At 36.7% G+C, this 576,716-nt stretch overlaps 3 long non-coding RNA genes and 3 pseudogenes across 7 annotated transcripts, besides 4 other annotated features; 4 read left to right on the forward strand and 2 right to left on the reverse strand.

The window, feature by feature from the left end:
• Nucleotides 1-483: 483 nt before the first annotated feature.
• LOC107984362 (uncharacterized) lies at nucleotides 484-11,134 on the reverse strand. Of its 4 annotated transcripts, XR_001748064.1 has the most exons (5): nucleotides 10,749-11,134; nucleotides 10,509-10,616; nucleotides 2,953-3,047; nucleotides 1,885-1,926; nucleotides 484-817 (listed from the first exon to the last, which is right to left on the reverse strand). It is a non-coding gene; the product is annotated as an uncharacterized LOC107984362 (long non-coding RNA). The 4 variants fall into 4 exon arrangements; XR_001748063.2 differs by lacking the exon at nucleotides 484-817 and having other exon boundaries at nucleotides 1,057-1,926; XR_001748062.2 differs by lacking the exons at nucleotides 484-817; nucleotides 2,953-3,047 and having other exon boundaries at nucleotides 1,057-1,926.
• A 52,332-nt stretch (nucleotides 11,135-63,466) lies between these two features.
• On the forward strand, nucleotides 63,467-71,124 carry LOC105376636 (uncharacterized). The gene is made up of 3 exons (XR_931210.3): nucleotides 63,467-64,093; nucleotides 65,122-65,153; nucleotides 70,447-71,124. It is a non-coding gene; the product is annotated as an uncharacterized LOC105376636 (long non-coding RNA).
• Nucleotides 71,125-191,611: 120,487 nt separating this feature from the next.
• On the reverse strand, nucleotides 191,612-484,420 carry LOC105376637 (uncharacterized). 2 transcript variants are annotated; one of them, XR_001748194.1, is made up of 4 exons: nucleotides 484,363-484,420; nucleotides 328,117-328,177; nucleotides 300,696-300,747; nucleotides 191,612-192,013 (listed from the first exon to the last, which is right to left on the reverse strand). It is a non-coding gene; the product is annotated as an uncharacterized LOC105376637 (long non-coding RNA). The 2 variants fall into 2 exon arrangements; XR_001748195.2 differs by lacking the exon at nucleotides 191,612-192,013 and having other exon boundaries at nucleotides 300,444-300,747.
• On the forward strand, nucleotides 287,434-288,076 carry MTCO1P26 (MT-CO1 pseudogene 26; annotated as a pseudogene).
• On the forward strand, nucleotides 288,222-288,451 carry MTCO2P26 (MT-CO2 pseudogene 26; annotated as a pseudogene).
• Nucleotides 368,153-368,752: an enhancer, noted in NCBI's record as "NANOG-H3K4me1 hESC enhancer chr11:39868501-39869100 (GRCh37/hg19 assembly coordinates)". NCBI's record gives its function as "activates a minimal SCP1, AML or CMV promoter by ChIP-STARR-seq in naive H9 embryonic stem cells {active_cell/tissue: H9 hESC(naive)}" and the evidence as "EXISTENCE:reporter gene assay evidence [ECO:0000049][PMID:30033119]".
• LOC100421559 (adaptor related protein complex 5 subunit mu 1 pseudogene) lies at nucleotides 395,178-395,629 on the forward strand (annotated as a pseudogene).
• Nucleotides 402,251-402,752: an enhancer, noted in NCBI's record as "H3K4me1 hESC enhancer chr11:39902599-39903100 (GRCh37/hg19 assembly coordinates)". NCBI's record gives its function as "activates a minimal SCP1, AML or CMV promoter by ChIP-STARR-seq in naive H9 embryonic stem cells {active_cell/tissue: H9 hESC(naive)}" and the evidence as "EXISTENCE:reporter gene assay evidence [ECO:0000049][PMID:30033119]".
• Nucleotides 505,439-505,653: a silencer, noted in NCBI's record as "fragment chr11:40005787-40006001 (GRCh37/hg19 assembly coordinates)". NCBI's record gives its function as "represses an EF-1alpha promoter that drives an FKBP-Casp9 reporter gene in an ReSE screen in phorbol 12-myristate 13-acetate-treated (for megakaryocytic differentiation) K562 erythroleukemia cells {active_cell/tissue: K562(+PMA)}" and the evidence as "EXISTENCE:reporter gene assay evidence [ECO:0000049][PMID:32094911]".
• Nucleotides 551,975-552,525: an enhancer, noted in NCBI's record as "OCT4-NANOG hESC enhancer chr11:40052323-40052873 (GRCh37/hg19 assembly coordinates)". NCBI's record gives its function as "activates a minimal SCP1, AML or CMV promoter by ChIP-STARR-seq in primed H9 embryonic stem cells {active_cell/tissue: H9 hESC(primed)}" and the evidence as "EXISTENCE:reporter gene assay evidence [ECO:0000049][PMID:30033119]".

A 576,716-nucleotide genomic window follows, 5' to 3' on the forward strand; every position in this document is an offset into this window, starting at 1 on the left:
ATATTTTTTTAAAATTCAGCCCTTCAAGGTTTTGTAGTGCTTTTTTTGCTCTATGCATGCACATATACCCACACACACATACAAAACCTATGATCATTTCTAGTGAGATAAAATAACTACACTTGAAATTAGTAATCGTTTCATAATGAAAGACAGGAAATCAAACCAACAGACAAAATACCCTGTATATGATGAGAGTTGATCAGGCTCAAAAATGAAATGTCATATATTAGTACCAGGCAATTCCCTGATACCAACCACAATGATAAAAGTCAATGAAATAAAAAAAAGTGTTAACTCATATGTAGATCACTTGAAATTGAGAATGTGACACAACTTATTTTTACCAGGTTGTACTTTTTATGAAGATAAAAATTACTCAGATATTTAATGTGTTCTATTAAAATAAAATTTTAATGAAGTATTCAAAAATTTCACATATTTGAAACATAACTACATGCGATTTGAAAGAAGACTCTGCTTTGTTCACCATAAATTCAATGTTCATAAATATTTTAGATAAACACAATTTAAATCTGATTATAAAAACTTACAATATTGTTAAAAGCAAGCTGCCACCTGACACATTCAGAAAAGCACATGTTCTCAGAGACTATTTTATTAAGCCACATATATTGATATTGTAACCAATATGTTAGAAAAACAACAATTTTTGAAAATGTAATTAGCACAATTTTTTAAGAAGATAGGAAAGAACACAAAGATACAAATCCAATGTACTTGACACATTAATTTGAGGCTGAGAATATTTGACATCTTCATCATTCAGGTGGAAGAGGCTTCAGATGTTACTGTTCTCATTATTTTCCAGGTAATCATAAAAATTAAGAAAAAATATTTACAGTGTTTAAGCATTTGCGTTTAAAAATATTTTATCAAGTAAGGTATCAAAAGTGTAATGAAAGCTGTATTAAAAATTTGAAAACTATCTAAGCAAAAAAGCACGTATGAGACTTTTATTATGTATGAACCATCATTGTGTTTCATTAAAAAGATCCCTGATTAAGGAAATTTGCTAGGCAAATACTGTCAGCAAACACTACACTAGTTATATTTTTATTATGTTTTATGTTTTAACTGCATTTCATTCAGAGTTACATGTAATCCTACTTGAAGTGATTTAAAAATTATTTTTATAGTGGAATCTGTTCTATTGTCCATATGATAGTTTAAAATATGAGAAATTCAGATAATATTTTACAGTGTTAATACTTAAACTCCAGATGTTGTGGAAACAGGTTATATATTTTGCTGCTAATTTTAGTAATCTAAGTAAGTCCAATTCACACTCACAAAATTACCTACTTTTAAATGTATATAGAATGCCCGCCTTAAAATTGAAGCTAAAGTTTGATTTTAACAGCAAGGAAAAATAAATATGACTGTTTTGAAATATTAAATTGTTACTTCATAGTTGAAACTGAGGTGGTATTTTTTTGACATTTTTGAAAAATTCTTAATGAACATTTATGTTGGCAAAGGAACGTTTTCAGAGCCAATATTAACCAATCATTGAAAGCAAGCACTAGTTGAATATTGGTAAGTTAGTGATATAATTTTGAAAAATAGAAATCAGTTCTTGTCGAACTATCAGAATTTAATTGGAAAATGTAGGAAGATAGCACGCAGAAATAGTTAAAAATCAGTTGCAATTTTTTGTCTGTGTAAATGATTTCTCAACACTGTGCCCTGAAAGACAAAATTAAGAAATAAATTAACAACTAAAACTATTAAACTTGAAATAACTTATACTAACTTTTCTTCTAATTCAACGGATTGGAGTTCCATGTAAGAATTTATTTGACAAAATTGGATCTGTTGTTAAATATGAAAACCACTCAATAGGAATTCTGTCAAGGATACAGTACAGATGAAGAGGCATTCCAGAAGTTTTGTTTTGTTTTCCTGTAAAAGAAGGTAGAGAAGGTGATTTCAAGATTGATTTTATTTCTAAAACAAACCTGATGCTGCATGTATCTAGCAGTTTACCTAAATGAACAAGTAGATTAATAGAATAATAGTGACTAGCTAAATATCTGTTCCCATTAATATCTGGCACTAGAGGCTTTATGTAATCTATTTTATTTAATTTGATGTGTGATTGCACATTTCTCTGTCTATCCAGTATCTTGGGGTGTAATAGTTCTAAACTACTGTTACAAAAAGTGCTTTGATTAAAAATTTAGGAAATTTTCTTCTAGTTATAAGCTTTTTAAAAAAATAATAAAAGCCCGAAAGACTCAATAAACTTTTATTTTCCAAAATAAACTCTATGGTCATGTGAAAGTCTGCAAAAAGCATTTTCTTCTATATGTACACATACTTGCATAAAAAAGTCTTTAATCTTGTGTTTTTAGAAGTTTTAGATTTATGGGAAAAATCTTATTTCATTATTTCCCTTCCCAAGTATTGACAATAATTTCCATTCTCAGATTTTCTTTATGTTGATATGGAAAGGCATATTGTCATAATCTGTTAAAACTGCTATAACAAAAATTATCATACACTGGGTGGCTTCTAAACAATAGGAATTTTTTCTCACAGTTCTGGAGGCTGGAAAGTTAAAGATCAAAAGATGCCCTCAGATTCAGTGTCGGATGAGGGTCATTTTCTGGTTCATAGAACTCATCTTCTCATTGAGTCCTCATATAATAGAAGGAGCTCATTAGCTCTCTAGGGTCTCTCTTACACGGGGACTGATATAGCTTGGACGTTTGGTCCCTACAAATCTTACGTTGAAATGTGATCCCCAGTATTGGAGGTGGGACCTGGTGGGAAGTGTTTGGGTCATGGGGGCAGATCCCTCATGAATGGCTTAGTGCCTCTTCATGGTAATGAAATAGCAAGAGATCTCATTATTAAAAAAGAGTCTGGTATCTCTCGTCTCTCCTGCTCCTTTTCTCTTGCTCCCTCTCTCACTATGTGACACACCTGCCTCCCCTTCACCTTCCTCCATGAGTGGAAGATTCCTAAGGCCTTCATCAGATAGAGATGCTGATTCCATGTTTCTTGTACAGTCTGTAGACCTATGAGAGAAAATAAACCTCTTTTCTTTATAAATTACCCAGTCTCAGGTATTCCTTCATAGCAATGCAAAACATACTACACAGACACTAATCCCATTCACAAGGTCACAGCTCTCATTACCTAATCACCCCCACCAAAAGCCCCACCTAATACATTGGAATTAGGTTTCAGCATATGAATTTGGGGAAAACAGACATTCAACACATTTTCAGAGATCTGATATTTCTCTATAATTTATGGCTTGTTGGCTTTGTAAAAATAGGGGATAATTTTTACTACTGGCAGGTAGAATTGGCAGAAAAGCAATTTTTGTTGAGGATTTCCAAAGAAACCAAAATTGGATATATGTTCTGCAATGTAAGAAAATTGGATAAATGCCAGTGTAGTTAAATAATTGACCAGACAATTGGAAATTTTCAGGAAAGAAAAAATAATCGTTTGAATAAAGGCAACCTCTAAGTCAACAGTATGTATTAAAAGCACATCTCAATGGCTTTTATGAGCATATTTAAAATAATTCAACTGTTAAAATGCTGTGGAATAATTTTAAATTCCTACATATGCATATTTGAAATATTGAGTGTAGGCAGGAAAATTGCCAGGATGTTTATCAAACATAAATAAAAGTTGTTTTAGATTAATTTTCTTGTTAACAACAAAATCAGAGTGGTGAAAATTATTTTCATTATTTATTTATCATGAGCTGACTAATGTTATTTAACACTTCGTTTAGGGATTGATTACAATGATACTTTGTGGAAAAAAAAGAGTTCATATGTGACTGGAGCCCAGATGAACTTTTATAACATCGTGTAATGTATTTGGTGGTGATCCTCCGACTGCTGCCAAACAGCCTGGTTGTATTGTTATCAGTTGAGGAGCTAATTAAAAATACAGAGTATTGGCATGTCAAGATGATTTTTAGATTCAGTGGGTCTAAGATGAAGCTTATGAATATGTGTTATTTTACAAATTTTCCAGGAAATTCTAATTCACCTTCATAATTCAAAGCAATCAAATGATTTCCCTAGCCACCCCACCAAACCTAGAAAATTTGTACCATCCCCCCATTGAAAGGTATTATCTTCTCTTATTGCTAAGCCTATGTTCATTTTGTCAACTGACACAATCAAGACAAATCCGGATATATATATTCCATGAGGGAATTCTTCTGTTTTTGGTGTATTATGCATCCAGCACAGTGCTCAGTCTTACATAAAGATGTTATTTTAAATTTACAGCAACACTTTCAGGGAGATTTCCTCATGCCCTTTTAAAAGATGAGGAAATAACATCTCAGAAAGGTTAAATATCTTGCCCAAGGCCAAGATTAAAACCTTTGTTCTCCAAAACCTTTCCAAAGGATATCACCAATGTCACCACTATATAAAAAGGAGAGCTCCAAACACCTAAGAGATCAAGGTTTAAGACCTCCGAAGGTATTTGCTACAGCAAAGAAACAAAGAAACACTAGTGGTGTTCATGGTTTCTTATCCCATTCTTAAGCCTTTTAGACTCTACTTTGTGACATAATTCACATCAAAACTTTCGATGAAGTCTCTCCTGCTCTTCAATTTTAGAGTTTCTCCAGTTTAAAAATTGCCTCAGTTTTACTTCTTTAAGAATTGGGATAGCTTTAAACACAACTGCAGATTCTTGCACACTCTTTCCTTGAGGGGAAGGATCTGTGTCTCCACCCCTTGATTCTGGTTGAGGCTCTCACTGAGTGAGCCAGTAAAGAATATTGGAAATGTCACTATGTGGGACTGCAAATGCTAGATCATAAAAGAGTATACTACTTCCCATGAGTAAGCTCATAGGAGCACTTAGCTGTCACATAAAAGGGTTCAACTACCCTGAAGCTGCTACAGTGGAGAGGCCACATAGAGGTATTCTTACTGACAATTTTGGCTGAGACCAGCCTTCTAGCTTTCCCATCAGGGTACAGACATGTAAGTAAAGAAGCCATTTTGGAAATGGGTTCTTGAGTCCAATTCACTGTCTTCCCAGTTCAGACCCTAGTCTCATGGGGTAGAAGTAAGCCATTCCTGCTCTGTCCTGTCTGAATTTCTAACCCATGAGGAAAATAGAACAGATGTTGCTTGATGTCACAAAGTTTGTGGTGGTTGCAAAATTGCTAGAGAAAGGAACAAGAATGGCTATCAGCTTGATTTGACTTTAGATTTTGAGTCCATTATTTCCTCTTTGTAGTCCAATAAGCCCCTGCTCCACACAAACTGGCATCCCAGATTTTTAACTGGTGCTTTATTCACTAAGATTTCCCAGGGAAAAGCCTTCCCTAAACAGTTTGTTCCTACTCCGTTATTCTCTGCTGCTCGTTTATAGCCCAAATGGTCACTGCTGCTAAACCCAGGAATTTAGGTGTTAGCTACTACACACAAATGGAGAAAGATTTCTTTGGAACAATAGGGCTTGTTTTGGGGCTATTGTTCGCTATCTTTTCCACTTCTAATTAAGAGCTGTATTAAAATTCTTAACATCGTGTTGACCAAGAAGGCCTTCACATTTCCTTCACTTCACTAAACTTTAGAGGGGTTTCTTTCTGTCTCCATTCCGCAGATTTTCCTCTTACCCTGACTCTTACAGAATACAGATGACCTAGCTAACAAGGTCCCTCTTCTCCCTTTTCTTAGACCATTTACTTTAGGAAACTTGTAAATTCTTTGCCCCTTGAGGTGTGAATCTTTTTTTTGTTTGTTTGTTTTTTTTTAATTATTATTATACTTTAAGTTTTAGGGTACATGTGCACATCGTGCAGGTTAGTTACATATGTATACATGTGACATGCTGGTGCACTGCACCCACTAACTCGTCATCTAGCATTAGGTATATCTCCCAATGCTATCCCTCCCCCCTCCCCCCACCCCACAACAGTCCCCAGAGTGTGATGTTCCCCTTCCTGTGTCCATGTGTTCTCATTGTTCAATTCCCACCTATGAGTGAGAATATGCGGTGTTTGGTTTTTTGTTTTTGCAATAGTTTACTGAGAATGATGATTTCCAATTTCATCCATGTCCCTACAAAGGACATGAACTCATCATTTTTTATGGCTGCATAGTATTCCATGGTGTATATGTGCCACATTTGCTTAATCCAGTCTATCATTGTTGGACATTTGGCTTAGTTCCAAGTCTTTGCTATTGTGAATAGTGCCGCAATAAACATACGTGTGCATGTGTCTTTATAGCAGCATGATTTATAGTCCTTTGGGTATATACCCAGTAATGGGATGGCTGGGTCAAATGGTATTTCTAGTTCTAGATCCCTGAGGAATCGCCACACTGACTTCCACAATGGTTGAACTAGTTTACAGTCCCACCAACAGTGTAAAAGTGTTCCTATTTCTCCCTATCCTCTCCAGCACCTGTTGTTTCCTGACTTTTTAATGATTGCCATTCTAACTGGTGTGAGATGATATCTCATTGTGGTTTTGATTTGCATTTCTCTGATGGCCAGTGATGATGAGCATTTTTTCATGTGTTTTTTGGCTGCATAAATGTCTTCTTTTGAGAAGTGTCTGTTCATGTCCTTCGCTCACTTTTTGATGGGGTTGTTTGTTTTTTTCTTGTAAATTTGTTTGAGTTCATTGTAGATTCTGGATATTAGCCCTTTGTCAGATGAGTAGGTTGCGAAAATTTTCTCCCATTTTGTAGGTTGCCTGTTCACTCTGATGGTAGTTTCTTTTGCTGTGCAGAAGCTCTTTAGTTTAATTAGATCCCATTTGTCAACTTTGGCTTTTGTTGCCATTGCTTTTGGTGTTTTAGACATGAAGTCCTTGCCCATGCCTATGTCCTGAATGGTAATGCCTAGGTTTTCTTCTAGGGTTTTTATGGTTTTAGGTCTAACGTTTAAGTCTTTAATCCATCTTGAATTGATTTTTTTGTAAGGTGTAAGGAAGGGATCCAGTTTCAGCTTTCTACATATGGCTAGCCAGTTTTCCCAGCACCATTTATGCAATAGGGAATCCTTTCCCCATTGCTTGTTTTTCTCAGGTTTGTCAAAGATCAGACAGCTGTAGATATGCGGCATTATTTCTGAGGGCTCTGTTCTGTGCCATTGATCTATATCTCTGTTTTGGTACCAGTACCATGCTGTTTTGGTTACTGTAGCCTTGTAGTATAGTTTGAAGTCAGGGAGTGTGATGCCTCCAGCTTTGTTCTTTTGGCTTAGGATTGATGGGCAATGCGGGCTCTTTTATAAAAACCTCTTGCTAATTTTACAGCCCAGTAATGTCTTTTGCAAGGACATAAAAGCAATCCCTTTGAAAAGTAATTATCAAGGCAGATAGCGGCCCTATCTCCCAGTCTCTGTGGGAAGGTAAGAACATAATTTGGGTGAAAGTCTCTCTCCCAGTTGTAAAAGTACCTCCTGCCATGAAGATGGAAGAAAGTTCATTTTTCCTTTGGGCAAGGCCAATTAGCAAACACAAACTGTGATATGGTATACACAGCATAGAATTTATCCTGAAATCAAATCTTCTATCTGCATTCATGGGCCATATAATACAACCATGTTATTTAAACTTCCTTTTATGTCCATATTTCATTTTTAAAATGACACTAATACCCTACTTATATGATGGCTAATAACTTAGCTTATGTAAAATTATAAGCATAATTTGGCATGTGATAAGGGCTTAACAGATGTTATAACACTTCCTCTTTAGTTCTTGTTAAATTCATGAGCAGTTTAGAGAATCCTTGAGAAGGGCCTTCTACCACCACAGAGAATGCGATATACCAAGTATTAGAAAAAAAAAAAGCTCTTTATTAAGGGGGAAATAGGAAATACAAGAAAATAAACTCTACTGGTAGTGATTTATCAGTATTTAGGAAGATAGAATAATCACAAAGTAAATGCCACATGCTTAAATATTTTACCCAAGAACTCAGCTAGACCAAAGAAGAATAACCAGAGTCTCCAGCTGAATCTACAGTTTTATGAAAATACAATATTTATATTTATAATCCAAAAATAAAATATATGACTCACTGAAACAATAGTTTAAAATGTCTTATTAAATTATTTAGTAATATTTATTTGTGTTTTCCTTGGAAAAATATAGGTTAAGTTGAAAGCACTTTTCAAAATGCTTAAAAAATTTAAAAATACAAATGAGGAAAAATGAGATAAAATAATAGGAACAGCACAGTGGAAACATCATTTGGAAATATATAAATTAATAAATTGTTACAGAATTGTTGAGGGGAAGAAAAACAGGAAGAAGAGAATCATTTTTTTAAATTTTTGCTGTGTGCTAGACCACAGGCTAGATATTTGCATGTATTCATTTAATTCAAACTCACAACAAACTTATGGAGTAATTTCTAAAATTCCCATTTTATAGATGAGTAAACAGAGGCTCTTAGAGGTTATGTAAGTGTTCCTTGGCCATAAAACTGGTGCTGGAGAGACCCTACTGGCTTCTCTGTCTTCAGGTACATGGGGGATTATCATTCTCCACGTCTTTTGCAGTTAGGTAGGGTCATGTTATTATTTCCTTGTTGTGAACAGAAGTGACTGATGTGGGTCACTTTTTGATTTAAATGTATACGTGAAAAATTTCAATGTTCTCTTTCCTTGCTAAATTGGACAGAGGAGCCACCACATCGCAAAGAGCACAGCTATAAAACTAGAGCATGTGAACCTAGAGCAATGAGTTTCTGCATAGAGGGTAATTGCTCCAGGAAGTTACTCCATCTCATAGTGGACTTTGTGTGAACAGGCAATACACTTTTGAGGCATTCAGTGTGATCGAAGGCCAGGCCATTCTGATGGCAAACTTTTAATTCTTTTTCTATCTTTTTTTTCCTTCAAAAGCCACAGCCCCAGTCCTTAATTTATACGGAGATTGTGCACCTGAATCCCATGAATTCTATTCTTGGGGGTGTTTCGGCAAAATCATCCAGATTTTGTTTGGTCTCTTAGGATTTTTACCATAATTTAATTCAGAGAGAAAAATAATATTATGTTCCTACAGGTGAGGGACTTGGCACGTACCTGATTTATTTTGTAAAAATCTATTCAAGGAACACATATGCATTTTCAAACCATTTGGACTCTTGATGTTTGCCTAAGTAAAATTATTGTTAGTTCAAGAGCATCTAAATCCTTTGATCTGTCAATCAGGGTGGTTAATAGTGAAAGGTATGTTGTAGCCCTGAGTATTTCCACATCTAACTAAGAACAGCTTATAAGAGTGATTTTGAAAAAAAAAACTGATTCTAAACAGCAAAGCTATAATAAATAATTCAGTCTTTAAATACAGACCAGATCCCTTAAAGGCAAAGAATGAATATACTCAGCATATTAATGATTTTCAGGTTTTATGAGATGCTTAGCAATTTCAGATGAAATTGTAAATGCTTTTATTTGAGAACTTTGAACATTACATCTTTAAGTATATTAAATGAAAGACAAGGCATGAATACGGATGTTGATCTTTGAGCCCAAATATTTCCATATTTTAATAATGCCTCCAGGGCTCTAGAAATACCCAGGGCTTTAAAAACTTGAATCAAATTTTTTTTTTTTTTTTTGTGAGATGGGAGTCTCCCAGGCTGGAGTGTAGTGGCTCAATCTTGGCTCACTGCAAGCTCTGCCTCCTGGGTTCACGCCATTCTCCTGCCTCAGCCTCCCGAGTACCTGAGACTATAGGCGCCCGCCACCAAGCCCGGCTAATTTTTTGTATTTTTTTAGTACAGACAGGGTTTCACTGTGTTAGCCAGGATGGTCTCGATCTCCTGACCTCGTGATCTGCCCGCGTCGGCCTCCCAAAGTGCTAGGATTACAGGCGTGAGCCACCGCACCCAGCCAAAAACCTGAATCAAATTTCTGTTATGGTTTTCTGTTTGAACTTGTAAAAGTCACATATTATCTTAGAATTTAAATCCCTGATTTATTAAATGTGACTGCTGTGCAACAAAATATAGTAATTTTGGAAAATAATACAGGATAAAAACCATACTGAATGCTTTATATGCACTACTATGGATAAGTAAATTAAAAATTATTTTTATTTTTATTTTTGGAGATGGAATCTTGCTCTGTAGCCCAGGCTGGAGTGCCGTGGCCACAGTCTCGGCTCACTGCAACCTCCACCTCCTGGGTTCAAGTGATTCTCCTGTCTCAGCCTCCCAAGTAGCTGGGACTACAGGTGCACGCCACCATACCCGGCTAATGTTTTTGTATTTTTAGTAAAGACAGGGTTTCACCATGTTGTCCAGGCTGGTTTTGATCCCTGAGCTCAGGCAATCCACCCACACTGGCCTCCCAAAGTGCTAGGATTACAGGCGTGAGCCACCTCACCTGACCTAAAAATTATTTCACATTGCTGTTTATAATATGGCTGACACTTGACTAATATTTATTCTTATTATATTTGCACTTCTTCAGCAAGGTAAAACATTTGAACTTATAACAATTAGGAATAGACCCACCTTCTCTGATTTTTGTCATTGAATTGTGTCCGTGTAGTGTTAGGAGATGCTCCTAGTACAACAACCTTAGGAAGAGGAGTCAGTGAGGATCAGCCACTGCGTTTGAGCCTGAATAATAGAATGAAAAGCGCTTTAAGAGAGTTAAGGCCTCATTAAGCCATGAGGCTACCTTGTTGGCTTAATATATCTTATGTGGATGGTGCCCTAAAACCCAATCCTCTTCGAGACCTTTGGCAGTACCTGGCCAATAGTCTTGCCACAGGGACAGTGTCGCTGAATCATGGTCCAGGCAAAGTCATTTCCAGTCTTTCATCAATCTTGTCTATCTTAAGGAGTAGAAGACCTGTATGATGAGATCATCTGTTGTGGGGTCTAGGAACAGAAAATGAGGAGAAAAAGCCACTGTCCTCCCTCTCCTCACTCTATAGCATTGCATGTGCTCAATTACATAGTTTACATGAGTATGTGATTTCCTGTTTCTTTTTCTAACTAAAAGATAATCCAACATGTGCAGGTAGGCAAGAGCTAAGAATTAAATCAGCAGGTTTAGGTCAAAGTGGCTAACATTCTGTATAGAGGAAGCTGACAGGTCAAATTCAAGCTTGAACTGATACGTACAAAGCCAGAAGTGGAGAGACAAGATACAACCAAAGGTACATAAAGGTAGAAATTAGAGAATTTCATATTCATGGGTCAGTTCAAACTCCACCTCTTCCATGAATTTTCTGCAATAGCTCTTTCAGGAGAAACTGCTTTTTACATAATCCTTTTTTATCTTGTTTGCTGATCATAAGTGAAAGATACATGCAGACTTGGACAAATAGAGATAAAAAGAGGGTGTGTCAGAGTGTTCATAGGACAAATAATGGTGTGTTTTGATGGCTCATTTCTAATATCAGGTGCTTGATAAGTGGATGAATCATCCTGGCTTAAAGATATAAGTCTGATGTGGGCATTACCTTTGTATGGTAGTTTGCTCCTGATGACAAATGCAGGCTGGTCTGTGATAATGCTTTTGGCTGTATGGTGAGTGAGTGAACCAATGAACCATTGAGCCAGATAATGAATCAGTGTTGGGCCTGATTACATTTTAAATGCATGTTAACCATTTAGCGCAAATTGGAAATACTATAAAGAGTCTAAAATGATTTACAAGTTTGATTTAAATAAACTGAAATCTTTAAAATCTAAGCAAAAGGAGATAGCTTGTAGAAAGCACAGGCCAACTGACACTGAGTTGGTATCTAATAAATGTTTTCCTACTATTACTTTGTGGCTATATCTGAGCTTCTGCCAACTAATAATAGTTATGTATAAAATGTCATTGACTAGATTTTGTTTACAAATGATCTAAATCTATGGGCCTGAAACATCATAAAATTTTATCTACCTAAATTTTAATACACTATATTATAAAGAATCTGGAGTTTTACTTAACCCACATTTTTAAGCAACAAATGTGATATTCAGTTTACTCTAATTCAACTAATTAATCTGTTGATAAGACAAATCTGAGTCTTTTATCACTAGAGAAAGAGATCATCACCTCTGCATAACTTTGACAATTTCCTCAAGGTTGGATGGAAAGGTAGAAATTTATTGAGAATTGGAAGTTTGGTTTAAGGCAAGTCTTTCAATATAAACACTTGATTGGGATTGGAAAGGACCATAATAGCTTCCCTTGGTGGAAACAAGAGCAAGATTTCAAGGCAGAAGATTTTTGCCTCAAAAACAATTTTAGGGCACAAACTGTTAATGTTTTCTATTGAAGAATTTATACAGTTTTCAGCATGTTCCTATAATGAAGAATCAAGCCATTTGCCTGGGCACGAGGCTTTCAGGAAAATAAAGTCATGTTAATAATGACAGTGTAATAGCAAAGTCAGGTTGATTTAGGCAGTAACGTTTTAATTATTGGTGTCCAGGCTGAGTATAGACTAATGGTTTCATTTCCCAGTATGGTTCCTATTTGTGTGGCCCTATGCAAGAAATACAACTGTGAATAGAATAACATATATCCTTCAGGATCTCAAAGATTCATGATGACTCAAAAATAAAACACTAATTTACTAATACTTATACCACGATGATATTGTAAATGTGGAACAAAATGTCAATTAAGTTCAGAGGAAAAAAACTAAAATCTGTTAGGCGAAGTAGCAGTAAAAGTTGCTCTGAAGAGCTAATATCTCAGTTGAACTTCGAAGGACAGGTGGAAGTAACTGAGTAAGTGCAGGGGAACTCCGTGGTAATATTTCAAGGAGGAACAATAGCAAGTGTAAACATAACTAGGTGTGAAAGAGCACAGGTTGCTCAGAGCAGTTTGGCTTGGCTGAAAGTGCATTAGTGAATTACCATTTTATTTTTGAGTCTTCATGAATCTGTGAGATCCTGAAGGATATATGTTATTCTATTCACAGGGGTATTTCTCACATAGGGCCATAGAAATAGAGGAGAGGGTGGACCATTGAAATTCTATGAACATTATAATCGTATTTTGGCTTTATGTGTAGGTAAAGGGGAATAATTTTAAGGGAAAATGATTAATACTAGTAACTGTTGAAAATAATAACTGGTTTCTACTTTTTAGTCCTAGAAGCAGAACATTTGGAATTAAAAAGACTTGGTTTCCCTCTAGGATATGTGAACCCTAATTGGACTTTTCTTATGCTTTTCATAGTTCTGTTATAGTGCTGAGTGAGAAAGTAAAGCCAGTGATACCACAATTACACTTGAACAAGATGGATTTGTCAAGTCTCTAGAGTCCATTAAGAAAAAAAGAGAACAACAGACGATCACCCAAACTATGTCAAATTAATAAAGTCCTTAAGAGATATTTTACTTATCTCAGAGTACTTCAAGATTAAGCTCAAAGAAAGATAAGTAATAATAGACAGAAAAAAATATTAAAAATATAATTCTACATATAAAATGATGAAAAACTATAGCCACAAGCTGATTGGATTGCCTCAACACATATTTATTAAATCAAGTATTAACTCATGCAACAATGTTTATTAGGTACTTTCTATGTTTCAAGCATTATTTTAGATGTTGAAGAAGCAAATCTAAATAAGTCCTAGTTGTTGCCTTGGAAGAATAAATAGCTAATTATAAAATGTCTTCAAGCATACATAGACACACACACACACACACACATATAAATATATACACATATACACACACAAACATATATAGACACAAGTGTATAGATATCTATTATCTATCTTCTATGTTTTGCAATGTGTATTATACCTAATAAACATGTAGAGATAGAAAGTGTGGCTATTAAAGGAAGGAAGAAAGTTAATGCAGTCACTAGATATATGAGGAGGTTCTGAACATAAGACTTTTTCTTTTAAAGATGTAAGAATCTGAGTATGCTTAAATCTGATAGTTTTGGAGAATAATTGGATCTAGAAAAGATGAAAGTGAGAGTAGATAATGGATTGAAATTTTGTGAGCTGGTTGTGTCAGAAAACAATAAAAGAAAGTAAAGATATTGACAAGAAATTAGTTGAAGTGCAGAGTGAATTCTCAAGTGGAAAAAATGAAGTAAAAATTAAATAGGCTTGCCATAGAAAAATAGGGTAATAAAGAAATTTCAAGTTATGATAATAATGGAATATCTGGCCAGGTGCAGTGGCTCATGCTTGTAATCCCAGCACTTTGGGATGCTGAGGTGGGTGGATCACCTGAGATCAGGAGTTCAAGACAAGCCTGGCCAACATGGCAAAACCCCATCTCTACTAAAAATACCAAAAAAAAAAAAAAAAAATTAGCCAGGCATGGTGGCAGGCACCTGTAATCCCAGCTACTCAGGAGGCTGAGGCAGGAGAATTGCTTGAACCTGGGAGGCAGAGGTTGCAGTGAGCTGAGATCATGCCACTGCACTCCAGCCTGGGTGACAAGAGTGAAACTTCATCTCAATAATAATTCTAATAGAATACCAAGTGAAAGATGTTCAGTTTTTGACATCTTAACCTGGCTATATGTGTTGCAGGAAGTCAGGGACCCCGAACGGAGGGACTGGCTGGAGCCATGGCAGAGGAACATAAATTGTGAAGATTTCATGGACATTTATTACTTCCCTAATAATACTCTTATAATTTCTTATGCCTGTCTTTACTTCAATCTCTGAACATAAATTGTGAAGATTTCATGGACATTTATCAGTTTCCAAATAACACTGTTATAATTTCTTACGCCTGTCTTACTTTAATCTCTTAATCCTATTATCTTCGTAAGCTGAGGATGTACGTCACCTCAGGACCACTATTGTACAAATTGATTGTAAAACGTGTGTTTGAACAATATGAACTCAGTGCACCTTGAAAAAGAACAGAATAACAGCAATTTTAGGGAACAAGGGGAGACAATCTTAAGGTCTGACTGACTGCCTGTGGGGTCAGGCAGAATAGAGCCATATTTTTCTTCTTGCAGAGAGCCTATAAATGGACGTGCAAGTAGGAGAGATATCGCTAAATTCTTCTCCTAGCAAGGAATATTAAATATTAAGACCCTAGGAGAAGAATTGCATTCCTTGGGGGAGGTCTATAAATGGCCGCTCTGGGAGTGTCTGTCTTATGAGGTTGAGATAAGGACTGAAATATGCCCTGGTCTCCTGCAGTACCCTCAGGCTTATTAGGGTGGGGAAAAAATCCCGCCCTGGTGAATTTGAGGTCAGACCGGCTCTCTGCTCTCGAACACTGTTTTCTGTTGTTTAAGATGTTTATCAAGACAACATGTGCACAGCCAAACATAGACTCTCATCAATAATTCTAATTTTGCCCTTTGCCTTGTGATCTGTGCTTTGCCCTTTGCCTTGTGATGTTTATTGGCCTCAGAAGCATGTGATCTTTGTGACCTACTCCCTGTTCATACACCCCCTCTCCTTTTGAAATCCCTAATAAAAACTTGCTGGTTTTGCGGCTCAGGGGGCATCACGGACCTACCAATATGTGATGTCACCCCCAGCGGCCCAGCTGTAAAATTCCTCTCTTTGTACTCTTTTTCTTTATTTCTCAGACTGGCCAACACTTAGGGAAAATAGAAAGAACCTATGTTGAAATATTGGGGGTGGGTTTCCCCGATAAACATGCTACCAAGTTGGCTTCAAGTAGGTCTAAGTTTCAATGTCTGGGAAGATATGATGGTAGGACTTGCAATAGGAAGAGAATTGTGAGACAGGTCACAAAGTTTTCCAAATGTAAGAAATGGTGTTCAAGTTAACAGTCGATGACACAAATGAGAACCACAAAGATTGTCTATATATATAGAAAGGTACTCATATATATGAATTTTTCTTTTCTTTCTCTAGTTTTTCACATATAGAAGTAGCAACAGACCCTTAAGTATATCTGGGTACTTGCCGATACTCCTTCAAGCCCATGAGTTGTAGGAGAATGAACAGCATATACTCAAGAGAAATGTAGTGGAAGTATTATCCTTTAGGGGACCTTGTGTTTTAAGGAGTCCAGGAGGTGTGAAAGTACACGAAGACTCCAGAAATTCTGGAAGTCAGAGATGGAAGAGCAATAATCAAGAGGTTAGGTTAAGTAAAAGGAAGTGCAATTTAGGTCTTTGAAAATATCATTGTCTAGAGTTACTAATATGTTAAGCAGAAGCATAAAAGGGCTGCAAGGCATCTCTTGTTGGAACACAGATTTTTCCAAACAATTAATCCCACTAGTTGCCTGCAGAAGGAAAGTAGGTAAGTGTTAGTGCTTAGCTCTCTCAAAATGGGTCAGCTAGAGATTATATTGACTCTGCTTCTGTAGATGACTAGTTCAGGTGAGCAAATTGAGAATGGGACAATTCAATTCCTAGAACTGTGACTTGTAATTGAAAATAACACCAGGTTCTAGAATATAAGAAGATAGCACTTCTTTGGAAAGAGCCAACAGGGCTCCAGAGAGAGGGTGGAAGTGGAACTGGCTTTAGAATGGACTATAATTTTTTTTGGATTTTTTTTCAATTGTCAGTGGAATATTTAAATAGAAAAAAGCTCTGCAGAAGTTAAAAATGTCAGATGCAACATTTTGTTAAAGTCATGTCTAACTTAAGAGAAACATTTGCAAACCACTTTCTTTTGTAAATAATTGGGATTATGACATTGAAAAGGAACAGATTATGACATTGAAAAGAGAGTGAAAGGAAGAGTATAAGAAAATGAAGAGAGGAAAAGGGATGTGATTCCCTGTAGTGAAGTGTCTGAAGAAAACAGAGTAAAAGTTTACAAAGTAGAAAAAATTGTAGAGATAATTCAAAAGTAGAGATAATTTCAAAAAGCAGATTATCAGCACTGAGAAATATAAGGGCAGTCATATGCTATGAAAAAAAATACCTTGACAGGTATGATATTTTATAAAATATTTTTTATAAAACAAGAGCAAGTATAAGTTTTCCTTCAGGCTTTATATACCCATGGGCTTCCTGTGATGAGATGATGTTACCAATAACGATTAAAACTCCACAGGTAGGTAACAATGAAGAGATTAGTAGGCTTTTCCGTACTGGGTGAATATAAAAACAGTCCTGTTGTTTGTGGACTTTGTAGCTGCTCAAGCAGTATCTTGTATTAGAGCTTCACAGCCTGTTTCATTCTTCCTTTCATTCACTCAGCAAATATTTATTGAACTGCTTGTGTGCACAAGCTATAGACTGATCACCATTCTTTAGAAAATACTATCACATGTTTTTGGAGGGCTGTGGAGGTGGGTTTTTTTTTTTTTAATTTTGCTTACGACTATGTACAGGATTGGGAAATGTTGTGTATCCAAGGTGTATTATATATTTTTCAAATTTCAGTATTCTTATTTTATAAACCTTCCTTTATCTGTTTGCCAGTGTGCATCATGACACCATAAGACTATCTTCATGTTGCTTGCATTGGGCCATGTGGGTTTGCATATCTGATGGGGCACAATCATCAGCAAATAATAGCTTATGTGTGATTATCTCAAGGACTCATGATTATTAGCAGAACTGTTGATTTAAAATATGGGCTGGAAAGTGGAAACAGAAAATGCTTCTGAGTTTTTGGGTCTTTAAAACATTGAAATAGAATGCAAAGCATGTGTCAAAGAATTCAAATCCCCCTGTCATGATGGGTTGCATAAATTAGCATTTCCCAGAATATATTCTACAGAATGCTTAGAAGCTGGATACTCATTTATTAAAGGTTTTCTGGTCAACCAAGTTTAGAAAATGTTGGATTAAACTTCTCTGCTTCAAGACTTTCAATATCTTTAATTTGACAGTTTAAAAATTTGCATTATGATCTTCAGTCAAAGGGCAGAAATAGCCAAAGTTATCCGACCTGGAAATCCCAAACAGATACTTAAGTGGTATTAGTGTTTCATGGAATACATTGTGTGAAACATTGCTTTTGTCAAAATTGATGCATTTTAAAGTTCTTCCTGTAGGCTTTTAAAGGAATTGTTTACCCAGTTAAAAAATTTATGATAATGTAACTCAATTGGGAATGTTTAATTTGTGTCTCAGTTTGAGTAAATAGCACACATAAGTAGACATTTCTAACAAAAATAGACAGGTAAAAGTCAGTGGAAAATATGATTCCAATAGTAAATGATATACATTTAAACTTGCTAAAAATACAACTCCTTTCGACTCAGTAAAAGAGAGTGAGCAAAGAAGCCTAATGGCTAAGGCATATGCTAAGGAGACAATACACCTGAGAGTGCATCATTACTTTGACATGCACTAACTGTAAACTTGGGTAAGTTTCAAAATATTTCTGTTTCTCAGTTTTCTCATCTGGAAACCAGGAATTATGATGATAGCCAACCTCACAAGGTGAGTTAGTAAAATATGAAACTCATAGAATGTCTGGTAATAAAATTGCATAATAAATGTTGAGGATTTTATTACATGTAAAAGCATTATATTTAGCTCTATAAATACGGAACCCTGGCAATACAAATTCAACAGTTGAATTCAGAAAGGCTGTATGTTAAATAAACTAGTTTTTACAATTGGATATTTCTTCTAATATACCAAAACTGAAGATTTTGATGTATTGTGTCATCAAAATCATTTATCTAGAGATGTATTATGTATGCTGCAAATAAATTAGAACCCAGATGAATCTTATTTCTTAATAGAAATGGATAAATTACTTTAGGCAAATTTGTTAGTTGTTTGAGCTCAATTTCCAAACTAAGAATATTATTTTCATGTTAAATTGAAAAAAAGTGATTTTTTTCTACAACTTACTTCACAGGCCCAAACATAAGAAGAAAACTGAGGTACAAAGAGGTTATGATAACTTGCCCAAAGTCATATAACTAATAATTCACAGGACTGAAATTTGAACCTGGCTTTGTATGATTTCAGAGCTAAATTACAGTACTTCCTATGATACCAAGAGATTTTTAAGCATGCAATTCAAGAGACATGTTAGGTAAATAAAACTTTTAGTTGTATAAGCAGAGTCACTAGGAAAAGAATATCTTTTTCTGGGGACCATATAGTGGAATTTCAGTAACTTGATCTTTGGACAACTTTTTTTTTTTTTGGATATTCTTGCACATTTATCAACTTGCAACACAAGAGCATAAAGTTTTAGATCATTTAAATAACAGATGAGATCAAAAAAATACAGTGGTTGAAAAATATAGAGGCTAATTTAAGTCTCCAGGTGCTACTTTGGAAAATTTAGGAGTTAATATCCCCCGGGAAAATTTCATCCAGCTGCTTTTGATTAGGGAATACAGCTGTAATCTTGAAAATCTTCTAAAAAGCATTCATGCCTCCTGAGTTGTGAATAATTAGTCAATTGGTTTTTTTATGACTAGTGTCCAGTAACTAGCTATGGAGAACAAAACAAGGACAAAGAACATAGATGTACTAGACAGAAAGATGTCCTTTTCCTCTGTCAAATACATGTCCTTAAATACGTGTCTGGTTGTACCGATCTTACACATAATTACAAAACATTTCAATAAGCTACATTTTATTGATATGACTTCTGAACACTTTAAATATTTTATGCAAAGTTCAGAACAGCCAGAAAGGTATATTTCCATGCACATATAAGAGAGTGATGGACCGACTACTCAGGTTAAGAAATAAAGCAGAAATACTTTTGTTTCTATCCATTTCTTCCAGAACAATTGTTAGTTCTCCTGCAAGGTGAACCTTATTTCAGTACTAATTATTTGCCAGTGTAGCCTTTTTTTAGTTTTTTTTTTTGTTGTTGTTGTTGTTTTTTTTTTTTTTTTTGAGATGAGTTTAGCTAGATTTACTTTTTGTTTAAAATAACTTATTTCGACCAGGCATGGTGATTCACACCTATAATCCCAGCACTTGGGAGGTCGAGGCTGGCAGATCACTTGAGGTCAATAGTTCGAGACCAGCCTGGCCAACATAGCCAAACCTGTAATCCCAGATACTCAAGAGGCTGAGGCAGGGGAATCGCTTGAACCTGGGAGACGGAGGTTGCAGCGAACTGAGACCACTCCATTGCACTCCAGCCTGGGCGACAAGAACAAAACTCCGTCTCAAAAAAGAAAAAACAAACAAAAAAAACCCAATTATTTCTTGTTAGCTAAAATCCAATGCAAATATGGTCAATAATTTAGGTGTTGGAAAGATATCTTAATTTTCCCAATCTTCGCATTTATGTGCCTAATAACTATTCAAAACTTTTACATTGAGCTCACCCTTTTGATCCTCTATGGCACGTACCACACATCCACCTTCAAATGATGATTCCTATTCAATAGGTAATAATTAACATACACTTTAAAGGGAAGTCAGTATTCAGAGAAAGTTAATCATAATTAAGAGTATTAAAAAGGGATGGCAAGCATATTTTGTTACAAAATATCATTACTTCCTATTTTAACTGCTTTCACTTTATCACTTCTGTCACCTTTTTGTTTTAACTCGTTAAAACAATATCAGTTGGTGACAGAATATTAAAATTAACTATGTGCATGTATGTTTGCAGAACATTCTACTTTTAGCAATTTATTTAAAAGAAATAGCACACACATATATAAGATGTTACGTATTAAGATTATCAACAAAGAATTGTTTTTTGTTTTGTTTTGTTTTGAGACAGTGTCTGGCTCTGTTGCCCAAGCTAGAGTGCAGTGGCATGATCTCTGCTTATCGCAACCACAACATTTGCCTCCTGGGCTCAAGCAATCCTCCCACCTCAGCCTCCCAAGTAACTGGGACTACGGGTGTCCACCACTGTGTTCGGCTAATTTTTATACTTTTTGAAGAGACAAGGTTTGCTTAGTCTGGTCTTGAACTCCTGAGTTCAAGCAATCTGCCCACTTCGGCCTCCCAAAGTGGTGGGATTACAGGTGTGGACCACCACTCCAAGCTGAAAAATAGTTTGTGACAATAAAAAGTTGAAAATTATCTGAATGTCCATTTATGGGTTTTAATTTAAAATATTATGGTCATCTATAAAAAAAGTATTTTAAAGCCATTAAAAAGGTAACTAAATCAATGGACATGGGAAGATGATTAAAAATACTATTAAGTGAGCACAAGGAAAAGCATAGCATGTAACACATATAAATATATGTGTGCTGTATACATATACATAATATACTCGTATTCCAAAACTATATAAATTTTAATTCCACGTATGTTTAATAAAGCATAATAATTTATGGCTATCTCTATGAAAGCATAATTTATGGTTATCTCTATAATTTACGGTTATCTCTATGCTTATCTCTATGAAAAGGTGAGGGTTCAGGGATTCTCAATTTTGAATCTATTTCTGCACTCGATTTTTAAAGAAAAAACTGAGTTATATTGCTTCACTGCACTACAGTCTGGTGACAGAGTGAGACCTGTCACAAAAATGTACATATATTATTTGTGTAATCAAATTAAAAAGAAAAATATGTAGACAATATATTTTAAATTAAATTATTAAAATTTAAATTAATGTAGCAAATACATTTTAAAATTGAAGTATATTTCAAAGGATATATTTAAAATATATGCTTTTAGTTATAGTTATTTTTAAACAAGTATATTTAGGGATTTCTGATTATGTGTATAAAATATACAGTTTAAATTTCCTTTATATAATACCAATCCATTGAGATATATTGACACATATTGGACAAAAATATTTTTTCCTCTTAAGAAAGAATTCTCATTTAAAACAAGAAAAAAAGTTATGTGTATGTACGTATGTATATATACACACATATATTCAAATCCATAATGCATATATATATATATACACATATCTGTGTGTGCATATATATACGAAAACCTCAGAATTTATTTCTGAATTACATGGGCACATATGTCTACTTTCTCCTAATCTTGCCATTTAGATGGCTCAGCTTCCCTTTTAGGGCAGAAGTATATACTTAGCCAATTAAAACAATGATAATTCTGTGTAGGCCTGTTGCTTGCATTCGGTACATTCCACAGGCCATCCAATAGCAATTTATGAGAATGTGTACTCTGATTACTCTTCTGATTCCAAAAATCACTACTCAAATATTTCTAGGCATTAAAAGTATTTTTGAATTATTTAATATTTTTATTGTTGATATGTTTTGGAAAGCTGCATCAACAACTAAGCCCAAATCCAAATTCTTTATTTGAGGGAAAAATAAATACTCTCCGTGTTGAAGTATCGCTCTGCTCTGCTAACAACCACAGCCAGGCCTGAGGATTTCAGCAACTCAAATAAATTAATTAGTAGAACCAGCAATTAATTTGCAGCCCATTTATCAGAAATGCTTAATGACTCTGACATAAGCCCATATATCATTTCACAACCTGCTGTATCACCTCTGCTCCTTGCAGCTGTTCCTTGTTCTGCAGAACACCAGCATGACCCCAAAATACTTGCCAGAATTGGTGTCCCTGGGTCTTCCACACCTCTGGGGCAGGAGCCCGGCTGAGATCTGGGCCAGCAGATGTGGCTGTAATACCAGACTTGTTCTCCTCTACCCAGTCATTTTGGCCTGTTTACATGACAGTAGCAGATGGCTCCCTATTCTCAGATGTTTTGCAAATCACAAAAAAAGAAAGAAAAAGTTTTATTGCTGTCATTCCATTTTTCATGTTGAAGGAATGTGATATTTAGAATGAGAGAGAGGTTCAGGGAAAGCCAAGTGTACTTCAGTGAAAAGTTGTAAAACATTAATCCTTACGTTTATTAAGTGAAAAGAGAGTGGGTACTAGGTATTCTTCACATGTCCTTCATTTGATCTGTATTTATAACTTATTGAATCCTGGTTATCTTTACATACAGACAGTTGAAAGAACATGAAAGCATTCTGTCTCCTTTGTAAATGTTGCTTCATATTTAAATCATTCATTTCCTTTGAAAAAAATTGGAAAAGGAAAAACTAAGAAGCAGACCCAAACTAAAGCTCTTTTACTAATGAGTAAAAATATCACCCTTCTTTACTTTTTCATTTTTACTACAACAATTTCCCTTCTTCACTTCCACTGGCTTCAGCACAAACGTGGATTTCAGCTGTAAATTCCCAATTTGTAATTTCCATATTTAAAATCAGCACTTGCTTTCATTTTATGTTACCACCTTAAGGTTTTTGAGCAGCTATAAATTTCAGGTCAAAAGAATAACACAGTTGATAGTAGCTGATGATAATTAAAGTGATCTTTAACATAGTTGCTTGGAAGTAAAAGTTATGTGTTGTGGGTCAAGAAGTTGTTTTTGTTTTTGGCTTTAACAGGTTTACCTGACCCGAGAAAAATAGGCCAAATTTATCTATTATATTTGCAAAAAACAAGACCACGAAGGCAACATATAAACAAAGACTAAGAATCCAGATAATCTAGAAGGAATGATTCTGTGTGTGTGTGTGTGTATGTGTGTGTGTGTGTGTGTGTATGTGTATGTGTGTGTGTGTGTGTGTGTGTGTGTCTGTGAGAGAGAGAGAGAGAGACAGATTTATTCTTACTGGTAGGCTTCCAGGCAACTAATAGGTCAAATAGGGGAAAGCGTCCACGTGTTTTGGCAATGGTAATCGAAAAATGAGATGACAGTGTCATGGAAATTAATAAAATAATTTGGGAAAAACCTGGATTGAGGTTTATAGAGGATGGTATAAATGAATCACATGTGAGTCTATACCAACCAACCAAACCAAAAAAAAATTAATAGTCAGATCATCATTTCTTCCAGAGACTGCATTTTGGGTGGGAACCCTTACTACTGGATTCCCAATAGCCATCACAGTCTGATAATATTGTCCTTGAAATAAATTTACGTTGTTTTCCATATAGGTCAAATGCCCATGTGTTACCTGTTATAAATGGAGAGCAGAAATGAAAACTAGAGGATACTCACAAACTTCCTTAAGTTTCAGAAGAACATTATAAACTTTATGCTCAGGATTAGATATTGGATAATTTAATATTGTATTATGCACAATAATTCACATCCATTTGTATATAAGCACTGCCAAATTAAAAGAAAATCCAGAGTGACGGTAGGAGAGACTCAAACATATATTTGCAATAGGAGAGAAGAAGACTACTGCAATAGATTGGGGGAATGACTTCATTAAATGGAATACTCTGACCATGAGAACTGGAAGGATCTGAAAGGTTTGTCAGAAAGGGGCTTTCCATTTACAGGGAATAGTAAACAAGGCTCAGTGGATGCCAGAGGGTGGGATGAAAGAGTTGTTTGATAGGATAGTAGATGACAGACTCTTTTATGCTAAGATCAGCTATTCTCAAAAAGGTCCTAAAGGATGGGTTGTAGGCTGCCTCTGGCTGAAGGTGGATTCAAGTTCAGGGTCTTGCAGAAGGAGAGAAGCCTAGCTAAAATTTGATCAAGCCAAAATAGCAGGTATTTTGTCCAGATTGGTCCATGGATGCAAGCAGTTCAGCTAATATTTATGAATGAAAGGAAATTTGGAGGGCCTGCGTCTGGCCTTGTCATAGGTAAACAATGGGGCATCCATGAATCTTATATATATAGTTCATACGGGGAATGATAGTGCCTTGCAGTAGTAGGCCTATCTGAAAACACAAAATGATGAGAGGGTTTCTTAATTTTTATTGTTTTCCAGGAGCACCTAACTAATGTAAAATTTACCATTGTTAGCATCATATGGCTAGGAATATTGTCTATTCTAGTCACTATTGTAGATCCAGTGCCCAGGACAGAGTCCAAATAATAGTTGGTCTTCAATACTTTTTTTTGAGCGGAGAATAAATAAACTAGATTAAAGTAAACATAATACTGAAATAGAGAAAAATTATCCATGTGATCAAGCAATTTTAGACAACATTAGACATTCAAGGATAATATGTGTGATTTGAGGAGTGTAGGTTGGGACACAGGACCTGAAAAGTAAAAACTGATGTACTTGAAGGAAAAGAGAATTGCTTCCTACACTATTTTCCTAAGTTGAGAAACAGGCAACCTTCTTTTAAAGTGTATTTAGTAATATAACTAAATCTGTCAAGTAGAAGAACCACATTTCAAAATGGTCACCAGCATCACCTCCAATTGTAAAGGAGCTGGGAATGTGAGTTGTCTCAAATCATGAGATATTATATTTTCTGTTTAAGAACTGTATTTTATTTTTGCCCATCATGGGAGAAAATCAATAATGATGTTTGATAACATGTAGGACTTTTTACACTTCAAAATATTTGCATACACATTATCGTTTGATCTTCACCACAACCATATAAGGTAGAAAAGGAAAGGTTGCTAATAAATGCCCTCACAAATTTTAGAAATGGAACATAGAAGAAGTAATGTTCACATGGTCTTGTAAGTATGTTAGGAAGAAACTAGATTATTCCCTAGGTCAGTTTTTCAACATTTTAAACTCAACCCAGTTAAACAAACAGTCTTTTTAAATATTTTCTCAATCACCTCCCCTATGAAATTTGAGTACTACAGATAAAGTGTGTATCTTTTTATATACTGTATGTGTATTTGTGCTTTACCCATCAAAATAGTAAGATGCTTTTACTCTTAATAACCATTTTTTACTCACTTGAGGATCCTATTACTGTATAGAATGCATGGCCTAAGTGGAAAATCACCAGCATTCCATCTGATCTCACTTAGCATAAGTGTCTGCATTGACATTTACAGGACATATGCTTGTCTATTTAATCTGTACAACAAAATCTACTCCCATTTTATAGATGAGAAGATCAAAGCCTTCAAAGATTAAATAACTCATGAAATGACACTTATCTAGTTTATTCTAGAGAAAAGGTGTAAGCCAAATGCCCAGCCTGTGTTCTTTCATGTTTTATAATATCAACATATTATAAAAGACATTTCAGTGTTTTATACCCTATTATAAGTAGACATTTTTATAGCAAGTGAGTATAATACACTTTCCCTGTATCCTAAGGGAAATCTCTGATAAAAGAGAAAAATCTCTGAACAAAGTTAATAAGCTTATGTCCTAAACACACTGAGGGCAGGCATATATGTTTTATCTGTTTCCTAGCACTGCACACAGAACCTGACATTACAGTTGCTGATCAGAAAACATTTGTTGACTCTGTGATGAGTGATAGAAAATAGATGATGTTTGCTTCTTCCACATAAAACATGGAAAAAAGATAGTGTTTTTCTTTTCTCATTAATTAAAAAATATTGGATTCCTATTGAAGGAGAATAAAGTATCAAAACATGGACAAAATCCTGAATATCTGTGAGTGTATATTAAACTGATAATACAGATAACTCTCTCAATATTGTTGTGTTGCCAGAAATGCCAATTACTCCTCTCTCCACCTGGTCTTAAAGGTTATCCTTTACAGATAAAATTCAGGGAACTTAATGAGGATCATGGTGTAAACTTTGTCACTGAGGGTTTAATGTCCTCATACACGTAAAGACTTCCTTTTAAATCTGAATTAGAGAATACAGCTGCGATCAGATGCAACTGGAGACGTTCTCTTTAACCATACCATTTTTTTTTCTTTTTGACCCACCTGTTAGAAGAGAGAATTCCACAAAACCAATTCCACGAGCCATAAGTCAGCCAACCTCACAAATTTCATTACTGGAAAACAATAGAAAAATAGGCCTTAAATCTGCTGTGCAACTACCAATATGGGAAGAGGAGAGTGAGCCTTTTGTTCTTCTGTATAATCAAGATACTGGTCCCAAGAGAAAGAGAAAGATATTTTTTATGCTTCTAGGAACAGTAGACATAACCATAGTTACATTGTTTGTTCAAGTTGTCATGTTCCTACCAGATTACTTTTCTTTTCCTTGAAAAGCTCGAATAGAGGAGGAGAAAGAATTTTCTCAACACTACCCCCACTTGGGGAGTGGAACAGAAGGTTTGCACCAAACAGAAAAAGGAAGATGGGGAAGTAAGATTTTTCCACCTCAAATCCTTCAGTGAATCAGGTACTTTGAGGTGTTATTCAATGTAAGTTAGTCATAGCAATTTGAATTGCAAAGGACAGAAAAAATTGATAGAACTTATTTTGGCAAGAAGGATAATTCATTGAAAGAATATTAAAGTATCACACGCAATTGAAGAAATGATTGAAAACTAAATAGTAAGAAGAGGAGGAACAAATTGATTAGGATGCCCTCAGAACTTTTCTATTTCTCTGGAGGGCACACCTCATGCATGCATGCTTCTGTCTCACTGCAGACTACTTGGCAGAATCCACAGTCATCATTGATGGAGCCTGAGTCTCAGATTTAAATGAAATACTTTTTCTCCTGCAATGCTATTAGAAAACAAATCTTGTGGAATAATTCTCCTTGGCCCAGCTTTGCTCAACTGTTCAGAGCAATTCATTGGGTAAGGAGAGAAGATCATGTAAACTAACTAGACTGAAGCTATCTGTATTAGTCCATTTTCACATTGCTGTAAAGAACTACCTGAGACTCGGTAGCTTACAAAGAAAAGAGGTTTAATTGACTCACAGTTCCACTGGCTGTGCAGAAAGCATGGCTGGGGAGGCCTCAGGAAATTTACAATCATGGCAGAAAGTGAAGAGGAAGAAAGGCACATTTCACATGGCAGCAGGAGACAGAGAGCAAGGAGCAAGTGGCACATTTTTAGATGATCAGATCTCATGAGAACTCACTCACTGTCATGAGAACAGCATGGGGGGAACCACTCCCATAATCCAATCACCTCCCACTAGGTCCCTCCCTCGACATGTGGAGATGACAATTCGAGATGAAATTTTGGTGGGGACACAGAGCGAAACCATATCACTATCACTGAAACCACATGGTTGAGTAGAGGCAGAAATTGTAGGGCAGTCAATATCGTGTGTTTTAGTTACATGGTGATATACGTGTGTAAGTGGTCAGCTTGAAAGATCAACAAAGGGTAGAAACAAAACTCCCTTTCTTGTAGCATTGATGTTAGTGTATAGGTATATCTATCATTAAACAAATAAAAATTTGGAGAAATCAAGGCAATAAACAAAAATGAGGCTATACACGTGACAATAAGTTTGTGATGGATAGCAATGGAAGGTTCTCTTATGCTCCTTTGGGTATGTGCTAATTTGTAAATCATTCTTTACTGATCTCAGGTGCTAGAAACAAGATGGCATAAACAGTTGTCATCCTTTGTTTGCTAGTACCTGAACTCCCTTAGTACATTTGGGATTATCCCATTGTAAGTATCTTGAGGGGATGCAGAGCAGTCTTCTACTACAGAAGCCCTAAATGCTAGATGTTCTTTTTCCCAGCTTTTTTTTTTGTCCCTATGAATGTACATTTACCTAATTATTGAAATACCCTCGATTGAATCATAAGCTATTGAACCAAGGAAGTAGCGGCAGCTTGCAATAGAAACAGAAACAACCAGTTTGTAGGTCATCAGGGGAAGCTGTGACATTGTCGCCCTTGATGAAACAGTTTTGAGCTCTGCTAGTAGTTTAGAGCCTTGCTGCTTAATTTCTTTACTCTTGCTCATATTCTGTTTTGTTTTGTTTTTGAGACGGAGTTTTGCTTTTGTTGCACAGGCTGGAGTGCAATGGCGTGATCTTGACTCACTGCAACCGCTGCCTCCTGGGTTCAAGTGATTCTCCTACCTCACCCTCCTGAGTAGCTAGGATAACAGGCACCAGCCACCACGCCCAGCTAATTTTTGTATTTCTAGCAGAGATGGGGTTTTACCATGTTGGCCAGGCTGGTCTCGAACACTTGACCTCAGGTGATCCACCCACCTCAGCCTCCCAAAATACTGGAATTACAGGGGTGAACCACCGTGTCTGGTCATTCTTGCTCATATTCTGAGCTTGGTTTTTCAGCCCTCCACATTTCTGGGCACTAACCAATTTCATTTTAATAAGCTTTTTCCTGCTCAGATAAGTTAGAATTTTTTTTTTTTTAATGTTTGTGGCCTTGACCTCTGCCTGGTACTTAAGAAGAACTCAAAAATGAGTCTTAAGAACAACAGCCTTCTAAGAATAAATTGCATGTGATGATAAAGCCTCATGGAATTCATTTTGTAGTCAATGAGAAAATAGAGAATGACTTATATGTGGCTTGTTGGAAATACAGTTTTGCATAAAGTGTGCCTGCAGTTAGCTTTCAGGAATGCTGTTAATGTCATCAAAGGATCTAAGGAGGTACTTATTGGTCAAGATTTCTAGTCTTTAAACATTTTATTTAAGATTATTTTTAGATGTAATTGACAAATTGATGATTGTCCCAGGAACTAAGTTAAATTATATAAATATTTTTCTTTTTCTTTCATTGTTATTATGTAACACAACTTTTATTTACAAGTTTAACCGAGTAGAAGCATCAAACAAATGCAACAAAAATCATGATATCTTGAGCAATGAAGAGCTGGAACTCTAATGATTGCAAAATCAAGTAGGTCACATTTATTATATGGTCTGGTGTCTACTCAGATTAACAGAGATCAAAACCCACATTTGACCCCAAGCCTTCCAGGAATTGTTTAATTAATACAAGTGCTTTTAACCTTGATTTTAATCTCATCTCAATTGTTGTTCAGTACCATATTGTTGAATATAAGATTGTATTTTTTTTAACATTTGTGAAGCACTAATGACTACTTCTTCTCAATAGAAATTTCATACATTTTATTTAATTTACAGATATGATAAATTTATAAGCAATTCAAATTTCTAATTAAGTTCTAAACTTGTATGAAGATATGCTTTACTTAAAATGTGGGTAGCAAAAAGTTTGCATAAAAATTTGCCTAAAATATAATTACATTTAAAATGCCTAAAAAAGCTTTATTATGTCTCAAATTCAATAATATTGTAGTTTTCAGTAATGCTAGCAATTTTAATGTTTTCACATATGGTCCCCAACTTCAGATGGTGCAACTTAGTGATTTTTTGACTTTATGATAGTACAAAAGCAAAATGTGTTCAATAGAAACCATACTTCAGGTACCCTCATGACCATTTTTTTTTCACTTTCAGCACAGTATTCCATAAAAGTACATGAGGGCTGGGCGCGGTGGCTCATGTCTGTAATCCCAGCACTTTGGGAGGCCAAGGAGGGTGGATCACGGGCGAGGTCAGGAGTTTGAGACCAGGCTGGCTAACATGGTGAAACCCCGTCTCTACCAAAAATACAAAAAAAAATTAGCCAGATGTAGTGGTGGGTGCCTGTAATCCCAGCTACTCAGGAGACTGAGGCAGGAGAATCTCTTGAAACTGGAAGGCAGAGGTTGCAGTGAGCTGGGATCGCACCACTGAAGTCCAGCCTGGGCAACAAGAGTGAGACTCCGTCTCAAAAAAAAAAACAAAACAAAACAAAACAAAACTTACATGAGATATTCAGCACCTTATTATGAAATAAACTTTGTGTTAGATTATTTTGCACAACTGTAGGCTAATGTAAGTATTCTGAGCACATTTAAGGAATACAAGACTAAGCTATGATGCTCGGTTGCTTAGGTATATTAAAGGCATTTTTGACTTATGATATTTTCAAAATATGTTGGGTTTATGGAAATGGAACCCCATTAAAAGTCAAGGAGCATCCGTACCTACAACCAGTTAAAATACACTAAATTCACTTTAAATAGCATGTCTGGGTGTATGACTAATAGGAATATCAAAGTAATAGGAAACAAATGATCTACTTTAATTTTCACAATAGTCTGAGAAAAGAAATTATCCTCATTTCATAATTTTGTTTTAAAGGTGCTTAGAATTTAAGTAACTGGCCCGTCTTATATAGCTAGTAATTAGAAGTATTTTGATTCTGACAATAATTTTTAATGAGAATCGATTATAACTTAACTCCTCTAAAAATGATTTTCCTTATAGTGTGCTATACTCTAATGAGCATTCAGTATACTTATTGAATAAATATATAAATGATTAAAACAATTTTTAAAATTAATGATTTTGTTTGATATATATTTGCTTTATGTATGTATATATATATCAAGCAAAATCATTACTGATATATATCAATAATTTATTTCTAAATATTTTTAAAGTTTTAAAGTCTTTTCCATATATTCAAATATTTTGTAGAGTTTTCTGACTTCCTTCAACTGGATTTATTGCTCTCTAGGGATTCTATGCAGTCATGTGGGATCTTAATCCACATAATCTTAGGCATTGTCTTAGACTCTCTCTTATGTAGTAGTCCTATGCTTAGATCTTCTATCTTTTGTTTGTTTGTCTTCTCTTTCATAGGGTAGGGGTGGAGCAGGGGAAAAAGCCATGGGAACACTTATTTCATTAGCTCCTGGGAAAGGTGAAGTCAATTTCTTATTGCCTGCATGACTGAAACTATCAATTCTAGCTATAAAGTTTATTGCTAATGTGACAGGGAATAGAATTCTAGATTTAAAAAAAAGTCTGACTTTTATGGTTTTACTCCATTGACTTCTAGCTTCAAGTATTGCTTTTGAAAAATATGGCAACATTAGGAATATTGTCTGAGAGGAGACAGATTTCCTCATCAGAAAGTTTTACATTCACCTTTTTGCCCCCGGCATTCTAAAATTTATAATGATGTGCCTCCATGAATGTCTATATTCATACATTAGGCAGTTCTTTCAATCTGGATACTTTGTTCTGGAATATTTTCCTAATTTATTTATTTGATAATTTATTTACATTATCTCTGTTCACTTTTGAACTACTTTTATTTGGTTTATTTTATTTTATTTTATTTTTATTTTATTTTTTTGAGATGGAGGCTTGCTCTGTCACCCAGGCTGGAGTGCAGTGGCGCGATCTCAGCTCACTGCTAGCTCTGCCTCCTGGGTTCACGCCATTCTTCTGCCTCACCATCCTGAGTAGCTGGGACTACAGGCACCCGCCACCACACCCCGCTAATTTTTTGTATTTTTAGTAGAGACAGGGTTTCACCATGTTAGCCAGGATGGTCTTGATCTCCTGATCTCGTGATCCACCTGCCTCGGCCTCCCAAAGTGCTGGGATTACAGGTGTGAGCCACCACGCCCAGCCTGGATGTTTTATTTTATGGATTTTTCCCCTAAACTTTTCTTTTTAATATTTTAAACTATTTTTATTTCTTTGTTCTTTTTTTCTAGTTTCTAGGAAATTTCTACAATATTAATTTCAAAGTGGGTGGTTTTTCATATTGCTCTCATAATTTAGGTTAACAACCACATTTTTTCTTTAATTTCTTGATTTTTAAAAGATAATATTTTGTTTATTGTTTATAGAAAATATCTCCTTTTGGTCTTTTTGGTTATTTAACGTCTACTGAAGTTTTATTCTCCTTTCAATAACGGTTTCTTCCAAGTTGTCCTTCCTGTGTTTGTTTGCTTTTTATTTCTATTTTTCATAATATAAACAAATGTCTAAATGTGTAGTGATCCATGGCTATCTCTTCACATTTTAAAACATGGCAGTTAAATCTGGTTGGAAGTTCTAAGCCTCTGGGTAAAACATGACAACTGTGCTCTAGTCTGTAAGGCAATCTGGTTGTAACATTTTATTAGACAGTCCCTGATATCATTAGAAGAAAATATTTTTCCTTAGTTATTTTTCCCCAGAAAACATACTTCCATGTTTTGATATGTTTTGGTTTTGTTTTGTTTTCATTTTTTTTCTTTCTAGAATAAATATACCTGACCAGTTATCTGAGAACTCAGTAAAGGACTCAGTACTAAGTGGTCTAGGAACTGAGTGGGGGACTAAGGTTAAATGTCTCCAAAAATTATCCCCCGCACTTAGCTAGATTTTAAAATCCTCAGTTCAGGGATTCTCTGTTTTTACCTTCCCTTAAGAATAAACCTCCTATCTTCTGCCAGAATGACTAAGAACCATCCTCTTGGTTTTTCACAATAGATGAAAGATTTGGGTGAGTCCACTTCTTAAATGACTGCTGTAGACTAAACTGTATCACTCCAAAATTCATATTTGAAGTCTTAATCCCCAATGTGTCTGAATTTCAAGAAAAGTCTTTAGGAGGTGATAAAGTTTAAATGAGATCATAAGAGTCAGGCCCTGATTCTACAGAATTGGTGTCTTTAGAAGAAGAGACATCAGAGAGCTTACTTCAATCCCCTGCTCTGCCCTGTGAGGACGTAGCAAAAAGGTAGTCATCTGTGACCCAAGGAAAGAGCCCTCTTCAGACACTGGCCCTGAAAGTAACTTGATCTTAGACTTCTAGTCTCCAAGTATGTAAAAAAATAATTTTGGCTGTTTAACCCAACCCATCTATAGTATCTTTTTATGGCAGCTCAAGCCAAGTAAAACAGATTTTGGAACCAAGAATCGATGGCCTGATACTGATTTTAAAAAATGTGGAAATGGCTGTGGAACTAGGTCATGGTCAGAGGTTGGAAAATTTTTTAGGTTCTTGCTAGAAAAATCTAGATTGTTGCAAAGATAGTGTTGGCAGAAATATGGACATTAAAATCAATTCTGATGAGAGCTCAGAAAGAAAAGAGAGCTAGAGATAAAACTGTATCTTCTTAGAGAATACATAAATAGTGATGTACAGAATGCTGGTAGGAATATGGACCTTTAAAAGGTCATTCTAGTGGAGTCTTCGACAGAAATGAGGAAAATATTATTAGAAACTGTAGGAAAGGCAATTGTCTTCATTCAGATTCTTGGCCTGTGATGGAATGGGCAGCTTTGATGATCTCTGAAATACCTTCTGGGTCATTTTGCTATTGCCTTGATAAATAGCCTCTGGCTTCCATAAAAATGGAAGATCCTTGTTAATCTCCTTATTAAATGTCAGCTTGGATGTAGCCTTGTTCTCTCCCAAATGTGCTTTTGTATTACTTTCAATATGAATATATGGATAAATTTCCATATAAGAGTGTCTGCTTCCTGTTTTATTGAATATTCTGTCTTTAAATCATTTTTCCTTTCTTGCCTTTTACTGTAAGCATTTAAGAAAAGCCAAGCTGTACCTCCAACACTTTGCTTCTAAATTTCTTCAGCAGAATATACAATTTCATAGCTCACAAGTTCTACTTTCCAAAAAAGACTAGGACATGAACAGAATTCAGCCAAGTTCTTTGCCATTTTATAACAAGGGTTGCCTTCCTTCCAGTTTCCAATAATATGTTTCTTATTTCTGTCTGAGACTTCCTGAGAATAACCTTTACCATATACACTTTTATCAGCATTCTGATCATGGCCATGTAAGAGCTCTCTTCTTCTTCTGAGCCTTCACCAGAATCATCCTTAACAGTCCATTCCCAATAATGAAGGCTATTTCTAGCATGCACCTCAAAATTATTCCAGTTTCTACCCATTAACCTGTTCCAAAGCCACATCCATGTTTTAGGTCTTGTTACAGCAGCACTCCCACTTCTCAGTACCAATTTTGTCTTAGTTAATTTGGGATACTAGCAAAATACTATAAACTGAGTAGCTTACAAACAACAGAAATTTCTTTCTCACAGGTTTGGGAACTAGGAAGGCCAAGATCAAAGTGACAGGAGATTCAGTGAGAGTCCATTTCCTGGTTCGTAGATAGCACCTTCTTTCTTGTGTTCTCACAAGGCAGAAGGCTTAAGGCAGCTCTCTGGGAACTTATTTATAAGGACACAAATCCCATTTATAAGGGCTACAACCCAGTGATCTAATCACACCTCAAAGGCCTCACCTCCTAATATAATCACATTGGTGATAGGTTTTAACATAGGAATTTGGGGCTGGGGGCAGACAGAAACATTCAGATAGTAGTAGCAGTCCTTGTTATAAAGTGGTAAAGGACTTGGTTGGATTGTATTGAATTGTATTCCAGTACTCTGTGAAAAGTAAAACCTGCAAGTGATAAAATTGGGTATTTTCCTGAGGTTATTTTTAAGCAAAATATTGAGAGTGTAGCCTGGGTCCTCCTAACTACTTATAGCAAAATGTAAAAGAGAGAGATGAATTGATGAAGACACTGTTAAGCAAAAATAATCTGAACTTAAATATTTGAAAAATTATCAGCTTATCCATATTGTAAAAATGAGAAATCATATTCAGAAGAGAACACCAAAAATATGTAGCTGGACTATCATTTGATAAAAGGAGTATGGGATTATATGAGAAGACACACTGCCAATTTGAACTGAAAGGGACAGAGATGGAAGGAAATGAAATACTTGGATTTCTTGTGTTATATAGTACCAACAGAACCCTCTTGCTGCAAACCTGCAGCATAAAGTTTCCCAGCACAGCAAACCTTCAAGAAAATGGAAGAATGACTTCAAAGGCAATTCAGGTATAAAAGTAGGACTGTCACTACCACCACAGGCCCGGGGGCCAGGGCTAGTTCTTTCTCAGTTTTAAAGGGTGAGGCCTCTCTCATTCTGGGGTACCATGATGCTTTCAACCAGTTCTTCAGGGGCAAGGCCATGGCCCAGTGACATGGAGGTAGATCCATCCAACAGAGCAGTTACCCCACTGCACCTGAAGGTCCACGACATCAAGCCAAAGAGGATTCTTCTCCAGGCTTAGCATCAAATGGAATTTGCTTTATTAGGTCTTGTACTTGCTAGGAACCGATAACTTTCTTCTTTCTGATTTTTCCCTTTTGGAATGAGAATTTCTATCCTATGCCTGTTCCACCATCTTATTTTAGAAGTTCAGACTTATTTAGCTTCACAGGCTCACAGCTCAAGCTGAATGTAGCCTCAGGATGAATTGTACTTTGCATCTCACTCATATCTAATTTACATATTTAGATGAGACTTTGGATTTTTGACTTCAGAGTTGATGCTGGAATCAAGGAAGTATTTTGGGGCTATCAAGATGGACTGAATGTATTTTGCATGCAAGAAGGACATGCATTTTGGGAGGCCGGGGTCAGAATGCTATGTACTAAATTGTATCCCTCTCAAAATTAATTTGTTAAAGCCCTAACCCCTAATGTGACTATATTTAGAGATAGGACATTTAGGAGGTAATTAATATCACATAAAGTTTTTAAGAGTGTGGCCCTGGCCTAATGGAATTAGTATTCCCATGAGAAAAGATACCACAGAGCTCCTTCCCACTTGCCAGTGAGAAGGTTGTCATGGGCAACCCAATGGGAGAGCTCTCCCCAGACACCAGCCATACTCGCATCTTGATCTTGGACTTCCAGTCTTCAAAACTATGAGAAAATAAATTTTGGTTGTTTAATCCACCCAGTCTATGGTATTTTGTTATGGCAGCCCGAGTTGACTTAAAGCAAACTTTTCTTTTCCGGCGGGGGAAGGGGCAGTAATCATTCTCCTTTTCAGAAAAAAAAAATGGGATGGGGTTGATTCTGAGATTTTTTTAAACCTCTGTGATTTAAGTAGAATTGCTTTTTTGCTTTCCCTACTTCTAGGTTAGAACTATGCTTGTTAGGTTAGATGCTTGTCTGTTTCATATTTTCAAACATAAAATGCTGTTGTTTTTCCCTCTAATTTTTTCTTTGCCTGTGTGTGTGTTTTTACTTCTTGAGTTATATTTTTTATTGTTGTGGTGGTGGGGTTCCAAAAGACAATAGAGCTAAATTCATGTGTTCAGTTTAAGATTTCTAACCAGAACTTTCCTATTTTATTTATTTTTTAAATGAAATTATACATGACTTGGGCCTCATTTTGTGAGTAAAACAGTGAGTGGAGAGAATCTATTTTCTTAGTATGTAAACAAAACTTTGACTTAATCTAGGGAAAATGCTCAAATCTAGTCTGCAGCCATCATACCTGCTGCTCTCAGTATTCTTGCCTAGGCTGACAAGGTCTACTAAAAACCAAATTGCACCACAAGTAGCATCCATCCATTCTGTATCAAACTTGTGCGTGGAGTTCCCAAACGTGTGTGTGTGTGTGTATGTGTGTGTGTACATCTTTCCTCTTCCACTGATCCGGTGTATCCTAGCTCCCTTAGGCTTTCTTGCCTCTAAGAAGCCACTCTTATCAGATCACTTTCCATCTAGAAAAATCTGGTCTGTTCACTTCCAAGCATCTAAGATAATAGTTATTAGTAAGTATGATACACCTAGAAAACATTTTTAATGTTTTATATATTGCCACACTAATGAGAAAGATAATAACATTTTGTAGGGCAGGACTATACCAGACATTTGAACAATTCCACATGATACAGGCTCCTTTGCATGCCTTATGACTTTGAAATCACATGACAGATAGTCACAGAAACACTAAGGTAGTTATATGATCATACAATCTAATCTCATTTTACCTATTCTCAGATTTTTCAAGATTTTCACGTAAAATGAATTTTTTGTGCTTGCAATCTTCTTGTATCTGTATCTATGGAAGACTGGATTTTATTTGGTTTAGAACTTTTTTAAAAGCTGTATCTATCTCCAAAGGTAGCACTTCCTGAGTTATTTGTGTGACCAATGTAACACACTTGTATTAGTCTGCATTTGTACATATGGTTTTAATCTCTGGTTAATTCATGACATCTTTTAATAAGGTAATGAAAATATGTACATATTAAATTACACTCTGCTTTATAAGAAATATGTTTATTTTTATTCCTCCATTTATTACAATTATTATAAATTGACTTAATTACATGTTTAGATGGTCTATATTATCCATGAATTTCAATTCAAGATAGGACAAGGGGCATAAACATATTTTTAGGGATATCATGGCTCTGATAGTGTTAAAAATCAAGAAGCTTTCAGTTACAAAGGAGGCTCAAGGACTCAATGTCTTATAAATCCTCTTTGAATGTAGGTGCAACACACATCTTATTGCTTATAAGAAACCTACAGAAGAGAAATGAGACAGTTAATTTTGAAATATTCTGCTTCATTAAATTGCTAATACTCCCATTGTTGTTATAAGACTTTATTAATTTTTAAATTCAGCAAATATTTATTTACTGAACATCTATTAGATAGCAAATAGTTGCATATTTTAAAAAATATTTTTAATGGATCTGTTACAGCCTAATCTTTCCTTTGCTCTTCTACCCCTTGATCTCTTTCTCACTTTCCTCTATTTCAAGAATTATATAAGGCATCCGGGTGTGGTAGCTCACGTCTGTAATCCCAACAGTTTAGGAGGCCGAGGCAGGCAGATCACTTGAGGTCATGAGTTTAAGACCAGCCTGGCTAACATGGCAAAACCCCATCTCTATTAAAAATACAAAAATTAGCCAGGCGTGGTGGCGTGTGCCTGTAATCCCAGCTATGAGGGAGGCTGAGGCAGGAGAATTGCTTGTACCTGGGAGGCGAAGGTTGCAGTGAGCCAAGATTGTGCCACTGCACTCCAGCCTGGGAAACAGAGCAAGACTCTGTCTGAAAATAGAAAAAGAATTATATAAGGCACAGATATATTCTGCATATAAAAATACAATAATAAACTTTGCAGATAGGACTGACGTCCCTTTTTAGCATGCTTTTCTCCAAGTCTATCCTTGCCATCACCAACTAGTCACTGCTTTTTTCTAGTATTTACATACATATGTGTACCAGTAAGAAATATGTGTGTTTGTATAGTGAGGGAAGTTGTATTTAGGGGTGTGTTGGGAGTTGTTAATATATTATTTCATATTGTAGATATTTTGCTGTAAATGATTTATGTATTTTTAATTTAAAGACATACCTTATAATTTCATTTGTTTGTTCATATAGTTATTCCTTATTTTTTGTCCGTTGTATTGTATTCTATAGTATTAGCATATGTCTTCTAAAATATCCACCAAATCACAAGCAACATAGACATCCCAATATTATAAGCTCTCATATCTAACTAGAAAAGTACAGAGAAGGTGTGGCAGCAGGAGAGTGGATTAAAGCTCTAAGGGAGGGTATGTGGTCTGAAAAGCTTGTGGAAAGACACTAAGGAAAAATCTACCACTTGCTTCCTGAATTTTATTTGCTTAACCTATAAGGATGGAGCAGGCAGATGACTGAATAAAAGAGAGAATGAGGGAAAAAATGAAGAGGAACAGAGAGAGAAATATTTTATAAATATGTATATTTCTTATGTATTTATATACTTACATAATATATATCAATATTGTCTCCTAAGATCTTTTCTCCAGAAATAAGTATCTATGATATCCTTTAGGTCCTAACATCTGAGAAAGGAGAGATTTCCAGGACATAAGTCTCTATAATTAACAGCTCAGCTTTCCAACCATCGCCCTAATCAGAAATACATTTGCCTCTAAAAAATATTACTTCTGGTATCACCAAAAATCACAGTTAATATACTGATGAGCTTCCTTGAACAGAAGACACATGATGCTTAGAAAAGTTTATGTGCTTCTTATGTGAAGAAAGTAGAGTGATACCAGATAGATTATAAACTGGATAAGGAGCCATTATCTGTGCATAGTATAGCCTATTGTGGAAATTCCTATTTTCCTTAAATTGGAAATTCCTTTAACACACACCTAACCTAAATCAGAACTACTATGATTTTTCAAGAGAGAGAGAGAGAAACAATAATAAAATAAGATATTTTTCATTTCTGGGAAAATGTTTAGATACCTTGCTTACTAAGAATATAAGATCAAAATAGCAGAAGCAAGAAACAGGAGTTTAAAAAGAAAAACAGCAATATTGTGTTGTTTTTATCTTGGTTACCTATTTAGAAGTATTTATAGATCTTTAAATTGGAATTTTCTTTGAAGAGATCCAAAGATTCATTACTATCATGCAATGTTTTGTAAATCATTATTTTAAGTCTCAGCTAGATGGAACTTCTTTAATTTATTCAGCCCTTGTGACATGGTAATCTGAATAGTATTATCCATAATAATGGGATTTTACTTTCTTAATTTATCTTCCAAGACTTACTCTATCCTTATTCTGTATCCAAAGCTTTTACCATGGTGATTATCTACTGTAATAGTAAAGCCACAAGGATTCATGAGGAGAGAGATTTTTTCATGATTTTAGCTGCTTATGTTTTATCAGCCTTTTTGGTGATTTGTATTATAATAACCCTGATATATTTCCCAGAATTCTTTTCCCATCTAATTCTGTTTGTCAAAATGCGAATCATGATCCATGCATGCAATCTGTTTCCATGTAGAAAGATCATTTAAAGTAGAACAGGTAAAAGTAGAAAAAAATGATTAAGTGGGATTTTAGCCATTAGTGCTTTTAAGCCAGCAATATTTAATTTGAAAAAGAAAGTAGCATGGTATTTTTCACAGAAGCCTTAGGGAATGCCCAACATCTAACATGCTTTTACTTAATAACATTACCTATTTTTGGAGAAAAATTGCTAACATGTAGTGACTAATGTGTTACCATAATACAGTAAATCACTTCATGAGATGGATTACATTCCTGTAACAATTAAATAAAATAAAAATGGGTTGAGCATCTTTATAACCTCAATATTTTAAAAAATTCTTTTTAGCTAAAGTAACATCACATAAATAAACATGTTTGATATTGTGGAAATTATACATATTCTCAGTCCTAAAGTCACAAAGGTTATTTAACTTCGATTGTGTTCTCACTCCAATTGAGTATTCTCTCTCTCTCTATGTATGTGTGTGTGTGTATATATATATATATATATATATATAAAATCTGATAAATATATGTATATATAACTAGAAAATTTTAAAACATGTTTAGCTGTAAAATGATTCAGCTCATGTTATTTTAAATTCACGCCTTACACTCTCTTCACTGCCAGTTGTTATCTAGTTCATATATTTTGAAAAACAAGTATTCATTTATCAACTTCATTCAACTAAGACATTAATCATATACCAGAAATGATACTAGTTACTGGACCAGTATCAAGTAAACATGATATGCACCACCTACCTCTCTAAAGTTTCTTATCATTAGTAAGCAAAATAAATATTAAACCAATGAATGTCATGAACCTCATTGAATTCAGAAACTATATCTGAGTTAGAAAATACATATTTTAATTGATAACACAGAAAATTTGAAAACTCACACGTAACCAAAATATACTAAGTTAAGGCCAATTTTAAAAATTAACAGATAGGTGATGCAGCAATATTAATGTTGGATCAAAGAGATTTTAGGAAAAAAGTAATTAGCAAACATTTATTAAACACAAGGGACAGACCATTGTTCAATACATATTTTAAGAAGAGACAAAAAATACATAATTTAAACATGCAATGTAGTAGGTGACAATGAGCACTATGAAGGAAGATAAAGCTGAAAGAAGGATGAAGCTAGGAGATTCTAATCATTCTGGTTAACTTGATATTTTAAATATGATGGCTAGGAAGCCCTAACTGAAAAGATGATATTTAAGAAAATATCCAAAAGAAGAAAGATGGACAGTTGTATTTGTTTCTCAGGGAAAAACACCTAGGCTAGAGTAATACCAATTTGTTCTAAACATTATGTTTCAGTGATCTAGTCATATTGCAACATGTAGATTTAGCTCATACCTTATCTATTTCCCCTTGTGATGGACACCTACATTGCCTTCAACACTGTTAGAAAAAGAAACATTACTATGAACTTCTTCTTAAATACATACTTGTAAATGTATTCAAAGGTTTTCCTCAGAATCAAAATTTCAAGATTATGGAGAATGCCCATATTAAATACAATCAGTGCTGTTTGATTAGTTTCAGAGGGGGCTTCACAAATTAACATCTCAATAGCAGCATAAGGAGAGTACCTCGATATTACATAATTTTCTAGTTTTCTTTAAATAATAAATATAAGAAGGTATTTTACTTCAATAATAAGTTCATACATATCTTAAGATATTCAAGGAGACCTACAAACCACTGCTCAAGGAAATAAGAGAGGACACAAACAAATGGAAAAACATTCCATGCTCATGGATAGGAAGAATCAATACTGTGAAAATGGCTGTACTGCCCAAAGTAATTTATAGATTCAATGTTATCCCCAACCAGCTACCATTGATTTTGTTCACAGAATTAGAAAAAACTACTTTAAATTTCATATGGAACCAAAAAAGAACCCATATAACCAAGACAATCCTAAGCAAAAAGAAAAAAGCTGGAGGTATCAAGCTACCTGACTTCAAACTATACTACAAGGCTGCAGTAACCAAAACAGCATGGTACTGGTACCAAAACAGATATATAGACCAATGGAACAGAACAGAAGCCTCAGAAATAATGCCACCAATCTACAACCATCTGATCTTTGACAAACATGACAAAAACAAGCAATGGGGAAAGGATTCCCTATTTGATAAACGGTATTGGGAAAACTGGCTAGTCAAGGCAGAAAATTGAAACTGGACCCCTTCCTTACACGTTATACAAAAATTAACTCAAGATGGATTAAAGACTGAAACATAAGATCTAAAACCGTAAAAACCCTAGAAGAAAACCTAGGGAATACCATTCAGGACATAGGCATGGGCAAAGGCTTCATGACAAAAACACCGAAAGCAATGGCAGCAAAAGCCAAAATTGATGAATGGGATCTAATTAAACTACAGAGCTTCTGTACTGCAAAAGAAACTATCATCAAAGTGAATGGGGCAACCTACAGAATGGGAGAAAATTTTTGCAATCTATCCATGTGACAAAGGGCTAATATCCAGAATCTACAAGGAACTTAAACAAATGTACAATAAAAAAATAACCCCCTCAAAAAGTGGGCAAAGGATATGAACAGACACTTCTGAAAAGAAGACATTTATGCAGCCAACAAACACATGAGAAAAAGCTCATCATCACTGGTCATTAGAGAAATGCAAATCAAAACACAATGGGATGCCATCTCATGCCAGTTTGAATGGTGATCATTAAAAAGTCAGGAAACAACAGATGCTGGAGAGGATGTGGACAAATAGGAACTCTTTTACACTGTTGGTGAAAGTGTAAATTAGTTCAAACATTGTGGGAGACAGTGGGGCAATTCCTCAAGGATCTAGAACTAAAAATACCATTTGACCCAGCAATACCATTACTGAGTATATACCCAAAGGATTATAAATCATTCTACTATAAAGACACATGCACATATATGTTTATTGCAGCACTATGCACAATAGCAAAGGCTTGGAACCAACCCAAATGTCCATCAATGAGAGATTGGATTAAGAAAATTTGGCACATATCCACCATGGAATACTATGCAGCCATAAAAAAGGATGAGTTCATGTCCTTTGAAGGGACATGAATGTAGCTAGAAACCAACATTCTCAGCAGAGTAACACAGGAACAGAAAACCAAACACCGCATGTTCTCATTTGTAAGTGGGAGTTGAACAATGAGAACACATGGACACCGGGAGGGGAACATTACACACTGGGGCCTGTCGGGGGTTCAGGGGGGAAATAAGAGAGATAGCATTAAGAGAAATCCCTAATGTAGATGATGAGTTGCTGGGTGCAGCAAACCACCATGACATGTATACCTATGTAACAAAGCTGCACGTTCTGCACATGTATCCCAGAACTTAAAGTGTAATTTTAAAAAAAGATATAGATATTTGAAGATTTTCTTTTTGTTGTTGTTGTTTTTTAACACAGAATCTTGCTCTTGTTGCCCAGGCTGGAGTGCAATGGCACGATTTCAGCTCACTGCAACCTCTGCCTCCCGGGTTCAAGCGATTCTCTTGCCTCAGCCTCCTGAGTAGCTGGGATTACAGGCACCCACCACCACACCCAGATACTTTTTGTATTTTTAGTAGAGACGGGGTTTCACCATGTTGGCCAGGCTGGTTTTGAACTCCTGACCTCAGGTCATCCACTCGCCTCAGCCTCCCAAAGTGCTGGGATTACAGGCGTGAGCCACTGCGCCCAGCTTATTTTTTCTATTAGGTTTTTCTTGCAGTAGTAATCACTGGTTTTTTGTACATGTTTGTATGTAAAAGTTTTGTAGTAAGTCGTCTTATAATGTCAGAAATGTATTTTTAAAATTTTTAATATTTTAAACTGCAAGCTCTATTTCAATGCGAATTTTGAAATTTAAAGTGTTATGGGTCACTTTGGTTTTCTTTTTTCCTTGTTAACATATCATTTTTTGGGTACTCTAGATACCAATTATTTAAAAATTAAATATATTGCAGATATTTTCTTCTAATCCTACACCCATTCTTAATCTTAGCTTGTCATGTTCTTGATAAAAGTACTTAATTTTAATATAGTTATATATTTTTATATATGATACATATATTTATATATGTTATATATTTATATAGATATATATTTATATGCTATATTTTATATATATATATCTTTGGCTTTATATTTTGTGATACTGGAAGATCTTATTTAAGGAAACTTCTTGTCTCCTTGGTGTTGTCATTAATTCGTTAGGATTTTCTTAATTCCACTATTTAAATTATATGATCTATAAATAGTATTTTTCTTCCCTTACAAAGTATTTAATTTTCTTTTCATATTGCTTTGTTAACATAATCTCTGAAAATTTTGTTGAACAATCATGGTGATAGAAATATCTTCACAGGATAGTCTGGCAATTATTGGCCTTCTAGGGAATCATACATTAGTGTTTCTTGTATTTATTTATTTCTGCAGAAGTTCAAAAACATTATTTAATTCTTTTTATTGTATCTGTACTAAAGTTTTTCTCTTCATCATTATTTTGTATACAAAATTTAGTAAAAATTCATCCAAATTACTTAAATTTTTCAAAAATTATCCACATTGGATTTAATTATAAGTGCTATAATTTTCTGCTAACTCAGTAAATTCTATTCTTAACCTTTACCAATTCACTTACATTCCTTTCTTTTTATTAGGTTATCAATTTTTTAGTTTTCTTATCTTTCATGACTATTACCTTTATTTTACCTTCTTTTTTAGTAATATAGGGATAGGCAGATATAAATATTTCTTTGAGTAACACTTTGGTCACAAGTTCTGACCTATTTTCATTTTCTTCATTTTATAATATTCTATCTGGGTTTGGTTTCCCCTTTCTATCAAATGCTAAAAGTTTCCTTTGTTTACTTAATTTCTGGATGGATTATTTGATTTACAATTAATTTCCTGTTTGACTGCATTGTGATTAGGTAATGACCCCTGCTACATTTCTACTTTTTTGGTAACTTATTGTAATATTATTTGTCCTTTGTGTATTTTGTAGTTTTTGCAGTTACTGTTTCATAGGTATTTTAAAATAATGTATATTCACTGTTTTCACAATGTATGATTTGATGCATACTATATATCTGTTTTATTCATTAAGTTATTATAGATTTCTACATTTTAATATTTTTATTTTTTTTGAGACGGAATCTCACTCTGTCACCGAGGCTGGAGTGCAGTGGCGCAATCTCGGCTCACTGCAAACTCTGCCTCCCGGGTTCAAGCCATTCTCCTGCCTCAGCCTCCCGAGTAGTTGGGACTACAGGCGCCCGCCACCACGCCCGGCTAATTTTTTTTTTTTTGTATTTTTAGTACAGTCGGGGTTTCACCGTGTTAGCCAGGATGGTCTCGATTTCCTGACCTTGTGATCTGCCCGCTTCAGCCTCCCAAAGTGCTGGGATTACAGGCGTGAGCCACTGCGCCCGGCCAATTTCTATATTTTTAAATAATTTTCTCCACTCAGTCTCTTCTGAGCTGGAAGAAAAAATATAGTCTCCTATTATACAATAAAATATTGTTATTAAATATCTACTGTAAGTTTTGATGCTAAAATGTTTCAGATATTTTATATATTTGGCTGATATTTTTAGTCTATCTTCTATCTTTTATTGTAATCAAGTGCTCTTTTTTTCTCTAGTTTTTTTTGTCCAGTGATTAACCTTTTGACATTATAAGGCTGATTCTTCTTTGTTTGAAGTATAATTTTTTGTTTTGACTTCATGACTTTGTCTACATTTTTGTTTTGAGTCCTTTTCCAAAAATAACTTTAGGTAAATTAGCAAATTAATTCTGAAATTCCCAACATTTTCAGACACACTTCTTTTCTTGTTCCTTGATCATGCCAGGCATAATTTCCCTCCCTGGGCTTTTTCACTGGCTCTTCTCTCTACATGAATTTTTTTTCCTCCCAGAAGTTTCCTCCTCTATCTCCAAGTATCTCCTAAAATATCCATTTCTCAAAGAAGACTATCTTTCGGATTACCTGTTTAAAAGAGCAACTCATCACTCAGCATCACACAATAGTCATTAGCATGGCACGTCTTTTTCTTTCTCTTTAGAGTGTATGGTTTTTTAACATACTTGTAATATATCTTTTTTATTCATTGTTTCTTTTGATTTGCACCTTAAATTACAAGCTTCACAGGACCAGAGATTAATCCTCATATGCCAGAACAGTGAAATATGTACGGTAGGTACTAAAAATATATGTTGAATAATACATGAGAAACATGATAGATAAGGTTGAAACATATGCTAGGACAATCTAGATTATAAAGACATTAACAAGATAAATTAAGTATAATTCAAGAGCTGTAATAAGTTAGAATTGCTACAATTACTAACCAAACAGAAATGATCACTTACCACTGCTGCATAACAATAAGATAGCCAGTAGACTATGCAGGAATCCCAGCTCACTAGAGTTTTTGTATCTGTTTGTTATTTCCCTTCATAAAGTATATATTAGAATTCAAGAGAAAGTGATGCTAAACTGGGAATATCTTTAAACAGATTTGAATATAAAAGCCAAAAGTCAACTACTCATGGATTAATTTTGGTACTTTAATCATTATTACAAAACATTTCTCAATTGATGGTGACAATTATTCCATATCCTAAGTTTATTATATCGAGTCAAAGTAGTAACGTATAATATTAACTCATAATATTACCTTGGTTGCTGTTCTTGGTAAAGTACCCATTTTAGTATATCATGAGCTAATGATATAATTGTTTAAATGCCCACTCAACCTGGAATCTCTGCTACATCTCTCAATTTCATTTCTTCACTGTATTTTGAAGAAAATCTGTGGCTTACCTGTTACTGTGCATCCCTTGCTAAAAATGTGTTAGAGAATTAGAATATCTAAAACTGATGTTTGCCCCTGCCATCACAATTTACTATTTACAGGTTGCTTTCAACTTCTAGGAAATATCGCTGCTGCTCCAGTATTATTCCAACTAGATCACCCCTGGGTATGGTTTGGGATTTCAGAAATTTGAACACCAACAAGTGACCATTTTCAGCAGCTTTCTGATTCAATAATTCATGAATTGACCTTTAGACCTTTGTTTGACTTTCAACTCTAGAAATAATTATAATCCCCAGCATGGTGTATAATAAAACATACATTTCCCAAAGGGAAATAAATGATCAAACTGTCAAACTATAGTGAAATCCACTTACAACACCCAGTTATGTTACATATCTTTGTATTGAACTTTTATTTCTTAGCTACTGGACATTAATACAATATTTCTAATGTAAAACACTTATTGATATTTTCAAATGTTAAACAAATTGTATGAAGAGATTCTTTAGAAGCAGTAAATAAGGTTTCAGACAACATAGAATTGTTTTGTGCTTTCTGTTTTCTTTCTTTAACAGTGATTCTTAATGTTTTGCTTTTTATGTCTGTTTTATGCAATCCCATCTATGACAGTGATCTAGCCTCTCCAGTGCCAACATATATCTTATTTATTCAACAAGAATTTACTGAACACCTATCATGAGCAATTTACCATCCTAGGCGCTTGAGATACTTCAATGAACAAAACCAATAGTGAATTATATTACAAGCTTAGTGAACATTGCAGTCAAAAACGTTAAGTTTAAGGAAGTTGTGCCCCTGACATCAGAAATAGGAGCAGCAGCTCTCTCTCTCTCTCTTGCTTTTAGAAGAGTTGATACGACTTAACAATTTTCTTATCATTATAAGATGATTCTCTACCCATGCATATAGATTAGTATTCAGTATCTGAACTGTGTAAATCTATAAGAAGAGCCATACTATTATAGTATAAGAGGGAGAAGGGTTAGTAATGTATCTTTATTATTTTAGCACTGGAACATTAACTCAGACAGCTATTAAAATAATATCATTTATGACCAGAGCATATGAATGTGGTCAAAAGGAATTCATCTTAAATAAGACAAATATTTACACTGCCAACAATCAACCCTTTAATATATGGACAGTAGAGTATGTGTAAATGGTGTGGTATTGGTGCCAATGAAATTAACTTTAAGAATAATGAATATCAAGCCAATGTTTCTGGTACAGCAGGTTTTAAGAGAAAACCACAGTATTCTGAAAAATTATAGATTCAAAGGAAGTGTTTTTTAATTTTCTTTAAAGTTGACTTGTAATAATTGTACATATTTTTGGAGGTACAGTGTGATGTTTTAATACATATATACATTTTGTAAAAATCTAATCAGGATATTTAGCATATACATAAACTAACACATTTATCATTTCTTTGTGGTGAGAACAATCCAAATCTCTTCTAGAATTCTAAAAATTGTATATTTTGAAATATAAAATACAATGTTACTAACCAGGGTCACTCTATGCTCCAACAGGGGACCAAAACTTAATCATCCTGTCCAGCTGTAAATCTCTACCCATTGACTAATCTTTCTCTATCTCCCCACCCTTCCTTTCCCCAGCCCCTGGTAACTACTATTCTACTCTCTACTTCAAGGAGATCAACTTCTCTGGATTTCACATATGAATGAAATCATGCATTATTTGTCATTCTGTGCCTGGCTTATTTCACTTAACATACTGTCATCTAGGTTCATTCATATTACCACAAAGATGGGATTTTATTCTTTTTATATGGTTGAATACTATTTCATGGCATATATATTTCACATTTTCCTTCTTTATTTGCCGTGCTAGACACTTAGGTCCAGTGCAGAAGAGTTTCCCTTTTTTCATATCCATGCTAGCATTTGTTATTTTTTTTCTTTGTAGTAAGAGTCATCCTAATGAGAGTGAGGTGATGTCTCAGTATGTTTTTGGTTTGATTTGAATTTCCCTGATGATTGATTATTACGATGCTGATAATTTTTAATGCCTGCTGGCTGTTTCATGTCTTTTCTTGAGATATGTCGATTCATATATTTTGCCTATTTTTTAGTCACATTATTTGAGGGTTTTTTTTTTGCGGGGTGGGGGTTATTTTGTTTTGTTTTTGCTATTCAGTTGTTTGAGTTCTTTATATACTCTGTATATTAACCTCTAGTCAGATGCATGGTTTGCTAATATATTCTCTGATTTTGTAGGTTATTTTTATTCTGTTGACTATTTTATTTGCTGTGCAGAAAACTTTTAGTTTGATTCAATCCCATTTGTATATTTTTGCTTCTGTTGCCTGTGCCTTCGGGGTCTTATCCAGAAAATTCTTGCCAAGACCAATCTCATGAAACATTTCCCAAGTGTTTTCTTCCAAGAATGTAACTGTTTCAGGCCTTACCTTTACATTTCTAATCCATTTTGATTTGATTTTTGTATGTGGTGAAAGATAGAGGCCTAGATTCATTTTTCTGTGTGTGGGTACAGTTTTCCCAGCACCAGTTATTGAAGAGACTGTGCTTTCTCCATTGTGTGTTCTTGGCATCTTTGTCAAAAACCACTTGGCTGTAAGTACAGGTGCTAAGTTTTGTGTTCTCTATTTTGTTCCATTGGTCTATGTGTCTCACTTTAGGCCAGCACCATGGTGTTTGGTTTGTAGTATATTTTGAAGTATATTTTGTAGTATATTTTGAAGTCAGGTAGTGTGATGTCTCCAGCTTTGTTCTTTTTGCTCAAGGTTGCTTTGGTTACTCAAGGTCTTTGGTAGAAATTGCATTTAATCTACAGACTGTTTTCAGTAGTATGGAATTTTTAACAAGACTCATTCTTCCAATTCATGAGCATGTAATAGCATTTATTAATCTTTAATTTTTTAATCAATGTTTTATATATAGTTTTTAGTGTAGGGATCTGCCAACTCCTTTGTTATATTTACTCTAAAATATTTAATACAGGCCAGGCATGGTGGCTTACGCCTGTAATCACAGCACTTTGGGAAGCCAAGGCAGTTGGATTACTCGAGATCAGGAGTTCAAGACCAACCTGGCCAACATGGCGAAACCCCCTCTCTACTAAAAATACAAAAATTAGCTGGCGTGGTGTGTATGCTTGTAATCCCAGCTACTTGGGAGGCTGAGGTGAGAGGATCACTGAACCTGGGAGGCAGAGGCTGCATTGAGCCAAGATTGTGCCACCGCACTCCAGCGTGGGCAACAGAGCAAGACTCCATCTCAAAAATATATATTTAATTTTTTGTGCCTATTATAAATGAAATTGTTTTCTTGATTACTTAAGATAGTTTGCTGCTATTGTACAGAAGTGCTATTGATTTTTTAAGTTGATTTTGTATCCTGTAACTTTACTGAATTTTAAAAATAAATTCTAATAATTTTTAGTGGAATCTTTAGGGTTTCCTAAATATAAGATTATTTCATCTGCAAACAAACAATTTAACTTCTTCCTTTCCAATTTGAATGTCTTTTATTTTCTTCTCTTGCCTGATAGCTCTGACTAGGACATCCAGTGCCATGCTGAAAAAAAAATGGCAAATGTGGACATCCTTGTCTTGTTCCATATCTTAAAGAAAAACTTCTCAACATTTCCTCATTCAGTATGATATTAGCTGTGGGTTTGTCATATATGGCGTTATTGTGTTGAGGTACATCCATTCTATACTCAATTTGTTGAGAGTTTTTTTTTTTAAATCAGGGAGTGATATTAATTTTTTTGAATTTTTTCTATATCTATTGAAACAATTATATGGTTTTTTCATTCTTCATTCTGTTATTGTAATGTATTACAATGATTGATTTTCATACGATGCACATGATGTTGAACTATCCTTGCATCCCTTATACAAATCCCACTTGATCATGGTGAATGGTCTTTTTAATATGACATTAAACGCAGTGTGATGGTATTTTGTTGAGGATTTTTTCATCTATTTTCATCAAGGATATTGGACTATAGTTTTGTTTTGTTCTTGTCTGGTTTTGGTATCAGGGTAGTTGGCCTTGTAGATGAGTTTGAAAGTATTTCTTTCTCTTTAATTTTTTTAATAGTTTTAGTAAAATTGCTGTTAGATCTTTCAATGTTTGGTAGAATAACTCAGTGAAGCCATCGAGTTCTGGACTTCTTTGGATGGGAGACATTTTATTACTAGTTTAATTACATTACTCATTATTGGTTTGTTCAGGTTTTCCATTTCTTTATAATTCAATCTTGATAGGTTGTATATGTCCAGGAATTTATCTGATTTTTGGCATATAATTATTCGTAATAGTTTCTCATGATCCTTTGTATTTCTGTGGTATCAGTTGTAATGTCTTCTTTTTCATCTCTACTTTTATTTTCATGAGTCTTCTCTTTTTTTCTTGGTCTGAGTAGAGATTTGCAAATTTTGTTTATCTTTTCAAAAGAGTAACTCTTAATTTGTTGATCTTTTGTATTTTTTGTCTCTATTTTATGTCAGCTCTGAACTTTATTATTTCCTTCCTTCAATTAATTTTGGGTTTGTTTTTTTCTTATGTTTTTAGCTTCTTGAAGTGCAATGATAGGTTGTTTACTTGAGATCTTTCTTCTTTTTTGATGTAGGCATTTATTGCTGTAAACTCCCCTCCTAATTTTGCTTTTGTTGTATCCCATTGGTTTGGATTTGAAGTGTTTCCATTTTCATTTATCTCAATAAATTTTTAAATTTCCCTTTTAATTATTTATTGACCCCTTGGTTTTTCAAGAGTGTGTAGTTCAGTTTTCATGTATTTGTAAATTTTCTGATGTTTTTTCTATTATTAATTTCTAGTTTAATACCATTGTGGTCAAAAAAGACACTTTATATCATTTCAACCTTCTTAAATTTGGTAAGATCTGTTTCTAGCTTAGTATATAGTCTGTTCTGGAGAATGTTCCACGTGCAGTTGAGAAGAATGTATCTTCTTCACCTCTTGGATGAAATGTGCAAACTTTTATTAGGTTTATTTGGTCTAGGATGCAGTTTAAATTTGGTGTTTCTTTTATGACTTTCTGTCTGGATGACCTGTCTGTTGCTATAAGTTGGGGGAGGGGGGTTAAAGTTCCTTAGTATTAGTGTATTGCAATCAATTTCTCTCTTTAGAGAAAATGCATGCATTATAGATCTAAATGCAAAAAGATAGACCAATCGTGTGTATGTGTGATTGGATGTTGGGTGAATATACGTGATTGTTACATACTCTTACTGAATTAACCCGTTTGTCATTACTTAATAACCTCCCTTGTCTCTTTTTTATTATTTTATCTGGAAGTCTGTTCTATCCAATATAAGTATTGCTGCTACTCCTCCCTTTTGGTTACCATTTGCACGGAATATTTTTTCCATCACTTCACTTTTAGTCTATATGTGTCCTTACCATTGAAATGAGTAGCTTGTTGTCAACATATAGTTCAGCCTTGTTTTCTTTTTTATACATTCAGTTACTTTTTATATTTAAATTATAGAATTTAATACATTTAAATTCAAGGCGATTATTTTTTAATTTTAATGTTTTTTATTTTTAATTTTTAAAATGTTTGTGGGGTACATAGTATATATTTTAGGGGGTTCATGAGATGTTTTGATACAGGCATGCAATGTGAAATAAGCACATCATGGAGAATGGGGTATTCATCTGCTCACGCATTTATCTTTTGAGTTACAAACAATCCAATTACATTCTTTAAGTTATTTTAAAATGTACAATTAAGTTATTATTGACTATAGTCACCTTATTTTGCTATCTAACAAACAGTAGGCATTATTTCTATTTTTTTAACCCATTGGCCATTCCCACCTCCCACTAAACCCCCAATACCCTTTCCAGTCTCTGGTAACCATCTTTCTACTCTCTATGTCCATGAATTCAATTGTTTTGATTTTTAGGTCCCACAAAAACGTGAGAATTGCATTGTTTGTCCTTCTGTGCCTTGCTTATTTCACTTAATGATTTCCAGTTCTGTCCATGTTGTTGTGAATGACTGGATATCATTCTCTTTTGTGGCTTAATAGTACTCCATTGTTTATATATACCACATTTTCTTTATCCATTCATTGTTGATGAACAACCTTAAGGTTTGGAAGGTTGCTTCCAAACCTTAGCTGTTGTAATCAGTGCTGCAGCATAAAAGTACAGATATCTCTTCAATATACTGATTTCCTTTCCTTTGGGTATATGCCCAGCAGTGGGACTGCTGGATCATATGGTAGCTCAATTTTTTGAGGAACCTCCAAATGGTTCCTCAAACTGTTCCTCATTGTGTTCTCCATAGTGGTTGTAATAATTTACTTTCCCACCAACAGAGTACAAGGGTTCCCTTTCTCCATACCCTCGCCAGCATTTGCTATTGCCTGTCTTTTGGATATAAGCCATTTAAATTGGGGTGAGACGATATCATTGTAATTTTAATTTGAATTTCTCTGATGATCAGTATTGGGAGCACCTCTTCATATGCCTCTTTGCCATTTGTATGTCTTCTATTGAGAAATATCTATTCAAATCTTTTGCCAATTTTTTGATTAGATTATTAGATTTATTCCTATAGAGTTGTTTGAACTCATATATTCTGGTTATTAATCCATCATCAGATGGGTAATTTGCATTCTGTGGGTTGTCTCTTCACTTTGTTGTTGTATCCTTTACTATGTAGAACCTTTTTATTTTATTTTAATTTTTTATTAGACTTTATTTTTGAAAGCAGTTTCAGGTTCACAGCAGAATTGAGTGGTATGTACAGTCACCATTTACCCCTCACCATGACCCCCCTCTACAACCTCCCCCACAATCAACATCACCCGCTGGAATGTCACATTTGTTACATTTGATGGGCCTATAGATACATCACTATCACCCAACGTCCATAGTTCAGAGTTCACTTTTGGCGTTGTACATTCTTTGGGTTTGGTATGCCATGTATCCACTACACGGAAGACTTTACTGCCCTAAAAATTCTTTGTACTCTGCCTATTCATCCCTCTCTCTACCCTCATATCAACTTTTAAATATCATTTCATAGAGTGTTAATTTCTATTTTTTTTTAATTATACTTTAAGTTCAAGGGTACATGTGCACAACGTGCAGGTTTGTTACATAGGTATACATGTGCCATGTTGGTTTGCTGCACGCATCAACTTGTCATTTACATTAGGTATTTCTCCTAATGCTATCCCTCCCCCTGCCCCCCATCCCATGATAGGTCCCAGTGTGTGATGTTCCCCGCCCTTTGTCCAAGTGTTCTTATTGTTCAATTTCCACCTATGAGTGTGAACATGTGGTATTTGGTTTTCTATCCTTGTGATAGTTTGCTGAGAATGATGGTTTCCTGTTTCATCCATGTCGCTGCAAAAGACATAAACTCATCCTTTTTTATGGCTGCATAGTATTCCATGGTGCATATGTGCCACATTTTCTTAATCCAGTTTATCATTGATGGACATTTGGGTTGGTTCCAAGTCTTTGCAATTGTGAATAGCACCACAAGAAACATATGTGTGCATGTGTCTTCATAGTAACATGATTTATAATCCTTAGGGTATATACCCAGTAATGGGATCACTGGGTCAAATGGTATTTCTACTTCTAGATCCTTGAGGAATCACCACATTGCCTTCCACAATGGTTGAACTAATTTACACTCCTGCAAACAGGGTAAAAGTGTTCCTATTTCTGCACATCTTCTCTAGTATCTGTTGTTTCCTGGCTTTTTAATGATCGCCATTCTAACTGGTGTGAGATGGTATCTCATTGTGGTTGGTTTTGATTTGCATTTCTCTGATGACCAGTGATGATGAGCATTTATTCATGTGTCTATTGGCCACATAAATGTCTTACTTTGAGAAGTGTCTGTTCATATCCTTGGCCCACTTTTTGATGGAGTTTTTTTTCTGGTAAATTTGTTCAAGTTCTTTGTAGTTTCTGGATATTAGCCCTTTGTCAGATGGGTAGATTGCAAAAATTTTCTCCCATTCTGTAGGTTGTCTGTTCACTCTGATGGTAGTTTCTTTTGATGTACAGAAGCTCTTTAGTTTAATTAGATCCCATTTGTCAACTTTGGCTTTTGTTGCCATTGCTTTTGGTGTTTTAGTCATAAAGTCCTTGCCCATGCTTATGTCCTGAATGGTATTGCCTAGGTTGTCCTCTAGGGTTTTTATGGTTTTAGGTCTAACATTTAAGTCTTTAATCCATCTTGAATTAATTTTTGTATAAGGTGTAAGGAAGGGATCCAGTTTCAGCTTTCTACATATGGCTAGCCAGTTTTCCCAGGGCCATTTATTAAATAGGGAATCCTTTCTCCATTTCTTGTCATGTTTGTCAAAGATCAGATGGTTGTAGATGTGTGTTGTTATTTCTGAGCCTCTGTTCTGTTCCATTGGTCTATATCTCTGTTTTGGTACCAGTACCATGCTGTTTTGGTTACTGTAGCCTTGTAGTGTAGTTTGCAGTCAGGTACTGTGATGCCTCCAGCTTTATTCTTTTTGCTTAGGATTCTAATTTGATTGCATTGTGGTCTGAGACAATTTGTTGTGATTTCTGTTCTTTTACATTTGCTGAGGAGTCCTTTACTTCCAACTATGTGGTCAATTTTAGAATAAGTGTGATGTGGTGCTGAAAACAATGTATATTCTGTTGATTTGGGGTGGAGAGTTCTGTAGATGTCTATTAGGTCCGCTTGGTGCAGAGCTGAGTTCTAGTCCTGGATATCCTTGTTAACCTTCTGTCTCATTGATTTGTCAAATATTGAGAGTGGGGTATTAAAGTCTCCCACTATTATTGTGTGGGAGTCTAAGTCTCCTTGTAGCTCTCTCAGGACTTGCTTTATGAATCTGGGTGCTCCTGTATTGGGTGCATATATATTTAGGATAGTTAGCTCTTCTTGTTGAATTGATCCCTTTACCATTATGTAATGACTTTCTTTGTCTCTTTTGATCTTTCTTTGTTGTTTTAAAGTCTGTTTTACAGAGACTAGGATTGCAACCCCTGCTTTTTTTTGCTTTGCATTTGCTTGGTAGTTCTTGCAACATCCCTTTATTTTGAGCCTATGTGTATCTCTGCACTTGAGATGGGTCTTCTGTATACAGCACACTGATGGGTCTTGACTCTTTATCCTATTTGCCAGTCTGTGTCTTTTAATTGGGGCATTTGGCCCATTTACATTTAAGTTTAATATTGTTATGTGTGAATTTGATCCTGTCATTATGATGTTAGCTGGTTATTTTGCCTGTTAATTGATGCAGTTTCTTCATAGCATCAATGGTCTTTACAATTTGGCATGTTTTTGCAGTGGCTGGTACCAGTTATTCCTTTCCATGTTTAGTGCTTCCTTCAGGAGCTCTTGTAAGGCAGGCCTGGTGGTGACAAAATCTCTCAGCATTTGCTTGTCTGTAAATGATTTTATTTCTCCTTCACTTATGAAACTTAGTTTGGCTGGATATGAAATTCTGGGTTGAAAATTCTTTTCTTTAAAAATGAATATTGGCCCCCACTTTCTTCTGGCTTGTAAAGTTTCTGCCAAGAGATGAGCTGTTAGTCTGATGGGCTTTCCTTTGTGGGTAACCCGACCTTTCTCTCTGGCTGTCCTTAACACTTTTTCCTTCATTTCAACCTTGGTGAATCTGAAAATTATGTGTCTTGGAGTTCCTCTTCTCGAGGAGTATCTTTGTGGTGTTCTCTTTATTTCCTGAATCTGAATGTTGGCCTGCCTTGCTAGGTTGGGGAAGTTCTCCTGGATAATATCCTGCAGAGTGTTTTCCAACTTGGTTCCATTCTCCCCGTCACTTTCAGGTACACCAATCAAACGTAAATTTGGTCTTTTCACATAGTCCCATATTTCTTGGAGGTTTTGTTCATTTCTTTTTACTCTTTTTTCTCTAAACTTCTCACTTAATTTCATTCATTTGATCTTCCATCACTGATACCCTTTCTTCCACTTGATTGCATTGGCTATTGTAGCTTGTGCATGCTTCAGGAAGTTCTCGTGCCATGGTTTTCAGCTCCATCAAGTCATTTAAGGTCTTCCCTACATTATTTATTCTAGTTAGCCATTCCTCTAATCTTTTTAGCTTCCTTGAGATGGGTTTGAACATCCTCCTTTAGCTTGGAGGAGTTTGTTATTACCGACCTTCTGAAGCCTACTTCTGTTGACTTGTCAAAGTTATTCTCTGTCCAATTTTGTTCCATTGCTGGCGAGGAGCTATGATCCTTTGGAGGAGAAGAGGCGCCCTGATTTTTAGAATTTTCAGCTTTTCTGCTCTGGTTTCTCCCCATCTTTGTGGTTTTATCTACCTTTGCTCTTTGATGTTGGTAACTTACAAATAGGGTTTTGGTATGATTGTCCTTTTCATTGATGTTGATGCTATTTCTTTCTGTTTGTTAGTTTTCCTTCTAGCAGTCAGGTCTCTCAGCTGCAGGTCAGCTGGAGTTTCCTGGAGGTCCACTCCAGACCCTGTTTGCCTGGGTATCACCAGCAGAGGCTGCAGAACAGCAAATATTGCACAACAGCAAATATTGCTGCCTGATCCCTCCTCTGGGAGCTTTGTCCCAGAAGGGCACTCGCCTGTATGAGGTGTAAGTCATCCCCTTCTGGGAGGTGTCTCCCAGTTAGACTACACAGGGTTCAGGGACCCACTTGAGGAGGCAGTCTGTCCATTCTCAGAGCTCAAACTCTGTGCTGGGAGAACCACTGTTCTCTTCAGAGCTGTCAGACAGGGATGTTTAAGTCTGCAGAGGTTTCTGCTACATTTTGTTCAGCTATGCCCTGCCCCCAGTGGTGTGGTGTACAGAGGCAGCAGGCCTAGCTGAGCTGCAGTGTGCTCCACCCAGTTCGAGCTTCCAGGCCGCTTTGTTTACCTACTCAAGCCTCAGCAATGGCGGACGCCCCTCCCCCCGCCAGGCTGTTGCCTTGCAGGTCAATCTCTGACTGCTGTGCTAGCACTGAGCAAGGCTCTGTGGGCGTGGGACCCGCCGAGCCAGGTGTGGCATAGTATCTCCTGGTCTGCTGTTTGCTAAGACCATTGGAAAAGTGCAGTATTTGGGCAGGAGTTTCCCATTTTTCCCTGGTACAGTCTGTCATGCCTTCCCTTGGCTAGGAAAGGGAAATCCCCTGACCCCTTGTGCTTCCCAGGTGAGGCGATGCCCTGCCCTGCTTTGGCTCACTCTCTGTGGGCTGCACCCACTGTCCAACCAGTCCCAGTGAGATGAACCAGGTACCTCAGCTGGAAATGCAGAAATCACCCATCTCCTGTGTTGATCACACTGGGAGCTGCCAACCAAAGATATTCCTATTTGGCCATCTTTCTATACCCTGTAGAAGCTTTTTAGCTTGATGTGATCCTATTTGTCAAATTTTTTATTTGGTTGCCTGTGTTTGGGGGGTATTACTCAAAAGCCTGTGCTCAGACCAATGTCCTGAAGAATTTTCCTAATGTTTTCTTGTAGCAGTTTCATAGTTTGAGGTCCTAAATTTAAGTTGTTAATACATTTTTATTTGATTGTTGTATATGGCAAGAGATGGGGTCTAGTTTTATTCCTTGGCATATGAATATACAGTTTTCCCAGCACAATTTATTGAAGAAACTGTCTTTTCCCTGGTGTAAGTGCTTGGCAACTTTGTTAAAAATGAATTCACTGTAGGTGTGTGAATTTATTTCTGGGTTCTCCATTCTGTTCCATTGGTCTATATGTCTGTTTATATGCTACTACAATGCTGTTTTGGTTACTATAGCTCTGTAGTATAATTTGAAGTCAGTTAATGTAATTCCTCCAGCTTTGTTCTTTTGCTTAGGATAGTTTTGGTTATTCTGGGTCTTTTGTGGTTCCATATAAAATTTAGAATTGTTTTTTCTACTTCTGTGAAGAATGTCATTGGTATTTTGATTGATAGGAATAGCATTAAACCTGTAGATTACTTTGGGTAGTACAGACATTTTAATATTTATTCTTCCACTTCATTAGCATAGAATGTTTTTCCACTTTTTGGTTTCCTCTTCAGTTTCCTTCATCAGTGTTTTATCATTCTCATTAGAGATCTTTTACTTCTTTGGTTAAATTAATTCCTATGTGTTTGTTTAATTTTGTGTGACTATAGTAAATGAAATTGCTTTTTTTTTTTTTTTTTTTTTTGAGATGGAGTCTCACTCTGTCACCCAGGCTGGAGTGCAGTGGTGTGATCTCAGCTCACTGCAACCTCTGCCTCCTGGATTCAAGCAATTCTCCTGCCTCAGCCTCCCCAGTAGCTGGTACTACAGGTGTATGCAGCCACACCCAGCTAATTTTTGTATTTTTAGTAGAGATGGGGTTTTACCATGTTGGCCAGGATGGTCTTGATAGCGTGACCTCATAATCCACCCACTTTGGCCTCCCAAAGTACTAGGATTACAGGCGTGAGACCACACCTGGCGGGAATTATTTTTTAAATTTCTTTTTTTTATTATTCACTGTTGGTATATAGAAATGCTACTGATTTTTATATGTTGATTTTGTTTACTGAAATTTTACTAAATTTGTTTATCAGTTCTAATAGTTTTCTTGTGGAATCTAGGTTTTTTCAATATAAGATCATATCATCTGCTAACAGGAATAATTTGACTTCTTTATTTCCAATTTGGACACCCTTTATATCTTTCTCATCTGATTCCCTCTATCTATAATAGTACTATGCTTAATAACAGTGGTACAATGGGTGTGCTTGTCATGTTCCAGATCTTAGAGGAAAGGCTTTCAGTTTTTCCCCATCCAGTATGATACTAGCTGTGGGTCTGTCATGTAGGGGTTTCATTATATTAAGGTATGTTCCTTCTATTCCCAGTTTTTTGAGGGTTTTTGTCATAAAACGATGTTGCATTGTATCAAATGCTTCTTCAGCATCAATTGAAATGATCATATGTTTTTTATTCTTTATTCTGTTGTATCACATTGTTTAATTTGTGTATGCTGAACCATCTTTGCCTCTCAAGGATAGATCCCACTTGAGCATGATGAATAATCTTTCTAATGTATTGTTCAATTCTATTTGCTAGTGTTTTCTTGAGGATTTTTTGCATCAGCATTCATCAGAGATATTGGGCTGTAGTTTTGTTTTCTTAAAGTGTCTTTTTCTGGTTTTGGTATGTGGGCAATACTGGCCTTGTAGAATGAGTTTGGCAGTATTGCCTCGTCGTCTATTTTTTGGATATTTTGAGTAAGATTGGTATTAGTTCTTTAAATGTTTGGTATAATTCAGCATTGAAACCACTTGTTCTGGGCTTTTCTTTACTGGGAGACATTTTAGTACGCCTTCAATATCTATACTTGTTATTTGTCTGTTCAGGTTTTGGATTTCTTTCCGGTTCAATCTTGGTAGGTTGTCTGTACCTAGGAATTTCTTCATTTCTTCTAGATTTTCCAATTTACTGGGATATAGTTACTCATAATAGTCACTAATGATTTTTTAAAATTTCTTCAGTATCATTTGTGATGTCTCTTTTTACACTTCTGATTTTATTTATTTGTATCTTTTCCCTTTTTTACTTAGTTGAGATAAAGTTTTGTCAATTTTAATTACATTTTTTAAAAACCAACTTTTGTTACATTGATCTTTTGTATTTATTTCATTTCAATTTCATTTATCACTACTCTGATCTTTATTATTTCTTTTTTTCTACTAATTTTGGGTTTGGTTTGCTCTTGCTTTTCCAGTTCTTTAACATGCATTGTTACATTGTTTATTTTAAGTTTTACTCTTTATGACATTGTTATACTGTTATCTTTTTACTCTTTTCTGATCTTTTATAGCTATAAACTTCCCTTTTAGTACTCCTTTTGCTGTATCTCATAGGTTTGGGTATGTTGTGTTTCCATTATCATTTGTTTCTAGAAATTTTTTAATTTCTTCATTGGTCCATCTGTCATTCAGAAGCATATTGTTTAATTTCCATGTATAGTTTTGTATAGTTTCCAAAATTCCTCTGTTATTAATTTCTATTTGTATTCCATTGTTGTCAGAGAAAATGCTTGATATTATTTCAAGTTTTTGAATGTTTTAAGACTTATTTTGTGATTTACATATAATCTATCCTTGAGAATGATCAATGTGCTGAGGAAAAGAACGTGTATTCTGCAGCTATTGAATGAAATATTCTGTAAATATCTATCAGATCGATTTGGTCTATAGTGCAACTTAAGTCTGATGTTTCTTTGTTGATTTTCTATATGGAGATCTGTCCAATGCTGAAAGTGAAGTGTTGAAGTATCCAGCTATTATTGTATTGGGGCCTGTCTCTTATTTTAGCTCTAATATTTCCTTTATATATCTGGGTGGTCCAATGTTCGGTGAATGTATATTTAGCTAATTTTTTGTATTTTTAGTAGAGACGGGGTTTCACCATGTTAGCCAGGATGGTCTTGATCTCCTGACCTCGTGATCCACCCGCCTCGGCCTCCCAAAGTGCTGGGATTACAGGTGTGAGCCCCCGCAACTGGCCTGTACTTATTATTTTTGATTGGTTCATAGTTAATCTTTCTATTTAGGATAAGAGTAGTTTACAAATACATTTACAGTGTTATAATATTCTGTGATTTTCTGTGTACTTACTATTATCACTGAATTTTCTACCTTCTGTTGATTATTTATTGCTCATTAATGTTCTTTTCTTTCTGTTTGTAGGATAGGTCTGATATTGAGAAATCCCTCAGATTTTGTTTATCTTGGAAAATCTTTATTTTCATGTTTGAAGGATATCCTTTTTTTTTTTAATCTTCAGCACTTTAAATATGTCATGCCTATTTCTCCTAGCCTGTAAGGTTTCCACTGAAAAGTCTACTGCCAGACATATTTGAGGTCCATAGTATTCAAGGTGACTATTGATAGGTAAACTTTATGATCACCAGTTTGTTAATTATTTTCTAGTTGTTTTGTAGTTTGTTTCTTCCTATTTTACTTTCTAAGTGACTTCCCTTAACAGTAAGTTTTGATTCTTTGCTTTTTTATCTTTAATGTAATGTATCTACTATAGATTTTAGCTTTGTGATTACCATGAGGCTTACAAAAAACATTACACATAAGAGATTATTTTAAGCTGATACAACTTAACTTTAATTGCAATATTTTAGAAAAGTCTCTACATATTAACCCCAGTTCTCATCTGTACATTCTGAGTGAGTTTTTGATGTCAAAATATACATTTTTATATTGCATATCCCTTAGGAATTTATGTAAATATTATTATTTTAATAATTTTGCCTTTTAACCTTTATATTAAAGATATATGTGATTTACACACTACTATAACACTGTTAGGATATTCTGAATTTGACTGTGTGCTTACTGCTACCAGTGAGTTGTTGTTTTGTTTTTAACTTTCAGATGTTTTTGTGTTACTAATGTCCTTTTCTTTAAGCTTGAGAAACTCCCTTTAGCATTTCTTGGAAGATAGGTCTGGTGCTAATAAATTCCCTTAGCTTTTGTTTTTCTTGAAAAATCTTTATCACTCTTTTTTTTCTGATGAACAGATCTGATTTTTATACTATTTCTTCTGCAAATCCTATTTGATAAATATTCTGTCTCTTGATGGTGTCTCATAATTCATTAGACTTCCTTTATTATCTTTTTGCTCTTCTGACTGGATAATTTCAAATGTTTTTTTTTTTAACTCATTGATTCTTTTTCTTCTGTGTGAGTCTGCTGTTGAAGCTTTCTATTAAGTTTTTCATTTCAGCCTTTGTATTATTTGTCTCTATGATTTCTCTCTGGTTCTTTTGTCTGTTTTTTTGTTCATCTGATGTTTGTGTTTATTGTTTTTCAAATCTCATTACATTTTCTATAGGTTTTTTTTTTACTTTACCTAACTTTTTAATGAATATTATTCTGAATTCTTTGTCAGCCATTTCATAGATCTTCATGTTGGAGGGTCTGTTATTGTAGATTTATTAGTTTTCTTTGGGGGCGTCATGACTTCCTGATTCTTTACAATCCTATGTCCTTATGTTGTTGTCTATGCACTTGAGGAGACAACGCCTTCTTCTGCCCTTAACAGATATTCTTTGGCAGGTGTAGAGCTTCATTATTTATCTAGCCTATGATTATGTAAGGCCAGCTAATGATGACATTATGGAGGCAGAGCTTATTGTGAGTTATCTAGTGAGCTGGGGTGCTGCCGTTGCTTTCATGTTGTCAGGGGCTACTAGCTGAGGTCTGTTGACTGGTGAGACCACTGGCTGGCTCTGCTTTCAGGTGGAGCTGCTGGCTCAGTACTGCATAGGCTTCTGGTCGGCCAGTCACAGGATTTATTCCCTGGCTGGATAATCTCACTCTTTGTTATCTGCAGTTTGGCAAGGGCTGCAGGTTGGGCTCTGAGGTTAGGCAGGGAAATGACCTGAGGCTATGCTCCTTTAGAAGTATGAAATTAGAGATTGCTTCCCTGTCTGGGTTGAGCTGTGGGGTTGGCCTTTGGCTGAGTCAGGTGGCTGCTTGATTTCCTGGTTGAAGCAGTACTAGCAGCTCTGTTTCTCCAAAATGCACAGAGGTGGCAGTCTTCCTTCCTAATTCCTAAGCAGGATCATTAGTCAGTATAGCCCCTTTACTTATCTGAGATCCACAGGGTAGAAGTCTCTCTTCCTGGATGAGATCACTGGGAAGGGGGTGGGGCAGGCGCGGTTCTGAGGCTGGGTTGGGAGGAAAGCAGTCTAGGAGCTTAAGCTAGATTGTGCTTCCTATCCTACTTCTAAAGGCTACCGTCTCAGCTTTGCAGGTGTATTATGAGATTGGCTGGCAGCTATTTCTGATCAAGTTCTGCAGCTGGCAGGAAAGCAGAGGTGCCACGAAGATCTGTGTGCTAGTCCTCTTTGTTTCTACCTGACTCACCAGGCAGTCAAGCCATGTTGATTTTACCACTGTTCCCTGGGAAGTCAGTCCTGACTGGGCTATCTGAGAATGCTAGGGAAGCTGGATTCAGTTTTTGTTTTTCTTTCTCTCTAAAAAAATAAAACTGAGTTAAGGAAAACTCTCTCTGTCTGGCACCATGCCTGCTTGTTTGGAGTGAGACCATTCCTCCTACCCTTTGAAATTCAGATTGTGTTTCATTCTGCTTGCCATATGAGTATCTCAGGATTATTTCCAGATGTTGGAGTTTTTAAAAGGATGTTCTATTCTATGGATAGTTACTAGTTGTTGGTGAGTTGGGCCCAAGACTTCTTACTCTAGAATCTTGCTGATGGCACTCCCATAGAAGAAGTCATTTTATTTACACAAGCACATTACATGAAACCATTGGTGGGTGAGTATTCATACTTCACATAGGATTCACGCTGTGTGTAGGCAATGGGTACCTTAATCTTGTGACTGTTACCTTTCTCTAAATCCATACTGTAGCTGACTTTTCTGATGTGATATTCAATTTTAAATTTTAATGAAGTCAACTGATATTATTAAGCTGAGGATAAATTAGCTCTTCTTTCTATTTTAACACTATATTGAATTTGTCTAAGAAAAAATTATTAAGTAGACAGAGTTGGAGTTTACTGCCATTTAAAGTATCTTTTTTTAAAAGGCACTGCTGCTTACACCTTTTTTCCACCCTTTTGGAAGGTACTCTTTAATCTCATGCTTATGAGATTTTAGTCTTAGAACTATTTTCTTTACAATGAGAAGATAGTTCAAATTTAGGTAAATGTTAGACCAAAACTCAAACAAAACATAATAAATTACATAATAAATTATACAGAATAAGAAGAAAGAAAGAAGAGTAAATGAGTTTCCAAAATACTCTGTAAGAGTGAGAAGTGCATTTTTTATTGTCTTCCTCGACATTCCTCTTAATTTTGTCAATTAATGTTTACATCTCTTAAGAATCAATACTCACAACTGCTTATGGTGAAAAATGCCATCAAGTTTACCTTTACACCTATTAATTTCCATTTTTTACCATCTTTTGTTTGTAAGTAAGTCCTATAGAAACTAAAAACTTATTAATTTTGTCTTAATGAACATAAGCATTCTGCTAAAAGTGTTTTTCTTTACTGAATTCAAGGTCCATTTTTCCTACTTGGTGGAACTGTCATTGTGCCTACACATCACCATAGTGTATATTTGAAAAAGTATGGGTTTGAACAAAGCATTGATCTACTATCCACAATTTCTTTCTTTCTTTAGATTTTATTTATTTGTTTCTTTGCTTGCTTATTTACTGAAAGTACTAAAATTTGACTAGTATCTATCTTTCAAGAGCAATGAAATACCAGGAATAATGGTTATAAAACTTTGTGTATTTTTGTTTAATATTTCTTCTTCTTTCTATCTTTTCAGATGAGATCAAAATGTGATCTGAATGTACCAAGGTAACTTTATTATCATTTTGAAATGTGCCCTGTGGTCATATTTGTTTAATGTATTTCATTTGCCAAATTTCAGGATATCATTCTTGGTAATGCCTTATGTAAGACTTTTTAATATCTCACAAATGGTTCCCTAAAATTATGTGAAATATTTTGTCTGTTAGTGTCATATGCTGTTTTCTGTTGCCATAACTAAACCCCTAGGACTGGGTAATATTTAAAGTGAAGAAACTTACTTCTTACAGTTCTGAAGGCTGGAAAACACAAGGTACAGGGGTTATGCTTGGTGAAGGACCTTTTGCTAGTAAGGCATCTCTTCAGAATCTCAAGGCAGTATAGGGCATCACATGGTTAGGGGGCTTAGTGTGATAGTTCAGGGTCTTATTCTCCTCTTACAAAGCTACTAATGTCCCACCCTCACAAACTTATTTAATTCCAATTACCTCCCAAAGTTCCCACCTTTAAACACTGTAGTCAGATTTACCACCCTCTTGATACTATTAAAATGGGGATTAAGTTTTAACATGAATTTCAAAAGGGACAAACAGTTAAACTGTATAGCATTTAGCAATATTCTTAAAAGTAGTGAGAGGATAGTCTTTTTGGTAGAAAAATTTGAAGAATATTTAGAAAGCCACAATTTTATAAAACAACTACACTGTACCTCAAGGTGTAACAGCCCCTAAAGTAATATTAAATATTAATTTATTTAGATATGCTTTGTCTGGCTCATCTTCTACAATACCAACATATGAATCTGCAACACATTATGTCAGTGACAATTAAGGCTATGAATGATTGCCCATGTTAAGGTTCAAGGTATTTGAGCTTAAGTTATAGCTTTCTTAATCATTCTATGTTCTTATTTGATACATCACCTCTTTGGGTTTCAATACATCATCTTTAAAATGAGAGGATTAAAACATATAATTTCCATGGTTTTATTATTTTTAAGTTTAATGCTTATAAAGGTGTTGCTACGAGTGTCTGACAGAAATAACTCAGACAAATTGAGGGCTCTGTGAGCTCTTATAAACAACCAACTGCAAAAATGAAGACAGAGTAAATAAGTAGAGTAACAGAAAAAGTAAGCCTACTTACTTACCCACTGCAACCTCAAGCTAGCTCAGTGTAGATCTTTCAGGTAAACACAATGGTAGATGCAGTCTCGGTATTCTTTACTTCTCTTTTTGTTGGGAGATTTTGTACTTATTTGACCATAGTTTTTATATCTTTGCAAACCTTACTTGCACAAAGGTAGAAACAGCTGCACTTATTTGAGATAACATTATTTTACTCCTTATTCAAAAGAAAGTCCACGGTCCATAATTTCAATTTTATACTTGTCAGTAGCATAGTTTATCACATCTGCTTCTCTTTTTATTTTTCATATCTAGCAAAACTCTCAAACTAGATAAATCTATCTATTGCATTTCCCATCTATTACATTCAGAACTAAGATAACTGTGCCCTATTGGAAAAGGTCACACAAAAGTGCAGATTGGTTCCACTTTAAATTTATGATTACCAAGCACAAATGCAATCTCAACATGACCCAAAAATTGATCTGTGTTTCTCTGATCTGTTTGCTCTGTCACATTCCACAAGTATTTCAGAATTTTACAACTCCTTTAACAATCTTAACTTCTCCAATTTCCTAGTTTATTTCAGCAGGTTATCTTTTCCTATCTAAGGTCCATGTCTGTTGCTTGGATTCCATTCTCTACCTCTTCATGACCTTTACAGCATTGATTATTCATGCTTCTTTACATATTTAACCTCTCTCATTGTTTATCCTTTCTCATAAAGGATCCCTTCGCCCCACTTTCTGCTCAATCACTACTATACTTCTCTCTCCATTTCTAGCTAAACTCTGTGAAACATTATCTGCACTGTCTTTGTTATCTCGTCTCCATCTTGGGGAGAAGACCAAGCTCTCTGGACTCACTTAATCTATACAAAGAGTCCTCTCTAAATTCAGTTAAACATTTTTCAATCCTTAGCTTTTTGAGTTCTCAGTAGCATTCAAGATTGTTGTTAACTATTTTAGAAAGACTCATAGTTTGCAACCAATCAATCAATGACCGATACCGGATTTTTTCCTCTCTCCTATTTTTTTTGGTTAAAATTCCTCAAAGCTCAGGCCTAGGCTCTCTCTTCTCACACTGTGAGCAATGTCATACATTGTTGGCTTTAAATATCATTCATTTTATAGTATATGGTAAACAAAACCTCTCCTCTATTCCACTTATTTTTTCATCTCTACTTAGATATTTCAAAGATATGTTGATGTCATTATCCTCAAACTTAACCAATAGGCTTACATATCAAATGTGATATTATTCCAATGTCAGCATCTCTTGTATGGTTGAGTTATATATTCAGATACACAAACCAGAAAGCCATGAGCTATTCAACCACTTTCTCACTCAAGTTATGTAATACAGTGTTAAGACTTTACCAAGTCCCTCTTGAATGTACTAAATTTTGTTCATCCAACTTTCCCCATTGCAGGCCATACCACCATCATCTCTCATCTAGAATACTCAATAGCTTTGCATGAATCACCTTCCAACCCACTTTTCTTATTGCAGCCAGTAAACATTCAAAAACACAGATATTATCATCTGTTTACTCCAATGGCTCTCTATTGTATTCAGAATAAAGCCTTTTTTTAGAAAAAATATAAGACTCTTTAGTTTCTGATTCTCTGCATTTACTTCAAATGGTGCTGCCACCTGCTTTCTGCTTCCCAGCACCACTGGGTTTCCTTCAGTTTCTCCCAAATGTATCACTCTTTTTCTAATGCACTAATATGCTGATACACCTAGTCAGCCTTTTCATGTGCTTTTGCCTCTGTGTGGAGCACTATTTACCCTCCTCTAAAATACACTCACAGTTTTACTTGGTAGCACATCATTCCTCAAGGCTCTGCTTAACTGTGACTTCTGCCATGTTCTCACTTCCCAGACTAGTTAAATCATTCGCCATGTGCTTTGAGACTGTCTACTTTAATTCACTATCATAGTGTCTGAGCTAATCGTGACATAATCTTATTGAGTAAAGGCCTATGATTAAAAATAAGTTAGACAAAAACCATATGATCATCTCAATAGACACAGAAAAAGCATTTGACAAAATCCAGCATCCTTTTATGATTAAAAAAAAAAAGAACCCTCAGCAAGATTGGCATAGAAGGGATATGCCTCAAGGAAATAAAAGCCATCTGACAGGGTTTGGCTCTGTGTCCCCACCCAAATCTCATCTCAAACTATAATCCCCATGTATTGAGGGAGGAACCTGGTGGGAGGTGATTGGATCATGGAAGCAGTTTCCCCCATACTGTTCTCATGATTGTGAATGAGGTCTTATGAGATCTGATGGTTTTATAAGTGGCAGTTTTCCCTGCTTTCTTGCTCTCTCTCTCTCACTCTTTCTCAATCTCTGAATCATGCCTGCCACCATGTAAGAAAGATATACCTTGTTTCCCCTTAGCCTTCTGCCATGATTGTAAGTTTCCTGAGGCTTCCTCATTTATGTGGAACTGTGAGCCAATTAAACATCTTTCCTCTATAAATTACCCAGTCTAGGGTATTTTTTTATAGCAGTGAGGAAACGAAACTAATACAAGAAAGTTGTGCTGTAGAGAGTGGGGCACTGCTATAAAGACAATCTAAAAATGTGGATGCAACTTCGGAACTAGGTAACAGGTAGAGGTTGGAACAGTTTGGAGGGCTCAGAAGAAGACAGGAAGATGTAAGAAAGTTTGGAAATTCCTATAGACTTTTTGAATGGTTTTGACCAAAATACTGATAATAATTAATATGAACAATGAAGTCCAGGCTGAGGTAGACTCAGATGGAGATGAATAACTTATTGGGAAATGGAGCAAAGGTCACTCTTGCTATGCTTTAGCAAAGAGACTGGTGGGGGAAATGGAGCAAACGTCACTCTTGCTACGCTTTAGCAAAGAGACTGGTGGCATTGGCCTAAGCCCTCAAGATCTGTGGAACTTTGTACTTGAGGGAGATGATATGAAATTGGAATTTATGTTTTAAAAGGGAAGCAAAAAAAAGCTTCTGCATAGGAAAAATAATAATAATAGCAGAGTAAACAGACAACCCACAGAGTGAGAGAAAATAGTCACAAACTAAGCATCTGACAAAAGACTAATATCAGAATCTTCAAGCAACTCAAACAAATAAGCAAGAAGAAAACAATAACCCCATATAAAAATGAGCAAAGGACGTGAGTAGACAGTCCTTGAAAGAAGATATACAAATGCCCAACAAGCATATGAATAAATGATCAAAATCACTAATGACTGGGGAAATGCAAATTAAAACCTCAATGAGATACCACCTTCTCCTCTAAGAATGGCTATGATTAAAATATCAAAAAAAAAAAAGATGTTAGTGTGGGTGTGGTGAAAAGGGAACACTTTTTTACTACTGTTGGCAATGTAAACTAGCACAACCACTATGGAAAACAGTATGGAGATTCCTTAAAGAACTAAAAGTAGAACTACTATTCAATCAAGCAATCCAAATACTCAATCAAGCAATCCAAATACTGGGTACCTACCCAAAGGAAAGGAAAATAAGTCATTATATAAAAAGGACACTTCCACATGCGTATTTATAGCAGCACAATTCACAATTGCAAAAATATGGAACTAGCGTAAATGCCCATTGACAAACGGGCGGATAAAGAAAATGTGATATATATATATGATATATATCATATATATGTGTGTCTATATATATGTGTGTGTGTGTGTGTGGGTGTGTATATATATCCACCATGGAATACTACTCAGCCATAAAAAGGATTGAAATAATGGCATTTGAAGCAACCTGGATGGAGTTGGAGACCAGTATTCTAAGTAACTCAGGAATGGAAAATCAAACATTGCATATTCTCATTTATAAGTGGGAGCTATAAGGATGGAAAGGCATAAGAATGACATAATGGACTTTGGGGAACCAGGAGGAAGGGTAGGAGTGGGGTTAGGGATAAAAGGCTACACATTGGTTACAGTGAACACTGCTCAGGTGATGGGTGCACCAAATTCAGGAATCACCATAAAGAACGTATTCATGTAACCAAAAACTTCCTGTTCCCCAAAAACTATTGAAATAAAATAAGTTTGAGAGGTGCTACAATATTTTTTCATGTAAATTACCAGGTAAATTTAACAACCCCTGAATGAGAGGGCAATCTGTATACCCAGTAAGTCTAGAAACTTCTGAACCAATATCTGCGGTGCTAACTGATTTATTATTTTCTTTTACAGTAATACAAAAGCTGATATGAACCTGAATTCTTCCCAAAGGAAGAAAACTGCAAATGCCAGAGCCCCAATTTAGGTCTATATTTTTTTCTAATTTGTCCACCAACATTTCTCCAAAAATGAAGATGTTCTCATTTTCTCCACATCCTTCTCATTATCTACTTGCAGCTCTCCAATGATTATTATTATACTAACCTGTTCATGGAAATGCTTTCATCTATTTTTTTCTAATGGAAGCATACTCACATTTTTCCATTTATTTTTTTCCACTTTCATCCAAGACATAAGTTATCCACCCTCTCCCACATTCCATTTTCAATATTTGACCTTAAATATCTCCACTTGTCAAGATGACTGACAGCTAACACTAAGACATCAGGTGCAATACTGAAATTTTTTTCTTAAGAAAAAGATCTGGAAAAATCTTACTATACCTTTGAATATTTCTGTGTCTTTGAATATTCTTTGCCTTAACTCCCTGCAGGACTAGAAACTCCTAACTCTCCAAATTTCCATATAAAATGTGCATTCTCAAGATTGTGAACATTAAGCAGAATATATACTTTATAATTTGACCTCTGTTATTTAGGGAAGTGTTCACATTTTTAAATATGTAAAATCAAGTGGAAATGTGAATGCAAGTCTATACCAACACTAATAAAATATTTCTTATTCTCAATACAAAATTTCTCAACTTTTTTTCTGGAAACTGTTCTTTGGAAACCTTACCCTAAGCCCTCAATCCTTTTTTTTTTTTTTTGAAAAAAAATTTAATACAAGACCAAAAAAATTTAATACAAGACCCTGGCTTCACTTAAAGTTACTTAATGCCAGGAAAATAATGGAATGCCTTTGTTGTTCCAAACTTTCTACATAAGGAAAGTATAAAATGCATCTTGTGTTTCCTACCTAATTGAAAGGTGCTTTTGAAATTAACTCTTGACAATTAAAACTTTTAAACTTTAATATTCAGAATTAAAAAATAAGAATATAGTGACATGTAAACTCATTGTTCATAGAATGGTAAATTAATTGTAACTGACCCAAACCAATAACATATATCTAACAAACTGAACAATATTAGCAGCTGAGTTAAATCAAATGTAAAATGTTTTTCTTTAAAAGGGGCAAATTCTCAAAAATATGAGAAAAATAGGATTATTTTTAAGTTTTTCCCTCTTTCTTCATTGCATGCATTTCAATGTCTTGGGCACTTTATTTCACACTTCTAAGTGAAATTTTAAAATTTGTAACATATTCAGAAAAGTACACTAGTTAGTTACAGGGATACCAGTTAATGTATTTTTTTAAGGAGTATACATTTATCATCAGTACCCAGATCAAAAATATGCTTCAAAATATCTGATTTCATTCACTGAAATAAATAGTTTAATATTGACTGCCTTAGTCTTTCTTTGTGCAAACTCCTTTACTTTTTTGCTAGGCCATCTGTTTTTCTTATTTTTGCCTATATTATCCCCAGTCTAGAATTTTCTAACTTACTCCTTCATTTGACTTACTAATTAAAACACACACTCACATACAAACACACACAGTGATATAGTAAATACGTAAAAGAATGGGGGCAAAGGCTAAAAGATAAATGGCTGCAGCGATAAGCATTAGAAATATACCAGTGTGCAGGTTGGGCGCGGTGGCTCACGCCTATAATCCCAGCACTTTGGGAGGCTGAGGCGGGTGGATCACCTGAGGTCAGGAGTTCGAGACCAGCCTGACCAAGATGGTGAAATCCTGTCTTTACTAAAAACATAAAAATTAGCTGGGTGTGGTGGCGCGTGCCTGCAGTCCCAGCTACTGACACAGGAGAATTGCTTGAACCCGGGTGGCAGAGGTTGCAGTGAGCCGAGATCACGCCACTGCACTCCAGCCTGGGCAACTCCATCTCAAAAAAAAAAAAAAAAAAAAAAAGAAAAGAAAGAAAGAAAAAGAAAAAGAAATATACCAGTATGCTAGAGATCTGTATAAATGTGTAGTTAAAGCCGTAAATTATTCTCCTTTTCACTTAATTGATAATTTTTTCCCCGTTAGCTGTTTTAACAATTTATTTTGCACTATGTTTAGTAGCATTATTTTAAAAATCATTTTGTGGTTTTAGACATAAAAATGCTATTAATGGTATTTAGACATAAAAATCTGAGTATTTATTTGTACTTAGTACACAGTACATTAAAGCCATAAAGAAATATATTCTCTCTTAGACACTGGATATTAGGGGATATCTCAATGACCTAGGTGACATGTACAGATGTTTCTCATTCACTGACGATCTCTGACAAACAGCTCTTTAATTCAATATACACTAATTTAAAATAGCCTTTTTCACTACAGTTTTTAAGTCATTGCCAACTGGGTAAATTCACTCATATCAGTTGTGGTTAGTTAATTCTAAAAAGTGGCAGAAACAGCAGCATATTAGCCTATACAGAAAAGAAAAATCTTGCAGCCAACAGTGAAAACTTTAGAAATGTGAACAAAATTATTTTTTCTTACCCTACTTATATTAAAATATATTAAAGAATATATATTATGACACAGTTAGATGGCAGCCAACTGTAAGCCAAGGAGAGAGACCTCACCAGACACCAATCCTATGGACACCTTGATCTTAGACTTCTAGCCTCCAGAAGTATAAGAAAATAAATTTCTGGTTTTTAAGCCACGCACACACATACACGTGTGTGTGTGTGTGTATAAATATATATTTAAAATAACCTTTTTCACTACACACACACATATATTGTTTGTTCACATTTCTAATTTTATATATAATATATATAAATATATTACGTATACAATATATAATATATATCACCTTTCAAGAAGTTTCATTCATTGTTTTTCTTAACGCTATAGCGTTAAGAGTTTCTTTAGTTTAAAGTTGTTTTGTTTTGTTTCACAGTAAAAACAGAGGCACTAAATTTCCAATGAAAAGTGTTTTTAAGCCAGCAGCATGGGTTGAAAGGAGCGGAAAGGAAAATCTGAAGAGATAGATAGAATACTTCATCTTTCCATTCAACATGTCTTACGAGAATCTGCTAAGACACATAATGTATAACAATTCACTATAGAAAGGAAAATGAAATAATCTCAATAAAAAATTTTCAGATCTATCCTCACACTGTCAAAGAGAAATTTATCTAAATCATTCCACTTGGGAGACTCCACTTCATATTTTACAACTCATTTAACTCCAACAATCTTCATCATCTAAAAGTGTTCCTTTTGTGTCATAAATGACCTAGGATGCAAGCAAAGAAGCATTCATGAGAGAAGATAATGCATCCCTCACTTTCTCATTGGGAAGGTAATAGTGAATTTTGCAAAGTCTTAAGATGAATGCTCAAGAGCTAGAAAGGGGCAGTAAAGAAGATGGGTGAGGAATAAGTTAGGTATTTGGAAAGAGACTGCATAGTCATTCTGCATTTTGGCTAGAATTATCTTTGGTCTGATGGGAGGGGCACAGTTCTCATTTCCTATGGCTGCTGTTACAAATTATGGCAAACTTGGTGACTTCATAAATCACACATTTATTCTCTTAACACTCTAAAGGCCAGAATGTAAAATCGTTACACTGTGCAGATATCAAGATATACACAGTACCATATGCCCCTTGAATCCTTTAGGGAAGAATCTGATCCCTGCTTTTCCCAGCATCTGGTGGCTGCCATCATTCCTTGACTTGTGGCCCCATAATTCCCTCCCCTGTCTAAGTGGTCACATTGCTTCTCCACTTCTGCCTGTATCAAATCTCTCTCTACTTCTGCCTGTATCAAATTCCCTTACAAGAACCTTATGATTTCATTGAGGCCCTACTTGATAATGCAGAATTGCCCCATCTCAAGATTCTTAATCACTTCTGCAAAGACCTTTTCTAAATATGGGGTGAAATGTATAACTTAAGGGCATTAGGAGATAACAGATCTTTTAAGGGGCATTAACTAGCCTACCACAGATGGGGATAAGGCAAGAGGTTGAAAGGTAAAGGTTTCAAGGTCACAGGTGATATATGAACGACCCCTGTGCTAAGGAAATATATGACATTTTTGGAGCATGAAAGTTTTATATTTACAGAGAATTTGAGGCTAAGAAGACAGAATCCTGCATTTACCTTGGGTTTGCTATAGAAATCAAAATTGATCCACTTAAAGTTACCAGCAGATAGGAATAACATTTCATATTTCATACACTTATAATGTTTGGCATATACTTTTTAACCCCAATTCTTCTTTTTAAAAGTTCTTTGAGGAACCAAGAAAAGTAAAAGTCCCATTTTGCAAAGAGAACAAATAAGGCTCTCAGAACTTAAGTAATGTGCTAAAAACCAGTCAGCCAGTAATACTTGGCCAAGTCCACTGATTCAATGCCTCCCCCTCTGGCACATATAATTTTAATATATCTTAGATTTTTCTACCTTCTCACACATTGTAGGATCTCTGAGAAATGAAGTATCACAGATGACATGCCTAAAATCCACCCCGTGATTTCAAAACACAAAGAGAATGCTGCTGATCATCTGTGAGTTCCAGAGTTAGAGGCATTCAAATCTTTCAATTTGATGAGAATGACTCCACATTCTCTCATTTAGATAATTATGCTTTTCTCGAAGGTAAGAAAGCAAGTCCACATCTGTAGAGGGAGGATAGGATCTGGCAGTGGAGCTGCTGGTTCCTCTCTATTTCTCAGGACACAGCACACTCAATTTTACATGTTTCTGACCCTTTCATGGAGGCACACATAAACCTTATACAAATGTCATGCTTTTTGAAAAGTAAGGATTATTTTAAAAGTAAAGACTAGAATCCTGAATTTACTGTCTCATTTGAGTAAAATGCTGCCTCCAATTAAAGAAACTATTAAGAATATTTGAAGGGATATGGAAAATATGGGGAGTAAGTCACCATATATGTGCAAAATGCCATCTCTCCTTAACATATTCGGGCTCTTATCTTCGAGCATTTTCTTTCTATCTAGTAACTTAGAAATTGAAAGCAAAATAGCACAGTGGACATGGTTGTTAATGTGTTATTCTTCTATCATTTTCTATAACTGATTAATGGGAGAAAAGTAAAAGGTTAATTTTCTAATTACGTACTCTCCCAAGGTAAATTATGCATGTTATCATATTCATTGACACACTATAATGGGCATTTTATGGAAAAATGATTTTCTCTGAAGCTACGAACAATCAACAGTATATTTTTAGGAAGGAAGTAGGCAGCAGGCAAGCCAGTGAAAAGACCGGCCTCTACCAAAAAATATGTTCACGAGCAGCTTTTGCCTTCAAAGCAAATTGTGGTGATTCCAAATCATTCTGTCCAGCCATATGAGTCAAGTATAGGCTGCAGAATTGGACCTGATTTTGACTCCTGACTTTTTCCATTTATTAATCACATGACATAAATATATTTTATATGTCTAAGCATTGACTAATTCATTGATAAGTGGAAATAATTATTGTGAGAACATAATTACATGCAGAAACACAGTGATGTATATATAGCAAGTAATGTATAGCAAGTGTCTATCACATATACTCTCAATACATTATAACTGCGATCATGAGTCATGAGAGAAGTTGAAATTAGGAAGTGAATTGTGGTGTTAAGTACATCCTTAATTAGAAGTGTCTGTGTAAATAGAATCTTCCCAGATCATGTCCCCATTTAGTTTTCTTTTTGTGAGGAAAGAGTATAGGAGATAGATATAAATAGATTCCTGTGATATTTTTATTTCTTTACTGAAATAGAATTGATGTTCACAAACGCTTATATTTAATGTATACATTTTTATAGGTTTGTACTTATGTCTACATTTGTGCTACCAACACCATAATCAAGGTACTAAACCTATGCATCACCTCCAAAAATTTCCCTGTGTTCCTGTGTGTATGTGTGTGTGTATTTTTTTTGATTTTTTGCTTTTGTGGTTAGAACACCTAACACGAGGTCTATCTTCTTATCATATTTTAAAGCACAAAACACCATACTAGCTATAGGTATGATGTTGTGTAGCAGATTTCTAGAACTTATTCATCTTGCATAACTGAAACTTTATACCCATTAGGTAGCGATTTCCTATTTTCTTCTCTCCCCAGTTCTTGGCAACCACTATTTTATTCACTCCCTCTATGAGTTTGACTATTTTAAGTACCTCATATAAGTGGGAAAGCTTGTTGACATTGGTCTTGGCAATGATTTCTTGGATTTTACACCAAAGGCACAGGCAACAAAACGAAAAATAGACAAGTACGACTACACCCAACTGAAAAGCTCCTGCATAGCAAACAATCAATACATTGAAAAAGCAGTCTAAAGAATGGGAAAACATATTTGCAAACCATCTATTTGATAAGGGGTTATTATTTAAAATATATAATAAACTCTTACAACTCAATAGCAAAAAACAAACACTAGTGAAACGAAGAAACCCTGCTTTTTTAAAAACGGGGCAAAGGATGTGAATAGAAATTTCTCTAAAAAAGACAGACAAGGCTGGGCACGGTGGCTCACGCCTGTAATCCCAGCACTTTGGGAGGCCAAGGCAGGAGGATCACCTGAGGTAAGGAGTTTGAGACAAGCCTGGCCAACATGATGAAACCCTGTCTCTACTAAAAATACAAAAATTAGCTGGGCATGGTGGCGGGTGCCTGTAATACCAGCTACCCTGAGGCTGAAGCAGGAGAATCACTTGAACCTGGGAGGTGGAGGTTGCAGTGAGCGGAGACCATGCCATTGCACTCCAGCCTGGGCAACAAGAGCGAAACTCTGTCTCAAAAAAAAAAGACAGACATACAAATGTCCAACAAGTATATGAGAGGCTGTTCAACATCATTATTCATCAGGGAAATGCGAATTAAAGCCACAATGAGATATCACCTCCTACCTGTTAGGGTGACTATTATCAAGAAGATAAGAGATAATAAGTGTCAGTGAGGGTGTGGAGAAATCAAAACCTTGATATACACTGTTGAGGGGAATATAGAATGGTGTAGGCACTATGGAAAACAGTACGAAGGTGCTTCAAATAATTGAACATAGAAATATCATATGGTCCAACCATACTACTTTGGGGTACAAATCTAAAATAATGGGAATAAGGATCTTGAAGAGATATTTGCCCCTATGTTCATTGAGCATTATTCACAATATTCAAGATATGAAAACAGCCCAAATGCCCATCTTCATATGAAGGGAGAAAGAAAACCTGGTGTATGTAAATACAATGGAATATTATTCAACCTTATAAAAGAGGAAAATCCTCTCATTTGTGACAACAGGAATCAACCTAGAGGACACTATGCTAAATGAAGTGAACCAGTCACAGAAGGACAAATACTGCATGAATCCATTAATATGAGTTATTTCAAATACTCAAACTGATAGAATAGAAGGAGCTCATAGCATTTATATGAATAACAGAAGAATTATAGAGGAGAAAGTACTTGGACCTTTAGACCAATTAGTTTGTAAACCTCAGGGAGACTCCCAAGTCTCTTTAGGATCCATCCTCTGGTGCATTCACTCAGACTTTCTAGCGACTAGTCATGTTTAAAAGAACATAAATGAGGACAACTTAAATAGGTCTATTATAGAGAAGCTCAAGAAGTTTGGTGAAAGAAAGCCCAAGACCAAAAGTGAAGTCCCAGTGTTTTAGGCCCATTTTTGTACCCTTTCTAGCACAAAACAACCACACTAATGGATGTCACACATTTCAAATATTGTTCCAGCTTCATTCCACTTTTATTATTAATCTTAATATGTGATTTAGGGAGCTTTTTATTTAGCACTGTCAATGAAAAATGAGATACTAGGGAAACAGTGGCTTGTTCGTTTTAAGGATATTTTCCTATTTCCTGAAAAAAATTGTTATAGCAGGTTGTCTTGTATATTTATACAGAATAAATTTACCTTTAACAAAACAATGGTAGGTGGTGATAATAGTGTGAGATTTAGAATAAGACCTGGGTTCAAATATTACTTTCTCTGTAACTCTGAGCAATTGCTTAATCTCTCTGAATCACAGAGAGTTTTCCTTACTTGTAAAATGAAGATAACAGCAATACTGGAGGGCTGTTAGGATGATTAAATATTAACATAAGCGAAAATCCTGGCACAATCCTTGACCAATTGGAGCCACTGAAGCAATAGATTTTTGAGTATTATGGTTTACGAAGATAGAAAAACAAACAACACCTCAGTGGACAGATAAAGATTCACAGAAGTTGATGTGGTTTGGCTCTGTGTCCCCACCCAAATCTCATCTTGAATTGTACTCCCATAATTCCCATGTTTTGTGGGGGGGTACCCAGTGGGAGATAATTTGAATCATGAGGGTAGTTTCCCCTATATGGTTCTCATGGTAGTGAATAAGTCCCACAAGATCTGATGGTTTTATCAGGGGTTTCTGCTTTTGCATATTCCTCATTTTTTCTTGCCACCACCATGTAAGAAGATCCTTTCACCTCCTGCAATGATTCTGAGGCCTCCCCAGGCATTTGGAAATATAAGTCCAATTAAACCTCTTTTTCTTCCCATTCTCTGGTATGTCTTTATCAGCAGCGTGAAACAGACTAATATAGAGAAGTTTACTGATCACACGTTTTCACAGCCAGGCGGAGGAGGACACCACAGGCTAGGCATATATAAGGCTTGCACTAGGGAACAGAATGAGCAACTGTGGGCTGTGGGAAACAGGATTAAGAGACTTAGGTGTCCCTGGTTTTATGAGAGGGTATGACTGTCATAGTTGAATAATTTTGCAGGCTGGAAGGGAACCCTTTCAGGGATGAGCAGGAACTGTACCTCCTCCACTTGAGAAAAAGGGTTGTTTGGCTAGCATTTACAGGAACGGAATGAAGAGGAGATTTTCAGGTTGGGCAATTTGAGATCATCCTTATTTCTCCAGATGATAAAGCAACATAAAATATTGAACCTTAGTTTTAGGCCTCACAATACAGTAACAAAGCTTAATCTTCCTGGGATCATTTTATCCCCTTTTTCCTTAAAAGGAAAAATGAAAAGACTATCAGGATAGTTATATTTTTCAAAATGTCTAACAATCACATAGATGGTATTATAATCAATCTGATGATAATTTTAGGCCTAAAAGAATGAGGAGAAGAGAAGAACTATTCAAACCAGAGACATCTTGGAAACCATCTGGAAAGCTGCATTAAATGATGGTGCTGACTCTGTTGATCTAGTTTTGAATTAATATTACAGGTTTAGTAGTAAGTGGGTGGGGGAAAAAAGCAGATAAATGGCAATGTTGGTGCAATTTAATTATTGGCTTGTTAAGGTAATTTTTTTCCCTAAATCTTAAAAAAGTAATAAATGTATTTTCAAACAATCAAGAATAACAGAACAGTAAAAAAGCAAAACAAAACAAAATAAAACAAAAAACCTATCTGCTGATGACCAGCAGACCCCATTACCTCCAATGCACATAGACGTTAGCCTTTTGCCCTTTTGTCTGAAATTGACCTGATTTCTGCTTTCTTCAACTGCATGGTTAGAAATTTCATCAAAAATCTCAGTTAATTTAATTTAGCTACATATTTCATTTCTAGACTTATATTTTGCCTAATATTTTGCAGTTATGGATATTGTAGGCAGTAATTGTTTTAGATCAAACTTCTTATTTTGACAATTCTTTTTAACTCTAAGATCTCCCATCATTAGTTAAGCAGCAGGAACTATTTTATTTCTGCCTAGGTTTCAGAGTATGAAAAAGAGAAATAACAGAGTTCAATTTCAGGCTTTTGAGCTCTTAAGTAGACTTTGCAGAATCTATAGGAAGAAAAAAGTGTCCAGTATTTATAGGTTAAGAGTTACAGAGCTAATTCCAACTCAAAAACCTTACATTGCTGCTTGCTACAGTGACAAATAGTAGGCATGTGATTAGATAAAAAACTGTCTGGATTTCTGAGAAAGTGTCCTATGTGTACTTCTACTCCTATTTCCCACCTCTACCCCAGTCGTGGAGCTGTGTTTAAATATAGTTTATATCTGATATAAAGAATATGTGCATCTGAAATGCAGAAGACACTTAGACCACAGACATCAGTCAAGGACAACACTGAACAATGGTAACAACCTTCTGAGTAACATCTCAAAAGATTCCAGGACGAACAGGAGACACCAGGTGATACAGGATGTCATTTCCCCAATTTATGGACAACACAAGCATTGCCTTCCTCTACTTTTATTTCGTCTAGAAGTAAAGGTCAAAAGGAAGCAGCAAACACTGAATTGACTCAATTAAAATCAAGAATCAAACACGTAAACTCAGGAATGACACAATTCATCTTGAATCTTCCAGGTTAGGTTGCTTTTACTGAGTAAAAATTGAAGTTTAATTTTACTAAATTATTTAAAATAGTTCTTTTGTAGAACTTATTAATGACAATAAATTTTAACCCTTCCCCATGGATAATGTCATTTCTAAAATATTGCATTTTATCTTAAAGTTAATAAAAACACAACACAAAAAAGCACCCCACATCTGAAATATTTTATCTTAAATATGGCCCTATACCCTGTATTTGATGTTTTCTCCTTAGATAGTCCATAATTTTCTCAATAATAATTACTTTGTGAGTCAGCTTATGATGATGCAGGCTGCTAGTTCTTCCTGGTGTTGAGATAAATGAAAATGTATCCAAGCAAGCATCCAAAATTCTTCCCAAATCACAACAACATACAGTGGCAAATGATAACACTAGGTAATGAGCCCTTTAATATTCCAGACACATCTGAAGTACTTTAGTGATATTTTCTTGGTTAATCTTCATAATAAGACTGAAATAAATATTATTTTGTCCTTTTACAGATGAGTAAAGTGAGGCAACACATTGTTCATTAATTTGCTAAACAGTCGGTCTGGCTCTTGAACATAGTTTCTTAATCCCTAAACTACATTATCTCTTCAGTTCGACATACATCCTTATTACTGAGAGGTGAAGCCAGCTGGACTTCCTGGGTCGAGTGGGGACTTGGAGAACTTTTCTGTCTAGCTAGAGGATTGTAAATGCACCAATCAGCACTCTGTGTCTAGCTAAAGGATTGTAAACACAACAATCAACACTGTGTAAAAACGCACCAATCAGCACTCTATGTCTAGCTAAAGGATTGTAAACGCACCAATCAGCATTCTGTAAAAACGCACCAATCAGTGCTCTGTGTCTAGCTAAAGGATTGTAAATGCACCAATCAGCGCTCTGTAAAAATGCACCAATCAGCGCTCTGTGTCTAGCTAAAGGAAGGATTGTAAATGCGTCACTCAGCACTCTGTAAAAACGCACCAGTCAGTGCTCTGTGTCTAGCTAAAGGCTTGTAAATGCACCAATCAGTGCTCTGTAAAATGGACCAATAAGTACTCTGTAAAATGGACCAATCAGCAGGACATGAGCTGTGCCAAATAAGGGAATAAAAGCTGGCCACCCAAGCCAGCAGCAGCAACCTGCTTGGGTCCCCTTCCATGCTGTGTAAGCTTTGTTCTTTCACTCTTCACAGTAAATCTTGCTGCTGCTCACTCTTTGGGTCTGCACTACCTTTATGAGCTGTAACACTCACTGCAAGGGTCTGCGGCTTCGTTCCTGAAGTCGGCGAGACTACCAACCCACTGGGAGGAACAAACAAATCTGGACGTGCCACCTTTAAGAGCTGTAACACTCAATGCGAAGGTCTGCTGTTTCACTCCTGAAGTCAGCGAGACCATGAACCCACTGGGAGGAACAAACAACTCTGGAGGTGCCACCTTTAAGAGCTGTAACACTCACTGCAAAGGTCTGCAGCTTCACTCCTGAAGTCAGCAAGAAAACAAACTCACTGGAAGGAAGAAACTCCAGACACATCTGAACATCTGAAGGAAGAAACTCCAGACACACCATCTTTAAGAGCTGTAACACTCACCAAGAGGGTCCATGGCTTCATTCTTGAAGTCAGGGAGAACAAGAACCAACTGGAAGGAACCAATTCTGGACACATTTTGGTGACCACAAAGGGACTATCGACTATCATCAAGCGGTGAGCACCATCGGACCCCTTTTCCTTGCTATTCTGTCCTATTTTTCCTTAGAATTCAGGGGCTAAATACCAGGCACCTGTCAGCCAGTTAAAAGCAGATAGCATGGCCGCTGGACTAAAGACACAGGTGTCAGACTTTCTGGGAATGGGCTCTCTAACAACCCCCAACTCTTCAGAGTTGGGAGCGTTGCTTTGCCTGGAACCAGCTTCTGCTTTTCCTGTACTTCTGGGCTGAGCTGAGGGTCGACAGAGAGGAAAGCCATTCAGCTCCAGGGTCCCAACAGCAAGTTGGTTGACCCTGTGGCCATGATTGGAACTCTCAAAGTCATGTCGCCCAAGAGAGACTCGCCCATGTAGCCTATCTATCCTGACCCTTGCCTCCTGGGTCCTAACGCCTGTCAGACAAACTTCCTCTCACCTCTCTTCTCCAAGGCTAGTCCTGCTTCTAAAATCCACTCCCTGTCTCTGGTGCTTTTCTAGTTTCTCCTATAAGAATGATTTATAGTATAAACTTCAGGACTCTGTTACCTTCTTTAGGCACCCAGGCTCACCAATCAGAAAGACAAAATTTTTGCCCAAAGCCCCATTGGGGTGGGGGGCTATCTGGAATTTTAGGATCTCTCCTCAGACTAGCAGGCCTAACAAAAGCTATTCCTGAAGCTAGGATATGGGGAGCTTCAGAAAGGGTATCTTTCCTATTCATATATGTGAGGACAAAAGGCATCACTCTTCCAACTCTGGAGATCACTTCCCTCCCTCAGGGTATAGCCCTCCACTTCATTTTTGGGACATAACATCTTTATAGGACAGTGGTAAGGTCCCAATACTAACAGGAGAACACTTAGGACTCTAACAGGTTTTCGAGAATGCGTCAGTAAGGGCCACTAAATCTGACCTTCCTCAGTCCTCCTTGTGGTCTAGGAGGAAAACTAGTGTTTCTGCTGCTGTGTCAGTGAGTGCTACTATTCCCATCATCAGAGTCCAGGGACCATTGCAGGTTCTTGGGCAGGAGGTGTTTGTTTCTGCTGCTGTGTCAGTGAGTGCAACTATTCTGATCAGCAGGGTCCAGGGACCGTTGTGGGTTCTTGGTCAGGGGGAGAAACAAACAAACCAAAACCATGGGTGGTTTTGTCTTTCAGATGGGAAACACTCAGGCATCAAAAGGATAACCCTTGAAATGCATCCTAAGCCATTGGGACCGATTTGACCTGCAAACCCTGAAAAAGAGGCTGCTCATTTTTTCCTGCATTACAGCCTGGCCCCAGTGTTCTCTCTGATGGGGAAAAATGGCCACCTGAGGGAAGTATACATTACAATATTATCCTGCAGCTTGACCTTTTCTGTAAGAGGGAAGGCAAATGGAGTAAAATACCTTATGTCCAAGCTTTTTTTTCATTGAAGGAGAATACAAAACTATGCAAAGCTTGCAATTTATATCCCACAGGAGGACCTCTCAGCTTACTCCCATATCCTAGCCTCCCTATAGCTCCCCTTCCTATTAATGATAAGACTCCTCTAATCTCCCCTGCCCAGAAGGCAACAAGCAAAGAAATCTCCAAAGGACCACAAAAACCCCTGGGCTATCAATTATGTCCCCTTCAAGCTGTAGGGGGAGAGGAACATGTCCCCTTCTCCCTCTCTGATTTAAAGCAGATCAAGGCAGAACTGGGGAAGTTTTCAGATAACCCTGATAGGTATATAGATGTCCTACAGGGTCTAGGCCAAACCTTTGATCTCACTTGGAGAGACGTCATGCTATTGTTAGATCAAACCCTGGCCTTTAATGAAAAGAATGTGGCTTTAGCTGCAGCCCAAGAGTTTGGAGATACCTGGTATCTTAGTCAAGTAAATGATAGAATGACAGCTGAAGAAAGGGACAAATTCCCTACCGGTCAGGAAGCCATCCCCAGTATGGATCCCCACTGGGATCCAGACTCAGATCATGGGGACTGGAGTCATAAACATCTGCTGACCTGTGTTCTAGAAGGACTAAGGAGAATCAGGAAAATGCCCATGAGTTATTCAGTGATGTCCACCATAACTCAGGGAAAGGAAGAAAATCCTTCTGCCTTCCTCAAGCGGCTATGGAAGGCCTTAAGAAAATATACTTCCCTGTCACCCAACTCAGTAGAGGGTCAATTGATCCTAAAAGATAAGTTTATTACCCAATCAGCCACAGATATCAGGAGAAAGCTCCAAAAGCGAGTCCTGGGCCCTGAACAAAATCTGGAGGCATTATTAAACCTGGCAACCTCGGTATTCTATAATAGGTACCAAGAGGAACAGGCCGAAAAGGAAAAGCGAGATCAGAGAAAGGCCGCAGCCTTAGTCATGGCCCTCAGACAAACAAACCTTGGTGGTTAAGAGAGGACAGAAAATGGAGCAGGCCAATCACCTGGTAGGGCTTGTTATCAGTGTGGTTTGCAAGGACACTTTAAAAAAGATTGTCCAATGAGAAACAAGCTGCCCCCTTGCCCATGTCCACTATGCCAAGGCAATTGCTGGAAGATGCACTGCCCCAGAGGACAAAGTTTCTCTGGGCCAGAAGTCCCCAACCAGATGATCCAACAACAGGACTGAGGGTGCCCGGGGCAAGCACCAGCTCATGTCACAAACCTCACTGAGCCCTGGGTATGTATAACCGTTGAGGGTCAGGAAACTGACTTCCTCCTGGACACTGGCGCGACCTTCTCAGTGTTAATCTCCTGTCCTGGACGACTGTCCTCAAGGTCTGTTACCATCTGAGGAATTGTGGGACTGCCTGTAACCAGGTATTTCTCCCACCTCCTCAGTTGTAACTGGGAGACTTTGTTCTTTTCACATGCCTTTCTTATTATTCCTGAAAGTCCCATACCCTTATCTACATGAATACGGGGAACAAGTTGCCCATTTTTTGTCCCCTGCTTGAGGAGGGTATCAACCCTGAAGTCTGGGCATTGGAAGGAACAAACTCAAGCTCCAGCCTTAAGCCTTCCCACGGGACAAGTCTTCTCTTTGTATGTCAGAGAGAGAGCAGGAATAGCTCTTGGAGTCCTTACTCAGACTCTTGGGACAACCCCACAACCAGTGGCATACCTAAGTAAGGAAATTGATATAGTAGCAAAAGGCTGGCCTCGCTGTTTATGGGTAGTTGCAGTGGTGGCCATCTTCGTGTCAGGGGCTATCAAAATAATACAAGGAAAGGATCTCACTGTCTGGACTACCTATGATGTAAATGGCATACTAGGTGCCAAAGGAAGTTTATGGCTCTCAGACAACCACCTGCTTAGATACCAGGCGCTACTCCTTGGGGGACTGGTGCTTCAAATATGCACGTATGTGGCCCTCAACTCTGTCACTTTTCTCCCAGAGGATGGGGAAACCAATCGAGCATGACTGCCAACAAATCATTGTCCAGACTTATGCCGCCTGAGAGGATCTCTTAGAAGTCCCCTTAGTTAGTCCTGAGCTTAACCTATATACCAATGCAAGTTCATTTGTGGAGAATGGGATATGAAGGGCAGCTTATGCCATAGTTAGTAACAGTACTTGAAAGTAAGCCTCTTCCCCCAGGGACCAGCACCCAGTTGGCAGAACTAATGGCACTTACCCAAGCCTTAGAACTGGGAAACGGAAAAAGAATAAATGTGTATATAGATAGCAAGTATGCTTATCTAATCCTACATGCCTATGCTGCAATATGGAAATAAAGGGAGTTCCTAATCTCTGGGGGAACCTCCATTAAATACCACAAGGAAGTCATGGAGTTATTGCACGCAGTGCAAAAACCCAAGGAGGTGGCAGCCTTACACTGCCAAAGCCATCAAAAAGGGGAAGGAGAGGAGAGAACAGTAGCATCAGCAGCTGGCAGAGGCAGGGAAAGACCAGCAGAAAGGAAAGAGAGAAAGAGACAGAAAGTCAGAGAGAGAGAGAGAGAGAGAGAGAGGAAGAGACAGGGACAAAGAGGGAGTCAGAGAGAGAGAGGAAGAGACAGGGACAAAGAGGGAGTCAGAGAGAGAGAGAAAGAGAGACACAAAGTCAAAGAGAGAGAGGAAGAGACAGACAAAGAGGGAGTCAGAAAGAGAGAGACAAAGAAGAAGTCAAAGAGAAAAAGAGATAGAAGTGGTAAGGAAAAAACAGTGTACCCTATTCCTTTAAAACCAGGGTAAATTTAAACCTATAATTGAAGGTCTTCTCCCTGACCTATAACACTCCAATACCACCTTGTTGTCAGTGTAAACAAGGGCATAGCCCAAAAGCACTGAGGCCAATGACAACCCATAGCCTTCCTATCAAAAATCCTTAACCCAGCAGGTTTCCTAACAAGGGATCTAAATCTTAATTAATTACCATACAAATGTCCAACCAGACCCAGGAGGAACTCCCTTCAGGGCAGGATGGACGATAGATGTTTCCTCCCAGGCAATTAAGAGAAAAAGACACAATGAGTATTCAGTAAGTGATAAGGAAACTCTTGTAGAAGCAGAGTTAGGAAAATTGCCTAATAACTGGTCTGCTCAAACGTTCAAGTTGTTTGGACTCAGCCAACTCTGCACCTTCTTAGGGGAAGAGTGTTGTTTTTACACTAACTGGTCAGGGATAGTATGAGATGCTACCCAGCATTTACAGGAAAAGGCTTCTGAAATCAGACAACACCTTTCAAACTCTTATACCAACCTCTGGAGTTGGGCGACATGGCTTCTCCCCTTTCTAAGTCCTATGACAGCCATCTTGCTATTACTCGCCTTCAGGCCCCATATTTTTAACCTCCTTGTCAAATTTGTTTCCTCTAGGATTGAGGCCATGAAGCTACAGATGGTCTTACACATGGAACTACAACTGCAGGGCCCCTTCTTTGCCCCATACAGCAGGAAGTAGCTAGAGTGGTCATTGCCCAATTCCCAACAGCAGTTTGGGTGTCCTGTTTAGAGGGGGGATTGAGAGGTGAAGCCAGCTGGACTTCCTGGGTTGAGTGGTGACTTGGAGAACTTTTCTGTCTAGCTAGAGGATTGTAAATGCACCAATCAGCACTCTGTCTAACTAAAGGATTGTAAATGCGCCAATCAGCACTCTGTAAAAACGCACCAATCAGCACTCTGGGTCTAGCTAAAGGATTGTAAATGCACCAGTCAGCTCTCTGCAAAAATGCACCAATCAGCACTCTGTGTCTAGCTAAAGGATTGTAAATGCACCAATCAGCACTCTGTAAAAACGCACCAATCAGCGCGCTGTGTCTAGCTAAAGGATTATAAACACACCAATCAGCACTCTGTAAAAATGCACCAATCAGTGCTCTGTGTCTAGCTAAAGGATTGTAAACACACCAATCAGCACTCTGTAAAAATGCACCAATCCGTGCTCTGTGTCTAGCCAAAAGATTGTAATGCACCAATCAGCGCTCTGTAAAATGGACCAATCAGTACTCTGTAAAATGGGCCAATCAGCAGGACCTGGGCAGCGACAATAAGGGAATCAAAGCTGGCCACCCAAGCCAGCAGCGGCAACCCACTCAGGTCCCCTTCTATGCTGTGTAAGCTTTGTTCTTTCGCTCTTCACAATAAATCTTTCTGTTGCTCACTCTTTGGGCCCACACTACCTTTATGAGCTGTAACACTCACCACGAGGGTCTGTGGCTTCATTCCTGAAGTCAGTGAGACCACCGACCCACTAGGAGGAACAAACAACTCTGGACATGCCACCTTTATGAGCTGTAACACTCACTGCGAAGGTCTGCTGCTTCACTCCTGAAGTCAGCGAGACCACGAACCCACCGGGAGGAACAAGCAACTCTGGACGTGCCACCTTTAAGAGCTGTAACACTCACTGTGAAGGTCTGTGGCTTCACTCCTGAAGTCAGCGAGATCACGAACCCACCAGAAGGAAGAGACCCTGGACACACACATCTCAACATCTGAAGGAACAAACTCCGGACACACCATCTTTAAGATCTGTAACACTCAGCGTGAGGGTCTTGAAGTCACAGAGACCAAGAACCCACGGGAAGGAACCAATTCAGGACATATTACTATTAGTTAAAAACCCTGAGTTATATTTAGTAGATTCCAGTTGGTAACTGACAACATCTAAGGTATACATTATATAATTTAATTCATCAGTTGAAGTGAAATGACTTTTTAAATAATAAAATGAAAATTATTGGGAATGTTTCCTAATAATTATAAATCACTAATACTAATTTTATATTAGAATCCAAGACCCAGTGAAAAATATGGTGACTATGCCCATGCTATTTAGCAGGGACCACATTAAATCTAATCCCTAATCTCTTGATTTTCCCTACAATAAATTTTCTGCCAACAGATATTATCTGCAAAGATATTAAGGTTGAATAAAATGTTTGTTTGCCTTTAGAGACATCAAAATCCGGATGGAAAGAAGAACATATACACAAAGAATATCAGTAAAGTGCTATGTGTAATAAATCCATTCAGAATTTTATATATATATATATGTATATATATATATATATGTATATATATATATATATGTATATATATATATATATACATATATATATATATACACATATATATATATATGGGAGAGTTGTTAGATTTGAGTTGATATAATCAAAAACAACATCCTGGACTATGGCAGAAACAGTGTAATAGCTTCTTACCAGTTAACTAATTTGCACTGGATGTGCTCCAGCCAAATCAGTTGCAGAATAATTGGAATATTTATTTAAGATGGCCATCTGCAGATTGTACTGAACAGTTCTACCATTACTGCTGTTGCCTTAGTTACTATTTTCACCAGCATGTTTTATTTATTTTAAGACAGTGTCCATCTTCAAATATTTTTGTTTTCTTAAATTCACTTAGAGGAGATGCCTGCTTTAGATGCAATGTGTTCATGGAGACTGGATCTTAAAAGTGGATCAGTCAGGCAAAATTTGGAGTACATAGGCTTGGACTGTGGTTAGATTCAACTGTTCAAAAACTGATGAAAGTTACTGAACAATGCAGTAGACGTTACAAGAAGTGTACTGCACACTATTAGGAACTTTTGATCCAACAAAATAGTTAAATAAACAACTGCCTACATTTATATTTGAGAGCCAACCCATGCCTATTATTTTATAACAGATTTTTGCTGTTTTCATAGTTATTATACCAGGTTGAAAAACTAATCTGGGATAGGATTTTATCCTCTTGCAACTATAATATTGCAGTCTCACTTTTCTTCTAGAAGATAGAAATTATTGCTTGCAAATGACAGAGAAAATCTAATTTATAGAAGTGAGCTTAGCTGATACCACATGGAGCTGAGATCAGCCCGAATTACCAACCAACAGAATTTTGAGCAAATAAACATTTGTGATTTTTCAGCCACAAAGTTTGGAGTAGAAAGAGGAACACTCAAAGGAGTAAAAGAAACATCTTAATTAGCAACCCCCAAAAGCAAGAAAATAGGACAAAATAAGTGCAAAATAGTTTGGTAGAAATAAAATTTATAATACATAGAAATAATTGGAATAAATGTAAAAAACCTCAAACAATCTAGCTAGAGTCATGATTAATATCTCAGTAAATGTAATTATTTGTGAAATATCAAAATAATTACATTCAAAATTAGGAACATGACAAAGATGTTTCCTAATACTTGGGCCATTCCTAAAATCAAGAGAAACAGAAAGGCAGGATAAAAAATGATGAATCAAATCAAATTAAAGTAAGCCTTCTCTTGATATGAGGTCAGGTCCCAAGAAATTCTTGGACAACAGAGTGAGACCCTGTCTGTACAAAAATAAATAAATAAAAATAAATAAAAAAGATACCACTCTTGGCTGGGTGCAGTGGCTCACGCCTGTAATCCAGCACTTTGGGAGGCCGAGGCAGGTGGATCACGAGGTCAGGAGATTGAGACCATCTTGGCTAACACGCTGAAACCCTGTCTCTACTAAAAATACAAAAAATTAGCTGGGTGTGGTGGCAGGCGCCTGTAGTCCCAGCTACTCAGGAGGCTGAGGCAGGAGAATGGCGTGAACCTGGAGGTGGAAGTTGCAGTGAGCCAAGATCATGCCACTGCACTCCAGCCTGGGAGAGAGAGCGAGATTCCGTCTGAAAAAAATAAAATAAAATAAAAAAACTAGGAGAAAGTATGTAATATGGTGGGGAACTTGAAAGCAAACATGTTTATTTTCATAACACTATAGTAGGTATATAGTACTCCACTATTTTCAGTTATTTTCTTTAGCCAGATCCATAAGGAGATTATATTTTCCTGATTATGTAATTTTTTGGCCAATGAAATATTAGCAGTAATAATTTGTACCATTTCTAAGGTGAATTATGTGAGATCTGGTTTGTGCTTCTCTATGTGCTTTCCCCTACCATTATAAATACTGAAACTTACTGGAGACACAGCAATATAATAAGTAGGTGGAGCCTCTATATGTCTGTGTCTTCAAGAAACTACAATAACCAGAGCTAAACATTATATGGAAAAATATATAATGTTACCCTAAGGCATGGAGAGTTTGGTTTCTTTCTTTGTTATCGCAACAAATAAACCAGTTTTGTTCTAATCTACTGTCATGGTGAACACAATCATTAGAGTGTTTCCAAGCCTAGTTTATACACTTACAGTTCTCATTGAATGTTGCATAAGCTAAGACTTCTCTTCATCTATGAAATCTTTTCTCTAATTCACTTCAAATTCAGCCTACTACAGTCACCATAACAACCAAGATCTTACACCAAACAATGAGAACTCCCTGGGATTAGGCGGAGGAGGAGAGAACACACTTTTCTTTAGAAGTCTCACCAGCATATTTAGTTTCCTAAAGGAGTCTTCTGAGGTCTTGTAACCTCAAGATTAGCCCTATATTAGTCCTGTATGAACACATATAAGTGAATTCTTGAGTTCTCTGAATCCTGGCAATTGAGATACATAAATCCTACATGACAAAGAATGGAAAAGTAAATACTGTGTTTCTACCATCCTTTATTAATCCCAAAGTGGGTTATAAAGCAATAATGAACACAAAATATATCCATATTACATTTGTTTTTAAGTAGATAATTTAATTTGAAAAAAATGTATTCTGGTAGCCTTTGACTAATAAAACTGAAGGCTGCAGGAGAATCATATCAGTCTAGCTTAAGATTTCTATATCCTTGAGTCAGAAGAATGCAGCTAATTCCAATTCTGTGTGTGTGTGTATGTAGATAGATAAAGATTCATATATATATATGTATATCTATATATAGATTCATATATATATATGAATCCCACATATATATGATACACACACATATATATATATACACAGAGAGAGAGAGAGAGAGGGATTAAGACAGCTATGTTTTCTAAAACAGAGATAGTTTATAAGAGCCCAGACACTGACTAGCATGTTTAATTCAATGTGACTGCTGCCTTTATAAGATAATGTTATAAAGGCAGTGGTAGAATGCCATGTGATGACAGAAGCAAAGATTAAAGTTATGCAGTTGCAAGCCAAAAATGCCAGAGATTACTGGCAACAGCAGAAACTGAAACTAACATTCCTGGTTACTGAGGACTTTCCTAAAAAATGAAATTCACATGTGAAATTAGTGCTTGAAAGATAAAATATGATAAGTAAATTTTCTGGGTTAATTTTAATTTTTTTCCTGCTCTGGTCCACAAGGACAAGTAAGTGTATTATAGACCATATTAGATTTTATTACTTCCTTAATAAAGCAGTACATATGTAAAATTCTAATCCACACTGGTTTTTCATTATTTTCTTAAGTTACTTTTGTGTCTATTATTTATTGATTATCCACTGTGTGCTAGACATACAGGTGGGGAGAAGGGAATAAAGAATAGCCTAATTATTGAAGAATCTTTAGCAAGACTGTGTTAAGGGCTAATATATATTCTTTCTAGGTGATTATTTTTTTTTCAGTGTTCCACAGCTGTGACAATAACCCACTTTATATGCATCATCCCTCTGGGGATGTTTATTATGTTTATCTCAGTCTCTCCACATCATTCCCATGGGACTTGAGGGCCAAAGGGAATTCATTTGAGCATGAAGCTCATGCTTCCTGCTTCACTATGAGTAATAAAGCTCATGGTCTCTGATCCAGGAGTTTCCCATCTCCTGCCAGCATCCATGATACTGTAAGGCTAACTTGTTAGCTTGGAAATAGGGAAAAATAACAAAATTTTCACAGGTCCTGAGATAGAAAGGTAGAAGAAATTCATCTCAGAAACTCTGTAGCTTCTAAATCACCTAAAAACAAAATTGATCAAAGTAAAAGTGAAAGAGTTGGTCTATGTTGCACAAACTCATAGCCTAATCATATAATTACAAATTATTTACCTTAGGGAAAGTGAAGAATTTACACATAGACATAGACATAAAAATAATTTTATAATGGTTTTTATAGCAGTATTTCAGATAGTTCCACCTTGATCAAGGGAGTCAGTAAGAGAATCCCTGGATTAGGCAAATTGTGGTTCATTCAAGATCTGATACAGGCCACTTCCTGAGAGATTTCAATACTCCCACACAAGACATATATATATATAGTTTTTTTTTTTTTTAAAGACAGAGTCTTGCTTTGTCACCCAGGCAGATTGCAATGGCACGATCTTGGCTCACTGCAACCTCCACCTCCTGAATTCAAGCGATTTTCCTTCCCCAGCCTCCCGAGTAGCTGGAAATACAGGCGTGCACCACCATGCCTGGCTATCCCACAAAATATTCTTTCTCATACTACTGTTTCCAAGATTTAATCCTAGTTCAGATCCAAGTCTTTAATCACTCATTATGCTACCTCTATCATCTCGTTTCCCTTATGACCATATGCTTTAATTTAGTCTTGGTTACACAATGCACACTTGTCCTTTTTAGGACTCAGTATTCTTTAAACTCTGAATTTGATACCACCACCAACAGAAAATATTATCAGTTTTAGTATTATAATCAGTTCATTTCCTCCACCATGGTGAATGATTAGAATAGTTAGCTTCTTAAAACCAAAACTTTTATATTTGTAACAAAAAGAAAAAAAACACACAAGTTTAGATTCCTCCTTTCGTCAGTCTTTGGACCAAGAGATCCTTATAATCTTAGTTTCTTCCCTCAAAACAGATGCATCTAGAAATGAATATCATTATTGTGACAAGTCACTGTAGTCCCTTAAGTTTTAGACTGACTCTTTCTGGATACATGCTGCAGGTTCTCCTTCTAGAGCATGCTAAAACTGATCAGGTTTCAAGCACTATTTCAGCAAGCCACACACTAGTGAAGGCAGATCACTTCTGTGATCAGGATTTAGTTCTTTCTTTAATATCTTTCTTCTATAGCAGTCATTAGAAACAAAAGACTGCTTGCTCATAATTGGATCCCACCAGCCCTAACCCCTGCTTTGGCACATTTGAAAAATGGATTTCCTCTGTTTGTTTGATTTATTCCTTAATCCAACTCATTGTAAGAGAGAATATGAGATGGGGGGAAGCATGGGTAGTTTATTATGTTTATCTCAGAGAAGCAGTGTTTAAGCATGTATTTCATATTAAGTTTTTAAAAAACAAACCATTGCATAATAAAAATAATAAAGACCGTTAGGATTCTAAGGGCAGCGAGTTTTTAAAAGCAGAATAAGCTTGGAAGAATCACTCTTAAAAATATGCTAGTCATTTCTAGAACAACTATATTTTTTAATGAACAATAATGAAAGCCTACTGAAGTGTAATAGCATGAATTTCCTCAGTAACACTCAGGGCTTAAGATCAAAGCATTGTAAAGAAAGCAACAGAGTGTCAAGTAAATCGAGAATGTTAAGGAAGAAGTAAGGTTGTTTTTCATTTTCTGGAATTCTTGACCAAGAATGGATAGTAAGATAAGTGAAAGAGGAGGAGAGATAATGATTTGAAGTAACTAGAATGGACTGGTTAATTTAAGTTTACTGAGATAAGATTTTGAACTATTGTAGACAAAATAGTTCTCTTTATGGGAAGGTGTGAAGAACAATGTGAGACTTAGAAAGTAGAGTAACCATAGAGATGGCTGTCACTGGAGTTGCAAAAGTGAGTATGTGTGAGTGTTTCTGCATGTGCATGGAATGGGGAAGGATAAAAACATATTTTTCTGGGTATAAAAATAGAATTCTTCATTTGCTTTTTGTTTCGTTCTGCCCTTGTCATAGTATCTAATCTATAAAATTAAGAGAATGAACAAAAGTCCTTTGGGAATTTTTGCATCTAGGCATTAGCTCTAATTTAGTCTACTGAAATAAGCCATAAAATGCAAGTGCTTGCTGGTTCACCCAGGTGGTCCCTAGTGTTACTGTAGAAAGTTAGAAACTACACAAATACAACTCTTGCCTTCTGCAGCCAGGATAATCTGGAGTTTATATACATCTCTAGAGGATTTGGAAATTTTAGAACTTCTACTGGATTAAAGTTGAGGATCTGGTGCTCTGGGAAAACATGTAATCTATATCAAAGTCATTAACATAATAACAATTGTTTTGGACTGATTTACTTACATGACTTCATTAAATTCTTCCACAAACCCTACAGCATTGCCCACAACATAAAAAACTCAGAACAGATTAATTACTCACTCAAGGTCGCACAGTGATAAAGCCGTTTTTAAATTGAAAGGTCAGTCAGTATTTATGCTCTTAATTACAACACTCTACTGTTTCAATCAACTCTGACTATAGGATAAGAGCTGAGATTCAGGAAATATATTTTGAAGAAAGACCATCATCTCTATATTCACACAGATTAGGTCCAAATCCTTAATTCCATTTATACTAACTGGGTCATCATAAGTAAGCTTACAAATTGATTCATCCTTTCATTATTTATTTATTTCTTCACTCATTTATATATCCATCCCATAATTCATATTGTTCATGTAGATAATGATAGCTATTGAGAATCTACTGTTTACCAACACTATGCTTAAACACTTTGAACATCAGTTGATTATTTCAGTCAACAACGTGGGAATGCTGATATCTATTTCACAGTGTTTCGTAAGGATTAAATAATCAAACATAAAAATATAGCTAGTATTGTATCTAGCCTATGGCGTACACTCAATAAAAGGTAAATATTTTTAAGTTATTATTATTACGTGGTACACTCATTTGCATTATTTTATACTGTGTATCTGATGAAATGGCTAAAAGAACATTTTTAAGCCTGCCTAGGAAATTTCTTTATTCTGACCCATTGGAAAGGAAATAAGAGTATATAGAAATATAAATTGCCAGAGGAAAATCCCAAATAGAGGATGAAAATGTCCAAACTCAGTATACTTAGATTTAGTACAGATGAAAATTATTTATCTCAAATCCAGAGGTATATGATATTATAAAATCATCTTTAAAACCAATAATCAAAGTTCCAGAAAATTTTCTATGGGAGAAGTTTCAGTAGTGATAGAAATGAACAGTTTATGGAAAACATTCATGTTAGAAGGTGAGCTTATCATAGAATATTTGAAAGCCCTTAAGAGTGCATATTTTGTTTTTTCAGAAGTAAAATAAAGATTAATGAACAGTATATAAATAACTTATATTTCATAAATTAAAAATACTGGATATATTAAAACATTTCTATGTAGCATCTTATATTAAAACTCTTCAAGGTAAGTGCCAAAGGGAGATATATATATATATATATATATGTGTGTGTGTATATATATATATGTTACATATATATATATGTAACATATATATATATGTATGTCACTATTTTCTTAAATCTTCTTGATTGTGTAGTATCTCATTTACAGGATTAGTAAAAGTTTCAAATTTTTAAACTCAAATTCCCTTAGTTAATTCTATGTTGTTACTCAAAATGACTTTTTATTAGAGGATAGACTATCTAAATTCTCACGTATAGAATACAATATTTCACGTAAATACCTTTATGTAAGAATATAAAGGAGAATTATGTGGCTGGGAAACAATGTTTTTGGTTTAAATTAATCAGTACAATTTTTATGTCAGTCTGATCAAGGTAGAGACTCTCTTTAGGGATTATTGACAACTACACAGCCAAGCAAGAAACAATAATATTCATTAGTTGTTATTTAGCTATATATAAATATCAGGAACGACCTCTAACTCTTTGTGTCACCCATTAGGTAACCTCCATATTCTGAAATTTTTGTCAATAAGCCTAGATCCAGGGACTGTAGATCTGGTAGAAAAACAAAACAGTTACCTTGAACATCTTTTGACTTCTTTATTCTCTGCAGTGCATTGGTGTTCATGTCTTACAAGACACAAGTAAAGTTCAGGGGTCCATTTCAGGATGTTTGTAATAAGGAAATGGAACATTCAGGTTGTTCCATTTCCTTATTACAAAAATCATCTTATTTGTTTAGTACTTCACTAATAAACTCTAATCCCTCCTTCTCAGTCCTTCCCTTCTTCTCATGGAGAGTATTTTTGATTGAATGTTAGAAGGTTTGGGGTTATAAACATCTATATTTATTTTAAAAAATAATTATCAAAAATAATTATTAATCATCAATAATCTCACAATAGTAAGATTTGCTTATCTCCAAAAAAGAAAGTTATTTTTTACAATCCAAACCACAGGTTTTTTCATGATGAAAACATTATCACTTATGACTATCCATAAATCTGTCATTTCCACTTTTTATGTTTATGATACATTTTCTGTGATAAAGGACTTCTCTTCAATTCTAGCAATATACTTAAATTCACCACTATTCTAATTTTCTATGTTTGTTCAGTATTCAATGTTAAATTCTCCAGTAACTGATTCCAATAATACTTGTACAAAAACTTCTTAGACTACAATGTATATTTTCCCTAAATGCCCAGAAATTGCTGCAAATAATCATACAAACAATCCAAATGAAACTCTTCATTCCAGTTATTGAAACACATTGCACATGGATAACTTGACAATAATTGGCATGTATGCTATCAATCTCTCTCGGCTGTTTGATAATTACTGAGGTTCTGTCTATAAGAACAGCAAAAATATAATTTTAGAATCTTATACCTTTTTTGAAGACAACAATACAAAAATACCATTTGAAGTATAGCTGTAACTTTGTATTTGATTCTAACATTGGTGTTGGGAAGGGAGAATAACGTAAGTTTAGGTTTACATATTTTAGTGAAAGGAGAACTTGATTGGAAATGCTGTTACCAACCATGACCCAGTGAAGTGTTTACAAGAGTAATTTTTACTGTAGAAAGACTCTAGAGTGTTGAAACTGAAACACTGAAACTGAATCATTCACAAAGCCATGCCAGGTATTATTTCTATCAGATGCTGATTAATGCATACATTTTATTTAGAGGAAGTTACTACTGAGTTATTAAAATGGGAGACTGTCAGTTTCAGAGTGATTGATGTCTAGAATGGAAAAGATTTACGAGTTAGGTTTGAAGAAGTATCTAAAACATTTCTAGTGTGGATTTTTCAAGTGTAAATATCTAAAACAAATAATTTGTTTATTTTATTATCTAACCAAACTTGCAATGAATGCCCACTATAACCAAGCCCCTGAGCTAGGTACTGTGATCTGTCCTGAGATAGTTACAGTTTCTCAGCTGAATGAGTTATGGACCATGCTCTCAGGTATCTGAAGAAAATTATATGACTATGTCAAATATTAATAAAATAAATACTATAAGGAAAGTGGACTACTAGCTGTTAAAATTAATGAAACAATCATTCTTGGATCAACTGCCACTTGAGCTTACTCCTCTAAAATTTAGTCTTTTAGAATTTAGACACATAGAGCCAATGCAAGAAAGGTATTACTAGACAAAGGAAGGTACAAAATTAAAGAAACATCTGGCTGTAATATGATCCTAGCACACTGTTGCTTTTGGTATGCGAGATAAGTAAAGGTTGAATTTAGAGAATAGGATGATTGGATGACATGGCGTAGTAAAATCATTAAGAGACCTGAATGACAAGCCCAGAAGTTTAGGTTTTACTTCATTGATAGTGGATAGCACCTAGAGTTCTATGAGCAGAAGAACATCTAGGTTTTCTAGAGTAGAAAATACAGTGAAAATACTCAGAAAGGGAAAAACAAATACAGTCCCTTTCTGAGTTTTTAAGATGGCCCTGGGGCTGCTTTAGTATATAAAGTAAAATGCTAGTATGTCAACATTTTCAATAGAATCATTAGGGTCTGGCCTGGCCTGGTGTGCTGGCTCAGGCCTGTAACCCTAGCACTTTGGGAGGCTGAGGTTGGTGGATTGTTTGAGCCCAGGAGTTTGTGAACAGCCTGAGCATCATGGTGAAACCATGTCTCTACAAAAAATGCAAAAATTAGACGGGTGTGGTGGTACACACCTGTAGTCCCAGCTACTCCAGGACACTGAGGCAGCAGGATCGCTGGAACCCAAGAGGTCAAGGCTTCAGTGAGCCATGATCATGCCACTGCATTCCAGCCTGGGTGCCAGAGTGAGACCTTGTCTGAAAAAAAAAAAAGAATCATTAAGGCTTCACAAATACTTTTCGGCCAAATTAAAATTGAGTTGACTTAGAATTGCATAGCTCTTTTGTGAGAATTTCTTTTTTAAAAATAAGACCTTAATAAAAGTAGATACAAACAGAATGCCTCTAGATAATAAGACTTACTGAATAGAACATATTTAAATAATAGGACTTATTTTAATTTGCATTCATATGTGAAATTGATACCATGCATATGCAAATTTTGAAGGAGCTGACTTTAAAAATTTAGGGAAATAAAGGCAAAATGCAGACCCCAATTCTTTTTACATTTCAGTCTGTAAGCTCTAAAGTGATTTAAGTACCTCGGCTGATAAGTCAAAGTTGATATAAAAATATTAAACATTTCCTTATTTTCTCAGTCTGAGTTCTGAAGCTAAACTATATAAGTCATGGCTTCAAACTGAGAAGGAAATGTCCAGTTTGCCTCTAAACATAACTGAAATGTACATGGCTTCAACCCTGTCAAGTGCTTGCTTTCTGGCATTGGAAATAAGCCAGATGGCCACCTAGCATCATCAGCATCCCATGACGATGAACAACTGAAAATTTGCTGGGTGATCAAACATAATTTAAAGTCTTCTAACCTTAGAAATTCAAGATAGATATTATCGTGATAGAGTCAATCAATCATTTTTTAAAAGCATAATTACCTGCTTTGTCCCCAACCTTCTTCCCACTGTGACCAAATAAATAATTTACGTGGCACAAGTATAAAGTCCTTCTGCATGTCTCAGGTATTAAAAAATAGGGCAAAAAAAAAAAAACCTTCATTACATATCTCAAATGAGAAAAATACCATCCAGGGCATAGGCAGGCAGATAAAATAGAAACTTGTATGGCTCAGTGAAAAAGACTAGATATTGCCACATATAGAAGTATTAAAAATCTCTGAGGTCCCTAAATATACAGGCAATTGAGTTTTCAAAAGGTGTCAAGATAATTTAATGTGGAAAAGGTAGTCTTTTAAATAAATGGTATTGAAATTGGATATCCATATCCAAAAAAACTTTTTTCTCACACTACAAATATGTATAAAAATGAAGTATATTGTGTACTTAAATTTATGAGCTAAAACCATGTAACATCTAGAACAAAAAATAGAAGAAAATCCTTGCGACTTCGGATTAGGCAAATATTTATTCAATAGGATACAAAAAGCATAAAGCATAACAACCAAAGAACAAGCAAAAAACTGTAGGTTCAGGTGGCAATAGGTTTAGTATTCCTTCAGAGATTCATTATAGCTTTTGTTTTTCTATATAGTTTTGATGAAACTTTCTATTTTGCTAAACTATGAGATCTGCCAATGCAGAAAATTTTTATTTTGATACTTTAATATCTAATATAGTATTCCTCACTTTAAAATGCTTAGTAAATGTTGACTAAGAAAAAAAACAAATAGACTAAATTTTTCTCCATTTCTTTTATTGCTGTTACTATAGAACACTGACGTATAATAAAATTCATGTATACATGTGTATTTATTTACCTATAGCCATGTCTAATCATGGGTGTCCCATCGAAAAGAGCTAAGGCATTAATTTCTCTTTATGGAATATACAAAGACCTCTTCCTAAACACATATTTCAGCTTTCATGACCTTATAATAGTATAACAAATTTGTTTTTTGTTTGTTTGTTTGTTTTGAGACTGAGTCTCACTCTGTCGCCCAGGCTGGAGTGCAGTGGCACAATCTCGGCTCACTGCAACCTCTGCCTCCTGGGTTCAAGCGATTCTCCTGCCTCAGCCTCCCGAGTAACTGGATTACAGGTGCACACACATACACAGCTAATTTTTGTATTTTTAGTAGAGACGGGGTTTCACCATGTTGGCCAGGCTGATCTTGAACTCGTGACCTAGTGATCTGCCCGCCTCAGCCTCCCAAAGTGTTGGGATTACAGGCATGAGCCACCACACCTTGCCAACAAAATTTTTAGTAAACAACTTTTTATATTTATGAAGTTTAATGTCTTTAACCAAGCAGAAAAAAATATTAGTGAATATGCTCCACATGAGCAAGTACACAGAAATGATTTTTTTTTTGGCTCTACCACCTTATATATGCATAGACTTTCATTGCAAGAAAAGTATGCTCTTCACTACCGAGATAACCAGGCCTCCTAAGTCCAGAGTAGTTGAGGTTGTAATATTGTGACAAAATCTGTTTTCCTGTAGGAGGCATTAGTAATAATTCCCTTTCCCTTTAATCCACTTAGTCATAATAGTAAAATTCATTATTATCCTTATTTTTTTTTGTGTAGACCTCAAGAGCAGCAAGAAACATGTATATTCCTGGGAGAAGAAAGGTTACCAAGATGTTTGCCCTCGCATTTCTTTCTCAGAAGTCACCCCACTGCAGAGAATCATAGCAAACACCCACACTACTCTTTGTGTAGAGTTGTCTCAAAACACACTTTAGTTTAAAATATGCACACATTCTTGGAAAATATCACAGGAGGTGTCAGGAAAAGAGAAGGAAAGAGCTCTAGAGATGGGTAAATTATTTCTTTTGCAAAGTTATTAAATTATTAAAGTTTCATGGTGTGCTATTGCAAGAGCAAACTTGTCCCTGTAAACTGGATTAGAGGGATGTCACCTTCAAGTCTCCTCTCATTATTATTTGATGTGTGTTGAACACCAACAGGGAACTTTGATAGCTTTTAGGATCTCTCCGAATCATCAGTATTAAAGATGAAGAGGAGAAGAAAACACACAGAACAAAACTAGCAGGTCCTCTAGTCCCTAGAGGAGTTGGTTTGGCTCCTACTAAAGATTTGAAGGAACAGGCCTAGTGTGTATAATACATAAGGAGGCACTCTGGAGTGACTTATTCTTGAACTAACATCTGATACTAATAATCTAAGTGCCTGTTCAGAAAAAATGCACTTCTTTAGAAAACTATGTGCCCCATGACAATGTCACTTTCTAATTCCACCTGTCTATTACACTTCTCCTTATAGTTAAAGCCATTTGACTCCCAGATCAAGGTCTTCCCCTAAAATTCTTAGTAGTGTTATTATTTACCAACTATCTATAGAAGAAAAATTGCCTTCTCTTCTGTATTATTTTCAACTTGATATTGTACTAGACTACCGGCCCATACCTTTTTTTTTTTTTTTTTTTTTTTGAGACGAAGTCCCACTCTGTCACCCAGGCTGGAGTGCAGTGGGCGATCTATGCTCACTGCAAGCTCCGCCTCCTGGGTTCACACCATTCTCCTGCCTCAGCCTCCTGAGTAGCTGGGACTACAGGTGCCTGCTACCACGCCCGGCTAATTTTTTTGTATTTTTTAGTGGAGACGGGGTTTCACCGTGTTAGCCAGGATGGTCTCGATCTCCTGATCTTCTGATCCGCCCACCTCGGCCTCCCAAAGTGCTGGGATTACAGGCTTGTGCCACCGCGCCCAGCCTACTACCAGCCCATACTTGTTGTACACTCTCTACCTTGCACATTCTGTTTGTGATATTAAAATCCCAGTAACATCTCTTCCTTTCCAGGATATATATATATAAATATGCATAATTATATATATAGTGTGTGTGTGTGTGCGCGCCTGTGTGTGGATGTGCGTGTGTGTGATTTTTTTTCCTTAACATAAATGAAGGTTAGAGATTACCACCAGATACACTGGTCTTTCTTTGTTTCAAACATATTATGCTTATTTTTACCTGTTTCTTCATAGGCTCCTCTTTTTACAAAACTTTGAATATATCATTCCTTCTTATTTTATGAGTTTCAACTTAGCTGCCATATCCTCAGAGAAGCTTTCCACACTCAACCAATCTAAAGGTAGATACTCTACCTAGTTGCTCTCTGTAGCATAGCATCAACTTTTTTTCCCATCATAGCACATATGATTGTCTGATACTATATATGTTTGTATGATTTTCTCTTCTCCACCAACCCCTTGTCAGTACAATGTCATCTCTAAAAGTAGGGCTCTCATCAGTCTGTTCATATCTGTTAACTCTCGTGTCTACAAAGGTGCCTACCATCTAATGAGCATTTTATAAATATTGATTGGATAAAAAGCAATAAGGACCCTGTGGAAATTGGCTCTCATCTTAATCCCACCATTTGTGGGAAATTTCACATCTGCCTCAGGTAAAGAAAATACATCCACTTATAAAATAACTATTTAAGAAGTCCTTAGTCTGCAAGAAGCACTATGGAGCTTAAAAAAAAAATACAACATCTACACATTCTGCATTTTCTCAGGACCCTACAGTCTAATTGAGAAGATGAGTTATGATAATACATGACTGTATCATAATGTGTTAAAAAAATACAAATAGAGTCCATGGACTTCAGGAGTAGTGAATCTACCTATAGTTGGAGAAATCAGAGAGGACTTATGCATGGAAGCAAAAGATATACTTAAAGACAGCGAAAAGGAGATTATAGAGATAATAAGGACAGAGGAAAGAGGTTACCTGGTCAGATAGGCGTACCAGGCCTGAAAAGGAGGTATCTAGAAAGCTTACATAGGAAGAACATGAAAGCTGTTGAAAAGCAGAATAAAAAGTCAGACTTTAATCTTCAGACCAGTCTTTCTTAAAACAGATCCCTAGATTTACTGGGTATAAGAGGAGCCAAATATGAAAAGCAATTCTACACTACTGGTGAGCAAACTAGGGCCTACAGATTAACTCTGCCTGTAAATAAGGTTTTGCTGGAATATAACCCACACCCATTAGTTTAGATATTGTTTATAGCTTTTCACTGCAGTGGTGTATTTGACCAGCTGTAACAGAGGCAGTATATATCAGAAAAATACAATATTTACCACCTGGTCCTTTACAGAGACTGCCTGCTGGCTTTTGGTATAGGTAATGGTAAACCACTTATTATTTTTCAAAAAAAGTAAAACAAATTATTATAGTATTTTGGAGAATTTAATTTAACAGAAACATTTTACGTGAGATAAAATAGATGCATTCCAGAAGCAAGGTAACAGGTTACTAAGAAATGAAAAAGTCTAAGAAAATATTACAAGGATTTGGAAGATGGTCGTAGCAATGAAATGCAAGAAGGGACTAGATATAAGAAATGTTCTAACAATGAACTGTATAGCAAATACATAATAACATAAAGAAAATCAAAGTTGATTGAGACCTAGAACTTCAGTTACTAAGAAGCTAACTGATGGTAGACAAAATAGGGAACCCCAAATTAGAGATATATATGGGGGGAAGCATATATTGAGTATGTGTGATTAAAACTTTTAGCAGACCGTTCTGTGGACACATCCAATGGACTTTCACTTGAACTGAAAAACTGAGGCCAGGTGCAGTGGCTCATGCCTGTAATCCCAGCACTTTAGGAGGCTGAGGCGGGAGGATCACCTGAGGTCAGGAGTTCAAGAAGAGCCTGGCCAACATGGCTCAACCCCGTCTCTACTAAAAATACAAAAAAATTAGCTGGACATGGTGGCGTGCGCCTGTAGTCTCACCTACTCGGGAGGTTGAGGCAAGAGAACCGCTTGAACCCGGTCAGCGGAGGTTTACAGTGATCTGAGATCGCACCACTGCACTCCAGCCTGGGTGACAGAGCGAGACTCCATCTCTACAAAAAAAAAGAAAAAAAAAAATTGAAGTCAGCAATGGAAGTGAATGAACCATAGTTTACTTTGGTGTATTAGTTATAACTCTGGGAGTTGCTAAGGAGGAAGAAGTAATAGGGAAATAGGAGAGCCAAATGTGGAAAGTAAAATTAAGTTTTAAAATGGAGTGGGGTGAGAAAAGAATGCTGAGACAGACACCTATACTTATCCATCACTCTTTAATTTACCATCTGAATCATGGGTCTTTTTCTTTTCTTTTTTCTTTTTTTTCCAACAACGTCTCACTCTGTTTCCCAGGTCCAGGCTGGAGTGCTGTGGCGTGATCATGGCCTACTACAGCCTTGGTCTCCTGAGCTCAATCGATCCTCCCATCTCGGCCTGCTGAATAACTAGTACTACATACGTGTGTCACCACACTCAACTAATTTTTTTTTTTTTTTTTTTTTGAGAGATGGTGTTACTTTGCTGCCTAGGCTGGTCTGGAACTCCTGGCCTCAAGTGATTCTCCTGCCTCAACCTTCCAAAGTGCTGAGATTACAGGCATGCACCATCACTCCCAGCCCCTGAATAGTGGATCTTTTTATTTCTTCACACACTTCTAGGAGTTCATGTAGCTTATACCATGGCGGAAATAAAAGACTAAACTGAAAATCAATTCAAGACATTGGTATCAGGAAAAAATACTTTGGCTCTAAAATATGCAAGGAACAGTTTTTCATCTTATACTCAAATAAGCAGGTGACTTTCCTGTACACAAGGAACAGAATATACTGTATTTCAACATAGCACAAAAATGGAATGAAGCTAAAGCACATAGCACTGAAAGAAGAGAAAAACGTCTTTCCAGATTTAGCAAATAACCAGTAGATATTTTATGAAACATATTGAAGAAGGAAGATCTTCATATAAATTCACAGTAAATAAAAGAGTCAGAGCCTTCCTCAAATAGAATTAGTGCCCTGACAAAAAGGAACAAACACTTCCATTGTGGACTAAATGCTACAAAAACAATATGCAGAGCAAATTAGTGGAATCTGGAAAATATGAATACTGAGCCAGAAAAACATCACATAACAACAACAAAAAATTCCCTTTAACAACGTCGGTTATATTCTTATTGGCTCATTAAAGGAAAGGGACTAGAACTTTATATTAACAGTTGTTTAGTATTTATAAATAGTTAAATATATGTATAATCAATTCTAGAATTACATTTCTGTGGTCCTCATACCTCGGTATGGATTTACTTGCCATCAGTTAAGCTTTCAGTTACCTTATATAGGTGTAAATCAAAGAAACCCGCTAGTCAGTAAAATATAGCTGAATGCAATGGATGAATCCAAACTGACGATTTTGGTGAAGACATCATGCTTAAGGTGTGAACCCGATAAGTAGCACCCTCTCAGAACACAGTCTTAATGAGGATCGTTTTTCTCTGTGTATCCTGTATGTTGCATTGGCACAGTCCTTCTTTCTCACCTACATACTCAATTACACAAAGAATTCTCCACAAAGAGTGCTTAGTAATTTGAATGTTAGGAACTGCAAAAAATATAATTGTGCTCATCAGACTAGTCATCTATAATTATAAGAAAATGCATTTGCTATGTGTTTTATCTTTTTTTTTTTTTGCGGGGGGAGGGTGTCGGGAGGAGACAAGGTCTTGCTCTGTCACTCAGGCTGGCATGCAGTGGTGCAATCACAGCTCACTTCAGCCTCCACCTCCCAGGCTCAAGTAATCCTTGCACCTCAGCCATATACTACCATGCCGAGCTAATTTTTCCTTTTTTTGATTTCCAGGGTTGGTCTTTAACTCTTGGGCTCAAGAAATCCTCCCACCTAGGCCTCCCAAAGTGCTGGGATTACGGGTGTGAGGCACCACGCTTGGCCTGTTTTTACCTTTATTTTATTTTATTTTTTTATAGAGATGAGGTCTCACTATGTTGCCCAGGCTGGTCTCAAACACCTGAGCTCAAGTGATCCTCTCGCCACAGCCTCCCAAAGTGCTGGGATTACAAGCGTGAACCACTGTGCCTAGCCTTGTTTTTACCTTTTATATTCATGTTTCAATTGATTCTTAAACCAACATCACAAAGCATTAGTGAAATTATTACTTTTCTATTTTGGAAAATAATGTGTGTTAGAAGGTTAAGAGCTAGCCAAAGGCCACACACAAATGATAGCCTAAATTTTTGTTTCAGTGTCCTTTGAGGTGTATTTGGGTGGTCATTTGTTTTTCTCATATTTTCATACATATCCTAACCATGTGTGGCACATTTTTCTTATATATATGTCTCATATATATATAATATATATTATATGTATATATTATATATAATATTATATATAATATAATATAATTATATTATATATATATGTCAGTACGTCACCTCTCAAGGGTATAAAGCCATGCAAATACATATATGTTCATAGGTCATGCAGTCATGCTGATTCTCTGGAGAAAAATGACAATAGTAACCATTGTAAGTATTGTAAACCTAAACACTTAAGCTTGAGAAGATTAGGTAAATAATTTAATAAGGAGATGAAATATACCCTTTCTATACTCCCATTGACCATAATTAGCTCAGAGTGGAAAGATGTTGCCAACACACTAGGTGTGGACCATAGTGTCCAGAAATTTAACCCTGTCAGTAGAATTATCTGACCTATTAATTTTGATGCAAAGGTATTTGTGTGTACATTCAATAAAATTGTTATGATAGCTGTGAAAGCAGTAGTTTTTAGGGAAATTAAAAAAAAAAGACGGGAGGGTAAATGGAAGGAGTAAAATACATACACTTCTAATTGTGGGTATTTTCAAGGCAAGTAAAATCATCAGTATTTTCCTTCCATTTCATTACTCAGCCCAAATGCCATCAAGCTAAGTTGAGTGGGAATTGCATACAGGAATTACCATGGCAACCAGCTTAAAAATTTGTTCCCCTGCTGAGAATTTAGCTCACTGGATAATACTTTGTTTTTACCTTTGGAAAATTACATGGGAGTTAATTTTGGAAACATGTATAAGCCATCTCTAAGTTCAAGCCATTACTTGGGTTAGTTTTCCTAGGGGTAAAGGATATTAGTAGTGGTTTGTCCCTTGCAAAATAATATACAGGAATTCAAAGAAGGTAGATATTCAGTCTATTATGACTTCTAAGGCACCAATGTCTAGACACTCTCCTAGGTGTGATTTGGTCATTTATTGAAGGTCTGGTGTGAGCAAGAACACAGATAATCATGACATCAGAGAGAATGAGACGGCCTTCTGTTTCCAGTGATATGGCAGACTAGACATTCCGGAACACCTTCTTACTGCAGTCATCTAAAACACTGGGAAAATATTAAAAATAAAACTTCTTAAAAACTATGTTGATGAGGAATTTTACTTGCGGTTAGACTAATAATTCCATTGTAACAACAACAACAAAACAGGACAAAACAAACAAAAGCATATAAATACACAACCTGATGCCTCTACCCATTTCAGCTTTTGGAGTCTAATATGTAAGTAATACTTGAATTGACAGGGGATTGTATAAATATTATGCCTGATTATTTACTTCATGTCTGCAGTTAATTTAAAAAGAAAGACAAATATAATATTATAGCAGTAATACAGGAGGTTTACTAGCTATGTCAGTTGAATTCAGTAAAAAGCTCCAATCTTGTCAGGGAATGTGTTGCTTAGGGTGTAGGAAAAGAAATTCAGTTGTATGAATTAGAAGATCTTGTGAGGTGGTGGAGTGTGGTCAAAATTTGGACATCTGTATAGCAAACACATGCTTACCTCAGAGATCATAGAGGTTTGGATGAAAACTAAGAAAAGTTTATATCTATTAATATGCCACATGTCATACATATGACTTTTATTAAATTTAGGGTTAGATATAACAGTACAAGGATGAGCAACAGAAACCAAAAGTCTTGATAAAAAACAGTTTTGTGACCTTCCACTCCTCTATTTCTCACCCAAGAAAGTTTCTTGATTCAATTTGTAAACCAGAGATTATTGCTAGTTCACTCCTCCAAAAGGACATAATCTTATTAAACAGAAATTTACACCTCTGCAAGTTGTTTTGCTTTGGAGCTTACATTATTTCATGTAATTTCCTGAGCCTATAAAGAAAGAGCACACTGGGAAAGGCAAAGTATTTTGGAGCAATTAATAAACATACAGATAATTAATTTGTATTAAAATGGGCTAATTTATCAATCTTATGGAGATCTGATGTTTTACTCTGCATAGACTTATTCAATATTGAACGTATATGAGATAGCTGTTTAAAAAGAAAGGAAGAAAGAAAAGGAAAGGAAGCTTTAGAGAAATAAGGAGATTTATGTAAATCAAACTAAGCATTAATCCCAAGCGTCAAACCAGGATTATTTAAAATGTGACATTGATTAACATATTATAATGGATTTTATAAATCTTTAACTTGAGTGAAAACAAAGTTTGGACACATTAAGCATAAAAGACATTCTGAAGAGTTTCAGTAGCTCTTTGGAATTCCTACATTCTTCACAAGAGTAATGACATTTAACTATTCCTGACCACTGCGGGTACAGTTACTACAATCCAAGGACAACAGCTGGACCGATATGTGATGCAAGTCATCCTCTACCCAGATTGGTTCCAATAAACATTTGTGAATTCATTTTTGAAGAAAGTGTGTCATTGTTTATGGAATTAAAACTTCAGATAAAGGTAGATTTTGGAACTATGAAAATAAAATCAAAGGTAATTTTTTTGAAATGATGAAATTAAACAAAGATGTTTCCTACTAAGAGCATTATAAAAATGGTTCTCTTAAACTAGTTAGTATGTCAATTGGAAAGTATGCAAAATTGCTAGGAAAATCTGATTTATATGTTTATTTGATTTATTATCTTTATTCATAATCTTACTTTTAGAAATATTTTGTATAATAATTCAAAAATACCCAGTCTTTTTCTCAATGTATAGTTTAATTTTCAGATTAGATTTATGTTTAAGTCTTCTAAATTTAGAGCCTTCTAAATTTCCTTGTGATCATACAGCCCAGATGTAGAGAGTCAACTTCTTTTGAAATCATAAATCCTTTCATTGTAAAAGATTAATTCTGATTTATTTTTATATATCTTTGAAGCACTGGTATATACTGTTTTTTATTCAATCATTTATTCATTCAAAAAAATCTTCCCTAAGTGTGTACTAGATTAAGCCTTCATGTTTCTTTTTGTGAGAGATCAAAGACTTGGTAATCCTTACCTTCAAGGAATTTATTTAAATAAAAAATATAGTACAGATAGAACAAACTAGCTGAATTTGAATCAGTTCAAAATTCTTTAATGAAGTACAATTTTGTGATATGATCATATTAATAATTAGTGGAAAGGGAATGGAATATATTTAACATGCTAAATTTTGTATGTACTCAAAGCATTAGAATGGCTGAAGGCTCTGGAAGCTTACCATTTGGATATTTCAAGTTAACATGACCTCAGCTGACAGTAACATAAACTTCTAACCCTGTCATTTCATGTGTAATTTTACATGGTTAAAATTCTACAACGTATGCATTGTTTTATACTTATTCATTTATATAAACAAACAACACATCTATGTTACTCAGAGCAAAATACATATTTTGACTTTTTAAGTCAAATTTAAATTTATGCCTTCTAAAGATATAAATAAAAATACAAGGATACAGAAAACGTTTTCATATTTTCTTTGATGAGATAATAAAAATTGTGTTTCACTTTGTACCTACTAAGTACACTAAATAAAGGAGAGCTATGTACTTTAATTTGTAGGTTATTAAATTAGCTTGTTGGTCTCCACATTGTCAAAATTCACTTAAGTTCATTACCAAATTTCTATTTAATTTTGTGATACAGCTTCTCTCAGATTTACATTAACTGATGACCTCAAGATCAGTTATGGTTTTAGGCCAGAAAAGAGAAAATAGAAGACTAATAAAACATGCATATAAATAAATTTGTTTTCCTTCTGAAAAATCTCCGAATAAAAACATGGACTCAATATTTTTTATGAAGAAACAAATTCTTCTCTGTTAAGAAGTTATTGAGTTAAAAACTCTTTACACAGAATCTAGATATTTGCAGAATGAAAAGTTGGTGTAGGGGAAAGAGAACTGGTCTCAGAATTAGAACTAATCTAAATGCATAATTTAGTTCTGCCATTACCAACCATTCACGTCAGAAACAATTATAGTTCTCTCAGATTCTTATCTTTGTCCAAGTAATTTTCCTGGCAAGTTTCTGAAATTGACTCTAGTGTGCCTTCAGCAGACATGAGTCCAAGAAGTCACAGTCTAAGTGGTAAATGGGAGGCAGACAAAAGAGTCATTAGAAGACATGCACAGCAAGAACCACAGCCAAAGTCAGGGACAATCCTTACTAGCACTGCCAAAGCAGTGAATTGTTTTCATTTGTCATGTTCTTGCACCAGTTGCACAAGATGTAGAGCACATATAATTTACCAAGTCTGGGGCATGTGAGATAAAGAATCTCCATACTACTTTCCATGGGACTACATAAAATGGGAGGTTGTCCAAAAAGGAGATCTGAGAGCTCCTAGGAAGATACACCTTAGAATTAGAGTTTCCTCATCAGTAAAATCACATTTGTAATATTTACTTAAGAGTATTAGAGATAATGGTACAAATGAACACACTTTTTGGTTAAATTTGGTTGTATCTGCATCAGTTAATGAAAAAAATGAGAGAATATTTTAAATTTGATAACAAAGAAATAGTCGCTGTATGCAAGGAACATATGGAAGGCAAAAAACGATGAATAACATGCGCTAGAGTCCGGTCTTCTCTCTGGTGTGTAGGCTTTGCTTTAAATCAAAGGAAAATAAAGAAGATGCAAATCCAGGGAGAACTGATTATTGTAGCACACTATGCTAGATCTTAAGATCTTGTGTCAAGCTATTTATTATTAATGAGGCTTTTTTCTTCCAAAGCAAACTTGAGTATCACTCTTGATCAAATGGAAAGAGAATGTCAAAAGTACACAAGTTCACCATTAGAAAAAGAGAGTCTACTGGCACATAGAAAGTCTATTTTGCTTGACAATGGCAAAATATATAATCTTATTACAGAGAATGAAATCTGCTTGTTTGTCTCAGAGCTTATATTTATGTGGTCACTGCTTGACTCTGAAGCCATTTCTTGAACTCACTGAAGATCTCAAGATGGAATAAATGAACCAACTGCTGAAGTATTGTAAAAGTAATTCAATGTTTAGTTAAATATATAACAGGCATGAAATTTGCATATATTCTCTAAAGATTTCTCAAAGATGTAACCATTTCAACCATGTTATACTATATTCCCATTCATTTAATTACTTTAGTATAGGAATATCATGTGGTAAGATGTTTGGAGTATTTTTTATAGATTATCTAATTGAATACTTTCAAATTAAATGAAAAGTGCATTGGAAATATTTAATTCTATTAAATCTTAGAGGTTGGAGAATATGCTGTTTTCAAAGATTGCTATTTTGTATGTTCATTTGGATACTCATTGCTTCACTGAATCCTAAGATCTTTTATTAGTTTTCTAATTCATTTTCTAGACTACAGTGTAATGTAAACACACTGAAACTGCTGAATAATATCTTGATATTATGATACGTAACAGTCAGGAGTATTGATACACATGAAGTTGACATTTAGCTTAGTATTTTTGTTAATATTCTTTCTCTATTGCACTTGCACTTTTGCTTTTATTGCTTCAGTAGAGATAAAAACAAGTGATAGGAATATGGCAGTTAAGAGGTTGTAAACATATGAGGCTGCAAATAATTTAATTGGATATAAGTGTCTAGAGACTTAATTTATCTTAAAATGTCCTTACTAAGTTAAATAGAAAAGTAAAATGCTTGGATCTGTTAAGAAAAAAAGAGCAACAAAATTAAACAATGAATGTCTTTTTAAGTTGTATATAATTAGATATTTCAACATTAATTATATTATGAAAAGCAAATCATGAAGTATCTTTTGGCTTGAATTTCAATTTGTCCAAGGGTCTTTCTTCGCTTCAAACCACAAGTTAATAGCAACATAGAAAAAAGCTGAGGTTGATCAATGCTGGACTCAAAAAACACATATAATGAATTTATATCTGCAAAATATAAGCCCAGTCTCTTTTACTAATAACCACAAATGATATGTAATCAATGTATAATAAAACCACTAAACAGATAATTAGCTTTGTGGTTTGAGGTATAACAAAAAAGTAGATTCTTGAAGCTTCTAATTGTCTTCCCAACTGGTATATATAACTTGGCATTTAGTATTCTGTAATGACACATTAGCTTCAATCTTGCTAGGCTCAAACTTAATTTTGATTTTTGAGTGGGGTAAAAAAACTAAGAAAAAATAACTCAATTGTTTGACGGAGCTTAATGCCAATTTTAATTAATGGTCCTAAAATAATATAAATAAAGTAAGTACAACAATGATCTATCAATACAAAATTAAAAATTAAAAAATATTAAAAGGAATATAAATAAGCCTTTGGATTGATGAATAAATCAATATTTAATATCAGTTACCTAATTTGTGTTCTGTATGTTGCACAATATTTTATGAGAAGAAAAAATGTATTTTTTAAATTACTATGTTTCTTCTTTGAGGTGGGGTAGGTGGAGGAACATGTTTCTATGTAGTTTCCCTAACACTAAGTTGGATTATATATTAAATTGACTATAATTCTACTTTTAAGATATATATTTGCAAGTCTAAATAAGGAAGTTTTATCATTGTGTGTCATGTTAAAGATCAAAAATCAATTCACTACTGTGGCAGGAAAAAACAAGAAAATAAACTATCATCCTTCTATTGATACTCTAATTTTAAGACTACTCATTTCACAATCTCTTCTTTGGGGATTTGCACTCATATAAGAAAACCTTGACAGAAGATCATATCTGAAGTAAAAACTTTCAAATTTAACATTTAATTGTAAGTTTCTAAATGTTTTCTTACTAATTACTAGTGATTATAGTGTTTCCTACTAACGATAGGATTCAACAAAACTGTTTCTTTTTTGTTAAAGAAGTTCGTAGTTATTCTGACTTGCTACAAACATTACTTGATGGTAGTACTCTCTTTATGCTCTGTAACATATGCATAATAAGAATCTAAACATAATTAAGTGAGGCTTATTAAGAATGTCTAAAATTGTGTTACATTTAGTTCTCTCCAGTCCATACTGGTTTTCAATGACATAGAGAAAAGTCAGTTTAAGTCAATATACTTAACTTAGAAAGAATCATTAGTGCAATCAGATAATCAGTATATCAAATAAACCAGTCATTCATTAAGCCTTTATTAAATACTGTGTACAAAATTTGTACATCTAGATAATTGCTCTTCTATAGAGCTGAACAAAACGCTCTACATTTTAAAGACTAGAGGTTAGAAACAGAAATTTAATTTGTATTATAATATAGTCTTACTATAAAAATGTATAATTGAAATATAAAAATTCTATGGCTATTATTAAATATTTATCATGAACTATTATTAGCCACTTAGAGGTTAGGCTTTATCAGAGAAATGAATGAAAGGAAATTATTAAATTTCTTCTTGAATATAATTAGGTACCTAGATTATATCTGCAAAGTCAAAATTCTAGAGTCTATGCAAGCTATTATCTAGGTAGCATTTATGGAAAATATCCTTAACCTTCAACATGTTTAAATTATCTAGGTTAGGTATGAAAGTATCCTAGAATTGCTGAAATCCTTTCTTTGTTCAATACATATCTATCAGTATGCTGACATGTATGGAGACTTTTGACTTCAGATGGACTGAAACAAAAATGAGCAGTTGTAATAAATATTACTTCCTTGATTAATAAGGCTGAGTACTCAAGTGCATTGGCACTACGAGATGCATCAAATATGAGACATGGCAAAATGGTAGGAAAGAAAAACAAACAAGCAAAATGGCATGAATCAAGGTGATAATAGTAAGTAGAGTACAGATTCCCCCAAGTGTTAAATAACAAGCTTCCTAGGCCTCCACTGAGAAATCTTCTTGAGAGAGACATTTTATGTCAGCCCAGACTTTCAATGAAACTATAACTCCAAGAGTTTCCTTTCCCAGATCCTTATGGCTCCTTATGCCATTTTTATTAATAATAGAAATAATCATAAATATTTTATTTATGGTAAGCTAGTACATTTTGGATCATTTAAATTCATTTATCATTGTATTATATATACATTATACTGATTTTATAGACAAGGGAACTGAAACTTAGAATGGTTTAGTAACTCACCTAAAGTCTCATTGCAATTAAGTTGTGGAGATAGAATTTGAACCCAGATACATATGGCTTCAGGGCTTCTGAGTTTTTACACACCACGTTATGTTTCCTCCTTTTACAAAGGGAGAGTCTCTATTATGTAGTAAGCTAATAGAGTTTGGAGCAGTGGTATCTAATCAGCTTTTTTCTCCTGTTTTCTTCCCTTATCTGCCTTGTAAGCATGCCAGGTCCTTTGTAAAATGTGATAAATTCTTGTAGCTTCTTGTTACATACTGAAGGAAAAAGCTAGGACTTTTTAGAGCAAAGTATATGAAAATTGCTGGAGGAATATGTGGCAAGATGTTAAGGAGGAGAGAAGTACAAACACTTGAAAAATCCTAGAATATAGATTAGCCATTTGGAATAAAAGGTAATAAGTAACAGATAAGATATATTAAAATGTTCCACAGGCTGGGCGCGGTGGCTCAAGCCTGTAATCCCAGCACTTTGGGAGGCCGAGGCAGGCGAATCATGAGGTCAGGAAATCAAGACCATCCTGGCTAACACAGTGAAACCCCGTCTCTACTAAAAATACAAAAAATTAGCTGGGCATGGTGGCGGGCGCCTGTAGTCCCAGCTACTTGGGATGCTGAGGCAGGAGAATGGCGTGAACCCGGGAGGCAGAGCTTGCAGTGAGCCGAGATCGCACCACTGCACTCCAGCCTGGGCGACAGAGTGAGACTCCATCTTAAAATTTTCCACGAAGACTTAGAAGATATTTAAGGGGTGCTGACTGAATTTAAGTTACATAATCATCTAATCACACATAGTACTTGCAATAATGTTTGGCACACAGCAAACATTATATATGTGTCAGCTACTGTTAATATTTATTGTTATCAATACTATTGTTTATATCCCTCCAGTCACCTAGGCTGTTGGATTTGATCTTTTTTAAAAAAAGTTTATGAAAGGGGTACCACAGGAAACTGGAAAGCATAGATGCTTATATTACACATCCAATATAATATGACCATTTTCCTCTACTAAACTGTCAAATTCTCAATTTAAATGAATTACGAATGTGTATCTCAATTGGAAATAAAAGCATAAAATGGATAAGAGAAATAATCTCAGTTAGAGGTGTAACCATACCTTTACTAAGCCTTGTGAAAATCAATAAATAAATATGTAAATAAACAAATACATTCTTGTAACCTCAGTTTCTGTTTCACAAGCTCATTGTAAATATTGATGGGATTAACTTCATAAAATCCTATTTATCCATATATTGATTTATTCATAAAAAGTATTTTATGGTGGACATTGTTTTAGAAACAAGAGACAAAATTATGAAAAATATAGACAATGTCTACCCTCTTGGAGCTTTTATTCTACTGTGGAGAAGATGGAGAATAAATAAAAAAAAATAAACAAACAATGTAATTACAAACTGTGATGGTGCTCAGAAGAAAATAAAACAGGTTTATCTGATAAAGAGTAATTAGAAAGCCACAGAAGGCACATCTAAGAATGTGGCATTTAAGCTGGGGCTTGAAGAATGAGTAAATGCCCAGAGAATAAAACAGAAAGTTCAAATGCAATATATACATATATGGCATATATATGGCATATATATATATATATATAGTCTCATCTCCCATGATGTTCCCTTCTTTTCAGCAGTAATAATTTTTCATTGTTTTCACTCAAGTATGTCAAATTCTATATATATGTTCTACATGTATATATAGAATTTGACATACTTGAGTGAAAACAATGAAAAATTATTACTGCTGAAAAGAAGGGAACATCATGGGAGATGGGACAAGAGATAGATTATGTAGAAGCATTGTACATGGTATGATATTTATTCTAAGTTTAAGTAGAGCCATTCAAGGGCTGAAGGAAGGCCATAGTGGGTAAGATATTTGATTTTCTTGAAGGAAAAAAAATGCCTTGAACAACATACTTCTAAATAACAAATGAATCAGAAAAGAAATCTCCAGAGAAATATTGAAAAGATTCTGAAGTTCATGCAATGAAAAGGTAACATCAAGATTTGTTGGATGAGGCAAAAAAGTGCTTGCAGGAAAATTTATAGCACTGAATGAATTCATTAGAAACGAAGAAAAATGTAAAATCAGTAATCTAAGCTTCCACTTCAGGAAACTAGAAAAAGAACAACAGATTAAATCCCAGCCTAACAAAAGAGAAGAAATAATAAAACTTAGAGCAGAAATCAATGGAATTAAAAACATAAAATCAACAGAAACAAATTCAACGAAACCAAATGCCGGTTCTTTAAAAAGTTGAATACCATCAATAAGCTTCTAGCCAAGCAAACTAGGAAAAATACAAGAGAGAAGAGACGGAAATTACTAATATTATAAATGAAACAGATGGCATTCATACAAATCCCATAAACATTAAAATGATTAAGTAATATTGGGTCTTCCTATCCATGAACAAGGACTATCTTGCCATTTATTTAGTTCTTCTTTTATATCTTTTATGAGAGTTTTGTAACTTTTCTAATATAGATCTTGTACCTATTTTGTTACTTTTTGGGTGCTAACATAATGGTAATGCATTTAAAATTTTAAATTAAACTTACCTGTTGTTGGTATACAAGAAAGTGATTGTCTTTTGTGTATTAGCCTTGTTTCCTGCAGCATGGCTGTAATTCAGATTTTCTACATAAATGATCATGTCATCTGCAAAGGTGGCTTTGCAGTTTGAGATCAGCCTGGCCAACATGGAGAAATCCCATCTCTACTAAAAAATACAAAAATTAGCCGGGCGTGGTGGCAGGCACCTGTAATCCCAGCTACTTGGGAGGCTGAGGCAGGAGAATTGCTTGAACATGGGAGGCGGAGGTTGCAGTGAGCCGAGATCGCGTCATTGCACTCCAACCTGGTTAAAAAAAGTGAAACTCCATCTAAAAAAAAAAAAAATGCAAGAGGTTATCAATTGGAGAGACTATGTATAGACAATTCTGTTGAGAAGATGTGTGTGTCTGGACACATAGAAACAAAGAAAAGGAAGTTGGCTGGAAATGGGTCTAGAGATCAAATTGAAGGAGAATTTTTGCTAGATGTAGACATTAAAACAGAACATATGAATTCTGAAGTAAATTTCTGAAGGAGAAAACACAATCTTCACTATATGTTGGACCTTTAGTAAAGCAGACCTAGTTTGCTCATCAATTTATTTTATTACCAAAAATCCTTGATTAAGCCAGTACACATGACACTGCAAGCCCAAGAACCATATCCATACTACCTCAAGTTGAAGGAGTGGGATAGACTGGCTCACATAACTGAATTCCTTGAGTAGAACTCTCTTCAAATATGAACACAAAGTCACAAATAATGTCATCAGATCCCTGTCTCTTTTAACACTACTCACACATCTTCTTCAAGTGGCTAATGTATGGGGAACAATTGTCCAACATGCTCATATCCTAGAATAACCTGGAGAACAAAAATGTCTTTTGAATAGTTCAGGTAAAGACCTTTAGAAATCTCTGGCTTCCCTGCCTTGAGGCATGTACCGATCCCCAAATGTACCGGGGGTCACAGACTGCTAAAATTGATTAGGAATACATCAGGTGCCCATTTCTGGGAGTTAGGATAAGTAAAGTCAACATCAACCTTAATGAATAGGATAAAACATGTTTATTTTAGAGAGGAGAGAAGCGGTTTCCAAGTAGGCACTGGCAGAGCAAACAGAGCAAAGCAAAACAAAAATGTGTCTATTTCAAACATCCTAGAAAGAATGGTTAGTTGATTGTCTCAATAGTGCTCTCAGGTACTCTTAAACTTGGTCTATGACCTTTATTGTCCTTTCTTACAGTGACTAGAGGACATGGCAACATATTATGCATTTATTCTATTCCAGCTGTATATTATCAAGGCTTTACTGCCCTAACTGCAAATCGTTATCATTTGAATTCTCGGTATGTTTTCCTAAAGAGTATTTTCTCCCCTTCATTATTTTCTTTTTTAGTTTGTTTCATTATGTAGTTGCTGCTTCTTTTTTCACTCAATAATTGCCCTTTTTTGGGCTCCATCCCAATGAAGCTATATTTATTATGCTCTCCTTACAGTTCCCTCTTTCCTGCTGGCTTCTTCTCTACTACATTTTCTTTCCACTATTTGTGTCTAAGGAGAGGTACAACTATTTTCTTGGATAAGTGGAGAATTATCTTTACGCAAGAATATTTGTGTGTATGTGTGCTCCCAAAGGAAATTATGCATTTTGAGCATGAAAATCCTGACTTCTCAGTTAAAGCACTCCGAGAGAAAAACAAAACAAAACAAACAAACAAACAAACAAAAAACTCCCACACCCAATTCTAAGGCAATCACCTACAGTGGGAAAAAAAATCTTAAAAAATATTTCCTATTTTCCTCATTTTTATGTTCTGCTGTAACAGTATTTTTAAAAAGGAATCTGGTATTATTTCAAGACCTAGCCAGCAAATGCTTATGATCTTTTTGCTGAACATCCAATAGATTTACATCTGTTCTCTCTTCTCCAATGTTCCAGTTTAATTATTTCAGTGAGAGGAATGATTGTGACTATAGATGGACCCAGGCTTGATATTAAAATTTCAACTTCCTCTCTCTGCTGAGTGACTTTTATTAAAAGTCAAAGTACTATTGCTGTCCAACAAAATGCTCAAAAGTATATTTAATATATATTTCAAAAATACACAGTTCTGAAAAAGATATTTAGCCTATTTCTGGGTTTAAGTTTTCACTCTTCAATAGGTAACATTTTTATGTTTTTGGAATCACATCTTATGATCATTTCTAAGTTGTAAGGTAATCTTATTATGATTATTACTATTATTATTTTAGAGCAGACATGTTGGAAATATTGAACAGATCTTACTAATTCTTCAACGGAGATCTTTTTAATGTGTAAGTCTGTTTACTACCATCCTGACTATGGGAGTTCATTCAGACATATTCAAATAATGAAATACTATACCTATAAAATATTTTAATGTATTTCTTGAGAAAATAAAACAATATGATTTTAAAATATTTTTAGGGAAGGGAAGTGAGAGAGAAAGATGAAAAATCACCTGATGATTTTAGATCTCCTGCCAAGGGTATCTTCCCTTGTCTTCCAAGAAATCTCTCCTGCCTATTATTATGTTACAAGATAATGATTTACATTTTTAAAAAATCATTCAAGCACATATACTAACTAACTATTGCTTCTTCTACCTCTTTCAGTCCCTGACTTTTAAAGGAACTATGAAGGTTAGACACACTTTTATTTCAGCTCTCATCTCCCAGGACTTAACAAAATAAAGTATAATGGGATATGCAAACATGTAATCCTGAGAGTCCAAAAAGTTGATTCTTTTGTGGAAGGCTTTAGAGAAGATGGGCCACACCATCAAGAATTTATCAAACAAGACTATCATACCCCACCCTCAATCCTCTGTCAATGTGCGTGAGTCTCTTGAGGAAGCAAAGTGGATCACTTCTGGGAACTTTTAAGACATTAACTAATGATGCCTTATCACTAAGAGACAGACTTGCCACTGAAAGGTTCAGGAATACTTTCCTTCAAATCTAAGAGGCACATTATTTACATTTTAACATATCTGAGACCCATATCCATGACTGTGAAGAGACTTAAGATTACATTAACTTTTTCATTGTGTTGATTTTTTTCCTTTGCTGTGAAGAAACTTTATTTTGATATAGTCCCTCCCACTTGTTTATTTTTGCTTTTGTTAACTTTTGGTGTCAAATCCAAAAATTACTGGCAAGATCAATGACAAGGAACTTTACCCATGTGTTTTCTTCTAGGAGTTTTGTGACTTTAGATCTTATATTTTAGTCTTCAATCCATTTTGAATTTAATTTTGTGAAATGGGTAAGGGAAGAATACAATTTTATTTGTTTCTTTTTGCCCATTATTATGCAGTTTCCAAAGAAACATTTATTAAAGAGTCTTTCCTGGCCCAGTATGTGTTCTTGGCAAGTTTGTAAAAATTAGTTGACCATATATGTGTGGGCTTATTTCTGAACTCTTGTGTTCTGTTCCATTGGTCTCCCTGTCTGTTCTTATGCCAGTACCATATTGTTACTACAGCTTTGTAACATAATTTGAAATCAGGATGTGTGATGCCTCCAGCTTTGTTTTTCTTTCACAGGATTTCTTTAGCCATTTGGGTTTCTTTCTTTTTTATGATTGTATCTGATAAAAAGGGATCACATGGAAATATATAAGGAACTCATTTAGCAGCTAAATAGCAAAAAAAAAAGGAAGAAGAAATAGAGAAAGGAGAAAGAAAGAAAGAGAAAAAGAGAAAGAAAGAAAGAAAAGAAAAGAGAAAAGAAAAGAAAGAGAGAAAGAAGAAATAGGGAAGGAAGGAAGGAAAAGAGAGAGAGAAAGAAAGAAAGAAGGAAGGAAGAAAGGAAGGAAGCAAGGAAAAGAAAATCTAATTTAAAAATAGACAAAAGTCCTATATGGATACTTTTCTGAAGGAGATGTACAAATGGCCAACAGATACATGAAAAGATGTTCAATATAATTATCAGGGAAATGCAAATCAAAACCACAGTGAGCTATTATCTCACACCAGTTAGAATGGAAACTATCAAAAAACAACTGATAACAAATATTTCCAAGGATATGGAGAAGAGAACCCTTGTTCACCGCTGATGGGAATGTATATTGGTATTGCCATTATGGTAAACAGTATGAAGTTTCTTCAAAAATATTAAAAATATAACTACTACAGGATCCAATAATCCCACTTCTGCTTATATATCCAAAGGAAATAAAATCACTATTTTGAAGATATATCTATGTTCTCATATTTATTGCAGCATTATTCACAAAAGCCAAGATGTGGAAGCAAACTGTCTGTCAATAAATAAATGGATGAAGAAAATGTGGTAGGTACACACACAAACACATACATACACACACACACACACACATAAATACACACACACACAATGGAATATTATTCAGCCTTAAAAGAAAAAGCATCTTGCCATTTGCAACAACATGAATGAAACTTAAGGTCATGTTACGTCAAATAAGCCAGATACAGAGAGATAAATACTGTGTGGTCTTGCTTATAGTAAGAATTAAAAAAAAAAAAAGTCAAACTCGTAGTAACAGAGAGTAGATTGCTAGTCACCAGAGAAGTGCAGAAAGGGTGTGGGGAAAAGGGAAATATTGATCAAAGGGTACAGGCTTTCAGTTATAAGATTAATATGTACTGGAGACCTAATGTACAGCATGGTGACTATAGTTACTAAAAATGTATATCTCAAATTTGCTAAGATAATAGATCTCAAGTGTTATCACATGAACACAAACACACAAAAATGGTAACTGAGTTGATGAATATTTTTATTAGCTTGATTGTGGTCATTTCACAATGTATACATATATCAAAACATATTGTATATCCTATAAATATAGCCTTTTTAAAATCAAACCTTAATAAAGCTGGAAAAATGAAAGACAAGTGTGGATTAAAAAGATTACATTAACCTACTTACTTCAATTACCTTATTCTTTCATTACAAGAGTAAATAATGATAAATCTGAGTTTAAGTAATGCTAAAATAGCTGTTTTCATAAGACTAAAAAAAAAAACAGTCTCAAAGTGGTAATAGAATTTTCTTTTGTAGTTTACCTGCATCATATTTTCTTTATCACTGGCATTTAAAATGATAATGTAGACTTGTTTAATTGTCAATTTTGGCTCTCTGGAATAAATGTAAAAATAAACTGTTGATAAAACAAAGCTGAGATCTTACCTTGTTCTAGTAGTGCCTTGGATAAAGGATGGCCAAGGTGAATACTTCTGAGGGTTGGGGGTTTGGTTTAAGGCAAGAGCTTGATGAGGACTGAGCAATTAGTGAATAAACATTAACAATTAGTGGAAAGAATGAGACAGCATTTACAAGTGAGTTTTGTTTTGTTTTGTTTTGTTTTGCTTTGCAATGGAGTTTCACTCTGTTGCCCAGGCTGGAATATAGTGGTGCAATGTAATCTCGGCTCACTGCATCACTGCAACCTCTGCCTCCCAGGTTCTAGCAATTCTGCTGCCTCAGCCTCCCGAGTAGCTGGGATTACAGGTGTGTGCCACAACACACTCGGCTAATTTTTCTATTTTTAGTAAAGATAGGGTTTCACCATGTTGGCTAGGCTGGTCTTGAACTCCTGACCTCAAGTAATCTGCCCACCTCAGCCTTCCAAAGTGCTGTGATTACAGACGTGAGCCACCGAGCCTGGCCAGAACTGAGTTTTGAAGAGTAAACAGATGTGTGATACTAGCACTGTTCTGAGAAGGGGCTGAGGGAAAATTGACTTGTCTAGTGTTCAAATAAATGGAATTTTTAAAAGGTTTTGTACCAAAAATAAATTTAATTCCCATTGGTAGAACTATGTCATGGTTCTTACACAGATTTGGAATATAACATGACCTAAAAGTGTCTTCTCAAATCCTTCATTTATACTGATTTCAAAATGTACATAAACAAAAAAATTATCATATATAGCAATAATGTCTCTCATCTGTTTTTAGCTGAACCAAACAATCCTGCTACATCACAGCCAAAGGAAGAACAACTGCAGTTATTATGATACATCAGGCTTAGCTAACATAAAGGGCGAGATAAAAAAAGAAATTTTATTATATCTTTTTCAAGCCCTCTATCAACCCAAAACTTTGGATCAGAGAAATATAGGTAAAATTGGGATTAATGTTTCATTTTGACAGGATTATGTATCTTCCATTTATGCTCATTTAATAATGCTTTGACTTAGTAGGACTGAAAGAAAGTAAAACTCTAGCATTTAAGAAAATATTTTAGTTGATGCAGTTTCTTCCTAGTCTCGATGGTCTTTATTTACATTTTGGCATGATTTTGCAGTGGCTGGTACCGGTTGTGCCTTTCCATGTTTAGTGCTTCCTACAGGAGCTCTTTTAGGGCAAGCCTGGTGGTGACAAAATCGCTCAGCATTTGCTTGTCTGTAAAGAATTTTTATTTCTCCTTCACTTATGAAGCTTAGTTTGGCTGGATATGGAATTCTGGGTTGCAAATTCTTTTCTTTAAGAATGTTGAATATTGGCCCTCACTCTCTTCTGGCTTGTAGAGTTTCTGCCAAGAGATTTGCTGTTAGTCTGATCAGCTTCCTTTTGAGGGTAACCCGACCTTTCTCTCTGGCTGCCCTTAACATTTTTTCCTTCATTTCAACTTTGGTGAATCTGACAATTATGTGTCTTGGAGTTGCTCTTCTCGAGGAGTATCTTTGTGGCATTCTCTGTATTTCCCGAATCTGAATGTTGGCCTGCCTTACTAGATTGGGGAAGTTCTCCTGGATAATATCCTGCAGAGTGTTTTCCAACTTGGTTCCATTCTCCCCGTCACTTTCAGGTACACCAATCAGATGCAAATTTGGTCTTTTCACATAGTCCTATATTTCTTGGAGGCTTTGTTCGTTTCTTTTTATTCTTTTTTCTCTAAACTTCCCTTCTCGCTTCATTTCATTCACAGACTGGCAAATTGGATAAGGAGTCAAGACCCATCACTGTGCTGTATTCAGGAAACCCATCTCACGTGCAGAGACACACATAGGCTCAAAATAAAAGGATGGAGGAAGATCTACCAAGCAAATGGAAAACAAAAAAAGGCAGGGGTTGCAATCCTAGTCTCTGATAAAACAGACTTTAAACCAACAAAGATCAAAAGAGACAAAGAAGGCCATTACATAATGGTAAAAGGATCAATTCAACAAGAAGAGCTAACTATCCTAAATATATATGCACCCAATACAGGAGCACCCAGATTCATAAAGGAACTCCTGAGTGACCTACAAAGAGACTTAGACTCCCACACAATAATAATGGGAGACTTTAACACCCCACTGTCAACATTAAACAGATCAACAGACAGAAAGTTAACAAGGATACCCAGGAATTGAACTCAGCTCTGCACCAAGCGGACCTAATAGACATCTACAGAACTCTCCACCCCAAATCAACAGAATATACCTTTTTTTTCAGCACCACACCACACCTATTCCAAAATTGACCACATAGTTGGAAGTAAAGCTCACCTCAGCAAATGTAAAAGAACAGAAATTATAACAAACTATCTCTGAGACCACAGTGCAATCAAACTAGAAATTAGGATTAAGAAACTCACTCAAAACCACTCAACTACATGGAAACTGAACAACCTGCTCCTGAATGACTACTGGGCACATAATGAAATGAAGGCAGAAATAAAGACGTTCTTAGAAACCAACGAGAACAAAGACACAACATACCAGAATCTCTGGGACACATTTAAAGCAGTGTTTAGAGGGAAATTTATAGCACTAAATGCCCACAAGAGAAAGCAGGAAAGATCCAAAATTGACACCCTAACATCACAATTAAAAGAACTAGAAAAGCAAGAGCAAACACAATCAAAAGCTAACAGAAGGCAAGAAATAACTAAAATCAGAGCAGAACTGAAGGAAATAGAGAAAAAAAAAACCCTTCAAAAAAAATTAATGAATCCAGGAGCTGGTTTTATGAAAGGATCAACAAAATTGATAGACCACTAGCAAAACTAATAAAGAAAAAAAAGAGAGAAGAATCAAATATACGCAATAAAAAATGATAAAGGGGATATCACCACCAATCCCACAGAAATACAAACTACCATCAGAGAATACTATAAACACCTCTACGCAAATAAACTAGAAAATCTAGAAGAAACGGATAAATTCCTCGACACATACACTCTCCCAAGACTAAACCAGGAAGAAGTTGAATCTCTGAATAGACCAATAACAGGAGCTGAAATTGTGGCAATAATCAATAGCTTACCAACCAAAAAGAGTCCAGGACCAGATGGATTCACAGCCGAATTCTACCAGAGGTACAAGGAGGAACTGGTACCATTCCTTCTGAAACTATTCCAATCAATAGAAAAAGAGGGAATCCTCCCTAACTCATTTTATGAGGCCAGCATCATCCTGATACCAAAGCCGGGCAGACACACAACCAAAAAGAGAATTTTAGACCAATATCCTTGATGAACATTGATGCAAAAATCCTCAATAAAATACTGGCAAGCCAAATCCAGCAGCACATCAAAAAGCTTATCCACCATGATCAAGTGGGCTTCATCCCTGGGATGCAAGGCTGGTTCAATATATGCAAATCAATAAATGTAATCCAGCATATAAACAGAGCCAAAGACAAAAACCACATGATTATCTCAATAGATGCAGAAAAGGCCTTTGACAAAATTCAACAACGCTTCATGCTAAAAACTCTCAATGAGGTATTGATGGGACGTATCTCAAAATAAGAGCTATCTATGACAAACCCACAGCCAATATCATACTGAATGGGCAAAAACTGGAAGCACTCCCTTTGAAAACTGTCACAAGACAGGGATGCCCTCTCTCACCACTCCTATTCAACATAGTGTTGGAAGTTCTGGCCAGGGCAATTAGGCAGGAGAAGGAAATAAAGGGTATTCAATTAGGAAAAGAGGAAGTCAAATTGTCCCTGTTTGCAGACGACATGATTGTATATCTAGAAATCCCCACTGTCTCAGCCCAAAATCTCCTTAAGCTGATAAGCAACTTCAGCAAAGTCTCAGGATACAAAATCAATGTACAAAAATCACAAGCATTCTTATACACCAATAACAGACAAACAGAGAGCCAAATCATGAGTGAACTCCCATTCACAATTGCTTCAAAGAGAATAAAATACTTAGGAATCCAGCTTACAAGGGACGTGAAGGACCTCTTCAAGGAGAACTACAAACCACTGCTCAATGAAATAAAAGAGGAGACAAACAAATGGAAGAACATTCCATGCTCATGGGTAGGAAGAATCAATATCGTGAAAATGGCCATACTGCCCAAGGTAATTTATAGATTCAATGCCATCCCCATCAAGCTACCAATGACTTTCTTCACAGAATTGGAAAAAACTACTTTAAAGTTCATATGGAACCAAAAAAGAGCCCACATCGCCAAGTCAATCCTAAGCCAAAAGAACAAAGCTGGAGGCATCACACTACCTGACTTCAAACTATACTACAAGGCTACAGTAACCAAAACAGCATGGTACTGGTACAAAACAGAGATATAGATCAATGGAACAGAACAGAGCCCTCGGAAATAACGCCGCATATCTACAACTATCTGATCTTTGACAAACCTGAGAAAAACAAGTAATGGGGAAAGGATTCCCTATTTAATAAATGGTGCTGAGAAAACTGGCTAGCCATATGTAGAAAGCTGAAACTGGATCCCTTCCTTACACCTTGTACAAAAATTAATTCAAGATGGATTAAAGACTTAAACGTTAGACCTAAAACCATAAAAACTCCAGAAGAAAACCTAGGCATTAGCATTCAGGACATAGGCATGGGCAAGGACTTTATGTCTAAAACACCAAAAGCAATGGCAATAGAAGCCAAAATTGACAAATGGGATCTAATTAAACTAAAGAGCTTCTGCACAGCAAAAGAAACTACCATCAGAGTGAGCAGGCAACCTACAAAATGGGAGAAAATTTTCGCAACCTACTCATCTGACAAAGGGCTAATACCCAGAATCTACAATGAACTCAAACAAATGTACAAGAAAAAAACAAACAACCCCATCAAAAAGTGGGCAGAGGATATGAACAGACACTTCTCAAAAGAAGACATTTATGCAGCCAAAAGACACATGAAAAAATGGTCATCATCACTGGCCATCAGAGAAATGCAAATCAAAACCACAATGAGATACCATCTCACACCAATTAGAATGGCAATCATTAAAAAGTCAGGCAACAACAGGTGCTGGAGAGGATGTGGAGAAATAGGAACAATTTTACACTGTTGGTGGGACTGTAAACTAGTTCAACCATTGTGGAAGTCAGTGTGGCGATTCCTCAGGGATCTAGAACTGGAAATACCATTTGACCCAGCCATCCCATTACTGGCTATATACCCAAAGGACTATAAATCATGCTGCTATAAAGACACACGCACAGGTATGTTTACTGCGGCACTATTCACAATAGCAAAGACTTGGAACCAAGTCAAATGTCCAACAATGATAGACTGGATTAAGAAAATGTGGCACATATACACCATGGAATACTATGCAGCCATAAAAAATGATGAGTTCATGTCCTTTGTAGGGACATGGATGAAATTGGAAATCATCATTCTCAGTAAACTATCGCAAGGACAAAAAACCAAACACCGCATGTTCTCACTCATAGGTGGGAATTGAACAATGAGAACACATGGACACAGGAAGGGGAACATCACACTCTGGGGACTGTTGTCGGGTGGGGGGAGGGGGGAGGGATAGCATTAGGAGATATAACTAATGCTAAGTGACGAGTTAGTGGGTGCAGCACACCAGCATGTCACATGTATACATATGTAACTAACCTGCACATTGTGCACATGTACCCTAAAACTTAAAGTATAATAATAATTAAAAAAAAAGAAAAGAAAATATTTTAATGGATTTTGAAGTTTTATATTTTCTTCCTGGTTTTCCACTATATATGTTGTCAAATTAGTGTCTACTTTTGGAAATATTCATGTTATAGAAACTCTCAATTTAGAATTAAGGATTTAGATGTCACTTTGATTTTTGTTTCAAGGACATGGTTGAAGATTTGGTACTGAAGGAATTCAGAGTGTACGAATAATTTCTCATTTAATATTCAGAACAAATATGCCAAATGCTTCACATTTTTAATCAAAAAATTGAGTCTATTAAACATTAAGAATAGCACTATAGAATACAGGAGACCTAAAGTCCAGACTAAGTATTGACTGCATTATAGAACTGCAGATTCCTTGGAATGGGGTTGGGGAATGTGAAAAGCATAGAAGAGCTGTCTTTCTTCTTCAAAGATGAACTTATTATCAATACAAAATTAATTAATATGTCTAAGTGATAAATATCAATCACCTATTATATCTCAAGCATGATTCTGAGTGCCACATATAAGACTGTGAAATAGACTAATTTTTTTGTTCATAGAGATTACATTTTGATTTTGTCACAGAAAAATAAATAATGTATTTATTATTATTTATTAATAAATTACTATATAAAATGGCAGATAGTGGTTAGTGCTATAAAACAAAGAAAAACAACTAGGGGTATGGGGGACAAGTAAAAAGGAAAAGGAAATAAAGGAGAAATTTATTCTACTGTTCAATAATTCATTCTCTGTAAGTTATCTGTTTTCTATGTTCTCTTTTTTGAAATCTAATTAGCAGACATTTTTCTTCTGAAGTAACCACCACCTATCTTGGAATTTGGTTATATTTCCAAAGCTGTGTCACTTCACTTTATGTCTCGGGAAGTTTCTCAACTTTTTCACCCAACTATTTTTTCATGACTGTTTGATCATCATGTTTTAATTATCAAGAACATCTTTTAAATTTGTGATTATTCCTTTTTCATCACAGGTGATTCTTGTTTTATGTCTGTCACCTCGATTTCTCCTGAGAACATTGTTTCTTTAAATTGCTTTCTAAGTTATTATTATTTCCTCAAGTATCAATTGTTTCCTTTGATTTTATCCTAATATTGTTGTTCTCATTTCCAAAATAATCTTGGCTGTTTATTCATATTTATGGACAAAATATTAAGTTAATTTATACAGTTAACTATTTATATAGGTAGAAAAAAATGGCTTCCGGAAGATATCCATGAGTTAATCCAAAGAGCATTGAATACGTTAAAGCAAAGAGAAAGTAAAATAAAATATAGAATTAAGGTTGGTAATCAACTGAGTTTGAAACAGGGAGATTATCCTTGATTATCTACAGGGTAAAGGTTGGGTGGGTGGGGGTTAGGGGTAGAAATTTTCCTCTAGAGCATCCAGAAAGACTGCAGCCATGCTGATACTGCTGACATAAAATCTTGATTTTAGCCCATTGAGACCTATTTTGGACTTCTGACTTCCATAATTGTATGATGACAATAAATTCGTGTTCTAAGTTACTAAGTTTGTGGTAAGATGCTGCAGACGTAATAGAAATCTAACACAGCTCTCCACTGGGTGTTCTCTATGGATTTTTTTCTACTGATCTATAGATCTTTTGCTAAAGAGTATTAATTTGTAACTTTAAAGTTAAACTTACAAGTCAAAGTTTTAAAATTAAAGCTGTTTTAAATTAAGGATGGGCAAGACTGAGTTTAACTTTAGGCATATATTAATAAAGTGGGAATGACTTTATTCTCAGAAACTAAAATTTATATTATAAACTGTTAGCCTGGTTCAGGTATGTCATTCAATTTGTATACTGCTGATTTTAAACTGATGCAAAATGCTGATTTTGCAATGATAATGGTGAAAATAGGGCAGTTAAAGGTCAGCTCAAACAAATATTTGTGGATACTGGCTGGCTAGCAGTATTCTTTAAGCTTTGATACATTCCATGTGCTTTTGTTTTCAGAAGACACCAAAATCCCTTATATTCTGATGTTCCATCTTCCAATTCATATCTTTAAGGTCGTATTCCTGCTTGTACATTTTTGCTATCATTAATGGGATTTAGAATTGAGAAACAACATAAAATCATATGCCAAGTCATCCAAATTGAAGTGGAAACCACATTTACTTCTGGTATTATTTTGTTTCTCTAGAAATTACCACCTCTAGAATGAAAACTAATAGTTGGTTGCAAGAGTTCAAGAGTTGCCAGGTCCTTTTTGACTAGATAGTATCCAAAGGTCAGAAAACAAAATGAATTACCTGTTCCAGGCTCTTCGAACGAGAGAAAGTACTTTTGTTAGAGAATGTTAGCATCAGAGAAACCCTTGTGTCAAAATAACTGACCGTAAACTGCACATCTGAGGAAGTTGATTCTTTGTTTCTCTTGCCATCAAAAGCTTTTGAATGGCAATCATTAAAAAGTCAGGAAACAACAGGTGCTGGAGAGGATGTGGAGAAATAGGAACAATTTTACACTGTTGGTGGGACTGTAAACTAGTTCAACCATTGTGGAAGTCAGTGTGGCGATTCCTCAGGGATCTAGAACTAGAAATACCATTTGACCCAGCCATCCCATTACTGGCTATATACCCAAAGGACTATAAATCATGCTGCTATAAAGACACACGCACAGGTATGTTTACTGTGGCACTATTCACAATAGCAAAGACTTGGAACCAAGTCAAATGTCCAACAATGATAGACTGGATTAAGAAAATGTGGCACATATACACCATGGAATACTATGCAGCCATAAAAAAAGATGAGTTCATGTCCTTTGTAGGGACATGGATGAAATTGGAAATCATCATTCTCAGTAAATTACCACAAGAACAAAAAACCAAACACCACATGTTCTCACTCATAGGTGGGAATTGAACAATGAGAACACATGGACACAGGAAGGGGAACATCACACTCTGGGGACTGTTGTGGGGTAGGGGGAGGGGGGAGGGATAGCATTGGGAGATATACCTAATGCTAGATGACGAGTTAGTGGGTGCAGCGCACCAGCATGTCACATGTATACATATGTAACTAACCTGCACATTGTGCACATGTACCCTAAAACTTAAAGTATAATAATAAAAAAAAAAGCTCTTGAGTGACACAATCACAATCTGTCCTCTAAGTGTGCAATTGCCTATGTAGCATGGAGTTGCTCTGCTGGCTCAACGTTCTTTTTCCAGTTTATTTCATTATTCCTTTGGCTTTTACAACTTCTAGCTTTCAGCTACGTATCTGCATCTCACACTTGCCATCCAGCTTCATGATGATAGGTCTAGGCTTCCCCGCTATTATTCTGTGTTTGATGATAATACTTAACCCTTCGTGAAGAAAAGCAGTGATCCTCTTAAAACATTACCAGCTGGCTGACTTTATCACGCTACTAATAACCGATCAATAGGTTACAGGCAAATGTTAATACAGGCATCCCTATAAAATATCAATAAAACCTTATTCTCAACATGTCTCATGATAGCTGAGTCTAACCCCTACACTTGTGAACCATGTATTTTACTTCTAAATGATGGAATGTTAGACTTTTTCTATTGAAAGTAGGACTATCGTAACAGAATTGGTCCAGATTTTACATACAGGCATACACACAAAACCCATTATTTAGATTTGGCTGACCATTGCACTAAGGCTATTCAGGTAAAAACCTCTTGGATTTGTTATGCTTTCATCCTTTTTTTTTATGGACTCTGAGTAATTTCCCAGAGAAGATTTTCTGTCAAGGCAAAAGTTGTTTGTTTTTTTTTTTTTTTTATCTCCCAAAAGGCAACAATGTCAAATTCTAGAATGAATCCATTCATGTGGCTTGGGATCTCTGAAACCAAACATACCTGTAAATGCTTCTCATATAACTCAATGGTACTTGTCAAAAAATATTTATTTTACCTAATCAAATGAGTACTAATAATTGTGAAGAGCTAAGACTTACCTTCAAAATAAACCAGCACCTTTGACCAACTCAAACATTTACAGAGCCAAATTCTTGACTTTCAACCATGTGAAACCTGACAGATTAAGTCTGTCTACCTTTCAGAGACCATTCTGAAATGTCAGAACAATACTTCAGAGATATAATTTACATGGTGGGAATGAAGACAGTTAATAAAATAAAAGATATGCTAATTCCTACACAAAATGGTATTGCTAGTTTCAAGTCAAACCACCTTAAATGTAAAAATGTATGTGCATCTTTTCTGCAAAGCCTTTGAAGAATGAAAGATTATTTGTTAATGACTCCAACATATGGTGAAGGTACAAACAATATGCTAGAACCTGACTTTTTGAACAGAAAAGAGCGAAAGATCATTGCATATGTAATAACTAATTTTAAAGAAATACTAATTGAGTAAGGATCTAACGAAGGTTATTTGATTGGTAGCAATGAGGAAGGATAGCCCTACTGTTCAGATTTAAAGCCTAGTTACAGACTCCTGTTTTATATCTACAGCACCCCCCGACCAAAACAAAACAAAACAAAACCTCTTATAAGTAAGGTCAATGTTATGTGCATAGGTATTTCCAATAAGTTCCTTATTCTAAGCTGAGAGTATGGATGCAAGTTACGGTTAATGAGAATTGCTGCAATACAGTAGGGAACTACAACCTACTTACCTTTTAATGTATTAAGCTGTACTGACTTGGACTAAGTAGTGCAAAGAAGTTTAAGATATAAAACACGAAAATGTGTGTGTTATGTATATGAAAGGGAGAGAGAAAAGAGAAGAGAGGAAGAGAGAAAGTGGGAGGGAGCAAAAGAAAAAATAAATTGGGTGAAAGAAGATGGGGAAAAAAATGCTACAGACCAAAAGAACCTCCAAATGTTTTCAAGGACTGAAAGAAGATTGCCAAGAAATGCCATTTCTTAAGGAGATAAATCAGTTTCCAGTTTTTCAAACTTGCTTCCTAAAACATTTCTATCAAAAAAAAAAAAAAAACAGTTTTAAAAAAGAAATGCCGGAAGCTTACAACAAATAAGATTACTGCCATGAAGACAAGCCAATTTCTATTAACCATAGAAGGAAGGGAAAATAACAGTTTTCTGCAATAGAAAGCCAACTCCACAAGAAGATAAAGTGTAGCAGTTGCAGCACCCATGCATGCAAAGTACTGACCAGTAATGTCTGAGTAACTGTGTGACATCTGTGTCGCTATAACATCTGAATGAACACGTTATGGAGAGTCAATGCATTTTTAAACGAGTAGACTGTGCCAAAAATAATTTGAAGCAACTCTCTCTTCAATTGTGGAGTATTTTTGTTTCGACTAAGAGTATTTTTTTCTTATAAAACTGATTCTCTGAAGAAAAATCTGGGTGGTGGTGTCATCTTGACATGAATACACTTAGCATCAAAGGGTTTTCTGGAAATATGGTAAACGTCAGAAAATTCTAAGGATTATTTTTTACCTTCAGTAACAATTAGGCAATAATAATTAGGCTTCTTTTATAGGCATTTTTGGTTGTGATTGAAGGTGACAAGAACCATTACTAGGATAGTTTGATTACCACATCACTTTAACAACTCTTATCCTCCATTTGTACTTGTCTAAGAAAATAAATTATTTCTTTGCCAATGAAGAGTTGTTCTTACCCATGATATTACCTTTGTCTCCGGGGTAGTCTGTAACTTTCAGAGCATAAAAGCTTCGTCAAAGTTTCTCAAATTGTATCCTTTTTTCTTGCTTTCAAGAGCAGGGAATTCTTACTTACTTCTAATTTGAAGTGAAGCTCTGTGTTACCTAACAGTATTTGACACAGTAGACATTTTGATTCCTCTAGAGTTAGAAATCTGTCTTTTTTTTCCTTCCCTGCCAGATACAGATACTAGAAATAGATGCCTTATTTTTTGAAATCAAGAAATATACTAAAGGATGGATACAGGAATGGATGTGCGAAGAGATTGGGAGCTTGTGATATTGGAATACAAGTGGAGTATCCCTTACTCTAAATGCATGGAATGAGAAGTGTTTAAGATTAAGAATTTTTTTTTTTGGATTTTGGAGTATTTGCATATATATAATGAGATATCTTGGGAATGAGATGCAGATCTAAACATAAAATTTATTTGTGTCATATACATATTATACCCATAACCTAAATATAATTTTTATAATATTTTTAATAATTTTGTATTTGAGACAAAGTTTGCATACATTGAAGCCATCAGAAAGCAAAGGTGTCACTCTCTCAGCCACCCATGTGGACAATCTGTGGTTGTTTGGAATCATCATTATTCCTAACTGAATTTATATGCTGCTGATTAAACAACCATTTTCTTAAATTCATTTACATTTAAGCACCTAACAGTAAAAAATATGACATACCATTAATACAGTGAAAAGTAACCTGTTCAGGATAACTCAGCAGCACAGCAGCATCACGAGAATACCTGTATCAGCTGTTAAACAATAAAGGCAGGCTCACAGTTTCTAACTACAATGCTGTGTTTTGACTAAAAGGTTACTGTACACTGTATTTTATTTTTTTTCTTTTTTAGATGATACAAAAATCAGAAACATTTGAGATGCCAGAAAGTGGGCCCTTTAGTGATAAGGAGGCATTCTGCTCGATGGGTTTCTTAAATGTTTTCTCCACAGTCATCTACCTCATTAACAATGTTTTTTGTCTTAGTCTCTCTTTGTTTTCACAAGCTGACTTTTTTTTTATATTCTGTTAATGAACACTGCTCTAATCCTTCAATAAGCCCATTATACATTTTCACCATGTCATCTATAGGTATCTTTTCTGCAGTATTGAAAGCATCATCTTTGTCATCACTATTATCACAATCACCTTGGTTCCAAACCATTTGGGTTATTTCACCATCAGTCAATGAATGAACAACTGGGGCCTTATTATGTATGTTAAAAACTACTTTGATATCTACTTCTTCCAGCTTATTCATGCACACTGAAGGTATACTTTTTCCATATGCAAGGAAGTCAGACATTATTTTCTCACTTGACATAGAGAATTTTTCAAAGTCATCACTTTGTCCATCATTATCATTGAACAGTCACAGGCCAGAGATTGTGTCAGACACACACAGCCATGTCTTTAGTTACTGTGTTCCAAGCAGTGGCAATAGCATGTATGGCATCCTTTATGCTGAACTGTTTTTGAAAATCTTCCACACCTACATTTCAGTTCACTGTTGCTAGCATGTTCAAGAAAGTGTTTATATACTTATTCTTCATTGATGTAAGGATACTCTGATCACATGACTGAGGGCATCATCACATTTGGGATAAAATACATGGCATAAATATTATTTTTGATGAGAATTTCAACTGGAGGATGAGCAGAACAGTTGTTAAGGAATAGTAAAATCTTTCAGTCATCATCCAGTCCAGCTTCCGTGCAGTAAGAATGAGCTGCTGGCACAAAATGTTTGTAAAACCAATCAGAAAAGATGTCCTTGGTGATCCATGCAATTTGACTAGCATCATAATGGACTGGTAAGAAAGCCACTCCTTGAAAACAGAAAGAATGCAAGCTTTTGCCTATCACAGCAAGTTCCACTTACATGTGCTCCCTGCATTAGCATATCTCAGCTTAGTTATTCTGCACTTGGCATCCTTACTTTCTGCAGGGGCTGTTTTATCAACTATAGTCAGTGTATTTTTGGAGCAAAATTACCAAAATAATGTGTCATCAGCATTCTAAACTTGTTCTGGCATCAGCTTTTTATCAGCAATAGCCTTGGCAAACTCATCAATAAATTTATTCACTGCTTTGCGATCAGCAGATGTTATATCACCACAATTTTTTTTTTTTTTTTTTTTTTTTGAGATGGAGTCTTGCTCTGTCACCCAGGCTGGAGTGCAGTGGCACAATCTCGGCTCTGCAGGAGCAGAGCGGCTCTCGCAAGCTCTGCCTCCCGGGTTCACACCATTCTCCTGCTTCAGCCTCCTGAGTAGCTGGGACTACAGGCATGCACCACCACGCCCGGCTAATTTTTTGTATTTTTAGTAGAGACGGGGTTTCACCATGTTAGCCAGGATGGTTTCAATATCCTGACCTCATGATCCGCCCACCTCAGCCTCCCAAAGTGCTGGGATTACAGGCGTGAGCCACCGCGCCCAGCCTATCACCACAAATTTTTTAAAAATGTAATATCCTGCCTTTTCTTAAATTTCTGCAAAGAGCTTACATATTCACAATTCCCATCAGTTTTCAGTTCATCATGATAGAATTTTGTTTAATGACGTGCATACCACTGAGTGGTATGTGTTCACTGCCATGCTGACAGATCCACTCTTTCAATACACAATTGAGATCTTCATTTTTAGCTTTATGCAGTGTTTTTCTATTTTTCATTAACTTCTTTCTGTTCATCATTTTCAGCATAAAATATCATTAGTTTATCTTTTAATTTTTTCAGGACATTTATGGTGGTCATTTCAACACGATACTCTTCTGTAATATATTTTACATTTATATTGTTATTTTCTCCAACAGCTTGAATTTCTGTGCTGTAGATAAGCATAAATGCATTATCTTCTTCTTAACATTGTTACTCTTAAGGTTATCTGCAGACCTTTTTCACATTTTCAACAATAACTTTACAAAGCAAAGAATATGCAAAATATACAGTGAGTAATGCATGTAGGTCTTGACTCCATGTAGGGAATCATGGGTACCCTGCCACTGGCACATCTAGCCTGCACACTTGCCATTTTATTACCCTTCGTGGACATGCTTGAGTGGGAAAATCTGGATGATAGTTGTGCCATGCATATACAACTATATAACTTTTGCAGTATTATTACATCTTAATCCTGGATCCCTGACACAAGGGCCTCTGAAGTCCTTGGAATCTTTAGAGGGACAGTAGAGTATTTTTGGGTGCTAATAAGGTGACTGATGGATTGGGTCTCCCAGAAATCCTCAGAAAGGAGGCTGTCACCAGAAAGGCCAAGACATGATTAGAGGGTTGGAACTTGGGTCAGCTCTACTCACCTGGCCTCTGAGGAGAGCTGGAAATAATCACCAATGGCTGATACTTTCATCAGTCATGCCTATATAATGAATCCTCCTTGGAAAACCCTAAATGATAGGGGTTAGAGAACTTTTGCACTGATAAATGCATCTATGTGCCAGGAAGGTGGCATTTCCATAGAGGGCATGAAGAAAGCTCTGCTCAACACCTATACCTTATCCTAGTATCTCTTCCATTTGCTTGCTTTTGAGTTGTCTTTTTTTTTTCTGGTTCATTAACAAGAAACAGTAAAGTGACTTCTTGAGTTCTGTGAGCTGCTCTAGAAAGTTAGCACACCTGAGAAGGGAGTTATAGGAACCCCTCATTTATAGCCAGTTGGTCAGAAATGTGGGAGGAGGAGGACTTGCAATTGGCATCTGAAGTGGGAGTAGACTTATGGGACTAAGCCCTTTTGCTTGGGTAATACAATGCTAACTCCAGATAGTTAGTGTCAGGATTGAATTGAATTACAGGAAAAGCAGTTAATGTCTGCAGAGTTGGAGAATCAGTTGGCATTAGAAAAAAATAGAAATCATACTTCATAATATGATTAATCCATTGCAAAACTCCTTTAATTCATATATTCATTTTGAAGCTTCCTCCCAGGCATGTACAAATCCTCACTATTTTTCTCTCTTCTTTAAGAATGACTACAATTGACTCATCTTTCAGAGTTGCACTCCCATCAAGTTTTTTTTTTACTTATTCTTATACGGATGTGTCATTTATTCATTTAATTCATGTTTTTCATTAAACATTTATGTATCAAGCTCAGATATGAAAGTTAAGAAGACAAAGAGGAATGTGACCCAGATCTTGCCGCAGAGAAAACACAACTAAATAGATATCTTAATAAAAATTAAACATGGTAAATAGTTTGGTAACAAAGATTTCCTATTTGGCAGTCTGTTTTCCTTCTGAGTTGATATATGAGCCCCAACACACAGCTCCAATTATCAATGAAGTAACCCAATATAAAAATATGTTGTTATCTCAGACAATATAAAGAATAAAAATAAAAATATAGACGACTTCTTGCCACAATTTGATTACCACTAGCCTTAAACATTTATTTTTGAGTAAGGGATGGTCTATAATTATCATCCCTTTAAAACCATACTCAAGTTCATAGTAGTACTACTTACAATAGTCAAAAAGTAGAAACAATGTAGGTGTTCACCAATGGATGAATGGATGAACAAATTTGGGTATGAATGAAGTACTGATTCATGCTACAACATGGATGAATCTTGAAAACATTATTTTAATTAAAATAAGCCAGACACATATTGTAGGATTTCATTTGTATGAAGTATCCAGAATAGCATCTTATTCTGTTTGGGCTGCTTTAAGAAAACAACATAAACTGGATTGCTTATAAAAAAATAGAAATTTATTTTCCACAGTTCTGGAGAATGGGAAGTCCATGATCAAGGCACTGGCAGATTCAGAGTCTGATGAGGACATGTTTCTTGATTCACAGACAGTGACTTTTTGCTGTCCTCACATAATGACAAGAAGAAGGTAGCCCTCTGGGGTCTCTTTCATTAGGGCATTTAATGGCTATCCTGAAGGTTTTACCTTCATGACCTAATCACCTCCCCAAGGCTGCTCTTCTTAATACCATCACTTTGTGGGTTAGGATTTCAACATGTGACCTATGCAGTTACACAAATATTCAGACAATAGCAAATAGGTAAACCCATAGAGTCAGAAAGCAGATTGATATTGCCAAGAGTGAGGAAATGTGAAGCAACTGCTTAATAGGTATGGGATATTATTTTGCAGTGATGAAAAGTTTCTGGAATTAGGTAGAGGTGGTGGTTGCACAAAATTGTGAATATATAAAATGCCACTGAGTTGCACACTTGAAATGGTTGATTTTGTTTTATGTAAATCTAACATCAATTTTTAAAAGAAAAAAATAATAAAAGACAAAGGAAACACCCAAGTAGGCTATTTCTTTTTTAAAGGGCCTGATACTCAAAAGATCACCTGAAACAGCAATCCGTGCCAAGACTTTCAGTTCTCCTTTTCTTTAAGTGAAAGATTTGCAACTGTGAAATCCTTTAACGAGAAGATTGATCATATCTTTGGTGACCCTCATTTCTTAGACTATACTGTCTGTTAACTACATTTTATCTATTATTGTCTAGGAAACAATTTATTCCTTTTAAATGACACAATAATTATATTTTAAATGACAGATGATAATTATTTTGTATTGATTAATTCATTCATCAGATTTTTAAAAATATATTAATAAATGTCCTAAGATTTAAACATAAAGTAGTTAATGAAAGAGAATCCTGCTTTCCCAGTGTTAATATCATATTGGAGAAATAAGAAAATAAGCAATAAGCAAATAAATCTCTTATTTTCAGAAAATTATCTATGCTATGAGAAAATTAAAAATGGATAATGGAAGAGAAGGTGTGTCAGATAATATTAAATAGGATGAACAGCCAGGACTCTCTGGGGAGATAATATGTGAGCAACTATATTAGTCCATTTTCATGCGCTGATAAAGACATACCCGAGTCTGGAAAGAAAAAGAGGTTTAATGGAATTATAGTTCCACATGGCTGGGGAGGCCTCACAATCATGGTGAAAGGCAATGACGAGCAAGTTACGTCTTACATGGATGGCAGCAGGCAAAGAGAGCTTGTTCAGGGAAACTCCTGTTTTTAAAACCATCAGATCTTGTAAGACTCATTCACTAACATGAAAACAGTGCAGGAAAGACCCACCCCCATAATTCAATCATCTCCCACTGGGTTCCTCCCATGACATGTGGGAATTGTGGGAGTTACAATTCAAGATGAGATTTGGGTGAGGATACAGCCAAACCATATTAGCAACTATGGGAATGACTGGAAAAAGATATGTATAACCCAGTGGATGAGCAGTTCAGACAAGTAGGAAAGACAATGTAAGTATTCTGAGAGGAATGAACTTGGTAAGTTCTAGGAATAGAAAGGAGTCCAGGATGACTAGAAGTAAGTGAAAGGAAAACATGGTAGAAGAGATGGAGGAAGAATAAACAGAAGCCAGGTTTACAGACCACGTATAAAGGGGTACTTTTACTGAAGTGTTAATCTTTACATGAAAACTGGATGCAGGGCTGTGAATTAATTACTAAGTCTTATGATTATTGTGTGTCCTGTAGGGCTAGAGAAAGAAATTCAATGAGACAAGAAATAATGTATTTTAAATACCTGCTATGTGCAAAAGCATTGTTAGACTTATCATTGGCCTTCAATAAATACTTTAGAGGAGAAGCAAACTAAACTGATATAAATATCAAGGATTTTCTTCTTCCTTTATACAACTTTCTTTTATTGGACCCTACCTTTTTGGAGTGGAGATCTCATACATTCTATTTAATTTTTCATCGTGAGATTCCATGCTGCAGTTCAGTTAAACGTCGCAGGAACAACCATTTGATTGCTGTTGCTTTATTCAGACGTATTTCAGAGAATGAAAGTCAGTTCATTTAAGAGAGGAGCTGTTAAGTTTTGCACTGACTAAAAGGACTATTTTTGCTGAGTGGGTGCTCTTATCAGAAAGCTCAAGTCCTCTGTTTTCAGCCAGCACAAGGAGATGGTTATTAGATTTAGGGCCATTCTTATCAATTCTCTATTGCACATTTTACTCTCAAGCCACTTCACAAAAAAATCCCTATTTCAAATGCACAGTTAGTAAACACCAAAATACTCAGTACAAATGATCTATGTTGGATACAGGAAGGATAGCCTTTAAAGACAAATTAGCATTCTGGAAAAACACTGACTACGTCTCTGATTGGAGACCACTGGATCATTTCTTTAAAACTGGGGAAGATCACATATTTATTTTTAAAAACAGAACATCACAGTGTGTTTTCAAAATGGATTTTAAAGTGGCTGTGTGGGTGACTATCTTGACAGTTATGTTACTGATAAGAAATTGTCAGTTTGAGGTTTTATTTCAATATAGGCAGATTCTTAATTTCTTTGCATTTGTGATTTAGGGAATCATATACCATCTGCAGAATTTAATTGTGTTCTTTTTTTTCACATGAAATGCGCTGCATAACCCTTTGTTTATCGTGAAATAATTCAAACAGGAGGCAAGTTCATAGATTGAAGAGTTAAAGCCTATTTTATCTTCCACACAAGTCCCCTGCCAATCCTATTATCCTCTCCAATGGTAGCTATTACTTACAGTTAATGTTTCTTTCTAGACCTTTTTATATACATTCATATAAACATTGAAATGCACACTTGTGCACACACACACACACAAAAACAGCAGACACCCACACATGCACACCCACACACATACACGTCATTTTATGTTAATTTTTTTTTTGCATTTTTATTTTTATTTATTTTTTATTTTTTTATTTTGTTTTAATTTTATTATTATTATACTTTAAGTTTTAGGGTACATGTGCACAAGGTGCAGGTTTGTTACATATGTATACATGTGCCATGTTGGTGTGCTGCACCCATTAACTCGTCATTTAGCATTAGGTATATCTCCTAATGCTATCCCTCCCCCCTCCCCCCACCCCACAACAGGCCCCGGTGTGTGATGTTCCCCTTCCTGTGTCCATGTGTTCTCATTGTTCAATTCCCACCTATGAGTGAGAACATACGGTGTTTGGTTTTTCGTCCTTGCGATAGTTTGCTGAGAATGATGGTTTCCAGCTTCATCCATGTCCCTACAAAGGACATGAACTCATCCTTTTTCATGGCTGCATAGTATTCCATGGTGTATATGTGCCACATTTTCTTAATCCAGTCTATCATTGTTGCACATTTGGCTTGGTTCCAAGTCTTTGCTATTGTGAATAGTGCCACAATAAACATACCTGTGCGTGTGTCTTTATAGCAGCATGATTTATAATCCTTTGGGTATATAGCCAGTAATGGGATGGCTGGGTCAAATGGTATTTCTAGTTCTAGATCCCTGAGGAATCGCCACACTGACTTCCACAATGGTTGAACTAGTTTACAGTCCCACCAACAGCGTAAAATGTTCCTATTTCTCCACATCCTCTCCAGCACCTGTTGTTTCCTGACTTTTTAATGATCACCATTCTAACTGGTGTGAGATGGTATCTCATTGTGGTTTTGATTTGCATGTCTCTGATGGCCAGTGATGATGTTAATTATTTTTAAATAAAAATTGGAAAGGTTGTCTGCTTTACTTAAAGCATATTGTACAGATCTGTCTATGAAAATCATTATAAAACTATCTCATTCTTTTGAATTTCTGCTTGAAATTTCAGGTGTGATTATCCCATAATTTAATTTGGTAAAAAATTCATCTTCTATTGATAGACAGAAAAAATGTTTTAAATTTTTTCTTCTGAAAAAAAATCTTACATCATGCCTTTACATAATTTTTCTTCCTAAATAAAATTTAAAACATTGAAGCCTCACCATAATCACACCACAAATATCATTATAAATATCCAAGTCAATGGAAGCAAAATAATTTTATGACTCACACAAATTTTAAATAACAAATCTGAAAAACTATGTCATTCATTATTATTACATGTTTCAGTGTGAATTCTGTTTTGAAAATTCTGCATTTAGATTTTTTTCATAAATATGCTTATAAATACATTTTACTTACGTTTCATGGATATAACTTGTACTTAAAACAGTGTGTACGTATCATTTATGTGAGAATTATTTTGTGTCTGTTACTATAACATAATTTTAAATAGAAATATACATTACATTTTATAACTTTTATTAGTTATTTAAAATAGAGAAAATATTAAAAAATAAAAATGGTCTAAAATGGAACTTCCCAGGTTTTTTGGTTATTTTTCTAAATTCCATATAAAGAATACATTCAGACTACTAAAAAAAATACATTCAGAAAAATCTAAGAAGATGAAAGACAAATGCAGTCTCCCCTCTTCCCCATCCCCAACTTCTGTGTCTACAACAGTCACCAATAAATGAAAGTTTTTGTTTATTTTTCAAGAGAAAACATATAATGGTATGTAAAATTCATTCATTCACACACATAAATTGTGTAAACATATGTGTGTATTTATGTACATAGTGTCCTTTTATTGATGCAACAAATTTCTTATAGAAAATTTTAAATTCTGCAGTGTATTATCTTTGAGCTTCTTCCAATAAGAGCAAGTATAGATGTACCTCACATTTTGTTTTCAAATATTTCCATTTATCTAACTATAATAAATTGCACAGAGTTTAGTTGTAAGAGTTTAGTTTAGTTGTAAGAGAACAACTAATTTTTACATACATATCTATCCATGTAACTGCACATCAGATTTTCCATATCACACAAGATTGCTATCTAATTCTTACACATTCAAATATTTCCTCAAAAATTAGTCACACATTTGACTTCCATGCAGGTAGATTGGTTTTGCCTTTATTGAACTCAATATACATAGTCGTGTAATATGTATCTTTTCATGTCTAGCATCTTTTTCTCAATATTTTGTCTCTAAGATTCATACATAACTTACATGTCCCAGAAATTTGTTCTTTTAAAATTTTATGTATTATTATTCTGTTGTATAAACATACTACAATTTATTTACACATTTAGTACTAATAAACATTAGGATTTGTCTTAGGTTATTCAAGCTGCTATATCAAAATACCTTAGACTTGGACATTTATTAACAACAGAAATTAATTGCTTACAGCTCTGGAAAGCTGTCTGGGAAGTCCAAGATCAAGGTCCTAGCAGATTTAGTTTCTGGCAAGGGCTCTGCTTCAAAGATGGTGTCTTGATTTTGTGTGCTCACATGGTAGAAGGGCAGAATGCTGTATCCTCACATGATGGAAGTGGGCAAGGGTTTTCCCTTCAACATCTTTTATAAAAGCACTAATTCCATTCATGAAGGGAAAGCCCTCATGACTTAATCATTTCACAAAAGGCCCTGCCTCTTAATACCCCCACAATAGGGATTAGGTTTCAACATAAATTTTGAAGGGACACATTCAGATCATAACAAGGTTAAGTCCATTAATCAACTATTATAAATTAAACACATTTTAGCTTATTTGTTTAGGTCTTTCAATGAATATGAACTCTAGTATTTGCTGCATATATTTCCAAGTGGAATTTCTGATTCATGGGATATATATATGCTTAGCTTGAGGAGATATGGGCAGTTTTCCAAAGTGGTTATAAAAATTTACATTCACTGCAGCAGTGTATAGTGTTTTGTTACCAGTTTATAAATGTTTTGCTTATGCTGATCTCATAAAGATATTTTTCTCTGCTTTCTTGTATAATTTTATTGCTTTATATTTTCTATTTAGGTCTATGATGCTTCTACAATTAATACTTACAAAGTTGTAAGGTAGGTACCAAGGTTTTCTTTTTTTGTATGGATATCCAATTTGAACTGGCATCATGTAATCTTTCTTTACTGAATTTCAGAAGTATATTTATTATAAACCAGGTGACCATATATATGTGAGTCTGTTTCTGGGTTCTATTCCAATTAGTCTTTTTGTCTTTTACAGCATCATATCCGTACTATCTTAATTAAAATATCCTTGTAGTAATTATTGACACATGGTAGTGTAAGATGTCCAATTTGGTTTCCTTCTTCAAAACTGTCTTGGCTATTCTATTAAATTTGTTTTTATGTAAAGTTTAGAATTACATTAACAATATTCAAAACTTGCTGAAATTTTTATTATTACATTGAAACTAGAGATCAATGCATGGATAGTTTGCATAGTAAAAATTTGAAGCTTTTATTTATGAACATGGTATAGCTCACTATTTCTCTTTAAATTTTTTCCTCAATATTCCATAGTTTTTAACATAGAGATCTTGTACATCCTTTGATAGATCAATTCCTAGGTATCTGTTTCTTCTGATGCTACAGTAAATAATTTTGTTTTACTGTTAATACATTTGTTTTAATTATATCTTCTATTTATATTTTATTTTCTAATTAAAATTATCCAGTTTATTCATTTGTGGATTTTTTTAAAGAACTTTTCATTTCATTCATTTTGTCTATTTTCTGTTGATTTACTATCCGATATTTACTACTTATTTATTTCTAAGTGTATTGGATTTGATTGGCTCTTCTGTTTTGTTGCTTCCTATGGTAAAAGTTCAAATTATTAATTTTAGGTCTGTCTTTCTAATTTTGTGTTTAAAGCTATAAATGTTCTACTAATCATTACGTTTGCATCCCATGAATTTAGAGATGTTGTGTTGTTTTTAATCAGTTGAAAATAATTTCCACATTTTTGTAATTTTTTTCTCTAACTCATGAGTTATTAAACAATGTGTTGTTCATGCTCTGCATCCTTGAGAATTTCCGTATTTCTTTCTCTTTTTATAATTTAACTTCATTGATTTTAAAGAACATTTTATTTTGATCCATTTAAATTTATAACCATTTGTTTTATGACTAACATATTATTTATCCTATCCTATGTATTCTTGAAAAAAACATACATTTTGCTGTTGTGGATGGAATATTCTAGTTATGTTAGTTAGGACTCTTTGATTGGTAGCATTGTACAAGTCTTCTACATCCTTACTGAGTGTCTAGTTTTATAATTACTAAGAAAGGGGTATTTAAATCTTTATCTATAATTACTGATTTATTTATTCTTTTAATTCCATTAAATTATTAAATTATTCTGGAAATATAACACTTACTGCAAAAAAATCTTCACAGCATAAGTCAGAAAAATATTTACTCTAAAACTAGCTGCTTTTCATAGGACTATAGAGTGGGGTTTCTGTTTCTTCCTCTTTCATTACTCCACCACAGGGAATGTGAGATGGGGAGGGAAAGAGCAGATGGCTGGGAAGATAAAGAAGGGGCAAAGGAGGGAAGAGACACAGAAAAAGGGGAGGTGGCAAATTTGAAGTAGAATGTTGATTGATGGAAAATATGTAGAATGCACAAGAATTGTTTTATGTTCCCAATATACTGATCTCTTTACTATTATAAACTACCTGTTTCTAGTAACATTTCTTGCATTAAAACCTAATTTTTTAATATTAATACAGCTACTTCTAGTTTCTTCTAGTTACGATTTGTATGGTATATCTTTTTCATTATTTTAGTTTCAATCTATTTCCATCTTTAAATCTGAAGTATTTCTCTTGTAGAGAAGATCTTGCAAAATGTTGTTTTTATTTATATATTTTTTATATTTACTCTGATAATCTTGAGTGAAATATTTAGTCTATTTGCAATGTAATTATTTGTATGTTTAGATTTTTCCCAATTTAATATTAAAATGATTTATAAAACACTCAAATCTTTTGAAAACTGCAAACTACTTTGAACAAAGATAGAATAGTCATCTACAATATATGATGGCAAATTATAGCACATAAGCCAAACCCTGCTTATCTCTTGTTTTGTAAATAAAGTTTTATGGGAACACAGCATTCATATTTGTTTACATATCATCTATGGCTGCTTATGTGTTACAAGAGCAAAGTTGAGAAATTGCTAGAAGGCCATATGGTACTGTTTTATAAAATCAAACTGAAGAATTCTCTCAGAATAGTCACATAAAATGTAAATAGACATATAGATGAATGCACATAAAAGGGATAAAACAGCAGGTAGAATCAAGAAATTAAGACATAGTTTTATAAAATTCTGAAAAGAGATAAGTCCTGTAACTGGGAAAAGGAGATATGTAACCAGTGACCAAAATTTTCACAGATAATCCGAAAGTTAGTCCCAAGATTGAAAAAATAAAAGGCTAATGCTGGACTGAGCAGTAAGAGATAAAAGCAAATTTTTAAAAAACAACTTCTAGGAATATTTTTGATACATAATAAAGAGACTATTATTATTTACTGAATAGTAGAATGCTTAAAACATATTGTCTACTTTACTCACTGAATAAAGGTTTTTATTACCGTTCACCTATTTTTTATTTTGTCTTTCAATATGTATTCTGAGTGATGCTTTTCTGTTGTAATTTACTTTTAGATTTTACTATTCTGAGGGATGCTTTTCTGTTATAATTTACTTTTAAGTTTAAGCATTTATTTCCAAAGCACTGATATTCAAGGGAGACATTCTGGAGCAATGATTCTATGTCTTTGCTTAAAATTCTTTCATCAACAATTTTGGCTTAATAGAAAAATATGTGAACTGGAACAGAAAGAAAAAAATATAAGGAACAAGGAAAGAAATTGAGGGTTAATAGTGGTCAGCAAATTAAAGCTTGTCATGTGATGAGTACATAAAGTGCAATCAGCAAAGCTGAACTAAAGGAATGTAATTTTAGGTATGTTATCAACATATCAATAAGTAGATGATGGGTATAAAAACATTGTACTGTGTAATCAAAAAAGCAAAGCACTCTGTTTTAACTCCACTTTCCTTTCAAGACTTTAGGATATAAGAAACCTTCCCAGAGAGGAAAGAAATGGTTGCTCCCACCTCAACCTTTTCAAAGGTTCATTTATATTGATAAATGATATGCTAGTATACATTTCATGCTACAAACCAGATATATAAATACAATTATTTTCCCCTATAATAAAATATTCTTTCCGTTTTAAGCCCCAATTCCAGCAGGGTTTGGCAATTTAAGCGCGGCCAATTCAGGAACTTAATGATTTGAGAATTTCCCTTCCTCTTACCCTGCATTTTTGTCTGGAGCCACTTGGACCATTTGATTGCTAAGGCATTGGGTAGAGAAGTAGTTATATGGTCATTAGTCATTGCCTTTTACTCAAGCTGAAGTATACTGAGATAAGCATTTTCTCTTTAATCAATATTTGGTTTATCTACATAAATAATTGAGATATTTAAATTTCACTTGGAATTTAATCTTTGGTCTGCTTCTACACACTTAACCACAGGCCTCTTAGCCCTCATACTCTTTCAGATGCTGTGGTGTTTTTCTTGAGCATTCAGGTTAGCACAGTACTCTTGCACTGCCCTGAAGTTCTAGGAACACTAAGTGTGTCACAGACCCATTGCTTAGATATCTAACTCAGACATTTATCTTCTCCTGCTCCTAAACCGTGCTGTGCATGTACGTACTCTTATGAGTGTGAGACTGGCCATTTGCTTGGGTTCTCTCAGGTTGTCTCTTACAGCTTCCAAACCTATTTAGAGTTTCTGCCATCTCTTTCTCTCTCTCTCACCCCACCTCAGCTGGAAAGCAGGGCACATGGTCCATTTTCTCTGACTCTTTTTAGCCTTAGGTTTTATCTAAAATGAGTCAGCTAGCTACTTTTTGATATCTGTTATTATGGGCTTAAGTATAACGTTCTGAATCCTGCAGGATTTAGGAATATGAAACCCAATCATTCAAATTCTTGCATTACAAGTTACTTTTTCTCCCTTAAAACTATTGCCATATCCATTAGTTTTAAAAGTCAACTTAAAAACCCAAAAGCTACTGGTGATAGTTCCAAGAAAATACACATTTGTCAAAACTAATTGAGCTACGCACTTAAAAGAGAACATGATATTGTATGTAAATTATACTTCAATAAAGTCAATTTTAAACATACAATTAAATCTCAAAATTCAATCAACAACTTTCTTTGGTATTTTCTTTCAGGCAATTAGCAGAAAATATCCTACATACTACCTCATCTGCGGAATGTAGTAACCAAGACAAGAGGATGCAGAAAGGGAGAATAACGTAAAATAATATTCCATGCAATAATATTAGTAACAGTAATAATAGTGGTGATGAAAACTAACACTTAAAAGTTCCTACTATGTGCCAGGAAACTCAGAATAGTTTTTATCAGTTAATTTATACTATAATTTTTTAAATTTTATTTTATTTTTAAATTTTTTATTTCCATAGGCTTTAGAGGAAGAGGTGGTATTTGGTAACATGAATAAGTTCTTTAATGGTGATTTGTGAGATATTGGTGTACCCATCACCTGAGCAATATACACTGAACCTAATTTGTAGTCTTTAACCCCTCACCCCCCTCACCCTTTTTTGCAATTGCAAAAATATGGAACCAGCCCAAATGCCCATCAATCAAGTTGATAAAGAAATTGTGGTATTTATATACAATGGAATATACTCAGTCATTAAAAGGAAAAAAAGTCCACCATAATTTTATAAAATGGGTTTGTGGTTAGATTCATTTCACAACCAAGAGTGCTGAGATTTGGAAGATTAAGGAAAAAAGGTAAGATCATACAGCTTCTCTACGGCAGAGGAGTGATTTAAAAGCAGAGAACCTGACTTCAAAATCCTCCCTTAATTACTACCCTACACAAACTTTCAAAGCTAATTGTTCTGGTCAAAGTTACAATTGTAATGCAACTGAAAATTATAATGGTAAGGTGATGATGATGGTGATGATGATAATGATGCTGATGATGATGACTGTGGTAGTGGTGATGGCATGACGTAGATATGCTGATATTGGCAATTTTTAACACTTATGCCAGGCATTCCTAGTGCTAATGTGAATTTACCCATTTATTGCCAACAAAAGACTTCTGACAATGTTTCTGTTACTATCTCCATGTTACAAATGAGAAAAATGTGGACTAAATTATCATATATAAATAACATATCTTAAATTATACAGCTAAAAAGTATTACAAGTTAGACAGAAATACAGGTTTGATTAGACCTCAGAGCTTACTCCTTTATTTCCTTTAATAGCTTGATTTTCTCTTTTAAAAATAACCATATTATTTTTATTGTAACCATGTTTTGAATCCCATAATGAGTAATTTAACAATATTACATTATTGTTCTTCATTTTGGATTCTTAACTAAACAATAAATGTCACCGCTTTTTCAAGAAAAGTACAGGTTGTCATCTTGTACAAAGCTGGGGGCTGATAAAATGGAAAAATAGAACTAACCCCTTTCTGAACTTTGGTTTATATCAATATATTCAAATGTATGTGCACATCTAGCTATCCAACTGTCTATCACATATGTATCTCTTTCTATTGATAGATTTGTTCAGCTTACATATTATTGATGTTTTTATTTTAAGATTCCTTATGAAGAAAGAATGAGAGGCAGGTAAAAATATGCAATAACTTTTACAGCTGGCTTTGTTCCTACTTATTACCAGTAAAAAAAAGTTAAGTATTATAACTACTCCCTTAATCCACGAATGCACATAAACTCACAGGAAATTATTTACTAGTTTCCTATGGCTTTTTAGTACTTAGTATGAAAATGCATTGCTTCACAAATTCAAGAGGCCCAGGGAAACAGGGAAATGATAAACTTATGAAATAACTCCTGGGAGTAAGGAATTAGGAATCCTTTAAAAGTAGAACAAGGCAAAAAAAGGAAAGCTGAAGAAATACAAGATGAGCTTTGATGATCTCCAGTGAGGCATGAAGGTAGAGGCCATGGTAAAGCTCCATTTAAAAGTTGTATTTTCAGACTTATTTCCTTCAATACTGCTTAACACTGTAATTTTATTAACCACTGGACTGAGACAAAGATGACTTCAGCAGTTAGCTCAGTGTAAACTGAACATGTTTTAGCAACTCCCATGAAAAGTCACTGCATTCTAAATGACATGCTGTTACATACTACATCAGAGAGAAAAATAGTTTTGCTCTAGGGGGAAATTCATGCTCACATAAGGATATTTAGTATTTACATAGTATTGGAAATATTACAGCCTCAAAGGTAAACACTCTTTTATCCCTGTACTACTTTTGTAACAATGTGTAACCCTAAACATGTTTAAACCATTGAATTTTGCCTCAAAATGTGAAAATCTACAGGGATAAATTGTGTTTCCAGCTACTACAAATAGTATAAAAGCGCATCAAATATATAAAGAACAAACTTGCATGTCTAAGTTAATCTTACTGATTTTTAAATTAGTTTCGCATATGAAAGCTAATGATTTCAAGAACCTAAATGAAGCAGTGATTTGGAAAGGTTAATTTATTGAAACATTAGTTGAATCAACTGGAAAATAGAGTTGAACATTTTATTTCAAGATCTAGAAATTTGACAACTCCCGAAAATCCCTGTATTAAATTATACTAGTGTTTTTGAAATTGAAGACAACATCTAGAGTAAATTGGAATTATGGGCTTATCCAAGCTGATATGCCTTTCTACTGCATCAGGCCATAGCATTATGTAATGAAGCTATCAAGACACAGTAACTATTACAGTAACAGAGAGAAGTGGCTCAGAAAGTCTGAGACATAGTAACCATGCGGCAAGTTTCTGTTTCCATTGACTAAGTCAACTTTTGAATGCCCAGTAGGTACATAGAGCTACTGGGATATGTGAATTTAAGGTGAAACTGCATCATGTTCAGCATTCGAGCCATTCAATTACACAATGCATCTATTTTGCCATTGTTCAGGTATACATCAGTGATCAAATATCATTCCTATATATACAGACAGAGAGAGAGAGAGAGAGAGAGGACATGACTTCACCTAAGTTACACAACATTAAACATATAAGACCCTAGAGGCCATGGAAACAAACAGCATTTTATTGCTCTCTCCTGCAAACCTTTTCGTTATGTATACCTCTCTTTGTATCCAGACTGGGGAAAAAAAAATGAAAATCAACCACCATGATCCCAGGTCTGAGGAATCCTCACATCTCTTTTAAGTCTTTGTAAATCTCCAAGGACTATTGGTACTTATCCAATAACAATAATGCTTCATAAGTACTCAAGGGGAAAATAGAAATATGTATGCCCATCAAATTATTGTCTTAAATTGAAGGGGTATTTTCCTCTCTGTGTAATCACCTTCAGTAGTCTAATGAGGAAAATAGAACAAATGGCATGCGGTTGCCACAGCAACATTTTTTATTCTCTTACCTAGTGTAAGACAGTATTTTTTTTTCTGTTTCCATTTTCTTTGCTTTGTTTTAATAGAATAAAAACATCTCTAATAAATGTAATTTTACTACTCCCAGTTTCTGGTTTTTGCTTCCCTATAATGAATAAATCTGAAAAGGGATACATATCCCAATAATGAAGTACATATGCTCACACATAATTATGTGGTGGCATTATTTTCAAGACATAATGCTACTGACAAATACAGTGGTTTCCTGCTTCATGAGGTAATTAATAGTGTTGTTTATTGTTCTATACATTTTCTCTTTTGTCATACATAATTTATTAAGTAAATTAGACATTAAAATTTGTGTGGGTTTAACAGATACCAAATAATAAGGTATTATCAAGGATTTAATGATACAGAAATAGATCTGGGAAAGAAATAGTACGCTGATGCAAATAGTTGCCATGGCGATAACTTGAAATCACTGTGTGATTTTTAAAATATATATATTTTATGAAAATGTAAATTTTACTAACATTAAAAAATACTAGACTCTACCAGATTTATCAAAAAAAAAAAAAAAACAAAACAAAAAACAAAAGCCCTTAGCTTTTATTTTCCAAGTTATAATATGTTTCTACTTAATATCAACAATTTGAATATTGAATTATCTCACCAGAAGAAATGTTTATTCACAAAAAGAAAAACCATATCAAGTGGTAGAAGAATTCATGCACTGATTGGAGGCTTAGACTAAATGAGTTTTACGTCATTACAAAAGACAAAGCTCTATGATTTCAATATGTATGTAGACATGTATTTATTGGAGTATAAGCAGGAAAACTAGCATGGTCAAAATCTTAATCATTATAAATACATACAGAAATTATAAAACATAAGTAAAAGCTCAATAAGAGTGTCAAAAATATAGTAGGCAGTAAAGATCTGTTATATGAGCAAATTAATACTCTATGCTATTTACCCTATCTTCACCTCAATAATAAATATTGACTCTCTGCAATATGTAAATTAGCTTGAAATAATAGAAGATATATTATCTATTCCTAATTAATTAATTATACCTGTAGGATTACAAATCCTAATTTTAGACAGCAAGCATTTCCTATAAATAATAGTAACAGACAATTGATGATCAAGCATTACTTTCCAAAATGCAAGTCAATACTTTCTAAATCAAATGGAGACTTACCTGTTGGAAAGGTCTTCTAAGAACACTACCATACACAGAAAATTTTTCAATAGCTACATCAACTGGGTTAAATTAAAATGAGACTATGGATGTGCTCTTGTATATGGGTGCTTAGAAGACCCTTAGCAATTGAAATTATAAACAGAAAGGAAAAGACACCACCTCTGTACTTTTTCACACTTATTCATAAGCTCATCTATTCCCTGTTTTCACCAGTAGAGCAGCACTCAAGTAATTTTCAATTACTAACAATTGGGTAAAATACACAAACACACATGCACAAATATATATGTACATACATCCATACATATAATCTTACCTAATAATGTTATTTTATTAATATCCATTTAACCCTTTAGAGTTTACCAATGACATTGTTAGTGATTAATTCATTTGATCTATACAACAATTCTGAAAAAAATCATAGTTTGATTTTATAAGTTGAGACTAAGAAGGAAAATAATTAAGTGCATGACCCAGGGTCATACAATTAATGGGTATAAATCCAGGATTTTTTTTTTTTTTACTTTTTATTAGAGAGCCCATACTCTTGCAGATCCAGCACTTGTCTTTTACGTCACTTGAGTGTCTCATATTGTATTTTATGTATAATGTTGATGCCCATTTTGTAGATAAGGAACATGAATATGGCATGGAGGGAGAATGTGACTCATAAAATATTCAGTTACTCTGCAACGGCCTTGAGATAAAAACCTAAATTGTGCAGATTCCAAAGCCTTTACCACTATAATATGACATTTCATCATTTACAAAAAAAAATGAATAAATGTATGTGTGAAAGTGTGTGTGTGTGTGTGTGTGTGTGTGCGCATATATGTGTGCTGGGGAGAAGCTAAAGATGTAAATATGTTAACTTATGTAATTTTCACAATAATACTGAGAAGTATTTCAATTATCTCTAATTGATAAATGTAAAAACTTAGTTGCAGAGATAATCATTCTGCTCATAAGCTACAGAGGCAAGAACGATGTGGTAGAATCTCAATGTGGTAGAAACACTGATTTCTGACCAGATCTGGAACAGTAATCTATAAGAATTACCAAAGTTTCCCAACCCTAAATAAGTATGGTAGAGCAAACGTGGAAACAAGCAGGCATTTATAAAGTTCACATCTTGATATTAATTGGTTTTCAAGAATCTATATTGCTGTAGTCTACAGATATTTGACATAAGAAAAATATAAACCAAACAAGGACAATTTGACTTCCTCTTTTCCTAATTGAATACCCTTTATTTCCTTCTCCTGCCTGATTGCCCTGGCCAGAACTTCCAACACTATGTTGAATAGGAGTGGTGAGAGAGGGCATTCCTGTCTCGTGCCAGTTTTCAAAGGGAATTCTTCCAGTTTTTGCCCATTCAGTATGATATTGGCTGTGGGTTTGTCATAAATAGCTCTCATTATTTTGAGATACGTCCCAGCAATACATATTTTATTGAGTTTTTAGCATGAAGGGCTGTTGAATTTTGTCAAAGGCCTTTTCTGAATCTATTGAGATAATCATATGGTTTTTGTCATTGGTTCTGTTTATATGCTGGATTACGTTTATTGATTTGCGTATGTAGAACCAGCCTTGCATCCCAGGGATGAAGCCGACTTGATCTTGGTGGATAAGCTTTTTGATATGCTGCTGGATTTGGCTTGCCAGTATTTTATTGAGGATTTTTGCATTGATGTTCATCAGGGATATTGGTCTAAAATTCTCTTTTTTGGTTGTGTCTCTGCCAGGCTTTGGTATCAGGATGATGCTGGCCTCATAAAATGAGTTACAAAGGATTCCCTCTTTTTCTATTGATTGGAATAGTTTCAGAAGGAATGGTACCAGCTCCTCCTTGTACCTCTGGTAGAACTCAGCTGTGAATCCATCTGGTCCTGGACTTTTTTTGGTTGGTAGGCTATTAATTATTGCCTCAATTTCAGAGCCTGTTATTGGTCTATGCAGGGATTCAACTTCTTCCTGGTTTAGTCTTGGGAGGGTGTATGCGTCGAGGAATTTATCCATTTCTTCTAGATTTTCTAGTTTATTTGCGTAGAGTTGTTTACCGTATTCTCTAACGGTAGTTTGTATTTCTATGGGATCAGTGGTGATATCCCCTTTACCATTTTTTATTGCATCTATTTGATTCTTCTCTCTTTTCTTCTTTATTAGTCTTGCTAGCAGTCTATCAATTTTGTTGACCCTTTCAAAAAACCAGCTCCTGGATTCACTGATTTTTTGAAGGGTTTTTTGTGTCTCTAACTCCTTCAGTTCTGCTCTGATCTTAGTTATTTTTTGCCTTCTGCTAGCTTTTGAATGTGTTTGCTCTTGCTTCTCTACTTCTTTTAATTGTGATGTTAGGGTGTCAATTTTAGATCTTTCCTGCTTTCTCTTGTGGACACTTAGTGCCATAAATTTCCCTCTACAAACTGCTTTAAATGTGTGCCAGAGATTCTTGTATGTTTTGTCTTTGTTCTCATTGGTTTCAAAGAACATCTTTATTTCTGCCTTCATTTCATTATGTACCCAGTAGTCATTCAGGAGCAGAACGTTCAGTTTCCATGTAGTTGAGTGGTTTTCAGCGAGTTTCTTAACATTATTGTATATTTAGAAAACCCCATCATCACAGCCCAAAATCTCCTTAAGCTGATAAGCAATTTCAACAAAGTTTCAGGATACAAAATCAATGTGCAAGAATCACAAGCATTCTTATACACCAATGAGAGACAAACAGACAGCCAAATCATGAGTGAAATCTCATTCACAATTGCTTCAAAGAGAATAAAATACCTAGGAATCCAACTTACAAGGGATGTGAAGGACCTCTTCAAAGAGAACTACAAACCACTGCTCAATGAAATAAAAGAGGACATAAACAAATGGAAGAACATTCCATGCTCATGGATAGGAAGAATCAATATTGTGAAAATGGCCATAATGCCCAAGGTAATTTATAGATTCAATGCCATCCTCATCAAGCTACCAATGACTTTCTTCACAGAGTTGGAAAAAACTACTTTAAAGTTCATATGGAAACAAAAAAGAGCCTGCATTGCCAAGACAATCCTATGCCAAAAGAACAAAGCTGGAGGCATCACACTACCTGACTTCACACTATACTACAAGGCTACAGTAACCAAAACAGCATGGTACTGGTACCAAAACAGAGATATAGATCAATGGAACAGAACAGAACCCTTAGAAATAATACCACACATCCGCAACCATCTGATCTTTGACAAACCTGACAAAAACAAGAAATAGGGAAAGGATTCCCTATTTATTAAGTGGTGCTGGGAAAACTGGCTAGCCATATGTAGAAAGCTGAAACTGGATCCCTTCCTTACACCTTATACAAAAATTAATTCAAGATGGATTAAAGACTTCAATGTTAGACCTAAAACCATAAAAACCCTAGAAGAAAACCTAGGCAATACCATTCAGGACATAGGCATGGGCAAGGACTTCGTGTCTAAAACACCAAAAGCAATGGCTACAAAAGCCAAAATTGACAAATGGGATCTAATTAAACTGAAGAGCTTCTGCACAGCAAAAGAAACTACCATCAGAGTGAACAGGCAACCTACAGAATGGGAGAAAATTTTTGCAATCTACTCATCTGACAAAGGGCTAATATCCAAAATCTACAAAGAACTCAAACAAATTTACAAGAAAAAAAACAACCCCATCAAAAAGGAGGCGAAGGATATGAACAGGCACTTCTCAAGAGAAGACATTTATGCAGCCAACAGACACATGAAAAAATGCTCACCATCACTGGCCGTCAGAGAAATGCAAATCAAAACCACAATGAGATACCATCTCATACCAGTTAGAATGGCGATCATTAAAAAGTCAGGAAACAACAGGTGCTGGAGAGGGTGTGGAGAAATAGGAACACTTTTACACTGTTGGTGGGACTGTAAACTAGTTCAACCATTGTGGAAGACAGTGTGGCGATTCCTCAAGGATCTAGAACTGGAAATACCATTTGACCCAGCCACCCCATTACTGAATATATACTCAAAGGAGTATAAATCATGCTGCTATAAAGACACATGCACATGTATGTTTATTGTGGAACTATTCACAATAGCAAAGACTTGGAACCAAGCCAAATGTGCAACAATGATAGACTGGATTAAGAAAGTGTGGCGCATATACAGCATGGAATACTATGCAGCCATAAAAAAGGATGAGTTTATGTCCTTTGTAGGGACATGGATGAAGCTGGAAACCATCATTCTCAGCAAACTATCACAAGGACAAAAAACTAAACACCGTATGTTCTCACTCATAGGTGGGAATTGAACAGTAAGAACACTTGGACACAGGAGGGGGAACATCACACACACTGGGGCCTGTCATGGGGTGGGGAGGGATAGCATTAGGAGATATACCTAATGTAAATGACGAGTTAATGGGTGCAGCACACCAACATGGCACATGTATACATATGTAACAATCCTACACGTTGTGCAAATGTACCCTAGAACTTAAAGTATAATAAAAAATAAATAAATAATATTTCTTGATTTTTCTTTTCTTAATATGACTAGGAAACAGTTAAGACTGAATTGTACTGTATTCCTGTATATTCATTTTTTATTTACACAAAAATATTTATTTTATGTCCAAGATACTAGTGATACATAAGTGAATGAAACAGATAAAAACTTTCCCTCCTAAGTTCTATATTTTAAACTGAAATAGAAAATAAACAAGTAAATAAGTAAAAATATATAGTAAGTTGTATGGCTGTAAATTAATAGAGTTCACTAAGACAGAAAAGGTATAAAGTGTGATCCAGAAAGGAGAAAGATTTGCTGCAAATTTAAATTTAAAATCAGGTGACCATAGAAGATTACCTGAAAGAGTTGGAAGAGTAAGTACTGAAGGCACCTGAGGGGTAATTTTGCCAAGTAGAAAGATTTGCAACTGCAGAAGCCCTGAGAAAGAAGTAGAAGTAACACAGAGTATTTTGAAATAAACTAAACAATATGCGTGTGGTCAGAGAATGAGTCGGAGGGATAATTATGTTGGTGGCAGATTTTGTACAACCTCCTAGGTCATCTACTCAAGTTTACTCTGAGTCAGATGCAAAAACAATGGAGTGTTTTGAGTAGAAGAAGGTCATCTGGCAGATATTAGAGGATGCACTGCGGCTGCTCCAGGAAATCGAAAGATAATCCATATGAGAGACGATAGAGATTCAAACCATGATTGTTGTGGTGAAGGCTATGAAAGGGTGTGGAATCAAATATATTTTAAAGATCGAACTTAAAATATTTGCTGATTCATAAAATATGGGATATGTGAGGAAAAGATGAGTCAGGAACAATTAAGTCCCAGATATGTTGTCTGAACAATTGTAAGAATGAGACAGAAAAAAAGATAGGAGAAGCAGATTTTAGCGGAAATTGAAGAGAGATCAAACATGTTAAATGTGAGATGCACATTATATATCAAAGTGGACAGTTAAGTATGCAGATGGATATATGAACTGGAGTTCAAGGAACAGGTCAGTGCTTGGGATATAAATGTGGGTTTGTAAGTGTATTGATGGCATATAAAAGTATTAGACTAGACAAAATTGCCAAAGAAATTAATTTTGATGTTTTAAAAAAGAGAAAAAGTTTAAGGATTGAGTCTTATAGAGATTTTGGAGATGATGATAAACTAAAAAAAAAAAAAATAGTGACAAGGAGAGACCATTAAAGAGAAAACATGGGGAATGCATTGTGTTAGAAGTGTAGTGAATAAAGTATTTCATGGAGGGAGGGATCAACTAAGTAGAATGTTGCTGACAGGCCAAGTAGGAAGAAGCATGAGAACTGACTATTTAGCCTCATGGACATCACTGGAGACCTTTGAAAATAGCAGTTTGATTTGAAAGTGGAGGTTAAAGCCCAACTGGAGAGGCTTCACAAAAGAATGAGAATAGAGAAATTTGAGACAGTGCAAATAGGCAAGACTTTTATACTTGCTCTTAGCCAAAAGGCAATGGCAATGCTTTTGTGTTTTACTCTAAAATACAGGTGATAAATGGGGTTGATGTGATGATGGTAAATAAATTCAAGGGGTTATGCAGATATGAGAGAATTACTGCTGAACATATTTGCATGACCATCAGAAATATTGCATAATGATGATGAAAAACGGAGAGAGAGAGAGAGAGAGAGAAGAATCAATGGAGTGATATTCTTAAGAAGGAAATTGGTGTTGGAATATCACAGAGGCATGTTTCTCAATAGAAGCAAAAAAGATAAGCAATAAAGGAGTAGCAAAGGGAAGATGGATTTTATAGGCTCAGATGGAATAGGTGAATAGACATGGTGTTGGAAGCTTGATAATTTATTTCCAGAGTAGTAGCCAAGAAGATACTTTCTAGAGCTAGGTTGCCTGAGTCTGAATCCCAGATTTGTCATTAGCTAACTCTATGATGTTGTGCATTTGTCTCCCCCCTTACATAAAATGAATAAAGTAATTGCACTTATATTATAAGGTCATTGTAAGAATTATTAGAATAAAATAAAGCACTTAACAGAATCTGGCCTAGAGTAGACACTGAGCATAAGTTAAGAAGAAAGGAAATGAGCCGAGAAGATAAAGGAAGAAGTAGTGTGACAGATGATAAGATTTGAAAATAGTTTTTTTTATTTTTGAGACAGAGTCTCACTCTGTCGTCCCGGCTGGAGGGTAGTGACACGATCTCCGCTCACTGCAAAGTCCGCCTCCCGGGTTCACTCCATTCTCCTATCTCAGCCTCCCGAGTAGCTGGGACTACAGGCGCCCGTCATCATGCCCGGCTTATTTTTTTTGTATTTTTAGGAGAGACGGGGTTTCCCCCTGTTAGCCAGGATGGTCTCGATCTCCTGATCTCGTGATCCACCCGCCTTGGCCTCCCAAAGTGCTGGGATTACAGGCGTAAGCCACCGCGCCCGGCCTAAAAATAGTTTCAAACTGTTATGAATTATCTCTTGAGGTATAGAAACATGAAGCTACACAAGTAAGAATTGTGGAATATTAATATCTAAATAGGGTATGAACCTCAGAAGTATATCTCATGGAAGATAATAGATTTATGTGAGGTTCAGAGGAGTACCTAAAATTTTCAAGAAGGCAGAACCTCCAGCTAAGAAACCTGTCCTTAAAATTACTATGAAAGCAGGCCGGGTGCGGTGGCTCACGCCCGTAATCCCAGCACTTTGGGAGGCCAAGGCGGGTGGATCACGAGGTCAGGAGATCCAGACCATCCTGACTAACACGGTGAAACCCCGTCTCTACTAAAAAAAAATAATAATAATAATACAAAAAATTAGCCAGGCGTGGTGGCAGGCGCCTGTAATCCCAGCTACTCGGGAGGCTGAGGCAGGAGAATGGTGTGAACCCAGGAGGTGGAGGTTGCAGTGAGCCGAGATCTTGCCACTGCACTCCAGCCTGGGCGACAGAGCTAGACTCTGTCTCAAAAAAAAAAAAAAAAAAACAAAAAAACAAAAAAACAAAAAAACAAAAAAAACTATCATAGCGAAAGAAAATATTAGCAAAGAAAGGAATTTTGCCAACAGAGACCGAGAAAAGATCTGTTCTTCCTGAAATGCCCTCTTCTGTCCCTGTGTCAAATATCCACATGCCAGTGGCCCCTATGATAAAATTACATCAAATTTCCGGAGAAGCCAAGCTTTTCCACATTTTTACACTTTTTTTTTTTTTCCCACAGTGTCCTTTCTACTGTATTAATCCATCTGGTAAACATGTATTCACTGTTCAAGGCTTAGTCTAAATACACTCTAAACAAACTTTTTTGTGTGTGAAGTACCTCCATTATGCCCAATAATTCTGTGTGTATATCTATTAATGATACATAGAATATTTTACTGCATTATGTATTTACATGTCTGTCTCCCTCTACGAGACTATAAGCTCTTGAGAGATCATCAGCCATCTTAGTTGTCCCCCAGCCCAGCAAGTACAGTTAACATAGTACATGTGTAATAGGTATATTTTAACTAGAAGAATTGATACATGGCATTCTGAATTTATTATTAGATAAATAAAATTTGCAAACCTCATACACTCTGTATTATTCCCTGTAGTCATCTGTATTATTGTAAATACAGATTAACCCATCAAATTGCTATAATATTGGACATCTTTGCAGTATGACAGAAGTAAATTCTCAGTTATGGCATATTTTAAGAAAAGACAGAAATGCTGAGAAAGACCTGTACATGATTTAATCAGTAGATACTAGATAAATTTGAACTAACCACTGATGTTTGAAGTTCAAATTTTCCTCATCTTCCCATTTATGATTTTTGAAACCATTCTACATTCTAATAATCTCTACCTCCTCCAAACTTTGGTTGTATTACTCACTTGACTACGAATCATCATGTACTGCCTTGTGATCTTTCTTATACTGTTACATTAAATAAATTGAATTTTTTATTTCACACTTTGCATGGTTATTTTGTATTTTCTCAACCCAGTTATAATATCATCTAGAAGTTTGATTTACAAAACCTGTCAAGCATATATTTATTGAATGTCTATGCTGTGCCAGGAACCCTTCTTGATATTAAGGGGAGAAGCAATTCAAACAACAATAAAAAAAAAATAAGAATAACCCTTTCCCCAAGGAGTAAATCAAACAGAGGAGATTAATGCAATAAGTCATTTATAGAGGTATATATAAAATGCTAAGGAAATCCAAGGGGATCCAGAGAAACCTCATAAAATAGGTGGCAACTGATTTTTAACTTGACGGGCTGAATAAAAGTTTTCAGTTAAAGAATGGAAATAGGAGGCCAGGCAAGGTGGCTCACGCCTGTAATCCCAGCACTTTGGGAGGCCGAGGCGGGCAGATCACGAGGTCAAGAGATCGAGACCATCCTGGCTAACATGGTGAAACCCCATCTCTACTAAAAATACAAAAAATTAGCCGGGCGTGGTGGCAGGCACCTGTAGTCCCAGCTACTTGGGAGGCTGAGGCAGGAGAATGGCATCAACCCGGGAGGCCGAGCTTGCAGTGAGCCGAGATCGCGCCATTGCACTCCAACCTGGGCCACAGAGCGAGATTCTGTCTCACCAAAAAATATATATATATATGGAAATAGGAGTGTCGTTGGCTAAGAAAACAGAATATGCAATATAAGTGGATATTTGAACAACTACAAACATTTCAATGTGGATATTTGAACAACTAAGAACATTTCAATGTGTCTATAGCAATATAACAGTAAACTAATTCAGTTTTAAATCTCAATTTAAATTATATTCTATTTATCAGTTACTGCCACAGTCCCCTGCCATTACACATACAAAATAAAAATTGTAGAGCCTTAAAGACAGTTGACCCAGTTGAAGAGAAATACTTGACCTGTAAGATCCTGAAAGACTTATCTCTTCATTAGCTGAGATCATGTCAAATTAGCATATTTAAAAACTGATCTTAGAGGGTTTAGCTGGTTGAGATTTTCCCATGGCTTGAGAAGAAAAACTACTTCTTAGCTGAAGTAAAGAAGAAAGAGTACATGCTATGAGGGATAAAAACTGAAAAATCACCCCCTTTTTATTTTCATCCCAATTAAGAGGAACAGATAAAGAGTGGAAAGGCAAAGATATCAAAACTTAACTACGGATTTCTGCTCTCTGAGCATCTGTTTGGAGGGTATGGAGCAGTTTTTGATAAGCATACTTGCTAGTTAAATATGGTCAGGCAGTAAGTAGTGATGAAAGGTTAAGGACAAGGATTTGGGAACAGTGGTTAGCTTCTGTGGCTTAAGAGCAGACTGTCAGACCAGCCAGCTGGATGCAGAACTTTGCCAGCAGCTGCGGGCCTGGAGCCACTCAAGAGCCTGGAGTTATATGAAGCTAGGAAAAGTCAGCTAGGAGGGGCCATCAGGCCAAAAAAGTTTACATGACCATTTAACTCAGCCACAAATGCAGAGAGAACAAGTAATACAGGCGGACCGGAAGTCAAGCTGAAAGATCACAGGAGTAAGAAAAAGGCACTCATGCCAAGCATCCTGCTATTGAGAGAAAATATAAACTCTTCCTTCCATTCATGGAGATTCCCTCTAACTAGGAAGGGGAATGGTGGCTTTGAGTGAGACTGATTATTTGTATCACTAAGATTGAAGTCACCATAAATGAAGTATTTGAATGATTAAGTGCCACAAAGCTTTAGACAGAGTTGTCTATATAGTTGGATTCTGTAATTATAGGTGTTGATTTTCCTGTTGGCCAATGATTAAACTTGGGGCACAGATCCATTTTATTGTTTATGTGCATGTATATATATGAAATTGACTATTCTGTCCTTCTGAGCTATAGTGGAAATAAATGTATCATTCTGCTACAGTTAGAATCTGTATTGTATGAAATCTGTGGGCCAAACAGAGCACAAGGAAGTAAAGCAGTTACTGGAGACTAACATTTTGTTAAATGATGAAAAGGAGAAATGGGGTAACTAAAAAGGGAAAGAAAAGAGAGAAGACATTATTATTCTGCTTGCCTGTTTGACTGTTTATTTAGGAGACCGGGAATATTTGTAGATGAAAAAAAAAGTCAGTGGAAAGAAAGCAACAATATAATAGTTTCCCCTTTTTCATGGTTTTACTTTCTACTGTTTCATTATTCACAAATATGGTTCAAAAGCATTAAATAGAAATTCTAGAAATAAACAATTCATACGTTTTAAATTGCATATCATTATGTGTAGCATGATAAAATCTCATGTGATCCCACTCTGTCTCTCTCAGGCAGTAAATCATCTCTTTGTCTAGGGTATCCACACTGTACATGCTCTTCTGAATGTTAGTCGCTTAGCAGTGGTCTCAGTTATCAGATTAATGGTTTCTGTATTGCAGTGCTTGAGTTCAAGTCATATCTATTTTACTTAATAATGGCTCAAAAGTGCAAAAGTTGTGATGCTGGCTCACTCTTCTGATATGCCAAAAAGAAGCCTTGAAGTTCTTCCTTTATGTGAAAAGGTAAAGGTTCTCCACTTGTTAATAAAATAAAAATAGTTGTATGCTGAAGTTGCTAAGAGCTGCAGTAAGAAGGAATCTACTACCTGCAAAATTGTGAGAAGAAAAAGGAAATTTGTGCTGGTTTTTCTATCACATCTCAAACTGCAAAAGTTATGGCTACTGTGTAAGCACTTAATTAAGATGGGAAAGGCATTGAATTGTAGATGGAAGACATGAAGCAGAAACATGTCTGATTAATAGCAACATTCTGTGCCAGATTAGCTTATTCTTAATTAAATTAAACATTATCATAGGTATGTATGTAGAGAAAAAAATTAAGCCTTATCATAGATATTCATATATCTATAGGGTTTGGTACTCTTTGAGGTTCCAGGCATCCACTGAAGGTCCTGGAACATATCCCTCATGGACAAGAACGGCTGTATAAGAAAAATTCTTTGAACATTGTACTAGAAAACAATAGCTAATACCTAACATTTGTTTAGTGGTTACTAAGCACCAGGAACCATTTAAAGAGCTTACGTGTACTAACTCATGTATTGCTTACAACATCACAATTAGTGGTGCAATCGCCTTCGCAAAATTATGACAGTAAGAGAAATCTGACATAGTTGATTCCATCTTATTCTATTCTCCAAGTTGTCATTGGTCTTTCCTGGGTGTAGGCCAAGCTAATTTGGGGAGAAATTTATTTCGTAGTTTAACCTTAAAGCAAGGATAGTACTATTCCCTCCCAGAACGAAACTGCCTTTATACAACTGATGAAAGGACACAAGGTTAGGATTATGACACGGACCTGAATTCTGCTAAGATGTAGGCATAGTTAAATTATAACAAGCCATTGTTCCACAAGATTTGCAACTTCACCAATTACTTGCATGGATAACATTATATTGTACAACCTAAGATTGGTGTTTTGAAACATTATTTAGATTTTTGCATTCTGGCAACCAATCGACCACATATAGACTCATGACTCATGACTCAACCCATCCTGTGCCCCTCACCCAGAGGCAGACTCAGTGCCTGAGGACCGTTTTTCACACTCCTGTGATTTCATCCCTGACCAATCAGCAGCATCCATTCCCTAGTCCCCTACTCACCAAACTATCCTCGAAAACCCCTAACCTCCAAGCCTTCAGGGAGATCGATTTAAGCAATAATTCTACTCCTTCACATGGCTAACCTTGTGACATTTAAAGTCTTTCTTTACTGCAATGTGATGATCTTAGAGAACTGATTTTGTCTGTGCAGTGGGCAGGAAAACCCCTCAGATGACTACAGCAGGTAAAGTAGCATTCACAATTATTATCCACATTGCACAGATAGGAAACTGAAGCACAAAGAGAAAAAAGGCAGCAAGATTAGACAACCTTCATTATTTTTATTACTACCCCATAAAACAAAATGAATGCTCTCGTGTACATTCTAATACATTATCAGTCAATTGACAGTTCCATAATCAATGTGTCATAGACCTGTTGGGACAACACTGCCCAAAGAAGCTTGACCCCTGATGGTGACTCCCCTGCTCTGCCATGGCATCATACTAGACACAATACTAGGCTTTTGTGTTTTTATGAAATGCTGTATGCTGTAAGATTAAACGTTGTTTTGCATTGCTACAGGTTGGGTTCTCTGAGAGGTAATAATGTGGGATGTTTATTCAGGAGTGCCCTTAGAACAGCCCTGTGGAAAAGGAAGCAACTCTAGGCAGAGATAGGAGTTAAACCATGATGTAGCTCTCACAACAGCATCTGCTCAACTCAGGGAAATCTTCGGAGCTAGAATGACCATTTAGAATTGCTCCCAACTAGGACAAGATGGCCAAGACTTTAAAGGTCTGCATTAGTCAGTCACTAGATCCAAAGATCCATGTGACTTTATACTAGGGGCTAACAGTCAAGTGCTTACAGCACGCCCAGGAACCACGGCAACAAATCCTTCACCTAGGGGTCAGGTAGGTAACACATTATAGAGTCTACTCCAGGCATTCATGGTATAGAACCATATAAAATTGCCATTTCTATATGCCAAAAATGCTAGAAAATTGACCATTTCTTATGGTTTGGTCTAATGTATGTTATTTCACTCATGTATATGTTGTTTTATCTAAAAATCAGAGCGGCAGCCTGCAGTCATTTGTAGTATGACTAGGGTTGGGTAGATCAAGTGTATTTTTAAAAGGTCATGTAACTGAGAACTGTGGAGCTAACATCTTACTGAAGACATCAAGCTATTACAGGTTTTAAAGGGGAGATAGTTTTACATGTTATTATATTAAATGGTATTATGTTGGGTTGTTTATACGTACAAATAAAAACCTTGTCATTGCTTACAAAACTTCATAGTTGGTTATATTAATTTCATATGACTGTAGAAGTAATTCCCATAAACTATTTAGTATGTTAAAGCAATGCAAATCTGTTGTCTCAGTATCAGAAATTAAGAGTGGGTCAGTAAGGCTCTAATCCTTCTGTAGACTGGAGGGAGGTGCCAATTTTTGTTTTTTTCATTTTAAAGCTTTTAGAATGTGTTTCTCTAATCACAGCTCCTACTCTCCAGCTCGGACCCTCTTACCTCTCTCTTACAAGGACACATGTTACATGGTTCCCACATTGGTAACCAAGAATCATTTCCGCACCTGATGATACTTTATTTGATCACATATTCAAAGCCCTTTTACCACATAGGGAATTTTGACAAGATTTTTCCAGGGATAAGGAGGTAGACATCTTTGGGGAGCCAATATTCTGTTTACCACACTGCATGAATTGGTGCAAATTAACTGTCTTTCCTGGACTTCATTTTTCTTTCTGGGCAAGTAATAGATTCTACCATATACCTGAGGTCCTTCTAACATTCTATACTTACGCATTTATGATCAACAAATAGCAAATTGTATTTTAACTTTTCTGCTTTGCTCTACAAAATTAACGTAGTCTAAGAAAAGACATACCAAAATATTATGTGATAAAGAATAGCAATGTGAAGAATCAGGTTATGAGTGATTTTTTAATAGAATGTTAGCTCTAAAAATAATTGAGATGTTGAATGTTATTCTCCTTCCCACCCCTCATCACCAGTTGACGGTGCATTTGAGCACTAGTCTTTTCTAGAAGATTTGTCAATCATATGTCTAGCTAATAACTAAAGTATCACAAACTCCAATATGTATCATACTATAGAATATGTTGCACATTTTTTAACAACCCATCAATGCATGAATTGCTGAATAATACATATCTGATGACAACAACAATAACAATGAAACATCTCTTTTTTGGTGTTTTTTCTGACTAACGATTTCCTAATAAGAGTAAAACTACTAGTTGCTGTTGTTTTAATATTTGCTTATTTGTTTTTGTTGTGGTTTTGTTTTGTAATTCCAGTGGTCACTCAGTCTTCCATACTGTTTGTTCCACAAGGACTGTTCTTGACATTAAACGTTCCTTTGCTTTCTTTTAAGTGGAATGTGTTATTTTCTTTCACATTCAAATAAAAAAGAAAAGCTTTCTTTCTCCTTTGATTTAAAAAGAATGTACTATACTTGAGAAAAGAGTGAAACAGCTTTATTTTAAAATCCAGATGAGAAAAACAAAATGCATCTTGCCAACACAATGCACATTTGTTAGCATGCCCTCAGTACAAAGACTTATCTACTGTGCTGTTTTATCTTGATATTGTATGATACAGGCTTTCCCCAAAAGTTAAAATATATTTTTGACATTTTGACTAAGAGATTAAAAGTGGTCTAAGAAGAACATTCATTTTTCAAAATGGTGATTTGTGCAACCTGTTGCTTGCCACTTATTATAACTATCAATTGATCTATTTTTGTATTCCCTCTGGCTAAAAGAAACTGCTTTTTATAGCATTAATTTTAAAATACAATTATGGAGGAGTGATGTCAGCAAGATGGCTGACTAGAAGCCCCTAGTGCTCATTCCCCACACAAAGACAGCCAACGCAACAAATAAATAGCTACCCTTTGATGAAAATACCTAAAGGAGAGCTCCAGAGTACATCAAAGGAATAGCAGAAACACTGTAGAGCACAGAAATCCAGGTTGGCCACACAAAATACAGACAGATACACATGACCTCTAACACCCAATTTCCCAATTGGTATCAGCTCAGACCCAGGATGGACTTTTCCCTGTGGGGCAAAAGTAAGCAAGAGGACCCCAACAACCTCCATCAACACTGTAGTCACCTACAGTCATTGCCAGTGAGGACTCTCACCATTGTCGCAGGCACTAAGCCCAACTGAGGCAGCTGCCTGAGGCTCACGCGACTGTGCTTCCCCCAGAGAAGAAGCCAATGCTCTGTCCAGTCCTCCAAGGCTGGCGCTGCCTATACTACACCATGCTGGAACCAGAGCCACTGCTGGAGTGTGTCTTGCTCCAGGGATGAGGAGCCACCGAACACTTTTCATCCTCAGGGCTTTGTCCCTGCAGTACCACACCCTCCTAGAGGTCAGCCATCCCCCAGCTGAGTTGCCACTACCCTGAATACCCTAGGGCCAAGCTGCAGCGAAGCTGCTCCATCCATCCCTCCTAGGCACTGCTGCACCTTGCCCTTCAGGCCCTGAACAATATTGGCATCCTGCTTTCTGGAGAAATAGTGCCTTGGCTACCCAGAGCAGTCATACATCCTAGCACCAGAGCTGAAGCAGCACCCCACTTTAGAGGGAATCATTGCCATAGCTCCCTAGGGTCACAACCCTCTATAGCCTGAGCTGAAGTGGTACCCTAGCTACTGGAAAATTGGTGCAACTCAGAGCAGTCACCCTCCCAGCTGCCTGAGCAGAAGCAATGCTCTGCCTCCCGGGGAATCTTTACCAAGACTCCCTAATGTGGTCTTATTTCCTGGAACCTGAGCTGAAGCAGTTCGCCACCTCCCAGGGAGTTGGTGCCTTGGACAAGCTGAGCAGCCACGCCTGCCATGGCTGAGCTTTCATGGCACCCTGCATCCCAGGGACACAGAGCATTCATTGATCTGGGATACTTTGTCCTCCAGGGCAAAAAAGGTGGCACCCTGCTGCCCTGGAACTGGACTAGGCCCCCAGAGCCTGAGGTGCTAAGGCAGCTTGCCTTTCCAGAGAGTGGGTTCATTGCTGTGCTGCTCCCTGGCCTCCGCAGTCCAAGCCACAGCAGTGCTCCACCATTAATGAGCCTTTGCTACTGCTACACCCAGCTTCACAGAAGCCTAGGATTATCCCAGGGTCCGGAATGACCACTGTATGTTACTTCATCCCCCAGGGCCTGAGTTGCTGCTATGCCCTATTGGCTTCAGCTTCCAAATTACAGTTGTGCCTTATTCCTCAGGGCCCAAACCTAAAGAGCACTCCTCCCTCTCAGAAGTCAGGCTAATGCTGTGCCCTGCCCCCAGGGTTAAGGTCCTAGCTACAACCAAACCTCCTGGGCCCAAGCTCTTGAGGTGTCCTTAGTATCACAGAATTTAGCTTTGTGGGCAATCTGCATCTACCCATGCCTCAAAGAGTAAACCTGCACCCCAAGTCCCAGATTCAAGAGAAGGTTTAGGAGATCCTGATCCCAGCACTCAGGCTTCATAGCTACTCTGAGTACCTGCAACCAGGAACCCAGTGCCACCACGGCTGCTTGTGGGCCATGTAACACCCAATGCCAAGAAGCCACAATATAAAATTTGGAAGAGGTGACTTCCAGCAGATGTGCAGGGATCAACACAGGGACACAAGAAACATAAAAAAGCAAGGAAACATGACATAACTGAAAGAACATAATAATTTTTCAGTAACTCCATCCTCCAAAAAATTTATTTAAAGGGAAATGAAAATCAAAACCACTATGAGATATTACCTCACACTTATTAAGATAGCTATTATCAAAAAGAAAAGAGATTATAAAAGTTGGTAAGGCTATGAAGAAAAGATAACCCTTGTACACTGCTGATGGAAAAATAGATTGATGTAGCTATTATCAAAAACAGGATGGTGGTTCCTAAAAAAATTTTAAAAAATTAAAAAATAGAGTTGCCATATGGCCCAGCAGTCTCTTTTCTGGATATATACGCAAGAGAAATAAAAATACCACCACATAAATATATCTACACTCCCATGTTCATTGCAGCTTTAAAACACATAAGTGTCTGTCGACAGAGATAAAAAAAACTGTGGTATAGATATATAATGGAATAGTATGTAGCCTTAAAAAAGGAGCTCCTGCCATTTGCCACAACATGGATGGACCTAAAGGACATTATGCTAAATTAAATAAGCCAGACACAAAAAGAAAAATACTGTATGATATTGCATGATCGACTTATATGTGGAAATTTTAAAAATAAAATAAAATAAAATATAAGAGAGAATAAAACAGTAGTTGCCAGGGGCTGTGGGTGTAGGTGAGAGACTGGGGAAATGTATGTCAAAGGATGAAAAGTAGCAGGTGTAGGATGAATGAGTCTAAAGATCTAATGCCCAATGTGTGAACAATACTTAATAATAATGTACTGTATTCAGGATGTTTGTTAAATAAGTAGATTATGGCTGTTCTTGCCATGGAGGGATATGAGTAACTGTGAGATGATGGATATGTAAATTTGTTTCACTATAATAATCATTTGGCTATATATATGTGTGTGTGCGTGTGTGTGTGTGTATGTACATACACATCTTATAAGATGTTGTATACCTTAAGTGTATACAATAAAATTTATTTAAAAAAATAAAATTGTGAAATACACATTCAGAGAGAAACAAAAGCTTTTAAAAATGTTATTGTCTTCACTGCAGTTGGTTAATGATTTAAGGAAAAAAGTTATGAGAAATGGTAAAAACAAAACAAAATAAAATACAATTATGGTAAGCCAATATGTACACATGGTATGTTCAGGTACATAATGGTAAATGCCACATACTTTGTGATCTTTGTCACTGGGGACAAATTTATAAACATATTAGCATTTGTGGTTTTAATCATAAGCTGTGCTTTTCATTGTCCATGTTATTTTAAGCTTTCAGAAGTAATAGAGCTCTGCAATGGCGTAATCTCCTTCCCACCAGCCTCTCACCGTAAGATGTATTCTGGGCTAACAAACTGATGTTCGTTGAAACTAGGAAGGAATGAATTTAATAATAAGATTTCAACTGGATGATGAATATACTTAAATAATTTTGCTTTTGTTTGAATTTAACTGGTTTTAATTACACTCTGCCTTGCTTTATCTAACAGTGGTGCTTTGAAGTCAGACTTGAATAAAGAATTCTGAATTACTCTTTCAAGAATATCCTGATGCATATATCAACCTCAGTAAATTTGGACTTTTTTCTCCCTCAGAATAATACATGTCCTACTATGTTGGAAATTCAATTAAATTATATATTAAATGTGTTCTATAACTAACTGAATTCATCATGGTGTCAGTTATTAGTAGATATGAAATAACAAAAAAAAATCAAAGGTTATTGAACAAAAAGTCATATTTTTGGAAGTCTTTCCAAACATTTTCTAGCTTATTTTTGTTCACAATTTTTACTTAAAGTTCTGATAAAAGTGTTTTTTAGTCAGTTGCCTTGTTGAAAAGTCTCTTGTTTTGGGAACTATGGCCTTTAAGAACATAAACTACTTTGATGGTAAAGATATACAATTTAATACTTGAAGTAAAATAACAACTGGAGCAATAGTAACTAATTTGGACTAGGACATTAATCAGTCCTGCAGTCTTTGGCAAAGTGACTCCACTGTGTGTGCCCCTCACAGTGAGAGAGCCTCTTCAGTTCTAGAACCCGTTGACACAAGAGTCCATTTCATGAAAACTTACATCTTCTACAACTTAACTGGGTCATTAGCAATTAAAGCTACACAAAATAATTTGATACAAAATTTTCCTTTTGGTTCATCCTTTCATTGGGTCTTAATCACTTTTATGTAACAACATCTTATTTTTTGTAGGTTGGGGAGGCTATAGAAAACATGTTCATTGTAGAATGCCTAGGAAAAGCAGAAAACTAAAAATGAAGAATTTTTCATTACCCATAATTCTCCTTCTTAGGGGTAACTGCTATAAATTAAATTGTTTGCGCAAGAAAAATGTTAAATTCAAAACTGATATTACATTATACTTCCATATTTTTCTTCTTTTATTCTTATCTAATATGTAAAGAATATTAGTATTACATGGTGTGGTTTTATAACAATTAATAAATCTTCTATAAGAATATATTACATCATTTCAAATTTTTCAATATATTAAAAATTCTGCAATATACATCCTTGTGGAGAATTCTTTTTTAAAAATGTATTTCTTTAGAATGAATCACTAAAAGCAGACTTGCTGAGACAAAAATTATGAAACCTTTTAAGGAGCCCAGTGCATTTTGCTAAATTACCCTCAAAGAATTTTTCCAATACATACTCCCATTAGAAAATTTTTGAGTATATCAACTACCCAAACCTTCCAAATGCTACATGAAGTCATTTTGAAAATTTACACAAATTAGTAGTGTAGATAATGTTATCTGAATTTTTAAATTTCATTTCTCTGCCAACTAGGGAAGTAGAAGACATCTTGACTCAAAAAAAAAAAAAGGAGTTACTGTAATTTGGGGCAACTAAGAAATATATACACTATGAGAAAATTTTACAGGTCAGAAACGGAGTCTTAGGAGTAGTTCATAGCAAAGAGAGTACAATGTCCTGGAGATATACTTTTAAAAAATGATGTAGGATTTTTCTGTCACTTATCAGCCAGAGACCCCCGGCCAGTGACGCCCTTGCCCAGTCCTGGACTCCAGCGTGGGTCCTGGGGTCACTGCAACAGCCTGCTCAGCTCCCGGTGGGAGGGGATGTGTGAATAAGTGAGTGTGGGGTCCAGTCCGCCGTTCCAAGTGCATTCACAGAGACAGGCTCCGTGCAGTGCTTGCGGCTGGACCAGGCGTGTTGCAAGCCACTCCCGTGGTGGACTCTCGTGTCCAGGCAAGGGGAAGGCAGTGACGCCCAGGCAGGGGTGCCCGTGACCCTGAAGCCCCAGAGGGGGTGTTACAGAGCACTAATGAGCTCTTTTAGTCCAGCTGTCCTCAGCTCTATCAGCCCTTGTCCCGCTCTGGCCTACAACTCCTGGGCCTGGCTCAGCCCCGCCACTGCTTCCATCGTGTGGGGCAGCTGCCCCCACCAGCGGAGGGCAGAGAGCCACGAGGTTACAGCCTTCTTTGTGCCCACGCTCAGTGGGTGCCGAGTTCTTGTCCCACGTCCAAGAAGGATGAGATCACACTGACGAGAAGAGTGAGGAAGGCAGAGAACAATTTTATTGAGCAACAAAACAGCTCTCCGTGGAGAGGTGACACCAAGGTGAGTCGAACACCTGAATTTCGTGATTTTTTTTCTCTCTCAAGTGTGGCTGGGTCCGGGACTTTTATGGGGACAGAATGGGGAGGATCAGGCCCTAGGTAGCTTTGGAAAAGGTAATATTTGATGGGTTAAAAAGCATTCAGAAAGAACGAATCAAGAAAGAGCAGACAACCAGGAATAGAAGTGCTTACTCTGGGTTGCAGGTTTCAGACTGTTTTTGGCTTAAAGGTGGGGTTTCACTGGAGACCCGCCGCTGTCTGCCCAGAATCTGTCTGCTTCCTGCCACTATCACTAACTTACAGTTATTTATTTATTGAAGCCTTTTCGTCAATGATAAGAATTGGATGAGACGCCTTCACTATCAACATTTAGGGGGGTCAGTCCCTTTTAACTTTTATTTTAGATTCAGTGGGTACATTTGCAGGTATGTTACATGGATCTTTTGCATGATGCTGGGGTTTGGGGTATGGGTAATCTCCTCACACAGGTAGTGAGGATAGCGCTTTGTAGGTCGTTTTTCAGCCTGCACTCCCCTCCCTACCTCCTCCCTCTAGTAGTCCCTAGGGCCTCTTGTTCCTGTCTTTATGTCCATGTGTAGTAGATGTTTAGCTCCAGGGCAGGTGACATACAGGAAATCTCTGTACCTTCTACTCAGTATTGCTGTGAACCTAAAGCTGCTATAAAAAAAAAATGTCTTTTACTGAATAAAAATTTAATTGGCAATACATTTATTTTGTACCAAAAAAAGAAATTGTGATAGCAAAGGAATCATACCTGAATAAACAATATATTCACTCACTTAAAAAAAAATTATCAGGAAGCATAAACCAATAGAGGTTCTACTTGAAGCCAAAGCGATGAGTCTTTACTATCACCCACCACCGTGCTTCTTTTTCTGCATTCCTCACCCCTGAGGAAAATCTGAGAAGGTTCTGGAGCTACCAAAGTAGTGTCGCAGGGATCAGCTGTTTGAGGGCTGAGAGACTCATACTTTTTTCCTTTGCAGCGTAGCAGAGGAAGAAAAACAGGCCTTTCAAACAAAATTTTCCCCTGAGGAAGGGAGCATAACTTCCAAATCAACAACAACAAAAAATGATGCTGATGTTAGCATCTACACATGCTCGCAGCACAGCTTTAAGACTATATATATATACACACATATATATACATATATATACACATATATATACATATATACATATATACATATATACACATATATATACATATATATACATATATACATATATATATACATATATATATACGTATATATATATATACATATATATTTTTTTTTTTTTTTGAGACGGAGTCTCGCTCTGTCGCCCAGGCTGGAGTGCAGTGGTGCGATCTTGGCTCCACCTCCCGGGTTCACGCCATTCTCCTGCCTCAGCCTCCCGAGTAGCTGGGACTACTGGCGCCCGCCACCATGCTCGGCTAATTTTTTGTATTTTTAGTAGAGACGGGGTTTCACCGTGTTAGGATAGTCTCGATCTCCTGACCTCGTGATCCGCCCACCTCAGCCTCCCAAAGTGCTGGGATTACAGGTGTGAGCCACTGCGCCTGGCCAGGAATATGTTTTAAATAGTTGTGGAAAAGCTGCATTTTCTTTTTTAATATTTTGTGGCTTTAAAAATGAAAGAACAATTAGAAAATCAATCTGACTTGAAAACTCATCAGGTGGGAATTAAGTCAATCAGATATTCTAAACAGTTAGGGTAAGCAACCCACTGATCTGTCTCATTCACACATAATTTTTGCCAGTTAGCACTGCCCATTGGGTATGTGCCACTAAACATTATGTCAGAATACAATGATCTATATAATATAAGGAGAGAACTGTGCGATTGCTTGGCTAAGCCAGAGGCAAAACCCAGGAGTTCCTGTGTCACATCTAACACTACAACCTAGGTCAGCCAACAAAATGATGGTACCGTATTTATGTTTTAATTTGTTTACAACATTAAAAAAAGATATTTCATAAAAAGATACATTTCTGACTTCTCTTGAGCAATTTGATAATTATAGGCTTGAAGTTTTATGTAGCAAAGATCAGCTGTTGCTGAGAAGAGTCTCTCATCTTTACACAAGGCGTGCCTTTCCATTTACAATTCCTACCACAATTTACTGCCTCCCTGATATGGAGACAGAATGTCAATTGTCATCTGTCATTTTACTCATGGCCCATTTTACATCCTTTGTATTACTTTTTGGACTTTGTAAGCATCTGAATTCATGATCCTAAGCTGATACCACTCAAGTCATTTACCAGTGAATCTGGAAGAAAAATAGTAAAGAGTACCCTCAAACTTGAAATAATGTATTTTTAGATTGCAGCAAGATATAATCCGATTAGGAAAGTTTTAATGCATCCATTAATTCATTCATTTACTCTTTGTTATGTAATATTTATTGAACACCAACTACGCACTTGACAATGTGTTGGTTGTTAGATATTGCAGTAAACAACATGGGCATTGTTCCTTATGCAGAAATAAAAATTACAACTTTGATGAAGTACAGAAAAAAATGTATCATTCTATGAAATCATGTAAGAGAGGAAAAAGAATTTTTAAAAGAGGGAAGCAAGTCACCTATGTCCAAATAAGCTAACCAAATAATAATAATGTGACTGAATTATAATTGAGGAATAAGAGCTAACAGAATAAATTCTACAAATAGATCTGAAAATTACATAAGAATACACTAATATGAAAAAAGAACAGTTACTAGAGCCAATAACTGATACTAAGAAATAAAATGTTCCCTGTGCCTCTGGATGGGGTAGAATGTATACACTATATATATATATATATATATATATATATATATATATACACACACACACACACACACGCATATATATACACACACATATATATACATATAGAGACATATATGTGTACACACATACATCTCTCTCTATATATACAGACATATATACATACATATATATGTACATATACATACACACAAAGATATCATTATTTGGCAGTAACTAAGTTAAATGCATCATCTTATTTAATTCTCTTGACTCCTTTATTAAGCAGGCAATATTACTATTCATCTGTTTTAGACATGAATCCATTGAGGCTTAGAAAAGTTCATGTTAATTAAGGTCATATATTAAATGGTAAAGCCAGGTCTCAAACCCAAATTCTGATTCTAAACTGTAAAAAGGAAATTAACACAGAACTGAAACATTTTATCAAATTTTCCCATGACCTATATGGGATGTCTCTCAAACTAATCTAGTCTGCTTTGTTAACAGTCCAGACACATCAGCAAAACTCATACCAAATTATTCAAATGCTTATACAGTCTGATCCTGGAAAACATGGTGTCCTAGATAGTAGAAATGCCATCCAGTTCATGAGGGAAAGCATATCCCAGTATGAATTCCAGAATTGGCATGGATTTATGTAATCACTTGTTTTTTTTCTTGGTTGCATAAGTTGATATTCCAGAGTTTAATCAACTCTGGTTGGGTTGAAATTTCAAGTTACTGAACTAGCAAAGTTTGGAAGTATTGGGCTTATTTCTAAGTTCAGCAACAAGTGAGAGTCAAACAAGTTAAACAGATGTAGATCAAAATGCCATTTAATTATGAAACTTTTAAAGGTATGAGGCTTTACATCTGCAGGTATTTTGGCTTGGTGCTACTTACTCTTCTGCATAGTTACAAGCATAACTAGGACTGCCTGCAGCATCAGGCTTCTTTTCAGATGGTGAAAAGTAGTCTAGAATGCACTCCCTGTACAGTGGGCTAGCTTTGAAAGACAGAACCTCAAAGGGGTTCAGTCATGCATGCCTGGTTATGCTTCTACACTGACTGCAGGGGTTCACCTGTCTTAGTTTACTTAGTGGTAGAGGAGGCCAGAAGAAAAGTGTGAGAGGGAAATGAATTCTGCTAGAATCCTGAATAAGCCTAGAAGAAGATTTTCCCCAGTGCCTCCAGATAAGAGCCCAGGCTAGTTAACATCTCAAGTTTGACCTTGTGAGACCCCAGGCAGAGAACCAAGCCTAGCCCACTTGAACTTTTTGCCTGGAGAACCTCTAAGCTAATAAATGGGTGTTGTGTCAAGGGGCCAAATTTGTTGTAATTTCTTATGACAGCAATAGAAAATGAATGTGCATCCCAACCACTAACAAGAATCACGTCCTGAAATATGGCAGCTTAAGTAAGGTAAAGTCAGCTAGACATTCCTAAGTGGACACCATTCTCCTACTTACTTATACTTACTCTACAGCTTCACTCCTGGGTTATTAATAAATAGGTCACGCATCCAAATAACAAAAATCCTTCTTTCTCAATATAAAAATGATTGTTATTTAAAAAAATACTATTTCAAGGCCAGGCGCGGTGGCTCACGCCTGTAATTCCAGCATTTTGGGAGGCCGAGGCGGGCAGATCACAAGGTCAGGAGATCGAGACCATCCTGGCTAATACGGTGAAACCCCGTCTCTACTAAAAATACAAAAAAATTAGCCTGGCGTGGTAGGCGCCTGTGAGAAGCTGAGGCAGGAGAATGGCAGGAACCCAGGAGGCGGAGCTTGCAGTGAGCCGAGATGGCGCCACTGCACTCCAGCCTGGGCGACAGAACGAGACTCTGTCTCAAAATATATATATGTATATATACTATTTCAATAAGAATAAATAAAAACAATGAGCCCTGAAAATAATCCTACCACCCAAGGATAAATATTAGCAAGATCTTAGTATATAGTTCTTTTTCAATACAAACAAAATCAAATCGTGTATCCTGCTGTATAATCTTCAATAAATCATGACTATGCTCCCATACTAGAAAATGTATTTTTAAAAAACAATATTTTGCTGGCTTTATATTAATATATAATATGCTTGAATAATTTTTTCCTTTTACTGTTTTATTTTTGTAAATAAACATGTATTTAACAAAACATTTATACTTTGAATTTTAAAATCTTGAAATATAATTTAAAATTCAGTATGAATCCAGTTTACATGATGAAAAATTTAATATGGGCAAACTTACACTAAAGATGAAAGTGACCTCATGATCTTCGATATTAGTTGACATTTGGAAAAATATTTTATTACATAAATATAAAGACAAAACACTTTGGTTACTTAATTTTACACATACCAGTGTAAAAGAATGAAGACAGAGAGAGGAGAGAAAACAACTAGTACAATAAGACAGAATAGTAAAATGGATATATGATAGCAGAAGTTAAATACACTGGTATAGTTCAAACATGAAACATGTTTCATTGTATGGAAAAAGAGCATTATGTATATAATGTGCAAAATTATCATCATTAACTTGATAGCAACAATACCATATTTGAATTTTTTTTTTTTTTTTGAGATGGAGTCTCACTCTGTGGCCCAGGCTGGAGTGCAGTGGTGCAATCTTGGCTCACTGCAACCTCCACCTCCTGGGTTCAAGTGATTCTTCTGCCTCAGCCTCCCAAGTAGCTGGGATTACAAGTGTGTGCCACCACACCCAGCTAATTTTTGTATTTTTAGTAGAGACGGGGTTTCACCATGTTGATCAGGCTGGTCTTGAACTCCTGACCTCTGGTGATCCTCCCGCCTTGGCGTTCCGAAGTGGTGGGATCACAGGCGGGAGCCACCGTACCCAGCCTATATTTGAAAATTCTTAATAGTAGCTACCATTTTACATTTAGGAACCTTATATTTAGAATCCAGATTGTAAATGTCTAAGTAATTTTTGTGTAAAAAAGAAAAGACTTAGCTACTTAATTGTCAGACTATATGCTATGGTTATTATTTTAAATTTCTAAAGTAATATGTTGTCCATCATGGGATTCAGGTGTTTTGTTAATATGCACTTGTTGATAAAATGTGTAGTGCATAGCAGAATGCCTAGGGACACATTCCACTTTATTGATTGACTCGATTATGATGGTGCAGACAATAAATCTTTCACAATAAGGAATATTTATTGTTTCATCTACAGACAGCAAAACCAAAGGATTAACAGCATTAGAATCAGATTCATGGCCATTGTAAAAAAGAGGGTAGGTCAGGCGCGATGGCTCACGCCTGTAATCCCAGCACTTTGGGAGGCTGAGGCGGGCGAATCACGAGGTCAGGAGATAGAGACCATCCTGGCTAACAGAGTGAAACCCTGTCTCTACTAAAAATACCAAAAAATTAGCTGGGAGTGGTGGCGGGCACCTGTAGTCCCAGCTACTCGGCAGGCTGAGGCAGGAGAATGGTGTGAACCCGGGAGGCAGAGCTTGCTTTGACCCGAGATGGAGCCACTGCACTCCAGCCTGGGTGACAGAGCCAGACTCCGTATCAAAAAAAAAAAAAAAAAAAAAGTGGGTAATACATTACTTAGGTCCTAAAAATTATTTCTCTGAACTTCATTTCAATCTTTACTATATTCTATTTGATAAAACATTGTATCCTAATATGAGACCAATATATTTCAAATAAATTAGAATATTACCCAGATTCATTGAATAGATGAGGCATATTTTATCAAATAATTTTAAAATTCATAATTTGCTTTGTCAAAACACAAGGATACTTGTTAAATATCTGAATAATAAACTAAAATGTGCAGATAGATAATATACAGTAATACAAATAATTTCCTACTACTTATTTTTTTCCCTCTTAGTGGGATTTTGCTACTCAAATGTACCCAACAACGATGAGATATCATTAATTAGGAAATTAAAAAATAAAATAAAATTTGTTCTCTGTTTAGAAACATAGTGTAGTTACACAAAGATTGCTGTAAACATCTCTAGCATTGTCGTTCACAAGGTCATGATGGTATATACATAGATTAATGAAAAGAAATAATGATTAAAAGGATATAAAGATGCTTTGTGACTCTCAACTAGAGAACACATCAAAAAACAATAATAAACCTTTAAAAAAGAAAATAATAGAATAGAGATATGGAGGGTGGCAGGAAAGTAAGAACTTGAGAAGTTAGGTAAAAAGGAATATAGGAGAGAAACAGAAAGAAACTTTCCCTGCTTATAATGACAATGGCAGATACATGACAATCAAAATTTCAAATACCATGAAATTCATAGCATGTATGAAAATGATACTGTATCTTATCCTACAATAAAACTAGAGCACCTAGTCATGTTTCAGTTCAATAAAATATGTCCTGAGAATGCAAATACTATGTTTATCAGATTCTTTTTTCTATAACAGGCTCAGAAGTTGAAAATGTACATAGGCCCATCAAAATATCAGTAAAGTTCAGATTAAAACCATTCAATGCATTATGGGAAATTAACATGTTTTAGATACATTCCAAGCTGTGATGTCATTAGGAATATATTTTTTCATTTACCACTTAGTGTGTCCTTCAGGAAAAGAATAGAGAGGTCAAGATAATTTTGTAGAAGACCCAGAACCCAGAATGCTCTCACAGAATTAAACTAGTCACATGCTTTTACTTGATTTCTCTTTTGACTAATAATGCATGCCTGGCTATGAACATATTGTACATTATGTAAACAAGAAGGAGGATTTTTGTGAAAATTAAACTACTACTTCATCAAAATTGGCAAACAAATAAGGTTTTATTAAATCTTGCTGGAAAAGCCTGACCCAAGTACATCTAAAATGGGTATGTCTGTAAGAGAAAGAAGGAGACATAGGGAGAGAGAATAAGGAATACTCACTATAGAAAGTTACACTTTTGCACAGGGCACAGTGGCTCACGCCTGTAATCCCAGCACTTTGAGAGGCCAAGGCAGTCAGATCACGAGGTCAGGAGATTGAGACTATCCCGGCTAACACGGTGAAACCCCATCTCTACTAAAAATAGAAAAAAATTAGCTGGGTGTGGTGGCAGGCGCCTGTAGTCCCAGCTACTTGGGAGACTGAGGCAGGAGAATGGCATGAACCCAGGAAGTAGAGCTTGCAGTGAGCCAAGATGGCACCACTGCACTCCAGCCTGGGCGACAGAGTGAGACTCCATCTCAAAAAAAAAAAAAAAAAAAAAAAAAAAAAAAAAAAAAAGAGAAAGTTACACTTTTGCTTTTGAAATTTTTTATGCATTTCAGAAATTTATGTGGCAACTATAAAGCTGTGTCAGTCAGGGCTAAATCAAGGAAAGAAAACTACTATCATTATTACGGAATGGGGGATTTATTGTAGAAGTAAGAGGTTACACAATTATTGAAAAACCTGCAGAAAGAAGGGTCTGAAAGAGGAAGCTGGAGCATCCAAAAAAAAGTCGTTAAATAACTTTCCCTGAGCACTGTCAAAAGCGGTCAGCTAATCCCCAGGTGCCATTGTGGATCTCAATGGACAGTGGATGACGATGCTCATGGACAGCCATGGCCTCTCTACCTGGAGTTATCCAAACATTTTCATCTAGAAAACGAGTGTTGGGGGTATTTATTTCTAGCTTAGCCAAGTTAACACTACCGAACCACTATACCAAACAAAATGGCACATCATAATTTGTTTCCGAATTCTTCACTTGCTCCCAGTCTTCTTTCTTTCTTTATATTAAAAAATTAATTGATTAATCATTTTCTAAATATCCGTCACTATGCTGGATGCTGTGGCACAATGATAAGCCACATACAGATAGATAGATCTTGACATCAGGTAGCTTAGAGTCGAGGTTCACACTTAATTATTTGAGTCTCCAGAGTGGGTTGCATTGCATGGGACATGACAACCAAGATCATAGAGACTAGGATCACGAGCTCAAACACCGTGAGGGCCTAAGCATGTAACTGAAATATGGCAAAAGTCTAGCTATAACACAGTAGAAAGTATCAGGGGCAGAAGTGGGAGTATAGAAACTCGAGTGCCTAACGTAAAAGACTTCCCTAAGACTTCCAAGTGTAAAACCACGTTTCTAAAATCTACAACAGTATGATTTCTAAAATCAAAACAGAATGTTTTGTCTCTTATATGCTAAAGATAAAGATTGGAGCAAAAAATCAGCAAATCAATATGATTTCTTTGAATAGCATGCTTAAAATTATCCATGGCAAGAGTTAAAAAGTTTTGCAAAGTTTAAGTTGTGGCACTATACCTGTGACTGTTACAAGCCCATCACGTGAGTATTTCTACAAACCTCTGACAATAATAGGATGGGAAGCCTTCCTTGTGGCCTTAAAAAATATATTTGATCACAAGTAGAATCAATTTAGCAAATTAAAGGTGAGAAGGTACAACACACTTACTTTTATTAACCTTATTTGACTTAAGGAAGCCTTCACTATCCGCATTACCAAAAACAGTGTTTTCTTTGCCATGTGTTGAAGCATAAAATTGGGATGCAAATCTCTTTGCTTTCACTTTTACATTTACTTTTCCTGCTGCCTAGTAATCAGATCCTTCCAAGGTGTATATTTTAAACCCATAGGCCAGCTGATGGAAACAAAAATAATTTCAAAAACTTGGTACATGGATTTGCACTTTGCTATTAAATCTCTGACAGTTATCCTGGGCCCTTAGAATAATAACCAAAGGGAAAGAATTTTAAAAAGTTCTGGCTTTTTGTTTACTGTGAGAGGTTACTGAGGTGGAAAAAGCTATTAGGATCCAAACAGGGAGGTCTAATGACTCTTACTTATTCTATGAGGCCTTGACTAGATCTGATTCATATTCTAGTGGATTGGCCTTTTGTGGCCTGCTGAAAAGCCATGAAATCTCTGACAGCAAGAATGACTGCATCACAAATGAGCCTTTCTCTCATTTCCAACTCTGCTGTCCCCTGAGACTGACTTTATTATAAGAACATCAAATGCACTAGCTTCAGGTATTCAAGTCTTCTTGATTCCATGGTGCATGCCTTGACTACTACCTTCCTTCTACTTTGAGTTTCAAAGGGCATTATCTGAGTATCTGTCTTTGGTCATCACTCCTTATTCTTTTTCTCACACTTATAGGCATGAGAAATAACACAGGCTTTATTCAGTGTTTGGGAAGGAAACCTTGATACTGATGTAGTTTGTTCATCAGAATCCTAAACAATTTTCTGAAACACACACACACACACACACACACACACACACACACACACACAATGAGGGTACCCTGAAGAGCTGAGTTTAATTTACAGTTACAAATTAAATTAAGCTTAGGCTCTTCTACCTAGCTGTCTCTTCTTTTTTGAGATAGCATTCTTTAAATCAGTTTGGTTTGAGCTAAATATTTTTCTTATTATAAGTTTCAGGAAGTGATCAATTTTGTTATTATTTAGAAATGATATTTATAGATATCTATTCTAATTAGTTTATGTATACAAACACACAAAAAAGAAAATGTATAAAATCCCACCTATAATAACTGACATTTGGTGAACAATATCCTAGCCACTTCTGCATGCCTATATACACATATACAGAAAAGGTAGCAGGAGATATATATATATATTTTAAAATAACACTTTGGTTTTAGTTTTACATAAATTTTACCAAACAAGAAGGAACCAAAGTGGAACAGAAGGTACAGGCATTACTGAACTCCAGAAAAGTCATTCTTCACAAGAAGGCACGTTATTTTTTTAGGAAACTCCTCCAAAGATAAGAAAAACTATCTTGAATTATTTGAGAGATTAGATGATACCTATATTTTTCCACTCATCTATCTTTGTATTCTATTATTTTTGCATCCACTATATAATTTTTACATTTTTTATGCAAACATTGTTTGGAAATTTGTTTAATTTTGAATTTAAATTACTGCAGTGTTTTTCTCTAGCTCTTCACCAGTTTCCCCTTTATCATCTCTTTAGTTTGAATGCATTTTCTTCATCATTGGCTACATTTTCTTATCAAGTAGTTTTCTGAAGATGAACACATGCATGCTATAATCCCCGAGGCTTGACACACTTGACAATATTTTTTCCTATTTGATAGTGGCAGGAGGCAGGCATATCCTAAACAGACAGGGGTAGGTCCCTGGTGAAATCCGACCTTCAAACCAAAGATAGTTTAAAGCCTGAAAACCAGGCTATGAGTCTCAGATAAAACCATAAACTGGATCAAGAACCACTCTTCCAGTTTGGCACACTTTTCTCTGATCAATCCCCACCCTTCACCTGTTTTACATATACATACCCTTCCCTAATTGTTTCTTTGGAATGTTGTGCCCATCTTTGAGCAGACCCTTTTTTTTAGCCTTTTGTGCATATTCACAGACCACTCAGCATGCACTCCCCCATTCTGAGCCCATAAAAGCCGCAGAATCAGCCACGCTTGAGAGAGACTGCCCGCCTTTGGGCTGGGAGGAAGACTACCTGACTTCAGGTAAGGGGGCTGCCCAACTCGGGTCCCTCTCTCCACTGAGAGCTGTTTTGTCACTCAATAAAACTCTGTGCCTTGCTTAACCACTGGCTGTCAGCCTAGCCTCATTCTTCTTGGATGTGGGACAAGAACTTGGGACCCACTGAATGGCAAATGCAAACAGAGCTGTAACTCTGTAGCACTCCCCTCCCACTCGCCAAGCAACGGGAGAGGGAGCTGCTGGGCGCCACATGCCCCTGTTTGTCTGGCTGTGGACAGCAGGACTAAAAGAGCTGTGAACATATTCCAGTTCACTTGGTGTCTCTGAGTTTTCAGGAAGCACCACATCCCTCTCATCTGGACACTGGAGTCCAGCACAGGAGGCACTTGCAACACATCTGGCCCAGCCACTAGCCCTGCATGGAGCCAGTGCCTGCACTAGCACTTGGAGCAGCCAGCTAGACCCCGTGCTTGATCACTCACACACCCTCTCCCGCTGCAGGCTGGGCATAGGATCCAGGTCGGAGGGCAAGCCAAATGCAGCTTGCAGGGCTGAGTGGGTGGGCTACCTCCTGCAGCAAGCCTGGGTCCGAGCAAGACTCGGGCAGTGCATCACTGGCTACCGAGGACTCTGGCTGGTGAAGTGACACCAAAATAAATCCTGTGTCATATTGCCCTTAGAGAGTAGAGCCAGTTTGGCTGTCCATAAAATTATTTGTGTGATGGATAATATTATGTGCCAACTTCAGTGAGCTATTTGATGCCCAGAGAGCTGGTAAAACATTGTGTCTGGATGTGTCTGTGGAGGTGTTTCTGGAAGAGATTAGCATTTGATCAGTAAACTGAGTAAAGAAGATTATCGTTAGCAATGGGGGTGAACATTATCCAATCTATTCAGGGGCTGAATAAACAAAAAGGTGAAAGAAGAATAAATTTGGTCTTTGCTTGAGGTGGGACATCCATCTTCTCTGGCCATTGAACATTGGTGCTCCTGGTTCTCAAGCCTTTGGACTTGGACTCAGTCTTACACCATTGCTTCTCTTCTGTCTCAGGCTTTCAGGTTTGAACTAAAACTATACCACCGACTTCCTCAGGCCTCAAGCTTATAGATGGCAGATCACAGGACTTCTCAGCCTTCTTAATTACATTAGCCAATTTCTAAAAATAAACGTCTTCCTATATACATCCTATTGGTTCTGTTTCTCTGGAGGACCCTGATTCACACACTTGGGTTACACTCTCTTTCTCTCGGAATTGTATCTATTCTTTTATCTTCTGCACTCCAGAGAAGAAGAACAACCACCTGCATCTATGCTGTTCAAAAAAATTCATAAATTTTTTTCTTGTATATTCTTATGTTATTTTTTCTTCAGCTTTATTAATTTAACTGAGATATAGCTTTTTTTTTTTTTTTTTTTTTTTTTGAGATGGAGTCTTACTCTGTTACCCAGGCTGGAATACAATGACGCAATCTTGGCTCACTGCAACTTCTGCCTCCCGAGTTCAAGTGATTCTCCTGCTTCAGCCTCCTGAGTAGCTGGGATTACAGGCTCCCGCCACCATGCCCAGCTAATTTTTGTACTTTTAGTAGAGACGGGGTTTCACCATGTTGGCCAGGCTGGTCTGGAACTCCTGACCTCAGGTCATCCGCCCACCTCAGCCTCCCAAAGTACTGGGATTACAGGCATGAGCAACCGTGCCCAGTCTTACTGAGATACATCTTTTTTTTTTTTTTTTTTTTGAAATGGAGTCTCGCTCTGTCGCCCAGGCTGGAGTGCAGTGGCATGATCCTGGCTCACTGCAACCTCCATCTCCCAGGTTCAAGAGATTCTCCTGTGCCAGCCTTCGGAGTAGCTGGTACTACAGGCATGTGCCACCACACCTGGCTATTTTTTTTTGTATTTTTAGTAGAGATGGGGTTTCACCGTGTTAGCCAGGATGGTCTCGATCTCCTGACCTCATGATCCGCCCCACCTTGGCCTCCCAGAGTGCTGGGATTACAGGCGTGAGCCACCGCGCCTGGCCCGAGATATATCTCATGTGGTTGTTTCTATCAATTTCTCCCAGGACACAATGATTATTTTCAGCTTAAGATGTAGGTCTTTGTGTTAGAAAAGCTTTATTTTTTACTAGTTTTTTTTTCTCTTCTATTTATTTTTTCCATCTTTGTGGGGAACAATATTTATGTTGATGAATAGTCTCTTGTAATGATCAGGTAGCACCCTTATCTAGCATATATCTGTGTTCCTTTCAATTTCATGTATATGTTGCTACATATCTATATATACACACACATTTATAAAAGAAACATAACTTTGTTATTTCTTTTTATTTTTCTTACTTTTACTATGGCTTTCATTCTTATCGCAGTTTTGTGTATCATTCTATTGTTCTCTGAGTTTTGATACCACACTTTTCATCTTCTTTTCTTTCATTCTTTTCTTGAATGTTGATAATGTTTTAGCTCTTTTTAAAGATAGCTCATGTTGTCTGCAATTTTTGAGACTATGGATAACATTGTGATTGTGCCTTTCACTTGTCTTTTTCTTATGTTCATTTTCTCATTGAAAAATGTTTATGTTTTTGCAGATTTTATTCATGGGACTCATGAGTTCCTTAATATTTGTTAATATTCATAAAAGGGACCAGCTGCTTGCTGAGGAATAATACAGGGAGTAAAGATACTGCGTCAGAAACCTTTACTTGGATTTGTTGTCTCAAACACCCTCTCACACAATATGTTATTTTCTTCACACCACAGAAAAGAGCATATTCCTCTTTAGTGTTTCCTTTTAAGAGGTCAGTGTCATGGCAAAGCCCTCCATGTTTCAGAAGCTATAGATTTCAATGTGGTTCTCATGGACTCTTCTTTTTTTTTTCCACTCTAACTCCTATAGTAATCTTCGGCTAGGACATTCAGTTATATAGACAATAGAATTGTCTTGTTGGAACATTTTCACTGTCATCTCACCTCTCACCTGACATTCTGTGGTACTGAACTTTGTCTCTATGGGGACATTTCCCATCTTCCTAGTGGCTTCTTCACAGCCTTAGATTGCCTGCTTTAAATCAAAGCATCATTGAATGTTCCTTTCAGGACAGTGACACTTACTTTGCAGGAAATCTGTATGCTGCCGGCCATGCAAGACACCATGTGTAAGCTCTCAGCATGCTCCCCTGTCACAGACATTACAGTATTTGCCAGAGGTACGTCAAGGTTACTGGCTTAGAGCTATGGGAGTTCCGTTGCTTTGTAAAGTCCTGTGTATCTCTCAAAGTTTTACTTACTTACTTTTTACTGTGGTGTTCAAAAGAAACACTGGAGTAAAAAAGACCTCACTTGATGATTATTAATGAGAAATTATTCTAAATATTTTCAAACAATAATATAACTCAAATATATATAAAACTGTGAAAGAAAGGCCTCTCATTTGTAAATTAAAAATAAAATTTTAAGTCCCTCAAATGACTGATGGACCCCCACCCCAGCCAAGAGCATTCCAAAGTAAACCTGAAATGCTAGTTCAGGCCATGATGGGAAGCAGGGATTAGATATGCCTCATTATACCCTCCTCTCTTTAGAATTCAGGCATAACATTCCAGCATCAACATTAAAACAGATCTTAAGGCTGACAAAACAGAGTTTTTGTAGTAGTAAGACACCAAATTCCAACCTGACTTTAGTATAGCATCACATGACAGATAGCAGGGCCTGAGATAAATTGAAGTATCTTACCCTAAAATATATTTATTTGACATATTTGAAATGACCCTGCAAAGCTGTCTCTTCCTGAGAAAATCCACATTATGTAGAGAATCCCCTTCCCTTTTCAGGTCTTTTCCCTGATCCAGGAGAGAATTAACTAAAAGCCTGGCACCTTTTTAAGTTCAACAGGAAGCATTTATAATCTATTCTCTCTGAAGCCTGCTACTTGGAGGCTTCATATCCATAATAAGAACCTTGTTCTCCAAATCCCTTATCTTAACCCAGACATTCCCTTCTATTGATTCCAGGTCTTTATATAATAAGTCTTTCAACCAATTGCCAATCAGAAAATCTTTGAATCCACCTATGACCTCGAAGTCCCCTGCCCCACCATAGCCTTGCTTCAAGTTGTCCCACCTTTCTGGACCAAACCAATGTACATTTTACAAGTATTGATTGATGTCTTATGTCTCCCTAAAATGTATAAAACCAAGCTGTAGCCTGACCACCTGGGGCACACGTTCTCAGGACCCCTGCTGGTGTGGCACAGGTCATTTTTCCTCATATTTGACTCTAAATAAATCTCTTCAAATATTTTACAGAGTTTCACTCTTCTGTTGACAAATTCAATACGCATTTACTGGAGACCTACTGTGTTTTAGCCACTGGAGAGACAAAAACATATTAAGAAATGAAATAAAAGGAGAGGCAGAGTTTGCAAAAGGCCAAGAAGGTCAGTTGATAGGGACAGTTGCTCTGGAAAAGGCAGACAAGTTGTAGAAAAGAGATGAATACAATGGTACCTACTGATAAACATAGTAATGTCTCTATTTCTTTCTATATTAAAGCCTATATTACCATATATGTCTCCAGTGGACGTTTTGCTTGATAGGGCCCACCTAACATGATGGTTTAAAGCTCCTGAAGTCAGGAGACAACAGCCTGGACAATATGAGAAGAAGAGATAATGACCTTTCATCTGAGGCTGTTCTGAAGAAAAATTATTAGCCTTTTCCAAACTTTAGCACAAAGAGGAGTCCAGGGTAAACGTGGAGGCCAATTATGAGCAATTACTGCTTTGAGTTTTATATGCCATAAGAGAATATAGAGTAATTGCAAAAAATAATTTTAAAAAATTAACACTTATCAAGTACTTCTACTATGTATAGTCTTGTCCTAAGCACCTTACTCATGTAATATTCACATCAGTCTTGTGGGCTCAACACACTATGGCCGTTGTTTTACAAATGAGGAAACTGAGACACGAGAGCTTAATTAACTGTACTAATGGTACAGAATGAAAAACTGACAGTTGAGATTTAATCTCCATTCTGAATAATTCCACAGCCTTTCCATATTAGTCACCATGCTCAGCAATGTCATGAAAGTTTTTCATGGTTTAGAGCAATCATTGTTTAAGCCCATCCAGTTCCCTGTGTTGTGGGTACACGCATCTCGGAGGAATTGTAAACTGCCATGTAAGTGACTCATTCTCAACCCTGCCCAAAAAATAGCCAGAAAGGAAACAGTTGCAGTATTTATATTGGGTAGAGTTTGTGGTTTGTTGATTGCTCCCACGCTCTGTTCTCATTTCTGTGCTTTAGACTGTGTCATACACTACCTGTGCAGGTAGTTGTATGACAATGTTGTACCTTGTGTCAACATTAATATTTTTACACTATTTTCCCTGGAATTGTATCATAAGCCATACTCTTCTCAGGTAGAAAAAGTGATAATTTCAGTTACCTAATCTTTTACTCAAAAGTAATCACATACAGTCAAAATGATTTGCTTTTTCGAATACTGGGGTTTGGGGGGATGAAAGGAAATATTGGTAGGCTACAAATATAGGAAAATATAATTATAGCAGTGTGCAAAAGGCAGGAGTTAGTTATTTATGAGAGGGAGGGAAAACAAACCCAAAATTATTTTGTTTGGAAGAAAAATATTTTGACAGAACAGATTAGGAGGTAGAACTTTGTCTTTCACTGTATGGGGAAAACCTCATCTTTTGGGTAATGAAAGAATATTTGTTAAAGAGTTAGTGGATAGATTATTGCTATTAATAATAACAGTCAATCCTGAAAGAGAAGAGTGCAGGTTGCATATAAGATATATAAACACACATACAGGCACACACAAGTTCATTATTCCCTACAACAATTCATGATAGAGAGTGCTTCTTTCTTCATTTATAAATTTCTCACTGTTTTTATGACCACTAATATAAAATCAGGAAATAAAAGTGTAAAAATTTTATGTAATTTGCTGAAGATCTTATACCTATCTGTAGCACAAGAAATCAAACCCAAGCAGCATCAGCATAATTTCAGAATCCAGGTATTGAAATATGATATTATGTGACTTCTTTTTTCTTTTTTTTTTTTCAGAGAAGGGTCTCATTCTATCACTAGAACGGTGTAGTTGTGTAATCATAGCTCACTGCAGCCTTGAACTCCTGGCTGCAAGCAGTCCTTGTGCCTCAGCTTCCCAAGTAGCTGGGACTACAGCCACCCTGCCCAATTAATTTTTGTTTTAAGTGCTTTGTAGAGTTGGGGGTCTCACTATGTTGCCAAGGCTGCTCTTAAACTCCTGGCTCAAGTAATCCTCCTGCCTTAACTTCCTAAAATACTGTGATTACAGGAATGAGCCATTGCACCCAGCCAGTGACTTATAATATTTCAATATATACAGGTTAATCATTGTAGTAGCCACTCTCCAAAATGGCTTTCAACCCCAGCTCCTCTCCAGGCTCTCAGGCCTTCATCTACTGACTGAGAGTAATACCACTGGCTTCCTAAAATCTTCTTGATTGAACTGAGTCATGCTATCAGCTTCCCTAGTTCTCCAGCTTGCAGGTAGCCCATTATGGGATGTTTCAGCCTCCATAATTGCATAAGCCAATTCCCCCAGTGAATTCCCTTTCATCCATCCATCCATCTGTCTATTTACTTATCTATCTTCATCATCATCATCATGATCTATCTATCTTTATTTCTATCTATCCATCTTTATTTCTATCTATCCATCTATCATCTATCTTCTATTGGTTTTGTCTTCCTGGAGAACCCTGACTAATATAACGATAGATTATGGTAGCACTGAGGGTATGTTACTTCCCAGGTCGACAAAATCACAGAAATATTTCAGTTTCTGCCTTGGTATCTTGGATTAATTGCTATGAGAGAGGCCAGTTGACATGTTGTGAAGATACTCAATTAAGCCTGAGAGGGGTGCCACATGAAGAGGAAACAACTTGTAATACTAACTTGACAATCTTTTGGTGAGGTACCTTGGGGATGGATCCTCCAACTTCAAACCATCAGATGCCTGCAGCTCCAGCTGAGATCTGACGCCAACCTCATGAAAATCCTAGAATCAGAACTGTCAAACCAAACTGCTCCTGAATTCCTGAAATGGTAAAAGATAATAAGAGCAACTGTGATTATTATTTTAAGCCACACATTTTGAAATAATATGTTAACTAGAAGTAGATAATTAACACAATCATAAATTTATTATGTATTCATTAAAAATGATTTTGTTGACAATAAATGTATATTAAAATTTTCTTCAATTATTTTACATTTTCCCCACTGCCTATGATTTCAGACTTTGAAACAATTAGAACATGCTTATAAAAGAAAATAAAACAAACTAGAATAAAGTTTCCATCATCAAGAGTATAATTGAATTTTTTTGGAATCTCAAGATTACTAAAATTTTAATGTCAAGAGTTTGTTTGTTTGTTTGTTTAAGCTCACTTTATGAAGAGCAAATGAGCAGTCAGTCAACATTACCATGTGTTGACCAAACCAGTGGGAATGGTACTGTTTGATTTTTTTGTGTTACAGAAACACAAAATAAAAATAACAGCAGGAGTGACCTCTGCACTCTAAATTGAAGAAGTTCACGTTTCCATCCCCTGATGTGTTTCCTTTGCGTGTCACCCTTGCCCCTCCAATAGGACTTTGAACACACTATTGCTAGTATTTTCTTATATCAGCTCCTAAGTTTGGTGACTGTATTATTTTCTTCTAGAAACATAGTAGAAACTTACCTGAAATACAGTAGAAAATCAATAAATTTTATTGAAACAATGAGTAAATAAATGAATAAACAAAGGAAATGCTTCTTCATAAAAATATTAAAAATAAAATTAAGTCTCTATGGCAGATTGCATTTTCCTATAAAATAGCTTCAGTGATATTACATATCTCATTTGCTCTTCTATCGTTGTGCCCTGCCCCTCACAAGAGGCAGAGTCTCTTCCCCTTAGACCAGGACAGATCTTTGTGATTGCCTTGTCTAACAGATTATGGTGAATGTTATGTGAGTTCTGAAGTTGTGTCATAAAAAGAATTTATGGCATTTTTCCTTTTTTTGGAAAATTCATCCTTGGTATCCAGCCACCATACTGTGAGAAAGCTAAGGCCACGTAGAAAGATCATATATAAATGTTCTGGCCAATAGCCCCACTAAGATTTCAGAGAACAACCAGCATTAACTGCCAGATATTGGAATGAGAAAGCTTTGAAATGACACCAATCCCAGCTGTTTTATGACTGCAACTGCATGAGAAATCCTGAGAAGAAACCACTTAGTTGAGCCCAGTTAACCTCCCAAAATTACAATAATATGAGACAGGCTAAAATGATCTCATTCTCTGATATGTTTTTTGCAGATAACATTTTCCTTTCCAATAAGACTTTGAATAATTATTGCTATTATTTTGTTATATAAGCAGCTAAAGTCTGTCTTATTCTTCTATGGGGCTAACATGGCAACTGGATTATAATAAAAATTTAATAACTAATTGATGACTAAATAAGAAATGACTATATGAATAATAAAAATGAATGTTTCTTTGTATAAATACTAACAAAAAAGGTTTTTGGTAGGTTATATTTTCCAAAATATGGTTATAATAAGTTTGGGATAATTTGTTATGCAGAAATAAATAACTGGAATATCCTTCTTTTAGTCCCAATGTACAGCCTCTCTTGAATCTCTTTTTAACATTTGTATTGCTATTACTATGAGATCATTGAAGAAAAAGACAGCAAAAATCAATCCCAGAATATTGCAGTTTACTTCCTGACATTGCCACTTTTTAGTTATGAAAATTTGGACTTTATTTAACCTCTGAAAGTCATTATGTCATGATTTGAAAAACTTAAAAATATATATTAATTGAACTACTCTTTACTCCAGAATATTCTGTGTACTTCAAGACAAGGTTTATTTGACAGATAGATAGATGATAGATAGATAGATAGATAGATAGATAGATAGATAGATAGACAGACAGATAGATAGATATAGAATTATTTGCCCACATTTAAACTCAAGCTATTTGAGGAAAATATCTAGGTTTCTGGCTTCTTTTAGATGAAAATGAGTAGAATGTTGTCTTCAGTTTGGTACAGGCTTGCTACTTATGGTCTCAAAATTCATGGCATACTTTCCTATGTAGGTGACTGAGTTTATAGCCACTATTTCAAATTGTTAAAGCCGTATTAGGCATTATTTTTATTCCAATGGGTATGTTCTTTTAACAGTTGTTACAAAAAGAGTTATTTAATTATTTTTATTTTAGTTGGTTTTTCCAGATTTGGTATAAATGATCCTATTTAGCTTTGAATTAATTAATTCATTCATTTAGTCATTCATTCAGGAAATATTTTTAGAGATTTTTGTATGTATTAGACATTTGCTATGTAGTCTTCTGAGTGTTACAACATCGCTTTGTAAATATTAGTTTGCTCCCCAAACACAAAGCCATATAGTTAGGAGTTCATAGATAGGACAGAATCCTCAGGCACAGGACTGGTGTTCCTCCTAGCTTAAGACTTAGAAAGGACATTCCTGTGGTAGAAATCAGAATCAATTTAGGTCACTGCTGTCTAATAGAATATTCTGCAATGATAAAAGTATTTCAAATCTTTGTTGTTCAGTATCGTAGCTATTAGTCCCATGTGACTAGTGAAATTGAGGACATAAATATTTAATTTAATTTACTTTCAATAAACTTCAACTTAAATGTAAACAGTCACAAGTAGCCAGTGGCTACAGAATCGTACAGCACAAATCTAAGCTGTATTGACTTCTTAATGAACTAACATGGAAGCAAATCGACAATGACGTTATTGTCAATGTCAGTGTTCTTTTGGGACCTGGATAGAATGTTAGAGAGAGAACGTTGATTAAAACAGTGAATAGCATCATAGATAAAATATTAGGCATTGAGAAATTATCAGTGAAAAATGAGACAACAAAATCAACCATTCATTCATTAAAATGAGTTCTAGCCTACAGAGAGAAGAAGGGAACATTAGAGTTAAAGGGAGGCTTTAGGCATCATCTTGTTTAGCCTCACTTTCTAGGAGACAAAGTCCCAGCAAAGGCATCTTGACCAAGATCACAACTACTCAGCAGCAAAACCTGATCAGAAACACACACCTCCTGGTTCCTTACCCAGGGTTGTCACTATGAATGTTTTCTGCAGTTTGCAAGCATAATCCAGATGCCTTGACCCAACTACAATTTGCCTATTTATTCATTCATTAAAACTGTGCCCCTAACACTTTTGAATAATGTGATGCACTTTGGGCATCATATTTATTTGGAATATTTCACAAACTTCTGAAAAAGAAGAAGAAGAAGAAATAGTATAGGGTTCTGTATACATATAGGCCAATTTTTTCATTAGAAAAATATTCTGAGCAAACTGGAGAGATGGACAGTTCTGTCATATGATAACTTCTCAGGTAAAGGCAGCTTTCAAAACACACTTCAACAGAATCCCGGTGATACTGTTACCGTGGAGACAGAAGCATCGGGAGGTTTTAAAAGCAGGGTGCAGGAAGAGACACTCAGAGCCCTCTTTTACATGCAGAGCCATCATTTGACTCTATTTTATGCAGCACTGCTGCAATTTTTGATCAAACAAGTACAAAAAGGTAACAGTCTTGACAACAGCTCTGTACAAAAGGTCAGGCAGCTTTTGACTGTGTTTCTTGTCTTTTCCCTTTTCTTAATCAGAGGCTGTGAAAGAGCTGGAGTGGTTTCCCTTTGCATAGCTACAGAAAATACTTTAGGCATTAAGTGTGTGTTGATTTTAATCAAATACGATATTGATATCTTCCAGCTTTAACCCGTTAACCCTATTACAGCAGTGAATGGCATAATATTACGGACCTCCTTTTATGTTTGTCAGCATACATCAAAGATCTTGGGAAAGAGGGATGTTAGATAATGAATCCTTTTGTGTTATTAATGAACTTTATATGTAAACACTAATTCATTCAAGAATTTTTTTAATCCAGAGAGAGCTCCATGAGAGAAATTATGAAGAACACATAAAAGTATTCTACATTGTTCTGAATTTTTTAAAGTATCAATTTTTAATTTTGACTACTCCAGATTAGAAGTCTTCATCGAAAGAAATGACACTGACATACTCATCTTTGTATACCCTGGGCCTGGCACAATGTCTGGCACAGAGAAGTCACCTCATGAATGTTTCTCAAATGACAGATTACTTAGATACAGATGCACTTCCTATTTTCAGGGCATTTACTTTCTTGGTAAGGAATATCTAAATCTGGTTGTATCCTGCTTGATGATTTGTAAAAGCACTGCCTCTGAATGATTTATGAGTGAATGAATGAACTAGAAATCATCATTCAACTTATTCACGGATCCATTCATTTAGTGCCTAAACTCCAAAGCTGTATGTTCAACAAACTCCTTTTGGTTTCCCTGATGTTGAACCAAAGTTAGTAGTGTAAAATCTCCCCTGTAGAAAAAATGCAAATAAATGGTAGCTCTAAGAGAAGAAATGAGACAAAGCCTAGGTTTTGAAATGCACAGCACCAAGAAAATGGCACTCGACTCATTTTTATTTCTTGCCCTGAGAAAGAATAGGCAGCTTAAATTTAGGTCTCCCAGGGCAACAGGGATATGAATTAACTCAGTACCACCTACTCAAGCTAATCTCTGCCATCAGAATCACGATGGCTTCTATGTAAGGATAATGCAATAAAAAGAAGATGGCTCTGGGGCACAGTTATAATCTGCTTTATAATTTGAAAACCTCCATTTAAAAAGTAAATTTAACTCCTACTTGACTGTTGCAGTAGGTGCCATCTTCTAGGGACAGAGAAAAAGCCGCATCTTTGCATAGTAATATTTCTTAGTCTTGATCCTAATAGAAACACATCTGTAAAGGAGAAGCTATTTTGGTTACCAAACATCTTTAAACTTGTCATCTCATTTGTTGGCACACTTCATAAATTTTGAAATTATAAAGACTATGTGCTGTTGGCATTTTGAGTCCAGATTAATTAGTTCCTTTTGAAAGTCTTTTAAAATTTCATGTCAGGCAGTGTGACTTTTGGTTATGGAAGACATTGTCTTGAATCAAACAAAATGCACTTTTGTATAATTTTTTATTTAATTGAAGTACATCTCATCATAGTACTTCAATTAAAACACTAATGATGAACATTTTATAAATTTATTTATATGTACTTATTTATAATACATTTTTATTATCTGTTTATAACTATTGAAATAATTATATAGACACTGATGTTTACATTTATTTTTAGTTCACTGGAAAGACAGGAATAAATTTTCCTGTAAGTAATACATTATAAATAAAACCAGAGTTTAAACTGCCCATTACCCACTTTGACTTTCTCCTCTGCCCCTTGCTTCCTGTAGATCTGAAAGAATGTGGATATGTAAATATTTACAAAAATATAAATGATATATAGCGTTTTGTTTTGTGTTTTGGTAGAGTGTATTTTATATAAATTTTTTTTACCAATATAGACTTAGTTGTGTGACTATACTATATCTTAGACATTTTCATACCCATATCCATTCATGGGACTATATGTTTTTCCAGTTTTTGACTATTACACAGTGTGCATGCGTTCAGAATGTCTTAAGCTATGTGATCTAGTGTATTTTGTTGATACATTCTAAGGTAGCACATCTTTCTTTCTCTCCTTTCTTCTTTTCTCAAACAATTTCTACCAACAAGGGCTCTTGGCCGAACACAACAGAAGTTGACTCTGGCTGTGTTATAGGACTTTCTCCATAGTTCGGCTAAAAATGGGGTCCTTGTCATACGACCATGAAAGATTAGGCTTGCAGAAACTTTGAAGGGTAACGCCATGCGTGGTGGCTCACGCCTGTAATCCCAGCACTTTGGGAGGCCAAGGCCGGTGGATCACGAGGTCAGGAGATCAGGATCATCCTGGCTAACACGGTGAAACCCCGTCTCTACTAAAAATACAAAAAAAAAAAAAAAAAAATTAGCCGGACGTGGTGGCAGGCGCCTGTAGTCCCAGCTACTCAGGAGGCTGAGGTAGGAGAATGGCGTGAACCCGGGAGGCGGAGCTTGCAGTGAGCTGAGATCGAGCCACTGCACTCCAGCCTGGGCGACAGAGAGAGACTCCATCTCAAAAAAAAAAAAAAAAAAAAAAAACTTTGAAGGGTGAGAAAAATTGAATTTATTGGGCTAAAAGGAAAAAACAAAAAGCGGGGAGGTGGGGGGAACAGACTCTCAGCAAAGTGAGAGTCCTACCAGCAGGCTTCCTGCCTCACAGACTGAATCCCAGGTACCACCCTGGATAAGGAGAGGCCAGGCTTCTACCCTCTGCAAATGGCGCGAATTTCCAAGGCTCTACCCCAGTACACACCCCCCACTGTGTGCAGGCCAGTGGGAGGATTTGCGAAGAAGCTGTTTTTATTTGGCTGTCTCAGCTGTTTGAGCAGAAGTATGTTTTTTAAACAGGTTGCTGGAAGGTTCACAAAGTAATTGGAAGGCCTAGCATCTTCCTACTGCACCAAGTCTGGGCTTCCAAGAACAGTGACCCAAACTGCACTGCAGAACTGGCCTTACAATGAACCCACAACCCGTTGTGCTTCCCCAATGAGTGTTACAGGGAATCCTACTGTTAACTGCCTCTTCTCACGAAACTTGAGCTTGCATCCCTTGCATCCACTGTGTATCTTCCAGGCTACCACAATTTCCACTGAAAGAAAGAGGCCTCTGCTGTCACCTGAGCCTAGCGAGGGAAGGAGGAGACAGAGAAAGAGAAAGGCAGAGAGACAGAAAGATTACAAGAGAGAGACATGGAATCTATAGCCTTTTATTTTATGTTTCAGTAGAGTGTGTTTTACATAAACATGTGTTTTTTACAAATATAGACTTAGTTGTCTGACTATACTATATTTTACACATTTTCATATCCATAGCCATTTATGTAGTTTTAATATATATCTCCTTAATTTGACATAAAACTTCTTGAGCAAAAGGAAAAAAAGTCTACTATTTAATATATCTCTGTTGCTTCACATTTAACAACTATTTAATGAATATTTGCTAATTTATTTTCTAATCAAAGCAATCATTAAAGTATTTAATATCACAATTCACGGAAAAAAATTACCCAAAGAAAAATATGCTAAAACCTCTCTATTTTTATTAGATTATGGGACTCTGGTTAAACACAAAGCAGAATTTATCTTTTCACTAACATGGAAAAGTATTCTGCATAGGTATTAATTTAAGGGACTTCTAGATAGTTATATTTTAAATTAACTAAGAAAGAAGTTGATGTGTCTCTATTACATGTTACTTGTATTTGCTCTGTGGTCATCATAAGTACTTCTTTTCACCTATTATTTAGTAAGAATCCTTAATATTTACAATACTTATCTTTTAACTCATTAAAGTGCCAGTTAAAATCATCTTCCCAGAGCATATTGTCATGCAGGTTGCTGTTAAAATAGAAGAGTTTACATCATCTAAATGCTTTACCCACAATCTTCTCCCAGCGTACCAGTCTCAATAGGAGATGCCAAATGGACACTTCACGAAACCCTATGTACTTCAATTGTAGAATATATTTGACATGAAAGCTATACCAGTCAGTATGTGGATGGGGAGGAGGTAAGACAGTGGCTGACACAGAAAATTTAAAAGAAAATTCACAAGTAGGACTGGCTATTTAAATTTATACTTCTAATTGAAGACACAGCTACCACAACAATTTGAAATATTGGTAATATCCTAATCTTACATCTTTAAGGGAGGAAACTTATTATTATTATTTAATGTTATACAATTTTATTTATCTTAGAAAATATTGTAATTTAAATAAGGATGAAAATGTGTTCCATGACCAAGAAGAGAAATGTACCCTCTCAGCCAATGTAATTCATTCAATAGCCAGGAGAATTGGAGTGCAGGTAACTGCAAGTCTATCTTAAAGCTCTCTTTCCTAAATAGACACTATGACATTGAGGGACTATTAAAAGTCTATTGAGGGACTATTAAACGTCTAATTTTCACACATAGGTTTTTTTCCCTCCAATAGTGTCAGTCTTAGGTCTGTTCTCAAGACATCACCATTTTAGAATCCAAAAATAGTGAATCCATGCCAAAAAATATAACAAATCACTGTTAGTTGTTTTAAAGATACAATTCTGCGTCAGTGATTATGAGTGTTTGTATGGTGGTTTTTACAGTTGTTGTTATCATTTAAAAATTGTCCTTGGGAAAACAGCTTCTAAAAATGCACCATTTCATTTTCATAGAAAAGTGAAGGGACAGAATACACAATCACCTTTACAGCAAGCCATCATTGTTAGAACAGAGGAACACAGACTAACAGTATAAATCAAAGAGCAGTAATGGAACAGGAATGCACAGCTTGGCAGGTTAAAGCAATTAGTAAACAACAAAGGTGGCTTTGAGGGTATGAAGCTCACTTTTTGGCTTAGCTGGGTAATATCAGCTGTGGAGTCTTAGTCACGCTTTCAGCTAGAGATATTTATAGGCTGTAACACTGGCTGTAATGCTGAGTATTCTCTTTTGTGGTATACTTGCATTTTCTCTGACTAAAAAGTGGAAAAGTCTTCAAATGAAGATAAACCATGGGCATGGCTATCTTTCAGTAATTTGAGAGCAACCATGCTGTCTTACACATTGATATGCTGCCAATGTCTATTCCAGTCTCTGGATAGAGTGAATCCTGAAAAAAAAGTTTACTAAACAAATGTATAAATAAAACATAAATAAACAAATGAACAAATGGCCATGTGGGACAGAAAACCAGTCTGGTACTACCATTCAGGAATTTAATAACAGGCTTTCAACATTTTTAGGTCTGTCCATTGGGTTATATCATCACCATTCATTCACCTACTGATTTCATTTCAATAACCATTCCTTGAGTGCCTGCTGTTTGTCAGACATGCCAGATACTATCCTATATACCAGACAAATGGATAAAAATTAATAAAATAGTCCTTAATGAGTTTTTAAAGAATGTTTAAACTATGATACAATATGATAATGACACAGGATTTTTCTCAGCCACTTTGCCAGAGTGGAGACATCCAGCTGGTGATGCCCCTGCCCAAGCCTTGCTTGGGCCCAAGCTTGCTGCAGGATATGCCCCATCTACTTGGCCCACTGGGCTATGTCTGTCTTGCACTGTGGTGCAGATCCCATGGCCACTGTGACTGCACACTCAGCCCCTGCCAGGAAGGGGTGTATGAGCAAGCAAGTCAGGGTCCAGTCCGCCATTCCAAGTGCTGCTGCTCCTTCCCATCATGTGGGGCAGCTGCCTTCCATCTGCAGAGGGTGGAGGGCCACAGTGTTACAGCCTTCTCTGTACCTGCATTTGGTGAGTCCCTAGTTCTTGTCCCAAGTCCAAGAAGAATGAGGTTATGCAACAGTTGAAGGGTGAGGAGGGCAGAGAATAATTTTATTAAGCTACAAAACAGTTCTCAGTGGAAAGGGGATGTGAGGGTGTTTCCCTACCGGAAGTTGGGTGGTCTTTCTCTCAGTGTGGCTGAATCAGGGACTCTTATGGGCTCAAAATGGGGAGTGTGTGCTGATTGGTGTGTGAGTATGCAAAAAAAGGCTAAAGCTAAGACACACTCAAAGGTGAGCATGACAGTGTAAAAAATCAATTAGGGAAGTGTAGACATATGTAAAATAGGTGAAGGGTGTGGATCAATCAGAGGAAATCGTGCCAAAAGGGAAGAGAGGTTCTTAATTTGGCCCATGGTTTTACCAAGGACTTGTAGTTAGGCTTTAAACTGTCTTCAGCTTGAAAGTCAGGATTCACTGTGGAACCGCCCCTGTCTGCCTAGGATTTGTCTGCCTCTTGCCACTATCATTCTCCCCTCTGAAGAGGTACATCTAACTGCTGTTAGGATAGGGATGATGACCCATCTTGAACTGCTTCCTGCTGACAGGGGATGCTGTTTTGGGAAACGGCAGTCAGATCTCTCTCAGAGGCCTATCTAGGGGTCCCCGGTAAAAGAAAGCCATCATCTGAAGCTCCGGTTGCATGACTGTTTGGAGTGTGATGGACTGGAGGCAAGAAGAAAGAAACCAGGCTATTAGAAGACACATGTCAAAATGAAACAAGGGGGTAAGGACAGCTTAAAAATCCCGAGGCTGCTGACATGCCCAGATAACTGGTAGCTATAAGTATGCCTGCTAAGATTTGGGTGCATGGAGTTTGGCTTTGCTTAGCTCCTTTGGTCTTATTTTCCCAAAAAGAAACCTCTGGGTTATGGGCATCCTATTTACCCCATTATCGGGCAGGATTTTTAGCATAATTGCCCAGAACTAGAATATTGATCCCAATGTTTACAATAATGCCATGACAAAATTTAGCAGAAATTTCTAAGGGTGGTCCAGTGGATGGAACAACAAAATCAATCATATGAAGAAAGTTTGGCAGAGAAAGTTTTCTGTTTTTGTTTGCTTTTTTAGGTATGTAAGTGTCCTGTATTTGACATGTTTGTCCTAAATATTAAGAGTATTCTGCCTAGAGAACGCAGAATCTGCAATGCCATGGAATACTCAGAGAACAAAATGCTAGTAACAAATAAGTTCAGAGAACAATGAAAAATTTGAAATATTTACGAAATATCCATTTCTCTCATAAATATCCCCACCCCCACGGGACACACATGAAGAATTAGTGCAGGACCAATGAACAATATGATAGGGATAAATAGCAAAAGCTAATGGATAGAGCTAAGCTGGAGGAGCTTATTAGATTGCTAAAGGTTTTAAAGCTCATAAAGGTGTGCTTACATGGTAGATGACCTCATCTGAGTTAAATAGAAAATGTAGCTTACTGAGTACCCCGCTAGATCATTCTGTTTACAGTTTGGTTTCTTTATCTATTAGCACCTGGTTTCACCCAAGTAGAACCATTTTTTAACCTGTGTGAGAAGGGAGTTTCAAAGTTTCTTTAAACCACAGAGAAGCATTCATTTTTGCTACAAGGAAGACTTTGTATTCTTTCATTTCCAGTGGTGACAAAAACCTCATGTGATAGAATGTGTTGCCTGAGATGCCAATGTCACAAATTCCGCCATCTACCTTTGTCCTGTTGTGACTTTTCTTAAGAGACAAATTTGGAAGTAAAACTCCAGTTTTTACATCTTTTCTATTGGCTAGTGAATCCACATGGAAATGAAGAATTAACAGCCCTGAACCAACCAACTCAAAATCTCAGTGTACCGACTTCAAAAAGAATGCAGACTCAGAACTGACATTGTCTAATGTGCATGAAAAAAAAATGCAGCAGTGAGAAAGACAGCACAGTGTCCTTTCTGGCCCTGACCTGTGGAATCTTTTGGTGGTGTACACTCAACCAATTCCACTATTACACACCTGGTTTCAAGGCTTCTGTTCCCCTTGGAGAATCCGCTCATTAGTTACTACCAAATCCTCTCATCCAATCAGCACTGTGTTGCCTTAGAAGCTTGGAATCTACTGTTCAATTGTGAAAACACCAGACTGTGCACACCAATAGATGGTGCAAATGCCCAACACACTTGTCTGTCTTCTTTCTCTTTATTTTATTTTATCTTATCAAAAATGTTTTAAAATGCAGATTTAAAAACTCTACTGGGCCAATATTCAGAGGGCCATATGTTTCCCCTCTGCCTAGTCTCTAGTGCTGGGTTCGTGCTATTTTTACGTATTTTATGGAAAAGAATAGAAGAATGATAATGGGTGTTGACATCTATACCATGGTGATTTATAAACTGACCCATTTACATTTTGAAAAATAAAGATCCAGCCACACACAGTGGCTCACACCTGTAATCCCAGCACTTTGGGAGGCCAAGGCGGGTGGATCACCTGAGGTCAGGAGTTCGAGACCACCCTGACCAACATGGAAAAACCCCATCTCTACTAAAAATACAAAATTAGCCAGGCATGGTGGTGCATGCCTGTAATCTCAGCTACTCAGGAGGATGAGGCAGGAGAATCACTTGAACCTGGGAGGCAGAGGTTGCAGTGAGCCAAGATCTTGCCACTGTACTACAGCCTGGACAAGAGCAAAACTCCGTCTCAAAAAAAAAAAAAAAAAAAAAAGAAATTAAATAAATAAATAAAATAAAAAATAAAGATCCACCTGTACTGACAAAACGTCAGTAAGAACTTTTTAAGATAAAATTTCATTCCATTAATGTGTGTTCTTTATGCATTTTTACAGATTCCATTTAGGGCTTTAAAAATAACATAATTTTAACAAAGCATTCTTACAAACAACAGACATGTTTAAGAGCATATTTCTACTATCTAGTCAATCAATCCCAATCTGTCTGTAAAGTACATTTTTATATTCTTTGCTCTTTTAGGTGTGCAACTTTCAGGAGACACATGAGAATCAGAAACAAACAAACAAAATAAAGAGTAAAACCAACCTTCCAATGTTTAGGAAGCAAGTTAATGCTAAAATGGAAATTTCTTAGCACACTTTCAGCATAACAATTTGGGGCATTCAGTCAAAGAAGAATACATTGTTTTTCCCTTCCCTCCTAATCTTAACTGAATAAATTTGGCGTGTGTATGTTCTTTTAGATGTTTTCATTGTCATGTTTGTTTTCAAAATAGAACAGAAATTATAGAAGTACTGTATTTTTTCATATAGTTATTCAGAGTAATTTTGTGGCCTAGTCAAGATTTGTGAAGAGTTGCTCCTCCCCTATCCCTGATTCAACTGCTTTCAAGCTTTTGTTCTGCTAGTGTTGATTCCTGCTTAAACTGGTAGTTATCCAGTGCCCTAATATTTTCTCCTTAGAAATTAAAAAGCTGTCTTCAGGAAAAAGCTGATAACCTCATTTTTTCTAAGGGTATAAACAACCAACAGTTCAAAGCACTATCCTATCAAGGGATATTTAAATTTTAATGATCACAAAAACTCATTCAGACTGAATATTTCTAATGTTGCATTCACAGGCACTGTCAAATTGGTAAAGGGAATTTGCATAGAGACTCTTGGGATGTGACTCATTTCAACTCTCCTGTGTGCTATTCTGTCTTCTAGGAAAGACAGTTCTGAGCATGTGTGTGGCCAGCACTATTAGTGCTAGGCATTCAATCTTAATGTTTTCTACATAAGTGTCACCTTAATCTTTTGGAAATAACTAGTGCTATGGATTGAATTGTGTCTCCCTGCCACACACACCCCCAATCCTTCCACCCCCAACACACACAAAAGACATGTTTAAATTTCACCTCTAGTAACTCAGAATGTAACATTATTTTGAAATGGGGCCATTGCTGATAAAATTGGTTAAGGGAAGGTCATACTGGAGTAGGGTGGATCCTTCATCCAATATGACTGATATCCTTATAAGAAGAGGGAATGCGACGTGAAGACACACAGGAAGGACACCCTGTGAAGACTGAGGTGGATTGGAGTAATGTATCTACAAGCCAAGGAGCCCCTGAGTATAACCGAAACTGACAGAGGCAAGGAAAGATCATCTCCCAGAGGCTTCAGAGGAATCATAAACCTGACAATGACTGGAATTTTAGACTTCTGGCTTCCAGAAATGTGAAACAATACATTTATTTTATTTCAAACCACCCAGTTTATGCTACTGTGTTACGATAGTCCTAGGAAACTAATGTAGCTCTTGATTTCACCTTTCTATTTCCCTTCCCTTCCCCTTCCCCTTCTCCTTCCCCTTCCCTTCTTCCCCTTCCCTCCCCTCCCTTCCCTTCCTCTCTCTATCTCTCTCTGTTTTCTTTCTTCCTTCTTTTTTTCTTCCTTTCATTTATTTATTTTTGTCATCATTTATTTGTCTGAGTTTCTCATTGACAAAGACAAGGAAGGAGAACATGAGAAAACAAATCAAATCTCTTTTTCCTTCTACATTAAAACATCAGGAAACTTGCTCTAAGTCATGTCTCCTCTGTGGACTTCAACTGTCTGTAAAAATATTTCAAAAATTTTAAGTTTTAATTTTTATATATTTAAAAATGGTAGAATTATTTATTCAAATGACACAGTGCTCTCAGCATGTAAAATAGATTTTGTAATTACCTTGCTGGTTTGAAGTAGAGAAGGGACCTCAAACCATACAATGTAGCCTCCTGTTATCATCATTTTCTATCCTAGGTGATACCAAAAGTACCATCATGGTTTCAGCTATTTTATTTGCATAACGTTTCCAATAATTGATTGGTATATAGTTAAAAACATCTAAAGGAAACTCTCTGAAGAAAGAGAAAAATAAAATATTGGTTATTACTATTTGGTGAACATACCCAATTATGAGCACTGTAAGTGTATGGCTATTTCAACTATGTAACTTGACAAGGAGGAAGAAAAAAAAAGAATCCCTGTTTTTTGTTTAAGTACTCGGCCATTGGGAATAATAGCCAATCTTTCTGCTGAGGAACCAAGAGGGATCATCAAGTCATAGATTTAATACTAAACAGAGAGTCTTTGTTTGTTGTGAGACAGGGTCTTGCTCTGTCACAAAGTTGGAGTGCAGTGGTATGATTACGGCTCACTGCAGCCTCGACCTCCCAGACTCAAGCAATGGTCCCACTTCAGCCTCCCAAGTAGCTGGGACCACAAGTGCATGCCACCATGCATGGCTAAATTTTTTTTTGGCTTTTTTGTAGAGACAGGGTCTTGCTATGTTGCCCAGGCTGGTCTTGAAGTCCTGGGCTAAAGCAATTCTCCCACATTGGCCTCCCAAAGTGTGGGCATTACAGGCGTGAGCCACTATGCCCAACCCGTATATGTTGAATGCTATGAGTATCAGTGCATTACAGGTTCTCATTGAATCCTCTGAGATAGACATTATTCTCCCATTTGACAGAAGTAGTCACTGAGGCTGTGACTCAGATTCGATAGTATGTTCACAATCACCTAGAGAGGCAGAGAGCCAAGATCCAAAGCCAAGTCTGAAGTTCACACATTGCTATACACTGCTCCCACAATGTATGAAAAGTAGAAATCTGATTTTGTGTCATTTACTTCCATCCCTCTTTTATTCTACTTTTTGTCAGGGTAAGTTCTCTGATAACTATGTTGGGTGAGATAAACCCAGGCAAGAGAGTAATTATGGCTCTTCTGAGACTTTTGCGGGAAACACCAATAGTGGGTCAGAGATATAAACATTACAACAGGTGGGAGATACAGCCACCTGTGTAGTTAGGTTTGGCTGAAGAGATAATCAACTGTACTTTCTCCTTGCTGCAAAAAGAGTTTTGTTTTCACCTCTAATCTATAAGGACAGGCATCATATTCAGAGCATATTACCAATGTGGTGCTAAAACAGCAAGCATTTCCTTCCCTCATTCCATACTTTCACATTCTATATAAAGTTATGCTCACATGGCACTGAAATAGACATTTTTATGTTCTACAAAAATACCACTGCAACATGGCAAAAATGCCATAACTTGAAATAGATTATCTTCTAAGATTAACTTTGCCGAAAGAACAAATTTTTCCCCCACATTCATTCTGTAATCTTTGAGTCCTAGAAAAACTGACACTAATTCCCCACTCCTCTATACATTCTGAGGTACCCTTACTTTGACTGTCTTTTTTAGGAAAGATGTTGACCATGTGAATTCAAAGCAAACCACTTTCTAGCTATGTAAATTTAGAGTATTTACTTAAACTCTCTAAGTCTCAATTACACACCTGTAAAATAGGTATAATAATTTTAAGTGACAGGATCATTGAAAGGACAAAATGCTTCATGTAGTGCTTAGATTTTAAAAAGCACTTATTGCATACTGGGTCTTACTGCTACTTCAATTAAACATTAATTGAACATCTACTATACATGTGCATTGTGCTAGATACTTGGGAACAAAGATTATTAAGGTATTCCCAAGCCACAAAGACCTAACATTCTAATGGGAAGGATAAACAGATAAACAGCACACCATAATGCATTGTGATAATTCTCCAAAAATATCACTCCTTTGGGATCTCAGAGGAAGAAGTGACTGACTGCTAAGAAGGACAGGGCATGAGGTCTGAGAGTGAGGTGGAGAAGGATTAGACATGGATTTATAGACAAAGTAAGAGCTGCAGAGAGTCTTGAAGATCTCAAGAACTGTGTTTTCTGAAAGGAGAAAAGGGGATGAGACACAGAAGTTGAAACATACAGTATTTGGGAATAGTGGTGAATAAGCCTGCAAAGCAGTTTAAAATGATCATAGACCTTTTATGGCATTCTTTAGGCCTAGCCTTGGTTTATTCACATAAGTTTTTAAGGAAAGAAAGAAAATGATAAGGCATAGATAGAATAAGTATTAAACTTGTTGAAAAAGCAAAACAGCCTGTCCAACATGGTGAAACTCCGACTCTACTAAAAATACAACAAAAATAGCTCGGTGTGGTGGCACACACCTGTAGTCCCAGCTACTAGGGAGGCTGAGGCAGGAGAATCGCTTGAAGCCAGGAGGCGGAGGTTGAAGTGAGCCAAGGTCACGCCACTGCACTCCAGCATGGGTGATAGAGCGAGACTCCGTCTCAAAAAAAAAAAAAAAAAAAAAAAAAAAAAGGAAAAACAGGCTTACCAGTTTAATGACCTATGTTAGTCTAGCAGTTTTAGGGTCTAGCAATCACCAGAAATAGTGAGCAGTTTGGATTCTAATACATATGTCAAGTGTTCAATTTTGAATGAGCATGGTATAATTTTAAGTCATAGGTAATTAAGCCATGTCCTCAGCCTATGGAAATAGATAACAATGAACATTTCAAGGAGATTTTTTGCCATTTTCAGAGACCAAAGATACACTGATGATGATTATCAAGTGAGTTGTCACATTTCAAAATTACTCACGGAAATGTTCCTAATTACCTGTCTTAGTGTGCTGCAAATAACAGCCTCTAAATTAGTAATGCTTAGCATGGTTTAACGAATAGCCTTGACATCTAATTCTCTTATAAGATGTGGATGCAACAGAAAAAAAAGAGATTTTTCATCTTAAAACAATGGCAGTCCACAGCCTTAGCACTTTGTTCACAAAGGACACACTCTTCTACCTAAGCTTCTTACATGATAAAATGATAAAATTGACTCCTCTGTGAAAGTCTATTCTAAAATGTCTTTGGAAACAACTAACATATTGATGTTCCTCATAATTCAGATTTGAGGTTTTGGCTGCAGAAAAGTTAGAAAAGAAAGTTTGCCCTGTCATTCAATTAAGAATTGCCATTCCTTTATTTTATAAGTTGGCAGATTAGCATCCTGAATATCCAACCTTGAAATAGGAAAGCAAAATGAGTAGGCCTTAGAGAGAAAGGATTTTCAGTTTAGATTACTTTTCCAGGCAAATTGTGATATAGCAGAAGAGAACAGCCTTTCTGGTCTTCTAAGCAGGGACAGTCTCACTTTCAACATTTTCTCTGTGACCTGAGCCCTGTCACCTGTCTTTTCAGACTTTAGTTTTCAAATCTCTAAAATAGGTGACAATATTATCTAGCTACCTATCTTATTATCAGAATTAAATAACATTAGCCAGGTGTGGTGGCTCACACCTGTAATCCCAGTGACCTGTCAGGCTGAGGAGGGAGAATTGCTTGAGGTCAGAAGTTCAAGATTAGCCTGGGAAACAAAGTGAGACTCCATCACTACAAAAAATTTTTAAAAATTAGTCACGCATGGTGGATCTCACCTGTGGTCCCAGCAAGGCTGAGGTGGGAAAATCACTTGAGTCTAAGAGTTCAAGGCTAAAGTAAGTCATGATTGTGCCACTGCATTCCAGCCTGGGAGACAGAGGGAGGAAAAAAACCAAAAAGAAACCCCCTAAATAAAAAACAAACACCAAAATAACACAGAGAATTAAATAACATTATATGAAATAACCATACATTTTCAAGTGCTGTAATATTACTATCTCATAATTAGGTAAAAAAAATCACCAGTCATGGCTTTATATTTGTCTCATGTCTCTTCCTCAATTTCTTCTACTAATGTATATTTATTGTATTATAATACATTATATCTACTATGTTATATATGTTATATTATATATAATACATTATATCTAGTATGTTAATATGTTATATTATACATAAAATATATTCTACCTATATTAACCATAATGTATAATATATATAATATATTGTAATATATGTTATATATTATACTAACTACATCTATTATAATATTGCACACATATACACACACACACATAGACATACTTTAAAAATCCTTTAATCAAGCATTTAATTCTAATCATGATTCTTTTACTACTTGTCTCACCTCAGGAGAAAAAAACACAGACATACACACATAGACACACAACAAATTTAATTTTTCCAAATGTCATTTTATCATTTAAAAATATGAGATTTTGATTAAATATTTTCTAAGATTGTTCAATGCACTAGCTTGTTTTGATTATAATTTGACCACCATCCCTGAACCTATTTTTGTCCAAATACCTAAGAATGTATTTAATTAGCAATATGGAGAAGAAAAAAATAAGATAAATATAAAGGAGAAGCTCTGAAGAAATGGCTACAGAAAGAGAGTTAGAATCCAAATTTCAAAAAAGAATGAAGCTGCAAAAGACAAACTGTTCTTGGTCTCTCCTTCATCAAGTATTTCATCAGACCTCCCTATAATTGCATTAAATAGACTATGCTTGCTTACAGCTGAATCAAGCTAATCACAAATAAACAAGCACTTTCAGGAGGTTGCTCAAAATATGAACCTATTGCTTACAGTAAAAAAAGGCATCAAATTACTGAGAATTTAGATTGCACAGCTAGAATATTTGCAAATTGTATTTATTATTTTATTTTTCACTGTCACAATTCCCAGTTATTTAAGTTGTGCAAACTTAAATATAGGAGCTGTCATGAAAATTAGGTGCTGCAATAAGTAAAACTAAAAACACAAAATTTTAAAACTCCCTGGAAGACACATTTTTGGTGGAAGAATCAATATCTAGCTTATGATTCTTCTTTCCACTGTTTATTGTGATATTTGTCAGTGGGACTACATAGAAGACTACTAACAGAGACATAGCAACTCGAAGCACTGAGTTTTGCCAACCCTAAAATTTAAAGAGTGCTGGGTATAATATCGTGATGTTACTACCAAGAGCCCCTGAATTAATATCAGCTGACTAATGATTCTGTGCTCCAAACCTGTATGACAAATATGGTCAACCTTGTCGGCATTTACTTTGCAATGGCAGGGATCATTTAGGGAGTTGGTTTTGTGCATTGGCAAGTACCATGTTTGTTTATTTTTTAAATTTTTTTCAGTAGCTTTAGGGGTACAGTTGGTTTTTGGTTACATGGATAAATTGTACAGTGGTGAAGTTTGGGATTTTAGTGCATCTGTTACCTGAGCAGTGTACATTGTACCCAATAGTTTTATTCCTCACCTCCCTCCCATCCTTCCCCTTTCTGAGTCTCCAAGTGTTCATTGTAATACTTTGTATGCCTTTGTGTATCCATAGCTCAGCCCCCACATACAGGTGTGAACAACATATTATGTATTTTTATCATCAGAATTAACTCCTTTCTTTACTCTTAACATAGATCTTGAAGCTAAGGCTATTGCTGAGTTTTACATATCTAAAATCCCTTGTAACGTGAGAGGAAGAAAAATACAAGTTTGTATAATTTCTTCTGTCTTCTTCTCCAAGACAATATTATGGAAAACAGAAAAGACTCCTAGAGCAGCAATTTGCAGTAGACCATGGAAAGCTACTGGGTGTGTTCAGGATCTATTGTGCTATGGCAAGAACATATTGAGAGCATTATTTATATATGTATTAAATTTCAAGGTTATATGTTATTTCGAATATATTTTAGACTGTAGATATTATATTAGTGTAATCATATAGTTGACCCTTGAATGTTTGAACTGCACTGGTCTACCTATATGTGGATTTTTTTCAATAAATATATTAGAAAGTTTTTGGAGACTTGTAACAATTTGAAAAAACTTGCAGATAAACCATGTAGCCTAGAAATATTTTTTAAAATAAAAAAGGTATGTCATGAATGCATAAAATAATGTGGCTATTATTTTATCACTTACTACCATAAAATATATACAAATCTATTATAAAAAGTTAAAATTGATCAAAACTTATGCACACATGGCACTATTTTTAGTTGAGAGAAATGTAAACAATGTAAAGATGCAGCATTAAATCATAACTGTATAAAATTAACTGTAGTACATACTGTATTATTGTAATTGTTTTGTAGCCACCCCTTTTGCTATTGCAGTGAGCTCAAGTGTTGGGAGTAGCCACTTAAAACACCATGTGATCCTAATTATCTCCATATGAACAGTTCATCTCTCCAGGAAATTACATATTTCAGTAAAGAATGATCTCTCATGATTCTCACATATTTTTTATTGCCTTTAATACAATACTGTAAACGTTGAATAACACCAGAGATTTTATACAAAGTTGCCACTAGTGATGCTGGGAGTGCTCTCCAGAAGCAGAGAAAAGTCATGACATTACAAGAAAAAGTTGAATTGCTTGATATGTACCATAGATTGAGGTCGGCAGCTGTTGGAGACATAAGCTCCAACTGGAAGTTGGAGCTCTAAATGAGGGTTGCCTGACATTTCAAAACTAATTACTCCAGTGTAAGGACCACTGTAAAGAAAGGAAATTTCTGAAGCTGTTGCTACAGTCACACCAGCAGGTGGAAAAACCTTGTACATTTGCAAAATACCTTTTACCTCATATTAAAAATGCAGTTTTTATGTGGATGTAGGATTTCTATAAGAAAAGCATACACATAAACTCTAATATGATTCGAGAAAAAGTGAAGTCATTATAGGACAACTTAAAATATAAGGAAGGTGAAAGATCTAAAGATGGAGAATTTAATGCCAGCAAAGGATGGTTTGATAATTTTAGATAGTGGTTTGGCTTAAAAAATATCAAGATAACAGAAGAAACAGTTTCTGCGACCCAAGAGGCAGCAGATGAGTTCCTATATGCCATTAAGAAAATCATTGAGGAGAAAGAATATCTTCATGAACAAACTGTTAATGCAAACAAAAGTGCCCTATTCTGGGGAGAAAAAAAGCCACAAAATATATTTATTAGTAAAGAAGAAACATGAGCAACAGATTTTAAGGCAGAGAGAAATAGCCTAACTCTACTATTTTGTGCAAATGCAATGCAGTGAGAATTATGATCATTACTGCCCTTATGTGTAAAGCTGCTACCCTCTGAGCCTCAGAGGGAAAAGATAAATACTAGCTGCCAGTCTTTCAGTTATACAACAAGAAGGCCTGGACAATGCCAGAGAACCCTTTTTCTAAATTTATTCCATTTATGCCTTGTCCCTGAAGTCAGAACATGCCCCTGGCTATCAAGACCCTTTTGAGTTCAATGTCAAAGGCAATGAAGTGGTTTACTTGTCCTAAAACACATCTTGAATTCAGCCTCTAGAACAAGAGGTCATTAGGACTTTTAAGTCCCATTAAACACAGTGTCTATGAAAGGGATTGTGAATGCTATGAAAGAGAATCCCAATGAAGAGAACATGATGAAAGTCTGGAACGATGATACCATTGAAGATGTCATCATTGCTATAGAAAAGCCATGAAATTTATCAAGCTTCAAACAATACATTCCTGCTGGAGAAAACCGTGTTCAGATGCACATGACTTCACAGAATTTACAACAGAGCCAGTCAAAGAAATAATAAAAAGATTGTGGATATGGCAAAAAGGTGGAATGTGGTAGGGTGAAGGGTTTCAAGATACAGATCTTGCAAAAATGCCTGAGCTAATAGACACCACAACAGAGAAATTAAGAGAAGATGACTCAATGGGAATGAGTACTTCTGCACCATCCCCAGATGATGAGGAAGAAGATGTTAAAGAACCAGTGCAAGAAAACAATTGACATTAGACAATCTGGCAGAAGGATTCCAGTTATTCAAGACTGCTTTTGACTTCTTTCATGACATGGACTCGTCTGTGATACAGACACTGAAATGAAAGCAAACAATGAAAGAATGATTGGTACCATATAGAAACATTTTTAGAGAAATGAAAAGGCAAAAAAGTTAGACAGAAATTATGATGTGTTTCCATAAAGTAAAAGAGAATGTGCCAGCCTCACCTGTCTCCTTTTCCACCTCCTCTACCTCTTCCCCTTCTGCTACTCCTGAGACAGCAAATCGACCCCCTTCTCTTCCTCCTCAGCCTACTCAACATGAAGATGAAAATGAAGACCTTTATGATGATCCATTTCCACTTAATGAATAGTTAATATATTTGTCTTCCTTATGATTTTCTTAATAACATTTTCTTTTCTCTATGTTACGTTACCATATAAATACAGTATATAATACAGATAGCATACGAACATGTGAATCAACTGCTTATGTTATTGGTAAAGCTTCAGATGAATGAAGGCTTTATTGTAGTCTATTAGTAGGTAAGTTTTAGGGGAGTCAAAAGTTATATGAAAGTTTTTGACTGTGCAGGGGAGTGGTTCCCCTAATCCTCATGTTGTTCAAGGAATAACTAATTATTAATATAATGTATAATAAAGTATACATAAATTGTGGTACATTAATTTTCTTTGTAATTATGCTGACTAATGGTGAATGTTCAGGAACCAATGCTCTGCAGCAGTTCTCAGGACTGTGAATCTTTCCTAATAAATATAAAAGTAAAATTAATAGGAATGGATTGGGAAAAACATATTTTCAATATATTTCTTGTCCTAGGTAGCTCAGAATTTATTTATGGTTTTTCTACACTTAAGATCTAGGTAAGATTAGCTGAAATATTGACTTTCCATGTTTTGTGCAAAACCTATTGCCCTTCAGACCTTTCTGAAAATTTGTGAGAGATTTTTACCCATCTGAAACATCCTTCCATGTCCACCAAATTTTAGTAAATCCCCAACTGAAGTCACTATCTGTAGTGTCTTGCTTTTTCTATACCTTTATCAAATCAGGAATGACCCTGTTAATTGATTTTTTAGTAGTCTTTTGTTTGCCCACACATTTCCTTCCCATTTGAATATCAACACCCTGAGAGGCAAGATAACATCTGTCTTGTGTTCCATAGCACCCTTAGTGACTACAAGAATATTTGGTTCCTTTCATTTTACTGCAAAAGACTAGATGCCTTATCATGGATTGGCAACCTTTTCATAGAAATGGTATTTTGGTCAACATTTTTCTAGAATACAACAGAAGACTGTGGGAACAAAATGCCAACTTAAATGAGCTGCCAATTATTATATTATGAAATGTAGTTAAATTATAGTGTGTATCATAAATAATTTATTATTAGTAAAAGCAAAAATTCATGAGTGATATTTTAAGGTATAAATTAGAGTTGATTAAATATATATATTTCTAATTTGCATATGAATATCCTTAACTGAGGGTGGAAAAATGATGGTTTTAAGTTAGGATTCCATAACCTCTGAACATTCTTTCATATGCCAATGCAGTCTACATGAGAGCACTATTTTCACTGTGTCTAATAGAAAAAGAATGTATAGTAATCACTATATCGAAGCACTTGCCCACAATAGTAAATACTGTAAATTGCTTTGCTTTAAAATGTGCTAAGATATTATTCCATTTGTGCTGACAGTAGGCTCAATCCTCGGGAAATTGTTTAACCAAATTAATCTAATATGGATAACTATTATAACTAACATTTTTGTAGTGAGATATTTTACGTAATAAACAGAAAAAATACAACAAAATAAGCTTAAACATGCTCCACAATAGAAACAAAAACCCATAAAATACATAGAAATGGTCTGTAAGAAATAAGCAGAATATACATGATAAAGAATTGTTTTCTAATCTACAGAATGACCTATACAATTAGATAAATTAAGAGATTCTTTTTTTCTCAACCTCTTTCTCTCAGTTGACAACCCAACACACTTCAATGTAATACCAGACAAACTGCGATTGTGAATCTACTGTGTAGCCAAAAAAGTAAAAAGTATATTATACAAATGTTTTTATCTTAAAACCTTTTTAAAATACTAAAACATTTCATATATTTGTGTTTAGACATGACATATATCTTATGTACAATAAAATACTTTAAGATACATGGCAAAAGCTTAAAATATATGTTTTATGAAGTCCCATAAATCAATAGAAAAATTATATAAACCCCTCAATAGAACATTAACAAAAGGAATAATACTTTTTAGCAGATATGCAAATGATCAATGCATTTATTAAATGTGGTTGCCCTCATTAATTAAGTATTGCAGATTTAAACAACAACATAATAGACTTAAAAAGCCAAGATTAGATTTACAATACGCTATATAGGAAATTATTCTGGTAAATAATCGCTCTCACACTTTGCTGACAGCAGTGTAAATCTGGCCATTTTTACATTTTACTTCTTCCTGTAATACATAAATAGGTGTGCCTACCAGTGATAAAATTCCACTTAAAGAAATTTATTCCAAAGAAATAATTAGACAAATTTGCAAAGATTTCATAAAATGATAATAATGGCTAAAATTTCTTGATCTTACTATATATAAATTATCTAATTTAATCATTAAAAACTCTGGGCGATGTATATCTATGTTATCCCAGTTTTATAACTGAGGAATCTAAAAATGATAGAAGTTCAGTAACTTTCTCAATCTAACAATAATTGTGACATTTAAATCAGGCTGTCTATATCCTTATCAGGTCATTAAAACCAGGTAATTTTAATGAATATAGTTAACTGGCTTTTAGCCTCCATTCCACCCTTCTTCTGGGACTTTCTGTGCTGTGGAATCAGAGAAGCCTACTGTCTGTACTGTGGAATCAGAGAGTCTATAATTTTATAGATTATAGACTGCCTTGAAGCTAGGATTACGGGTATGATGGGTTCATCTAAGCAGGTGCAGTACCATGACATTTGGAAAACAGGAGTGATCTGGAGACTATGTAATACATATTAGCTCCTTCCATGTTCTGCTGGCAACTACAGTGTAGGAGCATTCGGTTTCTAGTGGCAGCATCCCAGGCACCAATCACTAGTCTCGTGGATGCTGAGAGGCAAGCCCCATGGCCTGTCATTGACAGTGTACATCTTACTGTGTGGCAAAGCTCTGGGTACACCGTTCCTGGCTCAGCAGCTTCCTGATACTTAGATGACAGCTTGGCAAAATTTTCTCGGGACACACAAGTGAGGAGGCAGAAGCACCGTCTTGACTCTGCAGATCATAGCCGAAGTTTTCTAGTTCTCGGGAAAAAATTTCAGTGGGGGCTGCTTCCTGACATATGGATCACAAATAAGGCACTGTCCTCTTGGAATTAACAGACACAAGGACTGCTTCCTGATAGCCAGACTTACAGATTGAGAGAAAAATAGCTATTCTCCTAATGGGCCTATTCCCTGATATTGTCTCAAAATTATTTCTGCAGGATCAGTCTAGAACTCACTTCTACAGCCATGTTAACAATTTTGATAAAAGCCTAGAGCTTTCTCTTTTCTGAAATTAATCACTGGCTATACAGCTAGCCTGGAACATGCATTGAGTTTAATTGTAATGTTTAATAATTTAAATCATTAAGTTTATGTAATGGGGAATCAGATATACAGATATATTTCTGTACAATGGAATGTAATGCAGTAATTGAAATTAAAGTCTATTAACATGAAAATATATCTAGAACATAGTATTGAGTTTTTAAAACACAAACTATAAAATAGTGGCCATTTATGTATGTTTGTATGTTTAGAAAACTATGGCAGGATACATAATAAAATATGAATAATTATCTTTCAGTATTACTATATGGAGTAATTCTCACTACCTTCTTTCAAGTTTTTTTAGATTGCTCTAATGTGAATTTTTAATGAGTACAAGTGCTTTAATAATAATAACAAAAATGAAAGCTAGTTTCATTTTGGGTGAAAAAAAGAGACGATGTCATTATCCTATCTTGGGTGTGTAGAATAGCTTACTCTCACTGTTCTTCTTTCATTATCTCTAATCTTTTTATATATAACTTTATAATAGTTTAATTGTGCAAGCCATACTCAATTCTTTTAAAAGAATATGAGGTTTTAAAAGCCAGGATTAAAACTGAATACTCATTATATACTTGTTTGCAAACTACCTCTTAACGTGTGGCATCTGCTTGTCTTAGTATATTCACTCTGCATAGCAATCTTGCCAAGACATTCCACATACATTGAATGTAGAATGCCTTTTTACTTAATTGCATAATTACGTGTTCTTGGTATCAAAGTTAGAGTTCAGAGAAGTTTATGAACTTTCAACACTCCCTCCTCCAATTCTTCCATGTGTCTAATATAATCATTTTTTTCCTCTTCTTTACCTACACATTAAGCTCTGGGAAATAAATGTGAAAAACCAAAGCCCTATAATCCGAGCAGAGATAAGGAGAAATTGCACACTTGCTGACACGTGAAAATTTCAAGGTTTGGTTGGCATTGCTTATTGATCATGGAAATCATAGCTTCAAATAGAGATATAATTTGTTTCTAGGGCCTGCAGTAGCTGACAGTATAGAAAGGCAATGATGCTCACTTTTTGCAAATATTCCTTTCCATGTTTACCACTACCAAGACTATCAAAATTTTGGGGTTCTTGTCTGAGCTAATAAGAATCAAGGGGAAGCTATAGACACTTAACTTTAGCTCTCACATGTATATATTTTAACCTTTAACCAAGTAACACTAATTCTCAAATTCGTGATTTGGTTTAGTTGTCCTACATTGTATCCATTAGTCCAACTTCCCACTCTCACTTTCTATTATAATAAAAATCCCAAATCAGTGTTTTAGCTCAGTCAGGTAGGATTGCAAAAATATCTGTCTTATGGTATTACCATAAATAGTTAGAACCATTAACTGCTTAAGATATTTCTTCTCCCAAGGAAATATTTCTCAGATTTTTTGAGCTACTAATTCTGTCTCAGACACCCTTTGTCTATTTTTTGAAGCTCTTTAAAATATAGCAGTTATAACCTTTAACTTTATTTGTCTTGTTTATATCCATCACTGATCTGCACACTCCTTGAGTTCAAGGAACATCTTTATGAATCTTTATAGTCCTCACTTTTTATCATTTCCTGGCCAGTAGTTCCTGAAAGTGCATCCGCATTCTAAAAGATTATTTTAACTAAAAAAATGGAATATCACCTGTGTTCTTGTGGTAGCTAATGGTGAAACGTTGGAAGAAAAAGGGATAGGTAAAAATAGTGATTGTTTGTATTAAATGCCTACTTAATACCTAACATTTTCAAATCTCATATTGTACAAAAACAAGTAAAAGACTGGCTGGCTTACAGCTAAATGAAGTCTTTTAGTTCACATTGTTTGTATGTCCTTCAGAAAGATTATGCAAACATTAGAGAATGATGAGAAAGTAGAGAATATTCAGAAGTAGGTAAAATTGAAGGATAAACCTTTTCCTCATTTTCCTTGTCCCTTATATCTTGGATACATTCTTCCATACTGTCTCAAGCCATCCGAGAATTTGTTCAAGGAATTTAACTCACCCCATGTAGGTATTAGTGTGGCAGATGCTACAACCTGCAATTCTACAATGTCTAGTAGAATCTTTTAAATCAAAATGCAGCCAATAATTCTAAGAATGACACATATCTGGTAAAATAGGGAAATCATTCATATATATATATATATATTAACATTTAACATATATATATTAACATATATGTATATAAGTACATCTCTCTTGCATGAAAAGAAATCCAGTAAGTATAAGCAGAAGTAATTGAGTGGAACTTCCAGAACTGTACTTTTTTTTTTTGCCCTTTCCTTTTTTTTTTTTTTTTTTTTTTTTTTGTCTTGTGATGGAGTTTCGCTGTTTCACCCAGGCTGGAGTACAATGGCACAATCTCAGCTCACTGCAACCTCCACTTCCCGGGTTCAGGAAATTCTCCTGCTTCAGCCTCCCGAGTAGCTGAGATTACAGGTGCCCACCACCACGTCTGGCTAATTTTTATATTTTTAGTAGAAATGGGGTTTCACCATGTTGGCCAGACTGGTCTCAAACTCCCGACCTCAGGTGATCCCCCTGCCTTGGCCTCCCAAAGTGCTGGGATTACAGGTGTGAGCTACCACACCCAGCCCTCCCCTTCTTACTGACTTCAAAGACAGTCTGGATGGCTATGTGTCTAGCAGGTATTTTGTACCATAAGTTGAACTTCAATATGAAAAATGTACACAAAGCCTTCTATAACAGAAAGATACAAGGAAGCTTTGACTCTTTTGAGCCATCGTAGAAGCACTGGACGTATTGTGGAGGTAGAAAAAACAATAAAACCTTTTATTGTTAAAATGTGTTCAGACTTTATTTATTTATTTATTTATTTATTTCAGTGTTGTGGTCTCGCAGTCAAACACAGAGCCTAACTGATAAGAGTTCTGACTTCTCTTTTCCTTGTCTATCTTTATTGGAAGCTGAATTTAGCTAGTCCCTGTCATCTGAATTTTAAAGCTACCACATATTTAAGTACTACTGAATCTTCCTATATTTTACTCATTTTATTCTTACGCTTCATCTTTTTCATTTTTTTCCTACCATTACCCAACTTTGTAATAATTTTTGAATCAATTCTGAGTTTTCTACATTCCTTCAATGCAATTGTAATCGTAATGGTAATGTGCCAAACTATTCTATTGAAATTTTTATTACTTGGTGCCATTTGCTTAAATTTTGTTTTAAAGAATAATGATAAACTGTCCAATAGAAAAAGAGAATAATTTCTCTTGAACTTAACTTTCTGTCTCTTTTTTTTTCCCAAGTAAAACAAAGTTTTTATTCCTATAGAGATGTTCATTCAAAGGCCTCCAAATATCAAATTTTAATTAAGACAACATTGAAAACCTCAATTCACCATCCCATTAATCGATGCATAGCATTGTAAAAGGATTTGCCCAGGGTTATAAAACTTAGCCTCAACTATTGGCTCCATACTAATACACAGGCAACAGCAAAGTCCACAATTCCACATTCTGTGTGAATGCTAAAAGCTTTGTTTTCACCAGTCACTTCTTAGCTAGTATTTAACTCATCACTTTGAAAACCACTTTGATAAGCAGATACCTTAAGCACTGAGGGAGCTGTTAAAAAAAAAAAGCCTAAATTTCTGTTTCAGCTTTTTAAAATTCCATTACAGAACAGTTACTGAAACGGAAAATATATCAGCTGCTTATATAGAAATTTTCTTAGAGAAAGAGGGGAATAAAATCATGTTTTTCATTTAGATTACTCAGAGAAATACATCCTCTTAGGGAAAGGCAGGGGAGAAAAAAAAAAAAGCTAGTGTTGTGGCTATCTGAGCATTCAGATAGCTTTTATTTAATACCCCAGACTTTTATTTAATACCCTCTGTAAATCTTAGTAAGAGATTAAGTACACGCCAAACCCATTTATATGGTTATGGTTATGGTTAAGTAGATTTTAAGACATTAAACTGAGATAGGAAAGTCTCAGGAAGCTGTCTTTATACACACAAGAAATACACATTTTCTATGCACTCACAACAGAAGTTCATGTGCTCACACATTTTAAGAGTTTATCAAAGAGATGTATCTATTTTTTTCTATGTAAACACATCTCAATTTAAATTACCTAAATTTGATTTCATTTTCAGTTTTTCATTTACTGTGGTATGTTTACAAATAAGAAGTAAATTAATTTCCACTGTTGCCTTCCACGTATGGCCTGTTAGCAAATACATTTGGCTGGTCTATTGATAAAGAAACCAAAATGAAAGCTTACATGTTTTTACCTAAGTTTCTACAGCAATGTGTCAGAAAAACCTACCATATACAGCCTGAAATTCCCAGACCTTTGACATTATGTAGGTCTAAATACAACTTTTTTCCAGATGTCTTAATCACATTCATGGACACCAAGTGTCCTTTAATCCTGATGATGGATGGCGAAGGCTGATATTTGCTTGATGTCACATGTTGCTTATGTTAGCCCATGAATTTAGAGACAACACCTCCTCAAACTACTTGAGGATGGAAAAATACCTGCTACCTATTAGTAGCTGATACTGCAAGTTCTAAGAACATTCATCCATTCATTCATTTTTTCAAAATGTGAATTTCAAACTTCTTTTATTTGCCAATTCCTATTCAATATTCTGGGCATACATACATGAAAGATGTCTCCAAATTCAACCTCTCAGAGAGCTCCTTCCAGCTTAAAAATTATATTACTGTACTGTAATTATTCTACCTAAAGTATTGGTCTCACTGCCTTTCTTAGAATAAATTTGTTTCTTGCTAATAGGAGCAATAGCTAGAAAGCTCAAATACACAGAAAAATTGCAATAAGAATGAAAAGAATACCCACATGCTCTTTAGACACAATCATCAATATTTTGCCCCATTTGTCTTTATATATAAACATTTATGTTTATATATATATATTAATATTTACGTATATATTCCTATTATACTTATTTTTCTGGAGCTTTTGAGATTGAGTCATATATCATGCCTCTTTACCTTTACTTTAGTGTATAACTCCTTACACTAGGATATTCTCTTATATAAATACAAACGTCAACTTAAATTTAAACAGGATACATTTTACTAATCTACCATTCATTTTCCAATTTTGTTCAATTGAACCACTAAAGTCCTTTATAGTATTTTTTCCCTCCCAGTATAGAAACTGGTCTAAGATTTTATATTGTATTTATTTGTCATGTCTTTTAATCTACTTCAATCTGGAGTATTCCTTCAGCATTTCTTTGTCTTGCATAACATGGACAGTTTCAAATCGGACAGATAGTTCTGAATAATGCAGTAAATATTTTTTGTTTTAACAAAATGCTCTGCATTTTGAGTTTGTCTGATGTTTTCATATGGGTAGGTTCAGGTTATGCATTCTCAGCTGGATTACTACATGTGATATTGGGTCCTTCATAGGGTATCATATCTGAAGGCACACAAGGTCTATCTGCCCTCCTCCACCCCTCTTAAATAAAGTTTTATTTTGGAATTATTCCAAATTTACAGAAAAGTTTATAGAGTTCCCATATACCCTTCTCTCAAATCTAAAACATTAAAATAGGCACATTACAATTAAATAAACTTCAGACTACATTTGGATTTCCCCAGGTTTTCTAGTAATATTTTTTTTTTCTGTTCCAGGACCCAATCCAGGATAGCACACTGTGTTTAGTAGCCATGTCTCCTTAAGCTGCACTGATCTATGTCAGTATCTCAGCCTTTCCTTGTTTGTCATGACTTGGACAGTTTTGACGAGTGTCATTCAGTTATGTCGTAGAACTTCTCAATTTGCATTTTTCTCAGGTAATTTCATTTTTATGTTAATTTTAAATACAAAAGTATCTGATTTATCTACCGCATTGTTGCTATTTCTTTCCTTGATACTAATACAGAGTCTATAGGAAGAGACTTTAAAACCATAAAACTATTCTGCTTCTTATCAAAACCCCTTACCTAAATTCAGCATCCAGTGATGATTCTTGACTGAAGCAGTCTATAAAATGATTGTAAGAAAATAAGACTTCCAACTCCACCATCCCCTCCAAATATACCACTTTTATTTGGCATTCTATTGTAAGAAAGAACCCTCTCTCCTCTCCATCTGGGTGTTTTCTTTATTGTTGTTTTTAACTAATGGATTTACATTTTATGAATGGTTTACATTGTCCCTCATTATTTTGAGCTCAAAGTGTCCAAGGTTTTTCCAGAAGAAGCCCTTTCATGTTGGCTCCCAGGTCCCTGTGACATGGCCCCATCAAATCTACCAACATTACTTTCTGATATAACAAAGCAGTTCCAAGTTCATCATAACCCATTCCTGCCCCAATCCTGAAGTCAGTCATTCTTTATGAAAAAGCCGTTTCTTAAATCTTTCCTGTAACCTGCAAAACAATGCTTCGTAGTAAAAGCTAAATTAGTGACATCAAATACATTTTTAGTGGCAACACTTCTGTTAAATTTGACTAGGTCTACTAAATATAAACTAGAAATTACATAGACATTTCAAGCTCAGACACCAGTTGGGACCTTCACTCATTTCCACTACATTAAAACAACATTGTATAAAATAAACATTTAGAACCTTGAGGATAGTTAATTATACATTTTCCTGCATCCTATTAACACCAAACTCAACTGAACACACAAATCTTGCAAGTTAACTGTGTTTTCTTGCAGCCATTCCCATATGCTGTCTATCCACATCCCCCCACCCACCTCACTCATAATAAATTGTCCCACTCTAACCCCACCCAAAGCATTTCTCTGTGTGTGTCTAAGGTATTCTTATTTCTTCATAGAGCATTTTGCTCCAGTCTACCTTAATGGAAACATCTTTTGTTTTTTTCTAATGGCAGATGCCTATTTTCCCGTTCTCCAAAACTAGTCTCCAAATAAGGGGCACAAAAGCTAAACAATATCATGGCTTCCGATTTCCAATGCTGGCATTGCTTTCTCCTTTTTACATACATCTCTCCCTGTTAAAACTACATCAGATTCACTTTCTATATCACATTGCCATGATCTCCTATGGTGAGTCTTCACATTCATTGACTAAGTGAACACATAGTTGTGATGTTTCTTTCCATTTCAAATTTCCTCACAAAGTTAGATGATTTTATTGTCCATTAGGAGTCATTCCAAGTTCTAAATACAGTATTTCTTTCTTTCTTTTTTTTTTTTTTTTTTGAGAAGAAGTCTAGCTCTGCTGCCTAGGAGTACAATGGCATGATCTTGGCTCACTGCAACCTCTGCCTCCCAGGTTCAAGTGATTCTTCTGCCTCAGCCTCCTGAGTAGCTGGGACTACAGGCGCCCACCACTAAGCCTGGGTAATTTTTTGTATTTTTACTAGAGACGGGGTTTCACCATTTTGACCATGCTGGTCTCAAACTCCTGACCTCGTGATCCGCCCGCCTCGGCCTCCCAAAGTGCAGGGATTACAGGCATGAGCCACCATGCCCAGCCCTAAATATAGTATTTCTTGTATCCACAACTACAATCTAAGTAAACTCTACTTCAGTTTACTAATTCTCAACAAAATAAACCTAAGATCTCATATTTAAATTGATTCAGCTATGAAATAAATTCTAATACATATTTTAAAAAATCGTAACTAGTTATTAATCCTTCCATCTCTCTCTCTCTCATTCCTTTCTTTCCTCCCTTCTTTCCTTCCTTCCTTCCCTCTCTCTTTCTCTCTCCTCTTCTTTTAAACTGCTTTTCATCAAACGGACACTCCCTGTTTTCTTCCTTTTCATCAGCACTATTTTCATCTTGCTTCTTCACCTACCCAGCTTTCATCTTAATTTTTATCATTGCCTTAATTTCTTACAGCACTATAATCACCGAATGCCATTGTCTTTCCACCATACCCACACCGGAAATCTCAAACTCTGGTTAAACGCAACTATCTCCCTCACCCTGTCTATTTATGTGGAATGCAAACACATAAAATGGCAAAAGTATGCAGACTGATATCAGATGTTTACAACTTGTAGTATCAGATGTTACTTAGTCCTACCTGGAAATCATTTTACTTGTTGAGAATCAGCTTCATCTCCCAGTTCCTTCAATAACTATTCTAAATTTTTACTAAACTAACTTTGTCATTTTTATAGCATATTAATTATCATTGAAAGTAGAACAAAAATAGACAGTATGAAGCATTACTACCCTTCACTTTTTCCCTAAGCCTACAAATGTATCTCATCTACACAAATCGTATACTTTAGCCTCTGCATTAGGTAAGGTCTTCATCCTCCTATGCAAAGCCTTCCCTCTCCCTATGCTCTCGGCCATCACCATGGTCTCTGCTTCGTTTCTCTTCTGCACTTTCAGCTTCTTTCTGTCAACGGGCTCCATCCTTTTTGCCTCTAAAACTGCTAAAGGCTCTTTCATTCTAACAAACAAACAAACAAAATCTCCAAGAACCTCTGGTCTTTCAAAAGTAGCACTCTCAGTGTTTTATTCCTTTCTAACCATACTTTTTGTGAAAGAAAATATTTTAATCCCCTTTTTCTAACCTTTTAATTCACAGACCTTGTCACTGATTTATGGAGTCTGTATCTACCTCTGAGTTGCAACGTTTCTTCATATAGTCACCAATGACCACCTGATTGGAAATGTATTGATCCTGTTCCTTTTTTTTTTTTTTTGAGACGGAGTTTTGCTCTTGTCACCCAGGCTGGAGTGCAGTGGCAGGATCTCGGCTCACTGCAACCTCCACCTCCCGGGTTCAAGTGATTCTCCTGCTTCAGCCTCCCAAGTAGCTGGGATTACAGGCACTTGCCACCACGCCCAGCTAATTTTTTGTATTTTTAGTAGAGACAGGGTTTCGCCATGTTGGGCAGGCTAGTCTCGAACTCCTGACCGCAGGTAATCTGCCCACCTCGGCCTCCCAATGTACTGGGATTACAGGCATGAGCCACCGCACCTGGCCGATCCTTTTCCTTTTTTTTATACTTTCTTCCTTCTTCTTCTTCTTTTTTTTTTTAATCTTCCACCTCTCTCTGACATTTGTGCTGTTGATTGCTCTCTCTTTTCTCTTGTATTTCTTTTTTCCTTTGTAATTTTTCTCTACCTTTCTGGCCACTCTTTGTTTTCCCACTTAACTATCATCTTAATTGTAGAAATACTGTTGTTTATCTTTGAACAATTATTATTCTTTTATCTTCGTAATCTATATTCTCTTGAGTATTTTTATCCAATCACTTTTATAGCTCTAATTACTTCTCTATATTCCTGATCACAAAGTACTTATTTTAGCCTCTGTCCCTCACCCAATATTCAGAAATTTGCATCTTCCGTCTACAAGTGTTATTCATTTAGATGCCCTGATAGGACATGAATCCAAGATTCCTTAACCAGATTATTTTTCCCTCTTCCATTCCCTATTGATTCATTCTTTCATGGACCCTCTTATGGGGAATGGCATCTCCACAGTGGCAAAACGAAATCTTCCCTCTTCCTTAAATTCCCAAATTCAATACTGAATCTCACATAAACTCCTGATAGGTCTACTTCTATTTATTAGCATAGTTTCCACTCTCTTAGTTTGTGGTCTTGCCTGTTTACTCATCAGTCCTTCAAACCCGTTTTTTTTTTTTAAAGGCAATTTCCCTCATCTTTCCAAATATATTGATTAACTCTGTTATCACATCTTGACATGACCACCCAGGCTATGGAAACCAATAGACCTGATTGGGTGCCATCACCTTGGCTCAGGCTCTTTACTTATATAACAAAGGCAGCAGAGCACCAGAGTCTTACAGTAGATGACCCATATGTGCAGAAGACCCCATCCAGTCAGCCTAGCACTTACTTAACCCACAAGCCAGGATACCTCCAGCCAATTACCAACACTAAGAGACTTTACTTTCCTAGAATGGAAGCGAGAGAGTGTTTGTAGTCCCCCAAACCTCAGAGTTCAATACTTAGTCTTTTTGCTGGACTGGGTTTATAGCTTAGCAGTGAAATTTGTCCACTCTGCTTAATATTTATTTTATATTTTTCTCCTTAGTGATATTAAAGATTAAATGCTATTGCAGAACATTTATAATTTGGCTTTTGTTTCTCTTTCAAACTTTGTATCTCACAACTACCTTTTACCAAACATTTTCATACTCTGTATTCCCTTTAAAACAGTAGCAGTGATATTTCCCCGCAAGTTGTTTTCCACCTTCATCATGCATGTACCTTTAATTTCCAGGTTTTTACCCATTCTTTACAAACTTATACAAGCATCTACTCTTTCCTGGAGTTTTCTTGTTACGTCTAGGAAGTGCAAACTACTTCTTACTCTGTTCCACCACTCTCTATTATACAAACATTTATTACTTGGCTTCTTGCTTTCTATTGTAATTTACAGTTTTAAGCATGTATACTCTATGAGAACGTAAAATCTTTCATAGCAGGGTACATTTCAATGCAACTCTAAATCACCATCCTTGACACATGTTGCCTATCCAATAAATGTTTGTTTGATAGCTTTGAATAATCTAATACAACCAGTCAAGATATGTGTAAGGGAAGGAGATTTTTGGCACCAGTAGAACATAGAGAGGCTTCGAGAAAAAGTGGTACAATTGACCCTCATATGTCCTCTTTAATTTCCTATCAGTATTTAGCACAATGTATTATTTAACCACAGAACAGTTTATTGTTCCATTTTATTAAATTTGACTTAATACAGATGAGAAATTTGTGTTTTATTGAAAAAGAAGGAGGACTTTCTGAATATAAATTTACCTAAATGACTCTTCAGTGGTTACATGATATCAGCATAAGAGGAATTTCAGAATGCTTATATTCCCTTCTCATTTTTCTCATTGTACTCCTTTAACTTCCTTTTTTACTCATATATCCTTTTAATAGTTCTGATTCATCCCTTTTATTCCATATCATCCTTCTTAATAGTAGCGTATCAGGTGAGTCCTTCAAAGATTTTACCAGGAGTTCTCACCTCTAATGTATCAGCTTTCTAATGTTCAGATCAATTAAAGTTATTCCCTTGTTTAACACCTTTAATGTTTTGTCATTACTGATTGAAAAATTCCAAACCCCTTAGCTTTCACCATTCCCTCCATGTTTTTATCCCTATGCAATTTTTCAACCCCAATTTCCTCAGTTTTCTCCTGCCATATGTCATGCTCCAGACAACTTTACAGTGGTTTCAGACTTTGATGCTTTAGTATACACTGCTGCCTGTCTTTGAAAAGCCATCCTGCCATTCAGCTTTTCCTCTTTGTCTTAGAAATTAGGCATCATGGTGTGATGGGATGGGGGCTGAGAAACCTTGGCTTTGGAGAGAATCCTGATTTCAAACTCCAGCTTTTTAAAAGGTCAGCTTTGTGGGCTTCAGCAAATTTCTTTTTCACTTCTTTGCATGTTAGTTTACTTATCAGCACAGTTGTGAAAATGTTTAACTGCCAAATATCATGAAGATTAATTCATGTAAAGCATCTTCCACCTTGAAGAAATTCAATGATTGTCTCTCAATACCATCACTTTGCTCAAGTGCTCCTTAATTTTTGAAGCTGTGTCCCACCTGTATTAATCCTTTTCTTCTAGTACCTACCACCATTTTACACTTATCTCAAATTAATTACTGCAATTTCTTGCTAAACTTTTATTTGTCCTGTTATATTGACAGAGGATGTTTGCCTTATTCATCATTGTATTTCCTGAGTTTACCAGAGAGGCTAGCATATTTTAGTGACTCAATAAATAGCTAATGAAATGAAAAAATATTGTCCTATTAAAATACTTAGTTTAAAACTACAGAGAAGTGCAAATAGATACAAAATAACAAATGCATGTCATTTGAAATGTAACAAAAATATAAACATAATTTATCATTATTTAATTTATCAATATTTTCTTCAACGGCAAATGCAAGTTTAAAATATCTGAGAAGTTCTTAGCATTATAATCTTGGTAATGGTAGTTAACTCTCATTCAAGTCAATACCATTCCCACATTCAAGAAACTGTCTTCTGAATTAGGTGAAATTGCTAATGGGAAAGACATTATTTCAAGACCATTTTCTCAGCACAAGGCTGAAATCGGATGCTCAGTTGGATCAATTATATTCTAATTGCTCATTACCCTTTGAATGCATGAACAGTAATTTGTTTTCAATGAAAATAACACAAGGTTAGTTAAATGAAAAGAGGGCCCAACACACAGAGGCACACACAGTATATGCTGTGATTTAATAATAAACATGTTCATGTAACTGTTTAGAAAATTCAATAAATTCCTTAGCTGTTCAAATATTCTAGATTTTAAAAAGATACTGTTGACTCAAAAACTAAAATAAGCGAAATTGAAAAACGTTTAGTATTTTGACAAAATCTTTGGTGGTAGGGAAATGGGTATTTTCCAAAAACTTTAGTATTATTTATAATTTTTTGTTACTATTAGTTTATTTAAATTCCATTTGTCAATAAAATTAAAGTTCTTTATTCTATGTCAGATTTTCTACTTGGCACTGGGGCAGTGTATTTATGAGTAAAACATTTCTTCCTAAAATGGAACTATTCTGTATTGGCTTTGGTGACATTTGTTTTTAAAAATTCATGGACAAAAATAATGTGGAGATTTATGTAACAGTTAATAAAAGTGAATCCTTAATCTTATCCTTAAGGAAAAAAAAGATAATATACTTCTCTATAAAACTACTTTTCACTGCCATGTCATGAGCATCTTCACATGTCAGCACATTTTTCTAAGCCAAGACGTGTGTTCTATCTAATAAGGTTGAGTGGTCACATGCTTTTTAATGAAACTAACTCTTACTGATATCCATTTAGTTTTATTTGACTTGTTATGCATTTGTTTATTCCAACCTTTTATTATTCTAAATAATCTTATTGCTACAATGACATTCTTTACATACATTTCTTACCTGTCTAATCACTTTTATATCATACATTTGTAGAACCAGAGTTGCTTAAATAGATCACTCTGCAGAAAATTATATCCTTCATATATATTATATTATGTAACATAATGCCTATAGCTGTTTTAACAAAAAATATTTTAATCATTTTATTTTAATCATTAGGCTATGAGGTAAAAATGATATCACATTTTAATACTAATATATCATTTTTCATGTCTAGAAAGAAGTTTAATTTCTTTATTTATCTTCCAACTTTAGCTATTATATATTTGCCTTGCAAAATTTTACTCATTTTCTTGTTAAACTGTACATCTTTTTCTTTTTGGCTCTATTTTTATGCTATTCAGGATTGGAAAGTTCTTTCCAAACTCATGATTATGATTATAAAATTATACTTTTTAATTTTTCCATAATTATTTGCATACCTAGGCTCTATCTCTTTATACATCATATTTATAACATATACTTTCTTAGAAAAATATGCATTTCATCCAAATTTTCACACTTATTTGCATATGGAATTAGGGGTGCTGTTCAGTTCTGGATTTCTTTTGGAAATATTAAACTACTCTATTTCTCTGAGAAATAATACATTGATATTTCACCCAATGAGACTTAAGTTTGCTTTCTACTGCATCATAACCTACCCTCTACTGACAGGTACAGAAATTGGTACTGGAGATGAAGAACTACTGTAAAAAAAACTCCCAAAATAGAAGGTACTAGTTTAAGAAGCTGAAAGGAGTCAGTGAAGAAATGGTTACTGGAAGCTGGAAGGATGGAATTTCATGTTATCTAATTGTGAAACAGTAAAACCATAACTCACAATAATTTCAAAGGCAGTACTTATAAACTTTAGCTCTAAGATAAGAGAATGGAAAAGAGGATTTTGACAGCATGTGGGGAATGCTGCTGTCTGCATTAGATAAGGTAGTAAATGACCAAAATGTACTGAGAAAATAATAGGTCAATTTGCAAGAAGAAATGAAAGAGAAGAGAAAAGGTCCACAAATAAGAGGAATTTCACAGAATGGAAGAGGCAACTTCTTCTGAACACCAAATAATAAAAGACAAAATTGAGAAATACTTTGAGTGAAAAAAGCTGATAAAAATCCAACCTAGAAATAAAGATGCAATCTAGGCTATGGGCTTTACACCCTCTTTTAGAACCACTAAATAGATTAAAATGCTTCAACTAGACGAAATAATTCAGTAAAAAAGAAACTCAGAATGTCTCTTCCACGAAAGCCAAAAGACCCAAAATTAAGTTGAGAGAGAGAAGACAAATAGAGGTAAAGCATAACTTATGTATTACATATATATTCCATATTACACACACACACACAGAGAATCTAAAATACTTGTCTATAAAATAACTGTTGGTATGACTATAATTCCATGGGGATAACTGAAATTTCCTGACAAATTTATATTGGTAAAGTACTGTCAACGTATAGTAAAATATAATGTGATTGTTCAGGAATTAAAATGACAGCTTGGTCACCAAACACTTATGCCACAAGTGAGCTACGAAAATTGCTCCTTCCTCAAATAGGTCATTTTTCCAATGCTCACTTTTCATATGGCTTACAAAAATAAACAAAAAGAAGTTCTGTGAGGTCACAACCAAAGGCCACAGAGAATTAATGGGTAAGCCTCTTCCAGAGAAAATGGGGCCAAATAAAGGATTATTTTCTACTCTAGAGTAAGATGCCCTGGAAAGTCTGCCTAGAACTTACAAGTTACTACAGGCCAATGGATGCTATGTCACCCTTTATTCTCCTTTATAAATGGTAAGCATTATCTATTCCATAGTATATTTTGTTTGTGTGAGTTTCAATTAACTTGCTTTTTTTCAGTACATTAATTTCTACATCAAGGTGATTCACAGAAAGTAGTATGACACATCATTCCCATTTAGAGTGAAAACTGTGCACCGCCGAGAGATCTTGGACTAATTGATTCTGAGACTGGGTGGGATTTTGTTTTGTGTGTCTTGGTAAGTGGCAGAGTATAAATTGCTGGAAGGAGAATGAGCCACATGTATGTTGATTAGAATAGAGGACTCTGGTAGCCATCAGTGTTCTTCAACAAATATTTTTCACTTCCCTCCTTCCAGGTACCCTTGAAAGTTAGCTGAGGTCTTCTTGTAACTGACTATGGCCAATGCAACATAAGTAGTAGTAATATATAGCACTTTGGGCCAAAGCTTATTATAGCCAATATGCTTATCAATGTATATCTTCCCATTGTTTCAGTGATTGGGAAAAAATGAGTTGAAATAAAACCCACAGCCATGTTCCCTTTGTGACAATGATATGTAGATGCTCACAACCGTCTTCCACTGACTCAAACTAGATATGTAGCATGAGCAAGAAAATAAACACTTCCGTTACCTTAATCTACTTAGACTTGGGTGTTTGTCTTCTATTGCTACAACATATTCTATTTCAAGGGACTGAATATCATACAAAGCATTTTTTCTAATTATTTTAAATGTCCTCTTCTTCTATGGTTACTTCTAATTACGGAGTATTCTAAAATTTCACTGAAGCATTCACATTTATGTATATTAATGTATGAACTAGCAGTTTCTAGTATAAAACTAATATTAATTGTATAAAGATTGATTTAAAGCCAAAAAGAAAGCATAATAAACACTTCAGCAAAATTCTATCCCTATCTCTGAGACACTCACTTTATTCACTTTCTCTTCTCTCTATGTTTCAGAAATTTGTACAAATTAATTTTGTAGACTTTTTCAACAAGAGAATGAGCAAAAAAGCTCCCGTAATTTTTGTACTAAACTTGAAGTAATATATGTTAACTTCTTCTGGTAATAAATTGCTGTGTTGGCCTATATGTCAGTGAAGCAAGTCCACAGAATAAAGTCAGGTTTCTGTATCTTTTCCTAAATTGATATTTTTGTCATTCCATATAGTGATCCTTGCTACTCTTTTCTTTTTCTCTTCATTTTATTCTAACTTCCTTTTCACTTTTACTACCATCATGCTTAAGTGACTTTTAAATTACTGTTGCTTTTAGTTAAATTGTCCCCAGATTATTTGTTTCAATTAATTTATCAATATACTTATCCAAGATGTAAACCTTATGTTTTAAAAAACACTTAAACATTCATTTGTTGTAAACAATACCAAATATTTCCCATTGAGGGCCAATGTGACTGAAATAATGTATTGCTACCAGTTTAGATTAAGAAAGTTTGAAAATGGTGGTCTATTATGCTGTATTTTAATTTTCATATATTATGAAATGAACCAGATATATTTATATATATCATAGATATATTTAATTTTCATATATCTATGAAATAAACCAGAACGACTCAATGTACAATAGCATTATTCATACGTTTTAAATTTGCATAAATTAAGGCTATAATAGTCAGAAATGTTTTAGTTGCAAATGACCAAAACTCAATTCAAAGTGGCTTTAGTTAAAATGATTATTATTCTTTTTACTCTCATTCAAATCCAAGTGTCCAAAAATACATTAATAGAAATCAGTCCCTGTCTCTTTCCATGGTTTACTCTGTGTTGACTTCGTTCTCAAGTTAGCTCTTTAGATGTGGTGCCAAAAGTAGCTGACAACAACTACATGACAGTGTGGCTGGTTTCATGTCAAGAGAAGAGGACATCAATGACATCACACTGCTCAGAACAGCACTCAATTAAAACTTAAAAAGCGTTTATTTCTGGAGTTCTCCAATTAATATTTTTGGGCTATGGTGAAACCATGGAAAGTGAAACCACAAATAAGGGAGAACTACTATATGTAATATGCAAAATAAAACCTGCTGCTTTATTAATTGTTAAATTCCTCACAGTATTCAAGAGCAAAAATATGGCTTAAAGCTTCAAAACATTAAAATCGAATTATTCTGACATCAAGTAAGCTTGGGCGGCAAGTTAAAGATTCAAGATGAATTAAAAATATGCTCTACTAAAGACAGATATAAAACTGGAGTTAGAATAAATACTGCTTTTTGATATTGAAAAAATAATGAATAAGGAATTAAATGTTATGAAACTAAACTTAACCTGACAGTCAGTATTTTCCTTAAAACCTTGTTCTCTGGGATTAAAAGATTTCTAACTAATTTTTAATATTGTATTTACCCGAAGAAAATTATTCTATTTCTTGAGGAAAACTTTATTTTTCAAAATCATTGATAGCAAGTACAAATGTAACCCTATTATTAATGGCTGTGAAAATTGTATATGTGAGATTGACATGATATTGTTCACCTGGATCAGTATCTTCTAACAACCAGTGAAGTACGTAGAAGATAACAAATTACATCTTTTTTTTTTTTTTTTTTTTTTTTTTTGGAGACAGGGTCTTGCTTACTGTAAGCTCAAACTCCCAGGCTCAAGGGATCCTCCTGCCTTGGCCTCTCAAGTGCTGAGATTATAGGGATAAGCCATCATGTCCAGCCATAAATTATATCTTGATAGCTCACCATATATACAGTGGAATGCAAATATTAGAAAAACCAGAATGCTCTTGTCAGCATTTACTTTTTAGGAATATAGATTTCTTGTCAATCGAGAGGATTAAGTTTATTTTGTATATACGTTAGTACTAAGTGCTGCAGCAGAACATATAAATAAATAAACACCAGTATTCCGTTCCTTTTATGAGTTTCTAATCTGATAGACAAGACAAACTCCACATGATAAGACTTGCAAACAAACATTCTAGATAGCAAAGAAAGGAAAGAGTATCATGTTGATAAAATCAGATATTATAAATCAGGAATTTTGGTGAAAGGAGCTGAGTGTGACTTTTATTTTTATACTTTATTTTGTATTTTTATTGGAACATGAACAGAAGGGGAAAAAGAGGTTTTGTTTTACAGGTATTATCACCATTATCAGTGTACCCTCCTTTTTTTCCCTTTACTTCCTTAGCATCTCCATCAATTATGTCACTTATTTAACTTTTCTGTCCCTGTAAAACACACACACACACACACACACACACACACACACACACATTTTTTAAAGTTTTAATGGAGGGACAACTGTCTCTTTCCTCTTTTACATCAAGCTTCCTGCAGACAAAGTGCTCAATATCTGTGAAAAGATAACAGCATTTAGATGACCAGTGTAAATCAATTTGCATATTTTCTGTCTATCTAAATGGTGGAAATTTTTATCCATGCTAAAATACAGTGGTTTGGGAATAAAGACACAGAGGCCTTACTGTAAGATAGTTAGAAATATAACTTTTGCTGAGAATGATGGTTTCCAGCTTCATCCATGTCCCTGCAAAGGACATGAACTCATCCTTTTTTATGGCTGCATAGTATTCCATGGTGTGTATGTGCCACATTTTCCTTATCCAGTCTATCAGTGATGGGCATAGAAAACCAAACACTGCATGTTCTCACCCATAAGTGGAAGTTGAACAATGAGAACATATGGACACAGGGAAGGGAACATCACACACTGGGGCCTGTCGGCGGGGTGAGGGGCTAGGGGAGGGATAGCATTAGGAGAAATACCTAATGTAGATGATGGGTTGATGGGTGCAGCAAACCACCATGGCACATGTATACCTATTTAACAAACCTGTATGTTGTGCACGTGTACCCCAGAACTTAAAGTATAATAATAATAAAAAAAAGAAATATAACTTTTTACAAGCTCTTTAAATGTTTTTGTAAAGACCCAGGTAAGAGTTCAAATAGCCTTACTCATGTATTTCATATATTTATGTGGGAACAGTAAGAATAAATAAATATAATATTTAGTGCTATAATGAGAGCAAATGTCAAAGTTAGTGCTTAAGTTGTGTGTTTACTTTATCTAGGATGTTCAAGAAGGCTTCTGATACAGTTTGGCTGTGTCCGCACCCAAATCTCAACTTGAATTGTATCTCCCAGTATTGCCACATGTTGTGGGAGGGACCCAGGAGGAGGTAATTTAATCATGGGGGCTGGTCTTTCCCATACTATTCTCATGATAGTGAATAGGTCTCACGAGATCTGATCAGTTTATCAAGAGTTTCTGCTTTTGCTTCTTCCTCATTTTCCTCTTGCCACTGCCATGTAAGAATTGCCTCCCGCCATGACTGTGAGGCCTCCCAGGCCATGTGGAACTGTAAGTCCAATTAAACCTCTTTTTGTTCCAAGTTTTTGGTATGTCTTTATCGGTAGCATGATAACGAACTAATACAGTAAATTGGTACCAGTAGAGTGGGGCACTGTTAAAAAGACACCTGAAAATGTGGAAGCAACTTTGGAACTGGGTAATAGGCAGAGGTTGGAACAGTTTGGAGGGCTCAGAAGAAGACAGAAAAATGTGGGAAAGTTTGGAACCTCCTAGAGACTTGTTGAGTGGCTTTGACAAAAATGTTGATAGTGATATGAACAATAAGGTCCGGTCTGGGGTGGTCTCAGATGGAGATGAGGAACATGTTGGGAACTGGAGCAAAGGTGACTCTTGTTATGTTTTAGCAAAGAGACTGGTGGCATTTTGCCCCTGCCCTAGAGATTTGTGGAACTTTGAGAGAGATGATTTAGGGTATCTGGCAGAAAAAATTTCTAAGCAGCAAAGCATTCAAAAGGTTAATTGTGTGCTGTCAAAAGCACTCCATTTTAAAAGGGAAACAGAGCACACAAGTTCAGAAAATTTGCAGGCTGATGCTGCAGTAGAAAAGAAAAACCCATTTTTTGAGGAGAAATTCAAGGTGGCTGCAGAAATTTATATAAGTAGCAAGGAGTCTAATGTTAATTCCCAAGACCATGGGAAAAATGTCAGAGACCTTGGAGTGGCAGCCCCTCCCATCACAGGTCCAGAGGCCCAGGAGGAAAGAGTGGTTTCGTGGGCTGGGCCCAGGGTCCCTGTGCTGTGTGCAGCCTAGGGACTTGGTGCCCTGTGTCTCAGCCACTCCAGCCATGGCTGAAAGGGACCTATGTAGAGCTCAGGCTGTGGCTTCAGGGGATGGAAGCTCCAAGGCTTGGCAGCTTCCACGTCATGTGGTGTTGAGCTTGCGGGTACACAGAAGTCAAGAATTAAGGTTTGGGAACCCCTGCCTAGATTTCAGAAGATGTATGGAAATGCCTGGATGCCCAGGAATATGTTTGCTGCAGGGGCAGGGCCCTCATGGAGAACCTCTGCAAGGGCAGTGGGGAAAGGAAATGTGGAGTCAGAGCCCCCACATAGAGTCCCTACTGGAGCACTGCCTAGTGGAGCTGTGAGAAGAGGGCCACCATCCTCCAGACCCCAGAATGGTAGATCCACTGACAGCTTGCACCGTGCACCTGGAAAAGTCACAGACATTCAATGCCAGCCTGTAAAGCAGCCGGGAGGGAGGCTGTACCCTACAAAGCCACAGGCGTGGAGCTGCCCAACACCATGGGAACTCACCTTTTGCATCAGCGTGACCTGGATGTGAGACCTGGAGTCAAAAGAGGTCATTTTGAAGCTTTCAAATTTGACTGCCCCACTGGATTTTGGACTTGCATGCGCCCTGTAACCCCTTTGTTTTGGCCAATTTCTCACATTTGGAACAGCTGTATATACCAAATACCTGTACCCCCATTGTATCTAGGAAGTAACTAGCTTGTTTTTGATTTTACAGGCTCATAGGCAGAAGAGACTTGCCTTGTCTCAGATGAAACTTCGGATTGTGGACTTTTGTGTAATGCTGAAATGAGTTCAGATTTTGGGGACTGTTGGGAAAGCATGATTGGTTTTGAAATGTGAGGACATGAAATTTAGAGGGGCCAGGGGTGGACTGATATGGTTTGGCTATGTCTCCACCCAAATCTCAACTTGAATTGTATCTCTAGGAATTACCACGTGTTGTGGGAGGGACTCAAGGAAAGGTAATTGAATCACGGGGGCCCATCTTTCCCCTGCTAGTCTCATGATAGTGAATAAGTCTCATGAGATCTGATGGATTTATTAGGGGTTTCCACTTTTGCTTCTTCCTTATTTTTCCCTTGCCACTGCCATGTTAAGAAGTGACTTTCACCTCCTGTTATGATTCTGAGGCCTCCCCATCCGTGTAGAACTGTAAGTCCAATTAAACCTCTTTTTGTTCTGAGTTTCAGGTATGTCCTTATCAGCAGCATGAAAACAAACTAATACAGCTTCTATGAGGAGGTAACATTTGACTTGAAACCTGAATAGAAATAAATAATTCAACTGTGCATTATTTGATTATCTGAGCAGGCTCATATTTCATCTTCAACCACTCAATTTATCTCCCAAGCTTCTAACTCTTTCATCCAGATGAAGTCACTCAATTTAGCAGAGAGAACAGATACTTCTTCTCTTTGCAGTTATTCCATTATTATTCTTTACACACAGAGTTATTATTGCAACTCACTGTCTATTGGACAGATTTCATACTGTAACGGGAACAATAAAATTATGACTTGGTGACAGACCTACTTTATTGCCAAGGTACGTTGTACCTCTCCATTAATTTCATTGTTTCTCTTCTTTCTGTCTGTCATTTTTCAGGAAGCAAACAAAAGTGATGCTTTCAATTGCAAGCAGAAATAAGAAAAATAAAGAAATTCAAAACAACAACAACAACAACAACAAAAAACTGCTTCTCAAAGATCCTTCAAGTCCTGGCAGTCCAAATTTCAAAAACTGTTTAAAGCCTTACCACTCAATATCGAATGAAAGACGTGGAATATCAACAATGATTTATCTTGTTTTTAGAATCTTCCAAAATCTGCTCCTCGGGTTATCTCCATTATAATCTTAATCCTGAGAACAGTAAAGCGTGTGTCAATAAACATATCTCTAAATTTTAAAAAAAATGGGAAAACTATTCATGAAGGAAAATAGTACAGTTTTTGTGTGTTTCTTCATAAAAAGTTTGAACGACAAGAGATCAAATAATTACATTGTGGTAGATATTAAGTAGGTCTAACAACACAAATTTTGGGGTTTCTACTTTGTGCATTTTACCTTATAATGAGCAACCTGATATGTTCTTGAGGTGTATAAGCCAGAGGGAAAACAGAACAGCTCATATAAAATAGAAAAGAAATAATTAGGAGAAAAACAGGAAGGGGAAGAGAAATTATACATGGAAAAAGTTAAAGAAAGGATGCATTTTGAAAATCTATTCTCTGAAGCATCTAAAAGTGCAATAAAATCATCAAAACTGAGACTAAAAAGAAATATGAGGCCAGGCGCGGTGGGTCAGGCCTGTAATCCCAGCACTTTGGGAGGCCGAGGCAGGCAGATTGCGAGGTCAGGTGATCAAGACCATCCTGGCTAACACAGTGAAACCCTGTCTCTACTAACAATACAAAAAAAATTAGCCAGGCGTGATGGCACGTGCCCGTAGTCCCAGCTACTCGGGAGGCTGAGGCAGGAGAATCGCTTGAATCGGGGAGGCAGAGGTTGCAGCGAGCTGAGATCGCACCACTGCACTCCAGCCTGGGTGACAGAGTGAGACTCCATCTCAAAAAAAAAAAAAAAAAAAGAAATATGGGATGTTTGAAGTCTGCACAATCAAAATGAGAATTAAGATTCATTGAACATATATGCATAATGCCAAGTGAATCTTGTATTATCACTTTCTATGTGCCATGTAATATGCTAGGAACATTCAAATACATACTTAACTAGCACTTACAACCCCAAGAAATATGAATTATAACCGTGTCTCAGAGAATTTACACGAATTTCTCAAGTACTCAGGTGGTAAGGAGTAGAAGCAAGGTAGAAGAGCAGATCCCTTTATCTCTAGAGTTGATGCTTTTTCTGCTATATCCTGTTGTCTTTTAGTGATATACCCCTCATGCCAAGTACAACCCAAGCCAATTTGAACTGTCAGTCAATTCCTAAGCTTTAACTTGTTCCAGACCCAGTGGTCATCAGGTAAACTGATAAATTTGACCACACATTCAGTATCTCTCTACACCCCTCATCTAAAATATTCACCTAAAAGTCATATACACTCCCATCAACCAGTGCCTCTGGATAAGGAAACTTCAAAGGGGTGGTAGCAGGGTGAAGGTAAGAGGAATAACCTAAGCTAATGTAATACATATTCTGAGCAAATCATTCAAGAAGAAAAAAACATACTAATAAGTGATTATAAAAAACATGTTGGCTTAAATGATTACATGAGTTTTAGTCCCTCTAAATCCTTAAATCTTTTCTACAATGAGAATAAGAGATTTGGAGAGAATTGCACTTCAACTTAAAACCAAAGACCAAAAACAGAAACCTCGGCACATAACCCTTCATATTTGCAATAGGGAAAGCAAATGACATGGACATGTCATTTAAATAGGCAACAATCTAAATATTTGATTAAACATAGAAAAAACATATCTAATAAGTAATTAGTTAGATCAAGACCACATGTTTGTGTATATGTGTATGTGTGTGTGTATGTGTGTATGGAAGCTCAAATTAACTACATATGCTATGTGTGTACCTCATTTAATCATTGCTTACTCAAACAGGAATCACACTCTTTTATTTGAATAAAAGCCTTGTAAATGCAATTCTTATCTTCTTAACTCCAAATAAGTATATTTTCATTTACTGTTTTATTTGCGTTAGATCTAAAGGTTTTCACATGGAAAAAGAAGTAATTTAAGAAAGAAAATGTAGCAGTATCAAAAGATGTGTTGCAAATCAGAATTTATGGGTCATAGTTGGTGATACATGCTAAAAATAATATATCAAACAACTAATACACCTGAAAAAAGTATGCAAAACACAAGATTTTGAGGCATGACAGGAGTGAAAATAAACTATTCACAACATAATACTATAGTCTGGTAATTATAGTTTAAATAACTGGAGCAAATTCTCGGCAAGAGCAATAAAATAGATTAAGTAAAATACCTAACAGCATTTATTTTGGGTTATATAATTCTGCCATAGTGTTATAAAGGCTTATTGGGTAATCAAATGTAGCAGTAAAGAGATTCATAGTTCAATTTCCCTGGGAATCACATTTTTTTTAAATTTTGCTTTCTAATCAAAATAATGGTAAATTTTATTTAAATAATGCTCTATGTATACATGCATTATGATCTAGATAGTAGAGATAATAACTTGTGCCAGACCCAGTTTTATATTCTCTATATGTTCTCACCTACATGACCAAATTATATTTCTTATCCATACATGAACTCAACTGCAAGGATAGCCTCAGATGTTGATAACTGGAAGCTATAACTGGCAAAATACTGAGGTGACTGGGAACCCTGCCATGGACTAAGGGACCTGCTCCTAGGTCTGCATTGAACCTTCATGTTGGTCACAGTGAAGTTTCTACCCTACAGGGCTACTAACAAACTAGGAAAAACCATAAATAGTGGGCAAATGATGTGTTAAATAATATGTTATTGAAAACAATAAGAAATCTTTGACATACATCCCACTTTAGGTTTATAAAAATGTCTGGAAGGTGAATTATATTTGTTTCTTTTTCTAGAGCTGAATGGTTAAATCTGGCTATAAAAGTAATTGAATAATTACCTTTGCAAACACTCCCATTGCATGAAGAATAGCAATTCATGCTGGATACAAGTAGAGAATATTGGTTTTTATTGCTATCTCTTTCCTTAGAAAGAGAGTGGATGGAGTTATAAAACATTTTGTGGGCTTGTACATTGTACTTTCTTGTGAAATCCCTGTATATTTTGGTCCTATATGAAAAATACATTATATTAAAACTCAGAAAGAAGGCAGATACTCCTTCTAATACTCTTTCCACTTTCTTCAGATCATGAAGAGGATAATGACAATGTCTTACAGACCTTTATTTGATACTTACAGCTATCTAACAAAGTAAGTATGATTTGCATTTCCATATAGAGAAGTATATGCTTGCAGGTGATAAATAACATGTCCAAAGTCATGTGGTCTGAAAATTCCAAAGCCAGATTTTAAACCTATGCCTATTTGATCATAAACACCACAACCATAAACAATATACTGCCTTTAATACTCTATAAACACTATGATCATAAATAATACAATACTGTCTTGAATACCTACGTGCCTCATAAAATTTGTCACCCCATTATATGCTCACACTTAGCATTGTGTAAAATAGATGCTCAATGATTGTTTATTAAATTGAGTTTGGGTATGTTGGCTCACAGCTGTAATCCCAGCTACTCAGGAGGCTGAGGCTGAGCCTAGGAGTTCAAGACCATCCTGGGCAACATAGTGAAACCTCATCTCCGCAAATTTTTTTTAAAGAAAATTAGCCAGGGGTGGTGGCTCCTGTCTGTAGTCCCAGCTCCTCAAGAGGCAGAGGTGGGAGCATTGCTTGAGTCTGGAAAATCAAGGTTGCATTGAGTCATGATCACGCCACTGCACTCCAGCCTGGGCAACAGAGCTGTACGCTGTCGCAAAAAAAAAAAAATAATATAATGAATGAATGAATGAATAGAGTTTGTTTTGCACATTTATGTGTTTTTATAAAAGAATTTGATATTTGGTAAAATTTCCTACAGCAGTGCTTTGCCATAGAAAAGATGTTTAAAAAACACTCAGTGAATGAATAAAGGGAAAAAATAAAATGTTTAAAAGGTTTGTGTTGTTTTCATGGCACCCTTGTTCTTCTCAAGTGTTGGCAGTCAGCTCCCTTCGTTTAGCATTTAGTTTTAACAATTAGGGCACAGGTAGATGCATGTAACAGAATGTCCAAATAGTAATGGCTAAAGTCATGAAGATGTAAGTTTTAGGTAAGCACTCAAAAATGTGTTCAAATGCCCGCAGTCTTTGTTTACCCTCTGCCATTGTCAATGTGTCAGCATAGTTGCTGTTGTCTGTAAGCTTGTCAGAGCATAGTTAGAACATGGCTGAGAAAGCTCCAAGCATCATTAACTTTATTAACCATGTTCAATATACAAAGAAGGGAATGGTTTTTTTTTTCTGAGGTTCTTTATATCCAGATAAAAATAACTTTTCATAATTTCCACTTACTGCTCAATACCAAAGATCCCCTCTTACATCAATTGACAAAACCTAGATTCCATACACATTCTAAACCATACCTTAGATGCAGGGATTGGGATCACTATGCATGATTAAGAGCAAGCATTATGTTCTGTGACTAGGGGAAAGGGGATTATTTTCTCTAAGATTTTTTTTTGACTGGAAGAAAAGTGGGGCAGAACTAATAAATACCTTTTGGTAGTCAATTATCAAAGTCCATTTCATTTAAAGTTAATTTGTCCATTTCATTTCACAGAGAAATAGGACATTGTTTTGCCAAGCTTACCTAAAGTGCAGTGGTGCCATCTCAGGTCACTGCAACCTCTGCCTCTTGGGTTCAAGCGATTCTCCTGCCTCAGCCTCCTGAGTAGCTGAATTGCCAGTGCGTGCCGCCACACCTGGCTAATTTTTGTATTTTTTAGTAGAGACGGGGTTTCACCATGTTGGCCAGGCTGGTCTCAAACTCCTGACCTCAAATGTTCTGCCCGCCTTGGCCTCCCAAAGTGCTGGGATTACAGGCGTGAGCCACCATGCATGGCCGGTAGTCCCCACTTTAAATTCATTTTAAAAAATACATTATAAATGTGTGAAAGTATTTTCTGCATCTATTAGATGATCACGTGGATTTTGTTTTTATTTATGTGGTGAATCACATTTATTTATTTGCATATTGTTGGATCCCAGAATAAAGCCTACTGATCATGGTGAATTAACTTTCTGATGTGTTGCTGGATTCAGTTTGCCAGTATTTTGTCGAGAATTTTTGCATCTATGTTCATTACAGATACTGGCTTACAGTTTTCTTTTTTCATCGTGTCTCTGCTGAATTTTGGTATCAGAATGATGCTGGCTTCATAGAACAAGTTAAAGAATACTACGCAGTCATAAAAAACAATTAAAATCATGTTCTTTACAGCAACATTGATGCAGCTGGAGTCCATTATCCAAAACTAATACAGAAACAAAACCAAATATAGCATATTCTAGCTTATAAGTGGGAGCTAAATTTTGGGTACATCTGGATATAGAGATAGGAACAATAGACAATGGGGTTTACTAGAGGGGGGAGAAAAGGACAGGGGCAATGGCTGAAAAATTAACTATTGGGCACTATGCTCAATACGTGGGTGATGGGTTCAGTTCTAACCCAAACTTTAGCATCATGTAATATACCTTTGTAACAAACCTGCACATGTATCCCCTGATTGTAAAATAAAAGTTGAAAAAAACCCAGAAATAAATAAATGAATGAAAGATGCAGGCTGAGGCTGTTTTTGTTACTCTACTACATTTAACAACATATCGTGTTTTCTCAACATAACTTGTTATGTTAACATAGAACAAATTTAAGTTGTAGATCAGGCAACTGGGCCAAATGAAATTACAAAATACAATTTGTAAAGACAAACAGATACCCACTGACTTCCAAAACTAAATGCTTTTTTGTTCACACTACCCTTAATCCAACAGAAACTTGACAAGGAAAGTATTATTATTCAATAATTGTACATGTGAAACCTTGGAGAGGTTAGCTAAGTAAAAATTATCCACCCAGCTGGCTGGTGTTCATGCAGTTATCCTGCTTCCCATGCAACTACATCTAAAGCCCATCCTTTCTCTGCTCTACCGTTCTAGTCATTCACATTGCTAGCCACTATAGACAGCTATCCTGGAATTTATTTTATTTGCAAACTTTCGAATGCCACCTGCTCCTGAAATAGTTATAGCAGAAACTGGCTTAGCTATAATACAGTTCAAGTGTCCAAAGTACTTCCAACTTGTGTCAAAGACAGGGATGGGGTAAAGTGGGGGCATGGAGCATTAGTCATTTCCATCAATATGACAATGAGGTGACCAAGCGTGGGCTACACAAAACAATTTTATTTCCACAGCTGGACTCTTTGGCAGCATCTTCCCAACACAGTTCCTTGTCACATCAGTTTCCCAGAGCATTCAAACATGTTCACTTTTGCCTTAGGCTGGTGTGCAACTTGCCGCTAGTTTGTCCTTCACTCACATTTTCTTTCTCTGAGGGAGATGAGGGATTATTCAGGAAACTGGACTCAAGCTAACCTGGACAAAAGAGTTCTACCTGGATTCTTGGAAAATAAATGATTCCTCCACCTATTTTTTAATCAAAAAGATCATATCATGCTTACATCCAAATTTTGTAGTCCTTATTAAAAAGCTTTTGGAAATGTCTTTTACTTAAGCAACAGAATTGCTTATTCACTATCACAAATCTTTTCAACTGAAAATATATAGAAGACTATTAGGGACAATACATGCACATATAAACAAGATAAAATTAATCATTCCTCAAACAAGAAATATTTTCAGAATCTTTCATCTGATTTGTCCTATTTTGAATTCCCCTTGGCTCAGAGGGGGAAAAGTGGGTTAACAGGCAAAACGAATCTTTGAAACTGACCCAAAGTGTCACTCCTCTCCACCCCACCTAGAGGTCGCTTTGGAAAATGTACACTTTCAGATGACTGAACGTGATTACAGGATTATCATGTTCTGTCTGCCATAAAGGCTGTTTTATTAATGAATAAATTACAGGTTCTTAAAGATATAAAAGGCTCTGGGTGATACGGCTCTTATATCATGTCCTGCCTAGGTAGTTTCTATATATTTTAGCTATTCCAAACAGCTAGCCATTCCCTGGGAAAGGAACAAAATTTGTATACCCCTAAGCCTTTACATGCCTCCTTCCCTAATCAACTCCTTTCCATAGCTAACTCCATTTCACATAACAACTCTGTTCAAAGGTAATCACAGTCAGAAAAATCTTCTTTCATACCCTTCAGTGAGGAGAAATCATTCCACATTTACATTTCTATAGCACACTGGTATGGTCTTAAATTCTGTTATTGTGCTTTCCCTACTTGTATGTTTAGCTTCCCCACTAGACACTACCTTGAAAACAAAAGCTATTTATTGTCTTTACATGTTCTCATAGTCTAAGGCAGAATCTAGAAGACTGCAAGCCTATAAATTTGTCTGAAATAATAGTAGATGAAACTAACTCTTGCATTTGTTTATGTGAGAGAAGCAGTTGAAACAGGAAACGCTTGTGCCCATCGATAATTGTGTTTCTCTTGGGCTTCCTGGTAATAAAGCATCTCTATGGGTAACAGGACCATTAGACTAAGTTCAAGCAATAGAATCTCCAGCCTGACTCTAAAACCTCTAGCATGATTCTTCTGCTTTTTCTATGCTTATCAGCCAGTTAGAGGCAAATGATCCAGAATCAATGTCAGACGTACAAGAAGAAAGAACCATGCTTTTCTGAATGAGTCAGTGTTAACAGTCCAGACTCCAAGGGACTTAGTGGAAGGAGCCTATGTTCCTCAAAGACTTGGCAGAATAGAGCCCCATGCTGATTAATTTATTTGGGCCATGATGTGATTAAAACAAACATTCATTATGTTATGATGTTGAGACTTGAAATTTGTTTCAGAAGCGAGACTTAAAAATTAATAAAAGATTTTTCAGATACTGTAACAACATAGGCAAGTTAATTTTAGGTAACTTACACTACATAAAATTATGTTAATTTACACTACATACATTTATGTTAATTTTATGTAATTTTATACTATAATTTTACCTACATTACATTCCTTGATCACTTATCCTCACTTTACATTTTAATTTCAAAATTATGTGTTACACCACTGACCTCTCTGTGAAGCGTTTGGCAGATTGAACGGAATCAGGAAACCTCTCCAGCAGCATAGATACAATATTGTTTTATAAGTCTTTGTTCTAATTTATGCTTTAAAATGAGACAGGGAGGCAAAAGGATGCTTGTAGATCACTTATTAATAGCAGTGTTACATTTCTTGCTCCTTTGGGGTAGAGAAATTATATTAAACAAAGAAAAACAAATATACTATTTTAGCTTCTTACCTACAAAATATCTACCTGCTGTACTGCAAAAGAATCACAATGTTTTTCATAGCATTCTTATTTCACTAGCTTTATGTTTACATGTTTTTATGTGGCTTTCTTCTGGGATGTGAGGGCCAGGAAACTGCAGACAAAGTTTATCTTCTACTCTCAGCAACCTAATTATGTGAGTTCTCTTCATACAACTGCTTTTTTTTGCCTCAAAGGCACTCATGTTTATTTTGTTTTTTCTAAATTTTTGTAAACTGATTTTAGTTTTAGTTTTTTATTTTACAAAAAAGATCTAGCTTGTAGATCATTTAACACATAGTTAGTTTCCGTCCTCATTCTGGAAGAGTGGGAGGTATTGCTCTCTGGGGACATTCTTCACTTCAATCTCACATCATCCACTCATCTTCTCTCTCCCACAATCGGTGAGACAATCACTTGGAGAGATGCTACTGATTGCATTGTGTTGTCTGAACAAACAGCATGGAGGTAGCAAACACTGAGAATTATTGTATCAGCCACTAACATTTCAACACCATGTGAGAAGAAAGAGAGAAAGATGGGCCACTCTGTCATCCCAGTACCTTCCAAAACCATGAAGAATGCTTGCTTACTCAAACCACACATAGCATTTTCCTATGTCAGGCTAGGATACAAGCTCTTTCAGAGTTAGACTTTAAGAAACTACTTGTTTAAAGCAGTAGGTACCCAAAATAGGCAGTAAAATAAGTTTTAAAAGAGCAGATTGCCAGGCAGAACTAGTTGCTAAGAGAAAGAACAAAAATAGACAGAGGCCATTTACCACCTGTATTATTAGTGGCCTAGTTCAAGACATTGATCTAGCTCTCCTCTGTATGGAAGAAAAAGTCATAGTTTTTTCTTACCCATTGCAAGGTTTATGGTTGGGACTGCTATAATAAAAGACAGATTAACAAGAGAAAAGCAAGAAAAATTGTTTAACATAAATTGTGTGTGACACAAGTGCCTTCAGAACTGAAGACCTAAATAAACAGGGAAAACTGTGTATTTTTGTGATTAAGTTTGATGAAGAGTGGACAATCGTATAGAAGTGTAATTGAACAAGAGAGGGTATAATGTAATAGTAATAAACTTGGGGAATTAGCAAGGCCTGTTTGTTTGCTAAATTCTTTTTTGTGTGTGTCTGTGTCTTTATCTCTTTCCTCTCTGAAATGAGGGTCTTATAACTTACTTAAGAGGAAAGTTAAATAATTATTTTATTATCTGCTTCAGGGGAGAATGACAGGACAAAGTCAAAGAGACTTTCCTGCTTCTGCTGTTTTTCAAATGTCAAGCTGATATATTTTGGGGTAGTGTGTCCTGAACCTCGTCACCTCTATTATTTCAAGAGTCTCCTAACTGGTTTTCCTACTCCTACTCTAGTTTTCTACATTCTATTTTAGAAGCAAATGGGTAGAAAAAATGTCATACCTTTCCTCACTCATCATAAAGGTCACTCATAGCCAACACTTGTAGAAAAAAAGACAGATTAACAGAAGAAAAGCATAACAAATTTATTTAGTCAAAGTTTTATGTGATATGGGAAGCTTCAGAAATGAAGATCCAAAAAAATGCAGGGAAAACTCTATTTTTATGCACAGATTGGATGAAGAATGGGCAGCCATGTAGATATGTGCTTGGACAAAGGGTTTGACCTAATGGTAATGAGCTTAGCGGAGGAAACCTAGCTAAGCCTGCTTGTTTAAATTCCTCTTGGCCTCTTTGTACAGCATTCCTTCCTCTGGGTATAGAGGAGGACCCCTATGGAATGAGGGTTTTATGACCTACCATCAGACAAGGTAGGGGAGAAAATTTCTTTATGTTCAGCTCCTCTACAGGAAAGGGTGGAGGGGTGGAATAATATTTATAGGCTTTATGGCTTGCTTTGAGAGAGAGGGCTTATAATTTCTCTGACCTACCTTGTGGAAGACAAATTCTAGTTTCTATGACTCATGCAAGGGAGAAAGAGTGGTGGGAGACAAGAGGGCAGGAAAAGGTCAGAAAGACTTTGCTTCTGAGGCCTTCCAATCTCCTTTAGTTCAAAGGACTCAGCATGCCAATGCCATACGTTAGAGTATCATTATCTGAGCCCCAACAATTTCAACATAGCAGCCAGAGTGTTCTTGTTATAATATAAGTTAAATCACACAATTTCTTTGTGCAAAACTCTGCAATTACCTTCTGTATTCGTTTCCTATTGCTGCTATAACACCAGAAACGTAATGGCTCAAAGCTACACAAATTAGTTCTATAGTATATTAGTCCATTTTCACATTGCTATAAAGAGCTACCTGAGACTGGGTAATTTATAAAGAATAGAGTTTATTTGGCTCATAGTTCCCCAGGCTGGGGAGGCCTCAGGAAATTTACAATGATGGCAGAAGGTGAAGGGGAAGCCAGCACATCCTATATGGCTGGAGCAGAAGGAAGAAAGTGAAGGAGGAGGTGCTACACTTTTAAGGAACCAGATCTCATGAGAATTCGCTCACTGTTATGAGAACAGCAAGAAGGAAGTCCACCCCCATGATCCAATCACCTCCCACCCCTCCTCCAATATTGAGGATTAAAATTTGACATGAGAGGGTGGGAATACAAATCCAAACCATATAACATAGTCTCAGAATTCTGGAGGCTGAAAGTCTAAAACAAGTTTTATGGAGCAAAAAATCAAGGCGACCACTACACTCCTTCTGGAAGCTAGTGGAGAATACATTTCCTTGCCTTTTCTCTGACCTTCTCCTGTCTCCCCTGCTTTAATCCTGTTCTACCCCATGGCTAGCTACAGGAAGTAGAATCTGTCTTCCCCAAAATGGCTTATAGAAATCAGAACCTCTTTTCTCCAAAGCAAGCCAACAAAAACTAAAAATACTACTCTAACTTTCCTTCTGCCTTTCTGTATAAAAACTGCTCATAAAGAAATTATCAGATATATCCTGTTTCACTGTAGGTCATAAGACCCCTAATTCAGACAAGGCCATGCCCCACACTCAGAAGGAAGGAATGATGCTCAGAGAGGCCAAGGAAAATGTAGACAGACAGGCCTCGATGGGTTTCCCCACTCAGTCTATTAACATTAGATCATGCCCTTTTGGGCCAATCCTATTTCTACATGGCTGTCCATACTTTGTTAAACCTAAGGACAAAAGTAGACAACTTCCTCCTGTGTCTTTGGATCTTCATGGAAGGCTCCCATATATACACATCAAATAAGCTTGTATGCCTTTTTTTCCTATTTAATAAATCTACCTTATCTCAGTGACTGCTCAGTGAACTTTTAGGGCACCAAAGGCCTTGGCGCCTATACTAGCTCATAAGGGCCACTTGCACTTTTTGGCTTGTGGCCCCTTCGTCCATCTTCAAACAAGATTACTCTAATATTTGCTTCCCTAGTCAAATCTTTTACTGACATTGACTGTCTTTTATTTTTATAATAACCCTTGTGATTATATTAGGTCCACTCAGAAAATCCAGGACAATCTCCCATTTCAAGATCCTTAACATAATAACATTTTCAAATTTCCTTTTCTTATATAAGGTGATCTAGTCACAGGTTCCAGAGACTAGACCATGGACATCTTTTGAAACCACTTTCTATATAATATACTTTATCATCTCAGTCAAATTGAAAACGTTAAAACTGTCTTTCAATATTTTTGAGCCTACAATAGTCCTGGCAAATACATGTCTTGACATATTGCTGTGGACACTCTAAAAGGAAAAAGGATAACTATTCAAAAAACCATGCTAGACAAAATATAGAATTAGACTCCTACCTGACGCCATATAAAAGAATCAACTTAGATGGTATAAAAATCACTTTATAACTCAGGGTAAAGAAGAAAATAATGACAAACCTCAATCTAGGAGAAGATATTTGCAACACAAATAACTGACAAAGAATTAGTATCTAGAATGAATAAAAATATCCCTATGGATTAATATAAAAATTGGGCAAAAACCATGAGCAGGTACCTCAGAGAAAAGAAAATAACCAATAGAAATATGAAAAGTTGCAAGATTACAGTAGTAATCAACAGCATTCAAATTTAACTCACATATATTATCCTCTCAAAACAAAAATGAAGAATTCTGATGATATCGGGCATTTTAGAGAATGTGGGACATTAGGAACACCTTGTTATGCTAGTGGGAGCACAATCTTATATATTCACTTTGAAAAAGAAATTAGCAGTATTTTGTAAAGCTGACCATGGTATGCCAACCAAAAAGAAAATAAACTCTAAGATATATAATAAAAAAACTCTTGCACGTATACCCAAATATAAATATGCAAGATTATTCATAGGAGCATTGTTTATAACAGCAAAAGCAAATAAACCCACAAAACTACAAGTAACCCAGATGCCAATCAACATGATAATACAAACATTAACTATTCAAATATTTACACAATGTAGCATTATACAGCAATAAAATAAACCACAGTTATATTCAACAATGTGGATGAATCTGATGAACATAGTATCACTGAAAAAAAGTCATAGAAGACTGAATATTATAGTAATTTTATAATGCTCAAATAAAACTAATGAAATAAATAATATTTATTATGAAAGTATGTGTGTATGTGTGTGTGTTACATATTTTAGAAAACAATGGAATTATAAAATTTAGAATAGTAGTTACCTTTGAGGGCTAGGCAGGCAATGAGGTGAGATTAGGGAGGAGCACAGAGGTGGATTCAATATTACCAGGATATTTCAGTTCTTAGGTTTGAAGGCTGGTACCCAGATATGTGTGTGTGTGTGTGTGTGTGTGTGTGTGTGTGTGTGTGTATATATACACACACACATATATAGACACACATATATACACACATATATACACACATATTTATATACACATACATACACACACAAATGCATACATATGTATCTTTACATACCTATATACACAAATGCACATATATGTATCTATACATATATACACAAATGTATATATATGTATCTATACATACATATATACACAAATGCATACGTATATCTATACATACACATATACACATACATATATATGCATATAATGTATGTAACATACGTAATAAACTATTTAAATATATACAAGAGCATTCCTGTAGTCATGAGAATTGTTTGGGCATGATAATATTAGTAATAACAAAGTATATCTGAGTGAATATGTTACTGGCGGAAGGTATTCGAGTTACCTGTGGTGAATCAGTACAGGCCTGCAGCCGCCTCAATTCTTACCTCCTCAGAAGAAAGAATTTGACTGAGGGGCATAAGGTAGAAAAAGAAACCAAGGCAAGTTTCAGAGTAAGAGTGGAAGTTTATTTAGAAACGTTTTAGAACAGGAAAAAAAGGAAAGCACATTTGAAAGAAGATGTATGTGAAGGTCAAGTGCGGTGTTTAACCTTGATCCTAGGGCTTTATAGGCTGGCCCCTTTCCCATGATGCTTCCCCTGGGGTGGGCTGCCCACATATACACTGCCCTCCTTGCCCTTGAGAGGTGAGCACGTACAGTGTGTTTATGACAGTGCATACATGCCCATCGAAAGCTTTCTTCTCTTTTCCAGTGGTGTGCCCCCAGAAGGTCATACTCTACCATTTTGTCTCTTAATGTGCATGCCCAGGAAGTTCCCTCTCTCTGGTATCGGCATTCAATTAACACTTCAGTGCAACAGGTATGGACCATGAGGGAATGGTCAAACCATCACCCAACATTCCTAGTGAATGGGGGAGAGCCCTCTCCTGCCCTGCTTATGCCTGTCTAACTACCTGTAACAAATACAGTGCTGAAATCTAGGGTAGTGGTAGTGAAATTAAGATGATTAATAGATTTGAGAAATATTTTGGAGATAATATTGTTATGTGGAGATTGAACGCTGAGTTTGATGGTGGGAATATATTTAATTTGGCCTCCAGATTTTTCCTGGAGCAGCTGGTTTTATTAATGAAATAATTTAACTGAGATTTAGTATCATCTGAAATATTTCCTCCACAGAGATATATTTTTTATCCCTATCTAAGGGGACTCTGTCCACCTCTAGGCTCACTTGTAATTTACCTCATCCTGTTTTACTTTCTATACAACACTTATCACTGTTTGAAATCATCTTATTTACTTAGTTGTAAACATGTCTATTGACTTTCACTTCCTGCCTGAATGTAACTTTCCTGACCAGAGGGCCCCTGTTTGTCTTGTTAAATACTATATTACAAGCACCTGACAAAGAGAATGGCCTACAGGAAGAACTCAATAAATCTTTAAATGAAAGCAAGAAAGAAAACAAGATGACTAGTGAGGAAGAAAGAAAAAAGGGAGGCAGCCAGTGAGGATGGAAGGATGAACCAAAGAAAGGAAGAAATGAAGAAAGGAAGAAATGAAGGAAGGAAGAGAGGCAGGAGAAAGTGAGACTATTACTTACAGTCTAAAAATTAGAGAAAGTTTCAGTGCAAAGACACAAGAGAACTATAATGAGCACAGAGTAATTGCACTACTCTGTTGGAGCTCAAAAACCAATACCCCCAAAATATGGCATTTTGGCATGCTGATCTAAAGAAGTCTCAAGGTCTCTCTGACTTCCCCTGCCTCTACCACACCCATCATCTCTCCCAAAGAGGCCGAAGTTCTTTTATCTGACTAAGATCTAGACCCACATAGGAAAACAACTGTTCTTCCTTCCCCTTTCTGATATCAATTGCAGAGAAAGACCAAGATGCGACCATACCTGAGTAGACCTTTTACAAATATAATGTCCGTCTGGAAGGACCATTTAAATTCCAAAGAAAACCACTTACAAGTTAATCTCTGTTCCCTATCCAATCATTCTACCTAGCAATCATTTATTTCTCCTCAATAGAATTCTTCTTCTCCTCCCTCCCATAATCTGTTTTGCCAGAATCCAAGCAAAATGGTGTCAAAGTCTGGGTAACTCATTGGGAAGTTGGGTCTTCATTCTGAAGGCTGAAAAAAAGTCTGCATACATGTTACATTATACATGTATACACATTAAATAAATTTGTATGGTTTTTGTTCTATTGGTCAACCTGCCTCATGCCAGTGAATTTTCAGTGAACATTTAGGGGGCCAATGGCCATGACCCCCACAATTCCTTAAAGGATTTAAAGTATATTCCATGGTGTGTGTGTTTGTGCATGCAGACACATGTGGATGTAGATGTGTGAATAAATAGTAAAAAACTAATGACACTTTCATAACTTACTTGTATTTGAATCACCCTAACCAATTTTTTAAGTTATATTTATAGGTAAAATATGAATCTACACTGGAATCATGATACAAGTTGACCACAATGATCAAAGCAAAGTCTGGCACTAAAACAAAAGGAGGATTAGTTCATCAAATGAGATTCATGCAAATCAGGGATCTTACCCAGGCTTTACCAATAATTACCAGGATACAAGTAATCATGAGGCATAAGCAAAGCAGGTTTCCTAGATATGACATTAATTGGGAAATTAAGACTCACAATATTTTGTAGCCACAAAGGTAAACATACAACGCCTTCATTGCATTACATAACTGTGGTAGAGATAATAATGTTTGTTCTACCGCATATCAATTAAAATTACAATAAAACTCTCCATTTCTTCCCAACAGAAATGGCTTTTTGCAGGTATCACATATTCTGAGAGACTGGGTGGTAATTAGGGAATGAATCTTTTGCATATGAAACTGTCATGAGTGGTGCAAGATTAGAGACAACTGGGTCCACACATGTTTGTATCCTTCCACAATGTCAGGCTTTTACTGATGCTATTTCAATCACAAAAGCCATAAGGTACAAGGAGTTAAGGAGGCAATTCTCCTTAGTACTTCCAATTCACTCAGTAGACAGAGCTGCAGGCACGCAGGCTCAAGCCACTCCACAAGTCTGTTAGCAGTGGTGAATATTTACAGGTCTACAGCAACTTGATTCTTGCCTCCTCAGAGGAAGGAATTCATCCGAGGGGCACAAGGCAGAGAGACTAAGGCAAGTTTTAGAGCAGTAGTGAAAGTTTACTCAAAATTTTAGAGCAGGAATGAAAGGAAATAAAATGAATTTGGAAGGGGGACAAGTGGGTAATGTCAGGCCTCTGAGCCCAAGCTAAGCCATCTTATCCCTTGTGACCTGCATGTACACATCCAGATGGCCTGAAGCAACTGAAGATCCACAAAAGAAGTGAAAATAGCCTTAACTGATGACATTCCACCGTTGTAATTTGTTTCTGCCCAATCCTAACTGATCAATGTACTTTGTAATCTCCCCCACCCTTAAAAAGGTTCTTTGTAATTCTCCCCACCCTTGAGAATGTACTTTGTGAGATCCACCCCCTGCCCACAAAACATTGCTCCTAACTCCACCGCCTATCCCAAAACCTATAAGAACTAATGATAATCCACCACCCTTTGCTGACTTTCTTTTTGGACTCAGCCTGCCTGCACCCAGGTGAAATAAACAGCCTTGTTGTTCACATAAAGCCTGTTTGGTGGTCTCTTCACATGGACATGTGAGACATTTGGTGCCAAAGACCCAGGTCAGCAGCACTCCTTCGGGAGACCAGTCCCTATCCTCACCCTCATTCCATGAAGAGATCCACCTATGACCTCAGGTCCTCAGACCAACCAGCCCAAGGAACATCTCACCGATTTTAAATCAGGTAAGCAGCCTCTTTTTACTCTCTTCTCCAACCTCTCTCACTATCCCTCAACCTCTTTCTCCTTTCAATCTTGGTGACATCCTTCAATCTCTCCCTTCTCTTAATTTCAATTCCTTTCATTTTCTGGTAGAGACAAAGGAGACACATTTTATCCGTGGACCCAAAACTCCAGTGCTGGTTACAGACCCGGGAAGGCAGCCTTCCCTTGGTGTTTAATCATTGCGGGAACACCTGCCTGATTATTCACTCACATTTCAGAGGTGTCCGACGACGTGGGGACGCCTGCCTTGGTCTTTCACCCTTAGCGGCAAGCACTGCTTTTCTGGGGGGCAAGTACCCCCCGACCCCTTCTCTCCTTGTCTCTACCCCTTTTCCACTTTCCTGGGGGGCAACCACTCCCCACCCCTTCTCCACTTTCCTGGGGGACAAACACCCCCCACCCCTTCTCTCCATTCCCCACCCGTTCTCCACTTTCCTGGGGGGCAAGCACCCCTAACCCCTTCTCTCTGTGTCTCTACCCTTCTCTTTAAACTTGCCTCCTTCACTATGGGCAACCCCTCCCACCCTCCATTCCTCCTTCTTCTCCCTTAGCCTGTGTTCTCAAGAACTTAAAACCTCTTCGACTCTCACCTGACCTAAAACCTAAACACCTTATTTTCTTCTGCAATGCCGCTTGACCCCAATACAAACTGGACAGTCAGTCGTTCCAAGTAGTCAGAAAATGGCACTTTCGATTTTTCCATCCTACAAGATCTAAATAATTCTTGTCGTAAAATGGGCAAATGGTCTGAGGTAACTGATGTCCAGGCATTCTTTTACACATCGGTCCCTCCCTAGTCTCTCTTTCCAATGTGACTCATCCCAAATCCTCCTTCTTTCCCTCCTGCCTGTCCCCTCAGTCCCAACCCCAAGTGTTGCTGAGTCTTGTGAATCTTCCTTTTCTACTGACCCATCTGACCTCTCAACTCCTCCCCAGACTGCTCCTCCTCAGGTTGCTCCCCGCCAGGCTGAATCAGGCTCCGACTCTTCTTCAGCCTCTGCTCCCCCACCCTATAACCCTTCTATTACCTCCTTTCCCCACACCCGGTATGGTTTATAGTTTCGTTCTGTGACTAGCTCTCCCCCACCTGCCCAAAAATTTCCTCTTAAAGAGGTGGCTGGAGCTGAAGGCATAGTCAGGGTACATGTGCGTTTTTCTTTATCAGACCTTTCCCAAATCAGCCAGCTTTTAGGCTCTTTCTCATCAGACCCCACTAAATTTATACAGGAATTCCGATATCTAACTCTGTCCTACAATTAAACCTGGAGTGACTTAAATGTCATCCTAACTTCTACCCTCTCCCCAGATGAATGGGAAAGAGTTTTTTCTCTAGCCAATCTCACGCTGACAACCACCGGCTCCACGAGCCATACCTCCAAGAAGGCATTAGAGCAGTTCCCCGAGGGGACCCCCAGTGGAACTATCAGGCAGATTGCCCAGGTATAGCTAGGCGAGATTACATGATTTCCTGCCTAGTTGAAGGGCTTAAAAAGGCAGCTTACAAAGCTGTTAATTATGACAAGCTTAAAGAAACTACCCAAGGTAAAGATGAAAACCCAGCCCAGTTCATGGCCCGCTTAGCAGCAACCCTTAGACGCTTTACTGCCCTAGACCCAGAGGGGTCAGAAGGCCGCCTTATTCTTAATATGCATTATATCACCCAATCCGTTCCTGACATTAGGAAAAAACTTCAACAATTAGAATCCGGCCCTCAAACCCCACAACAGGAATTAATCAACCTTGCCTTCAAGCTGTACAATAATAGAGAGGAGGCAGCCAGATGACAACGCATTTCTGAGTTACAATTACTTGCCTCTGCTGTGAGACAAAACCCAGCTGCACCTCCAGCACACAAGAACGTCAAAATGCCTAAGCCACACACGCCTAAGCTGCAGCAGTCACACATTCCTACAAGACTTCCTCCATCAGGATCTTGCTTCAAGTGCCAGAAATCTGGCCACTGGGCCAAGGAATACCCACAGCCCACAATTCCTCCCAAGCCGTGTCCCATCTGTGCAGGGACCCACTGGAAATCAGACTGCCCAGCTTGCCCAGCAGCCACTCCTAGAGCTCCTAAAGCTCTAGCCCAAGGCTCTCTGACTCCTTCCCAGATCTGCTCAGCTTAGCAGCTGAAGACTGACGCTGCCTGATCACCTCGGAAGCCCCCTGGACCATCACAGACACTGAGCTTTGGGTAACTCTCACAGTGGAGGGTAAATCCATCTCCTGTTTAATCGATACGGGGCTACCCACTCCACATTACCTTCTTTTCAAAGGCCTGTTCCTTTGCCCCCATAACTTTTGTGGGTATTGATGGCCAAGCTTCAAAACCCTTAAAACTGCCTCACTCTGGTGCCAACCTGGACAACATTATTTTATGCACTCTTTTTTATTTATCCCTACCTGCCCAGTTCCCTTATTAGGCTGAGGAATTTTAACCAAATTATCTGCTTCCCTGACTATTCCTGCACTACAGCCACATCTCATTGCTGCCCTTCTTCCGACCCAAAGCCTCCTTTGCATCTTCCTCTCATAGCCCCCTAGCTTAACCCACAAGTATGGGACATCTCTACTCCCTCCCTGGCAACCAATCACATGCCCATTACCACCCCATTAAAACCTAATCACCCTTACCCCACTCAATGCCAATATCCCATCCCACAGCATGCTTTAAAAGGATTAAAGCCTGTTATCACTTGCCTGTTACAACATGGGCTTCTAAAACCTATAAACTCTCCTTACTATTTCCCCATTTTACCTGTCCAAAAACTGGACAAGTCTTACAGGTTAGTTCAGGATCTGCACCTTATCAACCAAATCGTTTTGCCTATCCACCCTGTAGTGCCCAACCTGTACACTCTTTTGCCCTCAATACCTTCCTCCACAACTCACTATTCCGTTCTTGATCTTAAAGATGTTTTTTTCACTATTCCCCTGCACCCCTCGTCCCAGCCTCTCTTTGCTTTTACCTGGACTGACCCTGACACCCATCGGTCCCAGCAGCTTACCTGGGCTGTGCTGCCACAAGGCTTCAGGGATAGCCCTCATTACTTCAGCCAAGCTCTTTCTCATGATTTGCTTTCTTTCCACCCCTCTGCTTCTCACCTTATTCAATTTATTGATGACCTACTTTGTAGCCCCTCCTTTGACTCTTCTCAACGAGACACCCTCTTGCTCCTTCAACATTAATTCTCCAAAGGATATTGGGTATCCCCCTCTAAAGCTCAAATTTCTTCTCCATCCATTACCTACCTCGGCATAATTCTTCATAAAAACACATGTGCTCTCCCTGCTGATCATGTCTAACTGATCTCTCAAACCCCAACACCTTCTACAACACAACAACTCCTTTCCTTCCTAGGCATGGTTGGATACTTTCACCTTTGGATACCTGGTTTTGCCATCCTAACAAAACCATTACATAAACTCACAAAAGGAAACCTAGCTGACCCCATAGATCTTAAATCCTTTCCTCACTCCTCTTTCCGTTCCTTAAAGACAGCTTTAGAGACTGCCCCCACACTAGCTCTCCCTGACTCATCCCAACCCTTTTCATTACACACAGCTGAAGTGCAGGGCTGTGCAGTTGGAATTCTTACACAAGGACTGGGACCACGTCCTGTAGCCTTTTTGTCCAAACAACTTGACCTTACTGTTTTAGGCTGGCCATCATGTCTCCGTGCAGTGGCTGCCATCGCCCTAATACTTTTAGAGGCCCTCAAAATCACAAATTATGCTCAACTCACTCTCTACAGCTCTCATAACTTCCAAAATCTATTCCTTCCCCACATCTGACACATATACTTTCTGCTCCCTGGCTCCTTCAGCTATACTCACTCTTTGTTGAGTCTCCCACAGTTACCATTGTTCCTGGCCCGGACTTCAATCCGGCCTCCCACATTATTCTGGATACCACACCTGACCCCAATGACTGTATCTCTCTGATCCACCTGACATTCACCCCATTTCCCCATATTTCCTTCTTCCCTGTTCCTCGCCCTGATCACATTTGGTTTATTGATGGCAGTTCCACCAGGCCTAATCGCCACTCACTAGCAAAGGCAGGCTATGCTACAGTATCTTCCACATCTATCATTGAGGCTACCACTCTGCCCCGCCTCCACCACCTCTCAGCAAGCCAAACTCATTGCCTTAACTCGAGCCCTCACCCTTGCAAAGGGACTATGCATCAATATTTATACTGACTCTAAATTTGCCTTCCATATCCTGCACCACCATGCTGTTAAATGGGCTGAAAGAGGTTTCCTCACTACACAAGGGTCCTCCATCATTAATGCCTCTTCGATAAAAATTCTTCTCAAGGCTGCTTTACTTCCAAAGGAAGCTGGAGTCATACACTGCAAGGGCCACCAAAAGGCATCAGATCCCATTGCTCAGGACAATGCTTATGCTGATAAGGTATCTAAAAAAGCAGCTAGTGTTTCAACTTCTATCCCTCACAGCAGTTTTTCTCCTTCTCATCTGGTCACTCCCACCTACTCCCCAAATGAAACTTCCACCTATCGATCTCTTCCCACACAAGGCAAATGGTTCTTGGACCAAGGAAAATATCTCCTGCCAGCCTCACAGGCCCGTTCTATTCTGTTGTCATTTCATAACCTCTTCCATGTAGGTTACAAGATGCTAGCCCACCTCTTAGAACCACTCATTTCCTTTCCATTGTGGAAATCTATCCTCAAGGAAATCACTTCTCAGTTGTTCCATCTGTTATTCTACTACTCCTCAGGGATTGTTCAGGCCCCCTCCCTTTCCTACACATCAAGCTCAGGGATTTACCCCTGCCCAGGACTGACAAATTGACTTTACTCACATGCCTCGAGTCAGGAAACTAAAATACCTGTTGGTCCGGGTAGACACTTTCACTGGATGGGTAGATGCCTTTTCCACAGGGTCTGAGAAGGCCACCACAGTCATTTCTTCCCTTCTGTCAGACATAATTCCTCGGTTTGGCCTTCCCACCTCTATACAGTCCGATAACGGACCGGCTTTTACTAGTCAAATCACCCAAGCAGTTTCTCAGGCTCTTGCTATTCAGTGGCACCTGGTTTTACCTCAAACTGCCACCCTTAAGTCTCTCTATAAGTGGATATAAGATCTTCAGTGACAAAGTACACTCCAATACTTTCACCCTGATGAAGTCCTATTCTTTACTTTTATACTCACTCTTATTCTGGTTCCCCTTCTTATGCCACCCTCTATGTCTTCCCAGCTATCTCCACCACACTATCAATCTCAGTCACTCTCTCCTAGCTGTTTCTAATCCTTCTTTAACAAACAATTGCTGGCTTTGCATTTCTCTTTCCTCCAAAATTGCTGAGGCCTCGACTTACTCACTGCTAAAAAAAAAAAAAAGAGGACTCTGTATATTTTTAAATGAAGAGGGTTGTTTTTACCTAAAATCAATCTGGCCTGGTATATGACAACTTAAAAAAACTCAAGGATAGAGCCCCAAAACTCGCCAACCAAGCAAACAATAACGTTGAACCCCCTTGGACACTCTCTAATTGGATGTCCTGGGTACTCCCAATTCTTAGTCCTTTAATACCTGCCTTTCTCCTTCTCTTATTCGGACCTTGTGTCTTTCGTTTAGTTTCTCAAAACTGCATCACACAAAACTGCATCCAGGCCATCAACAATAATTCTATATGACAAATACTCCTTCTAACAACCCCACAATATCACCCCTTACTACAAAATCTTCCTTCAGCTTAATGTCTCCCACTCTAGGTTCCCACGCTGCCCCAATCCCACTTGAAGCAGCCTGAGAAACATCACCCATTATCTCTCCATACCACCCCCAAAAATTTTCACTGCCACAACACTTTACCACTGTTTCATTTTATTTTTATTATTAATATGAGAAGACAGGAATGTCAGGCCTCTGGGCCCAAGCTAAGCCATCTTATCCCTTGTGACCTGCATGTATACATCCAGATGGCCTGAAGCAACTGAAGATCCACAAAAGAAGTGAAAATAGCCTTAACTGATGACTTTCCACCATTGTAATTTGTTTCTGCCCAACCGTAACTGATCAATGTACTTTATAATCTCCCCCACCCTTAAGAAGGTTCTTTGTAATTCTCCCCAATCTTGAGAATGTACTTTGTGAGATCCACCCACTGCCCACAAAACATTGCTCCTAACTCCACTACCTATCCCAAAACCTATAAGAACTAATGATAATCCACCACTCTTTGTTGACTCTCTTTTTGGACTCAGCCCGCCTGCACCCAGGTGAAATAAATAGCCATGTTGCTCACACAAAGCCTGTTTGGTGGTCTCTTCACACGGACACGTGAGACAGGTAACTAGAGAGATTCAAGCGCCTGGTTTGACCTATGACTTGGGTTTTTATAGGTTGGCATGCTTCTGGGGTATTGAATCTCTCCTCCCTTGATTTTTTCTTGAGGCAGGCTATCCGCATGCACAGAAACCTGCCAGCACCTGGGAGGGGCCACATGCACAATGTGTTTACTGAAGTTGTGTGCATGCATATTTCAGTCATTTTTCTCTTATGAGTCAAGCATTCCTAGAGGAAGGTCATATACCAATTAAACTCCACCATGTTTCCTGTTAGTGTGCATGCTTGAGTCCACTTGACCAACTCCTGAGATCTTATTGGAAAGCTGCTTATCACCAGCTTCAGATGTTGCCTGTCTATTGGGAAAGATAATGCTGGTGAGGATGTGAAGAAAAGGAAACCCTCATACACTGTTGGTAGGAATAGAAATTAGTACAACCACTGTGGAGAACAGTTTGGAGGTCTCTCAAAAAGCTAAAAATGAAGCTACCATATGATATAACAATCCCACTGCTGGGTATACATCCACAAGATAGGAAATCAGTATATCAAAGAGATACCTGCACACCTATGTTTGTTTCAGCACTGTTTACAATCTCTAAGATTTGGAAGCAACCTAAGTGTCCATCAGCAGATGAATGAATAAAGAAAATCTGGTCCATATAAACAATGCAAAACTATTCAGCCATAAAAAAAGAATGAGATCCAGTCATTTGTAACAACACCAATGAAGCTGGAAATCATTATGTTAAATGAAATAACCCAGACACAGGAAGACAAACATTGCATGTTCTTACTTATTTGTGGGATCTAAAAATCAAGAGTTGAACTCATGAACATATAGAGTAGAAGGATGGTTATCAGAGGCTGGAAGGGTGGTAGGGGGCTGAAGGGAAGGTGGGGATGATTAATGGGTACAAAAAATTAGTTAGAAAGAGTGAATAATACATACTATTTGATCCACACAACATGATGACTATAGTCATTAATAACTTAATTGTTGGCTGGGCGCAGTGGCTCACACCTGTAATCCCAGCACTTTGTGAGGCCGAGGCAGGAGGATCACATGAGGTCAGGAGTTTGAGACCAGCCTGGCCAACAGGATGAAACCCGTCTCTACTAAAAATACAAAATTAGCCGGGCATGGTGGCGCATGCCTGTAATTCTAGCTACTCAGGAGGCTGAGGCAGGAGAATTGCTTGAACTCGGAAGGCAGAGGTTGCAGTGAGCCGAGATTGCACCACTGTACTCCAGCCTGGGCAACAAGAGCAAAACTCCGTCTCAGAATAATAATAATAACTTAATTGTTCATTTAAAAATAACTAATCTAGTAGAATTGGATTGTTTCTAAAGCAAAGGATAAATGTTTAAGGTAAGGGATACTCCATTCTTCATAATGTGATTATTTCACATTGCATGCCTGTATCAAAACATCTCATGTACCCCACAAATATATACACCTATTCTCATGATACAGAGTGAATTCTCATGAGATCTGATGGTTTTATCAATGGCAGTTTCTGCTCTCTCTCTCTCTCTTCTGCCACAATGTAAGGAAGGTACTTGCTTCCCCTTAGCCTTGTGCCATGATTGTAAGTTTCCTGAGGCCTCTCCAGCCATGTAAAATTGTGAGCCAATTAAGCCCCTTTCCTTTATAAATCACCCAGTCTCAAGTATTTCTTTATAGCAGTGTAAAAATGAAATAATACAGAGAATTGGTACCAGTAAGAGGGGTAGTGCTATAAAGATAACCAGAAAATGTGAAGGCAACTTTGGAACTAGGTAACAGGCAGAGACTGGAACATTTTGGAGGGCTCAGAAGAAGACAGGAAGCTGTGGGAATGTTTGGAACTTCCTAGAGACTTCTTGAATGGTTTTAAACAAAATGCTGATAGTGATATGAATGACGAAGTCCAGGCTGACATGGTCTCAGATGGAGATGAGGAACTTATTGGGAGCTGAAGCAGAGGTCACTCTTGCTATGCTTTAGCAAAGAGACTGGTGGCATTTTCCCCCTGCCCTAGACATCTATGGAACTTTGAACTTGAGAGATATGATCTGATATTGGAACTTATGTTTAAAAGGGAAGCAAAATATAAAAGTTTGAAAAATTTGCAGCCTGACCATGTTATAGAAAAGACAAACCCATTTTCCGGGGAGGAATTCAAGTAAGCTGCAGAAATTTGCATATGTAATGAGGAGCTGAATGTTAATAACCAAGACAATGGGGAAAGTGTCTCCAGGGCACATCAGAGCTCTTGGCAGCAGCCCCTCCCATCACAGGTCCAGAGGCCTAGGAAGGAAAAATGATTTTGTGGCAGTGGGGGTCAGTGGGGGGCGCTGTTCTATGCAGCCTCAGGACTTGGTGACTTGGTGCCCTGCATCCCAGCTGCTTCAGCCCCAGGTATAGCTAAAAGGGGCCAAGGTACAGCTCAGGCCAAGCTTTGTTAGCTTCCATTTGGTATTGGGCCTGCAGGTGTGCAGAAGACAAGAGTTGAGCTTTGGGAACCTCTGCCTAGATTTCATTTCAGAGGATGTATAAAAATGCCAGGATGTCCAGGCAGAAGTCTGCTGCAGAGGCAGAGCCTTCATGGAGAACCTCTACTAGGGCTACGCAGAGGGGAAATATGGGGTTGAAGCCCCTACACAGAGTCCCCACTGAGGCACTTCCTATTGGAGCTGTGAGAAGATGGCCACCATCCTCCAGACCCCAGAATGTTAGATCCACCAACAGCTTGCACCATGAGCAAAGAAAAGCCACAGGCACTCAACACCAGCCTGTGAAAGCAGCAACGGGGGCTGTACCCTGCAGAGCCACAGAAGCTTAGCTGCCCAAGACCGTGGGAGTCTACCTTGTGCATCCTCATGCCCTGGATGTGAGACATGGAGTCAAAGGAGATAATTTCAGAGCTTTAAGATTTAATGACTGTCCTGCCAGGTTTTAGACTTGTGTGGGGCCTTTGACCCCTTTGCTTTTGGGCAATTTCTTCTATTTGGGATGGGAGAATTTACCCAATGCCTATATCCCCATCGCATCTTGAATGTAAATAACTTGTTTTTGATTTTACGAACTCATTGATGGAAGATACTTGTCTCAGATGAGACCTTGGACTTGGACTTTTTAGTTAATGATGGAATGAGTTAAGACTTTTGGGGACTGTTGAGAAGGCCTGACTGTGTTTTGAAATGTGAGGATATGAAATTTGGGAGGCATCAGGGGAGGAATAACATGGTTTGGCTGCTTGTCTTCACTCAAATCTCATCTTGAATTGTAATCTGAATTGTAATCCCCAGGTGTTGATGGAGGAACTTGATGGGAGGTGACTGGATTATGTGGATGGTTTTCCCTACGTTGTTCTCATGTTACTGAGTGAACTCTCATAAGATCTGATGGTTTTATCAACGGCAGTTTCGCAGTTTCCCCCTGCTCTCTCTCTCTCCTGCCACCTTGTGAGGAAGGTACTTGCCTCTCCTTCATCTTCTGCCATCATTGTAAGTTTTCTGAGGCCTCCCCAGCCATGCAGAATTGTGAATCAATTAAACCTCTTTCCTGTATAAATTACCCAGTCTTGGACATTTCTTTAGAGCAGTGTGGAAATGGTCTAATACAATAAGTATGCCATTTTATAATTAAGATGTCCACTATTTAGGGCCGGGCGCAGTGGCTCACACCTGTAATCCCAGCACTTTGGGAGGCCGAGATGGGTGGATCACCTGAGGTCAGGAGTTCGAGACCAGCCTGATCAACATGGTAAAACCCAGTCTCTGCTAAAAAAAAAAAAAAAAAAAATTAGCTGGGTGCACTGGTGTGTGCCTGTAGTCCCAGCTACTTGGGAGGCTGAGGCAGAATTGCTTGAACCTGGGAGGTGGACGTTGCAGTGAGATCACGCCACTGCACTCCAGCCTGGGTGACAGAGCGAGACTCCATCTCAAAAAAAAACAAAGATGCCTTCTATTCATTAACCATTAATTTCAAGTCCTGAAAAGTCACCAAACATATTTTTTAATATTTAGAATGTGGCAAAAGAGAATATAATTTTGACATAAAAATATATCTGAAATTTGTGGAAGAGAATACTCTGATCTCTTCGCAGATTATGTCCCTAAATTACTCTATAGCTGACAATCTCTAAATTCTAAGATGTAAGTTATATATGATTAATGAATTAAATGAAATGTCTTAAATAATCAATGTTTAGACAATCCAGACCTCTGGCTCTAAATGAGAGAATTTCAGATGGTTTAGTAGACCATTTTAGTGATTGCTGTTTATTTTACTGGAGCTTTTACTTCGAACCTGATTTTCTTTTACATTTATACTTCATTTGCTGAAGACGCATGAGAGCTGTCAACATGAGAGCACTGCTCGCGGCTTGCCCATATCCCTGGTAACATTTTAGACAGGTGCCCATAAGAGGAGGTGATGCTGTCTGCTTTGACTTCACTATCGCCCGCTTCTGTTGGCTGTTCACATGTGGCCTATCACTCATATGCTCTCAAATAATCTCAGCTTGCTTTCCACAGATGAGTCACCCAACTTTGAGTCCAATAGTTCAAATTTCTCTGTGGCTACTGCCTGCACAAGAAGCAATAATGGACAGAGTCACTGGTTAGTCAGCAAGAGATGCGTTATCTCATTATAATCTTGTGAACAACCCACCGAGGTGTGATTGTACTCAATTTTCAGATGAGAATACTGAAACTCAGAGAGCTTACACTTCATACTCAAGGCCAATGGACAACAACGACTACCACAGTGGATTGTTCAAAGAATTATAATATGTTAACAAATCTATAAGTGTAAACTGCAGTACTTTGTATATTTACTTCCATTTTCTGAAGAAACTAGAAAGGCTGCCAACAGTCTATTGCTATCTTACCATACTTCACTGCAAATCTAAATACCTTCAACACTGTTTCTTTCCAATTTAGTTATTAACCTAAAAATATGTTGGCTTACTTGCACATAAAAGATAGCAGTGATAAATATGGAAAACAAGTACAGTTGTAAATACAGTAATTTACCTTGGGAGAAAAAATGGTGGCCATCTTTTTGAGGTCTGCATTCCTAAAAGGATTTTGCATGTTGATAACATCAATTTTAAAGAAATGCATAAAAACATTACCAAGTCAAAAAAAGACAGATTTATGTCAATTTATGTCTATTTCAATCAATTTTAACTAGGTAGAAGATAAGGTTCCTTTAGTCAATATGATGGGAGAGAAAACAACTGAACCCATGTTTAAAATGACCTTTGCTAACACTTCTGGATTGTCACAAAACTCCTCTATTTGAATTCTCAATTAACAGTTAGTTCACTCTTACTTTCTCATTGTAGCACTTTTAATATTTTCAGTTACAGTATGAAGAAAAAATTAACAGAATGTATTTTTAATTAAAAATATTAAATTTAGGGCAGAAGCCAGTTTTGAGAATCACAGATTATATCTTGCTGTGTACTTATTCTGGGCTCTTATTCACCCCACAGGGGTTGCATATGGAGGGCCTATGAAAAGGCTTCAAAGAGTTCATGAACCCCTGAAATTTTATAAAAATATATTTGCATATTTCTCAGTATGGCTTCATAGCTTTCGTTAGATTCCAGCACGGCTGGAAAATAACCAGACACTTGTTTTCCCCAGCACCTGTGCTAATTTAAAACTTCAATTAACATTTTTAAGATGCTAAATACAAAATTCAATATCCAAATGTTGGTACCATATCTGGATATAGCAGAGAGAATGACAGGAAGAAATGTTTTTATAACAAAGAAATTCAGAATTCAAAGAAAGCTTAAGAATAATCTACCACTGTATATAATCTCAACTTGATTTCCCATAAGTCATCCGTAGTAGATATTTACTTTATAGAAATCAGTGTACATACTTTGTTTTAAACACTGTAAATATTTTGTTTTAAATGAAATATGTAGTTGCTTATTTAAAAGTTAATATAAATAATAAGCACCATTTGGAGTAACAGCTTCACAAAGAGCAGCCCCAGGAAATGACTCCTCAAAAAGAGTAAGTGACTCTTTCGTACCTGCTCAGTTTATTCAAAGGTTGATCATTTCACCAGACAGCAAATTACTGACTGATTTTACCATGCTCTCCTATCACAAGAAATTAGGTACCACATAATATAACCCACCACTTTCAAAATAAAGAAAATAAGTAATATCACATTTGCGTGACTTAGTCATTCAAGTAAAGGCAGAATTTTTATCCTGAAATCTTGAATTTGAAATCATTTGGTGTTTTTATCACACTGACAGACTTTATCAATTACCTTGAATTTTTATACAGTAACTTCTATCTATAAAAAACTCTTCAACCTCTTCCTGGTATACTTAAAATAAAATCATGATAGAAATACATTTTGTTTTCTTTTGTTTTGTTTTTGAGATGAAGTCTCACTCTTGTCGCCCAGGCTGGAGTGCAATGGCGGGATCTCGGCTCAATGCAACCTCGGCCTCCCAGGTTCAAGCGATTCTTCCGCCTCAGCCTCCCATGTAAGTGGGACGACAGACGCCTGCCACCATCCCTGGCTAAATTTTGTACTTTTAGTAGAAATGGTGTTTCACCATGTTGGCCAGGCTGGTCTGGAACTCCTGACCTCAGGTGATCCCCCTGTGCCAGCCTCCTAAAGTGCTGGGATTAACAGGCTTGAGGCACCGCGCCTGGCCAGAAATAAGTTTTTTAAAACTCTAAACTTAACCAAATAGCTGTTGCATAATCAATCACTTTCCACTTCCTCACATTTCTTGCATGCCTCTCTACATGATTACTATTACAGTCCAGCTACATTAGTCTCTTCTAATTCCTCAAATATGACAAACTCTTTTCCTTGAATATCTTGTCTCTTTGTTTTTGAAACACAATTCTCCTCATGGTCTTAATGTTGCCTCTCTCTCATCATTCATAGTTTGAATGTCAGCTCTTCAGAGAAGCCAAGTCTAGACCATCCTAGCTCAGTGGATTCCCCCATCTCGCTTCCTCTATTGCCATCATGCTCTATTATTTTATTGCTTTTGTTTCTTTCACTATTTTATCACAATTTTAACACACATTCCAAAAGAATAAGTGGCATATATCCACCCTGCCAATTTAGCCATTAGCAGGGAAGAACCTACCATGAGTAGAGAAGTTGACTGAAGCTAAATAAATTCTGTTTAAGGCACAAATATTTATATATCACTCAGGATAAACTGTTTGTAATTTCATAAGTCTGAAGTAAATTTAAATAAATACATATACGTATATGTGTGTGTGTGTGTGTGTGTGTGTGTGTATATATATATATCTGAGTTGGGGAAGAAGAGAATACTGCTTAGATAACCTCAAATGAAAATCTTCAGTAGTTTCGGTATTTTATATTTTCAGTTGTAGCATCAGAAACTAGCATAATGTTAAACAAAAAATAATTAAACCATAATACCCTAAACTACCATAGTGACAAATAATGTTTAGTAATATATCCCTAATAATATCCAGGACTCCTGTGGCCTACTATTTGTGAGGTACATTTAAAAGCCAAGAGTAATGGATCATAACTCCATTAATTACCCACACTTTAAAAATGTTTAAATAGTATTTCACAAACATCTTTAAAGCCTTATTCTTTTCCTCTTCAATATTCTCTTTCGAGGCCGGCCGCGGTGGCTCACACCTGTAATCCCAGCACTTTGGGAGGCCGAGGTGGGCGGATCACAAGGTCAGGAGATCAAGACCATCCTGGCTAACATGGTGAAACCCCGTCTCTACTAAAAATACAAAAAATTAGCCAGTAGTCCTGGCGCCTGTAGTCCCAGCTACTCGGGAGGCTGAGGCAGGAGAATGGCGCGAATCCGGGAAGCGTAGCTTGCAGTGAGCCGAGATCGCGCCACTGCACTCCAGCCTGGGCGACAGAGCGAGACTCTGTCTCGAAAAAACAAAAACAAAAACAAAAACAAACAAACAAACAAAAACTCTTTTGACCATCTCACAAACAAAATTCTCAAAACTCCTTCACACAACTAGCCTCGGATCTTTTTGCTTTCTTTCTTTGCCTGAGCTTCTTGTTTTACACATAATTTTAATTTCTAGAGAATGTTTTCTCCCTTTTCTAGTGCTTTCACTCATTATCTTTCTGATCCCATTTTATTCCTGCATCTTTTCCAGGCCCCTAGTTTATCATCATCAAAGTCCAGCAACAGCCTGAAAAGTGATAACTCTTCTCAGAGAGATGAAGAGCAAGGAGGAAGACGAGTCTACTTGGGCACGTGCTAAAGGTAAAGGTGAGAAAGTTTTCACAGTGCTTTATTTTATCCCTGCTCCAGAACTCATACTAGAAAGTTATAATGACATCTGTGTATTTGCCAAATGAGTATTTCATTCCATATTACAACCAGCCAGAAGACTTATCTCCTCATTAAAAATCAATTAAAGACCTGTTTTACTATTTCATTTTTGCTACATGACTATTTACTTACACGCAACTGGAAAAGCAAAAAGACTAAGCAATTATGAAATCAAAACAGGCATAAATGATTCAAGAAAAATGTAGGTGAAAATTTTTTGGAGTTAAAAAACATAACCACAAAAAATTTTTTAAATTAAAGGAATAAACCTCAGATGCTATTTCAGAGAAAAATAATAAAGCTGTTGTAGCACTGATTCACCAAGAATGCATTATGGAGAAAAATAAAAAATACAGAAGAAGATTAGACACCAGTGAAAGATAGACCAAAGACTCATGTATATGGACCAATAAAATGAAAAAAAGTGTTGTTAAAACAATCTTGAAGAAACAATCTTGAAGCCCCTCTGAAAAATGCTGTTGGGTGATTTAGAAATGTTCTCTAATGATAATGATAGCATTAATAGATATATGAGTTTGAATAAAATTATTTTCACTAAATGTAACTGGGAAAAAAGCCATCCCTAAATTAATATGTTATGAAATATTGAATTAAACACATATGCATAACTAATATAGCATGTATTTGTTTTGATTATCTCATGTACATTATTAAACATCCAAATTTACAAGTTAGTAAAAATAGGAAACCTCTTGTTTGCAACTTCATTTTGAAGAAATGTGGGGCCACTTGATACTGAGTTTATTTTGCATTTGTGCATTTAGAGAACTTGTTTATTACTTGTTTTTGATAACAGATTTTCTGACATTTAAGATTAAACAGTGATTGATAGGAATGAAAGAAACTTTCTTGAGCAATTTGATGGTATCATCAATTCAGCAAAGATTCTCCTCCTCAGTGAAGCAAAGGTGAGAGTGATAGATTTTCTTAGTGAAATGATTTTCATGCTTATTTTCAAGGATTTCTTGCCTGTTAATTTTACGTAAAATAAATTCCTCAATTACGTATCTAAAGGTATCAGTTAGTATTCTCTCTTCTCTGTGTGCTCCAGAATAGCCAATTTAAACAGGGTTGTTTTTTTAAAAACATGAAGGTTAATATCCAGGAAGCGAATTCTCACCACATAGTATTTACTGGTCATTATTTTTAATAGCATTTTATTATTATTGAAAACAAAATTATGATAGGTAGTTCTGCGACAGTTAGCAAAAAAATTTGAATTTCAGGTAAATAATAAATGAAATACACTTCGAAACACATTGCGATGTTGTTATTGATTTTCTAAAATTCAAAGTTAACTGAGTATGTTTATTTTATTTGGCACCCTTAATTATAAATTGCTGCAAACATAATCAGCGTACTTCTTTACTCTTTTTAGAGTGCTCACCTGACCATTATACTCTTTTTCATACAGATATACATTTAGTCTCCTATACAGAAACAGACACACAGACAGACACACAGACACACACACACACACACACACACACACACACACACACACAAATATTAATAAAATACATCCGGTTGGTAGTTGAGGAAGACCTGAGGCCTAAATGATTTGGACATAAATAAGCAATTGACAACAATTTGTCATCTTTATTAGTGATACAACTGACACTGGGGAATGTGGTTTAGTTGGACAACAAGAGTGGCTTTTTCAGTAGTGAATTTCAGATTTACAAAAACCGTCATAAGCAGCCCTGATCAGTCAGAGATTCTTCTACATGGCGAACTTAACGCATATGTCTAAAATATGTGATTTTTGGTTAGTACTAAATACATAAGGCTAAAATTATTTTGTGGATGTTTCTGGTGGTACAAGCAACCTAGCTCGGGAAAAGGGAAAGTGATGGCGAACCTTAGTCTCAGATCCTTATTTCCAATCCATCAGTCAGATAGACCCACCATGTCTTTGGGAATATGTGAGATTCTCAGAGGCTTGGAGTAGTTAGGGTAAATTCTGCTTTGAGGTAATTTGCAAAGTACGAAGGAAAAATCCTCCTCAACAAATGCTAATCTTGTTTTTCACAGCACTCCTTTGTATACTAAGGTGTATTCATCTATAAATGAGTGGGACAGGCTATATTGATTCCTTTCTGGTTCAATTATTTCATGACTTTAACAAATTTTTTCTCTACCAATCACCCCTGCCATTATCAACATGAGGTGGTCATATGTTTTAATGAGATAAAAAACATTAAATATGTAAATTCTATTTCTATATGAACTGCATGCAGTTGAAAGATATTTCTATAAAAATACATAAAGTGCAGAACGATTACAATTAGATCCTCAAGGAGTATTCTCTACTATTAGCCATTATTCATCTTTGTGTCTTCTGCTAGAGCTAAGTAAAATTCTAACAAATTTTTGGTGAAAAAAAGAAAATAAGGTAGGAGGAAGTGTTTGGTTTTTGGCTGCCATATGACATTTGTAAGTGCATCAAACTTTGAAATGCATAAAATTGCGGAAAGAGTGGAAAGGCTAACATTAGCACCATGTCCCAACATAATATCTCTAAAAATTCATTTCTCATGTAAACCATGACAGTTTGAGTTATATCTCTGCGGATACCTTATTACTGTAAGTGGTAAGTGGGTGCAATAAGGAGAAGGCAAAATGAAATAAAAACAGGACCCCCACTGATTCATTATAACAGGTGTTTTTTTCACTTTTTCATGACTCCATTTTGGTGATTCAAAAATTATTGTGCACTTTTCAATTTATCTATAAAAGACCAAGTTCACAGTAAACAACTATATTGATTTCTAAGCCTAAAGATCAAAATTAAGGGTTTTTTTTCCTTTTTTGTCTTGCCCATGACTCTATAACCAATGTGTAATTTTTACTAATGTTAAATCTAAACTAGTAGCAAAAGTGACTTTGTTATTGTTTTGCTGTGATATTAATATGGACATGAAAAAAGATTACTCAACTCATGTGAGGTTGTAAGTATACCATATTCATTATGATATGATATGAATAACTGAAGAATAATATTGTCAAGAATTTATGAAATTTAGTATATGTAATACACATAGTCACATAAATGTCAAATTCAAATATCAGAGGTTAAATACATATCATTTAATCTCTTAGCTTTCAAAAGATACTAAGTCTTATGATGCAAATGATTACAAAATCAAAATAGTACCTGCCAAGAAAAGTTTATATTTAATTGAAAAAAGGCAACTCTTAGACTAACAGACTTTATCAAAGTTGGTCTTTTTTCCCCTGAAACCATAAGCAAAGAATCCTTTTCTTCTCTTTTCCCCATAGAGGGTTTTAAGTTTTGCCATATGCTCTTTTTACCTGCTCATAGCTTACCCTCTTGTCTCTCTCTCTCTCTTTTTCCATTTGTTTTTTTAAAAAAATCCTATAGCTTTGTTGCTTCTCACAAGGTGCCTTTGACTAAAAGCCTCTTTCCTAAAAAGTCAACCCATTGCCCTCTTTCAAAATAAATCCAATTTCCTTTATGGAGCTCTATCTGATCAAACTGAAGAAAAGAACCTTTTTTTTCTTCCTGTTCAGAAGACCCCACAAGAAGTTTGCTTTATTCCAGTTTCTGATACAGGCAGAACTTAATTCTATTGAGACAAAATGAAAAGAAAATTAAGGCATTATTAGTTTCTACAAAGGCTACATTGTTTCTCTGATTTATAGATTAAAAATTAGAAATATCACACTTCTATGAAAAAAATATTTTGATCTATTTATGCACACATTACTTTAAAAAAGATTATTACCATTTTATAGTGGTAGGTGAGGAGTGGAGAGCAGACAGCAGTCAGTTGCCTGTGTCATATTAAGTACAACCTTTATATTTTAAATTCTAAATTCAGTTACTCTCATTGCCACACAATATTTCTCTTGTCCCTTATATAGGGATTTTAGATGATAGATTTTGCTTTACATGCTGTAGTTGTGTTGTCAATTAATTAAAGACAAAGGACATCTTTGGAAGAAAGCAATATCTTTCATTGGCCAGACCGTAAGAGAAACTACACATCACAGAGGGAACTGATATAACAAAAGCAAAGTCAATAAAAACCTTAAGTAGTTAAAAAAACTAGCTTTGTTCTCTCCACCACAGATGATATGAAAATTATAATGAAGCCTTATTTCAGAAGATGTTACTTTTCGTGTCTTATTATTGCTATGCCTCTTTTTCTGTTATTCATTGAAAGATGCTAATTGTATAGGATAGTGTTTTACTTTTGTAGTGAGCTCATCTTCCAACCTCAAATACATATGCCAATACTAGAAGTTACACCCTGTTGTGTCTCTTTTTTTATAATACCAAGACCACCTAGCATATTGTCCTAGTGCAGGCATGCCTCAGAGATATTGCAGGTTCAGTTCCAGACCATTCCAATAAAGTCACACAATGGTTTGGTTTCTCAGTGCATACAAGAGCTATGTTTATGCTATAGTCTATTAAGTGTGCCATAGTTATTTTTTAATGTACATCCCTTAATTTATTTTTATGGCTAAAAAATGCTATCACCTGAGCCTTCAGTGAGTTGTAATCTTTTTGCTGGTGGAGGGTTTTGCCTCTATGTTGACAGCTGCTGACTGATCAGAGTGGTAGCAGCTGAAGGTTTTGTGGCTGTGGCAATTTCTTAAAATAACAATGAAGTTTGTGGCATGGATTTACTCTTTCTTTCATGATAGATGCCTCTGTAGCATGCCATGCTATTTGATAGCATTTTACCCTCAGTAGAACTTCTTTCAAAATGTTGAGTCAATCCGTGCAGACTCTGCTGCTGCTTCATTAACTAAGTATATGTAATATTGTAAAGCCTCTTCTGTCATTTCAACAATTTACACAGCATCTTCAGCAGGAGTAGATTCCACCTCAAAAGACCACTTTCTTTGCTCATCTCTAAGAAGCAACACCTAATCCATTACTGTTCTATCATGAGACTGCAGCAATCCATTCACATCTTCAGGATCCACTTCTAATTCTAGGTCTCCTGCTGTTTTCCCCACATGTTCAGTGACTTCTTCCACTGAAGTCTTGAACCTCTCAAAGTCATTCATGAGGGTTGGAATCAATGTTTTCTAAACTTTTGTTAATGTTGATATTTTGACCTTCTCCCATGAATAACGAATGTTCCTAATGGCATCTAGAACAGTGAATTCTTTCCAGAATTCAATTTACTTTACCCAGATTCCTCAGAGGACTCTATCTATGGCAGTGAAAGCCCTACAAAATGCATTTCTTAAATAATAAGACTTGAAAGACAAAATTACATGGATTTATGAGCTGCAGAATGGATATTTTGTTAGTAGGCATGAAAACAACATTAATCTTACACATCTCCATCAGAGCTCTTGAGAAATCAAGTGCATTGTCAATGAGCAGTAATATTTTGAAAGCATTTTTTTTTCTCTTTCTGAGAATAAGGTCTCAACAGTGGGCTTAAAATATTTAGTAAACCATACTATAAACCAACGTGCTGTCATCCAGGCTTTGTTCTTTTATTAATTAAACACAGGCAGAGTAGATTTAACATAACTCTTGAGGGCTTAGAATTTTTAGAAAGATAAATGAATACTGGTTTCAACTTGAAGTCACCAGCTGCATTAGCCTCTAAAAAGAGAGTCTGCCAGAGGGTGGAGCCAAGATGGCTGAATAGGAACAGCTCCGGTCTACAGCTCCCAGTGTGAGCGACGCAGAAGATGGGTGATTTCTGCATTTCCATCTGAGGTACTGGGTTCATCTCACTAGGGAGTGCCAGAAAGTGGGTGCAAGACAGTGGGTGCAGCCCACCGTGCGTGAGCTGAAGCAGGGTGAGGCACTGCCTCACTCGGGAAGCACAAGGGGCCAGGGAGTTCTATTTCCTAGTCAAAGAAAGGGGTGACAGGCGGCACCTGGAAAATCGGGTCACTCCCACCCTAATACTGCGCTTCTCCAACAGGCTTAAAAAACGGCACACCAGGAGATTATATATCCTGCACCTGGTTCAGAGGGTCCTACGCCCACGGAGTCTCACTGATTGCTAGCACAGCAGTCTGAGATCAAACTGCAAGGCAGCAGCAAGGCTGGGGGAGGGGTGCCTGCCATTGCCCAGGCTTGATTAGGTAAACAAAGCAGCCTGGAAGCTCGAACTGGGTGGGGCCCACCACAGCTCAAGGAGGCCTGCCTGCCTCTGTAGGCTCCACTTCTCAGGGCACGGCACAGACAGACAAAAAGACAGCAGTAACCTCTGCAGACTCAAATGTCCCTGTCTGACAGCTTTGAAGAGAGTAGTCGTTCTCCCAGCACGCAGCTGGAGATCTGAGAACTGGCAGACTGCCTCCTCAAGTGGGTCCCTGACCCCCGAGCAGCCTAACTGGGAGGCACCCCCCAGTAGGGGCAGACTGACACCTCTGAGACAAAACTTCCCGAGGAACGATCAGGCAGCAGCATTTGCGGGTCACCAAAATCCACTGTTCTACAGCCACCGCTGTTCTGCAGCCACAGCTGCTGACACCCAGGCAAAAAGGGTCTGGAGTGTACCTCTAGCAAACTCCAACAGACCTGCAGCTGAGGGTCCTGTCTGTTAGAAGGAAAACTAACAAACAGAAAGGACATCCACACCAAAACCCATCTGTACGTTGCCATCATCAAAGACCAAAAGTAGATAAAACCACAAAGATGGGGAAAAAACAGAGCAGAAAAACTGGAAACTCTAAAAAGCAGAGCACCTCTCCTCCTCCAAAGGAACACAGTTCCTCACCAGCAACGGAACAAAGCTGGAGGGAGAATGACTTTGACGAGTTGAGAGAAGAAGGCTTCAGACGATCAAACAACTCTGAGCTACAGGAGGAAATTCAAACCAATGGCAAAGAAGTTAGAAACCTTGAAAAAAAACTAGACGAATGGATAACTAGAATAACCAATGCAGAGTAGTCCGTAAAGGACCTGATGGAGCTGAAAGCCACGGCTCGAGAACTATGTGAAGAACACAAAAGACTCAGGAGCCGATGAGATCAACTGGAAGAAAGGGTATCAGTTATGGAAGACGAAATGAATGAAATGAAGCGAGAATGGAAGTTTAGAGAAAAAAGAATAAAAAGAAGTGAACAAAGCCTCCAAGAAATATGAGACTATGTGAAAAGACCAAATCTATGTCTGATTGCTGTACCTGAAAGTGACGGGGAGAATGGAACCAAGTTGGAAAACACTCTGCCGGATATTATCCAGGAGAACTTCCCTAATCTAGCAAGCCAGGCCAACACTGAGATTCAGGAAATACAGAGAACACCACAAAGATACTCCTCGAGAAGAGCAACTCCAAGACACATAATTGTCAGATTCACCAAAGTTGAAATGAAGGAAAAAATGTTAAGGGCAGCCAGAGAGAAAGGTCGGGTTACCCACAAAGGGAAGTCCATCAGACTAACAGCGGATCTCCTGGCAGAAACTCTACAAGCCAGAAGAGAGTGGGGGCCAACATTCAACATTCTTAAATAAAAGAATTTTCAACCCAGAATTTCATATCCAGCCAAACTAAGCTTCATAAGTGAAGGAGAAATAAAATACTTTACAGTCAAGCAAATGCTGAGAGATTTTGTCACCACCAGGCCTGCCCTAAAAGAGTTCCTGAAGGAAGCACTAAACATGGAAAGGAACAACTGGTACCAGCCACTGCAAAAACAAGCCAAAATGTAAAGACCATCAAGGCTAGGAAGAAACTGCATCAACTAACGAACAAAATTACCAGCTAACATCATAATGACAGGATCAAATTCACACATAACAATATTAATTTTAAATGCAAATGGGCTAAATGCTCCAATTAAAAGACAGACTGGCAAACTGGATAAAGAGTCAAGACCCATCAGTGTGCTATATTCAGGAAACCCATCTCACATGCAGAGACACACTTAGGCTCAAAATAAAGGGATGGAGGAAGATCTACCAAGCAAATGGAAAACAAAGGCAGGGGTTGCAATCCTAGTCTCTGATAAAACAGACTTTAAACCAACTTTAAATCAAAAGAGACAAAGAAGGCCATTACATAATGGTAAAGGGATCAATTCAACAAGAAGAGCTAACTATCCTAAATATATATGCACCCAATACAGGAGCACCCAGATTCATAAAGCAAGTCCTTAGTGACCTACAAAGAGACTTAGACTCCCACACAATAATAATGGGAGACTTTTACACCCCAATGTCAAAATTAGACAGATCAATGAGACAGAAAGTCAACAAGGATACCCAGCAATTGAACTCAGCTCTGCACCAAGCAGACCTAATAGACATCTACAGAACTCTCCACGCCAAATCAACAGAATATACATTCTTTTCAGCACCACACCACACCTATTCCAAAATTGACCACATACTTGGAAGTAAAGCACTCCTCAGCAAATGTAAAAGAACAGAAATTATAACAAACTATCTCTCAGACCACAGTGCAATCAAACTAGAACTCAGGATTAAGAAACTCACTCAAAACCGCTCAAATACATGGAAACTGAACAACCTGCTCCTGAATGACTATTGGGTACGTAACAAAATGAAGGCAGAAATAAAGATGTTCTTTGAAACCAACGAGAACAAAGACACAACATACCAGAATCTCTGGGACACATTCAATGCAGTGTGTAGAGGGAAATTTATAGCACTAAATGCCCACAAGAGAAAGCAGGAAAGATCTAAAATTAACACCCTAACATCACAATTAAAAGAACTAGAGTAGCAAGAGCAAACACATTCAAAAGCTAGCAGAAGGCAAGAAATAACTAAGATCAGAGCAGAACTGAAGGAAATAGAGACACAAAAAACCCTTCAAAAAATCAATGAATCCAGGAGCTGGTTTTTTGAAAAGATCAACAAAATTGATAGACTGCTACCAAGACTACTAAAGAAGAAAAGAGAGAAGAATCAAATAGACGCAAGAAAAAATGATAAAGGGGATATCACCACTGATCCCACAGAAATACAAACTACCATCAGAGAATACTATAAACACCTCTACGCAGATAAACTAGAAAATCTGGAAGAAATGGATAAATTCCTGGACACATACACCCTCCCAAGACTAAACCAGAAAGAAGTTGAATCCCTGAATAGACCAATAACAGGCTCTGAAATTGAGGTGATAATTAATAGCTTACCAACCAAAAAAAGTCCAGGACCAGATGGATTCACAGCCGAATTCTACCAGAGGAACAAGGAGAAGCTGGTACCATTCCTTCTGAAACTATTCCAATCAATAGAAAAAGAGGGAATCCTCCCTAACTCATTTTATGAGGCCAGCATCATCCTGATACCAAAGCCTGGCAGAGACACAACCAAAAAAGAGAATTTTAGACCAATATCCTTGATGAACATTGATGCAAAAATCCTTAATAAAATACTGGCAAACCGAATCCAGCAGCACATCAAAAAGCTTATCCACCATGATCAAGTGGACTTCATCCCTGGGATGCAAGGCTGGTTCAACATTTGCAAATCAATAAATGTAATCCAGCATATAAACAGAACCAAAGACAAAAACCACATGATTATCTCAATAGATGCAGAAAAGGCCTTTGACAAAATTCAACAGCCCTTCATGCTAAAAACTCTCAATAAATTAGGTATTGATGGGATGTATCTCAAAATAATAAGAGCTGTCTATGACAAACCCACAGCCAATATCATACTGAATGGGCAAAAACTGGAAGCATTCCCTTTGAAAACTGGCACAAGACAGGGATGCCCTCTCTCACCACTCCTATTCAACATAGTGTTGGAAGTTCTGGCCAGGGCAATTAGGCAGGAGAAGGAAATAAAGGGTATTCAATTAGGAAAAGAGGAAGCCAAATTGCCCCTGTTTGCAGATGACATGATTGTATATCTAGAAAACCCCATTGTCTCAGCCCAAAATCTCCTTAAGCTGATAAGCAACTTCAGCAAAGTCTCAGGATACAAAATCAATGTACAAAAATCACAAGCATTCTTATACACCAATAACAGACAAACAGAGAGCCAAATCATGAGTGAACTCCCATTCACAATTGCTTCAAAGAGAATAAAATACACAGGAATCCAACATACAAGGGATGTGAAGGACCTCTTCAAGGAGAACTACAAACCACTGCTCAAGGAAATAAAAGAGGATACAAACACATGGAAGAACATTCCATGCTCATGGGTAGGAAGAATCAATATCGTGAAAATGGCCATACTGCCCAAGGTAATTTAGAGATTCAATGCCATCCCCATCAAGCTACCAATGACTTTCTTCACAGAATTGGAAGAAACTACTTTAAAGTTCATATGGAACCAAAAAAGAGCCCGCATTGCCAAGATAATCCTAAGCCAAAAGAACAAAGCCAGAGGCATCATGCTACCTGACTTTAAACTATACTACAAGGCTACTGTAACCAAAACAGCATGGTACTGGTACCAAAACAGAGATATAGATCAATGGAACAGAACAGAGCCCTCAGAAACAATGCCGCATATCTACAGCCATCTGATCTTTGACAAACCTGACAAAAACAAGCAATGGGGAAAGGATTCCCTATTGCATAAATGGTGCTGGGAAAACTGGCTCGCCCTATGTAGAAAGCTGAAACTGGATCCCTTCCTTACACCTTATACTAAAATTAATTCAAGATGGATTAAAGACTTCAATGTTAGACCTAAAACCATAAAAACCCTAGAAGAAAACCTAGGCAATACCATTCAGGACATAGGCATGGGCAAGGACTTCATGTTTAAAACATCAAAAGCAAAGGCAACAAAAGTCAAAATTGACAAATGGGATCTAATTAAACTAAAGAGCTTCTGCACAGCAAAAGAAATCACCATCAGAGTGAACAGGCAACCTATAAAATGGAAGAAAATTTTCGCAATCTACTCATCTGACAAAGGGCTAACATCCAGAATCTACAATGAACTCAAACAAATTTACAAGAAAAAAACAAACAACCCCATCAACAAGTGGGCGAAAGATAGGAACAGACACTTCTCAAAAGAAGACATTCATGCAGCCAAAAAACACATGAAAAAATGCTCATCATCACTGGCCATCAGAGAAATGCAAATCAAAACCACAATGAGATACCATCTCACACCAGTTAGAATGGCAATCATTAAAAAGTCAGGAAACAACAGGTGCTGGAGAGGATGTGGAGAAATAGGAACACTTTTACACTGTTGGTGGGACTGTAAACTAGTTCAACCCTTGTGGAAGACAGTGTGGCGATTCCTCAGGGATCTAGAACTAGAAATACCATTTGACCCAGCCATCCCATTACTGGCTATATACCCAAAGGATTATAAATCATGCTGCTATAAAGACACATGCACACATATGTTTATTGCAGCACTATTCACAATAGCAAAGACTTGGAACCAACCCACATGTCCAACAACGATAGACTGGATTAAGAAAATGTGGCATATATACACCATGGAATGCTATGCAGCCATAAAAAATGATGAGTTCATGTCCTTTGTAGGGACATGGATGAAACTGGAACCCATCATTCTCAGTAAACTATCGCAAGGACAAAAAACCAAACACTGCATGTTCCCACTCGTAGGTGGGAATTGAACAATGAGAACACATGGACACAGGAAGGGGAACATCACACTCCAGGGACTGTTGTGGTGTGGGGGGAGGGGGGAGGGATAGCATTAGGAGATATACCTAATGTTAAATGACGAGTTAATGGGTGCAGCACACCAACATGGCACATGTATACATATGTAACAAACCTGCACATTGTGCACATGTACCCTAAAACTTAAAGTGTAATAATAATAAAATAAAAAAAAGAGAGTCTGCCTATTTTTTGAAGATTTGGAGCCAAGCATTGACTTCTCCTCCCTAGTTATAAAGGTCCTAAATGTCATTTTATTTCAATAAAAGACTTTTTCATCTAAATTGAAAATCTGTTATTCAATGTAGCAAGCTTCATTAATTGTCTTACCTATATCTGAATAACTCGCTGCAACTTCTCCATCAGCACTTGCTGCTTCACCTTGAACTTGTATGTTCTTTCATGAAACCTCATGAACCACCTTCTGGTAGTTTCAAACTTTTCTTCTGTAGCTTTCTCATCATTTTCAGCCTTCACATGATTGTAGACAACAGCTAAGTCCTGTTCTGGATTAGGATTGGCTTAAGGGAATGTTGTGGCTAGATTGATCTTTTATCCAGACCGCTAAAGTTTTCTCCCTATCACAATAAGCATGTTTCACTTTCTTACTATTTGTGTGTTCACTGGAGTAGCACTTTTGTTTCTTCAAGAACTTTTTTTGATATATATTCGCAACTTGGCAAACTGTTTGGCACAAGACGCCTACTTTTCAACCTAGCTCAACTTTCCACATGCCCTCCTCACCAAGCTTATTTCGAGCTTTTGATTTAAAGTGAAAGATGTGCAACTCTCCTTTTCACTTGAACACCTAGAAGCCCTCAAAGTATTATTAATTGGCCTAATTTCCATATTGTTTTGTGTTAGGGGAAAGAGAGACCCAAGGAGAGGGAGGGAAATAAGGGAAAGAGCAGTCACTGGGGTAGTCTGAACACACTGACATCTATTGATTAAGTTTGAAGACTTATATGGGCTCTGTCTGTTGTGCCCCCAAACAATTACAATAGTAACATCAAAGATCACTGGTCACAGATCACTATAACAGATATAATAATAATTTTAATCTTTGAAATATAGTGAGAATTACCAAAATGTGACATGAAGACACAAAGAGTGTACATGCTGTTGGAAAAATGGCACTGATAGACTTGCTTGACACAGGGTTGCCACAAGCCTTCAATTTGTAAAATGCAACCTCCGCAAAGCACAATAAAGCAAAGTACAATAAAAAGAATTATTCCTGTATTCATATCCATTCAATAAATATCCGTTAAGTGGATAAATAAACTGTGTAATGACAAGTACTTACTCAGTATATCTAATATAAAACACAGATCATAGTAGTTTTTAAATTATAGTCATTTAGTGAGTTTATACCTTAGACTGATCAGGTAAAAATATATATTTACAAATTCAAAACAATAGTTATATGAGACTTTATAAGATTATCTGAAAATACACATCAAAAATGCCACTAAGATACCTTTTTTAAAAAAGCAGCGAACAAAGGGAAGAAAAGTAAAAAAGGCTCATCCAACCCCAAAAGAATAAAAATCAATGTGAACTGAACTTGTGGGGGGAGGGGGGAGGGATAGCATTAGGAGATATACCTAATGCTAAATGACGAGTTAATGGGTGCAGCACACCAGCATGGCACATGTATATATATGTAACTAACCTGCACATTGTGCACATGTACCCTAAAACTTAAAGTATAATAATAAAAAAAAATGGCCCAAAATAAATGCAATTCATATTTACACAGGATCTTTTTGAAGTTTCTGTAACATATTAGTGTTCTTCAGTAAGTAGCAATTCGTTAATCATTCCTTATGCTCATTAAAACACTGTTGGCTTCTCTTATGCAGCTCTACTCATCAAATAAAATTTTACAAAATATATAGGCAAACCAATCAAACAAATAAACAAAAAAGCCAATATCCCTGGAGTAAGAATATAATGCTATAATATTCGTCTTATACATATATGCCCATATTACTAATAAAGATTGAGAAAAATTTTGACACTAAGACATTCTCAATGTCTTGGAAAATGGATCATCAATAAACGCTCATTCAAATCAAAAGTTTATTACTTCTGTAAATTATTAGAAATATTTGTTTAGATTTTTTATGTTTTGGTAGGCTTCTTGACTTGTATTATATTTTTATCGAAAAATATTCCAAGAAATACCCAAGTTCATGCATCTCAGACTCTATAGAGAGATAAGGTATGATATCCCCTAGTGTAAGTAAACTTCTGCAGTATATTTTAACTTAGGGAAACGTTAGAGATTCCCATTTCCAATTATTTTAAAGTTCTAAGATATATAAAAATTAAAAATATTTAATATTTATAATGTTTTTCTAGTAATTAATAGAAAAGCAGAAAGTTTTAAATAAAATATTTTTTAAATTTTTTTGTTATTGTTAATTTTGGGTGCAGTTGATTCATAACATTATAACGTCACTCCTGGTAATGTCTCCCAAATACATAATTCAAGAGGGTAAAAAAGGCCGGGCTCGGTGGCTCATGCCTGTAATCCCTGCACTTTGGGAGGCCGAGGCAGGCGGATCACAAGGTCAGGAGATCGAGACCATCCTGGCTAACACGGTGAAACCCTGTCTCTACTAAAAATACCAAAAAAAATAAGCCGGGCGTGGTGGCGGGCACCTGTGGTCCCAGCTACTCGGGAGGCTGAGGCAGAAGAATGGCGTGAACCCGGGAGGCGGAGCTTGCAGTGAGCTGAGGTCGCGCCACTGCACTCCAGCCTGGGCAACAGAGCGAGACTCAGTCTCAAAAAAAAAAAAAAAAAAAAAGAGAGAGTAAAAAAGCATTATTTTATAATGTATGGAGTGAATCAGATTATGTCATATAAGATGTCTCCTGCCTTCAAGAGTATAATATAAATTAAAATATGCTAAATATTTGTTGAAATAAACACAATGGAGGTGTGTTTAGAGCATTATAGATAACATAAGCTATAGAAACCAACCTCATTTTAAGTGATAGTGAAACTTGGTGTATATCTTGAAGCATAAGAAAGAGTTGGCTTTGTAGATAATGGCTTAAAAGTCATTCCAGGAAATGAGAAGATGTATACAAAAGCACGAGAGCGTGAATTCTAGAACTGATCTGACTGGGGACAGATAGAAAGATGAGGGCCATACACCAAAGGGCCTTTTACACCATCAAAGTCATCAACTCTCTTCCAAAAATTTATAACGGGATAAAAGCAGGAAAGTAGCCTGAGCAAATTTGCATTTGAGAAAGATGAATGTGGTATCAAAGTAAGGTTACTTTTTTTTTTTTTTTGAAGAGAGAAATACTGATGAAGGAAAGATGAGTCTAAACCTAGTTAAAAAGAAAAAGAAAATGTTTACACAAGGTATAAAAAGGGACTACACCAAGGAATTTTTAGTATGGAAGGGTCAATAAATTTTGAAGATAAGTATAGGGTAAAATGAACTAGAATTGGTAAAAATGTATAAGCTGGAGGTTAATGAAAGGGAAGAAAGGAATAAACAGATGTTTTGGACTTGGGAAATTGCACAGTGTCTCCTGCTATTCACCAAAATGAATAACTCAGGAGAAAATTTCAGATTTACAAGGTGAGGGATCAGTAGAGTAAATGATAAGTTCAAGGTTAGAAATAATTAAGTTTAAGGTAGTATGAAATGCCTATGATTTGTTTCCACAATACTATCACAAATAAAGTTCTGCTGGTCAAAAGATGTTAGGCTAAATTCAACAATCAGTTGTTTCTTCTCATAAGACAGTGGGTTGGCTGAGGCATTCTGCTGATTTGGGCTGGGGCTGGTTGATCTTAGCAAGGTTTTCTCCTGATCTGTGGTCAGCTAGGGACTTGGCTAGGGAATGGCTGAATTTAAAGACTGTTTGCAATTACAACTGCTCACCTCTCCATCTTTGACAATACCTTTGTACCACTTCCAATATCTAGTGTATGGTGAAGATGAGGCACCGGTGTTATGTAGATAAAAAATGTTCAAGTCTGTTTTATTAGCTATCATATCTACTAGACTGTAAAAATCATTTATTGTGATGATAGAAAATTAATATAAAAGGTAACTGGGAGTCAGATGGTAAAATCCTCAATAATTGTGAATTTATTATATAATGTATAGCAAATAAAATTAAAAATTAGAATAACAAACTACTATAATTACAGTCATGTAAATAAGTACAAAAGCAGCTAAAATTGGACAAAATTTTTAAAAGGAAAGTATCTTTTTGAAGTAAATGTATTAAAATTGTGGGTCAAAATGCTTAATTATTTTAATGTTATGACAACAAAAATATAACCTTAAAAATAATATATGAATTTTTTTAAATATAAAAATTTATGTTAAAAATAAAAATGTAAACGGCATAGTTTTACATAGATATAGAAAATTCACACTTTATAGGATGCAAACTTAGGTCTTTACATGTAATTAAGAATAGCTGATGGAAAAGTTTATCTCTACAGAGAAATAAATTTTTCACCTCTTTATCTGAAAGAGTGTTTTTTTTTTTAATAAAATTAGTTTAAAGCACTTAGAAGATGGGAATAGAGTGTGGGAATTTTAGCTCAAATCATAGATCAAAATCAACCATTAATTCATTTTTATCAAAATTCTTTAGAAGCTAGAGTGACTTCCTCAAACCAGTAACATTCACTTTAGATTTTTCAATGCATTTTTAATTTCAGGCCAATATCGTCTACCTAGAAGAATTCTTTGCTCTTAACTTTTGTTTTGAAAATCACCCAAGATCCACTTAAAGAATTATTTATATTAATATCCTGCAAAATCTATTTTTAATATTACTCTCGTCAGCAAGATAAGTTATCACTGAGTGTTTTCCATAGCTTTATGCAGGCAAGAGAAAAAGTAAGTGAAAATATTTGAAACACAAAAGAAAGGAACACCCAGTGCTCCATATGAGCTTCCTACTGACTTTCATTACATGGTAGAAAAAGCCAAACTGAGATGACTTTAAAACTTTACTAATAGTCTGATTTTTGACATATCTTTTCATTTTATCGAAGTGAAAGTGTTCCACAGTAATATTAAAATCTACATTCACAGCGTTTTTGTGAAAATTAAATAAGCATATAGTCTACAACATAGTACAGTTTCTGGCATACAAAAGACATGCATTCAGTGGGGTCTTGCCACCACAGGAATCCAATTTAACTGAAATTGGTCTAATGATGTGGTACTAGCGGCATACTTCACCTCGGCTACCATCACTATTGCTGTCCCTACTGACGTCAAGGTCCTTAGCTGATTAGCTACACTGTACTGTGGTAACATCAAATGATCTCCCGCAATATTCTGAGCCCTAGGATTCATTTTCGTTTCCAAGGTAGGAGGTTTAACCAGCACTGTACTAGCTAATTCATCACAAGATATTGTCTTACATGACACATATTATGTTGTAGCCCATTTCCACTACGTCCTATCAATAGAAGCACTATTCGCCATTACAGGAGGATTTGTCCACTGATTCTCCCTATTTTCAGGTTACACACTTAATCAGACCTATGCTAAAATCTACTTCACCATTATATTCAAAGGTGTTAATTTAACCTTTTTTTCCACAGCACTTCCTTGGCCTATCCGGTATGCCCTGACGTTACTCCTTATCCTGATGCATACAGCTGCATGAAAAATTATCTCATCCATAGGCTCATTTATCTAACAACAATTATACTACTCATCTTTATAATCTGAGAAGCTTTTGCTTCAAAACGGAAAGTGCTAACAATTGAACAATCATCTACTAATTTAGAGTGACTTTATGGCTGTTCACCACTTTACCACACATTCAAACAACCAACCTACATGAAAACCTAAACGAGAAAGGAAGGAATCAAACCTCCAGAAACTGGTTTCAAGCCAATCCCATACCCTCTATGACTCTCTCGATAAGATATTAGTAAAATTATTATATAACTTTGTCAAAGTTAATTTATAGGTTAAATCCTGTATGTCTTAATGGCTCATCCAGTTCAATTAGGCCTTCAAGATGCCACATCCCCTATTATAGAAGAACTACTCACTTTCCATGGCCATGCTCTCATAATTATTCTCCTAATTAGTTCCCTGGTCCTATACGTTATTTCCCTAATACTCACAACAAAATTAACTCATACTAGCACCATAGATGCCCAAGAAATCAAGACTGTCTGAACTATTTTACCTGCAATTATCTTAATTTTAGTTGAGATACAGTCATGTGATGTGGATTTTCAGATTTCCCAGTGGTGATATGTGTTTGGAGGTAGGTTTTCCCTCCTCACACTTTGGGAACTCATGGTTTTTCTCCTGTTTCACAAAATTTGCAGTGGTGTGCCACTTTTTTCAAAGTATCTGTGAATTCTTTAGGTTTTCCTGGTATGTGCCTGGGGTGGTTCTTGGAGCAAAAGATCATGGTGTGAGTCTCCACATGCTGTTCAGTCCATCCATGTGAGAGCTGCACGTTGGCCCTGTCTCCTATCCACCATGTCTCCGATCTGCCATCTTCGTCCTATCTCTATGTATTTATATTTAACACGTTAAACCTAAAAAAAGCATCTGGCCATTTCAGACTGAAAAGTACCTTCATTTAAAGAGGAACCAGTCATAATACTTTCAGCTTCAATTTCAGAGGAGCATATGTTAAGAAACAAGCCTGCTTACACAAAATGTTAATATAAGAATAGAAAATAGGCCATGCACGGTGGCTCATGCCTATAATCCCAGCACTTTGGGAGACCAAGGCAGGCAGATCACAAGGTCAGCAGATCGAGACCATCCTGGCTAACAAGGTGAAACCCCGTCTCTACTAAAAATACAAAAAAATTAGCTGGGTGTGGTGGCGTGCACCTGTAGTCCCAGCTACTCGGGAGGCTGAGGCAGGAGAATGGAGTGAACCCGGGAGGGAAAGCTTGTAGTGAGCCAAGATCACACCACTGCACTCCAGCCTGGGCAACAGAGGGAGACTCTGTCTCAAAAAAAAAAAAAAAAAAAGAATAGAAAATAATCTGCATGGATGTAGTATTGAACCAACACTTCTATACACAAACCAAATATTATTCATCATTCATCAGTTTTAGCAATTTTTCTTGCTGACAGTCCAAACATCAGCCAGACCACTACCAGCAAAGACCAATCACTCTGTTTTGATATGTGAGTTTAGAGCTATTTGCTATCTTTTGTATACATTCCCTGAATATTTGTCTTCATAATATATGAGAAATATATGATGTCATAATTCCTTTTGGGATTCACTATTTGAGCTCCACTTTTCCATTCAGGAAACTGGAATCATAAATGGAAAAAAAAATTACTATGTAATTAAGCTTCTAGCATGTGCTGGACACTGTCCTAGATAAATAATTGTCTCTTCAATCCTGAGAATGAAGCTTTATTGACCTCGTCCACACTGTTGGTTAGTAAGTGACATTGATCAAACAGTTTTGCAGTTTAAACATTATACATTTGTTCATAAAATAAAAATAAATGAATATATAACATTTGAATTTTCTCAGATTCAAAAGATGGTACAGACAAATTAGGTCTTGAATTCCACTTTGTTATCCTGATGTTTTTTACATATTCGTTTCCATCTATTGCTTTCTAAATAGAATCCCCCTATAAATGTCCAATATCATTACAACTATTGTTATAAACAAAAAGTGAATAAAGAGCAAAGGAAAAATCATATGTTTCAATCATATGGTTAAATGAAAGACAAAAAAACCTCATGTTACAACAACAGTGACTTAGGTGAAACCGAAGCTACACTGAGTAAGAGGTTTAGATTAATGTGTGATATTCCAAATCTAACTCAGATGTTAATAGAATTGTGTGGGTTTTAAAAATTTTTTTATTTAAACAAAAAAAGTTCCATGTACAATGTGTACAACAAGAAACAATAAAATTTGTAAACATGCTAATACTAAACAGAGTCTTTGATTTTTGGAGTTTATTTTGACAGTATTGTTTTAATGGCTTTTCCTAAGTATGCCTCATCTTATTTGTCTAACATTGCCAGGTTTTGAAAGACTTCTGTTTTCTCAGTCCTACCAAGAGTTAAATATTAAGGTTTTCTTCATATATTTTAACTTCATAAAACACTCACTTAAAGGAGAGAGAATGCAAGCTCGTTATTATAACATCAGTTAGTTGCTGATATGTCAGATCATTCATATAGTCAACTATGAGTATTGCAGGAACACAGCAAACAGGAGTTAACTTATAAATTTTGCATCTGGACATTGTAAAAGAAAAAAACTTGTTTTTGTTTTTTGTTTGTTTTACGTAAATCTCCAGAAGATTCCCAAGGACAGCAATATTTAAAATAACAGAACTTTCCTTAGCTAACAATCAGATAAAGTATCCAGTTATCAAAAATCGACGTATGCACGTCTCTGCTTTATAAACAGATTGAAATAAATCATTAAATTTTATTTGAAATTAATTTGGAACACTTCTGTAAATACTGGCAGTTGGATGTGACAGAGTTAGCTGTAACTGCAGATACAGATAGTGGAAAGAATATCATCCTTTTTCCTCAAAAAACATAACAGGAAATAAATTGTTTTGCTAATTTAATTTGGGAGATGTTTAAATGCATAACCTCCAGTGAACTTTGCAATTCAATAAATAAAATAACATAAAATGATTTACTTGATAGATTAGGATCATCCTGCTTTTTAATTCCTATAATTGATAGATTATAAAGGAGAACCCTTTTTCAACATTTCAAAAACTTACCTTGGACCAATATATGAGGTACTTACAACCAAGTCAACTAAAGTACAAAATCATCTGTAGCTATCTTTATATATATAAAGGGATAAATATATATATATATCTTTATATAGATCTGTATATATCTTTATATATATCTATAGCTATAGCTATATAGATATATATATTTAGATTAGTTCCTAAAAACACTATCCAGTAAAAGGTAGTGGGAATGTTAAATTTTACACATTTTGACAAATTGTTCTATAAAATAATTATAAAAGATTAACTCAACATAGCATACTAAGCATTTGCTAAGCATATTCATCCCACACAGTGTTACTTTAAAATAATTATATTTTAAAATATAATAAATACACAATAGTACTAAAAATAAGAAAGACTCATAATATTGAAGAGATCATCAAAGAGGAATCAGCTCTAGAGGAAAAATAATTAAATGATATCCCAAATTATTTGCAATAGAGAATGCAGTAGTCAATGGCAAAGACAGAGATACTTCAGTTTAAAGTTAATTAATAGTTGTATAATGAGTTGCAGAGGTCCCTGGAGTCAATGTTAGGGCGATTACTTGAAAAATTGCATTGAGAATTAATGCAACTATATTCTGCTGCTTTGTCTCTTGCTGAGAGTATTGTTACATACCAGAGTGAGAAAAACAGGCCAATTTATCTGTAATAACCCATCAGGATGTTGCATACCCGGAAGACAAATGATAGGAATGTTTTATCTGTCCTGACCTCTCTCTATATCAAGTAGTCAAGTCCTAGCAATACATACCTAGGACAAATGATACGAAAACATGAGTACTAAATTTTGGTGATCAATGTAACAAACAAAAGACATAACACCTGAAGAAGCAGGTTTAATAGAACAAAGCACTTAATGTAGAATTAGCAATGTAAATGTTCAAGCCAAAGGTTATGAAAGAATGCAAAATGCAATCTACACTAAAATGTAAGCTCCCCACTAGGACGTAAATTCTATAAAAGCAATTATTTTTCTTGTTTTGCTGACTTGTATTCCCAGAGCTGATACTTAGTAAATTCAATAAATATAAATGTTTATTGAGTGAACATATGTAACATAAAACAAAGGGATGGAATGTAGAAAGAAAAGTTAAAAAAAAATCTACCATTCATCTCCAAGTACTGTTAGAAGGGAAAATGTCCTATTGAACCCCAAAAGACCTCTCAGAACAAAAAAAGGACATAAAATCTTCTGAGGAATATTAACAAGTTTAATGAGTATAAGATGTTTGAGTATTCCGATTAACTCTTTTTAATTATCAGGCAATTCATTTCTATCCAAAAAAACAGGGAGTTCATTTTTTCAAATATTTTTGGATCACTACCCAAATACCACCATGTCACAAATCAGAACCAGAAGATATCAACTGCATGAGTCACACATCCCATGTTATCTGACTAGAATGCAATTAATTAGGAAATGAACAATTAAAAGAGAGCTCGAAATATCCAAACACTTAGAACTACGAATGTCTACATAAATTACTATCTTTATTACAGAGGAAAGCAAACAGTAACTGAAAACTAATTAAAAATAAGCTAAAATGAGAACACTGCATATGAACTATGAAATCTGTCCAAATCAGAACACCTAGGGAAATTTTATGCATACGTTAGGATATAGAAGACTTTAAATTATGTATATTGTCAAGATCCTAGAATAAGAGCAAGAGATGTAGAAGGGTGCTATTAAATGAGATTTTCATTTAACTCTTTCAACCATTGAACATGTAACATCTTCCAGACACTAAAAAAATACTGGCTCACAAAATACAATGGCTACCAAAACCAGATACCATTTGTGACCTCAGTCAGCTTAGAGTTGATTAAGGAAAACAGATACTAAAGTGGCAAACAAAAATATACAAGTAAATAAATAAATAATAAAACAAAACAGATATCACAAAGAACATTCCATGGGAGAGTTTCACTTAGTAGAGGAAAGATTTTTCTTAAGAAATTGTGACAAGTCTGAGATCTGAAAAGTGTGTAGGTGTTAATTAAGGGAAGTTGAAGGGACAGGAATGCAGGAAGAAAGGAGCAGTAAGTCCAAAGGCGCTGGGTTGTGGAGGGATGTGACATATTACAGGAACTAAAGGAAGGCCTGTGTTGTTGGAAGACAACATAGCCCAAGGAGAAGCTTTAGAGAAAGTTAAAGAAAAATTACAAGGATTCTTTTTTTTTTTTTTTTTGAGACGGAGTCTCGCTCTGTCGCCCAGGCTGGAGTGCAGTGGCGGGATCTCGGCTCACTGCAAGCTCCGCCTCCCGGGTTCACGCCATTCTCCTGCCTCAGCCTCCCAAGTAGCTGGGACTACAGGCGCCCGCCACTACGCCCGGCTAATTTTTTGTATTTTTTTTTAGTAGAGACGGGGTTTCACCGTTTTAGCCGGGATGGTCTCGATCTCCTGACCTCGTGATCCGCCCGCCTCGGCCTCCCAAAGTGCTGGGATTACAGGCGTGAGCCACCGCGCCCGGCCAAATTACAAGGATTCTTGACTCTAGCAGGGGATCCAAGAAGACTCAGCTTCCACATCAGATATAACTATATCATTTACATTCTTAGGTCTAATCCAATGAGACCAAACACTGACACATCAAGTCATGCCAAGCAAATTTATTACTCACAGAAAGGCAGCAAGGACAAACAGAAGCCTGGGATTCATGGTGAGCAGCTCCCCCAAGGCTCAGGAAAGATCCCCAGTAAAGAGGAAGTCTCATCTGGTAATGCTGCACATCACGCTGCAGCTGAGGGACTCTGAAAGCATTCTACTCTCAGTTTTATACTGGGTTGCTGAACACAGCATTGCAAGACATCCCATTCTGGCAGAAACAAGGACACAGCCTGAGTTGTTTCAGACATTTCCTCCTTATTTCATAATGTAGTATCCTACAGTTATTCTGAGAAACAAGCAGGAGTGGGGCTGAGCCAGATCAGCCAAGGTCATCTTGGAAACCTGCCTTCCTGCACAAGTTCATGTAGTGTCTTTAGTTCATGTTCATGATGGTGATCTTTACCTTAAAAGCAGTGTGAAACCACAGAAATGATGTAAGCCAAGGAAGAGGTATGATGTGGTCAGATCAGAATTTTGAAACAGGTCCTTCTAACTGCATATGGTAAATAGATTGAGGGGTGGGTTAGGTAGACTGAGCATAGAGCCAGTTAGGAAACTACAGTAATCCATGTGAGAAAACACAGGTGCTTTTCTGGAATGACAATGGGGGAGATAAAATGATCCAGGCAAAGTTGAAGGATATTTAACTGTTAAGATCAATAAAAGCACAAGCAATAAAATAAAAATCACAGACAAAAGATTCAATCAAAAGCTCTAAATAATTAGAAATAAGAGATATGTACTTTAATGAGAAACCATTTTCACATGTAAGATTGGCAAGCATTAAATGTTCAATATCAGCTACTGGCAAGTATCTGACATGCTAAGTGAGAATATAAATCAGTACAGATACTCACAGAGAGTAATCTGAAAGCATCAGTTAAAATTTTAAATATGCATTTTCTTATACCCAGCAATTCTATATCATGGTACAACCAATGGATGCATTTGCACATGTGAGAAGGAGCCATGTGTAGAACATTCATTGAAGTATTATTTGTTAATAGCACACACACAAAAACAAATGAAATTAGCTTAAAGTTTCATTAAAAGGAGTTTGGCTAAATAAGAGACAGACACACATAAATTTAATTAGAATCAGGAAATATTTTCACTGGATGGAGAACAGGTTGAGTGCCATAACAATGAGCTGCAAAACATGTGGAGTGTTATAAGCATGAGGCCTAGAATAATCATTTCTGGGTTCGAATTTATTCGCTTTCTTTTTTTCCCCATGATATTCTCTACTTTTCCTTTGTCATGGTAACCAATGTCTAGGTAATTTTTGATATTTGTTTTTCTGTTTAGACTGTAATCTCCAAATAGCAGAAATCCTGTCTTTCACTGTTGCATCCCTACCACCTAGACCTGTACCAGGCACATTATATTTAGTCAGTATATGTTAACTATTAAATATATGTAAATGCTTGCATAAATGAACAAATTTATGAATGAATAAATAATCTTACTTTTGCCACTAACTTTCAAGCACACACATTTTTCAAGATTCATTTCTCTCAAGATTCCTCCTATAGAAATAAAGGCATTGGTATTAGATTTCTTAGTGCCTTTTCTACTTTAAAATTTTATAATTCGAAGATGTTGCTTGTGTTGTCTCAAAAACTTTTTGCGAGGTTTATTTTTTTTATCGTAACATGATTTTAACTCTTTTATATTTCCACAGACAAGATGTAACCTACACAGTATTTCCTATGTTTGAACTTATGCGTAAGAATCTATGTTTAAATAAAGCATGCTCAAATGTTGCTATATTACCTGCTTCTAATAATATTTTAAATTATTTAATAAATCCATAGGCAAATAAAATCTCATAAGATTTTTAACATAAATGCACAGTGGAATATATAGTAGAGAAGATCTGAAATATCCAAGGTGATCAGAGCGAGGATATCTTATAAAAATGGGCAACTGTGGCAAACAGGGACTGAGCAGAAGTTTTGGTTACTTTAGTTTCTGTGTTACTTTATGTTAATATGATCATAAAATAAAATTGGAGAGATGCTCCCAAAAACCTGTTTAATATTTTGGGATTGTGAGAGCCTATGCTTTCTTGTCTAGTTCACCATCCTATAACCTTGTAATCCCATAATACCACTCCAGACCTCCATACATGACATGAGTGAGTGGGAAGCACTTCAAACCAATTATGTAGTATCTTTCAGCTAAATGGCTCACTGGCACAGTCAAATGTCTCATTTTGCACTTCATTACATATTGGCCAACTGGAGCCTGAGAGGAACACTAATTAATGTAAACTTGTTCTCCAAGTCACAAGACTCTGAAGGCTTATTGGTTTATTTCTCTCTAAATACAAATGGAACATAAAGCATTCGGTCTGTCAGTATAGTTTCACATCACATTACACCATGGTGACATCTCAAATCATTCTAACCTTTTCACTGAAATATTTGTTTGCCTCTTCTCTAAAACATTTTGTCAACACATATGAATATACACTCAAACAATTATATACAATATATAGTAAAAATATAAAATCACAGAAAAATTATTATTTATAAAAAATTAACTTTATTTCTTTATGATGTACTCCTCTCCCCCTCCATATCAGAAGGATTTTATATCCCTACTCCTTTTATTTTTGGGTTGGTTATATGATGATAAGGTTTTACATCCCAAATCCTTTTATTTTGAGGTTGGTTATATGATGATACGGTTTGGCTGTGTACCCACCCAAATCTCATTTTGAATTGTAGTTCCCATAATCCCCACATGTCGTGGGAGGGAACAGATGGAGATAATTGAATCATGGAGGCAGTTTCCCCCATGCTGATTCTTGTGACAGTGAGTGCTTTCTCCAGCAATCTGATGGTTTAATAAGGGTCTTCCCCCTTTGCTGGGCACTCATTCTCTCTCCTGCCACCTTGTGAAGAAGAAAGTGTTTGCTTCCCCTTCTACCGTGATTGTAAGTTTCCTGAGGCCTTCCTAGCCATGCAGAACTGTGAGTCAATTAAACCTCTTTCCTTTATAAATTATCTAGTCTCATGTCTTTCTTTATAACAGTGTGAGAAGGGACTGGTACATATGACTTGCTATGTTTAATGCAATGTGAGTGGATGTGACATGTGCCAGCTCCAAGCAGAATTATTCATTGTCATTGAATTGTTGGCCACATTCCCTTTTCCTTCTTCTGCTAATCTATCCTCAAAACTAGAGAGAAAAAGAAGTAGAGTGTAGCCTGAAATCAAAATGTAAGGTGAGAAAAAAAAAAACTTGTGTTTATAAATCACAGAGGTTCTGGTGTTATTTCTTAGGTAGCTTTGTGTCACAGAAGATAACTAATACAGTGTGTAAATGGAACAAATTATATGAATCAATACATTAGTAAATGTTGTGTTATGGAAGTAAAATTTGTAATTGAAGTTTAAGATCTTTAAACCAGCAAATATTATTTTCCTACAGAATTTTGAAAAGAATCCTCCAACATTGATTTGATGAGTTGTTGTTGTTGTTTTAATGGTAAAGACAGCTGGTATTAGGTTTTTCATTAAAATCTTAGTTATATTTGTAAATATAATCACTGATTCATTTATTTTCAATAAATGATTTCCTACTTTGGAGATCATTTTCTTTCTGTGGGTAGATCACAGAGACTGTCGCCGTATGTTTCTGTAACTGAGCATTTCCAACCCTGAAAGGGATTGGCCAGGAGTTTTCTGAGATCCCAAATACATATTTAGTTTAAAATTCTCATGTAAGTGAAAAATATAAAAATGGAAGGCAAGAAAAAGTACCTAATAGGTCTGTGGCTTTGGCTGAAGAGGTTTCAAAGCAGAATTTAGATAGGTTGAATTATGGTTTATTAGGTGCTCTGAATTAAGTGAGTTTAGAAAATAATTTGGTCTTTTCACAATCAGAGATGAAAGAGAAGACAAAGATAAGAAATTCCATGGTTTTCAGAGTTGAAAGAGGCAACTTTTTGCATTCTCGTTTATAAAAGACTCTTGAGTTAAGACTCAGCCTCTGGGCAAAGAATAAATATGGTATCATTGCATTAAGTTGGGCCCCAATACGGTAAATCCTATCTGTTAGACAAAATGGCTCAGAAAAAGAGATCCAGCATATGGTTAGATGGAAGTCTGATAAGCTCAAAGTACCCTTAATTAAGTCTAGAGAGAGGCATATAGCAAAAAGAATTGGTGTTGCAATTGGCATATGGAACTGACTGGCATCAAGTAGTTTGAGTTTTTTGAGGGAGCTCAAACTACTTGGGGGAGAAAATTTTCCTATTATAAAGTAAGGGAAATTATAACATTTTCCCGCAGGATTTCAGAAACAATTAGGACCAGTGACCGTTCTGCCCTCTCCTGCTTCTGCCCTTTTCTGAATGTGAGTATTCATGGGTAATGTTGCTCCCTTTCTACTACTGTATGTCTGTATTTTGAGTATTTTTAACTTACCTATCTGTGGATAACTTGTATTTTCAGTAGATAGATTCCTTGATCAAAAGGAGTTAAATACCAACCTCAGATTGATCATGAGATCCGGGACTTTGAGTCTAATGTGTGATTTAACTTTCTGGGTTTCTTGGAGAAGATACAAGTGTATTTTGTTCACAGGAGGAAAATAAATATTTGAGATAAAAAAGAAGCCAGGGGTAGAGTATATTATTTGTTCACAATCATCTATTTATTTTTCTACCTTACCATGCTGTTATATAAGCAGAATGTATTTTCCTGTTCCTTCACTGGATTTGGCCATGTGACTTGTTTTGGCCAGAAGAATGTGATCAATAATGGGACACACCGTTCCCTAGCAGAACCTTTAAATGCTCTTGCATGTCATGACTCTGTCCTCTTTTAAACTTCTGTCCTGGACCATAAGAACAGCCAGGGTCACTGTGTACCAAAATAAAAAAGCCAAGTAGAGCAAACCGAAGCCAAGCTTAATCCTAGAACGGCCCAGGAGAACCAAGCAAGAGCCAATCTGTAGCACTCAGGTCACATAAATAAGTAATATGTGTTATTGTAACAGATTGAGATTGCCGGTGCCTGTGGCCAGAAAGGGAGTTTCATTTACAACTTCTCTCTCCAATCCCTATTCTTTCACCAGCCGCTCAAATTTTATCCTTTCTTTCTCAGTCACTTTGAATGTGTTTTCTTTCTTCCTTGAATGCACTGCCCATATTTTCATCCCACATCCACTTTCCATACAGATTCTTCACCTCTCAAGTCAAAATCCACTTCCTCAGGAAAGCCCTTCTTGATCCTCTGGGTTAGGGTTTTTCCCTGTTACATTTCATCCTGTCACGTATATTTTCTTAAAACTAAACCCAATTTATATTTTTATGTTTTCTGTTATGCAATTATTTGAAAAACACTGGTCTCTCCAACTACACTGTAAACTATGTAAGAGTAGGAATTATGTCTTATACTCAGTCAGCATCTGAAACAGTGTTTGGTAACTAGAAGAAGTTCAATAAATATTTATCTGAACAAATACATGTTAACAAGTTATATAAATAAATTTAAGCCTCACATTCTATGTAACTACTTATGTCTGGATATTGTTCTTGAGGATATAACTAATTTGTTTCCATTCATTGTGTAAACTTGAAATTAGAAAAGTGATTTACTGATAATTCCCATGAAATACTTCTCCCATTCAACGCTGTGCATGCGCCTGCTACCCAACATGCTACTGTTTCTTGATACACAGTTTCCTGTTTCCTGATGCTTAGGACTACCTTGAATAAAGCCTTTGGGACACTAGAATGAATACTGAGATGAAACATAGATGGATCTTTTTGTAGAATTCTGCTCTAATTACCCTGCAAATATTAGAATGTTTGCAGGATAATATTTAAATTAAATTTTACTCTCAAATTATTTCATTTTTCAAAGAAAACCTTTTTCTGTTAAAAGCACACCTGAAATGTTCAAATAAAATCATTTTTGTGGTAAAGCAATTGCCCAGGGAAGTTTCTAAATAGAAGATAAGAAAGCAGTAGTCACTTTACTCTGAAAGGCATGTTCCAGAGATTTGTAAAATTTCTCTCCTCCTCTTTTACTGTGACACACCATAACTAAATTGTTTATCTTTTATGAGCTTCGATTTTCTCTTGGACAATATGGTGGTAAGGGGCTTAAACGTATGCTTCGTTATCAGAGAGCTATAAGGTTTTTTATTGGTTTCATACAAGTCACCATTATTAGTTGATCTTTAATAAAAATAACAGTAACTATTTCTTGCATTATTTTGAATATTAAATTACGTACCAATACATAGAACATGTAATATTTGCTAACACATAATTTTCTTTCAATGAATATTTTTCTTTATCATTTCCTGGAATCATTAGGATAACTAGATAAGACCCTTTAAACTGTGTCTAATGCAGAATTAATACGCAGTAAGCACTTTTCTCTCTTTTTCTATCAATCCAGTGTTACTTTATGTAAGGGATATTTACTATAAGTTTTATCTTTCTATTCGTTTTTACTTTAATAATTGTTTCATTGCTTATTTTTTAAAGTCTCAGAGAATGAGATTTGAATAATTTTATTTGCCATACAAGTTCAGTTTAAGTGTCTGATTTAAACCTTTTCTGGAAGCACCAGAATAAATCCTACACATGAGCCCTCCCATGTTTTCACACTGAAACATAAATTCCCAGAAGATCAAAATATGGCACATTTATCTTTGCAGACAATCAACATATCAATATGCCTAGAAGCAAAAGATAAATTTTCCCTGTGTTTGATCAATAGAGTAATAACTATAAGTGCTATGAATGAAGATAAAGCTATCTCCTCTATTTTCATATCCAACCACATTATTTGACTTGACCTCATCTGTGTCAGAGTATTCTATTACCTGACTACACATAAAGCAAAGAACATATTTCCTTTCATTGATTCTCAATTTCCTCATCATTAATTTCATTGACTGAGTAGCAGGCTTTGAAATTAAAGAAAAGTAAAGCTTAAACAGTGAACCCCAGTCAGTTTAGTATTCTTATCTTTTAAAAAATTATTTTAGCATTTTTTCATGAAAATGAAAAAGAAGATAAAAGAAAGAAAAGGCAAAACATACCTAATACTGAAATCCTCATTCTTGGAACAGTGCTTGATAATTATCAAATAACCTGTAAATAAGTAAAGTAAGATTTGTAAACAAAGCAATCAATACCCATACACTATACATTCACCAGAGAGTCAACAGAGAAATAAATATGTGTTGGTGGCCAATTTGTACCAAGACTGCGAAAAATACTGGAGATATCTAGATGAAAGGTCTTTCCCCAAGAAACATGTAACTAAGTGGAGGTAACATGTTAATTATTACAGTGGAGCTACAGTACTGCAATGGAAAGAGTGAGCGGAAAGCAGCTATCTCTGGAGAGGTTAGGAGCTACCTAGAGCTACCTGGAGAATGCAGAGAGTATTTTATTTACTCATTTTCATATTGTTCTTTCTCTTTTATTCTCAAGTCATATTCCATTCATTGTCATATTATTCTAATGGTTAACATTTAAGCTAATTATCTTATTGATAATAGTAATTAAATAATTTTAATAAGGATCACCTTTGACACAGGTTGATAAATCTTTATCCTACCTCTTATATTAGTCCTAATTAAGTTGAGCTTTTTTCTGATTAAATTGTAATTGATTTTACAGCTCATGAATTTATTGAAATGCATGTGTCTGATATTTTAATACTATAGTCTTCATGTTTAGAATAATATTATGTTTAATAAAAATGTGTTGAACAAATCAAAGCACTATATACCTTAAATTTCAGTGGAAGAGGATTTTTTTAAAAGTACAAAAATTGCAAAACACAGTAATAAGCTTGGTGAAAAGTATAAAACAAGGTGATGCAATAGAAAAAGAAAGTGGCTATTTTAAGTAGAGGAAATAAGGAAGGTCCTGAGGAAGTGGCAACTGATACCAGGCACGAACAGCTAGTTGCATGAAAATCTTGAGAAAGAGCCGTGCGAGTTAAAAGAAGAGCCTATTTAAAGGCTCTTAAGTTGGGAATAAACTTGGCAATTTGGAAGCATAGAAAGAAGGTAAGTATGTATGAAAAAGAGTAAGAATAGAAGAATATTATCTAATATAATGTGTGAAAAGTTGAATATGGGTAGATTATGGTAGGGTTTTGTAGGCTCAGATAAAGAGTGTGAAGTTTATTTTGAATTCAATACAGTGTCTTTGCTGCAATGGTTCTCAGCCAGGTAACAATTTTGCCTCCCAGGGTAAATTTGGCAGTGTGGACACATTTTTAGTTGATACAACTAGGAGGGAAAGGTGCTACTGGCATCTAGTGAATGGAAGCCAGGAATGCTGCTAAATATTTTACAAGATATAGGATCGTTCTTCACAACAAATAATTATCTGGCCTAAAAAGTCAATAGTATTGCAGTTTAGAAACCCTATTTAAGGAGATTGTAAAGAGATAATGATAAAGTAACAGTATCTAACTTACATTTTAATTAATCTGGATACTGGTTGGAAATTAAATTATAGAACACTGCACATCACACTCGAGTGACAACAGAGCTTTGTAGGGATCAAAGAAAAGAAAAGAAGATATAATAGCATTTATATCGATCACATATCTATGTAGTTTTATTTCTGAAAATATGACTTCACCTGTGTTGCACATAAATCCATCTAGTAAGTCATATTCTAAATTCTAATGCGTTTATATCCTCTTCACCTCTTACCTCTAAAAGCCTTGCAGCTTCAACAACTTCGACAGTAGAAAAGACAAATCCATCCATCATTAACAGATTATTTAAGATTTCAGTGTAATTCCATATCAACCTTACCCCCAGCCCCAATACTATTTTTTATTTATTTTGTTTTCTTCAGGATCATAATTAATAAAACACGATATTTCTTCCTGTGAGGATTTATATCACCAGAATGAGAATGAAGTGTGAAAGCCAAACACTCTCCATTAACTATTGTTTATACAGCATTTTTACTTGTCAAATGTTATTCACAGAAGAACAAAATATGATGGGGATATTTTTTCTTCTCCAATTCTAGGCAATTTGATTAAGTTGCTACACATTCATACATCATTCAGTGAAAAATAGTATTTGAACTAAAGCAAAAAAGACAGAAAATAATTTTGACAGTTCAGAAAACAACAGAGCTTCTAGGAATTGGGAATTTTGAAGGAATTTTCAAATCTGCCATGTTCTTTACTTCTAAAGCCACTGAAAAGTGATAGAGATTCTTTCATTCAAAGACCTGCGGTCACCACTAACCTGTGATGATTAATAGAAGTATGTCAGTCTGAATGTTTGCTCCTTTCAAAATCATCAATGAAACCTAATCACTAGTATGATGGCACTAGAAGGTAGAGTCTTTGGAAAGTGACGAGGTCATGAGGGCAGAGTCCTCATGAATTAGATTAGTGCACTTATAAAAGAGGCCCCAAAGAGCTGCCTTGACCCTTCCACCACGTGAGGACACAGCTAGAAGGTGCTATCCATGAACCAGAACGTGGGCCCTGAGCAGACACTGAATCTAACAGCATAATGATCACGGACTCTGCAGGCTCCACAACTATGAAAAATAAATTTCTGTTGTTTATAAGCCTTGTAGTCTATGACAATATGCCATCACAGCCCAGATAGATTAAGAAAACAGGCATTGTAGACAGCTACTCATTTAAATTTCAGTTCTACCATTCATTTGATTTTAAATGAAACACAGGTAAACTTCTTTGAGTCCCAGTTTGCTTTCCTATAAACTGAGAATAATATCCATTATTAAATAAGAAAATCAGACATGCGGTACATGCTGTTACTGTAACACCTAGGAGTTAGAAGATATCTTGTTATTCATATTTCTATTTGAATCATGTGGTCATTGTTGAATGGCCATGTTTTAATGAGTCAGGCACATTTTACTTAGCTAACTCTTCCTAAAATTGGAACTAAGAACTGATTTGAATGCTGCCCATCTCCTCCCACTTTATTTTTCCAAGCGAAACATAAATTCAGTCATATTTATGAGCCCAACCCTGATCCTCAGGTGCCTTGGGTTACATTACTGGGATCTACCAAATGGTCAGTTTCTATCTGCTCAGTTCACAATCACAGGAAAGAACAAACTCTCTTAGTTATTTGACAATGGCAGAGACCAAAGAGAGATTGGACTTTTGGATATATATGTCTACAAGAAACAACCAAAAGAACAGTGTATTCCCAAGAACAAATGACAATCGTATCACATAAATAAGTCAAAAGGAGGAGCTGAAGGGAATAAAATAGAAGGAAAATAAAAGTCAATCTTTATATTACTTATTCTGGGTTAAAAGTGTATGCATCAAAAATGTTTGATACGGTATTTGATTTAGTACTAATGAGTGAAGAGAATATTATTTTCCCATGTATAGACGAGAAAACTGAGATTATAGAGAGAGGTTAAATAAGTTGCTCACAAGTTTACATGTACAAAATATTAGAGCTTAAATTTTTACCTGTTTTGTCTCCATAAAAAGCCAATGATATCTCTACTAAAGTACATTTTCTTTGCCTTGTAGTGCTATGTGAAATGACTTGTCAGCTAAGCATGGAACTTAATGGTACAATATATATCATCTTCAATTTCAATCAAATACTTGAAATATAAATTTAGACAAGGACAAATAAGGTAATAATGCAGCTTAAACCAAAAGTATGGTTGTATAAATTACACATCAGCAGCCACCAGTTATGATATACAGCAGGTGATTCATTATAATTCAACTCACCCTTAAGATTTTAGGAAGAAGAATAAGGCAAATCTACCCTTAGCCTGTGTGGTACTCATTAAAATCACAACACTATTTCTTCTACAGAATACGTGGTAATGTTTTCTAAGGCTAGTCTGATCAATCTTTGATTTTTCTCTTTAGGAATCTTGGAATTTAAGTAGAGTTATAAATAAGTGAGAGTAGTTCCCTCAGTTCTCAAAGATTCATTATCTCATTTATAAGGAACATGTTTATTGGATGCTACATTCAACTATGGCTTTTCCTGAACTTTCCCTTTTTGAAAACACAAAAAGCATAAATCTTTATAAAAAGGAGCAATTAAATTGCTTGAACATATAACATGGCTGAAAAAAATTACAGGAAAGATTTTAAAGTACGATTTGTACAATTTGTAATATATTTTTTTTTTTTGTTTGTTTTTTTTTTTTTTTTTTTTTTTTGAGACGGAGTCTCGCTCTGTCACCCAGGCTGGAGTGCAGTGGCGGGATCTCGGCTCACTGCAAGCTCCGCCTCCCGGGTTCACGCCATTCTCCTGCCTCAGCCTCCCAAGTAGCTGGGACTACAGGCGCCCGCCACTACGCCCGGCTAATTTTTTGTATTTTTAGTAGAGACGGGGTTTCACCGTTTTAGCCGGGATGGTCTCGATCTCCTGACCTCGTGATCCGCCCGCCTCGGCCTCCCAAAGTGCTGGGATTACAGGCGTGAGCCACCGCGCCCGGCCAATTTGTAATATTTTTAACAGAGTTCTGGTATCTACCAATTTGTCCATAAAGAAAAATTTCAGTGAAATATTTTTACACATCTTGAATACAGACTTCCATTATATATCTTCTGAAACGGATAAGTGGCTTTGAATAATTTAGTGTCATATAATTTCTAGCAATCCTCATCCTTTAGGATATTGAGTTACAAATGAAGGCATACTTATATGCATACATATACATGTATACATATGTGAAAAGAGCAATCTCCTTCTTACAACTGTATATGTAAGTAGCCTGCAAAGTGTTGGGGTTGAGTCATTGGGGAATTAAGGAAGTAATTCAAACTTTCTATTTATTTATTTTTTTTTTTTGAGATGGAGTCTCGCTCTGTCGCCCAGGCTGGAGTACAATGGCACAATCTCAGCTCACTGCAAGCTCCCCCTCCCGGGTTCATGCCATTCTCCTGCTTCAGCCTCCCAAGTAGCGGGGACTACACGCGCCTGCCACCACGCCCTGCTAATTTTTTTTGGATTTTTTTTTTAGTAGAGACGGGATGGTCTTGATCTCCTGACCTTGTGATCCACCCGCCTCGGCCTCCCGAAGTGCTGGGATTACAGGCGTGAGCCACCACGCCCAGCCAGTAATTCAAACTTTCTAAGTTTCTTTCCCTCACTGTTCATTGTACAAGTTTGACAAGATAATACCCTCTGGCTTCTAACTGCCTGACCTTTAGGGTAGTTTCCTTTGCTGATTAATTTACTTTGTATAAGCCATCTTAGATCATCTCTATTTCCTAGTGCTATGGGAAAAACAAGGTAAAAATGATAAAAAAAAAAATAAGCATATGGAGTAATTTTTCATCCTATGAAGACTAGACAATAGCCAATAACTATTCCCTTGATTCAAAAGAAAATCAAACAACCCTCTCTTCCTCATCCCCGTGGAAAATTTCACCAGTAGTGTTATGGGATCCTTGGAGTGTCACTTCACCAGCTGGAAACCTCTGTGACCAGTGATGCCTTTGCCCAAGTTTTGCTGTGGCCTGCTGGGCTCATTCTGACAACTCTGCCTGGCAGGCTTTGGTTGGCTTGCACTACCAGCCTGGATCTCACACCTGCCAAGGGCGAGCCAGCTGGGGAGCGGTGAGGGGTGTGTAAGCGAGTGTGGGGTCCAGTCACTGAGCATAGCCAGGCATGCCAGCTGCTGCCATCGAGCAGGCAGCTTCAGATGCCAGCATGGGCACCAGCTCCTGTGAGGCCACAGCTGGACCAGGCATAGCCAGGAAGCAGGAAGCTTCCACAGCTGGCATCAGGAAGTGTGATGATGCCTGGAAGCTTGAGGACTCCAGGAACTACACAGCCCCAAAGACGGAGTCACAGCCCTGGCTCATGGAGCTCCCAGGTCTGGGCTCCCAGAAGGGTGGAAACTCTTCTCTCCTCTTTATCCACAACATGGTGAGCAAGTGGCATGTTTCAGCCCTGTTTGTGTTACAGCACATTTAGCCTCGCCATTCTGCAGGTCCTGAGTTCTTGTCCTACATCCAGGGAGAATGCGGTACACAGATGAGTGGAGGGTGAGCAAGACAAAGAGGAGTTTTATTGAGTGATAGAATAGCTCAGAGGAGACCCACAGTGTTCCAACCAATCAAAGCTACTGATGGCAGTGGCAGCCCATCTAAAGTGGCTGCTGCTGTGGCGCCAGCTGCAGTGGGGTACAGGGGCGGGCCGCAGGTCCTTAGGTGCAGACGCCCAGGTGGGCAGTCCCTGGAACCTACCCCTGGGAGCCACCGCTACGGGGCCAGGCTGTGAGAATGTTCAGCTCTTAGCAGAGAGTGTAGCTCAGTTCTTAGCAGAGAGTGTAGTTCCTTTCTGTTAGGCAGGTTGGCTAGATGAGTGTTCAGCTCTCAGCAAAGAGGGTAGCTCCTCTCTGCAGCTGGTGATCCTGTTGTCTCTCCACCCTCTCCTCAATCTGTCTGACTCCAGGGTTTTTATGGGCCTCAGAGAGGAGGAAGTGTGTGCTGATTGGTCTATGGGCTGCCAAGGGCAGGCCCAAGGAAAGCACCACAAGTTCCCCCTCTGGTCAGCTGGGCTAGTGGCCCAGCACCCAGGCTTCAGGCCTTCCCCAGCTCGAAGGTAGGACTTCACCAGGGACCCACTCTCTTCAGCCCAGGAGCTTATCTGCCTCCTGTGGCTGTTCATGGTGCCCAGGCTGTTCATGCCAAAGGGTGACTGCAGGCCAGCACTGGGCTGTCCTCAGCACCCCCTTGGCCTCCCTCCTGTGCTTGTTTGTGCCCAAAGTCCAGAGGAGGGCTGAGGTGGCAGGGGGCTGGTGTGTCAGTGCTGCCCTTAGTATGTGCACACACAGTCAGGCTGCAACATCACCCAGGCTCAGCCCTAACTTTGCTTCAAGATCGGAGCAGGCACCAACAGTGGGGAGAAGCCAGGCATTAGAAGCAGGCACTTTCAAACCTGCAGGGGAAAGGGGGGCCTTCCTGGGCCCCGAGAGTGCAGGGATGCCTGGGTCCACAGCAGCAGCTGGCTGGCCGCAGCTGCACCCTGGGAGCTCCTGCCTGGCTAGCTTGGAAGGGGCGGGGCTCTTGCTTGTCTCTGGCTCCCACGGGCTCACGCACCTGTCCTGGAGACGATCGTGGGCTCCAGGTCCAGCTCTTGGGAATGTCAAACTTAGTGGTCACCATGATGCGGGGTAGATCCTGAGGATATGACCTCAGATGGCCCCACACAGAGCCTCTTTTCAAGGCTCAGGAACTTGGTACCATCAGCCAGGTGGGTGCAGTGGCTGCGTCGCTGGCCAGGTCCTCCAAGGAGGTGCCACTCCCACTTCTCCCTGCAGGCACCTCAAGCAAAGCCTCAGCTCCACATCTCTGCCCAGCCCTAGCACTCTGTATGAAAGCACTGGGCCCTACTCTGCCTCAGAGCCCCTCTGTACCCTCTCCTTCATGCCCAACTGTGCTGCCCGCCTGCTGGCAGGTGGCTCAGCCTGGCCCCATAGTGGTGGCTCCCGGGGGTAGGTTCCAGGGACTGCCCACCTGGGCACCTGAGGACCCGCGGCCTACCCCTTTACCCCACTGCAGCTGGTGCCACAGCAGCAGCCACTTTAGATGGGCTGCCACTGCCATCAGTAGCTTTGATTTGTAAAGACTCCTTGCCCAAGCCGCAACTTTTAAAAAACTTGCTTCGGCAAAAGAATATTCTAAAACTATTTTCTGAACATATTTTTTAATCAAAAAGTATTTACAGAACAAAGATTTTACATGGAAAATGAAACAAAAATTCCAAATTAATGTAGAAGATTATTAATGAATAAGGATAAATATTTAGAAAAATTTCAAACTGTATTTAAATTACTAAGTTTTGCAAAGGAAAGTTGTTAGATTCAGATCTCCCAGCCCATACCTATTGGCATATATCTTTAAAAAGATTGAACTTTTCTAAAGCTAAATTTTCTCAGTTGTAAAATGGATTAAATAAACATCAATTGATACTATATTTGATGGTTATTAATAAACTATAATTGCAACATAAGATTATGAAACTAAATCTTATACATATACACATATATAAAATTGGTTGCATTTCTCTAAGTTTTTGAATGACTTATGAAATTGCTTAACTGGCAGTTTTATGACACTTAAAATAGACTTCTCTCATGCAAAAATATGTTTAGTATATTGTTGTTTCCTTTTCCTAAATTCACATATATATATGTGTGTGTGTGTGTGTGTGTGTGTGTGTGTATATATATATATATATATATATATATATATATATATTTTTTTTTTTTTTTTTTTTTTTTTTGAGATGGAGTCTCGCTCCGTCACCCAGGCTGGAGTGCAGTGGCGCGGTCTCGGCTCACTCCCAGCTCCACCTCCCGGGTTCATGCCATTCTCCTGCCTCAGCCTCCCGAGTAGCTGGGATTACAGGCACCTGCCACCACACCCGGCTAATTTTTTATATTTTTAGTAGAGATGGGGTTTCACCGTGTTAGCCAGGATAGTCTTGATCTCCTGACTTCGTGATCCGCCCGCCTCGGCCTCCCAAAGTGCTGGGATTACAGGCATGAGCCACCACACCCGGCCCACTTTTACATGTTTTTGTGAAGCCTTCTGATTTCTGAAACAGAGGAAACAAACAAACAAACAAAAACATTTTTATTCCATTTTATTGAGGCTTTTTATTTGTGTACTTTTGGGGTTATATGAAAAAAAGCTTCTAATGCTAACATTAAATTTCTTCAGTGTATAAGCATCCCAATGTAAAACTGAACAATGAATACTGCAAGAGGAAATATTGAGGGGATATCACAATATCAAAAGTCTCGCATACCCAGAAATCTCTGAGGAAATTATTTTTCTTTTCATGTCTTCTTAACTATTCTTTTTTTTTCTAAAGTAGTTCTTTGGTACTTTGCCCTTTGCTTATATGCAAAGGGTAGAATAGTGATTACAGGAAATAAAGACTCCATTAGCTTGAGTGGTGCTCTTTGGCTGATAGGCATAATATTCTTAAACTACAGTAATTCACACTACCAGTCTCTACTAATGGAGAATCACTGCATGCATATCTATGAATGTCCTAAAATACTTTTTCTCTTTATAAAGAATTGGACAGAAGCAGGTAGGATATGAAGAATCATTTAAGTGCAGCAAGAAAGCCATTAAGATCATAGTTTCCAAGTATTAAGAAAGAGATAATTAGCCTTGGAGAAGGGTCAACTTACACTTGTACCTATGTCATCAGCTTACTTCAAATGGGGAAAAAGAGAGATTAAAATGCTCCAACTGATACCTAAAGAATTTCTTTTGTGGGGAAACACTACCTTCAGAAATAAGGTGCTTGGCAAAGTCTCTCAACCTAGCTAATAACATAAAATTTCAAGTGAGTTTTCCTCGTGTAAAAATGTATTTTTCAGATTTGAATTTTAGAGAGTGATGGCTCAATTTTAAAATCCAAAATAATACAAGCAAAAAAGAGATATTAAATAGAACCAGCAAAAGCATAAATAAAAAAAGTAAAAATATTGTATCTGTGCTTCTTTATACAAATTTTCTGTTTAGGGAATCAGTGAACTCTAAAGTTCCATGAGCACTAATTATTGCATTATCTACCAGCAGTAATTTATTTCTAAAGACCACTCTTACTTTCTTAAAGCAACACAGGATTGATTCAGAGTTTTGTAGACAGGCAGCAGTGATTCTTTTTTTTAATTTTTTTTGCGGGGGCGGGGTGAGACCAATTCTCTCTTTGTTGCTTAGGCTGGAGTGCTGTGGCGCGATCTCAGCTCACTGTGCAACCTCCACCTCCCGGGTTCAAGCAATTCTCTGCCTCAGCCTCCCTAGTAGCTGGGATCACAGGCGCCCACCACCATGCCCGGCTAATTTTTGTATTTTTAGTAGAGACGGGATTTCACCATCTTGGCCAGGTTGGTCTTGGACTCCTGACCTCGTGATCCACCCGCCTTAGCCTCCCAAAGTGCTGGGATAACAGGCGTGAGCCACTGCACCCAGCCAGGCAGCAGTGATTCTTAATCAAAGTTTACAGCCAACGAAGCAGAAAAGCAGAAACAAACTGACTTAAATTATGAGCTAACTACATGAATTTAACTCTGCAACTAAGGCTACATCTCCTAAGTTAGATTTAAGCTATGTGAAGTCTAAGCCAGCATCATCATCTACAAGCACAACATTTTCCACATCAAGAAGGAGAGCACGGATTAGCATCAGCACCAATAACAGCCATAGAATTCCAGACTCACTGATGTCACTGGGACTTCAATGTTTCAGTCATTGCTTATGGAAACAACCTCAATGATTACAGAAAATATGTTTCAGTAATTGTGAGAAAAACTCATATATGTAGAAAAAATAGGTACCAATATTTAGGGGTTTAAAAGAACATATGAAGAAAACAATTACTAATACAGCAGTATCCTTATTACCCTGCAAGAAAAAAGGCAAGGGAGATGGCATGACAATTCAGTGTCTCTAATCTTACTAGAAATCTCAAGCAAAGTTGTCATGGGCTGACTACTCATGGAAATTTCAGATAATAACTATCCCTTGTTTTCTTCAGTTCTTTATGATTTACAGCCATTCACAGATTATTTCCCTTAAATTTCAAAATCAGGCAGGCAAAATTTTTACATCCATATTCCAATTATATAAATGAATACAAAGAAAGTCAAAATAACTTTCTTAATAGCATACAGATGCAAGTAATATATCTGAGGGACTTAAGCTAAGCTCTTTAGACTCCAAAGTGCTCTTTCCACTACTGCAAAATGTAAAATATTAATTTTACACGTTCTGGAAGCTCAGAGAGTTCATTGTGCATATAACCAATTGTATGTGCCCTGTGACAAACACACAAAAAAGTAGAAATAGTAGGATTATTTTGCTGTAGTGAAACTTGTGTGTTTAGCAAATAGTAAGGAGGCTTACTATACTTCCTAATAGAAGTATTCATCCCAAAATGGGTTTGTCAGGTAACAAGAAATTGTAATAGCCATTAAATATTTGCCACTCTTCTAAAATAAGTGTATGATAGAGCAATTGATTTTTTAAGTTAAAAGGGGATTTATTAACATTCTAATATGAATCCTTTATTTTTACAGAGGAAGAAACAAAATCATAAAAGGATAAAGTGATTTTTCTAATATGTGTATATTTGTAAACTATTGGCAGACAATGCAATAAGGAAGGGGAATTCAAGTCCAGAAAAGACGGATGTATGGTCTGTGGAATTAATATTAATAGTTTAATTAAAAATAATCAGAGTAATATTTCCTGAGGGCTTTTCATGTGACAAAATCTGTTATGCTTTTCATGTCTTAGCTAAGAGCAATCATAAAAGGTGATATTATAATATCTAATTTGGAGATAATATCTGATATGGTTTGGCTCTGTGCCCCTACCCAAATCTCATTGTGAACTGTAGCTCCAATAATTCCCACATGTTGTGGGAGAGACCCAGTGAGAGATAATTGAATCATGGGGGTGGTTTCCCCCATACTATTCTCATGGTAGTGAATAAGTCTCATGAGATCTGATGGTTTTATAAGGGGAAATACCCTTCACTTGACTCTCATTCTCTCTCTTGCCTGCTGCCACATAAGACGTGCCTTTCACCTTCTGCCGTGATTGTAATGCCTCCCCAGCCATGTGGAACTGTGAATCCATTAAACATCTTTTTCTTTGTCAATTACCCAGTCTCAGATATGTCGTTATTAGCAGCCTAAGAACAGACTAATACAATATCACAGACCTAAAATGAATAATATCTTGCCCATTGTCAAAAGATCAGAAATTCAGACCTAGCTTTCTAAAATACACTTACACTCTGCTACAGTGGTGGAGTCAGCTTATTTCCAATACTCATCTTCAACCACTTCATTTAACACTTGGCCAGCCTGAATAGAGACTATATTTCACAGTTTCCCTAGCATTTGTAGTTAGTTATAGGACTAAAATTTGGCCAGCAGAATGAGTGGAAGTGAGGTTTGCAACTTCTGTTTACTAACCTGACAGAAGAGACATGCTCTCTCTATCGCCTTTTCCCTTTCCAGCTGGCAGAATACTGGTAAGGTGGCAAGCTATGTTGAACAATGTGGATTGGACAGCACTCTAGTGATGACCCAGCCACAAGATAGAGGAGTCTAGTTCTCCACCCTGTATTGCCACCAGATTAGACACAAATTGCTTACCACAGGACTTGAGAAAAATATGTCACAGCCTTGTTATACCACATTTTTTTTTTTTTGACATAGTCTCATTCTGTCGCCCAGGCTGGAGTGCAGTGGTATGATCTCGGCTCACTGCAACCTCTGCCTCCCAGGGTTAAAGCAATTCTCCTGCCTTAGCCACCTGAGTAGCTGAGATTTCAGGTACCCACCACCACGCCTGGCTAATTTTTTTGTATTTTTAGTGGAGACGGGGTTTCACTATGTTGGCCAGGCTGGTCTCAAACTCCTGACCTAAAGTCATCTGCCCACCTTGGCCTCCCAAAGTGCTAGGATTACAGGTGTGAACCACTGCGGCCGGCCTATACAACTATTTTTAATCTTTCTTGGAGATGTAGGTCTGTATTATAAATAACAAAACTGCCTTTTGGTACACAACAGGATGCAATAGATTGTTCAGATCTCTGCAATAGTTTCATGAGACTGATTGAGGTGAACAATCTGACAGCCAATGACACCCAATGCAATGTGATGCCCTAAATCTGGTATTTTAAATCATACATTTATCTAAAGAAAATAACTCAGACACATTATGTGGCCCATTCTGCTTTATCCCTCAAAACTTTTTTTTCTCTTAATTGGCTAATTAACAGTATTTTAATAATAATTTTTAAAAATCTTGGGCATCTCTACCTCCATTCCTTGACTGCTATTCTGAACCCCTTGCCTGTTTAGAGTAATCCTCTGTGGTAATAGAATATTTTATCACACTTATCACCTTAAGTTTTTTGTTTTTGTTTTTGTTTTAATGTCTGGCTGTTTCCTTGCTACTATAAACTCCTTGATGGAGAAATCATCTTATATCCAACTTTGCATTCTAATTTCCTATAAATGTGTCTAACATATTGTGGGCAATTAGTAAATGTTGACATTACTTGATTCATTTACGAAGAGGCTTTTGACAGGGGTATGTAAAACTAGCACTATACAGAGAAGTGTATGGGATGTTGCAGGTGACATGGACAGATAAAGCTAAATAGTAAACTGAAAAAGTTTAATATAATGATGGTATTAACCTTGAAAGCATTAGTTTCATCAGCAATACAGAAATAAAAAAGGGTTACCACATTCTGTTTTTGTTGTGGAATTATTTCCAATGATGCATTTCTAAGACAGACTGAAAGAAAGTCATTCTAAGAAAAGTATCAACCTAGGAGGATGCTAAAAGTTGTGTGTAGAAACCAAAGTGGTAGAGAGGCCTTTGATCAGAAGCCACACTCCTCATCAAAGCTTACAACGTTCTGCAAAATCCAGGGCTGTTACCTCTCTCCAACATCATCTCATTCATCACTCCTTTGCGTGTGTTCTGGCCACACTGACCTGCTTTCTGTTCTTGGAACACACCAACATTTTGGTGCATTCGGACCTTTGCTCCTGCTACCCTCTCCTCCGGTGAATTTCTTTTTCCAACATTTTGCTAGCTCCTTTTCATCTTTCATATTTTAGCTCAAAGGTCAATCTTCAGAAATGCCTTTCTGAGAAACTATTTAAAGTTTTCACATCCCCTCTCCCTAACCAAAGTTATATTTATAAAATACCATTTATTTCCTTCATAATTATTTTTTACAATTTGACAAATATTTTTATGTATTCCTTTAGTTTCTGTCTCCTGCTAAAATGACTGTAAATTCATATCAGTAGGTGCACTGTCTGTCTGGGAACACTGTAAACACTGTTTACTGTTGCATGCCCATTACCTAGAACCTAACTTGGTAGACAAAATGTACTTAATAAGTTCTTGAAATCCATAATAATCAAGACCACGTATTTTGGGTCTGAGGTCTACACCTGACATAAGACTTGGCTGAGCAGTATTTGAGGAATAATGAAAGCAGCATACCGAGAATATGCTGAATGGTAAGTTCAAAGAAAGAGGCTATAGTGAAAGGTGAGGATTAAGCGGAATGATACTGAGGTATCTGAATAGTGTTGCTAACAGATTTGTGTCACCCCCTCTTCACCCCCAATTCATGTGTTGAAGTCCTAACCCCAGTATTTCAGAATAACACTGCATTTGGAAATGTAATCTTTAAAGAGGTAATTAAGTTAAAGTAAGGTCATTAGATTAGGACAGGTCCTAACCCAACATGACTAGTGTCCCTACAAGAGGAAAGAATTAAGGCACAGACTTGCATAGAGGAAAGACCATGTGAAGACACAAAGAGAAGAAGGCCATCCATAAACCAGGGCAAAAAGTCTCAGAGGAAACCAATCCTGCTGACACCTTGATCTCAGATTTCTAACCTCCAGAACTGTAAGGAAATGAAGTTCTGTTGATAAGTCCACAGTCTGTGGTACTTTTTTATGGCAGTCTTAGCAAATAAACACAATTGCCTATTTGAAAAAATTATCAAGAGGAAACAGAGAGTGAAGGAGACACCATGACATAAAACCTAACACTAAGCTAGGAGAGAAGGACCATATTTAAAGCCATGTTCTTTGTAAACTGACACTAGTGGCAGTGTCTAGAGGGAGAGAAGGGAGGAGAAAGCAAAGGGTAGAAAGGCAAGAAAGGGAAGGGAACATGAAAGAACTTACACAGGAAGTTGATGCACGCTGAACAAAATGTTGGGTGGCCAGTAAGATGATGAGATTAGTGCTAACCCTAGTAAACTGTGCAGTTCATGTACAAAAAGGTAGTCATGATTTCATATTAAATGTAAAGTGAATGCTAACAACGCACTGGCATTATTTTCTCAAGTTATAACGACAACACAGACATTTCAAAGCAAGAGAGGCTGTTTTAAAGCATTTATTCTTAATCAAACACTACTTCCATACTTAGGTTGCAAATTCTCTAGAGTCTAATCACAATAAATATAAAACATCGAGCACCAGGGAATTTTAACTATCTCATCTAACAATGTAAACACCATACTTACAGAGCACTGTGAAAGAAGAAAGTGTTCTCTTTCTAAATCTGTAACCAGATGTGAGATTATTGGCCTTTGTTTCAACCACAATGATGATGGAAAGGAAGAAATTAATTGCAATTTTGATGAATGGAATGCCTGACAAATAATAGTTTTTACCAGATCATTGTTTTCACTTTTTAATTTCTATCCAGCAAAGCTTTATTTCAATGGTACATCATCGTAATTGCCGTTTTTGTAAACATCAAACTGTGCAGGTGCATTAGAAAACTCACGCTCTGCTGTAGATACAATGAACTAAAGAAATGTAGAACAGATAATAAAATTGCAAAATTTCTTTGAGCATATGGTGATATGCAGAATGTCTGCTCTAAAAAAGCCTGAAGTGTGTCTGGGCCTTCCAGTCTGGTAACCAGCCTTATGCAAAAGAGCCTTTATGTTTCAATATTTGACCATTTAATAATTCACCTCCACGCCATTCCCCAGACTTCAGTTCATCCCACCATATGTGCTTTACTTTAATATTAGCTTTAATGTACTTACATCCTTCAAATAAGCACTTAATTAGATATAGTCACTTAGATTTCTCATGATTAATGGTTAAATATGAATTCAGGATGGGTTGGTCCATGAATGAAACATCTTGGAATATATCTTGGGATGCTGTGGCAAAATCAGCATAATTAGTGAGCCATGTTATTTCCCAAAAGTTTCTGCCATGAAACTTGAGATTAAACAGTAAAATAAATTTCTAATTCTTTAAGAGTGCATGTGAGTTCACTTACTCCAGGTCCTGCCCATGTTCCTAGAGATATATTCAATGTAGAAATGTGCATTTTAGGCATTGGGACTTAATCTTTACCTTTATTTCATTAATTCATATATAAACTTAAAAATCCCTATTCAAGAGTAATATGTTTATTGAGTGTCTGCAAAAAACAAAAGACTGATAATACATGCAAATACTTTAACTTTTTAATAAGTGCATTAATTAGTGCATGATTCATGCAACTCAGCATCATCTGTAACAAGAAACAAACATTACAAATATAGTGTTAGTTTTTGGTAACCAGAAATATTTTCTACCCAAAATTTGTCCCACTTAACTGTTAAGTTGCTAAACTTTCACTATTATTAGTTCACTCATTTGGGCTTATATTGAATTACTTCTTTGTTCTAAAACAATGGTTCTATCGACATTCAATCATAAAGTTCCTTTTTATGACTTCATACAATCCTAGCACTGGAAATATACTTAGTAGGATGTACTTAGTCAAACCAATTGTATGCCTGAACCTCTTCTTCAACCTTTCTGTCAGACTAAAATCTATTCTCTCTTTGCACCTACTGCATGGTTAAGAAGATACTTCAAATGTCAGATAGCTTTTTTTTCTAATTTTAGAAAAGGAATTAGAAAAAAAAGAAGAAGAAAAGGAATTAGAAAAACATTTTCTAATTTTAAAAGTAATAGCTAAATTTTGCTGTCCGTGCTAGTTTCTGGAGTGAGATACAGGAAATCTATATTTTTCTACATGATCACTTTTTTAATATTTGGAAATGCCTAGCATGTTCCAGTTTCCTTTTCTCTGTTCTGAATCAATACGGTTACTTCTTCAAAGGTTCCTTCATTGACATGGTTTCTTGACTATATATTCAATGAACTGAATAGATAAACTTAGAACGTGGCAGGTACTCTTCCAGGAGTTGGCTATATAAGGGTAAATAAACACAGCTCCTCCAACCATGGCTTATAGAATTTAAGGGAGAGAAAGAGAGCAAAAAACAAACAAACAAAAATGTGAGTAAATGTAAAAGTCAAACTGCTGATAAATGCTATGAAGAAAAAATCTGAGAGTTCAATGATAGAGAGTTAAAGCATCATAACTAGCTGACACATAGCCAGGCATAAAGAAGAAAAGTGGAGTTAAAGGAAGAATTTTGTTCCCAAGAGAGAAGTCACAGACAAATGACAAATTGGGAGAATGTATTGGAAATTTATACTCCAGGAAAACAATCAATATCCCTGATATTTAAACTGCTTTGAAAACCAAAGTGATCCATATAAAATCCTGTTAAAAATAAGATATTAATAGAAAAACTGATGAAATTTGAATATGATATATAGTTTGATAAAGCATTTTTACTGGTTTCAACAGTTGTACTATGGTTATATGATACATTAATGTTAGGGGAAAGGTGGATGAAAGGTATACAGCAATACTTTGTATTATTTGTATAACTTTTCTGTAATACTAAAATTAATAAAAAATAAAAATAAAAAAATAAAGGGGAAAAGGACCAAAATATCTACCAAGGATGTGATTTTGCAGCAAAAAGTAGGCAAATGCCCCTTAAATATGTCAAAAAATAATCAAATTTACTCATAGAAGGAGAACTGTATTAAACCTTCAGTTGGATGCTATTTTACCTTTGGTAACAGCTTGACAAAAACTTTAGAAGAATAATAAACTTTTAGGTAAATTTCTGAAAAACATGTAAATCTTTGAAAATCTATCTTTGTTTTTTAGACTGCAAAATAGTGCAACCACTATTGAGAGAAGGTGATGGATTTCTAGCAAAACTACAAACGTATTTACCTTATAAGAATTGCAATTATGAGAACTTATAAGAACAATATGTTGCACTTCTAAGAAATTATTATGAAGCTACACTTCCAAAAATATGAAACAACATATACACAAGCCTATTTCTTGTGGAATTATTTGGAAAAGCAAACTATTGGAAAACACAAGCATGCCATTTGTAAGAGACTGAGATGAAAAAGATATAGTGCATTCTGAAAAAGGGGTCCAGTGAAACTTAATCTAAATAAAGATCACTACAAACTGACATTAGTGTTTTTCAGTGTATATTGTTAAATAAGAAAGGAAACATATGGAAGAATGCATATAGCAGGCCACTTTTTAGTGAACTAGAAGAGGAAATAAAATATGTATATTCTTTTTTTTATTATTATACTTGAAGTTCTAGGGTACATGTGCACAACGTGAAGGTTTGTTACATATGTATACATGTGCCATGTTGGTGTGCTGCACCCACTAACTCTTCATTTACATTAGGTATATCTCCTAATGCTATCCCTCCCCCCTTCCCCCACCCCATTACAGGCCCAGTGTGTGATGTTCCCCTTCCTGTGTCCAAGTGTTCTCATTGTCCAATTCTCACCTATGAGTAAGAACATGCGGCGTTTGGTTTTTTGTCCTTGTGATAGTTTGCTGAGAATGATGGTTTCCAGCTTCATCCATGTCCCCACAAAGGACATGAACTCATTCTTTTTTATGGCTGCATAGTATTCCATGGTGTATATGTGCCACATTTTCTTATTCCAGTCTATCATTGTTGGACATTTGGCTTGGTTCCAAGTCTTTGCTATTGTGAATAGTGCCACAATAAACATATGCGTGCATGTGTCTTTATAGCAGCATGATTTATAATCCTTTGAGTATATACCCAGTAATGGAGTGGCTGGGTCAAATGGTATTTCTAGTTCTAGATCCCTGAGGAATCGCCACACTGACTTTCACATTGGTTGAAGTAGTTTACAGTCCCACTAACAGTGTAAAAGTGTTCCTATTTCTCCACATCCTCTCCAGCACCTGTTGTTTCCTGACTTTAATGATCGCCATTCTAACTGGTGTGAGATGGTATCTCACTGTGGTTTTGATTTGCATTTCTCTGATGACCAGTGATGATGAGCATTTTCTTCTGTTGCCTGCATAAATGTCTTCTTTTGAGAAGTGTCTGTTCATGTCCTTCACCCACTTGTTGATGGGGTTGTTTTTTTCTTGTAAATTTGCTGGAGTTCATCGTAGAGTCTGGATATTAGCCCTTTGTCAGATGAGTAGATTGCAAACATTTCCTCTCATTCTGTAGGATGCCTGTTCACTCTGATGGTAGTTTCTTTTGCTGTGCAGAAGCTCTTTAGTTTAATTAGATCCCACTTGTCAATTTTGGCTTTTGTTGCCATTGCTTTTGGTGTTTTAGACATGAAGTCCTTGCCCATGCCTATGTCCTGAATGGTATTGCCTAGGTTTTCTTCTAGGGTTTTTATGGTTTTAGGTTTAACATTGAAGTCTTTAATCCATCTTGAATTACTTTTTGTATAAGGTGTAAGGAAGAGACGCAGTTTCAGCTTTCTACATATGGCTAGCCAGTTTTCCCAGCACCATTTATTAAATAGGGAATCTTTTCCCCATTTCTTGTTTTTGTCAGGTTTGTCAAAGATCAGATGGTTGTAGATGTGTGGTATTATTTCTGAGGGCTCTGTTCTGTTCCATTGGTCTATATCTCTGTTTTGGTACCAGTACCATGCTGTTTTGGTTACTGTAGCCTTGTAATATAGTTTGAAGTCAGGGGGTGTGATGCCTCCAGCTTTGTTCTTTTGGCTTAGGATTGACTTGGCAATGCGGGCTCTTTTTTGGTTCCATATGAACTTTAAAGTAGTTTTTTCCAATTCTGTGAAGAAAGTCATTGGTAGCTTGATGGGGATGGCATTGAATCTGTAAATTACCTTGGGCAGTATGGCCATTTTCATGATATTGATTCTTCCTACCCATGAGCATGGAATGTTCTTCCATTTGTTTGTGTCCTCTTTTATTTCCTTGAGCAGTGGTTTGTAGTTCTCCTTGAAATCCTTGAAGAGGTCCTTCACAACCCTTGTAAGTTGGATTCCTAGGTATCTCAGCAAATGTAAAAGAACAGAAAGTATAACAAACTGTCTCTTAGACCAGTCTGATTAATTCAGATTCAGGATTACAAAACTCATTCAAAACCGCTCAACTACATGGAAACTGAACAACCTCCTCCTGAGTGACCACTGGGTACATAACAAAATGAAGGCAGAAATAAAGATGTTCTTTGAAACCAATGAGAACAAAGACACAACATACCAGAATCTCTGGGACACATTTAAAGCAGTGTGTAGAGGGAAATTTATAGCACTAAATGCCCACAAGAGAAAGCACGAAAGATCTAAAATTGACACCCTAACATCACAATTAAAAGAACTAGAGTAGCAAGAGCAAACACATTCAAAAGCTAGAAGAAGGCAAGAAATAACTAAGATCAGAGCAGAACTGAAGGAGATAGAGACACAAAAAACACTTCAAATAATCAATGAATCCAGGGGCTGGTTTTTTGAAAAGATCAACAAAATTGGTAGACTGCTACCAAGATTAATAAAGAAGAAAAGAGAGAAGAATCAAATAGACGCAATAAAAAAATGATAAAGGGGATATCACCACCAATCCCACAGAAATACAAACTACCATCAGATAATACTATAAACACCTCTATGCAAATAAACTAGAAAATCTAGAATAAATGGATAAATTACTGGACACATACACACTCCCAAGACTAAACCAGAAAGAAGCTGAATCCCTGCATAGACCAATAATAGGCTCTGAAATTGAGGCAATAATTGAGAGCCTATCCACCAAAAAAAGTCCAGGACCAGATGGATTCACAGCTGAATTCTACCAGAGGTACAAGGAGGAGCTGGTACCATTCCTTCTGAAACTATTCCAATCAATAGAAAAAGAGGGAATCCTCCCTAACTCATTTTATGAGGCCAGCATCATCCTGATACCAAAGCCTGGCAGAGACACAATGAAAAAAGAGAATTTTAGACCAATATCCCTGATGAACATTGATGCAAAAATCCTCAATAAAATACTGGCAAACCGAATCCAACAGCACACCAAAAAGCTTATCCACCATGATCAAGTGGACTTCATCCCTGGGATGCAAGGCTGGTTCAACATATGAAAATCAATAAACATAATCCAGCATAGAAACAGAACCAAAGACAAAAACCACATGATTATCTCAATAGATGCAGAAAAGGCCTTTGACAAAATTCAACAGCCCTTCATGCTAAAAACTCTCAATAAATTAGGTATTGATGGGATGTATCTCAAAATAATAAGAGCTATCTATGACAAACCCACAGTCAATATCATACTGAATGGGCAAAAACTGGAAGCATTCCCTTTGAAAACTGGCACAAGACAGGGATGCCCTCTCTCACCACTCCTATTCAGCATAGTGTTGGAAGTTCTGGCCAGGACAATCAGGCAGGAAAAATAAATAAAGGGTATTCAATTAGGAAAAGAGGAAGTCAAATTGTCCCTGTTTGCAGATGACATGATTGTATATTGAGAAAACCCCATCAACTCAGCCCAAAATCTCCTTAAGCTGATAAGCAAATTCAGCAGTCTCAGGATACAAAACCTATGTGCAAAAATCACAATCATTCTTATACACCAGTAACAGACAAACAGAGAGCCAAATCATGAGTGAACTCCCATTCACAATTGCTTCAAAGAGAAATATGTATATTCTTGTGTGTACGTGTGATGTTTATGCTTATTTTTGCAAAAAGAAATAGCAAAGATAAACCAGAAATTAATGAAATATGTTAGTTATAGAGAGTAGATGGACATAGGATGGAAGGACTAGGTATTAGAGTGTAACTTTTGGGTACACTTTTTAAAATGCTTTAAATATTGACTCATTTAAATATTTTGTATATTCAAAATAGAAAATGAACAAAGCAGGAAGAAAAACGAAATCCCCGAATTGACTACAAATAGAAATTATAAAACTTAATTTTATAGCAAATTGGAAATATGAAAACACAGATCAAATAATTATCCTGTATAACTGTTCAACAATTTACATCTCAAGAAATATGTTCTAACTTCAGAAAGGTCTAAAAGAAATATTGAGATTGATTTCTAGGTTTTTTGATATGTAATGAAATTTGTGGTGTGATTCAAAATTATATTTTATGTTTTGCAGAATAAAGCCAATGAGTACATATACAAATACTTTTGGAAACCAAACTTTTCACTGATTAAGAAGGTAAACACAAATGTGGAATGGAGGTGAGAACAAAAAATGCTGTAAAATCAAATGAGAATGAATATACCAATATGTATTTATAGTTTGTAAAAATATGTTTTCTATATCTATCCACTGAAATGGCTTGGAAACTATGACACACTTGAGTATCAATAAACATATCTAGCCCCCAGATTGTTATTTCTAAATATCATTCCATTAAAAAATAAGAATAAAGAAATCAGGCTCTTTGGCAAAGTGGATAATTCTAGGTTAGGGAGAGAAAATATAAGGTGAGTTTAGAATACCTTGTTCCTGAAAACAAGAACCCAGTAGCTAATGAGATGAAACTTTTATAAACCAAATATGTGACACTTTGAGCAAAAAAATCAGTAATACATAAGGAAAATAAGTCATAACACAGAAAATAAAAACCATTCCACAGATTAATAGTGATAATAATATTAATAATAATAATAGAGAGGGACAGAGAGAGATTAAAATAGAAACATCTCCTTTACAAAAAAGTTTAGCTAATAAATGTAGAAGAAATAAAAAAAAAATTGGCCAGGCTTGGTGGTTCACACCTGTACTCCCAGCACTTTGGGAGGCCAAGGCAGGTGGATCACGAGGTCAGGAGTTCGAGACCGGTCTGGCCAACAGAGTGAAACCCCATCTCTACTAAAATTACAAAAAATTTGCCAGGTGTGGTGGTATGTGCCTGTAATCCCAGCAACTCAGGAGGCTGAGGCAAGAGAATCACGTGAACCTGGAAGGCAGAGTTTGCAGTGAGCCGAGATCACACCACTGCACTCCAGCCCAGGCGACAGAGTGAGACTGTGTCTCAAAAAAAGAAAAAAGGAAAGAAAAGAAAAAAGAAAAGAAAGACATAATAGAAAATCATATTGAAGAACTCAAGGTCCACAGAACTACTTTCCGAAAAGAAAAAAAAAAAAGACCACTGTGACAATATCTATGGCCATCATCCTAATTAAGTGATCAAACTTGACATCATGAATATTGGGAGGCTAGATGTTACATGTGTCCAGAATTGATGCAATAAAATATACAGGCATTACCCTCTGCTATGGTTTCAATGTGCTCTCTCCAAAATTCATGTTGAAACTTAATCCCTGCTGTGGTTGCATTAAGAGGTGGATTCTTTGGGGAAGCAATTAAATCATGAGGGCCCTGCCCTTATGAATGGGTTCATATCCTTATAAAAGAGGTTTTAGAGACAGTTTGTCCTTTTTTTTTTTCCCATCCATCCCTTCCACCATGTGAGAACATAGCATTTTTGTCCTCCAGGGGATGTAGCAACACGGTACCATCTTGGAAGCAGAGACTGAGTTTTCACAAGACAACAAATGCCTACGCCTTGATCTTGGACTTCACAGCCTCCAGAACTCTAAGAAGTAAATGTCTACTTCTTTAAAATAAACTGCTCAGCTGTGGGTTTTTGTTGTAGCATCACAAATGGACTAAAACATTGTTGTAATATTCTTTTCAAAAAGTTTTAATCTGAATCTAGTAGTGATGAAACAAATTAATAAATAGAGAATGTAAGATGTCCTGCAAGATAACTGGCATTAACTCCATAAAAAATTAGATGTAGTAAAACCAAAAAAATGATGAGAGATATCTAGATTTAAAATACCTAATAAAACATACAAATGCATTAACTCTGATTAGATTTCAGATTTTAAAATAATAGGTAAATTTTTGGAAACACTAAATATGGACTATGTATTAAATTGTATTATTGAGTTAATGTTCCTTTTTTCTTTTTTGCTTATAATAGACATATATTAATGGCACATTTACTGGGTAGAGTGTGATATTTCCATACATGTATACAGTATATAATGTTCACATCAGTGTAGTTAGCATATCCAACATCTCAAACCTTTTTTATTTCCTTGTTGTGGTAACTTTCAAGATCTTTTCTAGATATCTTAAAATATACAATACGTTGTTGTTAGTTATACTTACCCTACTGTGTTATAGAACTCCAGAATGTATTCCTCCAGTTTAACTGTAACTTTGTGTCTATTGACCAACTTCTGTCCATCCCTCTTTCATCTTCTCTCCCCAGCATCTGGTAACCACTATTCTACTCTCTACTTCTATGAGAACATAATGTTACTTTTTACTAGACAAAAAAGTAGTGCTGTGGTCATAGAGGCAAATATCCTTATTCTTATGAAATCCTCACTAAAGTGTTTTGCAATAAAACATCATAATATCTCAGTTTATTTTTGAAAGGTTAAGGAGAGAGAAAAAGAGAGTGAATGTTAACAGTTGTTTACCCATGTATGTAGGTGTATCAGTCCATTTTCATATGGCTATAAAGAACTGGCTGAGATTGGGTAATTTATAAAGGAAAAGGGTTTAATTGACTCACAGTTCTGCATGGCTGGGTAGGCCTCTGGAAACTTACAATCATGGTAGAAGGCAAAGGGAAAGCAAAGCACCTTCTTCGCAAGGTGGCAGGAAGGAGAAGTGCCGAGCAAAGGGTGAAGAGTCACCTTATAAAACCACCAGATCTCATGAAAATTGACTCAATGTCATGAGAACAGCATGGCGGAAACTGCCCCCCCACTTGATTCAATTACTTCCCATCAGATTTCTTTCCATAAAACATGTGGGGATTATGGGGATTACAGTTCAACATGAGTTTTGGGTGGGGACACAGCCAAACCATATCAGTGGGTGTTAGCTGTAACATTCTTTTCACTACTCTATAGGTTCAAATTTTTTTAAAATAAAAAATTGGTGTAAAATAAATAAACTAAGCTGAGATTAGGACCATCCTCAACTACTTGGTAGGAGCAAATAAACTATGCCTGAATGAAGAGATAAATATATGAAGTACGAAATTACTTCATCTGTATCTCAGCTGTCACTCACAATAGTATTTGATCACATGCATACTGACAGCATTCTGACAATTCTCATTCATTGTAATTTTAAAGTTGAAATAAAGTTTTCAGATCTGTGATATATTTATCAATTTAACTAGTTATCTGTGAAGAACATATGCTGTATTTTTGGATGCATCATTTCTTTTACCTGCTACTTCCCCTTTAGGACACTTCCTCAAACTGTTACTCCATGAAGCTCTGGTTTATTACTGATCACAGTTCTCAAATACTCTGATACAAGAGTTCACACTTGATTCAAGATGCAAAATTTGTTATATTCAATATTTCTACAGTCCTTAGTGATCAGTCAAGTGACAAGCCTATAAAGCTAAACAAATCAGAGTACTTCTCTAAGATTTTATATGAAGCATGAAATTGAGATAATATTTTTTCCTCAAGCATTCCTATATTGTAAAGATGCATACATTCTCTGGATATTATCCCACTACCACTTTTAAATTCCCAAAATACTTGAGGATACCTGAAGTATCACATAGCTATATAAAAACATACTGGCAAGGAACAAATCAGAAGTATTCATCCTAAATATATTATAAAAAGCAGTTTAAATTCAGAGGACCTCTGCTTCTATTCCATGATCCTATTATAGATATGGATGGTACTTCTAAGGAGTATTAAATAAATATTACTTCTTTATAAACTCAATATATAATGTTTAACATAACACCTATGTTTAATATAGCCAATTACGCTCCTTATAATGAATGTAAAGATGAATTTGACAGCAGCTAAAGCATTATCGGGCCACAGAGACCAATTTGTTTATTTTGTTATTTTCCATATTTCTGAAGCTCACAAGAACAAAGAACAAGAAACAAAGATGGCCAGGGAGACTCAGGAATACAGGTAGACAGAGAAACAGAGACAACAAAGCCTAATGACATTGTTTGGCCTTTTTTTCCTCCATTCCATTGGCCAGTGCCATTCCCTGATTGTATAGTTTTCTGAAAATTCTTTTCTTGGCAAAAACTAGTTGGATTGAGTTTCAATTATGTACAACTAAAAAAATCATAATATACAATTGAAAGCAGTGAATATCATTCATGTAGTTTCATTACCTCATCCAACATGCTAAATGTTCATCTGATGAACTGAAAAACTCTTTATTAAAATAGGGAAGTAATAATATAATTTCATTAATTCAGATCCCATTAAATTGATTTTTTTTATTTTCACTAAAGCTAAGTAACACTATCTATTATTGGAGACTCCAAACATAGACAACACAAATCCATGCATGGATATACCATTTATAATACATTTTATGGCCCATATTTAAATTACAGGACATTGGAGTTATATGGATTTATTTCTAGCCAGTTTATTTTTGTCTTTGTTCTTGTTGTGATCTCATGAAATGTGGAACACCAGGAAAAGAAACAATTTGCTTTATGTGTCTAGATGATGCTTTAGCTGCTGTCAAATTTATCTTTGCATTTCTTAAAATGAATGAGGTGAGGGAATGTCAAGTAAATTAAACATCATATATAGATTTTATAAAAAAGTAAATTTCATACTTCTTAGAATTACCATCTACATGTACAATAAGAAAATAGAATATAAGCAGAAGCCCTCTGATTTTAAACTGCTTCTTTCACGTATTTATGACAAATGCTTCTAATCTGTTCCTCACTGATAAATCCTTACATCATGTCGTACTTTAGGTACCCTGAAGTGAATTTAAATACTTGGTAATTCATTGGTGAAGTCGATCAGCACTTATTTAGTGCGTATTGTGATCCATGTAGTATGTTGTCAACTGGAAAATTAAAAAATGAACAAGAATCTCACTCACACTAAACTAGTGGTATAAACTGGTAAGCATAAGTAAATATAAACTGGAGAATTATAAACAAGCAATATGTCAGATGGAAAATGAGAAAAAACACAAAACATTTGAATTCCTTATGATTTTGCTCTTCAGTGACATTGAATTTTTTTTCCTTTAGTTTGAAGATGGAGAGAAAGTGATATGAGCACCTGGAAGCAATTTGCAGATAAACTCAATCATTTGGGGATGTATTCTTGCATTGTTTGCCCTTTTATGAAGGAGAAAGAAAGACAAAATTATATATAAATTAGGAGGGATGCTAGAAAAGAGCTTCCAAGATACATAGATGTTAAAATCATTATATCTGCTGGAAATACTAGGCAGTACATAAATGTACATATCTCTAATTTCTTCTAACCATTTCAATTTGGGAAATGTGAAGGAAATGTGACCTAAAATTGAATGCTAAAGATGAAATTTAAAATTATGTTTAGGGGACTATTATGGGTTGAATTGTGTCTCTTAAAAGTTCTCTTGAAGTCCTAACATCTAGTACCGGAGAATGTGCTCTTATTTAGTAAGAGTTTATTGAAGCTATGTTGAGATGAGGTAATATGGGAGTAAGGAAGGTCTCCAATCCAATATAACTATTGTCTCTAAAATAAGAGTAGAAGAGACACAGAGACACAGACACACAAGAGGAGAGTGTCATATGACAATGGAGGCTGAGACTGGTAGCTGTAAGTCAAGCCAGGAAATGCCAAGGATTGCTGGAAAACCACTAGCGGCTAGGAATAAGCAAAAAACTATTTCCCCTTACCTGTTTTAGTGACAGCACTCCCCTTACAACACCTTGACTTCTTTACTTCTAGCCTCCAAAACTGTAAAACAATAAATTTCTTATGTTTTATGTTACCTAGTTTGTAGAATTTTCTAATGCCAAACCTAAGAAAGTAATACAGGCATGTAGTAAGATAAATTCTATGCCCTCTTTTATACATTTATGCAACAAAGAGAACCCAAAACACCACGGGGATGATCTTCTGTAGTATGTCAGATATGTACTCAGAAATTATATTTTGATGCAACCACCAAATACAAATATTGTCTGTAACAATACTTCAAAGTGTTACCTATGAACTTTCTTCTGAAAACTGCCAGAATAAGGAACCAAGTTCCTTACTTTTATGAGACAAGAAAGCTTCAAGGCCTGACAATCCAATGAGTTTTAGCTTTTATCTTTCCTTCATTTTGAATGTGTGAAAAAACATTCTTCAAACAGTTTATGAAATGTTCTCAGACCTTTGTTTAGATGTTAATAATAATTCTAGCACTCATACTGTCTCCCAACCCTAGGTTTTCAAATTTAGGCTAAACAGACAGCACAGACACACACAAGTGAATAGTTTGATAGTTTTGCAGAATTCTGGTTTCAAAAGTATCAATAGAAGACTATGAATTAAACAAGGAAGTTCAATAAAAATCTTTCTGGGGACAGTGATGTCAGCTAGATGGCAGAATAGGAGATCTCTCCAGGTATCTTTCCACAGCAACAATGATTTTCAGCCATCCATGACAAAAATATCTTTGTAGGTGATTTGGGATTCAGGTATAAGGTTGTGAACCCCTGATGGAGCCCAAGGTCTAGAAGGGCCATTTTAATAGAACATATCATTACCCAGGTGGCATGCATGCCAATCACAGTCCTGGCTCCAGACCCAAAAATGGCCCTGTTCCCCTGTGTATTTGGCTATAGTCACATTTGGCATTGGCCCTACTAAAAGAACTATCTACTAAGAGACCCAAAATAAGTCAGGCCCACTTGTGCCTCAAATGTCACACCTGCCTATCTCAGTCCTGACTGTGGAGAACCCCGAAATGGTTCAGTAACTTGGCTCCAGCCCTACTTAGTAGTTCTGTACACACAGGGACTTTCTGAGAGATACACTTGTCTGTGCTGCTGAAACATATTTGCTGACCTTGATGCCAGCAGATGGCAAAACATTTCTGTTATTCAACTATGGCCTTTCTCAGCTGCCCTCTGAGAGTAGTTCTGCACACCAGGGACCTGAAGGGAGATATGCCAATCTGTATCCCTGTGCACACTCCCAACAACCTTAGTCCCACAGTAGGTCATGAAACAGTTGGATAACTTAGCTCCAGCCCCTCTCATCTATGGACTGAGACATGTTTTCCTGGCCCAGATGCCCAGAGAGAAATACACTAGTCCATGCCCCCAGAGGAAGCCTGCAGATCCAAATATAAGCTGTAGCTGAAGCCGGCTTTTGACTCAGTTCTAGTCCCTCTCATTTGCAGTCTGGGGCTAGTAATACCCACCCAGAAACCCACACAATAACCCAATGGGAGTTCTTCCCAGGATCTAGAGGAAGCCATATCTGTTCATGCACCTGGTAATAGGCATGCCATTACCAGGGTCAACATTCAGGACCCTGAAGTTGACACTTATCCCACTATATGCCCTACTGACCAAGTTACTGAAGGTAATTCAATCTACTTAGGGATTAGACAGGAACGATGCTCACTTGAGACCCTGGTAATAGGCCTGCCACCAGCAGATCCCACTGAGGACCCAGCAGCAACCATGTGACCCAGCTTCAACCCCACTCAACTGCAATTGCAAACACCATCACAACGTGGGTACCTAACAGGAGAAGGTCTTTACCAACCAAAATTAGTCCATAAAGATGGGAAGAAATGTTTGCTCTTTCATATACACAAGTAATACCAATGCGAGTTTTACAGATAACAAAGTATCAAGCCATCATGACACTACCAAAGGAAACTAACACTCCAGCAATCAACTCCTAAGTGAGAGAGATCTATGAATTTCTTGAAAAGAAATTCAAGATAACCATCTTGAAGCTCAATGAGATGCAAGAGAACAATAAATAAAAATTAGGAAAACAATGCATGAACCAAATGAAAATTTAATAAATAAATAAAAATAATATTAAAAAATCAAATAGAAATTCTGGAGCTGAAGAAGAAAATGGCAGAAATGAAAAAATTCAATACAAACCTTCAAGAGCAGCCTCAATTATACAAAAGAAGGAATTAGTGATCTCAAAGACAGGTCATTTGAAACTAAATAATTCGAGGAACAAAAAGAGGGAAAGGAGGAAAAGAGTAAAGAAAGGATAAGGACATATGAAACACCACCATGCATGCAAATACAGGCATTATGAGTATTCTAGTAAAAGAAGAGAGAAGAAGGAATAGAAAGCTTATTGAAATAAACACTGGCTGAAAACTTTCCAAATATTAGAAGGAATTCAAGAAGCTCAGAGAATCCCAAGCAAGATCAACCAATAGAGGAATACTCAGAGACACATAGTCAAATTGTCCAAAGTCAAAGACAAGGAGGAAATCTTGAAAGCAGCAAGAGAAAAGAGACTCATCACATACAAGATAGTCTTCATATGGTTATCAGTGTATCTATTAGCAGAAACCTTGAAAGCCAGCAGAGAATAAAATTATATATTCAAAGGGCTGAATGAAAAAAAAAAAAAAAAAAAAAGCTGCACCCAAGATACTACACTGGGCAAAGCTGTTCTTCAGGAGTAAGGAAGAGAATAGAAACAGCTCCGTTCTGCAGCTCCCAGTAAGACCAATGCAGAAGGTGGGTGATCTCTACATTTCCAACAGAGGTACCCAGTTCATCTCAATGGGACTGGTTAGGAAGTGGGTGCAACCCACGGAGCACAAGCAGAAGCAGGGTGGGGTGTCACTTCACCCAGGAAGTGCAAGGAGCCAAAGGACCTCCCTTCCCTAGCCAAGGCAAGCAGTGAGGGGCTGTGCTACCTGTCCTGGGTACTATACTTTTCCCACAGATTTTTGCAATGTGCAGATCAGGAGATTCCCTCATGAGTCTACACCACCAGGGCTCTTGTTTCAAGCACAAAACTGGGCAGCTGTTTGGGCAGGCATGGAGCCAGCTGCAGGAGCTTTTTTCAGACTCCAGTGGTTCCTGGAACTCCAGCAAGACAGAACAACAATCCGCTTCCCTGGAAAAGGGCCATGGAGCCAGCAGTCTCACTCAGAGGGTCCCACTCCCATGGAGCCCAGCAAGGTAAGAACCACTGGCTTGAAATTCTCACTCTCAGCACAGCAGTCTGGAGGTGATCTGGGACAATCGAGATTGGTGAGAGCAGGAGCATCCACCATTACTGAGGCTTCAGTAGGCAGTTTTCCCCAGATAATGCTAAGGAGACTGGGAGGTTTGGACTGGGCAGAATTCACCAGAGCACAGCAAAGTGGCTGTGGCCAGTTTGCTTCTCTAGATTCCTCCTTACTTGGGCAGGCCATTTCATAGGAAATGCAGCAGTCCCAGTCAGGGACTTACAGATAAAACTCTCATCTCCCTGGGACAGAGCACCTGGTGGGAGGGGCAGCTGTGGTTGCAGCTTCAGCGGACTTAATCTTTCCTGCCTGCCGGCTCTGAAGAGAGAGTGGCAGGCCCTGACAAGGGGGATTCTCCCAGCACAGTGCACTAGGTCTGCTAAGGGACAGAGTGCCTCCTCAAGTGGGTCCCCAGGCCCCTGTGCCTCTTGACTAGGAGAGACCTCCCAACAGGGGTCGACAGATACTTCATACAGGAGAGCTCCAGCTTGAATCAGGCCGGTGCCCCTCTGGGATGAAGCTCCCAGAGGAAGGGGAAAGCAGCACTCTTTGCTATTCTACAGCCTCCAGGCATACATGGTCTGGAATGGACCTCCAGCAAACTGCAGGAGACCTGCAGAAGAGGGGCCTGAGTGTTAGAAGAAAAACAAACAAACAGAAAGCAACAACAAAAACAACACCAACAAAAAAGATCCCCCACAAATACCCCATCCAAAAGTCATCAGCCTCAAAGATCAAAGTTAGATAAATTCAGGAAGATGAGGGAAAACCAGTGGAAAAATGCCGAAAATTCCAAAAGCCAGAATGCCTTTTCTCCTCCAAATAATCACAATTCCTATCCAGCAAGGGCACAAAACTGGATGAGATTGATGAATTGACAGAAGTAGGCCTCAGAAGGTGGGTAATAACAAACTCTTCTGAGCTAAAGGAACATGTTCGAACTCAATGCAAGGAAGCTAAGAACTTGATAAAAGGTTACAGGAACTGCTAATTAGAATAACCAGTTTAGAGAGAACATAAATGACCCAATGCAGCTGAAAAACACAGCACAAGAACTTCATGAAGCATACACAAGTATCAATGGCTGAATCTATCAAACAAAATAAAGGAATTCAGAGATTAAAGACTACCTTGCTGAAATAAGGTGTGCAGACAAGATTAGAGAAAAAAGAATGAAAATGATTGAACAAAGCCCCCAAGAAATATGTATATACTATGTATTTGTAAATACTATGTAAAAAGACCAAACCTATGATTGATTGGTGTACCTGAAAGTGAGAGGGAGAATGGAACCAAGTTGGAAAACACATTTCAGGATATTATCCAGGAGAACTTTCCCAACCCAGAAAGACAGGACAACATTCAAATTTAGGAAATACAGAGAATGCCACTAAGATACTCAATCAGAAAATCAACCCCAAAACACATAAACATCAGATTTTCCAAGGTTGACATGAAGGAAAAAATGTTAAGGGCAACCAGAGAGAAAGGCCAAGTCACCTACAAAGGGAAGCCCATCAGAATAACAGCAGACCTCTCAGTGGAAACCCTTCAAGCCAGAAGAGAGTGGGGGCTAATATTCAACATTCTTAAAGAAAATAATTTTCAACCCAGAATTTCATATCCAGCCAAACTAAGCTTCATAACTGAAGGAGAAATAAAATCCTTTCCAGACAAGCAAATGCTGAGGGATTTTGTATCACCGCCAGGCCTGCCTTGCAAGAGATCCTGAAGGAAGCACTGCATATGGAAAGGAAAAACTGGTACCAGCCACTGCACAAACACACCAAAATATAAAGACCAATGATGCTATAAAGAAATTGCATCAACTAATTGTGCAAAATAACAAGCTAGCATCATGATGACAGGATCAAATTCACACATAAAAATTAACCTTAAATGTAAAGGGACTAAATGCCCCAATTAAAAAACACAGCCTGGCAAATTGGATAAAGAGTCAAGACCCCTTGGTGTGCTGTATTCAGGAGACCCATCTCATGTGCAAAGATACACGTAGGCTAAAAATAAAGGAATAAAGGGATGGAGGAATATTTACCAAGCAAATAGGAAAAAAAAAAAAAAAAGCAGGGGTTGAAATCCTAGTCTCTGATAAAACAGATGTTAAACCAACAAAGATCAAAAAAGACAAAGAAGGGCATTACATAATGGTAAAGGGATCAATACAATGAGAAGAGCTAACTATCCGAAATATGTAGCTGCCCAATACAGGAGAACCCAGATTCATAAAACAAGTTCTTAGAGACTTACAAATACACTTAGACTCCCACACAATAACAGTGGGAGATTTTAACACCCCACTTTTCAATATTAGACAGATCAGTGAGATAGAAAATCAACAGGTATATTGAGGACTTGAACTCAGCTCTGGATCAAGTGGACCTAATAGACATCTATATAATTCTCCACCCCAAGTCAATAGAATATACAGTCTTCTCAGTGCCACATGGCACTTATTTTAAAATTGACCACATAATTGGAAATAAAACACTCAGCAAATGCAAAAGAACGGAAATCATAACAAACTGTCTCTCAGACCACAGTGCAATCAAATTAGAACTCGGGATTAAGAAACTCACTCAGAACCACACAACTACATGGAAATTGAACAACTTGCTCCTGAATGACTCCTGCATAAATAATGAAATTAAGGCAGGAATCAAGAAGTTCTTTGAAACCAATGAGAACAAATAGACAATGTACCAGAATCTCTAGGGCACAGCTAAAGCAGTGTTATGAGGGAAATTTATAGCACTAAATGCCCATCAGAAAGCTGGAAAGATCTAAAATCAACACCCTGATATCACAATTAAAAGAACTAGAGAAACAAGAGCAAACAAATTCAAAAGCTAGCAGAAGAGAAGAAATGAGTAAGATCAGAGCAGAACTGAAAGAGATAGAGGCATGAAGAACTCTTCAAAATAGACCACTAGCTAGACTAATAAAGAAAAACAGAAGAATCAAATAGACCCAATAAAAAAATGATAAAGGGGATATCACCACTGATCCCACAGAAATAAAAATACCACCAGAGAATACTGTAAACACCTCCATGCAAATATACTAGAAAATCTAGAAAAAAGGGATGAATTCCTGGACACATACACCTCCCAAGACTAAACCAGGAAGAAACTGAATCCCTGAATAGATCAATAACAAGTTCTGAAATTGAGGCAGTAATTAGTAGCCTACCAACAAAAAAAAACCCAGGACCAGATGGATTCCAGCTGAATTCTACCAGAGGTACAAAGAGTAGGTGGTACTATTTCTTCTGAAACTATTCCAAACAATAGAAAAAGAGGGACTCCTCCCTAATTCATTTTATGAGGCCAGCATCATCCTGATACCAAAACCTGGCAGAGTCAATGAAAAAAGAAAACTTCAGGCCAATATCCCTGATGACATCAGTGCAAAAATCTTCAACAAAATACTGGCAAACCGAATCCAGCAGCACATCAAAAAGCTTATCCCCAATGAACAAGTCGGCTTCATCCCTGGGATGCAAGGTGGGTTCAACATATGCAAATCAATAAACGTAATCCAGCATACAAACAAAACCAAAGACAAAAACCACATGATTATCTCAATACATGCAGAAAAGGCCTTTGACAAAATTCAACAGCCCTTCATCCTAAAAACTCTCAATAAATTAAGTATTGATGGGATGTATCTCAAAATAATAAGGGCTATTTATGACAAACCCACAGCCAATATGATACTGAATGGGCAAAAGCTGGAAGTATTCCCTTTGAAAACCGGCACAAGACAAGGATGCCTTCTCTCACTACTCCTATTCCACATAGTATTAGAAGTTCTGGCCAGGGCAATCAGGCAAGAGAGAGAAATGAAAGGTATTCAAACAGGAAGAGAGGAAGACAAATTATCTCTGTTTGCAGATGACATTATTCTATCCTTAGAAAACCCCAGTGTCTCAGCCCCAAAACTCCTTAAGCTGATAAGCAACTTCAGCAAAGTCTCAGGATACAAAATCAATGTGCAACAATCCCAAGCATTCCTACACACCAACAATAGACAATGAAAGAGCCAAATCATGAATGAACTCCCATTTATAATTGCTACAAGGAGAATAAAATACCTAGAAATACAGCTTACAAGGGACGTGAAGGATCTCTTCAAAGAGAACTACAAACCACTGCTCAAGGAAATAAGGGAGGACACAAACAAATGGGAAAACACTCCTTGCTTATGGATAGGAAGAATCAATTTTGTGAAAATGGCCATACTGCCCAAATGAATTTATAGATTCAATGCTATTCCCATCAAACTACCATTCACTTTCTTCATAGAATTAAAAAAAAAAAAAAAACCACTTCAAATTTCATATGGAACCAAAAAAGAGCCCAGATAGCCAAGATAATCCTAAGCAAAAAGAACAAAGCTGGAGGCTTCATGCTCCCTGGCTTCAAACTATACTACAAGGCTAGAGTAACCAAAACAGCATGGTACCATGTAAGACATGGAGTTAAAGAACATTATTTTGGAGCTTTAAGATTTAATAGCTGCCCTACTGGGTTTTGTATTTGAATGGGGCTTATCCCCTTCTTTTTGGCCAATTTCTCCCTTGTGGAATAGGACCATATCCCATTGCCTGAACCCTCATTGTATCTTGGAAGTAACTAACTTATTTTTTATTTTGCAGTCTCATAGGAAGAAAGGACTTGCTTGCCTCAGATGAGACTTTGGACTTATATTTTTCAGTTGATGTTGGAATAAGTTAAGATTTTGGGGGACTGTAGACTTTGGGGAACTGTTGGAAAGGCATGATTGATTTTGAAATCTGAGAAGGACTTGAGATGTGGGAGGGGTCATGGGAGGAATAATATGGTTTGGCTCTGTGTCCCCATTCAAATCTCATGTTGAATTATAATCCCCAGTGCTGGGGGAGGGACCTGGTGGGAGGTGATTGGATCATGGGGGGAAGATTTCTCCCTTGCTGTTCTCATGAGATCTGGTTGTTTAAAAGTGTGTAGCACTCCCCCATTTGCTCTCTCACCTGCCGGCCATGTGAATATTTGCTTGCTTCCCCTTCAACTTTCAACATGATTGTAAATATCCTGAGGCCTCCCCAGCCATGCTTACTGCACAGCCTGCAGAACTGTGAGTCAATTAAACCTCTTTTCTTCATAAATTACCCAGTCTCAGGTAGTTCTTTATAGCAATGTGAGAACAGACTAATATACCAAGTTCCTGTGAAGCAGTTCATTTGGTCTCACTGGTCACTACCAGCCCTCCTTTGCTCCATCTGAATAGATTTCTTTGAAAAACCCTTACCTAAAAGCTACTCAGCTATGTCTCTTGCCCCAGGAAATCTGCTTAAATTCTAAGACTGTTCTAGATATAAATTACTGTATAACAAACTACTCATTACTTAGTGGCATAAAATAGAAACCATTTTATTACACTCACAGATTCTGTTGTTCAGGAGTCTGGACAAGGCACAGGATTATGGCTTGACTCTGTTCTCCATTGACTGGAGCCTCAGCTGAGAAGACTCAAATAGTTGGATATGACTGATTGGCCGGACACTTAACTCATCTGGAGCAGACTCATTCACAGATCTGACACCTAGGCTGGGATGACTCCTAGGCTGAGCTTGCCTAAGACAGTCTTCTAAATCTATAAATGGTCTTTGTATATGGTTTGGGCTTCCCCACAGCATGGTTGCCTCACAGTAGTTGAAATTCCATTATGGAAGCTCAGGGATCCATGAGACAGAACAAAAGCTGCATGGCTTTATATCTGCTAGCCTCAGACCTCAGAAGTCACAAAGAGTTTTTGGTTACACTCTATCGATAGAAGCAAAAACAAGTCTGTACAGATTAAAAAGGAAAGGACATAAATCTTATCTTTCAATGAAAGGAGCATCAGATAATTTTCGACTACTTTAAAAATCATCTCAGGGTTGCAAAACTTAGTAGATAAAAAGATGACTAATCATTTTGTACTCAATTCTGAATGTTCAAAGAAGAAACTTTATGGGAGGGCCAATGCAATGTGTAAAGAAGAGATGTATTGATCAGTTGGTGAGACCAGTGAGTCTTTCTAGTAACCTAATGACCCAGAAGGACACACGGCCATAAGAGGGCTTACTAGACATACATATTTATCCAAAACAATAGTGAAACTGGTTTTTTGTTTTGTTTGGAGACGGAGTCTCACTCTGTCACCAGGCTGGAGTGCAGTGGCACAATCTTGGCTCCCTGCAACCTCCGCCTCCCAGATTCAAGTGATTCTCCTGCCTCAGCTTCCTGAGTTAACTGGGACTACAGGTGCGCGCCACAATGCCCAGCTAATTTTTGTATTTGTAGTAGAGATGGGATTTCACCATGTTGGCCAGGATGGTCTCCATCTCTTGACCTCATGATCCACCCACCTCTGCCTCCCAAAGTGCTGGGATTACAGGCGTGAACCACCATGCCCGGCCTGATTTATAGCTGTAAATATTCATCAGAGAATCTTTGGAAAGAATGAAAATCCTGAAGAGAATTTATTGTGCAGAAGATTAAGAATAACACTAAAAATAAATAATCAAAAGTTATCATTTGTTGAAATTTTATTAGTTGTTAGGCACCATACTAATGCTTACCCTATTTTATTATTTTACTATTCCTCAGAACTATTTTGTGAAGTTGTTATAGTGATTCCCATTACATAGATTAAAACACATCAGCAAGGTTAAGCAATTTGCTCAAAGTCACACAGCTAAATTTGCCACAACAAACATCTGCACTTCTGTTTTTCCAGCACTCAGAACTCTGATTCTAATAAATTGGTTTTGGTTAGAACTGATAAATTCACCTGTTCTAAAAAAGGTGTAAGATGACTTTATTTTGAAGAAGGGCTTGTCCTGTAACTGAGGCAGGTAAGGTTAAGAACAAAAGAGAAAATAGTGATTCACGTACTTGGCAAATTGTACCATGGAAGCAGAGCTTGACTGGATTTCAGTCTGCTTTAGGTTAAGAATTCTGTGCTCCATAAACCTGTCTGTTTATTAAGTGCTATAACCTTTTACATTAATTTTGTTTTTGTGTTTTTGTTTTAGATTTTTCTAGAAAAGTTTCATTGAAAAACTCCCAACTTGGGCAACTGAGGGATTGGGAAATTGTGAAATAGCCAGACAGATACCAAGAGAGTTGGGGAGTTCAGAGTGCAAACACAGGCCAGATGGGAGGAGAGAGCAGCAGCCACACCAGCTGGAGATAAAAAGCCCAACAGCTTATACAAAGAACAAAGGGTAATAACTTGAGAGCAGGAGAATCTTGATTGCTACGGTTGTGATTCCTCCTGCCTCAGATATTCTTTATACTCACACTGAGCTTCAGTTCTGACATGTTTTGCTCGCTCCATCCCTGTGAAACCAGGACTCACTCTACTTAATTAGAAAAGAAACCTAAGTAAGCACAGGCTTTTATTTTTCCTAAATGGGAAAGGGGATGCCATAGATAACTGTTTTGTCATCAAGGCAAGACCAAATTGCTGACCCTCTAATTATATTGGGCAGAATAACAACGGATCTTACTGATGGCCTTCCTAATTCTGGAGCTCAGAAATCAAATTAAAATGGGAGATATTATGCTTACAAGCTAATTTGCCCAGAGTTCATTATATTGGAGGCTTACAAAAGAGCTTTGTGACTAATTACTTTGCACTGTCTACTTCCTCAATATTAGAGCTGATATCATCTATCTAAATATAATCAAATCAGATCAATGTCAAGTCAATGAGCTGACAGAACCAAGAGTAAATTTAATATATGGTTGAGTCTGAACAAGTTTAAACATGCATATACTTTAAAGTACATATGTGACATGTAGCTTTACATGAAATGTCTAGTGTTCTGAAATTACAAAATTATGCATGATACACTGATGTTTGCAGAAAAATAGTTATTTAATCCCAAAAAATGATATACTGTCCTCCTAGGTAACTCCTGCCCCTCATACCAGTATTGGATAAGAAGGAGGAGAAATATCAAAGCTAATTTGTGAGGGGGTTGGACCTGGTTATTTCAGTTAAATTTCATATTTTGAGCAAACACCTTGAGATTTGTTTCTTTGGCATAAATAACCAAATTTTCAGATCTCTTCCTTTGTCCCTTCTTCACTTCAGGGTAGTATCTGCTGGTATAAGGGGTCTTATTATACACATGCAATCAGATGAAGAGGGACTCAAAACTGCTTTAGGTGTAGTTTGCCATTGTGTAGGCTAATGACTCCTGGAGTGTGACTGGTGATCCCTGGGTACTTGTTGCTATTCATTACTGATGTAACTTGTAATTTTGATTCTATCAGTTTGGTCAGGGTAGGCATCTCTGCTGACAGGACTCCATATAAGCTCTTTCTACTGCTCTCCCTTGGCTCTAGGTATGGCAGTGGTGTGCATATTTCCAGTCCAGGCTGACTATTGTTCAAGCCTTTTGGCCCTCCTGTGATCCTACTCTTGTCCAAAGTCCGAATCTAGAGACATTCAGCTAACTCCCATGCTATTGTCATGCAGTATTAGTCCATTTTCTTTTCTTTTTTTTTTTTTTTTTTTGAGATGAATTCTCACTCTGTCACTCAGGCTGGAGTACAGTGGTATGATCTCATCTCACTGCAACCTCTGCCTCCCGGGTTCAAGTAATTCTCTGCCTCAGCCTCCCAAGTACCTGGGATTACAGGCACCCCCCACCACGCCAGGCTAATTTTTTGTATTTTTAGTAGAGACAGAGTTTCACCATCTTAGCCAGGATGGTCTTGAACTCCTGACCTCGTGATCCACCCGCCTCAGCCTCCCACAGTGTTAGAATTACAGGCATGAGCCACCGCACCTCATGACATTAGTCCATTTTCATATAGCTATGAAGAAATACCCAAGAATGGAAAATGATAAAGAAAAAGAGGTTTAATGGACTCACAGTTCCACATGGCTGGGGAGGCCTCACGCTCATGGCGGAAGGCAAAGGAGGAGCAAAGGCACATCTTACATGGTGGCAGTCAAGAGTGTGTGTGCAGGAGAACTCCCTTTTATAAAACCATCAGATCTCGTGAAGCTTATTCACTCTCATAAGCACAGGAAAAACCCACCCCCATGATTTAATTACCTCCCACTGGGTCCCTCCCATGACATATGGGGATTATAGGAGGTACATTCAAAATGAGATTTTGGTGGGGACACAGCTAAACCATATCATTCCACCACTGGCCTCTCCCAGATCTTAGGTCCTCACATTTCAAAACCAATCATGCCTTCCCAACAGTACCCCTAAAGTCTTATCTCATTTCAGCATTAACTCCAAAGTCTACCTTCCAAAGTCTAATCTGAGACAAGGCCAATCCCTTGCACCTATGAACCTGTGACATCAAAAGTGAGTTAGTTACTTCCTAAATTCAATGGAAGTACAGGAGTTGGATAAATACCCCTATACCAAATGGGAGAAATTGGCCAAAATGAAAGGGCTACAGGCCCCATGCAAGTCCAAAATGCACTAGGACAGTCATTAAACTTTAAAGTTCCAAAATAATCTCCTTTGACTCCATGTCTCACATCCCGGTCATGCTGATGCAAGAGGTGGATTCCCAAGGCCTTGGGCAGCTCTGCCTTTGTGGCTTTGCAGGGTACAGCCCTCCCAGCTGCTTTCACAGGCTAGCGTTGAGTGTCTGTGGCTTTTCCAGGCACACGGTAAAATTTCCTGGTAGATACGCTATTATGGGGTCTGGAGGATGGTGGCCCTCTTCTCACAGCTTCATGAGGAAGTGTTCCAGTGGGGACTGTGTGTGGGGGCACCAACCCAACATTTCCTTTTTGCATTTCCCTAGCAGAGGTTCTCCAAGAGGGCCTTGCCCCTAGAGCAAACTTATTCCTGGACATCTAGGCATTTCCATACATCCTCTGAAATCTAAATGGAGGTTCTCAAATCTCAATTCTTGACTTCTGTGCACTCACAGGCCCAACAGCACATGTAAACTGCCAAGGCTAGGGGCTTGCACCCTCTGAAGCAATGGCCTGAGCTATACCTTGGCCCCTCTTAGCCATGGCTGGAGCTGAAGCAACTGGGATGCAGGGCATCAAGTCCCAAGGCTGCACACAGCAGGGAGGCCCTGGACCAGGCTCAGAAGACCATTCCCTGCTCCCCCAGGCCTCTGGTCCTGTGGTGGGAGGAGCTGCTGTGAAGGTCTCTGACATGCCCTGGAGACATTTTCCCCATTGTCTTGTGATTAACATTTGGCTCCTCATTAGTTATGCAAATTTCTGCAGCCAGCTTGAATTTCTCCTCACAAAATGGGTTTTCCTTTTCTATCACATCATCAAGCTGCAAATTTTCCAAACTTTTATGCTCTGTTTCCCTTTTAAACATAAGTTCCAATTCCAAACTATATTTTTGTGAATGAACAAAACTGAATGCTTTTAAGAGCACCCAAGTCACTTCTTGAACAATTTTCTGCTTAGAAATTTCTTCCACCACATACCCTAAATAATCTCTCTAAAGTTCAATGTTCTACAGATCTCTAGGGCAGGGAAAAAAATGCCTCCAGTCACTTTGCATAGCAAGAGTAACCTTTATTCCATTTCCCAACAAGTTCTTTGTCTCCATCTGAAACCACCTGAGCCTGCAATCCATTGTCCATATCACTATCAGCATTTTGGTCAAAGCCATTCAACAAGTCTCTAGGAAGTTCCAAACTTTCCCACATCTTCCTGTCTTTGGCACCCTCCACAACTCTAGGAAGTTCAAGTTCCAAACTTTCCCACATTTTCCTGTCTTCTTCTGACCCCTCCAAAAGGTTCCAAACTCTGCCTGTTACCCAGTTCCAAAGTCATGTCAACATTTTTCAGTATTTTAGCAGCAGTACCCCACTCTATCAGTACCAATTTACTGTATTAGTCCATTTTCATACTGCTATAAAGAAATACCCAAGAGTGGGTAATTTATAAAGAAAAAGAGGTTTAATGGACTCAGTTCCACATGGCTTGGGAGGCCTCACAATCATGGCGGAAGGCGAAGGAGGAGCAAAGGCATGTCTTATATAGCGGCAGACAAGAGGACGTGTGCAAGGGAACTGCCCTTTATAAAACCATCAGATCTTGTGAGGATTATTCACTATCATGAGAACAGCACAGAAAAAACCTGCCCCCAATGATTCAATTACCTCCCACTAGATCCCTCCTACTACATGAGATTGGGATGGAGACACAGACAAACCACATCACACGTCTGGAAGAAAATAGATGCATCCACGTTATATAGGAATGGGGGCAAGCTAAAATCAGTTTCTTTTTTGACTTAACAATGCTGGACCATGAGTTTATGTTAAAAGATGACTAACACCACTAGCCTCCTTGATGTAATGATATTATCTGTCAGAGTTCTTTGTTAGATAAGGAGAAAAACTCCCTGCCTTCAATGTTCCCTCCACTTAAGATGCACACATCATTCTCTCTGGTATGAGATTCCAATCCTTTGCTCTTTCATGTTGCCATTTAGTGTGCCAGCCTCATGGCTGAGTAATAAGCAGAGGAGGCTTCTTCTCAGGTATGTCCTATGACCTGAACACAGAATTGGTTCTTGATGTGCTAAGACAATTTTAAAAATCCTCAATCTTTTCTCAAATCCTGGAATATAAACTCTTCTGTCTTATTGCAAAGTTATTTCTGTGAATTCTGGCAGCTGAAGAGCAGCCCTTTATTACTCTGCATTTTACCATTAACAATTCTGAACATTCCCCACTCTTTCCCTACCTGGACCACTCCTGGTAGTAGAAAGGTGTCTCAAGATGACTAAGGAGAAGGACATGAAGACAAAATAAAAAAACAGAAAGACACATTAACAACTACCAAAATATTCCCCCTTGTGTGGGTTAATTTCCACTTTTCCTCTTACTCTCTCCAAGAAGATCCATTTTTTCCACTTTGCTGCCCTACTCAGGTGACAGATCTCCACAGACTGCTTCATTTACACTCTCTTGCTTTCCACTGATTCTTTAAGCCAATGGGAAATATCAAAGGGATATGAGAAAGAAAAGGAAGTGATGTCTACTTGTTTTCTCCTCACCCTTCCTGCCTCAGTATAGTTTTGGCAGAGTCTCCATTCCCTATAGTCATGGATCCACTTGGATAGTTCTGTTTCTTGACCCCAGATGTATATAGTCCTCTCCTTGACCCTTCAGTACTAGAGGAGATGATTTCCTACTGTGGAAATGTCCTTGGTGTTTTGTCATCACTTGTTGGCTTCTTTAACTCTGCCCAATCTAAATAGTCTCACTTGAGTTTCTTATTTCCTACTTTGATTTTTACTGATATACCTCATTGCATTATCAATTAAAATAGTTCATTTTTTTTTTGAACAACTATGTATTGAGAATCTATTCTGTGCCAGGCATCAATCTTAAGATAAGTATAATTTCTGCCAAAATAAAAAAGGAAGAAAGTATCTGTTTCTTGCTTCCTGCCAGAGGCTTTGCTCCCCAGCCTGTAGAATGGCCACACTGCAGGCTACAACCCTTTACAAGAAACAAAGCTCTTCTTTATTTACAAACCTCATCATTTTTCAGTTGACATGATTGAGGAGGAAGCTGGGTAATTTCCCCCCAATCTAAGATCTCCTGCTTTTAAGTTGAAAATTTTGGAAGTGTTATTTTTCTCCACTTCTTTTCATTTCTTCCTAATTCCTTCCCAGACCTTGTCTCAATTCCCTCAATTCTGGACCCTGAAGAGAACACCTCTGTTGGCCCTGGATTTAGGAGGTACCTTCCCATCCTTCCTGGTTCCCTCAATCTGGACCCCAGAGGGGTCTTCCCTGTCAGCCCCAGGTTTGGAGGGATTTCCCAGTCCAATTGGACTCAGCTGGTCCATAAGGTTTTGTGAGGATGTTCACACAATGGATACTTAAGAGACTTCAAGTTAAGGTGAGTGCACTTGTAGAGAACCATACTTCTCTAAGGGAGAACATTTTTTCTAAGAAGACAGGAGAGAAAACTGTTGTTTTTAAGGGGACAGTACAAAGAACTTTACTTCTAAGGGGATAGAGAATTTTACAGTATAGAGAAACTTAGTTCTAAGGGGACAATCTTTGATTAGCTGCCATAAAGAACCCCAGTGGCTTACATGCTTAAGAACAATGGGAAGATATAACTTTTTTAACAAAGGACACATAATAGTATGATGGCTAGCCTTAAAAATTATCTTGATTAAATTAAAGAGCAAAATTTGACCTGAAACAAAGTTAAAATCCTTTGTAAGCTCAAACTGCATACTTCGGATGTCCTGAGGGAATAACAATGAAAGCCACTCTGCCTTGTGATGTTAAATAGTTAAAATTTTGTGATTTCACTGCCACAGCCCGGGTTTGATCCCCAGTCAGGAAACCCTTTTGGATTGAAATTTATGTAACTTTTGTCAATTATTGATCTTTTTCTCTTTCATAATGGCCGGCTTTTTATTTCCTGTTTTCTCTCTGTGAGGGCACGTGAGGCTTTTCACCTTTGTGTACAGATGGTCAGCTGGGAAGCTAAGATCCTTAAAAAATATGTCTGGACAGAAATGTGGGTTGTACTCCAATTATGGCTTGCAAAACTTTATTTGTCTTATGAGGACTACTTTGCACTTCTTTGGAGACATCTTGTGCATTGTTGGTTAGGTCACAGTTTTGGTTAAGCCTCATTGGTTTTCCTTGTGGGGGATTATGTTACAAGGCTACAGTAACCAAAAGGTCCTTGTGTTAGTACATTTTGAATATTGTGAAGAAATACCTGACACTGGGTAATTTATAAAGAAAAGAGGTTTATTTGGCTCACAGTTTTGTAGAATGTAAAGGAAGCATGACACCTGAATCTGCTCAGTTTCTGGTGAGGGCTTCTGGGAGCTTACAAACATGGCAGAATGCAAAGGAGGTACCAGTGTCTTACATGATGAGAGACAGCAAGAAAGAGAAGAAGGAAGTGTCAGGTTCTTTTAAACAACCAGATCTTGTGTGACTCATTACCACAGAGAAAACCAAGCCATTCATTAGGGACCTGCTCAGATGATGCAAAGATCTCCCACCAGGCCCCACCTTCAACAGTGAAGATAACATTTCAACATGAGATTTGGAGGGACAAACATCCAAACTATATCAGTACTGGTACAAAAATAGACACACAGACCAAAAGGACAGAATGGAAATCCATGAAATAAAACTGCATGACTACAACCAATCAATCTTCAACAAAGTAAAAAAAAAATTAAAAATGATGAAAAAATACCATATTCAATAAATGATGCTGAGAAAACTGGCTAACCATATGCAGATAAATGAAACTGAAACCCTACTTCTCACCATATATAATAATTAACTCATGATGGATTAAGACTTAAATGTAAGACCTCACCTATAAGAATTCTAGAAGAAAACCTAGGAAATACTCTTCTAGACATTGGCCTTGGCAAAGAATTTATGACTAAGTCATCAAAAGCAAATTTAACAAAACAAACAATGACAATTGTGATCTAATTAAACTAAAGAGCTTCTGCACAGCAAAAGAAACTATCAACAGAGTAAACAATCCACAGAATGGAAGAAAATATTTGCAAACTATGTGTCTGTCAAAGAACTAATATCCAGAATCTATAAGGAACTTAATGAAATCAACAAGAAAAAACAAATAGCCCCATTAGAAAATGGGCAAAAGACATGAACAGACACTTTTCAAAAGAAGACACACAGGGGGCCAACAACTATGAAAAAATGTTAGACATCATGAATCAGTAAAGAGATGCAAATCAAAACCACAATGAGATGCTAACCTACAGCAATCAGAATGGCTATATTAAAAAATCAAAAAATAACAGATGCTGGCAAGGTTGCAGAGAAAAGGGAATGCTTACACAGTGTTTGTGGGAATGAAAATTAGTCACTGTGGAAAGCTGTTTGGAGATTTCTCAAAGAACTAAAAACAGAATTACCATTTAACCCAGCAATCCCATTACTGGGTATAAAATAAATTGCTCTACCAAAAAGATACCTGCATTAATATGTTCATCACAGCACTGTTTACAACAGCAAAGGAGTTGGAATCAATACAGATACCTGCCAACAGTGGAGTGTGTAAAGAAAATGTGGTACCTATACCATGGAATACCATGCAGCCATAAAAAGGAATGAAATCATGTCCTTTGCAACAAAATGGATGCAGCTGGAAGCGATTATCCTAAGTGAATTAACGCACAAACAGAAAACCAAATACAGCATGTTCTCACTTATAAGCAGCAATTAAACATTGGGTATATGCAAACACAAAGATGAAAAGAGACATTGAGGGTTCCAAAACAGGAGAGGGACAGAGAGAGCAGGGGTTGAAAAACTACTAATCAGTAACTATGTTTGCAACTTGAGCAATGAGATCATTAGAAGCCCAAACCTCAGCATTATCCAATATACCCATGCAACTAACCTGCACATGTATGCCTGAATCCAAAATAAAAAAATAAAAAAATAAACCTGAGGAAAAAAGAAAGTTCTTCTTCTCATGGAGTTTCTATCTTATGGGGAAGACAGACAGTAAACAATAATTATTCTTAGATGACAATAATTTACATAAAGAATAAAAACGGACTGGTGCATAAAATTTGATCGTAAGGAGAGTACGGTTTTCAAAGACTGGTAGTAAGGTATAAAAAGAATAAATAAATGTCATAAACTGATTTGTGTCCTCCCTAAATTCCAGATTGATGTACCAACCCTAATGTGACTATGTGAAGATGAGAATTTTAAAGACATAATTAAGGTTAAATGAGGTCATAAGGTTGAGGTCCTAATCCAATAAGACTGTTGTCCTTATAAGAAGAGGAAGAAATACCAGGAGTGTGCATGAGCAGAGGAAAGGCCTTGTGAGAACACAGTGAGGAGGTGGCCATATGAAAGCCACGAAGTGAGGCTTCAGGAGAAACTGATCCTGCTGATGTCTTGGTCTTAGACTTTAGCCTCCAGAATTTTGAGTAAATAAATTTCTCTTGCTTAAGCCACCCAGTCAGTGGTATTATGTTATGGCAGCCCTAGCATAATAATATGGGGAACAAGCCATGAGTTATTTAAAGTGAGACTATATGAAGTAAAAGAAATGGCAAGTGAAGTAACAGCCCTGAAGCAGGAGTATCCTTGGCAGGTTCAAGGAACAGCACCAACACAATGTCCCTTTAGCAGAGTAAACAAGGAGAAATTATCAACAGATAAGGTAGAGAGGTAAATAAAGCCCACATCATAAATGGCCATGTAAGTGGTGATCCTTTGAGCCAGAAAGTCCCGACAGCTGAGTTGAAAACACACATTACAGGAGAAAGAGTGGGAAGAAAGAGATCAATGAGGAGGCAACTACAGTAAGTCAATGAGATACAAAGATGTCTTGGATAAGATATTATGGGTGGAGGTGGTTAGAAGTGGTCAAACTTTTGATTAATCTTGAAAGGTAACAGATTTTTAAAATTTTTTAATGGATTAGATATATGTTGTGAAGAAAGGAGAGTTGTCAAGGATGAAGGCTCAAGTCTTTAGCCTAAGCAACCGACCTGAGACATTTGCATTTACTAAGATGAGCAGACAACAGGAAGAACACACGTAGTTTAGGGCAAAATCAAGAGTTTGGATATGGGCATGGATAGCTTGACTTGCCTGTAGACATCCAAGTAAGTCAGATGCAAAATAGACAGTTGGAAATATGAATCTAAAATTGAGAAGATTGTATATGTAGCATAGTAAAATATAAACTGTGTATGTAAAATACTATATTAATGTACAAGGAGAGCAGCAAAGATAAATTATATCTGCCTCCAATAAGCCTTTAACTTTAGTAGACAATGTACATATAGTAAAGCACTGATGATTCTACTGAAAGTTACGATAAGGGAGAAGAGTACATTATGACCACAGGGATTTCTTTGGAATTGCTTACATGTCTCTTATACATTCAGTATCTGAATTATATTTATAAAAAAGCATTCATTAAAATATGCAATACTTTAACTTAGTATCTGTTTATTTGTTTTTATACAACATACCTTGTTTGTCCATCCACTATTGGTTAGAAAAGTACATTTAAAATATACACTCATTTAAATTCTTCACATAGAAATTTTGTCTCTGGCCTTTGAGAATCTTTAAATGTTAATATATAGTAATTATACATACTCTCTGAAGACAGCTAATTAGACTAACCTAACAGGATATCATACTTTACACAGAAAATTGTCTATATAGTGTGGGAGGTCGTTGGTAAGTGGGAAGGTTGGTGGTGAGACTACAGTGAGCTGAGTGTAGGAAATATTTTCAAACTCTTAAATCACAGTTTTAAACTGAAACTAAATTTAACTTTTATTTTATTTACATACTTATTTATTTATTTGAGACAAGATCCTGCTCAGTCACCCAGGCTGGAGTGCAGTAGCATAATCACAGCTCATTGCAGCCTCAACCGCCCATGCTCAAGCGATTCTCCCACCTCAGCCTCCTGAGTAGCTGGAACCACAGATGTGTGCCACTGTGCCCAGCTAATTATTCATTTTTTGTAGAGACAAAGTCTTATTATGTTTTCCAGGCTGGTCTCAAACTCCTGGGCTCAAGCGGTCCTGCCGTCTCAGTCTTCCAAAGGGCTGGGATTACAGGCATGAGCTGCTGCACCCAGCCAATCATTACAAAGGAGTTTAGGTTTTCAATTGACTACACTTAAGGAGATTTGGTTATCTTGGATATAATTTTACTCTTAATAGTGATCCTTATCTAAGCATCAGCTTTTTACCACTGGTTTCCGTGCTATTCTTATCTACCCTCCATCACCTGATGGGTGGAAATTTGTATACCTTAACATTAGTTGATCTACAATCAACTAGTTTAACTCAGCATAACCAGGTATTTTCTAGTTTAACTATTTGTGGGTGTTTCTAGTTCTTGTGAACATTATGCAATTTAAATTCCTGAAATTATGATACTAGGTATATTTGACAGCAGGTGTATTAGTTTGAGTCTACTGAAGTACGAAGCCTGATGTGAGGACACTGGTGCAGGTAAATTGTTTGAAAAGTTCCCTTAGAAATTAGGATTGAAGAATCTGTAAAGGCAAGCCACAAAAAAAGTAAAAGTTTATATTAAAATGTTTTATGGGGCCAGGCATCGCGGCTCATGCCTGAAGTCTCAGCACTTTGGGATGCTGAGGCAGAAGAATCACTTGAGCCCAGAAGTTCGAGACTGGCCTGGGCAACATAGTGAAACCTTGTCTTCACAAAAAATACAAAAATTAGCCAGGCATGGTGGCATGTGCCTGTGGTCCCAGTTATTTGGGAGGCTGAGGTGGGAGGATGGCTTGAACCCAGGAGGCCAAGGTTGCTGTGAGATGAGATTGCACCACTGCACTGCAGCCTGTGTGACAGAGCCAAATCCTGTCTCAAAAAAAACAAAATGTGTTTTGAGAGCCACTGGTGCAGGCTAAAGGGTCTTGATTCTGCCAGTACCCAGAGAAGCTAGCATTGGTCTAAGATTTTCTTTATAACAACAAAGGACTAAGACATTTATCCAAGGGGATATGACATGGGTCATCAAAAATTATTGCTACACTAGTTAAGTAAAAATCTAACCACTTTCATAACTCTTCTGATGCAAAGGGTATAAAAATAAAACTATCCTCTGGGATCACAGAATACAATAGATTCACAGTAAACTAGAAAAAAAATCATCATCTCTAACAAGGGTCTTTCAGCCTGTGATCTTGCCAAACTAAAATTCAGAGATTAAACAGTTCAAAAATTAATGTAGACACTCATCAAGGTTCCTAGAGCTTTCTATGTTTTCACTCTGCCACCTTAAACATGTCATTGATGACTCCTCACGATCACAAGATGGCTGCAGCATCTCAGGCATTACATGCAGACATTGAAAGAAGAAAGAAATATTAGAGAAGTGGGTTAGCTGTTGTTTAGGCAGTCGATATTGTCTGCCAGAGAACAGGTCTCACCATATTTATCTGTTTAGTGTCTATTAATTTGGCAAGATTAAACTAATATCAAAAATGTACTTTTATTTACAACAGATAACATTTGATGCCAACACAAAAAGTATTTACTTCTTGACTTGAATAATGTATTCACATTTCAAGCCACTATCTTTTATCTGTGCCTTTTTGATGGATATTTTGATAGCTCTAAATCCAAATATAGATAATCGTATGTGTCAGATCCCAAATACAATTTAAATCCTCGACACTTAAAGCCTCTCTTACCATTATGAATGGATGCATTCCCTAGTCATTATCCCTTCCAAGTCTCATATTAGCTTTCACCAGACAAGTATACTTTAAATAAAGCTGAAGCACAATGCTAGATAGTCATCTGCAGAAAGGATGAGCAAGTTTGTGATTCATTTGCCTTTTTAATCTGGGCTCTCCATTGGAAGCCTCTGATACTGACAGTTTGAAGAGATAAATCGAACAACTGTGGTCATTACACAGAGATATACTCAAGTGCATCCGAATATTCTTGTCTCCTCTTTTAATTTACATAATTTCTAAATGTGCTAAGAATGGAAAGTATTGTTCTTTGGTGGCAGTTTTTACTATAGAACAATCAGCAATATAAAACAAATTTTGGCTTAACCAGAGTTGAGAAAGTGATTGCTGTTACGTTTTGTTCATATCTGTCTTGTCAGAAACTTCTCTCTTGAATGCAGCTGTTTCCATTAACTACCACAGGCACATTTGAAAATGACCCAAGCAACAATAAGAATCACAGAGGAGCATATAGCTTGGGAAAAATAGTTTTTAGTATATAGAATTTTTTTAAAAAGCTGCCTTCACTTAAGAACGAAATAACGTGAGGAGAAAGAAAGGGAAAAAGAAAGAAGGATACGATGGAGAAAGGGAGAAAGAATGAGAGAGGAAGAGATGAAAGATATAAGAAAAAGAAAATAAAGAAAAGAGTAAGCTAGGAAGTTAGAAAGTAGATGAAAAAGATTGAAAGACATTAACTGAAAAGAGGAAAGGAAGAGAATGAAGGAAAATATGTAGGAAGGTAGGTAGTCAGGAGAGAGAGAAAGAAGTGAGATCTACGTCAATATTCAGATCTTTTCCCTGTTTCTTATTGCAAAAATATTAGGCTGGGTGTGGTGGCTCATGCCTGTAGTCCCAACAATTTGAGAGTCTGAGGATCCCTTGAGGCCAGGAGTTTCAGACCAGACTTGGCAACATAGTGAGACTCTTTGTCTCTACGAATAAATAAATAAATAAATGGGTGTGGTGTCTCATGCCTGTAGTCCCAGCTACTTGGGAGGCTGAGATGAGAAGATCGCTTGAGCTCAGGATTTCAAGGATGCAGTGAGCCATGATTGTGCCAGTGCACTCCAGCCTGAGCAACAGAGCAAGATCCTGTCTCAAACACACACACACACACACACACACACACACACACACACACAGAAAACATTAAACTAATTTAAGTTACATATCTGATATGGTCTGGCTCTGAGTCCCCACCCTAATCTCATCTTGAATTGTAATCCCATAATCCCTACGTTCGTGGGAGGGACCTGGTGGGAGGTAATTGACTCATCGGGGCAGTTTCCCCCATGCTGTTCTCATGATAGTGAGTGAATTCTCACAATATCTGAGATGGTTTTATAAAAATAGGACATTTCCCTTACTGGCACTTCTCTCTTCTGCTGCCATGTGAAGAAGGACATGTTTGCTTCCCCTTCCACCATGATTGTGAGTTTCCTGAGCCCTCCCCAGCCATGCAGAACTGTGAGTCAATTAAACCTCTTTCTTTTATAAATTATTTAGTCTTGGATGTTTCTTCATAGTAGCGTAAGAACCCACTAATACAATCTCATTTCTCTAGGAAGTGTTTTCTTTAATATAGAAAAAAAAAAAAAAAAGATTGGCTTCAAATAGAAAAAAAGCTCCCTAGGCTCTACAGTTCCTCTCTTTCCTTCTTAAAAATCAGAGGGATAAAAATCTTCAATTATTTTTCTTTAAAACATCTCTATCAAGAGCTACAAAAAGACATTTAGTATAGGAGTTATCAAAGTTTTTAAAAACATCTGAATAACATTTAAATTAAAAACTACATCTAAATAAAAAGGTGGTAACAACATTGAATAGTTCAGTAGAATGAGCATAAACGTTCACAGCTGAATTATCTGGGTTCTCATTCTAGCTTGTCTGTGAAAATGTGAAGAAACAACGAGGCTTTTGCACCTCTAATTACTCCATCAACGCAATAGAGTTAATACCACTAATTTCAGAGATGTTTTGAAGACTTGATGATATGATGCAAATCTAAAGCACGGCCCAGGTTCCAGCCAGTAGGAGCAGTTTAGTTTCTTCAATGTGCAGGTTGTGCATTTTTCTATACTTATTTTTTGATTCATAAGATATTTATCAAATACTTTCTAATTGCAAGTCACCCTAGTAGGTACTAGAAACTGGCTTTTCAGGTTTCACCTGGATAAATAAAAGTAATTTTTTTTTTCTGTTGGAGGGGAGCAAAGTAATATTAAATAAAAGATGCTTTACACTTTAGGTGTTAGGTTGGTGCAAAAGTAATTCCCATTGAAATTGATGGGAAAAACCACAATATTTGTCTAAATATAAATTTTAGTATATCTTCCATCCACTGGGCAAATAATCATGACACACATTATAAGAGAGCTGTAGTTTATATCACATTATATTTATTTAGTATATCAATGTATATAATTAAACATCTATGTTCTTCCGTAAAATGTAAACTTTCAAATTTTTCACAATAGTAAGAATACCGTGTTGTATGTAGAAAGATTGTTGATAAATTACTAGAGTCCTCTTACTAATTCCATCTAAAATTGACAAACCAGAGAATCTATCACTCAGTCTCCTGTACAGTTTTAGCTGAATTTTTGAAAAATTATAATGTAACTAAAAAAAGTGTTATTTATGGCCTGGTTTCAAATTATCACTCAAATGCAATTAAGTCTACTTCTTTGTAATATAACAAATAAAAGATAAAGCATGTACTCCAAGTTCTTTTCTTTTTTTGAGACAGAGTTTCGCTCTTGTTGCCCAGGCTGGAGTGCAATGGTGTGATCTCGGCTCACCGCAACCTCTGCCTCCCAGGTTCAAGTGATTCTCCTGCCTCAGCCTCCCAAGTAGCTGAAATTACAGACATGTGCCACAACGCCCAGCTAATTTTGTATTTTTAGTAGAGACAGGGTTTCTCCATGTTGGTCAGGCTGGTCTTGAACTCCCGGCCTCAGGTGATCCGCCCGCCTTGGCCTCCCAAAATGCTGGGATTACAGGTGAGAGCCACCGTGCCTGGCTCACATGTACTCTAACTTCTTTAAGTTAGTTTACGACTGACAGATGCTCCTTAAGAATATAAAAGAGCTACACATAAAGAGATGAAAATTTTTGGAAATGCAATCAAAACAAAGATATAGACACTTTCTTACATTATATGAATTATAAATATATAATATGGGATTCAAATGGTTCTTAAAATTTGTATGTCATTTATTTAAGCAGTATTTAATAAAGTATTAACAAAAATTATTTTAATTATTAGTAAAATATGGCTGGGCGTGGCGGCTCACGCCTGTAACCCCAGCACTTTGGGAAGCCGAGACGGGTGGATCATGAGGTCAGGAGATCGAGGCCATCCTGGCTAGCACGGTGAAACACCATCTCTATAAAAAAATACAAAAAAATTAGCCGGGCGTGGTGGCAGGCTTCTGTAGTCCCAGCTACTCGGGAGGCTGAGGCAGGAGAATGGCATGAACCTGGGAGGCGGAGCTTGCAGTGAGCCGAGATCACGCCACTGCACTCCAGCCTGGGCGACAGAGCGAGACTCCATTAAAAAAAAAAAATTATTAGTAACATGTAAAGAATATTATGGCATATTTTATATCACTTTTCTGCAACTTGCAAAAAGGAAAAATCTCTATAATTAAAAATATTGAAGTTAATTTATGGTTCCAAGCCCGTATTTTTTAACAGATATGAAGATTAAAGTTAGTAGTTCTATACATGTAAGAAATATTTTAAAGTAAATGTTATTTTAACACATATTTTAATGCTTTATGCTTTAATCTGTTGCTTCTTTACTTATATTACGAACACTTTCAATTTCTTTTGATAATTTACTTGCCATTATTTTCCATAGTATCCCATTGAAAGCTCATAGTGAAAGCACTGGAAATAAAGTCAGGCATCTTTGCTTCAAAATCAACTCTGGTAACAAGATCATGTATTGAGACCTTGGCAAACTTTTCTCCCCACTGAGCAGTTACTTCATCTGTTAGCCTCACAGTGTTGTTCTGAAGATTTAATGAAGTAATGGATGTAAACATGCCTGCAAATTTGCATAAAACCATATATTCTCATTTATAAAGCAGTATAATACTTCAGTATTACAACAAATACATACTCTACCGGTGCTTAATTCTCTCTAATCTTTTGAAGTTTAAACAGAAGAAGAGTAACATATTTTATCAAACAGTAGATCTAATTTAAGAAGAAACCCTCAAACAAAGCCAACACTAAAACTTTTTCTTCCTCTTGCAACATTGAGAACTCCTGAAAGTATAAATGCTTCTTTTTAACCATTTTCACTTGTACTCTGGTTTATCTGTAATAATATAAAACTATTTTCATCAGAAATGTTGCATAATTTTAAGTTTAAAAATTCCAATTGTCTAGTTAAAAAGTTCAAACTGTTTAACTGGGTAACAACCACTTAAAATAATTTTTCTGTGCATACATTAGTGGCTGGGTTTCTCCAGTATGCCAGACACAACTTGTTTTTCAGATTTAGGATTGAACCACTCAAACTCTAACCCTATATGTGATAAGGAGTGCAGTTGGTCCCAATATTTATAGGAATTATTGGGGTCTTAGATAGCTCCTAATTATTTTTAGATTTTCTTTCCTGCTTCTGTTGCATTAATGAGATCATTCTGCATTTGCTTCTTATGTGTATTGATCCATTTCTGCAATCACACATCTCAGACATTGATTTAAATCCAATCTTCCCCAAAGTTCCAAGATCTCTAATATATACTTTGGCAGCCTTTCCCAAAATAGTGCTTAATAACAGAGTTGGCAGGAATGAATTGGAGAAGAGTAATACTATACATATTAAAATGTGGACTCACGTGTAGAAGACTGAAACTGGACCCCTTCCTTACACCATATAAAAAAATCATCTCAGGATGGATCAAAGACTGAAATGTAAAACCGAAAACTATAAAACCCTGGAAGATAACCTAGGCAATATGATTCTGGACATAGGAACAGGCAAAGATTTCATGATGAAAATGCCAAAAGCAATTGCAACAAAAGCAAACATTGGCAAATGGGATCTAATTAAACTAAAGATCTTCTGCACAGCAAAAGAAACTACCAACAGGGTAAACAGACAACATACAGAATGGGAGAAAATTCGCAAACTATGCAACTGAGAAAGATGTAATATCCAACATCTATAAGGAACATAAATCTACAAGAAAAATAAACCCATTAAACAGTGTACAAGGGACATGAACAGTTATCAAAAGAAGACGTACATATGACTAAAAAGCATATGTACAAAAGCTGAACATCACTGATCACTAGAGAAATACAAATCAAAACCACAATGAGATACCATCTCATAGCAGTCAGATGAGTATTACTAAAAAGTCAAAAAATAACAGGTGCTGGTGACATTGCAGAGAAACAGAAACACTTATGCACTGTTGGTGGGAGTGTAAATTAGTTCAGCCATTATGGAAAACAGTATGACAATTCCTTAAAGACCTAAAAAGAGAACTACCATGTTATGCAGCAATTCCATTACTGGGTCTATCCCCAAAGGAAAATAAATTATTCTATCATAAAGACATAAGCATACATATGATGACTGCAGCACTATTCACATAGTGAATAGCAGGACATGAAATCAACCTGAATGCCCATCAATGGTAGACTGGATAGAGAAAATGTGGTACATATACACCATGGAATACTAGGCAGTCATAAAAAAGAATGAGATTATGTCATTTGCAGGAACATGGATGCAACTGGAAGGCCATTATTCTTAGCACACTAACACAGGAACAGAAAACCAAATACCACATGTTCTCACTTTTAAGTGGGAGCTGAATGATGAGAACACATGGACACATAGAGAGAGGGGAGCAACACACACTACAGCCTATTGGAGGGTGGAGGATAGGAGGAGGGAGAGGATCAGAAAAAATAACTAATGGATACTAGGCTTGATACCTGGATGGGGAAATAATCTGTACAACAAACCCCCACTGATATGAGTTTGCCTCTATAACAAATCTGCACATGTACCCCTCAACTTAAAATAAAAGTTAAAAAAATTCCCAGAAAACAAACAACAAAAATATGAGTTCTTGGATATGCCTTAACGCTGGATTGTAACAATGATGATAATAAGAAAGGCAAACATTTATAAAGACTTTCTACCAGGTGCAGTGGCTCATGCCTGTAATCCAAGCATTTTGGGAGGCCGAGATGGGAGGATAGCTTGAGCCCAGGAGTTTGAGACCAGCCTGGGCAACATAGCAAGACCCTGTCTCTACAAATAATACAATAATTAGCTGGGCACAGTTGTGTGTGCCTGGAATCCCAGCACCTCAGGAGGCTGAGGCAGGAGGATCACTTGAACCTAGGAGTTTGAGAATGCAGTGTTCCATGACATCACTGCCTTAGCATGGGTGACAGTGCAAGACCTTGTCTCAAAAAAATAAGAAAAAAAAATTTTCATGTGCCATATGCCAATCACTGTCTCACTGTTTTGCATATAACGCCACATAGCAGCCCTACAAAGCTGATAGAAGACTATATTTATCTCCATTCTTTACTAGAAAAAAAAGTGAAGCACCTTGAAATAACTTACCCAATTTTTAAGAACCAGAAATCATGACTTTAGAAGATGCCTTAGAGTGGCCATACTGATTGTCCTTAATGGCATTAGAACCCTACATGAAATGCTGCAGGGGGGGTAGAGCAGGGTGACACCTCTCCAACACAGTTCAATCTCAGCATCACAAATGTGGATTACTGGAGAGGATGTGCTCCATAAAGTGAGGTAAGAGAGACACACAAAACCATAAGTGAATTATCCTAGTCTAAAACTCGTAACTTGAATGTATCCAAGCCTCTGGATCTAACTGTCAATCTACCAGAATTTGATGGGAAAGAAGAACAAGCTAATTCACATAATGAAGAAGCAATCACTCAAACAGAGAGCATGAGAGATTCTAAACAATAAATAAATGTATTTCTTCAACAAGTAACTTAAAAGGAGGAAGAGCACTATTATAGGATAGAATAAAAGATACTTAAGAAACATAATAATTAATTAAAGGTAATATTTTCACCTTGTTTGAAGACTGATTTGAACCAAGCAAGTGTACAATAAACTCTGTGAATCAATTAGGAAAACTTATGTATCAGCTGATATTAAAGAATTTGCATAAATTTTTAAAGATCAATAATATCATGTTGGTGAACTAAAGAAAAGGAAAAAGCTCTATATCAGTATGTGAGTCTTTACGAAAGAAGAAAATGTCTAAAAATATAAAGTAACATACTATCTGGGATTGCTTGAAAATACTCCAGCATTAAATACACACACACACACACACACACACACACACACACACATACACACATATATATGTGTGTATATATATGTGTGTATATATATATGTGTGTGTATATATGTGTATATATATATGTATATATGGCGCTTGTATGTTCATTGCAGCACTATTCCAAATAGCAAAGACAGAATCAAGCTAGATGGCTGTCAACCCTGAACTGGATAAAGAAAATGTCATACATATAAGACCATGGAATACTACACTGCCATAAAAAAGAAAGAATGAAATCATGTCCTTTGCAACAACATGGATGTAGCAGAAGGCCATTAATCTAAATGAATTAATGAAAGAACAGAAAACCAAATACAGCAAGTTTTCTCTTACAGGTGGGAGCTAAACACTGAGTATACATAGACATGAAAATGAGACAATTCACACTGGGACTACTAGAGAGGGAAACTTGGGATGGGGATAAAGGTTGAAAAACTACCTGTTGGGTACTATGCCTACTCCTTGGGTGATGGGATCATTCATACACCAAACTTCAGAGACACATAATTTAACCATGTATCAAATCTGCACATGTATCCCCTGAACCAAAAATAAAAGTTGGAAAAAAAAAGAGGAAGGGAAAATACCTGAAACAAACTGACAAAAAGCTGATACTTGTTGAAACTGAATGCAGTGTAAGAGTGTTTTATTACATTATTTCTAGTTTTTATATTTTCAAAAATTTCATTTATAAAAAAAGATTTTTTAACGGCCCTAGAGCGATCTCATACAAAACTGCTAACAATACAAATTTAGGTAAACTATGGTGAAAATTGTTATGCTCCCGATATTTCCTGTGAGTTGGATGTGTCAAGCTAAAATTAAGTTAAATCACATAATTTATATATCAGCAATACTTGGAAATTAACCATAATATTTTTAGAAGCTGCCAGAGTAAGTAAATATAAAATCACACTCATGGTTGCCTTCTGAAAAGCTGTATATATTTAACCTTGGGTTGACCTATAATATGTACTCTACTTGTAAATAATTTCAAATTGTATATTTCAAAAAATTATATTGATAAAAAATATATAGCTAAAAATTGATAACTTCTACAGTAATATATATGCACATCTAATAGTTCCTTTATGTAATAAGTTCCTACTATGTACTAAGTACTGTGATAAATTGTTTAACAAGGATAATGATGTAATGCTGTGCATGCCCCAAAATTTTTAAATTTATTTGACAAAATAACATATTTTCAAAACAAGCACTACATATATATATACATATACATACATGTACCCATAGATATATACTGTATTTACACACATAGAGATATACTCATGTAGATCATGCACAGTATTTGTAATTTTTATTCAATACAATATATATAATTTAAGCCAATAAATTAGCATTAACTAGTCCTTGTTATATCAATTAAGTTTCATCAGGTAGGTTAGTTTCAATCGCTTTACATACTCATGAAAAGAATTAAAATAGAAATTTTTGCATTTCATGATTTAATGTTGTATCATATTGAATATTTGCAAAATTATGAATATATACATAAAAGTAAGCAAATTATAAAAATACCCAAGAATAAATAAAATATATACTGTCTCATTTTAGAGTCCACATATTATATTTCTCATAATACCATACAAATAATCTTGATAATTACATTCTCTTCCCACTTGATGGATAAAGAATTTAAATCAGATGAGATTTCCACATAGTATATACACAAATGAGGAGTTATAAATATATAAAACAGAAGGGAAATATAGGTAAAATTAACACAAATCTATTTTAATCATTAGTCAAGTGTTAAGCATGAAAATATTGAGTATAATAAAAAAAGAATTGTAAAGTCTATATAAAAGTGTATAAAACAATTACTTGGACCTTAAAAATGGGATAAACATATGAAACAAAATATAACAAAAATTTAATTAGTGACATTTTTTAGAAATTTCACTTAGACTTTAGGAGGCTAAGGCAGGTGGATCACCTGAGGTCAGGAGTTCAAGACCAGCCTGGCCAATATGGTGAAAACCCATCTTTACTAAAAACACAAGCTGGGAGTGGTGGCAGGCACCTGTAATCCCAGCTACTTGGGAGGCTAAGGCAGGAAAATCACTTGAACCTGGGAGGTGGAGGTTGCAGTGAGCCGAGATCATGCCGTTGCACTCCAGCCCAGGTGACAGAGTAAGACTCCGTCTCAAAAAAAAAAAAAAAGTCACTTAGAAAATATATATATATTTCACCAATTCTAGTGATATTTTAATCATAATGAAGTTGAGTAGAGAAATCCTACAGAGATCAAATCAACATTCATTTATTCACCAAACATTATCAAGCTCTGGGCTCTGAAATGTGCTTTCTACCCTAGGCAAAACATTTATCCTCTCTAAAACTCAACATCTTGTGTTTAAAACTAGCATCCATTACACAGAACTATAGTCAAGATTAAATGCAATGAAGTACATTCTATCTATGCCCTGAAATATACTAACAATTAAAAATGTCATTGGTTACTATTATTTACCATCCATGTGTTTTGTGTTGAAGACATGGAGATCAAAGTAGTCTTTAATACCTAGTGGACATCCAGTGGAGTAAGGGCTACATCAATGTGAAATACTTCTAGACTAACTTGGTGAAAATGTTCTCAGCTTTCTCCCACATATACAGATTTTTAATTTATTTTTATTTTTATTTTTTATTACTTTAAGTTTTAGGGTACATGTGCACAACGTGCAGGTTTGTTACATATGTATACATGCACCATGTTGGTGTGCTGCACCCATTAACTCTTCATTTAGCATTAGGTATATTTCCTAGTGTTATCCCTCCCCTCTCCCCCAATCCCACAACAGGCCCCGGTGTGTGATGTTCCCCTTCCTGTGTCTATGTGTTCTCACTGTACAATTCCCACCTATGAGTGAGAACATGCGGTGTTTGGTTTTCTGTCCTTGTGATAGTTTGCTCAGAATGATGGGTTCCAGTTTCATCCATGTCCCTACAAAGGACATGAACTCATTCTATTTTATGGCTGCATAGTATTCCATGGTGTATATGTGTCACATTTTCTTAATCCAGTCTATCATTGTTGGACATTTGGGTTGGTTCCAAGTCTTTGCTATTGTGAATAGTGCCGCAATAAACATACGTGTGCATGTGTCTTTATAGCAGCATGTTTTATAATCCTTTGGGTATATACCCAGTAATGGGATGGCTGGGTCAAATGGTATTTCTAGTTCTAGATCCCTGAGGAATCACCACACTGACTTCCACAAGGGTTGAACTAGTTTACAGTCCCACCAACAGTGTAAAAGTGTTCCTATTTCTCCACATCCTCTCCAGAACCTGTTGTTTCCTGACTTTTTAATGATCACCATTCTAACTGGTGTGAGATGGTATCTTATTGTGGTTTTGATTTGCATTTCTCTGATGGCCAGTGATGATGAGCATTTTTTCATGGGTCTTTTGGCTGCATAAATGTCTTCTTTTGAGAAGTGTCTGTTCATGTCCTTCGCCCACTTGTTGATGGGGTTGTTTGTTTTTTTCTTGTAAATTTGTTGGAGTTCATTGTAGATTCTGGATACTAGCCCTTTGTCAGATGAGTAGATTGCAAAAATTTTCTCCCATTCTGTAGGTTTCCTGTTCACTCTGATGGTAGTTTCTTTTGCTGTGCAGAAGCTCTTTAGTTTAATTTGATCCCATTTGTCAATTTTGGCTTTTGTTGCCATTGCTTTTGGTGTTTTAGACATGAAGTCCTTGCCCATGCCTATGTTCTGAATGGTATTGCCTAGGTTTTCTTCTAGGATTTTTATGGTTTTAGGTCTAACATTGAAGTCTTTAATCCATCTTGAATTAATTTTTGTATAAGGTGTAAGGAAGGGATCCAGTTTCAGCTTTCTACATATGGCTAGCCAGTTTTCCCAGCACCATTTATTAAATAGGGAATCCTTTCCCCATTTCTTGTTTTTCTCAGGTTTGTCAAAGATCAGATAGTTGTAGATAGGTGGCATTATTTCTGAGGGCTCTGTTCTGTTTCATTGGTCTATATCTCTGTTTTGGTACCAGTACCATGCTGTTTTGGTTACCGTAGCCTTGTAGTATAGTTTGAAGTCAGGTAGCATGATGCCTCCAGCTTGGTTCTTTTGGCTTAGGATTGACTTGGTTTTGCAGGCTCTTTTTTGCAAATAGTTTGTCTTCTTGTTTTCCTTTTGAGTTTCAAAGCAGAATCCTCTTAGAAAGGAGACAGAGGAAATTAATGCTTCCAGAAGTTGGATGTGTTTATTATGAATATGAGAATAATAGATGTTCCTGGGCCAGGATTTGAATAGTCTTGTTCCCAATTTTCAATCGTTCGAATCATTCTCTCCAGGGAAGTCACTGGCCTACACTAGGTGTAAAGTTTTTGGAGCAAAAAAGATAAAAACAAAACCCATTGCTAATGCATGCTTATGAGAGACACAGTGGTCTCATTAAAACTGAAGCTTTTTAAAGCCATAATTTCTCAGGGCTCATCCATGTTAAAACCAGTATTTTCCATTTGAGCTTATTTCCTACTCATCTAATTGGAGGGCTCTTGTCAGTACCTATTTCTGAAGCATCTCTGATGTAGTGAAAATGATGTTGAGGACAAAATGGCTATGCTAGTATCAATATGAAATTCATTTTATTTTTATTGAAGTAAGCCATTCAGGCAAATCACTTTTTTTTAAACTGGCACTTTACTAAGAACATATCAAGGTGAACAACATATACGTACTTATAAAAAGGATAGTTATCTTAAAATACTTCCAGGGATTTTTTTGTAGGTCTATATTAAATTATGGAGATTTGGGCAAAAATCATTGAATTTTTAAAATCCAACATTCTGTATACTTCGTCCCTAAATTGGAAAACTACCCAATTTATTCCTTTTATGACAATATTTCTTGATACTGAGAGCCTAGTTTCATACACAGTGATGATGTTCAAAGGGGGAGATTTCTTATGATTTTACCAGGCATGTCTATATCTTGTCAATTGATTTTGAAATTGAGTTTCATTATGTTGTCTTTGTTCCCTCCCTCCCCTTTGACAGCACTGGCCTAATTCAATAACAATGTCACAATAATCAAATGAGGTTTGGTTAGACATTAAAAACAGGATTTTTATTTGGTGTAGATACTTAGAATCATTAAAAACACTAAAAATAGAACTTTATTTTCCCATATTTCTTGTAGGGCACCCAGAGTCTCTTGAGAATCCATCTTATTCCTGGAAAGAGAAGGTCTTACAATTGCCTTTCTAATCATCAGAAACAAGACAATGAGGGTGCTGTGCATTGACTGTTCTCTCACTGCATCAGTATTTCTATACTGAGTACAAGTAATCACAGACTTAGCAGCTTAGGACAACACTTACTTATTATCTCACAGTTTCTGTAGATCCGAAATCCAGGCAGGTCCAACAGAAACCTCTGCTCAGGATCGCCCAAGGCCAACATCAAAGAATCAGAACTATTCCTCTCCAGAGGCTCTGAGGAAGAATCTGCTTCTCACTTTACGTAGTTGGCAAGATCCAGTTCATTGCATCTCTTGGACTAAAGTCCCTATTTATTACTCAGTGTCAGTTGGCATGCGGAGGGAGAGGGTATTGCCTCTACTCTGCCCCTTAAGGCGAACTCTATTTCTTCTAACATTGCTGTCATTATATTCAAAACCAGCAATGGCACAGCAAGTTGAAATTTCCATGATTTCTCGTTCTGCTTTTATTTTTAAGGGATGGTACAATTACATTAGATGCACTTATATAATCTCCCTTTTGCCATATAAGTAAAATTGGGCAGTTTTCCAATTTAGGGACAAACTACACTGAATATTGAATTTTAAAAATGGAATGATTTTTGCCCAAATCTCCATAATTTAATATAGATCCACAAATATTCAAAGTATTTTAAGCTAAGAATTATGTCTATTCTATACATAGACAAAATAGAATTGTCTGTTGTCCAATTTAAAGGACAATAGACAAAAAACATTAGACAGGTATTGTGCAACCAAATTTTCTACACACTTTCTACCCTAGAGATGCCCAAATATATATTTCACTAGCATACACGACGGTTAAAAATCTAAGCTTTTGGGTCAACTAGGCCTAGGTTCAAGTTCAAGCTCAATTTTTTATTAATTGTGTGATTTTGTGATCTCATATTTTTATCTCTAAAATGAACGCAATGATATTACCTATCAAAAGGTTGTTGAATTGATTATGTGAAAGAAAGCATAGCAACTAATACAACAATTAACATACAGAAGGCACTAAATGATTCTCACATGACTTAGAGTCTTGCAAACATAAACAGCATTTATTCAGCAACTCCTAGTATGTTCCACCCAGTCCTGCAGTTAACTTGTTCCTCTCTTTAAAATCCTTCTGTTCTCAGTCATACATAACAAAAATACCTTAAGTATTTCTGTGAATGCCCATCTCCAGAAGGTTTCAAGAATGGTAAGAAGTCAAATGCAACCTTACACATCTGTACACAGCCTATGTTACTTGTAACAAGCTGCATGTATAATTTGACAAATTCATTCAAAAGCTCCATATTTCAATTGTCCACGTTAAGGTGTCTTAATTGTGCTAAATCTTCAGTGTCAGAATATCTCATTCACTAATAGAACAGTTGTCTGTAAAAACCCATACAGTATCAGTTAAAATTTAGTTCAATACGGAATTGGAGTAATGGCATTTACAAATTTTTTCCCCCAAAAGAATAAGAAGAAAATCACCAGTACCATTTACTTGCTTTCCATTCATTTCACCTCTGCATCTGGAGCAAAGTAAGAGAAGGAAAATGACACCAACACTAAAGTGCTATAAATCTTGATTTTTTAGAATACTGACTCCTGACCTCACGGGGGCTGTTCATGCAACACCAGGGATTGTCTTCTGCATACATTTTCTCTTTTCTTCCTAATCACTGATTACTATTCACTTTCACTCCTGGGAGTCACAACTACATTTCCTATTGCAGCCTTGATTTTATTGAGTATTTTAAGCTAACAATTTAATCCAAATGCTTATTAAACTCTTTCTGGGAAAGTAAATTAAATTATTTTAATAAAACTAGACTTTTATTAGTACACCAGTAAGCATGTAATGTTTATTACAGCTCAGAGATTTCAGCAAATACCTTTTAACTGAACTTATTTTGTAGCTGTCCCCTAGCAATTTTATTAAATTCAGTGGTAATTAACGATTAGGCACCTAGATGAACTGAGTTGAATATTAGTGAATGATAGGTACATTAACTATGGAGAAATACTGACGATGAGGTGAGGAAATGCAGGAATGGACTGATGAAAATAATGTTTAATTTCAGCAATATCATCCATGCTCATGGACTGAAATATCATCTATATGCCAACAACTTCCAAATTCACATCGTGCCAAGACTTATCTGAGCTTCAAGCTACTTGAAAACTTCTCTTTAATGCATTATATGTATCTCAAGCTTCATGTACAAGAAGTAACTAACATTTTCGTTAAAACATTCACCCCTAGTCTTTCTCATCTTAAAAATAAAAATAAAGAGCAAATACCAATCAACCTAGTTCCTTAAGTGAAAACTGTGTTAATTTTTCTTGATTATTTTTTTTAAATCACTTATCATATCCAATACACATTCAAGTTCTACTGACTTAACCTCGAAAGGACACTTTGAAAACAGCACAGTTAAGTAGACTCTCCTTTTATCTTTACTACTCCACAAGCCAATCCTAAAACAGCACTGAGAGTGACCTTTATAAAACATACATTTGAGGATACTAACTGATAATCTCCAATCGCATCCTATAGGACTTAGAACAAAACCCAAATCCCTAAGCCTTGCCTACAAGGCTTTGTAAAATCTGGCCCCATGTTATACCACTATCTCACTTGTTCCTTATATTCTAGCTTTATTGTCCTTCATTCTGGGCCTTGAAAATAGCAAGCCTGTTTCTATACTGTGGTCTTTATATTAGACCTTTCCTGTTCCTGGAATAATGTTCTGCCTCCGGATCACTTCATGGCAGCTCTTTCATGTTATTCAGACCTTAGCTTTACTGTGTCTCACAGGACTGCAAGGTCCTCTTTGAATACTCAATACCTCCTAAGCCACTTTCTTGCATATCATCCTGTGACTGCACTCGTCTTGAACAGATATTAACTTGCTTTTGAATTTGTTCATTCTTTGATTGCTGCATTACCCCCTCCATTGCCTATTAATAGAAAACAAGCTCTATTTCTCCATATCAGCAAGTACTTTTCTATTCTGCCCCTTACCTCCTTAGTATCCCTCTGATCTGTGACAGACAATAAAAACTTTTAAAATTTATAAAATATAATTATTATTTAAAAAGTTCTTCTTCCATTTCCTGACTCTTAATTTGAAATTAAAAATAGTCCCCTATATCTGAGGCTAAGACAAATAATCGAATGCTATATTCTCCTCCCTGTAAGTTTTCAAAAATAAACTACCAGGTACAGTGAGTATTCTTTAGCTTTGTATTCAAGGCTTTTCAGGATCTCTTCAACCTATGCCAATTCTCTCTACTTTTTTTATGTTACATTTATTCTATTCAAGCTGAATGATTCCATTTTCTCATAGATGTGCTCCTGTAATATTTTATCTTCAAACATTTGTTATTACTGTCCTCTTTTCCTGGAATCTCCTTCTTCTCATGCCCACATTTTGATATTTTTGACCTTTAGAAATAGTTCCAAGGCATTATAAATAGACTCAATATATTCTTAAAATATTAGTCGTAGACTTTTTGTTTTTGGTAAATTCATACTTCTGGGCATCAGTTGCCTCATTTTTGAATTAAGAGGTTGAAGTCGACAAAATGACATATGTATGGACCCTTGAATGTATCACTACAGCATGAAGGGGAAATAACAGCCTTTTGCATAAAGGTTGCTGGAAAGTTACCTAGATGAGAAAAAACTCAAACTCATGTGCATTTTGTACTAGATAGAAATTATTTGCAATTTTCTTGAATATAATCTATACAATAACATGTAATTTATGAGTGTAAGAGCTTTTATTTAATAGTAACATCAAACAGGTATACTTATATAGATCATTTAATAATCTACTGTGGAGTTTTCAGTATAAATTTCAAAGAATATACTGGGAACACTTTCGCATTATTTTCAAGCTATAAATAATTTTTCTTAATGACCCTACCAATTTGATAATAAATAACCTTCAAAGTTTATCCTTGATCACAAAATCAATAGCCCCAACATGCTTTGGCTTACTTATTTATATAGCTGTTACAAGAATTATTAATTAACCATATAAACCTCCTTGAGGATACAGTATTGAGCACAGTACAAAGCAAAAAACTAACTTCTGTTTCAAAATCTTATTTTAAAAATCTCAGATTTGATATTGTAAAAGCCTGTGTTGTTACATTCTCCATCATGAAGCTAATCAAGCAATGAAAGTTTCTTCACTAATTTCTCCCATAGTGCTTTTCAGCTTCAGTGAATTCCTTTCTTCTGTTTTCAACTTGAATTACCATACTAGTCTAATTTGTCCAAGGATTATCATTAATAATAAAAAATTGCAACCTTATATGAAAAGGTTTCTGACCTAGCAGTTTATGAGACTCTCTCTCTCTCTTTCTGTAAAGATTAACACAGCAACGATTCTCAAACTTAAGTCTCAAGAGCTCTTTACACTATTAAAATTTTGTGAACATTCCGAAGAGTTTTTATGGTGGGGGGTTACCTCGAAACATTTATGGTAGGGGAGGAGCCAAGATGGCTGAATAGGAACAGCTCTGGTCTACAGCTCCCAGCGTGAGCGACGCAGAAGACGGGTGACTTCTGCATTTCCAGCTGAGGTACTGGGTTCATCTCACTAGGGAGTGCCAGACAGTGGGTGCAGGTAAGTGGGTGCGCGCACCATGTGCGAGCTGAAGCAGGGCCAGGCATTGCCTCACCTGGGAAGCGCAAGGGGTCAGGGAGTTCCCTTTCCGAGTCAAAGAAAGGCGTGACAGACGCACCTGGAAAATCGGGTCACTCCCACCCGAATACTGCGCTTTTCCCACCGGCTTAAAAAATGGCGCACCACGAGATTATATCCCGCACATGGCTGGGAGGGTCCTACGCCCATGGAGTCTTGCTGATTACTAGCACAGCAGTCTGAGATCAAACTGCAACGCAGCAGCGAGGCTGGGGGAGGGGCGCCCGCCATTGCCCAGGCTTGCTTAGGTAAACAAAGCAGCCTGGAAGCTCTAACTGGGTGGAGCCCACCACAGCTCAAGGAGACCTGCCTGCCTCTGTAGGCTCCACCTCTGGGGGCAGGGCACAGACAAACAAAAAGACAGCAGTAACCTCTGCAGACTTAAATGTCCCTGTCTGACAGCTTTGAAGAGAGCAGTGGTTCTCCCAGCATGCAGCTAGAGATCTGAGAACAGGCAGACTGCCTCCTCAAGTGGCTCCCTGACCCCTGACCCCTGAGCAGCCTAACTGGGAGGCACCCCCCAGCAGGGGCACACTGACACCTCACACGGCAGGGTATTCCAACAGACCTGCAGCTGAGGGTCCTGTCTGTTAGAAGGAAAACTAACAAACAGAAAGGACATCCACACCAAAAACCCATCTGTACATCACCATCATCAAAGACCAAAAGAAGATAAAACCACAAAGACGGGGAAAAAACAGAAGAGAAAAACTGGAAACTCTAAAAAGCAGAGTGCCTCTCCTCCTCCAAAGGAACGCAGTTCCTCACCAGCAACAGAACAAAGCTGGATGGAGAATGACTTTGACAAGCTGAGAGAAGAAGGCTTCAGAAGATCAAATTACTCTGAGCTACGGGAGGACATTCAAACCAAAGGCAAAGAAGTTGAAAACTTTGAAAAAAATTTAGAAGAATGTATAACTAGAATAACCAATACAGAGAAGTGCTTAAGGAGCTGATGGAGCTGAAAACCAAGGCTCGAGAACTATGTGAAGAATGCAGAAGCCACAGGAGCCGACGCGATCAACTGGAAGAAAGGGTATCAGCAATGGAAGATGAAATGAATGAAATGACGCGAGAAGTGAAGTTTAGAGAAAAAAGAATAAAAAGAAATGAGCAAAGCCTCCAAGAAATATGGGACTATGTGAAAAGACCAAATCTATGTCTGATTGGTGTACCTGAAAGTGACAGGGGAGAATGGAACCAAGTTGGAAAACACTCTGCAGTATATTATCCAGGAGAAATTCCCCAATCTAGCAAGGCAGGCCAACATTCAGATTCAGGAAATACAGAGAACGCCACAAAGATACTCCTTGAGAAGAGCAACTCCAAGACACATAATTGTCAGATTCACCAAAGTTGAAATGAAGGAAAAAATGTTAAGGGCAGCCAGAGAGAAAGGTCGGGTTACCCTCAAAGGGAAGACCATCAGACTAACCACGGATCTCTCGGCAGAAACTCTACAAGCCAGAAGACAGTGGGGGCCAATATTCAACATTCTTAAAGAAAAGAATTTTCAACCCAGAATTTCATATCCAGGCAAACTAAGCTTCATAAGTGAAGGAGAAATAAAATACTTTACAGACAAGCAAATGCTGAGAGATTTTGTCACCACCAGGCCTGCCCTAAAAGAGCTCCTGAAGGAAGCGCTAAACATGGAAAGGAACAACTGGTACCAGCCACTGCAAAATCATGCCAAAACATAAAGACCATCGAGACGAGGAAGAAACTGCATCAACTAACGAGCAAAATAACCAGCTAACATCATAATGATAGGATCAAATTCACACATAACAATATTAACTTTAAATGTAAATGGACTAAATGCTCCAATTAAAAGACACAGACTGGCAAATTGGATAAAGACTCAAGACCCACCATTGCGCTGTATTCAGGAAACCCATCTCACGTGCAGAGACACACATAGGCTCAAAATAAAAGGATGGAGGAAGATCTACCAACCAAATGGAAAACAAAAAAAGGCAGGGGTTGCAATCCTAGTCTCTGATAAAACAGACTTTAAACCAACAAAGATCAAAAGAGACAAAGAAGGCCATTACATAATGGTAAAGGGATCAATTCAACAAGAAGAGCTAACTATCCTAAATATATATGCACCCAATACAGGAGAACCCAGATTCATAAAGCAAGTGCTTAGTGGCCTACAAAGAGACTTAGACTCCCACACATTAATCATGGGAGACTTTAACACCCCACTGTCAACATTAGACAGATCAATGAGACAGAAAGTCAAAAAGGATACCCAGCAATTGAACTCAGCTCTGCACCAAGCAGACCTAATAGACATCTACAGAACTCTCCACCCCAAATCAACAGAATATACATTGTTTTCAGCACCACACCACCCCTTTTCCAAAATTGACCACATACTTGGAAGTAAAGCACTCCTCAGCAAATGTAAAAGAACAGAGATTACAACAAACTATCTCTCAGACCACAGTGGAATCAAACTAGAACTCAGGATTAAGAATCTCACTCAAAACCGCTCAACTACATGGAAACTGAACAACCTGCTCCTGAATACATAACGAAATGAAGGCAGAAATAAAGATGTTCTTTGAAACCAACGAGAACAAAGACACAACATACCAGAATCTCTGGGACGCATTCAAAGCAGTGTGTAGAGGGAAATTTATAGCACTAAATGCCCACAAGAGAAAGCAGGAAAGATCCAAAATTGACACCCTAACATCACAATTAAAAGAACTAGAAAAGCAAGAGCAAACACATTCAAAAGCTAGCAGAAGGCAAGAAATAACTAAAATCAGAGAAGAACTGAAGGAAATGCAGACACAAAAAAACCCTTCAAAAAATTAATGAATCCAGAAGCTGGTTTTTTGAAAGGATCAACAAAATTGATAGACCACTAGCAAGACTAATAAAGAAAAAAAGAGAGAAGAATCAAATAGACGCAATAAAAAATGATAAAGGGGATATCACCACCGATCCCACAGAAATACAAACTACCATCAGAGAATACTACAAACACCTCTACACAAATAAACTAGAAAATCTAGAAGAAATGGATAAATTCCTCGACACATACACTCTCCCAAGACTAAACCAGGAAGAAGTTGAATCTCTGAATAGACCAATAACAGGATCTGAAATTGTGGTAATAATCAATAGTTTACCAACAAAAAGGGTCCAGGACCAGATGGATTCACAGCCGAATTCTACCAGAGGTACAAGGAGGAACTGGTACCATTCCTTCTGAAACTATTCCAATCAATAGAAAAAGAGGGAATCCTCCCTAACTCATTTTATGAGGCCAGCATCATCCTGATACCAAAGCCGGGCAGAGACACAACCAAAAAAGAGAATTTTAGACCAATATCCTTGATGAACATTGATGCAAAAATCCTCAATAAAATACTGGCAAGCCAAATCCAGCAGCACATCAAAAAGCTTATCCACCATGATCAAGTGGGCTTCATCCCTGGGATGCAAGGCTGGTTCAATATATGCAAATCAATAAATGTAATCCAGCATATAAACAGAGCCAAAGACAAAAACCACATGATTATCTCAATAGATGCAGAAAAGGCCTTTGACAAAATTCAACAACGCTTCATGCTAAAAACTCTCAATAAGGTATTGATGGGACGTATCTCAAAATGAGAGCTATCTATGACAAACCCACAGTCAATATCATACTGAATGGGCAAAAACTGGAAGCATTCCCTTTGAAAACTGGCACAAGACAGGGATGCCCTCTCTCACCACTCCTATTCAACATAGTGTTGGAAGTTCTGGCCAGGGCAATTAGGCAGGAGAAGGAAATCAAGGGTATTCAATTGGGAAAAGAGGAAGTCAAATTGTCCCTGTTTGCAGACGACATGATTGTATATCTAGAAAACCCCATTGTCTCAGCCCAAAATCTCCTTAAGCTGATAAGCAACTTCAGCAAAGTCTCAGGATACAAAATCAATGTACAAAAATCACAAGCATTCTTATACACCAACAACAGACAAACAGAGAGCCAAATCATGAGTGAACTCCCATTCACAATTGCTTCAAAGAGAATAAAATACCTAGGAATCCAACTTACAAGGGATGTGAAGGACCTCTTCAAGGAGAACTAGAAACCACTGCTCAATGAAATAAAAGAGGATACAGACAAATGGAAGAACATTCCATTCTCATGGGTAGGAAGAATCAATATCATGAAAATGGCCATACTGCCCAAGGTAATTTACAGATTCAATGCCATCCTCATCAAGCTACCAATGACTTTCTTTACAGAATTGGAAAAAACTACTTTAAAGTTCATGTGGAACCAAAAAAGAGCCCGCATCGCCAAGTCAATCCTAAGCCAAAAGAACAAAGCTGGAGGCATCACGCTACCTGACTACAAGGCTACAGTAACCAAAACAGCATGGTACTGGTACCAAAACAGAGATATAGATCAATGGAACAGAACAGAGCCCTCAGAAATAACGCCGCATATCTACAACCATCTGATCTTTGACAAACCTGAGAAAAACAAGCAATGGGGAAAGGATTCCCTATTTAATAAATGGTGCTGGGAAAACTGACTAGCCATATGTAGAAAGCTGAAAGTGGATCCCTTCCTTACACCTTATACAAAAATCAATTCAAGATGGATTAAAGACTTCAATGTTAGACCTAAAACCATAAAAACCCTAGAAGAAAACCTAGGCATTACCATTCAGGACATAGGCATGGGCAAGGACTTCATGTCTAAAACACCAAAAGCAATGGCAACAAAAGCCAAAATTGACAAATGGGATCAAATTAAACTAAAGAGCTTCTGCACAGCAAAAGAAACTACCATCAGAGTGAACAGGCAACCTACAAAATGGGAGAAAATTTTTGCAATCTACTCATCTGACAAAGGGCTAATATCCAGAATCTACAATGAACTCCAACAAATTTACAAGAAAAAAACAAACAACCCCATCAATAAGTGGGCGAAGGACATGAACAGACACTTCTCAAAGGAAGACATTTATGCAGCCAAAAAACACATGAAAAAATGCTCATCATCACTGGCCATCAGAGAAATGCAAATCAAAACCACAATGAGATGCCATCTCACACCAGTTAGAATGGCGATCATTAAAAAGTCAGGAAACAACAGGTGCTGGAGAGGATGTGGAGAAATAGGAACACTTTTACACTGTTGGTGGGACTGTAAACTAGTTCAACCCTTGTGGAAGTCAGTGTGGCAATTCCTCAGGGATCTAGAACTAGAAATACCATTTGACCCAGCCATCCCATTACTGGGTATATACCCAATGGACTATAAATCATGCTGCTATAAAGACACATGCACACGCATGTTTATTGCGGCATTATTCACAATAGCAAAGACTTGGAACCAACCCAAATGTCCAACAATGATAGACTGGATTAAGAAAATGTGGCACATATACACCATGGAATACTATGCAGCCATAAAAAATGATGAGTTCATGTCCTTTGTAGGGACATGGATGAAATTGGAAGTCATCATTCTCAGTAAACTATCATAAGTACAAAAAACCAAACACCGCATATTCTCACTCATAGGTGGGAATTGAACAATGAGATCACGTGGACACAGGAAGGGGAATATCACACTCTGGGGACTGTGGTGGGGTGGGGGGAGGGGGGAGGCAAAGCATTGGGAGATATACCTAATGCTAGATGACAAGTTAGTGGGTGCAGCGCACCAGCATGGCACATATATACATATGTAACTAACCTGCAGAATGTGCACATGTACCCTAAAACTTAAAGTATAATAATAAATAAATAAATTAAAAAAAAAGAAGTTACTGAAAAATAAAATAAAATAAAATAAAATAAAAAAGAAACATTTATTGTATTAGGCATTTTTAAATTATAATTTTTAAGATTTATTAATTCAATTTATAAAGCAATACGAAATCTATAACATGTATATATTTTATTAAAAATAATTGTTTTTCAAAATAAAACAACTGTGGAAAAATTGTATCATTTTAATATTTTTATATATCTCATTATCTTCCATAATAAAATGCCTGCTTTTGCACTCAAATTGTTGATTGTGAAGTTTATGTAGAATACGTACTCTCAATAGATATGTAATGGGGAAAACAAAGTGTATTTCAATAGCCTTTTTATATCATTGTAGATTTTCTTCCTCAAAACTACAACCAAAGCATGATGTATTATTTTTTAAAAGCTATTTGCAATGTGGAATATGAAAGTATATCAGTAAACTTTTCTGTTTCTTTAAAATTCATTGATGTATTCTATCTTTAGAATGTATCTTTTGTAGATGCATGCTGTTAATAAAATCTTTCAGTAGTCAATTCAAATATACTAATTCATGAAATTGTATAACTCTTCCAAATGTAAACATAATTCATGATAAAATATTTAAAATCCTATTGGCTAATATCACCAGTGATGGCATCAGGAAAGTCTTTTTCTATTGGGAAGCACTTAGGATCATGTACATGTTTATCAAAATTATATTTTTCACTTGAAAGTTTAAATTCTATCTATGGCAAAAAAACACTGCCAGTCTTTCCTTGATTTTATAGACTCATTTATTCATTTAAAGAAAATATTTGCTACATATTCATCTGAATAACCATAGTTTGCTATTTGTCATTCTGCCAAATAAAAATGGACAATAGTGAGGTCATAGAGATGAATGCAAAATAGCTAGCAAGAGCATAAAGATACTACTGAAAACACACTGAGTTAATCTCTGAATATGTACACATTCATATACAAAATCTATTACCTTAGAAAATCCTAGAAAACATGAGAACACCTTCCGTTAGTTGTCTAAGAAATACTGTCATCATGTGTCATGCATCCTCTAGGCAAATCTGCTGTATGCCCATAAAAAATGAGGGTGAGAAAAATCGCATCAGTTCTTATTACTATGAAAATAGTTTTGACCTCACAGACACACATAAAAGGAACCTCTAGTTGGCATAAACCACATTTTTGAGAAATACTGGATCAGGAAAAATAAAGTACCAGAAACTTAGTTTAATTTCTGGAAATAGTGGGCATATTTGATATGTATATTCTTGTATAACTCTATAAACCAATTAGAATCGAGTTTTCTTAAGTGAAACTGTAATATAGTTCATTCATACCTTCTGAAAGTAAAAAAATTTTACACTCATAAAATAAGACATAAAATCCATTCTATTTATAGATCACAGACCTATAGAGATCTTAGAGAGTTAAACCAAAGTCAAGTAGACAGAAACACAGAAAAATCACAGGTTCAAATCTCAAGAAGCAGTTCCCCTTTCTAATGCGTGGCAAATATCACAGGCTAAAATAACATAGACTAAAAACTTGATTATTTGCGATCTCTTATCCAACAAAGTATAAATTCTATCATCCACCTGACTGAGAACACCAAATGGTCACATAAACTAGATTACAATCTCTGCTCCCACCAACATGAAATAAATGATCATCTAGTAAATCAGCTTCACATATGCACAGGGTGCTCTCTCTGTCATGCATGTGAGAGCCTAGTACTCCAACATAACATATAGAGAAACACAGGTCCCTGGTCTGTGTTATGGAAAGGGATATGGCTGCAACACACCAATATAATAATATACTTGATTAAAAAATTAAAACACGAATATTAGAAGAAAGAAAACAACTGTAGGCAAATAGAAAGTCAGCAAAAATAAAGTGCTATTGTGTAGCTTGAGAATCATTTCAGAGGCCATGAAAAGATTTGCCTGGGCTTAAATAGCCCATAAGGTGCACTTCTCAGTGAAGAAAATTTAATTGATTCTGGGCAGGTGAGTCCACGGAACTTTTGGTGGCTCTCCAAAACTGTCAAATCACAATTTTCAAACACTTTAAAATGTGATTAAATATATGTCAAACTTACACAAATTATTGCATCTGTCCAAAGAACATTTTGGGGAACAAAGTATTTATAGTCTACTTGAGAAAGCATTCCAAAAAGCATGGACTGAGTTAGGAACAAAACACTTTAATAACCCACAGGGCTATAAAATTTTGATCTTTGGGGCTACATTTTCTACATAAAAGTGATTATCTGCATCCCTATTACAAAGGTCTACAAGTTAACATGTTATTTTAGTAATATAAGCTGTTAGTTAATAGCAAATAGTAAAATCAAACAAAGGTAAATTGTCCTAAAAACTAAATATTTCTTGGGTGATTTAAACCATTACTCAGTGAGATATTTAAAAGTCATGCCACTCACTTTTTACCTTATTTCTAAAATTTAAATAATTTATAATATTTTACAATTTGCAATAAATATTTTGTGATTAAAAAAATAAAAATAAAATGTCTAAAATGTTTACGTACCCACTCAAACAACTACTAGGAAATGAAAAATGTTTTCCTAATATTTTGGGTCATTTTAGGCTTTAGAGCGTTTAAATTGTAACATACTCAATCTTTATTTCCTTCGGAACTTACAAAACTGATTCAAGTACGGTTTTCATCTCAGAACTAGTGGGAGTATTGAGCTCAGATCAACTACCCCGGTGATGTAATAACAAAACAAAAATAAATCTTAAAAGTCTTTTGAAAAAATAGAATACTATTGTAAATGTTGGGTACCAAATGAGAGAGCTTAAAATTAAAGTAATAAAAATGCACCTAGTTTTCTATCATTTTTTGAAGTCATATACGGAAGTTCAAAAATCATTAGAATGAGGGATTTAAGGATTTATAACCCAAGATTCAATTGGATGAATAATTAAAGCTTAATTCATCCATACAAAGAAATATCCAACTGTATTTGTTTGAGTGGTAAATTATTTATTATAAATGTTTTATTATAAATGATGAGTGTTCTAGTTTTCTTTTAGAATTGGTATAAATCTAGGCAATGAAAAATTTAGTTATTGACATAAGAAGAAAATGAAGTCAGTCTGTTGAAGTGATTCCATTCCAGTACCATAAATACAATTAATGTTGGTTTTAATCAGCTTTGAAGCTAAAATAAAAGTCCTTCAGAGAGCTCCATCTATTATTTCAGTATGGAATATTCTGCAAACAAGCTTATAGTATCTTGTCACTTATAATAATCAATAAGACATTTGACCAGTAATTCCTCAAATCCTGAGTACAATCTGCAGATTTAAAGTCTGGCCCTTTGTCTTAAATTCCTTATCTCATCTTATTCGAAGTTCTACAGCAGAAAATTATCTCTAGTTCCTTTGCAGCTGTAAAATTGCAGTTTAACACAGAACACCAGAGGAAAACCACCCTTTCTTTCACAGCCTTGTCTCTAAATTGGCCTCAGTTGAACTCAAGGAAATAAATTATATTTACCAAACATTATAGATTATTTGGAGAAAAAGTAAAGGAAGTTATGTCTAGAAATCGGAAAAACAATGTTGAAGTTAGAAGAAGAAAAACAGTAAACCTGTTGAAATGAGCTCATCACATGCTCAGCCCATTCCAAAATTGCACCTGACTTGAAGTGTGTCCCTTTTATGATTTAAGAAACATAGAACCTGATTAAAAGACCCACAGTGTATATATCCAGCCCTTCTAGGGAAAAAAAAAAATCTCTTCTTAGGGTCTGGTTTGGGTCTAAAATTTCTATCAAACTTTCCTCATCCTTCATTCCATCATTCACATTTGCAGAATAAACTAGAACACAATTACATTAGTTAGAGTAAAGCTAGGTTTCCCAACAGAAAAGCCTTTGTGATTATACCTGCCTGGGGGAACAATCACAGTGTTACTTTGTCACCATTGTTAATAAGCTAGGCCTATTTACCAAACCTGTCACACCAGGTAAATAAGAAAGTTCAGCATTTTACAGACTTCTTATGAATCAAACTTTTAAATGAGTACCAACTTGAGAAAAACTGTTTATTGCTCGAATGTTCAATTCATTCATTCTGGCTCTGACCACATCAATGAAATGCACAAGTGCTCTGCCATACTAAAGAAAGTCCTGAGCTCACAGATCAATATACTTTCTGCTTTTAACCAAATGTCATCCCCAAATATTTAATCCTTTATATATTCAATAAAATCATCCAAAGATTCTGTCTAGACCTTTCATCTAGTGAAATCAGTTGCACCATATTTTGTTCTAATTCTGGTGATTTAATGATTACATCATTTTAAAGTCAATTTTAACACGTTGTTGTCATTGATATGAGAGAAAGCCTCATTATTTGGGTAAATAAGAATGGAGTTTACAGAGGTCCCTTGTTTGTCAACTAGTCTTTTCCTCTCAACTAGTCTTTCTACTCCTTTTCATTATCTCTACTATGTTTTGGCTCATTTTTTTCCACTTGTCACAATAATACAAATACTTTGTTCTTTCTTCATTTTTATCCTGTATTTTCTTAAATTCACTGACCAGTTTCTATTTTTACTAATGTAATAGAAAGAACATTGATTATTTAAACTAATGAGTTTTCTTTCGTACTTCTGCTGCTTTTGTCTCTCTAGATTTCCTAACCCCTTGTTAAGAGAATGATTATGTTCATGTTTACAGTTTGAAAGACTCAAAATTGTAAAAATTTCAGTCCTTTCCTAAAGTGTCGATAGATAGCTTTAGTTCAATCCCAATCAAAATCCTGGAAAGGTGTGCTTGTGTGTGTGTGAGATGTGTGTGTGTGTTTGTGATGTGTATGTAAATGAAAAGTTGATTCTAAAATTTAAGTACACTTTTAAAACAGGCAAAACTTGTCTATAGTATTAAAAATCATAAAGGGTACTCTTGGGTAGAAATGAATGGATGGGTGCACAATAGAGTTTTCTGGGGTGCTACTGATGTTCTGTCCCTTATGGCAGCGTTGGTTAAAAGTGTACGAAAGTGAACCATCTATGCATTTAGGATTTGTGTACTTTTCTGTATATATGGTATACTTCAACAAAAAATGTCAAAATTGAGAAAAAAGAATCTTCAACATTTTTCAGAAATCTTCAACAACACATTTCTTAAAATTGCAACATTTGATCTGGGAATAACCCTATTTCCTGACTGGTGTGTTGATAGGCGAGATTAATTTCAGCAAAATCCTTTATTCAGATTGGGTTATGCCCCTCAACCCCGCCAGATTTAGACCTCCTTTTCCTATTTGAGGTGAAACTACATAACCTCCTTCTTAAAACTTCAGGTTCTTTTTTATTAATTGCCAGACACACATACATGCACACACGCACACATTCACATACATCCTCTAAGGAAATACAATTATGCTTAGATTCACTGATGTCTAAATCCACATTAATAAAGAATGATTATTTTCCTAAAGAAAATAACCTGTAGAAATATCATATACCTTAAATTAAAAAAAACTTATTATGCAAAATAATTTTAACCTTCTTTAGCTTTATTTGGTTTTAAAAGACTATATCCAGAGACGTAATTGTAATATCATGTCTCTTTACTGTGATTCCCTCCACTGCAAAAACAACATCAACAACAACAACAACAAAAACACCATTTATGCTTATTAAGATAATACAAAAAGTCTGCAGAAGCTCAAGGGGTTTTAGTTTTTCACTTACCCAAGATGGAAATAATTGGGTAATGCAATGCACACTGAGCCCCTTGTACATGCCCATATTTATTAACACTACCTTTATCATCACAACACGGCTCCCTGATCTATCGTTGAAGAGAAAGCCACAGAATATCTATGCTCTCTCCAGCCGGGAAAAATCCACAGGGGACATAGATTATTTTGATACATAAAAATTAAATTTATTTAAAAGGGAATATTACAAATTAATGGCAAAATATTTTTAAATATAGTTCTTAGAAAATTAGCTGAAAAAAGTCAGATAGTTATTTTATATCATAAACCAATAAAGCTATATTTATTCCAATTAAATAAGTTAAATTTGAAAAATAATAACCTTAAAACACCACAACCAATATAAACAAAATGTAACTCAATGAGGAAAGAAAATTAGAGGTGAATAGACTCATATATTTAAGTGCACACTTAAAAAATATTAGACCCGGCGTGGTGGCTCACATCTGTAATCCCAGAACTTTGGGAGACCAAGGCAGCCAAATAGATTGAGTTGAGGAGTTCAAAACCAGCCTGGGCAACATGGGGAAACCTCATCTCTACAAAAAAATACAAGCAATTAGCCAGGCATGGTGGTACACATCCGTAATCCCAGCTACTTGGGAGGCTGAGGTAGGAGGATTGTTGGAGCCCAGAAGGGTGAGGTTGCAGTGAGCCATGATTGCACAACTGTACTCCAGCCTGGGTGACAGAGTGAGTCTCTATCTCAAAAATAATAAATAAAATTAAAAAAAATTGAGACCTCAGCCGGACCTGGTAGCTCATGCCTGTAATCTCAGCACTTTGGGAGGCCAAGGCGGGTGGATCACGAGGTCAAGCAGTAAAGATCTTCCTGGCCAACATGATGAAACCCCGTCTCTACTAAAAACACAAAAATTAGCTGCGCATAATGTTGCATGCCTGTAGTCCCAGCTACTCGGGAGGCAGAGTCAGGAGAATCGCTTGGACCCAGGAAGTGAAGGTTGCAGTGAGCAGAGATTGCGCCACTGCACTCCAGCTTGCCAACAGAGTGAGACTCTGCCTCAAAATAAATAAATAAATAAAATTCAGACCTCAGAATGGATACAAATACATTAAGAGATTTAAAACTAAGCTACAAATTGTATAATAAAATGACAAATAAATTTTAAATAATATAAAAGTGTCCTAAACCTAAAACAGTAATAAATCAAAAAATAGATGTGAAAATTAGCATTTAAAAAATATTTTGCTTTAATACTAATCCAGTTACTTAATTTAATGCAATGAAATACTAGTTTCTGCCAAAAAAATAATTAACAGTAATACTCATTTCAATAGAAGATAGAGCAAGATCAGAACTTTTCACTGCTGATGGAAGATTACATTTTGCTGCAAGCCTGGAAATCATCTGGGGACTCTTTGCAAAGAGAACAAAAATATGTTCTACCTTCTGTCTTAGAACTAAACCTCTCAAAAATTCATTTTGAGTTAAAAACAGAGGTGTAGTAACTTAGGTAGAGAATAGGCATTATAGAATTGTGTTAAGGAATAAAAAAAGGAACCAATGTATAAAATAATAGGAGAGATTGTTCAGTAGTTTATGTTGTCCATATGTTATTGAATGTTATCCATCAATTGCATTATACTTTTGAAGAATATTTAATATAGGCTAAAGCTTAAGCAAGTAATTTTCAATAAAAGATGCAACAATAATGAATTTGCAGATGACAAGTTTATGCCAATTTTATAAATAAATGTAAGAGATATTAAGACATTTACCTTTATTTCTATCTACATATAGTCTATGCATCTATCTATTTATTCCATTTGTCTACTGAAAACGTTTTCAACATAAAAATGTTAATCCATGGGTGGTGAAATTATCAGTGATTTAATCTTCTTTTTATACCCTTTTATTGTCCAATGTTTCTTAGCATTTATCTCCTTTAAAATCAGAAATCAAATGTTAGATAATTATAATGAAAACAATCAACTTATACCTCAAGTTTTTTTCACTTCTGCTTTTTTAAAAATCACGTTAGATTTTGTTTGTATGTTTTTGTACAATGTAGCCTGGAATTAATGCACAGATTAGTACTGTATGAAGGTCAATTTTTATGTTATTCAATCAATAGACTTTCTAGTTTATGGAGGGGCTATTCCTCAATTATAGTCTACAAATATTTATTTATTCAAATGTCTGAAAGTTCATCAAAAGAGTCTTTACTTTTTCCAAGTCTCTCTGTCACTGATAAATCAGTTTCTCAAAATACAGTTTTATGAAAGATTTCTGTTACCAAGATCTTCAAACCTAACAGAACTAAATTACATTTGACCTCATATATCTGCAAATAGCTGACAAAATTTATCACACATGAACAAATTACCTCTAAAAAGTTTTAAGTAACTACAACTTATTAAAATTATAGTAGATATTGAAACTTTTTACCATACTTTTATTCTAGAAATTTATTTTAAGTGGAATCTGATCCTTTTCTGTTTCTTCCTACAAGTCGAAAATAAAGTCTATTTTACCATAACATAACCAACGATTTTAAAGAAATTATTATTTTTTCTATAAATCAGTGGGTTCTGTGGATATTGCCTTCATGAACTTTACCATCCAGTCTTCAAAATCAGCATTAGAAAGGGACACAGGATCCAAGATCAGCCTTTTAATATCCTTTGTTTATGTGAAAATCATTTCCTGAGGCCTAGCCAATCAAAACGGAATAAAATTGGATGTACACCAGGATCGAGTATTTCTGCCAATGTTTCCTTTCTGTAAATAGCACTAAAAAAGAAACAGATGAAAATATCTCTAGAATCTGCTTAGATCCTCAAATCAGGGGTCACCTGAAAACTCTTCTATCACATAGATAATTGTCAGAAGCTGTATATAATTTAAGAACTTTCCAAACAACTCCATTTCTTACTGCAAGTGAACTCAGAAGAACCTGCATGGAGTTTTCAGAGATACTCAGCTGGACTCACATATCTGCATTGTTATTTCTATCTATATGACTTTTAGCCTATTTTTCACAATGTTCCCTCTGTTGAGTCCTTTATCTTCATTTCTGCATAGTAAACATTTCATCTTCCAAAACATACCTCACAAGCTATTAGGTTGGTGCAAAAAGAATTGTGGTTTTTGCTATTAGTTTTAAAGGCAAAATCTCAATTCTTTTTGCACCAACCTAATACCATTTTGTACACATGTAAACACCCTTTCCCTTGAACTAAGCATTGTATTTCTTCACAATTCAATTACAGACCTGATTTTTATGTCTTTCTTTCCTTTCCATGTGCTGTATATATTCTTTGAACAATCTATTGAGATCGTTTGCCCATTTTTAATGTTATGTGCCTTTGTATTATTGAGTGTTAAGAGTGAATTATACATTCCAGATAAAAGTTCTTTATCAGATATATGATTTGCAAATATTTTCTCCTATTATATGGTTCATCTTTTCACTTTCTTGGTGCTGTTCTTTGAACATAAATTTAGAATTTAGACATCAAATGTACATATTTATACTTTTGCTACTTGAGCTTTTGGTGTTATACCTAATAAGTCCTTGTCAAGTCCAAAAACCTGAAGACTTACATTTATGTTTTCAACAAAGAGGTTTTTATATTTTGCCCTTACATCTAGGTCTTAGATACCTTTTGAGTTATTTTTTGTTTATGGTGTGAGGTAGGGGTCCAACTTCATTTTTTACCCTGTGGATATCCAGTTGTCCCAGCACCACTGTTGAAAAGACTACTCTTTTGTCATAAAATGGTCTTAGAACACTTATCAATTACATTCCATTGATCTATATGTCTACCCTTGTTTCAGCACAACATGTCTTAATTACTGTAGGTTTGTACTGTACTTTGAATTCAGGACTTGTGAATCCTCCAAATTTCTTCGTTTTCAAAATTATTTTGGCTATTCTGGGTCTCCATAAGGTCCATATTACTTTTAGGATCAGCTTGTCAATTTCTACAAGAAACCAAGTGAAACTTTGTTGGGGACTGCATTTGAACATACACATTGATTTTTAAAAATATTTGCATCTTAACTATATTATGTTTCTATCCATGAAAAATGTTTTACAGCTTCACAGTATAAGCTTTTAACTTCTTTGTCAAATTTATTTTTGAGAATTTACTTTTTGATGCTATTTTAAGTAAAATATTTTCTTAATTTTATATTTAGATTGTTTGTTGCAAACATATAGAAAACAATCTTTTAATTTATTATTATTCCTATATCTCAAGAACTTGTTTAACTGGCTTAATAACTCCTATCTTTTTTAATGGATTTTGTTGGATTTTTTTCATGTACAAGATTATATCATCTAAAAGTATAGCTTTATTCTTCCTCTTTTCTATCTAGTTTCACAGTATTTCTTCTCCTTGCTTAATTATCTTAGATAGAACATCTAGGGTGATATTGAAGAAAGCTGATAAGAGTGATCATCCTTCTTCTGTTCCTGATTTTAGAGAATACTTTCGGGTTTTACTGTTAAATACGATGTTATTCGTTTTTCATTGATGCTTTTTTTCAGGCTGAGGAAACTTCCTTCTACTACCTCTTGTTGAGTGTTTTTATCATGAAGAAGTATTGACTTTTGTCTGCATCTACTGAGATTATTGTGTAGTTTTTGACTTTATTCTTTTGATATATTATCTTCATTGCTTACCATATGTTGTATCAAACCTTGCATTCCCAGAATTAACCCTATTTAACCATGATGTATATTTCTTTCATATGCTCCTGCATTTTATTTGCTAATATTTCATTGAAGGTTCCTGCATCTATAATCATAAAGATATTGGTCTTTAGTTTTCTTTCCATGTTTATCTTTGTCTGGTTCTGATATGAGGATAACAATGGCCTCATAGAATGAGTCGAGAAGTTTTCCCTTCTCTTTTAATTTTTGCAAGATTTTGAAAACATGGCATTAATTCTGATTTCAATGTTTGGCAGAATTTAACAGTGAAGTCGACTAGGTATGTCCTTTTTCTAGGTATGTGTAGTGTTTTGATTACTATTTCAATTGTTTTACTTGTTACAGACCACTTCAGATTTTCTATTTCTTTTTGAGTCACTTTTAGTTAATTGGGTTTTTCTAGAAATTTGTCCGTTTCATCAAAATTATCAAATTTATTGTCACATAGTTTTTATTTGTTTCTTAAAGCTGTCATAATAGATTACCACAAAGTTGGTGGCTCAAAACAGCAGACATTTATTATCTCACGGTTCTGGAGGACAGATGTCTAAAATCTGCCCTCCAGTTGTCAGGAGAGCCACATTCCAGAGGTTCCCATGGGAGAGATAATGTGCCTTGTCTCTTTCATCTTCTAGTGGGTCCTGGCATTCCTTGGCTTGTGGCACATAATTTAACTTCTCTATTCATCTTCCCATGATCTTCTTTTTTCTGTCTTCCCTTCTTTTATAAGGACACTAGAGCTTATTTCAAAATCCTTAGTTTAATTATATCAGCAAAGACCCTTTTTCCAAATTAGGTCACATTTACAAGGTATGGGGTTTAGAATGTGGACATATTTGCTGACTCTTCTGTCAATTTAAATTTGCTGTTGACCCCCTCTAGCATAGTTTTAATTTCAGTTATTATATTCTTCAACTCCAGAATTTTCATTTTAAAATAATTTGGTTTTATAGATATACTATTTAATGAAATATCATATCTTCTTTTAATCCTTTAATCCTTAAGCCTCTTTTGCAGGGGCTACCATCCAACCCACTAGACTTTTGTTCAGAGTATTCATAAAAACAACATTAGTAACATTTCATCTTTCATTCCTAATTTGAGTATTTTGAGTTTTCTCTTTTTCTTTCATCAGCATTGATAAGCATTTGTCAATTTACTTCCTCTTTTCAAATAATCAATTTTTGGTTTTGTTTATTTTTTCTATTGTATTTCTGTATTTTATTAATTTTTCTCTGATGTTTATTATTTAATAGCTTCCTACTTTAGTTGCCTCTTCTTTCTACTGACATAAGGCAGGTTAGGTTATTTTTTGAGGTCTTCTTTTTTAATATAGCATTCACATTTGTATATTTCTCTGTAATCACTACTTTAGCTACATCTTGTAAGTTTTGATATGTTGTCCCCTCCTTTTGAGTCACCTCATCTTAAAATATTTCATATTTGTTTTTGATTAGTCCTTTGACCCTTTGGTTATTTAGGTGCATGTTGTTTAGTCTCCATACATTTGTGAATTTCCAGTATTTCTTTCACTATTAACTTCTAAATCTATTTCATTGTAGTCAGAGAATGTAGGATTTCAACCCTTATAAGTTTATCAAGGATTGTGTGAGTAGCATCGGCCTATCAAGAAAAATTCTTCATGCCCTTGAGAATAATGGGTCCCACTGTTGTTGGGCAGGCAAAAATAGAATAACGCATTCTACTGGTTGCCTCTTAGCCGTATTTGCTTTATAGCGTTATTCAAGTCTTCCATTTCGTTATTTATTCTCTGCTTAGTTATAATCATTATCAAAAGAGGAATATGGAAGTCTTCACTATTGTTCAAATTCTATTCTCCCTTCAATTCTGTCAAGGATGCCTTCATGTATTGTGGTCTGTTTTTATATATGTTTGTAATTGTTACATCTTTCTGATGGATTAATGCATTCATCAATATAAAATCTACTCTTTCTCTTAGTTACATTTCTTATTTTAAAGTCTACTTTGTCAGACACTAATACAGCAAGCTTGCTGTTTGCTTTTTCCATTAATTTATTCTGAAACTATGCATATATTTGAAACTAAGATGTGCCTCCTATAGACAATATAGAACTGGAGTATGTTTTTGTTTTTTGTTTTTACCCAGACTGGCAATCTATAATTTTTGATTAGATTGTTCAATCTACATACTTTTGATATAATTATTGAGATAGTTGGATTTATGTCTGGCATTTTAGTGTCCTGTAAGTCTTATATCTTGTTTGTTTTTCTATTTCTTCTTCATTTTTTTCTTTAGCATTAAGTATTTTCTAGTATAATATTTTCATACTTAAATGGCTTTTAAACTGTATTTTTAAATTTATATTGGTTGCTCTAGGACTTACCAAATACATCTTAGTTTACCATGATCTAATTCAGATATATAATAACATACTGCTAGTGAGAATAGATGTAACACCTGTATATTTCTATTTCTTCTTTTGCATTTTATACTATTGTTATTTGTATTACACTGATACATGCTACAAAACTAAAAATGCTTTGTTGTAATTATTATTAATAAAGAACTTCCTTTAGGCTGAAATTTCTTCCAAAGCAGTGTGTTAGCAACAAATCAGCATCATTTTTTATTTGTTTGGCAATGTCTTGATGTTTATTATTTAAAGATAGATTTTCTGCTTATAAATGTCTTATTTGTCTTTTTGTATTCTTGTTTCTTCACTTTGAATATGGCATCCTCCTATCTTCTGCCTTCTGTTGTTTCTCATGGGGAGTCGGCTGTTAATATCATTGAGGCTTCCTTGCATATTATGTGTCATTTTTCTCTTGCTGCATGCAAGATTTTCCTTTTGATTTGGCTTTCAGAATTTTTATTATAATGTAGTCTTTTGCATTAATCCTACTTAGAGTTTTTGAGCTTCTTGCATGTGTACATTGTTTTTCATCAAATTTGGGACATTTCATTATTATTTATTTTTTTAAATAGTCTTTCTCCTCCTTTTCCTCTCTCTTCTCTTTTTGTTACTCCTATTACCTATCTTTTGGTACACTTTTATATTTCTCTGAAGCTCTGTTTATTTGCCTTCTTTATTTCTCCCTGTTCTTCAGGTTGCATAATTGCTTCAGTCTACTAGTTTCCTGATGCTTTGTCAATTTAAATTTGCTGTTGACCCCCTCTAGCATATTTTTAATTTCAGTTATTATATTCTTCAACTCCAGACTTTTCATTTTTAAATAATTTGGTTTTATTGATATTCTATTTAATGAAATACTATATGTTCTTTTAATCCTTTAATTATTTAAATATATTTTAAATGGAGTTTTGAAGTATTTTTAAAATCCCATACTTGGACTTCTCACTGGCAGTTTTGTTGTCTTTTTTTTTTTTTTTTTTGGTAACGGAGTCTCACTCTGTCGCCCAGGCTGGAGTGCAGTGGCACAATCTCGGCTCACTGCAAGCTCTGCCTCCCAGGGTTCACGCCATTCTCCTGCCTCAGCCTCCCAAGTAGCTGGGACTACCGGTGCCTGCCACCACGCCCGGCCAATTTTTTGTATTTTTAGTAGAGACGAAGTTTCACCATATTAGCCAGGATGGCCTCAATCTCCCAACCCCGTGATCCGCGTGCCTCAGCCTCCCAAAGTGCTGGGGTTACAGGTGTGAGCCACCGCTCCCAGCCTCCCTTTTTAATAATATGCATGAACCAAGTCCTCCTTTTTCTTTGTATGCAATCTAATATTTTTGTTGAAAACTGTACATTTTAGATACTATATTATAGCAGCTCTTGATGCTGATCCTACCCTTGGTTTGTTTTTGTCATCATTTGATTGCTTGTTTAGTGGGCATTATAGGCATTTGCACAGTCATCATGAGATAACAGTAGTTTTAATAGGGCTCTCTTTGTTTCTTTTCTAATCTTTCAGTTAAGCTGTCTGCTTCTATTGTCATCACACCCAATTTTTGGGCTCCACTAATTGATGGTCGATTGATCTGTATTTTTAACAATCGCCAGAGTTATAAATTACCCCATGGGCTTGATCCTATTAAATTTGAGCCCCTTTGTAAGGGCAGTTTTTGAGGACAGCTTGAGGAGTTTTGTTTTGTTTTTCCTGAATATCTGGGAGATTTTTCCCTGCTGCCTCTTTTCTCCATTCTCTAGCAGACTAACTGGCTTATGGTTTACCATTTTGCTCTCGAGAAACTATCAGTCTGCTCTTAATTGCTAACAACAAAATTGCCATTTTAAAGAGTATCTTTAGTCTTGAACTTCCTTCATATCCTGGCTCAAATAAAGTTATTCCTTTAGGAAGAGCCTCAGAGCACTCTCTCCTTATGGCTTACCTCTCCCTGAGGGCAAAATCTATGGTTCACTTTTCAGGAGCTTTCGACAAGGCCTGTGGCTCACTGCTTTTGGAACAACACCTCTTCTTTATGACCAGGGTACAGATTGACTCTTCCCATCTTCTCAGCTTGCCTTTCCAAGTGCAACGCATTCCTCCCATGAGCAAGCTGAGATGAGAGTAATCAGGCGCATCCTACTCTTAGCTGCTGCACCAGACTATAGCTTCCATCCTGAGTGGGAACTGGGTGGAGAACCCCTAATCTTTCGGCCACATTTACATTGAATTTGGTCTCAGAAATGCAGAGTTAAGGCAGAAAAAAAGATGATGGGGGCATGGGAAGAAAGAAAAACATAACCAGCCTGCCTCTCTCTGCAAGACTGACTGTAAGCTAAACGGAGAAGCCCTGGTTTTTGGCTACATCTGATGGAATGGAGTATCTGTCATGCTTAGATGGAATGATAGAGGGAGCAGGTCTCAGCTCAAGTTTTATTGATTGCCACTATTTTTAATTGAAATTTCACAGAATTTCTTTAATAAATAAGTTTTCATTTGCTACAATAACTTATGGCAATTTCCAGAATCTTAAATGGTTATTTGTTTTATTTTATATATATTTTTTAGTGATGATAGTTTCACAGGGAAGTGGACCTGCAGGGCTCTTCATATAAACATTTCAAATGTTTCTGGTCAATGGATTTTAGTATTCTCAAAATAAATTTCTCACAACGCAAGCACATAATGTCTCATTTTAACAAAGGAGGGTAATGATGGACCAAGTAAAGGTGATGAGAAAGAGATTGAAGAGGAAAGGAATAAAGCAGAGAGAGAATAATTAAAAATTGCTTACTGTTTTTTTTAAAAGATGGAGCTCTTAAAATCACTCTCTTTGGAAAGTCTACTTTCCATTTAAAAAAAAAAATGCACCTATGTATACCACTCAAAATGTACATATCTTGCAAGTAATTCCCAAAACACCGAAGAAAGCTTTCCACAGAGACCACAGACACCATGCGTTAGAAAATTCTATATTAGGGCCAGGCGCAGTGGCTGACGCCTGTAATCCCAGTACTTTGGGAGGCCGAGGCGGGTAGATCACGGGGTCAGGGGATGGAGACCATCCTGGCTAACACAGTGAAACCCCGTCTCTACCAAAAACACAAAAAATTAGCCAGGCATGGTGGTGGGCGTCTGTAGTCCCAACTACTTGGGAGGCTGAGGTAGGAGAATGGCGTGAACCTGGGAGGCAGAGCTTGCAGTGAGCCGAGATCACACCACTGCACTCCAGCCTGGGCAACAGAGCAAGACTCCGTCTCAAAAAAAAAAAAGAAAAGAAAATTCTATATTAGACAATTGCATCTTTAAGGGCAGAAAATCTATCCTATTATCCTATTTATATTTATATTCTCTGTAAGGTAAGTATTGTTCCAGGCACATGGTTGTTATTTAGTAAAGTTTTGATGAGAAGATAAGTGAATGAACACAAAAACCAGAACACACACACACACACACACAAACACACACACACACACACACGATGGCAGCTTTTCAGGAATTTGTGATCTCACTGCAGGGAGAAAAATCTTTCTACATTAAGACTTAGAAATAGGGCCGGGCATGGTGGCTCATGCCTGTAACCTAGCACTTTGAGAGGCTGAGGTGGGCCCACTGCTTGAGCTCAGGAATTCGAAATCAGCCTGGGCAACATGGCGAAACCCTACCTCTACAAAAACCCACAAAACTTAGCTGGGCATGGTGGCATGTGCTTATAGTCCCAGCTACTCTGGGGGCCATGCTAGGAGGATTACCTGAGCCTGGGGAGGTTAAGGCTGTGAGGTTGTAGTCAGTCATGATCATGTCATTGCACTTCAGCTTCAGTGACAGAGTGAGACCCTCTCTCAAAAAAATAAATAAAGGAAAAAAATAAAAGAAAAAATAACTATGAACAAACAAATAGTAAACTGATCCATGGGGGACAAAATTAGATAGAATTGCTTAAAGTGAGTTTGGAGATGTTAAGAAAGCTGCTATAAAATTGAAAAAATAGATATTAATATTTAGTTTTGACATTAAAGAGTCTGCATTTAATGTTTATATACAGAAATAAAAATAAAGTCACAAAATTAAAATTCCAAAGAGATAAATTTTTGCCTTTTTAAAATAAATCTTCATTTGAAATGGTGGGCATGATGGGGGAAAAAGGCAACACAAGGTGAGTGGCAATGTGTAATGAGATAAAGAAAAAATGAGAGGTTATGAGAAATGATGTGAGAAAGTAAAATTAATCATGGTTTAACCAGCCTCAGAAAGACTTTTAAAATTCAGGCTTTTGCTTTATAGTGGCTCGTTTGCTCTCTGAGGAGTGGCCTTTAGAAACCCATTGAAGTTTAAGACATCATCTGAAGATGAGAAGCACTTTTTATTCCTTATTCCTTATTTTACCTTCACTCCTCACCACCCTCACACATGTATTAGTGGGAGTGTGAAGATGCTGGGCAAGGTTTGCAGCAGCCATGTGTCCTCTGTGGGCAGATATAGAAGGATCACTGAAGGACAATCACTAAATTCACATGGCTTTATAATATTACCAGAGCCAAAGCAGAAAAAGGTATACTTAAATTTACTAACATTCTTTTTCCTGTGGTCACGTTTTTTTTTTTTTTTTTTTTTTTTTTTTTTTTCCCTGGAGACAGAGTCTCACTCTGTCATCAGGCTGGAGTACAGAGTGGCATGATCTTGGCTCACTGCAACCTCCGCCTGCCGGGTTCAAGCGATTCTCCTGCCTCAGCATCCTGAGTAGCTGGGACTACCAGCTCATGCCACCATGCTTGACTAATTTTTATATTTTTAGTATAGTTGGGGTTTCACCACATTGGCCAGGATGGTCTCGATCTCTTGACCTCGTGATCCGCCCACCTCGGCCTCTCAAAGTGCTGAGATTACAGGTGTGAGCCACAGTACCCGGCCTGTGGCCACATTTAAAACAAATACTTGTTCAATTATGATTAAATACATACATTATTTAAAACTGAGCTTGATAATCACACCAAGCTTGAAAATCACAGTTTTAAGCATCTGCTATGGACTCAGTGTTTGTGCTTCTCTAATGTTTATATACTGAAGCCCTAATCCCCAAGGGGATGGTATTTTGGGGTGGGGCCTCTAGGGGGTAATTAGGTCATGAGGGTAGAGCCTTCATGATTGGGAATAGTACACTTAAACATAAGAAGAGACACAAGAGACAAACTCCCTCTCAGCCACATGAGGAGAGAGCAACAAGGCAGCCATCTGCAAATCAGAAACAGGGCCCTCGCCAGAACTGAATCAGCCAGCCCCTTAATCTTGGACCTCAGACACAGCTTCCAGAAGTAAGAGACATAAAGTTCTGTTGTTTAAGTTACCCCATCTGTGGTATTTTCTTATAGTAGCACAAGGGGACTAAGACATCATCTACCATGGTGCCACAAGGTAGCAGGAACATAAATACGGATGACTATTTACTGGGCTGGTTAAATGCCCATAAAACCTACACTGCTCCATGTAAGTGCATTTCCTCTTTTAAAATAACCTCATTTGGTGGTAAACTGAAAGTTTGGAAACAGTGGTGATGAGCAGAACACTTCAAAGAACCTTGAAAAAATAGTTGAGTAAAGGTTCACATCATCAAGACAAAAAATAAAGTCTTCTGGGACAAGGGCCACTTCTTATTCATCTTATTCTAAGCATAAAGCAAAGAACCAGGAAAAACATGGTCACTAAATAATTCAGTCATTGGTGTCATAGTTTATTCATTTAACAAATATTACATTCTCCTATGGCAAACCTTCTGAATGTGGGGAAGGAGAGGAGATATAGAGAAAGGAATCATATGTCTTTTTAAGCAAATAGACACTTTATTTCTGTAACACAACCCACCCTCCCTTTTTCCAAAGAACATGAGTTCACCTAGGCCTTCAAAGCAGAGGACAAAAGCTGATAAATGACAACGCAAGGGGTTGCTAGAAAAATAGATTACACCCAAGGCTCTCCTCCTGGGGACTCAAACCCCTGTTCCCAAGTCTTCCCTCAGGCCTGCCACATGGAGCGAGCTAAAGACATGGAGAGGGGCTGGAAACAGAAAAGCCAACCCCATTGAACAAAGGGGAAAGGAACCTGTCAGTGAAAAGGCCTGGGAAGGGTGTGGGGTGGAGTGAGCTTTGCTCCCAGATTGAGTGCTGGAAAAGAAAAGGGGAAGATCTAGTGATGAGGAAAGTTTTGCTGAATAAATAAGTGTACGAACCTGTAAATTCAAAGAGAGAAGGGGAAGAAAATCAGGTTTGTGAAAAAGATTTGCAAATAATCAATTTGTTTTATTTCTTTTGCTCATATTGTCAGTATCTTAGATTTACAGAACATTATCTTACCTCATAACCACATTCCAAAATGGTATTAAAATAACCATTTCATAGATGAGTAAGGCTTAAGATCGGTAATTGTCTAGCCTAGAGATCAAGTGGGACCTTGTACCCAGGTTGTGGCATCATCTTTGGTTCTCTACTGTGAAAGGCAGTGTGTCTTCACAACTGTTTAAAGAAAATCTGTCAGGGCTCTATCCTTGTCAGGTCTCTTCCAGGATAATAAGTCCAGTAAAAATAATATTGTACTTGGATTTGAAAGCTCTCAGGCCCTATCTGGCATTGCTACTGAGTAGCAGTGCTTCTATGGTCACACATAGTATAATATTCAACTTCCTCATTTCTGAGAAAATGTCTTCAAGCTTCTACCCCACTTGCCTCAAGAGTCAGTCCTCTAGCATAAAGAGAGGGTAATGTGGGTTGTACTTTAATTTCTTTTTGCATTGTCTATTTTTCAGTATTCTTTGAGGTGTTTTACTTATTTCTACTGATTCCAAAGTCTTGAATTGGGGTAACCTTAGGATCAGGGCCTGTCTGAAATTCCTGGTCATTGTGTGTTCACAAGGATTCAGAACTCTACTGAGCACTGCCATTGGAGAGGTTACTTTAGGGAAGGACACTATTTATTTTACTGTCCTATATTTTTGTTTTCCATGACCCCATTATATGAAATAGACAGGTATATAAGACTTAATTAAAGGCTTGAGAAAATGAAAAGTAATTACACCGGAGGAGTAGAAAAGAGAAATGTACCATATGATTTTCTGAGGGGATGCATTCAAGTGGTTAAGCTCTAAGGAGATATGTGAGGAGAAGGTCAATTTACAGAAAAAGCCTATTTTATTTCATTCATAGTTTTCCTTCCTCCAAAAATTGATCTGACCTCTGTTATTTCACTAACCCCCTCTACTCACAAAAATTTGCCTCATGCCAAGCTCGATATTCCTTGTTTCTCTTAATCAGAGTATTCCAAATTAGATTAACCTACTATGGGTATGTTGCGAGAGCTTTAGAAGGATAATCAGGGCTTCCTACTTAAAGAAAAGTAAATTAATTACTTTTTTAAAGTACAGGAAAAAAATCTATCCTGCCCTGATTTGATGACAAATGATATAAATCATTTATCAATCTAGTAACTTTACATTTCAGAATGTATTGCTTTCACCCCCCCTTAAATGGTACTATTTATAATCTTAATAACCTACAGTCAGCACCTATTTATACTCTGCATGAAAATTTGCTTTCCCCATCGACCTTGGAGTTCACTGGCTCATTTTCACATCCTTCAAACAGCAAGACCAAAATTCCTTCTTGTTCTGCTCTTCTCTTGGAGAGATCCAAGACAGGTATTTTGTGGATGTGCTTACCTTTCTGCTAACCTAACCCCTCAACCCAGTGCTTTTCACCTTTGTCTACAGTTGTTATGCTGATCGGCATTGGAGCTGCAACCAATTCACTCTTGATCATCACCCAAAGTCTTATTTCTCTTTTGCATAATCGTCATTGCCTGCACTTCTGCTAATTATTGGAAGTTCTCAAGAAGCTCAGGTGGTGGTACTGAATTTACCAGCAACACACTTCAGGGCATGAGCTCTTCCTGCAGCAAGTGTTTGTAGCTGGGTCACTACCTACCTCCAGTTCTTCGGTATTCATCCTTCATTTTTCTAAGTAGCTATGGCAATCTGTCCCTTCCTTACAGTTGTGTTCATAACATAAAGCTGGATTTAGGTTCTAGTGTTAACCGAGTTTGAGTTTCCACACTTAGCTCCTTGGTGGTAGAAAGTCCCTTCATCTTTATTTGGATCCTTGTCACCTTTTATCATCCCAGTCTCTTTTTTGAGCTTAGAAGGTGAGGGCTCAGTCACAGTGATTTGACCAAGGATCTGTTCCCTTGTTTTACTGTTATGAAAATGTGGTCAAAATGTTTAAATAAGTGAAAAAAAAGCCCTAAAAATGCCATTCCCTACCAGTGATCCTGACTTCAGGATATTCTGGTTCATCTTTGTGTGACTTCTCACTATGCCATTTTGATTTCTAGTTGTCTTGAAGCAGTAGATGATTCTGCAGTTAGTGAACCTTAAAAATTCCCATTCACTTCACATTTAGAGACATTCAACTTATGATGCTACACTTCCCGGATCCTTATCCCACCAATATTCTGTAAAGTTCATGTACGTTTTTACAATAGAAAGAGTCCAGTTGCACATTTGGAATGCAAAGTTTTACCCACCTCAAAGTATTGTGAAAGAAGAGGTTACCGATCTAAATTCTTAGTCAAAAGTTTCCAAATCAATGGGAATTACTTGTTCTGGAACTATAACTTTTGGAGCCAAGAGCCATGAGAAATGGCCACTTGACTGGCTTTATATTGAAGGTATACCATATTTAAAGGTTCATTTTGGGACCTTGGATTACACATCATTGCGTGTTATGGAGATTTGCATTCAGTTCAAGTTTTTTATATCAGGAACACCAAAATAAGTACACACTGGAAACCAAATTTATTTGGATTATTATATCTGGAATTTTAAAGCTCCCACTCCAGTAACATATGGGCCGCTCTTACTATAATTTTCTAATATTTAAATGAGAAGGAATTATATAATGGGCTAAGCCTCTGCCACAATGCCAAGAATCTGTGATGTCTAAAAGTGGAAGAGTGAATGAAGTCATAACACCAAGGAGACCTGATGTAACCCTCAAGAAACTCCTGATGAAGACCACTCCCTGACACTCAAGGAGCTTCCTGACTTCCCAGTATCACATGGGAGGGTTCTCCCTCCTGCCTCCTTCCCGCCATGAGCAGCTGATAGTGCCTGAGAGCCTCTTAAGACCTGCATAAACTCACATCTTTCAATAATTATTTCTCTTTTTCTATTTCTAGCAAACACACTGTTTTTACATTCATAATAGTGATAAAAATTTTCCTATTTCAAGAAATTTAAATTAAAAATGAATACATATAAAATAGTAACCAATAGTAAAAGTTGTATATAACCAATAGAAAGGTTGAAATTCAAATAAGTGCATGAAAGTAGTCTTGGAGCTTTATGAAAATCAAAGATTGATGCTTAAGGAATCTAAAATAAGGATAACTCCTTATCATATGGCTTTAACATACTTTTTCAGTAAAAACATTAGAGTGGTTAGAAAACAATATAGTCATAGAGAACATACTCTGGCTTTACAGTTAAGGCCAAACACAGTTCAAATGCAATACCTTTTTAATGAGACCTCGGGCTCAGGGTTCTCATTTGTGGAATAGGATCCTTACCTCATTAAATTGGTCTATGCATTAAGTGACATAATGCCTATAATATGAAGAATATATAGATGCTGCTTTTCCATTCCTCTTGACTACCCCTAGAATATTATATCAGCTGTTTTCATTTTCTTAACGACATGAATTGAGAGTAGGCCACAATTATTTACATTGTAATTATTTTTGTAATGTTCTTGTAAAATAAGAAAACAGTTCTATATTAATTCTCTGTATTGTTGTGGCACAGATAAATAAAAGTGTAAGTCAGAGGAAAAAATAAAATTGAAGGCCAATCATAGATGCCAGTGGACACACCTGTTGAAGCCAAGTAAGTAAACTAACAAGACCGAGAAGGGTATCCAGTGGGATGTTTAAGCCCACATATATATTTCCCTGGTTCTAACAGTTAATTCCAAGTTACTACAGAGTTAAGATAATTGCTGATTCTATTTTCTGTTTGTTCTTTTCTATTGATTTTTTTTGTTTGATTTTTTTTTTACTTTGTTCACAGATGATAAGTTATGTTACTTTGGTAATAATAAAAATTGGACATTTGATTTTATGGTCAAAACATTTGATAATCTCTATCAAACAGATTATAGGGATCTATTCTTTTTCAGTGGAGGGAAAAAAGAATGTATGGTTTTATTAGTGCTTTTGGTTGTTGCTGTTTGTTGTTGTTGTTGTTGTTTTGAGATGGAGTCTTGCTCTGTCGCCCAGGCTGGAGTGCAATGGTATGATCTCGGCTCACTGCAAACTCTGTCTCCTGGGTTCAAGCAATTCCCTGCCTCAGCCTCCCGAGTAGCTGGGATTACAGGCGACTGCCACCACACCTGGCTAATTTTTGTATTTTTAGTAGAGACGAAGTTTCACCATCTTGGCTAGGCTAGTCCTGAACTTCTGACCTCATGATCCACCTGCTTCGGCCTCCCAAAATGCTGGGATTGCAGGCGTGAGCTACGGCGACCAGCTATTAGTGCTTGTTTTTTAACTTGTTTGCTTATTTGTCAGTTTATATCAATTAAGAATTGCATACCCATCAAGAAGGAGAACAGCTCTTTGGAATCTGAACAAGTAATTTTAAAAAATGTGGCCGGGCGCAGTGGCTCACGCCTGTAATCCCAGCACTTTGGGAGGCCGAGGCGGGTGGATCACGAGGTCAGGAGATCAAGACCATCCTGGCTAACACAGTGAAACCCCGTCTCTACTAAAAATACAAAAAATTAGCTGGGCGAGGTAGCAGGCGCCTGTAGTCCCAGCTACTCGGGAGGCTGAGGCAGGAGAACGGCGTGAACCCCGGGGGGCGGATCCTGCAGTGAGACGAGATCTCGCCACTGCACTCCAGCCTGGGCGACAGGGAGACTCCGTCTCAAAAAAAATAAATAAATAAAATAAATAAATAAATAAATAAAATGTTTGTGTGTACTTTTGACTTGTGGTATAAGTTGTAGAATTGAAAATATAAGTGGTCTACAATGTAGTAGAATCTTTGGGAAATAGCTAAAGCAGTGTTTACAGGGAAATTTACAGCACTAAATGCCCATAGAAGAAAGCAGGAAAGATCTAAAATCAACACCCTAACATCACAATTAAAAGAACTAGAGAAGTAAGAGCAAAGAAATTCAAAAGCTAGCAGAAGACAAGAAATAAGTAAGATCAGAGCAGAAATGAAGGAGATAGAGACATGAAAAACTCTTCAAAAAATCAATGAATCCAACAGCTGATTTTTTTAAAAGATTGACAAAATAGACTGCTAGCCAGACCGATAAAGAAGAAAAGAGAGAAGAATCAAATAGACACAATAGAAAATGATAAAGGGGATATCACCACTGATCCCACAGAAATACAAACTGCCATCAGAGAATATTATAAACACCTCTAACGAATAAAATGGAAATTCTAGAAGAAATCGATAAATTCCTGGACACATACACCCTCAAAAGACTAAACCAGGAAGAAGTCAAATCCCTGAATAGACCAATAACAAGTTCTGAAATGGAGGCAGTAATTAATAGCCTACCAACGAAAAAAACCCAGGACCAGGCAGATTCACAGCTGAATTCTACCAGGGATACAAAGAGGAGCTGGTCCCTACCATTCATTCTGAAACTATTCCAAACAGTAGAAAAAGAGGGACTCCTCCCTAACTCATTTTATGAGGCCAGTATCATCCTGATACCAAAACCTGGTAGAGATACAACAAAAAAAGGAAATTTCAGGACAATATCCCTGATGAACATTGATGCAAAGATCCTCAATAAAATACTGGCAAACTGAATCTGACAGCACATCAAAAGCTTACCCCTCATGAACAAGTCAGCTTCATCTCTGGGATGCAAGGCTGGTTCAACGTACACAAATCAATAAATGTAATCTATTACATAAACAGAACCAATGACAAAACCACATGATCTCAATAGATGCAGAAAAGGCCTTCAATAAAATTCAACACCCCATTCATGCTAAAAACTCCCAATAAGCTAGGTATTGATGGAATGTATCTCAAAATAATAAGAACTATTTATGACAAACCCACAGCCAATATCATACTGAAAGGGCAAAAGCTGGAAGCATTACCTTTGAAAACCAGCCCAAGACAAGGATGCCCTCTCTCACCACTTCTACTCAACATAGTATTGGAAGTTCTGGCCAGGACAATCAGGCAAGAGAAATAAAGGTATTCAAATAAGAAGAGTGAAAGTCAAATTTTCTCTGTTTGCAGATGACATGATTGTATATTTAGAAAACTCCATCGTTTCAGCCCAAAATCTCCTTAAGCTGAAAAGCAACTTCAGCAAAGTCTCAGGATACAAAATCAGTGTGCAAAAATCACAAGCATTTCTATACACCAATAATAGATAAACAGAGAGCCAAATCATGAGTGAACTCCCATTCACAATTGCTACAAAGAGAATAAAATGCCTAGGAATACAGCTTACAAGGGATGTGAAGGACCTCTTCAAGGAGAACTACAACCACTGCTCAAGGAAATAAAAGAGGACACAAACAAATGGAAAAACATTCCATGCTCATGGATAGGAAGAATCAATATCATGAAAACAGCCACATTACCTAAAGTAATTTATAGATTCAATGCTATCACCATCAAGCTACCATTGACTTTTATCATAGATGTAGAAAAAACTACTTTAAATTTCCTATGGAACCAAAAAAGAACCCGTATAGCCAAGACAATCCTAAGCAAAAAGAATAAAGCTGGAGGCATTATGCTACCTGACTTAAGGCTACAGTAACCAAAACATCATGGTACTGGTACCAAAACAGATATATAGACCAATGGAACAGAACAGAGGTCTCAGAAATAACTCCACTCATCCACAACCATCTGATCTTTTACAAACCAGACAAAAACAAGCAATGGGGAAAGGATTCCCTATTTAATAAATGGTGTTGGGAAAACTGGCTATCCATATGCAGAAAAATGAAACTGGACCCCTTCTTTACACCTTACATAAAAATTAACTCAAGGTGGATTAAAGACTTAAATATTAGACCTAAAACCATAAAAACCCTAGAAGAAAACCTAGGCAATACCATTCAGGACATAGGCATGGGCAAAGAGTTCATTACTAAAATGCCAAAAGCAACGGCAACAGAAGCCAAAATTCAGGAATGGGATCTAATTAAACTAAAGAGCTTCTGCACAGCAAAAGAAACTATTATCAGAGTGAACAGGCAACCTACAGAATGGAAGAAAATTTCTGCAATTCATCCATCTGACAAAGGGCTAATATCCAGAATCTACAAAGAACTTTTAAGAAATTTACAAGAAAAAAACAAATAACCCCATCAAAAAGTGGGTGAAGGATATGAACAGACATTTCTCAAAAGAAGAGATTTATGCAGCCAACAAACATGAAAAAAACTCATGATCACTGGACATTAGAGAAATTCAAATAAAAACCACAATGAGATACCATCTCATGCCAGTTAGAATGGCAATCATTAAAAAGTCAGGAAACAACAGATACTAGAGAGGATGTGGAGAAACAGAAACACTTTTACACTGTTGGTGGAAGTGTAAATTAGTTCAACCAGTGTGGAAGACAGTGTGGTGATTCCTCAAGGCTCTAGAACCAGAAATAGCATTTGACCCAGTAATCCCATTACTCATGATATAGCCAAAGGAATATAAATCATTCCACCAGAAAGACACATGCACACATATGTTTATTGCAGCACTATTCACAATAGCAAAGACTTGGAACCAACCCAAATTCCCATCAATGACAGACTGGATAAAGAAAATGTGGCATGTGTACACCATGGAATACTATGCAGCCATAAAAAAGGGTGAGTTTATTGCCTTTGTAGGGATATGGATGAAGCTGGAAACCATCATTCTCAGCAAAGTAACACTGGAACAGAAAACCAAACACTGCATATTCTTACTCATAAGTGGGAGGTGAACAAGGAGAACACACAGACACAGGGATGGGAACATCACACAATGGGGCCTGTCAGGGAATGTGGGACTATAGGAGGGATAGCATTAGGAGAAATACCTAATGTACATGATGGGTTGATGGGTGCAGCAAACCACCATGGCATATATATACCTATGTAACAAACCTGCACGTTCTGCACACATATCCCAGAACTTAAAGTATAATTTTTAACAAAAGAACAAAATATAAGTTGTGTATGTGTCTGTGCATCTGTAGTTGAGTAAGGCTTTTACATTTCATTATAAGTGTGAAATAGTTTCCTACCTTCAGGGATTAAAAATTTGAATATACTATTGCTTAAATTAGTTGTCTTCTGATTATTTTATAAATATAAATAAGCATCGATAAAAATTTAAGTATTTCAAAATTTCCCAGAAAATAAATAGAATGGACTCATAACACTTTAAAATTATTGAGACAAATCTTTATCGCAGACACTGATATCTTAGAAACATTTTAAAAATCCAAGAATAATCAAGATGAATTTTGCAAATTATGCTATCAATAATTTTGTATTTAAAATATTAATGATAGCTATATGTCAATTTTTTGAGTTTCAATATGGAGTAAAATATAAACATTTTATAAGATTATATACAAGATATATTTGCATGATTTCTAAAGTTTTCTTTTATGTGAAATTTGGATTTGCTTTCTCACTAAGAGGTAAATTAATCTGAAATTTCTAAACTTGTACTGGATTACCAATATAAGACTTACATAATGTTCAAGATCATAAAAAATATAAATGTAGATTTAATTAAGTGGAATCATAATTCTGACAAGCTTACAAAGTATAAATATGTTTTGCACTATATTATAATAAATATTTCTAAGATCCTTAGATAACTAAAATTCATGAACTAATATTAAAATGTTAATGGATAATCTTCGGATTTTCAGCTAATTTCTTTTTTTTTTTTTTTGAGACGGAGTCTCACTCTTTCGCCCAGGCTGGAGTGCAGTGGCGCGGTCTCGGCTCACTGCAACCTCTGCCTCACAGGTTCACGCCATTCTCCTGCCTCAGCCTCCAGAGTAGCTGGAAATACAGGCACCCACCACCTGGATAATTTTTTGTATTTTTTTAGTACAGATGGGGTTTCACCGTGTTCGCCAGGATGGTCTCAATGTCCTGAAAGCGTCATCCGCCCACCTCGGCCTCCCAAAGTGTTGGGATTACAGGCATGAGCCACCGCGCCCAGCCCCCTGGATTCTTAGCTAATTTCTAAGGGATATTAAATAGTGAAAGATGGCTTATAAACATAATTTTAATTTTATAGTTTCTTATTTGCATGTGGTATGGAGTGGCCATCTCTTAGGGTAATGTTAATGAACCTTTTCCTTCTTATCATTTTGACAGGATGAAAAAGGGATACATATGGCTATACTTACGTGTATGAGCTTGTCTTCTACAATCATGATTATATATGACAGACAATTCTCAGTACTATTATCCAGTTGTTTTCTTTGCAATAAAAGATAGTTATTTTAGTTAAGAGTTATAACTAGGGAAGAGAAGCCAAGATGGCCAAATAGGAACAGCTCTGGTCTACAGCTCCCAGCGTGAGCAACGCAGAAGATGGGTGATTTCTGCATTTCCATCTGAGATACCGGGTTCATCTCACTAGGGAGTGCCAGACAGTGGGCGCAGGTCAGTGGGTACATGCACCATGAGTAAACCGAAGCAGGGAGAGGCACTGCCTCACTCGGGAAGCGCCAGGGGTCAGGGAGTTCCCTTTCCTAGTCAAAGAAAGTGGTTGACAGATGGCACCTGGAAAATCGGGTCACTCTGACCCAAACACTGTGCTTTTCCGATGGGCTTAAAAAACAGCGCACCAGGAGATTATATCCCACACATGGCTCAGAGGGTCCTACGCCCACGGAGTCTTGCTGATTGCTAGCACAGCAGTCTGAGATCAAACTGCAACGTGGCAGTGAGGCTGGGGGAGGGGCGCCCGCCATTGCCCAGGCTTGCATAGGTAAACAAAGCAGCTGGAAAGCTCGAACTGGGTGGATCCCACCACAGCTCAAAGAGGCCTCGCTGCCTCTGTAGGCTCCACCTCTGGGGGCAGGACACAGACAAACAAAAAGACAGCAGTAACCTCTGCAGACTTAAATGTCCCTGTCTGACAGCTTTGAAGAAAGCAGTGGTTCACCCAGCATGCAGCTGGAGATCTGAGAATGGGCGGACTGCCTCGTCAAGTGGGTCCCTGACCCCTGACCCCTGAGCAGCCTAACTGGGAGGCACCCCAACAGAACTGCAGCTGAGGGTCCTGGCTGTTAGAAGGAAAACTAACAAACAGAAAGGACATCCACACCAAAAACCCATCTGTACATCACCATCATCAAAGACCAAAAGTAGATAAAACCACAAAGATGGGGAAAAAACAGAACAGAAAAACTGGAAACTCTAAAATGCAGAGCGCCTCTCCTCCTCCAAAGGAACGCAGTTTCTCACCAGTAACGGAACAAAGCTGGACGGAGAATGACTTTGATGAGTTGAAAGAAGAAGGCTTCAGAAGATCAAATTACTCCGAGCTACGGGAGGACATTCAAACCAAAGGCAAAGAAGTTGAAAACTTTGAAAAAAATTTAGAAGAATGTATAACTAGAATAACCAATACAGAGAAGTGCTTAAACGAGCTGATGGAGCTTAAAACCAAGGCTCGAGAACTATGTGAAGAATGCAGAAGCTTCAGGAGCTGATGAGATCAACTGGAAGAAAGGGTATCAGCGATGGAAGATGAAATGAATGAAATGAAGCGAGAAGGGAAGTTTAGAGAAAAAAGAACAAAAAGAAATGAACAAAGCCTCCAAGAAATATGGGACTATGTGAAAACACCAAATCTACATCTGATTGGTGTACCTGAAAGTGATGGGGAGAATGGAACCAAGTCAGAAAACACTCTGCAGGATATTATCCAGGAGAACTTCCCCAATCTAGCAAGGCAGGCCAACATTCAGATTCAGGAAATACAGAGAATGCCACAAAGATACTCCTCGAGAAGAGCAATTCCAAGACACATACTTGTCAGATTCACCAAAGTCGAAATGAAGGAAAAAATGTTAAGGGCAGCCAGAGAGAAAGGTCAGGTTACCCACAAAGGGAAGCCCATCAGACTAACAGTGGAGCGCTCGGCAGAAACTCTACAAGCCAGAAGAGAGTGAGGTCCAATATTCAACATTCTTAAAGAAAAGAATTTTCAACCCAGAATTTCATACCCAGCCAAACTAAGCTTCATAAGTCAAGGAGAAATAAAATACTTTACAGACAAGCAAATGCTGAGAGATTTTGTCACCACCAGGCCTGCTCTAAAAGAGCTCCTGAAGGAAGCACTAAACATGGAAAGGAAAAACTAGTACCAGCCACTGCAAAACCACACCAAAACGTAAAGACCATCCAGACTAGGAAGAAACTGCATCAACTAGTGAGCAAAATAACCAGCTAACATCATAATGACAGGATCAAACTCACACATAACAATATTAACTTTAAATGTAAATAGACTAAATGATCCAATTAAAAGACACAGACTGGCAAATTGGATAAAGAGTCAAGACCCATCAGTGTGCTGTAATCAGGAAACTCTTCTCACATGCAGAGACACATATAGGCTCAAAATAAAAGGATGGAGGAAGATCTACCAAGCAAATGGAAAACAAAAAAGGCAGGGGTTGCAATCCTAGTCTCTGATAAAACAGACTTTAAACCAACACACATCAAAAGAGACAAAGAAGGCCATTACATAATGGTAAAGGGATCAATTAAACAAGAAGAGCTAACTATCCTAAATATATATGCACCCAATACAGGGGCACCCAGATTCATAAAGCAAGTCCTGAGTGACCTACAAAGAGACTTAGACTCCCACACAGTAATAATGGGAGACTTTAACACCCCACTGTCAACATTAGACAGATCAACGAGACAGAAAGTCAACAAGGATACCCAGGAATTGAACTCAGCTCTGCACCAAGTGGACCTAATAGAAATCTTCAGAACTCTCTACCCCTAATCAACAGAATGTACATTTTTTTCAGCACCACACCACACCTATTCCAAAATTAACCACATAGTTGGAAGTAAAGCTCTCCTCAGCAAATGTAAAAGAACAGAAATTATAACAAACTATCTCTCAGACCACAGTGCAATCAAACTAGAACTCAGGATTAAGAATCTCACTCAAAACCGCTCAGCCACATGGAAACTGAACAACCTGCTCCTGAATGACTACTGGATACATAACGAAATGAAGGTAGAAATAAAGATGTTCTTTGAAACCAAAGAGAACAAAGACACAACATACCAGAATCTCTGGGACGCATTCCAAGCAGTGAGTAGAGGGAAATTTATAGCACTAAATGCCCACAAGAGAAAGCAGGAAAGATCTAAAATTGACACCCTAACATCACAATTAGAAGAACTAGAGAAGCAAGAGCAAATACATTCAAAAGGTAGCAGAAGGTAAGAAATAACTAAAATCAGAGCAGAACTGAAGGAAATGGAGACACAAAAAAACCTTCAAAAAATTAGTGAATCTAGGAGCTGATTTTTTGAAAGGATCAGCAAAATTGATAGACCACTAGCAAGACTAATAAAGAAAAAAAGAGAGAAGAATCAAATAGACACAATAAAAAATGATAAAGGGGATATCACCACCAATCCCACAGAAATACAAACTACCATCAGAGAATACTATAAACACCTCTACGCAAATAAACTAGAAAATCTAGAAGAAATGGATAAATTCCTCGACACATACACTCTCCCAAGACTAAACCAGGAAGAAGTTGAATCTCTGAATAGACCGGTAACAGGATCTGAAATTGTGGCAATAATCAATAGTTTACCAACCAAAAAGAGTCCAGGACCAGATGGATTCACAGCCGAATTCTACCAGAGGTACAAGGAGGAACTGATACCATTCCTTCTGAAACTATTCCAATCAATAGAAAAGGAGGGAATCCTCCCTAACTCATTTTATGAGGCCAGCATCATCCTGATACCAAAGCCTGGCAGAGACACAACAAAAAAAGAGAATTTTAGACCAATATTCTTGATGAACACTGATGCAAAAATCCTCAATAAAATACTAGCAAAACCAATCCAGCAGCACATCAAAAAGCTTATCCACCATGATCAAGTGGGCTTCATCCCTGGGATGGAAGGCTGGTTCAATATACACAAATCAATAAATGTAATCCAGCATAGAAACAGAACCAAAGACAAAAACCACATGATTATCTCAATAGATGCAGAAAAGGCCTTTGACAAAATTCAACAACGCTTCATGCTAAAAACTCTCAATAAATTAGGTATTAATGGGACGTATTTCAAAATAATAAGAGCTATCTATGACAAACCCACAGTCAATATCATACTGAATGGGCAAAAACTGGAAGCATTCCCTTTGAAAACTGGCACAAGACAGGGATGCCCTCTCTCACCACTCCTATTCAACATAGTGTTGAAAGCTCTGGCCAGGGCAATTAGGCAGGAGAAGGAAATAAAGGGTATTCAATTAGGAAAAGAGGAAGTCAAATTTTCCCTGTTTGCGGATGACATGATTGTATATCTAGAAAACCCCATTGTCTCAGCCCAAAATCTCCTTAAGCTGATAAGCAACTTCAGCAAAGTCTCAGGATACAAAATCAATGTACAAAAATCACAAGCATTCTTATACACCAACAACAGACAAACAGAGAGCCAAATCATGAGTGAACTCCCATTCACAATTGCTTCAAAGAGAATAAAATACCTAGGAATCCAATTCACAAGGGATGTGAAGGACCTCTTCAAGGAGAACTACAAACCACTGTTCAGTGAAATAAAAGAGGATACAAATGGAAGAACATTCCATGCTTATGGGTAGGAAAAATCAATATCGTGAAAATGGCCATAATGCCCAAGGTAATTTATAGATCCAATGCCATCCCCATCAAGCTACCAATGACTTTCTTCACAGAATTGGAAAAAACTACTTTAAAGTTCATATGGAACCAAAAAAGAGCCTGCATTGCCAAGTCAATCCTAAGCCAAAAGAACAAAGCTGGAGGCATCACACTACCTGACTTCAAACTATACTACAAGGCTACAGTAACCAGAACAGCATGGTACTGGTACCAAAACAGAGATATAGATCAATGGAACAGAACAGAGCCCTCAGAAATAAGGCCACATATCTACAACTATCTGATGTTTGACAAACCTGAGAAGAACAAGAAATGGGGAAAAGTTTCCCTATTTAATAAATGGTGCTGGGAAAACTGGCTAGCCATATGTAGAAAGCTGAAATTGGATCCCTTCCTTACACCTTATACAAAAATGAATTCAAGATGGATTAAAGACTTAAACGCTAGACCTAAAACCATAAAAACCCTAGAAGAAAACCTAGGCAATACCATTCAGGACATAGGCATGGGCAAGGACTTCATGTCTAAAACACCAAAAGCAATGGCAACAAAAGACAAAATTGACAAATGGGATCTAATTAAACTAAAGAGCTTCTGCACAGCAAAAGAAACTACCATCAGAGTGAACAGGCAACCTACAAAATGGGAGAAAATTTTCGCAACCTACTCATCTGACAAAGGGCTAATATCCAGAATCTACAATGAACTCAAACAAATTTACAAGAAAAAACAAATAACCCCATCAAAAAGTGGGCGAAGGACACGAACAGACACTTCTCAAAAGAAGACATTCATGCAGCCAAAAAACACATGAAAATATGCTCACCATCACTGGCCATCAGAGAAATGCAAATCAAAACCACAATGAGATATCATCTCACACCAGTTAGAATGGCAATCATTAATAAGTCAGGAAACAACAGGTGCTGGAGAGGATGTGGAGAAATAGGAACACTTTTACACTCTTGGTGGGACTGTAAACTAGTTCAACCATTGTAGAAGTCAGTGTGGCGATTCCTCAGGGATCTAGAATTAGAAATACCATTTGACCCAGCCATCCCATTACTGGGTATATACCCAAAGGACTATAAATCATGCTGCTATAAAGACACATGCACACGTATGTTTATTGCGGCATTATTCACAATAGCAAAGACTTGGAACCAACCCACATGTCCAACAATGATAGACTGGATTAAGAAAATGTGGCACATGTACACCATGGAATACTATGCAGCCATAAAAAAGGATGAGTTAATGTCCTTTGTAGGGACATGGATGAAATTGGAAATCATCATTCTCAGTAAACTATCACAAGAACAAAAAACCAAACATCGCATATTCTCACTCATAGGTGGGAATTGAACAATGAGAACACATGGACACAGGAAGGGGAATATCACACTCTGGGGACTGTTGTGGGGTGGGGGGATAGGGGAGGGATAGCATTGGGAGATATACCTAATGCTAGATGACGAGTTAGTGGGTGCAGCGCACCAGCATGGCACATGTATACATATGTAACTAACCTGCACATTGTGCACATGTACCCTAAAACTTAAAGTATAATAATAATAATAACAATAATAATAATAATAAAGTTATAACTAACATGGGTTATTGAGACTACATGAAAAGCAATGATGATTGAGGAAAGCAATGTGTATGTAAAGCTGAGGTTTTGTTTTTCTAGGAAAAAAGAGAGTAGTTTTATCTTAAAATGAAATACAAGTTTGATCCAGAATAATAAAATAAAAAAAACACAAAAGGAGGAAACTTTAGTGTGTACAGCAAGTAGGAGAAGGTATGAAGGATGTTAATTTTGTTTGCCTTCGTTTAAAATATCTAAGCCTGAAAAAAAGCTGAGATAATTTATATTTTGGCAAAGTTCACTGAGTTTTGATGAATTTATTCACCACATAATTTAAGGGGGTCAGTAATGAGGGTAGGTGGTCATGCCAAATATTTATCAATATGAAAGTGAAATGTGACTTTTTCTGTTAAGTTGATAAGTAAGCGTTAGAAACTCTAAAGGAATAATAAAATATCATTGTTTAATCTTTTAGGTATATTTTCCACATAGCAAAGAGTCTATATCTCATTGAAAAACGTACTTTTCTTAGTTTTCATTTTATTATGCAACTGGCTAATTTTTTGAAAAATTCCTCACTTACGAAAAACCTAAAGTTTCTTACAAAACTGTTACTATCTTTTGTGTTTATTTAAAGCATGCCATCACTTTGATTAAAACAATAACCAAGTGTTTTTTCTCAGGACCCTTGAGCCTATCTTGAAACATAAGGTCTGCTTTATTTTGTAGGGGAGGGGGAGGGTTGCCTAAAGTAGTAGATACCAAATTTAGAAAAAAATTAATTCAATTCAGGAGCCTTCCCCCCTCCCATAGATTTCCTAGACAAACCCCAATATCTGTTACTTCACCTTGTGGAAAAAGATGATACGAACAGTTAGGGTTGTTTGCTGTGTTTCACATTGTATTAGCCCAACATTATTGTAAAATCCATGTGGGAAGAATTGTCAAAGTAGAAGAAACAGCTTTCCTGTAGTGAAAACTATATGGGCAAAATACTATTAAAATGAATATTTCAAAATTTTACACTTAATGGGGATTTTTCAATCCTTTCACTGTTATATATATTTTACCCTAAGGAGAAACGCTGATCAAACTCCTCAAATAGCTGTGTTCTAAATTCCAATAGAGAATCTGATTTCCCCCTTTCTAATATTCTAGTTCACTGTAATCATTTAACAACAAACTAAATAGGTTTCTGCTTTCCAAAGGTAGATAAAACCACAAAGATGGGGAAAAAACAGCAGAAAAACTGAAAATTCTAAAAATCAGAGCGCCTCTCCTCCTCCAAAGGAATGCAGCTCCTCACCAGCAACAGAACAAAGCTGGACGGAGAATGACTTTGACGAGTTGAGAGAAGAAGGCTTCAGACAATCAAACGACTCTGAGCTAAAGGAGGAAGTTCAAACCCATGGCAAAGAAGTTAAAAACCTTGAAAAAAGATTAGACAAATGGCTAACTAGAATAACCAAAGCAGAGAAGTCCTCAAAGGACCTGATGGAGCTCAAAACCACGGCACGAGAACTACGTGACGAATGCACAAGCCTCAGTAGCCAATTTGATCAACTGAAAGAAATGGTATCAGTGATGGAAGATCAAAAGAATGAAATGAAGCAAGAAGAGAAGTTTAGAGAAAAAAGAATAAAAAGAAACGAACAAAGCCTCCAAGAAATATGGGACTATGTGAAAACACCAAATCTATGTCTGATTGGTGTACCTGACAGAAAGTGAGGGGGGAATGGAACCAAGTTGGAAAACACTCTGCAGGATATTATCCAGGAAAACTTCCCCAACCTTGCAAGGCAGGCCAACTTTCAAATTCGGGAAATACAGAGAATGCCACAAAGACACTCCTCGAGAAGAGCAACTCCAAGACACATAATTGTCTGATTCACCAAAGTTGAAATGAAGGAAAAAATGTTAAGGGCAGCCAGAGAGAAAGGTCAGGTTACCCACAAAGGGAAGCCCATCAGACTAACAGTGGATCTCTCAGCAGAAACTCTACAAGCCAGAAGACAGTGGGGGCCAATATTCAACATTTCTAAAGGAAAGAATTTTCAACCCAGAATTTCATACCCAGCCAAACTAAGCTTCATAAGTCAAGGAGAAATAAAATACTTTACAGACAAGCAAATGCTGAGAGATTTTGTCACCACCAGGCCTGCCTTAAAGGGCTCCTGAAGGAAGCACTAAACATGGAAAGGAACAACCAGTACCAGCCACTGCAAAATCATGCCAAACTGTAAAGACCATCGAGGCTAGGAAGAAACTGCATCAACTAGTGAGCAAAATAACCAGCTAACATCACAACGACAGGATCAAATTCACACATAACGATATTAACCTTAAATATAAATGGGCTAAATGCTCCAATTAAAAGACACAGACTGGCAAATTGGATAAAGACTCAAGACCCACCAGTGTGCTGTATTCAGGAAACCCATCTCACGTGCAGAGACACAAAAAGACTCAAAATAAAGGGATGGAGGAAGATCTACCAAGCAAATGGAAAGCAAAAAAAGGCAGGGGTTACAATCCTAGTCTCTGATAAAACAGACTTTAAACCAACAAAGATCAAAAGAGACAAAGAAGGCCATTACATAATGGTAAAGGGATCAATTCAACAAGAAGAGCTAACTACCATAAATATATATGCACCCAATACAGGGGCACCCAGATTCATAAAGCAAGTCCTTAGAGACCTACAAAGAGACTTCGACTCTCACACAGTAATAATGGGAGACTTTAACACCCCACTGTCAACATTAGACAGATCAACGAGACAGAAAGTCAACAAGGGTATCCAGGAACTGAACTCAGCTCTGCACCAAGTGGACCTAATACACATCTACAGAACTCTCCACCCCAAATCAACAGAATATACATTCTTTTCAACACCACACCACACGTATTCCAAAACTGACCACATAGTTGGAAGTAAAGCACACTCAGCAAATGTAAAAGAACAGAAATTATAACAAACTATCTCTCAGACCACAGTGCAATCAAACTAGAACTCAGGATTAAGACACTCACTCAAAACCGCTCAACTACATGGAAACTGAACAACCTGCTCCTGAATGACTACTGGGTACATAACGAAATGAAGGCAGAAATAAAGATGTTCTTTGAAACCAACCAGAACAAAGACACAACATACCAGAATCTCTGGGACGCATTCAAAGCAGTGAGTAGAGGGAAATTTATAGCACTAAATGCCCACAAGAGAAAGCAGGAAAGATAAAAAATTGACACCCTAACATCACAATTAAAAGAACTAGGGAAGCAAGAGCAAACACCTTCAAAAGGTAGCAGAAGGTAAGAAATAACTAAGATCAGAGCAGAACTGAAGGAAATAGAGACACAAAAAACCCTTGAAAAAATCAATGAATCCAGGAGCTGGTGTTTTGAAAAGATCAACAAAATTGATAGACCACTAGCAAGACTAATAAAGAAAAAAAGAGAGGAGAAGACTCAAACAGACGGAAGAAAAAATGATAAAGGGGATATCACCACTGATCCCACAGAAATACAAACTACCATCAGATAATACTATAAACACCTCTATGCAAATAAACTAGAAAATCTGGAAGAAATGGATGAATTCCTGGACACATACACGCTCCCAAGACTAAACCAGAAAGAAGCTGAATCCCTGAATAGACCAATAACAGGCTCTGAAATTGAGGCAATAATTAATAGCTTACCAACAAAAAAAGTCCAGGACCAGATGGATTCACAGCTGAATTCTGCCAGAGGTACAAGGAGGAGCTGGTACCATTCCTTCTGAAAATATTCCAATCAATAGAAAAAGAAGGAATCCTCCCTAACTCATTTTATGAGGCCAGCATCATCCTGATACCAAAGCCTGGCAGAGACACAACAAAAAAAGAGAATTTTAGACCAATATCCCTGATGAACATTGATGCAAAAATCCCCAATAAAATACTGGCAAACCGAATCCAGCAGCACATCAAAAAGCTTATCCACCATGCTCAAGTGGGCTTCATCCCTGGGATACAAGGCTGGTTCAACATATGAAAATCAATAAACGTAATCCAGCATAGAAACACAACCAAAGACAAAAACCACATGATTATCTCAATAGATGCAGAAAAGGCCTTTGACAAAATTCAACAACCCTTCATGCTAAAAACTCTCAATAAATTAGGTATTGATGGGACATATCTCAAAATAATAAGAGCTACCAATGACAAACCCACAGCCAATATCATACTGAATGGGAAAAAACTGGAAGCATTCCCTTTGAAAACTGGCACAAGACAGGGATGCCCTCTCTCACCACTCCTGTTCAGCATAGTATTGGAAGTTCTGGCCAGGGCAATCAGGCAGGGGAAAGAAATAAATGGTATTCAGTTAGGAAAAGAGGAAAACAAATTGTCCCTTTTTGCAGATGACATGATTGTATATTTAGAAAACCCCATTGTCTCAGCCCAAAATCTCCTTAAGCTGATAAGCAACTTCAGCAAAGTCTCAGGATACAAAATCAATGTGCAAAAATCACAAGCATTCTTATACACCAATAACAGACAAACAGAGAGCCAAATCATGAGTAAACTCCCATTCACAACTGCTTCAAAGAGAATAAAATACCTAGGAATCCAATTTACAAGGGATATGAAGGACCTCTTCAAGGAGAACTACAAATCACTGCTCAATGAAATAAAAGAGGATACAAACAAATGGAAGAACATTCCATGCTCATGGGTAGGAAGAATCAATATCGTGAAAATGGCCATACTGCCCAAGGTAATTTATAGATTCAATGCCATCCCCATCAAGCTACCAATGACTTTCTTCACAGAACTGGAAAAAACTATTTTGAAGTTCATATGGAACCAAAAGAGAGCCTGCATTGCCATGTCAATCCTAAACCAAAAGAACAAAGCTGGAGGCATCACACTACCTGACTTCACACTATACTACAAGGCTACAGTAACCAAAACAGCATGGTACTGGTACCAAAACAGAGATATAGACCAATGGAACAGAACAGAACCCTCAGAAATAATGCCACATATCTACAACCATCTGATGTTTGACAAATCTGACAAAAACAAGAAATGGGGAAATAATTCCCAATTTAATAAATGGTGCTGGGAAAACTGGCTAGCCATATGTAGAAAGCTGAAACTGGATCCCCTCCTTACACCTTATACTAAAATTAATTCAAGATGGATTAAAGATTTGAATGTTAGGCCTAAAACCATAAAAACCTAAAAGAAAACCTAGGCAATACCATTCAGAACATAGGCATGGGCAAGGACTTTGCATCTAAAACACCAAAAGCAATGGCAACAAAAGACAAAATTGACAAATGGGATCTAATTAAACTAAAGAGCTTCTGCACAGCAAAAGAAACTACCATCAGAGTGAACAGGCAACCTACAAAATGGGAGAAAATTTTTGCAATCTACTCATCTGACAAAGGGCTAATATCCAGAATCTACAATGAACTCCAACAAATTTACAAGAAAAAAACAAACAACGCCATCAAAAAGTGGGTGAAGGATGTGAACAGACACTTCTCAAAAGAAGACATTTATGCAGCCAACAGAAGAAAATGCTCATCATCACTGGCCATCAGAGAAATGCAAATCAAAACCACAATGAGATACCATCTCACACCAGTTAGAATGGTGATCATTAAAAAGTCAGAAAACAACAGGTGCTGGAGAGGATGTGGAGAAATAGGAACACTTTTACACTCTTGGTGGGACTGTAAACTAGTTCAACCATTGTGGAAGTTAGTATGGCAATTCCTCACAGATATAGAACTAGAAATACCATTTGACCCAGCAATCCCATTACTGGGTATATACCCAAAGGATTATAAATCATGCTGCTATAAAGACACGTGCACACGTATGTTTATTGCGGCACTATTCACAATAGCAAAGACTTGGAACCAACCCAAATGTCCAACAATGATAGACTGGATTAAGAAAATGTGGCACATATACACCATGGAATACTATGCAGCCATAAAATAGGATGAGTTCATGTCCTTTGTAGGGACATGGATGAAGCTGGCAACCATCATTCTCAGTAAACTATGGCAAGGACAAAAAATCAAACACTACATGTTCTCACTCATAGGTGGGAATTGAACAATGAGAACACATGGACACCGGAAGGGGAACATCACACACCGGGGCCTGTTGTGGGGTTGCGGGATGGGGGAGGGATAGCATTAGGAGATATACCTAATGTTAAATGACGAGTTAATGGGTGCAGCACACCAACATGGTACATTTATATATATGTAACAAACCTGCATGTTGTGCACATGTACCCTAAAACTTAAAGTATAATAAAAAAAGAAAAAAATCCCATTGTGAGGTTGCAGGGTCAGGGTGGTCCCCGGTCAGCGGTTCAGCACGTCTGATGTCAAGCTCATTCTGTGCTGGGCATTTATCCTCCTTCCTCAGAGGTGAGCAGGCTGAGGCTCCAAGAGGCTGAGGGTAGTGTCCAGGATCAAACTTCGTGTTCCCATATGCCATATGATGTAGATGGTAGAAATGGGCAGGGGAGTATAATAAATAAAAGGAGTATATGAGAAGAGCACTGTCTTCACCTCCCACCACTGTGGCCACTGATAAACCCTGACTTGGCCATGAGCCGGCTGATACTGGTGCAAAGTGGACTGGGCCACCCAATCCTGACCCGCATGACCTGTGCATAGCAGGGGCAGCTGGGCACCACATCTTATATCACCATATCCCAAGCAGGAGACCCTCCCCGGGACAGTTCACACATCATCAGCACAACAGCAACCATCAGAGACTTTGCTATCCTAAGGGCACAAATAGCGTTTGCAGTGTCTTGGCTTTGAAGGACCCACCCTAGTTCTCCCCACACCCCCTCCCAAGTCTAGGCATCTCATCCCCAGAGCCTAGACACAGGTTCCCTGCTTAACAATAAAACTTTTCCACATAGTGCTCAACCTTCGACTTCATACGCTTTATTTTTTCCTTACCTCCATCCACTAAATAATGCCCTCTCGCCCACTGCTGCCCCCGTGGGCCAGAGGAAGGTACCAGAAGGACAACAGCTACCTATGACCTTAGTTGAATGGAAGGTACTTCCTGTCCTCAGCAACCTTTTCCCTTTCCAAATCACATCTCTTTCAACCCAAGAAAGAGGACTCTTCCCATACAAATCCCCAAGTGCCTTGTGTGGAGGTGCGAAATATGCTCAGTGGGGCTATTTTAGGTCGCTGGAGCATAACCCTTTTTTCCACCAGAGAAATAAAACACATTGCCATTAAAACACACTGCCATTAAAAACAGCATCAGACCTTTAGTAATCTCTGTAATAATAAATGGGGCAATTACATTTTACATTATTGCAGTGGATTTCATCCTGGCACTTGAAAACTTGCTTTCAATTTTTGAACCAGTAAATACTTCTTGTGGCAGTGTATTCAAGCCGTCATTTGAGCTAGAAGACTGATGATGATATAGACAGTTGAAGACCATTACAACTTCTGCTGCAGTTACTTTATCTTCTCCATCCCAATTTATCTTAATTGAACACCTGGTATTTAAAGGATAAATGCTTGAGGGGATGGATCCCCCATTCTCCATGATGTGATTATTACCCATTGCATGTCTGTATCAAAACATCTCATGTACCCTATAAATACACACAACTACTCTGTACCCATACAAATTAAAAAGTAAAACATTAAAAACATAAAAAAAATCCTAGCCTCAAGCAATCCTCCTGCCTTGGCCTCCCAAGTCCCAAGTCCCTGAGATTATAGTCACGAGCCACCACATGTGTACTTTTATCCACAGCAACTCTACATTTTATTAATGTAACCAGGCAGATGAAGGAACCTAGGTTCAGAAATTATAAAATTGGTAGGTGACAGAATGAAAGTCCATACCCAGTTCTTCCCTTTGTATTTATGATCAATATAGATAAATTAAAATATAATCTAGATAGCCACTAGAATTTTTCGTGTGTATGTCAGTGGCTTTTCAAGCTAGACAGTAAACTCCCTAGGAATCAACATTTTCATATATTTTATAAGATTTTATTGTGCTCACTTAAAAAGTAACTTATATATGCAAAGTGCATAATGAAACTCAGTTGTCAACTGACTGTAGCCACAAAGAACCCATTTATTCAAGGAGCCTAGAAGAACCTGACATATCTGAGAAGTGTCATATTTTTACATGAATTACCATCTTTTCTGATGTTTCTGATTAGAAGGGCAAAGTGTAAATGAGTCATAGGGTAACAGCTATTTTTCATTCACAGCAAACGCTGCTTTGGAGTTGGATCTTAGATGCTGATTATAAGAAAGTATATCCTTATGCATCAGAATTGTATATTCTTGAACAAGCAGATATGTATTGTAGAATATATTTGCTTCTGTACTCACCAAAAATACCCTGCATTGTTAATACCAGCTTTTGCACTTCAGTTCAGTAGTATTTAATGAGTAAAGATTAAATGATTATTTTTTAACCTTTAATAAGTAAAGCTATATCAGAAGTTAAAATTCTTAGATAAAATTTAAAATTATTCAATGCTCTGAAAATTATAATAAAAAATAGTAAAATAAGTGTGTAGCAAATATTGTAGAAATAATGTAACAGTGAATAAGGGCAAAATACTGCCATTTTTACATCATAAAGATATAGAGAAAATGTATGTAGCAATATATTTTTTCTTACTCCACCCCAACACCCCCACACAATTTGCAATGAAGCCTCAAAAACAGTGTAGCAATAACAATAACTCATCCAAGCTAAGATGCATATAATTAAATGAATTGTAACAGAAAGATGATGAAGTCTTTCATCATATTTGAGGCTGTCACAATTACTGGCAGAATAAAGGAATATAATTTAGGTCTGTGTTGTGGTTATACTTTTTTAATTGTTCTGTTTTTACTTGCAGAACAGTGGAAGCACTGAAATACTTTACTTCATTTTTCCTTATTGTTGCCTTAAAATTAACATTTTCTCTCAAGTATGCAAATGCTTGTTTTGCTAAACCTGAGTTTTACATTGGTGGCTACTGGAGGCTGGGAAAAGCAGAGTAGAGGCAGGAGAAAGAGGGGTTGTTTATGGGTATAAAAATACAGTTACATAAAAGAAATAAGATCTAGTGTTTGGTAACAATAGGGTGACTACTGTTAACCATAAATATTGTATATTTCAAAATAACTAGAAGAATAGATTTGGAATGCTCCCAACACAAATAAATGATAAAAGTTTGAGATGTTGAATATCCCAGTTACCCAGACTTGGTCATTACACATGGCATGCTTGTATTAAACTATCACATGTACAAGTGAATATCCATAAAAATGAAAAAAAAAAAAAAAAAGTAAGGTTATGAAACATACCTGGGTGCATTCCCTAACTCTGCCACTGTGGGAACTGGGGCAATTTGTTCATAGATTCTTCATCTGTAAAATGGGGATAATGCTATTTTGTAGGGTGTGATAATGGATTAATTGAGATGGCTGGTACAAATAAATACCAACTGTTAGATCTGTCAATATTTTTATCTGTAACTTCCAATTTCTAAAATGAACACATACTACTTTTATAATAAAAGTCATATAAAAAAGGTAAACGCATATAGATTTCTAATTCATAATATACATGCTTAAATGATTAGAAGGGAAATATACTGATGTCAAAGGTTTACTTTGAAATGCATCAAAATATAAGATGGTTGATGGTGGATATACTGCAACTTTGCTATGTGTTTGGAAATATTTATAATAAAATGATGGAAAAATAGAAACCAGAGCTTTCTCAGAGTGAGACTGAGATTATGCTCTATTAAATGTCTAGCTCACTTTCTAGATAAAATAGCATATATAAATTAGTTCTTTTTGAAGCAAGTATTAGGCAAAATGCTGCTGGTTCAAAAATTGATACTTCCCAATTGTAAATATGCTTTTATTTGTTTTTAAAAAACAGTTTACAATGAAGATACAATTAAACTAACCTTGCATTTTGTAAAAAAAAAATTAAATAGGAAATACTATTTACCTCATTATTTTCTATGGCAAAGTATTCATATTCCAGAAAACAGATCAATTTGATAATGTTCCAGCAACCTAAGATTGGTTGATAAGTTAGCTAAAAGACAAAGAAACTATCTTTGTTTTTGCACCTACTAGGTTCCATGTAAATTGCTAATTGCTTTTTCTAGATTAATCCTCAAAACTTTTCTTGGAATTAGTCAGAAAAATGACAACATTGGGCCAGGCACGGTGGCTGACACCTGTAATCCCAGCACTTTAGGAGGCTGACGCAGGTGGAACACAAGGTCAGGAGTTCAAAACCAGCCTGACCAAGATAGTGAAACCCCGTCTCTACTAAAAATAGAAAAAAATAGCCAGGTGTGGTGGCAGGCGCTTGTAATCCCAGCTACTTGGGAGGCTGAGGCAGGGAATTGCTTGAACCCGGGAGGCAGAGAGGTTGCAGTGAACCCAGATCCTGCCACTGCACTCCAGCCTGGGTGACAGAGTGAGATTCCATCTCAGAAAACAAAAAAAACAAACAAACAAAAAAAGAAAAATGACAACATTGTGATAAGCTAAGTTTTAGACAAAGATCACAGAACCAAGCAAAAAAATCAATCCGAGATGCATTTGACATATTCGCAGTCATTATACTAAAGCCTATGACTTTACATACTACATTTATAAGGCCTCAAAAGACAAATAAAGTAATAATAAAATAAACCATACAAATCTCAGTGGATTAATCCACTAAAATGTGTTGCCCACTTACACTGAATATCCAGTAATGTTCGTGTGGCAATTCTGGGATTCAGGGTGATGGAAGTTCTGCTGTTTTGCCACATCTTGCAGGACATTCAGTCTTTTGGGTTGCATAGGCAGAGAAATAAAGACATGAAGCACATGACTTTATCAAACTCCAAGAGGACTAAATATTTGGTAACATTACTCTGCCATAAATACGTATGATATTTTACAGCTGGAGAAGACTTTAGTGAGGATTTAATGAAATTCGTTTAAGTTTGCCTGACGGAGCCCATTCTTTCTTTTACCTATTAAGAAAAGAAAGAATCTAGAAATTACAGCACTCCAAAACCTTATTCTTGAACTCGTATGAAGGAAAAACATGTATGAATATGTATCTAAATATCTGTGCATGTATGTATTATGTGTGTGTATGCAAGCTAAATCTTACTCCAAGGGTAGGATGAATTTAGTGCATTCCCTATACCACAGAAAGGCTTTCTTTACTAAAGAGTTTATGGAATTCTTAGCCTAAGAGTTAAGGTACCATCCCAAAGCAGCTGACTATGGTTGACATTTGTTTGGTTTCTGGACAAGCATAACACAGCATGAAGATAATAAAGATAAACTGTTCTCGTCAAAACCTTGTCAATACCTTCCATCTCAGCCTAAATGTTGAAGAGCAGAGCACTAGCAGAGTCTGAAATGTCCTTGCATTCCAAAACTAAGCTATCAATCCAATTAAATCATTCAGATTGGACTCTTGAATGTTTACATGTCATTTCTGCCTTTTGCTTTTAAATTCATCCTATTACAGTCTCCATTTCTAATATATCAACTGGTCGAATGAAGAATACAAAAATCACATTATTTACAATAAATTTTTGTGTGTTCCAATTTGGTTTTCAAACTCTTTCAAAAGTCTTTACCCAAGTATTAATTTATTCATTTCAAGTACTATTCGAAATACTCTGTATATGCCTACCATCATCTCAAATGCTAAGAATATAGAAGTGAACAAAAGAGGCAAGGTCTCTGCACATGAGAAGCTCAAAGTCTAGAGAAAGATATATTATATTATAGTTATATCAGTATAATATATAAGTAAATGAATAAAATAATTGATTAACAAAATTCCTAACTTTCACTGCACCATTCCTTGAGTAGTTTCCCTGTATGCTCTGTTTGGATTCTCTTGCCAGTGCTACAGGAAATTAAAATACACAGTTACGTTTTTAAAGCCTCCATGTTTCATTAGGACATATCAAGTTGTCTTTATATAAAATCTTTAAAATACTTTAAATCTCAAGTTTCCTGAAACCATAGTTTTCTAGGATCTGGAATTATTGCTCACATAGTCTACCTTGGTATTCAAGAGAAATGGGTTCCAGGATTATGCTCCTTACCAAGATCTGCAGATGCTCAAGTACCTTATATAAATGGTGTGGTATTTGAATATGGCCTATGCGCATCCTCCCAAATACTTTAAATCATCTCTGGATTACTTAAATATGTCTAAACATGTCATACAGTCTAAATCTTATGTTAATAGTTGTTATACTACAATATTTTTTACTATTTTATCATGTTTGGGTATGAATATTTTTCATCCAAGGTTAAATCTGCCCATGTAGAACCCGCGGCTATGGAGGACCAACTATATATGCAGTACCCTCTTTTTGAGATAATGTCATTTTCTCAGAGCCTCTTGGTATTATTTTATTTTTATTTGTTTTATTTTCTTAGGTTTTACAAAATCTACTCAGAATGAGTATAATTTTTCTATGTAGCCATAGGAAATACTGGAAATAGAGCTGTTACTAAAATTCGACATGGCTGGTCACTAAGGGAATCCTGAAGTCTAGTAAAAAATGACAATCTCAGGTTATCATTGAACTTGGATGATTTCACTGTTCACCTAAACATCCAAGGTCTGACAAAGAACACCGTATCAGTGTTTAATATTCTTGGTTACAGAATTAGATATTTTTTTCATTTCTTTACACCAATGCTCTACTCTATTAAAAATTATGTGTATAGATACAGAGATTCGGTTATATGGAAAACAATATTTTAAAAGAGTAAAACAAAAACATGCAAACAAACAAACAACCTAACAAAACGAGACCCTGGTTTGATTCAGAACTGTTTAATTTTGAGAGCCCCAGACCTAAGCAGTAATGGTTCACAGAGAACACATTATATCTTCATATGAAGTAAAATCAGAAGTTATTTTACATTGCAAATATAAAATATTTTTAACCCAATAAATAAAAACAAAGGCGACACACTGTAGTACACCTTTCAGCCATCATAGTACTAATTTTGCCACACTCCTAAAATTGTCCATGCACTTGTTTTCACCATTCCCTCTTAATCCTATTTGTAACAGTCATTCATTCAATTGGCATTATGCAATTGCTGTTAGTAACAACAGATGTTTCTCCTTGGCTGTTTACTATCCCCTCTTATTTTGGTGACAGCATCTTGATATTCCTTTGGGAAAATCATCCCTTTTCAAATTTTTGAAACAATGATTTGAAGGCCTAGACCCACCTCCTTCTTCCAGTATTGAGTGCTAGATTATACCTCTCCAATAAGCATCTTTTTATTTCTACTAGTCAACATATGTAATTCTAAATTGCTCATGGATCAACAATGAAATTTGTAATTATATGAGGCAATAATACATTTATTGCTTTTTTTCTTAAGACTTCTTAGGATATCAATTAGAGCCAAACAAATTCTGACCAATAAAAGTAACTATGATGTGGCACATACCATACTAATTTTTACATATTAGTTTCCAAGGTTACTAATACGTACGTTCAAAAAAATGAGATCATCCAATACTCTAAAATAAAACAAGCTACATTATTGTGCAGTTATATATTTTAATATGCTTTCATCTGCTCTTTTTCTTTGACTGTCATAATAAACATAATTTCATAATGACATCAGCTACTCCATTAAATGTTTTGGGAATGTGGTTGACAAAGCTTTTGAAAGGATAACTACATTACATTTTCTTTTTGTTTCCTGCACCCTAGTTTCTCTTCATAATTCTTCCCCCTATAGCTCACTCCACTTAATATCCTGGGCTGGCCAATTGGAATCTGTTAGGGGTCTGTAGTTCTATTCATGCCATGTTTTTATTTATTGCTAAATAATGTCAGGAGTTTTATTTCAAGCATAAATGAAAAAGTCCTGATTTTTGATGAAAACCGAGCATTACAAAAATATGATTCTTCCTAGCTATCCTGTGGAAGAATTTTAGGGTCGCATGTTAGGATTGAAATGAAAAACAGGTAAGACCTCACATGGTCAGAGGAGTCTTTTGCCTATAGAACCAGCTCTGTTGAAACTGCTTTCAGATCCCACACTGGCTGAAGATAAACCTCATGTAAATCTGTGGTAATGGCAGGGGATAAAAATAAGGAAGAGTTCTTGGCATTTATATTCCTCACTTAGGCCACTTCCCTAGACCTAAAATGAACATAAGCATGTGCTTGCACTGTGGTGTTTCCATTTATTTCAAAGCAGACATTATCCTTTTCATTGTGCTTATTCCCATCATGACTATTTTTCTATTTTTCATTGAATGGGTGCCTTATGTATTGCAAAGAGCTTAACATTTGTTCTCTTCTTCAAAATCTTCAAAACTCCATGCCCTTCCTCTTTTTTCATATGCCCTACCGTTTCCTTAAATGAGCCTTTGTATTTCCCAACACAGTTATGAGCCAGCAGGATGCTGTTTCAAAAAGGGTGGAGGGCAGGGAGTGGAACACTTCATACTTCCCTTCAGTATATTAACTGGAAAGCTCTTCCAGTCGAGTGATGTACTGAGCCACTTCAACCACTGCTCCTCTGAACCTAACGCTTCAAGAGGGAGCTCGAATCAGTTCCTATTAAGAGAGACACATAACAAACAACCCCATCAAAAATTGGGCGACGGACACGAAGAGACACTTCTCAAAAGAAGACATTTATGCGGCCAACAAACATATGAAAAAAAGCTCATCATCACTGGTCATTAGAGAAATGCAAATCAAAACCACAATGAGATACCATCTCACACCACTTAGAATGGCGATCATTAAAAAGTCAGGAAACAACAAATGCTGGCGAGGATGTGAAGAAATAGGAATGCTTTTACACTGTTGGTGGGAGTGTAAACTATTTCAACCATTGTGGAAGACAGTGTGGAGATTCCTCAAGGATCTAAAACCAGAAATATCACTTGACCCAGCGATCTCATTACTGGGTATATACCCAAAGGATTATAAACCATTCTACTATAAAGACACATGCACATGTATATTTATTGTGGCACTGTTCACAATAGCAAAGATTTGGAACCAACCCAAATTCCCATCAATGATAGACTAGATAAAGAAAATGTGGCATGTGTACAACATGGAATATTAAGCTGCCATAAAAAAGGATGAGTTCATGTCCTTTGGAGTGACATGGATGAAGCTGGAAACCATCATTCTCAGCAAACTAACACAGAAACATAAAACCAAACACCGCATGTTCTCACTCATAAGTGGGAGTTCAACAACGAGAACACATAGACACAGGGAGGGGAACATCACACGCTGGGGCCTGTTGGGGGGTTGGGGGCTAGGGGAGAGATAGCATTAGGAGAAATACCTAATGTAGATGATGAGTTGATGGGTGCAGCAAACCACCATGGCATGTGTATACCTATGTAACAAATCTGCACGTTCTGCACATGTATCCCAGAACTTAAAGTATAATAAAAGAGAGAGAGAGAGAGAGATAAAGCTGCCATTGTCACAAATTCAGCCAGTAATGGAGAATGTGGTAATTAAATTAAGATGGCTGTTTGGGAGAGAGTTTGCTTTATAACAAAATCTAACAGTACTGAAATTCACTTTCCCACTTTACCAACTAATGCAGCAGCTCAGGATCTAGTTATTTATATTCAGCCTTCCAAGTCACCTTGCTATGAGTTGTCTCCAATTGCCAAAAGTTCGCTAGAAAGAAAAAAATTCATACGCACACACACATATATATTCACAGGCCTATAGTAGGAATACAAGAGGTCTTAGAAAAGCATCTTCTCAGAAAATAAGGAATGCTTGAAGTGAGTGAGCTCTGGGACACATACCAAGAGGGAACTGTGAAAGACTTAATCACGGAACAATTATCTTCAGTTTTGCTCTATTACTAAATTAGCCTCACACCAAAATGTCCAGAGATGTTGGGAAACAGCCTGATAACTAGATCTGTTTATCAGATTCACTGTTTGGTCGAAGAATGCTCAAACAATGCACAAGATCAATGCACCAGGCTGCATATTGAAATCCCTTGACCAGCCTTAAAAAAAATTACTGTACTTAGGTCCTATCCCTGGAGATTCATATTTAATTATTCTTGAGGGCAGCCTTTAAATTGGGACTCTGAAAACTCCCTGGTTAATTTTTATGTGCAGCAGAGGCTAAGAACCAATGCACTACCTAAATTTCTTGTTAGTTTTTTTTTTAATAAGTTATTTTGTCTGGTTTTCAAGCAGAGCTTTTCAAAAGCTCATTTAAGGAAACAAAGGCTTTCTTTTTTTTTTTTTTTTTTTTTTTTTTTGAGACGGAGTCTCGCTCTGTCGCCCAGGCTGGAGTGCAGTGGCGGGATCTCGGCTCACTGCAAGCTCCGCCTCCCGGGTTCACGCCATTCTCCTGCCTCAGCCTCCCAAGTAGCTGGGACTACAGGCGCCCGCCACTACATCCGGCTAATTTTTTGTATTTTTAGTAGAGACGGGGTTTCACCGTTTTAGACGGGATGGTCTCGATCTCCTGACCTCGTGATCCGCCCGCCTCGGCCTCCCAAAGTGCTGGGATTACAAACAAAGGCTTTCTATGTGAAGCCTTAATACAATAGAAGCTTAAAGATGAAGGAACTTTAAGTAGGCAAACAGAGACACTGTATCAATGCTCATCTTCCTACATCTTCTAGTTCCTGGACATTTGAGTAGAGCCTAGAGGAGTCATCCTTATCCTCAACTTAGATTCAGGACTTGCATGTCTGCACAATAGAAAGCCCCTCACTGATGATGTAACAGATTCATTGTTTCCAGCCAACCTCTAAAATCCAGACTCTGATCTGTTATGCTCTTCAACAAACTGGGATCAGAAAATTTTAGGCTGAAAAAAGAGAACTGTCTTTATCCACAACATGGTTCTCAGCTATAGCGTCCACCATCTACAAATATGATGTGAGTCACAAATAATCTTTATCAAGAAAAATAAAGATGGGTTCTTGTTAAAGATGAGAGAATAAACACACATGTCCACTGCAGTTTCCTTCTAAATTTCACAGAAATAAAAGTAAAGTGATTTAAAAAAAAAGAATTATCATATAAGGACAAATAAAGTGGCAAGGAAAAATATGGAAATGTAAAACAGATGGATAGTGGTAACAAATTTAGAAGACCAGAGAAGGCTGAAACTTAAGATAGCCAGAGAGAAAGACAAACAACCACCTGCTTTGCATTGGATTATCCTAGAAATGTGCAAGAATTTGCTGAACTACAGACCTCCGCAAATGGGAATGTAGGGGACAAAAACCTACAGAATAGTTTGAAAGTCTGTTTTAAAAAGTTGTTTAGCACTTTGATCTTCACCCGCCTGACTCAGAACTACAATGGCCCTTTCCCTGCACAAGAAGAGAAATGAATGTATTTTATCTAGAAAGATTCAATAATAAGTAAGTACTTTGAACTGGTCAAACACGAGGCACAGCTGAGGGCAATGTAATGCAAAAAAAAGCATGAATGAGAGCTTAAATTAATGCCTAGGTTAAAAAAAACAGGTGTATCACATTTGGAAGCATGCTCTTGAATTAGAATCTCAGCTTCATATCCAACAATCTCTTAGGTAAGTTAGTTTTCTTCTCTGTGCCTCAATTTATTCATCTAAAAAACCAATATAATCATAATTATTGGATTAATGTAAAGAATGTATGGGTAAATGTATGTAAAATAAATATTCCAGTGCTTGGCAAACAATAAGCACTATATATGTGCTAACTATTATTTTTACTTTCTACTTGGGTCACAGAATAATGACAGAGAAGTTTATATAATCTATGGCCAGAGATGGGAGATTTTTCCCAGAAGGGAAAATATTCATATGTATATATACATAATTGTATATTTAATATACATACACAAAAAGTTCCTGGCAGTTTTGGTCCCCAAATACAATTTCTCAACCAGATAAATCTAGAGTGAAGCCCACGAGTGAACTGATCTCACTAACTTATAGAACTTCCACTCAGCTTTTTAGAGCTTATTAATTAAATGCCAAATACCAATAGATATTTAAGCACATTTTCTATCAGGACATATAGAAAACAAAACAGATTTCTAAAAGAGTTTTGGGGTAAGTGAGAACAATGCAAGGAGACAAAGTGCAAAAAGAGCTAAAATTAATTTTTACAGAGGAAAGAAAGAACACATTGTACATATGAAAATAGGCACGCCGTAAAAAGTAATATTTAGAGAACAAAACCAGCCCTTGGAAATTTAAAAATATAGTAGAAAAAATTAAAACTCAATACAAAGGTTGGAAAATAAAGTTGTGGAAATCTCCCAGTAAATATAATAAAAGAAAAAGAGATAAAAAGGAGAAAGAGAAGAGAAAATTAGAGGATCACTACAAAAGAACCAATTATCTGAAAAGTAGAAGTGACTGGCAGAAAAAAATTATAAGAAATTACCATATATGAATTCAAGAAATTTGTCTAGACTGAATGAAGTGCAGACATTTTAATCTACAAAATGTCTACCATGGTTTCAGCACAATGAATGAAATCTGTATTAATAAACATCACCATAATTTTCATGTAAGTGAAGGCTTTGAAAAGACATTAAAACTTCTAGTGAGACAACCAATTACATAACCAGTTATTGAAATACTGTTTTGAAAAAATGTATTTTTCTTCATTGAACTTAGAGACAAATTTTCTTTAACCTATGTTTCTATATGTGCATTAGTTTATTTCTCAACTTTTAATTTTGCTTCATTGATCTATTTATCTATTGTTGGCAAAACAAACGACAATACCTACCCCCTCCCCACAAACACACACAAAAACCACTGGGATAATTACTGAAGCATTATAATATGATTTGCTATGTAAAAAGCCCTCTAATTTATTTTTTATTTTTTTGGCTGTTTTCAACCCTTTGCTTTTCCATGTGAAGTTTTTATGTCCAGTTTCATTAAAAAATGATTACTATGTATATTAGAATATATTTAAGAAATAAAATAATATCAGGATAATTTACAGCTTTAAATATTATAAATTCCTGTTCATGAACATGGTATATCTATTTAGTTTTTTTTTTTTAATTAATGAAGTTTTATTATGTGTACATAAAAAGTCTTAATACTTTTCATTACATTTATTCCTAAGTACATTACATTTTGTTTTTGGTATAACTTTCTTTTAAGTTTTTTTTTTGAAACAATTCTCAAACTTATGGAAAGACTGCAAAAACTGTTCAAGAATACTTTTTCCTGAGCTTTGTTGAGACTAAGTTGCCAACACGATGCCCCATATCCTCAAATTTATTGTTATGTATTTTCTACAAACTAAGAAATTCTATACAAGCAAAACATAATCATCAAACTCAAAAAAGTAACACTGATACATTACCAAAAAAGGTTCAGGTACTATAAATAAAAATGTAATAGTTCTACTGTAGCTCATAATAGTGGTATGGAAGTGATTATGCATTTTTTTAAATAGACAAAAATAATGTGTCCTTTTAAAATATAACGTGCTCTCACATTTTTCTCTTGTCTGTGAGATTTGTAAAGAGGGCTAGTACATATATTTTCTTCAAAGCCAGTGATGCCTTCATGAACTTAAAGGAGACTGATCACTTTTCTCCAAGGTTATTTGCACCTGTCACCTTCACTTCATCTTGAATTCTATTTATATTCTGTTCTTATATGGCTTCTAGAGGCTTTGTCTATATTATCCTATCCATTTTGCAGAATATACAAGAGCAGAACGATAATATGGAAAATTTTCATTTAATTTCAACATAGATACCAGAGGGAAGTTGGAATGTGAAGTCCTGACACCATAACTATGATGTGGACCAAGAATCATTGTGCTTTTATACTAATTTGTGGTAATTTAAGCAATGATCATGTTTCAGCACTGACACGGAGGGAAATGGATACTTCCGGAAGTAGATGTGGTAATTAGGATAATTGTTCTCTATGGCTTCTGGCATCAAAACTCTTAATTTTTCAATTATTTCTCTTGAGTATGTGAAATGTACTTCCACATTTTATTGGTATTGAGGTTGCTCATGGGACTTGCTTAGAACAATGATTATAAGTTGCTCTAATTTAAGAAGAGGCTTAAATTGTATCTCATTTACATTTCTGTGCTGTGCTCCTGTGACCCACTATAAGAGGAGCATGCCCCAGTAAGTCTAAGGAGAACATGTGGGAATGTGGGGACAACCTCAAACCAAATCACAGTCTGGCACCAAGCCTCACTGACTCCAACTTAGATAAGTAGAATCACAGCATATCTGCAAACTTGTCAGGAAAAAAAAAAAGCCACATCTTATCTTTGAGCTTTTCTTACTATTAATTCATTTATACTATCAGATTAATATACTGATATGCCGTAGGTACCTAGAAGCAGCATATCACTTATAATCCAGATCCACCTGGGACTGCATAAATTAACAAGAAGAAGCAAGATCATTTATCACAAATTTTAAATATTGATAAACATAGTGTTCATGCAGTATGTCAGAAGGCATTTGATGTAAAAAAATTGCTATTTCACTTTTAACTTTTAATTTACTTGACATTGTATACCATACAGATTTACATGTACTAAAAATACTCGATTACTCACCTACATGCACACCTTCAATATACAAAGCATAGTTTTTAAATTATTTTATTTGATCCCATTTGCTCTTATATGTATAGAAATGCAATATTTCTATTGAATCTAATAATAAAAATATACATGCTTCTGATGTCTGTGCTTTTTATTAGATTTTTCTATTCATTCTTACTATATTTTGCAAAACGTCATACTGAAGTAGAAAGAATGTTTTCAATGATCCCTCAACTGCCTTGTAGGCCTACAGACCAATATAAATGTGTCTTCCAAAAATATTTTGTGATAAGAGTAGTGTACCAAAGAGAAAGGGGCATGTGAAATATAGAAAGTGGTGCCGATGTCAAAACCTGAAGTTATAGTAGGTACTGAAGTCACATGTGTCTTTGCAGATGGCACTTTGTGTTAAGAGAAGCAAGCCCACTGATAATTGGACAAAATAATAGCCACCTAGAAAGGCCAATTATGAGGCAAAACTACATCATCCCATGCAGAATCTATAAGAGGAGAAGGAGGAGGAGAATAGGAAGAGAAAAGGGCGAGAGAGGAAGAGAAAGAGATAGATCAGCCAGGGTTGTTAGCTATAAACAATAGAATCTACTCTGGCTACTTTCAGCAGCCTAGGCCTTTGCAAGGGATATTAGGGTCCACAGAATGCCTATGAGTTCCAACAATATACTTAAGTCACTACTGGTAAAACATCTAAGTACACCTTTCTACAAAGTCACCATTGCAACTTTGCTTCTCATCTTTGAAGCTAGGGGTGTTGAATGGTAAAAAAAACAGCCACAGCTGTTCCTGAAGAAGCAAATGCATCAGAACACAGTAACGTGAACTCATGTGGAAGATCTATAATGATACCTGCGTGTTACCCTGCTGATAGAGGACTTCTGGAAGAAATATTTAAAATGATAGTCATAGGAAACCAAGAAATGCCAGAAATTAAAGATTTTTTTGAAAATTTCAGAAACATACTATATTAGTTATCTATTGCTGCAATAATGCTATGTGCATACATACCAAAATACATGTGACTTTATACATATCTGTGGATTTCAAAACACTGTTCTGTGTGTTGGCTATAACTCTCCTGGGCTCAGCTGAACTTGGCTCCAGGCTTTGGGTTGCGGTCAGGTACACTCCAAATATCTCCACATTCTCCCTGGATCATCAGCTACTAGGAACATGTTCTTCTTGTGGCAAATCACAAGGGCAAATATGAGCTACCCACACTATATGAGTGTCTTTCAAGCTTCTAGTTACGTCATATCCACTGACATCTTTTCCATCATTCAAAACATATCATGGATCAAGTCAACATCAATGAGAAAGGGCAATATGATCCACTCACTCAAAAAGAAGTATATGAAGTCACAAAAAAAGGAAATAGATACAGTGAAAAATGGCAGATAATTATCCAATTTTACTACCCCTAAGTGTATTGGAAAATGTTCACTTCCTTGTAAGAACTAATGCCCAGGAATGTTTAATAATGCTTAAATTAGAGCAAAAGTACTGTAGTTCTCAGTTAAAAAAAAGATTTTATGGCAGGGCTTTACCTTGCTCCTACAATCTTATGGTGATATTATCTGGAAAGTTCCTAAATTAAGGCTTTATTCTTATAACTATCATGGGATATGAGACTATTGTGCAAAGCCACCAGAAGACACAGGAAGGCCAAATGTGCATAGAATTTAAGAAGTAATCAGACCGGCATGTTGACTCACACTTGTAATCCCAACAGTTTGGGAGGCCGAGGAAGGTGGATTTCTTGAGCCTAGGAGCTTCAGACCAGCCTGGACAACATAGTGAAACCCCATCTCTACCAAAAATACAAAAAGTTAGCCAGGCATGGTGGCATGTACCTGTGGTCCCAGCTACTGGAGAAGCTGAGGTAAGAGGATCACCTGGGCCCGGGAAATTGAGGCTGTAGTGACCCAAGGTCACAACACTGCACTCCAGACTGAGAGACAGAGTAAGACTCTGCCTCAAAAAAAAAAAAAAATCTAAAGTGTAGAAAAGAAATTTATGAAAATTTGCCTATTCTCTTCCAAAGCCATCCAAATATCCTTACAAAACGACACACAGACAATAAAACATCTATCTTAACTGCTTAAATGATCTGTTTTAATAACACTCATAGTAGAAAAACCAGAGTAAAGGAGGCATATTGACAGGAATGGAAGAAAAAAATTTAAAGCAGTTTTATCAATCACAGGGTATTTATTTTACTTAATCCAAAATGAAGTAAGTAATACCATACTTTCAAAGTTTAACTTTAGTAATTCATAAATAGCCAACTTGAACAATTGAGACTATAAAGACATAGTCAAATTTAACTTACATTTTCATGATAGAAATAAGTATCAGATCCAAGAATTTTCTATGCTTCAAACTTCTTTTGGTGAAAAATAAAATTCAAATCATTCTATCAAATGTGTAAAATATTCAGTGACACTTTTTTAAAATGCATGATATAAATGCCATTACTTCATTGGATTATTGTTCTTAAATTATGAGTCATAATGATTTGTACATCCTCTCATCTTCCAAACATGATTTTTTCCCCCTGTGATGTCATCTTTAATTGGGAAAAAAAAAAGACCTAGCTTCCTTACATAGCAGCTTTAAGATCATTGAAAACAAACCAAAATATCTGAAAAATAAGCAGGTTCACTATTTATTCACATTGAAAGTTGGGTCTCAACTGTTTTCTTTTATGTAGAAACATTAAGAATTTGTTGCATAGTTCAAACATTATTGGCAGAAAATTTCCTCACAGTAAACATCATACATAAATCCAATTCTTAATAATCAGAATTTATATTATCATATGAATAAGCACTAATTGAGGTTTTTTCTGTTAATTGGTTTATCTCTTAGAATAAAGAAAATAGTATTTAATACACTAGTCTTTTCATAATTCATAAATTTTGCTGTATCACTAAGTACATTAGTTAGATCTGCAGATTTTTTTTTTCCATTGCAAAACTTGATCGGTGAAGAAATCAGTAAGTTGATTTACATTCTGGAAGAAAATCCTTAATCTGGGTATACTCAAAATATTGTCATGTCATTGCAGCTGCACCATCAGAACATACATCTATAACAGACTTACTTGATGACAACATCTTTTTTTTTTTTTTTTTGAGACAGAGTTTCACTCTGTCTCCCAGGCTGGAGTACAGTGGCGTGATCTCAGCTCATTGCAAGCTCTGCCTCCCAGGTTCACGCCATTCTCCTGCCTCAGCCTCCCAAGTAGCTGGGACTACAGGAGCCCACCACCACAACTGGCTAATTTTTTGTATTTTTAGTAGAGACAGGGTTTCACCGTGTTAGACAAGATGGTCTCGATCTCCTGACCTCGTGATCCACCTGCCTCGGCCTCCCATAGTGCTGGGATTACAGGCTCGCCTGGCCTGTTGACAACGTAATTCTTAATAGTTTTATACAAAACAGAGCTAGTTGTGTATCTAGGCAATGAAACTAAAGAAAAAAAATGTCCTTCATATTACTATCATGTTCAAGGTATACATATAATTAGTTATATTAGCAATGTCTGTTCATTACTTAAGTTGTAATGAAAAACATTTTGCTAGCTTAACGTGTGCCATGACATGGCTTCCGTATCATTGCAAAATTATTTATATGTTCATCTCTGGTGGCACTGGAACATGGCACTTCTTGCCCTGGAATACTCACTCCCAACATTTTTAAGAAAATAATATTGGTACACACTTTCAGTAATATCTGAAAAGCCTAAAGTTCTATTTTAAAAGTAGCCAGCAAAACCACAATGTAAAATATTGAATATCTGCTTTTGTCTACTTTTTAGTTCAATTTCTGCCAAATAATTTAGATTTTACATTGTGTCTTTATGTTTTTGTAAGTAAGCTCTACTTGAGTGGTTATTTCTGTATTAATTAGTTTGTCTCTTAGAATAAAATGTGGTGGGTTTAATATTTAACAATTAAATATTACTGCAAAATCATATTTAACATTAGGGAAACTAGTAAAGGCTCTTGGTCTTTATGTGGAAAGACATTTATCATATGTTTTGTTACTACTGTCCTTTTCAGAAAAAAATATGTTTTTTCAGAATTTTAGTAATATTTCCTTTGCCACTGGTAAATTAGAAATATAAACAAAGCAAATTATTTTAAAATAAAGAATCATATTATCCTTTTAAAAATGTTGTTTGGGAAATGGCGCAATATTAAGAGAGAACAATCTTACCCAGTATGGGTAGAAATAGACGTACATCCCAAGGTCCCTGGCAAATCCCCTTAGATTCATATTTTAATCCTGCTATTGCTGCAGTATCCAACTCCACGCAGGCTTCAACCAGTTTCACACAGCTGCCTTTTAGCATTGCCTTTTCTCAAAATACTGCACACTTCTCATTTCCCACTTAACCACAGGAAGTACAGGAGAGTTATCACCCTGTAGATCAATGCCTAGCCAAAAGGTGTGGGGGAATTAGAGATAAATGAGTACTCCTTTTTTTCAGGGCAGAAGGTCCGGAGCTATGTCTTTGTTTTAGTCCCTTTGTGCTGCTATAACAGAATACCTGAAAGTGGGTAACTTATAAAAATCAGAAATTTATTTTCTCACAGTTTTGGAGGCTGGGAAGTCCAATGCTATGGTGCCAGTAGGTTCGGTTGTCTGGCAAGGGCTGCTCTCCATTTCCAAGATGGAAATTTGATGTTGCATCCTCTACAGGGGAAGAATGCTGTGTCCTTACATGGTGGAAGGCAGAGAGTAGGTAGAGAAGGATGCTGCATGAAGCCTCTTTTATAAAGGCCTTAATCCCATTCATGAAGGAGGACCCCTCGTGACCTCATCACCTCTTAAAAATCCCACCTCTTGCAGATCACGAGGTCAGGAGATACAGACCATCCTGGCTAACAGGGTGAAACCCCATCTCTACTAAAAATACAAAAAATTAGCCGGGCGTGGTGGCAGGCGCCTGTAGTCCCAGCTACTGGGGAGGCTGAGGCAGGAGAATGGCGTGAACCCAGGAGGCGGAGCTTGCAGTGAGCCGAGATTCTGCCACTGCACTCTAGCCTGGGCGACAGAGCGAGACTCCATCTCAAAAAACAAACAAACAAACAAACAAAATCCCACCTCTTATTACTGTCACATTGGAAACACTTCAAATTTTAAGGAGACACATTGAAATCATAGCACTCTTTAATAAGACTTCTCTAAAGGTCCTGTAGAACCCAGCAATCAGTTTTTTCAAAACTGGCTACTGCTCTCCCTCCTTCCCAATATTCTACTCAGTTCCTCATTCCTGGTCCCCTGGATTATGTTCCCAAGTAAATTATTTGCACAAAAACCTTTGTCTCATGCTGTGATATTAGGTAATCCAGCCTAAGAGAGCCACTATCACTGTCCAGGAATAAAAACGTATGGATTCTCCCTTATCTAGTCTATTATTCTTTGTTCATCGGCTTTGTTCTGGGTATTTTAAGAAATTCAAATACAAGATTAAATTCAACTCTAAACGTTTGAAAATACCATTCTCACAGTTCCCAGAAAGTAATATTTTCCCCTCTCACACAAATTATAAGAAACAAAAAATATGTTTTTCTTCTGCATGCTTACACTAAAAAAAACAAAAGAAATTCTTACTTTTCTCATCTACTGTCATCGGACTTTCTACATTTCCAATATATGTTCTAATTTGGCAATCTAAAGAGAAAGTGAGGCTATACAATACATCTAAAAAGATCACAAAATGGCCCCAGCACACCTTCTTTAAAATGTTTTTCATATTGAAAGCAAGACATAACTTTAGCTATAAGTCATAAATTTATAACCAATGGATATTTGCCATTTATTCAACAAATATTTATGGAATACCCACTACATTCTAAATATTGTTCTTATTGCTGAGAAATATTAAAGAGCCAAAAAATGTCCTATATTCACAGAGACTAAATTCTAACTAGAGAGACAAACAATAAACCTGAAAAATAACAACTACAAACAAAATTATCCAAAAGATAAATAAGATGAGGCAGGGAGCAGTGGCTCACGTCTGTAATCCCAAAACTTTGGGAGGCCGAGGAGGGTGGATCACAAGGTCAGGAGACCGAGACCATCCTGACTAACACGCTGAAACCCTGTCTCTACTAAAAGTACAAAAGAAATTAGCCGGGCATGGTGGCGGGCGCCTGTAGTCCCAGCTACTCAGGAGGCTGAGGCAGGAGAATGGCATGAATCTGGGAGGCGGAGCTAGCAGTGAGCCGAGATTGCACCACTGCACTCCAGCCTGGACGACAGAGCAAGACGCCGTCTCAAAAAAAAAAAAAAAAAAAAGGCAAATAAGATGAATGCTTAGGGGAAAAAAAGCAGAGAAAGAAGATATGAGATTGTTAACATGGTGGTGAGGGGTGGAGTAAGGAAAATAAAAAATTAAGTTGGCAAGAAAATCCTCACTAAGAAGGTAAGACATTTAGGTAAAAAGTCAAAGTACATATATATATATATATATATGCGGCAGCCGGCTGTGCAGTCAGTTTGGGAAAGAGTGCTTCAGACAGAAGGAAAAGGTCACACAGGAAATGTTCCACAAGGATGCCTGATGTGGTGCAGGAGTAGCAAGGGTGTGAGCGTAACTGGGATGGAGTGAATCCAAGCAGAGGGAGGTAATAGCAGCACAGTGATGGGCAGTGAACATTGGGTACAGAGTCACAGATTGCAGCTGAACTTCTGCTTCCATTCTGAAATAAGAAACCAGTAGTTGATTTTGAGCCAAGGGAAAATATGACCTGATTTCTCTTTTAACAGAATTACTCTAATTATTTGAATAAGAATAGACTAAAAGTGGGATGACAATGGGAGAAGGTAGACTATTCAGGAAGCTATTGCAATAAGCCAGGCAGAGAATCATTGTGTCTTGAACAGATAACAGTATATATGGAAGAAAGTGTTTGAATTTTGAATAGAATCTCAAAGTAAACCAAGACGATTTGCTCAATAATTGGTATTTTAATAGGATAAAGAAAAGTCAAGAAGGCAAGGGTAGTGCCAAAGTTTCTATCCTGAAGAACTAGAAGAAAATACTGAGCACCTACTGGGAAATACTTCACTTTGGGGGGCCATGAGATAGGAAAAATTATAAGCTTAGTTTTGGAAATCTATTTTCCAAACATAGCAACAGATGTCTTTAGAGTATCTGTTAGACACCCCAGAGAACATGTCAAGAAGGCTGGTGGCTATATGTCTATATAAAGAGTAACTTCAAAAATGTTTTAGGAAAATTTGTTTAGTGATTTTAGCTATTAATACATACAAACCTCATATTGCCTTGTGTTCATCTTCTAAGTGCTTGAGTATTCATAAATTTTATTAAATGTATTACTCTTGGCAGAAGGAAAAATCAAACTGAGAAAGGTTATTCTTGCACTGTCATCTATCCTAGGACCAGCTTGAATCCACATTTTCATTTTACTTTTTTTTTGAAATGTAGTCTCACTCTATTGCCCAGGCTGGAGAGTAGTGGCACAATCAATCTCGGCTCACTGCAACCTCTGTCTCCTGGGTTCAGGCGATTCTCCTGCCTCAGCCTACCAAGTAGCTGGGATTACAGGCAAGCGCCACCACCCCTGGCTAATTTTTGTATTTTTAGTAGAGATGGGGTTTCACCACATTGGCCAGGCTATTCTCGAACCCCTAAACTCAAGTGATCCGCCAGCCTTGGCCTCCCAGAGTGCTGGGAATACAGGCATGAGCCATGGTGCCCAGCCGCCATTTTTTTAAACAAACTCATTTTACCCCCTTATTTCATGATTTTCACATGATATATGACTTCCTCTGACTTACAACTTTTTTTAAATACTTGTATAATTTCTTTAGAACGAGAAGATTAATGTTTTTAGCTTTGGTAAATTTTTAAAACTTTGTTTCAAAAATACATAAGACCTATTTAAGTTTAATCTTATTTATCTTCAGTAAAAACAATTAAAAACATTGACAGTTCTCTTTTGCCATATCAAACACTTAAAAAAATAAAAAACATTAATAAAGTAGTTAGAGTTAATGAATGTCAAACAAATTCTTTCTTCACTTACATGAAGTTGCAAAATTTCTGGAAATCATTTTCATAAAATAGTTGGCAAAATGTTCTAAGGCAGTAACAATGTAAGAAATCCATGATAGATTGAGTGAAACTACCAAATGATAGGCAGAGAAACTTATGTCACTATATTATCCTTTTTGGGTTTACTTGTGTTTTATCGATTTTTAATATTGACAAATATTGTATTTTTTTTCATCTGGTCTGCAGTACAATTAAGTATTCTCAGCTAATATTTACAAGTCAAGAAGGTCTCTAACACTAGAGAAACTGAAGAGGTATATAACTAATCTCAAATAGTCCTAAAGAATGATTTCACTTTTTGAAAAAGAATGTTGGTATACCTGAATTAGCCAACGTTCAGAAATTGAAAATTTTATGTTACAGAATTAAAAGCTCAGTGTGAAGTGTCTAAGTCTAGCTATTTGAGCAAGCAGGCAAGGATCTGCTCTCAGTTTCCAAATGCCTACAGAATAAATATGTGGCTTAAGAATGCCAAGAAAAAGACCTGCTTATTTCATCCTTTGGAAAATTCAACAATAAAAACAAGGAAATTCTAGCACTGAGTTCTCTGTAGAAATTTTTGACAAAATCTATCACTTTGAACAAATGGGTCAGTAACCATCAAGAATAGAAGAATTCCAAAGTATCACTGGGTCTTCCAAAAAAAAAAGCTAGAAACAGATATCTAAAAAAAAAAAAACTTATGAAAAATATACAACGAAGTAAAACACCATAACTCCTGTGCCTTCTTTATACAAATATACACACACACAATAAATAACTTACATTTCTGTGCTTAGCAACGGAGCGTTTGCACTTTTGAAGGAGACATCAACACCTATGACATGTAGGTATTTGTGATGAAAATACACTTTCTACATTTCATAGTAGTTATGAGAAAATAAAACAATACATGTCAAGCATGATTTTAAATTGCATATGCTATTTGCTGCCCCCTAAGCAGGCAGAATCAAGTAGCTTGGCAGTGAGTCAGGGGCCACCCAGTATTTGTATCTCAATAAGAACTGCTCAGACTCCCTTCTCAACGTCAAGGGTCTATTGTCCTTGTACTCACAAACAGAAATATTTTCAGCAGAACCATCTCTGCAAAGACACAAGAAATATCTATACAGAACTGAAGAATTCAAAACTGCCAGTATTCTCAATTAACAAACTATCACCTCAAAAAGGTCATTCCTGCAGTATTTCTCACCAGGTTTGGAGCTACTGAGATTAAATCTTTGAAACCTGGCCACAACGAATGACAGATTCTGATTGCAAAGCCTGTTGCATAACCCAGGGTGGAAAAAAAAATTATTTTTTTGTGCTTCCTCACTCTCTACTTTAGGTCATACTTTGCCTACACTCTAATCCTTCCAATTAAAAATTAAAGTGTATGGCATCTAAATATCCCCTAGAGTATTTATTTGCATAACATTCATGTATCTTTTAATTTTCATACAACTGACAGCTAGTAGATTGGAGTGAAACAATTATTTCAAATAATGCCAGCACAACACTTTTCTATCCCCATGGAGAGCACTTGTGTCAATTAACAAGAAAATTCCATCATAGGAGAAAATGATGATTCTTCTGGTGCCAAATGTAGGCCAAGTGTAGGCAGGAACCATCCCTAGGGTATGAAGAATTTAAATAATTGCCTCGTGTATCTGGCTTTGTGACTCTCATAGAATGAGCTGTTTTACAGAACAGACACTGTGGTGGAAGAAGACGGAAAAGAAATCTGCTGAGTATTATCCTACTAACCACGTTTAATGGTGTCAGAGTGTAGACAGGATTAGAAAGTCTAAATCCTGTTCTTGCTATTAGTTGCCCCTGAGAGAGATTAAGTGTGGACAAAATTATTACTAACCAGAGTCTTGATCCAAATTTCAGGATAAGGTCTTGGTGAACATGCCATGAATGAACATCTGTTACATTTCTAGCTAAAAGTCGAAACGAAAATCAACCCAGAGAACTTACGTAGTCATTGTTTTCTCCAGGCTCCATACCCGTAAGTGCTAAATGCTAAAACTTTAGAAGAAATGTTGGAAAGATACATAACTGTTGTTATATTTATTTTACAATTGTCAATATTGCAATCTTTCATTAAAATAAGATACAAAAAGAAATCTTTGAACATGGGCTGAGATTGTACATGTGATCAATATCTACAGATTAAATAAAGCATAACTTTTATGCCCAAGTTGACATCATGCTACACCCTAAACTAATGCCTACCACCTAATATTGATCTTTGGTGCTTTAACATAGTAAAGGCAAAACAGATAAAGAAAGATGGCGTATATAATTACCGTTTATTTGCTGAGGATTCCAACTGCTGACTCATAAATTCAGTTGCCTAGTCAACCTCTCCCCTTGGATATCTAATAGACATCCCTGCCTCAAAATACCGACAACTAAGATTCTAATATGCCCAACATAGAATGAGCTCAATTCAGCTCATTTCACATTCTTCCCAATTTCAGTTAAGAGTATCTGAATCTTTCCCATTTCTTAGGCAAAAATATTAAAGAAATACTTGACTACAGTTTTTCTTCTATACTCCACGTCAAAGTCATCAACACATCCTATCTGATCTATGGCCAAAATATATCTACATCTGATCTCTTCTCACCACTTGTACTAGTATCACACTTGTCTAAGTCACAATCATCTGCCATAAAATTTACTTCCTTCTTACTGGTCTCTTTCCTTCTATTGTTTCAGCCTATTCTGAACACAGAAATGAGGCATTAAAATACGTCACGACTGGCCCCAAAATTTCCCAAAGTCTTTGATTTTGGATAGGAGAAGTGGCATTCTTTAATATACTCACTAGGGTTGTGATGGATAATTTTACCTGTCAGCTTGAAAGGGTCAGGGGCTCCCCTGATATTTTGTCAAGCATTATTCTGGGTGTTTGTATAAGAATGCTTTCGGGTGAGTTCAACATTTAAATCTATAGACTGAGTAAAACCGATTGCTTTTTCTAATGTGGGTGAGTCTCATCCAATCCCAGGACAACCTGAATAGAATATAAAACTAACCGTTCCCCAAATAAAAGGCAACTCCTTCTGCCTGTCTTCAAACTGAGACATGAGACTTTTTCTTCCTTCCAACTCAAAGTGAAACACAGGCTCTTCTTGAGTCTTGAGCCTGATGATCTTTGGATTAAACTATACCATCAGCTCTCCTGGGTTTCCAGCTTCCCAGCTGCAGATATTAGGACTTCCTGGCATCTGAAATCATGAGAGCCAATCCCTTATAATAAATCTCTGTCGCTAACTCACTTGCTATATATTTTATTTATCTAGTTTATTTCCTCTCTCCGCTCACTAGAATGTAACCTATTCCTTTACGTGGGTAGCCGTAAGCAGTGTAAAATGAACAGACATGGTTTTCTTCAATCAGGAATAGTAAATATATGTTTGTAGAGAAAAAAGAATGAGAGAATGATTAATTGGATGATAAATAGAAGGAAGGTATATAGGAGATAAAACAAAGAGGAAAATAGGTAAATTTAAAAGTAAATTTTAAACAAAGTAAACATAAAATTATTTATACTTTCCAAACAATGAAATACTTCAAACATTTATATCTACCATCATTACCTTTTTTCAAAATCATATGTCCTACTTTCCTAAGTACTTTTTCAATATGTGATGACAACATAAAAATTTCTGAATGTAAAATCACATACACATAATCAAAGATGATGTTAGAATGTTAGAATCGTACACTGATTCTTTTGTTTCCAAATGCCTGAAGAAAGTGTATACTTTTTTCTCTGAATGGGAATATTCAATCTAGATTATCTGTCCCAAATTATCTTATGAATGATACCAGGTATTTTATTTTTATAAACTTATGCTACCAAAAATTAACTTATTTGCTATTCTAATTGTCAATGTTCCTTTCTAAGATAGACACTGAAAATGCCAACTTCATTTTAAATTTCAAACTGATTTTATAAAAAAAAAAACCTTTATTAATGGACTCATGATTTAATGAGTTTTTTAACAACAAAGAATAAATCACACTTTCTACTTCACACATATGCAAATTGAATTCTATGTTAAAAGTTCATTACATCAGAAATATAATTAAACTGAGGTTTGAAGCACAGTCTTTATTTTTCTGTCTAAAATAATGATTAAGAGGTTTCCATGGAAATAATTCTGTACTTTAATATCCAGTGTAAATAGCTATTGATTCAGGCATCTGTTGAGATTCAGAAGAAAGTTAGCAAAATGGCTCAAGTATAATTGGATTATATGTAGAGCCATTTCTTTTATCTTTTGATTCAGACAGGATCCAAATATGATCCTTTATGATTACCAATTATTTCAAAGATAACTAGGAATTGATATTTTTTCATATATGGAGACCATGCAATGCCAGAAATCCCATTTGACTAAGCCATTAAAATGTAAGGAATTACTTACTGAAGTTTTCTCATTACTAAAATAAACATGGCTCAGAATTGCAGCTTTAGGACCTAGACAGGTGCAAAATTTTCCAAAAGCATTTTTTTCCTCAGAACCAAAAATATAAGTATTTTATTTTAAAAGAATTGCTGAAGACTACATTAAATACCTAAATTTGTCATGGCCCTTCACCAGTGAGCAGTAATTTACAGCTGTTAACAGAAGTTGTTTTTTAGTTCTGAACATTTATTGTTTAAAGAAGGGATTTATTTATCTCATTTTGATATTTGTGAAACTACTATATTTCCTTCATTTTACACTTTCCTTGCCTTCTTGAAATATATAAAAGCAAGAAAAAATGTGGATTGTTAGATATTTACAGTCTTCTGCCACCCCAAAATTCACACGCACACTGATATAGTCTGGCTCTATGTCCCCACCCAAATCTCATCTTGAATTGTACTCCCATAATTCCCATATGTTGTGGGAAGGACCTGGTGGGAGAGCATTCAAATCATGGTGACAGTTTCCCCCACACTGTTCTCATGATAGTGAATAAGTCTCATGAGATTTGATGGTTTTATCAGGGTTTCCACTTTTGTATCCTCATTTTCTCTTACCACTGTCAGATAAGAAGTGCCTTTCAACTCCTGCCATGATTCTGAGGCCTCCCCCAGCCATGTGGAACTGTAAATCCAATTAAACCTCTTTTTCTTCTCAGTCTTGGGTATGTCTTTATCAGCAGCATGAAAATGGACTAATACAGTAAATTGGTACCAGAAGTGGGATGTTGCTGAAAAGATACCTGAAAATGTGGACGCAACTTTGGAACTGGGTAACAGGCAGAGGTTGGAAGAGTTTGGAGGGCTCAGAAGACAGAAAAATGTGGGAAAGTTTCAAACTTCCTAGAGACTTGTTCAGTGGCTTTGACCAAAATGCTGATAGTGATATGGACAGTAAGGTCCAGGATGAGGTGGTCTCAAATGAAGATGAGGAACTTGTTGGGAACTGGAGGAAAGATGACTGTTATTATGTTTTAGCAAAGAGACTGGTGGCATTTTGCCCCTGCCATGAGGATTTGTAGAACTTTCAACTTGAGAAAGATGATTTAGGGTATCTGGTTGAAGAAATTTCTAAGCAGTGGCCAGGCACGGTGGCTCATGCCTGTAATCCCAGGACTTTGGGAGGCTAAGGCAGGCAGATCATGAGGTCAGGAGATCACAACCATCCTGGCTAACATGGTGAAACCCCGTCTCTACTAAAAAAATACAAAAAAAAAATAGCTGGGCATGGTGGCGGGTGCCTGTAGTCCTGGCTACTTGGGAGGCTGAGGCAGGAGAATGGCGTGAACCCAGGAGGTGGAGCTTACAGTGAGCGGAGATCGAGCCACTGCACTCTAGCCTGGGCAACTAAGCGAGACTGTATCTCTGAAAAAAAAAAAAAAAAAAAAAGAAATTTCTAAGCAGCAGCAAAGCATTCAAGAGGTGACTTGGCGGCTGTTAAAGGCATTCAGTTTTATAGTGGAAGCAGAGCATAAAAGTTTAGAAAATTTGCAGCCTAACAATGTGATAGAAAAGAAAACCCCATTTTCTGAGGCAAAATTCAAGCTGACTGCAAAAATTTGCAGAAGTAACCAGGAGCCAAATGTTAATCCCCAAGACAATAGGGAAAATATCTCCGGGGCATGTTAGAGGTCTTCACAGCAGCCCCTCCTATCACAAACCCAGAGGCCAAGGAGAAAGTTGTTTCATGGGCTGAGCCCAGGGTCCCCATGCTGTATGCAGCCTAGGGAATTGGTGCCCTGCATCCCAGCTGCTCCAGCCATGGCTGAAAGGGGTCAACGTACAGCTTGGGCCATGGCTTCAGAGGGTGCAGGCCCCAAGCCTTGGCAGCTTCCACATTGGGTTGAGGCTGTGAGTGCATAGAAGTCAAGAACTGGGGTTTGGGAACCTCCACCTAGATTTCAGAATCTGTATAGAAACCCCTGGATGCCCAGGCAGAAGACTGCTGCAGGAGGCAAGTGCTCATGGACAACCTCTGCTAGGGCAGTGCAGAACGAAAATGTAGGGTCGGAGCCCTCATACAGAGTGCCTACTGGGGCACCACCTAGTAGAGCTGTGAGAAGAGTGCCACCATCCTCCAGACTCCAGAATGGTAGATCCACTGACAGCTTGCATGGTTATGCCTGGAGAAGCCACAGACACTCAACACCAGCCCATGAAAGCAGCCAGCAGGGAGGCTGTACCCTGCAAAGCCACAGGGGTGGAGCTGCCCAAGACCATGGGAACCCACCTCTTGCATTGGTGTGACCTGGATGTGAGACCTAGAGTCAAAGGAGATCATTATGGAGCTTTAAAATTTGATGGCCCAGCTGGACTTCAGACTTACATGGGCCCTGTCACCCATTTGTGTTGGCCAATTTCTCCCATGTGGAATGGCTGTATTTACCTAATACCTGCACCCCCACTGTATCTAGGAAGTAATTAGTTTGCTTTTGATTTACAGGCTCATAGGTGGAAGGGGCTTGTCTTGTCTTAGATGAGGCTTTGGACTGTGGACTTTTGGGTAAATGAAAATGAGTTAGGACTTTGGGGGACTGTTAGGAAGGCATGACTGGTTTTGAAATGTGAGGACATGAGATTTGTAGGGTTCGGGGGCAGAATGATATGGTTTGGCTCTCTGTCCCCACCCAAATCTCATCTTGAATTATACTCCCATAATTCCCATGTGTTGTGGGAGGGACCCAGTGGGAGATAATTTGAATCATGGGGACTGTTTCCCCCATACTGTTCTCATGGTAGTGAACAAGTCTCACAAGATCTGATGGTTTTATCAGGGGTTTCTGCTTTTGTATCTTCCTCACTTTCTCTTGCCACTGCCATGTAAGAAGTGCCTTTCACCTCCTGCCATGATTCTGAGGCCTCCCCAACCATGTGAAACTCTAAGTCCAATTAAACCTCTTTTTCTTCCCAGTCTCGGATATGTCTTTATCAGCAGTGTGAAAATAGACTAATACATACACACAGACACACAAGTATTTCTGCAGTATAAGTTCTGCTGAGTAAGCCATGGTTGGAACTTCCATTTGGAGAAATTAAACTGAGCTACCAAAGAAAGGAATAGAAAAAAAAAAAATGGAAAGGAATCCATGACTTACCTGAAAATATATGATCACTTTTTGTGTCATAGGCATTTTTGATGTCTTCTCAACCCCTAGATTTCCCCCCACTACACACACACACACACACACACACACACACACACACACACACACACGGAGCAAAGAGACTGGGCCACGCTGCAGAAAGCTCAAAGATGCAGCTAATAATAAAAATGAATTACTCTACATAACTGAATGTAATGTAAACCTGGATATAATGCAATATCCCCCCAATAACCAGTGAAAATACTTAATATTTTATTGATTGACATGTTTGTTACAATACCTTTTTGAAAAGTATAAGACAAATTATATATTTAAAATAATTAATTTCATTATATAAAATATACAAAAGTATATGTCATATACAGTAGGAGGGTAGTTTACAAATATTGCCATTTTAAACAATTTTATTTCATAAATTTATTGAAACACTCCTTGTACTTTTTCAACATTAGCACATGGGTCATTACTGGGTCTACTTTTTCAGTAACGTAGGTTTTTAAAACATACCATTTTTACTTTCATTAAAGTTGTATGAAATTTTGCATATTACTTTGGGAGGCCGAGGCGGGCGGATCAGGAGGTCAGGAGATAAAGACCATCCTGGCTAACACGGTGAAACCCCATCTCTACTAAAAATACAAAAAATTAGCCGGGTGTCGTGGCGGGCGCCTGTAGTCCCAGCTACTCAGGAGGCTGGGGCAAGATAATGGCATTCACCTGGGAGGTGGAGCTTGCAGTGGGCCGAGATCGCGCCACGGCACACTGCGCTCCAGCCTGGGCGACAGAGCAAGACTCCCTCCCCCACCCAAAAAAAAAGAAGTTTTGCATATTACATGTTTCCATCACCTGAACTTTTATTCCAAGCCACAAGTACACATGGTAGAATAGGTATATCTTTTTCTTATCATGTGAGGTTACACTTGTGAGTTCTACAATGCAACCACTTTATTGTTATTTATAAGGGATCTTTAAAATACTTAAAATTTCTGTCTATTCTTGCAATTGTGAGATCAATCACAGGGTCACAGGGAATAATCACTAAATGCGACATAAATTTATTTACTTATTTATTTATTTATTTATTTATTTTTTGAGACGGAGTCTCGCTCTGTCCCCCAGGCTGGAGTGCAGTGGCACAATCTCGGTGCGCTGCAAGCTCTGCCTCCCGGGTTCACGCCATTCTCCTGCCTCAGCCTCCCGAGTAGCTGGGACTATAGGCGCCTGACACTATGCCTGGCTAATTTTTTTGTATTTTTTTTTTTTAGTAGAGATGGGGTTTCACCGTGTTAGCCAGGATGGTCTCCATCTCCTGACCTCGTGATATGCCTGCCTCGGCCTCCCAAAGTGCTGGGATTACAGGCTTGAGCCACCGCCCCCGGCCAATTTATTTCCTTTTTTTTCAATGTTGTTACCTTGATTGTGTCAGGTGGCTTTCTGACACATTGATTGAAGTAATTTCCCATAAATAGATTTTTCCGAAACAAAACTTTGTTATTCAAAAATAAAACAACTGAAAGGTCACTGGTTTCTGTCAGAAACTTATAAAAGATGTCCTGAAGGTAAAAAGGGGACAAGGTTATAGGACAAGAAATGTTATAGTATGGCCTATATGCTGCTTTCTTAGAATTTCCTAAATACCAGATCCTTCATCTCTACCTCAAAGTAAACTACACCTTTGTAATAAGAAGAAAAGTTGTACAGTAAGGAGGGTATTTGATACGGTTTGGCTGTGTCTCCACCCAAATCTCATCTTCACTTGTAGTTTCCTTAATCCCCATGTTTTTTGGGAGTGAGCTGATGGGAGATAATTGAATCATGGGGGCAATTACCTCCATGCTGTTCCTGTGATAGTGAGTGAGTTCTCACAAGATCTGATGGTTTTATAAGGGGCTTTTCCCTATATCCACTGTACACTTCTCCTTGCTGCCTCCATGTGAAGAAGAATGTGTTTGCTACCCCTTCCACCATTATCGTACGTTTCCTGAGGCTTCTCCAGCCATGCTGAACTGTGAGTGAATTAAACCTCTTTCTGTTATAAATTACCCAGTCTTGAGCAGTTCTTTATAGTGGCATGAGACTGGACTAATACAGTATTCTAACCAAAAAAAAAAGTTCTAGTAGATGGTTTTGTTTTTAATGGGCCTATTCTGGGGCAAGTTAATACATCTTATTTTGTTTTGTCTTGTTTAAAAATGTAAAGAACCTCAAACAGAAACAAAATTTTAACTGTTTTCTATTCAGTTCTGCCTCTCTCTCCACAGCCAGGAAGCAGAGCTGAGTTTCTTCTATATTGTCTTTAAAGATTAATAACATGTTGTGAGTTTTACATTTAGCTAAAAAAATGTGGCTCCATTTATCTTTGGCCTTCTACCACCCAAAACAATTAAGATTTATCTAGGACATTTGCAATAATAAAATTAAAACTAAACTCAATCAATTTGAAGTCAATACTACAAATGCTTACTGATTTTAAGTGTTTGTCTTGACTTTAAATGGCAATTTAATCAAATGGGTTTTCTTAGCATTTCCTAACTATAGGAAAAATTTGCTTTCTTTTTTCATGAAGGCATCTGAAAGAGAAAACCCAGCATATATAACTAACAACCCAATGAGATGTGATAAGGAAAATAAACAAAACAAAATAAAAACGTATTCAGTGTTTCTCATTTTAAAAAGCTTTCAAAAACATACTCCTCAGAGAAAAGTGATTACAGCAAAGTATTTGTGTTCACAAAAATATGAATTGCCTAGAAAGGCAGAAATCACTGTTTCTGTTCCTCTGATTTTATATCCTTATTGATCAGAATGCTGTAATTTTCATAGCACTGGAGGGGAAAAGACAAGTAAGAGTGCAATTATTTAGAATAGAGGTTTGGGAGCAATTTTTATAATCAATAACCCAACCCTAGAAGGAATAGAAAGTAGTATTTAAAATGGTATTCACAGGAGATTCAGTAATACTGATTTGATTCTGTTTGAGCACATTTTATAAATTACTCTTCTCATTGAATCTTATTTGTATAATTATTTTTTATTTTAAAATCTTACTTTGCAGCGGTTACCGAGAAAAAGCCCTCCAAAGTTAGAATACCTTCCTTTATATTTAAAAAATAAAGTCAGCCTGTGTTTCATGTAGTAAGGTATTATGATTTGTTTTTAAACTTGTGAACTTGTGTTCTGTGCTCAGGAAAGAGAAAATGATTAAAAATAGGTGGCTTTTGACAATATACAAGTAGGCGTAAGTCTTAACTTTAAAAAAAAATCGAGCCGGGCGCAGTGGCTCACGCCTGTAATCCCAGCACTTTGGGAGGCCGAGGCGGGCGGATCACGAGGTCAGGAGATCGAGACCATCCTGGCTAACACGGTGAAACCCTACTAAAAATACAAAAAATTAGTTGGGCGTGGTGGCAGGTGCCTGTAGTCCCAGCTACCTGGGAGGCTGAGGCAGGAGAATGGCGTGAACCCAGGAAGCGGAGTTTGCAGTGAGCCGAGATGGCGCCATTGCACTCCAGCCTGGGTGACAGAGCAAGACTCCGTCCCAAAAAAAAAAAAGAAAAAATCAACCTCACATTTTTTTAACTTTATGTGTTGTTAATACAAAAGAAACAAATAAAAATTGATTTTTTTTTTCTTAGGGTGCCCTGTCTATGATGTCCCAGGCATAAGGAGAACTAAGTTGTTCCCTTTCCACCTAGTCTTTTTGAGTGAGATTATTAGTTTTCTTTAGTAAATGGACAAACCCATCAGGAGAACAAACTTGAATAATGAAAAAGAATAAAATAATTTATATGTTTAATCATACAATTGCCAGACCTCCAAATGAAAAAAAAAAAAATCTATCAGTATTATCTTTTTACTCTCTTTCAACTGAGATTCCCTCCCTCCTTCCCAAGTGTATAAATTTGGTTTCTTTTCTGTGGTTTTCTTTTTAAAATATATAATGCATTTTATAGTTTTATTTTCTTCTTTGCAGATGTTCAGCATCATCAGGATTATTTATTGGATCACTAATAACTGTGTTAATTGGAGAAATCAAATGACATTTTTCTTCCTCAGCAAGAAAACCTGAAACAGGTGAAAGAAGTAAAGGTGGAAAAGCAAAGATTCCAATAGGTAAATGTTTGTGGAAAGGCTATTTGTGGCTTCCCTGGTTTCCCTTTGGTACAACCTTTTAGGATTTATCTCCAGTGTAAAGAATGTATATTTCTTTTACCATAAGAAAAGCTCTCTGGTTGTCATGAATTTCTATACTGTTCCTTTTTCAGAATAAATTCCCTTGAATTGAGTTGTGGAAGAGATAGTCAAATATGACAGCCACTCTTCTAAAGAAAAGTAAAATATCATTCCAGTGAAAAAAAAGTAAATTTTGATTGTGAAATTTAGTGAAAAGAGACCAGGGCTTAAGTGACCAAAGATGAAAGTTTTAGTCCCAATTTGTGACCTTAAAATTTGTATAATCTTGACCAAGCACGGTGGATCATGCCTGTAATTCCAGCACTTTGGGAGGCCAAGGCAGGTAGATCATGAGGTCAACAGATTGAGACCATCCTGGCCAACATGGTGAAACGCCATCTCTACTAAAAATAGAAAAATTAGCCAGGTGTGGTGGTGGGCACCTGTAGTCCCAGCTGCTCAGGATGCTGAAGCAGGAGAATCACTTAAACCCAGATGGCACAGGTTGCAATGAGCCAAGATTGCGCCACTGCATTCCAGCCTGGAGACAGAGTGAGACTCTGTCTCAAAAAAAAAAAAATTCTATTATCTCTCATCTAAAAATTGAGTATTGAAGTAACTATGACAAAGGATGTCCCAATGATTAAGGATTAAGTGAAATAATTACTGTAAAAATGCCCTGAAAACTCTACTGTTAATGTACATCATTGTCATTCTCATCCCTCTACTAAGGTTAGTTGCATGAGGTTAATCCAGATATTTTCTACCCTCTTACATTTATAAGCCTATATGTATATGCAGAGCCTAATTTAACAGGATTACCTAGGCCAATTATTAAATAATATCAAGAAATATTTTAGAAAATCACCCTTTCATTTAAATTAATAATATTACATGCTCTTATACAAACTCTTTTCTTTGTAAGTCTCTTTTTTCTAATATGCTGCTTAGTATCTGTTAGTTATAAAATTACCTTTGAAAAAGTATTCTTAACAAATTATCCTCAGTGTAGTGATTTACTTTCAGTAACTTAATTTCTGGCTTTGGGTTTTGTAAGCAGGGAGAATTATAACTGCTACTTCCGGATCTCCAAACATGCATTTTCTTTGGATTTACTAACAATGCTCCTAAACTCTGCTCCACAGATGTCTGTCTTCACTGACCCCATTTCTCCTGCACTAAGATGGAGTGGTGCCAAATAGGACAATAGTTTTGCCTGAGAAGATATTATGGCCTCAGGGGAGTGAACTGAGATACATCCTCCATTCCCCAGTTGAGGACCATGGCAGCCATCTGTTAAAAGCAGGTAATGAATAATGAAGTCTATCCTGTGAGGCAGGGATTATTGATTAGATTTTTCTCTCAATGAGGCACTATCCATCCCTAGTTATCTTCTAATCTTAATTCATTTTCTTCAGTGTGAACTAAGTCAAAATCTAAAAAAAAAAAAAAAAAAAGAAAGAAAAAAAATACCCTAACATGATGCTGTTATAAACTTGGTCTAATATTCAGGCTCGTTTAACAGTGAAAAATAACAGAAATTCTAGTACCGTAGCCTAAACATTGATATTATGGTCTGAAACGTATGTTTGGAGACAAAAGAAAACAAAACTATTGGCTTCTCTAGAATATTGACTATAATATTTCTAAATAACTTTTTATTTTTTCTCAAATGAAGCTGGTCCTTATACTTTTATAGTCCTGAAAGTGTTAAGCAAATACAGAACGATTACCTATAATTTAGATAGGTTTTCCATAGCAGTCACTCAGAAGATACATTTTCTTTTGCAGTACATTATAAATTTTTAAGCATCTAACTAGGAAGCATCAATTTACTTAAATTATAAAACGGCCGTGGACCACATAAATAATACAAATGGAAGTAGGTTAGAAATGCCCAAGGATTAAATGTAAGTTTTTGAAAAATATATTTTAGTGAGAAGAATAATAAATTATGATGTAAACATAAGTTTCTGTCAATTAATACTTCCCACATTTAGTTTCTGAGTAAAAGATGTAATAGCTCACATTTATGAAACACTTACTATGCAAGTTTTTCACAAGCATTCAATATTCACAACATTTCTCTATCCAAATTCCTAAAAGAGTCTGAAACATATTGTTATAGTAAACATTTTTGAGTGAAAGCAACATTATGAGCTGGGTATTAATAACAACTTTAATTCATAGATAAAAAAATTAGAATAATATTAAGGAATTAGCACCAAGTCACGCAAGTGACATTAGTGAAAACCTGGATTTGAATGCAGTTCTATTTGCCTCCAAAATTATCTTACTTAACCTACTATCCAATGTCACCTTGTAGTAACTCACTGGATATTTACCATATATTACCCACACAAAAGATTCATGTCATACTTTCCTGAGAAAGCCACTGAGTAAACAGCCAACTAATAGTCAAATAACTATACTGTGGTTTTGCAAATTATTTTTATGCCAATTTTTTTAGTCATGTACAAAATAAATAACATTAATTCTGATTCTTAAAGTTCTGAGTAAGAATATTTTTTCTCTGAAAATATAGAGCACAATGAAAGCAAATGAATAGAATAAAATGACGCTGATTAGTTTTCTTTCAATTAAAACAAACTTGTTCAAATATTGAATGGAAAATCAATTTGTAAAATCTCTGTTGTAATAAATAAAATATATATCAGTAACAAGTAAAATATTTCCATAAGTTATCATGCCTAAGTTGCTTTAATAAAATAGTGCTAGGCATATTCATTCCTTACAATTGATGCTTAAAACATCTGTTTTGAAAAATACAAAAACCTTTGCAGAAAGCCTTTTATAAGTCAAAGCATGCAACACTGTAATGATTCATGGTTTTAGGCTTTATCTAAAGTCTATTTTAGTTTTCTTTCCTTGGTAAGTTTTTCTAGGAGCATCAAGAGATATAAAAACTAGCCAAAGATAACCATAAGATCCTTTTATCAATGGGACATCTGAGTAGAATAAGATCACCTAAAGTTTCCCTTCTATTGGCTTATCTTGACCTCTTTAAATAAAATCTTTTTTTTTTTTTCAAAATATTTTCTACAAGCGTTCTTTTCCACAGGCAAGCATGCCAAAGGAAGAGAGAAGTAAGGGTGTTTAAAAAGAAGAGTTAATCTATTCATTCAGCACATTTTTGAGTGCTTTCTTTAGGCCAAGCATTCCTCTGGGCTCTGGAGATTGATCAGTGAACAAAACAAAAATGAGAGCTGATATTCCAGGAGGCATGAGAGGGAAGGAGTCAGAGAAAAAACATAAATAGGCCAGAAATTGATGAGTACTGTAGAGGAAAATAAAGTACATGTTACGGACTGGATGTTTCTGTTCTCTGAGAGTCACGTTTAATTCCTAACTTCTAGTATGTCTTTTTTATGGAGATGGGGGCTCTAAGCAAAGAACTAAGGTCAAATGAGGTCAGAAAGGTAGGGCTCTGATTCTATAGGTTGAGTGAGACGTCTTATAATAAGAGACAACAGAGAGCATGCTCTCTCTCTCTCGGCCAGCAGGCACTAAGGAAAGGCTATGTGAAGAGAGCCAGAAAGAGAGCCTTTGTCACAAATCAAATCAGAAAGAACCTTAATCTTAGACTTCCCAGACTCCAGAACTGTGAGAAAATACAACCCAGTCTGTTGTCTTTTGGTATGGCAGCCAGAAGAGACTAACAGAGCAGGGTAGAGAGAATTGTGCCTTTGGGAAGAAAGTGCCAGTTTAAAGATAGGTCTCATTGTACTAGTGAACTTTTAGCCAAAACCCGAAAGAGGCATGCAAGAAACTTTAGAGGCTGTCTGGAAGAGTAACAGACCAAGTACAGGGAACATCAAGTGCAAATGCCCCGAGGAGCAAGTCTGTGTAGAGAAATCGGAAACAGAAAAAAACAAAAACAAAAACAGTATGGCCAGAGAGGAGAATAGTACAATAACATCCAGGAAGCAACCATACATCAGATCATGTAAAACTCTGTAGGCTGTAGATAGGACTGAAATTTGTTGAGAGTGAGAAGGAAACAATTAGAAGGTATTTCTTAATTAAAACACACACAGGTGGCTATGTGTAGAACTGGCTTTGGGAGAGGATAACAAAAGAATGGAAAGTCATTTTAGAGGCCATTAAAATAACTCAGGTATAAAATGAGGCAGTATTGGAATAGGACTATGGCAAAGGAGGTGGTGAGAAGGTAGTAATATTTTAGAAATATTTTGAAAATAAAATTGAAAGCATATCCTAAATAGAATTCACAGGAAATGTGAGAGAAAGACAAGAGCCTAGGAGGACCCCTAGGATAACAATCAAGATCATAGAATCAAAAATGGTTTAAAATAGGAGAGAGATGAGAGGATGGTACCATATCATGACTGTGAAAAAAAAAAAAAAAAGCAAAAAAGTCTCACAAAATTTAGGTACTAATAATTGTTTGGGGGTCTCATAAAAGTAAACAATTTTTGTAGTTTGGACGCTAGAAAAAGTAAGCCAGGGCCAGGCACGGTGGCTCATGCCTGTAATCCCAGCACTTTGGGAGGCCGAAGTGGGCAGATCACGAGGTCAGGAAATCGAGACCACCCTGGCCAAAATGGTGAAACCCTATCCCTACTAAAAATAAAAAAGAATTAGCTGGGCATAGTGGCGCAGGCCTGTAATCCCAGCTACTCGGGAGGCTGAGGGAGGAGAATCGCTTGAACCAGGGAGTCGGAGGTTGCAGTGAGCCGAAATCGCGCCACTGCACTCCAACCTAGCGATAGAGTGAGACTCCGTCTCAAAGAAAAAAAAAAAAAGAAATAAAGAAAAAGTAAGGCAGAGGAATAAGAAGTAGTGGTTTGCAGCTAAGATTTTGAAAGATGAACGTTCCATGTTATATCACAGCCTAGGGGTGATTAAGTGGGTAGTTAAAGTAGTATGAGTAAAGATCGTAAGAGGTTACAAAGCTGAAATATTAAGAAGTCAGTGTATTATAGGTAATGAATATAAATATGTTCAATACATTAAATTTATAGGAGAAATGCCAGAATTTTATGCAGAGTTCCCCCTCCACAGGAGAGGGCTTCAGCTTCAGGAAGATGGTGTGTTTGGTAAATAGCAAGGTTTCATTTAAGAAATAGAGATTTTTTTTAAACACAAAGAAAAAGAACTCTTAAAAGATTTCTCATGGGCAAGGAACAGGGTTTGGAAAAATCATTGTGGCAGAGAGGTGCAGTGTGTGGGGCTGAATCAAAGTAGCACATGGCCTAGACAGAGCGATATGAGCATGAAATTCTCCATGGTATTATATAGCCTAGAAGGACTGAGCTTCTGTAAGTGACTAAGGTGCAGCAATATAAGTCATGAAAATTTCCTTATTTCTTGGAAAGAAGGAGGTGGACAACTATTTTAAACAAGAGTCCTGAATATTTAAGCCCAATGGTATAGAAGCCTCATAGTAATTTGTATTTGTGAGCAATGTCAGCTAAGAAATGGAGCTTGGACCTGTCAAAGAATAACTCAGAACTATTCAGTCGTTAAAGAATAACTCAGCCGGGTAAGGTGGGTCACACTTGTAATTCTAGCACTTTGGAAGGCCAAGGTGGGCAGATCACTTGAGCCTAGGAGCTCAAGACCAGTCTGGGCGACATGGTGAAACTGTATCTTTACAAAAAATACAAAAATTAGCCAAGCATGGTGGCAAGCATCTGTAGTCCCAGCTACTCCAAAAGCTGAAGTGGGAGGATCACTTCAGCCCAGGAAGTTGAGACTCCAATGAGCAATGATCATGCCACTGCACCCCTGCCTGGTGACAGAGTGAGACCCCATCTCAACAACAAAAAAAATAACTTAGATATATTCGTCAGATATATTATTTGAACATTTCAGAAAGTTTATATCCATACGTGGGAAATTGCATTTGAACTATTTTCTTCTTTTTTCTTTTTTTTTTTTTTTTTTGAGACAGAGTCTTGCTCTGTCACCCAGCCTGGAGTGCGAAGGTGAGATCTCAGCTCACTGCAATCTCCGCCTCCTGTGTTCAAGTGATTCTCCTGCCTTAGCCTCCTGAGTAGCTGGGACTACAGGTGTGTGCCACCATGCCCAGCTAATCTAATGCTGCCACTGATCTGACAGGGGGTGGAGCTCAGGAGATAATGCAAACGATGAGGAGCGGCTATAAACATAGATGAAGCTTTGCTCGCTTACCTACCACACACCTCCTGCTACACAGCCCAGTTCCTCCCAGGGGTTGGGAACCACTGCTGTAACAGATTTGGGCAAAGTAATCGAAATCCTTCTGGAAAGGATTACCACTTTCCAGGTGTTGTCATTATACTACAGCCTGAAAGAGTAAAAACAAAATCTAACAACTCTCTTCCTTTTGGGTACTTGCTTATATTTACTCCACCCAAATAAAGGTTGAGCTGTTCTTGGCCAGGTGCTGTGGCTCACGCCTGTAATTCCAGCACTTTGGGAGGCCAAGGCAGGTGGATTACTTGAGGTCAGGAGTTCGAGACCGGCGTGGCCAACATGGTGAAACCTTGTCTCTACCAAAATTATAAAAAGTTAGCCGAATGTGGTGGCTGACAACTGTAATCCCAGCTACTAGAGAGGCTGAGAAAGGAGAATCGCCTGAACCCAGGAGGCAGAGGTTGCAGTGAGCCAAAATTGGGCCACTGCACTCCAGCCTGTGTGACAGAGCAAGACTCCATCTCAAAAAAAAAAAAAAAAAAAAAATTGAGTTGTTTCTCTACTTTAAGATAAAGGAGCAGATTGTTCTTGAATAATTTGTATCACTGAGGACAAGACTCCAGGGCAAAGTTCACTCTCTTAAGGGGGTGATTTAAGATACAGTGAGTCCTTTCACACTCTAAATCTCTATACCTTCCTTTTTAGATCATTTAGAGGTCTCAAGATTATCACTTTTCTACCACAGCCAGATGTGCTAGGTTAGCTATACACAATCACAATAATGAAGACATTCATTTAATTTTTATTTTGAAACTCATAGCAGGAGTTCTAGTGTTATTTGAAATAGAAATGCAAATTTAAACAGATATTTTACTTGATATTTTTTATATGAAGAAAAAAAAAAGGAGAGACAAAAACGGGACCATAGAAATTGCTCTGTGTTACTGCCCATATTTTTTTATTAGAAAATGCAGGTGTAGAACTCAGCCTTTCTTAGCTCCTTGTCACAGTGAGTTTTTTCTCCTGTCACACCTACTGAGTCAGTGGTGGATGAGACAGAGTAGTGCTATTAAAGAAATCAGCCAGCAGAAACAGTGTCCCCAGCAAAGACCTTTGATAAAAACTCACTTTGGTGCTAATGTTTGGCTCTGCAAGGACTATAGGCTCACTTTCAGCCTTAGAATCAAAGGATATAACCCTGGCATTTTTTTTTTCATTTTATCTTCATTTTAGCAGACATTTGTTCACTATTAACCAGGTAACAGGCTTGTCAGCTTTACAATTTAATTCTAAAGATGGAACCAATAGAGAATAGAAAAAAAATCCTATATGCATATTTCATTTTATTGTGCTTTCCTTTATCGTGCTTTGCAGATATTGTGTTTTCTAAAAATTGAAAGAATGTGAAATCACTATGTTAAGCAAGTTTATCAGCAAAAGTTTTCCAACAGCATGTGTTCACTTTGTGTCTCTGTGTCACAATATTTCAAACGTTTTCATTAGTATTTTGTCTGTCATGGTGATCTGAGATCAGTGACATTTGATGTTACTATTGTCATTGTTTTGGAATGCCACAAATTGTGACCACAGACTTCATCAATAAATGTTTATGTTCTGACAGCTCCACTGACTGGCCACTCTCTCTCATTCTTTTCAGGCTTCCCTATTCCCTGAAATAAAACAATATTGATTTTTCAAAAATATTGAAATTGGCCTGATTAATAATGCTACAATGTCCTCTAAGTGTTGAAGTGAAAGGACACCTACCATTTTTAAAAGAAAAGCTAGACATGATTAAGGCTCACGAGGAAGGCAAGTCAAGAGCCGAGACAGACCAAAAGCTAGCTCTCCTGCACCCATTAGATAAGTTGTCTGAATAGGAGATCAACCTAGCCACGACATTTTCTTAAGCCAAAACATAATCCAGAGCAAGATTCTAGCTCTCTTTAACTCTGTGAAGGCTGAGAGAGGTGAGGAAGCTGCAGGAAAAAAGTTCGAAGCTAGTAGAGGTTGGTTCATGATATTTAAGAAAAGAAGCCATTTACATACATAAAAGTGCAAGGTGAAGCAGCAGGTGCTGAGGTAAAAGCTGCAGCAAGTTATCCAGAAAATCTAGCTGAGATCATTGATAAAGCTTGTTCCATGACACAACAGATTTCAGATGTACACAAAATAGCCTTCTATTGAAGCATGTCATCTAAGACTTTTATAGATAAGGAGGAGAAGTCAATGTCTGGCTTAAAATATTGGAAGGAAAGGCTGACTCTCTTGTTAGAGGCTTATGTAGCTGGTGACATTCAGTTAAAGCTGGGACTCACTCACCATTTCCAAAATCTTAGGGCACTTTAGAATTCTGCTAAACCTACTCTGCCTGGGCTCTATTAAAAAAACAACGAAGACTGTATGATGACAAATCTGTTTATAGCATGGCTTATAGAATATTTTTACACCACTATTGAGACCTACTGCTCAGAAAAAAAGATTCTTTTCAAAATTTTACTGCTCATTGACAATGCACATAGTCACTGAACAGCTCTGATAGAGATGAACAAAGAGATTAATGTTGTTTTCATGCCTGCTAACACAACATCCATTCTGCAGCCCATGGATCAGAGTCATTTTTACTTTCAAATATTATTTAAGTAAATACACTTCATAAGGCCATAGCTCCCATAAATAATGATTCCACTACACAGCAGTCCTTAACCTTTTTGGCACCAGAGACTAGTTTCATGGAAGACAATTTTTCCATGGACAAGGGGGGAGGGATGGTTATGAGATGATTCAAGCACATTACATTCATTTATTGTGCACTTTATTTCTATTATCATTATTATAATGAAATAAATACAAAACTCACCATAATGTAGACTCAGTAGGAACCCTGAGCTTGTTTTCCCACAATTAGATGTTCCTATCTGGGGGTGATGAGAGACAGTGACAGATCATCAGGCATTAGATTCTCATAAGGAGAATGCAACCTAGTTCCCTCACATGAACAGTTCACAACAGGGCTCATGCACCTAGGATAATCTAATGCTGCCACTGATCAGACAGGAGGTGGAGCTCAGGAGATAATGCAAACAATGAGGAGCGGCTATAAACACAGATAAAGTTTTGCTCACTTACCTACCACACACCTCCTGCTGCACAGCTCAGTTCCTCCCAGGAGTTGGGAACCACTGCTGTAACAGATCTGGGCAAAGTCATTGAAATCCTTCTGGAAAGGATTACCATTCTAAATGTCATTAAGAACTTTTGTGATGCATGAAAAGAAGTAAAAATACCAACATTAACAGGAGTTCAGAAGAAGTTTTTTTTGACCTTCATGGATGACTTTGAGGAGTTCAAGACATTGGTGGAGGAAGTCACTGCAGGTGTGGTGGAAACAGCTAGAGAACCAGATTTAGAAGTGAAGGCTAAAGATGTGACTGAATTGTGGCAATCTCATGATAAAATTTGAACAGATGAGGAATTCCTTGCTAGGGATGAGCAAAGGAAGTGGTTTCTTGGGATGAAATCTACTCCTGGTGAAGATGCTGTGAACATTGTTGAAATGACATCTAAGGCTTTAGAATATTATATAAACTTAGTTGATAAGGCAGCAGCAGCAGCGTGTGAAAAGATTGACTTTAATTTTGAAAGAAGTTCTTCTGTGGGTAAAATGCTGTAAAAGGGCATCACATGCTACAGAGAAATCTTTTGTAAAAGGATAGTCAATTGATGTGGCAAATTTCATTGTTGTCTTATTTTCAGAAATTGCCACAGCCACCCCAATCTTCAACAAATACCACCCCACTCAATCAACAGCCATCAACATCAAGGCAAAACCATCCACCAACAAAATTTACAACCCACTGAAGACTGGGATAATTGTTAAGATATTTTAGCAACAAAGTATATTTAAATTAAGGTATATAGTTTGGTTTTTTACACACAAAGCTATCTCACGCTTAATAGAGTGCAATGTAGTATAAACATAACTTTTATATGTGCTAGGAAGCCAAAAAACTTGTGTGATTTTCTTTATTGAGATATTTGTTTTATTTCAACTGACTGGTACTGAAACAGCAATATCTCTAATGTATGCCTGCACATTTCCCTGAGTACTTCTCAACTTGCCAACCTAAATTTAAATTTCTGTTAAATGACTATAATACAGCTAAATTAATAGGTTTCTCACTTGCTAAAAGTTGACTCTAAATTTAATGCTGGAAAATCAAAACCTTGGTGCATTGGTGGTTCCTATTATTTATGAGAAGCTAAGAGTGAATTAATATAAACTATAACATATTCCTTGTAGGAAGGCTGTTAATCATGACCATGGTTCCCTTCTGTTGGTGGTGGGGGGTGGGTAAGGAGGTTTTTCAGAAGCAAGGCATATTTTTGTTATCCATATTTTGCAGAGAGCTCATTTGAATCATAGGCCTCATAGCACATGGCAGGAAGGCAAGTTATCAGGAACAAAGGATAAAATAGGCTTCAGGAATTTCTTAGCATCTTGAGACACTTTTAGAACCTTCTGTTTATGACGCCAGCTCTTTCTAGTATAAAACCAGATTGCTGCAATACAGTTCTTCCATATAATATCAAGAGAGAAATGAATTACTCAACATGGATCCAACAGACAAGAAAAAACACTGAATATGTCAGATCAGTAACTATATCCTTGAAAATAGGTAACTTTATTTATATATAATTACAATATTTGTATATTCAATGTGAGAAAATTAGACTACATGATTTCTAATGCCCTATTTTTAACTAACTATGATTCTATGATTTTACTTAAAAAATGTATTAAATGACCCAGGATTTTATAAAAGAGTGAATTTTTATATGTTTCACTAAATATAAGATTCTACTGTTTGTCAAATATGTCAATATTTTATTAATGATTAAGGAATTATAAATGCTGTCACATAAACCATAATATTTTATCACTTAGGCTTTTAAATTTAAACTTTTAAAATAAATCTTCTGTTATATATTCCTCTCGTATGAACATAAAAAGAAAATTAGAAACAGAAAAAAAAGAATATGGTTTTCCTGAAAAATTATCTCATTCGAGGTCTTACTCTTCTAATTTTTTTGAATTGACAGAAAAAAGTACATACTTAAACTGTACAAAATATTATTTTGAAGTACATATACATTTATAATAAGTAAATCTTGCTAATTCACATATAGATTTCTGCCATAGTTATTATCTTTGTGGTGAGATCACTTCACATCCACAGTCTCAGCATTTTTTAGCATAGTATATTGTTAAGTATAGTCACCATGTTGTACACTAGATTTCTTTAACTTATTCCTCTTATTTAATTAAAATTTTGTATCCTTTGACCAACATCTTCCTAACCCCCCTACTACCAAATACCCCATTCCCTGGTAACCACTATTTTACTTTCTACTTCTATGAGATCAACTTTTTTAGATTCCACTTATGAGTGAGATCATGTTGTATTTGTCTTTCTGTGCCTGGCTTGTTTCACTTATAATGCCCTCCAGGTTCATCCATGTTGTCACTGACGACAGGGTTTCCTTCCATTTTTATGCTGGAATAGTATTCCATTGTGTATATGTACCACATTTTCTTTATCCATTCATCCATTGATAGATACTTAGGTTGAGTCTGTATCTTGGCTATGGTGAATAATGATTCAGTAAACAGGGGAGTGCAGATGTCTCTTTGACTTACTGATTTTATCTTCTCTGGATATATATCTAGGAGTGGAATTGTGGGATTACATGGTAGTTCTATTTTTAATTAATTGAGGAAACTTCATACTGTTTTCTCTAATGGCTATAATACTTGCATTCCCACCAGCAGTGTGTGAGAGTTCCCTTTTCTCTACCTGTTTGCCAATATTTGTTATCTATTGTCTTTTTGATAAAAACCATTTTTAACAGGTGTGAGATGTCTCATTGTGGTTTAATTTATATTTCCCTTATGATTAGTGATAAGCCATGATTTTTACCTGTTGATGATTTGCATGTCTTCTTTTGAGAAATGCCTATTCAGATCCTTTGCTCATTTTTAAATTCAATTATTTGTTTTTTGTTAAGTTCCTTGTATATTTTAAATATTAACCTCTTATCAGATGTACAGTTTGCAAACATTTTCTCCTATTCTCTAGGTTGTCTCTTCACTCTTTTTATTAGTTTTGTTTACTGTGCAGAAGCTTTTTAGTTTGATGTAATCTTGTATGACTATTTTTGCGTATGTTGCCTGTGCTTTTTGGGTCATATACAAATGCATTACCTAGACCAATGTCACACAGCTTTTCACCTTTTTTTTAGTAGTTTCATAAATTGGGGTCTTACATATGTTTTTAATCCATTTCAAGTTGATTTTTGTCTATGATATGAGTAAGGGCCTAATGTCATTCTTTTGCATGTGGATATCCAGTATTCCCAACACCATTCATTGAAGAGGGTACTCTTTCCCTACTGTATGTTCTTGGTACCTTTGTCAAATATCAGTTGGCTGTAAATGCTTGGATTTATTTCTGGGCTCTCTATTCTGCTCTCTTGGTCTATGTGTCTGTTCTTATGCCAATGCCATGATGTTTTGGTTACTATAGCTTTGTAGCATATTTTGAAGGCACATAGTGTGATTTCCTCCAGCTTTGTTCTTTTTGCTCAAGATTGCTTTGGCCATTCAGGATCTTTTTGGAGGTCCATAAGATATTAGAATTTCTTTTCTAGTTCTGTGAAGAATGTCATTGGTATTCTGAAAGAGATGATGTTGAGTCAGATCACTTTGGGCAGTATGGATATTTTAACAATCTTAATTTTCCCATTCCATGTACCCAAGATATATTTCCATTTATTTGTGTCTTCTTCAGGTACTTCCATCAATAATTTTATAGTTTTCCATGTAGAGATCTTTCATCTCTTTAAATTTATTCATAAGCATTTATTTTTTAACAATTATAAATGAGATTATCTTTTTAATTTCTTTTTCAGATTGCTTGCTGTCAATGTATAGAAATGTCACTAATTAAAAAAAATTTTTTTTTTCTTCAGAGGTGAGGTATTGCTAAACTGCCCAGGTTGGTCTTGAACTCCTAGCCTCAAATGATTCCCTGAACCTCAGCTTCCCAAGTGCTGGGATTACAGGTGTGCGCCATTGTGCCCAGCCTCACTACTAATTTTTTATGCTAATTTTATATCCCGCAACTTTACTAAATTAGTTTAGTAGTTCTAACATTTTTAGGTGTTTTTATATATAAAACTTTTTAGGGTTTTATATATAAAATCATGTCATCTGCAAACACAGTCATTTTAATTTCTTCTTTTCCAATCAAGACACCTTTTATTTATTTTTTTCTAATTGCTATGGCTGTGGCCTCCAGTACAATATTGAACAGAAGTGGCAAGAATGGGTTACCTTGTCTTGTCCTAGATCTTGGAGAAAAACCTTTCAAATTTTCACCATTGGATATAATATTGGTTTTGGGTTTATAATATATGGCCTTTATTTCATTGCAGTACATTCCTTGTATACCTAATTTTGTGAGTGTTTTTATCACAAAAGAATGTTGAACTTCATTAAATCATTTTTGTGCCTCTATTGAAATGGTCATATTGTTTTTGTCCTTCATGATTGTTAATGGGTTTTAACACATGTACTGATTTATATTTATTGAGTCATCCTTGCATCCCTGTGATAGATAATCTTTTCATCATGCTATTGAATTTGGTTTACCAGTATTTTGCTAAGGATTTATGCTTCTATGTTCTTCAGGGATACTGGCCTGCAATTTTCTTTTTTTGTAGTGTCTGTTTGGCTTTGGTATCAGGATGCTGGCTTTGTAAAAGTTGTTTGGAGGTATTCTTTCCTCTTTAATTTTTTGGAAGAGTTCGAGAAGAATTGGTATTAGATCTTGTTTAAATGTTTGATAGAATTTAGTATGAAGCTATTAAGTCCTGAGCTTTTCTTTGATGGAAGACTTTTTAATAATGATTTAATCTACTTATTCATGATTGGTCTGTTAGCATTTTCTATTTCTTCATAATTTAGCCTTGGCTGGCTTTGTGTCTCAAGGAATTTCATTTTTTCTTGGTTGTCCAATTTGTTGATGCATAATTATTTGTAGTAGTCTCTTATGATCCTTTGTATTTCTGTAGCATCAGTTGTTAAGGTCTCCTCTTTCATTTCTGATTTTTTTTTAATATTCTTTTCTAATCTAGTTAAAGTTTTGCTGATTTTGTTTACCTTTTGAAAAGCAATTCCGTTTTGTGGATCTTTTCTATGTTCTTTCTGTACTTTGTTTTGTTTATCTCTGCTTTGATATTTAATATTTCCTACCTTTTACTAACTTTGAGATACTTTATTATTGTTTTCTTAGTTTTTTTCAGGTGAAACATTAGGTTATTTGAAATTTTTCTCATTTTCTGATGAAAGCATTTATTGCTATGAACATCCCTCTTAGAGCTGCTTTTGCTGTATTTCATAGGGTTTGGTATATTGTTTGTCCATTTTTGTTAGTTTCAAGACATTTTTAAATATACTTTCAAGTTGTTTTATTAACCCATTGGTTGTTTAGGAGCATGTTGTTTAATTTCCATGTATTTGTAAATATTCTGAAGTTTCTCCCGTTATTGATTTCAAGTTACATCATTGTGGTCAGAAAGATGCTTGATATAATTTCAGTCTTCTTAAATGTGTTAAGACTTGTTTTGTGGCCTAACATATGCTCCATATTGGAAAATGTTCCATGTGTAATTGAAAAGAGTAAGCATTCTGTAACTGTTGGATAGAATGCTCTGCATATGCCTGTTAGGTCCATTTAATTTAGTGTAGTTTAAGTCCATTGTTTCTTTATTGATTTTCTGTCTGTATGATCTGTCCACTGCTAATACTTGGATGTTGATATCTCCTATTATTGTGTTGCAGTCTATATCTCCCTTCAGATATTGTTATATTTGCTTTCTATCTTTATGTGCTCCAATATAGGTGCATATTTATTTACAATTATTATGTTCTCTTGATGACTTGACTCCTTTATCATTATATAATGACTTTTGCTGTCTCTTTTTTCATAATTTTTATCTTAAAGTCTATTTCATCCGATGTAAGTACACTCCTGCTTTCTTTTGGCTTCCATTTGCATGGACTATGTTTTTTGATTTTTTTACTTTCAATCTATGTGTGTCCCTTTCAGGTGAAATGAGTCTCTTATAGGCAGCATATAATTGGGTATTTTTGCTTTTTTAAATCCATTCAGACATTTATGTCTTCTGATTGGATATTAATCCATTTAAATTCAAGGACTTACTGCTATCATTTTGTTAACTGTTTTCTGGTTGTTTTAGAGATCTTTTGTTCCTTTCTTTTTCTCTCGCTTGTCTTCCTTTGTGGCTGTTATTCTCTTGAATAGTATGTGTTGACTCCTTGATTTTTATTTTTTATCTACTCTATTTTTTTGCTTTGCAGTTACCATGATGCCTACAAAAAAAATCTTGTAGTCATAACAGATTATTTTTAGCTAATAAAAAATTTTATCACCCAAAAAAAAGAAAATAACTACTCTTTTACTCTATCCACTCTGTATATTGATTTTTCTATGTCATGATTTATATCTCATATATTGCATATCACTTTTAACAAATTATTATAGTTATCATTATATCTGGTAGTTTTGTCTTTTAACCTTTATACTAAAGATGTAAGTAATTTACACAATGCCATCACAGTAATAGAGTATTCTGAATTTGACTGTGTACTTACTTTTACCAGTGAGTTTTATATTTTCAGAGGTTTTGTGTTACTCATTAGTAACTCTTTAAGTTTAAAGAACTCCCTTTAGCATTTCTTGTAAGATAAGTCTGGTTGTGATGAACTTTATCAGCTTTTGTTTGTCTAGGAAAGTCTTCCACCTTCTTGTTTTTTTTTGAGACAAAGTTTCACTCTGTCACCCTGGCTGGAGTGCAGTGGCGCGATTTCAGCTCACTGCAACCTCTGCCTCCTGGGTTCAAGCAATTCTCCTGCCTCAGCCTCCCAAGTGGCTGGGACTACAGGCACATACCACCACACCCGGCTATTTTTGGATTTTTATTAGAGTTTCACTGTGTTAGCCAGGATGGTCTTGATCTCCTGACCTCGTGATCCACCCACCTCGGGCTCCCAAAGTGCTGGGATTGCAAGTGTGAGCCACCGTGCCCAGCCCTCACCTTCATTTTTAAAAAACAACTTTTCCGGTTACAGTGTTCTTGGTTTAAAATGTTTTTCCTTCAGCACTTTGACTATATCATCCCACTGTCACCTGTCTTGTAAGGCTTCTGCTGAAAGTCTGCTGCTAGTTTTATTGGAACTCACTTATACGACATCTGCTTCTTTTCTTTGCTGCTTTCACGATCTTCTCTGTCTTTGATTTTTGACCATTTAATATATTTCTCAGGGTAATCTTATTTGGATTGAATCTGATTGGAGACCTTTGACCTTCCTGTGCCTGGATATTTACATCTTCCTCCAGGATTGGAAAGTTTCCTGCTACAATTTCTTTAATAGCTTTTTACTCCTTTATCTTTCTTTTCTCCTTCTTTAACTTCTGTGACTCCTGTGACTTTGATATTGTCCCAAAAATCCTATAAGTTTTACAACTTCTTTTATCTTGTTGTTTTTCTTTTTTCTCCTTCATGTATTTTCAAATAACCTGTCTGAATTGATAGCTTTTTTATACTTGATCAAGTCTGTTGTTGATATTGTATTTTTAAATTTTATTTTTTTATTTGGGGGTTTTTCATCTTCAGGATTTCTGTTGAATTTTTAAAATTATTTCAATTCCTATTAAATTTCTTGTTCTTGACACATTGTTTTTCTCATTTCATTGAATTATTTTTCTGTATTTTCTTGAAGTTTATTGAGCTTCTTTAAAACAGTTACTATAAATTCTTTGTCAAGCAATTAATACAGCTATAATCCTTTAGGGTCAGTCACTGGCACTTTCTTTTGTTTATTTGGTGGTGTTATGTTTCTTTGTTTGTTCTTGACCTTTGTAGTGGTGTGTCAATATCTGTTCATTGGAAGAAATATTAATAGATACTTATTACAGTCTTTGCAGACTAGTTTTGTCTGAGAAAGCAATGCAGCAGCCACAGTCCTGGGGCAGGCCAGAATCCTGAGGCAGCTGTAGCTACCATGCAACTGGCAGAAACTCAGGGCTTGCTGTAAGATGTGCAGTGCCAAGGCATGCCAGAAGCCTGATTACCTGAGAACCACGCTAACTTTCAGAAGCTGGACTAATACCTACGGATGCTATCTTTTGCCTTTTAAATAATTTTGTTTTAAAAACGAATTAGCTTTGCTTTATATGTTTATCAGTTCTTTGGGTGGGGTAAAATGGAGCTTACCTAGGCTTTTAAATTGTAGTGAAGGCTATTTTTAAAAATAAAGTTTTGAATATTTGAAAAACATTTAAAAACGTGACATACCAGAAGCACATGACCACTGAGGATCATCTGCTGCTGATAATTGTCTGGAAACTAGGGCTGCTGAAGTTGGCCCAGTGGTTGTGCTGTTCAGAGATCAAGACTGAAAGTCCTGTACTCACATTTATCTTTCTCCCAAGCAGACGGTATCTCTTCCAGGACTACATTTTGGAGCATTGGTATAGGGTGAGTGTGGGTAAGGTAGAACTGCCCTTCCTATCCCATTCAATACGTCTTCCTACCCTGTTCAATGTTACATCCTGGTATTGTGATCTTTCACCTGCTTTAATTAGCTTTTAGGAAGGTGTTTTCATGTGTGAATAGTTATTCAAATTGATATTTCTATGGGTGAGATGATGGCTGGAGAGTCCTACCCCACTACCTTGCTCTGCCCCTCTGGGATCTACACTTGAATCAGTTTTCAACTCAGAACTGTTGTGGTTCATCTTTTACAAATGGTAACCTCTTTTGTGCTAAGAAAAGATTTATTAATGTGGCATTTCTTAAAAGAGTGCTCCAGTCTTTATCTCTTAGAAGTCTTCTCAAGCCATTGATGTACATACTGTAACTTTTAGTACAGATGCTTTCAACAGAAAGTTTTGAGACAAGAACCAGGACATCTATTCCTTCTTCAAATGGCCCATCAATGGTTTGTAAAGTGAATAGTCAAGTGATTACAGTTATACTGTCATGCAATCTGCAAAAACAATTTTACACAGTGCTTGACTTGACAGCTATGATGTGAAAGCCACCTTATAGAAAGTGACTGTATGACATAATCAGTTGTAAGATACATATGATTTATAAAATATTAAAATGTGTGGGAAGGCACCTTGGAACAATGAAATATAATATATAATACAATAAGTATTAGTTTCAGGGGATGTGTGGTCAAGATGGCCAACTAGAAGCAGCTAGGGTATGTGACTGTCAGGGGGAGAAAGAAAACAGGCAAGTAAATATAGCACCTTCAACTGAAACATCCAGGTATCCACACTGGGACTAATCAAGGAAACAACTTGACCCATGGAGAATGGAGGAAACCAAAAGGCAAAACAACGGCTCACCCGGGAGCAACATGGACCTAAGAGAACTTCCCCAACCCAGGGAAGCAAGGAGTAAATGTGTGACCTAGAAACTACACTCCTCCCAAGGATCTTTGCAATCCTCAGTTTAGGAGATACCTGCATGAACCCACTGTGTGTCAGACTTTAGTCTGACACACAGAGCTATGTAGATCAGCAGAGCAGCCACTAAGGCATGCATGGAGACCCAGGAGCTTTACATACTCTAGCTCTGGGCTTCCCGGCAAAAGTAACTGCAACTCTGGCAAAGTGGGAGGTTGGCGCTCTTTACATACCCCTAAGAAAGAGAATGAATCTATGGGGCTGAGCAGCAATAATCTGCAGGCCCCACTTCTACAACATCTCACCAGATAAAACCCACTGGCTTGGAATTCCAGCCAGGTACTCACAATAATGATGTGCCTAGCTGGAATGGAGTTTCCGGGGGGAGAGGTAGGCCACCATCTTTGTGGTTTGGGCAACTTAGCCATTCTAGCTTCCAGGCTTTGGAGAGCCCAAGCTGACCAGTGGTGGAAGCAGTACTCCTGCACAGCAACAGGTGCTCCACAAAAGCATGGCCAGACTGATTCTTTAAGTGGATCATAATCCCATTCCTCCTGACTGGATGAGACCTCCCAACCAGGATCTCCAGCCACCTCCTATAGATGTGTTGAGCCCAGCAACAGGCCCATAGCCCCATGGAATAAAGATCCCAAAGAGGCAGGCTGGCATATTTGCTGTTTCACAGCCTTCACTGGTGATACCTCCAGGTACTGAAAAATCTGAGGTGACAAAAGACCGGAGCAGACCCCCAGCAAACCTCAGCAACCCTATGGAATAGTGACAAGTCTGTTAAAAGGAAAAAAAAATCCAAAGGTCAGCAACCTCAAAGACTGAAGGTAGATAAGCCCACAAAGATGAGAAAGCATCAGCACAAGAATGCTGAAAACTGGCCAGGCACAGTGGCTCAAGCCTGTAATCCCAGCACTTTGGGAGGCCGAGGTGGGCAGATCACGGGGTCAGGAGATCGAGACCATCCTGGCTAACATGGTGAAACCCCATCTCTACTAAAAATACAGAAAAAAATTAGCCATGCATGGTGGCAGGCACCTGTAGTCCCAGCTACTGGGGAGGCTGAGGCAGGAGAATGGCATGAACCCAGGAGGCAGAGCTTGCAGTGAGCTGAGATCATGCCACTGCACTCCAGCCTGGGTGACAGAGCGAGACTCTGTCTCAAAAAAAAAAAAAAAAAAGAAAAAAAAATGTTGAAAACTTAAAAAGCCAGAGTACCCTCTTTCCTCCAAATGATCACGTCACCTCCCCAGCAGGGGTTCAGAACTGTGCTGAGGCTGAGATGGCTGAAATGACAGAAGTGGAATTCAGAATATGGATAGGAACAAAGCTCACTGAGCTAAAGGAGCACATTCTAACCCAATGCAAGGAAGCTAAAAATCATGATAAAACATTGCAGGAGCTGACAGACAAAATAGTCAGTATAGAGAAGAACACAGCAAACTTGATAGAGTTGAAAAACCAATTCAAAAGTTTCATAATGCAATCACAAGTATTAGTAGGAGCATAGAACAAGTGGAGGAAAGAATCCCAGAGCTTAAAGACTGAGAAATAAGACAGGCAAACAAGAATAGAGATAAAAGAAAAACAAGGATGAATATAACCTTCAAGAAATATGAGATTATGCAAAAAGCTTGAATCTATGACTGATTGGTACACCTGAAAGAGATGGGGAGGATGGAACCAATTTGGAAAACATATTTCAGGATATCATCCATGAGAACCAGGTAGGTGGGCCAACATTCAAGTTCAGGAAATGCAGAGAACACCAGTAAGATATTATATGAATAGATCATCCTCAAGATGCAGATTTTCCAAAGTTGAAATGACAAAAAAAAAATGTTAAGAGCAGCTACAGAGAAATGCCAGGTCACCTAAAAATGGAAGCTCATTAGACTAACAGTGGACCTCTCAGTGGAAACCCTACAAGCCAGAAGAGATTGGGGGCCAATAGTCAACATTCTTAAAGAAAAGAATTTCCAACCCAGAATTTCCTACCTGGCCAAATTAAGCTTCATAAGCAAAGAAGAAATTAGATCCTTTTCAGAGAAGTGAATGCTAAGGGAATTCATTACCACCAGACCTGCCTTACAAGAGCTCCTGAAGGAAGCACTAAATGTGGAAAGGAAAGACTGTTCCCAACTACTACAAAAATACATTGAAGTACACAAACCAGTAATCCTATAAAGCAACCACATAAACAGGTCTACAAAATAACCAGCTAAGATCAAGACAGGATCAAATTCAAACAACCAATAATAACCTTAAATGTAAATGGGCTAAATGCTCCAATTAAAAGACACAGAGTGACAAGCTGGATAAGGAACCAAGACCCACTGGTATGCTGTCTGCAAGACACCCATCTCACATGCAATGACACACAGGCTCAAAATAGAGGGATGGAGGGAAACCTACAAAATAAATGCAAAACAGAAAAAGCAGGAATTGCAATACTAGCTTGTCACAAAACAGACTTTAAACTAATAGTAGAGATAAAAAAAAAAAGACAAAGAATGGCATTACATAATGGTAAAGGGTTCATTTCAACAAGAAGAGCTAACTATCCTAAATATATGTGGAACCAACAAAGGAGCACGCAGATTCATAAAGCAAGTTCTTAGAGACCTTCAAAGAGACTTAGACTCCCACACAATAATAGTGGGAGACTTTAACACCCCACTGAAAATATTTGACAGATCACAAGACAGAAAATTAACAAAGATATTCAGGACCTAAACTCACCTCTGATCCAATAAACCTGATACATATCTACAGAACTCCCCACCCTAAAACAACAAGATATACATTCTTCTCATTGCCACATGGCACTTACCCTAAAATTGATCGCATAATCAGAAGTGGAACACTTCTCAGCAAATGCAAAAGAACTGAAATAATAACAAACAGTCTCTTAGACCACAGCACAATCAAATTAGAACTCAAGACTAAGAAGTTAACTCAAAACAATACGACTACATAAAAATTGAACAACCTGCTCCTGAATGACTTTTGGGTAAATAATGAAATTAAGCCAGGAATCAAGAAGTTATTTGAACCTAATGAGAACAAAGATATGACATCACTGATGATTAGAGAAATGAAAATCAAAACCACAGTGAGATACCATCTCACGCCAGTCAGAATGGCAATTATATTTAAAAAAAAAATGAAGAAACAACACATGCTAGAGAGGTTGCAGAGAAATACGAACGTTTTACACTGTGGGTGGGAATGTAAATTATTTCAATCATTGTGGGAGATGGTGTAGTGATTCCTCTAAGATTTAGAACCAAAAATACCATTTGACCCAGCAATCCCATTACTGGGTATATACCCAAAGGAATAAAAATCATTCTATTATAAAGATACATGCACACGTGTGTTCATTGCCACACCATTCACAATAGTAAAGACATGGAATCAACCTAAATGCCCATCAATAATACACTGCATAAATAAAGTGTGGTATATATACACCATAGAATACTATGCAGCCATAAAAAGGAACAAGATTATGCTTTTTGCAGGGACATGGATGGAGCTAGAGGCCATTGTCCTTAGCAAACTAACACAGGAACAGAAAACTAACTACTGCATGTTCTCACTTATAAACTACATGATGAGAACTCATGAACACACAGAGGGGAACAATGCACACTGGGGACTTTCAGGGGGTGGAGAATGAGAGGAGAGAGAGGATCAGGAAAAGCAACTAATGGGTACTAGCCCTAATACCTGGGTGATTAAAAAAAATTTGTACAGCAAACCCCCATGACACATGTTTACCTATGTAACAAACCTGCACTTGTACTTCTGAACTTAAAGTAAAGGTAAAAAAAAAGAAAAAGAGAGAACAGCATCAGAAACCACAAAAAAAGGGGAAAAAGAAAGAAGATGAAACCACAGTTCTTTACGTGGGTGGGCTATGAATGTTATCTACACATTCATAAGAACAGAAATCCTGAAACTGATGTAATAACAGTTTGTGAAGTATATATATATATATATATATATATATATATATATATATATATATATATTATTTGTTGACACAGTTTCTTTGGTCTTCAATTAAATAAATTAATATTTATTGAACTACTGTTGTGTGCCAAGCACTGTGATAAACAAAGGACACGTAGTCAGAAGTAAAATGTGATCATTTTCTAGCCCTTCTGGAGCAAAACAGAAAATGTGAAGGTGACAGAAGAGAAAATGATGCACTCTAAGTCTGGGAAAGAGTCTAGAGAGAGATTAGAGAGAGTAAAGAAGGGTGTTCTAGGAGCTGAAGATAAAAAGAAAGTTAGAGACCAGGGCATGAAGAGCAATTGGTAAGTAGAGTATTTACACGATAAAATAGAAAGATTTACATTCGGGAAATTTATCTTCAGTTATATTTTTTACGTAAGTTGTAAGGGAGAAAGGTGGAAATGGCAGAAGCAGAAAGATTAGATAGGAACCCAGTAATCTCATCAAAATGACAATTTGGTTTAGAATGGTTGCAGTGGAGTTAGAAACATTTGAATTCGAAAGATAACTAAAGATAAAATTTATAATATGTGAGTTTATATAGTAAAAATAATAGCCAGAAATTTATCAAGACATAGCTAGAAACAAATTACTCTTTAAGTTCTACAGTATGTATTATTTATAAAGTCCATCTATATATAAAAAATATAGATATATCTTTAAGTTTCTATGTTCAAACATGACCATCAGAAGTTTCAGTTCACCTTTATTCTTCTAATAGACTATATTAAAATGTAACTGTCCCAATCTACTGCAATAATTTCAAAGTCAGTTCACTTTACTGGCTATAGTACAGACAATACTTTTTATAAAAGGGTTTATAAAAATCTCTATAATATGGTTGGCCTCTGTGTCCCTACACAAATCTCACGTTGAATTGTGATCCCAAGTGTCGGAAGAGGGACCTGGTGGGCAGTGATTGGATCATGGGGGCAGACTTTCCCCTTGCTGTTCTCCTGAAAGTTTGTGAGTTCTCACAAAATCTGGTTATTTGAAAGTGTGTAGCACTTCCCCCTTTGCTCTCTCTCTCCTGCTGGCCATATGAAGACCTGCTTGCTTCCCCTTTGTCTTCTACCAAGATTGTAAGTTTCCTGAGACCTCCCCAGAAGCAGAAGCCTATATAACCCACAGCACTGTGAGCAGATTAAACATCTTTTCTTTATAAATTACCCAATTACAGGTATTCTTTTATAACAGTACAAGAATGAACTAATACACTCCATCTTCTCAAAGCAATGGTAGATACCAGGCTGGCATATTCTGATAGTGAGAAAAGACTGGATAATTCAAATATTCAGTTGCTTTAATTAATTCAATTACTGTGACTGTCAGAGTCTGTGTAGAAAAATGTGAGAGAATTGTCAGTTGTGTTTTTTAGATGATGGCCCAAAAAAATATGTACTGGATAGATTGAGAAAAGTAACAATTTGACAGAGTTGAAAGAAGAAATGAAAAGGACCTACTGGTGGAAAGGAGGTAATGAAGGGTTTTATTGGGCATAATCCAGTTTTCTGTCTGGGAAAAGAGAAACTTGCGGTTAGAGTTTGGAAGGCATGAAGTAATGTGTTGGGGGGAGTAAAATTTACAATGGGGAACAAGTTAAATGTTGAAGGTGAGCGGGTGAGGAGAGTAAATCTTTGGGGTCATCAAGAAAACTAAGAGGCATAAAGATACAATTTCATTCATTCTTTTTTGTGGATGCATGGTAGTCCATGATGTATATGTACCACATTTTCTTTTTCCAATCATCCATTCAGGGGCACTTAGGTTGATTCCACGACTTTACAATAGCAAATGGTGCTATGATAAATGTACAAGTGCAAGTGTCTTTTTTATGAAATTATTTATTTTCCTTTGGGTAGATACTCACCAGTGGAATTTTAGTTTTTGAGAAATCTTCATACTGTTTCCCATAAAGGCTACAAGAATCTACATCCCCACCAAAAGTGCACAAGCATGCAACAGATAATTTTAATGTGTTTTACTCTTCCACTAGACACTATGCATCTTGAGGGCAAGTTTCATGCCTTATTAATCTTAGTATTATTTCCAGTATCTAGGACAGAGAATGATATAAAGTCAAGAGTAATAAATGATTGCTGAAATAAATTGAAATTTTAAATTGCTTGGTTCCCTAAGCAGCCACTTTCCTTTACTATGTCAAAAACAGTGAGTTCCTTTTCCTTTGCCAATGGCATATTTCATATGCCCAAGAGATGTGAAAGCATACAGCACAAAGCTGAAATGAAAGACTCATTACAGTATTGCATTAGAGCTACGAAGTCATATTTTGCAACCATTCTGTGCCACCAATATAATTAGAAGATATTGAACTTTCATTAGTTTGGGAAGTCAGCTGCCCTTTAATTGTCATTATTTAAATTTTTTGCTGACTGTAATAGCCTCATGAGATAGACATCTCATTTCTGTTACAGAACCGAGGGTCACCAGTGGTATAATTTTATTTCTCTATACTTGAATGCAGCCCAGAATAGCATTCAACATTGAATCCGTTCTTAACTTTTATTAGTAACTTTAGTCAAGTACAAATTAATACAGTTTTTCTTTTTAATGTCAGAATTTCTCATTGTTGAAAAAAAAAATTGTTTCTTCCTTACCCACAGGATGTTTAAGTCCCTCAACAATAACCCCACCAAATGTGTTCAGTCCTGTATACTGAAATCTCCAAAGAGTAAGAACACTCTGTTTCCTAAGCTGGCTCATTTCATGTTTTTTTTTAAAAAAACTTTATCATTCCTTTATAGGATGAAACGAATACTATGTACAACAATTCTATCACTTCTACCATATATTATAATCTGTGGCCTAATACCCTTTATAAAATTGGGCCCCCTTTCAACCTTTTATTACCTGCTTATACCTGGGCTATTTATGCTCAGTTTTCTCAACCAATTTCCCTATTGCATTATTTGTGTTCACTCTATTATCTTGACTACTCCCTTTCCCCTCCACGTGTCTATAGTCCTTAAGGTGAGACACCAAGAACTGAATGTAATATCTTCAGAGTTGTGTCTACATGGCAGAGAAAAAACCAGAGATTTGGCTGGGCATGGTGGCTCACGCCTGTAATCCCAGCACTTTGGGAGGCCGAGGCGGGCAGATCACGAGGTCAGGAGATTGAGACCATCTTGGCTAACACGGTGAAACCCCATCTCTACTAAAAATACAAAAAGAAATTACCCGGGCGTGGTGGCGGGTGCCTGTAGTCCCAGCTACTGGGGAGGCTGAGGCAGGAGAATGGCGTGAACCTGGGAGGCGGAGCTTGCAGTGAGCCAAGATCGCACCACTGCACTCCAGCCTGGGCGACAGAGTGAGACTCCGCCTCAAAAAACAAAAAAAAACAAAAAAAAACAAAAAAAAAAAACAGAGATTCACTGTTCTGTTGTAGGTGTTTATACTTTCTCACATGCAAGATAAATGGCTTTTTAAAAATCCAATTGTGGGTGATGTTACAGAAATTTCTATAACTGAACACTTTTTAGTCTTTGATACTTACAATATGGAAATTAAAATATAAAATGTATGTATAGACTTCAGTAAATCAACTTCCATTTCTACTGCCTCTCACTACAATTGCCTGATTTTTCAGGTAATTAAACAGAAGTGCTGCAGGAGTTTATCTTTCCTCTAAGTTTTTTAAGGCTTAAAATTTTATCCTGGCTAAGTGTGGTGACTCATGCCTATAATCAGCACTTTAGGAGGCCAAGGTGAAAGGATTACTTTAGACGAGGAGTTTGAGACCAGTCTTGTCAACATAGCGAGACCCCATCTCTAAAAAGAAATTTTTAAAATTTAGCAGGGCCTCATGGTCTGTGCTTGCAGTCCAAGCAACTTGGGAGATTGAGGTGGGAGGATCCCTTGAATCCAGGGGTTCCAGGTTGTATGAATGCATCATTGCCCTCCCCCAACCTAGGTGACAGAGCAAGACCCTGTTTCTAGAAAGAAGAAAAAGAAAAATTGTTTCCTGTTATATCCATTTCCTTTAATATAGTTTACAAATTGTGCATTTCAACAGCAGCACTCTGTCCATATGTCTAGCAGACTCCTTAACACACTGTGCTACAACTTCTCTGTATGTGTCTGTCTCCCAAACTAGAATATGTATGGCTAAAGGTCAGAGCTTTTCTTACTCGGCTTTATATTCCCAGCACCTAGCACAATGCCATTTGTAGTTGAATAAATGACGATCTTTGCACACAAGCAGCATTGGTTTGGATTTTAATGTATTTAGGTAATCTACAATATAGATATAAAGTGTGCTATTGCACCCAGCAAAATATCTAAAAAGACTTCTAAGCAGTTGGAGAATTAAACATATTTTAAAATAGCACCGAAAAAAAGCTAGTCCAGTAAGGGAAATTATGTAGAACACATTCTAATGTTTATTATAATTTGGCAAAGAATTTTCAATAATACCCAACTACATAAAATTCCAACTAATCTAGCAAAGTTGTTTATTTCATTCATACCAACAAAATATACAATTGCTGTATGATCCCCAATTGTTTCCTCAAGGAGAGGCTAAAAGATTTCATCTTACTGGCACTTACATGCATATAATAACAGATGCTGGGGAGGATGAGGACAAATAGAACCCAGGATTAAGGCTAGGAAGGATGGTTGATTTTTTGTTTGTTTTATAGAAAGAGCTAACACTTATTTAGCACTTGCTTCTGCTAGGTTCTATTCTAATTGCTTTACGTGAATTAGTTTAATTAATCTTTATAGTAACCCTATGAAGTAGAAATGAAACTTGAAGAACTTGGGTTTAAACTGTGTGAGTCCACTTATTTACATTTTTCAGTAAATATAGTCAGGCTCCCCACCCCCCACATCTGAAACCAAACAGGGATTGATAATACAGTATTCTCCTGATGTGAAACCCCATATACAGAACACTGGACATTTTCCTCAGGTTGCACCAGGCTGACAACTAGACATGATTATACACGAATTTTGGTATCCACAGGGGTCTTGGAACCTATTCCAGGGCCGACTGTAGTTCCATGCACAGGCCGAACTCACAGATGAGAAATTTAAAACCAGGATTAACACTAAGGCATTCTAACCCTAGAGCCAATGATATATCAATTTTCGCTACAAAACATCAAATCAAACACCTGTTTCAAATAGTTTTTAGGAAAATTCAACTTATTTTCTCGATTTGTGCTATTTATAATCAGCAAATGGACCTTTTAAAAGACAATTAAAAGGTTACAAAAAAGGGTCCTGACTGTCGGGAATTAAAAAGACATCCAAACATGAGTGGGGGTACCCACAGTTTATAAGGTTACCATTTAGTCTTGTTTAAAAAAAAAATGAATAAGAACAAAGAAGCAGTGTGCTTCCTAATCCTAAAGCAGGATTTCTCAACCTCAGCACTACTAACATTTTGAGTGGAATACTTCCTTGTTGTGGGGGACTGCCCTGTGCATTGTAGGATGTCTAGCAGCATCCCGGGCCTCTACCCATTAGATGCCACTGGCACTCTCCCTCCCAGATATGACAATAAAAAGCATCTCTAGGACATTGCCAAGTGTCCCCTGAGGGTAAAGTCACCGTCTTAAAGAAAAGCGATCTGACCTTACCTTATCATCGTTTTCTTTATAAAAATATTTCGCATATGCTATATAGATAAGCAACATAATAAAGAAGCAATGTCTGAAATGGGATATCTGATTTTAAATAGCTGTTCTTGGAGACACAACTGTAGATCTCATGTATCTTTGTTTCTCCTATGACACAAAATGATTCCCCCACCCCACACAACACACACACTGTTCCCCCTCTCATCCCTCATCTACAATTCCAACCCAACATTTCTATTTCTGTTTCCGTTTTTTATTATTATTATTATTTTGAGATGGAGTTTCGCTCTTGTCGCCCAAGCTGGAGTTCTATTTTTGTTTTCAAATCTCTCTCTCTATTCAATTGATGGCACCAAGTGAGAGCAATAGGATTGGTCCAGAAACATCCTGCTGTCTTCAAGTATTCTCCTATATTCTCCCCAAATTAAATTTTATGAAAATCAAACTTAAATAAAATTCAAGTGGCAAAGACCATCAGATCGTCATTAAGTACACATTGTTTTTGTTTTTTGTTTTTTTAAACTAAGAGTGGGGTTGAATTTCGAGTCAGGTTTACTATATTAACTTTGCATAAAATATTAAAATCTTTCATGGAAAATTAAAAAATGCTGCTCCAGACACTTTCTTTTAATAATATTTATAACAATTTATGATCTCTCTACGTCTCCCACTGCTTTGTATGTTTTGTGAATTTAGCACTAAATTTTAACATAAAGATGGATTTTATTTCATGTTGCACAAGGACTTGAATGCAAAATATTATGGTTTTCAGTGACTTTAATATTGAAGCATATGCCTCTAATTTAACTCCAAAGAGGACAGAAAGTCTCCTGACATCATCTATAAGGGTACAGCCACTCTTTTTCTCCAACTCATCTAAAATTTGGCAAAAAGCATCCTCCTTCCTGCCCCCAGATTTCATTGTCAATTTGCAGCCAAATGCAAATGATTTCATAGTGAATACACACATCCTTTTCTTTCAAGCAGAAATAGTAATTGTAGGAAATAAGAAAACATTTGCATTCTAATCTTTTTGTCAGTATCTGCTTCATCTGGACGAATGAGGCAAAGCTAACATAGCCAGTTTCTCTTATGAAATTCAAAAAAGAAATACTTTCCCAAAGTAGTTATAATTTGTAATCAAAGTACAATTTAGTTATGTACATGTACCTTATTTCAGTGAATTCTAATCATATCTGAAAAAAAGAAATAAAAATATTTCTTTCAGCTGGCCAACAGCTAAATTTTAATTTTCTCCTCAAATTATATGTAAATTCTGTAAGCAGATAAATTGGGACTCAATATTTTTTGATCTTTAGGAAAGAATTGTAATTTTATTTCAGATTTTCTTCTCTTAATAGACTTTAAAAAGTATCCTAGAGAAAACTTCATTAGTTCAGTCCCTACTAATATGAATTATAGATATATTTTTATTGATTTTACTAATATTATATTTTCATGTCATTGGTAATAAAATTTTTGAGTTGAATGAAATCTCACAGATATTTGTACAGCTATGTTTGCTCTTTAAAAACAGTAATTTCTTTAAGAGTAGTGATTTTTACCATAGTGTTATTATATTTTATTTCATAAGTCAATGTTACTCTAATTTATTGAACACTTAGAATGTGAAAGTCATATTTATTAATGATTTTAAAGCCCATATAAAACACTGTGCATATATAATCTCCTTTAATACTCACAAGATCCTTATAAGATGGGTAATGCTATTTAACAGATGTGAAAGTGGAGGTTTAAAGTATTTAATTAGCTTCCCAAAGTCACCGAAAACTTAAGAATAAGATTCAGAAATTGAATCCCAGATTCTATGTCCCCAAAATTCAGGCTCTAATGGCTGTACCCTACTTTGTAATACATGCAAATAAGGCATTCTAATGCCTTACAACTCAGAGAACCGTGGGCCTGCAGCATCCGTATCACCTGGAAACTTGTTAGAAATGCCAAATTTCAGATTTCACCCAGTATCGGATGAATGAGTCTCTGCATCCCAGGTAATTTTTATCACATTAAAATGTAATTAATACTATTGTAGTACACACTGGCGGATTGCCTTCTTAGCCTTCATTTCATCCTTTCTCAGAATGTTCATAATTTTGTCATAGAAAGCTATACAGTTCCAGCAGAGACAAATCCATTTCTAACTACACGATACCTACTAAACTCGTCCATACATTTATTCACAGTGAGCCTCTGGAGTTTTTGTGGGAATTTTTCATAAAAAAATTTGATTCCTTCTGGGCCAGTTGGCTAAAAGATGGATATGTGGGCTTAGATATGGTGATTCCAGTGGTGTGAGAAATAGACAGAAGTCATATACTTTGGAGAACAATAAGCCATTATAGACATTTGAGAATTTCTCCTAAGAGGAATCTGTTTTAAGAGTGAGTAAGTAGGCCAGGCGCAGTGGCTCACGTCTGTAATCCTAGAACTTTGGGAGGCCGAGTCGGGTGGATCACCTGAGGTCAGGAGTTCGAGACCAGCCTGACCAACATGGTGAAATCCTCGTCTCTACTAAAAATGCAAAAAAATTAGCCAGGCGTGGTGGCAAGTGCCTCTAATCCCAGCTACTCAGGAGACTGAGCAGGAGAATCGCTTGAACCTCGGAGGTGGAGGTTGCAGTGAGCCAGGATGGCACCAAAGCAAGCACTCTAGCCTGGACAATACGGCAAGACTCCGTCTTAAAAAAAAAAACAACAAAAAAAAAAAAACAAAAAAAGCGTAAATACATGTGCCTGTTCTTGTGTGGTGCATGTGGCAGGGTAGGGCAGTAAGCTGGATTAACATGGTCAAATTTTGAGGAACACGCTAGCTATAGGATTCAGTATTAATTAAGAGAACAACAGGGCCGGGCGCGGTGGCTCACGCTTGTAATCCCAGCACTTTGGGAGGCCGAGGCAGGCGGATCACGAGGTCAGGAGATGGAGACCATCCTGGCTAACACGGTGAAACCCCGTCTCTACTAAAAAAAATACAAAAAAATTGGCCGGGCGTGATGGTGGGCGCCTGTAGTCCCAGCTACTCGGGAGGCTGAGGCAGGAGAATGGCGTGAACCCAGGAGGCGGAGCTTGCAGTGAGCCGAGATTGCGCCACTGCACTCCCGCCTGGGCCACAGAGCGAGACTCCGTCTCAAAAAAAAAAAAAAAAAAAAAAAAAAAAAAAAGAGAACAACAGGCTGGGTGCCGTGGCTCACACCTGTAATCCCAGCACTTTGGGAGGCCAAGGCAGGCGGATCACGACGTCAGGAGATCAAGACCATCCTGGCTAACACGGTGAAACCCCATCTCTACTAAAAATACAAAAAAAAAAAAACCAATTAGCTGTGCGTGGTGGCAGGAGCCTGTGGTCCCAGCTACTCGGGAGGCTGAGGCAGGAGAATGGCGTGAACCCAGGAGGCGGAGCTTGCAGTGAGCCGAGATCGTGCCACTGCACTCCAGCGTGGGCAACAGAGCGAGACTCCGTCTCAAAAACAAAACAAAACAAAACAAAACAAAACAAAAACACAAAGCCCTGAGGCAGAGGGACCAGTTACCAGCTGTTTCTGTAGGGCATACTAGAGATGCTTCCAGATTAGACCAAAATAAAGAGGCAGGAGGAAAAAAAAGAAGTGAATAAATTCTAAGGACAATTAGGCAGTAGGACCAATAGCCCAAGTAGTTGTTTGGTTGTATGTAATGAAGAAAGTATTAAGAAAAACTTCAAAATAGCTGGCTTAAGCAACTGGGGGCGATTACGGTAATAACCTTTAGTATTAATAACGTTGGAGTAGGCACCAAGTAGGAGGCAGCATGAAGAGATCAATTTTGGACAAGTTAGGGCCCACAGCTAGACTCCAAGTTCAAATACACGCTCATCTCTCGCCAGTACTTTTTGTTCTTTATCATTACATATCTAGACTATATTTCTTCCTTTAAAAAGTAGCTAAGGCAAAGCTTTCTCCATTCTAAATAGTCCTTTCCCTGAAATTACTCTCAGTATTTCTGAGGTTTTACTGATATATGATGTAACCAATTTGGAAACGTAGGCACGTTTTTTCTACTTGAAACATAATTTTAGTGTGGGTAAATTTTCTAAAGGGAAAACATGACCTATAGTCAGATCTATGAGAAAAGAAAAGAATCTTGTAGATTGACTTCTCTACTGCTCTATTAATTGTTAATTATCACTAATGAGAGGGAAGTAGGATTTGCTTTATATCTGATCAGCTCGTAAATCAAGATCATGTAGAATGCTGGTCCGTGTGAATGCCAGCCAGCTCTCTCCAGTATGAAACCTCAACCTAGTTGTTGTTTCAGCTTTTTTCAGAGAGGTTTCTAAATGCTGAAGTGCTCATAATACAGTCTACTAAATTCTGAGCTCCAAATCCCGAAAGATTAGAATTGGCTGCAGTAAAACTGGAAGATTTTTTTTCCTTCCCGTAAATGATCTTGGAGGGAATTTTTGAGTCTCTGAAAAATTCTCTATGGAAGAATTGTGTGGACAGTGACCTCACATGTGTCTTAAAATCTCCATGGAAGCCCAGGAATCTCTAAACATATCGACGGGGATTTCAGCATTTAATTTCTTATTACCCAGAGGCTTTCCAGAGGACACGACATACCCATTTATTTTGTTTATGTTGTTTTTGTTTTTAAATAGTAGGCAACGTTGAAGAGACAAGACGTTGACGAAACTGTTCTGACAAATAATTGACACATAAATGAAACATTAATTTAAGTTGTTCCAAATGCTCTTACTCCTCAACAGATGCAATTTTTTTAGGAATAAAAATAACTGTGGAACTGCCATAAAAATATCAGCAAACAAAGAGGGTAAACTTCATTTCTGTTTTTCTATGTTTCTAAAAGAATAAGTATGGCTTAAAATTACATTAAAGTAGGCAGCTCCCATGCTGTCTTTTTACTGGTTTAGCTGAAAAGCCTGCTCTAAACTGTAAATTAAGAAACAGCATATAAAAGAAGAAAATGTACCCGTTTTGGATTGGCAATGAAAATATCATATACCATCTCTTTCCATGCAGTTAGACCTTTCAAGAGGCTGATTTTTGAATTCTATTTTCATGAAAGCAATATGAATCTGTTAGACCAACTCTGCGTATATACTGAGTGTTCTGCTTGAATGCTGATATTTTCTGTTCTGGAATATGAATACAATGGATAATCTGTTTTCTGAATTGGATGACTGGAATTCCCCTAATTAAAAAAAAAGAAAAACACAGAGATAAGATACTACATTTATGTATTCTAGAAACATTGTGACATTTTTGTTTTCTAACAGGTGGAAAGGGAGAAAGACCTTTAATAAACTAGAATTTTTTCTAATTATGAGGGAGCAAAGTAAAAGTTTTAAAAGTTGTCCTAACTTTAAAACATTTGTAGTTTTTAAGTTAAAAGTGACCTTAAATAGTAATCTTATAAACTAAAATTATTCAAACATTTTTAAAAATTATTTTATGAGTATTTATGCTAATCTCAATCCGAAATTGTATTCAGCAGAGGTTGAGACTTCATAGTGATTTTTTTGTTTGTTTTAAATACGAAAGGAAAGAAAAGAAGAAATATAGTATTTATTGCAAGGCTCGCTAGACTAAATTTTTACCTATGTTACATAATCTTTGTAAGAATATTGGGTTATAGTAGTATCTCAATTTAAAGAACTGAGAATTGAGGAAAACTAAATTTCAGAAAAGTTAAATATTTTTTACCTATGGTCCCTGAGGGGCAAGGTAATGGAGTAGTATTTGAATCTAGGTTTGTCTGGCTGAATAGTTCCACCCATGTTTTTTAGATTGTTAGGGCAAGCTGGGGCCAAAAGATCTATCTGCTCACCAATAAAATCCTATAAGAGCATCAACTAAGGACATGAGTGTAGACGTTAACCAAACGATTTAGCCTAACAAAACAAGCACTACTTTTCCCTAGGCCTCCAATGATATTTTTGGGTATTATTCGACAACATGCCATAAAGAGCAAATGTTCATTGAGGCTGACCAATAATACTCAATAATTTCATTTCACCAACTATTTAGTAAGTAGGGTTTTTTAAATCCATTACTATATTTGGAATAATGGAGAGACAATAATAATTCAAGGCACAATTCCTGCCCCAGAGAAGCTCAGCACCTCACTAGACAAAGGAGATATACAAATATGCAGAGATAATCAAAGAGTTGGAAATATGTCAACCAGAGCATTACGATGTGTAAGCAAAGTTGAAATAAATAAAAATATTACTGGGTATCTCAAATATGTGTTAAAGTTATGTATATTTTTTAGCATATATTCTTCCTGATTATCTGATTCTAGTATTTCACTGACTTTGAACTGTTCACAAGTTACAAAAAACTCTCGAAGGCATGGATCATGGTAAAACAAAATGATTATTTTTTTATAGATGTGAAAATGATTTTTGCTGGTAAAGTTTCAACTGACCTCCCTCCATCACTGTGTTAGAAGCCAGTTTCCCTCCACTTGCAAATTCACGGTAATATTTCTGATTTTAAAATGTGTCCATGCCTGGCATTGTCTTTTGAACTAGTTGTAACATCTTAACAGTTTACTCATTAATAATAAGTTAATTCCATTTTTATCATATGCTTATTTTATTTCTATATAAGATGTATGATTATACCTTTTTCTTAAAATTATCCTTCAACAAATGTAATATAAACATTCTAGCTTGGTTTCAAGAGATTACAAAGGGACAAATTATTTTCTCTGGCTTTGTAGAAGAGAGGTGGCAATATATATATCCTCTTGCAGACTCAATTTTTAAAACTATATTATTGAGATAAAAGACACCATTTTCTGTAAAGAAATGCATCAGTCATCTCCCCATTATGATACATTCAGTCAGGCTACACATATTCTAATGGTCTGCAAACATATATCAGTGAGAAGTGAACTGATACTTCTCACATCTCTTTCATGAGTTGGATTTAAACACACACACACACACACACACACACACACAGGATTACAGAAGCATAAACTGCAACACTTTAACTACTAAAGTATTAAAGTGGAAGGATATTATCCTTCCACATTTTCAAATAAAATGAAATAAGAACACTAAATCATTCTGTCAACCTGTTAGTATTAATAAGATTTAGTTTCTCAGGGAGACTTTTTATTAATAGTTTCAAATTTCTCTTTGATTTGAGAAATAACACAAATATTTTTCTCATTATTACCTTCTCTCTCTGTTCTTAAGATGTTGCCACGTTGATTTTTTTTTCTCATGAGCCTTTGAAGAGAGCAGCCCTGTCTCTCTTGAACGTCAGATACAAAATGACTTGGCAACACCAGAAGGCTTTGACAGAGGAAGGAAATTTTTCTTTTTAGTACTCATCTATTTAATAACTGTTTCCATTACCTCTAGCAGTATTTTCATTCCTTTCTTCCTGCAGAAACAATATCCCGTGATAGTAGAGAAAATTACAACAAATTGGTTTATTTTCCTCTTACAAAATCTGTGTGTCTATCAAACCCTGAGTTATTATTTACAAGTTCAAGGACATTCTTCAAACTTTTAAGTTCACATCTTAACCCTATGCAGGAACTCAAGTAACTTGTTAGTGCCATCAAAAATCATTAAACATTCTAGCAGATGCTTGTGGAAGGCCTAATTCAAAGCAACTGAGCAAGAAAAGGACACACAATAAAAGAGGGAGAGGAAAAATAAGTGCAGTCTACATAAATGGGGCTTCCTGGAGTTGTGTAGAAAACATTGAACAAGAGTATAAAGAAAACAGAGGATGGCACCCCCTTCGTGTCATCATGGACTCATTCCTTTGGCAAATCAAGATTAAGATTATAAATTGATTATCTTTTTCTGCATATATAAATAGTTCAACTGATTCTCACAATCTAAGTGTTTTTTTCGCTCAACCAATTGGCTATAAATTGACTCATTTTCTAACAAATCAGTAAACTATACATATAAAGATAGATATAAATACATTCATAACGTATTTTAAACTTAATCTTTACCAGTTTACAAACTATGGTTTGGTATATGTCACAAAAACACACAGACACACTGTAAAGGGTGTAGATAGTTATTCAATTGTTTTATTAGTCATTTGCTAAAGAATATGTATTACCCATGTGAGAAGAAAGGCTTGAGTTAGCCCAAAGAAGAGTCATTTGGGTGTTGAAAATTGTGTGTCCCTTGAGAATAAAAACTGTATCTCTTAATACCAGAATAACACTTCATATCAATGAGTTTAGCAACCCTCATTAAAAATTGTATGTAAGCCATTCACAATAATAAAAATCTCCAAAGCCTTAAGACATCAGCCTTCCCAGGGCTTAAAGCCTAGAGAAACTGAAATCATCTTAGAAATCAAATCATCTGCATCATCTCTCTCTCACTTTGAACTTTAATATCATAGTTATTAAGAGACCAGATATCTGATAAGCCTTACATATCTTTTCATCCCTAACACTTAGCTGTGATATCAGCTCAGGAAAGACCTTTAACTCACCATATCAGTTTCTTCATCTATAAAAGGGTAGATTTCTATTCACCGAGCCCCGTCTCCATTCAAAATCTAGGGTAACTTCTTAAACGTTTTTTAATTTGCATTTTTAAACAGAAACTGCTTTTAGAAATAATCCTAACAAGGTCAGGTGCAGTGGCTCATGCCTGTAATCCCAGCCTGTAATTCCAGCACTTTGGGAGGCCGAGGCAGGTCAATCACCTGAGGTCAGGAGTTCAAGACCAGCCTGGCCAACATGGCAAAACCCCATCTCTATTAAAAACACAAAAATTAGCCAGGCGTGGTGGTAGGTGTCTGTAGTCTCAGCTACTGGGGAGACTGAGGCAGGAGAACGGCTTGAACCCAGGAGACGGAGGTTGCAGTGAGCTGAGATCACGCCACTGCACTCCAGCCTGGGTGAGAGAGCAAGACTCTGTCTCAAAAAAAAAAAAAAGAAAAAACAAAGAAAGAATCCTAACAAAACATTCTGTCTCTACAGCACAGGCTTAGAAGTAAAAATGTTTTAATTTGACATTTGTGTCTATAGTGAGAAATAAAAATGAAATCCTAAGTCCCTGAAACTGACTGAATGGACCACCTGTTGGCCAACGGAACCCCAGAGTAACCTTGAAAACCAAGTCCTTGGCCATGATGGGCCATACCTCACTATACCTGCTCTATTGCTAACTGTGCTAAGGGCCATTAGGCTTTCTTCCCTAAGAGCTAAACAGAAATCATCCCTTTCAAAAGAGTCACTGGTCCTCTGATTTTAACCAACCACCTGATGCTGCTCCTCCCTTTTGCAGTTTCAACAAAACAATTGGCCAGCATTTCTTCCTGATAAGAGACCACAGACCATGGCGTGGTTCTGGCTTGTCTATGGAGGTTGCATGGTAAGGGTTTTTGTGTCCTTTTTGAAATCAGAGGGCCAAAAACTCTACCTTTGGATTATGCTAACACTGCCATTTTTGAACATAAGACCCATGTAGGGTCATGAAGCACAACTGTGCATGTGCAAATTTCTCCTTTCATGAATATTTACGCTATTTTTGCTATAGCTTACTCAATATGTATATTTAGCCACCCTGCTTAGCACAAATTCCTATTCCCTTTGCCCCTCTCTCAAAGGGTCTGTTTTTGGCTTCTGGCAGAAGGCTATGCTTCCCAGCCTGTCAGAATGGCCACTCTGCAGGCTACAACACTTCATGAGAAATAAGGGTCTCTTTTTCAAATTTACTAACTTCATCATTCTTCAGTTGACAATAGTAATAATACAGAACAGCTGGACTCCTGGCTAACCACCGCCCCCCCCACCCCCCACTCTTAAGCCTGGAACCGCAGCCTTAAGTGAAAACAGCTGACCCCATTTTTTGACACCCCCCCCCCCCCGCCCCCAATGTTGCCTTTTTGACCTGCCACAACCCTATCCTGTGCCCATAAAAAGACTTCAGCTGTCAGAGCAACACAAGTGGCTGAGCATAAGGGACACAAGTGGCTGAGCAGTGAGCAGAGAAACAGTAAATGAGCATCAGAGACTACAGATAGACGCAGCTAACTTCAGAGAGTGTGGCTTCAGGGAAACATCACCTTCTTCCCAAACTAGCCCCTTTCCAATTCCCCATCCCACTGAGAGGCACTTTTACCGCCCAATAAAATCCTTCGCATACACTACCCATCAATTCGTTCATGTGACCTGATTCTTCCTGGATGCTGGACAAGAACCCGGGTGCTGAAAGGGTAAGGGCTTAGACACTGCTGCAGAGCCCGTACAAAGTGTGCTCTGCCAGAGAGGAGTATGGATAATTCCTCTTCTCTAGGCTCTCTCTGCATCATGGGTGCTGGAAACTGCTGGTTCCAGTGTTTGTTTCCTCTGGTTCCCACACTCGCTTACACACTCCTGCTTGTGAGAAGTGGCCAGCAGTGGGCTGACTGAAATTAGCTACTCCAGTTTCCACCCACTAAGGGAGTCAATGTCAAGGGAACAATCCCATGTCATCTGGGGGCCCGTCCAGGATACGAAAAAGGGTGAGTTAAAAATGCGGAACTGTCAGCTCTGTCTCTTTGCCAAGACCCTGCCACCTCTTTCTTTCCTTCAGGTAAATGGAATGTTGGCTCTGTTTCCCTTCACAGAGGTCTAGCCAGTCTGAACCAGGGAAAGGATAGGTGATTAAAGGAACCCATTTCCACAGAGCAAGAGGCTCTTCCCCAAGATCCCTCTATTTGATGCACTTTAAGTTGTTTTTCTTCTTTTTTAAGCAAGAGAGTTCTCTTGCTGCCTCAGCACTCTGCTTGTGATAGGGAAACGTCAGAGGAGCGACCCATGCTGGCTGTTATCTATAAACTTGGCAAAGCCCATTTGGGACACAACCTAAATGAATCTATGTATCCCCTAAACACCTTTTTGTCCCAAACTCAATTTCAAGCTTCAGGTTGAGGCCCTAGAAAGGAAAACCAGATCTGAGGGATCCAAAGCCAGGCAACATGCACAATGTAAATGGGCAAGACAAATTCTTGCCAATTAAACCCCCACTTCATAGGAGGAGGCCATGCTCTATGGCATAAATGAGGCCCAGGGAACTCAAAGGTTGTCAATCGTGGGAGAGGTAGAGGTATAGGTGAGTGTGGATAATTCCTATTCTCTAAGCCCTCCCTGCATCATGGGTGCAAACCACATTAGTACCCATGGGTGGCACCTGCCAAGGTCACCAGGACTCAGGGATGAAAAGACAGAAGAGAGGCTGGGTGCAGTGGCTCCCAGCACTTTGGGAGGCCGAGGCAGGCGGATCATGAGGTCAGGAGATCGAGTCCATCCTGGCTAACACGGTGAAACCCCGTCTCTACTAAAAAATACAAAAAATTAGCCGGGCGTGGTGGCAGACGCCTGTAGTCCCAGCTACTCAGGAGAATGGCATGAACCTGGGAGGCGGAGCTTGCAGTGAGCCGAGATTACGCCACTGCACTCCAGCCTGGGCGACAGAGCGAGACTACGTCTCAAAAGAAAGAAAGAAAGAAAGAAAAGACAGAAGAGAAAGAGGGATGCCCGCTTTCTTACTCACACCCTGAGTTTTTGCTGAAAGAAGGAAGGAAATGAGGAATGCTGAATTCCCTGTCTTTCAGAATGGGCAACCAACAAACTTTACTGCCTCTAATTTATACTCAGAAATGGACCTTAGAACCAGATAGTACTTTAGAAGACCTCCTGAATGTGACCACCTTAGTCTTTTAGACACAATAAATATGCAGAAGCTTTAATGGCCTAAGCCCACAAACCCCAGAATGCCTAAGGTTCTCCTGTTAACTGCTACAGATGTGGCAAGAACAGTTATCTCTCTCATAACATTTAACCACTCCCACACAAGGCTTAATTTCTTTCACCAGGGTGAGACAACTCAGAATACAATGTTGTCAGTATATTTCACTTCTTATTTCTGTACTTTTTGTCACTAGATTATTTCCTTGTATAATACACATGTTTGATCCATACTTAACCTTGTAAAGCTTGTTTTTTCTTTTGCCTAGAGGCCATCGAGACTTCAAATGTGCAGGCAGCCGGAGCCTCGGATGATGGCTGCCTTTTGCCGGGGACCCTTGGGCAGACCTCTTGGAGGAATCCGACTGCGATTTTCCCCAAACAACGTCCCCTTTTAGCAGGAAGTAGCTAAGACCAGTCATCATCTATATTCTAACGGCAGTTAGATGTGCCTCTTCAGAGGGGGAAATGATACAGAACAGCCAGAATAAACCCCACTCTTAGGCCTGGAACCACAACCTTAAGTGAAAACAGCTGGCCCTGTTTCTCCTGCCCAAATGTTGCCTTTTTGGCCTGCCACCCCTTATCCTGTGCCCATAAAAGGACTTCAGCTGGCAGAGCAACACAAATGGCTGAGCATCAGGGATACAAGCTGCTGAGTGTTGGGCATATACGCGGCTGAGTAGCGAACAAAGAAGTAACAACTGAGCATTGGAGACTATGGATAGATGCAGCTAACTTCAGACAGTGTGGCTTCAAGGAAAGATCACCTTCTTCCCCTTTCCCCATCCCACTAAGAATCACTTTTATCAGCCAATAAAATCCTCTTCATACACTACCCTTCAATCCATTCACGTGACCTGATTCTCCCTGGAACCTGGACAAGAACCTGGGTGCCGAGAAAGTAGGGGCTTGGATGCTGCTGTAGGGCCCACACACAGCATACTCCCACCAGAGAGGTGTTACCAGCCGGTTCCAATGTTCATTCCTTTCGGTTCCCACACTAGCTTGCTCACACACTCCCTCTTGTGAGGACTTGCCAGCAGTGGGCTGATTGAAAATAACCACTCCAGTTCCTGCCCAAGAAGGGGATCAAGGTCAAGGGAATAATCCAATCTCAGTAACACATGAAGAAATTATCTGTAGTAAGATGAAAACTGTCTATGAAGGTGTTAGTGGGCTCGACATATAGTATCGACTAAGTTAATTGTTGTTTATGTTGGGGTAAAGAGAAGGCGTCCCCCTTGCTTTCAGGACGTTCACTGAAAAATCAATTTTCAACAAGGCAGATTAATAAGAGAAAAGGCATACAAATGTATGTAACCATGTGCATGGGGAGAATCACAGAGTGATTACCTAATATCCCAGTGGGGCCCAAGCACTTATATAAGCTCTTTTCAGAGTGGAGGGGGCAGATGGCAAGTATAGGTAATTCTATTAATGGGCATTAAATGATTGCTAAAGAGAATAAATGGATACTCAAGAGAATGAATGGATGGGGGAACAGAGAGTGACTTGTAAATGGTTCTCCTTAGAAGCTGAATGAACCTGAGAGGCAGGCATTTTTTGGTGAAAGACTTGGGCCAGGTCTGGTTACATTGTTCCTCTGCTTTCCTGCAACAGATAATGAGATAACAGGGAACAGAAGGAAGAACAATTGTTCTTCTTGGTGGATCTCTCCAGTCTTTATGTAGATGGGGAAAAGTCTCTTCCAAGGCCTGTTGATCTCCGAGGGTTTTTAAGTCAAAATACTCATTATACCTGGAAGCCATAATTTGATGTGAAATTCTGTGTGTCAGAGGCATCCAAACCAGGGTAAACTCTCTCTTCAATAAGGGCTGGGTAAAATAAGGCCGAGATGTACTGAGCTGCATTCCCTGGAGGTTAGGCATTCTCAGTCACAGTATGGGACAGGAGGTTGGCACAAGAAACAGGTCATAATGACCCTACTGATAAAACAGGATATGGTAAAGAAGCCCAATAAAATCCACCAAAACCAAGATGGTGATGAAAGTGACCTCCAGTCATTCTCGCTGCTCATTATACACTAATAACAATGCATTAGGCTGCTAAAAGACACCCCCGACAGTGCCATGGCAGTTTACAAATGCCATGGCAACATCCAAAATCGACCCTATATAATCTAAAAAGGGGAGGAACCCTCAGTTCTGGGAATGTCTCACCCCTTTCCCATAAAACTCATGAATATTCCACCCCTTGTTTAGCAAATGATCAAGAAATAACCATATAAACACCCAACAAGCAGCCTTTGGGGCTGCTTCATCTATGGAGTAGCCATTCCTGTGTTTCTTCCCTAATAAACCTGCTTTCACTTTATGAACTTGCCCCAAATTCTTTCTTGGGCAAGATCCAAGAACCCTCTCATGGGGTCTGGATTGGGGCCTCTTTCCAGTAACACCTTCACTCCTTTATTTAATAAATGCCAGAGGGAGAGTCAGAATGCAGAAATAATAAGTAGAGTAGGTCCACACAGCTTGAGGAGAATCAACTGTATTATGTGCCATGGTGCTCCACATCATAACCACAACCAAGGCTAAGAAGGAGAGGAAAGATTATACAAATTGTCTAGTTATCCTAAGAGTTCCTTGGTCAACTTTGTGTTCAATTAATAGTTGTCCCCTGTCAAGGTTTTTAGCATTCCACCCTTGCAGCAAAACCCGAACCACCCTCAGATCTCTTTCTACACCCATGAAAGTCTTTCAAGAAAGCGACCTCCAAGAAGTGACAACTCCACTGAAAATTTTCTAATCACAAAGTTTTACCTGAAAGACCCAAGGACTACTCAAGTCTCTTCCTGTTAGTGAAAGCCCCTACTACCTCTCTAATTTCATCTCCACTTATTCTCAGGAACCTTACAGAAGCAGTAATAGCAGGAATAACATGGCATTGTTAGGAGAACCACCATTCCACCCCTCTGTTTTGCTTTCAGAAATTCCTTACTAGCCTTAGGGTAAAAGTTTTTCTTAAAAAGAAACACAAATAAGCAAACAAATACCCAAAAACTAATTAAAACACATATCTCATTGAGCAAAATGCATGTAACATATTTAGTAAAATGTATGGTTCCAAGTAAGCAATGGAAACAGGTAGCTATTATCTCCTCTCCTCCCGGAACCAATTGGTGATATATTGAAAAAACAGTTTTGTTACTTCTTAAATGCCACTAGGAAAAGTATCTGAGAAAGCGTAGACATTTCCATTACAGTAATTTAGACTGACATACAATCAATACAAACATCATTAATTTGGGGTTTCCTGTTGGCCTCTTTTGCTGAATGGATTGTTACAATGCTGGAGGAAAAGCAATTCCCCTTGGTTTACATTCAAAAGTCATGGTTTACCTAAAGATGGGGTCATTAAAAGAGATCCTAATGGGAAAAACACATATACATGATACTAACATTACTTTCAGTGAAAGCAAATAAATTTGTCCATGAGCATTGATTCTATTTCTGAAAATTATTATATTAGGGAAGGTGTAACATAGAAAAGGAGGCCTAGCATGACCAACTCTATTTTACACCTAACTCCCTACCCCTTGGTGATATCTTTTAGGTTGACTGTTTTTGCTTTTCTCTGCATGTAGGCCAAGCTAACTATGGCAGGAATTTAGTTCATAGTTTAACTTTAAAGCAAAAATGACAATAGTCCCTTCCCATAAGTAACTACCGATGAGTTAAGGAAGGTATACAAAAAAGCAATAATGTTATGTTAAAGATTTATAGGTGCATTGTGACCTCACCAAGGACAAAGAAGCTTCACAACCTCCTCAAGCTCTTGCTTACACCCAGATGTCTGTGGTCCTCAGCCACCTCTCGACTTCAATCCTTTCCGTCTTTCCCCTTTCCTAACACAAAAGAAGCCTAAAATCCGTATTAATTTTTTTTTCAAGTTCCAGGGTACGTGTTCAAGATGTGCAGGTTTATTACATAGGTAAACGTGTGCCATGGTGGTGTGCTGTACCTATCAACCCATCACCGAGGTGTTAAGCCCAGCCTGCATTCGCTATTTTGCTTAATGCTCTCCCTGCCCCACCCAATCCCGCTACAGGCCTCAGTGTGTGTTGTTCCCCTCCCTGTGTCCATGTTTTCTCATAGTTCAGCTGCCACTTATAAGTGAGAACATGCAGTGTTAGGTTTTCTGTTCCTGCATTAGTTGGCTGAGGATAATGGCTTCCAGCTCCATCGATGTCCCTGCAAAGGACACGATCTTGTTCCTTTTTATGGCTTCATAGCCTTTCATGGTGTATATGTACTGTATTTTCTTTATCCAGTCTATCATTGATGGGCATTTGGGTTGATTCCATGTCTTTGCTTTGTGAATAGTGCTGCAATTAACATACATATACATGTATATTGTAATAGAATATAAAATCCCTGTCAATTTAAGGGTTTGTTTAGGACACTAGTCTGTCATCTTGTCAGTTTGCTGGCTCTCTGAATAGTTGCTTTCCGTCTCCCCGACATCTCATCTCTTGACTTACTGGCTGTTGTGCAGTGAGCTGTACAAGCTTGGACTTGGCAACAAAGGTTCTTATACTATTTAATACCATACGGCAAAAACAACATGGAATATAACATGCACACATAAGAATAAAAATGGCTTATGTAAATGAGATATTCAATCTCATAAACACAGAACATAATAGTATACATTTCAAAGATAAGCAAATAGATTTCTTATGATAAATTCAATTACAAAGATCACATAAAGATATTCCTTAAAAAAAAAACAGATCAAAGAAGTCTGAAATAAAAGTCTTTTGGTGAGAAACAACCTTTTTTTTATCACCAGGTTTCATTTCCCTTTGCTGTTTTTAGAAAGAACAAGGACTTTTGTTACCGGTGGAGGGTGTCCAGGTTCTTGGCATTTTGGACAAAGAATTGGACAAAATGCACAAACAAAGCAAAGAAAGAATGAAGCAACAAAAGCAGAGATTTACTGACAATGGAAACACTCCACAGGCGTTTAAACATCCTCTAGAGGTTTCCATTGGTTACTTGGTGTACGCCCTATGTAACGGAAGAGACTAAAGTGAAGTTACGTAGTTATTTACTTGGGTATACCCTATGTAAATGAAGAGGATGAAGTAAAGTTACAAAGTCATTTCCTTGGTATATGCTCTATGTAAATAAAGAGGATATTTCCTGTCATAGCTGAAGTGTTTCCATTCTAGGAAGTCCTTGGGTTTCCTGCCTCCATGCCCATTCTCTTGCCTCACTTTGGCATCAGACCTGGGTTAGCCATACAGCCTGCTACTTACTAACTGTGTGACCTCAGTTACAATCTCTGATTCTAAGTTCTTTAATTTTTAATCTGTAAAGCAGGGATAATTATAACAAGATAAATTAGTTACTAAGGAATCATAAAATAATAAAAGAAAAGCACCTGCTATATGCTCAGTAAACCTTAGCTCCCTGCCTTTTCCCTTTTTTCCTCTTCTCCTTTCCTGGAGTTACTAACCACCTACAAATTATTCTTCTCAATATGCAAACACACTTCATCTTTGGTAATAAGAGGCCAGAAGTCCTTAAAATCCTGATTACATAGCCACTTTACTACAGTCCAGAGAACAAAGATGGAATAATGACCAAAGTATATATAATGTAGAAATGCCCAATTTCCTTAAGAAATGCCTTTTGGGTCTGGCGTGGTGGCTTATGCCTGTAATCCCAGGACTTTGGGAGGCCGAGGCGGGTGGATCACAAGGTCTGGAGTTCAAGACCAGCCTGACCAACATGGTGAAACTCCATCTCTACTAAAAATACAGCAATTAGCGGGGTGTGGTGGTGCATGCCTATAATCCCAGATACTTAGGAGGCTGAGGCAGGAGAATTGCTTGAACCTGGGAGGCAGAGGTTGCAGTGAGTGGAGATCATGCCATTGCACTCCAGCCTGGGTGACAGAGCGAGACTGTCTCAAAAAAAAAAAAAAAAATTGCCTTTTGTATTGAAAAGCCTAAGAAATATAGTAGAAAGTTCAGTAGGGTCCAAATATCCTCATTCTTATGGAACAATTTTTCCCCTAAATACGCAGTACACTTTATCCTCATCTGGCCTCCTGTATGCCAAGATCTCTGCCCAAGCAAGAAGCTTCCAGTCATCAATAATACTCTTGACCTCAACTATAATACTTGTCTTCTTAGACTGCAGAAGGTACTCCAAGTATTTATATTATCTCTTTCCCCCAAACGCCCACAAATTGAACTTTTTAATCATGCAATTCATAATTTCCAAATAAACTGCAATTAACCCCAAAGGATCTTCACAAGAATTTAATTTTTTAAAAAAATTAACAGCTTAAATAGACACCAGTGATAATAAATGATTCAAGTTATTGATAAAAATGATTGTTAAATACAAACACACACATACAAAATAATTCCCTTGAAGATTTTTCCCCTTCAAAAAGATTATCCAGAAGTCTCTTTAGTTTTAAATATTAGAACTCTTTTTATACAATTTAAAAACTGGTTCTTATTTTAGTTTACCCATCTTATTTTATAACAGCATAGAAAATTTTGACAATTACTTTTGAGGCAACTTTTACTACTTAATTAGTTAAATATTCTTTTGTTTTTCTCTTTGAGAAGGAGTCTCACTCTGTCGCCCAGGCTGGAGTGCAGTGGCTGGATCTCGGCTCACTGCAAGCTCCGCCTCCCGGGTTTATGCCATTCTCCTGCCTCAGCCTCCCTAGTAGCTGGGACTACAGGCATGTGCCACCACGCCCGGCTAATTGTTTGCTTTTTTTTTTAGTAGAGACGGGGTTTCACCGTGTTAGCCAGGATGGTCTCCATCTCCTGACCTCGTGATCTGCCCGCCTCGGCCTCCCAAAGTGCTGGGATTACAGGCGTGAGCCACCGCGCCTGGCCATTAAATATTCTTAAGCATTTTAAATGACTCAAGTTTTTAAGTAAGTTTAGTATATTCAATTTTCTTTTTAAGTATTTCAATTGCCTAAGTAGCTATTATGAAAAATAACATTTTGAAAGCTTTTTAAAGCAAATTTCCTGAGTCTAAAACAGTGCTCTGTTATATCTAATGGCCGCCTCACAAAATTCTTTTCCATTTCTGTGAGGTTAAGGTCTTGATTTCATTGTATGCTTTTTCTCTGTTTGAAATTTTGCTACATATTTTAGATGGACTGTTCAAAGTTTTTATAACTGCCTTGAAAACTGCCAACTTCTCTTCCCACCAACAAAGGGAAGTGGTTTTCCATATCCCTTAGAGATGGAGAAATGTGACTCTGAGATGACTACAAAGAAAGCAAAACAGGTAAATGTAGGCCTTCATTTCACAATTGTAACTTTCGAAGTTACAGCAAAGTTAGAAATCTGATGAAAAGATATTTGAAATTTGTAATGTTTAACTGCCATTACTAGCAAAAAGATACAGACCTGTGGTCAATATTTTAAATATCAAAGTTACTAGACTTGTGTTGTTGCTCCCTGGAGGATGAAAAAAACTGTTTTCTTCTCAAAGAGCCAGTACAAAAGCAGCGGAAATAAAGTGTCATTTGTAATTAAAATGAGGGCTTTGGCTGTTGTTTGAGGATAAAAATGCAGCACCCATCTTTTCAAAATAACTTAATTATGGAGATCATATGGGGGGTTAACTGAGTTTTGAGGACATTCTTTTAGAGAATAAAATGACAAGAATGAAATATTGCAGATGTACAGATAGTAAAAAAAAAAAATCCATGGAAACAAATTATCCATTGATAATCCAATTACCTGTTGCTTGCAGATCTCCAATCTGTTAATTACCTTGATTTATTTTGAATCAGCTTTCAGCCACTGAGATTCGTTACGGTCCATTCAAGTCTCTGCCACAATTCAACACTTTTTACTTTTTTTCTTAATATAAGGAACATTGCCTATCGTTTCTTCACTATTTTGATTTGTAGTGTGTTTTATTCCTGATAAACTGTTTTGGATTAGCATTATTTCTCTGTAATACAAAAATATGGTCAATTCCAACCTTAAATAGAACAGCAGCTACTGAATATATTAAGCTGGTATTGACATTGTTTATGGAATTTCATAACTGTATATGGTACTTTATAGAACACATAAAAACATAATCCATCTGACATCATGTTAGTATCCATTTCCATCTCAGCTCATATCACCCTGCTAATTTCCCTACATTGGTGAGGCGTTACACATTCATGCCATGACGCTAAGATAGTGCACAGAAAATAGGAATGAGTTGCCTTTTTATTATTATTATTTACACACACTATTTTTGCCATGATTGTATAAGCTGTAATTTTCACTATTCTCCTAGGGTAGCCAAAAAAGGCACCATAAGAATCTTGAAAACACCTCTGCAGTAAACCTAATAGATCTATATGGCTGGAATAAATAGTCACTGCCATGCTACTAAAGGGAAATGATATTGAAAGGAATATACTGTTCTCTGTAAACAAAGAGAAAATGACTACATAAACCTGTACTTCTTTTTTTCTCATCAGAGCTATGTATTTTGGCATGTCACAATTTTCCAATACTGATGTCCATGTTTCCTAGTTCAAATCTTCAAAAGGGAGACAAATGAATCTACCTTAACTACCGTGTTCAAAGCTGGCCCAATTAATGATGGCTCCGCCAGGAGACATATGGTACATGAAACTAATTTAGTCTAAACATGGCAACTATGCTCAGCCCTTCACTTGAGAGGGTAAAGTATTTCTAAAGAAGAGTGTATAAAAGGTAAGTGTGGCAAGATCTCTTCTACATTTCACCTTTGATATTGTCTAGCCTTTGTGTTTCTGTACATCCTTTGTCAGGGATGCTACTCCCACTATGTGCTTATAACCTTTTTTAATTCATACTTTTAAGGTGAAATCACATGTCCTCTCCCCCTGTTAAGCCCTCCCTGTTTCTCTAGTTTCTGTGCTGACCTCACAGTTTGTTCCACAAAACACAACTATCACAGCCGGAACAACATGGTTTTTTTAATGAGAATTTCAATTAAAAGAGATAGAATGGATCAATAAGCAAAACTCAATATATGCTGTCTACAAGTGAGAAACATTAAATACAAAACACAAAGATGTTGAAAGTAAATGGGTGGAAAAGATACACATGCAAAGTATGCAAAGAATGAGCTGGCTGAAATTAGAAAAGGTATTTTAGCTAACCTATGCCTTTTTTTGTGACTATAAAATTGGGATTATAATAATAATACCTAACTCATAGGCTGTGAGGAAACTAAAATGAGTAAACATTTTAAATGCTTAGGTCAGATCCATAGTTCTAAAAAAATGGTTAAGTATTTTTATTATTAGCTATAATACAGTTATAAATATTACAAGAAGAGATATGCAAAGAGCTATAAGAACACAAAAGATAATGGGATTAATTTCACCTGGTAGTTTACCGAAGGAATTCAAAGGAAAGGTAAAAGATACAGAAGATTGGAAGAAATTAGTTAAAAGTGAAGATACCATTTCAGGAAGTGAATATAACATAATGTATATCATGAAAGTACACAACATGCTTCAGGAACAGTATAGCTAGAGGATTAAACATATTTATATATATGTTATACAGTGAAATAGGGAATCGAGATTAAATTGGTCATGTAGCACGGTATCCTTAAGAATATGGGGGCTCAGTGTGGGGTAATATAAAGAGCATGAGATTTGGCTGAGGTTAGGAATTCTGCCCCATTACTCTTTAGCTGTGTGATACTGAGCGAATGATTTAATCTCTCTGTGCTTCAGTTTCTTTACTTGTCATGAAAATTAAATAACACATGAAAATCACAGAGTAATTGTAGAACAAACACATGAAGGCATCATTTAGAAAGTTGCCACATGCAAAAACTTGAGAAAGTCATCTAACCTCTCAGAGCCTCAAGTTCTGGGCAATTAAGTGTGGAAAAATGTTAATGTATATAAAGGTAATATTTGTAAGTTATAATGTTCCATATTTATACTAACAAAATTAAGGCATCATTTATTGAATACCTACTAAATGCTATATACAGTTCTAAATAAATATAAATATACATGTATTCATTTATTATTTATAATAATGAGGTGACTTAGATATTGTGAATTCTATTTTGACAAAGAAATTGATGCCAGGAAAAATTAGTAAATTTTTACAAGTTCACACAGTAATTAGAAAAAGTTTGTTTAATTTCCAATTCCATGCTCTTTATACCTATCTTAAAATAGTTGCTAAAATGATAGTTATTTATATTCTATTTACATATTTGTCTTTTGATTCTCTTAGTATGTTTAACCTGAGGTGTTGTTTTTCTAAATTGGAAGCAAAGAAACAACTAGGCACGTTATTATGAGTAAAGCTCTTAATATGAACTTAATAAAGTTCTTAATGTTGCATAGGAACATTTCTTATCTGTGATATACTTGCCTCTGTTTAAATAAGACTGCTTAAGATAAGCAAGATTTTGGGATCTTAAATTCAGTAGATATTAGAGATACTCATTTCCTGAGGACACTCTTTCCAGAATATATTAAAAGAAAATCCTAAAGTAATAATGTAATCTACCTAAAAATAATTTAGCATCTGGTTACAACTAAAAATGTCCATCTCCAGAGTTCTGTCAAACTGTGCCATCTGAGTCATTCATAGCCCATGTTGAGGACGATGATTTGTCATATATTAGGCAAAATCTCCAATTCTAGAAAGCCTTGAGATATATATCAGTGACATAAAGGTACAAACTTTGGTCAAAGAATGACAAGCTCACTATTATCTTAGGAGAGGCGTCAGCTATAATGATCACACAGGGAAAAATTTTTTCATAATTTTCTTTCATGATTGCATAGCCAGACTTTTTTTTTCTTTTTCAAGTGTAATTTTAAAAATCTTCAGAAATACCTCCGCATGCTAAGCAAAGACTACATCTACTTGTGAGAGGCCCAGTGAAAGTTAGTTATTAGAAATTTGACCTGCTGTGGTATATAAAGATCGGTTAAAAGAGTGTATACTGCAAAATTTTGACACAGAGAATTTTGTTTTGTTTCCCCAAATGTGTGCAATTACCAATGTCTCCAGGAATTAGCCTAAAAAAGTGTTTCCAGTGTCTCAAGCTTCATTCAGGCATCAAAAGAAAATGAAGTCCTTTGATTAAAAATACTATTTTCTTAGTTTACCAAGAATGTAAAAGTGGAAGCCAAGCATCTCCATGGTTTATCATCAGATTCATTTGTGTGTTTATTTATTTATTTAGTGGTAAGAACATTTAACATGCTATCTATCCTCTTAATTTTTAAGTGTACAATATACAATATTGTTAACTATAGGCACAATGCTGGACAGCAAATCTCTGGAATTTATTCATCTTGCATAACTGAAGATTCAAAATGGGAAGATGCTACTCATCTTTTTTTAAAGTCTTCTTAGTGACATGTTGGAAAGGAAGAGCTTTTTGGAATCTAAGGACTAGAATAAGCCTTTTATTACCTATTTAGTATTTAAAGATTTAAGTTCTTAATTGAGCTTTGCTTTCTTCTTTGTCAAATTTTGTTGGCTCTGTTGGAAGTATTACCTACGTTGATAAATGTAACACTTGAAGCAAAACTTGTTACATTAAACTTTTTTTAATATGACAAAATATGCATTTGTAGTATATAACATGATGTTTTGAAGTATATATACATTGTGGAATGACTAAATCTAGCTATTTAAGATATGTATTGTTTCACATAGCTATAATTTTTTTGGTAAGATACTTAATACCCATTCTCAGCATTTTTCAAGAATACAACATAATGCCATTGACAATAACCTCCATATTGTACAATAGATCTCTTGAACTTATTCCTCTTCTATAACTGAAATTTTAATCCTTTGAACATCTCCTTAACCCGAAATCCAACCATTCTAGTCTGGTAACCACCATTCTACTCTCATGAGATCAACTTTTTTAGATTCCACCTATGAGTGAGATCATGCAATATTTGTCTTTTTGTGCCTGGCTTATTCCACTTAACATACTGTTCTACAGGTCCCTTTATGTTATCGCAAAAGAAAGACTTCATTCCTTTTATGGCTGAATAGTATTCCGTGTGTGTATATATGTTTTCTTTATCCATTCATCCATTGATACTGATGGACACTTATGTAGATTCCATATCCTAAATTTGTAAATAATACAGCAGTAACAATGAGGGTGCAGATGTCTCAACATACTGATTTTGCTTCCTTTGGATATATACATATATCCAAAGGAATATATATATAGTAATATATATATACAGCAATATAAATATATATATATACACCCAGTTGTGGGATTGCTGGAAAATACGATAGTTTTATTTTTAAGGTCTTAAGACACCTCTATACTGTTTTCCATAATGAATGAACTAACTCACATTGCCACAAACAGTGTATAAGAGTTCCCTTTTCTCCAAGTCTATACCAACTCTTGTTATCTTTTTCTTTATATTTATCATGGGCATTCTAACAGGTGTGAGCAGGTATTTCATTGTGATTTGTTTTTTTTTGGAGACGGAGTCTCGCTCAGTCACCCAGGCTGGAGTGCAGTGGCACGATCTCAGCTCACTGCAAGCTCCGCCTCCCGGGTTCACACCATTCTCCTGCCTCAGCCTCATGAGTAGCTGGGACTACAGGCACCCGCCACTATGCCCGGCTAATTTTTTTGTATTTTTAGTAGTGACGGCGTTTCACCACGTTAGCCAGGATGGTCTCGATCTCCTGACCTCGTGATCCGCCTATCTCGGCCTCCCAAAGCGCTGGGATTACAGGCGTAAGCCACTGCGCATGGCCCTTCGTTGTGATTTCAATTTTAACTTCCCTGATGTTTAGTGATGTTGAGCATTTTTCCATCTAACTGTTGGGCATCTGTATGTCTTTTTTTGAGAAACGTTTATTCAGGTTATTTGTCCATTTTTAATCCAGTTATTTGGTTTTTGTGCTATTGTTTTATAGATTTTAGATATTAACCTTTCATCAGATGGATAGTGTACATGTATTTACTCCCTTTCTGTAGGCTGTCTCTTCACTCTGTTTACTTTGCTGTACAGAAGCTTTTTAGTTTGATAAAATCCCATTTGTCCACTTTTTCATGTGTTGCCTATTCTTTTGAGATCATGTCCAAAGTCATTACCCAGACCAATTTAATGGCTCTTCCCCATTGTTTTCTTCTAATGGTTTTATAGTTTTGGATTTTATATTTAAGTTTTAAATCCATTTTCAGTTGACTTTTTTGTATATGATGAAAAAGAAGGGCCTAATTTCATTCTTCTGCATGTGGATATTCAGGTTTCCTAGCACTATTTACTTATTATTTTTTTTCCTTCCAACTTTATTTTAGGTTCAGTAGGTATATATGTAGGTTCGTTACATGAGCACATTGCGTGTTGTGGGGATTTGACATACAGATAATTTTCTCATTCAGATAATCGCACATTACGTGTTAGGTAGTTTTTCAATCCTCACTCTCCTCCCAGACTCCAACCTCAAGTAGGCCTCTGTGTTCCCTTCTTTGTATCCTTATGTACTAATGTTCAGCTCGCACTTACAACTGAGAACATTTGGTATTTGGTTTTCTGTTCCTACGTTAATTTACTTAGGGTAATGGCTTCCAGGTCCATTCATGTTGCTGCAAAGAACACAATTTAATTGTTTTTCATGGCTGCATAGTATTCCGTGGTGTATATGTACCACATTTTCTTTATCCAGTCCACTGTTGATAAACATCTAGGTTGATTTCATGTCTTTGCTCTTGTGAATAGCCCAGAACCATTTATTGAAGAGAGAATTCTTTCTCCTTTGCTTGTTGTTGGCACCTTTGTTGAAAATTACTTGGGAATTAATGCTTCCATTTATGTCTGCTCTCTCTTTTCTCTTACATTGGGTTATAAGTCTATTTTTATATGAGTGTCATGTGGTTTTGATTATTACAACTTTGTAGTATATTCTGAAGTCAGGCAGTGAAATTCTTCAAGCTTTTTTTTTTAATTTTTGTGGGTAGGTATATACATTTATGACGGCTTTATTCATTTTGGTGAAGACAACTTTGAATATTTGGGATCTTTTGTGGTACCATACAAATTTGGGGAGTTTTTGTTTTTCCATTGCTGTGAAGAATGTCATTGGTATTTTCATAGGGTTGGCATTAATTCTGTAGGTTATTTTGAGTAGTATAGATATTGTAACAATATTAGTTCTTCCAATTCATTAGTGTGGCATGCCTTTCCATTGATTTGTGCCTTCTTCAATTTATTTCATCAAAGATTTATAGATTTCAGTGTAGAGATCTTTTACCTTAGTGGTTAAATTTATTCTGAAGTATTTTATTTATTTTGTAGCAATTTTATATAGTATTGTTTTCTTGATTTTTTTTTTTTTTAGATAGTTCACTGTTAGTGTATGGAAACGCTATTGATTTTTGTATGCTGATTTTGTATTTTGCATCTTTACTGAATTTGTTTAGTAGTTCTGTTTTTTGATGGAGTCTTTGGGGTTTTCTACATATAAGGTCATGTGGTCTGCAAACAAGCAATTTAACTTCTTCCTTTCTGATTTTCTTTCTTTCTCTTGCCTGATTACTCTGGCTAGAACTTTTAGTACTATGTTGAAGAGAAATGGCAGGAGTATGCATCTTTGCTTGTTCTGAATTTACAGGGAAGTTTTTCAACTTTTTCATGTTGAATACGATATTAGCTGTGGGTCTGTCATATATGGCTTTTATTGTGTTGAGGGACATTCATATATCAAATTTGTAGAGAGTTTTTATCATGAAAGAATGTTAGATCTTATTGAATGATTTTTCCTGAATCTCTTGAGATGATCATATGGATTTGGTCCTTCATTCTGTAATTGTGATGTATCTCGATTATTGATCTACATATGTTGTACCATCTTTACACATTTGTGGGATGAATCTCACTTTATGATGGTGAATGATCTTTTTTTAATGTGCTGTTTAATTTGATCTGCTACTATTTTGTTGAAGATTTTTGCACCTCTGTTCATCAGGCATATTGGCCTGTAGTTTTTTGCATTTTTACTTCATTTTTGTGTGTGTGGTACTGTTCTTTTCGGGCTTTGATATAAGTGTAATGCTGGCCTCCTAAAATGAGGTTGGGAGTAATCTGTCCTCCTCAATTTTGTGAAAGTTTTTTAGAAGTATTGGTATTAGAATTTCTTTAAATGTTTGGTAACACTCAGCAGTGAAGCTATCTGGCCTTGCATTTTTCTTTGATGGGAGACTTAATTATGATTCAATCTCCTCACTAATTATTGGCCTGTTCAGGTTTTCATTTTCTACATAATTTAATCTTATCAATAAATGTAACTATTTCTCCTAGGCAATCCAAACTGTTGATGCTACACTTTTTAATTTTTCAGTATAATATATTCCATACTTGTATAAATACTGAGTATACTTGTATAAATGCTTGTATAAATCCATACTTGTATAAATGCTCTTCCCACAGGATGTTCAAGTCAGACAGAACTTACTATAATGGCATTTTTTTTTTTCCCTAAACTATGTCTTCACATCCTATGCTCATTCAGTTATCAAGCTGGTACTTCATGCCAAACAATTAGTTATACAGTCATGTAGTTTGGCTATTTGTCTTTGCCCAAATCTAATGTTGAATTATAATCCCCAGTCCTGGAGGTGGGGCCTAGTGGAAGGTGTTTGGATCATGGGTGGATCCCTCATGGCTTGGTGCTGTCTTAATGATAGTGAGTTCTCATTAGATCTGGTCATTTAAAAGTGTGTGGCACCTCCCCACTATCCTCGTCATTCTCTCTCACTCCTGCTTTTGCCATGTGAAGTCCCTCCTCCTGCTTCACCTTCTGCCATAAGTAAAAGCTTCTTGAGGGCTTCCCTGAAGCAGATGCTGGTGCCATGCTTCCTGTAAAGCTGCAGAATCAGGTTCTTTATAAATTGCCCAATCTCAGGTATTTCTTTTTCTTTTTCTTTGGTTTTGAGAAGGAGTCAGTTCTGTCACCCAGGATGGAGTGCAGTGGCACGATCTCGGCTCACAGCAACCTCCACCTCCCGGGTTCAAGCAATTCTCCTGCCTCAGCCTCCTGAGTAGCTGAGATTACAGGCACACGCCTCCACACCCAGCTAATTTTTGTATTTTTAGTAGAGAAGGGTTTTCACGGTGTTGGTCTGGCTGGTCTTGAACTCCTGACCTCGTGATCCACCCACCTTGGCCTACCAAAATGCTGGGATTACAGGCATGAGCCACTGTACACAGCCATCAGGTATTTCTTCATAGCAGTGTAAGATTGGGCTAACAAAAAAAACAGTACCCCGGCGGGAGGTTCCAAGATGGCTGAATAGGAACAGCTCCAGTCTACAGCTCTCAGCCTGAGCAACGCAGAAGACGGGTGATTTCTGCATTTCCAACTGAGGTACCGGGTTCATCTCACTGGGGCTTGTCGGACAGTGGGTGCAGGACACTGGGTGCAACCCACAGAGCATGAGCCAAGGCAGGGTGAGGCAGCGCCTCACCTGGGAAGTGCAAGGGGTTGGGGAATTCCCTTTCCAAGCCAAGGAAAGCCATGACAGACAGCATCTGGAAAATCGGATCACTCCCACCCTAATACTGCACTTACTGCACTTTTCCAATGGTCTTAGCAAATGGCACAACAGGAGATTATATCTCACGCCTGGCTCAAAGGGTCCCATGCCCATGGAGCCTTGCTTACTCCTAGAACAGCAGTCTGAGATCGAACTGCAAGGTGGCAGTGAGGCTGGGGAAGGGGCATCTGCCATTACTGAGATTTGAGTAGGTAAACAAAGCGGCCTGGAAGCACAAAATGGGAGAAGCCCACCACAGCTCAAGAAGGCCTGCCTGCCTCTGTAGACTCCACCTCTGGGGGCAGGGCATAGCTGAACAAAAGGCAGTAGAAACTTCTGCAGATTTAAGTGTCCCTGTCTGGCAGCTTTGAAGAGAGTAGTGGTTCTCCCAGCACGGAGTTTGAGATCTAAGAATGGATAGACTGCCTCCTCAAGTGGGTCTCTGACCCCTGAGTAGCCTAACTGGGAGGCACCTCCCAGTAAGGGCCAAATAACACCTCATACGGCCGGGTGTCCCTCTGAGACAAAGCTTCCAGAAGAACAATCAGGCAGCATTTGCTGTTCTGCAATATTTGCTGTTCTGCAATATTGGCCATTCTGCAATATTTGCTGTTCTGCAGCCTCTGCTGGTGATACCCAGGCAAACAGGGTCTGGAGTGGACCTCCAGCAAACTCCAACAGACCTGAAGCTGAGGGGCCTGACTGTTAGAAGGAAAACTAACAAACAGAAAGGACATCCACACCAAAACCCCATCTGTATGTCACCATCATCAAAGACAAAATGTAGATAAAACCACAAAGATGGGGAGAAACAAGAGCACAAAACCTGAAAATTCTAAAAGTCAGAGCAACTCTTCTCCAAAGGAACACAGCACCTTGCCAGCAATGGAACAAAGCTGGATGGAGAATGACCTTGATGAGTTCAGAGAAGAAGGCTTCAGATGATGGGTAATAACAAACTTCTCCGAGCTAACGGAGGATATTCGAACCCATCGCAAAGCAGCTAAAAACCTTGAAAAAAGATTAGACAGATGGCCAACTAGAATAAACAGTGTGGAGAAGACCTTAAATGACCTGATGGAACTGAAAACCATGGCATGAGAACTACGTGGCATGTGCACAAGATTCAGTACCCGATTTGATGAACTAGAAGAAAGGGTATCAGTGACTGAAGATCAAATGAATGAAATGAAGTGACAAGAGAAGTTTAGAGAAACAAGAATAAAAAGAAATGAACAAAGCCTCCAAAAAATATGGGAATATATGAAAAGACCAAATCTACATCTGATTGGTGTACCTGAAAGTGACGAGGAGAATGAAAGCAAGTTGGAAAACATTCTTCAGTATATTATCTAGGAGAACTTCCCCAACCCGGCAAGGCAGGCCAACATTCAAATTCAGGAAATACAGAGAATGCCACAAAGATACTCCTCGAGAAGAGCAACTCCAAGACACATAATTGTCAGATTCACCAAAGTTGAAATGAAGGAAAAAATGTTCAGGGCAACCAGAGAGAAAGGTCGGGTTACCCACAAAGGGAAGCCCATCAGACTAACAGCTGATCTCTCGGCAGAAACTCTACAAGCCAGAAGAGAGTGGGGGCCAATATTCAACATTCTTAAAGAAAAGAATTTTCAACCCAGAATTTCATATCCAGCCAAACTAATCTTCATAAGTGAAGGAGAAATGAAATCCCTTACAGACAAGCAAATGCTGAGAGATTTTGTCACCACCAGGCCTGCCTTAACAAGAGCTCCCGAAGGAAGCACTAAACATGGAAAGGAACAACTGGTACCAGCTACTGCAAAAACATGCCAAATTGTAAAGACCATTGATACTAGGAAGAAACTGCATCAACTAATGACCAAAATAACCAGCTAACATCATAAAGACAGGATCAAATTCACATATAACAATATTAACCTTAAATGTAAATGGGCTAAATGCTCCAATTAAAAGACACAGACTGGCAAATTGGATAAAGAGTCAAGAACCACCAGTGTGCTGTATTCAGGAAACCCATCTCAAGTACAGAGACAGACAAAGGCTGAAAATAAAGGGATGGAGGAAGATCTACCAAAAAAATGGAAACCAAAAAAAAGCAGGGGTTGTGATCCCTGTCTCTGATAAAACAGACTTTAAACCAACAAAGATCAGAAGAGAGAAAGAGACAAAGAAGGCCATTACATAATGGTAAAGGGATCAATTCAACAAGAAGAGCTAACTATCCTAAATATATATGCACCCAATACAGGAGCACCCAGATTCATAAAGCAAGTCCTTAGAGACCTACAAAGAGACTTAGACTCCCACACAATAATAATGGGAGATTTTAACATCCCACTGTCAACATTAGACAGATCAGTGAGACAGAAAGTTAACAAGGATATCCAGGAATTGAACTCAGCTCTGCACCAAGCAGACCTAATAGACATCTACAGAATTCTCCACCCGAAATCAACAGAATACACATTCTTTTCAGCACCACACCACACCTATTCCAAAATTGACCACATAGTTGGAAGTAAAGCACTCCTCAGCATATGTAAAAGAACAGAAATTATAATCAACTGTCTCTCAGACCACAGTGCAATCAAACTAGAACTCACGATTAATAAACTCACTCAAAACCGCTCAACTACATGGAAACTGAACAACCTGCTCCTGAATGACTACTGGGTATATAAAAAAATGAAGGCAGAAATAAAGATGTTCTTTGAAACCAATGAGAACAAAGACACAACATACCAGAATCTCTGGGACACATTTAAAGCAGTGTGTAGAGGGAAATTTATAGCACTAAATGCCCACAAGAGAAAGCAGGAAAGATCTAAAATTGACACCCTAACATCACAATTAAAAGAACTAGAAAAGCAAGAGCAAACACATTCAAAAGCTAGAAGAAGGCAAGAAATAACTAAGATCAGGGCAGAACTGAAGGAGATAGAGACACAAAAAACCCTTCAAAAAATCATTGAATGCAGGATCTGGTTTTTTGAAAACATCAACAAAATTGATAGACTGCTAGCAAGACTAACAAAGAAGAAAAGAGAGAAGAATCAAATAGATGCAATAAAAAATGATAAAGTGGATATGACTACCAATCCCACAGAAATACAAACTACCATCAGAGAATACTATAAACACCTCTATGCAAAAAAACCAGAAAATCTAGAAGAAATGGATAAATTCCTGGACACATACACCCTCCCAAGACTAAAACAGGAAGAAGCTGAATCCCTGAATAAACCAATAACAGGCTCTGAAATTGAGGCAGTAACTGATAGTCTACCAACCAAAAAAAGTCCAGGACCAGGCGGATTCACAGCTGAATTCTACCAGAGGTACAAAGAGGAGCTGGAACCATTCCTCCTGAAACTATTCCAATCAGTAGAAAAAGAGGGAATCCTCCCTAACTCATTTTATGAGGCCAGAATCATCCTGATACCAAAGCCGGGCAGAGACACAACAAAAAAAGAGAATTTTAGACCAATATCCTTTATGAACATCGATGCAAAAATCCCCAATCAAATACTGGTAAACCGAATCCAACAGCACATCAAAAAGCTTATCCATCATGATCAAGTGGGTTTCATCCCTAGAATGCAAGGCTGGTTCAACATATGCAAATCAATAAACGTAATTCAGGATATAGACGGAACCAAAGACAAAAACCACATGATTATCTCAATAGATGCAGAAAAGGTCTTCAACAAAATTCAACAGTCCTTCATGCTAAAAACTCTCAATAAACTAGGTATTGATGGGACATATCTCAAAATAATAAGAGCTATTTATGACAAACCCACAGCCAATATCATACTGAATGGGCAAAAACTGGAAGCATTCCCTTTGAAAACTGGCACAAGACAGGGATGCTCTCTCTCACCACTCCAATTCAACATAGTGTTGGAAGTTCTGGCCAGGGCAATCAGGCAGGAGAAGGAAATAAAGGGTATTCAATTAGGAAGAGAGGAGGTCAAATTGACCCTGTTTGCAGATGACATGATTGCATATTTAGAAAACCCCATCAACTCAGCCCAAAATCTCCTTAAGCTGATCAGCAACTTCAGCAAAGTCTCAGGATACAAAATCAATGTGCAAAAATCACAAGCATTCCTTTACACCAATAACAGACAAACAGAGAGCCAAATCATGAATGAACTCCCATTCACAATTGCTTCAAAGAGTATAAAGTACCTAGGAATCCAACTTACAAGGGATGTGAAGGACCTCTTCAAGGAGAACTACAAACCACTGCTCAACAAAACAAAAGAGGATACAAACAAATGGAAGAACATTCCATGCTCATGGATAGGAAGAATCAATATCATAAAAATGGCCATGCTGCCCAAGGTAATTTATAGATTCAATGCCATCCCCATCAAGCTACCAATGACTTTCTTCACAGAATTGGAAAAAAATACTTTAAAGTTCATATGGAACCAAAAAAGAGCCCACATTGCCAAGACAATCCTCAGGAAAAAGAACAAAGCTGGAGGCATAATGCTACCTGACTTCAAACTATACTACAAGGCTACAGTAACCAAAACAGAGATACAGACCAATGGAACAGAACAGAGCTCTCAGAAATAATACCACACATCTACAACTATCTGATCTTTGACAAACCTGACAAAAACAAGAAATGGGGAAAGGATTCCCTATTTAATAAATGGTGCTGGGAAAACTGGCTAGCCATATGTAGAAAGCTGAAACTGGATCCCTTCCTTACACCTTATACAAATATTAATTCAAGATAGATTAAAGACTTCAATGTTAGACCTAAAACCATAAAAACCCTAGAAGAAAACCTAGGCAATACCATTCAGAACATAGGCATGGGAAAGGACTTTGTGTCTAAAACACCAAAAGCAATGGCAACAAAAGCCAAAATTGACAAATGGGATCTAATTAAACTAAAGAGCTTCTGCACAGCAAAAGAAACTACCATCAGAGTGAACAGGTAACCTACAGAATGGGAGAAAATGTTTGCAATCTACTCATCTGACAAAGGGCTAATACCCAGAATCTACAAAAAACTTAAACAAATTTACAAGAAAAAAATCAAACAACCCCATCAAAAAGTGGGAGAAGGATATAAAGAGACACTTCTCAAAAGAAGACATTTATGCAGCCAAAAGACACATCAAAAAATGCTTATCATCACTGGTTGTCAGAGCAATGCAAATCAAAACCACAATGAGATACCATCTCACACCAGTTAGAATGGCGATCATTAAAAAGTCAGGAAACAACAGGTGCTGGAGAGAATGTGGAGAAATAGGGACACTTTTACACTGTTGGTGGGACTGTAAACTAGTTCAACCATTGTGGAAGGCAGTGTGGTGATTCCTCAGGGATCTAGAACTAGAAATACCATTTGACCCAGCCATCCCATCACTGGGTATATACCCAAAGGATTATAAATCATGCTGCTATAAAGACACATGCACACGTATGTTTATTGCGGCACTATTCACAATAGCAAAGACTTGGAACTGACCCAAATGTCCATCAATGATAGACTGGATTAAGAAAATGTGGCACATATACACGATGGAATACTATGCAGCCATAAAAAAGGATGAGTTCATGTCCTTTGTAGGGACATGGATGAAGCTGGAAACCATCATTCTGAGCAAACTGTCGCAAGGACAGAAAACCAAACACCGCATGTTCTCACTCATAGGTGGGAATTGAACAATGAGAACACTTGGACACAGGATGGGGAATATCACACACTGAGGCCTGTGGTGGGGTGGGGGGAGGTGGGAGGGATAGCATTAGGAGATATATCTAATGTAAATGACAAGTTAATTGGTGCAGCACACCAACATGGCACATGTATACATATGTAACAAACCTGCATGTTGTCCCCATGTACCCTAGAACTTGTAGTATAATAATAATAAAAAAGAAATAGTCCCCCCCATGGAGTAATGCCATAAAGATACCTGTAAATGTGGAACTGAGAGGAGGTGCCAGCTGGGCTTCCTGGGTCAAGTAGGGGCTCAGAAAGCTGTGAAACTCACTCATTTCCTGCATCAGGACTTACTTCAGTCCTGGATGAATAATATTGCAGATATATGCTTAAAATATTCCTAACACCAGGATTTGTGCATGTGTTGTCTTCCCCAGGAAAGCTATCAACAGTGAAAATTTTGCTGTAAGTTTCCCCTTGTACTCTCTCCCTCTCTCCCTTCCCCCACCCCTGAAACTAAAGTAAAAGGAATGTTAACCAACTGTTTTTCTGTGATCAGCGGACCTTATCTATACTCCCAATTCCAATTCCTTGTAAACATACTTTATGAAGTCCTGTAAGATCCTGTCTCCTTTGCCATGCTGCTGCAAGGTCATAAAGTAGATAAAACCTAAGTTGCAATTCCGGTTTTCCTGAAAATCTAGGACATGCCACAAAATAATTTACTGCTTTTGTTTCTGGCTCTCGCCACAAGTATTTCCTGCCTTAAAGAGTTAAAAAGGCAATCGTATACTCTAACTCTGGCTACCCGTTCGGGGACCCTTTCCAAGCTGTGGAAGCTTTGTGCTTTCACTCTGCTCAATAAAGCCTACAACTTTTTCTCTCTCTCGGTCCATGTCTCTATCACTTGCTGCAGTCAGCCACCACACCAATTCTTTGGCGTGGCTAAGCAAGAACTTTAGGTGTTACAGAACCAACCCTGGAACTGGATAATGGGCAGAAATTGGAAGAGTTTGAAGGGCTCAGAAGAAAACAGGAAGAAGAGGGAAGGTTTGAAATTTCTTAGAGACTGGTGAAATGGTTGTGACCAAAATGTTGATAGTGATATGAACAATGAAGTCCAGGCTGCTGAGGTCTCAGATAGAAATGAGGAACTTATTGGGAACTAGAGTAAAGGATAGACCTATTATGCCTTAACAAAGAACTTGGCTGCATTGTGTTCATGCCCTAAGGATCTATGGAAGTTTGAACTTGAGAGTGATTATTTATGGTATCTGGCAGAAAAAATTTCTGAGCAGCAAAGTGTTCAAGTGGTAACATAGTTGCTTCTAACAGCCTACGCTCAGATGCAGGAGAAAAGAAAATAGTTGGGACTTACATTTAAAAGACAAACAGAGTGGCTGGGTGCGGTGGCTTACACTTGTAATCCCAGCATTTTGGGAGGCTGAGGCGGGTGGATCACCTGAGGTCAGGAGTTCGAGACCAGCCTGGTCAACATGGTGAAACCTCGTCTCTACTAAAAATACAAAAATTAGCCAGGCATGGTGGTACATGTCTGTAATCCCAGCTACTTGGAAGGCTGAGGCAGGAGGAATGCTTGAACCCAGGAGAGGGAGGTTGCAGTGAGCTGAGATCATACCACTACACTCCAGCCTGGGCACCAGAGCGAGACTCCATCTCTAAAACAAAATAAAATAAAATAAAAAAGGGAAACAGAACATAAAAGCTTGAAAAATTTCCAGCCTAGCCATGTGATAAAGAAAGAAAAAGCTTTTTTGGGAGAGGAATTAAAGCAGGTTGTAGAGCAACCACTTGCCAGAGATATTTGAATCACTAAAAGGGAACCAAGTGTTAAATATCAAAACAATGGGGAAAAGGCCTTGAAGGCATTTCAGAGAACTTTGTGGCAGCCCCTCCCATCACAGGCCCAGAGAAAAGAATAATTTTGGGGCCAGGCCTAAGGCCCTGCTGCCCTGTGCAGCCTCAGGGCACTGCTTCCCATATTCTGGCCACTCCAACTCCAGCTAGGGCTCAAATGGGGCCCAGGTACTGCTAGAGCTGCCGCTTTGGAGAATACAAGCCATAAGCCTTGGTGGTTTCTACATGGTGTAAAGCCTGTGGGTACAGAGTGCAAAAGTTAGGAAGCTTGGCCTCTGCCTAGGTTTCAGAAGATGTTTGGAAAAGCCTGGATGCCCAGACAGAAGCCTGCTTCAGGGACGGAGCCATTACAGAGAACCCTGACTAGGGCATTGCCAAGGGGAAATGTGGGGATGGAGCCCCCACACAGAGAATCCATTGGGGTACTGCCTAGCGGAGCTGGAAGAAGGGGGTCACCACCCTCCAGATCTGAGAATGGTAGATTCACCAGCAGCTTGCACCCTGTGCCTGGAAAAGCAGCAGACACTCAACAACCTGTGAGAGCAGCCTTGGGAGCTGAACCCTGCAAAGCCACAGAGACAGATCTGCCCAAGGTCTAGGGAGGCCAACCCTCATACCAGTGTGCTTTGGATGTGGGAAATAGAGTTAAATGAGACTAGTTTTGAGCTTTAATATTCAATGACTGCCCTGTTAGGTTTTGGGTTTGAATGGGGCCTGTAACCCCTTTCTTTTGGTCAATCTCTCCCTTTTGAAATGGGAATGCTTACCCAATACTTATAGCTTCCATTGTATCTTGGAAGTAACCAACTTGTTTTTGATTTTACAGGCGTGTAGGTGGAAGGGACTTGCCTTGTCTCAGATGAGACTTTAGACTTTGGACTTTAGAGTTAACACTAGAATGAGTTAAGACTTTGGAGAGTGTTGGGAAGACAGGATTGTATCTTGCAATGTGAGGACATGAGATTTGGGTGGGGCCAGGGGCAGAATGACATAATTTGAATATTTGTCTCAAATGTCATATTGAAATGTAATCCCCAATGTTGGAGGTGGGTCCTGGTGGGAAGGGTTTGGATCGTGGGAGCAGATCCCCCATGAATGGCTTGGGCCATCTCCTTGGTGATAAGTGAGCTCTCGTTCTGAGTTTACATGAAATCTGGTCATTTAAGAACATGGGGCACCTCCCCCTGCAATCTCTCTTCTTGTTCCTGCTTTTACCATGTGAAGTGCCTGCTTCTCCCTTGCCTCCTGCCATGACTAGAAGCTTCCTGAGGCCTCCCCAGAAGCAGATGCCACTGTGCTTTCCTAAAAGTTTACAAAACCATGAGCCAATTAAACCTCCTCTCTTATAAATCACCAGTCTCAGTTCTTATAGCAATATAAAATGGAATAATACATAAAATAAAATATATCCTAAGAATGAACCTATCACATACAGTATAACAAATTATCATTACTTCTTACCTCTACCTCCTTAAATAGCTGCTTAACCCCAAGAAATTTGGTGCATTTATTTTCCAATAATTGGTTAATATACAACCTTCAGTGGAGAAGCTACCAGTTTTCCTGATTTACTATTGAACTATTAGGCTAGTATGTGCAGTTTCCTAATATTTCAACTTAAATTGAATGGCAAAGTAAGTAGTAATTTATAATTGAATTTTAGCTACAGTAAAACCATAGTACAAATCCAGGTCATGAACTATAGAATATAATTAACTAATAAATGTATAAATGATCATATTTAGGTAAATTGAGGTAAATCAAATGCTAAAAAATTGGGCTGTCCTTTTTTTTTTTCCAAAAAAACCTATATCTAGTTCACTTATACTAAGTTTTTGACTAATGCATCACCGCATTTCACATCTTTATCTCTGCAATTCATAAAATGAAAGTCCATTTATAGCACAAAATAATGGGTACATTTTACCTCTAATTAAGATTATTCATCAATTCACACCTACCAAAAGTTCTACTGTGCTTTTAATTCATTACCACTTACTTTAATATAGCCAGTTTAATGCCAGAAATTATGCCATCATAAGCACAGCTATATTGAAATAATTTGTTCTTAAAGAAAAAAGTCAGAACATTTTTTACATATTTGGAAACTTGTATAGTGTATGGTTAATAATACACATGTATAAAAACATATTCTCCATCTAACATTAAATCTCAGTTGTTGTCATTATGCAATCCAATGAGTCTTAGAAAATATGTTTGCTGGCCAGGCGCAGTGGCTCACGCCTATAATCCCAGCACTTTGAAGGGCCAAGGTGGGTGGATCACCTGAGGTCAGGAGTTCGAGACCAGCCTGGCCAACATGATGAAACCCCATCTCTACCAAAAACAAAACAAAACAAAAATTAGCCAGGCGTAGTGGTGGGTGCCTGTAATCCGAGCTACTTGGGAGGCTGAGGCAGGAGAATTGCTTTAACCCAGGAGGCAGAGGTTGCAATAAGCTGAGATGGCGCCATTGCACTCCAGCCTGGGTAACAAGAGTGAGACTCGGTCTCAAAAAAAAAGAAAAAAAAAAGAAAGAAAGAAGAGAAAATATGTTTACCTTCATTCTGAAAGGAAATTTGTTTCAGCTTCAATATTCTATTGATAGGGGCATAATAAATAGCTGATATATTTCAATGCTCCAAAATACAGAAATAGAATTCTCTATTGATTTTTTTTATCCTAAGTTTTATCCCCTTCCAAAATGACAAAATAATTTGTACATGCATTAGCCTTCCAGTCTTATTGAAGAATAAGTAAAAATGAGCATGGGACCAACCTCTCAACCTCTTCAGAAGGTAATTTCTTAAATGGATATTCTCTGAAGGTGTGCTTACTAGGTAAAATGCTTCTTGATTTAGACTAAAATTCTCTGGCAATATTGGGAGGAAGGTCATCAGAAAGTGATGCCTGCTTGTCTCCAACCCAACTTAGTTCACAATTTAGTTTCATTAGCATCCTGTAATGGAGCTTCTCTAAATCCTGCTGTTTGTGGATTAGGGCAAATTACAATGAACTTTCAGCCTAAGTAGTAGTTCAGAGATCCTTTCCCATCTCAAGAAAAGGTTAGCACAATTTCCTGTAAGTCTAACAATATTATATACACTGTGAATTATTCCTACAAGATGACTAACATATAATTGTCACAGCATATGTTTTATGCAAAAAGGACTTTGGAACAGCTGGGCACGGTGGCTCACGCCTGTAATCCCAGCACTTTGGGAGGCTGAGGCAGGCGGATCATGGGGTCAGTATATCGAGACCATCCTGGCCAACATGGTGAAACTCTGTCTCTATTAAAAATACAAAAATTAGCTGGGCATGGTGGCATGCGCCTGTAGTCCCAGCTACTTGGGAAGCTGAGGCAGGAGAATCACTTGAACCTGGGAAGCAGAGGCTGCAGTGAGCCAAGATTGTGCCACCGCACTCCAGCCTAGGCAACAGAGCGAGACTCATCTCAAAAAAAAAAAAAGGACTTTGAAAAAAGTTGTTTTATGCATTCAATGACATTAAAATAAAAATTGAGAGAGTACCTGTGTATAAGTGTGTGCTTGTACTTGTGGGTATGTAGTTGGAGGAGGTCACATACTTCCAGAAACATATAAACACATTTAGACATATTGATAAGTATTTCCTTTAAAAAACTATATACAATGATATATATACATATGTACATATATACAAGGGTGTATATAATTTCAATAAGAGGACTGCCTTTGGAAGTTCAGAACAGATTTGATTTCTTCCTCAAGGACAGTAGAAGCGCAGGTCTCTCTGAACATTCAAACCTTAGAACATCTCTGAACATTCAAACTTCATTTGAATATAGCTGGCTGCTAAAGTTTGAAAGTGCCCTTGATCTTCTACTATGAAAATCAAGGATGTATAGATGAATATATACATGTATCATATGTGTTTAATGTGGTTGTCATAGGAGTGGAAGGTTATGTCTATATACATGTATATGTATGTATACAATGACATATATTACACATGTACATATCTACATCCTTGATCCTCATAGTAGAATAAGAAATTGGAGAAAGAAACAAGGGGTAGCTTGGTCTTGAGATGAACCTTTAAGGCTGTGCAGAAGTTTTATAGGCAATGACGAGCATAAGAATCAGGATTCTAAAAATAGCCCTTCAAGATTTCCATCCTCTTGTTACTCAATCAATTACTAAACAAGGTGTTGCAGTGAAGGAATTTTACAGGTGTAATTGAAATCCGTCAGTTGACCTTAAACTACTGGAGATTATTTGAATATAGCTGGCTGCTAAAGTTTGAATATTCCCTCCAAAACTTACGTTGAAATGTAATTGCCATTATGACTGTATTAGGAAGTGGGACTATTAAAAGGTGATTAAGCCATGAAGACTCCATCCTCATGAATGAATTAATGTGGTTGTCATTGGAAGTGGGATGCTATAAAAGCGAGTTCAGTTCTGTCTCTCACTCTTGCACTCCCTTGCCCTTCCACCTTCCACCATGGCATAATAAAGCCCAAAGGACCACACCAGACACTGGTACCATGTTCTTAGGCTTCTCAGATTCCAGAACTATGAGCCAAATAAACTTCTATTGTTTATGAATTAACCAGCCTCAGGTATTCTGTTATAGTGGCAAAAAAATGGACTAAGACACTGATGCAATGAAGTGACATCTTTACAAGCCGAATTTTCTTTTGCTGAAGGCAGAAAAAGCCAGAGAGATATGCACATCCATTGTCTTTGTGGAAGAAATCAAATATATATGTTCTAAAATTTCAAGGGGCAGCCTACAAAAGCTGAGAGCAGCCCCCACCAACAGACAGCAAGAAAACAGCTAACAGCTGCAAGGTAATGAAATATTTCAACAATCAGTGAGTTTGGAAGAGGATCCAGACCCTCAGATGAGGATTGCAGCCCTGGCAACACTTTTATTCAGCCAGTCTCTGAGACCTAAACAGAGAATCCACATAACCATGACCAGACTCTTGACCCATGGAAAACATGAGATAATAAATGTGTTGTTTTAACATGCTGAGTTTGTAGTGATCTGTTATGGTATCAATAGAAAACTAATACAAAAAAATATGAAAATAGCACAGAGATAACAGTAGTCTGATATAAATATTGGTTTTCTAGGAATTAAGCTATAGTAATGGTAAAGAGTGGTAGTTAACTTTAGTTGAATGAGATAGCCACTAACAGAATGTCAGGCTGAGTTTAGACTCCATCTGCTAGAGAATCAATATAGCATGGGAGTCTCATGGTGACAAGATCTATTTTATGCTCATATGTAGTGTGGCTTAAGAGTACAAGAGAGTGCAGAACGGAAGCCCCTCAGAGAGACGCAAAGAAAGAGGCAAAAGAGGAATAGAGTAGATGAGTAGAAGACGTTACCTATTAGAAAAGGTACTCTGATGGGCCCGAGAAACATTATGGCCAATCATTTACTAGAGAAAGAAAGTTTGGAATATAGGGCTGTGGGAATGAAAAGTAGACCAATCTGAAGGAGTGAGGAGAAAATTAACAGATTCTTTGAAAATATTTGGACACTCTGTGTGACTGAGGGGATAAAAGGTATTAAAGAAAAAAGATTAGAATGTTAGAAAGTGAAGGAAAGAAAAAGTGTAGGAATTCTAAGAGAAATTTATCAAAAGGATCCCCCTTTGAAAGGTGAAGTTCAGGCCGGGCGCGGTGGCTCATGCCTGTAATCCCAGCACTTTGGGAGGCCGAGGTCGGTGGATCACAAGGTCAGGAGTTCAAGACCAGCTTGACCAAGATGGTGAAACCCCGTCTCTACTAAAAAGAACCTACAAAAATTAGCCAGGCGCGGTGGCAGGTGCCGGTAATCCCAGCTACTCGGGAAGCTGCGGCAGGAGAATCGATTGAACCCGGGCAGCAGAGGTTGCAGTGAGCCGAGATGGCACCTCTGCACTCCAGCCTGGGCGACAGAGAGAGACCCTGTCTCAAAAAAAAAAAAAAAAGAAAGAAAGAAAGAAAGGTGAAGTTCTGCTGGGCACTGTGGCTGTGGCTCATGGCTGTAATCCCAGCGCTTTGGGAGGCCAAGGTGGGTGGATCACTTGAGGTCAGGAGTTCGACACCAGCCTGGTCAACATGGTGAAACCCCGTCTCTACTAAAAATACAAAGTTAGTCGGGCATGGTGGCCTGTGCCTGTAGTCCCAGCTACTCGGGAGGCTGAGGCAGGAGAATCGTGTGAATGCAGGAGGTGGAGGTTGCAGTGAGCAGAGATTGTGCCACTGCAATCCGGCCTGGGTGACACAGCAAAACTCTGTCTCCAACAAAACAGAAAGATGAAGTTTAAGTGATGGAAGTTATACCACATGATAAGCTTTGCAACCCATGGTTACTATAGTTTTATAAAAGTATGTTCATGTAGAAGTGAACAGAGGTTATAACCATTGGTTAAAATTTAGAATTTTATGTCAATTGATATACAATTTAAAATTTTTTGAAAATATATCAGATACTTAGATTGTCAAGGGAATGGTAAGGACAATTAATGTGTTCCTTTGAAATGACTGTGGGTCATGCAATTAGAGATCACTTTTATTCAATTGAGAGAAAACGATCTGGAGTGCAAAAGAGTGATGAAGATAGTAGATGTACTGAATCCATGACAATAACTAAACTTTTAAAACATCATAGCAGCAGAAAAAGAAAGGTTTGCTTATATGTACAGAAAAGTGTCAGCCAGTCTCTGAGACCTAAACAGAGAATCCACCTGACCGTGACCAGACTCTTGACCCATGGAAAACATGAGATAAATGTGTTGTTTTAAGCTGCTGAGTTTGTAGTGATCTGTTATGATAGCAGTAGAAAACTAATACAAAAACTAATACAAAAAACTAATACTAAAACTCACAGAAGTTTACAATGAAAGAAATTTCTAAATTTGAAGTTATGTGAGGGCTGCAGCTTCTGATAAGTTCTCAGTCAATGAACAAAGAAAATAGACTCGATATTAATGAGTGCTCATAGGCATTATGTTTGCAATTTTCTCGTGACTTTAATTCTTACAAACTGCAAGGTGTTTTTTTTTTTTTTTGCCAAGAAGACACTGAAATTCAAAGACTTTAATTAATAAGCCTCTAAATCAACAGTGGTAGAACCTAGGGAATATGAGATTATAATCTTATTATGTATAATTTCAAATCTGAATCTGTAGTTCATTATTCTCTATTACCTCCTTCTAGCCTCTGTTCATTGGGACTCTGTGAACTGAAGTTTTAACAAGTACCAAATACATAGTTTGATTTAAAGAAGGAAATCCTTTCCTTTAGCTGGCCAAAAGTTTTAGAAAACACAAGTACGTCAAAGAGAAGATATTAAAATCGACTAATGTTTCAGATGTATGGCATTATTGCTGATGCATATGTCCAATACTGGCAAACACAGCTGCATGCGCGCACACACACATACACACGAGAGAGAGAGAGAGAGAGAGAGAGAGAGAGAGAAAAAGAGAGACAGACAGACAGACACAGGGAGAGAGACAGAGAGAGAGAGACCTCAAAGCCCCAAAGACCCAGATTATATCTTTTCTTCAGCACTTACTGAATGTATGACATATTGAAGGCCTGCAACAAATGTTGCTTTATCTCAACCTGCAATTTGATTTGGAAGCAGAGAACTGAGATAATTTAAAGTTCTTTTCTAATTGCAACTGTCTTAAATGTATATTCAATAAGTATTAGTAAACATATAGAGCTATGCAACTATCACCACAATCCACATTTAGAACATTTTCATTATTCCAAAGAGATTGCTTGTGTCTATTTGCAGTCGTGAAAGGAAAGTAAATCTTGGGGCCCCGAAATCACTAAGTTAAAGGGAAAAGTCAAGCTGGAAACTGCTTAGGGCAATCCTGCCTCCCATTCTATTCAAAGTCACCCCTCTGCTCACTAAGATAAATGCATATTTGATTGCCTCCTTTGGAGAGGCTACTCAGAAACTCAAAACAGTGCAACAATTTGTCTCTGACGTACCTATGATCTGGAAGACCCCTCCCCACTCCAAGTTGTCCCACCTCTCTGGACCGAACTAATGTTCATCTTACATATGTTGATTGATGTCTTGTGTCTCCCTAAAATGTATAAAACCAAACTGTGCTCCGACCACCTTGGACACATGTCGTCAGGACCTCCTGAGGCTGTGTCATGGGCGCACGTCCTCAACCTTAGCAAAATAAACTTTCTAAATTAACTGAGACCTATCTCAGATATTCGGGGTTCATAGAGTAAATCTCTACTGTCATACTCAGCCCCAGTCAACCATTTATCTACTTTGTCTTTACAGATTTTTCTTTCTTGAGCATTTCACATAAACGGGATTATAGAATATGTAGTCTTTTGTGTCCGACTTCTTTAATTTAGCATGTTTTGGGGATTCATTGATTTAGAGCATATACTTTTTATGACTAAATAGTATTCCATTGCACAGATAAAACACGTTTTGTTTATCCATACACCAGTTGATGAACATTAGGACTATTTTCAGTTTGGGGCTAACATTGCTATGAGCAGTCAAATACAAAAATTTTTGTGGTCTAATTTACCTTGGATAGATTCCTAGGAATAGAATCATGAGGCCATATAGTACATTTATTTTTAACTTTCAAAAAAATTGCAAACTATTTTCCAAAGCAACTACATTACATTGCATTCCAATCTGCACTTATGGAGGGTTCCAGTTTGTCCACATTCTTATTAACATTTGTTACTCTCTTTTTATTATAACCATTCTAGTGAGCATGAAGCATTATTTCATTGATATTAATTTACGTTCCCTAATGATTAAGAATGTTGAACATTCCTTGGTGTATTTATTGACCTTCTATATTTTCTTTGGTAAAATGTCTATTCAAATCTCTTACAGACTGAATGTTAATACCTTCCAAAATTCATAGGTTGAAAACATGACCCCTATGTGATAGTATTGGTAAGTGAGATCTTCAGGAGATAATTAGATCATGAGGGTGAAGCCCTCATGGATGGAATTAGTGCCATTATATAAAAGATCCCAGGGAACTCTCACATTCCCTTTCTGCCAAATAATACAATGACAAGTTGGCAGTCTGCGACCCAGAGAAGGAACCTCACAAGAACTCAACCATGCTGGCACCCTAATCTCAGACTTCTAACCTTCGGTATTCCAAGAAATACATTTCTGTTGTGTATAAACACCCTAGCCTATGGTACTTTGTTATAGCTTCCTAAATTAAGACAAAAATCTCTATTTTTAACTGGATTGTTTTCTCATTATTGGGTTGTAAGAGGTATTTATATGTTCAGGATACAAGTCATTTATCAGAGATATAACACATAAACATTTTCTGCCAGCCTGTGGCTTGTCTTTTTGTTTTCTTAATATTTATTTTTCAAGTGCCAAAGGTTTTTGAAGTTGATGGAAGTCCAAATATTTACTGTATACATTTTATGGGTCATGCTTTTGATGTCATATGTGCAAACTTTTTTCTTAACACAAGGTCATGTAGATTTCCTCTCATGTTTTATTCTACAAGACTTACAGTTTTAACACTTAGATTTACATATGTACTTCATTTTAATTAATATTTATGAATAGTGTGTGGTAGCTCTAAATTTATCTTTTTTATATCCAATTTCCTCTGCACAATTTGTTAAAAAGTATGTACTTTTTCCATTAAGTCGATTTGTCACCATCATCAAAAATCAATTGACCTTAAGCATGAGGCTTCATTATTTACTTATTTAATTTTTTTTTTTTGAGACGGAGTCTTGCTGTGTCGTCCAGGCTGGAGTGCAGTAACGAGATCTCAGCCACTGCAACCTCCGCCTCCTGGGTTTCAGCAATTCTCCTGTCTCAGCCTCCCAAGTAGCTGGGATTACAGGCGCACACCACCATGCCCAGCCAATTTTTCGTATTTTTTTAGTAGATAGGGGGTTTCACCATTCTGGACAGGCTGGTCTTGAACTCCCGACCTCATGATCTGCCCACCTCAGCCTCCCAAAGTGCTGGGATTACAGGTGTAAGCCACTGCGCCTGGCCCATTTTTTATTTTTAATTCTGTTCTATTTCTATGTGTGACTATTCTCAGGCAAGCACGATGTTGTTTTGTTAACTAAGACAACACTGTACTTTATACTAAGCTCTGACTTTAGGAAGTATAGGTCATCCACCTTTATTTTTTCCTCAAAATGATTTTGACTACTCTCAATCCTTTATATGTAAATTTTTAGATCTGCTTGTTGATTTCTGCAGATAAAAAATCTGCTGAATTTTTATAGGAATTACATTGAATCTGTGTATCAATTTGGAGAGAATTGCCAATTTAATAATATTGAGTATTCAACTCCATGAAGAAAGAATGCCTCTCTACTAATTTATATATCAGCAATGTTGTGTAGGTTTCAGTGCAGCTCTTGGAATTTTGTTAAAATTATTGTAAAGCATCTATTTTTTACTATTATGATTGGAATAATTTTCATAATTTCACATTTGGTGTGTGTGTTGTTAATATATAGAAACATTGGATTTTTATCCTGTGACCTTGCTGAACTTCTCTATTACATTTGAGGTAGGGGTGTGTGTGTGTGTTTTCTATGGTATTTCTTAAGATTTTATACATAGAGCATTATACTGTTAGAGATTACAGACAGTGTTGCTTCTTTTTGTCAATCCGATGACTTTTTTTCCTCTTTCCCTTACTTCACTAGCAGCACAATAGTAAATAGTAATGACACAAACAGATCCCTTTGATTTGTCCTGATTTTAGAGGAGATTCATTCAGTCATTCACCATATGTTTAGCATTTTTCTATTTGTTTTCTACATATCTGATGCTTTTTTTCCTTTTCCTCTTTTACTTTTTGTGTATGCTTGTTAAATAGATAGTATACTGTATGCCTTTCAAATATATTTACTTTTTGGCATGGTTGTTCTAAGGATTGAAGTGTGCCTCTTAATATGCCACAAGCTATCAGGAAATGTGGGTGTTTGTGGGGAGAAATAGTGAATTTTAACTATGTTAATGTCACAAAAATATGTTTTCATTCATCAGGCTGCTGTTACATCTCACCCATTCATCTCATTTTGGTAAGTAGAATAAGCCAGTTTTCCTAAGAGTGTACCTCTGTGACGGCATAAATTAAAATTAAAGGATGAGCAATTTCATGGAAACTTGGTATTTGATATAAATACAGTGATGTTTTCCTCCTTGTTCTCAGGGCAAAGCTCTCTGTCCCCATCCCCAAAATGTATTGCAAAAATGAAAAACTGCCTTCAAATGTCTGCAGAGCTTGGCATGGTCCCAGAGCTGAATATATCCTTGAGGCTGTTAAGTCCACTGGTTCTTCTGGCATTGGCATCAACTGTGAACCAAAACATTTTTTAAAACATTTCTAAACCTCAGCTGGGCATGGTGGCTTACCCCTGTAATCCCAGCACTTTGGGAGGCCGAGGTGGGCAAATCACCTGAGGTTGGGAGTTCAAGACCAGCCTGAACAACACGGAAACACTCTGCTTCTTCTAAAAATTCAAAATTAGCCGGGTGTGGTGGCGCATACCTGTATCCCAGCTACTTGGGAGGCTGAGGCAGGAGAATCACTTGAACCCAGGAGGCAGAGGTTGCGGTGAGCCAACATCGCGCCATTGCACTCCAGCCTGGGTAACGAGAGCAAAACTCCGTCTCAAAAAAAAAAAAAAAAAAAAAATTCTAAATCTCAGGCACCAAGATAGCAGTTATAAATACGTTATTACACTTTTGGAGTAGACAAAATTGTTATTATTCTATGACTGATATTTAATGAGTCCCCACTCATATAGTTATTTACTATGATTCCAGCACAGAACTAAGACTTTTTATTACCCACTTTCAGAGCATGCAAGTGCATATTCTTGAGGTTCATCCCCCAGGGGTAGATTATATCCTTGCTGGATGAACCCTTTGGCCAGGAAGAAGTCAGGGAACAGTTGTTTTGGGGTTATAGATGGAGCATGCATGGGCTCTGATTTTCACCTGTGTATATCTGAGGTCTCGTGCTAACCAAATGAGCTGGCAGTGGAAAGAGATGCCTATGGGCCAAAGACAGCAGACTAGGAATGAGCTACCTCTGCTTGTTCAGAACTTTAAGGAGTTCAAGAATTTTAAATCTTAAATTGAACTTTCAGGTAATTATGAAGATATTAAGGTAAGAATAAAAAACACATTTTATTGAACAGTATGTTAGCTTGCCTTATACCTTTTACATACTGAGACATGTGTACGATCTACTTCATATATATTCCTGATTTTGGCCAGCAATTGTCTGGAATGGGATGAGATATTAATGTCACCTCTATACAAGTGAGAAAACCTGAGACTAAGAGAAGTTAACCAATTTGGCTAAGGTCACAAAGCCATAAATAAAAGCTGATCTGATTCCAAAAGACATAAAAACTACTATGTTATTATTTTTCCAACAATGTTGTAAGATCATGCTGCTAATATCTGGTGAAACTTAAGTTCAGTTTCATTGATTTCAAAGTCTGCAAACTTTCAGTGAATCTACCTTACCATAATGGAGTCCAAGGAATATAAAAAGCAAGCTTAAGATGAGAAGAGATAGTCTTTCTTTTTTACTCTGTATTCTCACATCTCCAACTAGGTGTCTACAAGGACATAGTAGGCACTCAATAAATATTTATTGAAGGAATGATGGAATTTAATAAATCTAAGCTGGCATTTACAGCTGCATTGGCATGGACTCATATAGGATATATGACTGTAATCTACCACTGATCTCGTACCTCAAGAATAGAGAAATATAACAGTGGGAAAAAAACTCTGATTAACCATTCATTCTGGATGTGAGGGAAGAACTTGCTTCTCTGAAGTCATGATTCCACTGCTTTCTACAAGCTGATTTATTTTTAAAAAAGAAAAAAAATGGGGAGGATAGGAGAGAAAGAAAAAGAAGGAAAAAAGAAAGAAAAATAATGTTGCCCATTTCAATGTAGGCTTTTATCTTGAAAAGGAAAAGAGTGGTGTTGTGTCTTCAAATCTGTAAAAGCAACCTATAAAAACAGAACAAAACAAAAACCCACAACAAAATGAATCAATCAATGGCTCATTCGGCAATGCAATACCATCTGCTCATGACATACATCCCTGGGTGAGTCAGCAAAAGGCAAAATTAGCAATTCAACTAATTATGAATTTTTCAGGTAAATGGGTCATAAACTGAGATTTAAGAGTTGTAAAGGAGCCGGTGCTACAAACTGCCAAAAGGATATGATCTGCTACGGGAGGTGCATTGCAGAGGCAGGCTCTCACTTCAGAGAACAAGCACCTAGAGACAGGAGCCACAAACCATGTCACGAAAATAAATTTAAATCCTGAAAAAGATCAGCATGTCTACAGATAAAAACCTCCACTCACACAGGGGGCAAACCTTTGAAAGGGTCAAATTGAGGGCTGGCTCTATGGTTGGTGCACCCACAATGGTTAGTGATAAATGATGCCCGAGCTTGGCTCATTCCAGTGCTGGTGGGGCTGGTTTAATACAGAAAGTTACATCAGTTGTAAAATGAGACTTTACCAACAGCATAGCATTAATAATCCTTTGTTTTTATGCAGGAGAATTGTATTATATTTACTATGGGCTTAAAAATCTCCTCTAGGATTTCTGTTGCTTAAGTGTCTCTTGCTAACAGGAGCTTGGTTAAATTGCTGTTAAGAACAGAGAAGAGAGGTTGTAAATTGGAGACTTCCCAATTCCCAGAGCTACTCAAGAATCCTGTACAGTTGAGGGACATTAATATCTCATACAATCCTACTGCAGTCTTGAAAAATAATAATATTAAAAAAAACCTTCGTTCCTCTCCACCACATTTCCAACTCTATTTTATCTCAAATAAAAATATTTTCACCTCTCGTTTTCTTTATGACCTTGGTGCCTTTACCTCTCCAGGCGGGATAGTCTTTTATCACTATCAGCTTTGGTTCTAACCTTTGATGATGCTTTCTGGGCTTTTCTGGGACAGTAAATACTCCTGAATGACACTGGATTCTTCATATTCTTGCTCCTGTTTCAAGAAGTAGTCTCAGCCCTCTGCAGGCACCAAGTATTCTAATGGGACAACCAAGAAAACAGGTAACAACAAGGACATACAGTCCAGGACTGTTCAGCTGGATTTGAGGAGTGTTCTTTAAAGTCTAATGAAAGGCTACTTTCTGGGCGGGCATGCAAAGGCAAAGCAACAGGAGGCATTCTTGAGACCAAATCACCCTTTACATTGTCTGTGTCTAGACTGAACAACCACACAGGAATTAAATGTGTGGCAAGAAACAAAGAACCTTGAATAACCCAGGAAAAATATATCCAAAGTTTACAAGCAATTTATTTACTCATTCCTAACATCCCCTCCAGATTCTGGGGGGTTGACATAAACTTGTATTCATTCAACATCCATTCAACAAGTAGTTACTGAATGCCAACTGCACATCAGTCAATGTGCTAGGCACTTGGGAATGAGAGAAGACACAATCTAGTCCCTGACCTCAGCCAAGGCATAGTCTAAAGGGAAAAACATATCTAGTACTGAAGAAAGGTAAAGACAATGTATAAGCCCCAAGAAAAAAAAGTTTATGACTCTGCCCACAATACCTAATTGCATTTGAGCTACAACTTGACTGATGAATAGGATGAAAACTCAAGATCATTTTAGGAAGTGCCTTAGAAAGAATAACTAATGCAAAGGCAAAGAGAAGTGTATTTAGAAAAGAATAATTCCAGAATTTATGGATTACAGAATTCAAGGTAGAAAACAAGAAACTAGAAAAGTAAATTGTGGCTGGATTTTTATTTTTATTTATTTATTTTTTTAGATGGAGTCTCGCTCTGTCACCCAGGCTGGAGTGCAGTGGCACATCTCGGCTCACTGTAAGCTCTGCCTCACGGGTTCACGCCATTCTCCTGCCCCAGCCTCCCGAGTAGCTGGGACTACAGGCGCCCGCCACCACACTCGGCTAATTTTTTGTATTTTTAGTAGAGACGGGCTGTCACTGTGTTAGCCAGGATGGTCTCAATCTCCTGACCTCGTGATCCACCCGCCTTGGCCTCCCAAAGTGCTGGGATTACAAGCATGAGCCACCACACCTAGCCATGGCTGGATTTGTAAAGGTACTTTATATTTTAGACTATATTTCCAAACTTCTTTTTTGCAGTTAGTTATTTTTAGGTGTATCTGGCTGTTAGGGCAGCCACAACAAAGTACCACAAACTGGGTGACTTAAATAACAGAAATATATTGACACAGTTCTAAAGGCTAGAAGTTCAAAATCAAGGTGCTGGCAGAGTTGGTTCCTCCCAAGGGCTTGTAGGGTAGGATCTATTCCAAGCTTCTCTTACTTGGCTTGTAAAAGGCCATCTTCTCTCTGTCTCTTCATATTGTCTTCCTTCTATGTGTGTCTCTGTGTTCACATTGCCTTTTTTTTTTAAATAAGAACACCAGTTATATTGGGTTAGAGCCCCCCGCAGTGACCTCACTTTGATTACCTGCATGAAAGTCACATTCTGAGATACTACGAGTTCAGATTTCAACATATAAATTGGTGGGGTTCCGGGGTAGGCAGTGGCAGAGAATTCAACTTATGATATCAAGTGACTGAATTCTGAATATTGAATTATAGGGAGAGAGAAGTCATATAAACGATCTTTATGTCTGGCCCATTAAAAACCTTCCTGATGCAGGTATAAACCTCTAGGCTCTTACCTCTTTCTGCTGTCTTGAGAAAAATAAGCACAGTAACTATGGAAGCCACCAGCTAAAGCTGCAACACTACAAGACACAAGATAACTGAGGATCTTGAATCACCCTTGAAATGAGACCACTCAGCCTGCCAGGATCATACATCTTGGATATTACACAGCAAGAAATAAATATGTACTGCATTTGAGCCATGGTACAAATTGAATTTGTTCAACAAATAGGAAACAACTTTATAAAACTAGTCAAGTGGTCTTAGGCTGACAGCATACAACACACACATGCCCACGTGCAGGCACACACACAGAAATGCTTAAAAACTGAATTATCTATCTTAAAATGAAAGTAAGAATATACACGTTCCTCTGTTAAGGAGGAAATGGGCTTATTTACCTCAACTTATAGGACATAACAGGCCTAAGACACTGAGTTAATTCCCCAATAAGGCAGCCAAGAGAGATCTCAAAATTTCTGAGGAAAGTGTCTAATAAACCTCATCTATGGGGATCCGTAGGTGATCATCCAAATTCTTCAGCTATCATGGGCCTCAAACTGTATCATCAGCTATACCTCGACTTTCAAGATACATATATAAAACTCATGTTAAGAGAAACGTAAATAAAATATTTCCAGTATTATTTTATGGAACATTGTTTAAGCCTTTACAACTACAAACAAATTCTAAATAATTTTAAAATATGCAAGATTTCAAGTTACTTTCTCACCAGTTAATGTTCAAATTACAGTTGCGATAGAAAATATATAAAGTAATATTTACATATTATATAAAGTTAACAGTTTGAATCCACCTGAAGTTAAATAAGACTAGAAAATGTAGGCTAGAGAAATATTTCACCATATTTGTTGATACTCTGAGTCATGTAAGTGTTTAAATTTGAATTATAATGCAAAAATTTGGAGATAAATTATCGTGTACGATTGATAAACCACAGAATATTAGCTCTAGGCCACTCCAGTTCCTTTCAAAGAGTTGGCTTCTAATTATCTGCTGATGTCTGTACTAAATTTAATAGCCAAGAGATTTGGATCTTACACATTTAGTGAGATACAATAGCCGTATGCACTTGTCAATGACTCATATTTATCAGTTATCACCTATATTAACGGAGATAAGGAACAGATCTTAAAAGTTAAGCTGTAGGATCTTGATTCCAGACATAAAATTAGAATTTGTACTTTAGTAGAAATGCACAGTAAGAGAACTGCATAATTGCTTGGAGAACTTTATTAATAACCAAATGCTCAAATGAGCAGAGCAACTTTGTTATTACAATGTACTATGCCAAAATGAGTCTGTTCATATATTTGCCAATTTCATTTTGCCCAACAGTTCACTGAGTTCAATTACTGAGTTGTTTCATTTTACTGGAATCTTTAGAACATTGCCAAAATAACAAAAATAACTAATGAATGAAGTCAAACGAAGACCATTTGGGGACAATCAGATTATTTTCCCCCTTGATTTCTTCTTACCTTCTGGAACACCTTGGTTTAATAAAATTCTGTGTGGTGTGTATTCTTCTCCCCTAGAGTTAATGTCTTTATTCATTTGATTAATAAATTCTTAGTGAGAATTTACTATGTGCTTATTCTAGTGAAACATTTAGAATATAATTGTGAGTAAACCAGGCAAAGTTCTTACCTTCATGTAGCTAATATTCTAAAGGAGACAGATAATTAAACAATAATAATAATGCGGCTTAATGTGAGTACAGTTTTAAATTCATGACTGGTTTCAAATCTTTTGAGTTGGTGATGGATTCCAGAATAAGATCTAAATTGCTTTACTTTCCTTATTAGACAATATAGCAGTAGTATAATTATATATATTGTTTGGAAATATTATAATAAATGTGTTGCTAAGTACAAGGAATTTCTATATCACTTTGTTAACCATAATTTAGAATAATAGGCATCAGGGAGCATCAGGAAAACTAAATTCAAGTGAAGGCTTTTTAAGTTGCATATCCTTGAGAAAAAACTAGATCTTATGCCTCTTATTGTATTATCTTTTAAATGAGGACTGTGCTAGCAGGCTCATAAAACCATGGCAAGAAAGTATTTTTTATGTTAATTAAAGAAAATGTTCCTCATCAAATAAGGCATTAGAAAAACAGATATTTTGGCACATGTCATAAACATGTTAACTACTGCTTATACAAAATTATCCTATTGTCCTAGAATAATTACAGTATTTACATAGTTCTAACAACTCATTCACCTATAAAGGCTTCTTTTATTGTCTAGCTATATAGGACAGGGAAAATAAAGAGATGAACAAATCAAGGACAAAGGGATAGCTATATGATTCAACTATTCAATAATAGTATCTGATTTTCCATTCCCAGTCACCTTGGTGGTAAGTAGAGTTGCTTAAGTTTATTTAGTGTTCAATAATATAGTCACAAAGTATACTAGAAATTTCACATAGCACAACTTCCTTTGCATCGTTTTTTGGCTTTGACATCAGACATAAGAGCGTAAGAAAGAAAATAGGGTTTAAGTTCATTTCTCTTCATGTAGCTGTTTTAAACAAAAGTGAAGGATTTTTTCCAAGACAGTATTAGAGAAATTTTATCACTACTGAAAAAAATCTCAAATTATGCAATGTAAAACATAGTCTCTATCTGCTGTTGTGTATATTTTTAAATGGTGTTAAAAGGAAATACGGAAGAAATAAAACTGATAACCCAGTTGTTTGGTGACATATGCAAAAATAACATATGCCAGGGCTCCCTACAAGGCACTATAAAAAGAAAAGCATTTCATGAAACTAAATGTTTCTAAAACTTAGATCAGCTGAGAAATTAAATGGAATCAGTTAAGTTGAATTTAAGTAGTCATGACCCCTAAGGATTATAATGGCTGCATTTTAATTATATTTTTTAAAAAACTAAACTAGTCAGTCATCTGGGAGAACAATGATGTTTCCTTGTTTCTCAGGGCTTAACAATTTGTGAATATAGTTATCATCAATGACAGTCATTTAAAAATATATGTTTCTTAATAAAAGTTGGTAATATTATCTTAAAACTCATTTTTATTTCAAGATGAAGTAGATTTGGCTACAAATGTTATCTGACAATTGTTTTACTACCAAATAAAAATAGCTTGAAAATATATTACAGACATTTCAGCATTGCCATAGAAGTATGTGCTGAGATATTAATGACTCTTCATAAATATATTTGTCTTAAAATATTATAAAGGTTGTGGTTAAGCTACTATAGACATAAAACAAATCATTGACCATTTATTTATCCACTCAGTCTTCTTTTCTCAAATGAATGATGGCCTTACATTTGGGCATCTTTTACAACTCTTACATTAAGCTCTTCCATGAAGAGAATGTGATAAATTTGTACAAAACCCATTCAAGGTATTATTGTCTTCATAAAAACATTATTTTATGAGTCCCAAATTATAAGTGCCCTTTTCTGCCCCCACTCTGAAGTTCTCTCATGTCTTAATTCATAAATATGTACAGAAACTTAGTGCCAAATTTAGTTTATAGTCAAATAACTACAAGTGTGCAGTATAGCAAAAGTAGACAAGAGTTTCTTTGTAGTAGACACAGTTACTCCCTTATAACCTTACATATATTATAATACAAAAATTGAAAGTAGTGTAAATTAGTTTATTCATTTAACATATAAACATTGAGAACTTACTACATTCACCCCAAGTGCAGAGACCACCGTGGTAAGAAAGATAACTTTGCCCTCATGTAGTATATGTATGCATGTATATGTGTAGATGTGTAAACAGAAGGCATTAAATATCATACACATACACGCATACACTACACATAAATACAAAGCAATTTCTTTTTTTTTTTAATTTTTTTTTTGTTTTTGAAACAGAGTCTTGCTCTGTCGCCCAGGCTGGAGTGCAGTGGCGCAATCTCGGCTCACTGCAAGCTCCGCCTCCCAGGTTCACGCCATTCTCCTGCCTCAGCCTCCTGAGTAGCTGGGACTACAGGTGCCTGCCACCACGCCCGGCTAATTTTTTGTATTTTTAGTAGAGACGGGTTTCACCGTGTTAGCACAAATGGTCTGGATCTCCTGACCTCGTGATCCCGCCTGCCTCGGCCTCCCTAAGTGATGGGATTACAGGCGTGAGCCACGGAGCCCAGCCAATACAATTTCCATTATATTACTTGTAATCACAAATAAATCCAAATAAATCCAATAGTGTTTGATCCTTCTATTATACCCTTATTTCTGCATTCTCTCCTCTAAATATTTTATGAATGTCTTAATTTTGAAAGTCTTAGATAACGGGGAGAAGAGAAGGCAATGCAAAAATGAAGCAGACAAGGTCCTTGACTTCAGGACACTTGTAAGTGTCTCAGAATGTTGGCTTATTTACAGTAGAAACTTTGAAGGAGTTTGTATCTAAAAGCATTAATGGCAATAAACCACTAAATGACAGGGAGTGAATCATATATTACACTAAGGTAGCAGCACCAGCCCAGCAAAGTGACAGTAACAGTTCCATTCCTCACACGCTGTCCCTAAATCCCATTCTCCATCAAAAAAATAATAGGTTTCTTTTGAGCGGGATGGACCTGTAATCTCAGAGAAACATAGTTTGTCTTCTCCTACATGTTCCTATTCTAAAACATAAAAGAAATTTTTGTATTAAATAGATGAGAAGAATTTAAAAACTTCAGAATCAAGCTATTAAAATGGCAATCACAGAAATAATGACCTGGAATAATGTGCCCAAAGTGAACCTGGTGGAAGGCCTTTGATCACAATCTAGCCTGAAGCTAAGAGGAGTCAGGAGGTGAGGGAAAGTTTTTTATAGCAAGGTAATTTTGAGATTACTTTTTAAAGTAGCATTTAATCTGTTAAAGACAAAACAATGTGAGTATATTAAAGAAATAATGAGAGAATAATGATACCCATTTTTATCCCAAAACATGTTTGCTTCTCACGCCTATAATCCCAGCACTTTGGGAGGCTGAGGTGGGCAGATCATGAGGTCAGGAGTTCGAGACCAGCCTGACCAATATGATGAAACCCTGTCTCTACTAAAAATACAAAAATGAGCCAGGAGTGGTGGTGCACACCTGCAGTCCCAGCTACTCGGGAGGCTGAGGCACAGAATTGCTTGAACCCGGGAGGCGGAAGTTACAGTGAGCTAAGATCACACCACTGCACTCCAGCCTGGGTGCCAAAGTGAGACTCCATCTTAAAAAAAAAAAAAAAAAGAGTGGTTTTAAAAATATTTTAGCAACTAAATCCTTATTCAGAAAATATACAAATCCAGTATATAAGCCAATAATAAATTAGTTGCTCTGGTAGAAGTTAAGATCGGAGGCCCAGCTGTTGGCACCCCTTTTTCTGTACCTATCCCCATTTCAGGGGATGCTGAGTCACCTCTACATAGTCCCTGTGTCTCCAGGAAATACAGGTTTTGGAGTCAGTCATACCTGTATTTAATATTGGTTCTTCTTTATTTCCTTTGGTACCTGAATCAAAAGTTTCTAGTATTTCAGTCTCAGTTTTGTCATCTGTAAAATAGAATTTATGTCACAAACTTGGTGGAAGAATAAAATAAAATATGTAAAAATATTAGGCATATAGTAAATGCTCAATAAATCATAATTACTATTATTATCATTTTTACTAATAGAGTATGCCCTGAAGTTCAGACTTTGATGTACTATGAGAATTTATGGCAAGATATCAAATTACAGGTTTTTGGGGGGAAATAAGTAAATAAATTTATTTGCATATAAAACTAGAAGCTTAAATCCAAAATTAATGGACAGTTCAAAATATATAGGCAGGTAGTTAATAGTTTTGGTTAGGTTACTGGTCTTTGCAAAATGATTAGGAGAATTTAAAAAGCAAATCGGTTAGAATGAAGTGTATTCGCCATTCAGGACATAGGCATGGGCAAGGACTTCATGTCTAAAACACCAAAAGCAATGGCAACAAAAGCCAAAATTGACAAATGGGATCTAATTAAACTAAAGAGCTTCTGCACAGCAAAAGAAACTACCATCAGGGTGAACAGGCAACCTACAGAATGGGAGAAAATTTTTGCAATCTACTCATCTGATGAAGGGCTAATAGCCAGAATCTACAAGGAACTCCCACAAATTTATAAGAGAAAAACAAACAACCCCATCAAAAAGTGGGCAAAAGATATGAACAGACACTTCTCAAAAGAAGACATTTATGCAGCCAAAAGACACATGAAAAAATGCTTGTCATCACTGGCCATCAGAGAAATGCAAATCAAAACAATGAGATACCATCTCACACCAGCTAGAATGGCAATCATTAAAAAGTCAGGAAACAACAGGTGCTGGAGAGGATGTGGAGAAATAGGAACACTTTTACACTGTTGATGGGACTGTAAACTAGTTCAACCATTGTGGAAGTCAGTGTGGTGATTCCTCAGGGATCTAGAACTAGAAATACCATTTGACCCAGCCATCCCATCACTGGGTATATACCCAAAGGATTATAAATCATGCTGCTATAAAGACACATGCACACGTATGTTTATTGCGGCAATATTCACAATAGCAAAGACTTGGAACCAACCCAAATGTCCAACAATAATAGACTGGTTTAAGAAAATGTGGCACATATACACCATGGAATACTATGCAGCCATAAAAAATGATGAGTTCACGTCCTTTGTAGGGACATGGATGAAGCTGAAAACCATCATTCTCAGCAAACTATCACAAGGACAAGAAACCAAACACCGCATGTTCTCACTCATAGGTGGGAACTGAACAATGAGAACACATGGACACAGGAAGGGGAACATCACACACCAGGGTCTGTTGTTGGGTGGGGAGATGGGGGAGGGATAGCATTAGGAGATATACCGAATGTTAAATGATGAGTTAATGGGTGCAGCACACCAACATGGCACATGTATACATATGTAACTAACCTGCACGTTATGTACATGTATCCTAAAACTTAAAGTATAATAAAAAAAGGAAAAAGGAACACGCACAAAAAAAACAAAATGTGAAAGAAAAAAGTAATAAAATTAAAAAAGAAAAGAATGAAGTGTATTCGCTAGAAAGATTTCTGTAAGTGTATTCTTTTTGTTTTGTTTTGAGATGGAGTTTTGCTCTTGTCACCCAGGCTGGAGTGCAATGATGCCAGCTCAGTTCAGTGCAACCTCCACCTCCAGGGTTCAAGTGACTCTCCTGTTTCAGCCTCCCAAGTAGCTAGGATTAGAGGCACCTGCCACCACAACCAGCAAAGTTTTGTATTTTTAGTAGAGACAGGGTTTCACCATGTTGGCCAGGCTGGTCTTGAACTCCTGACCTCAGGTGATCCCCCTGCCTCAGCCTCCCAAGTGCTGGGATTACAGGCGTGAGCCACTGCACCCGGCCGTAAGTGTATTATTTTCTCCTTTGTTCTTTTCATTTATGTATTTAATGATAGCAAAGATTTTATACATATTCAGCATTTATCTACTTCTTGAGAAAGTGATCCCTTAGCAGCTTGTGGCTAGTTTCAACCCCTTTGTAATTAGCTATAGAATAGAAAAAGTGAAATTGCACATTTTCCCTCTTTAGTATATGAAATCTACATGATTTAGTTTTTGTAAGCCATCAATAGTGAGAACAGACAAGAAATTCATTAGGATCTTGTGTGACCTGTGGGTCTAAATTTGTATGTTCTTCCCTTCTCTAGGAATATGTCTGGGATTTTAATCTTTGTGCCTATAATCTTTTTAGCTCAGGGATCTAATCTAGCTATTGAAAACATGTAGTTTGGCCCCACATGGTACTGAAGGATTTTAAATGTGAATACTTAGAGGAAATTAATCTCTTTCTCAATTCTAATCTCATATACATTTTACAGTTTTTCTTGAATTCCACAACAGTGACTAATGAAAGCAGTTGAATGAGACCCCTGTTAGAAAATCAACTTTGGTTACTAAAATCAGCATCTCATGTCCCTGAGTGATATTGCAGACCCATTGGCACATTCTTACTACGATTTCTTTCTTTCCAATACCTCTTGTCAATTATTAACAGTGCTTGCCATCAAAATACCTTATGGCGTACATGTTCAAAGCCGCCAGTCTGTTATTTAAAGGTGATGCTCAACTTTGGCTAAGCTTGAAGTCGTACCCAAATATTATGTCACAAAATTAAAGATCTTTTTCTGAGTGGGTTGTGTTTTGAGATAATTTCTGCACATGTTCAATCCTATTGAGTCTTTCGTTCTGTTCTTTAAATAGTGCGATTATGTATATTAGTACCCTTATTTAGTCACTGGAAATCTGATCTTGAATGAATAGGGCAATAACCTTATATTATTGTCCACAATATGACTATAAGTATAGATAAAGCAAGTTTTATGATTACCACTGTATGGATGAGAATATTTCTTTAAACCTAAATACATTTAATGATTTTGACATCATGGTCTCAGCTTTCTTTTCTTTTTCTTCTAACCCTTATCACTTGTGGTAGGTAAATAACATACATTAAGAAAGGATGTGTTGAAATCAATTTAATCAAAGTAAAGAAAAATCTTTCTGGAAGGGTGATAAACTTTTTAATCCAAATTAATTTATTTTTACCCTTAATGTTTTATGAATTCTGTACAAAGAGGACACAGGATAAGACAAATTTGACAAAAACTGATGTTTCAGCAATAGTAACGTATATTTATTGAGAATATATTATGTGTTGTACAAGTTACTCTAAAGTTTCCTCAGATATAACACAATTGCTATAATATAGGTGCTACTCTTACCCACATTTTGCAGATGAGAAAATTAAAAGACTAAGAAGTCAAATAACATTTAATAGTTATGCAACTTGTGGGTGGCAAAGCCAGGGCTCTAATCTAGGGTCATTCTTGTTATTAGTACTACATTTCCACTCTTCTCTAATGTTATTATATTGTTTTTATTTCAGCGCTAATATGAACAACTTTTTCTGGAAAACAGTTTCAGTGAGTATAGAAATCACAATGGAGAATTTGTCATAATTTTCTATTTTCTCACTTGTACAATCTGCCATTTCCTTGGTAATGTTTTTTCTGAAATTGAGATGTGTTGCGGCTAACAGTAGCAGTCTCTGCATTAAAGAGATTCCAGATGATTTAGACAAGTTGCTTACAATTTGCATTTATGTTTGGGAAAATTATAGCAATGGTCTCCATGTGGTTTCTATCACTTTATTGCTCAGAGACCCCTTGTTCAGACACAGACACAGACACAGTCTTTGCTGATCAAAAAGTACACAAACTGTGAGTCACAGAAAAAGCAAACACAAAACCATTAATATCTCTTCCTTTTGTTGCCATTGTATAATTCTGTATCTAAATGATTTGATCTCTTCTTGCTACAGATAAGTGACTCACAAAAGCTGATGGGAATTTACATGACCAATAACATTAGAAACAATTTATTTACAGGTGACAGAAATGTTCTCCAGCTGATCAGAGAGGGAATAACGTTTTTATGTTGCCAAAGGATGAAGCTATTTTCTTCAGCCAGACTGCACATTTATATCAACTGAGGAAAGAAAGAAAAATCTCCTGACCTTTATCAAATTACTACATAATTAAAATTTAGATTTTTTGATTGACACATTAATATGAAAAGCAGTGTAAGTTCTGAAATATAGTATTAAGAACTTGAAAACAGGATTTGAAGACATTTGCTACTAAAGAAGAGGGTAGTGGGGATATAACAATAACACAGTTTATTCTCAAAGTAATGAGCAATAAAATTCCTCAGCTGGATAGTGAGGAAAAACAAGAGCTTGAGATCCTATTGGCAGCACCCGAAGTTTACTGATGACAGTATATTGTATAAATGCATGGCTACCCAGGTATCACTGAAGAGAATTATAAGAAATGTCATTGACTTTTTCATTTTAATTTAAATGCATTAATAATGGTACACCGATAATGGAATATAGACTGCTGGAGCGGATCATCTATTTTTAAGAACCCTTATGTTATAGATAAGGTAGTTAAAAATGCAATAGGGGAGCTGAAATCTTCCCGAAGTTATACCATGAATGAGCTTCAGAACCAGTAGTGATCTGATATGGTTTGACTATGTCCCCACCCAAATTTCATCTTGAATTCCCACATGTTGTGGGAGGGACCTGGTGGGAGGTGATTGAATCATGGGGGCAGGTCTTTCCTGTCCTGTTCTTGTGATAGGGAATGAGTCTCAAGAGATCTGATGGTTTTAAGGAGGGGAGTTTCTGCTGCCATCTGAGATGTGCCTTTCACCTTTCACCATGATTGGGAGGTCTCCTCAGTCACGTCAAACTATAAGTCCAATAAACCTCTTTCTTTTGTAAATTGCCCAGTCTGGGGTATGTCTTTATGAGGAGCATGAAAATGAAGTAATACGTGATCTGATTCAACTTTTTTTACTTTCGTAAAAATATATCTCAAGGAAGGCATTCTAATGGAGCATGAACAATAAGTAATACCTTACAGAGTCAGTCTCACCACCTATTGTCACAAATTCATTGTTTATTGTCACAATCCTCAACCCTTAGAGGAACTACAATTACACAAATTATTCATGACCGGGGAAAGGTTGTGCTGTTTTGAAGTCCTTGGACACACTGCAAAATGTGGAGCAAGCTACATTTCAATAGAGTCTAGGCCCATAAGTCTCAACGTGTTTTCCTTGGAACAGCAGCATCGGCATACTTTGGGAGCTTGTTAAAAATGCAGATTGTTGGCCGGCGCAGTTGCTCATGCCTGTACTCCTAGCACTTTGGGAGGCCGAGGCGGGCGGATCACGACGTCAGGAGATGGAGACCATCCTGGCTAACACGGTGAAACCCCGTCTCTACTAAAAATACAAAATAATTTAGCCGGGCATGGTCGGGGGCGCCTATAGTCCCAGCTACTCGGGAAGCTGAGGCAGGAGAATGGCGTGAACCCGGGAGGCGGAGCTTGCAGTGAGCCAAGATCACGCCACTGCACTCCAGCCTGGGTGACAGAGTGAGACTCTGTCTCAAAAAAAAAAAAAAAAAAAAAATGTAGATTGTTGGGTTCTAATCTAGATACTCTGGGGATGGGTCCTAACAATTTGTGTTGGATCTAGTTCACACCAAAGTTTGAAAACCACTGGTCAAAAAGAAAAGCCCTAGTCAAAAGCACTATTTTGAAGATAAAATATAAAATTGCAATCTTCGTTGTGCCACTAGACAGCTGTGTTACTTTGAGAAATTTACTTAACTTCCCTAAGATTCATTTTCCTCATTTGCAAAATACATTACCTATTTTATATGGTCCATGTGACATTAGAATGAAATAAAGCATAGAGAAATACTAAATGTTCTTTGGAGAGTAAAATCCCCACAGCTGAGAATCACTTGTTTAGAGCCTGACAGTTTTTATTTTTGATAGTCACAACTAGTGGAAGAGGTTTCTACTGACATCTGGTGAGTAGACAAGGATGTTAATAAAATCCTATAATGAACAGCATAGCTCCCCACAACAAAGAATTAATCTTTGAATATCAATAGTGCTAAGTTTCAGAAATTCTGCCCTAACTTATAACATTTATTTTTATTATCCAATTTACCATCACTTCTACTACTTCCATTTTTCTCTAATTTATAAATAATAGCATGGATACTAACAATGCTAATGTATATTTTTGAAAATACATAATGCATGTCAAAGATGCAGGTGAGATGCAAATAAAAGGATTTATTTTTTATTATTTCTAATCTTTGGGGATTATTGATAGAAGATAATAAAAAACTTTCTTTCATCACATGTTTAAAATGTACATATTCCTCATGGGGAAAAGAGATTAAAGTAATTTGAAGAGCTTGCTTCAGTTCAGCTCACCGAACAATTTTATCCCTCCACCTTGCTTATAATAAATCTCTGGCCCTAGCAAACACAGTGATAACTGAAATAGAAGGCAATCTCACTGCCACTTTTTCTATATCTTCACATCATTAGCTATCCTGCTGCAACTTTAAGTTATTATTCAAGATCACCATGTATTAGAGACATCCAAGGCAGACTAACACAGTAAAGGAGAGAACTATTTTATCAGCTTCTTTGTAGGTTAGATGAAAAGAGTAATATTTTTTCCTCCCCATTCTTTACAACCTACACTTGGATGACAAATGCCATACAGTTACTACAGGGGAAATGGATCATCTGATGGTATCTCACCATCATACTGCTTACATAATAAAAGAGTGTAGGTGATTAATGATGTTCAGAAGATAAATTATATGATTAAATTTTACCCACGTTTGTTATAGAATCATGTACAGAATCAAAAAACAAAAACAAAAAACAACCATGAAGCACCATCTTCTAACAGCAGGGAATAGAGCTTTACTTATGTAGGAGAGGGGTACAGTTTGGTCCTAAGTTTGCCTGAAATTCAGATTGTTTGATCATTTCTGACAAGCTGACATGGAAGGCCTGCTTTATCCAGTTCAGCCAAGGAAGTGAGGAACCTCCAACTTTTATAAAAAGTCCATCATAAAGGAAAAAAGGCATATGATTCTGAGCACAGTAAGGTGTCACCCAGAAGTGTCACTGGTCTACCTCCCAGGAACTCATGAACTGGAATAAAAACCTCTGGATTTGAATATTAGTTTTTAAGGCAGTTCTGCTTTTATTCCTAACAAAGTGGTCCATGAAAATATAAGGAGGCCTTCTTTCTGCAACCTCACCATAAATCATGGCTTAGCTTTGACAGTTAAAGAATTCAGGTGGGGCGTGGTGGCTCACACCTGTAATCCCAGCACTTTGTGAGGCCGAGGTGGGCTGATCACCTGAGATCGGGAGTTAGAGACCAGCCTGACCAACATGGAGAAACCCCATCTCTACTAAAAATACAAAAACTTAGCCGGGCATGGTGGCAAGTGCCTGTAATCCCAGCTACTTGGGAGGCTGAGTCAGGAGAATCACTTGAACCCGGGAGGTGGAGGTTGCAGTGAGCCAACATTGCACCATTGCACTCCAGCCTGGGCAACAAGAGCAAAACTCCATCTCAAAAAAACAACAACAAAAGAACTCAGTTAATAGTACCCATAAGAAGAAGGAGGCCAGTATAAAAATGTGGCAGGAAGGAGTGCCAATGCTCAGCAAAAATAAATTTCTGGAAAGATGCAGACGTACCCATCAGTCATGCCAGTAGCATCCATCTGAGGAACCAGGGTTTCAAACACAAATTGTCACTAGTTAGGAATGGGGGAGGCCAGCTGAAGCCTCCCGGTCTACCAGACTCAGTAGAAACTAGCCAAGGTGGCACTTAGCTAGAAAAAGGGAGCTGAGCAAGAAGAAGAAGAAAAAAAAAGGAATTGTTAGTGACCAAATATATAAAAGAGAGCTTGAATTCTATAACAGTTAAAACTGTAATAGATAATAATGCTTAGCAAGTGCTTATGTTGTTAGTATGGTACTAGAATCTAATCTTTGCAACGATTTTTAAATGTATGTTACAATAACCTCAGTTTACAGATAAGAAATTTAGGGTAAATAACTTGTTATTGACAAATTTCTCCAATTTTATGTTGATTCTCTTAAAAAAAAATTCTACCTCATTTTGCCAGCCACTTAATACCAATGCCCTGGAAATTTTTGCTCACACTTTCTAATGAAACTCTTTGGTAAAGCGTGCTGACCAATCCCTTCACTGTCCATTCAAAGCCATTTTTTTCAATTTGAATGAAAATTCGCTCTTTGAGTTTTCTCCAGCCGTGGATGGCAGTCAGGAGACCTCGCTTGTTTAAACTCTCCCTTACATTACTCTCCTTCTTTCTCAAGGTTTCCAGATGAGTGCTTCTTTGGGTTCTCCACAGCTTTCTATTCTTCCAATTGCCAATTAATTTAGGAACACCTAAGCTCAAGCATATCTTCCCGTGCTTCTCCTTGTAGGCCTCCATTAGATGGTCACTTTTGATTTCAAATAGAATTTCTACAGTAATGGCTTTCAAATCTAACTCTTCAGTCCCAGTATTTTCTTTTTGGCCCCAGATATACCTTTTCAATTTGCACCTCAATATTTTTAATTAGGTGACAAGATAATAGCTCAATGTTAACATATTATGAGTGGATGGATCACCCAAAGTCATGAGGATCACCTGAAGTTGGGAGTTCGAGACCAGCCTGACCAACATGGAGAAACCCCATCTCTACTAAAAATACAAAACTAGCTGGGCATGGTGGTACGTGCCTGTAATCCCAGCTACTCAGGAGGCTGAGGCAGGACAATCACTTGAACCCGGGAGGCAGAGGTTGCATCGAGCCGAGATCGTGCCATTGCACTCCAGCCTGGGCGACAAGAGCGAAACTCCATCTCAAAAAAGAAAGTATTAAATAAGTACTTTTATTACCTTTCCTATCCCCCAACTCATTGGACTAATATTCTCACCCTCTTCTAATTTTGTCTTATCATTTTTGATTAACGATATCATTAAAGTGATATTTGACGCTCCTCTCTCAAAATTCCATCAGTACGTGGTCATTCTAACTGATCTTCAAGATGTATTTTTTTTTTTTTTTTTTTTGAGATGGAGTCTCTCTCTGTCACCCAAGCTGGAGTGCCGTGGTGTGACCTTGGCTCACTGCAACCTTCCGCCTCCCGGGTTCAAGCGATTCTCCTGCTTCAGCCTCCCAAGTAGCTGGGACCACAGGCGTGTGCCACCACGTCCAGCTATTTTTTGTATTTTTAGTAGAGACAGGGTTTCACCATGTTGGCCAGACTGGTCTTGAACTCCTGACCTCAGGTGATCCACCTGCCTCGGCCTCCCAAAGTACAGGGTGTCAGGTAAAAAGAAACAGAAAGAAAAATTAAAAAGTAAGCTCAAGCCCAAGCAGTGTGCTGAGTTGCATATTACCATGGCCTCAAACGGTCAGCTAAAGAGTTAGGCTTCTGTTCTATGTGCAAAGGGACCTCCTCACACTTCTAACCAATTTGCTTGTAACTCACCTTACCATGTTACTATATCTTGCCAATATTTGTTAGTATTCAAGTTTTATCTACTCTATTATTTTTAATATTCTCAAAAGCAAAACATTTGAATTTCCTTCTGTTTATTTTGTATCATCTCTAGCCTCAGTATGGGCATTTCACTTATTGGAGGTCATAAAATATTTGCTCAACTGAATTGACCTGCAGAGCCAAAGTAGAAAATAAAAAGAATAAAAATGTTGGTTTGAAAATTGGTAGCAAAGTAATAATCTATTGACTATTAGCTTGCTTAGGATGTACATACAAAGGAAAAATGAGGTCAGTACAGTTACTGTATAATTGTTTGGTGATATTCATCTTATTGAAAATCAAATATTTGAGACCCAAATGTTGCTTCTCTCCAATCATGTACAATTTCTAGATCTGGGCCAGTAGGGAAAATGGCCACAATTCTCCAACCTCTGATTACAGATTCTTTCTTATGTATTTTATGGGAATAAATTAATACATTAATAATCTTAAGTGATATAAAAATTATAGGCATGGTTTTAAATAGCTCTTTTGTCAAGTTTATACAAGAGCAAGGGAGAAAATCTTTAAGCCTCGATCCAAATTCAAAAATTATGGCAATAATTTTTTAAAGTTTTACTGTAAAGAAAAGTAGACAGCTTAGTCCTGGGCCACTTACAAAAGAGCTCTTTATAACAATGTCTTTTGGTCGTCGTGATCAAACGGAACTCAATACTTATCTCCCTGCTCCTGAGATTACCAGGTATTTTCTGCCACACTAAATGGAAATGTCTGTGTTAGTTAAGAATGTGATATACCAATGTGGCTGTGATCCAAACTAGACTCTGCAAACTCCAGAAGCACACAGTGCATGGGAAGAAAGATACATGGTCCTCATGGGAAAGCATTAGCGTCATGACCTCATAAGAGTTAATGGACAAGAAGAATGACTTCGATGGGCTGTATAGAAAAACCTGCTGTTTCCTCTCAACACTTGCAAACCCCAGTGAAACTTTAGTAATTAATAGTGATTGGATCCAATAATGATTAGCCAAAGCATCTGCCATGGGCAGCTCCTGGGCACTCACATGACCTTCTGTGTGTTAATTAAGGGCATCACTGATCCAAATAGCCCAGTCTGCAGTTGATGACCCCACCACATGCAGAAGACACTGCCCTGCTTAGGGAGCTGTAAAGAAACAAATTGAGACATGCTGTAGTCTCAACTCAAAAGGTAGATTTAATTTAAATCAAAAAGTGACTGTTAGGTTAATTGTACCTATGACAACTTAGGGTTTATAAATAGGCACATGTGGACATTTAAGTGAGTAAGCCACTTAACATATGTACAAACTATTTGGGAGTGCATACACACACAAATGTGTATGTATCAAGTTGCTTGAGTGCTCTCCTAAAGATTAGTCATGTTTCAGAATGCAAATAAAAGCATATACACATATGTAAAATACTACAAAGTCTGAATAATTTGTTGGTAGAATTTGGGAAAAATTATAAGGCACTGATATGTTATAGCCAATAACCCAATTGTTGTTTTTAATTTCATCAAAAAATTAAACCTATTTAATCTTATCAAACCAAAAATATCCCCCTCTGTGACTTATATATAAGATCCTGAGTATATTTTAATCTGTATCAAATCAGTGGAACTATTCAGTTGAATTCCATTTTAGTAGCATATCAAGACACAAGGAGAAAAGCTAGTTTTGAAATATTTCTGTATAGGGTTTTTTTTTTTTTAATGGGCATTGTGAAGCATGCATTTGGTAATAGGAATAATGGGAGGAGAAGAGAAGGCGTAGGATTTGTAGATCTACCAGAGAGAAAATCCTCAAATGAAATAAAGAGCAATACAAATCACAATTGTATCAAGTGCTGGATTGTCCTGAACTAACTTGAAAGTCATAAAAGCACAGAGCAAAGAGAGAAGAATCAGAACATAGAGATTAGGGACTTTCGGGAAAATTACTAACTTTACCAGGATGCCATTTTATATCCTCAACACAAGGGCATATTTATGCTGTTTTCCATTTCTAGCTCATTATAATCTATGATCCTCAAACTTCAGCACGCATCAGGAGCTCCTAGAAAGCTTGTTAAAACACAGAATGCTGGGCCTCATTTTCAGAGTTTCTGATTCTGTAGGCCTGGGGTAGGATCCCAGATTTTGTATTTTTAGAAAGTTGAATTGTGATGCTGCTGCTGGCGGCTGGGAGACTACACTAATAAATATGGCAACATTACTTTATTTAGATGCTTTAATATTTTGTCATTTCCATGTGAACAACAATCATTCTCTATTAGATTTTTCAAACTATACTTAACTCTTCAAATAATTTATAAAAAATGTTTCCTTTCTTTCATCCCAGAAATAATATTAAAGCCACAGGATTAGATAAATTCCCCTAATGAGAGATTAATTAGAGAAGAGAGAGGACCCCTGTATTAGTTTGCTAGGGTTGCCATACCAAAGTCTTACAGAGTGGGTCGCTTAAACAATAGACATTTATTTTCTTACAATTCTGCAGGCTAGAAGTTTAAGACCAAGGTGTCAGTAGGGTTGATTTCTTCTGGGGCTTCTTCCCTTTGCTTGTAGATGGATATTTTCCTTTCACATGGTCTTTTTTCTGTACGTGTCTGTGTCCTAATTTCTTCCTCTTAAAAGGACACCAGTCACATTGAATTAGGACTCACCAAAATGACATCATGGTAACTTAATTACCAGTTTAAAGACTCTATATCCAAATAGAGTTACATTCTGAGTACTAGGAGTGAGGCCTTCATGTTATGAATTTGGAGGACACAAAATTCAGTCCATAACATTCCCCAAACCAACATTTTAAGATAAAATAGAAGGAAGCCAGAGAACGTTTCAATGTGAAAGGAAGGAAGACAATCAGGAGTGAGTGTGGTAGAAGAGAAGCCACTCACTATTGCCCAAATTATCAAAATTTAGACAAAAATGACAGATTGTCATGGCTTTATTTTTCTTATGACTAAATATTCAGGTTTGTATAGCAGAAAGTCCAGAACCCTTAGCAACTCTCACCATGATATTGTCCTCATCCCTATTTTTCTGATTTTCAAACTTTGAGTTCATAGTGAGTCATCTAAATTGGCGTGGAGTATGTGAGTGCTGAATTCAAATCTTACATAGGCCAGGTATATTGGCTCATACCTGTCATCCCAGCATATTGGGAGGCTGAGGTGGGAGGATCACTTGAACTCAAGAGCTCGAGACCAGCCTAGGGAATATAGGGAGAGCCCATCTCAATTTTTAAAAAATCTTAAATAACAGTTTCACTAGAAATATTGTAAGAAACTGGGAACAAAGCAATGTTAAGGCTAGATGACACTGTAGTACAAAGGGCATGGAAGGAGGCATCTTTTACATTTGCCTGAAAGGCAGAAATCCTTTGGCAAAATAGGCTTCACATGACAGTGCTACTCTGGGACTGGGAAGACTTCAGAACAAGTGTGGCAGTCAGCACTGTACCAGATCAGCCATGGCAATTAGATAATGCATAATGAGCAGAAGCTGTAGAGATACCTGGGAAGAACCCAGGCCAAATAAAATTCAGCTGTGGAAGCAATTTACTCGCTCAAATCAAGGTAACGGCAGTGCGCTTCACAGGACTGTCTGTAGGCAGGGAAGTAGCCAGAAGAGGAAGAAAATGAGGATGGCTGCCTGAACTTATTCTTGAGGATACATGAGATACATTTATTGGCTTCCCAAAATAACTGAGAAGTTGTTGGCAGGGCATGGGTTTCCCACAATAGCCACTGGTGTCAAGAAGTAGCAAAACATGGACTATGTTAAAAAAAAAAAAAAAAAAAAATGAGGGCAAGAATGAGAGGAAACAGAAAAAAAGAAAAGCATACAGGAACATATCTTTAGTTGTATATGGCTATTCACCACTTACATTTTTAGAAAACAAAGTTCTCTGAACATCAGGTCTTCAGTGATTTCTCTGAGTTGAGAACCTGTATATTTATTTATCACCAAACAATATATTAATGCTCAATTGCTAATTCATTTCCACAAACATGGATAGAAAGCCTGCTATTGTGTAAAGTACTCTGACAGGGACTGGAAAACAAAGATGAATAAGACATTGGCCCTGATTTTTAATAAGCTCATGGTATTGTCAGGTATACACACTGTCAGGCCTTCTCAAACATGTAATGAATATACTATGCTAAAAATGTGTATGGCACTTAAAAAATTTTTTTAGCATAAAGAAAAATAAATACTAATGGCTATTTCAAAAGTGTTCCTGGACACAAGAGTTTTCGTTTTATAGCAGAATAAGAAATTACCAATTTCTAACAGGAAATAAGCACATTCACATATGTCTGGTGCTAGATTCCTGTCTTGAATTATACTAATATAAAGCAAATGGCAGGTCTGAAAATAGAATATGTATTTTGTTTGAATAATCCATTTTTATGATACACATTCAGTTATTACTCTTCCAAGGGAACACAATCCTTAGGTAATTATACAATAAAATAAATCTAGTCTGAAAATGTTACCATAAACCTAGAAAATCCAGATTTACAGGATTGCTTCTGGCTTATTGATATATGATTATTATTATTTTTTTTTTCTTTTTTGAGACAGGATCTCACTCTGTCACCCAGGCTGGAGTGCAGTGGTGTGATCATGGCTTACTGCAGCCTTGACCTCTAGGGCTCAAGCTATCCTCCGACCTCAGCATCCTGAATAGCTGGAACCGTAGGCTTGCACCACCGTGACTGGCTATTTTTTTTTTTTTTTTAATTTTGTAGAGACGAGGTCTCTCTTTGTTGCTTAGGCTGGTCTTTAACTACTCAAGTGATCCTCTTACCTTGGTCTCCCAACATATCAGGGTCGCAGGTATGAGCCACAGCACATGGCCTGATTATTTCAAATTAATAAATCCATTATCGATAATCTGTAGTTTATAACAGTGGTTTGTCTGCCCAACACTTCCTTCCCATTCTGCTGCGGTGGAAGCCCCAGTGCTATTCCTCCTATTCCCTTCATATTGGAGGTGATGGTCAAAACAACAAACACTTCCCTCTGCTCTCCTTCCTTTTCCAGAGATAGATAGACACATGACCCAAACTAGATCAATCAGAGCTCTTCCCTTGGATTTTATATAATGGAAACTGGCGGAAAAGTACTCTCTGTCCGCTCATGAGGCTAAATTGTATAAAAGCCAGAAACAGCATTTGGTTATGATCTTAGATTTGTTGGTACAGCTGGTCTAAGAGAATGAAGTCACAACAGAGAAGTGGAGATGAAAGACAACGAAAGAGAAAATAGAATGAGACCAGATCCGATGTGAAAACAAGAGGCCTGATGACTTTGGCATTCTTGCATCCAGTCATTATGAAACCACTTCCACCTCATCTCTTTTTGAAGTTTGCTTCATGTACCCTTTCCACTTTTAGCTAATTGAACTAGTTTTCTGTAACTTGGCTCAGAATGAGTCTTAACACATTACACGTATATCCCAAAGCTATTATAAATTTACAAAATTTGCATGTTCAACAGTCTTTGTTTTAAAAAACACTGTTTTCATTGACTTTTCTAAGCCTGCGGTAGAATGTAGCTGTTCAAACTTTCCCATTGTCCAATCTCTTAAATATCAGTTCCACAAAAAACCTAAGACAAGTAATCTTCATGGAATATAAGACAAAAAATAGTTGGAACTTGGAATAAATTGTTTGAAGCTATGGTGTTAAATGGATCTGTGACAATAAAGTTTTTCTTGTTTAAGAAAGTTAAATACATTATTTTTGACATTAAACATCAATACCCTCTTGGAACTCTGACTTCGAATTTGACCTAAGCTACTATGGGGGCAACTGCAAAATCCCACAGATTTCCATTGACCAAGTAATTATAGTCACTTCCTTTTATGTAGCAATGTTATATCAAAGTGCTTTAAAATATAATTTGTTTAGCTTGTTCAAAAGGCCAGGAAGCATATATCATCATTGCAATTTTTACTGTACTGACAACAGACCCTGTGCAAGGACACAAAGCTGATAAGTGGCTGTGCAAAATATAAAATGCAGGTCTATATTTCAAAGTTGAGTGTTCACTACAATTATCCTGAAGTATGGAATATAAAGGGTCACTTGTTATGTAGATGCTAACCAGCTAGAGTACTCGAAGCAACTGCACTGACAGTTACAAAAGATTTGAAGGCCAGGCGCAGTGGCTCACGCCTGTAATCCCAGCACTTTGGGAGGCTGAGGCGAGTGGATCACCTGAGGTCGGGAGTTCGAGACCAGACTGACCAACATGGAGAAACCCCCTTCTGTGCTAAATATACAAAATTAGCTGGGCCTGGTGGCGCATGCCTGTAATCCAAGCTACTCAGGAGGCTGAGACAGGAGAATCACTTGAACCCTGTGAGAGGAGGTGCCAGGTGGGCTTCCTGGGTCGAGTAGGGGCTCAGAAAGCTGTGAAACTCACTCATTTCCTGCATCAGGACTTACTTCAGTCCTGGATGAATAATATTGCAGATATATGCTTAAAATATTCCTAACACCAGGATTTGTGCATGTGTTTTCTTCCCCAAGAAAGCTATAAACAGCAAAAATTTTGCTGTAAGTTTCCCTGTGTCCTCTCTCCCTTCCCCTCCTCTGAAACTAAAGTAAAAGGAATGTTAACTGCCCGTTTTTCTGTGACCAGTGGACCTTATCTATACTCCCAATTCCAATTCCTTGTAAACATACTTTGTAAAGTCCTGTAAGATCCTGTCTCCTTTGCCATGCCGCTGCAAGGTCATAAAGTAGATAAAACCTAAGTTGCAATTCCAGTTTTCCTCAAGATCTAAGACATGTCACAAATGGTTAATTGTCTTTGTTTCTCGCTCTGGTAACATCTTCCCACCCCACGTATTTCCCGCCTTAAGGAGTTTAAAAGGCAATCGTATAATCTAACTCTGGCTACCCGTTTGGGAACCCTTCCACGCTGTGGAAGCTTTGTACTTTCACTCTGCTCAGTAAAGCCTACAACTTTTTCCTCTCTCTCGGTCTGTGTCTCCATCACTTGCTGTGGTCAGCAGCCGCACCAATTCTTTGGTGTGGCTAGGCAAGGACCTTAGGCGTTATACCAGGAGGTGGAGGTTGCAGTGAGATCGCGCCATTGCACTCCTGCCTGGGAAACAAGAGCGAAACTCCGCCTCAAAAAAAAAAAAAAAAAAAAAAAAAAAAGCTTTGAATGATACATATTGAGGCTCAGATTACCTGCCATTCATATCACCTGTTGTGCATTGTAACCAAAGCTGAAGAACTGATACAGAAGTCATTTCAAGTTACCAATGCTTGTTGAATAGAACTACATTTTGAAATAAAAGGAAACCCAATTATTCTCTCTCTCTCTCTCTACTTATTTTAAAAGTGATACAATGCCTACACATAAGCATTCCAAGCAATTTTGATGTAGTAGAAAAGTTATAGTCTCAGCTGAGCTATTAAATAACTACCTGAACCAAGGCAAATTATTTAACATCTATTAAAAAATAAATATTGCTCTGAATACTTGTTAAAAATGAGAAGGAAGATTCTATTTAAGACTATGTGATAGGAGAGACAGAGAGAGAGAGAGAGAGAGAGAGAGAGAGACAGAGAGAGAGATATTGAACTCCATTCCACCGGAAAAAAAGAAAAGAGAATTTTTAAATTCTGGGATGAGTCAATGGAAAAGTCTTGGCAAATGTTAAGGGAGAAGCTTGGTCAATGTAATCAGGCCATCTATGTGTTTGCAAATTGTCCCTTCTGGAAGTTATGATCCTATAATCTCATAGAGACTGAGAGACAGGAGACCTATCTTTCTTGATGATTACAATTCAAGGGAATTATTACTAGGTCCTTGAGAAAGACGTTCCTGAGTTGTAGAAGACTGACATCTCAAAGGGTCAGAGAAAGAATTTACAATTGCAAATTTTCTAAAGTAAATACTCAAAGAAAAGAGAGGTCCGGAGCCTATAGTCAGGAAGAAGCCTGTATAGTCAGGCCGAGGGTAATGTTAAGCCCTTCTTGGTCACTATATTCCTTAGTATATTTACATAGAGAGTAAGAATAAAGTTAATTAGTTTACATATTTATTGAGACAATTGAGTAAAAAAATTATGAAATTTCTTAACAAATAGAAGTATCAATATAAATCTAATGGAGTTAATATCCTATAACAATCAATATTATTATAATACAGAAGTAAGATGTGAATCAACAAAATTAGCTCTGTTCACCCGTATTTTCAACCCTCTTGGCTATCTTTAGAGTTTTGACATTTTACAAGCTATGGGAATGTGAGGAGAGGAACTACACTGGAAACAAAGATTGTCTTATTATGCAGATAAAGTCTCTCAGGTAGCAGCCCTCAGAAGACTGAGTGAAAAGTCTATCTGGGCATAAGCTCCTGGGCGTGGAGACCCTTAGTTTCCTCCCCTTCCCCTACAATAGGACTTAATCTTCTCTGGTTAATGTTAACTCCAGGGAGCAGGGTTCATGACAATGGGATTCTTCCTGAGGAACTTCCCTCAGTCAGACAAGGGAAATTTCACAGACAGCCCCTCCCTGTGCTTCAGGAGAGAAAGAGAACGGAGAGACAGAGGAGTAGGGGAAGGTCAGAGAGATCTTGGTTCTGAGACTGCTTTTTCAGTTCTAAGTATTTAGTATGTCAAAGCTCCATACTTTGGGGTGTCATTTTCCAAGCCCACAACTGCCTGTTTTCTGTCCAAAATGATTTTACAGGCAAATTATTTTTTGCACATATTTAAGAACAAATAATTTACATGATATGTAAAAATGATGGAAAGCTTTTCAACTCATGTTATGACTCTGGCATAATCCTAAAAGTTAAATTTTAAAAAAAATTATAGCAGAAAATAAAAGAAAGGAACATATTACATATCTATGCTCCTTATATGTCTGTATATATGCACATAAGTCTAATACATATAATCTTAAATAACATAACTGAAAAGAAAAATGTATGAGGCTCAAGAAAGGTTCATTTCATAAATTCCAAATTGGAAAATATTTTATATAATTCACTGCATAGATATATCACAATAGAATAAAACTTTATAAAAGATGCTTAAATATATATATATATATATATATAAAATAATACATGTATATTTAAATTAAAAGCCCTAACTAAACTAGGAACAATGGAGAATTTCTGAATATAATAAGTTTAAATCTGGGTGGTTTGACTAGCTTCTCTGATTGAAGTCTCACAAGGTTAAATTCAAGGTGTCAACATGACTGGTTATTATCTGAAGAGTTTAGAAAAGATCCTGCTTCTAAACTTATTTAGATAATGAGCAACATTCAGTTCCTTGAGGTTGTAGGACTGAGATCCCTAGCCCCTTACTAGATGTCAACAAAGGGATGTTCTCTGCCCCTTGCTTCTGTGCAGGTATATTTTTATTATTAAAAGAACTCTTACACACAATAAACTAAAATGCATGCCCAATAGAAAAGTATTCACAAATTAAAAGCTTAAAAAAAAACTATAAATAGGAAAAACATCATAAGACTTATTAATAATAAGAAAGAAAAAACAGTATAATTTGTTTTTGTATCAATAAAAGACAATGTAAAAGATTGATTTGGCTGTATATTTCTTAGGTCTTAAAATTGTTCCTCACATTTGCTCCAGAAATGTTACCTCTAGTTACTTATCCTAAGAAAATGGTTAAATATTGTAATTGCCCATATCCTAAGGAAATGATTAAATATTGTAATTACCCACTGCCCAGAAAAGCCAAAGTATTGAGAACAGCAGGTTTTTGCAATAGAGAGTTTAAAAAATGCAGAGCTGGCTAAGTGGAAGTACAGGAGTTCTTTTTCATTCAAATCATCCTCCCCAAAAGTTCAGAGGCTAGGGTGTTTTTAAGGATAGTTTGGAGGGCAAGGGAACTAGGAAATGACGAATGCTGATTGGTTGCATCCAGGATGAAACCACAGGAAGCTTATCTTATTGTGCTGAATCAGTTCGTGGGTGGGGCTGCAAGACCAGATGAGCCAGTTTATTGGTCTGGATGGTGCTAGCTGGGCCATCAGAATGCAGAGTCCGAAAAATACCTGGATCATCAGTCTTAGGTTTTACAGTAGTGATGTTATCTATAGAAACAATTGGGTAAGTTGGGAGTCTTGTAGTTTGTGGCTGCATAACTCTTGAGGCATAATTTCTAAACTTGTAACTAATTTGTTCATTTCACAAAGGTGATCTGGTCCCCAAGAGGGAGTTTGTTTGGGGAAGGGGCTGTTATTATCTTTGTGTCAAAGTTAAACTATAGACTAAATTCCTCCCATAATTAGCTTGGCCTATACCCAGGAATGAACAAGGGCAGCTTGGGAGTTAGAAGCAAGGAGTTGGTTAGGTCAGATTTCTTACGGTTAAAATTTTCCTATGTCAGATTTTTCTCACTGTCATAATTTTTGCAAACACTGTTTGAATACCACACAAAAATCTGTCTATAGTCATACTCTGCACAGCTTTTTTTTTTTTTTAATAATAGCAAAACTTTGGTAGCATGAAATCATTCAACACTTCAAGGTTAAATAAATTTAATACAACCATATATGTGGATGCCATTAAAAATGTAAACCTGGAAATACACTATTTAATAAATGAATTGTAAGTTTAAAAAGCAAACAATAAAGGATTGTGCAGAGTATATTCCCATTTGGAGAAAACATATCTATATACTTGCATAGAAATATTATGGAAAAATATACATAAGCATAGTAACATTAATTGCATATGTGTTATAGGTAATTGGTGTTTGTGAAAATTTGTTTATTTTCTAAATCAACAGTGTGGACTCACTGTTAAATTGCAGTTCTGTCTACTAAAGTAGGAGCATTTTAAAGACAGCGTTTAGGTCTTACTCAAAAATCTCCTTGACAATCTACCTCTGACAGGTGCTTTGTAAATGTGCATTATAGAAGTGGGCACATCTATTGAAAACCTTCTTGTTACTCTTTTGAAATAAGAAAGATTAATCTTGCCTGATTCCTAGATACTCTGTCATCAAATTTTTTACCTTTTTTGGGGGGGGGGGTGGGGATGGAGGGAAACAGTTCATCTCCTTAGGTGTGAAAAGGAAGACTTTTAGGCTACATCAAAGTAAAAATTCACAGGTACTCCTCTGTAGCATGCTAGGAAGAAATAAAATAGAAATATGTGACAACATTTGTTACTCTGCAGGGTTCTAGAAAGAATGTTTGACCTAAATACTATGAAACTAAATTACATTAGAACACAAATTGATTTGATGCAGTGGAAAGATTTGGGGTTTACTTTGTTTGGAAAGAAGTTGGAATTTTACCATTTCTTCTTCAATTTTCAAGCAACTCTAAATAAGTGTTTTGGAATGAACCACATTCACCTTGCCACTCATTTAGCTTATTTAGTTTGAAAACATTTACATAGTAAAAAGCTGTTAATGACATCCTGATAACCCTGGAGCTATGAGTAAAGAGATTGCTGCTTTGTGCTAAACGTACATTTTACCCTTTTACATCTTCTAAATACCTCTATTGCTAATGACTTTTTTCATCCTGAAATTCATATTTCCTAAGCAACCTGAAAACATAAGATAGTCTTGGAGGGACAATTGCTATTAAAATTAGCTGTCTTTCCCAATCAGCAAACGAAGAGAATTTTGTTCAGGGGAAATCTTAGTTCTATTAAAGGAAATTGAACTGGAAGTTTTTATTGCCTGATGGAATATTGTCTTAAAGGTGATCTAAAGGACAGTTTATGCATCAAACATTCTGTTTTTAGTCTGGTTTTCTTTTGCAGATGGTCTTTAAAGTGATAACATTTTTATGGATTTTGTGGTGGTGAGAAAAAAAGCAGAGAGAGGCTAAATGCAAATATTACCTAAAATTTAGATGTAAAATTGACGTGGAAACTTATGTTTCTAATGGTTCTAATGGTTCTAATATGTAGCAAAGCATGGTTAAATTTTCTTAAGTTTGGTCTGTTTATTTCCACTGCATTTTACTCCAATGTACATATTGGATAAAATACAATTTACAAAAAGGCTTTTTACACATAGTCCAGAAATTGAAGGATGAGGTGTGTTTGCTTCAGAAACATCCTTTCCTGGCATCCATTAAGATGTGCTCACCAAGGTTAGGCCTTGCTACGTGCTAATGTCTCCTGCTGAGGCCTACAGCCCCTCTCTCCTCTCTGGTTGCTGTGTCTGTCACAAGGTTCCAGTCAGAAAGCAGAGTGTACTTTTCTCCTGTTCTGGCTTCCCCAGATTTATGTGAGATTGTCTTAACCATCTTTTGCCATTTCTGAGTTTAAAATCAAGTAACGAGAAGGTTCAGGCCCCTTTTTCAGGTGCTCATAGCAATGACCAAATCTAAGCTTCTACCTGTGGAATGTTCCTAAGCTGTCTGCCCTGGGTTCTAGTGAGAAGAAAGTTTTCCTCACGGCGCAGTTTATAAAACACTCATGGTTCCTGATGGGTCATAAAGTAATCTGCAGAATATAGATAGCCCTCTATATATAGAGAGAGAGAGAATAAATTCTGATTTTCTTATCTTTTTCTCTTGCCCAGATTCCTATCTAAGGGGTCTGGGGGAGCCACGCCCTACAAGCCATACATTCTCATCAGATGGATTCTATTTAATCCTATATATCGTGACTTATTTTCTGACATGACTCTGGCATAACAGAACAAGACAAGGAAGAAAATCAAAATATTTTACCCCCAAAAACATATTTTTGTCACATTTTGAAATGGTTCTGCAAGCTGTCCTTTGTGGGATAAAATTCACATCTGTAAATAATCCCTATTAACATAGCTAGACCTTTTCCTTCCAGGCCCCTCCCAATCCTAAAGAGATTAACTAAAAGTCTAACACCTTTTAAAGATCTGAATAGGAAACATTTGTCATCTATTGTCTCTAAGGGCAGCCACTATAAGACTTCAAAGGAAATTCAGTCTCCACAATGTTTTATCTTAATCTGAACATTTTCTTTCTATAATGCCCAGGTCTTTAGACAAACTCAACCAATCGTCAACCAGAAAATGTTTAAATTTACCTATAGCCTGAAGGCCCCCTTCTTCCCTGCCTCCCGCTTTGAGTTGCCCCGTCTTTCTGGACCAAACCAATGTATTTCTTAAATGTATTTGATTGACGTTTCATGCCTCCTTAAAATACATAAAACAAAGCTTCACCCCGACCACCTTGGACACATGTTCTCAGGACCTCTTGAGGACTGTGTCATGGGCCATGGTCACTCATATTTGGCTCAGAACAAATCTCTTTAAATATTTCACAGAGTTTGACTCTTTTTGTTGACATACATACCAAATAACTTGCAGACTACTTTACTATTACAGACCTCATATGTATATGTATATATGTGTATACACATATGTATGTACATGTATTACATTATATACATTATATTACATACATATTTATGTACATGTATTACATTATATACAATTTTATTTACATACTAGATTCATAATTTTCCAATAATTTCACAAATATGAAATGTAAGATTTTTTTAAATGATTTTTCTCATAAGTCTCATTCCCATTTTCATGACTGTTAAGCTTTTAAATGCTATTTATATAAAACACTGTACTAGTTAGGTCATCTTACCCGAGATGCATTTAAAAGAGTGTGAACTGTGTTAATATATTTTCACCTCATCTTTTCCTTCATATTTTAATTTACTTTACATATCTCTCTGCACTGTCATCCAAAAGACCACCAGGATGGCTACACAGCAGAAAGGAGAGCTTTATTGGTAATATCAGTTTGCAAGCCAGGAAGAGAAAGTCTCCAGTATGAACCAAAGGTGCCCTCTCTTCGAAGAGGGAAAATGACAGTGTATTATTTCATTCTCACGCACTGCTATAAAGAACTACCTGAGACTAGGCAATTTATGGAAAAAAAAAAAGAGGTTTAATTGACTGTTCAATTCAATTCAACTGTTCAATTCACTGTTCCGTAGGCTGTACAGGAAGCATGGCTGGGAGGCCTCGGGGAACTTACAATCATGGCGGATGGAGAAGGGGAAGCAAACATGTCTTACTATGGCACAGCAGGAGAAAAAGATGGTGAAGGAGGAAATGCTACACACTTTCAAACCACTAGCTCTCCTGAGAACTTTATCACAAGTACAGCAAGGGGGAAGCCCACCCTTATAATTCAATCACCCCCCACCAGGCTCCTCCTTCAACACAAGGGATTACAATTCAACATGAGATTTCAGTAGGAACACAGAAACAGACCATATAAGACAGTTTGTGTTTTTTGCTACACAGGGCTGGTATTATCCAATCCAGCAGACTTTGGGGGAAAGCTATACATATTTATGATGGGAGCCAAACGCATGCACAATGGGTAAACATGTATGTAACATACACCCCATGTTCACTTTGGGGCAGGGTTTTAGCATTAAAATGAGGTAGAATTGGGCTCTTTACATGAATAGGTGAACTAAAGGACACAAAGACAGTTTGTGCACAAACTCTACAAGCTGGCTGAAACTGGTTTAAGGTCTGCAATTGCTTATCAGGAAAGCATGTTTGCACGTCTGGTCCTCTGTCCAATCAGAGTTGTAGTGGTCTGGGTTGAGTCAGCCTGATAGCTTCTATTGTTAGGGAGTACAGCTTCTATTGTTAGGGAGTATTTTCTTATAGTCATAGGAATGTAGAAATTTGCCCTGCCAGCAGGCCCAGAGCTCTCGACCTGTAGGTAATTTTTGTTTCCTTAACCTTAAGGCCTTAGTTGATAAAGGGGTGTTTATTTTGGTGTCTTAGATCACAGCACTAATTCACATTAAATGTGGATTCAATCTTTTGTTCTTCATGAGCATTATAAATTAATGGATGGTCTTTATCTTCATTGTTAATAAAACCTCTTGGTTGTTTAAAAATGTTTAAAAAATATATGTATTTTTAAGTTTTGTATAAAATCTTGATCAATGTGCATATGTTTTCTTTAAAAAATACACCTACATTCAAAAGCTTCACCCTAATGTTTCATAAAATTATATAATAGAAAACGCTTTTGGGGTTCAGATAATAATCAAGGCTCTACAAAACTTGTTTTATTTATTCAACAAATATTAGTTGAGCACTTATTATATGCCATAACAGCTTTAATATTTGGAATAAATATAATAAAAATACATATACCCAATTAAAAGATGATAAGAGCTGAGAGAAGAAAAGGTAAAGAAAGGTGATAACGACTTAATATAAGGGATTGGAAATATGTGCAATTTTAAATAAATTTGTCAGAGGAGACTTGTTGAAAAGTTGACATTTGAGAAACAACAATTACATAAAATATTTAGCCATGTAGCTATCTGGGGAAGAATATTTCAGGATGAAGGAACAGCCAAGACAAAGGCACTAAGGTGGCTTTTCTATTATGTTTAAGAATGACCAAGAAGGACAAAGCATAGTAAGTAAAGAAGAGTAGATGATTAAGAAAGGACAGGTGACATGGTGGTGATGGATCATACAGGACTTGTGGGCCATTACTTAGGCTTTTACACTGCATGAAATAGGGAGCTATTACAGAGTTTTGTACAAAGAAACATGATTAGCCTTACATCTTAAAATAGTTACTTTGGCTCTCTGTTGATAATTATTTGGAATGGTATAGGAAGAGATGTCAAAGGGGAACACCAATTAGAACACTATTGTAATAATTCACTGAGCAATGATGGTGACTTGGAACTTGGACAAGGATGGTGGTAAATCAATGGTGAAAAGCAGTCATACTGAATATATTCGGTTGTTCCTACTAGATTGGGTGTGGGATGAGAAAGCCAGAAGTAAAAGATCACTCCAAGATTTTTGGCCTAATCAAGTGGAAGGATCAAGTCATGAGTTCAGCTGTGAAAGGCTGTGAGTGGTACAGATTTTTAGGACTGTCATATTTAACAAATAAAAATAGAAGACACTTTATAAATTTGAATATCAGATAATATGTGTAACATACTTGTACTTCAATAAATTTTTTTTTAAATTCATATTTAACTGGGTAATATGTATTTTATGTGACAAGCCTAAGTGAGGGGACAAAAAAGAGTCTGGGTTTAGATATGACTGACAGGAAGAATGGAACCAAGTTGGAAAACACTCTGCAGGATACTATGCAGGAGAACTTCCCCAATCTAGCAAGGCAGGCCAACATTCAAATTCAGGAAATACAGAGAACGCCACAAAGATACTCCTCAAGGAGAGCAACTCCAAGACATATAATTGTCAGATTCACCAAAGTTGAAATGAAGGGAAAAATATTAAGGGCAGCCAGAGAGAAAGGTCGGGTTACCCACAAAGGGAAACCCATCAGACTAACAGCAGATCTCTTGGCAGAAACTCTACAAGCCAGAAGAGAGTGGGGGCCAATATTCAACATTTCTAAAGGAAAGAATTTTCAACCCAGAATTTCATATCCAGCCAAACCAAGCTTCATAAGTGAAGGAGAAATAAAATCCTTTAAAGACAAGCAAATGCTGAGAGATTTTGTCACCACCAGGCCTGCCTTACAAGAGCTCCTGAAGGAAGCACTAAACATGGAAAGGAACAACCGGTACCAGCCACTGCAAAAACACGCCAAATTGTAAAGACCACTGATGCTAGGAAGAAACTGCATCAACTAACGACAAAAATAACCAGCTAACATCATAATCACAGGATCAAATTCACACATAACAATATTAACCTTAAATGTAAATGGGCTAAATGCTCCAATTAAAAGACACAGAGTGGTAAATTGGATAGAGTCAAGACCCATCAGAGTGCTGTATTCAAGAGACCCATCTCATGTGCAGAAATACACATAGGCTCAAAATAAAGGGATGGAGGAAGATCTACCAAGCAAATGGAAACCAAAAAAAAGCAGGGGTTAGAATTCTAGTATCTGATAAAACAGACTTTTATTTTTATTTTTTAATTTTCTTTTTCCTTTTTTTATTGTATTTTAAGTTCTAGGGTACAGGTGCACAGCGTGCAGGTTTGTTACATATGTATACATGTGCCATGTTGGTGTGCTACACCCATTAACTCGTCATTTATATTAGGTATATCTCCTAATGCTATCCCTCCCACCTCCCCCCACCCCATGACAATCCCTGGTGTGTGACGATCCCCACCCTATGTCCAAGTGTTCTCATTGTTCAATTCCCACTTATGAGTGAGAACATGCGGTGTTTAGTTTTCTGTCCTTGTGATAGTTTGCTCAGAATGACAGTTTCCAGCTTCATCCATGTCCCTACAAAGGACATGAACTCATCCTTTTTACGGCTACACAGTATTCCATGGTGTGTATGTGCCACATTTTCTTAATCCAGTCTATCACTGTTGGACATTTGAGTTGGTTCCAAGTCTTTGCTATTGTGAATAGTGCCACAATAAACATACGTGTGCATGTGTCTTCTTAGCAGCATGATTTATAATCCTTTGGGTATATACCCAGTAATGGTATGGCTGGGTCAAATGGTACTTCTAGTTCTACATCCTTGAGGAATCACCACACTGTCTAACACAATGGTTGAACTAGATTACAGTCCCACCAACAGTATAAAAGTGTTCCTATTGCTCCCCATCCTCTCCAGCACCTGCTGTTTCCTGATTTTTTAATGAGCACCATTCTAACTGGTTTGGATTTGCATTTCTCTGATGGCCAGTGATGATGAGCATTTTTTCATGTGTCTTTTGGCTGCATAAATGTCTTCTTTTGAGAAGTGTCTGATCATATCCTTTACCCACTTTTTGATGGGGTTGTTTGATTTTTTCTTGTGAATTTGTAAAACAGACTTTAAACCAACAAAGATCAAAAGAGACAAAGAAGGCCATTACATAATGGTAAAGGGATCAATTCAACAAGAAGAGCTAACTATTCTAAATATATATACAACCAATATAGGAGCACCCAGATTCATAAAGCAAGTCCTTAGAAACCTACAAAGAGACTTAGACTCCCACACAATAATAATGGGAGACATTAACACCCCACTGTCAACATTAGACAGATCAACGAGACACAAAGTTAACAAAGATATCCAGGAACTGAACTCACTCTGCACCAAGCAGACCTAATACACATCTACAGAACTCTCCACCCCAGATCAACAGAACATACATTCTTCTCAGCACCACATCACATTTATTCCAAAATTGACCACATAGTTAGAAGTAAAGCACTCCTCAGCAAATGCAAGAGAACAGTAATTATAACAAACTGTCTCTCAGACCACAGTGCAATCAAACTAGAACTCAGGATTAAGAAACTCACTCAAGACTGCTCAGCTACATGGAAACTGAACAACCTGCTCCTGAATGACTACTGGGTACTTAATGAAATGAAGGCAGAAATAAAGATGTTCTTTGAAACCAATGAGAACAAAGACACAACATACCAGATTCTCTGCACACATTTAAAGCAGTGTGTAGAGGAAAATTTATAGCACTAAATGCCTACAAGAGAAAGCAGGGAAGATCTAAATTGACACCCTAACATCACAATTAAAAGAACTAGAGAAGCAAGAGCAAACATATTCAAAAGCTAGCAGAAGGCAAGAAATAACTAAGATCAGGGAAGAATTGAAGGAGATAGACACACAAAAAGCCCTTCAAAAAAATCAATGAATCCAGGAGCAGGTTTTTCGAAAAGATCAACAAAATTGATAGCCCACTAGCAAGACTAATAAAAAAGAAAAGAGAGAAGAATCAAATAGATGCAATAGAAAATAATAACGGGGATATCACTACTGATCCCACAGAAATACAAAGTACCATCAGAGAATACTATAAACACCTCTATGCAAATAAACTAGAATATCTAGAAGAAATGGATAAATTCCTGGACACATACAGCCTCCCAAGACTAAACCAGGAAGAAGTTGAATACCTGAATAGACTAATAACAGGCTCTAAAATTGAGGCAATAATTAATAGCCTACCAACCAAAGTCCAGGACCAGACGGATTCACATCTGAATTCTACCAGAGGTAAAAAGATGAGCTGGTACCACTCCTTCTGAAACTATTCCAATCAATAGAAAAAGAGGGAATCCTCCCTAACTCATTTTATGAGGCCAGCATCATCCTGATACCAAAGCCTGGCAGAGACACAACCAAAAAAGAGAATTTTAGACCAATATCCCTGATGAACATTGATGCAAAAATCCTCAATAAAATACTGGCAAACCGAATCCAGCAGCACATCAAAAAGCTTATCCACCATGATCAAGTGGGCTTCATCCCTGGGATGCAAGGCTGGTTCAACATATGCAAATCAATAAACGTAATCCATCATATAAACAGAACCAAAGACAGAAAACACATGATTATCTCATTAGATGCAGAAAAGGCCTTTGACAAAATTCAACAGCCCTTCATGCTAAAAACTCTCAATAAGCTATGTATTGATGGGACGTATCTCAAAATAGTAGGAGCTATATACGACAAACCCACAGCCAATATCATACTGAATGGGCAAAAACTGGAAGCATTCCCTTTGAAAACTGGCACAAGACAGGGATGCCCTCTCTCACCACTCCTATTCAGCATAGTGTTGGAAGTTCTGGCCAGGGCAATCAGGCAGGAGAAAGAAATAAAGGGTATTCAATTAGGAAAAGAGGAAGTCAAATTGTCCCTGTTTGCATATGACATGATTGTATATCTAGAAAACCGCAAGGTTTCAGCCCAAAATCTCCTTAAGCTAATAAGCAACTTCAGCAATCTCAGGATACAAAATCAATGTGCAAAAATCACAAGCATTCTCATACACCAATAACAGACAAACAGAGCCAAATCATGACTGAACTGACATTCACAATTGCTTCAAAGAGAATAAAATACCTAGGAATCCAACTTACAAGGGATGTGAAGGACCTCTTCAAAGAGAACTACAAACCACTGCTCAATGAAATAAAAGAGGATACAAATACATGAAAGAACATTCCATGCTCATGGATAGGAAGAATCAGTATCGTAAAAATGGCCATGCTGCCAAGGTAATTTATAGATTCAATGCCATCCCCATCAAGCTACCAATGACTTTCTTCACAAAATTGGAAAAAAACTACTTTAAAGTTCATATGGAACCAAAAAGGAGCCCGCATTGCCAAGACAATCCTAAGCCAAAAGAACAAAGCTGGAGGCATCATGCTACCTGACTTCAAACTACTACAAGGCTACAGTAACCAAAACAGCATGGTACTGGTACCAAAACAGAGATATAGATCAATGGAACAGAACAGAGCCCTCAGAATTAATACCACACATCTGCAACCATCTGATCTTTGACAAACCTAACAAAAACAAGAAATGGGGAAAGTATTCCCTATTTAATAAATGGTGCTGGGAAAACTGGCTAGCCATATGTAGAAAGCTGAAACTGGATCCCTTCCTTACACCTTATACAAAAATTAATTCAAGATGGATTAAAGACTTTAATGTTAGACCTAAAACCATGAAAACCCTAGAAGAAATCCTAGGCAATACCATTCAGGCCATAGGCATGGGCGAGGACTTTATGTCTAAAACACCAAAAGCAATGGCAACAGAAGTCAAAATTGATAAATGGGATCTAATTAACCTAAAGAGCTTCTGCACAGCAAAAGAAACTACCATCAGAATGAACAGGCAACCTACAGAATGGGAGAAAATTTTTACAATTTACCCATCTGACCAAGGGCTAATATCCAGAATCTACAAAGAACTTAAACAAATTTACAAGAAAAAAATCACAACCCCATCAAAAAGGAGGCGAACGATATGAACAGACACTTCTCAAAAGAAGACATTTATGCAGCCAACAGAAACATGAAAAAATGTTCATCATCACTGGCCATCAGAGAAATGCAAATCAAAACCACAATGAGATACCATCTCATACCAATTAGAATGGCGCTCATTAGAAAGTCAGGAAACAACAGGTGCTGGAGAGGATGGGGAGAAATAGGAACACTTTTATACTGTTGGTGGGACTGTAAACTAGTTCAACCATTGTGTTAGACAGTGTGGTGATTCCTCAAGGATCTAAAACTAGAAATACCATTTGACCCAGCAATCTCATTACTGGATATACACCCAAAGGATTATAAATCATGCTGCTAAGAAGACACATGCACACGTATGTTTATTGTGGCACTATTCACAATAGTAAAGACTTGGAACCAACCCAATGTCCAACAATGATAGATTGGATTAAGAAAATGTGGCACATATACACCATGGAATACTATGCAGCCATAAAAAAGGATGAGTTCATGTCCTTTGTAGGGACATGGATGAAGCTGGAAACTATCATTTTGAGCAAACTATCGCAAGGAAAGAAAACCAAACACTGCATGTTCCCACTCATAGGTGGGAATCGAACAATGAGAACACTTGGACACAGGGTGGGGAACATCACACACTGGGGCTTGTCCTGGGGTCGGGGGAGGGGCAGAGATAGCATTAGGAGATATACCTAACGTAAATGACAAGTTAATGGGTGTAGCACACCAACATGGCACATGTATACATATGTAACAAACCTGCACGTTGTGCACATGTACCCTGTAACTTATAATACTATATATATACGTATATATACACATATATATATACACACATATATATACATATATATATATACACACATATATATATATACACATATACATATTTTTCATTGGTTTTCACAGCTTCTTCTGTTAGGTTTATTCTAAGGACACTGTCTTGTTTTTCAGGCACTGCTCTGAATTTGATTGGAAGGGCACAGTTTTAGGTTTCTCTCCTATGTTATTCCAGTAAATGTAAAAATATTAAAGAACCTCATTCAAAACTTGTTGATAATGTACAGGCATACCTTGGAGATACTGTGGGTTCAGTTCTAGATCACCACAAGAAAGTGAATATTGCAATAAAGTGAGTCACGTGAATTATTTGGTTTCCCAGTGCACTTAGAAGTTATGTTTGCTGTTAGACAATTAAGTGTGCAATAGCATTATGTTTTAAAAAAGTATAAAGTACACACCAAATATAAAATACTTTATTGTTAAATAAATACTATAATCTGGGCCTTCAACAAGTCATAATCTTTTTGCTGGTGGAGGGTCTTATCTCACTGTTGATGGATGCTGACTGATCAGTACAGTGGTTACTAAAGGTTGAGGTAGCTATGACAATTTCTTAAACTAAGACAGCAATGAAGTTTGCTATGTTGATGACTCTTCCTTTCCCAAAAGATTTCTCTGTAGCATTTGATGCTATTTGATAGCATTTTACCCACAGAGCCTTTTTTTCAAACTTTGACTCAATCCTCTCAAACCCTGCCACTACTTTTTCAACTAAGTTTACATAATATTCTAAAGCCTTGGTTGTCATTTCAACAATATTCGTAACATCTTTATCAGGAGTAGATTCCATCTCAAGAAACCACTTTCTCTGGTCATTCTGAAGAGGGAACTCTTCATCTATTCAGTTTTATCATGAGACTGCAAAAATTCAGTCAAATCTTCGGGTTTCTCTTTAGTTTTAGTTCTCTTGCTATTTTCACCATATCTGCAGTGACCGCCTCCAGTGAAATCTTAACTCTAAAATCATACACGAAGGTTGGAATCAACTTCTTCCAAACTCCTGTTAATGTTGATATTTTGACTTCCTCCCATCAGTCACAGATGTTCTGAAGGGCATCTAGAACAGTGAATTCTTCCAGAAGGTTTTCAATTTACTTTGCCCAGATCCATTAGAGGAATCACTATCGATGGCAGCTGTGGCCTTATGAAATGCATAACTTAAATAGGAAGATTTAAAGTCAAAATGACTCCTTGATTCATGAGTTGCAGAATGGATGTTGTTTTAGCAGTCATGAAAATAACATTAATCTCCATTTACGTTTCCATTAGAGCTCTTCAGTAACTAGGTGCAGTTTCCATGAGCAGTAGTATTTTGAAAGAAATTTTTTCTAAGCGCCAGTTCTCAACAGTGGGCTTAAAATAGTAAACTATGCTGTAAACAGATGTGCTGTCATCCAAGCTTTGTCATTCCCCTTATAAAACACAGACAGAGGAGATTTACCATAATTTTTAAGGGACCTACAATTTTCAGAATGGTAAATGAGTTTGGGCTGCAACTTAAGGTCACCAACTGTATTAGCGCATAACAAGAGAGTCAGACTCTTTGAAGCTTTGAAACCAGGCATTGACTTCTCTTCTCTACCTATGAAAGTCCTAGATGGCATCTTCTTCCAATAAAATGCTGTTTCATCTACATTGAAATTTTTTTTAAGTGTAGCCATCTTCATCAATTGTCTTAGCTAGATCTTTTAGATAACTTTCTGCAGCTTCTACATTAGCACTTATTGCTTTACCTTGAATTTTTATGTCCTTAAATCTCTGTCCTTAAATCTCTGAATCAACCTCTGCTAGCTTCCAACTTCTCTTCTGCAGCTTCCTCACCTCTCACAGCCTTCATAAAATTGAAGAGTTGGGCCTTGCTCTAGATTAGGCTCTGGCTTAAGGGAATGTTGTGGCAGGTTTGATCCAGAACACTGGAACTTTCTCCTTATCAGCAATAAAGCTGTTTCACTTTCTTACCATCCATGTGTTCATTGGAATAGCACTTTTAATTCCCTTCAAAAACTTTTCCTTTGCATTCACTACTTGGCTGTTTGGCACAAGAAATCTAGCTTTCAGTCTATCACAGGTTTTAGCATGACTTCCTCGCCAAGCTTAATCATTTCTAGCTTTTTTTTTTTTTTTTGAGAAAGAGAGTCTCACGCTGTCATCCAGGCTGGCGTGTGGTGGCACAATCTTGGCTCACTGCAACCTCCACCTCCCAGGTTCAAGCAATTCTCATGCCTCAGCTTCCCGAGTAGCTAGGACTGTAGACGTGCACCACCATGCCCAGCTATTTTTTTTATTTTTAATAGAGATAGGGTTACACCATGTTGGCCAGGCTGGTCTCAAACTCCTGGCCTCATGTGATCCTCCCGTCTCAGCCTTCCAAAGTGCTGGGATTATAGGCATGAGGCACTGCACCCTGCCTCATTTCTAGCTTTTGACTTAAAATGATAGAACTGTGACTCTTCCTTTCATGTGAACATTTAGAGGCCATTGTAGGGTTATTAATTGCCATAATTTCAATTTTGTTGTGTCTCAAGGAATAGGGAGGCCCTAAGAGAGGAAGAGAGATGGGGGAAGAGCTGGCTGGTGCAGTAGCAAGAAAACACCCCATATTTATTAAGTTTCTAGTCTTTTTTTTTTCCTGAGATGGAGTCCAGCTCTGTCTCCCAGGCTGGAGCGCAGTGGAAAAATCTCGACTCACTGCAACCTCCACCTCCCAGGTTCAAGTGATTCTCCTGCCTCAGCCTCCTGAGTAGCTGGGATTACAGGCACACACCACCATATCCAGCTAATTTTTTTGTACTTTTAGTAGAGGCGGGGTTTCACCATGTTAGCCAGGCTGGTCTCAAACTCCTGACTTCAGGTGATCTGCCCACCTCAGCCTCCCAAGGTGCTGGGTTTAAAGGCATGAGCCACCGCGCCCAGCCAAGTTTTCAGTCTTATATGGACACAGTTCATGGTGCCCCAAAACAATACACTAGTAACATCAAAATCAATGATCACAGATCATCCTAAACACAGATACAATTTTTAAAAATGGAAATATAGTGAGAATTACCAAAATGTGATACAAAAGACAAGCAGTGAGCACATGCTTTTAGAAAAATGGCACGGATAGACTTGCTCAATGAAAGGTTGCCATAACCTTCAATTTGTAAACAAACAAAAATGTACCAAAAAATACAATATCTGTGAAGCACAACAGAATAAAGCTCAATCAAATGAGGTATACCTATGTCTAATATCCCTCTTTTCAAAAAACTGATAAGGTTCTGGGGGATGTACTCATGTATGTTTAATAGAACCTTAATAAAAAGTGAGAGATACTGTACTATATCTTGAGTTGAAGGACAGGGTCATGTGATTTCAGAGGGATATTTGAGTAAGCTAAAATTTAATGAATCTAGATTATTAATAAGTTTTTGGAATATTTTTCTATATTTGTTTCTATTTTTTTTTTTACTTTTCACATTTTAAGGATGAGGAATATGTTTTTTAAAAAGGATACATATATGAGTTCCTAAAATATTATAGAGAAAAAGCATACACAATAAAGTGCCAAATTTTGTGACAGATACTTATAAAATCAGCTGGAAAAAAATGCTACAAGGATACGTAGGATCAAAAACAGACCTGCAAGCAAAGAATTCAGTCAAGATGAAAAGCTCCATATGTCTGTTCTTAACAAGATCCTCTTTGTCTCAGCAGTCCCACAGCATAGGTGAGTTAATGGAATACAGAGAAAATCCTATTAATCATCTTATTTTACAACATTTATTTAACTGAAATATTATTGTAGAAAGAAGTTTATTTTGCTTAAGTAGCTAGTTCAGTGCAGAATCAAATTTTGGTCTCTGGGTCATCTGTTTTAGACAACATAGAAATCAACAGAGAAATTCTTTGCACAGTATTACTAATGCCATTATTCTCCTAACTCAAATGGCAAACTCTCAAATCTCTCTACTAAATCATTTCCATTTTTTTTAAGGACAGTTAACTGCTAAATATCTTAAAGAGTCATTCATATAAACCTAATAATCAGGCAATTCATTTGACTGCTTTTGTAATGAGAAAAGGGAAACTGTAATTGCCTTTTGTGAAGGTGAAAAGAGTGTTAAGAAAACACCGAGTCTACACAGGCAATTCACCCAGTTGGTGGCCTAACGCTAGGAGGATAACATCCATCACTCCACTGTAATTCACAGCTAAACACACTGAATACTACATATTTTCTAACTCTTGAATTTGCTCTAGAGAGAGTAGCATTGATCTCAAGAACTGTGGTACACTCAATGACCTAAAAATATTTAAGCACTATGGTCAAATTTCATGTTGAAATATAATATTACTACAATTTAAAACTAAAATTTTAGTGGTTTCATCTGTTAAAATCACTGAGGTCAATACGAACAAAAAGATTTTCTACTTAATAGAAATTTTAAGGGCCTTAGGAATCACATGCCCTGGTAAGTAGTTTTTCTTTAGGGTTCCATCAATAAAAAATGTAAGTATTTCTCTTTTATTATTATTTGATACCAATTATGGGCTTGGGAATGACAATTTTACTTGGCATTTTGTGTTTCCTTAAAGAAATGAACCACTTGACTTTTACAAAGCTGGAGAAATAATAATGGTTTAGAATTCAACCTATAGACCCATTTTGTTGGGAACAGGCCCCCAGATCTGACCATAAACTGGCCCCAAAACTGGCCATAAACAAAATCTCTGCAGCACTGTGACATGCTCGTGATGGCCTTGACGCCCATGCTGGAAGATTGTGGGTTAACGGGAATGAGGGCAAGGAACACCTGGCCCACCCAGGGCGGAAAGTTGTTCTTAAACCACAAACAATAGCATGAGCGATCTGTGCCTTAAGGACATATTCATGCTGCAGATAACTAGTCAGAGCCCATCCCTTTATTTCTGCCCATCCCTTTATTTCCTGTAAGGAATACTTTCAGTAAATCTTATGACTGGCTTTCTGTCAATAAATATGTGGGTAAATCTCTGTTCGAGGCTCTCAGCTCTGAAGGCTGTGAGATCCCTGATTTCCCACTCCACACTCTATATTTCTCTGTGTGTGTCTTTAATTCCTCTAGCACTGCTGGGCTGGGTTAGGGTCTCCACAAACAAGCTTGTCTCAGCACGTTTCATACAAGGGAAGATTTAAATAGTTTTAGTTGTAACTTCATAAAACTGATGTACCTTTTTCAAGGTAATTAAGCTCAAATCACAAAAAGATTTGGCCACAGGGCTCAAGGGAGTTGGTAGTAAGATATTCAGCCTTTTATCTCCATGCAGTTGGTGTTAGAGTGTCTTGACCTGATAGTGGATAAAAGCAGCAAGTGTATACCAATGGATTCAGGGTTCCTGCAAGCCAACTCCTTGTTGGCAGGAGCAGATTCCTGCTCTGTTTTCAGGTTTCACTTGCTAAGTGACTTCTATTTAATCATTTCGAGAGCAGAATCATGTTATTAAATACTTTTCTATGTTTAACATTGAATATCTTTTAAAGTTTGTTTATCCTATCAATGTTTACAATAGTCAGATATTATGATTCCTGATGACTTCATAGACCAATGACACATACAAGGATGCATAAATGCTTATTAAAAGAATCACTACTCTACTCTATAGTGAACCAGGATGCTTTTCTTAGCCACCTTATAAGATCAGTGTATGAGAGCTTTTCAGGCAAAAATTTCAACAGTAACTTTTTTTTCCCTTCAGCCAGAAGATTGTAAAGAGAAGGAAGGGAGTGCATGTGGAAAGGGAACTTATTTCTCTAGTGCATACCACACAGCAGGTACTTTGTAGTCTTTCTTAATAAGCTTTCCTTTTGTTCTCATAACCTCTAATAGAGGCATTATTATTTTCATTTTATAAACGAGTGAATTATAATAGTTCAGAGTGGTCAAAATTTACTGTTTTGCTTACTCATAAAAATGTTATCCCAAAGAGTTTTGTTTGCTTGTTTTGTAATTCTAAAACTGGTCTGATTAGATATTTGCAAAATTAAATGAAAGGTAAGTTACACCTGTAGGAGCAATGTACTTTTATGTCTAAAACACCAAAAAGAACGTTTTCTTCATTACAAAATGTTAAAATTTTTTTGGTATTTTAAGATGTGTCAAAATGTTATGCCTTCACATAGTTTTCCTTAATATTATTCAGGCTTAATATAAAAAAACAAACAATATGAAGTTAGATAAAGAAAAATGTAAATTTCTTTCTTTTTTTTTTTTTTTTTTTGAGATGGAGTTTTGCTCTTGTTGCCCAGGCTGGAGTGCAATGGCATGATCTCGGCTCACGGCAACCTCCACATCTCAGGTTCAAGAGATTCTCCTGCCTCAGCCTCCCAAGTAGCTGGGATTACAGGCATACACCACTACGCCCAACTAATGTTGTATTTTTAGTAGAGATGGGGTTTCTCCATGTTGGTCAGGCTGGTCTCAAACTCCTGATCTCAGATGATCCGCTCGCCTTGGCCTCCCAAAGTGCTGGGATTATAGGGTGAGCCACTGCACCCAGCTAGAAAAATGTAAAATTACATCCATATTTACAAAAAATATGCCATATTCATATTCTTCTAGACCTTTCAACAGCTATTTGTATATTGTGCCTATTAATTTGTCATTTATTTTTAATAAATTTTAACTTCTTAGTCATATCTTTCTGTTTTAGTATATGTAGGTGTTATCACAGCCATATTTCGATTCTTGGCATGAAATGCCAATTTATTAAACTAATTTTGTATTAATGGACATTTAAGATTTTGTTTTTTGTTATTATAAGTAACACTGTAATAAACATTCCTGTGAATACTCTTGCACATTTATCTTATTTTCTCTGCATAGCTTGCTAAGATTAGTGGGTCAAAATATATGAACATTTGGCCTGGAACTGTGGCTCATGCCTATAATCCCAGCACTTTGGAGGGCTGAGGCAGGCAGATTACTTGATGTCAGGAGTTCAGGACCAGCCTGGCAAATGTGGTGAAACCTCATTCTCTACTAAAAATACAAAAATTAACCAGACGTGGTGGCAGGCACCTGTAATCCCAGCTGCTAGGGAGTCTGAGGCATGAGAATCACTTGAACCCGGTAGGTGGAGGTTTCAGTGAACCAAGATAGGGCCACTGCCCTCCAGCCTGGGTGACAGAGCGAGACTGTCTCAAAAAATTAAAAATTAAAAAAATGAACATTTATAGATTTTGTACACGGTAATCCATTCACTTTTATGCATTCAGCATGTTCTGTGTACCAGGCATGATTTTAGATGATTCAGATAGTGAATCAAACACCTTAAAATCTGTGCTCATGGAGTACATTATTATAGTGAGGGGAGAAAAACAACTATAATAAATAAATATACTACATATTATATTTAATAATAGTGAATTATTTGGCAAAAGTAAATAGCCCCAAGTTGAAAGTTGATGGGGTGTTGGCTGGGTGCAATTTTAAACAGGATAGTCAGGGTAGGACTGAGAAATTGTCATTAATAAACACTTGAACAATTCTATCAATTCACATATAGGATAAGAGTGTCTATATCTTCAAGTCTTTGTCAATATGGGGTGTTACCAATCTTTTCGATACTGTATGTAAAACATTGATACCCTACTCACTTTTAAATGTCAATGTTTAAAATTCAACGAGCATCTTTTATATATTTAAGAGTTATTTATATTACTTCACCTGACAATTTGCTATATATGATCTTAGTTTTTCTATTGATTTATTAATCTTTTGCCTAATATCTAAGCATTCTTTATATAGTAAGAATATAATATATTTTTTCATACATGTCAACATTTTTCTAGGTTTTTGTTTTCTGTTCTGATTATTTCTGTGCCTGAATCCTCAGAATTTACTTTTTCCTTCTTGCTTAAACACGTCTCTCATTGTTTGAAAGAAGATAAAATATCACCCCACTGGGAAGCCCGTCCTGATTACTCCTAGCCTACCCCAGCACTACTCAAGCTCTAAATTACATAATTTCATATACTGCTTTCTAATTTGCTTAAATGCATTTTTTCTGTGTTCTTCAAGGAAATGACTATTTGTATGTTCCCCAAACTCCTGAACAATGGGAGGTCAAAAGCAATGGCACTACAGAAACATGGTTTAAAACAAAAATGTAAAACAGCCCTTTGCTGAAGCAATTCATTGTGACCATATGCCAGGTTTCATTACCAACTCAGCATAAACCAACGCAGACTGATTCTTAGAAATCTACAACTGTAATGTTACTCTACCCTGATGGCCTTAACCTAAGGTTCCTCACACTTCCCTCTCCTAAGCTTTCAGGACAGCATAGACTCTACAGCATCTTAGTAGGGATGGGCAAACCCCATCCCCAGCCTTTGAAGTGCTGTCTTCTTCTCTCAAGCTCAAACTTCCCCTGTAACAGGACCTGAAGTTGAAGCCAAACTCATTTTTATAACTAAATCCCAGTGTAAGTAGGAAGATTGGGCCAGAGAAAGCAGAAGTTTATCTAGAGTTGCTCAGAGAAGGTGCCCAGCATCCTTCTGATGACTGCAGATCTCTATGCTACCCATCCAAGTTGTTTTGCTAATGACAGAAGGAGACCTCAGAACTAGATGGGAGATTGTGCTTCTAATGACTCATTGTCATCCTACATGGAGTCAAAATAAGCTTTATGGGGAATGTGGCATTGTACTAAGCTTAAGAAGCTAAATTGGCATGCAGTTTTATATTCTCATCAAGGGAACACGGTTGCAATGATGGTTATTAAAATGCCTTTACTAAAAAAAGTGATAGTCCTTATGAAACTTTTAATTGGACAGAGGGAGATCAATACATCAAAGTATTAAAGTGCTTCACTGAATTGTAGAATCACGTGCAGTCATTTACCCCATCTACTTTCTGACTTCTAGATGGTTGATGCTTTAGGGCCATGCACTTCTTAAGCAGGAATTACTGACCATGTCAAGATTGGGACTTAGTATTTCCTGGATGCTGCTCTCTCATATTTTTCTTTTTCCTGCCATGCCTGGACACCTAACCCACCTTATCTCAAACTTCAGTAACAAGAGGCATCTCAAACACTGTCTTGATTTCCTTTCTCACTGTTGTATTGTGGCACCTTAGAGCCTACATGGCAGTACTTCCGTTTTTCTGCCTAGACATTCATTTATCTATTCAAAAACGCAGTTTTGAGCACCCTGTCATGCACAAAGCACCTTGTAAGTAATTGAGAATACAGGATTTGTTCATAGAAGATTATTGCCCCCCAGAGATTTTTATCATCTAATGAAGGAGACAGTCACATTAATATGCAATTAGTTTACACTATGTAAGGTAGTGTGACAGTGGTATGATAGAGTCATGTGAGGAGTACTCTAGCAATACAGGGAATGCTGGGGGTCAGTGGGATAAATAAAGGAGGTTATGCTGCAAATAGGTTGGGAACTCTAATGGTGTGTTTGGCACATGAGCTAAACTCTAATTTCTTATCTTCTTTGCTCTAAAGTCTACATATTTATGGACTTCTATTTTTCCTAACAGTTATTTTTGGAACCCTTTTCTGGATATTACTTACTATTCATGCCCTGGTTTTTGCAATCCTCCTGTCACTGCTCTTAATTAATGGCTAGTCACCTTCCGTGACTATTTTTTTCTTCTTTTCTCACTGGTTTTCCAATATACAGACCTAACCTACATGTAGCACAAACCTGACTCAATTTTCATTCCCCAGTGCTAAAATGGAAGATACATTTAAAATATACATCCTGACAAAAATGGGCTTGTACTCTGCTACCTCTACCTCTCTGTTTTAAACACAGCTGGCATTCTATTAATAAACATACGGCATTATTTTAGTTGCTTCCCTGAGCATAGACAGTGACACATCTTGTGTTCACATTTGGTGCTGCAGCATTCTGCATTCTCATAATACAAAAATTCAGAAGAAAAAAAATCTCTATTTTTTCTTTATCTTCTTGTTTTAATATGTAACTTCATTTTTTAAAACTCAAAACCTATTTGCTATTCTACCATACAAATGTTTTAAAATGGAAGAATCAAAACCTTACCCAAATCCAGAATCATCATCCAAAACATGTTAAATTGAGATTTTGTCAAATGTTAGCTAATGTGTATGTGTTTTAATATTTTGTCACAATCTTATCTGAAATGACATTATATTTGAAAATCTAAGCCAAAAATTAATGGTTGGTTATATTTATATTTTTTAGATTAATGATATATGAAAGTCTGATATGGGTCCTATGCAATAAAAATTTTTGAACATACCAATGCTAGCCTCTGTAGTCTATGTCTTTGTTCAGTTGTTCCAAACACGTAATCATATCTGAGGACTTGAATTACCAGAAATCTGACCTATTCGACACTTAGATTTTTAAAGAATAAGGTTCTATTTTTGCCTAACAATTTAATATATAAAATATCTGATACTGGTGAGAATGTAGTAAATTGGACACTATCTAATGCTGCAATAATGCTGCCAAAGAAAACACCCACAAAACTTCAGTGGAATGGAAAAAGAAAAATTTATTTTTGCTCACACTCTATGGGCTATCTGAGCAGTTCTTCTGACAAGAGCTTGGCTCTTTGATTGAACTGTGAGTCAGATGGGCAGTTCTGCTGGGCTAGGCTGGGCTGGCTCTGGGCTGGTCTATGATTAACTCAGTGGGGAAAATTCAGTCTACTTGTTCTGTCATCCTCCCTCAGCCAATCCCAAGCTTATTATCATGGTGGAGACAAGATTTTAAGAGAAAGAGCAGGGGTGACAAGGACCTCTTGAAGTCCAGTTTTAGAACAAACATACTTTCATTTTTTTCAACATTCTATTGGCCATGGCGAGTCACAAGACCAGCCCAGTTTCAAGGAATGGCAACACAAATCTACTCTGCAAAGTCACATTGCAAGGGGATTGTGGAGAAGTGGCACCTTTTCTGAAATCAGCCTACCACCAACACTGACATATATTTCTGATGAGAGCGTACATTTGAAAAGTCCATTGGGTAAGACTAACTTGACAAAAATGGGTTAGCAATCTTTAAAATGCTATAGTCATTGATCAACTGATATATTTTCTATGACTATAATCAAGTAAATTATATAATAACACATACAATATGTGAAAATGTTGTCATCTCATGATTGTGGTTTTTTGTTAAAAGTCAAGTGACCGAATGATCAACAGTACAAAACTGGTTAATCTCACTGACAGCATCAACTTTAGAAAATCAGGCAGTCTTTGTTTTTGTTGTTGTTTATTTAGTTTTTGAGACACAGTCTTGCTCTGTCACCCAGGCTGGAGTG

Source organism: Homo sapiens, chromosome 11 (assembly GCF_000001405.40).
Source record: "Homo sapiens chromosome 11, GRCh38.p14 Primary Assembly".
Taxonomy (NCBI): Eukaryota; Metazoa; Chordata; class Mammalia; order Primates; family Hominidae; genus Homo; species Homo sapiens.